Genomic DNA, 532,433 nt, shown 5'->3' on the forward strand with positions numbered 1-532,433 from the left:
ATGCGGTCACTCGGTTTGTTGCTAAACTAATTCTTGCGGAAGTACGTAGGTAGTACATTTTGAAAAAGGACGATTGAAAAAGAACGACTGACGGTATATTTTGAAAAAGGACGATTGAGGATATATTTTGAAAAAGGACGATTGGCGATATGATGAATGCGGTCACTCGGTTTGTTGCTAAACTAATTCTTGCGCAAGTACGTAGGTAGTACATTTTGAAAAAGGACGATCCAAAAAGGACGATTGAAAAAGGACGTTTTGAAAAAGGAAGACGATATATTTTGAAAAAGGACGATTGAAAAAGGACGTAGACGATATATTTTGAAAAAACTGGTCAAGTGCGAGTCGGACTCGCGTTTCAAGGGTTCCGTACATCACACAATTTTCAAACTTTTTTTTTTGTACGTGAAACGTGACGTGAGTGAAACGTCTTGAAAAACCCGAATGGGTCAATCAAAAACCAGATGTAACATGAAGTTTTCTGGCGTGGTGGCTTACAATATCTCTATATCTCTGAAGATTAAATGCCGAACAACAATACAAGTGTCCAAATGCGTAGAGCTGAAAACTCGAGCGTCCGACGGGTCGCGCTTCCGACAACTTCCGAAAGTGTTTTAAAAGCGAAGGCCGAAGAGAGGTAATACCTACAGGAGGGTGGTCAAAGTACGAGGAGGTTTTGGGATTATACTGAGCTACTTTTAGTACGGGACCAACCCCGAAATCGCGAAAAAAGAAGTATCCTCCCATAGAAAACGGACCAGCCAAAATGTATGAAACAGCCAAATTTTTCTTCGCGATTTCAGGGTTGCACGTTGGCAACGGGAATACACTTAGTTTATTTTTTAGCCACCCTGTATACCTAGTGCTTTTTAAAACACGTAACACGTAAAACGTATCCTAATCAATTAGTACAGTCAGCAGCAGAAGTTGCTAAGCGGGCGAGTAGTTTAAAATGATCTGGACGCGACTTTATACTTAAGACAATAAGAGCACGTGAAGGTAATTTTGAACACCTCGCCCGCTTAGCAACTTCTGCTGTTGACTGTACTACAAGTACCATTGCGGCTAATTGCCTGATACATCCTAGTCGCATTTTTTGTCTTCAGTCCGACTCACGCTTGAAGCTAAAGGCACGCCTCTTTGGGACGCTTCGGGCCTTCGGCCTTATGCGGATATCAGCCTAGGGCCTTCGCAATAGCTGTCTACATCACGTTTCACTTAAACCATTGCGGCTGTGTCCTTAAAAAAACGTTAACCGCATTTTCGTTCTTAAATCCGACTCACGCTTGACTCTAGATTTCTAATAGGTTTTCCTGTCATCTTTAGGTAAAGGACTATTTTGTGTATTTTTTTCAGAATTTTAGACTTAGTAGTTTCGGAGATAGAGGGGGGGAATGGTCATTTTTTGTCTATTTTCTTGAATAACTTCTAAATTTTTTATCGTAAATTTATAAGAAAAATATATTTGAGATTCTCAAAATGAGTTCTTTAGTTTGATATGTAACACGATATAGTTTTCAAAACTTTGTTTTTTAATTTAAACGTTTACCCCCCAAAAGTAGCCCCTATGTTTAAAATTCAATTGTTGACGTTACATATCCGTCTTTGGGTCACAGACTTACATATGTGTACCAAATTTCAAGTTAATTGGTCCGGTAGTTTCGGAGCAAATTGGCTGTGACAGACGGACAGACGGACAGACAGACGCACGAGTGATCCTATAAGGGTTCCGTTTTTTCCTTTTGAGGTACGGAACCCTAAAAAGGACGACTGGCGATGTATTTTGAAAAAGGACGATTGAAAAAGGACGATTTGAAAAAGGACGATCGAGGATCTATTTTGAAACAGGACGGTTGACGATATGATGAATGCGGTCACTCGGTTTGTTGCTAAACAAATTTTTGCGGAAGTACGTAGTAAGTATAAGATTTTGATACTTATACCTATTTTGAAACCGGGTCACTATGTATATACGTTTCCGTAGGACGTGACAAGTTTAAATTGAATTTCAGTGTATTATCTTGCGGAAATATTGCACGATTGAAAGCGAAATCGATTTACGAGGAAATAACAGAAGGCGATAAAACTATAGATTGGGTAGGATACATATATATAAATATATATATAGTTTAATAACTTTAAACGAGCAGTTCCGTAAAATGGGGTGAGTTGGGTGAAATTTGACTTTCAAACCTCGATAAAATTTTATTTTTACATGTGAAAACTGAATGGTGTATATAATAAGTGGTTCGGACGTTTATATTTTAATTTGTATTTTATTTTGGGTAGTTCCATTTCATAACTTTGACGATAAAGAGGAAAACCCACCTCACCCCGTAGTGCCTCGTATTTGGGGTGAGGGGGTTTTTCATACAAAGGTGATTTTGGAAGATTGTTGGATCGATTTTTTTATTATGCGTATTACTATAGCCCCATTTTAAAATGGAATACATTATTTTTGTAGCAGTAGCCTTAAAAACCCCCTCACCCCCCTTCCCTTCTCACCCCCCTCTCAAACCTTCTCTCCCCATTCATAACCCAACTCTCCCCGCGAAACCTAATCACCCCGTTTTACGGTTCTTGTTTATTTATATAGCGAGGGGGATCTCGGAAACGGCTCTAACGATATCGCTGATATTTGCTATATGGGGGTTTTCGGGGGCGTAAAATCGTTCCAACTAGGTCTTATCTCTGAGAAAATGCGCAATTTTGAGTTTTTATGTTTTGCGAGCAAAGCTCGGTGTTCGAGATATTATATCATTATTGACATTCACTGTGGTTTCCCTCGCATTTGTAATGTAAAAAAATTGCGCGAGGCAATAAAATACATCAAGTACTTATTTAATGTTCAATACACTTGAGTGCAATAAAACCGGGTCACTGTGTATATACCTTTCCGTAGAAAATGACCCGCTTGTATTGCTTTATAGTGTATTATCTTGCGGAAACATTGCAACAATCACAATTGAAAGCGAAATCGATTTACGAGGAAATAATAGAAGGCGATAAAACTATATATAGATTGGATTGAGAGGGATACATAAAACATAATGTGTTATTATTGCGATTTTACAATATGTACATACAGGGTGGCTAAAAAATAACTGCATTCCCGTTGCTAGGGAGGTTTTGGGATTGCACTGAGCAACTTTTACCCAACCCCGAAACCGCGGAAAACAAACCTCATAACCAACCTGATCGATTGATACCATTCATTAAAAATTATCAAATAGGTAACCTATAATATTTTCATTGAAACTTCGTACATAAGTTCCAAGAAACTCAGTTCGAGCCGGGGTTTGAATCCTCCGGATTGAAAGCCGTACGCTCTTACCGCTAGGTGACCACTTTCTGGGAATGAAATATATGTAATAATTTATTTGAATTTCAACTGTCGTTTACTTACTAACATTACCGAGTTAAGGATGACTCACGTTAGACGGGCCGTGTCCGGGCCGGAGCTAACAGCGCACCGTTATCTATGGAAAGTATCACGTGATCGCGTGTCATGTCATAGAAAAGTAAGCTCCGGAAGCTCCGGCCCGGACAAGGCCCGGTCTAACGTGAGTCATTCTTTACTCATTCGACATATTTCAGAGAGCATAGGTCTCCTTTTAGGGTTCCGTACCCAAAGGGTAAAACGGGACCCTATTACTAAGACTTCGCTGTCCGTCCGTCCGTCCGTCCGTCCGTCCGTCCGTCCGTCCGTCCGTCTGTCACCAGGCTGTATCTCACGAACCGTGATAGCTAGACAGTTGAAATTTTCACAGATGGTGTATTTCTGTTGCCGCTATAACAACAAATACTAAAAACAGAATAAAATAAAGATTTAAATGGGGCTCCCATACAACAAACGTGATTTTTGACCAAAGTTAAGCAACGTCGGGAGGGGTCAGTACTTGGATGGGTGACCGTTTTCTTTTTGCTTTTTTTTTGCATTATGGTACGGAACCCTTTGTGCGCGAGTCCGACTCGCACTTGCCCGGTTTTTTCGAGCACTCTACGGTACCTAAGTGGGCAAGGTAAGCTCTCTCATTAGATTTTATAAGATCAATACCTAGTCGTTAATAAAAACAAGAGGTCAACGGACTGACAGGTTATAAGATAAAGCCAGAAACAAACAAGTTAATGCCCCAATTGTCGCATGCGCAGCCGCTTAGATTAGTTACGCTGTCTGATGACGCCTATATTGTTCGCCAAATATCATCACCTAGCCGTTTTCGGCTACAGCGACTGCGTTTGTACCGCTGAGAGCGTCGCTGGTACGCTCTCAGGTGACTGACGTAGCCAATCTTTGCAGCAAATGTGCGGCCACACTCGCTGCAGGTCAACACCCCTCCGACGAACATAATTATACGTGATGGTCACGTGGCCTTTAGCTCGTCACGCTCAGCGTCGAGCTCTCTGTGTCGCCTGGCTTCAAATTCACGCACCTGCGTCTGCACAATATGCCTCCACTACGGACGGTCACCAGATAGTGTCTTGGGAGAAGTCTTAGTAATAGGATTCCGTTTTTATACCCTTTGGGTACGGAACCCTGAAAAGGTATATAATGCATTTTCTTCGAAATAGATCAAGCATTTGCGCTGTAACATTACCTTTTCCTCGTGCTAGTTGTCTTCAAAGTGGGCGGTTAATTTAAATAAACGGCTTCTGCCAATAAAAAAAAGGAAGTACTTTAAGAAGTTTTTTTTGATCCGTAATCTGACGAAGGTTAGGATTCTGAATGACCTACAGGATCTATTTCTGTACCTAAACGTGGTCGTAAAATACGATGAATAATGGGGTCGTCGGGTTCTTGAGTAGTTACTAACATAGACAGGCATAAGAAGACTGGCAATTTGACAACAACTGACAATAACAACTGGGTCTCTGGGACTCCACAAGGCGCTCAGCAAACTCCTAAGGGAGGCCACAGGTGACCATCGCGCAGGCAGCTTTCTCGCGCAAAGATTGGCCATAGTAATCCAGCGCGGGAACGCTGCCTGCTTGATGGGCACCCTACGAAATGAAATCTAGGTATTCTATATCTATTTCAGTGTCTAGTTTAGGCACTTAGGTGATTTACGCCATAACAAAATGATCCGTTCAATAGATTGCGGATATTGATGGAAAGACATTTAGATTGTCTGTCTTCTTGTTTGGTTTCTCCATGTTACTAAGTAATAATAGTGCGGCAATTCTCACAGTTATTCTCAGTTGTGTAAATTACGATGCTTGGCTAATTACATTGTAAGAAGCTGTACAGTCACCTGCAATAATATGTTACTCTTCAAAGGCCGCAAAAATATCTGACATGATCTTATTTGTGAGCCATAAGAATGCGTCACATATTTTAGCGACCATGGAATAGTAACATATTATTGCAGATTGGTTTTGCAATCTATAGGGGAGAGCGGGGTTAAACGTGCCGATTTTCATAAAATACAAATTTGATCTATGAAAACAGTGTGAATAAGGTTTGTGGGTTGCGCTATATTAAATAATGGTTATTTGCGTTTCTGAGTAGCGATATTATTTTCTGCATCGTTAAACAGTTTTTTTACCAGAATAGTTTTTATGAGATAGGTCAGAGCGGAACAACTAACCCCGCTATGGGGCGGGTTGTTCCGTTGCTAAAATTTATAACTTATCCGTCAAATATTTAAATCTCAGTTCACACACGCTAAAAGAGTATTTTGCAGTTCGTCGAAATATATGATAATTTGTTGTGTACTATCATCAACAGATAGTAAAAAAAATCCAAAGCAAAACTGTGATTATCCGTGGGGTTCGTTGTGCCCTCGTTTTTGATTTATTTTCCATAACTACTATTCTACTATAATGGAAGCAACGAAAACGGCTCCTGCAACCGCATAGTGGTCTGACTTTTCGCGACAAACATCATACGAATCGCTCCATGGTTTACTTGCGTTCCTATTCCCATCGGATCAACTTACCTCCGGCACGTTTAATCCCGCTCTCCCCTATATTAAATTTTGAGACTCCAACCCAAACAAAACCTTAAAAAAGGCTTGGTTCGATAGAAAAAAAATCACGAGAACATAATATATTAATTTTCATTTATTTTCAATCGTTACTCATTACCAGTGTAATTTTTGTACAAAATAGCTACCTATTGCTATATTGCTGAGCTGTTTTCCTGGCGAGTAGGAGTAGGAGGGTATTCGACACCCTTTAGTTCGGTCTCCGAATGCATTACTTATATCGCGAATGTGGAACAAACTCCAAAAATGCAAAAAAAAAAACTGATTTCACTATAACATGGACGCCAGGCATCAGCGGATGTATAAAAATAAACCAATTATATATGTGCGATGTTGGCTTAGTTAAAAAATTAAGTAATGATTTACAAATTGATCTCATTGCGAATGGCTGAACGTTAAAAACACACAGTATCATTAAGTCTGACAATACTAACAGCTCAATTACACACGCAGATAGATTTCAAACGCATAACCTCCCTTTTAGTAGTCGGTTACAGGAGTATAATGGAACTGCTAACGAAGTTTATGTCACTAATTAAATTCTATTGTCTTTTCATCTAGCTGCAAAGCGCTTGTCTATTCGCAAACCGGTTTGTAGCAGGCTGTGAGCCTCTTAAGCAGGCCACTGACGAGCCTTCCAAATGGATGCCGTTACAATGGGTTCATCCAAATAGACGGCATCCTCTTATTATACATTGTACGTTTTTGACATTCACGGACCGATTTTGGATTGCAGCCACGCTATTTGGACTGTTGGAAGGCTCCTCAGTGGCCACCTTTATGTTGTAGAGAGACTTATGTTGTTCCTGCTGCAGTATTGCTGCAGAAAATGTCTGAAAAGGCATCCATATCGATTAGGACATTTTCTGAAGCAGTAGGTAAATACTGCATTCCTGTAAAAACGTAATTTAAAAATAAGTCCACTGACGTTTAACCATCGGCCATATGAGTCGCTTAACTTCAAACTCGGGTAAATCCATCTGTCAGATTATGCTATTTTGGTATTAAGAAAAGGTAATAGGGTAGATATTCGATAAGGGTCGAATGGATTTACCCGAGTTTGAAGTTAAGCGACACATATAATTATGATACAGAACCCCTAGTGTTCATTCGATAGCGTGACGAGCGTTCGCGTTTGCGTTACGTCTATTTTATATGGGGTTTTGAACAGAGCGCCAAGCGGGACCTTTTGGAAACTCAAAATCCCATACAAAATGACACTTAACGCAAACGCGTACTGACCTCGAAGGCAAAGTATTGCTGGTTCCTCTGCGGTGCTTCGCTAAATCTCTTTGCGAATTGTAAGCCAGCTTGTGCTGCGGAAACCAATTAAATTTTCTTGTTTATACACGTTGTCCCTTTAAGGCGATTGTAATAAGTAAGGCCCTTAGGTACCAGGAATTTTTTACTGTAATCTACTAGATAAGTAGTAGATTAGTCTATGCCCTAAAAGAACCTCCCAGTAGTCCTTCTCGGCGCATTTCGGACGGCTCTGGGATCTCCAATGAACGCGCCAGTGCGGTCCTAGTGCTATGCCCCTTTGTGGGTCCCCTCTTTTTTTTTAGTCGCAGTCTCTAGCTGCGCCTGTCTCCGACCCCGAGAATCCCTTTTAATCGCCTTTTACGACAGGTAGTCCATGCCCTAGAATTTCATTCAATAGCGTAGCGAGGCGTGACGTACGGTTTGCGTTAAATCTCATTTTGCATCGGATCTGAATTTTGAGTTTCTAGAACGTCCCGCTTGGCACGGTGTTCAAAACCCTTCTTCAGAGAAGGGTGCAAAGTTAGTGTGGAAAGCTACTGAGCGGCTACCGCGAAAACCGAAATTCGCAAATTGCGGGGATCTTTCTCTTTTTCTCTAATGAAGGCGTAATTAGAGTGACAAAGAAAAATCCCCGCAATTTACGAACTTCGATTTTCGCGGATATAGCCCAGTTATTTATTAATGAGGATATTCCTCATAATATAGGCACAGATACAATACCCAAACCCACTTAATCAGTTTGCGTGTCTGTATTAGTATGTCCACCTATTTCTCACGACAATGACATTCGCGCATGCGTGTGCGTGCTGCCACTAATTAACACTACAAATGAGGCTGAGCTAATGAGAGAGTTTCATCTTTGCAGATAAGTGGGTTGCTGATGGTACTTGTATCATCATTTTCTACAGCATCTTTGCAGATGATAGTTGCAGCGACAAGGTATTTTGAGGAGTCTACAGTCTACATCGACTGCGACGACTGTATAGACCAGGGGTCTCCAGACTTTTTTAGTTGAAGGCCATATTGCACGTCAGAAACATTCGCGCGGGCCACCGTCGGTTTTCGCGCCAGGGGAGGGTATCTGGTTGCTGCTGTTAGGAACAGTTCCACTCTCAATTAATGCTGAACCCCTGGAGTCTGGCTCCCGCCGGCCGGACAGTGGGCACTCGCTTTGGGTGTCGGCGGGCCGGATTAGAACGCTTCGCGGGCCGGGGGTTGGAGACCCCTGGTTAGTTTAGACCAATGGTCGATCGGCATTTCTTGCCGCATCGATCACAAACGTGTCTTGACCCCTGGGGTAGTCCAGCAGCTCTGCGATTTCGTTTCTGCCTAAGTTAGTCAGAGACGCGCATAGTAATAGTCGATAAAAATGGAACCGTGCTGCGCCCGCAGAGCTCGTCATGCTTTGCCATGCCTTCCAGCAGGTTACGACGCCACTCCAGTCATCTCCGCGCTGTTACACGGTTAGCTGGAATGCCGAAGCCACACGAGTTGTGAATTACCTATTCGCACGTGTATCGTCCAACGTTTAACAGTACATATGGCTCTTTAAACTTTTGACATACGCACGAAAAGTGCTATTTTACGCACTAGAGCGGGAAAATAGAACCATATGTACTGTAAATTATTTTACTGCATCGTAGCGGATGAAGTGTTCAAAATTGACACGCTCTTATTCTCTTAACAATAAAGTCGCGTCAAGATCATTTTGAACACCTGGCCCGCTTAGCAACTTCTGCTGCTGACTGTACGATTAATTAGCATTTGTTTTGTATCCAATTTCATTGACAGTCTGATTACGATTCTGACGCCGCGCCAACTAAGATACAAGGCTGGGTCAGGGCCCTAATGGAGAATCCTTTGCATAGTAAACATGCTGGCGACAAACTTCCCTTTATGGCTCCTCTACACGATGGGCCAACGCCGGCCACTCCAAGGGACGCAGCCATGCGGTAGAATGAGATAGCAATATCACTACGCATAAATGCGTCCCTTGGAGTGGCCGGCGTTGGCCCATCGTGTAGAGGAGCCATTAAATGTATTAAGAACGGGTCACTCCCGTATTTTAAGTCGAAACACGCTCGATATCACTCCATACCGAGGAGTGTCATCAGGAGCTTGCGTTCACGGTGGTGGACCGACGCAGGCTGCGGGCCGCAGCCCTCCGCGCTGGATCATAATATACCTATTTAATATGTATGTGTGTGTACATCTTATAAAACAAGTCCCTCGCCACGTCTGTCTGTTTGTGTGTATAGTCGCACCAAACAAAGTCTGCAGCAGATTTGATAGCCCACGCAGTGTAAGTGTTTGACTATATGTATGTTCGATAAACTCACAAACTACGGAACGGATTTTCATGCGGTTTTCACCTCGGAGTAATTAACAATGGAGCCGCCATTAACAGGCGTTCCCCTCTGTCGAAAATAGGCGGCCAATGGTCAACCTCATGTCAACCATATGTATGGACTGACGTTTATCTGACATGACGTACCTATACATTTGATGTACCCCTCCCCCGCAAAAAACGGCAGACTATTTTGTACCGAAAATTTTAGACATGGCGTCTCCGTTGGTTATATCCTCCAAGGTTTTCACTTATCAATAGAGTGATTTTTGAGAAAGGTTTAGGAGTAGGTATAATTTGTTAAGGTTTTATGTAGGGAATGCTCCCGGTACTGAGTTTGTATGGCGAGAACCGGGAATTCCCGGTTCCGGTACTGTATTTATATAGAAAACCAGTACCGGGAGCACTCCCTAGTTTTATGTAACCCGTGCGAAGCCAGGGCGGGTCGCTAGTTATATAGAATCTTCTTCTTCTTCGTCGTTCCCTCATGACTGAGGATCGTGACCAATAACTATGTCCCTCCATTTATCGCGAACAAGGGCTATGTGGGCTGCCCTCTGCATGGAACCACATGCTTGTTTTATGGAATCCGACCATCTTGCAGGGGCTCTTCCTCTAGCGCGCTTGCCTTCAACTTGCCCCAGTATGATGTCACGTTCGAGGCTGTGGTGTGGCGACCGCATTATGTGCCCAAAGAATCTAAGAGCTCTCTCCTGGCAGATTGTTGAGAGTCGTTTGGTGATTTTGAGTTCTCTCAGTTATATAGAATATAGATATTTAAATTAACGAAAACTTATGAATGGAGGTCCAAGGGGAGGCCTATGTTCAGCAGTGGACGTCTTATGGCTGAGATGATGATGATGATGAACGAAAAGTTTTGATACCTAATATATTAAAAGTCTGTATGTAGGTACATGGAAAACATTATAAAGGCGATTTTAAGTAACAAGACAATATAAAAAATCTAGTGTCCTAAAATTCTTATATATACTTATACATATTGATTTACAACATGTCATTAAAATTAAAACTACAATTATTTAACTAAATTAAACTTGATCTAAATCGGTTCAGTGGTTTAAGCGTGAAGAGAAAGATAGACAGACAGTTACTTTTGGATTTATAATATTAGCAGGGATATTGTATTTGTAGGGGTCTATTCTTCATATATGTATATTTAATTTCTCACAAGGGCCACCAATAATCAAATCAGTTGGCCCGTGGCAGTGAAAGTTATAAAACTTATAAATACTTAAGAGTTATGTAATTTTGTAATTATTGAACGATAATATAATCACGTTTTTACATTATGCGTTTACCAATCGGTCCGTAGATTTCATTTCTTTACAATCGGTTTGACCTAAATGTTACAATACCTATTTTTAACAATGTGAAACTATATAAGGTGATATTAGGTAATAATGTAACAAAATCGGACACAGGTACTCTACCCACTGATTTAGGTAAGGGTTCATCCATATACATATATATTACGTCAAATCAACCTATCCTTTTCCTATGAAAAGTTTCTAAATTTGGTTTGGTTCTAAAAAACCTTTCGGTGAGATGTAATTAATGGACGACCCCTAAGGTACTTTGTAGTAACTACGAAAGCCGGGTAATTTTGAAAATAGCAAATATCTACTAAAGTAGATGCAATTTCTACTATTTTACATATTAAAAATTACATTTATTTTAAAGGTACATTTCAGTATTTTTATTGCAAAAACGTAGTCCATAATAAGATGGCGATGGCGCCACTTTCTATGTGATGGTAATAATATACTCCTTATTATATTTTTATTTTTTATCTATGATTGTTCATGATTATTATAAACCCACATTTGTATAGAACATACGACCCGACTTTTATTAAATCAACAGTAACATGTGAAGGATACAGAGAGAATAGTTATTTATGAGAACAATTAAATATTTACCCAGCTATACTCATGTGACATACTCGGATTTACACATGCATTATATAAACACGTTTATCAATGGACATTCGTTTACACAGTTGAGCATGCCACCATTCAACCGTGAAATCTATTCATTTCTATTTTTACAAACATTTTGACAAGCGCGCCATCTATGCCAAAACAACAAAACTACGTGAAGTCGGGTTTTAGTTAGTACTAGCGAGCGAACAATGCCGCCGCAAGATGGCGCTGAAATTAAAAACTGGTCTATTTTGACAGCTCGCTTACAGACGCACAAGAAATGCCATAGACAGCCAGTATTGCTAATGGCCGCTGCTAGGGTGGTTTGCTCCTCGCGCTCGCAGCGCGTCACTCGTTGATTGCTTGTTTACTTTATTTACATCACAGTTCTAATCGTTATCATCACAGTGACAAGTGTTTAAACGTATAAAGTTGTCAGTGTTACAAAGATTTAAGATTATAAAGCGTGTGTCGAAAGTTTCGTCGCGATGTGCGGTATCGTTAGCGTTGCGTTGAAATGAGAATGCATCGGCCGGTGTAAATTTTGTGGTGTATTATCAAATGTTCAGTTCGAGAGGCGCAATGTGTAACCGGCAGCATACGCAGGCGTGTTTAAACACGTCCCTGTCTATTCGGCAGGAGATACAGAGGTTTGAGAGCGTGCATCCATCTATTTACGCTCTGTATGACCTTGTGGAGTTGGTGCCGGATCCTCTACTGGCCCAGCAGATCCGTGACCACGTCGTGGCTATAGAAGGTAAGATGTTTATTATGATTTTGGCTATTGTTTACGTAGTCACGCTGTCTCTAAGGACGCTTAGCGTAGTTAGTTATAACCTATATTGCTCTCGCTTTAAAATTCACAGCTATATGTGCTTTAGTTAGTAGTTAGTCTGTTTACCTTAATAAAACAATACGAACAACCATATTGTTTACTTAACGAACCTATTATCTCTTAGAAGACGTAACAAGTACTTAATAAGACAGTTACCTACAGTGTGGTGATTAAGGAAAACATGGAGTGTCGGAATAATGATGTACTAACGACGTCTCTAAATTGAACTTTATCCCGTTGAGTTAAGAGTCACGTGTGCAACACCCCCACGCTTACCCATTTAAAGTTCTGAGTCACCCGGGAGCTACCTGCGTACTATATCAATCAGGAAGGTTACACGCTGTCTGTGTAGGCCGAAAGGTACAATCAGCAACAGAAACTGTACTGATTATCATCAGGTGTAGTTACGTAGACCCTGGGTCTATAGCTCCTAGTTACTGCCATGGATCAGCCATTTAACCTCTTTTCTGTGTATCCTGAACAAATTTTTAGTCATGTTTTTGAGGTTTTGTCGAGAATGTTTTTTTCTGCTCTAACTCTAGCAAAAGCTAAGTCTTTGACGTAACCCTTTACCGCATACGAAACCATCTATGCCAGATATGATACTCAACTCTATTGAGAGTAGGGAATGCAATACCGGGATACCAGGATCCCGAAATACCGGGATCCCGCATGCAATTTGCGGGATTAATCCCGCTCGTAAATTAAGCGGGATCCCGCGGGATTTGCGGGATCGAAGAGCGACGTGGTTCTTACGTGTTACTACAAGGAACACAGGCTCGGGCACGTGCCTACTGGCGAAAATTCTTCACGGAACCTAAATGCATCTATGGAGGAAAGGGGTAATGACACGGAAGAGCATTTTGCCCGAATTTGTCTATTTATTTCATCACACTTGCTCGTAAAAGGTGTTATTTTACGTAGGCGACGCGGTCCGTAAATCTTAAATTTGTACCCAGGTAATATTGTTATGTAGGTACGTCCGAAATTAGGCAGATTTTTTATTGTTTTCCCTCTTTTTTCCTCACAGGTGTGATGAAAAACATTGTGTGTGCCACGAGTGGTACAGGACTTACGAAATCGCGTTAATTAAGCCTTTACACACGTTCTTAAATTCTTGATTACTGTCATTATACCGTATTCTTTTAATACAAAATGTACTATTTCTAATTTTAGTTTACTTTTTGTTTTCAACCTTCAAATTTAGTACTAATTCGTAAAATTGTATACTAACTTGCGGGATCCCGCAAATACCGGGATCCCGTGGGACTTAAAATGGCAATCCCGCGGAATACCGGGATTGAGTTCCTCATGCGGGATTGCATTCCCTAATTGAGAGCTATTAAAGTTCAAATTTAAACAACATTTTTTTTTGCTTACACGTGCATATGAAAGGTTTAAAAACAATGGATTCAACTTATATCTACATCCCATCGCGTCTTATAAATTTATTAAACGTACTCACATAATTTTCGAAAAACAGTAGAGGAGAAAAGTAAGACAAACGAAACATCGACATCCAGACAGAATCTCAAAAGTTGGGAATATGTGATACCCCTAATGTTGTCAGTGTCTAGACGCAACTCTACTTCTTAAAGAGGGAAGTATAGCACGCGATCGTCCCTACAAAAAGAGAAAACGTATTTCCACTTCTAAATATTTTCAATTCTCCATGATTTTTTAGTATGTTATTGACACAATGGAAAACTAGGTTTACAGGTCTTCCTTTTCCCAAAATTTGCAATTTGTACAATTTTTTTAAAACGAAATCTATAAATAATATATTATGCTAAAGCGATCGACATCAGAATCAAAGTGATAAATATGTTAAGATTTAGTTAGTGGAACACATTTTCTCCCGAAATGGAAATTGTATGAAAATGTACCTTTGTCAGTAGCTATACTTCCCTCTTATGTTAAGGTACATGTGCTTTCCACTTGGTATTAAAGTACATACTTAATAAGGCTTGTATGGATAATCCGGATCACGTTATAACATGGTTATTTTTTGCTGACTGTACCGTGCCGTGCTCAAAAGGTAGCGATGTCTAACAAGACCCTTCGACCTATGCAAACATTGGAATATCTACACAACTCACAACTCAATGTGGTGAAAAAACAATGTTACTTGTGTTAAGCAAAAGTAGATCTTATGACTTCCGTTTAACTATGATTAATGGGTTAAATAAGATCATGAAAGACGCTATGAATCAAAAACCATATTATAACATACTTTCAATTCCGTAGTCGGCGATGAGTCATGGCAATAGCAAATCGTAAAACTCAGAAGTTATTTGTCAAATATCATAAAAAAGGATAAAAACTGTACCTACACCAGAGGAATAAAAAAATAACATTACAAAAGCAATTTTCAGTAAAAGAAATATATGATTGCAATTTTGAAAACAAGCATACAACATATGCCACAACACAGTAGCTTGATAAAATATACGCTATCAAATAACAAATATTTAATCATTCTGAATCTGAATCCAAAATCGTAAGGATATAAATGCGAAAATCAAAACAGATAAGTACCAAAAGAAATAATATCCTCCATACCTATACCTCGTGGAGGGCAAGATTAAGGGGAAAAGACGCATAGAAAGGCCGAGGCTGATGTGAGCCTATGTGAGATATGTGTATGTGAGATATGTATCTCCGCCAAATAAAATACATATATGTATTAGGTAGAGTTTCTGTCGTGTCGTACGAGGGAGTTAAAAAGGTGACCGAGCAAAAAGCAGAGTGGCGATTACTCTAGCGACAAGAGTATAGCTCTTAAATAATGATGATGATGATAACTATACCTACCGCTATTATATCTACGAGCAAGAATACACAGACACATTTGTCAAAGAGCAATGAGTCAAAGAGCAAGGTTAGATTATTAGACTCACTAATGCCTCTTATAAATGCAAGAGAGAGTTTATTTATTTGTTTCTCGTCTTAACTACCCAGCCGATCAGCATTTGCATACAGATTACGCATAGCTCACGTTCCGTGGAGTGACATAGGTACTTATATCTAGATTATCTAGATAGGTAAATACTAGTAGTAACCTGATTCAGAGCGTAGGTTGTTGCTTGGTATGCCAAATGGTCGAAGTGATTTCCGATGGATTATCTATCCATAGGTACTGAAAACGATTGAAATGGGAGGTTTAAGATGTTTTTTTTTTTTGGAATATCATCTACGATAATTAAACTATACATTAGATGAAGACTATTATGCAGTTAAGGTAATGAGAAGAATGAAGAGGGAGGAGCAGTTACGTTAAGCAATAAATTGAGGCTGTCAAAAAGTAGTCCCAAGAAAGAGAATTAAATCTTATGTTGACACTTCACTTGGTTTTATTTGGCCAATATTCGTGTTGCTTTTTCTTCTTTTTGTTTTGTATGTCAAAGGAAAGAGAATGCAACAGGAATATTTGTCAAATATAGCCTTGTGAAGTGCCAGACTTTTAAGTGGAAATTGGATAACCACAATGATGACCATAATTAGGTGTATATTCATTGAGTAAATCCAAAACTTATTTGAGAATACTACACGATATGGAATTAGGTAGGTACCTGTTTCAAACTTAAATTCCTAAATATTGAGTACGGAGACAGACTATATTCTGAAGTAAAGTTTCTCACCAAAACACGGGTTTAAGCCGCAGAACACATTATACAAAAGCCATACATCTCCCTTATAATATCCTCAAGCCAAAATGCTTGGGGTAATACCTTACAGAAGTCGTTAACAGCAGTAATATATGGGTTGACCTACAAAACTCATTATCGCTGGCGTTAGTGGCTCGTTGCTGGTCTAAGGGGAAATCATTTAGTAAATTGACCTCTATGAACGTGTGGGGATCTTAAGATTGATATAGAACTTATGTGGATGTGAAGCGTGAATTGATTGTGGCGAATTGAACTTTAATTAAGGAAGAACTAAGACAAGTGCATAATATTGGGCTAAGTATTTAAACTGGAGGATTTTTTGTGTCCTTAAATATAGCTATGAAAGCTTTATCTGCGACTTCCGGCTTATTTGCTTCCTATATACATGTTTAAATATTTTTAAGGTTATTTTTTACGATGAAAGTCGCATTTCGGATACTAAAGTGTTTTTTTTCGGATACCAAGAAACTGGTCTACCAATTTTCGACTCTATCATCTGATTGATAGAGTTTAAAAGTGGTAGACCACTTTCTTGGCTGACCGTACTTATAAATCAGTTTAAATAGGTTTTTTAAACCCAACAAACTGTCAATGTTGCCATTGATTATTAGAAAGAAGTCCCGATACCCTCGTTTAAAAGTTCTCATTACGTTTGCATGTTTTTATTGCTGAATTCATTCTTTCAACCGCATTCATTCCAAAACATGTTACCTATTTAAGGACTATGGCATATCTCTTTAGACATTGTTCGAAATAAAACCGTAATGCTTGTGCAATAAGGTTTAAATTATGTAGTAAATATTAATTCATATCTAAGCAGATACATAAATGAGATTTACAGAGCACATCACATTGGACAATACCGCCCTGTTAATATTACAATAGTAAACACGATAATGAGGTAGATTATGTACAGTAACATAATTAATTGGTAGTCCTTATCTCGTCGCAAAAGGGTGGCAAATTTATCGACTCCCAACGATGGAGGACATAATTATTGAAAGTGGTCTGATCCTTTGCTCGTTCATATAGTTCAGAATATGATACGGATTTGATATTAAAATCAAAGTACCTTGCTTGTAATCATTCAAGTAAGCATTCCGCCAGAGTCGTATTGGAGAATTGTAAATATTTTTGATTATGTTGACGACGGATGCCATCAAGAGACGGGGACGGGGCAGGCCCAAACGGAGATGGCGGGATGACCTGGACAGCTTCCTGAACAACTGGTCGGAGGAAACCACATCGGGAGTCGTGGAAATCAAGCGGCCTTTGCCCAGCAGTGGGACACTAAATAGGCTCAAAAATGATGGCGACCATTTCTCGTATTACCATTTTCAAGTTAGGCCATGAATTATCAAGTTATATTCAGAGTGGGCGTAAAGGCCGGATATAAGAAGGAAACAGTAAATATGTGGCCAAGCCATCACCTGGGGTTTTACTTTTCGTCTAGAAGCATTCGAAATGTGGTGTTAGCGAAGGCTGCTCAAAATCAGCTGGACAGAAAAGCGCACCAACCTTGAAGTTCTAGAGAAGGCAAAAGAGAAAAGACAAATAATGCACGTCATTGAAAAACGTAGAGCCAAAAGTATAGGTCACATACTCCGACATGAAGGGTTAAACAAAATCATACTGGAGGGCAGAATTGAGGAAAAAAGAGGAAGAGGAAGACCCAGAATATCATACATGACACAGATAAAAGAATGGTGCTGTAGCCACTCATATCAGGAAGTAAAAACGAAAGCCCAGAATAGGCTGGAATGGAAAATGCTGCAGCGACAGAGGGCCAGGCCCTCTTAATAATGATGATGATGATTAATTTTTCTTGTCAAATCCCTGGGTTTTATCACTATCTAGCCATTTATATACTAAAATTATACTAATTGATATTTAATGAAATAGAACTGTAAATTAATACACCGCTGAGATATATTCCCATTACATTCTTTTGTATGTTACAAAATCATACTTATATTTATAACATAATAGCATTTGAATGTTGTAACATTTCCTAAAACAAGAAGCGTTCATCCAACACATATCTGTTTCCATACGCCTGATATTGGCATTTCTGATAATCGCATGATACCCGTACCATGTGTAAATGTACTAATTCTGTATTATGCCTTTCTCATTTTAATTTGGACTTTGAAGAGCGAGTGTTTAAATCACATCTAACTGTCACTTCGCAAGTTTTATAAGTAGGTACTCCAGCAGGCGTATTATGGATGGCTTTATCCACGTGATAATTAATAAAATAACTGTCACTTTTTAGCACCGCGGGATAGAAAGTGACGGATATAGTTTTATCACGCTGTCACGCAGACAAGAACGACCATCATATCCGTGCAACTTACACCATAAATATCAAAACAGGTGATGCAGAAAGAAACGCGTGTCGCAAAAAATATTTTCTAGTAATTTGTTTTCTTTCTCCTTTAGGATCGAAAAGATGATTCTGAAAAATTCCAAATTTTAAAAAGGTTTAGTTTCCAATTTTAAATATAATGGCTCATTATTCGTGGTAAGGGTGGACGTGGATATAGACAATTGCCGGTTGTGTTGAACGGGGAACAATGATGTCTATTCTATCGCCGGATTGATTCAACAGATTCATTCAACGTATGTAATTTATACTCATACCATTTGATGCAATGCAGATTGATGTCCATTTATGCTATCTGGGTAATACCTATACTCTTCGTTGGGTAATATACTGGAATCAGTACTGATTAAAATGAACTGTTGTGTAATGTTTAATAACTAAAACAATAACCGGTCATGTGCGTGTCGAACTCGCGCACGAAGGGTTCCGTACCGTTACGCAAAAAAACGGCAAAAATAATCACAATTTGTCACCACAGGCTGTATCTCATGAACCGTGACAGATGCTGTATTTCTGTTGCCGCTATAACAATAAATACTAAAAAGTTAGGAACCCTCGGTGGGCGAGTCCGACTCGCACTTATCCGGTTTTTCATATTCATCCATGAGAAGTTTTTAATAACCTGCGGGGGAAAATAAAACACACCACCCTCCGCCCTCGATGTTTTATTTTTAGATCCTTATATCTTTTTACACTCACGTGACACAGGGATTTTGTATCGTTTTTACAACGTGGGCGTCATTTATTAACAACGACAGATGGCTGCCTTGATAAGCTTTATGTGACCGGCAAAGTGGATGGGAAAAGGCCTGGACGTAGTCCAATACGTTGGTCCGACCAGATCCGCACCGCTCTTGACTCCACAGTCCACATGGCTCTCCACACCGCCGAGGACAGAACCAGATGGAGAAAGACTGTGAGAAAGAAAGTGATTCAAGCGAGGTCACGACCCTGAATACTGAGGATTACGACACAAGGACGAGGAGACATTTATTAAAATTCTCTCCCGTATCAGCATAAAAAGCAAAATATCGACTCCAGTGTTATCAATTGATATTATTCAATATCATTGTCATTGGCATGTGATTTCTAAATCATAATAAAAAATAAGACTCGTTCTTCAAGTAAGTAATCAGTATTCAGTGCCCTGCAATTTTGCACAGGGTGAATTTGCCAATGTCGGTGTTGACTTTCACACGTGAGGAGAATGTTGAGTTCCTTCATTATCTATTTGCAAAGGTCTTGACATGTATCAGACATTCTGACATTTGACAAACTTACAATGGGACTAGGTCGATTTGTGTAAGATTTCCTCAAAATATATATTCATTTATTTCTTTACTCTGAAAAATTCCTTAACCGGTGTCTTACTTTAACTTTATTAGGTACCTATCAATCAAAATTCTTGCTTTCAAAGTACTGTTAAATAATTGACGATTCGTCTGATTTCCATTCATTAAGTTAAGTACCTTACAATTTTATTAATTATGCGGCACGCGTAAGGTATTATTACCTTTATTATATTATTTTCCTTTTCCTCTCTAATTGCCGAATATTTTTTTGATCCCATTGAAGTATGTTTTGCATATTCATAATTTATTGTAAAAAAATTATAATATTACATCTGAGAGGGAATATTTGGCATAATTTTGTAACTTCTGTGTAGTATGTAAGTGTAGGTTAATGTGTCCAAAATCAATAAACAGATTCAATAATACGACTAAATAATCTGATAAATAAGAGGAAAAGTTGGATGGACTGTGTGAGAGATGATATGAAACGAATGCAAGGAAATGATAAGATGACGGGCGACAGAGGTGTGGAAGAGAAAGACATGCTGCGCCGACCCCAAGTGAATGGGACAAGCATGAGAATGATGATGAAATAAGAGCAAATTCATCATTATGTCTATCTTGTTCACGCATAGACTGACCAATTACGATGGACGCACTAATGAGGGCACCATTATAATTGAATTTACTCGTTAGCGGGATAAGCCTTGGGGTTGTAAACGATCCCTTTATTTGGACATAGTTTGATAAAAATATTATATGTCGCTTAAGGGGCCCACTGATTAACAGTCCGCCGGATGGTATCGGCCTGTCAGATAGAACACAACATGACAATCCGAACAATTGACAGGCCGATACCGTCCGGCGGACTGTTAATCATTGGGCCCTTTTACAAAGATAGACCAATTCTTTCCATGCGAAATTATTGGTTTCTATTTTTTAGGGTTCCGTACCCATAGGGTAAAAACGAGACCATATTACTAAGACTCCACTCTCCATCTGTCTATCTGGCTGCCTGTCTGTCTGTCTGTCACCAGGCTGTAGGTATCTCATGAACCGTGATAGCTAGACAGTTGAAATTTTCACAGCTGACAACAGAAATATGTTGCCGCTATAACAACAAATATTAATTAAAAAGTACGGGGCCCTCGGTGGGCGAGTCCGACTTGGAGCCGAGTATGCACGAAAGGAGGGGTTTCTCCCCACTGGTAATATACTAACTAGAGATGCACCGGATATTCGGTTACTATCCGGTATTCGGCCTATCCAGCCAATATTTTACTATCCGGCCGGATACCGAATAGTAAGCTTCTATCCGGCCGGATACCGGATAGTAACATTACTTGATTTCGGAGTAAACAAATTGAATCTAAGAAACAGTCACGGTCATTCATAATTGTATCCGTATATTATTTTAAAACAATTGAAGGGATGTTTACAAAAACAACATAACTGCATAGAGCGGCTGACACTTTTTTAAGAACATTGTCAATCGTTTCAGGTGTCAACCAGTGTTGTCAGTTATGTTGTTTTTGTAAACATCCCTTCAATTTAAACATTCCACTCACTTGCACGCGCACTCATTTCTAACTCAGAAATGAATCCGCGCGAACGTTAACTACAAAACATAACAGGTCAAAACCTGGACAATGTGCACCTGAAGAACCGAAATGTAGGTATAGTTCCGCCGGCCGAATATTCGGTGGCCGGATACCGGAGGCCGAATATCCGGTATCCGGCCAAACAACAATCCGTTGCATCTCTAATACTAACACAGCCCACCCACTACTTAAAATAAGTTGTAACTTTTACTACAACGTCAATATAATTGAAATCTAAAGTTGCGCAGTGACATTGAATCATACTTGATGACATAACAAAGACGTCTTACATAATACAGAACCTAAATACAGTTAGCGAACACTTAGTACCTTGCCACTGTAACTCCTTTGATAAATCTTATGGCAGCTCTTTAACTGTGTTGATGCGACAAGGTACTAACGATGTTTGTTGTTAATTATGATATGGTTGTCACAAATGGCGAGCGATCTTAGATCATTGCTGGCTAAGTAGGAGCACCGAAGATAATCGATCGATCAAATACCACAATGTATAGCAAATTGCATGCGATTGTCGGTGACGTTTATCACGAAATAATGTCGCTTATCACGTTTTGAAATTAAAGTAAAGTACAAGATCATGGTCACTTTTTGTTGTTATAATAGAATGTAATGATAGTCCAATTAGCGAAGTGTGTTTTTATAAGATTTTATTTTTACCACGTAATATTGAAAACCAAATTTGTTATTAAAATGTTCCTATTAATAAATATGTATAATTAAACTTATGTAAGTATACAAAATTATGTAGATATAGGTAAAAAATTATGTAATGAACTTTGGGAAGAAATCAAGTTATTAGATATTTAGATTTGTATTTTTAAGTAGTCACACTTACTATACAATATTATATATGTCATGCACATACTAAGGAAAAAGTGACCAAGGTGAAAGTGAGAGGTGGCAGAGGTTGGATACGAACCGGCTTCTTCAGCTTACGACACTAACGCCCTCTGGCCCTCTAGGCTACTTGGCCATTTTGTATCGGCCAGTTCTATTTCAGTTTATAAATGTAATTGAATTGGATATATGTGTTGCATCTCTAATAGAAAGAGAAAAGAGATATATAGAACCATATTTTACCATCTCTAAGAACTGGCCCATTAACTTTGACGCGCCGCCATAATGGCGAAGCAATTTTCTCGTTAAGTGCGTAAATTACGTCTCCTTCAAACTAAAAGTCTGTTAAAAGTATTTCAGTGTAAAAGACATTTTATACTAATTTTAGGTGTAATATTTGTATCTTAAAAACAAAAGAACGACCGAGTCACGTGTTTTATATTGATTATAGATATATGCTTACGATCCATTTGTCTGATCATTTAAAATATTACCTAATAGCGTTTTTCATCATGCTTGTCAAGTTTAACAAGCCCTTGATAATCGTTTTGCCTTATCAGTTATTGTGAGATTTGTATTGGTTAGAAAAGGACAAAATTTAACGAGGGTTTTCTAAGTATACATATTATAAATAATGACTTTAAAGTTGAGATGAGGGTATTTTATTGGCAAAACTTATGCGGCTGTGCGTTTGTAAATTTTTCTGTAGTAAGTGTGAGCTTCATTGATTGGTCTTTGCTGCGTCATTAACTTTAACAAAAAGGCCCCTGCTTTATTTTGCTGTACTGTGTAGGACTGTTGTTCGCAATATTGTAAAACAACCAGGATTCTGTAAAGTAGTTCATTTGTTGGACTTAACAATGCTGACACGCACTTATTTACTGACCGGTATATTTTACAATTATAAAGGTATTATTTAATTTGAATGATACGATTTTGACACGAGTGTAATTCGCGTGCACCAATAGGCGTCCGTGCTTGAACTATAGGGGGCAGCATAGGAGCCGTCAAATTTTTGGCGCAGAGCGTAAATGTGTCGTTTATGCTTCCGATGTAACCCACAAGATGGCAGAACCTACTATGCACTAGGAAACGTACCGACGGGTACGGTAGATGGTAGCACTTGCTTTGGCAATGTACATGTGCACATATGTTTCCGACTCAGGCCACAAAATTATATAAGCACTAGCGATCTTATCATAATCGTAACAAAATTTACAATCAGAATACTGCACTATGTGAATGTAATTATGTTTTTTTTTATTATCTTGTTGTAACTACGGATTATGCCTTATGACTTTTAGCTAAGTACATACTTATTTTATAAAATCCTTTGTTCTGTTTACCGCGACAATCACGCCACCTGGTGACCACGTAGCACATAAATTATTTGACAGTCGGGAATAAAAGTTGAAATTCGTAGAAAAAAAATTTTATGGACGCATTTTTATAGTAGGCAATAAAATAGTATTTATATTTTTGTTGTATAACTCTTGCAAAGCTAAGCTAAAACTCACAAGCTCACTGTATTTTAATTCTAGCATTCATTACACTCATATTAAATATGTATATTGAAAACGGGTCACTCGCAAAATAAATAAATATATATTTAATATGTCTGTGTCTCACGGAAGTTTTGTTATTAAAATTCATTACACTCGTCCAATGTAGATCTTAAAACTGTATTTAATTAAAACGCAAAGACAGAGATTGTAGAAATTCAAAGGATACACGTTTTTAATCAACGCTGGGAAACTCCTTAAACCTCCAATTACTTCAGACAGATGCAATATCAATTAAAAGGATAAGTGTATTTTCAAAAGGGCTTATTTTAGTATGGTGTCTATAGAGAAATATGCCCTTTTCAAAACAACCCTTAATTGTAAAGTGTAGAATTTAATTCAATTTAATTAGGTCCTTTGTACTGAAAGTATTCAGCTCATGTTTCTTTATTAGGCGGTACGTAAATGTGACTTTTTTGCTCCCCACTGGGTATTATGCTCCAACATTTTTTATATGAAAACTATATCACAACCACAGTTAGGTAAGTGTTACAACATCATAACAGGATAGTGATAGTCTACTTTATATCGGCATTTATAGAAACTCGCGCGAAAAATGCGCGTTTTCCCAGAGATAAGACCTCTAGATCGAATTTTCGGCCCCGAAAACCCCCATTTAGCAAATTTCATCGAAATCATTTGCAAGATTTCCGAAATTCTATATAAATATACGTTCAAGAATTGCTCGTTAAAGGTATAAGATATGACATCAATAACATCATCCTATCACAATATCCAAAAAATAAGTCAAATTTAGAATTGTGAAGCAACTAGCAAGTAAAAGTACTGCAGTAATTGTATGTGCTTGTCCTTGTTAAAATGCACGTTATAATCGCGACAGCATTTCCATTTAACAATTTATGCCACCCAACAGTAATGCTTTTCAACAGTTACCGTCCGAAAGTCACCTTTAATATTATTATCTTAAACGTTATTGTCAACCCCCAGGTTTAAACTGTAGGATCTTTCAATTAATTCACGACCTTTATCTTTAGCACACAGAGTTCCTAATACATTGTCTGTCTCGTTGCTCATTGTTTAAGTTTCGTCTAGTCCATTCAATTTAGAACCTTCATCTATATTACATACAGTTTCTAATTCATTGTCTTTGCTATTAACGTCTTCGTCTGTTTCAGGTATATAGTTGATTTAATATGCCAGTTCATCAATCTCTGTCAGCAGGTAGGCCTTTAACCCTTCTGTTATTTGACACACGTTACTAATTGCCTCGCTCTGTCACGGCAAATCAACGCGGATTCAGCTTGGAAGCCGTTTCTGTTTTAATTATTTAATATGCTCGAATTTAAACTGTCGTGAGTCAAAATCACACTAATTAAAGTAATGAAACCCAAAAAGAGGGGTGTTATAATCTGTTTGTGACAGCGTAGCACTAGGGTAATCCGATTTGGATGCGGATTTTTTTATTTAGGAGCAGGATTTTCTTCTAGCGCTGGTTCTTAGACAAGTTTTATCGAAATTGGTTCTTGGTATTCTGTTTTATCAACTTTGGAGTTTTTCAATTTTGTATGTGTCTTTTTTCTTGCAAATTTTATTAAATCTACGGTTTACGGCGAGCGACAGTACGCGGCGCGCAGCTAACGTGACCGCTACTCAGCATTGTTAGTGCTTGAATTTTTAAGGCCTAGACACTCCGAAATATGTCACGGGAGACACTAAAAATCATAAGATAAACCGTAAAATGAATATTATTTAATATGGTTTATATTTTTTATTTTTGTACAGTCAGCAGCAGATATACCTGAGCGGGCAAGGTGTCCAAGAAAACATATACACTTCAATCGTCACAAAAATAAGGACATCTAAGATGTCATTTTCACGTAGGCTTTCAGTTCGTCACAAATACCTTAACTTCTGAGTTTTTCTCTAACACATACACCCTTATTTAATCAGAATGACAATAACGGTTAAAAAGTCAGTGGTAACTAAGCAATCAAATTCAAGCTGCTGTCATTAATACCTACACGCACTGCCAATCACGTACGTCAGCAGCCAGGGTGCCACCAGTTGCTAAGCAGTTGTTATTTCAATGGTAACTAAGCATCAACATTTTATCTGTTTAACTTTAAAATTAAAATAAATACTGTAGCACTACGAATTGACACCTCCTTTCTAAAAGAAGTATTTTATCGTTAAGTGTCAAACTTATACAATAAATAAGTAGGTTCTACTAGAATGATCGGTTTTTTTATTTTAACTGTCATATGCAGCTGTTCTTCCAAACCGTTGATCATATTATATACCTATGTTAATATATTTATTTAGCCCACTTATTGTAGTAAAATATACTATACAGGGTGGCCCATTTAGATCGGCCAGTATGGGAAAATCTGATACTATACGATATACACCGATCTCTTCTTAGGAATCATGTCATCGATTTCAGTAACACGAAAAACTGCATTCATACATTAAAAAAAATGTGTACTCAGCTCGGGAATCGAACCCCGAACGTTTTGAAAAATAAAACTAAGACTATTTCTATTTAGATATCGATTGTGTAGGTCTTAAGCAATAAATGTTACTATGAAACATGATGTCTGAAATTAATAAAATGCATTGTTTTCATATCCTTTAATTTAATTTAGTCAGTTTTCGAAGAGACCAGCATTTTTAGGGTTCCGTACCCAAAGGGTAAAACGGGACCCTATTACTAAGACTCTGCTGTCCGTCCGACTGTCCATCCATCCGTCCATCCGTCCGTCTGTCACCAGGCTGTATCTCAGGAACCGTGATAGCTAGACAGTTCAAATTTTCACAAATGATGTATTTCTGTTGACGCTATTATAAGTAACAAGAAATAATAAAAACAGAATAAAATAAAGATTTAAGTGGGGCTCCCATACAACAAACGTGATTTTTGAGTAGTAAATATCAAATGGCATTCCGCACAGGAGTAATCTAAGTAACGCCCACTGCGGGTTCAAACCTACAACGTCCTGATAGAAAGTCGTACATACGCTACATGCGACATTATCTTCAAAATTATATAAACTAATGCGAAATTAACATAAAACCAGAAGACACAAATTAATAATAGAAATGAAACCCAAAAAAAAAAAACAAAAAGCTGAAAATAGGTGCGTACGACTGAGATTTGAACCCGCGGTCTCTGCTTTGAAAAGCAAACGCTTGTTACTGAGACCACGACGTGCCTTGACAATTGGCTCTAAATTCGGCTTCAGTTAGCTTTTGCTATGTGTCATTCGTCTTGACGATTCTGTTAAAAGAAATAGTTGGCAGTAAGTTGACCGAGAGGCTCCTGTCAAATGGTTGAAGGGCAAAACGTGAGATAGATGTATGTGATGACAAGACTGTACTGCTTTCGATGATTGTCAAAACGCTTTACCTGAAGTTAGCATGGCTATCTTTTATTCAATATTCGACCATACTTGTATGCTTTAAAGTCTATTTTTCCATATTGTTCAGATATATTTGACACGTTGACCGCTTAGATACCATTGGTTTTTTGACAGCTAAGGTATCAATGACTTGTTGTAAGTGTAGAAATTAATGAATAGCGACTGTTAACATATTTGTGACACGTTGAGCGCTCACAAGTAAATACTACCATGACAGTCACCAACTTTTTGACAGTTTAAACGTTTACCTCTCTTTGAGCACCTGGAGTGTATAGCGACTTCTGCTGCTGACTGTACGACCTTGACTATTAACACTAATCAGAATTAGCGAATGGTAAGGCTCTCTCTCGCTGATTGGTTCTGAGTAAATGCAACCATGATTCATCTCATAAGGCATTTCACTCGCACTTATTGATGCGACTGAGATGCTTGATAAGGTCATATCAAAATTAGATGAAAACCTTATGAAATTGTAATAAAAAATAAGTTTAAAAACTAAAACCCGACTACTGCAAATCGCGCTCTAAAAAGTATGAAACAAGATAGAATTCTTATCTAAAAATTATCGAACAGGGAATATTATAAATGTTACCATTTTTTCAATAAAAAAATACAACGTAATATAATTTACTATTTTTTTTATATATTTACAGAGATTCAGAGGATCGCCGTGGTCGTATGCCACGATTATAAACTTTAAGGTAAAGTGGCATACGACCACGGCTATCCTCTGAACCTCTGTAAATACATATATAAAAAAATAGTAAATTATATTACGTTGTATTTTTTTATTGAAAAAATGGTAACATTTATAATATTCCTTGTTCGATAATTTTTAGATAAGAATTCTATCTTGTTTCATACTTTTTAGAGCGCGATTTGCAGTAGTCGGGTTTTAGTTTTTAAACTTATTTTTTATTTAATTAATTTTGGGGTCATGATTTCGTTACTAACTATTTGAAGTCACTTGATTTTACTTTTGCGAGGGCGTCCGCAGTACAGAAATGCATGCAGAGAGCCGCATATATCGGGCTACGCCCGACTCCTTTGGTATGAGGACGCCGTAGGCTCCCGTCTTCGGAACGCGTACGTCGGGCTACGCCCGACTCTTTTAATATGAGGGCGCCGAAGTCGCCCTGCCTTGGAACGAGTACAGCGAGCCTAGTATGTCGAGCTGCGCCCGACATTTTTAGTGTGAGGGCGCCTTCGGCGCCCGGCTTTGGAACGCGTACGTCGGGCTACGCCCGACTCTTTTAGGCTGAGGGCTTTGGAACGCGTACAGCGAGCCTCGTACGTCGGGCTGCGCCCGACTCTTTTAGTATGAGGGCGCCTTCGGCGCCCGGCTTTGGAACGCGTACAGCGATCCTCGTACGTCGGGCAGCGCTCGACTCTTTTAGTATGAGGGCGCCTTCGGCGCCCGGCTTTGGAACGCGTACAGCGAGCCTCGTACGTCAGGCTGCGCCCGATTCTTTTAGTATGAGGGCGCCTTGGGCGCCCGGCTTTGGAACGCGTACAGCGAGCCTCGTACGTCAGGCTGCGCTCGACTCTTTTAGTATGAGGGCGCCGAAGGCGCCCGGCTTTGGAACGCGTACAGCGAGCCTCGTACGTCGGGCTGCGCCCGACTCTTTTAGTATGAGGGCGCCTTCGGCGCCCGGCTTTGGAACGCGTACAGCGAGCCTCGTACCTCGGGCTGCGCCCGACTCTTTTAGTATGAGGGCGCCTTCGGCGCCCGGCTTTGGAGCGCGTACAGCGAGCCTCGTACGTCAGGCTGCGCCCGATTCTTTTAGTATGAGGGCGCCTTCGGCGCCCGGCTTTGGAACGCGTACAGCGATCCTCGTACGTCGGGCAGCGCTCGACTCTTTTAGTATGAGGGCGCCTTCGGCGCCCGGCTTTGGAACGCGTACAGCGAGCCTCGTACGTCAGGCTGCGCCCGATTCTTTTAGTATGAGGGCGCCTTGGGCGCCCGGCTTTGGAACGCGTACAGCGAGCCTCGTACGTCAGGCTGCGCCCGACTCTTTTAGTATGAGGGCGCCGAAGGCGCCCGGCTTTGGAACGCGTACAGCGAGCCTCGTACGTCGGGCTGCGCCCGACTCTTTTAATATGAGGGCGCCTTCGGCGCCCGGCTTTGGAACGCGTACAGCGAGCCTCGTACCTCGGGCTGCGCCCGACTCTTTTAGTATGAGGGCGCCTTCGGCGCCCGGCTTTGGAGCGCGTACAGCGAGCCTCGTACGTCAGGCTGCGCCCGATTCTTTTAGTATGAGGGCGCCTTCGGCGCCCGGCTTTGGAACGCGTACAGCGAGCCTCGTACGTCAGGCTGCGCCCGACTCTTTTAGTATGAGGGTGCCTTCGGCGCCTGGCTTTGGAACGCGTACAGCGAGCCTCGTACGTCAGGCTGCGCCCGACTCTTTTAGTATGAGGGCGCCTTCGGCGCCCGGCTTTGGAACGCGTACAGCGAGCCTCGTACGTCGGGCTGCGCCCGACTGTTTTAGTATGAGGGCGCCTTCGGCGCCCGGCTTTGGAACGCGTACGTTGGGCTACGCCCGACTCTTTTAGTGTGAGGGCGCCGAAGGCGCCCGGCTTTGGAACGCGTACAGCGAGCCTCGTATGTCGGGCTGCGCCCAACTCTTTTAGTATGAGGGCGCCTTCGGCGCCCGGCTTTGGAACGCGTACGTCGGGCTACGCCCGACTCTTTTAGTATGAGGGCGCCTCCGGCGCCCGGTTTTGGAACCCGTTCGTCGGGCGTAGCCCGACTCTTAGTATGAGGGCGCCTTCGGCACCCGGCTTTGGAACGCGTACGTCGGGCTACGCCCGACTCTTTTAGTATGAGGGCGCCGAAGGCGCCCGGCTTTGGAACGCGTACAGCGAGCCTCGTTCGTCGGGCTGCGCCCGACTCTTTTAGTATGTGGAAGTGGAACCCGTTCGTCGGGCGTAGCCCGACTCTTAGTATGAGGGCGCCTTCGGCACCCGGCTTTGGAACGCGTACGTCGGGCTACGCCGGACTCTTTTAGTATGAGGGTGCCGAAAGCGCCCGGCTTTGGAACGCGTACGTCGGGCTAACGCCCGACTCTTTTCGTATGAGGGCGCCGAAGGCGCCCGGCTTTGGAACGCGTACAGCGAGCCTCGTTCGTCGGGCTGCGCCCGACTCTTTTAGTATGAGGGCGCCTTCGGCGCCCGGCTTTGGAACGCGTACGTCGGGCTACGCCCGACTCTTTTAGTATGAGGGCGCCTGGCGCCCGGCTTTGGAACGCGTACGTCGGGCTAACGCCCGACTCTTTTCGTATGAGGGCGCCGAAGGCGCCCGGCTTCGGAACGCGTACAGCGAGCCTCGTAGGTCGGGCTGTGCCCGACTCTTTTAGTATGAGGGCGCCGCTTTGCCACGTACAGCGAGCCTCGTATGTACAGCGTGCCTCGTACGTCTCTTGTAGGGAATGTAGGGCTGTTTCCTACATTTTGGCTGACCTGGACTTCTATACCTATTCACTTTATAAAATATTGCAGATCATTAAAAACACCATGTAGGTATATAGTGGCCAAACAAATTTCTTTTGCAAAAACCTTCTTGTATCGCCTTAATCGGGTAATACGCGGATAGAATTCAGAGCGCTTATAGATTCGTAGTTCGAATTACCTACCCGATAAATTAATGTTTTATTGGGTTCATGTAAGCAAAGCCGGGTGCAAAAGCTAACAATATGTATATATTTGAAATGTGCTAATTGAGCTCTTTCAAATGATATACAACACGCCATCATTACTTATTTTTATTTTTTTGGTTCGTCCCTTTATGACCTCTAGAGGGCGCCGTGTTCCTTTTTTTGTGACGTCATATAGCCTATAACCAGCGGACGCTTAAGACGATTCGAATGACATATCGTTTGTCAAATTATAATGCGTACTTTATGAGTTCTGAGGGAACAAATGAACATACATACATACATACCCACATACATACCGGTCAAAATCATAACCCTCCTTTTGCGTTGCCGTAGTCGGGTAAAAATAGAATCAGCCTTTTCTTTAATATGAGATATGAAAAGGAATGTCATACCTGAGCTGTCAGTCTAAGGGTTTAAGGGATAAGTCTTGTGTTGCGGTTGTTTCTGCCGTGACACTTTTAGGATTGTATTCGGAAATGTTAATATTTGCCGGATGTTTTGAAATGTAGCCGAAAAAATCTTTATAAACCATGAAGTCTATATTTTGAATAATCTTTGAATTATCGTACCTCGCGCAATCGTCGGTTGGTTTCAGACCATTGCTCAAATGCACCTCTTTTGTGCCTTAAAAACGAATTATTTATTTGTGCTATCACCCCAAAACATAATACCATACCGAAATTTTGAAGCTACAAAACCATGATATTACACCAAAACTACGTGTGGATGGTCTTGCTTTTTTGGTTAGTATATTATGTAGGGCGTAAGTTTTTTGCATGTTTTTTCCGTATGGGCTTTTCATCTATAATTGTACCCCTAGAAACTTTATTTCGGTAACAGATTCTATATTTTAACTTAAGCGGGTACTTTTCGTTGGCCTTGGCGCTTGAATCCAATAAACAGAATAAACTACCTTCCAAATTTCCAATGTAACCGTGTCTGAAAAACATCAACGAAACCTAAACGATTCGGCAGCGAAACTAAATCAAACTATCCGATCCATCACAGCTACAAAAACTATCGTGCCCATACGCAAATACAACCAATTGCTTTAGAGGAAAAACAACTGCCAGCTATTGTATCGTATTTATTTTCGGATCGCATTCGTTATCTATACCGAACTTACAAGTATTTTTCGGTATCGGTATTTTCACCATCGATACCTTTGATGTACGGATAAATGTCGTTTAACAAGGAATAATATTTCTTTCAAGATCTTTTCGAATTTCGATATAAGGAAACTTGAAATGTCTTCGTCTAAGAAATAAAATACCTTGGGCAAAATACTACTTTCTTGTATCAAATAATAAAACATCAAAAAAAAAACTATTATTCATCGCTGATGTGGATTTATATAGCCATAACTGTGAGATTATTTCTAGAAATGAGAAACTAATTGTTACCTAGCGGCCATTGGCAACGAGATCTCTTAGGCCACGGCCGACCAATTATCTGGTATTTACTCTTAATCCGTCACTCGATACGCTGTGGCTTCGTGGTACTTTATTATTAATCGTGTTATTTAGTCTGTGGTAATATTTATATTATGCCCTATAGAGTTACTGCTGAAAATAACATCGGTGTAGAAACTTGCCAAAAGCTTGTATAATTGGATAAGATATTAAACAATACTTAAATGGATTGCTCTACATTCTAAAACAACAAAAAAAAATACCGTAAGGTATATTTACAAAATTCACCAGAATTGGTTGAGAAATGTCCTCTGTATAGAAGAATAATATATAAAATAATAGAATTTTAGCATTTTTGCACAAGCTAAATCGGAGACTTTTGAAATGTTTCACGAAAATCCGTTCAGACTCCTAGGTTTCTGCATTTTTAAGTCTAACGGCTCTCCAAGTCTGTACAATAAGAGCAACTACTAAATTGTTATTATCGACCAATTCTATTATCTAGAGTCTCAAGAAGGCACTAGACGTAATTTCTAAGCCTAATCCACAAGCTGTCTATCCCAGTTATTGTCTATTATAACCAAAACAAAGGCACAATGGCGAAGTTTATCAAATATACGAATTATATAGGTACTGGATAGTGTGCTCCAGACCGGGACAATTAATTGACGAATGTCTTTTGTTTTAGTTTATGTGCCTTTTGAAAATCATATGTATGTCTTTGAAGGGTGAACAAAATCGTTTTATATAAGATTTTTTACCACAGCAACATCTCCTGTTGGAAGAGTGATTTTTTTTCATTCGGTAACAAAATTTCCCCCAGATAACCTTTCCTTCCTTATTCCTTTCCTTTTCTTTCTTCTCTTTCTTTCCTTTTTTTAACCTTCGCGTCCTTATTGTGTAACGTTCAAGATTCCAGGATTCAGGATTTCGTTACTCTCAATATTATATACCTTTTTTCCGCGACCGGTCTATTCAGTAACGCAGAGAGGCCGCGACCTGGGAACTTGGATTGTCTCCAATTTCCTGCCATTTAAAGTTTCAAGAGACTATACTACTGACGTAAATATTTATCTTTTGATTTCTTTAGACATTTGCGAAGTAAAATGTTAACAGCAATTTAAGTTTGACGCCGCTTGTATTGTAATTGTTAAGTGTTTCGCACATTAGGCTTGAGTCGTTTATGTCCTTATATGCATACTAACTTCGATTGTGTAGGGGCGGCTAAGTTTGTGTAACTCTAACCAAAATAATATTTATTCTCGTAATACGCCCTGCAGTTCTGATTAGTCTCTGCAACACGTTTCCGTATTATATTTTTTAGGGTTACGCTTCCACTTTTAATAATAATATTTTTTGCATGACCTTGAAAAATCGTCTTAACGGGGTTTTAATGTATTTGTTCATACACCTAACCTCATAAACTTTTTTACTAAGCAGACACGTCTGAAAGCGATACTACATTTAATTTTTTTATCGTAACCTAACCTCCTTGATTGTGCAAGATTGCTCACCAACTACAGTACAAAATATGACTCCTTATTTAGAAACAATGACTCCTTTAACTCGTTCACAGAACACATGTTGTCGCTATTTTTACACCAAGTCCAATGTCTAGTGTCGCATGGCGCCGCGCGTACAATCTACATCAAAAGTATCTATACAATATAGCACCCTATTTCATTGTGATAAGACGAAATATGTATACGTATATTTTGCTTCAGTACTTCGTAAATATTCCATGTTGCCTCGAGTTTCCGACGTTGAAAGACAATAAGGATTTTAAAGTTACTCTTAGATTTCAGAGAATTGTTCTTGCCTGTTCTGGTCCATGAATTGAAGTTGATTGAAGTTTAAGATAGGCAAACTCTTGACTGCTCTGGTAGCCTGGTACATGAATTTAAATTTGAGTCTAGATTTTCACTGTAGAAATCGGCAGCGTGTAAAGAAGTTATAGTTGTGGAAAGGAAGGAGGAAGGAAAAGGAACTTAGAAAGAAGTTGTCATAGGAAACGTTTTACCTACTGGAAACTGAAGTAGGTAACTTAGAATTATAAACTTAATTTTATAAAATACATATTACTATATTCGCTTCTGTCCTCGACTTAATCTGCTCAGTATGATGATGATTTTGATGATTGATAAAAACTATTACCCCCTTATTAAATAAACGTGCTACAAACCTCAATTAGCGTTTGTCCTTATCTGTCATTTTGACTTATGTATTTGTAAGAAAGGGATAAAACATAATTTCATTAAATCAGGCCCGTAAAGTTTTATGAATAAGGGGGTTAGACGATAACATTCTTGATCAAGCTAAAACAAAGACGCTTCATTCGATCAACTATTCTTTTGTTTCAAAACCAGCGATGGAATCTCAAAACAGCAGCCTATTTGGACGTATTATAATATAACTTTGCCGTAGTGCCTTTAACTTATATTTTGAATACGAAACTAAAACAATAGCGTACATGCTCATGATAAAACTCGGTACAAGTTCAGAAAACAATATTCCGCTTTAGGTGAAGTTTGGGGAAATATTTGGTTTTGAAGTCGAGTTTTCTGTCCGGCATTAGCTTGTGTTTCAAAGTTTTAAGTGTTTTATTTTAGTTTCCATTTCGCACAAATATCCTCTCCATGACTAGGTTGTATTCCCCTTATTTATTTTCCAAACAAAATTATTATATAGCCTAACAAACAACAACGTTAAATATTTCAAGAAATAAATACCAATTTGCTCTTAATCAATGACTTTCTTAATTGACACAAGCATCGATGATTTAATTAAGCTGTTTACCGGCTCGATGGGCGCCGGTGAGTTTACTGGGCGAAAATTAAATTTCAGAAGTGAGCGATACCAGAAATTTAATGAAGAAATTTATCGGCAAAAAGTTATGACCACGTTTTAAGAAACTTAGTTTGTTTTAAGAACGTACGTAGTTCACTAGATAAGTTTTGCAATACAGCAATACTTTCAATTGTAGGTAGATGAGTATAGTCTTACTAGAAATTTAAACTAATCTTATGACAGTAGATACATAATATTTCAATAGTCACTCGTTAAGATCTGTATAGAAAAATTTTGTTTTAAAAAAAATGTCTGGGTGGTCTAAGGACGAATTACGTGTTATTATTCGCTACAACTTCACGCGCGGTCTTTCAATAGATGAGTGTTTGGAAGAAATGAATTCTGTACTTAAAGAGAACTGCCCTCACCGTACAACTGTTTTTCGGTGGTATCGGGAATTCAATCGCGGTAATTTCAGTGTAGAAGATGCGCCGAGGTCAGGCCGTCCCACGGATGTTTGTACTGAAGATAAAGTGAAGAAAATTGAAAAACTGATAAGAGAAGACCGCCGAATAACTTATAGGCAGATAGAAGAGATCCTGCAGATTAGTGCACCAAGCATCCATAAAATTCTGCACGATATAATTGGCGTGAAAAAAAAATGTACACTTTGGGTACCCCATGATTTAAATGAAGAACAAAAGATATGCAGAGTAAATTGGTGCAAGAAAATGTTAAAACAGTATGAAAATGGAACTTCTAACTACATCAATAATATCGTCACGGGTGATGAAACCTGGCTATATTATTTTGATGTGCCCACCAAAAATAAAAACAAAATTTGGTTGTTTGAAAATGAGCCTACTCCAATTCAAGTCCGAAAATCTCGGTCAGTAAAGAAGAAAATGATTGCTGTATTTTTCACCAGACGAGGAATTTTAGATAGAGTAGTTTTAGAAAGTCAGCGTACAGTTACGGCCTCTTGGTATACAAAAGAGTGTTTGCCTCAGGTTATCCAAAAACTCAAAGAGCTCCGTCCAAAATCAAGACTCGACAATTGGCATTTTCATCACGATAATGCTCCTGCACATAGGTCGCACGAAACTGTGAGTTTTTTACAAGATGTCGGAGTAAAACTTCTTGAACATCCGCCGTACAGTCCAGATCTAGCGCCCTGTGACTTCGGTCTATTTCCAGTCATTAAGGATCAGCTTAAAGGAAAGAGGTTTGCCAGCGACACCGAGTTATTAGCTGCTTGGGACCAGGCCTGCTCCGATCTCTCAGAAGAAAAATGGAAGCAAATTTTTAATGATTGGTTTCTACGAATGAATAAGTGTATAAGCTGTAATGGTAATTATTTTGAAAAATTGTAATAAATAAAGCTGTATTGCAAAACTTATCTAGTGACCTACGTATATTTAAAAACTTTCTTTCTTGTCTTGATTCTCACTAGTGTCTTGAAAACCTAACACAATAAATCAACTGAACCACGCTCTACTTTAAACTGTCACCATTTAACTATATTACAACTTATTGTTTTTGTGTTCACATTCATTTAATTTCACTTTCTCAGCAAAAAGAAAATCGGCCTTGGCCGTCTTTTTATTACTCATTCGCTAAATCACCCCATTAACCCGAACATAAATAATTAACAACATAAAATAGATCTTAATGCTTTGGAATAAGATCTATTAGAAAAACTTACTGACCTTCATTAATAACTCTAAACATTTTAATTTGAACCATCTAACTTAGTTGATAGAGTGTCTTCTTGCTTGAAAACGAAGGATCGTCTTTAAAATTTTCGTGTCATACAAGAAACTGAAATTGAGAGTCATGGGAAACACTTTGTTTAAAGACAATGAGTGGTTTATAATTACAATTTCTGCACACTGTTTAGTTAATCAAAAAGTTTATTTAGGTGTTTGTGAAGCTGTACTTAAATGTGGGAAGGATTTTTTATTGAAATGTAGGTTATTACAGCTATATGTAGTCACAGAGTCAACTCTGTGACTCTTTTGACCTACATATAGCTGTAATAATCTGACTGACTGCCGTATTCGAACTTCAAGATATTCACAAGAGACGACACGTACTAGATCCATTCTAGATACGTTATAGTTTAGATATCAACTAGTTCTCTTTTCCAGCGCAATTCGGGCAACCAAATGTCACTTTTACGTTAGATAGAGTAAGATATCCTATCTATTAGATGTGAATTGGATCTCTAAGTCATATCCTGTGGAAATCGTTCAAGAGTATCTCCAGAATCGCGCAAATGTCAATTTTGACAGGCTAGATCTTAACATATCGTTATCGTATCTTGGTGATGTCTAGAAGATATCTAATAGATGTCTATTTCAAAATCCGAATCGAGCCCTGAGGCAGAAATGATGTTCAATTGAGCGATAAAATTAGAAACAGTGTGAAAAGAAAAAGCAGTCGTTTAATGGGTGCGTATAGCTGCGTAGTAACCAAGATGGTAAAAGGAGGTTGAGATTAGACATGACTGATTTCGTGACATTTTTTCGAAACCTTATTAAGTTTTTTGTTGGTCTCTGCCCTTGAAAATTTTGTTTAATTTCCGTGTAATTTTCTCTATGGTATTTGCCAGGACAAGAAAACGTGTGTAAAATCCATATAAAACTACAATTTTGCCTTAGCCCCCTGTTAAACACCTCACCTGCCCGCTTCGCTATTTCTGTAATTGTTTGTAGGTTATCTGTTGACAGTACACAAATACAGCAACCAGTATAAGTAATGGCATATCATTTATTGTAATTTCAAAGGAATCGCAAACTCCGTTAACGTTAAATGGTGATGTACAGCACGAATTTACATTTTATTCTGCAAGCAGTTCATTTCCATTAAATATGACACTCATTTTTCTCACTGAATTTTATTTCAGTCTTCAGTGGCTCTGATTTAAATCACGGTAACTAAGTATGTACTACTCATATGATATGTTTACCATTATATACACCAACTAAAAACAAGGCATTTCGTGTCAATGGGATATCGACAAACGCCAATCAAAAAGTAAAATTATATCGACGTGACAGATAAATGAAAAGTGACGTGATTATTTCCATACACTATATAAGTTTCGATTGCCGTTTTATTTATACGATTGTCGCTTGGCTACGCCACAGTATAATAAAGAGTACTAACGTACAGTATGGACACTTCCTGCCTCCCGTTGAAAGTCCCGCCCACCCGCTCTCGGTTACCTCACAGTTACCGGCTGGCAAGGACGAGACGACGCGGTGCGCAGAGCGGAGACCACGTAAAATATTAAAATATTAAACAAATATTTACAAAACCTATCAGATCACACTGAAACCAATACAATACCTATATGAACAAAAAATCATGTTTACAACTTACGTAATATGTTGGTGGCCTGAATTTCCTTACAAAATTTTCGTTACTTTGTTTATACTGATTCAAAATAGGAAACTATTGTATAAATTGAGCTTAGATACCCACCTTACAACATAATACTATTCTTATTTCTTCCTTATTCGCGCAATGAGTTTTGAGTAATTGAGGTCATCGAACTTGACAACAAACTGGCGAGAACCCTCGCACGTCTTATCTCACTCACACAAGCATGGTACGCGTTCACCTACACGAGCTTAGACTGTGTGCGTAGGAACGCGTTTGTTTCATACATTTGATCGCCAGTGTCCGGGGTGTGGCTACGCCATAAATTAATTATTCTGCCTTATTTCAAGATTATCTCTGAAATCATAGGTACCTACAAATAAACAGCATTTTTAGTACCTATACAATAATCTTTCCTCGGTCAGTTTTCAAAACTACATTTGTTAGTATCTTCTTTTTTTGCTTTATCCTTATTATCCTACATTTCGCCATCTCCAGTTGCATTTCCATTATCCCGTAATCCAGCTTTATCTCATTAAACCTTTTAATTACCTCTTTGCTCTGCCCCCGCATTTCTCTTGTAATTAGTCTTACAAAGGACTCTAACCAAACAAGCACTGACTTTGACGTCCTTTTCTGTCTGTGCATTAGATAATTCGTTTTCTTCAGCAAGCTCTTATTTCACATCTGTTCTTTGAAATTTAACTTTAAACTGGAGTATACAAGGTTTATTTTAAATTAATGCGGTGGTGCAAATTTCCTTTGACGATGTCTTATTTCTCTTAATGCATTGTTTGAAAATGGACTTAGAAACTTAGGTCATATAGCTCCAATTACTTTTGTGTGCTTGAAAGATAAACTAAACCTTTTGTAATGGGACATGTGCACTTTGCTTTCTGTAAAAAGTGAAGTGAGAAGAAAAATATTTGCAATTGTGTTTCCAGGAAATGAAATGTAATAAATGTAATTTATTTTTTAAATAATTGGACTTTTGGAATCGTAATGTATGTTTCTCGGAATTTCGAGAACTTCAATCAAAAACAGTTTTTAATCGCAATTGTGAAAAACCAATCAAAATGTACTTTCAGAGAGATGGGATTATGTTCTCTCTGAAAGTTCATTTTGATTGGTTCAGTTTTATTTTTATTATATGGAATTCGATATCGCTGATTGTGTTTTTTAAAGGCTGGATATTCAGTTGCTAAACGTTTAGTAATTCATTTTTTGATAGAAGTAGTATTGTATTTGTAAAGCATGATTGGTTACATAACGCAGAATAAAAATAAATTATTTTATGAATTGTACATACAAGTTACTCAGTAGGTAAATTCCCGGCTAATAATATACGTAAAAAAGTATCAATCGTAATGGTTGATTTTTTTACAATAAACGTATAAATATATATAAATAAACTAAACTTATATACGTAAACATATAATATAATTCGCCGACACCGTACATATATAAAAATGTTATACTATCATAAATATTTCCCTAATCTGGTATAAAACGATATACCGGGTGTGGCCTGTAACATGAGCAAATAATTCAAACATAGATTGTACTCCTCAAACGGTAACACTTTTATTCTACAACTTTAAAAAATTATCAATTATTTAGACTCCCTATTTTTCATACAAAATAAATATTATCTTCAATGGACGCCATCGCCACGCCATATCATTGTGATTGACGTTGCTTGTCACGCCTTAAAGAAAACAAAATTTGCAATACATTGCGTCTTAGAATAAACTATAAAGTGTACTAAAAATCAAACCACAAGTTATTTTTAAAAGTCGCTGAACAAATGTTAGTATGAGGAGTACAGCCTACAGTTTAATTTTTTGCTCATATTACAGGCCACACCCGGTATGTAAAAAATATACGCATGGCTTGATCTTTTCTGCATTAACCCTTAATTTGGCACAGTCAAGTATACTTAACACTTACTTTGAAAAAATGTAGGCATGTTATTTTTTACGTAAATTCGAATTTATTAATTTCTATGTATCATTTATATTATAAAGAATAAAGAAAAAAATAAAATCTTACTGGCAACAACGTTATATGTTAGTAGTGAATCAACATAGCGAGTAGAAAGTCGACACTGCGTTCTATCCAGGAATTTGTTTATTTTTTTCGATTCTATTACGCGAAATTTTACTGCATATACTATTATTATATTTAATTATAGTATTACGTATACTCTACATATCACACTTATTCGTCAAATCAAGTTATTTACGTGTAATAAGCAAGCATACACAACTGTTAAGTATTTTTGACAATTTATGATATACAGTGTATTAGAAATTAAACAATCTGTTAAGCATTTTTAACAAAACGTTATGTTAGAGTTTTAATAATTTGACAAATTTCACTGCCTACCTTTATATTTTGCCATAATAGAAGAGATTGAATGATATAGTTTGATTCGTTATACATTTATAGCTTAGTATACAACAAAGCGAACGCTACTTAATGTCAATACACGTTTTTTTATAAAACTCCGTTCAATTTGGCCTATGGCTATTACATTCAAGTAAACTAAATGAAATGGTTAATTTTCATTTTTTTTTATTCAATTCAATTCAAATATACTTCATGTAGGTGGTATTGTGTATTTTTTTTTCTTTCAAAATATTTAAATGCTGCAAGTACCTATATAAGTAGCGTTGTTGTAACAATGGCATTATATTAAACTCAATCAAACAATATCAATGTCATTTCGAAAATCGTCAACCCTATATTACTGTACTTGCGTTTCGTAGCAAATATATGAACTCATACTAAACATTGGTATTTTGCTTCGATTAAATGCCAAAAAAATGTTTTTATTGTCTTTGATTCGATACCCTTTTTTGGAATTTGTTAAGTATATTTAACACACTAAATTTGACGAGCGTACGTTTTTGTTAAAAATACTGTACATTCGATTTTCAGGAAATCTTACAGTGTAATATTTTTTAAACATTTTTTAGGACATATTTAAAGGCATAAGAATAAATAAATGTGCATATAAAAGTTAAAATCAAGTTTTTTATTTTCTGCTAAATTAAGGGTTAAGAATTAAATAATGGAAATTCATTAAGAAATATCTAATTATCAGTTGGAAAACAACACTGTGTGGTTTGTATACTGTATTGAAAACTTGTGTGGTTAATGTGTACGTAACCAATATGAAATTCTTTAATTTCAAGTACCTACCCATACTGTCGTCACAACAAATGTAGTAGAACAATATTATAACTTAAAAATTTAATGTGCACGATGAGGTGACGTTCGGATGACAACTCTCGTTCTTGCTGCCTCTGTATTTGTCAATTTCCTTGATAAAATTAGTGACATTCCCCACCGCATAATGATCATTCCGTCGCTCATTTTGTCAAGGAAATGTAGGCGGAGAGAAAAACTTTTAGCTAATTGTAAAATCAGATCACTCAAAATGTCTTGCGTCCAGCTCTCTTACTTTCAAAGGGGTATCGCAATGCCTTTGGCGACTCGTATTCTGTACAATTGTATGTACAGACAAGGAATTTAAATTCCGACCCATTTCGTACTTTGTCACAGTGACAATCAATATCAAAGCCGCTAGAGACCTCATACGGTTGTCACTGTGAGAAAGTACGAAATGGGTCGGAATTTAAATTCCTTGACTGTACATACTGTAAACTGACTATACGTATTCACGTACCTGTATACTGGTGTAAACTGACTATATTCGATTCGAATGACTGCACTTGTAAACGCCACTGACTGATGCCGTTGCACGTTCAAAAGCGTCAGACATTTTGGGTTGATATTTCAATGATACTGGAGTACGAATGAAGCTCGCTTTGAGTAGAATTGGAAACTGAATATACAGTGCAATGAAAACGGGTTACTAGGCATTTAGGGAAATTCTATTCGAAGTGAGCCATATTGTTTGTATTTTTTTCCTATTATTCCAATTTCATCTGTCCGGTCTTAGATCCTTACGCTACGTCTTACGCTACGTCTTACGTAGGCGAACAACGCGCGAACGCGGCGCGGCGGCGGCCGCTTTCGCCGCGCCGCGTTCGCGCGTTGTTCGCCTACGTAAGACGTAGCGTTAAGTTCTTATCTCAAGTATTTACATACTCACTTTGTTATATGTGACAAACAAACGTAGTAGGTAATCGTCTCTTTGTAAGCGATGTCATTGTGAATTGTCAAATTTGTCAATATCAAATGTCATAAACAAGATTTCTTTGATCATTTATGCTTTTGTATTTCGATTAATAGTTAAATAAACAAATATGATTCATCGAATCTAGTTTTATCACGCTTCGAAATAGTAATTGATTAAAGAATACTCACAGTTCAATCTATATTTTTTGAGACCTCTTCTTAGGGCCTTTAAAGACGGACTGCAACCCGACTGCAATTTGTATGGGAACAGCACGCCAACTGCAACGTCGGCATGCAGTTCCCATACAAGTTGCAGTCGGATTGCAGGCCTTTAAATTTATCTTAGTTACTTATGTCACAATGAAACATTGTGTTCGTGACCAAATAAATGCAGTTAACATACTGCTCACAATATTATCACTTTAACGTGATCCTTCGACTGTGAAATCGTAGTACCGTTTCCACCAAATAACTGTAAGATACATTTCAACCACTACTTTAAAACAGCTTAACTACATCTCTTTTCTATGGCACTTATGACCTTTTGTTGAATGTGGAAAAAAGACGAGTGCAGTAAGAAATGTGTGTGAATTAAGCCCTTTTAGAATCGAGATGCTTTAATCCGTTTCGCTCTAGGGATACAGTTATTAGAGTTTGATATGTCAGTTTGATGCGGAATCGAAGTGTGGATCTAATTATGGATTTATTTACATTTAATTGTGGTATAAAATGGTGATTATATGATAAGCGAGTTGTTGCGGTTTGAAGGTTAAGTAGAGCGGTTTAAATGGATTATATAATTTATATAGCATGTTATTGTTTTATAATTTTTTATTATTGTTAATTTTTAGCGGCATTCGAGTTAATAAATTAATCTGTTATTGATATTCGTAGCACTTCTCACTGACAGCAAAATAAGTAAGAGCGAGTGATGTCAAAATTAGATATGTCAGTGTCAAAAGTGAAGTTTTTATTTGAAGAAACGTCAGATTTGACACTGGCATATCTAATATATATCGTATCTAACCGTAATATTTGACGTAACCTAAAGATGGAATCGGGCCGATAAACCTGATGTCATTTTGTTATTTTTATCAGTCGCCCGTTCGTCTCGCTTGCGCCAATATGTATTATTATGAGCGAATGACAACAAAATAACATAATTTCTATAATGGAAAAATAAATTCGAATTGGCCTCAGTATATTAACTCAGTAGTGAATAAAGGAATTAGAAGAAAAAGTTATATCATCATTATAGCATGCAGCTACATTACAAACAAAATTATAGTACCTATGCCAAAACACGCAAGTTTCATTGTACCTATGTATAATAATGGCGACCACTTATCTCCGGTCCTTGACCGAGCCCAAACGAGATCTAAAAATCATCAACGCTATGGCTGTAATAACGCAAACACGTGTTTCACTCGTTTGTGTTACTTAAAATACTATCTTCTTCCGTTCTAATAAAGTTGCAATTTGCAGGAACTGTTTTAGTGAGTTGCGACTTTGCTAAAATTATATTTCAAGGGGCTCGATTCGGCTATAAATGCTAGACTGATACAAACACGTGTAGTGAAATTCTTGTTAGTAGAAATTCAACCTTACTGTGTAGTGATAAAGTTGGAAATAGTAGTTACGGTTAAAGCGATATAGAACATTGCTAAAATTACTCTTTCAGTTGTTCATTTGTTTTATATTAGCCCTGTTCGATGAGTGGACTTCCTTAATATTCATGTGTTGGTTCTCTCTTACAGTTAATGTGTCACATGTGTGTGAAGGAGATAGAAATTATCTTCTGTAAATACCGCACGTAACTATTCGTTTTAATCGTATTGGTTCTTGCTAAGTAAGTAGGGAAGTTCTAAGTACCTATTAGTTTTATGTGAACGGGCCTGAGCAGCATTTCTATTTTAGCAGAGTCAAATAACATAGCTTTTTATGCAGAAATAATACAATAATAATCAAATAGGTAGGAGTAAGACATTTATCCATTTTCCAGATATAAAAAAATATCTATGTCTAAGAAATCTCAAAAATTAGGTACTATCGAAAACTGTCCATGACTAGGGTTTGCACGACGGATCCGAAATGTATGGGAATATCCGCGGATCCGGATCCAGATCCGGATAATTTCATACATTTCGGATCCGGATTGCAAACCCTATGTCCATCTTTATCTCTGTTGCTTTAAAATCTTTAAATTTATAAGAGACGGAGAAAAATATACATATATTATGTCGAATTTCATAACTCGCGTCGCGGTATACCTGTCGGCGGCCGATCGTAAGATCAGGCATATCATGAAATTCCTGGGCATATCGTGAAATTCCTAGGCATATCGTGAAACGTGAAAATCTTTGACTCGCTCCCTGAGTCGTCGTATTTCTGGGCAGTTTGCCCTTCGGGCATCTGAAGCAACCAAACGAACCTATCTTACCTACATACATATTGGTTTAATTTGACTATCGTCAAAACATTACACAGGAACATTACGATCTGCCTGATCTTACGGTCGGCGACATATCTATACCATATTGTGCTTGGTTGCCCCCGACCAGCTTTAAAAAGGCTGATTCTAATAACTGATAAGTCGGCCAGTAGTCCCATAACGAACACCAGGCCTAACCAAACAAACTAGTGTACAATAAAAAAGCAAATTTTACACCACGTGTGAAACCGGCTTAGAAAACCAAGTGTAATGCAGTCATGAAAATCCTCTACAACCTTTATATCTTTGATATAAGAGCTGTAATCAAATCTCATTCCTATAATCTGGCGGTAAATAAAACCAAAGATGTTATTTGCGGTTCGCTAAATCAATCGTGATCCTTACTGTTAAGATATAAAGATGGTATTTGATTAGCAAATGTAAATCTAATTGCAATTTAACTCCACCCACATGGTCAAGTTTGTTCAGTGATATGGTATGCCTTTAAAGAAACTTCCTGACCTCTGTTATAAACATACTGATATAGTAGTAGTATTTATGCGTAGATTTCAAGTTGGACATGTGGGTAGTATGCATAAAAACCGGCCAAGTGCGAGTCGGACTCGCGCACGAAGGGTTATGTACTATTTCGCAAAAAACGGCAAAAACTCACGTTTGTTGTATGGGAGCCCCACTTAAATATTTATTATATTCTGTTTTTAGTATTTGTTCATGCGATACAGCCTGGTGACAGACAGACAGACGGTCAGTGGAGTCTTCGTCAAAGGGTTTTTACCCTTTGGGTACGGAAACCAAAAAAAAAACACAAGAAAAAATTATTGTTAGATCTAGAGTCTAGTTAGAGTAGAAAGGTGACAGTCCATTTCCAACGACAGCTGCATTACTGTTCATTTTACTATGGAAATTGACAATAATAGCGACGCGTTCAGTACTAGTAGTGCAGCTGCGGTTAGAAATGGAATGTTACTATAACCACACCCCGGACACTGGCGATCAAATGTATGAAACAAACACGTTCCTACGCACACGTCTAAGCTCGTGTAGGTGAACGCGTACCATGCTTGTGTGAGTGAGATAAGACGTGCGAGGGTTCTCGCCAGTTTGTTGTCAAGTTCGATGACCTCAATTACTCAAAACTCATTGCACGAATTAGGAAGAAATAAGAATCGTATTATGTTGTAAGGTGGGTATCTAAGCTCAATTTATATAATAGTACCTATCCTATTTTGAATCAGTATAAACAAAGTACCTAACGAAAATTTTGTACGGAAATTCAGGCCACCAACATATTACGTAAGTTTAAAACATGATTTTTTGTTCATATAGGTATTGTATTGGTTTCAGTGTTATCTGATAGGTTTTGTAAATATTTGTTTAATATTTGAATATTTTACGTGGCCTCCGCTCTGCGCACCGCGTCGTCGCGTCCTTGCCAGCCGGTAACTGTGAGGTAACCGAGAGCGGGTGGGCGGCACTTTCAACGGGAGGCAGGGAGTGTCCATACTGTACGTTAGTACTCTTTATTATACTGTGCTATAACCTTGCACTATAATGCAGAGTCCGATGCAGTGTTACTAGTTAAGTTTACCGCAGGACTCGTGCCAAGAATTCGAGGTTCTGTGGATGGTTTTATACCGGACTGCCTTTCTCAGCAAATTAAATTAATGTCATATATTAAGTAAAAAGTGACCAAGGCCCTCAGTGCCCCAGGCTGGAATCAAACCAGCGTCCACTGCTATCAGTGTTGCCAACTCGGATTTTGAAAAAAATACTTGACTAATGTCTAGATTTTGCCAAAATTATGCCAAAGATTTTATACTTAAAAAACACATACATTTTTAAATTTTGTCACCTTTTTCTACTGACAAGATCTGCTTGACCAACTTTATATAGACCGTCGACGTCCATCGGTCCACAAAAGTCAAAATTCATATAAAAATATGAACCACATAAGGCGATGACGCATATTGTTGCTGCCAAGTTGGTGCAAACTTGGCTTAGACTAAATTATGCTAAAAAAATATGCCAGATGCTAAATGGCAAATTTTGGTGCCGAAGCGAGCGAAAATATGCCAGATCTGGCATCATTTATGCCAAGTTGGCAACACTGACTGCTATCGCGGCAGGTGCCTGAGCCATTCAGCCACCGCGGCGGCATGGGCCGAATTTTTCCAAGTAGGTATATGCATTTCTTACTGAAGGCTTATGGCGCCCTCTGGCCATCCCTATATATAAGGTGTGGTTCGACCTTCTAACTGTGAGGTTTTGCATTTCTCAATACGCTAATCCCTTATTTTAGTTATCAACAGATCTGGACCTTACACTTGACCTATTCGCTAGTGTATTATGGCTCCTCTACACGATGGGCCAACGCCGGCCAATCCAAGGGACGCATTTATGCGTTAGAGGGAGCAAGTGATATTGCTATCTCATTCTACCGCATGGCTGCGTCCCTTGGAGTGACCGGCGCTGGCACATCGTGTAGAGGAGTCATTAGGATTTTTGCACACACATTTGAACGATTTTGTTCATATGTGGCTTTCCATAGAGAAGGGTCCTTATGCTACATGTGATATACCAGTAAGGACTTTTCTATCAGAATTTCTGTCGGAATTTCACATAAATAGGACCTTCTTGCATGCGGTTATCACGGACTGTCGGCCTGATTCGAACTTTAAGATACATCAAAAATTTGCTAAAGATACGATCTTTATCTTCGTATCTTTAGCAAATTTTTGATGTATCTTAAAGTTCGAATCAGGCCGTGTGCTATCAACGGATCAATAATGCACTTGTGTGTTTAAGCCTTGTTGACTCGCCGTGATGTCAATATCATATACCAATATAATATAGGTATGTTAGGTACCTATATTATAATAGTTGGTTCGTGGGCTGGCAATTTGTTGGAACTATTATGGCAAATATTATGCAAATATGCCTTAAATATGGTTATGGACATCAGTTTCCGAATTTAGCGTGTAATTATCGGGCCATTAAAATTTGGGTAAAAGCAATTGACGATCATCACTTCTCTACCCCTAGTGTAAATTTCATTCGATGGCCTGACGTGATATGTATGGGATCTTTGAGTTTTCAAACCGTCCCGCTTGGCGCGCTGTTTAAAATCCCATACAAAAATAGACGTAACGCAAACGCGAACGCTCGTCACGCTATCGAATGTTTACACTAGAGATTCTCATCGGACAAAGGTACGTATTATGTACATTTACAGTTGTCGTTTTCTAAAATTTTGTATTACTGTCACTATATCTAATAACTTTGGGCCCGATTCGGATTTTGAAATAAACATCTATTAGATATATTTTAGACATCACCAAGATAGGATAACGATATGTTTAAGATCTAACCTGTCAAATTTGACATTTGCACGATTCTGGCGATACTCTTGAACATTTCCACACTTAGAGATCCAATTCACATCTAATAGATATCTTACTCTATCTAGCGTCAAAGTGACATTGGTTGACCAAATTGCGCTGCAAAAGAGAACTAGTTGATATCTAAACTATAACCTATCTAGAATGGATCTAGTACGTGTCGTCTCTTGTGAATATCTTGAAGTTCGAATACGGTAGTTTGTTTACTATCGACAGCAAGAATTATCTCTATACATGTTCATTTACTTTCTACCTTTCTACTAGATAATGACAGTAATAAAACGTCTATAATACCCACCATTATACGATTTACAAGCTATCCACACCGTACTTTCATCATTATCTTGCATCTTCAACTTTCAATTTTCCTTCTTTACACTGTCCTTTTTATCTTACCTATTTCTAAATTTCGAAGAAAGGGTTCTGAATTCAATGGGTTTATTTTTTTATTTTCATGTTAATCTTTCGTTCATGTTGTTCATGTTGTGTTTGTTTCATTTCATGTTAATCGTTTTTAATGGTTAAATTAAATTCGTCATTTTTCCCATTATTATCAGATCAAGAGGACCAGGTTGATGATGGGATACTGGAGAAATCAAAAGGACTTGAAAAATAATAGGCAAACTTCTTGTACCTAATAATAAGTTTTTGGCAAAAATTTCATTTTTGGTACAAGCTTTTATCGCTGGCCGTACTTTTCTTACAACAGACAACTAATAGTACTAATACTCATCGAGACAATTCTAAAAACCCCTAACACAATTAAGTTGCGTTGTTTCATCACAGAGTTCCTATGGCCACCTCCTGTCTCCATCATCAGATCAGCTCGATGGTACCTTAATATTGCATTGCCATCCGATTTATACATGCATGTAAAATTTCAGCTCTATCGGAAACCGGGAAGTGGATCAAATTTAACTTGCAAGATTTGATTAGACACAGCTGTAGACAAACAACGGTCAGGTGAAACTAAATAAAAGCTTGTAATTAAAAATTAATTAATATAGTCCTTCGCTGCCTGAAATACAGGGAAACCTAGTTCAGGCATTTGTAAACCACTTATGTCTATAAATTCATACCCCCTTATTCATAAACGTTTACTAAAGTTGACAAGCCAATACTCGTTTGTCCCTTTCCATAATACCAAAATACATCGGAAACGATTATTATCGGCTGGTCAACTTTAGTAAACCTTTATGAATAAGGGGGTTAACCTTTAAGAGCAACCACTGTACTATACTTTTCTCAATAAATTATTTGTATTTAAAAAAACATCTTGGTATTAATTATAAGTAGTAACTTTAATTTCGGAGAGCGTATTTGTAGGGAAACTCGATGAAGATTATATGGCATACTGTTATTTTGTTCCACAAGGGCCTTTCGATTCTATAGATATAATGATAATTGAAGCCATCACAAGTATCACAACGGTGAAACAACTCACGCGCATGCGCGAATTACGCAGCAACAGACCGGAACGGGATTTGAATGATCATGCGCATAATCTGATGTGTTCGTAAACAATTGTTGTTGGGCTGACAGCTCATTTCTAGGTATATTGTGACCCTTTTGATGAATGGTCCAGTCGTCCGTACAAACTTGCTGCCATATCATTCTAAGGCCTTCCCACGATTTTTTTCTTACACCATAGCATAGAGAAATATAGTAAGACAAGAGTGCTCACTCCATACATCAGTTTTGGTACCAAAAATATTGGTATTTTCATAGTCGACATCTAGCATCGAGTAACGGAATTATCAGTACCGCTACTCGATACTATATAAATGTCTCTCGAGTGGCAACCCACGAAAATTGTATTAAACTACAATTTACAACTAATATTAGAAGCAGAAGGAGTTGAAAATAGAGTTCCGGTTAATCCGTTTATAATATTAGCTGAAAATTGTTGAGCATTAGACTTTTCGTTTGCCGCTACATCTATTGTCTATGTCGACTATGAAAAATACTAATATTTTTGGTACCAAAACTGATGTATGGAGTGAGCACTCTTCTGCCGCCTTAAGAAAAAAAACCATAAGTGACAATTTTTGCGAAATTGAGTTATTGACACCCTCGAAATCAGGAAGAAAAATGTGATTTTTCTATCTAGCAGTTATTTCTTTATCTGTAACAGGTCACGATTTAGACAAGCATAACTACACACCATTTTGGTAAAGTTACTGCCTTTTTGAGAAAGAAAAAGCATAAGTATATATTCATAGACAGAAAAGTACTAAATTGAGGACTTGTGTTTTTTTTCCTTTGTCTTGAATTTGAGCCCAACAATTATTTCACAAGAAGAAAAACCATAATATTGGTTTTCTATAAAATTTATATGTAAGAAACCCATAAGTTGACAGAAGTGTTCATTCTTGTTAGTATAAAATAATTATTAGTCATAACTCTGGGAATCTGAAAAAACATAAGTTGCACGTTATGTTTTTTCTATCTCGTATGACTCTTCCTTATGCTTTTTCTGCTTATTGTCGGTTGCAAAAGAAGTAAACTTGTGCTTTATTTATTAAACGTTGTGGTCAGTTATGCTTTATCAGGCTAGTAGGTAGTCCCCCTCCGGTCCCCTATAAGGACAAATTTTGGCCGGTTCACTCCTGGTTACTTTCCTTCGAAAGAGGTTGCGCGTACGACGCACGTATTAATTACTCCTGTGCCTACTTCAAAAAATATTAGAAGTGTTAATGTGTATACGTGATTGTAATAAGTGTCAAAAATTATTTGTAAGTATACTTATATCCATGTTTCGTTACTCATCTCGTCGCGTATTCCAGATTTTGCCTATATTTTTGAATAACTTTAGGTATATTTGTCACGGTCATTCTAGTAGGTACCTACGTTAAGGCTTGGCGCGCGTATTCAAATGTATACATATGCGTATCTGGAATTAACATTATCTCTTTATTTATATTGGTGTTAAGTAACTTGTCTATTGAGATTAAAACATATTATAACCCTAACCACGAATTTAAGGTACAATGGCTTAAAATAACGTGGCTTATAGTTTCGGTCCTATGTGTGATCACTCCGGCACCACCGAGCTTTATGTATGTTGCAAAATAACACTTACAGTTTTGCATTGGCACATGGCTTAATTTTAGTATGGGATACACCGCCCAATGTCATGCTTGTTCATGAAACAGGCATTTCCCAACTATTTATTTTTCATTATGTTTGTTTCATGAGTATCGCTTTGTTGTTATTTTTATGATTGCAAGTTTTGTTATAATGAAATAAAATTGATAATTTTCTGAGTGTTTGAGCTGTATCTAACATTCTAATTCTAACCATATTTTATTCTAGAACGCAAAGGCTGTTTGTGCTTGCTTCTTGGCTGTGGGTGCGTTTTTTTTGTTTTGTTATCAGATTACTAATGGTAACACATTCCATTTCTAACCGTAGCTGCACTACCGGTACTGAACGCGTCGCTGTCATTGTCAATTTCCATAGTAAAATGAACAGTATTGCAGCTGTCGTTGGAAATGGACTATCACCTTAACGATGCGGCAGTCGTCCAGGAGCAGACGGTTGCTTCTTATGGCCAGATGTGACATTCAAGAAAGTAATGTCTAGCCACAAACATCAGCAGCATCTCAATAAATTAAGGACTAGTACTTAGTACAATTTACTTGTACCTCATTTCAATTTTGTATTACATCATGTTCATGACATTTTAAAGGTCCCTAATAGCATTTTTACTTCGGTAGTGCAAGCTAATTGTGCATTTTATTAGTTTTATATTGTGTTATTAATCAAATATCTCTAAAAATATCTCATTTGTTTTCTTTAAATAAATAATTATGAAGCATTTATCGTATTTTTAAGAACTCCTTTAACGAGATAAATCATAATTTGATAACGTTAACTAAGCAAAAAAAACATAAAGTACCCAATTGTGCTTTTTCAGCTTCGAGATCGGTCAGTAACATAAGCACAACTGTGTACTTGTGTTTTTATTTCTTAGACATCGTAGTGCAAAACTAACACAAAAACCATAAGTACACACTTATGTCATTTAATGTTAGTAAAGATATTTTTATTTTATTTATATCACGAGGCAGTAACTATTTTTTCTAAATAACTTATTTAAATAAATAGATATCGAATAATTTACAACGCATAAAAATTCTACACAATTACTTTGTTCATAAACAAAAGTTTCAACTTTGTACTTTGAATTTAACCTATTTGAACAGGAGTGCAAAGTTTTTTGGCTTTTTCTCGAAACTTACTTTTTGTCAGTTATGGTTTTTTTTCTTAAGGCGGCAGTCTTGTCTTACTATATTTCTCTATGACCGTACTGAGGTGAGGAACTATCTATTGGTATACATTAGTAATTTTCATGTCCAGATAAATACGGCGAGCATGTCCGCCTACCTACCGCTTGCAGATTAAATTTTGGCAACTGGGGTACCTAATGTGACAACCTTAGTTCTCCTATATGGATTTCCTCATTTTCTTACATTGACTTATTTAGGCAGCAGTACGACCCCAAGCCGAGAGAGTCGAGCGACTAGATTTCGGGCTTGTTCAAGATTTAGACTATTTAGAGTTCTGAGTGAACAAAAGATATGCAAAGACAAAAACATGCTGATTAGGTATATCTGCTTTATCGCGCTGTAACTCTGATGCTTATTCCGAGGTCATACTTACTCTACTAGACCGTTTATACCAGCAGCAGTCATTATGGATTGCATTTTATGCACGTATCATAGTCGAAAAATTGACACTTTCTGAACCTTATTGTAAAGGTTTAAGGTCTGCCAATGGTCAGCTTTTAGTATAATCCGTTGCGTGCTAGCAGTCGAGTTATCATTGAATATTTCCCTTTTTATTGGGTCGGAACTTGGAAATTAAGTCAATGCTAAGAACTGTTAGTTATTAGGTATTCATGATGACGTGCTTATGTTTACGAGTAAATATAGGTATTTGTAATTGCTAAGTTAGTGCAACGGATGTGCCGTTGGATGGTTTCCAAAATGTTTCTTCAAGTTCTTATGATTTTTTTTCTGAAACTCGCCAATCGTTTTATTATAGGTATCACTGGAATTAACAACAAATTGAAAGAGAGAAAATAATTTTACAATTTTACAACCACGTACCTATTATAAAAATCCAGACGATTTGAGAACCTTTTCGTAAGTCATTAACAAAAATTATAAATTTCAACGTTGCTTGGTATAAATTTTTTCTTAGCCCTTGATATAAAATATTTGAAACATTTAATTCACAGCCTCCCAAACACGTAAATTTTCGACAAAAACAAACTAAACTTGAGGCAGTATTGGAAATCTGAACTTAGTTGTCTGACAAAGGCTTATCTAAATATAGAGGACAAAGAAGACTATGGAAATGGATCTAATGTCCTTCTAAAATCCTTTTAAACCTTAAATGATTTTGTTTACCATCAGCGGGGCTAAAAGGGTCGCGCCTTTCTCGTCTGTCACCGTAACCGTTCCTTAAAAGTACGTATGTGTGAGAGAGATGCAGAACAGGTTTGACGATAAAGTACAACCATCATGTCCATGCAGTATTACGTCATGTCCCTGATAAGGCGATTGGCTCCCACACGCTACCGTACGGATTCTGTCGTGGGTGGGCATTATTGGTGTATTAGCGTTGACGTTTACCACGTTTTTGAGCATTTTTGATTCTTATTGCTACAAGATAAAGTCTACCAATAGTTACGTGTGATGATATTTAGTACCTTCATATAAAGTTTTGGTTAAGACTCAAGTACTTTGAGTCATCTTCTTTAAGAATTGACAGGTATATTCCAGAGTTCTCTTCAACAAAAGTTCTCTTTAACATTCTAAACTTAAAAAAAAAGACAGCGCCCTCTTGACCATAATTATTACTTGTCAGGCTTTAGTAATTTCAGTACTTACTTATGGAGTATTAACAGAATAAATGTTAAGTATGACTCTTTATGAATATTAAAGATAATGCCTCACTGTCCATTTATATTCGTAAACCTAAAGACAATATGAAAAGGAATCACTGATAATAGTGATAATCACTTACTTAAGCGCGACATTATTAGTCCGTTTCTCTTCCTCCCATTCTCATTTCCAAGACAAATACCGATCCATTTACAAGAATGTTGGGGCCGATTCTGTATCTACAATTTGATATGGTTTTCATCTCTTAGATACGACCTTGTCAAATAGCTCATCTCACGCGTAGCAGAGCTATTTTATAAAGTTATAACCAGGTACTTTTTTTTGCTAGTCTATTAAGGTGTTCCACTGCTGCTGGGCAAAGGCCTCTCCCCTTATCTTCCACGACTCCCGACGTAGCGCCTGCTCTGGCCAGTTACTGAGAAAGGTGTCTAGGTCGTCCCGCCATCTCCGTCTGGGCCTGCTTACGCTACACTTTTTTTGTAATTGGTAATTTGTGTTAGGTACCTACTCAGTATCACAAACTCTTTCGACTTCGGCCAGGAGCTCATTCTACAACCAAAGCATCCGCAAGAGGATTTTTTTCTTAAACTCGACAGTGCGCGACCATTTTACGTTCCAGGGGGTGATGTTGAACACCCTGCCGACGGCGAGCGGTGCGGTGATATAAAAAGTGGCCGTTGGCATTATGTCAAATAATTCTTCAGAGCACAGAGGGTCAGAGGGCCTACTGCGAACCACGTTCGACGTGTTGCCTTCCTGTCACACTTACGTACGAATTTACCAGTGCGACGGAGTGCATCGAACGTGGTTCGCGGTAGGGGCCTACCCTTTGTAAACTTACTTTGTAGACTTAAAGGTTCAATTTTGTAAAGCATAACCAGCCTTATTCTAACTGTTTTCCTGTTCGATCATTCATAATTTCCTCAGAGCTATTAGATAAAAGATAAAAAGATAAGATAAAAGATTTTTATTCGTGACGATCACAAAACATGTACGAACATGTACAGACAACAACAGCAAGAACAGAAAAGAACAATTAGCGTAATTTAATACTGATATCAATCATACTGATTGATTTATTAGCCTGTTTATCAGTCATTCGTCTTCATATCATTACCTATTAACCTTTTGTCTTACAAACCCTATTTCGTTTTATTAGTACATTTCAAGACTTATCTTCGTGGAATAGTATTTTAATTTTGTAAAAGGTGACGTTCGGATGTCAACTGCAGTTGCATTACTGTTGCTGTCCTCCTGTCAATCTTTTTTATAAAATGAGTGACTTTCGCCGCCGCACCAAGGTGCAAGACGTAGGATACGTCATTACCAAATTTAAATGGAGCTGGGTGGGACAAGTTGCCAGGAAGAGTGATGGCAGGTGGGCCAAAATGTTATCGGAATGGTGGCCGCTATCAGACGAAAGGAGTGCCTGGCTTCCGTTGGCTCGTTCGACATTCGGAAGATTGCGGGTCACTTCTGAATGAGATTGGCCCAGGACCGGGATAATTGGCTGTCGCGAATGTATCGAGGAAATAGACTGCAAACTGTAATGAAGCTGCGCCGCTTACCTAATAGTTATTTGTTTTACAAGGGGGCAAAGTTGTTGTTTAACCGCTCGTGCTAATATTGATACCCGAGCAAGCGAAAGATTCCAAAATTGAACCACGAGCGTAGCGAGTGGTTCGAAAAATGGAATCTTGAGCGTTGCGAGGGTTTCAAAGCACGAGGGTTAAACAAAATTTGCCCCCGAGTGAAACACAAAATTTTTCACCACACCAACCCGAAACAAATATTAAATGTAAAATATCAAACAAAATCAAACCATATCAAATCCAAATGAATGTTATTAAATATTTATCATCCAAAATCATCATTTAAAAGTCAATTCTACCAGCAAACATAAGAAAACAACTCAACATTTGCATTTGATTACTTTGCCTCACATGTGGATAAAATGCAACTTTGCTATTCGTTTTCAAAGTGCAAAGTAAGCCTTTCCGAGTTGGTGTGGTGAAAAATACATTTCCATCCACAGTCCATCCACACATCCACATTATCGCTCGCACTGATGGAGTGGTGCGATCGAGATGGACTGCGATCAAGTTATTAGAGCTGGCTCTGAGGGAATTATGTCTTTACGATCGAGTTCAGTCGTAAGCGTAAACCTTATAATCCAACTCATAGTACTTAGCCGTGTAGTTTAAAAAAAATCCTCAATTTTTATTACATTTTGCCCCCACAGCTATTACATTAATACAAAGCAGCATCTTACAAAATGTTTACCCCTTACCTCGCTTCAATGTTTGTGCACATAAATCGGCCCTTATCACTGCTCGGCTTAATGCCTATAATCATTATCTGGGGCCACTGACCCGCAATAAAGTTTAATTTAACGTTACGTTATGGGTCGTGGTTTAGGTAACGTTCTGTTTCCGTGTTGTCGGTACATTCAGCATCAAAAGTAACGGATCAGACTATGCGTTAAAATTATCTACCATTCTCTAACTGCTTAGCAAAAAGAGATATGATTCTGTATGTAGAGTAATTTAAATATGGATAGTAATTTTAATAAAAAAAACTTCCGTAACACTTATTTATATTAAATATATTACTTGTTTTAATTCCACTTACGTATTTTGCAACAGAATAAAGACAAATCAACAATGCTTTTGTGATTGACTGTACTTGTTTTACTGTTATACACGAGATCCGAATGTACTTGACTTGAATCACTGACATAAAACAGAGAACACAATGAATATGTACTCTTGTGTTGATTAAATTATCTCTGCAGAATTTTATTGTTTCCTGAGTTGCACGCCATCTAGCAGGGTTTTTATGAAGCTTGATTCGTTACACGTAATTTTTTGTTCGTAATAGACAGCGAGCGTTGTGAAGAATTTATAAAACAGGAATAAATTGCATGCCTCCGATTGCAAACAAAAGAGTTATTATATTAACATTCATCAAATTTCGTTAAAAGATTTTCTAAAATACTAAAATGCCGAATGGACCCGGAGAGCTGGACCAAACTAGCTACAGGCTGGGTCCCACAAGATGGATCTTGGGGCATAGAAAGACCAAAACGGAGATGGCGGGACGACCTTGACACATTTTGTACCTAAAGAGTGGCGGGAATGTGCATCGGATAATTCGAATAGGACTAAATGGCGAGAAAGAGGGGCCTTTGCCCAGCAGTGGGACCCTCTTATAGGGTAATAAAATAAAAAATCTAGACAAGGAAATGACGACTATGTTTGTATGGAGAAGCGGTCTCGTGACGAATGACAACTATAAGAATACACTCTTTAAAAAAGTAACTCATTCTTTAGAGGTCCCGTAAAGTATAGGTAATAGGTTAACATGATATTGGCTGCTGTACCAAAACGTCCTCGATGCCAATTCGAACGTACATTTCGACATCAAAAACATATCTGTACGATGTCATTTAATTATCATTCGCCTGTGCATTTCGCTCGTAATTGGCGCGAGCGAGGCGTCCGGGCGAATGTTAACAAAATGATATCATTTATATATGTTTTTATGTTGAAATGTAACTTTGAAAGGCCTCCATGTTCCTTTGACAGCATTCCCGGTACCATTGCCTTTTCACAAGTTGCGTGTATACAGGCATATATCTCATCGCCATTCCAATACAAAACTGTTTCATCAAGAACGTATCCAGGAATATCCATCACATATTCATCGTCTAGGAATTCAGGCCACTTCTGCGTTACAATCAAGCAAAACATCATCGGACCATTAGAAATTCGACGCAATTGACCCGAAATAAGACTGGAATTTAAATGATACGAGCAACAGACTTGATGCTTTGTATTTGAAGAATTGTCTTATCCTTTAATTGAAGTGGCAATTTAGGGTTAAACGGGGAATGATGTCAGCTCCGAAATAAAATGGGAAGTGAGAAGTGGAATGCTTGTTGAGGAATTCGCAATTTCTACTCAATGTCGACTTTGTCGACGTCTTTTATTTTATTTGTGCAAATGATGTGTCACTGTATAACAGAACATTGAATAAATGACGCTGTAGGGTGGATCAACTTTTTTTTTAATCTGTTCCGTCAGCCAGGCGACAACAGGGATGTAGGTACACATATTTTATAGATTACTTATCATAAAATTTTATTTTAATGAAGTATGAAAAGTGAAATAGACACCTAAATTCAAAGTCTTTGACTTTTATTGGCAATTGATTGAATGTTGTTTATGCATTTTCTGTTAAATCTCTACTAATATTATAAATCCAATTAAAGTTACTCACTACCTACCTATGTCTGTCTGTAGCAGCTTTTTACGCTTAAGCCGCTGAACCGATAAGAAATAAGCCCGGGAAAGGATATAGGGTATCAATCATCATCATTCCAGGCAGACGAAGTCGCAGGCAGAAGCTAGTAACTATTTGTATAACCTAACCTTCCAATGTAAAGGGACCTTAAGGGTGCAAAACTCAGAACGGTTAACCAAGTTCATTTGCGGCCACAAGACCGCCCATAATGAGTTTGCTGTGGCGAGACAAGTTTTGAGATATATTGAAAACTAAACTAAATGGGACAAGTCTTAACAAAGGTTGTATTTCAAGTCTAGTGGTAGTAATTTTGAAGCTTTGTGGGGTAATTTGATACGCATAAAAGAAATAAGTCGTAGATATAGTATGGCAATAGCCACTTGTCAAAGGAGCATAGCGTCACTACTTTGAAATAATCTCGTATCTCGCACTGCTACTCCAAGTTAAAACGCAGTAACTCTGTATGCATCCCATTAGTTAGTTACCACATTTTTTTTATTGACAGAAGTACTTATACGTACGAGTTTTTTTTTTCAAAGTAGTCACGATAGGCAGAGAGATGTAGAGAATTTTTTATGCTTGTTTTTAACCCACAAAAAGAGATGAATCTAGATTTTTTATTCTACTTTTACTGACAAAATTGGTTTATCAGAAATTGGTGTGTAAGCATTTGTTACTAACTGAAAAAAATCTGATTTATTTGAAAATTTACAGTCGTGAGGCAAATATGCTATGTAAGTGGCAAACTTACTGCATTTTGTATCGTGTCTATAGTATAATAGACTACAGACCTTCCGTGGTGTGGATTTTTTGTGTGGAATTTTAACAGATTATAAAGTCAGAATAACTCTCAATATCACCAGTCCATGCAATATTATAGGGCGTAAAATTCCCAAGCTATATCGCATTTTTCTGGCCACTTCGTTCAGGTGTAGCGGATAAAAGTGGGATTTATGTTCCCGTCGATATTGGAGTATTGCTCGTATGTCGATTTACATTGTTCGTTCACTCGATAAAACATTGGGTTAGAGACTTTTATGGGACGAAGTTTTAGTATTGACATAGAAAATATAGTAAGACAAGAGTGCACTCCATACATCAGTTTTGGTAGGTACCAAAAATATTAGTATTTTCATAGTCGACATCTAGCATCGAGTAGTATGTAATAGTAATACTATCAAGTGACAATAGATGTAGCACCGACCAGAAAGTCTTATGTTGTTGAGCATTAGACTTTATGGAGTGAGCACTCTTGTCTTACTATATTTTTCTATGGTATTGGTTTAGGCGGAGTATGTCACATTCTTAGGAGGTCACTTTCGAGTTAGGTCACGTTCTGAGGACGACTCTTTCTGAGGACGTCACATTCTGAGTGTCGTTTTCTGAATCCGTCACATTCTGAGTACGTCACTTTCTGAAAACGTCACATTCTGAAAACGTCACATTCTGAGGACTTCACTTTTTCAGTATAGTAAGATTTAAGCGTATACCTTGGATACCAGCTCTCATATTAGCTCTATTAGCTGTACGGCATATGGCCGCTTTAATGTATGACATTTGCGGCAGCAATGCAATCGTCCCTAATGTCGCGCTGCAATACTGCTGCAGTAATACTGGTGCAGTCTGAATACGAACGGTACCTTAAGACAGTTACCCGATGTCCTATTACTTATATAGTTTCGTATTTCGTTAGTGTTTTAAGTGTAAGTGTAATTTTCTTGAAACGTCTAAATTGAGCTCCCCAATCCCAGTCAATATGTGGCCTAGTATTCAAATTTGTTGACGTACCATGCCGTGTTAACTTCATCACAGCCTCGATTTGAACAGTAACAATGTTACGGCCACGTCATGTATAACTCACGATATGCAGTGCAGTGATTGCCCCAATTTGCCCCGTGGACGGGATTCCTCGCAAAGGTCGAAAGCCAATTGGGTCAGATGCATTGACAATTGACATATCGACGGGTGTAATTTTATTTTAAATTGGTATAGAGCATAGGCCACATCGAACGTACACTGATACCAGAATGATGATGATCCTTCCGGCTTCTTCCTTCCGGATTACCAAAAAGTTTTTCGGAACTTATGTACGAAATATCATTTGATATTTGCCAGTCGCTTTTCAGTGAAGAAAAACTTCGTAAGGTAAACGGACTAATCCCAATTAGGCCTAGTTTCCCCTCTAGGTTGGAAGGTCAGATGACTCAGATGGCAGTTGCTTTCGTAAAAACTAGTGCCTACACCAATTCTTGGGATTAGTTGCCAAGTGGACCCCGGGTTCCCATGAGCCGCGGCAAAATGCCGGGACAACGCGAGGAAGATGATGGCGGCTAAAAATCATTACATCACAATTTAACAGTAAAGATGAATGTGTGTGTATGATTATAATATGTATATGATCCTACTTGCTCGAGGAGAATACGAGTAAGCTCTCTGTAATGTTCGTTGACTCTCAAAAGTAGGTACATACACAAAAGGAAAAAAACCGGGCAAGTGCGAGTCGGACTCGCGCACGAAGGGTTCCGTACCATAATGCAAAAAAAAAGCAAAAAAAAGCAAAAAGAAAACGGTCACCCATCCAAGTACTGACCCCTCCCGACGTTGCTTAACTTTGATCAAAAATCACGTTTGTTGTATGGGAGCCCCATTTAAATCTTTATTTTATTCTGTTTTTAGTATTTGTTGTTATAGCGGCAACAGGAATACATCATCTGTGAAAATTTCAACTGTCTAGCTATCACGGTTCGTGAGATACAGCCTGGTGACAGACGGACGGACGGACAGCGAAGTCTTAGTAATAGGGTCCCGTTTTACCCTTTGGGTACGGAACCCTAAAAAGTTAGAATAGGCCTCCTGTTTTAAAGTTCCAATAGGCTCTCACAAAGCCCGTTCCGAAACTGCCAAACTATCGGCGTTGTTAATACTTCCAATGGTACCGCAGCGTAGCTATGTAACTATTTTAAAACTTGTAACTACTTGAAGTTTTCTTGGTGTTCAAGTGACTTTGGAGCCCGTAAAGTACCCGCCTGTTTGGATTAAGCGGGCGGGAAAAAATATTTCTGAAAAAGTAAGTGAATAATGAAATAGAAAGAAGTAGTTCGTTTTTTTTTAGCATTAGAAAGAACTCCGCAGAAGCAATAAGCGTGCAGTTTTTATCAGGCTTGTTAATAATGAATTATCTAATGTAGCATGGCCAATACATATAATTTACTTCAAATTGTTACCGCTAAAAGTGCCAGATTTAGAACCACAAGCGAACTTCTGCGAAGTTCTTTCTAATGGTAAAAAAATGGACTATGGAGATGACAAGAGGCGTGCGGACGTACGGACGGACTCTCATCTCCGCTCATCTCCGCCTGTGGAAAGGTAGCCTTATTTAGAGAAAATGACAGCAAATGTAACGCCATCTTAGCCTAGTCTTTAGTGACCCTGCCTAGTACCTACAAAGCAGGGGGTCCGTGGTTCCTGGAAAGGGCATTTATTTGTGTGTTCGTCACAGGACTTTGACCGCAAAAACCCAGTATCAACTTTCGTGCATTTCGACAAGGCACAAAGGGTTACATAATGAGGTCCTACGCTCGTGTCTTACACACATATGTATAGGCACGTTACATAAATACATATGTTACCCACACTACATCAGCTTTGAAACAAAGACGCCAACTTAACAGCAGAGTTATTTAATTAAGCCGGCTCTAAATTTAAGGTAGCATTACACGCTTTTAAGGGCATGGTTACACAAGCAATGGGCGGGGTAGTATTTATTAGAATTCCTTAGCCTTTCTGTAGCTGATTAACATCGCTGTCAAATCAAAGTGCCATGAAATTGTGCCCGTGACTTCATTTGAGTGGGATGATGTTGATGATAAAAACTATCATTCTTGTTCTGTGAATCAAAAGAAGAATATATTATTATGTTATATATGTATGGGATACCTTAACAAAATAGAAAAACAAATAAATAACTTATGAACTAAATACATCTATAAATAATACTAAATTAAAACTAACAACCCTAAATATATCTAAAATAAAATAAGGAATATAAAAACTACTCAAAGAGGCCTCCCCGCGCTACCCCCGGCGCAAAGGTGCCCATCACACTCGCTGCGTTACCGCGTTGAATTGCGATGGACAGCCTTTGCACCAGGAAAAACCCGGAGCGCGGGTCAAGGCCCCTTTCTCGCATGGGATGGATACAGAGTTACTGCCATTCAACTTTGACTACCAGTTTGAGCTACGAGATTTTTTTCAAAGTAGTTTCGATATTAGTAGACGGGTCTATCGCGGGTATCTTTTTTTTTGAAGGAACGTCACATTTGACGCTGACATGTCTAATCCTTATCGTTTCTAGATCTATCAACTGATGACGTATCTTAAAGTTCTAATCGGGCCGTAAGTAGAAAATGTATTATGAAATTACTAAGGTCTACATTTTTATGCAATAATATTCTGGCGTTGCAAGTGCATTGCCGGCCATTGAGGTGGGAGTACCTACGCTCTTTTCTTGAAGGTTTGAAGGTCGTACAAATACAGGCAATACCCTTTTGTCTTGATAAGTTATACTTGTCTATCAAGTACAAGTATATAAGTACAGTTGAGAGTAAAAACATGTACCTTTTTGTACCCAAGTATCTTTTTAGGGTTCCGTACCCAAAGGGTAAAACGGGACCCTATTACTAAGACTTCGCTGTCCGTCCGTCTGCCTGTCACCAGGCTGTATCTCACTAGCTATAGCTAGCTAGACAGTTGAAATTTTCACAGATGATGTATTTCTGTTGCCGCTATATAGCTCAATAGTGGGACCGGATTTTTGCACGAAAAGTTTTGATAATTCTAAAGTTGAAAAAGTGATACTTATCTGATATAGGACATATTTTTAAGCATATATGCTATATATGATGAAAAGTTAGAACGAGCGTTAGATATAAATTAGGTATTTATATATTTTTAGTAATGATTTTTTAATATTGAATTAAAGTGCAATGTTTAAGTTCCATTGTTTATAATATGTATGACGCTTTATAATGTAAAATTATTAGAAATTTTTTTAACGTGCTTCTTTGTCAAACTACAATTAGCTTATTATTTTGTCGATATTGAATTAAAGTTTAATAAATCCACAACAACATATCTAAATTTATAAGTTAATAGGCAAGCTAAAAAGCTAGAAGAATAAGATATATGCTTTAGAATTAATATGCGTTTTTTGTCCTATAAGATCTAATATTGAATTAGAGTCTGTAAAAATAAGTCTATTACTATAAAATAATATATGCAGCGTATATATGGAAAGTAAGAAATTTCTGTGTGTAGCTTGCATTGTAATAGTAAAATCTAGTTAAAAAGGCGCGAAATTCATAGATACGCCGCGCTGGTCCGTCCGTCGCCGGCGCGGCGCTCGAGAGCCTATCATAGCCTACCTATACCTCGCCCCTCGCCCCACCTCCCGCTCAGTAACACTGTCTGTCTTTTCTTATTATACATTTTTTTGTTTACCGTGCACATATATAAATTATATGCGGACATTACGTGAAATTAAAATATCTTATTAAGTAAAAATACCTACAGCTGGTCAATCGGATCTTGTCAGTAGAAAGAGGCGGCAAATTTAAAAATGTAGGCGCGAAGGGATATCGTTCCATAGAAAATTTGAATTTCGCGCCTTTTTTTAGTGACAAGATTTGCTTGACCAGCTATATTTCATTATCTTGACTAATATTGTAATAAAAATGTACAAGATATTCACAACTATTTTTTACTATAAAATAAAATAATCTTTATTGCAACTTTGAGTTGTTACATAACATTGGTTCCTGGCTCTCAAAGTAGGTTTCCCTGTGTCTCAAGAGCCAGTTCCTTCCCAATTACAAGCGTAGGTAATGTTACAATGTTAGACATTTTATATGACATATTAACAATATTAAAATTAATTTTAAAGAAAGATGAAACTGTGATGTGTGTGTACGCGCGCGTGTGTGAGTATTCTGTGTCTGATTTTTAGAATATGTGTGTGTTTCTGTGTGTTTACGCGCGTGTGTGTCTGGTTATTTTAGAATGTATGTACTAGAACACGCATCGTAATAGCTCTTCTGCTTCAGTATAACTTAATGATTTTAACCAAATCTTAATTTTGTTTTTTAATTGAAAATTACTAATGTTGTTTATATTAAGGGTTTTGTGTGCTTTGTTATATAAGTATGGTGCCAAAAATGAAAAATGCCTTTTAGACCATGCACTATTACAGCGAGGTACGGGGTAGTGAGCTATGCGTTTGTTGCCAAATGTGATTGTAGGGGCTATTAGTCTGTGGTATCTGCGTAATGTTTGATAAATGATAAAACTATACATAGTTTGTCAAAGGACTGTCTCATTTCAAACATAGACAGGGAGAATCATCATACTATCTTTGACTTACACTAGTACTAGCACCCAAAAGAAAAGGATGAATATAGTTTTTTTGTTTTTATTTACTGACAAATTGGTTTGACCAACTATACCTATTTCTGGTTCCTATTGTCATGTCCTGTCCTATTCAACGTCAATATCATAATATGTATATTATAAACCAACTGCTCAATATTACACGGTATACATCCTGAATATACAATAAGGTAAGTGGCCTCACTTACCTTATTGTATATTCCGTGTGGGCCGTATATGCCTATACGGCCCACACGGAATACGTATGCCTCACCTTAAATTAAAATGGTTTTTTTTTAATAAACAGGACATGAAGTTTCTCATTTATTTAAGTTTCTTCATTATACCAAAATAGTTATAAAAATATTACGATACTCTTGGAAAATATACCTTTTATAAAAGTCCTATTATGGGCCTTATTGAACACTACCAGAGTATTACTTAATCCCGCAAAAAATAATCATTTTGACAGTAGGTAATAACAGATTTTATTGTTTTTAACTTAAGAGTTATACATATACAAATAACAATATTTGATACTTCATAACAGGAGGATTTATTTATAATAAGTGAAAATAATTATTTTGGGTCTTAATAACTAAAGATATAAAAATTGTCTATTTTACGCGAAAATAGTAGGTAACTAAACATAAATCTTTATTAGTTACAGTAGTCTCATCCTTTAACATCTGGGGGCACGGCAGTGCCCCCGCCAAGACGAGAAAAGCGCAAGGGCACTATCTACCTTTTCTCGAAGCGCTTTGTCGTTTTTTGGAACCCTCATAACTTGGGGTTGGATTATACCAGATAAACAAAGTTCTCGGACTTATTAAGCATATCAATTGCATAGCTCTTATACTTTAGATTTTATTCATATCTAAAAACTTCGATTTCGTCACTGACTCACTCACTTGATGATCATCAATACCGGGTACTTCCTGAAGTCCTCTAAGAAGCTGAAATTTGGTATGTAAGATAGTTTTAGTACACAAACAACAAATAAATTCAAAAAAATTTTATCCCTAAGGGGATGAAGATGGGGTTTAATTTTGTATGGGAAATCAATAATCACTGAACCGATTTAGTTGAAATTTGGTATGTAGATAGGTATTGTTATGGGGAAGGATATAGAATAGATTTCAACCTCAAAGTTTACCCTTACGGGGTGAAGGCAGATTTCAACCCCAAAGTTTACCCTTACGGGGTGAAGGGTTTATATGGGGAATCAGTAAGAAGTACATTGTGTAACAGATGCCCCCAGATACTTATTTCAGGATTTTTAATATTAAATCACCCCCAACCCTTTAAATTAGGGGATGGAAGATTGTCATAAACAACTTACAAAAAGAAGTGAAATCCCATCAAAAACATTTTGATGTAAAATGTTGCCCAAACGAAACCATAAGGCTCGCACTGTCAAAAAGTTATCAGATCTCTTGCTAAGCTTCTAACTCTACAAGCCCTCTAACTTTACTAGCTCTACACCAAAAGTGAGTGGCTTGGCCGTTTCGTTTCTACAAGAACTATTGTATGTAAGTATAATACAAAAACCGCCCAAATGCGAGTCGCACTCGCGTTCCAAGGGTTCTGTACATTACACAATTTTTAACAATATATTTTTTTTAGAGAAACGTGAGTAAAATGTCTTTAAAAAACCCGTAGGGATCGGAAAACTAGGTACTTAAGTCCGACTCACGCTTGACTGAACATTTCTAATAGGTTTTCCTGTCATCTATAGGAAAAGAGCTAATATGTGTATTTTTTTCATAATTTTAGACCCAGTAGATTCGGAGATAAGGGGGGGGGGGGGGCGGAATGGTCATTTTTTGCGTATTTTCTTAAATAACTTCTAAACTATTTATTTTAAAATTATGAATAAATATATCTGACATTCTTACAATGAGCCCCTTCATTTGATATATATATATTTTTTTTTTTGAATTTCTATTATTTACTTTACATGTATGTCCTTGGGCTATAGACTTACATGTGTATACCAAATTTCAACTTATTGGTGCAGTAGTTGCGGAGCAAATAGGCTGTGACAGACGGACAGCCAGACACACGAGTGATCCTATAAGGGTTCAGTATTTTTCCTTTTGAGGTACGGAACCCTAAAAATAATGAATTTAATAAATTTTTCACCTTATGCCCATGTGGCGGTAGCGAAACAGTCAAGCCACATATTTTGACTAAGGTGTAGAGTTAGTGAAGTTAGGGCTTGTAGAGTTTGAAGCTTGGCTCGGCAAGAGATCTGACAACTTTTTGACAGTGCTAGTCTTATGGTTTCGTCTTAGCAACAAAATTTACATGAAAATGTGTTTGGTGGGATATTTTTTTACAGTATAAATATTTATTCGTAACAGTAAGTATTATCTTTTAACATAATTTTTACAGTACATCTGGTGCTACATTACGACACCGGTGCTATAATAAGCACGTTAAAACACTCCCTTTGACCGTGTTTTAAAATTTGTCACTTGTTGCAAAATATCGATTTTTCGCAATTCTATCGTAAAAGAAAAGAAAACTAACGAAGAGGTTTTACGCATACTGAAAGTTTTGCGTAACTTTTGAATAAAACCATTTATAACCATAATAATACATTTATTGCTTCTCAAAATGTTTCCCTTTACATTCTATGCACATATATTCACTCGCTCGGACCATTTTTGGAAGCATGAGGCCCAATCACTTGACTGCAATTTTTCGACGTGGTGATGAAACGTAGTAACTGCCTTATCCGGGGTCTTAAATGTCAAACCCCAAATTAAATCCTTAATTTTGGGAAATAGATAGAAGTCACAGGGTGCAATGTCTGGATTATAATCCGTATAAGAGACATTTTCCACATTTTCGTAATTAAAAAATGTTTTTGCCTTTATTGCGGTATCGGTGGACGCATTATTATGACGCAGGAGGATGCGGCTTCTCGGTCGTCTCTCGCGGTCTTTTTCAATGACTGCGAGCACACAAATGGTAGTGTACTGCTCAGTATTTAACGTTCTTTTATTATTTAAAAGTACGGCACAAAAATGTCGCGTTTAAAAAAAACAGACGATCAAAATGTTTGGCAACGCTTTTGGCTTGTTGAACTTGTATGGGCCTCCTGTCACCTTCGAAAGACCCATTGACTGGACTAATGCCTTTTTTCCGGATCGTAGCAGTAAATCCAGGTTTCATCTCCTGTAACGATGTTATATACAGCATTTGAACTTCCTTGCATATACTTACGCAGCATTTCTCGGCACCAGTCAAAAAGTACCTGTTTTATTTATTTTTATTTTATTTTATTGGGAAACAAACAGCTTTCAATCTTACACAATATGAATTAATATTAATAATACACAAGCCAAAACAGTTTCCACTGATAAATTAAAACAGAAATGCTCAAAGGGAATAACTTAATGAAATACAAAGAATACAAATAAAATACAAAGAATACAAAAGTATTATACAAAGCAATCAAGTAAACCGAAAGTTATTGAACTGATATTTTAGCTGGCTAGTTAAAACGAGAAAAAAAAACAAATACTTAGTTACCTACATCCTATACTTATGTAAGTGTGTTCTTATTTAGGTTATAGTTTATTTTTCATTGAGGTGACAAATTTACCCAGCTTCATGTTGAACACATCAAAATTGGAATATTTAGAGTTATACGTAGAGCATGCTCTAACAAGATATGAGTTTTTGAAGTACCTAGTACGACAGAATGGAATGGCAAATAAAGCTTTGGATCTAGTTCGGGAATTAGGACATCTATATGAAATATTGCTAATAAGATATTGCGACTCGATTAGATGGTTTAGTAATTTAAACAGAAAAATTTGATCTTTTTGCTCCCTGCGCAGCTGGAGACTTACCATGTTATCACTATCAAACAATTTGAATCTATATTTCAACCATTTAATAAATTTATTTTGGATTTTTTCAATGGCATTAATATGCACTGCATATTGAGGACTCCAAACGACCGAAGCGAATTCTAAATGCGATCTGACAAAGGCATTATAAAGTAAAATAATGGTTCGAGGATCACTAAAATTTTTACTTTGTCGGAAAATAAAACCTAACATTCTATATGCCTTTGACGTAATTTTGTCGATATGAGAAGTGAGCTGAATCTCGCTGTCTACGTAAACACCAAGATCTCTTACTTCGGTAACCCTATTCAGTTTTTTGTTCTTAATCTGGTAATCAAAATGAATTGGGCTACGCTTGCGAGAGAATGAAATACAGCAACACTTCTCGATATTGAGGTCAAGACAGTTTTTGGCGCAGTAAAGATCTAACCTTTTTAGGTCATCCTGTAAAAGTATGCAATCTTCAATAGATTTAACCAAGGTAAAAATTTTAGTATCGTCGGCAAAAAGTAAAATTTTGGAATAGTGAAAGCATTTAACTACGTCATTAATAAACATGTTAAACAGTAAGGGACCCAAATGGGACCCCTGCGGGACACCTGACAAAACAGGGACAAAAGAGGAGGTATATCCTTTGACAGATACCGCCTGGGAACGATCTCGAAGGTAAGATGTTAGCCATCTTAATAAATCGCCATGTATTCCGAAAGTTTTCAACTTGTCAATAAGGATAGTGTGCGAAATTTTATCGAAGGCCTTAGAATAATCAGTGTAAATGGCGTCGATCTGAAACCCTTTATCCATGGCCCTCAAAGAAAAATCTAAAAATTCAGTGAGATTTGACTCAACCGAACGCTTATTTATAAAACCGTGTTGATTAGGAGTAAGCATGGGTCTTATTGCATTAAACATTTTATCATAAACCATTTTCTCGAATAATTTAGGGATAGTGGACAGTTTTGATATACCGCGATAGTTTTTTATATTGTGTTTGTTACCGTTTTTATGTATAGGGACAACTAGAGAGCGCTTCCAAACAATTGGCATAATTCCTGATCTAAAAGACAGTGAAAATAGCACTGATATGGGAAAAGCTAAGGTTTTACTACATTTTTTAAGAAAAATTGGGTGTATACCATCAGGACCACCGCCTTTCGATTCCGATAGTGCTCTTAGATATCTTTCAACCAAATATGGATGAAACTCAATATTGTTAATTACATTTAATGTCGATTCGGATTCAGTGGGCGCAGATGAATCATTAGGTAACAAATCATGAGTAAATACAGATTGGAAAAACGAGTTAAAAAGATTGGCAATTGTATGACCGTCGTTAGCTACAGTGTTGTTAAAAAAGAGAGAATCTGGAATATCGCCGTTACCCCTTTTAGATTTCACAAATGACCAGAATGCTTTGGAATTATTTTTAATATTGTTTTCCGTTCGTGATATAAAAAGGTTATAACAAGACACTTCCATCGATTTTATTGCAGAACGTAGGTCGGAAAAGGTGTCATAGTCGGAAGTTCTGCCATAAATTTTCCATTTTTTGTGAACTTTGTACTTTTTCTTTATTAATTTTATCAATTGACGAGAGTACCAGACTGGGTACTTATCGTTATTGTAAATAATTTTTAGAACTGTTAGAGCTGTTTTTGGACTGAAGTTAATTCGTGAGGAATCCAAAGACAACAAGGCTTCCTGACTTTTAAATATTCTTGTAAAATCTTTTGTATTTGTCTGAACCTATCCCTAATTGTCCTCAAATTTCGTCATAGGTGATTCGTGGGTTTTCTTCAATGAGTCGTCTCACAGTAGCCACGTTTCCTTGAATGATCGCCGTGGACGGTAGACCATCACGAAAATCATTACCTAGAATAATACTGTCTCTACTAAATTCACCATACCAACGCCTCACGATGCTCAGATGTGGTGCTTCAATCCCAAAAGCATTTTGAAGGCAAGCACTACACTCTTGCGGAGTAAGCGAACTTTTAAAATCATAACAAAATCATAGCTCTAAAAATATTTTCGCGTTAAAGCCACGTTCAACGCACTGACTTACTTTGACAAGCCATTAAAAACAAAAGACGATCGATTTGTCGCCAACATTTGTCACATTCCATAATCAAAAGCCTGTATTTTTTTTAAATATACAATTCATAATTTAAATGTTTACCAGTGGCCAATAGTGCAAAACATTCAGTGTGGCCTATGTAGTAGGAGAGAGGGGGAGTTTGTTAAGAACTATAGACAATAGAAGAGGAAGGATGCTTGGGCACCTGATACGACACGACGAATTTATCAAAAATATCATAGAAGGGAAAGTTGAAGCAAACAGGAAGAGGGGAAGACCAAGGAGAGCGTACATGGATCAAATAAAGGAAAAGATCAACGTCGTGTCGTATCGGGCTGTCAAAGAGAAGGCGGAGGACCGCCAAACATGGAAATTCCACCGACCTATGTATTAACAAAAAAAAGTCACTTGTAATTAGTTACTGCCTTTAAAAAGTATAAGTGCCTCAATGTTATTAGACTTTTTGATTCTTTAAAACGTCTTTAGGTCAATAAAGCAAGTGAAAAAATATTAGAGTTAGACCAAGAAAAGTCTGCAGCAATTTTGACAGCCCACACAGTGCAAGTGTTATTTATAAGTCATAATTTCATAGAAGTTTCTTCAAATCGACCTTATTAATAAGAGATTAAAAATATTGAAAATTATCTTAAAATATTTTAATCTAATATTTCATCTCATGATCTCATACGTTCAATAAGGCCCGGGACTAGACCTTTTTACCTGCACTGACAGTGGGCCTTCTTAGCAACAAGTACAAATTCAGAATAATTGGGAATAATAGGGAGCAACTGCTATTTTTGAATGCTGGGCCTTGTTACCCGCCGGGCCTCATATGCCTGCACCTCACCTACCTTATTTATTTGTTTTACAAGGGGAAAAGTTGTTGATTAACCGCTCGTGCTAATATTGATACCCAAACAAGCGAAACAATTTTTTTTATTAAATAGGAGGCAAACGAGCAGACGGATCACCTGGTGGTTAGCGATTACCGCCGCCCATGGACACCCGCAACACCAGAAGGGTTGCAAGCACGTTGCCGACCTTTAAGATGGGGGTCTTTGAAGGTTTGAAGGTCGTATCGGACAGTTCATTCCACAGTTTGGCTGTGCGAGGCAGGAAGCACATTCACAAATTCAAACATTCTAAAATTGAACCACGAGCGGAGCGAGTGGTTCGTAAAGTTGAACCTTGAGCGTAGTGAAGGTTTCAAGGGACGAAGGTTAAATAAAATTTTCACCACATCAGCTCGTAAAGGCCCTCTTGATTGTTCGAAACGGATAAGAAAAGTGGCATTTAATTTGATGCAAATTTTGAGTTGTTACCGTAGGTAAATTGGATCAGTTGGTTGGTAATATTGACTTTAAAATGATAAATATTGAATAACGTTAGTTTGAAATTGATTTTATGATAAAGTAAATATTATCGGAGATGATCGCTCTTATAAAATATATGTCGCTAGTCATTTATAACCTAAAAGCGCCAAATTACGCAAAATTATATTGAAATGACACCTGTGTATTGAATTTGAAGAATACTTTAACAAGGGTAGTTATCTGTATGACAATGCACCTAAAATAATTTTCAAATGTATCTATTATTTCTATACTTAACACGATAACGAATTCTACGTAAACGAAACCGCGGGCAATCCCTAGTACATATAGAAATAAATAAGGGAAGGTAAGTTTCCATTAGTGTACTGTGTAAAATAACTATTTACCATTGATAATAATTTTATAAACGCTTTGCGTATTTTTAAGGGCACCGCGCTAACCGCTACGCTAGCCCGCGACCGTCGATCGCTGCCTCCTCTGCCACGGCGCACAGCGCGGCGCGCGCAAACGCCGCGCGTTTGAAATGTAACTTAATATAAGCTCGGAATGCATACTTACGTATCAGTATTTAGTGTCGCCGTGATTTTATATTTCTAATCTTTTGTGTGAGAAGTAAGATCTTTATTATGACCGTGTAATATTAACTCTACAAACTTTAATTCAATATTGGCTATACTGCTTAACGAGAAATCAATATCTAGACAAGCACATTGTCTACATTTCTAACTTTTTACATGTATACTAAGTTGATAGATAATATCGTAATTTTGCAATATCAGCTACTCTAATTCTGTATTTACATAATAATTCCTGTTTTTACGTTCACCAGAAAGCAGCTGTTCCAGATTTCTAAAAACCGAATATTGTGAATAAATTAAAGTGTTATTGAATATGTTAAAGTTTTTTGTAACTTTAATTTTATATTTACATAGTTATTTAGCAAAAATTGAAAATTTAAATATGGCCGAACGCTCCACCTAAAATTTTCTAACTTTTTACATGAATGTTATTTAACATGCTTACAATAACATATCAAAAAAGAAAAAACTTTAATGTTATCAAAACCCATTTTTGTTCCACCGCTGGTCTAATAATAACAAATACTAAAAACAGAATAAAATAAAGATTTAAGTGGGGCTCCAATACAGCAAACGTGATTTTTGACCAAAGTTAAGCAACGTCGGGAGTGGTCAGTACTTGGATGGGTGACCGTTTTTTTTTGCTATTTTTTGTTTTTTTTTTTTGCATTATGGTACAGAACCCTTCTTGCGCGAGTCCGACTCGCACTTGGCCGCTTTTTTTATTGACATTTCGTAATTCCCTGTGTAACCGCTGCTTAATCCCACACTCGTGCTTAAGGATGACACGGGCGGACACTTGCGAGTATATTTAAGCTCGGTATAATACCCTGAGGGGTTTAAAAAGTTCCATTTCAAACGTAAAACGTTTCCGTACCCTGACCAATTTGTTTGAATTTATTTAAGTAGGTACTTTTACTTTAATGTATTTAAATTTTTAATTTTCCCCGGGATTTTATATTTATCTTAGAAGTGTCATTAAGCATAAGAAAAAAAACACTTAAATTTTGAATCTTTTAGGTCATGTATTTTATAAGTAATCTTACATTTTTAGTGTCATATTTATTGTGAAAAATTGCACATTTTCTATCTATTTAACTAGAATTTGATATAAAGTTCAACATGTCATCATCCATATTATCACCGTTAGGTGAAATAGAGATATAATTTCATTGTTTTTACCTTAAATTCCAACGTTTCAGCTGAGTTGCACCAGCTGTGGTCACGGAAAGACTGACGTCCCTGCAAATGTCAACGGGGATAGACCCGTTTGTAACCTATAATTAAATATGTGTACAAAATGCGAGAGTTTAAAGTGTTAAAGGTGAAACAGGGGCCTGCTGACTGTGTCATGAGTAGACAGTTCCAGAAATTCGAGTTGGCACCAAAGCGCCAAGTAAATTAGATTCTTCACTAGCAATTTCGCTGTAAAAATGCTTTTTCGTAGTGCCGACGATGCATCATTCTTTATCACTAAATTTAACATCTAGCACTAATGGAACCTAGGGACGTGCCTTGCCAGGCTCGGAAATACTACCATTAGTATTTGAAAGGAATTATTTGCCCTTCTTCTCTTCTTTGGATAAAGGCAAGGTTATCCCTATTAGGGGTCGGCCCCCTAATACATTGTCGCCCTAGTGTGCCCATTTGCGCACTTACGATTATAGACATTATTTTCTTTTCATATAGGCCAAGCATTAAGAAGTTATAGAGGGAAAAGCTAGGAACACAATTTTTGACTCCGTAACTTTGTTCGGACTAGTTAGGAGATGAACATATCAAAAGTCCCTGGCCGTAGCCCCGGTGCTGGGGGGTAGAGGGGGGAAAGGTCTCATTTTTCGGTTTTTCACTTATATCTTGGAAACTTTGCGTCTTAGCGGCATGACTACTAAGACAAACCAAAAGCTGATAAAATTTGTTATAAGTTTTATTCAGTCAAGTTTTTCGATATCTTAAATAGTTTTTGAGATATCCGCTCTTGAAAGTTTATTTAGGGCTTTCAATTTTATCTTGATATCTAGACACGCGGCAGCGTGTCAAGCCAAGTTCAAGCAAAGGAACTGGCTAGCCAGCGCCGAGTGTAATATTACACGAACCACTTGGTGCCACTTTTGACCCTTCTATAACTCAAAACATCTTTAACTTAAACACATAAAACTACGTGTGTTTAATTATATCCATAAGGATATCTAGAAGCCCAAATTTCATGAAGCTAGCTCAAACGGTTATAAAGATATGAAGGTCAAAAAGTCGTAAATTTTAAGACTGACTGACAGACTTATAGTACCTAAACCTAACCTACTTCCAGATGACCTAGAAGAATGAAATTTGGAATCCAGCTCGGTTATTGTGTGTAACCGTAGGAAAAAATCTAAAAATAAAATAAAGTTAAAAAATAGGGGGGGTCCCCATACAAAAAAACCATTTTTTATTGGGACTGACATATAAGTACCTAAACCTAACCTACTTCCAGATGACCTAGAAGGATGAAATTTGGAATCCAGCTCGGTTATTGTGTGTAACCGTAGGAAAAAATCTAAAAATAAAATAAAGTTAAAAAATAGGGGGGGTCCCCATACAAAAAAACCATTTTTTATTGGGACTGACATATAAGTACCTAAACCTAACCTACTTCCAGATGACCTAGAAGGATGAAATTTGGAATCCAGCTCGGTTATTGTGTGTAAGCGTAGGAAAAAATCTAAAAAAAAAAAGTTTAAAAATAGGGGGGGTCCCCATACAAATATTTTTTTTATTTTAACTGACATATAGTACCTAAACCTAACCTACTTCCAGATGACCTAGAAGGATGAAATTTGGAATCCAGCTCGGTAATTGTGTGTGAGCGTAGGAAAAAATCTAAAAATAAAAAAAAGATAAAAAATAGGGGGGGTCCCCATACAAAAAAATATTTTTTTATTGTAGCGTTGGAACCGTTACAAGCAGATATTTGAAACTACCCCAATATATGTATTATTATATTTGCTATATTCAAATAAAGTTAAGTCAAAAAATAAGTGGTGTCCCCATACAAAAAACTTGTAATACGCTCTAAACAACCGGCCAACGGTGTGTCGTCGGCGGCGCGCGGCACCACATAATTATAGAAAGAACAGAAGTAAAAACCATACAGCGGAAACACAAGAAAAAACATCAAATCTTAATACCTGCCTAGTTTTCTTTACAAAAAGTATTGATATCCCACCAAAACCATAAATGTAAAAAAGGAGAGCGAAGTTCAATACAAAAAGTATGCTTGGCTGTGGGGCTCGCCGCAAAAAGAATGGAGATCTAAATGAGTCCCAAGTTCTATGCAAAATCCAAATATGTATGTATAGGAACAAAATAACATTATAAACAAGTATTAAACTCTATTTCTTTGCTTTATTGGATACCTATAACAATTGCTGTTATTTAAAAAAATGTGAGATCTTAAAGTAGGTTAGATTTGGCTTGGCCAGATTTTATCAGAATTACAATAACAGAATGAATAACTTTATAAAATGATTGATGTAATGAAAACTGGCCAAGTCAAATCTAACCTACTTTAAGATCTCACATTTTTTTAAATAACAGCAATTGTTATAGGTATCCAATAAAGCAAAGAAATAGAGTTTAATACTTGTTTATAATGTTATTTTGTTCCTATACATACATATTTGGATTTTGCATAGAACTTGGCACTCATTTAGATCTCCATTCTTTTTGCGGCGAGCCCCACAGCCAAGCATAATTTTTGTATTGAACTTGGCTCTCCTTTTTTACATTTATGTTTTTGGTGGGATCTACATTAATGAAACTGCTAGGCCGAGTTTGGTATCATTTTCGTATAAATCGGGTGTGCTGAATTCATTTTTGGTATCACATTGACACCATTCCTAAGAAAAAACATATAAACTTTAAACAAATACCTTTTTTTTTAATTCCTCTTCACGCTTAAACCGCTCAACCGATTTAATTGAAATTTGGTATACAGATATTTTGAGTCCCAAGACAGGACATAAGATACTTTTTATCTCAATAATCATCCTTTAAAGTTGTGAAATGGAGTATGGGGGGAATCAACTTCGTCGACGAAACTGAATTCCTGAGGTTAATACTGCTTAAGGTAAGGTTTGAAGTCATGTTTTGCATCATTTTCATCTAAATCACAGATGTATACCATCCTAAATTTCTCCTAACCCGGTTCAGCGGTTATTGACTCCCCATACAAACTTCCACCCCACTTTTCACACCCTCAAAAGATGCTTTTGGTTATAAAAACTATCCTATGTCCTGTGTCGAGACTGAAACTATTTCTATACCAAATTTCAACGAAATTGGTTCAGCGGTTTAAGCGTGAAGAGGGATTTAAAAAAATATGTTTTTTAAATTTTGGTTTTACTTCGGAATAGTGTCAATGTGATACCATAAATGAATTCAGCAGCCCCGATTTATACGAAAATGATACCAAACATGGCCTAACAGCTTCACTGATGTAGATTATCAAGATAAAATTAAAATCCCTAAATAAACTTTCAAGAGCGGGTATCTCAAAAACTATTCAAGATATCGAAGAACTTGACTGAATAAAACTTGTAACTAATTTTATCAGCTTTCGGTTTGTCTTAGTAGTCATGTAGCTAAGACGCAAAGTTTCCAAGATATCAATGAAAAACCGAAAATTTCGACCTTCTTACCCCCCTCTACCCCCCAGCACCGGGGCTACAGCCGAGGACTTTTGATATGTTCACCTCCTAACTAGTCCAAACAAAGTTACGGACTCGAAAATTGTGTTCCTAGCATTTCCCTCTACAACGTTTTTTGAGCATTCATTTCCTGACCTAATAAGTAATAGTTAGTGATTTTAAAATGTATTTTTCAATTAAAAGACACGTCAAGATCGCGTAGGTAGTCTTTTTCTTATGCTAAACAACCGGGCAAGTGCGAGTTGGACTCGCGCACGAAGGGTTCCGTACCATAATGCAAAAAAAAGCAACAAAAAGGCAAAAAAAAACCGGTCACCCATCCAAGTACTGACCCCCCCGCTCGACGTTGCTTAACTTCGGTCAAAAATCACGTTTGTTGTATGGGAGCCCCACTTAAATCTTTATTTTATTCTGTTTTTAGTATTTGTTGTTATAGCGGCAACAGAAATACATCATCTGTGAAAATTTCAACTGTCTAGCTATCACGGTTCGTGAGATACTACAGCCTGGTAACATACGGACGGACGGACGGACGGACAGCAGAGTCTTAGTAATAGGGTCCCGTTTTACCCTTTGGGTACAGAACCCTAAAAACGAACTATAGTGACGCAGTGAGTTGCAATTCAGTCCCGGAAAACTGCCATTGGCAATATAAACGGAAACATTAATTAGCAATTAAACATTCAAAATTGATGAATGCTACGGATATTGCTAAGGACTTAAATCCTTGATTAGTAACGCGTAATGCCTTTCAGGAAAAATCTAATTAGCAATTTCACCTAACGGCAAAGTTTGTCAGAATCTGGAACTTTCTGGATGCAACGGGCATTAGTAATGAACTTTAAAGGGCCGTCACAATAGATCAATGCTGGTCGATGGGACACTCAAAGGCCCACAACACCTCAATAATATTAAATAATAAGCCCCCAGGGCAGCTTGTGGCGAGCTGAATGGGAAGTGACGTCCCTTGGGTCCCATACCCCCGAGAGTCGGTCAGGCCCCTCTCTCCGGCTTGCCTTAATTGGCCGGCTGGAGTGAACACTGAGCAGGGGCCGCAGGACTCTCACCTCTGGCTTGCCTTAACCGGCCGTCCAGAGTGGGGTGTCAGAGCTAGATGCTCGCAGGGCGGAAGTGAAACATGCCTAAGACGCGAGTTGGCACAGTGGCTGCTTACAGCCACTGGGTAGAAAGCGGTGCACACCTCTCCACACCCTGAGCCGCTCACGCGATGTTGTCCCCTTGTCGCTCCGTGCGGGCGGCCGTTTTCGGGGACCCATATTGTGAGTTGGCGAGTCACCACCTGCCCATTTTTCGTGTTCTTTTAACATACGAGCAGGGCAGGTGCCATAGTCTCCTCCATAGTCCCGGTTACTAATCCACTAGCAACTCAACCCAATAGCCCAGATTATTTTTGTATCTTTTTCTTACAATAGTCCTACACCAACCGGGGCTTGTCCTTGGGTGCTCTAATATAGTTCAAACAGGGATAATCGTCGGTTGGTGTCACATTACATTTAGAGTAAATTGTCTTATTACAAGGGGCCTCTACGTGTTGGCTTCGGCCCCACGCACGCCTTCCAAATGCCCGGGACCCCATGGTCCCGAGAATTTGTAAGAGACATAATAAATAATAATAACGGCAAAGTCAGACGGCAGATCAACTCGGCCACCACCGCCTTTCTTCCACTTAGTTTCATTAATTATGTAGTTAATTTTAATCATTGTCGACAACATATGTTGCTCAATTATCATAAATCTCATTTCAAGCATTTGCCCTTAATTTGCAATCAGAATGAAATAAATGACATGTCAAACGATATTTCAAGTTTTCAAGTTAAACATATTTCCAATCACAACATATTGGAATAATTAATAGCGCATCAAACATGTCCATTTCAGATTTCCGATTTATATATCCTGCAAAATCATTATATTAAAATATACCTACAACATTTATCGCCGCTATTCAATTGGTACCTACGTGGGGCGGTATCAAAAATCAAATCAAATGTTATTTATTTTCAGGCAACAATGGCACTTACGTGCAGTGGCCATCGGATATATCAGAGCGGCCACGGTGCTCACAAATATCCGAACACTATTTATAGGTAACATATATTCTGGCACCGATGCGCAAGGAGACCCGGCCCCAGATAAACGTGGATAAGGGCAAGAAGAAGATGAAACCTTGACGATCGCTCTTGTGGATTGTTACGCGAGAAATGCATGCAATGCAGTGCGTGTCATTAGGCTACATCATTATTAATTACTTAATGGCGCAGTGACCCAAAATGAGTCTTGGCACAAAACAGATAAGTACAGAAGTCAATCAGATGTATGTACTTTACTTTTCATACCTACGCTCGGCGGTCGCTCTAGGGTTGCGATTGTTGCGAACTATGACTTATGCACAAAAAAACTATCGTGGTAGTGGCACTCGTATCCATCGTATCGTATCTCGTATCTAGTTGTTTGATTTATTGTTGAGGATGAAACGGGAAGAATGGAAGTATAAATTAATAATAACATTAAAATGATGAATAAAACATTAATAACTCAATTAGGTATTTGAATTTTAATGTCATTGTTATATTACAAATTTGCCACAGAAAATATCTTGCGATAATTTCGAGATTGGCGAAATGCACGATTATTATATTTTAAAGTGTAATAAATTCGCATTCTCATGTACGATGTAATAAATTCGCATACGCATTCTCTCTGAAACCACTGGTAGCTTAAAAAACGACAATTCACCGGTTAATGTTGAATTTAAACAACCGTCCACTGTACAGTTATAATAACTTTTTGTTTTGTTTCTCCATTATTGCACAAAAAAGTTCACAGACGCGTGTCTCAAGCGGATGGCACTCGCGCTCGCACTGGTCCCAACTGGTCCGAGATATCGTGTCCGTGAGCAGTGTCTATGTGTGCGTTGCTCGAGCGCGCTTTGTATGTAGATTGATTTCTGTACCTATCTCTTTTGTGGTCTTGGCCTCCGACGAGTACACGCCAGTTGTCTCGATCCTGTGCCATCTCCCGTCAGTTATCGGCATGGAGATCGCGCAAGTCTTCAACAGCATCGCCCTAGCGGTACCTGGGACGTCCGATCGGCATCGTCCCTACTTACCGTCCCAGGTATGCCGTTTTAACGCCACGATCCTCCTCCATTCTCAAAACATGCATCATTATTAGGTCGTATCAAAACCAGATCAACTCCGTAACAAGATGTTGAATCTGAATAGAGTTCTCGCTCGTTGTACAAATATTAAAACGTGTTTTCAGTAACATCGTAATTTATATCCAAATCGCCCCGGGGTCGGATATGTTCGCGTTCTGCAACATCCGAGCTTTTTGCGTAAATTGTTTATTTTTAGCCGGGTATTACATGGATAAGTGCGGATTCTAAATTTAATTGGTGATCGAGATTGTTTTTTTTTTTTTATTATGCATGGGTTTACTCATGGCCACAGACTAGCCGAGGCGTAGACGTGGCCTACGATGGAGCGAGCTCGCCCAGAAGGTGCCTGTTCACTCTTGATTTGAAGGTTGCCGGGTTGTTGTTTTTGTGGAATTATTTTGGTCTTAACTCACATTATATATAATGTGAGTTAAGACCAAAATAATTCCACAAACGGGTCTAACGCGAACTATATTCAATTACCTTGATTTACCGACGTTTCGACACAGGTTTCACTGGTCGTGGTCGCGGCTGACCACGACCATAATGTGAGTTAATATGTATTCAAAACGCGAAATTTTAAAATATTATATTTTGGTCTTATTTTGTATGTCCAGATTACCAGGCCACGTACTGACATACGTAGGTACAATATGTTTGTGTACGTATCAATGCATGTGTAAGTGCTTAAGGAAAGTCACATGGTACAAAAAAAAACTATTTATTGGAAATTGCATATATACTTCACATAATACAACAATATGTGGATCTTCCGTCATCGTTTTTTGAATGAAATTCTGTAAATTTATAAATATTTAGACAAATCTGCTGCGGAGGAAATTTTATTAGGGGTGTGTCCATGTCCATTCTCTGAGAAATACTATTCCTTATTCTGTGATTAGGTAATTCGCGAATACAATCAATAATTGTACCCTAACTACCCTATTCTCTCAAAACAAATACCGAACAGCAAGTAAAGTACAATCCCATAATTACGTCAAACATAAAAAAAAAACAGATTTGTAGAGTCAACAAACTTTTATTATTTCTAAGTGCACAGACACGTTTAATGCACATATAAAAACGCGTTTACGATACGAACGACACTTAAACTGTAAATGAGAACTATAAAGGGGTTAAAACGATACTAAAACACGCCTTGGGGGGCTATCAGGCGTTATTGGGACGGGTTTAAAATCGTTTTTATTAGTTTGCACTTCGGAATAGGGCCGTTTGTGAATTTCGACGTATGGTTAATGGTTGGAGCGAAAATTAAGAGTTCACGGTTAGATTGTATCTAGATGTCAATCACAATAAAAAAGGAAAAATATATAACAGTTCACGGTTAAGTTAGACCCTCTATCCTCTTTTTAGTGTTCCGTACAAAACTTTGTTCACGGAACACTTATGGGATCACTTCGGTCTTGCATTTTTTTTGGGGACTTTTCGCAACGTATATTACAATATGGTTAACTGCTCAAAAAGAACCCTGTATTTAAGTTCGGTCATTTTTAAATCACCTGTTTGACCTTTTTTAAATCAAATATTAAATGCATGGCTTATAATTTTGTCTAAAAAAGTGTCTAAAGAAAGATTTTTATTTCGAAGGACCTCGCAAGGACTTTGCAGCAAACATAGGGAAAAAGAGGTTTCAGTCAATTCTCACGAAATTTGAGTATAATATATATAGATTAAAGTCTCCTGGTATTTTTTTATAAGGACGCAAATCTCTTAGAAGTATATACTTTCAGAAATAATTAGGTTTTTACTTTTTATTGTTCTATTTCTGAGATGTCTTTCCTAAAATCAATACCTTGTGACACGTTATTAGCATTGCGACTAGAGTTAGACCAAGAAAAGTCTGCAGCGATTTTGATAGCCCACGCAGTGCAAGTGTTTATACGTCACAATTTAATAGAAGTTTGACGTTTAAAATGACACCTGTACTGCGTGGGCTATCAAAATGGCTGCAGACTTTTCTCGGTCTGACTCTAGTCGCCGTCAATTCCAGTGTGACCTTTGTTATGTCCTGTTAAACCGAAACATTTAGGAGACCTTTAGAATTGGCGGATGTGCTAAATACCAGACGTTCACCTTCAAGAATAGCCTAATTAGAGAGGGGAGCGTTATAGGTCACAGTCAGATCACCTGGGTCTTATTGTGGATGTATTAAACCTAAAATGTCTGCGGGCAAAATTGGTACAGTCAGCAGCAGAAGTTGCTAAGCGGGCTAGGTGTTCAAAATGATATTGACGCGACTTTATTGTTAAGAGAATAAGAACGTGTCAAGGTTATTTTGAACCTCTCGCCCGCTTAGCAACTTCTGTTGCTAACTGTAGAATGGCATTGTCATAGCCTGCAGCGGTATCATGGTCGCGTTTTTATCACATGTCGTGTGTCACTTTCGCACTTACATACTTGTTAGAACGTGACAGACTTGGTGACAAATAATAAAGAGCCGGCCATCTTAGCCCTTGTGGAAATAAGAGCTTTAAGATATTTAAACTATCGTGAGACATACATAAGGTAGAAGTACTAGTGCTCGACGCTGCACTAGTATTCGACATGGGCACTTTATGTCAAAGTGACAAGGATTAAATTTGAATACAGAAAAATCTTCATCGTTCAAATTTAACCTATATTACTTTGACATAAATTGGCCATGTCGAATACTAGTGCAGTGTCGAGCACTAGTACTTCTACCTAACTTTAAGCTAATCTTATGTTTATAGTCACTTTTTTTTTAGTCACGGCTCGATTCGAACATTAAGATAGGTACTTCAAATATTATGGCTAGATACGATATGGATTAGATATGTCAGTGTCAAATGTGACGTTTCTTCAAACAAAACGTCAGTTTTGACACTGACATATCAAATCCATATCGTATCTAGCCGCAATATTTGATGTATCTTACAGTTCGAATCGGGCAGTCACTCTCATTAAAATATTGAATATCAATTCGGCTCGTACCAATGAGTTTATAGGAAACGAAATAACTATCATTTGATATTTACTAAATGCTTTTCATAGAATACATACGCTGCATTATGTACCTTTGAAGTTCAGTCCTTAAACGCAGTAATGTTGCCTTTTTAAAGTAAAAAAGCAACTTAAATACACAATAACAATAATACCCCAATCACATAGCAACTGAAGTCATAAATTCCTAAACAATTATTACCATATCTAGTTTCACGGCTCAGAAACTGCCTGCCTTGGCAAGTTTCCAGGCGAGTTGCACTAGTTGCACTACTCTATTGAATATTTCACTTGCGCTATGAGCTGGCATGAGATAAGCGTAATTTGAGAACATACTTATCAACTTAGTGACAATTCGTATGTGGCTCTGCATCAGAGAAGGGTCCTTATGCACATAAAGCATAAGATCATCATAAGATCAGCATAAGATAATGCGATCAATAATTATGTTTACATCCCACCTTACCTGTGTAACCATTATGTGCAATAAATGATTGAGTATTGAGTATTGATCCCTTTTCTGATGGAAAGCCACATACCTATACTTTATTATAATTTTAGGTACACAATCACCACTTATCAATGTTTTTAATTGAACGATATTGCCATTTGAATTGAGCAGTATTTGAATGATGACATTGTCATTCATTTTTGTATTGGCGCGGTCGGTGGGATACACAAATTATATTTTTGCTTTCCATGAGAAAAGGGTCCTTATGCTAAATCTGCAATAAGGACGTTAATATTACAATTTCTGAAGGAATTTCAGATGGAAACGTCCTTATTGCACTTGAAGCATAAAGACCCTTCTGTGATGGAAAGCTACATTATTAGCCTGTATTTTTTAAATAGGAAAATTAATTCATATATGATAGATGTTTATCGTCGTATTACCTGAAATATGTAACTGTAATTTGAATGATCGTATCTGTCACATTGACACTGCATATTTTAAGAAATCTAGTCTAAAGCATTATCAGCTTCTTTCTACACATAATACAAGCATATTTTGCCTAAGTGTAAGGCTTGAGTGGACGCTAGAGTTGAGCGTGTAGCGGGGCGGGGCGTGCAGCGTGCATGTTAAACAAATGCAAACGTATAGGACCGGCCTTAGTGCACGCTGCTCAAATCACTTGTGAGCCCGACGCCACGCTGCACGCCCCACTGAACGCCCCGCTTCGAGCGTCCACTCAGGCCTTACTCTTACACAGCCCTTATACAGCTTAATATAAGCATATACAAGGTATATTGTCGTCAGGCTCTGACGGAGTAAACTTGATAATGAGAAAATTAAAAATGCATCCGCTCGTCTCGTATACTGAGTTCATAAATGATGTTCATAAATTGTGTGCCTTAATCCGTTGTGATAAGGCTGTAGGAAAATAGCAATTTTAAGTTGGAGGAAGGTTGAATAACGGTGTCTGAATTAGCTTTTCAACATCTTAGTTAGGAGTTTATGAAATTTGTATTAGGGATTTTAACTTTCAAGGGAAAGTTAACAAAGTTTGGATTTACGATGAAGCTTAGTTGGATAAAACATATCATTGGTACGGCCAGGGCTTGAGTTTGAACTACTTTGAACCCGCGACCTCCGGATTGAAAGTCGCACGCTCTAACCACTAGGCCACCAACGCATAGTTGGTTCAAAGCAATATTTGAATAAAATTGATTACTGATATTTTGTATAAAATTGTCGTTAAGTGTTATAAATACAATTTATTTATAGCAAAGTAGTATTTCTATTCATAATTTTGTCTTTTGTTTAACCAAAATCATGATGAGAAATCTCTATATAAGTACAGATAAAATAATAAGAATAACGTTTTACAGCTACTTATTCCATTTACAAAATGTCATGAAAATATCATAAAACAACCTTCGACAGATATTTCCAAATGGGCAACCTAAATTGAATCCCAATATTTACGTAACAGCCATCGTAACTTTTAATATACTCCCCAAACTTGCGAATCGAAGACGAACTTTTCAACGACCGTTCCATATCCATATTTAAACACACGGCGTTCGAAATTTAAAAAGCAGATATTTTTACATTATTATTATGTTTAGGTCTTTACCAATCACGGAACAATGGTATTTCAGACATTTGAGAGGCGTGTGCGGTGCTGAAGTTAACACGTAGAGGCCCTTTTGACACGTCATGAGATTAGTAAGTTGAACGGACACCAGGGATTTTCAGATGCAACCAGAGAAACATGTAGAGGTGTATGAAACTTATAAATGGTGAATGAAGCTTATAAATGTTGTTGCCAACCTCGCAACATTGTACTTAGTTAACTTTAATTATACACAAACATACAAACTGCAGTGACAAGTTTCATTCCTACAATTAAAATCCATCAAAACTTCCGAATTAAGCGCGAAATGTGTTAATTACCCATAAAAGAAGATACACAACCCCATACAATCTCAAAACAAACAATTTTAAGCTTTAACAGCCAAGATATAAAACTCAAATTTCTTTGACAAGGTTAGTCTAGTAATTAGCAATTTGCTCAAGCAAATTAGGACTTTGAGAGTTGTGCATAGAGTTTAGATTTGATTAGGGAATTAGTTGGACTGTAGCCAGTTTAGCTGTTGAATGAAATAAAGGGTGCACCGGTCAAGTTCGTATAAACAACTAAGAGCAATTCTTAAGGTTCCGTCACACAAGCGCGTTTTCGGGCGCGGCGTGAGCGTTTTATATGTAAAAGCGGCGCGAACCGCTCACGCCCCGCCCGGTAAACGCGCCTGTGTGACAAAGCCTGTAAGAGGCCATAAAGCCAAGAAATTAGAAGAAAACAAAAGATATGGCGCGCCGCACGAAACTTGTGACGGAAGATATGGCCAGCGCAGCGCGTTTAATGTTTTACCTCAACTTTGAAAATTAAGTTATTGAGGTAAAATTAATCGGGAAAATACATGAAATAGTTTTCGAAATACAGAAAATTATTAGTTAATGGGATGAAAAGTGTAGGAATTTGTTTAATTCGGATGTAAGTACTAATTTTACGTAAATATTGTTGCTAGTATAAAAATATATAAACAATAAAAAGTTTTCTAAAACAATACAGTAGAATTATACGCTTATAATTTAAAAAAAACTGGTTAAAAATACGAAATTACCCTATAAAATATTTCGTTTTATGTAAAGAACTACACCTCATCTAGGTAACGATGGCCATTCCGGGTTCAATAGCGCTATGATTTTTCATTTTGAACGCTCATAAGTTAAAGCGAACGGGTTAACGCTAATGCGCGTGACACGTTTTATAAAACTTCGAGAATTATGCGATCTCACGCAACCGCGGCGGGTCGTTACGGGGCACGCTTGTAAATCTATGCGCGGTGTTCACAGTTTTAAAATTTTGATATTATGATACGACGTCATAAGAGACGATGGCAGTTGGAGGATCCGAAATAATGCTGAAATATAACATTTGGTAGCCGAGCCGAATGTAATAGGTGAGACCAAAGCGCATCATCTCCGCTGGCTGGGCCACCTTTAAAGGATGGGTGAAGATCTGCAGGCAGCCAAAAGTGCCTACGCGGGTCACTTGGGTCGACCGTCTGGACGCCGTCCTGTTCGTCATCCTAAATATCGTATCCGTGAGCTCGGCGTCGACGAAAGCTGGCGTGATACCGCTCTGGCCCGAGCAAAGTAGCGTGTTCTTGTGTTGGAGGCCAAGACTCATTTTGGATCATCGCGCCAGCCAAGTAAGTATGATCCAACGTCGACACCTCTTTCTTAAGAATAAATTCTCGGATAGTTATACATTTATAAATACAATATAAATCTCAAAGTAGCACGAACATTTATTCGTAAGGTATTTGAACAGAACCAAACAGAAAGAGGGGACCCAAAAGCAGCTACTACAACCGGCCAACATATTAGGTACCACAGGAGGTGCACCTATAAAGGTTTAAGAAATTAATAAATTAAATATCTATCTTGGGACCGACATCACCTCAGGTCATGAAAGCTACAATAAAAACTCGATGTGGCCAGAAAACATAGCCAGGTAACAAGCACGGCCAAACTGCCCTTAACGAAAAAAATAATTTCCTTTTAGACTGGATTATTAACATATATATATGTAGTGCTTTCACCAAAAATCGACGGCGGTCGACCACTTTCATCTTTTAAAAGAGGTCTTAAATCCAACGTGTTTCATACACACATTATGAAGCTTGCTGATTTTAAGAAAAAGGTCATATGATGTGAATGGTTTGCAAAGAATTATTTCCTTTTGTGTGAGTTGTATTTAATTAAACTGTACTATTTAACGGACAAAGCTTTTTGGAAATTGTTATTAAGCTTTGATACGATAAAACGAATAAACTCTTTGTGGAGTGGACAGAAAATAACATTGCTATTTATTGTACAAGTCCAATCTGCATCGTATTTAATACAATGAAGTGATATTGGATTTTAATTTACGGTTTGAATACTTGGAATATGTGGTTTTTAGTTAAAATGAAGAGTTTAACATACACATGTACTCGCTCTAATTTGTTTGTATGACAATTTTTAGTAACGAAAACTAGTACCGGACCTAAACCACTACCACCGCACCAGTTTTGACATTGACATATACGCTCGCGTCTAAATTTAATAACTTACTTTGTATGCATCGCGCTCGCTCGTACTCGCATATTAGTGCAAGCGAGATGTATAGAAAGTAATTTACGTAGACGCGAGAGTATCTGTCAATGTCAAAACTGGTGGTAGCCGTACTAGATATAATTTACGTACTTAAATGTGCATGATAAGATTGATAAGTTTCATGTAAAGCCTGACCAGGAATATATGGAATATACGAGTACATGGCGCGTGATCATATGATCACGCGCCATGTTGCGGAATTTCGCTGTAACTATTGTTTTCATATTAATTCTGAACTGTTACCATCTTCTATAATACACCTAAATCTTCCTCAATAATCTTTCTATTGATAGGTGAAAACCGCATGGAAATACGTTCAGCAATTTTTGAGTTTATCGCGAACATACAAACAAACACATAAACAGACAGACGCGGCAGGGGACTTTGTTTTATAAGGTGTAGTGATAAATTTAAAATTTGAACTGCTTGCTTTAATGCTTTAAAAGACAACATACTACTTTGCAAGTTAAATAATACTAGGATACTGCCGTATTCGAACTTCAAGATATTCACAAGAGACGACACGTATATAGTATTAGATCCTAGATACGTTATAGTTTAGATATCAACTAGTTCTCTTTTGCAGCGCAATTCGGGCAACCAATGTCACTTTTACGTTAGATAGAGTAAGATATCTATTAGATGTGAATTGAATCTCTAAGTCATATCCTGTGGAAATCGTTCAAGAGTATCTCCAGAATCGCGCAAATGTCAAATTTGACAGGTTAGATCTTAAACATATCGTTATCGTATCTTGGTTATGTCTAAAAGCTATCTAATAGATGTCTATTTCAAAATCCGAATCGAGCCCATAGTTTGAGAAATTGCAAAAAACCGCTTAAAACTCGCTTTAACATTCATTTATGCATTCAGTGATAATCTCGTAATGGAATGAAACTGTCACATAGGCCGTGGGAATTTAATAAACTACGGAAATGACGGCAACAGAAAAACGACATTTCTGACGAACCTATAACGTGTAGGGTGACCATGATGAAGCAAAGTCGGACAGTTTGTGAGACTTTTATACTTTGGCATAGTCAGAAGAAAATAAAGTTGTTTTTTCTTGTGTTAGTGTTATTATGTGCTTTTCTTTTGTGTACATTGTGTTCTGTCATCTTAATAGTGTTTTTTTAGTCTTAAGTTATATAATATGTACATAATATGCTAGTTTATAGATACCTGTATGTATGCTGTATAAAAAATAATTACACTCAAAATGTATTAAATAATATTCACCATGATAATAAGAGGTCGTCATAACACAGCATTTTTAATTCCAGCACGTTGAACACATCTTACTGTAAATTACATGACTTAATTAATACATCAAGCTCGACTTGACATATGAAGTGCGACGAAAAAACTAGGTGTTCAGTGGGTTCAGTACAAAATAACTTATGTAAGTAGCTGATGTATTCAAACTTTATAACGCTTGCTTAAGTCCACACTGGATCCTCTAAGGTCATCATCATCATCATTTCAGCCTATATACGTCCCACTGCTGAGCACAGGCCTCCTCTCATGCGCGAGAGGGCTTGGGCTATAGTCCCCACGCTAGCCCAATGCGGATTGGGGACTTCACATACACCTTTGAATTTCTTCGCAGATGTATGCAGGTTTCCTCACGATGTTTACCTTCACCGAAAAGCTAGTATTTCGTACATAAGTTCCGAAAAACACATTGGTACGAGCCAGAATTTGAACCCGCGACCTTCGGATTGAAAGTCAGACGTCAGACGTCATATCCACTCGGCCACTACTGCTTCCCACTCGGCCACCTTCACTCATTCCTCTAAGGTAAACCTTGGAAAAGATCTCTCAAGAACAAGAGGCCTTGATTATGTTATTTGGTTTAGAATATTCACTCAGGCATGAAATGAATAGCTTAGTGAGGATTACTTTAATGATGCTCATCACGAAAGATCAAAAGCCTTAATAACTTTACTGTTGAGCAGAAATATCAATCTAAAGATTCCTTACTCTACGTCGAAGACATATGTAACTTCGTATAAGATGAATAAAGTCTAAGAAAAAAACGTGCCTCGGAAATCAAGACAAAGTCATTTTTGGGTAGATGGCGCACACACCTTTGGCCTATGCTCGGCTAATAATTTTGACATAGATATCAAAGAATGAACATGGGTCAAAATAATATAAAAATAATAAAATTATTTATCCATTTAGGTATATACACTATTTTGATATTTTGATGCGTGTTTATTTTGAGTGGTCTACCTTTATTTTGCCTTCAATTTTTCTGCAGATTTTCGTTTCACAGAAAATGTTTCAAGTAATTTCAAATCGCAAAATAATCTTTACATAGAATATTTACTTTCAATAATTTTAGTTCGGATTAGTTACGTTTCACCAAAAATTTAAAACATTAGTTTTGATTCAATAACAATTTGTTCATGTAATCTCATTTCACAGAATCATCGATCTGTAGAAAATCACTTCTTATAAATACGGTTCACCAAAATTTAATATACCGAATAGTCATTTAGTCGAATTTTATTTACTTAGTCGTTAATTTAACGCAATCTGCTTCTCTGGAAGGAATTCGTTTTTAGGGGTTGCCGTTCTACTCGTAACCTAACCCACTTTTCTGGCAACAGTTCGTTTTCTTGGGGGTCGCAGTTCTAACCTAACCTAACCCACTTTTCGGGCAACAGTTCGTTTTCTTAGGGGTCGCAGTTCTAACCTAACCTAACCCACTTTTCTGGCAACAGTTCATTTTCTTGGGGGTCGCAGTTCTAACCTAACCTAACCCACTTTTCTGGCAACAGTTCGTTTCCTTGGGGGTCGCAGTTCTAACCTAACCTAACCCACTTTTCTGGCAACAGTTCGTTTTCTTGGGGGTCGCAGTTCTAACCTAACCTAACCCACTTTTCTGGCAACAGTTCGTTTCTTTGGGGGTCGCAGTTCTAACCTAACCTAACCCACGTTTCTGGCAACAGTTCGTTTTCTTGGGGGTCGCAGTTCTAACCTAACCTAACCCACTTTTCTGGCAATAGTTCGTTTTCTTGGGGGTCGCAGTTCTAACTTAACCTAACCCACTTTTCCAGCAAGGGTTCGTTTTCTTAGAGGTTGCAGCTCTAAAGTAACCTAAACTCCTTTTTTAGCAATTTCAATGAATACGAAGAGTATGTGAAAGGTAATTTTATAAAATAATAATTGTTGAAATTAATATTCTGTGAACTGTAGTGTCGCACAAATAATATTCAATGAATAATAATTCTACAGTCAATCTTTTATTTTATTTAAAAATCTTTGAATAAATGTTCTGAAGTTTAATCAAGTTACAAAATATCTTTCTTTGAAATGAATAATCGAAGAAACAGAATTAATTGTAATAAAAATCTGCGATTCGATTATTCTATGAATAATTTTCTGTATAACAAAATTCTGCAATAAATTTGGCGGTAAAATAAGGGTACACCATTTTGAGTTTAAGTCGAGTGTCGATAGATGGCAGTAAATATAGAGATTAGATTACTATAGGTATAGTCCATCGAGAACAAATTTTGTGACTTGAAAAGTATTTATCCCCACTTCAACGCTAATTGTGGTTGCTTTGCTCAGAAAGAAATGTAATAAAATAGACGGCAAATCCGGTCGATGCAAAAGTCGCCGGCAATCCAATTTGAGCCGGATTTGGCCAGATATTACCGGAACTCTACTTCGCTTTAGTTGCTTAATTGGCTGGTTGCAGGCAACTTTGCGATTGCTGTGATATTTTACTATTAACTGTAAAAATGTTTTATTTGTTATTTGTTTTACAAGGGAGCAAAGTTGTTGTTTAACTCCTAGTGATAACATTTCTTCCTTGTGCTAGAGGTGCTGAGCTAGCGAAAGATTTCTATATTCGAAAAGTAGAATCGTGAGCGTTGCGAGGATTTCAAGGCATAAAGGTTAAAAAACTAGCTTTGCTACAGAGTCAACCACACAATTTTTCACCACACTGACGAGAGGCAAATACTAACTGTGAAAATTAAAATACAAAATGAAATGATGAAAATACAAATTAAACTCAAATGAACGCATTTCAATATTTATCATCACTTAAATAAAAAAGTCAATTCTACTAGCCAGTCTAGCCAACATGTCAAAAAACGGATTTTTAAGCTCGAATGTCGTTCAAGGAGTTGTAAAAGACAGAGACTACATAGAGTCGTCGAGTCCGTTACGCGCCTGTAAATGTTTTGTGGTTCTATTTATATTACGGGACCATAAACCAGGTAATGTACATCGAGGTAGAGTCAACAAACCAAAAATCAAAAATGTACAAACTGTTTTAGACAAATGGTCGGTAATACCAAAATATTGCTTTGCTTATCCTCGAAATGATAACGGGCTAGTCAATCAGTGCTAGCCCGTTATACGTATATAGATGCGTATTTTTTACATGCTATTAATATTCCCACCTTACCACCACAAAAAGAAATCGGCAGACAAATGTAACAAACAACCACCAAAAGAACAATACTCGACACGAAATGGTAGTTTTTTGACAATTTTTCGTGACTTTTAGACAAAATTAAATGCATATTATACATTGTGTGGAGAATAGATAGAATTTTCCAATTTGTCCTAAAAATGTATGCTGAAATCTGTTGAGTCACAAAACTGTCATTTTTTTTAGTCATAAAAAATGTTGTACAACAGTCTAAATGCGTTTTAACTTCTTACACATTGACAAGTACATATTATTTTGTAAGCGGTAAATTGGCTTCACAATAATCACTTTAAAAACAAAAAAAAAACATGAAAATTACGTCTTCCAGTCCATATATAATATATAGCAGCTCGGCAATCGCCTTTTTATGCCAACCCTACACGTCACGTGTCGCCGTGACGAACGCTTTTTACACCCTCATAGATAATTCAGTCTCATCCGGTTTACCGCTTACCCGTCTTACCCGGGTACCCGCGTTACCCGCGATTACACGGATAATGGTTGCACGGTATTGGTATATTAAAGAAAAATACTATTTAGGGCTGTCAGTGAGGGTGTTTTTGGAAAATACAATATTGAAATCCTTCAGTACTAAATACAGGTTGACCCAAATACGTTTTTTTTACTACTGAGAATAATGCTACAAGAGAATATTTTGAAGATATTCGTTTTGTTTTAGTTATTCATAGCAGTTATTTATTTTAATGACATTAAAATGTCTCACGAAAGCTTAATTTTGGTATAATTACATTTTTTTAAAGACTTGTTTAAAAAAAATGCAAAATAAACTGTCAACTTATTTTTATAAAGCATCCAAGAGAAGAGTATGGAAATGCATTGTACCGCGTATATTGAATAGATTTCCAAATGAATTAATAAGCTCATTAGCCAAATTTAGTTTTATTTCTCCTAAATCGTATAATTCTTATCCGCTGCTGTAACTTATTCTTCTTTTCTGTTTCAGGTAATGAAAAAAAAACGCCTCAACCACGCCTCATTGTCATGAACTGAAAGAGTTAAGTGCCTATTGTATCATAATTCTTAATTAACGCGAATAACAATAAAAACAAAGAGAATGAAAATAAATTGTAGTACAATTTAGGACCTTCGCTCATTAAGGCTGCTGTCATAGTAGAGATAAGGCTGAGGTCTAAGCAGAAGAGATGGCGGGATATGCTTTTAGGGTTTCGTACACAATGGGTAAAAACGGGACCCTATTACTAAGATTCCACTATCCGTCTGTCCGTCTGTCTGTCACCAGGATGTATCTCACAAACCGTGATAGATTGAAATTTTCACATAATTATGATTTTTTGCGGTTTTTGCGTAAATGGTACGGAACTCTTTGTGCGTGAGTCCGACTCGCACGTGACCGGTTTTTTAATGTCAGGTTTCAATGATGATAAATGATCGTTGGTATGTTTAAGGAAAGTAAAATTACATTATTTTAATTAAATATGTACAGAAAACTTATCACTATTTGTAATAATACTTTATTATGTGTAGAGTTAAAGGTGACTCAGCTCAGGTAAAAAGCACATCAAATTGTATGAAAGCATCTCATAACAATCAGTCAGATTCATATAATATGTATTCTCATTTCTTTTATTGATTTTATTTCTTTTCCTTTTGTAAGAATTTGATATGTTTTCTGAAAGAGCTACGTATTTGTATAAAGTTATGTACTCACTGAGTATAATTGCATGAATTCTATAGTAATTTAAATTGTATTTTTCTTAATTACTCGTAATGCATGTTAATTATAAGATGTAATAATGTTTTGAAAAGATGTGTCCCGCCGAGTTTGTTGCCGGTCCCATATTGGGATACCCTCCTCCAATTGAGGGGGGATTTAAATCTTCTCGGGGCAGAGGTGTACGGTTGGAGCCGGTAAAGGTTTATTTGACGTTCATAAGCGCATTGTAATATGCCTACTTGAATAAACAATTTTTAATCTTTTTATCTTTTAATTTAAAACAGCGTTGAAAGACATGGTGTCTAGTAACAGGTCAAAAAGACCGGGGCCTGTGCTAGGGCTAGTTTCAATATATGTGATACAATTTTAGAGAGCGATTAATGAAATTGAGTTGCAGTCTTATGTTTTATTGCCGATGATACGCAAGAAGCGATAAGCGATTAAGTAAGTGATTTCAAAGTTAGTAATGTCTCACAACAGCTTAAATTCGATGATTTCAAAAAGATTTGTAGTCTCGTTATAGCTTTCTGTATTTTTTATTTTTTATAGTTTTCTGTACAATAAAGCAGGTAAGTACAAACAAACATCTTCTTTTTCCCGTTATCTGCACAGATATGATGGTCGTTTTTGTCTACGTGACAGCGTGATAAAACGGTATCAGTCACTTTCTATCCCGCGGCGTTAAAAAGTGACAGTTATTTTATCACGTAGATAAAGCCGTCCATAATACGCCTGCTGGTAATTAATTCTTATTCATGTGGTCAGCGTCACATGTCTCTAACACAGCATACGTCCAGATTAGCGAGCGTGATAAGAGTGATTGTATTTCTTCCGCTTTCCGCTGTACTTCAGGCTCCATCCTTACCCCCCATTACCCCATAATTAAACATGAAATAAGCATTTATCATTAGCATTGGTTATTTGTTAAAGTCAACTTAGCATTTATTATGTTAAGTTATATGATAACGGGTTAACGATATATCTGTTTGCGACTGTAACTCCCTTATTCACAAAACTTTACGGACCTGATTTAGTTAATTTACGTTTTATCCCTTTCTTATAAATACATAAGTCAAAAGGACAGATAAAGACAAACGAGTCATAGCTAATTCAGGGCAGTAACGAGTTTATGAATAACGCCATAAATCTTTATCCTAATCAAACCCAACCTGTGATTTCTACTATAGTTCGTTTTTTTAGCATTAGAAAGAACTTGCAAGAAGGTAAGCGATCTTGACATGTCTTTTAATTGAAAAACGCTTTATAAAAATATAAAACTATTACTTATGAAAGCAGAAGAATATAAATGATCGTATTAGATTCATAATTGTTACATATTTGCCGTAACTTATTTTTAAAATGTGTTTTTCAATTAAAAGACACGTCAAGATTGTTTACCTAATTTCTAATGCTAAAAAAAACGAAGTATAGCACTAGGTACAGTCGACGTCAAAGATATGTTTACACTTTTCGCCTTATTACAAAGGAGTAAGGTGCAAAAGTGTAAACATATCTTTGACGTCGACTGTACCCTTTCATCCAAAATAATCCCTCATTAAATATTGAACACTTATTTATCAATGCAAATCCCAATGGAATGGTAATCCCTTAGAACTGTCACCGTCCAAAACGTTCAAATGTAACTGAGCTTGAATTAGCATCGGGGAGTGCCGCCAATTTAGAAGACAGAGATAGATTCATAATAAAGATTGTAAATCCTCATTCGATAGTGTTATTTAGTCATGGCAAAGGTGCCTCGTCTGATTCTATTTTGGTATTGATATGTTTTTACATAGAGCTTCAGTGGCAGACACAAAAACGTTGACAATTTTTTATTGAATATTTTTCTTCCTTAAGCATTTTTTCCTTCCATTTATTTTAGTTATTTCACAAATGGTAATTTAAAAGTAAAACTACAATTATTTAGTTAAAACAATTTGTATTTGTGTCCACAGTTGTAAATTGTTGATTGTTTGGTATATTAAAAAAAAATACTGTTACATACATAACTATACCGATACATATAGTTTGTGCTATGTGCCATCCACGAAAACTCGCCCTACTCTTCTTACTACTCGCTTATAGTACCTACAAGTGTGCCCCTCCACACCGAATAAGTGTGTGATTTCCTTAAGACGTTAAGTTTTCCTGCCAAGTGAGCTTCAAGTATGGAGCTTATTTACATGTAATGCATTCTTACTGCCAATTTTATGCAAAGTTAGCGTGATTGGAGTCTACTTAATAGTTATTTTTTTGCCCAAATTTCACTCAATTGCACAATGAAAAGGAATGCCAATCATTATAGTTACCTAGTCTCCAACGAAGCTAAATTTAAAAGCAATTTGGAATCCGACCTGTCATAGTTATTCTATACGTAGTTCGTTGTTGACAGTGCCTGTTGACTCACAGCGAACTATTTGTAAAGTGTTTAAGCTTGGGAGGTAGACTAGAGGATGGCTTGATCGCTTTTAAAATTGATAGCAGGATTTTGGGGAATCTCACTGCAATTCTTTATAGGGTTCCGTACCCAAAGGGTAAAAACGGGACCCTATTACTAAGACTCCGCTGTCCGTCTGTCCGTCGATCGAACTCCAGAGCGGTCGATCGTCTCGGGACCCAATATAAATATTTAAAGAAGTACTACAATTATTTTAATCATATAAAACTATGATTGCGCTCAAAACGTTTGCTAAGCGGAGTTTGAAGATAACTTTCAACTTGAAGCCAAGCGTAAAAAGAACTTTCAAATAAACTTGAAGTTATCTCTCTCAGACTTGGCAATTTACATAAACTTTGTGCGAAACCCGCAAAAGCTTTAGAAACAATTGCATAATGATTTTAAACCATGGTAAAAAGAAAGCTTAAATATAAGACTAATTTATTATTAGAAACTAGATAAAATTGAAATGTGCACATGCACTTTACTTCTATCACACATTTTTAAAAATAAAGGAATGTCTCCTTTAAGTAAAATGAGCCAGCTTAAAGATTTAAGGTGACAGTCCATTTCCAACGACAGCTGCACTACTGTTCATTTTACTGTGGAAATTGACAATGTCAGCGACGCGTTCAGTACCGGTAGTGCAGCTGCGGTTAGAAATGGAATGTTACCATTAAGGTAGTTTCCGTCCAGGGCCCGACTTATCTTTCCACACTTTATATATACGGCCCCGACACTATCATTAGCAATGACATGAAATTTCATGACGCTCCAGCGTTTGGTCCAGTCAGGTCATGACATTCCTAAATCTCCCCACACACTTATCAGTATTTCTATCAGTATTTTCATCATTACCTTTCACGGGGAATTTTAAGTTATTATTTTCCTAACCGTTCTTAGTTATGTTGTAGTGTACGTTTTGAAGAACACAAAACCAAGACATTATTCAATCATCGATTCAAATATTTCTAACCTGTCGTAATTATACTATGTACTGTGGCAACTCTATGCCCGATGAGCCAGAAAAATGCAGAAAAAGAAATAGTTAATTAAAAAGAATATTTATTTGTTTCAACCTTTTCGTGCGTGCGTGCGCCATGACTGTGTGAAAGATTGGTAGTAAAAAAATGTATCCAAATATATTTTTTTATTCTTACCACGAACCGGGAATCAAACTATTCTTAAAGTACAATCAGCATCATATAGTAGGTAACTAGCATCCAAAGTACCTATTCAAATAGTTCGGTACGCCATACATGCCTATTATATGGTGTACCGAACTATTTGAATACTTTGGATGCTACCTACTATACGACGCTGACTGTACCTACTGGATTCTTCTGTTATGTAATAATGTATACGTATTTGGTTAAGAAAAAAGGTACCTGATATGTAGGGATTGCAATCCGGTCCGGCGGATCTGGTAATCCGGCCGGATCCGGCACATTTTTCAAGATACCGGATCCGGCAAAATTCACCGGATCCGGTCTCGGATCCGGTAAAGTGAATCAAAGCGCTAAAATATAAAATAACAGCTTAAAACACTGCTAAAATTTAAAAGTTCTCGCCAATATTCGAATTTTCTCGCTCGCAAACAGCAACACAACAACTTGTTTGTTAGTTGACGCCAGTCTTCTAGCCGACGAAATATGTGTAGTCGTAGCGTTGAGATTTCCGTGCACCGTAAGTACTGGATTGGTATATATTCAATTTATTGTGTTATTTCATTGTAATTTAATGTACATGTTCTTTCGTTTTATTTTGTACAAACCATTATAGCCCACTTTAAGACATAGGTTTTTGGGGTATCCGAAATACTAATACTTGTACATAATTATGTTATATATTAAAAAAGTGGTTAGGATTTTGCTGATTAAAACTAGTCGGGGTTTCTGCGGTTGACCTGACGTTTAGTAAAAACAATATCTGTGGAGGTTCGAAGTAAGGAGGTATAAAAAAAGAGTCCGTCATAAAGCAAAAGTTCGAACGGGATAGTCTTATATGGAACATTCAACCATAAACACTAACTATTCATTCTCAATTAGTCATAAAACTTTTTAAGCTTTACAGGCCTGATTTAGTTAATATGTTTTATCCTTCTTACAAATACATAAGTCAAAATGAGAGATAAAGACCAAAACGAGAAGATCAAAACTATTCATAGCTAATTCAGGCCAGTAACGCGTTTATAAATAATGCCATAAACCAGAAAGTTTACTTATAGGATAGATGCATACTTACAACATGTTATTATATAAGGCCATATACAGAATATACAAAATAGGGATGTTGACCATATTTTAAAAAATATATTGAACTCCATGCACGAAATAAAACGCAAAAGGGAATATTACGCAAAAGAGAATATTACGCAAAAGTCGGCGTAGGGTTCACTAGCAAATTCAGAGGGTCTACTTCGAAATGCGAAAATCGAAATTTCGTTATCAGTCTCTAACGCTCGAATACGCAAGAGTGATAAAGAGGCAGAAAACGAAATTACGCGGTAAGCCCTCAGTATGTGCTAGAGGCGCCCCCTACGCAGAGTAATGCGTAATATTATTCTATTTCCCTGAATAGGGAATATTACTCGAAACTCTGCGTAGGGGGCGCCACTACCACAATCCATCACAATCTGGGGGTCTACCGCGAAACACGAAATTTCGTTATCTAACCTCTCTATCACTTTTCATCATCATCATCCTCACTTTTGCATATTCGAACGATAAAGAGGCAGATAACTAAATTTAGATTTTCGCGTTTTCCGGTAAAAATATAATTAAATTGTTGTAAACAACATAAAATAAAAGGTATTTAATTTTTATTTCATGTATGGAAACTTTTAGAAAGGGACAGAGATTTTCTTTGTGCATCGTATTCTGCATGTTTTCCTTTTTTTTTAAGAGTCAAGTGAAAATAAACTTTAGAGCAATGATAATAGAGTAGGTATACTTCACTTATTGATTTAAATGCCAGTTATGACTCTTGTTAGTATAAAACGTTCTTCTAAAGTACTTTAAATGACGGAATGAGGGATTAGAGTGATGCGCTCCACTCACTATCAGTATAATGTCATTATTTTGACATTTCTTCAAAAATATTAAAAATGTTTAATAACTTCATTAACGTCCATCATTCTTTCTGTCATTTTTGATTCCATAATTCTAACCAATTCACTGTCAGTATAATGTCATTTCTACTATCATTACTTTGACATAACTCCAATACTGACGGAAATTATTAAAATAAACTTCATTACTTGCCGTCATTCCTTCATGACACTCCCTACACTATCACTAAAAACGTCATTCCGTCAAAGTAATGTCAGTATCCATGATAGTGTCGGGGCCGTAATAGTAATCGACAACGGCCAAAACTTAATAAAGTATAAATTAAACGCCAATTTATTTACGTACAAATATACCGCCAAATACTAAAAGATACAATGACTCAAAATGTTCAAGGAAACTGACAAAAAGCATCAAATTTAATTATGTCAAAACACTTCCAAACCAATTTCAATAAACGACCGACTCTGTTCGAAAAGGGAATTCCTTTCGCAAAATTCCCCCCCGAAAAATTCCTTTGACATCCCTCTGTATTACGAAAATGTAGACAAAAAGTTTTTTTTTTATATTTTATTTTCCAACACAAAGGTGCGCTGGGCCTAAATTAAACAAGTTGGTTGCGCAAAAACGCTGTTTAAATTTAAACTTTGTTCCGTTACCTTAAGGTTGGGTTTTGTGTGGTTTGAGTTTAAAGTGGAGTTTTTAAACTGTCAATATTTGCGCGGGCTTAAATGGTTACGTCTGTTTGTTACATTTCAGGGGGTAATTTGTTGTTACGATACATCATTATTCACTCATTGGGGTTTATTTGCTCGATGGGAATGGATTTTTTTGCATGCACAGGATTTTATATTAATGGGTGGTGTTTTTTGAAATGTGTAGCCAATTGAGAGAAAATAATGTTCTCTATAATTTTTTGGGATCGTATTGAAAAATTTTCATGCACGCCATCCTGGACGCCTTGCTTCGGTAAAGCATATAAAAATGAAAACTTTCACATGCTTAATCTGTAAAGAGAGTATTATTTAATATGAAAAAAAAAATATACAAATATTGCTCCGTATTTTATTGAGATCCAGAAACATAATATCAGAGAGAATGTTCATCAAATGATCTACATAGCTATACAAATACCCCCTTATCCATAAACGCGCTACAAAACCTCAACCAGCTACTAATCGTTTGTCTTTATTAATAATTTTGACTTATGTATTTGTAAGAAAGGGATAAAACACAATAATTTAACTAAATCAGGCCCGTAAGCAGTGGTGGCCGAGTGGATATGACGTCTGACTTTCAATCCGGAGGTCGCGGGTTCAAATCCTGGGTCGTACCAATGAGTTTTTCGGAACTTATGTACGAAATATCATTTGATATTTACCACTAGCTTTTCGGTGAAGGAAAACATCGTGAGGAAACCTGCATGCATACATCTGCGAAGAAATTCAAAGGTGTATGTGAAGTCCCCAATCCGCATTGGGCTAGCGTGGGGACTATAGCCCAAGCCCTCTCGCGCATGGGAGGAGGCCTGTGCTCAGCAGTGGGACGTATATAGGCTGAAATGATGATGATGATGATGATGAGGCCCATAAAGTTTTATGACTAAGGGGTATACTTTTTGTTGGAAATTTAAAGTCTTTTCTGGTATATTTTTTCCTAACAAGTTTTATGCCTTTTGCCGCAGCTAAAGCCAGATTACGCAAAAAGCTACGTCTCAATTTACTGAACCAATCCACCTGCTCCAGGTGTCTAAAAGCGAACTAACTCTAGTTTATCCCTACAAATTCCGGCATATTCCCTGAGTAAATATTATATTTTACAAGATTATCCTACAATTTCCGACATAATCTCGTAGTAAATTATCTTGTCTTCAAATTCTCCGAATAAGGACCTTGTTATGACCTTTTTCGATGAAGACAGTTGAGTAAAACGCTTTAAAATGAGTACTGACGTCGCTACTTTCCGTTTCTGCCCAATTCGAACTTTGAGATACGTCAATTAAATGATCAAGATGCGATATGGACTAGATGTGTCAGTGTCAAAAGTGATATTTTTGTTTGAAGAAACGTCACATTCGTGACTGATATAAATCAAACGAATATCATATTTTCAATATCTGAAAGTTATCTTAAGCTTAAAAGAAGCGTTAGTCTGAAAACGCTCTAATGGCCCGATTCGAAGAAATACTTATAAGATGTCACACCGATACGATACTGATTTTTCTAGGCCAAGTGACGTTTTTTGGTTGAATAAATGTCACTTTACTTTTGGCACTGACAAATCAGTATCGTATCCAGGTGACATCTTATAACGTTATAACCAGTGTTCGAATTGGGCCGTTACTCGCTGAAAATTCTAAAATATCGGCCGTTAGTGCTACGGTGTAGCATTAATAAACGTAGCGCTCGTAGCCGTAGCACCGGTGCTACGAATGTTCGAGAAAAGTCGGGCAGTCAGCGCACCTAATTGGTTTATATGACTTGCATTTTTCTTGCACGGATAGTTGACTCGGAGCGGCATTGGGATATTGCAATTGGTTTCTGCGGGGGTCGCATTTTTATGAACTGTCACCATACCTGTCGCGTTCTAACAAGTATGTAAGTGCGAAAGTGACAGGCATAGCATAGTGACAGGTGATAAAAATGACACCATACTGCCTCCGCCGCGACGGTTTGTTTTGGATTTGCCAATTTCATCTTGTTCTGTATGTACTTACAGAAAATTATAAGATTGTCTCAGTCAAAATGTATGAAACAGATTTTTTTATAATTTGAGTACTTTTATTTGTTGTTAATTTAGACCTTTATTTTCGTCTCAGGTTCTTTTCTTGTTTTCTATTTTTATTTTAAAACAAAATATTAATAAAAGAGGTAAGTATATTAAGGTAGGGATTAACAAATTGAAAACAAAATCTATCTATCTACTAACTGAATATACTATCTTACTATACCTCAAAGTTTAAGTTTGTATATCATCGATCTACATTGCTTCAGAGAATTTCCCGTGACATTTTATGGACCTCTTAGGACCCAGAAAATTTGATTAATCACCGAGAGTATAATAATTATTTAAAGAACTTGAGGTCCCCAGGAGCCTTGAGTTGGATAATCTCCGGAAAAACAGGCAAAAGTAATGGAAATGTGAGTTTTTGTTTTAGCAAACAAAAACGTCGCTTTTGACACTCGTATATACCAATATCGATAAACGACTAAGGCCGACTTGCACCATTCAACTAACCCAGGGTTAAGCGGTTTAACTGTTAACCAGGTGTCAAATTGTACTGGTAACCATGGTAACTCCAGATTTAACCGGTTAACCCCGGGTTAGTGGAATGGTGCAAGTGGCCCTTATTTGTATAAGTAGTAGTTCGTATGTCTTATCTAGATGTATTATTTGACGTATCTTAAAGCTCGAGTGAATGTGATAATAATACGAGGCACTCCCATCTCTAATGCCAGCAACGCACTTACAACCCCGCAAGTGTCCATGGGCGACGGTAATCACTTACCGTCAGGCAATTCGTGTGGTCGTTTGCCTCCTGTATCATACAAAGGTACTTTCAGGACCACAATACATACAACCATAAATAATACATTAGGTGCAGGGGGGCCATTTCGACTGCAGGGTAATATCAACTATTCGAAATATCTTCCATGTTTTACATGTGCTATGTGTGACTCTAGTTAATAATTTAAAGCATGAAAGATATTCCGATTAGTTGAAATTACCCCGCAGTCGAAATTGTCTCTTGCACCTTAGCATAAACTTGCTTAAATATATAAAATATATATGTGTTTATGAATTAAAGATTTAAAAACTAAACCAAAAATTAAAATAAACCTACTTAATAATTAAACGAATACTTATAATATTATATAAAAACTAAAATATACTAATAAAATAGATGAAAATAAAAAGAAGTTATAAAAAGAATACCCCTTCTAAAACCTCCAATAAATTATTTTACAGTACATATGGTCCTGTTTTCCCGCACTAGTGCGTAAAATAGCACTTTTCGCGCGATGTCAAAAGTTTAAAGAGCCATATGTACTGTAAAACGTTGTACGATACACGTGCGAATAGGTAATTCGCAACTCGTGTCGATTTAAAACACTCCCTTCGGTCGTGTTTTAATTTATCGCCACTCGTTTCGAATTTCCTCTTTTTCGCACTTGTATCGTAAATAATTATATACATACATACATAGTTGCATCCATAGTAGAAAAAGTAAGAGCGAATCGCCTAGCGTGGTACTACGGGCATGTGATGCGGAGGGATGAAAGTCATGTGACGAAAAAGGTATTACGAATGAATGTGGAGGGAAGTAATGGGAGAGGAAGACCGAGAAAAGGGTGGATGGACTGTGTGAGAGATGATATGAAGCGAACGCAAGTGAATGATGAGATGATGGGCGAAAGAGAGGTATGGAAGAAACAGACATGCTGCGCCGACCCCAAATTAATGGGATAAGGGCAAGCGAATGATAACATACATAAATACCATACTTCTTATTCTAAATTCAACTGTGTACTTTTATAAATTATTATAAAAATTCACCAACATATTTTCTTAGTACACCTATGTACATCAAGGAAAATGTGCTTCGATAATATTTTCCCGCCAGTGTAGAAATATGGACATTCTTCGCCGCAACAGCAATCTTTCATTTACGGCCCGCGCCGTATACACGTTATTATAGTCATTATATAGATATTGCTCGCTGCTGCATGAGGTATATAAATAAATTTCGATTGCGTACTGTTTTTATTTAAGTACAGTTAACGATTTGATTCATATGCCACTATAGAACCTTGATACTTTTACTACAGTTACGGCTACGGTAGTAAAAGTATATTTGGCACAAACGCCCCGGACAAACCTGGAGGCGGAGCATAGAGAACGATCTGCGACCCGTAGGACTATGCTGAAACGAGGCCAAGACGGTTGCTCAAGACAGGCGTGGCTCACTCCGCGATTTCATCGCTTTGCTACAGGTAGCTAAAAGTGCATCCGTTCCACCCCAATTTTGGGGAAAGCCATAAGCCGCGCGTGGCGCTGTCGCCACCATATCTGTGCTGATCGTAACAGACGCGTTTTGTTAGAGAGTGAGTCTTCTGTACTATTATTATTTATTCTGTGCTCAAGATAGAAAGGCGTGGAAGGATCTTGTGGAGGCCCTATGCACCTCCGGGGTGCCGTAGGACAGACAACAACAACAACAACAACATATAACCTAGCCCAAACTATAGTCCCACAAACCTCGGTAGGGAGTTTCGGCAGCAGAAAAACCCGCTCCAAGCAAAACCTGTAAAACGGCACTTAAAAAAATAATGAAACATACCGCTTTTACGTTTTTGGCAAGTCAAGCGTTTTTAATGTTACCGCGCTTTATTGCAGTGGCGAGAAAAAGATGGAATCGTGATTAAACTGTAATATAAAAACAGGTAGTACGTGGGTCAAAGCTTTGGCTTGTCTGCTTTAATATTATTGCAAATTTTTGTGTGAAATTATATGCAGGAACAGGATCTCCAGAAGGCCCCATGCATGAACTATAGGGCGTAGGTAAATGTGTCGTATATGCTTCCGGTGTAGCCCACAACATGGCAGAACCTACTATGCACAAGGAAACGTACCGACGAGAATGGTAGATGGTAGCACTTGCTTTGGCAATACATGTGCACATATATTTCCGATTCAGGCCGCAAGATGGCAGACCCACCAACGCGCACGGTCCCTATTACACAACAAAACGTCAATGTCAATAACATCTGACTTAACTTGAAAGCAGGTTACAATATTTTTCCCCGCCCGTCAGCTATATAAATCTGTTGTACCTGTCTATCTAATAAACTAAATAAGCAATTTTCATACCAGAACGCTAGTAAAACTACCTCAAGCCCTTACCGCGCTGGAATCCTCAAATTGAATGCGATTTCAATATGCGTCTGAGATTGGTTTTATTTATTGTGTTTGGCTAATGTTGGGCCCGATCACGAGGGTCTGGGTGGTACGTTCTTTTTGGAGCTATGTTTTACACACTTTAGTGTGTGTAAAAAACAGCTTGTATTAGAAATGGTGTAGATTTAAAATTTAAATGATCAAATAAAATAAACAAGTAAATAATTTAAAGATTAGACTGTCTTGACGCGGATGAATATATTTCAGTGAAAAAAAACTGAGGAATGGCTGCAATGGAAAAATTTGTAAAATATTTTGTGTCAATCTGACGAGATGATGAGGGTCTGGCTAAAATAGTGAGACTGCCCTATTCGAACTTTAAGATACGTCGATTAATAGATCTAGAAATGATATGGATCAGTGTCAAAAGTAACGTTTTTGTTTGAAGAAATGTCACATTTGACACTGACATATCTAATCTAAACCATATCTTTTCTAGACCTATTAACAGACGTATTTTAAAATTCGAATTTACACCAGACGGTTCATGAAATGCTCCTAAATTCAGCTAAATTCCAGGTACCAAGAGGAGTAAATCTTTAAGCGTGTTTCAGAAAGGGTTTTTAAGGTAGTATTAGATTTATACGGGTACGATATGGAATAAGCCGCGTTATGCTTAAGTACACGTTAGGGCTTAATGTCCCGGCTTAAACCTATAACAGCATAATATGTGTACATTTTGTAGGCTTTTTGATAAGCTAGGTTTAAGCTCTTAGGTATGCTGAAACCTGATTTTTTTTATAAAGCTTCATAAGATTCTTTAGTAAAGGGAGATATACCTACGCGCTTATATTCAGATGAGAGAACGTTTACAAATGGATAGAGAGCATAAAGGATGACTCACGCTAGACCGGGCCGTGCCCGGGCCGAGGCGTCTGACATGTCATTTTCTATGACGGCTGATCGGTGATTACGTGGTGCTTTCCATAGAAAATGAAGCGCCGGAAGCTTCGGTCCGGCCCGGCCCGGTCTAGCGTGAGTAATCCTTTAAAGAAAAAAGAATGACAAAAGGGTTTTTGACAAAAATTTCATTTTTGATACAAGTTTTTATCAGAGACTACTTTTCTTTCAAATGCAACTAATATTTATCGAAACCCAAATACAATTAAATAAGTTGCGTTGTTTTATCACAACGTTCCTATGGCCACCTCAGTCCATCATCAGATCAGCTCGATTGTACCATAATATTGCATTGTCACATAAACTTTACTAGGCAATGTTATGTTCTAAAGGCGAATTTAGGGTACGATATCGGGGAGACCGAGCTTTGATCGGAAAACACGAAAATACTCAGAAATGCGCGTTTTCCCAGAAATAAGTCCTACTTACATCGGTTTTTGACACCAAAAACCCCTATATGACAAATTTCACTGAAATTGCTAGAGCGGTTTCCGAGATCCCCGAAATATATAAATAAATATACAAGAATTGCTCGTTTAAAGGTATTTTAGGGCACATATATATTTGCCAACCTTTTCAATGAACGGGATTTGCTTACCGTTGTTTTAATATGCCATTTTCCCGGTTCATATGCAACGTTATGGAATGCGAGTCAACATAGTCAACATTGCTACACGTTTCCAGACCAAATACCTGTTCCTAGGTTACATCGACTTAGTGTAAATAGGTTTATGTAGCACTAACATACGTAATGCCTAAGTCGTAATGGTATTAGTGTTCAGACCATAGACTAGGAATCCTCTAGACCGAGTTTAGAGCAATTGTTTAATGGAACCGATGATGCCAAAAATGCGGGGGTGCGCGGGATGAGGTGAGTGAAGTCCCGTGCCGTGATTGGTCCGTTCAAAGACACGGACATCACACAAAGACACTTTCGACTCGAACATGGAGTAAAATTACCGTATCCTTGGCAGAGGGGGTAGCGCGACTATGCTCAGTCTGGAGGATGTTTTGTCTGTGGTTCAGACTGAGACATCGCAACTGATATAAGACTAGCTTCTTTGTCTGCGTTGGATGATCATGTTGATCATCATAATCATCATCCTATCAGCCTTTTACGCCCGCTGTTGAGCATAGGCCTCTCTTCGAATACGCCACGAATCCCGATCCCGAGCCAATCTCACCCAGAAGCCGCAATCTTCCGAATGTCGTCTACCCAACGATCATGGTGATGATTAATAAAATCTGTTTTATTGGTCTTCCTCATAACTCAAACTATCTTCATTATTAAATTTCGTCTAAATCGGTCAGCGGTAAGAGGCACACAGACAGTCAAACAGACAGTACGAGTTTCTTTTGCATGTCTTATGTGGCTTTAAATATATAATACATTTTTTTATGCTGCACAACTTTGAAGTAACACAGAGGTAACAATAGGTGACACTGGCTTGACGGATTAACCACTTAAGCCCGGGTTAGTGGGATGGTGCAAGTGGCGCTTATTACAGAGATAAGCTGTAGCTTACAGTATAAGTTTTTCTTTTCTTGCCACAACGCCAAAATTTTAGCTAGCTTCTAGTAGTTAATTGAGGTTTCTAGAAATCCCTAACATTTGCCAATTTCCCCGCAATCCTGACAAAGAACCAAAAATCCTGATCCTAGCATGTCATTTTTACGGATTGATAGAAATAATATACAAAGTAAATATGAAGTAATATTAATATACGTTTCTACAAATCGCAGAAACTCACTCAGCCAGTCAAATCATAAAGATAACAAGCCGGCTTATCAAAACGTTTACAGAGCGTCAATCGATATAATATATTATATATTCCAAATTCAAGTTCTTTGATGTCTGCTGGAATGGAAAGCAAATATTCATTCACCCATCTAGACTGACTTACATACGTTTAAAGGTAAATATACTTAAGTCTATTTGGTGCTGTAGCGCTTTCAGGTTGCCAGGGTAACCAAACATCCCGAATCGGAGATTAGTGTGGTGAGAGAAGTGTGATTGATTTCTGGTTAAATTGTAAGTGTTTTGCAGGTGAGTGTTGCTGTTTGTGAGTTTCTACTTTCTAGTCATAGACAGTAGGAAAGTGGTAGGAAATGCCAAATTGACTATATTAAAAATATGATTTCGTGATAGATCGATAGATATAATAATTTTTATTGGCACACCTCATTGGTATTGGTGATACATGCTTCTCTAATAATAACTCCAAAATAAATCCACTATTCGTAGGTATTTCATATTATTTTGATATTACCTAGTATTGAATAAATGAAAAATGTGTACAGAGCGTTGAATACCTGTTTTAGTATAAATAACTAAAAACATACAAAAATGGGTTGTTTTTCTATTAATTGATTTATTTTTAACTTTGTAATTAATTCATATGATCTTGAAAAGGAAACAATTGTAACAAATAAATATTTAGCAAATGCGCCATATTATAAATATTATAATATAATATTTAAACATTCACATGTACCAAAATTTTTTTTTATTGCAAAATTACAATATATATTAAAAGTGATTAGAAAAACTAAATTTTTATTTAAAGTATGTCCCCAAAAACCAACGCCTTAATCCCCTTCATCGAATAAGTAACCGGAGTAGGTGAAGGCAAAGTAACAACAGAGCGCACCACAACCATAACATTGGGCCATTTCCCCCCCGACCCCGAATAATAATCAAGAACCATATTAAAACAAATCACACGGCATCAAACAAACTTAATACGACTGCCATTAGGCATAAAGAGGGTGCAAATAAAATAAAATATTTAACGCGCCTTTGTCACAGGTAAACAGACGCCATTTTTAACTTAATCTCTTCACTAAACTCATATCTGACGATTATGTTTCACACGAAACCCAACCCTGTGTCAAATGGAATAAAGATCACAATTGTACTAAAGCTGCGCGTAAGATACGAATTTATGGAAGTTACTTAAGGACATTTGTTGCGGTAAGGATGCGCCATATTGAGGGAGGAGGCGATTTTTTACAGGATTTTCGAATGGAAAAGTTGGGGAAGTGTAAGTAAAATTGAATATAATTTATATTTCTTTAGCCAATTCGTGGGGTGGGTGAATTTATTATGAAATTAGATGAATGAATATGCATATTTATTGAGTTTGCAGCTACCTAGCTACATCTGCATTTTTATTCAGTTATTCGTATCTTTTACCCACTTTAAGGTATAATAACATTCTGATGGACATTATGCAATAATTATAAAACTGCTGATTTTCTATAAGTCTACTTTATCTTACAGTACTGGGCAAATGTATATCTGGTTTAGTCCTTAACAATTAATCACAGAAATACACTAAAATAACAAAATAGTGAAAAAACTCTAAGAAAATGAAATACAAAAGCCATATTCTGACTATTTCACCTCCAATACATGTGCCAATAAAAATAAATACGCCTATCTTGACTTTATTATGACCTTCTATTAACTTTTACACCACCATTTATGTTTATAACCGCACTCTATTCCAAAACCCCATTGAATATCAAATTCCAAACAAGTTCATCCCCATTAAACCCGAATAGGGCCCGCCGTAAAACGATCAAATAAACGTTACTTATCTTGCCCTCTTATTACTGAAATCAGTAAGAAAACCCTGCAAAATGTTTATGTAATCACCCCCTTAGTACTCTAGGGATGCCTTGAGAATTCGCAAACTCGTTTAAGTACCCCAAAGTTTACAATTACAAGCTGTTTTTGTTTGAAAATTGTTTTAAGTAACGGTATTTACGCTTGGGAATCTTTACCGCAAATGAGGGTTTCCTCGATCGAGTTTTTCACTAGATGACAGCACCGTGGCGAGAGGTCCAGCTGTCAAAATCCACCAAACATGTTTAACTATTTTTTTTATTGGTGGATTTTGACAGCATTCAAAAAGAGCTCTCGTCACGGTGCTGCCATCTAGTGAAAATCTCGATCGCGGAAACCCTTATTAGGGGAATGCATGGCGTGGGGACTAATGGAAAATGGACATTTTCTCGTGTGGTGAGGGGGGAAAGTTAGGGATTACCTGTGTTATCACCATAGGGTAGCTGCGAATCTGATGTGTAAACAGTTTGCTCAATGCTGAAATAATCCTTATGTATATGTTGTAATAAGCTCTATATTTGCCCTCTCCGTCGAGCGAAAACTGCGCCGCTAGTGCCTCCGGGTAGTGGAAAATATTGTGTAAATGAAATCAATTCAAAAATTTTCTGGAAGAGGGTAGAAATTGAAAATTTCGAACGTAAAATCGCTATATATTGGCGTCGTCCGCGGGACTTCCATTCAACCGTCTCTACGATAAAATAAATATATAATGTTAACTCTACTTATATTATAAATATGAAAATGAAAATTGTAGGTTTGTATGCTTAGATATTTGGAAGATTGGATTTGGGGCCCGATTCGGATTTTGAAATAGATATCTTTTAGACATCACCAAGATACGATAACGATATGTTTAAGATCTAACCTGTCAAATTTAACATTTGCGCGATTCTGGAGATACTCTTGAACGATTTCCACAGGATATGACTTAGAGATCCAATTCACATCTAATAGATATCTTACTCTATCTAACGTAAAAGTGACATTGGTTGCCCGATTTGTGCTGCAAAAGAGAACTAGTTGATATCTAAACTATAACGTATCTAGAATGGATCTAGTACGTGTCATCTCTTTGGATGATAAGAAACGGATGCTGATTTGCTAAATAATAATGAAATTTAATAAGAAGAAATCTAACAAATGGGATCCACAGAAGCTTAGCTATTTCATTACTTGAGTATTTGTTACATTTCTGCTGAGATATTTCATTAAATGATCACGTCTTACATTATATGAAATATTTCATTACTTTTAGACGCGTGTGTAAGCTGACGTGAATGTTGTTTCTTATTAACTTTTATATTTGGCATAGATATAAGCTTGTATTTCGTAGCCGAAATTGCAAAAACGGAACTCTTATAGTTTCGTTATATCCGCAGGTTCGTCTTTCCGTCTGTTTCTCCGTATGTCACAGCCACTTTACTCGAAAACTGTAAGATATATTTTAGTGTAATACAATAAAATGGAATATGCAACTAAACATGATAATTATACATGCAAAGGAAATGTAAAAAATCTAATTATGGTGGAGTTTACTCCACTATTTTTATTTTATTTATATTTTAGTGAAATTTACAACATAAACATTCACCCAATTTTATGAACATGATCGGATTAGCCATTAATAAGTTTTTTCAAAAAAACTTTCCTTATTATTCAAATGACGCAACTACCTTAAACAAATACCCTTTGGTTCTATGGCTATTTGTGTCGAATGATGGTAACGGAACCATCCATTATATGTGGTCCGACATGCACTTGGCCGGTTTTTCAAATTATTGGCCAATTTACGTGATAAGCAACTCATATTCACCAAACCAATACCAATAATAACTATAACTATCCCTATACACACACACACACAGGCACACACACACACAAGTCCGTTTAAAGTTCTCCCTCTTAGTAATTTCCGGCGCAGGTTAATTTCCCGTTTATCCAACATTTTGGTCCTTCGAACCGGACACAGGCCAGATACGGGAATGGTAAATATGTGTTTGTGCACATTAGTTTGCGCTACGGCATTAATGTTTCGGGACATCCTGAATAGGCTTGATAATGTTAACTTTACGTGAAATTGGGTAAGCACAGACTAAAAGAAAATATTATGAATAGGCTTTTACAGATGAGGAGTTTGTTTAAGAGATTGGTCAGATTTTTAGTTTAAAAAAAATTTAACGGGCTTTTTGTCAAATAACCCATTGCTAAACTACACTTGCGAAACTGCACTTTTTTGTGTATTAAAACATAATATAATCATTTTTATAAAACATATAAAAACAAAAGCCCGGTTTGGATGCAATGCAAGTAAGCCGCTCACCAGTCCATACTTAGATAGTCAGACTGAGCGGATTTAACCTTAAGCTCAAGCAGAGACCGTTGCTGGATATAGGGACAACTCTAAAACTGGTACATAAAGGCATGTTCTCACTCATGGAAGCGGGAAAATAAATCACACATTCGTATAAACCACAGGTCAGGTACCTACACGGGAGCCCCATAACGGTTGAAATAGGTATGATATGAGGCTATAAAAAGAGCGGTATATCGATTAGATGTGTGTTACTTATAGTGGAAGATCGCTTCCTTAAACATCGTTAGATATAATTGATAATTACAATCGAGGAGATTTGAGAAAAATCTGTTTGAATTTCACTTAACCCTTAATTGGGTAGTACCACCTACCACCAAATTTTTGGTTTTAGGTGTATATTTCCCACTTATGTATATTTTGCGGTGCTGTTATCGCTCTGAAGGTAGACCCACTTAGAAGGCCAATTCTAAGTTTAAAATTTCTAACGTTATTTTATCTAAGGTAATAAAATAAATTAATTAAAAAATTAAAAACACGACTGCTGAATTTTAAAGCGAACTAAAAAGCTAAAAATAATGTTAATATGTTAGTTACATAAGGGGTCATGCACATTTATGACCGTGACTGTAGGTAGGTAGGTGTGCATTTAGTTTCGATTGCAGTCGGGGGACCTTTTAAATGAAATAATGCAGTAGGTAAATAAAGGTCCCCCGACTGCAATCGAAACTAAATGCACACCTACCTACCTACAGTCACGGTCATAAATGTGCATGACCCCTTATGTAACTAACATATTAACATTATTTTTAGCTTTTTAGTTCGCTTTAAAATTCAGCAGTCGTGTTTTTAATTTTTTAATTAATTTATTTTATTTTACACATTTTAGTGACAAAACGAACTAAAACTATTATTTATAAAGATTACCCGGGCATTTAGTTTGTCCACAAAGTTCTCTTTATGTGGATATTAACTCCTGGGACTGGGACCTTTTAATTAAACTCACCGCTCCGGAATACCAGCGTCTTTTCTGTGGATAATATGTGGATATGTTCACGATATGGGACATTTGGCATTTTCCCATATAGCTTCTTTAAAAAAAGTAGAAGTTTGTAACACGTCCATGGGGGTTTGAAGGTCCACAGTAAAGACTCATAGCTTTAACTCCCACTAAAAAAGTTATTGACTCGATTACCTTCGATGCGACTTTAGCAGGACGTACATGGCCCTAGACTAAATAGCACGTTGTTAGCAACAAATCGAACAACAATCATATGCGTCTGATAGCATTTCATTATTCAGTCTACGCGACGCTAACATCTTTATGTGGCAGTAATTACTACCTACTTACAAATGATGAACTGGCTAATATAGGTAGCTATTAGCCCCGACACACTAGATGGCTGAGGGCCGAGCTGTGCGTAGGGCCGAACGCCCAAAACGTTCAAGAGAAGCACGCTTCTACGCGAGGCTGAAAGCCATGCTGCGGGACGTTAGCGGTGAAACACAGAACCATTGTACAATGTACATGTGTCAAAATACGTAGACTGAAGACCGAGCTCTGCGTAAGGGCCACGGGTGCAATTTCTTCAAATGTCTGACCTAGTTCCACGAGTACTAAACTCCCGCAGGTCAGTCTTCGGCGTCGCGTGGAATCGCGCCTTCCCAATTAAGATACTAGGGGAAATTGAGGATAGCGCATGTACCTGTCCGACGCTCCGGACCTTCGGCTTTACGCGGAGTTCGGTCTACGGGCCTCGCATTAGACACTTGTAACATTGCATTGTTCTGTGTTTAAATACTAAAGGTACGCCTCTCTCGGACGCTTCGGGCATTCAGCCCTACGCGAGGTTCGCGGCCTTCGGCCTTCGTATTTAGATACTTGTATTATTGTCTATATTATGGTATGTTGTTGTTGTTTGAATACTAAAGACGCGCCTTTTTCGGACCAATCGGGCCATTGGCTTTTTTATTGCTATAAAACGGGAGATTGCAGCTATACTAGGGGAAATTGCAGTAAGTGAGTTCCACCTGTCAGATGATCCTGGCCTTCGACCCTACCCCAGCTCGGACTTTGGCCTGCGCATCTAGACACTTCTTCTATTGGTCTGTGTTTGAACACAACACTCTTGCAGCTCGGCCTTTGGCCTTCACAATTAAGATATTACTTAAGGGAAAGTTGCGAAAAGCGCGCGCTCTGGCCCTTGGACCCTACGCGGAGCTCACATTTCGGCTTTTGAATTTAGACAAATATCTACTACTACTAGTTAAGTTAGGAATGAATAAAGGAAGGTTCGAAGCATTTGAGAAGGAAGGAAGAGACATAATATGTATAAACATATATGTATTGTCACATAGATACTTCTTACAATAGGGAATATTACACGAAACTCTGCGTAGGGGGCGCCACTACTACACTCCATCACAATCTCGGGCTCTACCGCGAAATATGAAAATCGAAATTTCGCTATCACTCTTGCATATTCGGCAGAACATTGCAGTATCCCTATTATGAATATTAGTTTAGTACCTACGCACGTGTTAAAACAAAACCAATTTTTTTCGCAGGCGGGTTAATTAGGTTTAGTAGGCAAGGATAATTGTATTCACAAGAAATATAAGAATCCAATAAGCCAGAAATTATTCGAAGCCCATCGCTTAAATAGAATTTCACACGTTTAGATTTCAATAGCGCGAGTTAGAACATGTTTGTGTTTAGTTTCTGTATTTACCTTAGGTATACCATATGATTTACATATATTTTTATGATCAGCGGTAAAAACCCTTACATTTGATAGCTCACTAATTAAGATAGAAGGATTTATTTTTCTTAGCACATTTTGTGAATCCTTATTCTACCAAAATAAGACTTGAACGCGTATGTTGCATATATATTTTAAATCGTCTTTCAAAGCTCTTCATTTTGAGGCCCCACTCGATAGATTTTCAAGATTTTTTTTTCTAAACATCACGCAATATCATGTATTATGTCCGCCATATTAATTTTATTATGACGTCACATAGCCTATGTTAGTCGGGATGACGTAAGGATTCTAATGATATATCATTTATCTAAATCGGTTAAGGCATTCAGAAGTTATGGTGGAATAAAGAAACTCACATACAAACATGAACCCTGAAAACAATACACTCTTTTTGTTTGGGCAGTCGTGTAAAATAGGGAATATTACACGAAACTCTGCGTAGGGGGCGCCACTACTACACTCCATCACAATCTCGGGCTCTACCGCGAAATATGAAAATCGAAATTTCGCTATCACTCTTGCATATTCGGCAGAACATTGCAGTATCCCTATTATGAATATTAGTTTAGTACCTACGCACGTGTTAAAACAAAACCAATTTTTTTCGCAGGCGGGTTAATTAGGTTTAGTAGGCAAGGATAATTGTATTCACAAGAAATATAAGAATCCAATAAGCCAGAAATTATTCGAAGCCCATCGCTTAAATAGAATTTCACACGTTTAGATTTCAATAGCGCGAGTTAGAACATGTTTGTGTTTAGTTTCTGTATTTACCTTAGGTATACCATATGATTTACATATATTTTTATGATCAGCGGTAAAAACCCTTACATTTGATAGCTCACTAATTAAGATAGAAGGATTTATTTTTCTTAGCACATTTTGTGAATCCTTATTCTACCAAAATAAGACTTGAACGCGTATGTTGCATATATATATATTTTAAATCGTCTTTCAAAGCTCTTCATTTTGAGGCCCCACTCGATAGGTTTGCAAGATTTTTTTTTCTAAACATCACGCAATATCATGTATTATGTCCGCCATATTAATTTTATTATGACGTCACATAGCCTATGTTAGTCGGGATGACGTAAGGATTCTAATGATATATCATTTATCTAAATCGGTTAAGGCATTCAGAAGTTATGGTGGAATAAAGAAACTCACATACAAACATGAACCCTGAAAACAATACACTCTTTTTGTTTGGGCAGTCGTGTAAAAAGGTAATCGTCGTTTAGAGTGGACCTTCTCTATTATACCATTATTGTTTCATGAAGTAATTTAATTTGGAATTAATATTCTGTGTGGGATTTGCTAATCTTCAAATTCCTATGAAAATTAATTAGTCGTGGTTTGTTCCAGTTGATGTTAAAATGGAACGCCTGTTAATATAATTATTAAGTTAATCTGTGTTGATTTCCTCTGTCCGCTGTTTACCTGGCCACAACTTCCGGCCCTTCCGGATAAGCGGGGCGTTCGGGAAATAGCCAAGGATTAGCTCGACTATTACCTGCTCGCGCCCCTTTGTTTAGTGTTAACACCGACAAAATCTAATTATGACTTAGCAATCGTAACATATACAATATAATAATACAATATTAAATCCACCTCAGGCGTGGCTCACTCCACGATTCCGTCGTGTCGCTACAAGTACATGCGGCCATATGCAGCCCACACCAATTTTGGTGTGTAGCCATGGTAGTTGCCGGGCCTCGCTACGGAACGGACGCCTGCTCGCGCTTTCGCTTGTATTTCTCGTAACAGACTCGTTTTGTTAGAGAGAGAACCCTCTGTACGGTACAGACTGTACCTAGTACTATTATTTATTCTGTGCCCGCGAATATACATTTAATAAGTCGTAAATAACGAATTCATATTAGGATTGTGTATGTATTAACTAGGTATATTTAATAAGCCAATGGTATTTTGAAAAACATTACTTTCCAAACGTTGGCTGTCGGGTAAAGGGCGTTTAATGTCAGGTCTTTTTTGCTTGGATATTTATAGGGTTTTGGCCCAACCTAAAAAGCAATTTATTTACCGTACCCATCGTGTTTGAAAATTTTCCATCGTTTTTTTGCGTCGTTAAATACAGACGTTTTAATGATCGAAGCTACCCAAATATGAAAAAGAAAGCTCGCATTTTCGATGAAACTAATTTAATAAAAGTAAAGCTAAAATTGTTCCTCTTCAGTTTGAAGATTGGGAAGCAAAATTCAGTTATAGGTAAATTAAAACTCCCCGAATCGCCAAATTGGAGAATTTTTTGTCACAATCTGCGACGAAGTTAAATAAATACGAGTCAGGTAAATTGATAATTTTAGAAAAACTCTCTTTAACTATGAATTTTTTACATTATGATAATTTCTATCACCTCACCAGTCGGCACACTGGAACCTAAAAATACTCTGCTGTTTCAAAGAGAGAAATTTCCATCTGCAAGTGATCCGGGTGTGTAAAAAAACTCCTTTTCCGCGGGTTTATCATGATGTTAGTTTGGCGATTTTCATAAAAGGAGTGTACAGTTTTTAAATCGACGGCGACGCTAACCCACAATTGATACCCCAGCAGTATGCGTCTTGTAACTTTAAATGGTATTATATGCCTCTTTTATGAAATCTTTCAGCAAGTAGTTTTGAAATCATTAATAGTTCAACTTAACCACACATCAGTTGGAGACCAGACTCAGTAATATGAGGGAATATTTGCTGAAGCCATTTCGAAAGAAACTTTCTACATAACGACGCGGTGGAAAGTCCCAGTTCCCGAGTCGAATGTCTCATTTTGCGAGATGTTCCACGTATAAAGCCAAGTTTGGGAAAGCACCTGCTTTGGGAAGCAGGTGATTTTACGACCGCTTTAGTCTAGTTTAGGAATCCTAGACTATTACAGTGCACTCGTCTTTGGATTTCAAGTGAGACTTGATTAATAGAAACACCGTAGAATTTCTGATCTTTACCAGGAAGCGTAGTCTGATTGTTGTAACAGGTTATGAATGTGATCTGTATTTGTTATGGCTATGATCTGTCAGTGTCAAAAGTGAAATTTATTAGAACCAAAAACGTTAAGATCATATCTATAAAAATCCAGAACAAATTCATAATTATTACAATAACGAGTAGAATACCTAGTATACCTACGGTTCCAGGTCAAAAGTTAAAGAGGAGCTAGGACTGTTTTCCAACAAGGTGGAATATCCGCAAAAAAGTTAGTACTGTTTTGTAGGCCGACTGGCTGACCAAATAGGCTAGGAGGACATTCAGTAGTAGCTAGTATTTAAATATATTACTATTCACATTGAATTATTTAAATTCAATCAAATTCATTTAAATGCCATCAAGAATAAGTAATCTATGATAATTGAAATAAAAATCTCCATGATGAAAAGAGAGTTTTAAAAAGAAATACAGAAGTTTTACGTTTCTTGAATTTAAATATTTAGATATTAATTCGAATTAAGACAAACCTTGTGCATAGTATTAGACTAACCGCTTTAATTTAATATTAGAGCACAGCTACTACTTTAGTTATTTCTGGAAAAGCAACTTTGCTTTTGTTATTTCTTAAAATTAAATGTAAAGAATTGTCTGTGTTTACACTAGGTACTTCTTTCGTTCATTTAGTCTTTCCTTTTATTTATTTTTGTACTGCGTCTCTGCAGAAAAAACTCATTTTATTTTAACGGCGCAAAAGCAAGTATTTCTCGAGTTTCCGTACAAGAGTCCTGAAGCCTTACAGCATTTAATAACTGGAGTCGCCTTTACTTACCGCTCTGCCGAAAAGCTTGCACAATTGTGCAAGCTTTTGTATGGCCTGACATTTGTCCGTTACGTACAAATTATGTAGAAATAGCAATACATTTGACGTTCCCTCCCCCGCAACAATCGGCAGACTGTTTCGTAAAGAAAATGATAGCGATGACATCTCCAGTTACTAAATGCTCTAAGCCTGAAGCCGAAGTCGTTGACGGGCAACAAGAAGTATCTCGTAAAAGTACCTAAATTATAAAGTGACGTAACATTAAAACATTCAGGATCCTTCTGTCGCTTTTAAACGAGTTTTACGGTCCATCTACTGTCGTTGTTCGTTGGCTCATAGAATTGATTCCGAATAATGTCTACAGACTTTCTTCATTCGTTTTGGTACCTTAGGTAGGCGAGGCTCACTCCGCGATTTCGTCGCGTCGCTACAAGTACATATGATCCACACCAATTTTGGTGTCTAACAGTACTAGGTATAGTCTGTAGATGAGTGGTTTTACTGGTGGGATCAAGTGTGGTTTTACATAACAATAGACAAAGGATTAGCGGCTCGGGTCCACTTACAAATCTACAGACTATAGTTCCCGCGCACCGCGACGGAACGGACGCCGGCTCGCGAGGTTGCGCCACCTGGCGGTCATATTTGTCATAATAGACGCGTTTTGTTAGAAAGTGAACCTTCTATAGCGTAGATTTTTTATTATTCATAACGATCGGACGTCCCAGGTATCGCTGGGGCGATTCGGTTGAAGCGGACTTGCGCGATCTCCATGCCGATAGCTGGCGGGAGATGGCGCAGGATCGAGACAACTGGCGTGCACTCGTGTCGGAGGCCAAGACTCATTTTGGGTCGTTGCGCCATTAAGTAAGTAAGTAAGTATGATTGTGTCCTTCAGTCATTAGGAAGAAGGAATACAGTCTTTTAGATTTCTTTTAATTCTGCCCGGATTGCAGAATTTTGTTCCGGCAATGGCAAATGTTGGTTATATTTTAGAGAAAAGAACTGACTTCTATAACAAGCAGATTTACTCCAATAACATTATCTTCTGACAAATTCGGGCACATGCCATTGTCGGTGTCAAAGTCTGACAGTTTCTGTCAGAAAATTTCCCAGACATATTTGTATGGCGACCGGTCCCCGGTTTACAGCATTAATTTAGACTAGGTAGTGGACGTAAATAAGTTTTGCATTGCTAATCCCGTTGGCGAGGGCCACGAGTTATGGGGGAAGGGCTTGCTGAAAAAACGATTGTTTTAAAGGGGACATCAAAGGCAAATTAGGGTAAACTGATGCGATTTAACCGTGTTTGTTTCTCTTAGAAAAATACAGTTAATGTAAAAACACAGACAAAACATCCTCCTAACTGAGCATAGTCGCGCTACCCCCTCTGCTACGCATACGGTAATTTTACTCCATGTTCGAGTCGAAAGTGTCTTTGTGTGACGTCAGTGTCTTTGAACGGACCAAACACGGCACGGGACTTCGCTCACCTCGTCCCGCGCACCCCCGTATTTTTGGCATCATCGGTTACATGAAATAATTGCTCTAAACTCGGTCTAGAGGATTCCTAGTCGATGCGTAAAAAAAAATCTAAAGATTTCAGATGAATTATGCTTAGAAAATGGACTTTGTGAGTGTCAGGGTTTTTAGAAACCTCGTTTAACCAATCCTTCACCGAAAATCAACTGGTAAAAATATCAAATCAAATGATATTTCGTACATAAGCTTCGAAAAACTCATTGGTACAAGCCGGGGTTTGAACTCGCGACCACCGGATTGAAAGTCGCACGCTCTTACCGCTAGGCCACCAGCGCTTTTTATTCTTCGCTTCTACTTATCGACTGTCTATCATCCCTAAATTCTCTTCATGTTAATAATTTATAGGTAATAATGATGACTACTGGTATAAGTCCGCCTTTTGTCCTTTTTTTGATGTGCAATAAAGTTCTAGACACGCGGCAGCGTGTCAAGCCAAGTTCAAGCAAAGGAACTGGCTAGCCAGCGCCGAGTGTAATATTACACGAACCACTTGGTGCCACTTTTGACCCTTCTATAACTCAAAACATCTTTGACGTAAACACATAAAACTACGTGTGTTTAATTATATCCATAAGGATATCTAGAAGCCCAAATTTCATGAAGCTAGCTCAAACGGTTATAAAGGTATGAAGGTCAAAAAGTCGTAAATTTTAAGACTGACTTATGACTTATAGTACCTAAACCTAACCTACTTCCAGATGACCTAGAAGGATGAAATTTGGAATCCAGCTTGGTTATTGTGTGTAACCGTAGGAAAAAATCTAAAAATAAAATAAAGTTAAAAAATAGGGGGGGTCCCCATACAAAAAAACCACTTTTTATTGGGACTGACATATAAGTACCTAAACCTAACCTACTTCCAGATGACCTAGAAGGATGAAATTTGGAATCCAGCTCGGTTATTGTGTGTAACCGTAGGAAAAAATCTAAAAATAAAATAAAGTTTAAAAATAGGGGGGGTCCCCATACAAAAAAAACATTTTTTATTGGGACTGATATAAGTACCTAAACCTAACCTACTTCCAGATGACCTAGAAGGATGAAATTTGGAATCCAGCTCGGTTATTGTGTGTAAGCGTAGGAAAAAATCTAAAAATAAAAAAAAGTTAAAAAATAGGGGGGGGTCCCCATACAAAAAAATATTTTATATTGTAGCGTTGGAACCGTTACAAGCAGATATTTGAAACTACCCCAATATATGTATTATTATATTTGCTATATTAAAATAAAGTTTAGTCAAAAAATAAGTGGTGTCCCCATACAAAAAACTTTTAATACGCTCTAAACAACCGGCCAACGGTGTGTCGTCGGCGGCGCGCGGTACCACATAATTATACAAAGAACAGAAGTAAAAACCATACAGCGGAAACACAAGAAAAAACATTAAATCTCAATACCTGCCTAGTTTTCTTTACAAAAAGTATTGATATCCCACCAAAAACATAAATGTAAAAAAGGAGAGCCAAGTTCAATAAAAAAATTATGCTTGGCTGTGGGGCTCGCCGCAAAAAGAATGGAGATCTAAATGAGTGCCACTGCCAAGTTCTATGCAAAATCCAAATATGTATTTATAGGAACAAAATAACATTATAAACAAGTATTAAACTCTATTTCTTTGCTTTATTGGATACCTATAACAATTGCTGTTATTTAAAAAAATGTGAGATCTTAAAGTAGGTTAGATTTGGCTTGGCCAGGTTTTATCAGAATTAAAATATATATAAAATGATTGATATAATGAAAACTGGCCAAGTCAAATCTAACCTACTTTAAGATCTCACATTTTTTTAAATAACAGCAATTGTTATAGGTATCCAATAAAGCAAAGAAATAGAGTTTAATACTTGTTTATAATGTTATTTTGTTCCTATAAATACATATTTGGATTTTGCATAGAACTTGGCAGTGGCACTCATTTAGATCTCCATTCTTTTTGCGGCGAGCCCCACAGCCAAGCATAATTTTTTTATTGAACTTGGCTCTCCTTTTTTACATTTATGTTTTTGGAGGGATAAATAAATACCTGTTGCTAAACGCCAGTTTCGTTGCCCAGCGTTTAAAGCTTTCCCACTACTTAAACAGAATTCACAAGTTTAGCTTTTACCTTCATAACGTCCAACTAAAGTAGCTACTTTGTTATCATATTTAACTTTGTCATTTGTGCAATTACATTATTGTACTCATAGCGGAGAACTTAAAATTAGTACAAATTCTTGTTGGGAACTTAAAGTAGATTGTGTAACTACACAAAAATTTAAATGAATTTTGTATTTTTATGCTGTTGCGACATTATTCTAGTAAGTAGAAGTAGGTATAACAGCTTTTACGCATATAGCCGCATTTGAATGACAACCTTGATATTGATTTCACATTATTTTTTTAATACGTCGAGTGTGATCCGCCTGATGTTAAGCCCCCAAAGCCTATGGAAGCTTGCAATGATAGATAGAGATGCTCTGTGAATAACATCAGAGCAATATGAAATAAATTAAATTTTACAGCCGAATACGGCTCCGTATCTTCTTATTGTATTCAACGATTTGCTATCAAATAAAATGACTAAAAGTTTCTTTTATTTTAGTATTAATTTTATACTGTTTGTAGTTTTAGTTTATTTTAATAAGTTATTTTATATTCAATATGTATAATTATTATTGAAAATAAAGCTGATGTCCCATTCTCATTCCTATCTAAAAATGACTAGAAAATAAGTAAATTCTAAGGAGAAACAAAATAAACTAGAAGCAAATATAAAACAAATAAGTGTCCCGGAGCAATCCTAGTTCTGTGTTTGTGCCCGTTCGAGTTGTTTAACGTCCCCGTATTGGATCTTAGTTCACAACTTGTTTGCCGGTGAATTGATTTTCTTCTTCTATTTCGTTTTAAAAAAGATTCTTCGGAGGCCATTCCAACGTCTTGATCAGAATGATGTCTAAATTATGTTATTTTTTAGGGTTCCGTACCCAAAGGGTAAAAACGGGACCCTATTACTAAGACTCTGCTGTCCGTCTGTTCGTCTGTCTATCTGTCGCCAGGCTGTATCTCATGAACCGTGATAGCTATTAGATAGAAGTATATAGATTTTCACAGATAATGTACTTGGCTTGTAGGTGACAGACTTTATGTTTTGCAATAATATTTACGGATTTTCAGTTACCTAACAATGTGAGCTATATGGTATGTTACGACATAGGATATTTGGAAATTTGGAAACCGATTAGTATAATTACATTTTTATCGATAAAATTTTACCGCGCGGATGGTTTTGAGTGAACTGGGTTGGAATTGCTGGAATTTAATACTGTTTTTAATGTTGTTCGACATTCGTATTTGCATTGAAAATTAATATACATTATCAATGAAATTATCAATATAAATGACTGTGGAGGTAGTTGAAGCGTGTGATTTTAAACAAAAATTGGGAATAATTCTTTGCCTATGATTTTTAGGGTTCCGTAGCCCAATGGCAAAAAACCGAACCCTTATGGATTCGTCATGTTTGTCTGTCTATCTGTCTGTCTGTCCGTATGTCACAGCCACTTTTTTCCGAAACTATAAGAACTATACTGCTGAAACTTGGTAAGTAGATGTATTCTGTGAACATTACCATGCAAAATTCCACCGAAAATTGGTTTGAACGAGATCTAGTAAGTAGTTTTTTTTTAATACGTCATAAATCGTAAACCGAAATTTTATTAGGTTTGTTACTTGCTGCTACGGAACCCTTCATGGGCGAGTCCGACTCGCACTTGGTTGTTTTTTTTTCTACGTATGTAAGGACTGTATTTATTTTTGATTGAGCATGGATGTTTAAAAAATGTTCCAGAGTTCCTACTTATCATTTTTTGCGGGCTAGCAAAAGGGAGGATTTCGTTTTTGCAAACTCTCGTTTTGTCATTTATCTAATCATCATCATCCTCCTAGCATTTGTCCCGTACTGTGACGCGGTCCACTTTCCTGCTTTTCTCCTTCCACTTCGCTCTATCCTGGACATTGGTTTCCGCTAACCCACAGGCGTTTAAATCTTTGGCGATGACATTACACCACCGCTGTCTTGGTTTGCCCCTCCTCTTTAAGCTTGGTAAGGCAAAGCTAAGGGCTCTGTTGCCTACATTTTTTGTATACATCTATTGTTTACATTTACCCAATCGTCCCCGCTGAACGCAAATATTGAATCTAAGAATAAAACCAGACGATCGGACTGTCTATTTGCCTATATAATTCCGTTGTCTACTGTTTCTTTTACAATTCCACTTTCATCTATTAGAAGGTCTTAGAACTTGTTATTTTCATTAGGAATTCATGCCTTGTCTTCTAAAGCGTAAGGTCGTATTTGCGATATCATGAATAAGTAAGTGAGTTGTCTGGGGTACTGACCGAAGATTTGTTTGTCCCGTCTCTCAGAATTCTCATTTCTGTTTGTCTAAGTTTGTTTACTTTTACGAGGTAAGAGAAAATTGAGTATTTGTTCGAGGTATGTGATTTTAATTTCTTTTGTTTAGAATAAGACCAACAAGAATACAGCAAAAAAACGTGAAACAAGTACGTTTGGTTTATAATTTATGTTTTTCAAGTAAGGCAGATTTGAACCAATATCAATTTGTTATGGATATCACCATTTTTTCCTCGAGTTATCCCGACATGATGTTTTCTATCACCGAAAAGCAACTGGTAAATATCAAATAATATTTCATACCCGCATAAGTACCGAAAAATTCATTGGTACGAGCCGGGGTTGGAACCCGCGACCTCCGGACTGAAAGACGCATGCTCTTACCGCTCGACGACCAGCGCCCAGCCGCTCAATCGGCTTATCTGAATAGGCCCCCCTACCAAGAATATCAAGGGATTAATGAAAATGAAATTATGCCCCATAAAATAAGAGGACAAAAACTACAACTCCAAAAACGAAAAATTTCGTCTAGACAAAATTAGGCACTCCGTTACATAAACTAACATTCAATTTACATTAAGATTAGAACTTGCAAACTGTAGTTGGGAAACCTATATGGTATCCTCTAAGCCCTAAGGTAAAGGCATCAAATAATGGACGTTGATTTTGGGCCAGATCTGTCTGTCCATTGATGTTATCGAACCTTAGTTTCCTTTGACGGGAAACTTCGAATTCGAAATTGTATCCTAGAAATAGCGGGCGGACACTGTCTTTGATGAGAGAGAAGGGATTTCACAGTCTGGTAAGGCCCTTTGACCTCTAAAATAATAGTAAGTTTCATAGCAACATGTTTACTTTAAGTATTAGTTTATGCTGAGATTTTGTTTGTAGATACTATCACGTCTGTTGGATAATATATATATGGTTGACTAGTAGAGAATGCCATTTGGCATAAGTCCGCCAGTTGTACACTGTGGTATATATTTTGTGCAATAAAGTAGTGATGTACCGACTATTGATTTGGCCGACTAGCCGACTAGTCGGCTAGTCGGCCGGATCATAAGTTTTGTCTAAGTTCGGTTCAGATGCTCTTAAAAACAACCGTTTTACCCCTTTCGTCGCGCTATTCGTCATATTATAAATAGTACCGCTGAAAAATAAAATAAATAATAAATCCTAGGGCTATATTTCATACGATAACCGGACAATTCGATGACAAAGTCAATAATTCAAACAAAAGTTTTTGTAAGCACCCTAAATAGGAATTTGGGTAAAATCGGTGAAAAGCGTGTGGTAAATGTTTGCTGTTTATTTCTTTATGGCCCGTTTTTCAGTTACTTAGAAAGTGCCGACTAATCGGCCATTTTTGCCGACTAGTCGCCGACTAATCGCCGACTACAAATGAGGCCGAATAGTCGGCTTTCCCGACTAGTCGGCGACTAGTCGATACATCCCTACAATAAAGTTTAAATAAATAAATATATTCCATATAAAGCACCAGCCGGCTTATTATGGATGGCTTTATCGATCTTTATCCACGTGGTAAAATAACTGTTACTTTTTAACACCGTGGGATAGAAAGTGACGGACACCGTTTTATCACGCTGTCACGTAGACAAGAATGACCATCATATCCGTACTGAAGAGGTAGAAACAACGCTAGATGTGGTGTCATTACTGCCAGGTATAGAATTTGCTTTGGTATTCGTTCACACTATCGTATTCGAAGTTATTTGCTGTACAAATTCTCAGAAAAGGTGAAGAATTTCTGATTAAGTAAGTATATACCATTCTAGAGTCAAATCTTATCTAGAATAGGCACTAACACATGTCAGCTATGTAACCGTCCGATCTTATGGATTAATTATTTAGGTTTGGACGCACGAGTTTCCCGATTCAATCCTACTTTTTAATTTATCCTGAGCGTTTCTGAACTAGTTTCTAGTTGCGAAAATAATTATAAACAACACATGGTGTGAAATTGAAAAGCTTCATGGTTGCAGCTACTACATATTAGTTCGGACTCAAACTTAGGCTTTGTGGAAATATAAACGAAACTGTTTGGTTTGTTGTAATTAAATAGCAGCTTTAAAATGACGATATACAAAACTAAAAATAAAACTATGTGCAATAAATGATGAAAATAAGGCTGTGGTGAAGGATCAAACTTTTACGTAAATTGATAATTTTCTCAGCCCACTTCGGTTATCCAAAAGATAAGGATTTCTTTTGTATCGTTTTGTGAAATCATTATTTGTGAAAAACAATTTTCTAAATAAAATAAACAGAGATTATTTTAAGACGTGGGAACTTTACAGAATGGAAACAACTGTCTTTACAATAGAAAACTCAGCTCTGTGTTTTGCATACGGAATTGAACTGTTACTGAACCTAGAATTTGTTCAAAGCTTAACAAAGTATTAATATACACTTAGAATAAATAATGACATACTATTGTTAAGGAATCAATAGCAACTAATTATAATCCCACCAAAAACATAAATGTAAAAAAGGAGAGCCAAGTTCAATACAAAAATTATGCTTGGCTGTGGGGCTCGCCGCAAAAAGAATGGAGATCTAAATGAGTGCCACTGCCAAGTTCTATGCAAAATCCAAATATGTATTTATAGGAACAAAAAAACATTATAAACAAGTATTAAACTCTATTTCTTTGCTTTATTGGATACCTATAACAATTGCTGTTATTTAAAAAATGTGAGATCTTAAAGTAGGTTAGATTTGACTTGGCCAGTTTTCATTACATCAATCATTTTATATATATTGTAATTCTGATAAAATCTGGCCAAGCCAAATCTAACCTACTTTAAGATCTCACATTTTTTTAAATAACAGCAATTGTTATAGGTATCCAATAAAGCAAAGAAATAGAGTTTAATACTTGTTTATAATGTTATTTTGTTCCTATAAATACATATTTGGATTTTGCATAGAACTTGGCAGTGGCACTCATTTAGATCTCCATTCTTTTTGCGGCGAGCCCCACAGCCAAGCATAATTTTTGTATTGAACTTGGCTCTCCTTTTTTACATTTATGTTTTTGGTGGGATATCAATACTTTTTGTAAAGAAAACTAGGCAGGTATTGAGATTTAATGTTTTTTCTTGTGTTTCCGCTGTATGGTTTTTACTTCTGTTCTTTGTATAATTATGTGGTGCCGCGCGCCGCCGACGACACACCGTTGGCCGGTTGTTTAGAGCGTATTACAAGTTTTTTGTATGGGGACACCACTTATTTTTTGACTAAACTTTATTTTAATATAGCAAATATAATAATACATATATTGGAGTATATTTAGAATTTATTGCACAAATATAACTATTATTATTATCTATTGGAGTAGTTTCCAATATCTGCTTGTAACGGTTCCAACGCTACAATAAAAAAATATCAATATTACCCCCCCTATTTTTTAACTTTTTTTTTATTTTAGATTTTTTCCTACGCTTACACACAATAACCGAGCTGGATTCCAAATTTTATCCTTCTAGGTCATCTGGAAGTAGGTTAGGTTTAGGTACTTATATGTCAGTCCCAATAAAAAATGGTTTTTTGTATGGGGACCCCCCCCTATTTTTAAACTTTATTTTATTTTTAGATTTTTTCCTACGGTTACACACAATAACCGAGCTGGATTCCAAATTTCATCCTTCTAGGTCATCTGGAAGTAGGTTAGGTTTAGGTACTTATATGTCAGTCCCAATAAAAAATGGTTTTTTTTGTATGGGGACCCCCCCTATTTTTTAACTTTATTTTATTTTTAGATTTTTTCCTACGGTTACACACAATAACCAAGCTGGATTCCAAATTTCATCCTTCTAGGTCATCTGGAAGTAGGTTAGGTTTAGGTACTATAAGTCATAAGTCAGTCTTAAAATTTACGACTTTTTGACCTTCATATCTTTATAACCGTTTGAGCTAACTTCATGAAATTTGGGCTTCTAGATATCCTTATGGATATAATTAAACACACGTAGTTTTATGTGTTTACGTCAAAGATGTTTTGAGTTATAGAAGGGTCAAAAGTGGCACCAAGTGGTTCGTGTAATATTACACTCGGCGCTGGCTAGCCAGTTCCTTTGCTTGAACTTGGCTTGACACGCTGCCGCGTGTCTAGATCAGTTTACCACCCCCAAAGCTAAACAAAAGTACGACATTTCTCAAAATAGATACCGTAAAACCACCCAACTATAGTTCACAATTTCAAGATGTACTTAATTGTGACGTCCCACGGGTAAAGGTACCTTATGGCGGTTGGTGCTTACGCTATTATTAACGCCGCTCCAATATTATTCAGGCGCTATATGGGACGTAAGCGCCAGCCGCCATAAGGTACCTTTTATCGTGGAACGTCACAATTAAGTATATGTATGTAACAATATTTTGTTTTGTTTTGTTACGAATATATTCGAAGCAGTTTCTTTTGGCCCATAGTTCAGCGCATTTCACAAAAAACATTAGGTATCCCAATAAATTAAAAACCATTTCGAAGTGGTATAAAAAGACAAGTCACCTACAAAATGTAAACCGTGAGAATATTCAGGCCGCGTCCTTTCGTGCACAAACGTTCGGACAGGGACCTTCGTCAACGTAAGCGGCATCTGAGTTTCAAACATCGGATGTTGATATGACATCATTTACTCAGACAATAAAAATAAAATAAAAATAAAATAAATAAATATTATAGGACATTCTTACACAGATTGACTAAGTCCCACAGTAAGCTCAAGAAGGCTTGTGTTGTGGGTACTCAGACAACGATATATATAATATACAAATACTTAAATACATAGAAAACACCCATGACTCAGGAACAAATATCTGTATCATCAATATCATCATACAAATAAATGCCCTTACTGGGATTCGAACCCAAAACCATCGGCTTCGCAGGCAGGGTCACTACCCACTAGGCCAGACCGGTCGTCAATAAAAACAGTTTAAATGATATCAACAGGAAATCTGTAGAATATCTTTTACGGAACCTTTAACCGCGTTAGTAGACTTACGGCACAGATTATATAATAGCTTCGAACTTCAAACAAAAACGTCACTTTTTATACTGACATATCAGATCCATATCGTATGTTTTGAAAATTTTTGACACATCTTAAGGCGCGCTTTTTCCGTAGGAGCTAAGCGAACCAGTTTTTTGAATCCATTAGAAATATAAGAAACAATGTTTTAAAATTGTGAAAAAAATATATCTTATACTTAAGGATCTGGCAGATACGTTTTGGATCTCAAAAACATGATTAGATAAACTTTGCTCGATAGAAAAAAATTCCAAAGTTACGCCTTTTTTAACAATAAATCCAAACCATATCTACAATACAAACTTTTTTGACTTGTTTTTTACACAAAAGTATAGGTAATAAGATAATCTAGACGTTTTGGATCACTTTGTCTCGGTAACATCATTAAAATAATTTCTATGTTTCAATACCTACTAAATCCGCAAGCGCAATCACTCGCGAACGCACTTACGCCCTCTTCAGTCGCGCGGCAGCGCTTGTAGAGGACGGACCTGCGTCAGTGTGTTCCGCGCGGTCACGTGATTTTACCATTTACAAACAATGGGAAACAAAGCATATGAAACGTAAGAAAAAGTCACTAAGTACTATAAAAACACACTTTCTGATAACAGAAGCATCTAATACTTTACGAGGTGGTTGAAAGCGCCTAGCTTTACTACATCAACAGTTAAAATATTTCAGTATTTTCACTAGGTCAGCAACCAATTTCAATGTAGGTAAATAATATTATATTCCTAGATAATATAATTGTGAGTATGTAAGTATGATATATTTACAGTATTTCACCTTTACTGATATACCTACGTCCGATCTGCAAAATGATTATATTCCTTCGTGCTCTCTGACTCCTTTGAAAATCAGAAATTATTTATTTGGATTGACACAGTATGAGGATGTTACAATATATGTATAGTGTTACGCTTTTAGTATGAGGATGCCGAAGGCGCCCGGCTTTGGATCGCATGCAACGTGCCAGGCCCGTCAAGCGTGCAAATTCATCATCATAATCATAAATTTATATAAATATAAAATGTCAAATTGAATTAATTGAAAAAATTACCATAATAAGCATATCGCAATACAATTATTTAAGAACTAAATACATATCACTAATTTTAATATTTGACCACGGTCGACATGAATTAAATATAATTGAGAGTTCCAAGTGCCTACAGGCAGTTCATCTTGTGCTTGGTTGTATTAGTCTTGTTCGAGAAACTGAACACGGTGAAAAATAGAGATAATACTCCTAAAAAATGTATTCGAAGCGTGTAGTAGCACACACAAAATATCAAAAGTTATAAGCAAAAAAAGGGGGGAAAGTAGAGATCTTTAATTTCCCCAATATCTCAAAAAGTATTCATATTACGGTGCGAGATGGGTGGGGGGTGCTCGACCAAATGTCATAGAGGGCCCCAAGACAAAACAAAATACATTTAAATTTTTTCAAAATGGCCGACATTTTTTATTTTTTTTCAAGTTGGTCCGAGCGCGCTGAGATTTGGCATGGCAGAAGATAGAGGCCCCTAAATTCCTATGAAAAAATTTTTTTGGAAAAAATCCAAGATGGCGGAAATAATGGTCATTTTAATTTTGTATGGCAACTTTTGAACGGTGCGAGATGGGTGGGGGGTGCTCGACCAAATGTCATAGAGGGCCCCAAGACAAAACAAACTGCATTTAAAAAAATTCACACAGGGCGACTTTTTTATTTTATTTTTTTCATGTTGGTCCGAGTGCGCTGAGATTTGGCATGCGGCGAGCTTGGAGGCCCAAGATTACTATGTGAAAAAAAAATTGGAAAAATCCAAAATGGCGGCGGACACAGGCCAAATTCAAATTTCCAAGTAGGTTAGGCGAGCCCGAAGGAGGCTGAAGGCCGACCCCGCGGAGGGTCGTCAGGCCCGGAGCTTTATCTCGAATGTCCAAGCATGCTCCACCCCCAGTAATTTTGGGCGAGGCCGAAAGTCGAGCTGCGGGAATGACGAACAAAGCAAAATCCTATACAAAAGTTTATAGGATTATTAAGCGATTTGTTAACCCGCGCGAGGCCGGGGCGGGTCGATAGTAATAAATAAACATAAAGCATACGCTAGACTGAATAAAAATATAAAAGTTTCACTAAAATTTACTGGATTGTACAGTCAGCAGCAGAAATAGCTACGGGGCCTAGTAATCAAAATGATGACACGGAAATGTCAAGATAATAAGGTCTGTGTCGATCATTTTGAACATGTTATTCTGCTTATCTATATCTGCTGCTGCCTGTACTGGTTTTAGAGTCTGGCTAATTTAGGTAGAACTAGAGTTTAGCTAAGAAAGGTAGAAGAAATTAATTTGACTGAACCATATCTGGTAGAAAAAGAAAATGATTGATGTTTTAAACCTGTTCAAGGACGTGGAATAGTAGATATTAATTCGGCGTCCTTGAACAGGTTTTCAACAACAATCAGTTAATTATTTAATAGATATTTGGAAGAAACAAAACATAATATTGAAAATAATTTGTTACATTACGGTATGTACGTGTGGCGTAAAGCCAGTGGACTGTAGTTTTTTAAGTTAGTTCCTTCGCTACACTATACTGCTTTACCAGATTGTAGAAGGGCTTACCGGGATTTTGTGGTCTGCAGCTGGCAGAGGCCTCGGCGGGTGGATTGCTCGCTGCTGGCTTCCTCGTTATTTTAAGGCACTGTTTTATGGTATATTTTGCAAATTCAGATATCCTTTCTGTCGCGATGTTTTGGTGACACTGACACCGTTAGTTATTACTTTTTAGACCATTGCTTGTGTGTCGCCGGCCAGTAGCCTCGCTACCTCAAGTAAATCAGTATAGCAGTAGGTATTAAGGATTAATACTAAACTACTACTACCCCCCACCGAAAGCACTATATGGCTATCTCATAATATGAAAAAAGTTAAAAGTTAGACCAAATCAAAATCGTTGCAGACTTATCTTTGTCTAGCTCTGCCAATCAATTCAATTCCATCATCCGCTCCTCCATCTGACCTTTAACTGAGTTTTCCCTAAACCCGATAAAAAAAAAATTCAACTATTTTTTTTTGTGAGTACCTCTTATAATGAAGGATATTTTTGCTGAGTATCAACATCCTACTAGTGACAGTTTTTGACTTATGATTTTATTATTATTTTTCTTTAATGTATTGTTTTTCGGGATGTATTCAAGCGATTTGCTGAAATTTATTGAATAGTGTTCTTTATTTAGGTATGCCTTGATACTCAAAAACCGAATACCATTTGTCATATAAAAAAAAATTACTCTCTACTCAACCGGTGTTTTACAATGTAGTATACAAACTCTTCGATTATGTTTGCGTTTTCTTATCAGGTTGTCGTATTTAAGAGTAAAATGCTAATCTCTCACCCCGATTGATTAAGGTTCTACCTACCTACCTACTTTACCTACCTACCTACCTACCTACCTACCTACCTACCTACCTTACCTACCTACCTACCTACCTACCTACCTACCTAACTACCTACCTACCTACCTACCTACCTACCTACTTACCTACCTACCTACCTACCTACCTATCTACCTACCTACCTACTTACCTACCTACCTACCTACCTACCTACCTACCTACCTACCTACCTACCTACCTACCTTACCTACCTACCTACCTACCTACCTATACCTTACCTTTATATGAACAATACCTTACCTTAATTGACCGTCACCTTAAAATGTTTATTTCCTTTCGGTACTTTAATTCTACTACGCTGCCATTAAATTAAAACGTTGTTACCGATCACTAAATAATAAGTACACATGGCTCTGTAAAAATAATAATTCTAAATAGGTATAATGATCAGAAACACGTAATGCAAAAAATATATACATATACAATAAAAACTATAAAAACGTGACCCTTGCACGGTATGGTTAAAATACTGCCATCATAAGATCCTTATACTGTGACCCGTTTGCTATCGCCGCCGCGCACAGCGCGCGCTCACGTGCTCGTCGAGCGGTTCGGGACGCGCGGGCGGGGCTTCACGGTTTGCCGCGCACCTCACCCCCTCAGATTCGTTGATGAGTCGAATCATATCGCCTTAAAGTTCGGATCAGGCCGTTAGTCGGTTAGTAGTGTTATTCAGGTAAGATTCATGCTCAAGAAACGTCAAGGCGTACCTTCGTCACGGTATTTGTATTCCTTTGTACCATGTTAAATGTCTACTGCCTTTTCTTTCCGCCTTGTAATGTTTAAGTTCTGTGTTTGGAGCTGTTTAGAACCTGCTGTCCGCTTTTTGCTTGAGGAATAAAAGAGGGTAATGGTTTTGGAATATATTACATAATGTAAAGTTTTTGGCATTGTGATTGTGGCAATCTGCCGAATCGTACACAAGAACGGGTGACGTAGCGAAAAACTGTTGGGTGGCCAAAATTATATTTAATTTTTTAAATGACTCTTCTTCTTCGTATGTTATTTAGTCTTTAAGTATGATTTTTGATCCGATTGATCCGACTGATTTGATTGTAGTATTACTTTCGCATTATTAATGTATCTTCCTTATTTATTTTGCTATACGAACTCTTTATTTACAACTTTTTCTAAATTTTAATCTTAAATAATTATTCAAAGACTTCTCTTTTATTTACAGGTAAGCATCACTTTCAGTACCAGAAAGAAGAAAATTACTTATTACAAGTAAGTACATAGTTGCAAATCAATCAAGCAAGGAGTTGCAAAGACCAAGCTAACTCAGCATTAGGTACATTTGCTCATATTAGCAAAGTTAAAAGTGAGGAAATATCATCATTAACGCCAAATTCTACATAATGACACTGCTTCACTTTTTTCTGCTCAAGTCGATACAAAGTTAGCTTAACCGACATCTATTTAGACATTTTTACCCGACTACGGCAACGCAAAAGGAAGGTTATGATTTTGACCGGTATGTTTTTTATATCCGGTTGCCGCAGATAAACGTAGGATTATTGGCTACAGTGATATATAATAAACCAATAACTCTTAGAATCCCTCGTAAACTTAATAGACCGCTTATAAATTCATCTGGAGATGTTATCCGGGATGTTTAATGAACCAATAAAAATGGCGCCTGTATTAAAACACGCTCCAACTTCGTCTATAAATCACTGCAACTTTTACGGAAGTCTGTGCCGGCCGCTTTGATACAAAAAAAATTGGATAAATAGTCTGTCAAGCCATTTTCATCAGTTGAAAAAAACAAATTTAAAAAATGTTGGCGCAAAGGATTATCGTCCCATAGAAAAAAATTTGAATTTCGCGCATTTTTCTATTGACAAAGACGTTTGACCGGCTATAAAAAAGTGATCTGAAAACAAAAAAAAATATTCGGAGCAGTAATAGTTTCTTAGCCGCAATTTTTTATGCCTAGAGTCGGACCAAAAAAAGTCTATAGCGGATTTGATAGCCCACGCAGTGCAATGTCATTTATACGTCATAATTTCATAGAAGCTTGACGTTTAAAATAACACTTGCACTGCGTGGGCTATCAAATCCGCTGCAGACTATTCTTGGTCTGACTCTAGAAAGTAGTACTTCATTTTCGTTCATCAATTTGTATTTTATAAGAAAACGGGACGACGCTTTACAGTATTGCCACTTTTTAATTTCTACTCTTTTTTGTCCGACTGTAAGTCAACTCTTACCTCATCATATCTGTCAAATTCTAATAGATTAGCGGTCCTTTTGGTTGAAAATAGTCACTATTGATACAGATCGGTATCGTATCGCTGTGACGTCTTATAAACATTGTTTGGATCGGGCCGAATGATGTGAATGGTAAAGTGTTCTAAAAGGAAAACTGTAAAATTGGATAGATCAAAATTTTTATCACTTTATTCCGCTGAGTCCATTGACCAGTGTATTTTTATAACAAATCCGCCATTAAAGTGCTCATGAAATATTAAAGCACGCCCGTGATATAAAAAGGGATCTGATGGGATTTTTGTGGATTGTAGCCCGCGTGGTGATTTTTTCTTTATTACACGTTAAGAGCTTTGGAACTTTAACGAGCTTTTGACAGTTGCCGGTGACATTACAGAGGTACCTACAATTATAAAAAGGTATAAGGTGCAGGGGGGGGGTTACAAATTAGACTGGGGATCATTTATTTAAACTAATCGAAATATCTTCCATGTTTTACAGTCCTAAACAACAATTTTTTTACCACAGCGTTATGGAATAGCGTAAAAAAACGTGGAAAATGTAACAAATATTACCTCAAGGTCAGTAATAAAATCAACAAAAACTAGTCTCAGGAACCTGCACATTAAAAACACATCCTTTAAATTTAAAATCCCTCGTATTTGTTTGTTGAAAACTTCCATCTATCTACATTTCCTTGCCAAATTGTACACCTTAACAGGTATCTTCATGAGGCCAATTCTGTTCTAGCAATCTGATAAGGTTTTGATCTTATACGACCTTGACCACGATGAACACCGACCAGCGTTGGTGGCTCACTCTGGTGTTGGCGAAATGCAGTCAGGAGTCGTTTTATATTTATGGCGTTTCGCTCGCACTTATTGATGCGCGTGAGATGCCTTTTGACATGTCCGAGTATCATGGTTATTTTAATCTTGTTTTAATCCGACCTTGAAGATCGTTCATACTGATTGGTATATGCTAAATTCAATGATCACAATAAAGGTCCATTCCAATCTTCCGTATCAGCTATAAGGGTTCATCCACATATTACGTCACAATAACACGGGGGGTATTGCCAAGTGTGACAGTACATTATTATAGCTCATCTTTTATCGGCCTGATTCTTCTTTTAATATACGCCAATCTGGGCGTTTCTGTGTCATCTCTGGTTTAAATCCGTCGTCTTCATGCCTTTGGAAATGATCCCCATCCAGGTCGGCGTACTGGGCCATTCTTAGGATGTCCTATTTCAACGTCAACGTCGTATCAAAATAAGATCAAAAATTTCAAATTGTCCAACCAGAATAGGCCTCCCTAAAAGGTACCTCTTCAGAGGCCATAAATTCAATTACCCTCGTATAAAGGGTTGGGGTAACCATTATTCACATTTCCTGTATATCAAGAAATATAGATGAATAATGCAGAAACGTGACTCGTGTTTTTATAGTAACGGAACATATTGAATTGGCGGTCCTAATACGAAAGCATATTTGCTATTCATAGTATGAATTTCATACATGGATATCCGTGGTTCAACTTTGTATGTATGTTTTTTAAGGAGTAAGAGCGGATGGTAGAACCAAAAAACCGGGCAAGTGCGAGTAAGACTCGCGCACTAAGGGTTCCGTAACATAATGCAAAAAAAAAAAAGCAAAAAAAAAAACGGTCACCCATCCAAGTACTGACCACTCCCGACGTTGCTTAACTTTGGTCAAAAATCACGTTTGTTGTATGGGAGCCCCATTTAAATCTTTATTTTATTCTGTTTTTAGTATTTGTTGTTATAGCGGCAACAGAAATATATCATCTGTGAAAATTTCAACTGCTAGACAGATCACGGTTCCTGAGATACAGCCTGGTGACAGACGGACGGACGGATGGACGGACCGACAGCAGAGTCATAGTAATAGGGTCCCGTTTTACCCTTTGGGTACGGAATCCTAAAAACGATGGATGGATTGTGTGAAAGAGGATACGAGAAAGAAAGGAGTGAGAGCTGAGGTGACGAAAGACAGGAGAATGGAAGAGGAAAACATGTTGTTCCGACCCCACATAACGTGAAATAAGGGCAGGAAAAAGAAGAAGAGATATCCGTGGTTTAAATTTATTTTCCTCAGCACTTTAAAAGCGGTTAGACCTTACATCATTATCCCAATTCCTTCAGGAAACTAATGTCAAGGAAATTAGTTATGCCTCAGGTGGAGCCAATGTGTTCAATGGAGCGCTTCCTCTGAAACCGCACCGTATGTAATTGTAACAGACGCCACCTGCTGTGGTGCTGTCATATAATATCATAGTTTCATACATTACAAGTTTGCATGCGAGTATTAAGGAGCTCAGCATATGGTACATTTCGCATCTGACGCAAGTCGTGCTAGCCGGTCTGCACGGATATAATAGTCGCAGAAGGTGAACACGTGACAGCGTGATAAAGACAATGTATATCTTTTTCAATCCCTTCTTACTCTTTTCCTCATTGCTGAGGATCGCGACAACATTTCATTTGTCACCATTTTGTACGAGAAAACTGCCTAGGTAGTCTGTTGGACATAATCTTAAGCTATGTGAACAGCATGGTGCAGACTGCCGCCAGCCGACCTCTTCATTGCATTCAACCATTATACTACCCCCACTCCGAGATGCGATGCTAAAAATGAAGCTTATTTTATCATAATGTGCCTGCTTGTGTTATCTGGCCTGTGGATTTTCAGGGGCTGAGGATGATAATAATACCGTATAAGCCGAAGCGAGAATCACGGGCGAGTAACAATAACAAGGCCGCATTAAATACATTTTCTAGACAAAATCTTCTCATTATTAGACTTATTAAATTATTAATTAACATCCTTGTGAAAGAAGAGCAAGTACAAATCCAGTCTATACCGGGTATGGCCTATAACACGAGCAAATACTTAAAACATAGATTGTACTCCTCAAACGGTGACACTTTTGTTCAACAACTTTTAAAATTTATGAAGTATTTAGACTGTCTATTTTTCATACAAAATAAATATTATCTTCAATGGACGCCATCGCCACGCCATATCATTGTGATTGACTTTGCTTGTCACGCCTTAAACATAAAAAAAATCGCGATACATTGCGTCTTAGAATAAACGTTAAAGTGTATTAAAAATCAAACCACAAGTTATTTTTAAAAGTCGCTGAACTAATGATGGTCAGTATGAGGAGTACAGCCTACAGTTTAATTTTTTGCTCATATTACAGGCCACACCCGGTATAGTTCTAGGTCATATTCGCTTTGTATAGGTGCAGATAAGATCAACAGGTTTTTTTCGACGCACTCCGTTCTGTCGAATAACGATATGGCTTTGCCATTCAATAATTGCGTTTAATTAAATGTCTTTCGATAAATGGTAGTGGTGAACAGGTCAGTTGAGGATTTATGCAAGCAAAAACGATCCCTATTGTTAAAAAAATAAGGTAGAATTTTCCGGAAACCCGGAATTAATGAATTAAGTTTTTGCACTTAACTTATCAGATTGGGTCGGGAGGAAAATTAAATGATGTTCAATTTCGTCCCGCTTTTAACTACCGTTTAAATTGATTGGGAATATTACTTTGGAAAAATTACAAAAATACAAGTACAACCAGTACGGCTACCACCAGTTTTGACGTTGACAGATACGCTCGCGTCTACGTAAATTAGTTTCTATACATCTCGCTTGCACTAATATGCGAGTACGAGCGAGATGCATAGAAAGTAAGTTCCTTAGACGCGAGCGTATCTGTCAATGTCAAAACTGGTGGTAGTGCTTCAGAACGAAAATCAGTAACTCGACTCACAGTTCCAATTAACCTGAAATTATTTTAAATAAAATATCGTACAACAAGCCGTTCGTTTCCGACAGCCGGTTTGGCAAATTAGTCGTTTATCGGCTTATCGAGCGATCATCCGGACGGACTAATTAATAATACGGGTAACTGCGTTATCGAATAAAGATGCGGACACACAGCCTGCGATAAAAGACAGGCGGTTTTCATCTGTAGTATAAAATATCTCGATTCCATTCGTGATCGTAGTTTGTAAAGGTTACGATTGAATTAAGTAGGTGGAGAAAACTAAAAAACAAAGCAATGGAAACTAGTCACTCTGTATACAAACCATTAAATAAAATACATTGTCTAACTAGAACTGATCCCGCCCAGATTTTCATAAAATTCAAATTGCGTACCTGTAGCCGCCAAGTCCGAGCAATTGTTGCACGTCCTGCCAACACAGAGTAGCTGCAGATACAGTTTTCCGGTCAGAGTAGCTAGATCAGTGCCCCAAACGCGTTAGTTCCGCGTAGCATTATTCCCGATTGCATTTTTCCCCACTCACCTTAGTTCCGGGTAGCATAATTCCCGGTCACATTTTTTCCCACTAAATAGCGTTAGTTCCGCGTTCCGCTTAGCGGTAGTTTACAACTATTTCTGGGCAGTTTGCCCTTCGGGCATCTGAAGCTACCTAACGAACCTAACCTACCTAACCTATTAATTTAGTGTGACGTCCATGAAAAGAGGGGAAAAATGCGACCGGGAATAATGCTACGCGGAACTAACGCGAGTGGGGAAAAATGCGATCGGGAATAATTGATCTAGCTACTCTCCGGTCAGATGTATCTGGTAAACGTTCTTGGTCGTTCTTGTAGTATGACCAACTTTCATGTTTTTTAGTGTCCCACTTTGTATGCCCCGACCTTGAGCCTACTGACCGCATAACACGATATGTCGCGCATTCAACCCCTAGCCTCATGCACCGCTGCGCTCTGTACAGCTATGTGGGCGCAAGGTTGGGTAAATCATTATTTATTTAAAACGTTCAAAAATTAGCGGCCCGATTCGTACTTTAAGGCACGTCAAATGTTACGACTATGTACGAGATGGATTGGATGTGTCAGTGATAAACAAAAACGTCACTTTTGACACTGACATATCTAATCCATATTGTATCTAGACGTAGTAATTGACGTATCTTAAAGTTCCAATCGGGCCGTATATACCTACTAAGATAAACGCCCCATAAATATTAGTCGGTCCACCAACGCGTGCTTCCGTGCAGCACCTCGTCATAGATCGAAGCATATCGAGCAATCTTCGACATGATTGACCAGCCGGCCTAGCACATGATTGGCACGACAGTATCTCGCGGCGAGATAGACTACCCGTCCCGAAAAAGACGTGTGTAGTCTATCTTGCCGCGAAATACTGTCGTGCCAATCATGTGCTAGGCCTACAGTTTTGATTTCACAGATAATTTCATAGTCATTCAGATTTCCAAGTTTGGTTAGGATTGGTTAAGTTTTGCAGGAGGAAACAGTCGAGTACGAAACCTCGATTTTTGAGATTTTCGCACTAGTTTTAGGAGCCGCTTCCGTTAGCGAGACGGGTATATTTACCTAAAATATTTAAAACTCAGCTCCTGTTTCGTCTTAATACATTTAATATGTGTGTTACAGATGTTTGTAATTAAAATACCTAATAACCCTCCGTAAAACAGGTACTTATCCCATTCCCTCCCGCCGCCGAGTCCCCTTCAATTACGTCGTACTGCTAATTAGCACCATTAGCTTTGAGCTAGCACTAGGTCACGAAACGTATGCACTAAGGGTGTGCAACTAGGTTTGGTGTTGACGCGTATTTGAGATGTTTACTTTTCGAGTCTTTGAGGAATTTCCATTTTTATCCCGTATCTTTAGGTTGAACTATTTAGGTCTTCGAATCGCAATTTGTCTAGTACCTAAGCATAGAGAAATCTAGTAAGAATAGAGTGCTTACTCCATAAATCAGTTATGATACCAGAATGACTAGTATTTTCGCAGTTGACATCGAGTTGCGGAATTATCAGTACCTAACTACCTTGATACTAGATGTCGACTGCGAAAATAATAGTCTTTTTGGTACTAAAAATGACGTATCGATTGAGCCCTCCATGTATTTTTTTCTCTATGACCTAAGTAAGTAAGTATTTCTTGATGTACTTAAAATAAACAGCCAACGTCGATCCGCCTAGGCGTGCTCCTGTCAAAGCTGCTCGTTATGGATCGAAATATGTCGAGCTACTTTCAACTTATAAAAAACGTATGCGAAGCGTTTATTTATACCTATTTTAATTATATTGTTCATATTTCGTTTGTTTTTATAATGTTTGTTTTGTAATGGTTATAAAGGCCAGTTAATTGGTGTTTCATTTGCTTTATGGATAAAAGTGTTCATTGTAGGTATAGTAAAATAAATATTTTCATTAAATTTTCCCACATCGTAAATTATAACCAATTAATATTATATCCAAGCAAGCTACAGTTTAATATCCAATTACTAAACCAGATATGTTCATTATTGAAATTGCCTATAGTAATTAACTGTTATTGTTAATAGTTTCATGTATTACCATTCCGATATAGATAAACTATTAAAATAAGCTATAGTTGTATCTACCTGTACACAGACTATTTCTAGTGGATAGAGCATGAAACACAACAACTCGCGGTAACCAAATATCCTTGGCTTTTATAGGTACTATTATATAGGTACTTAAGGTACCTATTTTTATAGTCATTCGTGCATTTGCCCTTGAAAAGCATCATTTGATGAAGCGACACTGCTGAAGAAGTGTTTTGTAAAACCTGTTTGTAGCCCCCGTGTGTCACTACACACAGCGTGTCACTCACTTCGCTTTCTTAGTAAACGTTTCACAAAACGTAGTCTACAAGTTGTAATCAATGTTACCAATAGTTTGAGTATAACCATTTCTATACAGACAGACAATTAAAACAAGCTATCGAAGCGCTTATCAAACTACTAAAACTCGCGTTCGATGCAAAGTGCAGTTGCATCCGTGCAACTGAATATTGCTGTTGGAATGTGCCAAGTTTTGCTGAGAATGTTCGGTTTATTGATTGTCTACATTTTAGCATCAATGATCCTCCTCCTCCTTGCGTCGTTATCCTCAGTGACGAGGGTCGTGACCTCCCTTCTGAATCACCTTCTCCCTGACAATTGCTCTCCATCTGGTTCTGTCTTTGGCGGTGTGGAGAGCCATGTGGACTGTGGAGTCAAGAGCGGTGCGGATCTGGTCGGACCAACGTATTGGACTGCGTCCACGTCCAGGCCTTTTCCCATCCACTTTGCCTGTCACAAAAAGCTTTTCGAGGCTGCCACATCAATGATACAAGAAATACAAATAAAAGTAGACCGAACTACGTGGTTAATGGTTCTTCAGTAGCGATCGCAAACTAGAGGACGGGTCAGGAAAGACCTTCAATCAAATGGACCTGCGATCTGAGTAGTCATCATCATCTTCCTCGCGTTGTCGGGACAACCCAAAACAAAGCTGGGGCTTTTTATCACGGCTCATGGGAGCCTGGGGTCCGTTTTTACGGTTAAAACGACTGCCATCTGACTTTCCAACCCAGAGGAGAAACTAGGCTTTGTTGGGATTAATCCAGTTTCTTTACGATGTTTCCCTTTTGTCAAGGTTTTGGTTTAATTATTTCTCAAAATGGCTGACATATAGCTTGGAGGTTGACGACATGTACAGCTTACTGAGTCACTAGTATACTGATGAAAGTTCAAAAAACTCGCTCCTCTCCGTGAGCGGGAAATGCCCAGCCAAAACAACATACCTAACGTTTGTCCAGTAAAACTATTCTCCTGCAAAGCGTATGCTTTAATTTCCACCGGGTCTTATTTATTCTGTTCCAGCGAATTCCCGTGTCCTCGCAGTTTGCTCCAAGTTAATATTATTACAAGGAATGTGAGGGTGGGACAAGACACTAGACCATCGCCTAATAGATTAAGCACAAGGGTTTCATTTTATACATACATACATATAATCACGCCTATTTCAGGCATAGAAAATCACGGATTTCCACTTGCTATACGATCCTGACATACCTCTTTCGTTTCCTTCACTTTCATAACTTTTTTATTTTCATGTTATCTTGTTATTTAAAGCGAAGCTTAAGTTCCGTTTTGTCTAACTGTTATTTTGCTGACAAAATGTATGGAGTTTGACATTGACCGTCAGTTTTAGTGACGATTGCTAACCGGCCTTTATATGAAACACAGTCAGCAGCACAATTTTGAAGAGCATCACTTTCATTGTTTTCTATATCTGCTGACATTGCAGTATCTGCCGACGCTACAAACTGACTTTGCCCGCTAGTTGACGCAAGTTTTCCACTTAACATGGCTACTAAAGGTATCACCAAGGAGACACATGATGCATCTGACGACATGTCTAATGTGGCCTCATAAAAACATTCCAATACACTGACAGCATCTTGCATCGTCGTCCATTCTTCGTTATTAATTTCATTGATTGAGCCCCTTTCGACACGGTATAGATTAATCGCATTTTTTTGCTCAATCAACCGTGACAACATTAAGTACGTGCTGTTCCAACGTGTTTCCACGTCTTGGAATAGGGTGTGTTCTGGTAAATTTAAAGTTTTTTGGAAAGTATTTAAATACCTCCGTGCCTGCTCACTTCTATGAAAGTGTCCGACTACTTTACGACACTTTTTTAGTATTGTTATTATGTTTGGCACCGATAAAATTGCGTCATGAATCACCAGTTGTAGTGTATGAGACACACAGCCCAACGAATCGTACTCCGCAACCCTTGTAGCACGGGCCATGTTCCCAGCATTATCGCGAAGAGCAAGGTGGATTTTAGAGCCTATATTATAATCTTCGACTACTTCTTTCAGTTTCTCGGAGATATAGTCGCCCGTGTGGTCATTTTCTAAAACTGATGCACCCAAGATTACTTTTGGTCGTTGTTCATTGTGCACAAAATGGGCCGTAAAACTCAGAAGTGAACAAGTTTTAGTAGGATTTGACCAAATGTCTGTAGTAAAACTTATCCACTCGGCCTCACATAGCAAATTGACTACTTTAGTTTTAACTTTTTCAAAAGTTTCCGGCATTAGTTGGGTGCGAAAAAATTTTTCAGATTTCAATTTATATTTTTTTGGTCCTGCAGGGTCCGCAAAATTTAAGCGCTTAAATCCTTTTCCTGACACAGTGTTATAAGGCTGCATGTCAACTAATATATAATCCATGATAGCCTTATCTATGCGTTTTGTTATGTCATGGTCATGGGGCCATTGGGCTTTTGGCGGATTCGCCAGCAATTGCTGCATCGTAGGTTGAGTCTTCTTGTCTGTTTCAAGAAGTACAGGGCCCGCTGATTTTAAATTATTTTGCTTTTCAGCTGCTTGGTTTTTCAGGTCATCTATTTGTATTAAAAAAATGTTCGTTTTCTGTCAAATGATATTTCGATAAATGTAGTTTTAACCCTTTAATAGTTTGAAGCTTAGGTTGCAAACTTCCCAGAGACACTGTTTTCCTGCAGAGCTTGCATTCTGCCTTAGATGGTTGTGAATTTTTTTTTTCAAAATACTCCCAAATAGGGTTTATTACTTTAGGCATTGCAAATGCAAAATGTACCTGTAACAAGGTAGTAGGTATCTTTTGAAAAATAAAATTTTCATTTTAAATATCAAACATTAAACAAAAGGAAATCAAATCAAATCAACGAAGTAAAAAGTAAGTCAACTAAGTAATTTTCTGATGTTCTTGCCTTTTTAACAATTCATATCAAATAAAATAACAACAATTTCTAGATCCAAAGCAACACGAACTTTGTTGAACGAACACGAACCCACGAAAACAGTATTTAGTTTTCATATTTAAATTAATTTCCAAATAGTCTCCACCATTACTACTATTACTAATATCGCTACTGCCATTTGAATATGATTTTTAACTAGTAGGCATAAAGTTCAAATAAGTCATTTACTTTCATTCATTTAATATTAGTACCCAACCCACCTATCGTTAAATAAAAAGCTTTAAAAGTCGTCGCAAAATCTATCGTAATAACCTAAAACACAAAATAATGTTTAGTTTACGTACTTACCTACGGTTTAAAGTTCACTCGTACACAACACAACACACAACAATGTTAGCAAATAACTCTTAATTTTTTAAGCACTGTGCCTAATGTGCCTTTATGTATCTCATTTAATGTTATTCTTTTAGTAGTACACCAAAACATAAACAAACACAACAGTGGTTACTTGATAATCCTGCAATACCGCCAATGGCGCCAATTCACCTACTTAATTGGTTTAGATGTTAAATTAAACACCAATAGAAATCAAGTGAACTGACACGAAGTGTCGCAGAAACCCACCAGGCAGCCAATGAGATCGTACGACAAGCTCGCCACCCGCGCGCGAAAGTTTAAATTCGCAAATCGGAACGGTTTCACAGTCTCGGCCGTGGCCGAGAATCTCGGCCTTATTTGGCCGAGAACCGAGACCGAGATCTCGGCCCGAATTTCGGCCGAGACTGCCGAGACCGAGACCGAGACCGAGATCTCGGTCGGACCTTATGAATCACCCTGTAGATTAGCGGTCCTTTTGGTTGAAAATAGTCACTATTGATACAGATCGGTATCGTATCGCTGTGACGTCTTATAAACATTGTTTGGATCGGGCCGAATGATGTGAATGGTAAAGTGTTCTAAAAGGAAAACTGTAAAATTGGATAGATCAAAATTTTTATCACTTTATTCCGCTGAGTCCATTGACCAGTGTATTTTTATAACAAATCCGCCATTAAAGTGCTCATGAAATATTAAAGCACGCCCGTGATATAAAAAGGGATCTGACGGGATTTTTGTGGATTGTAGCCCGCGTGGTGATTTTTTCTTTATTACACGTTAAGAGCTTTGGAACTTTAACGAGCTTTTGACAGTTGCCGGTGACATTACAGAGGTACCTACAAATATAAAAAGGTATAAGGTGCAGGGGTGGGGGGGGTCAATTTAGACTGGGGATAATTTAATCTAATCAAAATGCCTCCAATGTATTACCACAGCGTTATGGAATATCATAAAAAAACGTGGAAAATGTAACAAATATTACCTCAAGGTCAGTAACAAAATCAACAAAAACTAGTCTCAGGAACCTGCACCTTAAAAGCACATCCTTTAAATCTAAAATCCCTCGTATTTGTTTGTTGAAAACTTCCATCTATCTACATTTCTTTGCCAAATTGTACACCTTAACAGGTATCTTCATGAGGCCAATTCTGTTCTAGCAATGTGATAAGGTTTTAATCTTATACGGCCTTTGGAAATGATCCTCATCCAGGTCGACGTACTGGGCCATTTCAAATTGTCCAACCAGAATAGGCCTCCCTAAAAGGTACCTCTTCAGAGGCCATAAATTCAATTACCCTCGTATAAAGGGTTGGGGTAACCATTATTCACATTTCCTGTACTTATATAAAGAAATATAGATGATGCAGAAACGTGACTCGTGTTTTTATAGTATCGGAACATATTGAATTGGTGGTACTAATACGAAAGCATATTTGCTATTCATAGTATGAATTTCATACATGGATATCCATTATCCGTGGTTTAAGTTTGTATGTTTGTTTGTAAGGAGTAAGAGTGGATTGTAGACCCAAAAAACGATGGATTGTGTGAAAGAGGATACAAGAAAGAAATGAGTGAGTGCTGACGAGGTGACGACAGACAGAGGAGAATGGAAGAGGAAAACATGTTGTACCGACCCCACATAACGTGGAATAAGGGCAGGGGAAAGAAGAAGAGATAGGTATCCATGGTTTAAGTTTATTTTCCTCAACACTTTAAAAGAGGTTAGACCTTACGTAATGACGTAAGGATAATGATCCCAATTCCTTCAGGAAACTTGATGGCTCCTCTACACGATAGGCCAACGCCGGCCACTCCAAGGGACGCATTTATGCGTTAGAGGGAGCAAGTGATATTACTATCTCATTCTACCGCATCGCTGCGTCCCTTGGAGTGGCAGGCGCTGGCCCATCGTGTAGAGGAGCCATAATGTCAAGGAAATTATGCCTCAGGTGGAGCCAATGTGTTGAATGGAGCGCTTCCTCTAAAACCGCACCGTATGTAATTGTAACAGATGCCATCTGCTGTCATATAGTTTCATAGTTTCATACATTACAAGTTTGCATGCGAGTATTAAGGAGCTCAGCATGGTACATTTCGCATCTGACGCAAGTCGTGCTAGCCGGTCTGCACGGATATAATAGTCGCAGAACGTGAACACGTGACAGCGTGATAAAGACAATGTATATCTTTTTCAATTCCTTCTTGATCTTTTCCTCATTGCTGAGGATCACGACAACATTTCATTTGTCACCATTTTATGCGAGAAAACTGCCTAGGTAGTCTGTTGGACATAATCTTAAGCTATGTGAACAGCATGGTGCAGACTGCCGCCAGTCGACCTCTTCATTGCATTCAACCATTATACTACCCCCCCCCCCCCCACTCCGAGATGCGATGCTAAAAATGAAGCTTATTTTATCATAATGTGCCTGCTTGTGTTGTCAGGCCTGTAGATTTTCAGGGGTTGAGGATGATAATAATACCGTATAGGCCGAAGCGAGAATCACGGGCGAGTAACAATAACAAGGCCGCATTAAATACATTTTCTAGACAAAATCTTCTCATTATTTGACTTATTAAATTATTAGTTAACATTCTTGTGAAAGAAGAGCAAGTACAAATCCAGTCTATACCGGCTGTGGCCTATAACACGAGCAAATACTTAAAACATAGTGTCGAGGACTAATTCGAGGTTTTAATATGTTATTTACTTTTTATATATTTTGTCTATGTTTTATGGTATTTTGTTTTACCTTTTGTTTTTTACACTAGTTGTCATTAAATGCTGTTTGAAAAGCCCAGCTTTTTCGTTTGCTCCCAAAATTTTAGCTATCGAAGTGGAAATTGTCCTGGATTCCGGGACACATAGATTGTACTCCTCAAACGGTGACACTTTTGTTCAACAACTTTTAATTTATGAAGTATTTAGACTCTCTATTTTTCATACAAAATAAATATTATCTTCAATGGACGCCATCGCCACGCCATATCATTGTGATTGACTTTGCTTGTCACGCCTTAAACATAAAAAAAATCGCGATACATTGCGTCTTAGAATAAACGTTAAAGTGTATTAAAAATCAAACCACAAGTTATTTTTAAAAGTCGCTGAACTAATGTTGGTCAGTATGAGGAGTACAGCCTACAGTTTAATTTTTTGCTCATATTACAGGCCACACCCGGTATAGTTCTAGGTCATATTCGCTTTGTATAGGTGCAGATAAGATCAACAGGTTTTTTTCGACGCACTCCGTTCTGTCGAATAACGATATGGCTTTGCCATTCAATAATTGCGTTTAATTAAATGTCTTTCGATAAATGGTATTGGTGAACAGGTCAGTTGAGGATTTATGCAAGCAAAAACGATCCCTATTGTTAAAAAAATAAGGTAGAATTTTCCGGAAACCCGGAATTAATGAATTAAGTTTTTGCACTTAACTTATCAGATTGGGTCGGGAGGAAAATTAAATGATGTTCAATTTCGTCCCGCTTTTAACTACCGTTTAAATTGATTGGGAATATTACTTTGGAAAAATTACAAAAATACAAGTACAACCAGTACGGCTACCACCAGTTTTGACGTTGACAGATACGCTCGCGTCTACGTAAATTAGTTTCTATACATCTCGCTTGCACTAATATGCGAGTACGAGCGAGATGCATAGAAAGTAAGTTCCTTAGACGCGAGCGTATCTGTCAATGTCAAAACTGGTGGTAGTGCTTCAGAACGAAAATCAGTAACTCGACTCACAGTTCCAATTAACCTGAAATTATTTTAAATAAAATATCGTACAACAAGCCGTTCGTTTCCGACAGCCGGTTTGGCAAATTAGTCGTTTATCGGCTTATCGAGCGATCATCCGGACGGACTAATTAATAATACGGGTAACTGCGTTATCGAATAAAGATGCGGACACACAGGCTGCGATAAAAGACAGGCGGTTTTCATCTGTAGTATAAAATATCTCGATTCCATTCGTGATCGTAGTTTGTAAAGGTTACGATTGAATTAAGTAGGTGGAGAAAACTAAAAAACAAAGCAATGGAAACTAGTCACTCTGTATACAAACCATTAAATAAAATACATTGTCTAACTAGAACTGATCCCGCCCAGATTTTCATAAAATTCAAATTGCGTACCTGTAGCCGCCAAGTCCGAGCAATTGTTGCACGTCCTGCCAACACAGAGTAGCTGCAGATACAGTTTTCCGGTCAGAGTAGCTAGATCAGTGCCCCAAACGCGTTAGTTCCGCGTAGCATTATTCCCGATTGCATTTTTCCCCACTCACCTTAGTTCCGGGTAGCATAATTCCCGGTCACATTTTTTCCCACTAAATAGCGTTAGTTCCGCGTTCCGCTTAGCGGTAGTTTACAACTATTTCTGGGCAGTTTGCCCTTCGGGCATCTGAAGCTACCTAACGAACCTAACCTACCTAACCTATTAATTTAGTGTGACGTCCATGAAAAGAGGGGAAAAATGCGACCGGGAATAATGCTACGCGGAACTAACGCGAGTGGGGAAAAATGCGATCGGGAATAATTGATCTAGCTACTCTCCGGTCAGATGTATCTGGTAAACGTTCTTGGTCGTTCTTGTAGTATGACCAACTTTCATGTTTTTTAGTGTCCCACTTTGAATGCCCCGACCTTGAGCCTACTGACCGCATAACACGATATGTCGCGCATTCAACCCCTAGCCTCATGCACCGCTGCGCTCTGTACAGCTATGTGGGCGCAAGGTTGGGTAAATCATTATTTATTTAAAACGTTCAAAAATTAGCGGCCCGATTCGTACTTTAAGGCACGTCAAATGTTACGACTATGTACGAGATGGATTGGATGTGTCAGTGATAAACAAAAACGTCACTTTTGACACTGACATATCTAATCCATATCGTATCTAGACGTAGTAATTGACGTATCTTAAAGTTCCAATCGGGCCGTATATACCTACTAAGATAAACGCCCCATAAATATTAGTCGGTCCACCAACGCGTGCTTTCGTGCAGCACCTCGTCATAGATCGAAGCATATCGAGCAATCTTCGACATGATTGACCAGCCGGCCTAGCACATGATTGGCACGACAGTATCTCGCGGCGAGATAGACTACCCGTCCCGAAAAAGACGTGTGTAGTCTATCTTGCCGCGAAATACTGTCGTGCCAATCATGTGCTAGGCCTACAGTTTTGATTTCACAGATAATTTCATAGTCATTCAGATTTCCAAGTTTGGTTAGGATTGGTTAAGTTTTGCAGGAGGAAACAGTCGAGTACGAAACCTCGATTTTTGAGATTTTCGCACTAGTTTTAGGAGCCGCTTCCGTTAGCGAGACGGGTATATTTACCTAAAATATTTAAAACTCAGCTCCTGTTTCGTCTTAATACATTTAATATGTGTGTTACAGATGTTTGTAATTAAAATACCAAATAACCCTCCGTAAAACAGGTACTTATCCCATTCCCTCCCGCCGCCGAGTCCCCTTCAATTACGTCGTACTGCTAATTAGCACCATTAGCTTTGAGCTAGCACTAGGTCACGAAACGTATGCACTAAGGGTGTGCAACTAGGTTTGGTGTTGACGCGTATTTGAGATGTTTACTTTTCGAGTCTTTGAGGATATTCCATTTTTATCCCGTATCTTTAGGTTGAACTATTTAGGTCTTGGAATCGTAATTTGTCTAGTGCCTAAGTATTATCTTGATGTAAAATAAACTGGTAACGTCGATCCGCAACTTTCGATCGAGCAAGTTTCGACCTAAAGAATCGTACGCGAGGCGTTTATTTATAGGTACTTATTTTATGTATCTCCTTGGATATTACGGGCGTATAATCTCGGTTTTTTGATAGGCTTGCGTGGGGACATAGATCCAACACGTAGAGGCCCCTTGGAGAGCTTTTATGTCATGTAGAACATGCCTGCTGAGACCGGTTCATGGGTGTCTATTGTTGCACCTGTGAACGGGTTCCAGCAGGCGTTCTACATGACATAAAAGTTCTCCAAGGGGCCTCTACGTGTTGGATCTATATCCCCACGAAAGCCTATCAAAAGACCGGGATTTATAGGCCCGTGAAATCCAAAACGGATAGGTAATAATAGGTACTTATTATGATTATTTTGTAATTTTTATTGTTCATATTTCGTCTGTTTTTATAATGTTTCTACTTGTATTAAAAGGATAGTTAATTTGTGTTTCATTATTTGCTTTATGAATACAAAAAGGGTTCATTGTATAGTAAAACAAATATGTATTTTCATTAAATTTTCCCACATCGTAAATTATAACCAATTAATATTATATCCAAGCAAGCTACAGTTTAATATCCAACTACTAAACCAAATATGTTCATTATTGAAATTGCCTATAGTAATTAACTGTTATTGTTAATAGTGTCATGTATTACCATTCCGATATAGATAAACTATTAAAATAAGCTATCTAAGCTATAGTTGTACCTATACACAGACTACTTCTAGTAGATAGAGCATGAAATAAAACTCCCGGTCACCAAACATCCGTTCTATAGGTGCTATAATTTAGTATGAGAACGCAACCTGTTTATTTCAGTTATACGTCCATGTATGACTTTCAATTTGGCACGAAAAAAAATTACTAAGGGTGTAACAGGACGGTGAGGCTCTTTTGAGAAAATCGTTACTGTTTAAATATTTCTCATTCTCTTTACCTACCTCATCATATCAGGTCATGGGATCCTGGGTCCAGTGTGAATTGAGGGATTTCTTTATGTAGGTACGTTTAGGTACCTATTTTTATAGTCATTCGTGCATTTGCCCTCGAAAAGCATAATTTGATAAAGCGACACCGCTGAAGAAGTGTTTTGTAAAATCTGTTTGCAGCCCCCGTGTGTCACTACACACAGCGTGTCACTCACTTCGCGTTCTTAGTAAACGTTTCACAAAACGTAGTCTACAAGTTGTAATCAATGTTACCAATAGTTTGAGTATAACCATTTCTATACAGACAGACAATTAAAACAAGCTATCGAAGCGCTTATCAAACTACTAAAACTCGCGTTCGATGCAAAGTGCAGTTGCATCCGTGCAACTGAATATTGCTGTTGGAATGTGCCAAGTTTTGCTGAGAATGTTCGGTTTGTTATATTGATTGTCTACATTATTGTCTATTTAGCATCAATAATACAAGAAATAAAATTGATGATGATCCTTCCGGCCAGATTCTACCAAGGCGACCACTTCGACTCCTAGTTAGCTCGGCGCTCGTGCGCCCGAATATGGCTTTGAGGTTAACCCCCGCGCACATTGAGGGCACGTGAGAACATCAGCCACATAGTGGTAGTGAATGAAAGTAGGCTGGCGTGCTTACAGCTCATCGCGTTTAACGGCGAGGTCAACTTTACGTTGCTCCTCGAAATCGCGCACTTTGTCATGCACCAGCCTGCGCCACTCAGGACGCAGTGCTGCCAAACCTTCCCACTGAGAGGGCTCGATGTTGTATCTTTTCATGTGCCTTTTCTAAACCTCTTTGTATCGGAGGTGTTGCCCGCCAAGTTTCAGCTTACCCTCCTCTAGTTCAGAAAAAAAGATGCGCTTCGCCACTCTCTCCTCCGCTATACGCGATACGTGACCACGCCACCGAAGCAATACAAGAAATACAATTAAAAGCAGACCGAACTACGTGGTTAATGGTTCTTCAGTAGCAATCGCAAACTAGAGGACGGGTCAGGAAAGGCCTTCAATCAAATGGGCCTACGATCTGAGTAGTCATCATCATCTTCCTCGCGTTGTCGGGACAACCCAAAACAAAGCTGGGGCTTTTTATCACGGCTCGGGAGCCTGGGGTCCGTTTTTACGGTTAAAACGAATGCCATCTGACCTTCCAACTCAGAGGAGAAACTAGGCTTTGTTGGGATTAATCCAGTTTCTTTACGATGTTTCCCGTTTGTCAAGGTTTTATTTTTATTTTTTTCTCAAAATGGCTGACATATAGCTTGGAGGTTGATGACATGTACAGCTCACTGAGCCACTAGTAGGTATAATAATGAAAGTTCAAAAAACTCGCTCCTCTCCGTGAGCGAGAAATGGCCAGCTAAAACAACATATCTAACGTTTGTCCAGTAAAACTATTTTCCTGCAAAGCGTATGCTTTAATTTCCACCGGGTCTTATTTATTCTGCTCCAGCGAATTCCCGTGTCCTCGCAGTTTGCTCTAAGTTAATATTATTACAAGGAATGTGAGGGTGGGACAAGACACTAGACCATAGCCTAATAGATTAAGCACAAGGGTTTCATTTTATACATACATACATATAATCACGCCTATTTCAGGCATAGACCACGGATTTCCACTTGCTATATGATCCTGACATACCTCTTTCGTTTCCTTCACTTTCATAACTTTTTCATTTTCATGTTATCTTGTTATTTAAAGCGAAAATTAAGTTGCGTTTTGTCTAACTGTTATTTTCCTGACAAAATGTATGGGGTTTGACATTGACCGTCAGTTTTAGTGACTATTGCTAACCGGCCTTTATGAAACACAGTCAGTGAGTCTCTTAATACGTCATTAAGTATCTGTTTTGCCCAATGCTTGACTCGTAGAGAATACCATTAGATAATTATGATATTCGGCCATTTGTAAAATAGATATATTGCTTCGTAATGCATTATGTAAGGTATAGTAATCTGCGTTGAAAGCCTAGGCTAGATTCCTTGATGTCCAAAGTCTCAGCCGAAGTTTTAGTTGACATAGATATATATGTTCAAACCCTCTCGGAGTATTTGTATATATTATACTCTGTACTACAAAGTGATAGACAAGGAAAAAGTAACTACTCCTTATAGACGAGGAATAAGTAACTACTCCTTATAAAACAAAGTCCCCCGACGCGTCTGTCTGTGTGTAGGTATGTTCGCGATAAACACAAAAACTCCTGAACAGATTTTCATGCGGTTTTCACCTATCAATAGATAAGAGTGATTCTTTAGGAAGGTTTTCGTGTATAATTTGGTTTGGTGTGTACGTGTAAAGCTTACGGGTTGTTAGTTTTAAAATATACACAGCTATTGAGCTATTATGAACAGCGGCATTAATCAATGACCAAAGATAGTTATGGTAACATTTCTAACCGCAGCTGCACTACCGGTTCTGAACGCGTCGCTGTCATTGTCAATTTCCAAAGTATAATTTACAGTAGTGCAGCTGTCGTTGGAAATGGACTGTCACCTTAAAGGTGCACTCCAATCTACCGTATCAGCTATAATCTAGTTTGAACTTAGTTCGAGCGTCCGTATCGCTCATTTATTATATTAATTAATCTATACTTGTACCTCCATATTGGCTCGAACTTGTGGGATTAATCTATGTTTAGTACAATAGATGAAAGATCACTTTAGTCTGAAGTTAGTAGTGATAAAGTTGAAACAGTTTAGTAAGTTTGTATCGAGGATCGTCTCTAAAACTGTTACTGTGAAATAATTGAGTAAAATCTACTGTTGCTTGCTTGTTATCTCGTTTCGGAGGCCAAGATTCTCTTTGGATCGCTGAGCCAATATAGTTAGTTAGTTAGTTATAACTTGACTTTAAGACATAGGTTTATGGTTTTACACCATACACACACACACCTTGTCTTTTATAATTGAAAAATTAAAATATTAATAATCGCTAAATATAATTTTATGTAGGTACCTACCTAAAAATGTATTTTGTAAATAAGAAAGGTTAAATTAAATTAAATCTCGTGTTTATTCCACTCAAAATGAGGAGCTCTTCAAACTTACCAAACTTCATCATAATCCGAAGAAAAATACCGGTCAAGTGCGAGTCGGACTCGCGTTCCAAGGTTCCGTATATTACTCAATTTTTAACAACGTATTTTTTTATGTGGAATGTGAATGAAATGTCTGTAAAATACACACATTTTGTCGGAACAAAAACTAAGTAATTAAGTCCGACTCACGCTTGACTGCACATTTCTAATAGGTTTTCTAATAGGTAATTTAAAGGTAAAGAACTATTTTAGACCCAGTAGTTTCGGAGATAAAGGGGGGAGGGGGATAGTCGGACAGACAGACAGACGCACGAGCGGCACGAGTGATCACGAGCTCCGTTTTTTCCTTTTGAGGTACGGAACCCTAAAAAACGACAAGAAAATAAAGATCAGTCCAAAAATCTCAAGCTTTTTTAAACAATACGTGTTTAAACCTCAATTTTTATCAAACATCGTACCATCGCCCACACTGTTAACTGTTTATCAGTAAACCTTATTATAAAAGGCATAAGGTCCACCAATGGACAGTTAAGAGTGTTGCTGCATGTTTGTAAGTACTTTCCTCAAGCTAAATACGAGCCATATAGGGCTCAATTTGGTGTTACGATTAGAGATGCACCGGATATTCGGTTCTATCCGGTATCGGGCCTATCCGGCCATTATTTTATCATTCGGCCGGATTCCGGATAGTGGTCTACTATCCGGCTGGATACCGGAGTATGCTTGATTTCGGAGTAGGTAAACAAAATTGGAATAAGAAACAGTCACAGACATAATCGTACTCGTTTATTATTTTAAAACAATTTAAACATTCCACTCACTTCACATCCATTCACTACGAAACAGGTCAACAAAACCTGCACAATGCGCACCTGATAAACCAAAATGTGGTATAGTTGCGCAGGCCGAATACCGAATATTCGGCCGATGGTCTGGCCGAATATCCTGGCCGGTATCCGGCCAAACAACTATTCGTTGCATCTCTAGTTGCGATTCCTCCATTGTCGTCGCCAGGAAGCCCCGTGCCTTATTGGGATCTGGTACCGGTCATTGGCATGCGCACGCGCATAATTTTAGATTACGTCATTTTATTATTAAAGTACTCTTTGTGCTATTGTTTACGGTACAGTCAGCAGCAGAAGTTGCTAAGCGCGCGAGGTGTTCAAAATTACCTTGTTCTCTTAACAATAAAGTCGCGTCAAGACCATTTTGAACAACTCGCCTGCTTAGCAACTTCTGCTGCTGACTGTACATACTAACAGTAGTAACAGTACACTGGTAATTGGTCCTTAGGGGTCATCCATTAATTACGTCACACGAATTTCTAGGTTTTTTGACCCCTCCCCCCTCCTTGTCACACTTGGTCACAAAATATTTTTGACGATATAAATATTAGTAATTTTATAACCCAAAACTGCTTAAGAAAGAAAATTAAAAGAATAAAAACGATTATCGTTTTAAAAACTTGTTATTTAAATGTACAGCGAATAAAATAATTTAAATAAATTTTCGGGTACTGATCAAGTTAAAGTGACGTCACAAAGTTTGTGTCTCCCCCCTCCCCCATGTCACAATATGTCACATTTTCTTGAACCCCTCCCTCCCCCTAAACGTGTGATGTAATTAATGGATGACCCCTTACGTCTTAGCAATAGGGTTTGCGAATTGTAAGAGCAATGGTGCAGTCACCATGAGATAAATTGGAACGGCCGAGGTGCTCAAAAATATTTGGACACGCACTCTAACGCCTTGACGATAGAGGCGTGTTCAGATATTTGAGAGCACCTTGGCTGCTCCAATATATCTGATGGGAACTGTACAACAATGTTGCTAATGAAGTCAAGATCGAAAGTGTAGCTATTGAATATTGTTTTCTTTTTTGTAGTTTAATATGGCCTAATGCAGTTTGCGTAGGTACCTATAATAGTTCTTTATTAAGTTTTCTTCAACAATAATAGGGATGTTGACCGTATTTAAATTAAATTAATGATTTACACCAAATAAATTATTCTAGATATTAGTTTAAAAACGTAAATTACGTAAACAGATATTTTTTGACAAGTCAAAAAATGCTTTGGGTAAAATATGTTTTACTCCTTCTCAACCAAAGAGAAATCAGAAAAAAAACAGCCGTTAAAAAATCCTCAATCATTATTTTAAATCCTATTCCGTATAATTTTTATACGAAATTCTCTAGCATAATTTCCACTCAGCAAAAGCCTTTCTAAAAACGAAATACATTCAGCTACAAACACAAAAACTCCCCTAATTATAACAAAGAGCTCAATATACAATATTTGTATGAAATCCAGCAGACCGTTATTGTTTGAACAAGCATTGCTAATAGACTTTTTCAATTAATTCCACTGGCTGGAACAAACCGCGCTAATTTTAAACATGGCGGCTACGTGGAGCGCATTCGGATTCGCCGATACCCATTGTCCGAGAAAGAGGGGTTTAGATGTGACGGCGGCGAGACGGATACGATGCGGCAAATATTTATTTATTTAACCTTTATTGCACAAAAGAAAAACCTTACAGTACAAAAGGCGGACTTAATGTGACTTAAATATAGTGTGACGTACCTCATATGCATCGATATATACTCTTGACGAAACAGAAATAGCAAGAAATATCAGCATCATTGGCCACAGTATCTTTGCTGATGATAGTTGCAGCGACTAAAGAAGGTATTTTGAGGAGTCTACAGACTACATCGACTGCGATGACTGTATAGACCAATGGCCAATCGGCATTTTTTGCCGCATCGATCACAGACGTGTGTGGACTCCTCAAGAGCATCGTCTAAACGCAATTCACATGCCTTGTCTCCGAGCAATAAATATAAACTCGCAATAAAGTTTATTGAATAAACACTAATCTCAACCAGTCCAGCCACACTTTTCCGCAGCCACATTTATCCGTATTGACCTATAGTGTCCATTTGTAAATCTCATTCAATTTTATTTACTGTCAGAACAAGTTGGCTTTAGGGAAAAAGGTAACGGCATGGCCATGGATCAGTAAAGAGGATATACATTTCATAGAGCATGACATAATACGTGTACCTATTCAAGCGTTGCTTTATTTATTTAGTCATGAGCACTTCTTCCCTCCCTCACACAGCAACATGTCTTCGTCTCCTTTTCATAAATATTTTGTCTTTCTAAAGTCCTTGTCGCTATTGATCCTCTCAAATTATCCTCCTCAATTTTTCATCAAATCCTCAACAAAGGTCTTCCAAATTTTTCCGCCTAACATAGCTCTGTTTTGGCACAAAACAGTGAAATGTGGAGGTTAAGAAACTGCATGTAATAAAAAATATTTGTTGAAATTTGAACTTTAATAGCTGTCAATAGAGTTAAATAACTAACAGTCAGAAAATTATATATTCTAAATATCACATTAAAAAAACATAAAATATTACCCTATAACACAAATCACAAGAACAAAAGAAAAAAAGCTGTCGTAGCGGAAATTGTAAAAACAAGGACCTCATTTGCTCGCAGACAGTTCCGCCCAAAATCTTCACATATTTACAATAAATTGAACAAACAACTTGAAATTTACTCGAAACATTATTATGACTGCAAGAGAGAAGTGACAAATTGGCTGAAGACCTTAACCTATGATGAGACAGAGACTTTACTACATTGACCTTGATCGAAAAACCACACAAACAGACAAGTACACACGCACGCACACACATACACACACACACACACACACACACACACACACACACACACACAGATAGAGAGGGATACATATACATTTCATTTTTCTTGATTCATGTATCATAATTCTAGATTAAGTGTAAATAGTAACTATAAGATAAACTTTTCAATTTTTAGCCAGTAAATTAGAGTTAATTAGCTTAGCATGTATTAAATAATAGTTATGTCTAAAGGAAGAGCGGCGCCCCCCAACACAGGCATTTTTGCTTACCGGGTGGCTCCATCACTTTACATTATAAACAAAGTGTATCTTATGTAATAAAGAATTTTTGAATTTTTTGAATTTTGAATTTTTTTGAAATATCATATCCGCCATATATGGCTTCGTATGCGGTAAGGGGTTAACAAAACCCAGAAGACCGAAATCGCAGGCAACAGCTAGTAAAACGTAAGTGGCTCAATCGACTGTAAATTCCGTTTCAAGTGCCAATTAGTAGTCGAGTGTAAAACCCTTAAGTAGGCAGACGCTGACTCTAGTCGGTTTCCAATTCAATTTGGATTTACCTAAACAGCTGGACGATTTCATTAGTCAGACTTCTGTAGAAGGTGCTTGGAAGGAAATTCTTGACCATAAAAACTCGAAGCAAACATAATATATGTGTGTAACCTCTTCGGAATACCGTACACTTTTCTGCGCGTCGATAAATGTGTGAAAGTGTGTACATATTAAAAATGACCAATTGGTTTATTCCCCAAGCTTTATCGTTAAGGGATAGGTATTATTAGGTAGTATAAAATGTAGGTCTATTTGAAATTATATCGGACATACTTATTGTGCTCAATGTATCATAAAATCAAAGTACTATCATATTTTTTGACTAAGGGCCCAATACATAGCGATACGATACCGATCTGTCAGCGTCAAAAGTGACGTTTTAACCAAAAACTGTGACAACTTTTATTTTTATTAATTTAGTATAATTTTAGTTTATAAATTTTTATACAACATTTATATTTATCTATACATATAATAAAGCTGTAGAGGGTCGAAAGTCTGTACATGGAAGATATTTGAAAAAAAGTTGGCTGGGGATACTTAGAATCGATAACAGAACACGTTCCAACAGTTTTTAGAATTTTTGTCTGTTTGTCTGTTTATCTGTTTATCTGTTTGTCTGTTTATTTGAACGCGCATCACGTGAAAACGGCTGAACGGATTCTGATGCAAACTTTACTAATCTGTCGAGAAAATCTCCGGCCAGGTTATAGGCTATAAAAATTCAACCCCTAAAAGGAGGGGTAGCCACAGCACCCGCTTGATTTAAGTTTGCCCCTGAATCTTATGGCGCTACTTAGGAAGGAGGGGCAAACTTTTTTCAAATATGTGCTACCACTATTGAGTACCCTGGAAAACTAACAGATGGCGCTGAATTTAATACGTAGTGACACGAATAAGCCACCGAGGAAGGATTTTGCCAAATTAACTCTATGTTTAGAAGACCGGGTATCAACAAATTTAATTGAATAATTATGTTGATTTAATAATACAACAAAATGAAACAAATTAATTGCCCCTAATTGCACAGTGCCGTCGTTTTACACTTCACGACTGCCCAAAAGAAAGACGAGTGTATGTAGGTATATATTTATTTATGTGAGTTTCTTTATTCCGCCTTAACTTCTGAATGCCTTTACCGATTTAGACGTACATAAGAGTACTTACGTCCGCCGTTACGCCTTCAGCGCCCTCATACTCGAAGCATCGGGCGTAACCCGACGCACGTGGCGCGCTGTACCAGTTCCAAAGCCGGGCGCCTTAGGCGCCCTCATACTAAAAGTGTCAGGCGTAGCCCGACATACGTGTCACGCTGTACGCTTACCAAAGCCGGGCGCCTTCGGCGCCCTCATACTCAAAGCATCGGGCGTCGGGCGTAACCCGAAGCACACGGCGCGCTGTGCCAGTTCCAAAGCCGGGCGCCTTCGGCGCCCTCATACTAAAAGAGTCGGGCGTAGACCGACGTACGTGCCACGACGCTGTACGCTTACCAAATCCGGGCGTCGTCGGCGCCCTCATACTCAAAGCATCGGGCGTAACTCGACGCACGTGGCGCGCTGTACCAGTTCCAAAGACGGGCGCCTTAAGTGCCCTCATACTAAATGAGTCGGGCGTGGCCCGATGTATGTGGCGCGCTGGAAGCGGACCAAAGCCAAGCGACTACGACTTTCTCATACTAAAAGTGTCAGGCGTAGCCCGACGTACGTGTCACGCTGTACGCTTATCAAAGCCGGGCGCCTTCGGCGCCCTTATACTCAAAGCGGCGATCGTAGCCCGACGTACGTGGCGCGCTGTACGCTTTCCAAATCCGGGCGCCTTCGGCGCCCTCATACTAAAAGAGTCGGGCGTAGACCGACGTACGTGCCACGCGGTACGCCTACCAAAGCCGGGGGCCTTCGGCGCCCTCATACTCAAAGCGTCAGGCGTAGCCCGACGTACGTGTCACGCTGTACGCTTATCAAAGCCGGGCGCCTTCGGCGCCCTTATACTCAAAGCGGCGATCGTAGCCCGACGTACGTGGCGCGCTGTACGCTTTCCAAATCCGGGCGCCTTCGGCGCCCTCATACTAAAAGAGTCGGGCGTAGACCGACGTACGTGCCACGGTGTACGCCTACCAAAGCCGGGCGCCTTCGGCGCCCTCATACTCAAAGCGGCGGTCGTAGCCTGACGTACGTGGCGCGCTGTACGCGTCCGAAAGCCAGGCGCCTTCGGCGCCCTCATACCCAAAGCGTCGGGCGTAGCCCGACGTACGTGACGCGCTGTACGCTTTCCAAAGCCGGGCGCCTTCGGCGCCCTCATACTAAAAGAGTCGGACGTAGACCGACGTACGTGCCACGCGGTACGCCTACCAAAGCCGGGGGCCTTCGGCGCCCTCATACTCAAAGCGTCAGGCGTAATCCGACGTACGTGGCTCGCTGTACGTGTTCCAAAGCCGGGCGCCTTCGGCGCCCTCATACTAAAAGAGGCGGTCGTAGCCCGACGTACGTGGCGCGCTGTACGCGTCCCATAGCCGGGCGCCTTCGGTGCCCTCATACCCAAAGCGTCGGGCGTAGCCCGACGTACGTGGCGCGCTGTTCGCTTTCCAAAGCCGGGCGCCTTCGGCGTCCTCATACTAAAAGAGTCGGGAGTAGACCGACGTACGTGCCACGCTGAACGCCTACCAAAGCCGGGCGCCTTCGGCGCCCTCATACTCAAAGCGTCGGGCGTAATCCGACGTACGTGGCTCGCTGTACGCGTTCCGAAGCCGGGCGCCTTCGGCGCCCTCATATATACTAAAAGAGTCGGGTATAGACCGACGTACGGTACGTGCCACGCTGGACGCAGTGTACGCCTACCAAAGCCGCTTACTGACACAGACTGAATTCCACGCGGGCGGAGCCGCGGGCACAGCTAGTTTAAGATAATTTTATTTAGGAAACTGCCGATGCTTGCGTTGCTGATCACGAACTATGGATTGCTGCCTTGTTTCAACTTTTTTTTTCATACCCGAATAAAATAATACATGAGGTAAAAAAAATGATCAAGCCGATAATTGGCAGGAAATGGCGCAGGATCGGGAAAAGTGGTGTTCTCTCGTTTCGGAGGCCAAGACCCTCTTTGGGCCGCTAAGCCATATTAGTTACTTAGTTAAAAAAAATCCCCATTTCAAAAGAACTAATTATTAATTAGTCGTAATATGTAAACGTCTTTAAGTAGCAGACGCTGACGGCGCGGTCCTGATTCAATTTCTATTTGCCTAAACACCCGGATGATTTCATTAGCCAGACTTCTTTAGGTGTTTGCTTGGGGACGGGATTTTTAAACTGCATTTACGGGCAATTTGATTTGGTTAGATGGTTAGGCTGTGGTTTGCAATAGTTATTTAGAGATTTAAATGGGTAAATAATGCGTTGCTTTATGGTAGACTTGGAATTGTCATATTTTTTAAAAGTATTTATGTGACAAGCTATAAACTAAAACAAATATTAAGCTTACCTATAACCTATTTGAATAAAAGTCATAGCAAGGGAATAGCTCTACTCTGAACACTGGAGGTATAACGAACCCGATTCAAACTTTAAAATAGGTACGAGTACATACGTCAAATATTAAAAGTGGCGTTTTTGTTTGAAGAAACATCACTTTTGACACTAACATATCTAATCCATATCGTATCTAGACGCAATTGGTACCTAATACCTACGTATCTTAAAGTTCGAATCGGGCCGTTAGTCACTTTTTCTTTCGTTACTTTTAATACTTTTCAAAATTGATTTTTCAATGGGCCGATTTTTTTTGCGTCATTCTGTACAGTTAAACCGCAATTTTTTCGAGTTACGAAAGCGTATGGTATTTTTGTAACTCAACGGAAAATTATATTTTCTGTGGAACAAAACATTCGTGTGATCCTTTTATGAAACCCATTTCATTCATATCATAAACGAATTGCCATCTCATTCCTTTCATTTATTTGATATTGATGTTTATTCGTAAACTCACACTCGTGTTTTAATGCCTTTAATTATGTATCAGTCACATAAACTACTATTACGGTACTAGCGTATATAAAACTACTCTCACTAACTAATATTGCCAGATCTGGAAGCGGTCATAAACCCCCGCCCTGTGGAAACGGCATTATGGCTGTCATAAAAGGTTATGATGTTATTTCTCCTACCCTATTGTGATAAAGTACTTCCCGCTCTAAGATAAATAAGAAATTGATACAAATGTAGTGAGTATTTTTACCGAACAACGAATTAATTCGGAAAACACTATAATTTTTAACGTTTTGTTCATATAAACAATGCAGTCGCACGCGCCGTTAAGTGGGATAGGTTAGGTTTTAACAGCGATTCTCACAGAACCGAATAAAAATGAGTTAGGTTAACTTAGGTTAAAACTACGAGCCTTAGAGAAACGAAATGCTACTAGAAAAGTGGATGGTTTTCCCTCCTTTTCTACATAGTGCACCAACTACAGTAATCTTTCACCGACCCCCATAGTTGTTTTTTTTTTCTTAAATATTATAATTATGTGATATTCCTAAGAGTGTCACATCTCACAACCTCAGTTCGTAATCCGCTGACCGGACCACACAGGCGGTAAATCATGTGAACATGTTGAAAGTTTGCACGTAAATCACTGTTCGCCGACAAGTTCGGATACGGCTAACTAGGAGTTTGGCTAAATAGGGAAATAGCTGGTTTTGTTACCAATATGTTGTATATTGCGATATATGCTTGCTGTTGCTGCTCTCACATGATAATTGCTGTTTTTAAAGGGTAAAAACGGGACCTTATTACTAAGACTCCACTGTCCGACAGGCGGTAAATCATGTGAGCATGTTGAAAGTTTGCACGTAAATCACTGTTCGCCGACAAGTTCGGATACGGCTAACTACGAGTTTGGCTAAATAGGGAAATAGCTGGTTTTGTTACCAACATGTTGTATATTGCGATATATGTGAGAAAAAGACTATTTCTGTGCCCTACCAGGGTCCATGTGAAACTTACTATTACTATGTAACACCAATGTAACATAACAACCATGGATACAATAAATAAATTGTGAATTAAAATTACAACATTTTCATATACACGCTTTTAAAGGTCATTTACTAAATATGGATTTAATCGTTTACGTTTACTGAGTGAATTGCAAAAAAAATTTGTACGTAATCAAGCGCAATTAAGAAGATGTGATTTAATCTTAACTAGTTGATTCATTTGTGTTACGAAAATTAAGTATGTAAATTGTATTGTATTGTATTTATTGTACTTAATTCGTACACGTATAAGTCTATATCATACGCTAACACACTTTCAGGCATCTAACTTAAATAGAAATGGCTTAACTATGGCAACACAATGGAATCATTTAAGTTTAGACTAATTACAGATGCTTAAGTTAACTATGTACAAATTTGTTGAAATTCACTGTAGTAATGATTGAAATTGCTGTTTTTAAAGGGTAAAAACGGGACCTTATTACTAAGACTCCACTGTCCGCCTGTCTGTTTGTCTGTCACCAGACTGTATATCATTAACCGCGAGCGCGATAGCTACACAGTTGAAATTTTCACAGATGCTGTATTTCTGTTGCCGTTATAACAACAAATATTAAAAAGTACCTACGGAACCCTCGGTGGGCAAGTCCGACTCACATTTGTCCGTTTTTATTTTATTTCAATCGAACTTTTCTACTATAGAAATGACGATCCGTGTACATTAAGTTATACTGTACCTAATTACAATTTAAAAAAAATATCCGAGTCATTCTTCCATGAAAATGAACTAGTAAATGGCAATTAAAAGTTTCTATTGATAACTGAAGAGGCAAAACTGCCACTGGACCTTTAGTACTGTTATTGCAATCGCTCCACGCCTAATTGCCTTAAAGGTGACATTCGGATGTCAACTGCGACTGCATTACGACGCTAGCCGCCGCATACTGCCTCAATTATGACGTTCATTCAGCCACACATTTTCCGAAAATTTTTCATAAACTACTAAATCTACAAAAAAATATCGTCCTCAACCAATTATCCAACCCGCTCACCAAATTTCACAAGAATCGGTTGAAAAATGCGACCGTAGACGAGAACATCCGGACATATGAAAGAATTATTGCCCAAGCTGAAACCGAGAACTTCGCTTTCGCTCGGCCAATGAAGGATTCGTGACACTGCGTAGCAATTTTTGACGTCACTCTAGTCGAGTTACACTGGTTAAGTACTTAAAATAGGCGGATAAGCTATAGGAATACAAACTCTAGTTTTAACAGTTAATATAAAATAAAACATCAATTCGCTGGAATCGAAAACGAATGGAAAAGGTATTAAAAAAGTATTTTTCCGGCGGCTCTACAAACTTTTAATAAACAAAATGAATTTTTGATGATCCACGTGGAACAGAAAGATTGTATTATGTACATATTTTGAGCAGTGGAATAAAAGATACATGATTACACGTGGTCGCAGAAAGTCGTAGCAAGATATAATTCGCAGTTCGCAAAATTTACTTTCTGAAGAAGGAAATAGTAGATTGTTAACCAAGGGTGGAAAGTGATCCATTTCACCCGAGATATTTTGGCGCTCGAACGAAGAGAGAGCGCCAATAGTTCGAGGGTGAGATGGTTACTTTTACCAGAGTTAAACACTCTACTTTTCATTTCGACTATGAGGAAAGTCAAACACGAGAAATGTAGGTTGATATATTATCATTACATTACATTCATTCATTCAATTTTACTTTTTTCAAGGCGCGTATACATTAAGGCCGTTTCAGATACATCCCAAATTTATGATCGGATTGTCTATGGTTTTCGATTTTTTTCGATCAAAATGTAAAATGTTAGCTGTTGCTCGAAGTAAAAATTACTTTCCACCCTAGGGTGGGAAATGAAATTTTCCACCCGGCTATCAGCCTACGAAAGGTGAACTTTCCGAACAGGAGAGATGAAAAATTATATTTCATTACAGAGTTGTTTCAAAGTAACCATTGTCCGTTTAAAAAATGACGAAAGTCACAAGTTAGGTATGCCACGAAAACTACATTGTTATGGCTTTGATGTTATTTTGATACGAACATGAAGGTCGCTCATGATTGGTGCACTCAAATTGAAGTGAAACTCGTGCGTGAGATGCGCGCCAATTACAAAGACCATCGTCAAGGTCAAATCCAGTTCAAAACCATAAAAAAATAAAATACCATAAATAAATAAATTGTTAATTGGAATCGAGCTCCGGAGGAATATTAAGCGCTTTTGCAAAGTATTCTGATTTAAGTTTCACTGATACTGGTTATTATTATGACAAAAGTTTCAGTCAAATTTTTTTTTTAGAATTCGACACCCTCGTTCAGGCCTATCATCCCATGAAATTGAGGTCAATGCCCTTTCGAAAAAGGCTTGTGATAAATTTACACTTCAGCCGGAGGGTTCGGACAAAGTTGCGTTGTTTACAAAAATAACACCATAGGTATGTAATAACAGCAACTATTTAACTGACCATCGGTATAATAGACCTTATATCTTAACAATAAGGTTTACGGATGTACAGTTAATAGTTTGAATGGTATAATCAGCCATCGACAATTTTGAAGTTAATATACCATGGCTATTAAACTTCAACGTCATCATGTCATCAACCATTCAAACGTCCAACTCGACTACGATGCGATTTCATATTTCGCTTTATAGTCCCACACACGTCTTTGGAATCAGGAACTAGCAATATGCCATATTGGCAACAGAACTATACTTGTAAAGTTTGTGTGGACCAGCGACGTTGGGCGCGCTCCAATCTGGCTTAACTTTTGATCCGCGAATATGAAGGCTTTAGGGGCCCAGACCGCTTTATTACTAATATCAGGCCTATGGAAATATCTATAAATAAACTTTTATCAATACATTTTGTTAAAGGTTTTGATAAACTCCATAGTGAATTGTACATGTAGGCCACATGATTACCTTTATTATTTTTCTATATGTCACTCTTGTCTAAATAAATAATCGATCCACAATTAACATGGTAGCAGTTCTCGGTTTATTTCAATAAAATTTATTAATTATATTGATAATGAGCGAAGAAAAATAAATTACGTCGATTACGTAAATATTTATTTCAAAAAATAAGTGAGCAATTTTTCAAATTTTCAAAACAAATTCTAACAAGAACCGTCAATATGTCAACTTCGTCAACAAGATGCAAAATTGATATTGGTCGTTTAGAAGGTAAAGAAAATTGGACAACATGGCGCTGCAAGGTACTGTTACTGCTAAGAGGTACTCCTGGAGGACTAGATGCTATCAACGGCAATCTAAAGCCACCAACTCAGCCAGATTCAACAGCAACCGCCGCTGTCATGGCAACTTATCAAGAAGCTCTTCAAGAATATAATAAGACGGATAGTGCAGCTATGCTTATTTTGATGGCTAATATGTCAGACGTTACTCTTCAAAAAGTTATGAGATTAACCAGTGCGAAACAAATTTGGGATGAGCTACACACCCTATTTGATGGCACGTCTGAGGATAAAAGCTATAATTTATGCTACAGTTTCTTCAGCTATCGCAAGGATCCCCTTCACGACATGTCAATGCACATATCTAAGCTGAAAAATATATGGCATGAACTCAAGGTCGAACTACAGAAGGACAAGCATGAACTTCCAGAAATCTTACTTCTTTGCAAGATTCTAGAAACGCTCCCCGACGATAGTTACTTCCCGTTCAAGTCAAGCTGGATGCTTATGTCTAAAAAGGATCGTAACATAGAAAATTTGACAGCTCAAATCTGCAGTTACGAAAGGTCTTTGACAAATAAAGAATCTGAGACTTCTGAAGCACAAGCACTAGTCGCCCTGAACTCCACACGCAAAACAAAGAAGAAATGCGGGTATTGTAAACTTTTCGGACATAATGTCAAACAATGTCGCAAATGGATTTCGGATGGCAAACCTCCCAAAGTTAAACCATCGACAAGCGAAGCTATGAATACAAACTTGAACCTTACTCTAATGCAAGTTGAGATCAACGGAACAGTAACAACCTTAGTAGATCCTGAGAATTGGTATGTCGACAACGGAGCTACAGGTCACGTAACCTGTCAAAGTGACGTATTCTCCAGCTTTCAACATTTCAATAATGATCAAACAGTTACATCTGCGAGCGGATCCAAGAATAAAGCTATTGGAAAAGGAACAGTTGACTTACTAGCGAACGTCCATGGTCGCCAAGAACGAATCCAACTATGCGATGTCTGGTACGTCCCTGAAATTAAACGAAACCTATTTTCTGTACTTGCTGCTCAAGATAAACTTGAGAATAGTGTCTTCACATCTGAAAGAGAATCCTGTCAACTGATACATGATGAAAAGGTGAAACTGATTGGAACACGAATCAAAAATGGAGGACTCTATAAGTTGAAAGTTACTGTATCGAATCAAACTCCAGAATTGAACACCGTGTCAACAGAAAACACTTTACAACTATATCACGAAAGATTTGCTCATCAGAACAAAAGACACGTTAAACAGTTAATTGAAAAGGAACTTGGCATCAAAGTTAAACTTGATTCTGAATTATGCACTGGATGCGTCTACGGAAAAGCACATAGACATAAATTTGGAACAAGACAACAAGCTAATGCACCAGGTGAGATTATACATACCGACGTATGTGGCCCTTTTCCAAATTCATTCACAAAACTACGTTACTTTGTATTGTTTAAGGACGGCTACAGCAAATATCGTCATGTTTACTTCATGAAGCATAAGTCTGAAGTTAAAGACAAGCTCGTGCAGATGATCAACGAAGCAAAAACAACTGGTCATACTATAAAAACAATACTTAGCGACAACGGTGGTGAATTTAAAAATGAAGCAGTTGAGAAAATACTTCAATCTCATGGTATCCAACACCGATTGACAATGCCTTATACACCTGAGCAAAATGGATCTAGCGAAAGAGAAAATCGCACCCTGGTAGAAGCTGCTCGCACTATGATGCACGCTCACGAGGAACTTCCAGTTGCCTGTTGGTCAGAGCTCGTCAATACGGCTGCTTACATCCTAAACAGAACCGGACCAACTTCTCAAGAAGGAAAATCACCATTCGAACTCTGGTTTGGAAAGAAACCTGCCATAAAACATTTAAGAGTCATTGGGACAGAATGTTTTGCACACGTTCCTAAACAAAAGCGAATAAAGATGTCCAAGAAAGCCCAAAAATGTATTTTAATTGGCTATGAAGGTGATGATGGCTATCGGTTGCTGAGTTTCAACAAAAATAAAGAACCAACTCTAATCAGGTCGAGAGACGTAACCTTTAACGAATCTATAATCAGATCTGTTGGATTAGAATCAGATGCTCCTGATGCAGATGAACAAGATCCTACTACTGAAATAGAGATTTACTTCCCAAAGACTAAAGAAAATCATCCAATCTTTGATGCAAGGGAGGATATAGAACAAGATGACGAAGTATCTTCTGGTATGCCTCAAATCTCAAATGATTTACCTTGTCAACTAGAGGAAGATCCAGTACAAAGGTATGATACTCCTGAACCTGATGGATGTGATCCTGTAGAAAGGTACGATACTCCTGAACCTGATGGATATTGAATCAACTACTCTGATGAAGACCATGAAGATAATGATGATCACGATGAAATTCCTGAAGTGAGAATTCTCAGAGATAGATCTAAACTAAACCCTCCAGTTCGATATGATGACTTTATCATGTCAGCTATAGTTGAAGATTCAGATGAGCCCAAAACTTATAAAGAAGCTATGAAGAGTCCTCAGAAAGCTGAATGGAGAAAAGCTATGGAAAGCGAGGTGAAATCCTTAAATTCTAACAAGACGTGGATTTTGGTAGACCAACCTAAAGATAGAAAACTAATCTCTTGTAAATGGGTCTTTAAAAAGAAAACCAATGCCGATGGAAGTCTTGACAAATATAAAGCCCGACTCGTAGCGAGAGGCTATACACAAGAAAAAGGATTAGACTACGACGAAACTTTCAGTCCTGTTGCTAGGATGGCGACCATATGCTCAATTTTAAGCATTGCAGCAAATGAAAGTCTTTCTCTCACACAATTCGATGTAGCCACTGCATTCCTAAATGGTTCATTAAGTGAAGATATCTACATGCACCAACCAGAAGGTTATAATGATGGCACAAATCGAGTTTGTAAATTGAAGAAAAGTTTATACGGTCTCAAACAAGCACCAAGATGCTGGAACAAATGCATTGTTGACTACTTGAAATCAATCGGATTTAAGCAATGTGACATGGACCCATGTTTGTTTATTCGGAACAGAAACGGAAACAAAATAATAATGGGACTCTATGTTGATGATGGCTTGATCGCCTCTACTAACAAGAAAGAATCTGAAAAGTTTCTAAATGAACTGAAGAGAAAATTCAAGATTACAACAAAACCAGCCTCTTACTTTCTTGGATTAGAGATCATAAATGAAAAGGATGGTTCCATAAAGGTTTCTCAGAAACACTACGTAAACAAACTTTTAGAAAAGTTTGGCATGAGTGATTGCAAGGCTGTCAGCACTCCAATCATAAAGGAAGTACAGTCAGATATGGAAAAAGACAATGATGTCCGATTTCCTTATCGAGAAGCTGTCGGTGCACTGGCATACCTAATGACAGGAACCAGACCAGACATATCATATGCCATAAGTGTTGTTTCCAGAACATTAGCTAATCCATCTCATGAAGATGTCCTGAAAGTAAAACGCATTTTTCGTTACCTTAAAGGAACTATGGATTCAGTTACTGTCTATAAGAAAGGACACAAACCCGGAGTGTTGGAATGTTACAGTGACTCTGATCACGGAGGAGATTTCACTTCTGGACGCTCCACTTCAGGCATACTTTGCCTATACGCAGGAGGCGCTATATCGTGGGCAAGTCGCAGACAGACATCAGTCGCGATCTCAAGCACTGAAGCAGAAATAGTCGCCGCAAGCGAAGCAGCCCGAGAAATAGTCTGGCTACAACGACTATTCCAGGAAATCACCACTTTAAGTGCAATTCCTACATTGCAGGTAGATAATGACGCTGCAATAAAACTGGCTCAGAATCCTGAACTTCATAGAAGAACGAAGCATATTGCCATAAGACATTTTTATGTCAGAGAGCTAGTTTCCTCGAACGAACTAAATATAAAGTATGTTCCAACAGAATACCAATGTGCGGACATACTGACCAAACCAGTTTCTAAGCCAAGAATGGCATTAATCTGTGGCATTATTGGATTAAATTAACCTATAACGTTTAACAAAAAGGGAGGATGTTAAAGGTTTTGATAAACTCCATAGTGAATTGTACATGTAGGCCACATGATTACCTTTATTATTTTTCTATATGTCACTCTTGTCTAAATAAATAATCGATCCACAATTAACACATTTAGCTACGGATAAACTATAACCATAAAACTAGTGATTTGGTAAATAGAGTTCTTTGGATGAATGTCTTTTATAATGCCAATTTCCGAGAAATTATATAGTTGTAGGCGAAAAGTTCATATCCCACTTCTGAAGCTGTAAGAGTAAAAATACCAGAGCACCACTTTATAACGATATTTATTAGGGAATCACAATGGCCACCTCCTGTCTCCATCATCAGATCAGCTCGATGGTACCATAATATTGCATTGTCATCCGATTTGATTACAGACAGACAGACAACGGTCAGGTGAAACTAAATAAAAGCTTGTAAAATGCTCTAGTTAACGTATAAATGCATCTTGCTCTCTCTAAGCTCCTAGTGACTCCTTCAATCTTCCATCAAGTTCAATTTATAATTCTTGTAGATGTCATCTTTATCACCATTCAATAGAGTTCAAAGAAAACAATGCACAATTCTTGAGCGTGACATTCGGCCGTCATTTACTTTTGCCCCTCCGTGATCGCGACGAATCAAAATGGATCCAATAAACAAAAGACAAACATTCTCACAATCGAACACGAACGTGACATATTGAGAAGCAATTCTGTGCTTGTTGTATCTCATTTGCTCCTGTCAAAGTAAATAATACCTTGTGTAAGACGCGAAGAGTCTAAATTTGAATGATGGCGTTGTAGCTCGGTTTCTTCAAATTCATACAATGTCCCGACACAGGTTGCTTTTAATTATAAAAGTAATTAAAAAGTCGACGCCCCGTCAGCTGCGAAATGAATTTATAAAACCCATTTCTCTTATACGTTTCTCTAAAATGTGTGAAAAGGACATTTTTCGCGATGCACTCTAGAATGCACATGTAATTTAGTCTGTGGTCATCTGGGATGTCGTTTTGACGGGCAGGAACCATAATGGCCGGAATTTTTCTACCTTTTACGCTGTGGATTTTCGTTTCATTTGATATTCCGCTTTGGAGGACTTTGTGATGTTTCAACTGTTCGTTATGGCTTCAATTCGATAGTATTTTCTTTACGATCAACTGTTAATGAAATAATGAACTGCCTTTCGACTGCAATGTTGGATAGTCGACGTCAAAAATATATTTACGTTTTTGCACCTTACTCCTTTGTAATAAGGTAAAAAGTATAAACATATCTTTGACGTCGACTGGACAATTACTTCAATTCTTGTTTAATATATCTGATTTTTTTAATGGGTTGTCGGCCTTTAAATTGGGAGTACATACGCTTTTTCTTGAGGTTTTGAAGCTAGTAGGTATAGGTATACCACGGGTGACAACTCGCGGCTCGATTCAGAAAATGAAATTGATCTCTACTAGACCTCAACAAGTTACGATATGGATAGTTTAAAGATATTTGTAAGATAGATAAAATATGTCAAATTTGATGTTTCCGCGATTCTGGAGGTCCTCTTGAACGATTTCGACAAGTTATGACTTAGATATCCAAGTCACATCTAGTCGATATCTAATGTAAATCTAGTTGATCTCTATATCGTTTCTAGATCTTGTGATTATCTCGTTTCCCGAATACGCGTGTCATTCCACAGTTAGCTGTGCGAGACAGGTAGGTCTATCTTGACGACACCGACGTCTCGAATTGTATTGCAAATCATCCTTGACAATAGGCTACCCTATCGCCTAAGTTCCCTTTACTTATGCTAGACACGCGATGTCTCCAATTTTATATATTTTGATACAACTTGTACCCTAAATCATGTAAATATTCTGTCAAATGTTTGTCAGTACGTTACCAATAAAAGCACTTTGCGTCTGTCCAAACTTTTAGTCGATATGTCTTATATTGGTTCTCTAGGGCCGTATCGGTTTCTAACTTTACTTTATTTATTATTTATCAGACAAAGAAAATACAATAAAGTTCGGTAACCAAACCTTCTGTCTAAAGTTCTCTTGTTTTTAATGGAAAGCTTCATAGTTTTCTACTAAATAATTATCACAGTTAATACTATTTGCCCTGCAACTTGTATTATCACGGATGATATACAAGCTTCAAACTTTTAAGAAAGGAACGTTCGTGTTTCCAATACTCCCTCTTACTTCCTTACTAAAAAGTACGGAACCCTCGGTGGGCGACTTGCACTTGTCCTGTTTTTTTTTAATTTGATCATCATCATCCGTGAAACAGTATTGACATTTGATTCCAATTCGACAAATTCGGAGCTTAATTCCCACTTTATCCCAGCATTCGGTTTAATTTTAATTTGGGCATAAATTAGATAATATTGGATGTTCATCGTAATGAAGCGAAAATGATCTGTTTATCACGCAAAGTTCAAGCCTGTGGCAATTTTGCGCTTCAATGTTTAATATCCAGGCGACTAAACACGCTTGGGGCGGGTATTATGTACAATTTTTCAATTTTTAGATTGAGAAATTCTGCAGAAGATCGAGAGTTTCTAAATCAGGAATTTTATACGGTATTTTTGAAGTTAATAGTGAGTGATATTCGAAGGATCATTATATCTAATATTATACCGGAAATATTCTCATTCATCATCATCATCATATCAGCCCTTTATCGCCCACTGCTGAGCATAAGTAGGCCTCATATTATCATTGCGAAGTTCTTACTAATTACTAATGGTAAAAAAATTATAGTCCGGTGGGCGGGTGCATGCGATACAGATGAAGAAATAGAAAATAACTACCCTGTGGGGATAGCTGACTTTTAGTAGCTTCCACTGCTCTTTGGTCGGCCGCGGCTTAACTTGGCAAATTTTGTGCAAATGACAAGAAACTGGTACAAAAATTCATCAAAAAAAACCTCATCGAAAAATAGTAGAAACTTGTATGGTAGGATAGCGGACTTTGAGGACAGTAAAAAAACTACTAGTATATTTACAAGAATTGCTCATTTTAAGACCAGAGCCCACCAGTAGATGTGGACGACCAGCTGGCCAATTCAGAACCTTACTACAATGAATTAAAGTCGACTAATAGCCATTTAAGTGTTAAGTTGCTACATTAAGCTCGTTTAGTTCCCTTCATGTGGTTCACTTTGTAAGTCCCAAACTGTAATACAAAGTCGCATTAACTCGTTTGACAAGTTCGTTTGATAGTGCACTTGTGAGATAAGGGGCTTAGGAGTTGAGTGTACTTTTGGTGGTGAACTGAAGCTGACTGTACTGAAGCTTTGGGTATATAAATCATTTATAGCTAAACACAACCTTATTGTTAAGATAATAAGAGCGTATGGAGTAATTTTGTACACCTCATCTGCTTAGGGCCGATGCCAACGGACTGCAACCCGACTGCAATTTGTATGGATGTCTGTTGTACCGGCCCGGCTATTTCCATTTTTTTTACGTTTTAGTTCGTAGTAATAAGGGTAACTTTAGTCATTTTGGCAACGGATTTAAAAAAAGTTGGGCGATCGCAGAAACCATTTATTACCATATATCCAATTATTACTTTTTTGCAAGTCAAAAGTAACTAGTAGTGGTCTCTCTCTTCCTAGCTATCTATCCCACATGGTGGCGGGGTCAGCTTTCCTGCTTAACCCAGTAGCTAATAGTATAGTAGTATATCTTGAACAAAAGACCCTATTAATATTACACTATAAACTACATAGGGTAAGGTGGGTTAAGACTATCACCGGCGCAAGACAAACACTTGTAGACCTTGTAGTTATGAAATCCTCATACAGTTTGTCTTGCCCCGAGCAAAATAAACTATGTTCGTCTTATCCCACCTTACCTTATATATAACAGGAGAAACATTTCCACTTGGTTTCCACTCATCCTTTAATTTCAACCGTTTTGAATAATAAAAGGACTCCTTTTACAGCACCTGAGGGCAAACTGACGTAACTAAATAATTCACAACGGGAAACAGGGATAAAAACATTATAGAGACCATCAATCTTCATATTAACTTTCATCCTTGATTTTTTTCCTAGATTTGTTTTCGAGGATAATATGATATTTATCTACTTTAAGTTTTACCATTACACTGAAAAAAAATAATAAGCCGAATTCATCAAGTTCAAAAAATTAAATTTTGACAAACTCACCGCCTAGGTACCTAAAGTACCTGACTGCAACTCCGGTGCGCCATACTCGACACGTCCAATTTTTATGTAAGTGATAACTAAATATTTTGTTATTGTTATGCAAATATTTCTTTCAGTGTAACACTCTACGGATTTCTTCATTCGAAATAAATCTGGAACATTACATGAGCGCCATCAAACACAATGGTAGTCGACTTAGTTTAGTTGACAAACTCGTGGTGTGACACATACTTATTTCCGATGCAGTTCTCGTTCTCGCAACTGTGCACTGTGTTGTTTCCATTTTAGAATAATAGGCTTTGCAACAAGATTGACAATCGTTATTTTTCCTTTATCTCTGGCAATATAGAGGGATGAGCTCACGTCAGACATCAAAGCTTATCATGGAAAGAACGCTATTGTGGGCGACTTGTTGAGCAAAGTTTCGGCGAAGTTGGGGGTTTACCGGTGTGCACCGAAATAGAAGGCAAAGTTGGGCTTTAATGGCCGCCATACGGAAATCAAATCCGTTTCAAGTTTAAATTGCGTTTGTGTGGTTAACAGACTTCAAAATGGGGGAATGTTTGAGAGTAATTGTTTTGTTAGCAATTCTGTAATATTGACGTTAGGAAATTTTATTATCTAATCCAATAGTTTTAATACCCCAGCATGGTGTTATAAAATAGTGTATATGACTGTTGCATAATGAAAGGCATTAGAATATGAGTATGGTTTTATGAAACGAGCGAAGCGAGATTCATAATAAGATCATAAGAGTTTTAATACGTAAAATGTAATACAGTTACATAGGCTTTTTCCATACATAATTTCATACATCCGATATCAGAGGCCCTACCGCGAACCACGTTCGACGTCTTACCTCCCTGTTATACTTACGTAAAAATGTACAAGTGTGACAGAAAGGCAAGACGTCGAACGTTGTTCGCAGTAGGCCGTCGTCAGGTCGGTAAATGAAAAAAAAAACGCTCTAAGGATAGACCGACGGTTGGTCAGTTCCATTCTCCATTTACTGCATCGACGCCCGAAGGCAAACATTTAACCCTATTTACCAAATTGAGGTGCGGGTTCGTTTGAGGTACTGAGGTAGTTGAATCAGCGGTGATTTGAGGTAAATTCATTTAGGATGCGGGGTTATGAGGGTCGCTTGGTCCTTGAACAACGATATAAGTCAAACTAGTATGGTACTTATGGCTATCGCGTTGTATGAATCTTACCAGTCAGTCAAGTGGTGAATCTAAATATTTGGATTGAGGTTACCTTCGGATGACATTTGGAGCTGCATTACTGTTGCGACAATGCGAATTAAATTTAAATGTAAATACTGTTTTACTCTATAGTTGCATGTATACAAGTAGTATATCTATAACAAATAAATTATGACTGCTGCGGCATTAACTTGGTGATAGAATGAGTGACAGATTTAACGTTCGAATCGTGACAGTAATGCGGCACTGAACGTCACTCATTTTATTAAGGAAATTGACAGTAACAACAGACGCTTCTACGCCGCAAAAGTAATGCCGCCACAGTAATGCAGCTGCAGTTTCCATTTGAATGTCACCTTTAATTTGCTTAGGGGCTGTTCATAAATTACGTCATCCATTTTTGACGATTTTGACCCCCCCTAAAATCATCCAAAAATCATGCTTCGAATAACCCCATTTCCTCCTACGTCATGCTACCATCATCCGATGTCCAGACCTCCCCCCCCCCAAATTTGAAATGACGTAATTTATGAATAGCCCCTTAGTGGGACAGTAATTTACTGAACTACTTTCTTATCTTCCTCCCATCTTCATTAAATCAATCAATCAATCGTTTATTTGCTGATAAAAACATAGTAAAATTCATTAAAATCACATTAAAATACATTTATAAGCATTACATCACCGGTAAATAATAATTAAGCTTCCTATTTATACACCTTCACCATCTGTTAATATGTATTACATTTGCTCTCATATGCCTCTAATTAACGCTAGTCAACCTTCCTTGTTTCAGGTACTTCCCGAATAACTGCTAATTGGTGTAGCCGATATCTTTACTATAACATAATATGTTATTATGAACTTCGTTAATGAGCGGTAACCAAGACAACTGTAACGCGGAGACTGTTTTGCTCCGCTTGCGGTGAGTACATGATGCGTTTTGTAAAATGAATGAATGATTAATTGTATTTTATGCAACAGTTGCATAAAACAAACAGTACATACAAATGAAACATACAAATTAAACTATGGTAGACAACACGTGGTCGTATCGCTAAGGAGCGAAAAACAGAAAGCAAATAAACAACTATTTAAATTAAAACACACACATAATATAAAATGATGTAACTCAAAATTAAATTATTAATCTCATAAACAATTGTAGGTGAATGATACTGACAAAGAAGCTGTTGTTATAAACAACGAACACAAAATATCTAAAGCAGCGGTCCCCGTTGGCGACATCCAAAACATAAACAAAATAAAAATGGAAAGTTATTATGAGGGAAAATTAGAGAGTCCATTAACCGAGGCGTATCACAATGTCCCAGAAGTTTGTTAATTCTCTGTAGGACCATATGCGTTTAATTTAAGGGGATTCTGAGGGTTTTGCTAAAGTAAAACAGCTCATAATAGACCGCAGAGTTTTTTGATTCTAACTCGACTTCTTTTGGTTCAACTCTATATCTCTAGTCGGCCAGAGACTTGAAAATACGATTCGTTCCATTATAAGTAAATTTTAAATCATTACTTTCACAAGTCAAAACTGCATTTGTCTTAGCAAGTCATTTGTGGATGGCGATAGAATAAAGGCTTGGCCACACACAGAGCGCGACGCAGCGCCGCGTCCGCGCCGCGTGATGCCGACGCGAAGCCTGGTCAAACAGGGCGCGCGCCGATCGCGCCGGCCTCACGCTCTCAACACGCCCTCAAGGCGCGCGTGAACGCGGCGCGGCCGCGCGGGAACGCGGCGCACCGCTCGCTGCCTAACGTCCGATCCTACTGATGTGACCTTGCGCGACGCGGCGGGCCGCCGCGTTCGCTCGGCGCAGCGCTGCGCACGCGCCGCGCGGACGCAAGGGGCCGCGCGGCGCGGGGCGCGACAGAAGCGGGGCGTGATACCGGCGGGACGCAGTCTGTTTGACGTCGGTAACCTGTCAGCATGTGCCGCGGTCGCGCGGCGTGGACGCGGCGCGGACGCGGCGCTGCGTCGCGCTCTGTATGTGGCCAAGCCTTAATATTAATACATAAAATATACATTACACCAATGGCAATAAATGTTTTTTCCCGCCACCGGCAAAATATTCCCAAAAAAGGAAACCTTAAATTCACACTACAGCTTCAAACTGGGGCACATACGTCTACCAATAAAAAGGTGCAAGTTTCTTCACATTACCACGGCGGTTACCACATTTTGTCTATGATAATCATGAGTTCTCCCGCGCGTAGACGTAATGTCGTATCTCCATTGAAATTTGATGGTCCCTTACAGCATTCTGGAGATCGATGGCAGAATATAGGTCTATCGGGTGGTCTCCTGTGGTTTCTTTGAATTAATGACGTTGCAGCATGGTGGATGGGATTGCATATGTAATGCGCTTCCTAGAGTATAATTTTGCTGGAGTGTTGGTTGGAAAATGGAGTGTACGTCATCAATGATGCAGTGATAGTCGTGGGAATAGTGTTGCACTGAAAATGTAACTATGTGTTTAATATTGTCTTTGGTTAGAGCGATAGTTACTTATTAAATACTTTCTCATTGATTAACGAATGCTGTAAAGGGCTGAAACGTCGGGATGTAATAGTTTTTTCCTTAGGTTAGGTAGGTTTTTTCATAGTGTTATCATGATTTATGATAAATTACGTATATATACTTATACCTTCTCACACACGCAAATCAAAAAATTAGTACAGATTATAATTAAAATAAGGTTTTGCATAAATATATAATGTTTTCAATTGATAAATGTTGTAATGAAATAAATTAGTAATCAAGTTAATATTTACAAAACCGTAGTACATCTCGCAAACACACCGTAATTTCAACCACCAATGACAGCCATCAAAAACAAAACTTATTATGAGGCCACAACAAATAGCACGACATTTTAATAAAGCAAGGGACATAAATTGACTTTATTAAGTTGGCCCCACGTTGGGCGCCATAAAACGTACCGGACTTTTTGCGCAAAAGGTCGTAAGTGCCATGATGTTTGAAACAATAACTGACATTTTGGAAAGTGTGCGGTGTATTGATGAACGTAGACGGAACATTATAAGGAAAGTTTGTTTATGGAGGCGAGAATCAGGTGGTGATGATATTGTGGCATTTGTTTTGTATAATTTAATACAAAGATTTTATGGAGATGGCGTCGCTTGAAGTTGGTCCATCAAAATATTTAGAGTGTAATGACAGTTACTGAAATTCATCAAGGAATAACTGTCAAAGGGTAAGTCTCGGCAGCCCATTTGGTAGCGGCAGGCAGGTAGGCTCGGCAACTCATTTGGTAGCGGCCGAGACAATGAATTTTTCCACTTGTTCTCTATTTCTAAGTATAATCATCTTCATGTTCAACCAGAAGTATCATACTAAACGTTGGCCGTAAGTAAGTTGATTGCTCAAGCAATCAAGTGTAACGGTTCGGCCAGGCAGCGACTGACGACGGCGGGAGCGATAACCATAGGTTGGAGCGTCACATAGCGATCGTACCTTTTGCTCCAACCTATGGTCATCGCTTCCGCCGTCGCAAGTCGCTCGATGTCGTAGCCGAGCCGTAAGAGCGCTCTCGTGTACAGTCGCCATCAGATATATTTATCGGAGCGGCCAAGGTGTTCACAATATCTGAGCACGCGCCCTGACTCCCTGACAATAGAGGCGTGTTCAGATATTTGCGAGCACCTTGGCCGCTCCGATATATCTAATGGCGACTGTTGCACGAGTTTGCACGAGGCAAATTCACGAGTTAATGCCTAAGCCAATTTAACTTTGGAGTCGTCTGAATATAGACAATCCTGTTGATCAGGCAGTTACAATTAAATGATTTCAGTCGCGCGTGCGTTTCGCTCGTACTTGTCCAAGTATCGACGCAATCGAGACGCACGGGCGACTGACATCATTTAGATCATCATTTTCTTGCCATTGTCCCATTCACATGGGGTCGGCACAGCATGTCTTTCTCTTCCACACCTCTCTGTCGCCTGTCATTTCATCATTCACTCGCGTTCGTTTCATATCATCTCTCACACAGTCCATCCACCTTTTCCTCGGTTTTCGTTTCCTCGTACTGCCCTCCACATCCATTCGTAATACCTTTCTCGTCACATGACTTTCATTCCTCCGCATCACATGCCCGTACTGACATCATTTAGATGTCGTTGTGAGTTTGAATCGAACTCCTTGTTTTCCTAGGTACTCCACGAGAATATGCGTCAGTCTATCGAGCTTTTTGGACAAGACATCAACGTTATACCGTCTGTACCTAGTCTACAGGGGTGAGATACTGTGCGACAAGTCAGAAAACACAACCTGTGCTTGCCTTACAGAACGCTGTCGAAATTTCGGCGACATACCACCCACACTGTTAACCTGACAGTTCGTAAACCTTATTACAAATGGCATAAGGTCCACCGATGGACAGTTTGTTGCTGTTTGTACATGTCCGACCATGGAACAGCATCATTCATGGGCGAATTAACTATAAAACAGACGCTTTTCACGTCTCTAAGCAAATTAATATTTGTCTAAATTTAAGTTTTATCACAGAGAAAATCGTTTGTTATACATTAGCGAAACATTTTGTTCGTACTAGGGGTCGCGTCATGAAAAAGTTTGAAAAACACTGTTATAACGTATAACATTAACACATAAAATTAATATATTATTTATAAGCAAAATGTTTGATTATGTATACATGCTGTTGAGAGATTAGTGTGTAAAAGTTGATTCGCCGTCCTATTTAAAAAAATACCCGAACTTAATTTTCAGCGCTACAAGTTTTTACAAAACTTGACACAACTTCGTTTCTCATTATGTACCTACAGTCGAAGTCAAAAATATGTTTACACTTTTGCACATTACTCCTTTGTAATAAAGCGAAAAATGTAAACATATCTTTGGCGTGGACTGTATTGAATGCTAAAAAAATACATATTAAGAAAGTGCACAAAACTTAGTTATTACTTAATCAGGGCTGAAAAGTCAGGGTTCAATTAAAATTTGGTTACACATGCATTCTGGGCTGGATGTTACTGAAATCTGTATTAAAATACCTAAGTCATTTTAAGTAACCCTACTCAAATTTAACTACACGAAGTCGATCCGTCAACCCCTTTACTTTGTATTCATATAGCTACATAAATATGTGCGAGTACCTTTATCAATAACTGATGAATACCTACCATATATTGGCAGCAACACTCTTAAGAGGCGGTGTAAAACCTGGAAAGAAACGTTAATTATAAAAATATAATTTTTAAGAAAAAAAACCGACTTCTATGGGGCCCGGTGAAAGATTATGGTAGATGGTGCACTATGTAGAAAAGGAGGTAAAAACAGTACTTTCTAGTAGCATTTCGTTTCCGTAAGGGTCGTAGTTCTAGCCTAACCTAACCCACTTCTTTGATAGCAGTTCGGTTCTGTGAGGATCGCAGTTCGAACCTTAATCAAACCCACTTTTCTAAGTAGCATTTCGTTTCTGTAAGGCTCGCAGTTCTAACCAAACCTAACCCACTTTTGTTCGGTTCTGTGAGGATCGCAGTTCAAACCTAACCTAACCCACTTAACGGCGCATGCGGTGCGGTGTACGGGGGTTTGAGCGGGAGGGGTTTGGCATCATCATACTTTATACCTACATTTTATGGTAGGTAATCATAGCGGTTTATTTAGTTTAGGTATCATAGTGGTTTTCCGGGTCAAGGTCCGGGTCTCTGAGCCCGAGTCCGGGTCCGAGTCCCGGTCCGAGTCCGGGTCCGGGTCTGAGTCCGGGTCCGAGTCCCGGTCCGAGTCCGAGTCCGAGTCCGGGTCCGAGTCCGAGTCCAGGTCCGGGTCCGAACCGGATCCGGGTACGAGTCCGGGTCCCAGTCCAAGTCAAAATCGAAATTCGAAATCACCAAACGTGTACTATGCGTCGTTGAAGAGTTCTGTTCTGATCATCATCAGCAGTTCCACTTCTTCAAATGCGACAGTTTTTAATGTAAATGCTTGATTTTATGATGAAAACACAGAAAATTCTATACGTATGCCTTTAAGATTTGAGGAGTTCCCTCGATTCCTTATGGATCCCATGATCAGAACTCGAGCTTGACAGAAATGTGGCTTAAAAACTAAACTTGCTTAACAAACATAACGAAGAGGACAAATCGCCAAGTGTGAACTATGCGTCGTTGAAGAGTTCCGTTCTGATCATCATCAGCAGTTCCACTTCATCTAATGCGACAGTTTTTAATGAAAATGCTTGATTTTCTGATGAAATTACAAAAATTTTTATACGCATGCTTTTAAAATTTGAGGAGTTCCCTCGATTTCTCATGGATCCCATCATGAGAACTCAAGCTTGACAAAAATGTGGCTTAAAAACTTAACTTGCTTAACAAACATAAAGAAGAGGACAAATCGCCAAAGGTGAACTATGCGTCGTTGAAGAGTTCCGTTCTGATCATCATCAGCAGTTCCACTTCATCAAGTGTCACGTTTTTGAATGTATATGCTTGATTTGTTGATAAAAACACAAAAATCACGATATGTATGCCTTTAAGATTTGAAGAGTTCCCTCGATTCCTCATGGATCCCATCATCAGAACTGGATTTTGACAAAAACGGGACCAATCTGTATGCATATACATACAAACAAAAAAAGAATTTTCAAAATCGGTCCAGTAATGACGGAGATATGGAGTAACAAACATAAAAAATAAAAAAAATAAAAATAAAAATAAAAAAAATAAAAAAAAACATACAACCGAATTGAACCGGTTAAAAAGAGGACAAAGGGTATGGCATGCCTCGCGAAACTTGACACGGAGATAAGGATCACTCTGAAAAATTACTTCAGTTTAAAATTTTGCTCGTAACTTCGCTCCGCTAATATCACCATTCACTAGCTATTTTATTACTAATATTGCTATGGTATGTTTTCGTGTTTTTTTTTTATCGAAAATTTAATTTTAGTATGAATCAGCTAATGATATAAATAGCTGAGGGATCTGAACCAAATTTTAAGCAGAAGTATTTTTTCAAAAATTGGTAAATGATAAAATTAGGGCGACGGTCATATCTCATGTCGCAAATTTCGCGCGGCGCGTCATATCTTTTGTTTCCTCCTAATTTCTTGGCCTTACACCCCCTCTTAACAGTGACGGTCGAACAGAAAAGCTACAAGTACCAACACCGTTCGTAACCTAAGTACATACACTGACATTCATCAATATATAATGTGATTGACCTACTTTGGGGAATTGGGGAGTATTGGAAATTTGATGTTTGAGGATATTGTGACGTTAAATGTAATTGATCGTTTTTAATGTAATTTTTGGTGGACAGGGAAAACGCTTTTTTGTGAGCGAAAAAACAATGTTAGTAGTTAGTGAAATAAGATATTCTTTTACATGTAACTGAATTTGGAGCTAGCTGCCCTGGGGCCTATAAAAAGGTCTTCCATTCCTTTGTATTTTTATTTGGGAAAATCAAAATTGCATTTGTTTTGGCAAGTTTTGACATGTGGGTGGCTAGAAGCTATAGTTTGTCAAAGAGCTGTCTCATTTCAATCATAGACAGAGATAATCATACTAATTTTGTCTTACACTAGTTCAATTTCAATTTCAATTTCAATTAGCCTTTATTTCTGATACTTAGTATCTAGTTACATGTATGTGTATATATATATATATTTTACCATGCATTTCTTATCTAGCTTACTATTTTTAACATGCAAACCATTTCGTGTATTACATTGCTTGATAATTTTAAAATTTATATTAATTTGAGTATCTATTGCTTCAGAATAGACACAAATTCAATTTATTTATATAAGTAGTTAATTTATTTGGCACATTTATTAGATATTTCAATTCTTAATTCATTTTTACTAGTACGCATAATACTCATTTGATTATTTAAATTGAAGTTATAGTTAGTATATTTAATTATTATCGATTTATTTTATTACACTAGATGCAATTTATGTTTCCAATATTGTATGAATTTTAATTTCAATTTTAATGCATTTAATTAATAGCTATATTTTATCTTTATAATTTAAATTACATGTTCATTCAGTGACATCGGTATCTTTGGTATCAGCTTGCCCCTTTGGCATAGGCCTCCCCTAGTGCTTGCCATAGCTTTCTGTTTGCGGCTTTTCTCCTCCATGTTTTGCCGGCTGTTTCCATAATCTCATCTTCCCATCTCTTCCTCTGCCGTCCTCTCCTTCTTTTCCCATCTCTTGGGTACCACATTATGATATCCTTGGACCATTTGTTCTTCTGGTTTCTTATAGTGTGTCCAGTCCAGTTCCATTTGAGTTTCATCATCGTATATGTTACATCTGCAACTTTAGTTTTACTTCTTATATTGGTTAGTCTGACTCGGTCCCTTAACTTTATATTTAAAATGCTTCTCTCCATGTTATTTTGACATACTTGCAGTGCTTTTTTATGCTTTTCGGTGAGAGCCCATGTTTGGGATCCGTATGTCAGACATGGCAATATACAAGAGTTGAATACTTTTGTTTTGTCTTTGATTGGTATCTGTGGGTTCTTCATGACCTCTTTAAGCGACCAGTAGCTTTTCCACGCGTTGCATATTCTAGTGTTTATTTCTTTTGTCATTTGGTCTTCGGGTGAGATAATTTGTCCTAAATACGTATACTGGTTGACATATTCTATACAGCTGTTGTTCAGTGAGATAGGTGCTTTTTCATGATTTGTCATTAATTTGGTTTTATCAGTGTTCAAAGTCAGACCTACAATATTACTTTCTTTTTCTAGTTGTACCAACATTTTCTCCAGGTCCCTCTGATTGTCACTCAGGACAATCAGGTCATCAGCAAACCTTAAGTGATTCAACTTTTCACCGTTTATGTTTATTCCAAAAGCATCCCAGTCCATTTTCCTGAAAATATGTTCCAGCACCGCTGAGAACAGCTTTGGCGATAAGGGGTCTCCTTGACGTACTCCTTTCTTTATTTTGAATGGTACTCCTATTCTTTCTGTTTGTATTTTTGCTGTTGCGTCCTTATATATGTTCTTAATTATTCTGATATATTTCGGAAGTACTCCTTGTGATCGCAGAGCGTCCCAGATATGGGTGTGTCTAAGAGAGTCAAATGCTTTGTTGTAATCTATAAATGCCAGATAATATATTTTTCCATATTCATTACATTTTTCTATGACTTGCTTAATGACATGGATGTGGTCCATGGTTGAAAAATCACTTCTGAATCCTGCCTGCTCCCTAGGCTGGTTTTCGTCTAGAACCAAGGACATCCGGTTTAATATAACTTTTGAGAAAATTTTATATAGGTTTGACAGCAAACTGATTGGTCTATAATTATTTATTTCTGCGACATCTCCTTTCTTGTGAATTAAAGTGATAGTTGATGATGCCCATTGTTCTGGTATGACTTCATTGGTAAGTATGTGATTGAATAAGTTTGTTATAGGCTTTATGATATAGTCTATACATCCCTTAAGCACTTCATTTGTTATTTTGTCCTCTACACACACCTTACACTAGTACTAGCACCCAAAAAAAAGGATGAGTATAGTTTTCCTGGTTCTTACTGACTGACAAATTGGTTTGACCAACTATATATAGGTTAGACAATTTCTGTATTTTTTATAAAGGGGCCACAGATTACCAGTTCGCCGGACGATATCAGCCTGTGTTGTTCGGAACTGTCAAATTTTACGTTTAGGAGCAGTTGACACCCGAACGCCACCTTAAGTCGACACCTTTTTTTTGCTCGATAAACGATAAACTCGAAACTTTATGTCCTTCGGAAGTCGTTTCAAAAACTGGACAAGACTCGTATATTAGGACTATAAAAACTTCCTTCATTACACCAATACAGGTATTAATTAGAAGTTTGCAAGTTTCGCATCCTGCCGGAATGCCTACAACAGCCCTTATCGGTATTCGCGCCGCGTCGACACTCACTCGCTTCAAATTATCCTGGTTCATCTAGTGATGTGACTTACCGGGAACATTGGGGAATGTTGGCGTTGAGAAGGGAATGTGGTTTTCGCTTTCCGTTACAACATTTCCCGCTTCTTTCTACTCGACAAGACAACATTTCCATCTACGCCACTTAAATGGTTGGTCCTCAACTGTTTGTTTCTCCACAACAGCCATACTGTGGAATGAACTGTCTCACACGGTAATTCAGGACCGATACGACCTAAAAGAGCGTACTCCGGTGAAGTGCGTTTTGATATTGTACCTATAAAGGTTTTAAAGCGCTCGAAATTAGATCACCTAATTATGTACAAATTAAACGTTAGAGCGAAAACCCCGTGGAAGTTTTAGCAGGCATACCACCTATCTAACACTTTACACTCTCGCGTTTTGTACACATATTTAATGACATAACGTCTACCGCGATATAATTTCATTGTTTTTATTTGTTTGTTTTGGTTGATAGCAGAGGACGCTGGTTCGATTCCAGCCTGGGGCACTGGAGGCCTTGGTCACTTTTTCTTAGTATATGACATTTATTTCAGTTTATAATTTATATAGTAGTGTTTCTACTTGATAAAAAAAAACAAATTAAAATATTTCCTCGAAAATAATTTAATTTGTTCAAATACTTCATAGTGTATATATACCACCTATCTGTTTCTGTTAAGGAACCCTAATCTCACGGAGATCCGAGGGGACTGCACCGCGCGGGGAGGGCAGCCGCATCTAATTTGCATATCACTCTTCGCCGTTCGCTGTTGACGAGCGCACATATACTTACGCCCTTTTTTAGAACTCAAAATCAGTGTCAAAATGGTGTAATTAATAAGCCTAGATACTAAAATTTGCATGTATTGAAGATTTTTGCATTAAAAACAATTTAAAAGTTCATCTGTATACGTTATTCAATCATCCAGTCATCTATCAAGCATCCTGCATTCAAAATCCAAAAAGCAATTGACGCCAAAGTCTACATGGTCCTTCATCGAGCCAAATATACAAGAATCAAGCCCTACAAGGAATCCAGAACGTTTTAATCAGCTGAACCGAAGAGTCAAGACATCTACAAATTGCATTCAGAAAAGGAATCGGCCATTATACATTTACCTACGTGAAACAAAAGCCGTTAAGTGCAAAGGATTGGTCGAAATTAAAGTGGAATTTAAGGTTTAAGGCCGAAACGAGTGGTTAAGAGTGAGTTCTTTCCAAACTGTTACCATTGTAGCGTTAAATAGGTACGTAAAACATTTAATTATATGCATTACAAATATTTAGTTGCAATTAAAGTTAAAACTTAACGGTAAATAGTTCATAGTAAACATCTATTTCATTACTGCATACCATTATATGCATTTTTCATTGCAAATCAAACATTTAAATCATAATTCATAAAATAGCAAGTGCAAGTAATTCGTAAAATCGAAATCATTAGTTGTTTGTGCATACGTAGGTAAGTACTTTGTCTCCAAGCGCGCTGTTGCTAGCCGGCCGGCGGCCGCGGCCGAGCGAGTTTCGCCCTAATGCGCGTTGCATTTTTACGTAAACAAGTTATGCAATCAATTTTAACTAATAGGATTTAATTGTGAAATGCAATTGCATTGCATTTGTTTACATGTTTAAGACTTATACAAAGTATTTAACTAATCAAATCATATACATTTTAAAACTTTATTCAATTCGATTAATTTATACAAGGCAATTAATATACAATTTAATTACAATTCATATACAATTTTAAAATCATTTAGGTAAGTTTTATACAAGTAACATTTAATACCCATTCCCATAGCCCAACACAATGTCAGACTTAAAGGATTTAATACGTAAGCGTGGCGCGATTAAGGGGAGGTTAACCAATTTCATTAACTATGTAGAAAAATTAGATTCGTTATCGCCATTACAAATCATTGAACTTCAAGCGCGTTTAAGCAAAATGGACGCACTTTATACACAATTTGAGGAAATTCAATCTGAAATTGATATTTTAGTTGATGAAAATGAATTGGCCGTACACTCCGCCGCCCGCACAGAGTTTGAAGACTTGTTTTACGCGAACATTGCCCTTGCGCAGGAGATCTTAAACGCCAATAAACCTGTTAAAAATGATGATAATTCTTCCAGTGCCTCGTACGTTTCAGGTGACGCTGGGGAGCAGGCACACACGAATCATAAGGTGGTACACACAAGCACTCGAGGTATTAAATTACCGACAATCCAGATTCCGAAATTCAGCGGTCAGTACGAGGAGTGGTTGGAGTTTCACGATTTATTCGTCTCTTTGATACATGAACATAAGGCGATCTCGGATATACAGAAGTTTCATTACTTAAGGGCATCCCTGGAGGGGGCCGCTGCGCAGGTAATCAAATCTTTAGAGTTTTCAGCTCGCAATTATAAAATCGCTTGGGATTTGTTGTGCGACAGGTTTGACAATAAACGTATACTTATTCAGAATCACATCCAAGCGCTTTTCGCTTTAGAACAAAATAAGAAAGAATCATATCAATCAATTCGTAAAATAATAGACACTTTTACTAAAAACTTAAGAGCCTTAGAGACTCTCGGAGAACCCACCGCTGCATGGGACACTCTCATTATTTATATTATGAGTACAAAACTGGATGCTAGGACATTGCGGGAATGGGAAGAGCATAAATCCGATTTAAAAGGTATTAAATTAGATGATTTCACTTCGTTCTTGAAAAACAGAGCCGATTTACTTGAAACGTTACACATGAGTAATAATAATACAAATGTCAGCGCCAAAGCTGATCGATACAAATCTGCCGAGTACGTCAAGAGTCTCGCAGCAGTCACTAGTGCACCACAGCCAAAATATGCGTCATACAATTACAGCTGCCCCTTGTGCAGGCAAAATCATCGCATTTATAGGTGTGAACAGTTTCTAGGACAATCTGTCAACGAGAGAGCAGAATCGGTGAGGAGGCTCAAGTTATGTGAGAACTGCCTCCGCCCCGGTCATCAGGCTCGCGTTTGCAGATTGGGCCCATGCATGAAATGTTCACAAAAACATAATTCAGTGCTTCATTCAGATACAGCGTCAGGATCATCTGAGCCATCAGTTGTGGGTGCGACGTCACATGTATTCGTGCCATCAGGGCGAGGCGTACTCTCAACTGCCGTGATCCACATGTACGACAAGGACAACCACCGCCATGAAGTAAGAGCCTTTATTGATAATGGTAGCATGTCTTGCTTCATGACGGATTCCTTGTTACGTAAATTACAACTTAAATACACAGAATATCAAACATCCGTTACTGGATTAAATAAACAGGTCTTGACACATGTCTCAAGAAAGTGCAATGCAACAATCGAATCGAGAACTAGCCAATTTAAAGCCAACATGACATTCTACGTTGTACCGGAGGTTGTAGCTCTAGAATCGAATGTACCTAAACTAAATATACCTAAACATGTAATAATGGCAGACCCAGAATACTTCAACCCGACGAACATAGACATTCTACTGGGTTCAGAAATATTCTGGGAGCTACTTGAACACGACCAAATTAGTTTGGGTACAGGTTATCCAATATTACACAAAACAAAACTCGGTTACGTAGTTGGCGGGCCTACCATAGGGCTTAATCATAAACAAACAAATTCAGTCAAACCAATACAATGTAATCTGATCGTGGACAATACAGTACAGGAACAGCTAGCTAAATTCTGGTCTCTTGAGGAGGTTCCGGATAATTCTAAGCAGGTCTATTCTGTAGAAGAACGTTTATGTGAACAGAATTTCGTGGAAAACTTTACTCGAATGCCAGATGGGCGATTTTCCGTCGCAGTTCCTCTCAAGAAACCAGAATCATGCTTAGGTGACTCATTCAATCGAGCTAAACAGTGCTTTCTATCACTTGAGCGTAGGCTAGACAAGCAACCACTGTTAAAACAAATGTATACCGACTTCATGTCTGAATATATTGACCTAGGACACATGTCTGAGACCAGATCGGACACGCAAACCAACAAGAAGCCCTATTTTTTGCCACATCATGGAATTTTGCGCGAACAAAGCTCCACTACAAAGCTTCGTGCTGTATTTAATGGCAGTGCTGCCACGAGTTCAGGGGTCTCATACAATGACCTCCAAATGGTCGGGCCCACTATACAGAGTGATTTATTATCAATACTTTTACGATTCAGGCATTATCCATACGTTTTGACCGGAGACATTGAGAAAATGTACCGGCAAGTTTTAGTTCATGAAAATCAAAGACATTTACAGCAAATTATCTGGCGGGATGATCCTACTAAAGAATTAAAATTATACAAATTGAATACAGTCACATATGGTACAGCATCCGCGCCATTTTTAGCCGTCAGGTGTTTGAAACAACTTGCTTTGGAATGTCCAGATTCACAATTAGCCCAAATCATTAGTGACGACTTTTATGTCGACGATTTGGTCACAGGTGCTCAAACAAAAGAGCAATTAATAAAAATAAAAGAAGGCGTGTGCAAAGTTTTATCCGCAGGTTGTTTCAATCTCCGTAAAATCAGATCCAATATAGAACTCTCTCAGTCAGATTCATGTCAAACATTGAACCTCGGCGACCAAGGTTCGTCAAACACCTTGGGCCTGGGTTGGTCACCACCTGATGATAATTTATATTATTCAATAAAGCAAACTGTTGAGCAAAATCCAACCAAACTGTCAATTCTGTCCGCCATAGGACAGATATATGATCCGCTTGGCTTATTAAGCGTATGCGTCATTCAAGCTAAAATCATGCTACAGAAACTTTGGTTATTAAAATGTAATTGGGACGATCCTTTACCCTCAAATATTGTAAATTTATGGCACAAGTTCCAATCTGAATTACGTCATGTACTTGATTTAAAAATTCCGCGCTGTGTCATCAATGATGATCCAAATAGTGTGATTGAAATTCACACTTTTTGTGATTCGTCTCAGGACGCATACGGCTCATGCTTGTACGTTAGATCGGAATGTAACGGACAAGTGGAGATCAACTTGCTATGTGCGAAAAGTAAAGTCGCACCGTTAAAACCAACGACGATTCCGCGTCTAGAATTGTGCGGTGCCCTTGTCGCTGCACGTCTGACTGAGAGAGTACTCAAATCCATCCGCATACCAATAAAAAGATGTATTCTTTGGACTGATTCATCTATCGTTTTAGGTTGGCTCCAAACTCAGCCTAACAAGTTAAAACAATTCGTTAAAAATCGTGTTGCTGAAGTTCAAGAACTTACTGCTAATCACGAATGGCGCCATGTGCCAACAGCTACAAATCCAGCAGACATGTTATCTCGCGGAGTAAACATGTCAGAATTACAAGATTTGTCCATGTGGTGGAATGGCCCAGATTTTCTAAAGGAAGATGAATCTAATTGGCCCACAAGTAACTTCGTAAAAAACAATATTGAAATGCCAGAAATGGTAACTGCTACAGCAATCTCTTTAGACACAAATCACGGTTTAATTGATTACAAAAGATTTTCTAAATTACTTAAATTGAAAAGGGCACTAGCATATGCAATGCGTTTTATTCATAATTGCAGAAACAATAATATAAAGAAATCTGGACCACTCACCACAGATGAACTAAAAGATTCGTTCACTTTACTCTTGAAATGGTCTCAAAAGCAATCATTTCAAGAATATGATCAGTTAGTGAAAAGGCAATCATTGCCTAATAAAAATAAACTTCTTTCGTTATCTCCATTTATCGATGACTTAGAACTAATCAGAGTAGGCGGCAGATTAAACAATTCACAGTTTCCATTCGATAAAAAGCATCCAGTATTGCTTTCATCTAAACACACATTAACACAACTCATATTTAACGAAGAGCACATTCGTTTAATGCATGCTGGACCCCAATTATTATTAGCCTCAATAAAAGAAGAGTTTTGGCCTATTGGTGGTCGCAATTTAGCCAGATCTGTCGCACACAAATGCCTGAGGTGTTTCAAGCTACGGGCTCAAACAGTCAGCCCTATAATGGGTCATTTGCCTGAGCAGCGTCTCAATCCAGGTTATGTTTTTCAAACCACGGGTGTAGATTACGCGGGACCTCTTCTCGCCGCTGACCGTAAGGGACGTGGATGTAAACTAATCAAGGTCTATGTTGTAGTGTTTGTGTGTTTCACCACTAAGTGTCTGCACCTCGAGCTGGTCACAAGTTTAACAAAGGAGGCATACATAGCTGCCTTACACAGGTTTATTGCGCGTCGCGGAAAACCTGCAACTATCTTTTCAGACAATGGCACTCAGTTCGTTGGGGCCAAAAATGAGCTTAATGCTTTCCTAAAACAAAACTCTTCCTCCATTTCCGAGTTTATGGCGAATGAATTTGTTGATTTTAAATTCATTCCAGCCTACGCACCTCATTTTGGGGGGCTATGGGAGGCTGGGGTTAAGTCTTTTAAATATCATCTAACCAGAGTGATAGGCGACTCCCACCTCACATTTGAGGAACTTTACACGATTCTAGTCAAAATTGAAGCTACGCTTAACTCGCGACCTCTATCACCAATATCTTCAGATCCATCAGATCTAAATCCGTTAACGCCAGGTCACTTTTTGGTCGGACGTCCTCTTACCACTCTGCCAGTTCCTCCACTAGAGAACATAAATCCGACCAGATTACAGCGATGGGATCGCATTGAACAAATCCACCAGCACTTTTGGACAAGATGGCAAAAGGAATATGTCTCTGAGTTGCAGCAAAAGACAAAATGGAGGTCATGCAAAGGACACCTCGACACAGGAACGATGGTCATCGTCAAGGAAGACGCTGTGCCGCCTTTAAAATGGAGCCTTGGACGTATCGTGCGTGTCCATCCAGGCATCGACGGAGTAAACAGAGTCGCCGATATCCAAACACATCGAGGCGTCATCAGAAGAGCCTTCAATCGAATCTGTCCTCTTCCTCTGGACGACGATCCTGTTGAAAGCAGGACTTTCAACGCCGGGGGGCATGTTAAGGAACCCTAATCTCACGGAGATCCGAGGGGACTGCACCGCGCGGGGAGGGCAGCCGCATCTAATTTGCATATCACTCTTCGCCGTTCGCTGTTGACGAGCGCACATATACTTACGCCCTTTTTTAGAACTCAAAATCAGTGTCAAAATGGTGTAATTAATAAGCCTAGATACTAAAATTTGCATGTATTGAAGATTTTTGCATTAAAAACAATTTAAAAGTTCATCTGTATACGTTATTCAATCATCCAGTCATCTATCAAGCATCCTGCATTCAAAATCCAAAAAGCAATTGACGCCAAAGTCTACAGTTTCATTCCTAAGATATCTCCCAGGAACGAAGCATGGGAATATTGACAACGACCCAACACTGACTCCATCCATAATGGCGTAAAAGGTTTATTTTTAGAGGGTTTTTCACAGTGAAAAACAGCTCTTTACTCGAAAGCGTGTATTATCGATCGCGTAATGCGGGGGATGGACGTGTCATTATATCGCGCTTTTAACCAGTTTAACAATACACGGATGTATAAAATATAATTGAGACAATGGTTTGAATTCTAAAAACATTTATTTATTTATTTATTTATTTAATAATCAAGTATACAGTACCACTTTACAGAGTAATCCAATGCGCGATATGTATTACATAAAGGAAGACAAAAATAAATAATTTACAGGTAACAACACATTAAAAAATATTACACAAAGATTATTATTACAATTTAGACAAAATTAAATAATTAACATTTTACAACCTACTTAAAAATATTATTACAGTATAACTAAATATTTGGCTGATAGCATAGATCATTGCCTGGTTTGTTTTAATCTGTGATTCTCAGCTCAAACAACTGTGTTTAACTTGTGTTTAACTAACTACGCGAGAATAGAAAGACAAAGTTGTAATTTCTTCCACCACCTACGTCACTAAACGTTCTAAACGTCACTGTGTTACATTACAGATCACCATAACATTGTTCCACATCAAATTCATAATCTCTGTTTAAACACTCAGAATAAGCCGGCCCCAATTTCACATCGGTGACAGGTGCGGCGAATTGTAAAATCACTGTTGCTGACGTCACAGGCATCCATGGGCTACGATTACCACTTACCATCGGGCGGGCCGTATTCCTGTTTGCCACCATCATTGTAATATTTTAAAAAACTTTATTATATCGGAAAAAAACAGATATTTCTCCTGCGAAGTTTCTGACAATTGTCAAAGATTTAGAAGAATTGTAGGCAGGGACCGTATAACCGGTTTTATTAAATACCTGTATATAAACTGTCAAACGAATACCGGTTAAAATGTTATACCTATATTCGAATTAGAGGTATTGCTGTCATTCCGTTTTTGTCTTTATCGCTAAACTACACTAATTGACATAATGAAATACCGGTATTCATTAATACCTCAATAATAACTGGTATTCAGTATACCGGTAATGGTTATCGTATTTAATACCGGTATTCATTGCACTTGATCAAAGAGTAACCAAAAACTTTGCGACAAGAGGTTAAAGTTGTTGTTAAGTCCTCATGCTAATATTGATCGCAGTACAAGCGAAATATTTCATAATTTAACCACGAGCGTAGCAAGTGGTTCGAAATTGCGACCGTTTCAAAGCACGAGGTTAATGAATGAATTAATGAAAAGAATTAACCCCAGAAAACATTTCCATATGAAATATGAGCGCCGCGCCGGCGCGCCGCCGCCGCCATCAAAATTTTCGCGCCGCCGCCGCCGCCAAAATTTTCGCGTCGCCGCTGCCGACACTGCGCTATCGCCGTGGCATCGGCGTGACCTTGTTAGATACTAGAGTCTGTCTAAGCTAACTTTGCACCGATTTGAACAGAACAAAGTGAGGGAGTGTTATTATAATATAAACGTCATATTTTCATAGAAATTTGACATTAACGATGATATTTACACACGTTGTCGTTGCAAATGCTATGCAGATTAGTTTGATCGGGAATTTATTGCTTTTATATAAGGTGCTAACAAATTACAGCTTGGCAAAAAAGAGTAGAAATTAAAAAGTGGCAACACTGTAGTGTCGTCCCGTTTTCTTATATAAATTGGTTTGAAAGGGACGACACTACAATGTTGCCACTTTTTAATTTCTACTCTTTTTTGCCAAGCTGTAGGTATCGATATTTTAAGAGATGGTACTTTATATAAAAACAGTTAACTTTAAATAGAAATCAAGAAAACTTTTCATATCATATTTTTGTTTTATTTACCGAACAAAAAAATAAATTAAAATTATATTAATAAAATTAATTAAAAATAATCATTACGTGCATTTAACCACATAAAGAAAAAATACATAGAGTGCTCATGCTCACTCCATACATCAGTTTTGGTACCAAAAATACTATTCTTTTCGTAGTCAACATTAGTATCGAGTAACGGAATTATCAGTACTGCTACTTGACAATAGACGTTGCACCGACCGAAAAGTCTAATGCTCAACAACTTTCAGCGAATATTAGACAAGGATTAACTGGAACTTATTTTCAACTCCTTCTGCTTTAATATTAGTTGTAAATAGTTGTTCAATACAATTTTCGTGAGTCGCGACATTTGAGACATCTAGTATCAAGTAGCGGTTCTGATAATTCCGCTACTCGATGCTAAATGTCAATTACGAAAATAATAGTCTTTTTGGTACCAAAACTGATGTATGGAGTGAGCACTCTATGCTTACTATATTTGTCTATGATTTAACTGACAAGATGTTTAACACTTTCTGTTTTGCCAACAATTGTTTGTGTTAAATGTCATTATCATCAACATGTCATTTCATTTATCAACGTGAAGTGGCCAGTTAAAAATAGGTCTAATTTAATTATCTCATTAACAGGGTGTTTTTACGTAGCAAATTTGTTTTCCAATTTTCTCAAAGAACATCATAAAACCTAAATGTTTCATACTTAAATATACTCCAGGAGTCGAGTATTATCAGCTGTAAAAATATTGGTAGCTAATTTGTTAGCACCTTATATTAAGTTCGGATATATAACTTTTTTGGCTAATATATATTAGACTGCATGCTTTCTCTTGTCTATGCTTAAGCTAAACATGTGGCAGTAGTTAGCGATTCGGTGGCCAGGCAATGTCAATGAATAAGAAATAGGTGATATGGAGTCTAACCTAATACGTCTATTCCAGAACATATCCTCAACAATTGAATGTAAAGGTATGAGCACGATAGTTGAAGTCACGCACACAACAACAAAATCATGTAATGACAGTGAGATTTTGAAATTAATATTCTTTTTAGGCTTCCGTATGTTGTACCAATATCAAGTTGATATCAACTGTAAAAAAGTTTCTTGAAGGTTTTATTTATAGGCTTTTAATATCGTACGTTTAAGTCGCATTCACTCATTGATTCATTCATACTATTTTTGCGATTAGTAGGTACTCTGTGCGAGCAGTGTGTGTAATCATTCACCTCTCCTGGCGATACGTACATATAATAACTATTATATTTAACTATAGCTACCCGCACTGACTTCGCACGGATAACACAAAACCTTAACAAATTGTACACCTAAACTAAAGCTTCCTCAAAAATCTTTCTATTGATAGCTGAAATCCGCATGAAAATCAGTTGAGTAGGTTTTGAGTTCATCGTGAACATACATTCATATAGTTACAGACAGACGCGGCGGGAGACTTTGTTTTATAAGGTGTAGTGAATTAGTGATAAATTCAATAAACAGTAACCTCACAATATAAAGATGTTCATTGTGCTGCTTATCTACAGTTCATGGCATGAAAAACTTTTTTCCTACCATAATTCAATAAATAATCCTTGAAATTAAAAGGTTTGAATTCTCTTCGCATAAACCAAGTTTTCAAGGCTACGCCGCCGATTCGCCGCCACCGCCAACCAATTTTGACCGGCGAACCGTCGCCGGCTAAATGCCTATCGGGCGGCGCTAGACGTGCGCGCCGGTCGAAAATAATTGGGCAACGGCGCGCCACCAAAAAATCCACGGCGGCGGCGTGGAATTATTCAACTTTTCAATATTAAGACGTAAAATGAAAAGTCATGCTTAGCCCTTAAATCGACAAGGGAAAAAAATCATAAAAAACTGTGTTAGTATCATTTTTTCGGTGTTATTATCTTATTAGGTATGTGGTTGTTTATTGTAGAAAAATCATGAAAAAAATCTATTTATAATAGTTTCGAAAAAAACATAGGTATGACAAATATGTTGGATGTTGCCAGGTTCGGTGTAAATAAAAAGATACGCTGCATAATGAAAAGACGTCTAGTATTTTGGACGTTGCCGAATATACAGTACTTTATATGCATAAGGTTTTTTTTTTGTCAATATCATGTTTTTTTTTAAATTAATATAGAATAATTGCTTTTAATTACAAATACACTTACTGATAATGTCAACTTATGTTATGAACTAAAGTAAAACCTACTATTTTTATATTTTTCCAAAAAGTTTATAGCTCGTAGGTGGTAAAATTTTACCAGTCATTGGCGTCATTTTATTAACATTAAATCAAACTTAGCGGGGTATCGTAGGATGCAGCAACATCTGAACAATGGTATACAATAATGCATGTAATTTTATCAATATTTTCGTAAAAACTTTCTTAAATGAAATCGGGTCTGTCTCTTGATGTCTTGATGAACGCACAGGAAAAAAAATCCGTAATAATATTTTTTTATCTATTTGGTTCATTACGTTGTAATAAGACAAATAATGACTTAGTATGGTGTTGGTGCGACATAAAATAGTAGAAATTCAATTATATAACCAGAAAAATTCCGTAAGTACGTAATTATTGCCATTTTTAAGTAAGTATTTTACGTCAAAAATGTGAGAGTTACGTAGGAAGTGGCGCCCGCAATAATTTTCAACTATTTCTTATCGGACTATAACCTATTACATATTTTAACGCTGCATAATACTGTCTTATAAAAAAATATTCGGCGCGAATTTTAAACTCCCGGCGGCGGCGGCGGCGCGCGTACTCCTTATGGCGGCGGCGCGCACGTCTAATCAGCGCTCATATCTTTGAGATTATAAACTACATACATAATAAAATACAATTAAATCAACAATTAAAAAACAATTAAAAGAATCAAATGAACGCTATTAAAAATGTATTCGTCAAAATCATCACCTAACAGCTAATTTCACCAGCAACATGAAAACGGGCATTCTAAGATCCGAATCTTAAGTATTTACAACTTTACAAGCGGGCCGGACAACGTCCTTGACGAGTAGCGAAGGAACGAATCGTGGTACTACTACAACCGGTATTGGCACTTACTTATTACCGGTAATAGCTTTAGGAGTAAACTATCAAATAGTGGTATTTGTTGTCAATTGGCTAAACCGATAACACTATTGAATACCGGTATTCGAATACCTCTATTTGGAGCTTAAGTGATATAAATACCCAAATTCAAATTACACCGGTTATACCTCAATAATAACCTGTAGTCAGAATACCGGTAACGGTCCCTGATTGTAGGTAATTCTTGACAGGTAATGAGTTATATGTCGGAATTTCGTGACAATTGTAGTGTTTCTTGTGACAATTGTCATACACTTAGCAAGAGAAATATCTGTTTTTTTCCGATATCATAAAGTTTTTTTTAATAATACAATGATGGTGGCATACAGGAATACGGCCCGCCCGATGGTAAGCGGTAACCGTAGTCCATGGATGCCTGTGACGTCAGCAACAGTGATTTTTACAATTCGTCGCACCCTGTCACGTTGGTGAAACAGGAGCCTGGGGGTGCCAATCACGGGTATTTTTGGCGCGTTTGTATTCTTATAGTTTTAAATAAAATTGGTACCTAATTGATTACGAGTATTTTGCCATTTACGTCTTTCTTTGCTTAATTTAGAACTTTAGTTAATATAATGGAACGTTTGTGTGTGTAATTATATACAGTGGAAACTGGATAAGTGGAATCGCAAGGGACCGGCTGTTTAGTTCCGCTTATCCAGGTTTTCCATTTATCCAGTTTTCCACTTAACCAGGTTTAAATAAAACGTTTTCTCACTTACAGAGGCTCTCGCTAATAGAGGTTCTGGATACTAGTAATGTCGCTTATAGAGGTCACGTATCGTATAGTATGGTCAAATAAAAGATCTAGACTTAAATAATCATCTTTTATTAAATATGTATGTAGATATACATATATGTATTAACAAAAAATAGGTATGTAATCCTGACTTTAAAAAAACTCGTACTCGTATACAATTTTCAAAATTTCAAAAACAAAATCACTCCTAATATTTATTTATGCAAGAGCAACCAGTATGTACTCATACAAAATACGTAGTTAAAACACGAACCATAATGTTAACGAAACAAACTACCCTCCGTGCGACGGTTTATTAAAAATACAGAGCTATTCCACTCATAGAGGTTTCGAAGACGGCTGCTTCCAGTTACAGAGGTAAAAATCAGAAATTTTCGAAAAAATCGATTCCGCTTATAGAGGTCCCAAAATTCAATTTATAGAGGTAATTCGTTGCCAAGGGACTGGAACCGAGAACTTCGGTCCACTTAAAGAGGTTTTCCACTAACCCAGGTTCCACTTATCCAGTTTCCACTGTATTCGTATGCAAGTAATAAACTATCCATAATCTTGTATTTTCTTGCTGGCATAAAGCCAAGACACATAAACTTAAACTTAGCTGTAAGGGAAACTCATTAGTTTCTAGTTAACAGTAGATTAACTCAACCGCTATCCAACTGACCATACATTTGCCTGCATGTATGAAATGAAAACATTTATTTTCAGGCAACTATTGGCCCATAGATAAATACCTTAAAACTAGCATACATATTAATACAAAATATATTTTAAAACTAAAAACAAAATTATGGCTGCGATGCAGTTCGCAACCCCGCAGTGTCAGGGAGCCGGCCGCGGAACCGCCGGAACTTGACACCCTTCGGCCAAAACTCCTCCTTGGTGAAGGTCGCTAGTTGTTCAGTCGGAACGCTCAGCACAAAAGAATTAAAATTCACATTGTGTCGAGACTCCATCTTCACGACCCTCAGGATGAATCCGGACTTGGCTAACTAGGTTTTGCCCGCGACTTCGTTTGCGTGGAATTAGTGACTGAGGCTAAAGTTGGTATAGCGCCTGAATAATGCTAATAGCAATCATTCATTCAAGATGCATTTTCTTACTTAGGGCTCGATTCGGATTTTGAAATAGACATCTATTAGATATCTTTTAGACATCACCAGGATACGATAACGATATGTTTAAGATCTAACCTGTCAAATTTGACATTTGCGCGGTTCTGGAGATACTCTTGAACGATTTCCACAGGATATGACTTAGAGATTCAATTCACATCTAATAGATATCTTACTCTATCTAACGTGAAAGTGACCTTAGTTCCCCGAATTGCGCTGCAAAAGAGAACTAGTTGATATCTAAACTATAATGAATCTAATACGTGTCGTCTCTTGGGGGTCATCCATTAATTACGTCACACGTTTAGGGGGAGGGAGGGTGTCAAGAAAATGTGACACATTGTGACATGGGGGAGGGGGGAGACACAAACTTTGTGACATCACTTTAACTTCATCAGTAACCGAAAATTTATTTATATTATTTAGTTCGCTGTACATTTAAATAACAAGTTTTTAAAACGAAAATAGTTTTTAATCGTTTAATTTTCTTTCGTAAGCTGTTTTGGGTTATAAAATTACTAATATTTATATCGTCAAAAATATTTTGATAAAATATTAATAATACTTAGGTACTTACTTAATTCGATTTGGCGATTTCGTAGAAAAAATGTGACGTCACACTAGGGGGGGAGGGGTTTGCCAAATGTGACCAAGTGTGACAAGGGGGGGGAGGGGTCAAAAAACCTAGAAATTGGTGTGACGTAATTAATGGATGACCCCTTGTGAATATCTTGAAGTTCGATTACGGCAATTAACTTCTACTATACAAAATACCAATTTTCTTCTAAGTGCACTGAATACACATTCTAACCTATTTACGTAAATAATAGATGTAAATACCTTCTAAATTGCGGCAAACTCCGGCTAATGAACGCTGTAAAACGTTCGCTCGCTCGCTGTTTGTATTCCGGTTACTAATGCGGGCAAACGGCTTGCAAATATCTACACACATGGAATAAAATAAAATTGACTTTTATTTCGGTACCTAACTTTCAATTTGCGATTCCTACAGTTCGTTTTTTTAGCATTAGAAAGAATTTGCAAGAAGCGATAAAAATCAAAAACTATTACTTATGAAAGCAGAAGAATATAAATGATCGTATTAGATTCATAATTCTTACATATTTGCCGTAACTTATTTTTTAAATGTGTTTTTCAATTAAAAGACACATCAAGATTGTTTACCTTATTTCTAATGCTAAAAAAAACGAACTATACCTGTGGTACATTATGGTAACATTCCATTTCTGACCGCAGCTGCACGACTGGTACTGAACGCGTCGCTGTTATTGTCAATTTCCATAGTAAAATGAACAGTAATGCAGCTGTCGTTGGAAATGGACTGTCACCTTTAAGTAACCACGTCGCCATACTATAGTACAGTCTGTATCTTTAGGTATTTAAAAGAAAGTAAACAAACAATTTGTAAATTTTCGGGTAGTTACAACATTTATTGGTTAACCAACCAAATACAAAACCGCCTGGATCAGTCACTGAACGACCTGACTTTAACCTACATTATTTGATCATGTAATGTTTTCATCTACCCTCAATTGGCTTAAGGAGCCATTTTAGGGTAGATTTCGCTTATTTTTATTTAAATACGTAAAGATACAGAGTATTTGACTTATATTTAACTTAATACCTATGTAACAAGATTCAAATTATATTTTTTATTATACAAGAGGCAAACTTAAAGATGAGACTTAGAAAAAATTCTCATTAAATGATAAAGGGACATTCTTTACCTACTTTTTTTTCTTTTTATTCTTTTTATTCTTTTTAATATCACCGTCCATTCATGTCCTTAATAATTTAGCCCCTAAAATAACAAATGACGTCTAACATTATTCAATATAAAAGGCAAAAAAGTTAAGGCACTCCTGAAATTTGTAACTTAAAAGAATAAGGGCGCTAGGTAAGTACAGTCGCCGTTAGATATTTCAGGGCGGCCAAAGTGTTCACAAATATGTGAACAAAGCCTCTATCGGCGCGATTCGGGAAAGATATTATCTTTACTATTTCACATCTAGTGAATCTCTAATTCATTTCCCGAATCGCGCCGTATTATCAAGAAGTTAACACATTCAGCGCCAAGAACCCGACTGTCGGGTACACTGTTCCTGGCGACTACGCGCTCCATACGGTGAAAACGTGGCTACGCGCTACGAGCGCAACCCGTAGCACTTAGTGGCAATGAATGTGTTAAAGTGCATGGTAAGTTATTTGTGAGCACCGTGGCCGCTCCGATATATCCGATGACGACTGAACAATAATATTGTGTTACCTTCAACCAAATATTTCTAAGTGTAAAATTCTATCCCTTAATGTGGCCTCTGGGTATTAATTAAAATTCTAGGAGTCTCCTTTCTCTTTGTAATTAGACTCTTGGGACAAAGTTTAACATTGGACTCCTAAATGGCTGTTCCATGATGAGCTGTCATTGTAATGACAGTTTAAAATTTGTATTTTCGATGAATGGAATTACTTTTATAAAAAAAGAGAAACATTAATGACACAAAGCCTAGGCACCAGCAGGCGTGGTTCACTCCACGATTTCGTCGCTTTGCTACAGCTAGCTAAAAGTACATCCGTTCGACCCCAATTTTGGGGTTTGCCATAAACCGCGCGTGGCGCTGTCGCCACCTAGCGGCCATATCTGTGCTGATCGTGACAGACGCGTTTTGTTAGAGAGTGAGTCTTCTGTACCTAGTAGTACTATTATTTATTCTGTGGTACCGGTTCAATATTTATAGTTACTTCCTAACAAAGAATACTTACAAAGGAATATCCCAAATAAAATGTAATAGACATTGGCCACGAATTCAATTGCGTGTACAAAAACCATCCCACAGATAATATTTAAAAATTATTTCCACTCTTTCCCCATTACACGGTCCATTTCTGTCCCTTCATACTCTTTATAGGCTTCTCGATTCAGCTGCCCAGAATTCGGGTCATATTTGGCCTTAGTTTATATCAAAAAGGCCGTATATGCTCAAAATGTAAGAACTATTATGGCTTTTATGGCTATTCAATTGAAATGCTGGACTAGGCAAAGGATATCACATGAAACATCGTAGATACATAGGTACGACTTTTTGGTTTAAAAAGAATCTTGACCAAAAAGACGTATCTATATATATTTCAGCTTAACATACAACATTTTTGATTTTGTTGTATTTTACCAATTTTGTTGTTGGTAAAATTTTCCATTAACACGTAGTCTTAATTTAATTCAAAAAGGCCGAATATATGATTTAAATTATAAAGCACTTACGCCTTTATGACTATTAAATCGAAATGCCGCACTAGATAAAAGCTATCTAAATGAAAGATCATAGTTACTTACGACATTTTTGGTTTAACGGAAAAAAATCTCAATTAAAAAGACGTATCTTATCTATACAAATATTTCTAGCTGATGTACAACATTTTGCCAAATAAAAAGCCAATCTTTTGAGGCTATTTTACCTACTAAATGCAAAATTATATAAGTATTCACGGTGATTATACTGCATACTGCATTGGTAATATCCTTTAGAGAGTGTGGACGGATTTAAAAGGTTTTTTTTTATGTTCGGATATGTTCAAAAGGATAGTTGCAGCTTTGAGAGTGTTCCACATTTTATAGAAAGTTTTAATGTTCGTAATAGATAGTAATGATGTTGCATTTCAATTTTCAAACTATTAAAAAGCTTATGCGTTAAATACTTTATCTACACACATTCATACTTATCATACTCTATGTTGTGTTCAAGAATCGTAAATCACGGTCAGCATATATTTCGTGATGCACACTTAATGATTTCTTCTATTCTTGCTGTTGTTGTTTTGTGATCGTCACGAATAAATATCTTTTATCTTTATTGTAAGATAAACTGTTTTGTCGCAAGACTTGCAGGTCGTCATTTTTTCTTACGGTTCATTTTACAAAAGTATTTCAAATATCCCAGGATGCATTTTGAACCAAAAATCTTAGGTTAAGTTTTTCTTAGCGGTTCTAGAGAAAATAATCGGTATTGGGAATGGGTTGTTTTGTATATTAAATACCTAATATACTAAATGACTATACATATATTAAATATGTGAATAAAAATGATCTCCTAACATATTATTTTATTATTATTAATTTATTTAGAAAACAAACAGTCACATAATACAAATGGATTTGTAGTACAATGTAATAGTGTACTTAAAATACTTAAGAAAACAGACCTGGCCCCTGTTTCACCAACGTGACAGGTGCGACGAATTGTAAAATCACTGTTGCTGACGTCACAGGCATCCATGGGCTACGGTTACCGCTTACCATCGGGCGGGCCGTATTCCTGTTTGCCACCATCATTGTATTATTAAAAAAAACTTTATGATATCGGAAAAAAACAGATATTTCTCTTGCTAAGTTTATGACAATTGTCACAAGAAACACTACAATTGTCACGAAATTCCGACATATAACTCATTACCTGTCAAGAATTACCTACAATTCTTCTAAATCTTTGACAATTGTCAGAAACTTCGCTGGAGAAATACCTGTTTTTTTCCGATATAATAAAGTTTTTTTAAATAATTCAATGATGGTGGCAAACAGGAATACGGCCCGCCCGATGGTAAGTGGTAATCGTAGCCCATGGATGCCTGTGACGTCAGCAACAGTGATTTTACAATTCGTCGCACCTGTCACCGATGTGAAATTGGGGCCTGGAGGTTCATTATTAAGTATAAAATGTTAACATACATAACAACTACTAACTAACATACATATTTAAATTCTACTACCTAACCTTAAAAATCAGTAAATACAGGAAATTCTAACTGTGTACGTTTAGCCAACAAGACCATTAGCATCCAGATTGCTGGACGTTCTAGGCCAAGCGGATTTTCTCGGCCGGGCCTGCAAAATTGATAAACCCCGTTCAGCCATATTAGAAGCAGTAAAGAGCTGTGCAATTTCAAAATTTAAATGCGAAATTTGAGCCTTCGTTATGCAAGGCATGATGTGAAAATTGTGAAACAGCTATTGTCAGAACCTACTGGGACTTTGGAAATTCACATGAAATATGCAGAAAGTTGGCTAGCATGTTGCTTTATAGAAAAAAGTTACGAGTTATACAGATGTAGTGAATAATCCTCTCCCATCATATTTTCTTGGAAATGTTCGTATTTGTCATGCTACTGAAGGCAGTCTGAGTACAAAAAGTATGTGAGCATGACAAATAACATCTCCTTAGACAGTATAATTTTTAGCATTTCCTTTAATTTGATTATTTTCCAAAATTGCTACAAACTTTACGATATATCCTCTAAGTTTACTATACCTATTTGCTAATTAAATAGTTCTAATAGGAAATTGCAAAGGTTTAGCACAAATTAATACTTTTACTAAGAAACCAATTCTCCTAGAGGAAGACCTTGTAAAACTATTAGAGGTCATAGATGACTGAGAATCGTATAAAGGTACTGGCCAAGAAAGTATTCTAAGTCGATATTCCCGGCTCCATTGATTAACCCGCCTCATGCATACTTGAGCCCGCAAAGAGCAGAGGCAAATTAAAAAAAATGCGATCGACGAGCGGCAATCTGCATACGCTATGCCGCGTATTCACCCGCTTTGACTAAACCACCGTATGTGCATTTGAAACATACCATTCTATACCTTGTTGTCACCCAATAAGGTTCTTTTTCGAAGAGCTTTGTGAGTGCATAAGGTGAAATTTGCTAAGCGAGGTAGTATTTGCAGCGGTGGATTGCGAGTTTCGAATGTAACATTGAGGTTTGATAGTTTTACATTTACCCTTTTATTTGTAACGTGACCTAACTTCGGTAAATATTTAATTTTACACTTTATTTACAAAGTGCTACATGTAAAATCCATTATTAATTTCGTTTAGTAGTACTACTGTATATATCTGGTATACTAAATCCATATCTCATCTAGACGTAATATTTATCATCACCATCATCCCACATTCTAGCCTTCAGTCGCCCACTGCTGAGCATAGGCCTCTCTTCGTGTACGCCACTTATCCCGGTCCTGGGCTAGTCTCATCCAAAAGTGCCCCACGATTTTCCGAATGCCATCCACCCAACGAGCCAACGGACGCCAGGCGTTTCTTTCATCCGAAAGCGGCCACCGATCCGTCAACATTTTGGTCCAACCTGCCATCACTCTGCCGACACGTAATATTTAACATATCTTTAAATTTGAATCGGGCGGTTTGTTTTAAATACCCGATCGCATTGTGCACAATAAAGGTGACAGTCCATTTCCAACGACAGCTGCACTACTGTTCATTTTACTATGGAAATTGACAATAACATCGACGCGTTCAGTACCAGTAGTGCAGCTGTGGTCAGAAATGGAATGTTACCCTAAAGCTGTTCTTGGTCGTTATAATGTAAGATGTCGGTCTGTTCGTTAGATAGCGTAGGTCGCGACTCCCGTTGAAGTCGCTTTTAGGCCTTTACTTACCTTATTGCTTCATTCTGATCTTCTAATCATGTAACATAGATACTTATGATGTTGTACCTGATAGAAACTACTACAATATTAGATAACAACAAAACACCAGTTCACTATATTCCCCAGTGACCGGATCACAGCAATGCAATAAACATTCGTTTGCTGCACTAGAGCAGAATCAATGGCGCACAAAGCGACCGATTGTTCGATATTAAGTGTAACACGTATGTAATCAGAATATTGTGGATTTCCGTTGCTTTATTGAATGTTTTAAACTTGTAATTAAAAATGTTTTACATATAAAAAGAGCCCAATATTGTCGCTTTTTTTCAAATTGAATTTCGAAAATATCGATCCTAGAAGAAAAATTGTGAGGACCAAACTTGTAGAGAATCAATTTTTTTTACAATTTTTGTCCTCACGGTTTTACTGAAAATCAAAAATGGCCGAGTTATTCAAGAAAAACCGTTTTTCGAATATACGCAGGAGCCTGATGATTCAGTCTACTTTTTGAATGTACACTTCCACTGACCCCCCGAGGGACCTACGAAAAAAAAATCCAAGAACTAATTATTCACGGGTAGGGTCGGTTTTTTGGATATAATGACTCAACTAATTTTAAAACCATCCGACTATTTATATGCTTTTAGGTGATATATCTGGACATCAACCACACAAACATATCCCATCAAATTCATAACCTGTTATTACAATCGGAATACGCATCCAGGACATTACAAAGAGCCATTTGTATTTTTAGGGTTCCGTACCCAAAGGGTAAAACGGGACCCTATTACTAAGACTTCGCTGTCCGTCCGTCCGTCCGGTCGTCCCTCCGTCCGTCCGTCCGTCTGTCACCAGGCTGTATCTCACGAACCGTGATAGCATACAGTTGAAATTTTCACAGATGATGTATTTCTGTTGCCGCTATAACAACAAATACTAAAAACAGAATAAAATAAAGATTTAAATGGGGCTCCCATACAACTTGATTTTTGACCAAAGTTAAGCAACGTCGGAAGTGGTCAGTACTTGGATGGGTGACCTTTTTTTTTGCTTTTTTTAGGGTTCCGTACCACAAAAGGAAAAAACGGAACCCTTATAGGATCACTCGTGCGTCTGTCTGTCCGTCCGTCTGTCACAGCCAATTTGCTCCGAAACTACTGGACCAATTAAGTTGAAATTTGGTACACATATGTAAGTCTGTGACCCAAAGACGGATATGTAACGTCAACAAATAAATTTTAAACATAAGGGCTACTTTTGGGGGTTAAAAGATAAAATTTAAAAACAAAGTTTTGCAAACTATATCGTGTTACATATCAAACGAAACAGCTCATTGTGAGAATCTCAAATATATTTTTTTTATAAATTTACGATAAAAAATTTAGAAGTTATTCAAGAAAATAGACAAAAAATGACCATTCCCCCCCCTCTATCTCCGAAACTACAGGGTCTAAAATTCTGAAAAAAATACACAAAATAGTCCTTTACCTAAAGATGACAAGAAAACCTATTAGAAATCTACAGTCAAGCGTGAGTCGCATTTAAGAACAAAAATGCGGTTTAGGTTTTTTAGGGACACAGCCGCAATGGTTTAAGTGAAACGTGATGTAGACAGATATTGCGAAGGCCCTAGGCCGATATCCGCATAAGGCCGAAGGCCCGAAGTGTCCCGAAGAGGCGTGCCTTTAGCTTCAAGCGTGAGTCGGAATGACGACAAAAAATGCGACTAGGCTGTATCTGGCACACAGCCGCATTAGTACTTGTAGTACAGATTGATTAGGTTAATATTGTTACGTGTTTTAAAAACCACTATACAGGGTGGCCAAAAAATTAACTAAGTGTATTCCCGTTGCCAACGTGCAACCCCGAAATCGCGAGGAAAAATTTGGCTGTTTCATACATTTTGGCTGGTCCGTTTTCTATGGGACGATACATTTTTTTTCGCGATTTCGGGGTTGGTCCCGTAGTGAAAGTTGTACAGCTCAGTACCTATAATCCGAAAACCTCCCCGGCTACGGGAATGCACTTATTTTTTGGCCAACCTGTAGGTATTATCTCTCTTCGGCCTTCGCTTTTAAAACACTTGCGGAATTTGTAGGAAGCGCGACCCGTCGGACGCTCCTAGCTATCAGCCCTAGGCGGAGCTCGGTCTTCAGTCTTCGCATTTGGACACTTGTACTACTGTTCGGCATTTAATCTTCCTATCTAAGCTACTTTGCATAGTTGCAGAGATATAAGCCACCACGCCAGAAAACTTCATGTTACATCTGGTTTTTGATTGACCCATTCGAGTTTTTCAAGATGTTTCACTCACGTCACGTTTCATGTACAAAAAAAATTGTTGAAAATTGTGTGATGTACGGAACCCTTGAAACGCGAGTCCGAACTCGCACTTGACCAGTTTTTTTTGTTTTTTTTTTGCATTATGGTACGGAACCCTTCGTGCGCGAGTCGAACTCGCACTTGCCCGGTTTTTTTTTCTTTTATTTCCCTGCGATATTGATGCAGTTCTCTACTACACTCGTGCTGTAAACGAATGTTTATTGGACACCTGCATACGTGCAAATGGCGGAAGAACAGCATTCAGAAATGAAAAATTTAAAACAATACAATACTACCTAAAAAGCGCTGGTGGCCTAGCGGTATGAGCGTGCGACTTTCAATCCGCGCGGCTTTCAAAATGGAGGTCGCGGGTTCAAACCCTGGCTCGTACCAATGAGTTTTTCAGAACTTATGGACGAAATATCATTTGATATTTGCCAGTCGCTTTTCGGTGAAGGAAAACATCGTGAGGAAACCGGACTAATCCCAATAAGGCCTAGTTTCCCCTCTGGGTTGGAAGGTCAGATGGCAGTCGCTTTCGTAAAAACTAGTGCCTACGTCAAATCATGGGATTAGTTGTCAAGCGGACCCCAGGCTCCCATGCCGGGCAAAATGCCGGGATAACGCGAGGAAAAAGAGACAATACAAATCTATCTGCCCCATTCGAACTTTAAGATACGTCTATTGATAGATCTAGAAACGATATGGATTAGATGTGTCAGTGTCAAAAATGACATTTTTGTTCGAAGAAACGTCACATTTGACATATTTACACCATATCGTTTCTAAATCTATTAGTACCTAAATAAATTTTTATGCACTGAAAGTGGATAGTTGTTGTTCCAAAAGTGTGCACAAAATGATACGTTTCTGCTCTAGAGCACTGTACTTTTCTAAGTACGTTTTTTGTCTTTTTTTACGATGAGCAATAAAGTTTTAGGGTTTAAATGGATTTGTTGTACAATTTCCATTCTGATAAATAAATAACGATATTTTAACTAAATTGTTATAATTACCGTACGTGGCGTACGTACCCTTAACGTACCCTTAAGAAATACTACTGAAGTTTATGTGTTTTTTGAAATGCACATGTATTTTACTTTCCTCGTAGGTACCTACTTTCCGAGTGTTTAACTCGGGTGAAAGGCACCATCATTTCAGTCTCGGACTATGAGTTTGGATTTATATTATGTTTTAGTTTTTTAATCAAATTTTGAAATCTGTAAGTAGTCGCTGGTAATTGTGCATTTCTGAATGATGCCCCAGGAATGCAACCGGCTGTCAGTGCAGCACTCCTCTGATTGTTTTTTAATGTTTCAGTAACGTTGATAGAAAATATAAAGTTGATATAAATATGGTTTCCTTCAATGTCTTCGATTGTTGTTTTATGTTAGGTTTTGTTATTACATTGAGTTTCTACGCATAATAGTCATAAATATTAGCAAATTTCTTATCAATACGAGTATACAGGGTGGAAAGATAAGTCGGGCCCTGGAGGGAAACTACCTTAAATCCTTAAGCTGGCTCATTTTACTTAAAGGAGACATTCCTTTATTTTTTTAAAGAAACAAAACTGCATTCACAGTATTTTAATTTTTTTCTTCAATTTGGCTTGTCTAAAAAAATCTTAAGTACTAAATATTACATTTTATGGATATTTTGTACGACAGACGAGTGTAAGACCTAATGTTTCTTGGAGAAATGTTATCATTAACATTAACTGTATCGATTAGTAGAATAAAATTGCGAGTTTTTATTTTTTGGAATTTTTAGACGGTTTGAGTCCCGGGCGAGGCAAGCGAGTTTTTGAAAATCTTAGAATGCAGTTTTGTTTCTTTTTAAAAATAAAGGAATGTCTCCTTTAAATAAAATGAGCCAGCTTAAGGATTTAAGGTAGTTTCCCTCCAGGGCCGGACTTATCTTTCCACCCTATACAAGGTCTGGTATACTTGCGCCATGATAAATAAGGTAGAAGTACTATTGCTCGACGCTGCACTAGTATTTTTATTATGTGTAGAGTTAAAGGTGACTCAGCTCAGGTAAAAAGCACATCAAATTGTATGAAAGTATCTCATAACAATCAGTCAGATTCATATAATATGTATTCTCATTTCTTTTATTGATTTTATTTATTTTCCTTTTGTAAGAATTTGATATGTTTTCTGAAAGAGCTACGTATTTGTATAAAGTTATGTACTCACTGAGTATAATTGCATGAATTCTATAGTAATTTAAATTGTATTTATCTTAATTACTCGTAATGCATGTTAATTATAAGATGTAATAATGTTTTGAAAAGATGTGTCCCGCCGAGTTTGTTGCCGGTCCCATATTGGGATACCCTCCTCCAATTGAGGGGGGATTTAAATCTTCTCGGGGCAGAGGTGTACGGTTGGAGCCGGTAAAGGTTTATTTGACGTTCATAAGCGCATTGTAATATGCCTACTTGAATAAACTATTTTTTATCTTTTATCTTTATCTTTTTATTTGACATGGGCACCTTATGTCAAAGTGACAAGGATTAAATTTGAAAACAGAAAAATCTTCGTCGTTAAAATTTAACCTATATTACTTTGACATAAAGTGCCCATGTCGAATACTAGTGCAGTGTCGAGCACTAGTACTTCTACCTTAATATATGTCAATGTAGCAAATATACATAATTTTAGGCAAGCTGGAATAATTGTTGTAATTTACATACTTATTTAATAAACCCAACTAAATGGACTACGAGTATAGTAAGACTTCAACGTCGGATCCACTACACTTTGTAACAATGTAGGGTAATTCGCCAGCATAGACTAGGAATCCTCTAGACCGAGTTTAGAGCAATTATTTCATGCAACCGATGATGCCAAAAATGCGGGGGTGCGCGGGACGAGGTGAGCGAAGTCCCGTGCCGTGATTGGTCCGTTCAAAGACACGGACGTCACACAAAGACACTTTCGACTCGACCGTGGAGTAAAATTACCGTATGCGTGGCAGAGGGGGTAGCGCGACTATGCTCAGTCTGGAGGATGTTTTGTCTGTGTTCGCCAGTAACTGACCACTTTTAGTAACTGGCCACCCCACACCAAAAATGAATTAAATATATTCATCTATAAATACCAGTTACTGGCGAATTAGGCCAGTCATCTTAAGCCTAAAAAGGGGGTCAACCTCGGAATGAGAGATAATAGAAAATCAAACGAACTTACCTGTAAGTGACGTTCGATGATTATTAAACGAGGTAATTCGCCTGAGAGATTACACTAAGTTTACATGTAGTAGCACGAAGATAGTGCTGCCATCGTACACCATTTTAGAGCAACTATTAAAAAAAAAAACAAATTTTATTTATACTCTGTGGCGGGTACTTCATAATCTCATACACTTTTGGTACCCGGAGCCCATCGTCAACTCATACATAATATATTTCGTGAGGAAATAGGGCAACTACAGAACTCGTTCTGTATAGGGTCCGGGTGGGTGTGTAATCTCTCAGGCGAATTACCTCGTTTAATAATCATCGAACGTCACTTACAGGTAAGTTCGTTTGATTTTCTATTAAACTCAGTAATTCGCCTTTCGAGATTACACTAAGTTTACATGTAGATGTTTAGAGCTTCACGAAATATTTAGGTAAACTGAAAATGGTTCAACTGAAATAAACAAAGTATGAAATCAACTTATTATGTACTATATTTCAGTTCTAACAAATCGTTTACATTGCGGTTTTTCTTAGAAAATAACCATATTTAGATGTTAATTAATGCATAATGAATAATCAACTAGTATAATACCTATTTTATTAAGTATTATGTTGAGGTCATACTGCAAAGAGACCGGGCGAACGACTCTGACGTATCAGGTAATACTTCCCTGTTATAAAATTTAGCAAAGGATGCCGAGTTACCTGTCCATCCTGCGGTTGTTTTTATAACATCTATGCTTACGCCAAGCTTGTTGGCAGCAGACGTAGATGCATGCCTGGTGCTGTGAGAGCTGAATACTGAGGTGTCGATCCCGCTCTCCTGCAGTGTGGCCTTGATCCAGCGACTCAGTGATTGAGAACATACATTTCTATATGGCTTCCTTAAGCTAATGAATAAAAACTCACAATCTGTTTGCCTTTTATCGGCAGTAGTTTTTAGATATTGTTCTAAAGTTCTGGCCGGACAAATAGAAGGCCTTTCGTCGAAGTAAGGAAGAATCAGTAAAGGTTGTGACCTACCAACCGCAGAAGTTTTTATTTTATCAGAGATTTTGATTACAAATTTCTCACCATTATATTGTTGTATGTTAGACACTCGAATCAAAGAAAGGGTCTGTACGCGATGCGCAGTGGTCAATGCTAGTAATGTTGCTAGCTTTTTGGATAATAAATCAAACGGCAAGCTTTCGTTCGGATAATGATTACTTAGGAAATCTAAAACTACCGCTGGGTTCCAAGTAGAATTATACCTTGGAAGGGGGGTTCTCAATTTATACACTCCCTTCATGAATCGTTTTATCTTTAAATCGTTCATAAGTCCAGAACCTACTATAAGACTTATAGCTGATTTCGCTGAATTAATTGAACCGTATTTATTATCTTGATTATAAAGTCTTACTAAAAATCTTAATATATCCTTAACGGACGCATCATAAAGATTGACGTTAAATTCTTGGCAATAACAAAACCATTTTTTAATACATGGTTCATACTGACTAATTGTATTGTCCGTCAGCGAGGCTAACATCACGTCCACGGCTTCGGGAGGAGCGCCCTGCCTCAGGAACGCCGTCCGGATAAGACAGCGGCCACCAGGGTAAGGTTCCGCTGAAGTTTGTGTTCGGCCCTGTAAGGCGAATGCAATAAATTAGCCTCTGGAGGAAATACCAAGCTATTTCTAACTTGTAGTTTCTTAAAAAGTGGAAACCACGGTTGTGTGTGCCATAAAGGTACAACCACAATACCCTCCGCTTTATTATTTACTATTTTCTGGAGTACTTTTAATATCATAGAAAATGGTGGAAAAGCATAGAAGAAGAAATTATTCCAAGACAATGTAAAAGCATCAACTTTGAATGCGTCTGGGTCTTTATGCCATGATACAAATTTCACACATTTTTTATTTAGACGACTTGCAAACAAGTCGATTTCTGGTCGTCTAAATGTCTCACAAATCAGATTATAGGCTTCATCAGCGAGCTCCCACTCAACATCTGCATGAACTCGGCGAGATTCGGCATCGGCAATCAAATTCTCAGTGGAGCTTATGTAAGACGCAAAGATATATATGCGTCTTTCTTCGCACCACTGCCAAATCTTACGGCTTAGTGCATTCAGATGCGGAAACTGAATGCCTCCAAACCGGTTTATGTATGCTATTGCCGTAGTATTATCAATACGCAAAAGTATCTCGCAATCCGTGAATTTACTGGCAAAAATTTTTAAACCAAAAAATGCAGCTGTCAGTTCCAAAAAGTTAATATGCTCATTTAACTCTTCTTTTGACCACTGACCACTCGCTGTTTGATCCGAGCAACTAATGCCCCAGCCCGTACGAGATGCGTCTGAAAAAATCTCTAGCCGGTAATCGCCTGACCTTATCGGGTTGTTACACTTATCAATATTACGTAACCACCAATTAAAATCGCCACTAAGATGATTTGGTATTGACATGAATTGATTATAATCATCATTATCTTTTAGACAAAGGTATTTTTGTCGTTCGAACATTTTTGTATAAACCCACCCGTACTGAACGGCTGGGCATACAGACACTAGCAAACCAACTAAATGTGCAAAATCTCGAACTTTGCACCTTTTCATGATAGAAAACCGTATTATCTCACGCTTAATTTTTAATTTTTTATCTTTCGGAATGCTAATTGTTAATGCATTGGAGTTAAAAACGAAACCTAGGAAAGTAATGCTTCGACTAGGTGTACCGTTACTTTTTTCTAAGTTTATTACAAAGCCAAGCGATTCCAATAAGTCTTTGGTTTGTTTGAAATTTTGTTTGCATTCGTAAGGGCTGGAACCAAAAAGACATATATCGTCTAAATAAATTACAGAAAATAACCCTTGTTTTCGTAAATACTCCACAACCGGACGCATAAGTTTTGTGAATACGTATGGCGCTAAATTCAAGCCAAAACACAGTACTTGAAATTCATACAAACGCCCTAACCATTGAAATCGTAAGTATTTTCTGTAGTCTTCATGAATACTTATTGAAAAATAAGCATTCTGAAGGTCCAATGTACACATATAAGTGTCTTTAGATAAAAGACGCATCAAAGTCCTGTAATCCTCAATTTTGAAGTGTGGCGTAGGAATAAACTTATTCAATTGCTTCAAATTTAGGATAAATCTATTCTGGCCATTACTTTTCTTAATTAGAAAAATGCTTGATAAGAATTGACCCTCGCATGGCTCGCACTGTCGAACAGCGCCTATATTTATGAGTTTAGTAATTTCATTATTCATTTCTAACTTATGCTGAGCCGACTGTGGTTTATTTACAGGTATCTGTGACTGGACGATATCAATGTCAACTGGCAAGCGTAAGCCTCTGACCCAAGATAAAACTACCGGGTCATTAGTTACGCGTTGCCAATTATGGTAATAAAACTGTAGTGTACCCGCCTGCGACTCGCTGCTTAGCGCCGACTGGCGGTCGGCTTGCTGCTCCGCGGGCGAGGGTCGCGGCGCGCGCTGCCGCGCGGCGTCGCTGCCGGCTGCCTGCGCCCACCAGCCGTCGAGCTCGTCCGCGCGTACGCGCGCCGAGGTGCCGGCGGTGGCGGGCCCCGCCAGTTTAAAGCCCTCGAAGGTCCCGCTTCAGCCGGTCTGCTCTTAGGTGGAGGCTTCGGTTTCGTTGAGGCGGGTCTCATCTCCGCGCCAGTCTTCGTTATCGCCTTCATAGATTTCAGTTTCTCTGAAAGATCCGTACCAAAAAGGAATTTATCTCGTTTCAGGTCCTTTATATTGTCTTTGACGTCTTTGCTAAGACAAGCTTGCAAGAAGTTCCTTCTAGCTGAAGTCTCTTCGTAATGTATATGGCATAACAAGCGGCCTGCATCGCTGAGTAGCTTCAAACTTTCTTTATTTTCTGTGGCGTCGGAATGATTTTCTAAATTCGACGACATTAAGTCGGCTATACATGTCATGACGCAAGCCATACTTCTCTGCTTTTCTGATAAAATAACGTCTCTCTTAAGCGCGTTTTCGTTGACCGCCGCTTTGATTTCAGGGTTTATTATAGGACTCTGCAGTAACGTCAGATTCTCAGGAATGTCGTGACCGGAAATAATTTCCTTTTTGACATCCTCCTTTAAACCATTGATTAGTATATCGGACCATCGGTTAGCAATATCCTTGTGCACAGCCTTGCTAAATATTTCTTCTTTAGCAGGTTCGTCACCTAGAATATTCAAAATACTCGGATCTAACTCCGGCGATGTTTCCAGCTGAGGTTCCAGGACTGGAGATGGTTGGTTTTCCTCTTGGGGTCCTGAAAAAACCGACACAAAATGTCTAAGTAAAAATTAATCACATGCGCAAGCCTAGAAACAGTTTTTCAAACTGCTTTATTGCCAGACTTTGTAATAGGTAAGTCGATTGTATTCTGGATACACTGGAGTAAACTTTTGATATCATCAGTAGCTGTCTCGCGGACTCTTGCGACTGCGCATCGAGGTGGCAAACCTATATACTACGATACAACCTTACAGATCGATCTGAAGTATATTTTAGGTTAGTATGTAGCCTTACAGGCACAACTTTAGCCACTAATGTTTACCAGTAAAATAAAAATACGCCGAATAAACAAGCATACGTAGCAGTGCATAAAAAAGTACGTAGCTACACTCTTGTGAACAATAAGTAGGTAGACACCTACGTCAAGATCGTATAGGTTCCCCGCCGATAGGGGGCGCGTGCGCGCGCTCGAGCCAAGGTCAAGCGCGCCTGCGTTACCTACGTACCTACAAAACCACGCGTAATATAAAAGAAACATTAGTATATAGTACCTTCGTTTTGCGGCACCTCCTGCTCGGAAACATGATCGACGCCAAGCTCGTTTACCACTTCCTCCTCGTACTGGTCTGCATCCGACGACACCGAACTCCCCGACTCCGAATCCGACGACTCCTCTCGGCGTTCCCGTCGCACTTTTTTCATTTTCTGCTCCAACTTCTTTATTTTCCGTGCATAGTATTCTTCATCATCCCTAAACTTACGTTTTCCCATGGTAAAACACACGAATTACAGCCAAATATTCGAATTAAAACACTTAGCACGGGAATAGCGTATACGATGGCGGCGACACAAAACGTGTATGAGATTATGAAGTACCCGCCACAGAGTATAAATAAAATTTGTTTTTTTTTTTAATAGTTGCTCTAAAATGGTGTACGATGGCAGCACTATCTTCGTGCTACTACATGTAAACTTAGTGTAATCTCGAAAGGCGAATTACTGAGTTTAATAAGCTGGAAACTCGGATACACCTTCGTAATGACATTTTAAAGGTTCTCTTAAAAGTCGACGCATATATCGTGTGCGCGTCACAAGTTATTCAAGGTCAAAGTTCATGAAAATCGGTTTTTCGCGAATATCAAGGTTTCTATAGCTCCACCGCTGTTTACATGTAGGGAAGAATTGTAGAGCATAAAATTTGTAACACGTTAAGTATCGAACATTTTTTCATGAGATTAGCCGTTTTCAAGATATACCACAGAAAGCGCAGTGATCAGACATACGTAGTATAAGTTGGTTTGATAGTGAATGACACCTTACATTTTGGTGACTATGCGCTGAAACTTTGCACAGTTGATTTTTAGCTGGTCTTGAGTAGATTCTGACCGGGAGCTATCGAGAGCCACGGCACATTTAGTGGGGGGAGGGGGGGTTAATTTCGACGCTGCCGCGCTTCAATTGAAGCATCATTTCTCTAAAGCTATACATATTAGATTAGGGCATGTGATATATCATTTCCGGATAAATTATGGATGGGGAATCTATTTATGGAACAAAAACAATGTACTTTTGAACAAAGAAAATGAATAAAAATGAACTGAAAACTACTTCAACTCGCTATTATAACTACAGATAGAGATTTCGGGAGTTGAATAAAAGCATGTGAAAACATGCATTTTCTTGTATTATTAGTACTTACTTAAAATCTACCTCTTTCCTGTAGAACTACCTTAAGTTAAAGGCTATAAAGCTTAATTTTCTGATTAAACCTCAATAAAGGGGTACCCTTTTTGTATTAAACTATGTCATAAAATCATTACATACATACACACAAGCTGTTAGCTATTTTCCACAGGAGGGGCCACTTTTGTTTTAAAAACCATATATGATCCATAAGTGTCATTTTAACGATTAACCCTTTAACCGCCAGAGTCTGATATATAAGACATTACATTTCCAGTTCATTTCGCCACAGTCTGATAAATAAGACAAAGATCTGATTTAGTTTTTACAGCCCATTTATAACTCCGGTAACTGTGCCAACCTTACTTTGCGTGGTACAATTACTGCCGGTGGCGACACGAGCACGCTCGCTCAAAAATTCCTGGCGGTTAAAAGGTTAAAAAACTTTATAGAACGTATTATTCACACAGATTACCAGCTTGCCTTGCGTCATAGTGCGTTTCCCGTGCCGCTGCGCCTTCTATGCCGTATATATCTTGAAAATGGCTAATGGCATGAAAAAACGTTTTATATTTAACTCGTCGCAAATTTTATGCCCTACAATTCTTACCTACATGTAAACAATATTGGAGCTATAGAAAACTTGATATCCGCGAATAACCAATTTTTATGACCTTTGACCTGGAATAACTTCCGACGCGCACACGATATATGCGTCGACTTTTAAGAGAACCTTTAAAATGGCATAACGAAGGTGTATACGAGTTTCCAGCTTATTATCTCTCATTCCGTGGTGAAACCGTTAATTTAACTGGGCCAAATTGCCGTATTTCTATTAACTGTGCTGAAGGTGAAATAATTAAAATACTGTAAGCTATAAAACCTTTCCTATTTTTCGCACCTGTATCTTAAATAACTACATATGGTGCTACTTTACCGCCCTAATGCGGTAATTATGTATTTATACGTTTCTTTGTCGAAAATTTCATGGGCCATTATTCACTGAAAAGTATTTGACATTGTAAATCAGATCCATTGAAAAGTCGAATACACTTCGCTTCAATATTTTTCAGCTGAGCGAACTTTACGAATATGTTTTATATGTAGAATCTAAGCCATTTTCATATGCACATAGTTGCTGAGCAACAATATTGCGATATTTATGGAGCACTATGCACGTTATTTTAATGGGGAAACTTTCAGGATGCCTTCAATGTGGCACAGTATATTTATATAGGCAGTAAACTAACTTATAGTTTGAGCCTTGCAGCGTAAGTACTAGGCGCTAATAGAAAAATGGGCCTCCCTCAGATTTCATACGCGAATATAAGTGGGTCTCACACGCAATTAATTTTCTGTGTGTGCATGTATGCACATGTTTTTCAAACCTATCGTCAATTGATTGCATAATATGCCATTGTGTGAATTGCCTTACTGTTTAAATTGTGAACGGTGGCGCGTGGGAAAGATGCGAACCGTTCAACTTTCGTTCTAACTCGCCCGCGGTCGGTTTAAGAAGATTGTTATGTTTAAAAGTGGGCAAGTTGTTGTTTTACACTACTCAAAATGACAAACAAAACATAAAGATAATTTAAAACTATATTGCTATATTATGACTATATGTGACGTTCCACGGCAAAAGGTACCTTATGGCGGCTGGCGCTTACGTCGCATAGCGCTGCAATAATATTGGAGCGGCTTTAATGATAGCGTAAGCGCAAACCGCCATAAGGTACCTTTACCTGTAGGATGTCACATATTATATGTACCACATTGCTGTGTGACCATAAACATTGATAACACTCGCAGCTCGTAATTTTAAAGGAATTTCAAGAAAATATAAAATAATTCGTTTCATTCGAAAATCGAATGCAATGCAACTTAGCGCCGCACGCGCACTTCTACGCGTGTATTACGTAGATACACAACTTTGAGCGTGCTACGCCGTCGTAGCGCGTAGCAACATTTTCCTGCGGTAAGGGACATGTCAAAGAGATTGGCTGCCGTATTCGAACTTCAAGATATTAACGAGAGACGATACCTACTAGATACGTTATAGTTTAGCTATCAACTAGTTCTCTTTTGCAGCGCAATTCGGGCAACCAATGCCACTTTTATGTTAGATAGAGTAAGATATATATTAGATATGAATTGGATCTCTAAGTCATATCCTGTGGAAATCGTTCAAGATTATCTCCAGAATCGCGCAAATGTCAAATTTGACAGGTTAGATCTTAAATATATCGTTATCATATATATGATGTCTAAAAGATATCTAATAGATGTCTATTTTAAAATCCGAATCGGGCCCTGGGGTTCGTGTTAGTCGCTTGTAATTTTATATAATAACTAGCGACCCGGCTTCGCATGGGTTAACAAATTATACTTCTAAACCTTCCTCAAGAATCACTCTATTGATAGGTGAAAACCGCATGTAAATCCGTTCAGTAGTTTTTGAGTTTACCGCTAACATACAAACCCACAAACAGAGAGGCGGCGGGGGGCTTTGTTTTATAAAGTGCATTAAAAATATTACTAAGTTGAAAACTATTGCAACATTTAATTAGAAAAACGTAATGAAAATGAACCTTTTTACAAAGTTCCTCGACTGAGAGAAATAACCTCGAAGCTGTTTGAATTAAAAGTTTTTAGTTTTCTCTTTTATAGTTTTAATGAGTGTAAAACGATTTTAGGGCGCATCTATTTAATATGTACTTACTAGCTTTTTTAATTTAAACTAGCATTTTTAATTTAAACTTTTTAATTTTGTTATTTATTGTCAAAATTTAAGTACTTATACTTAAATTTTGACAATAAGGGGCTCTCCATAAATTACGTCATCGTTTTTTGACGATTTTTGACCCTCCCCCCCCCCAAATATCATCCAAAATTCATTAATTTGAAATGACATAATTTATGAATAGCCCCTAAATAACTAAATTTGAAAAAAATGTGTCTGACACATTTATGTTATGTTTTTAAAAGTTATAGTACTGTTATTAAACTTTCGCTGTGCACTGACAGCGTACACTAAATGATCATTACGACTTATTTTGTATAAAATAAGGTTTAAAAGTTCAAGGAAATATTTAAATTTTGAACTTTTCCTAAGGCAGTTAACTTTAGGAAAAGTTCTAAATAGCGATATTTTAATTTTTAATAACCTGTTTATTGTTTCAGAGAAAAATAAACGTTGCTTTCAAAGGATTTTTTTATTTTATGTCACACCTGTTAAAGTAAATTCTTAGAAAAATCGCAGTTAACTGAATAAATTATTGTTAAACGGTAAAAAAAATCCACTGAAAATCTACATGAAACGAACAAATAGACGCACAATTCCGCTCGACTTTCCTTTATATTGTCTATTATGACACGTCTGTTCTGTTACACAAACATCAACTTCAAATTTGAATCGTATCACAAGCTACGTAGGGTCGATATTCCTCTAGTCTTCATAGTCTTTGTAGCATTTTTGCAAGTGATATGGACTTGTATTTTGTACCAGAACTCAGCACAATATCATAGATCCTGACTCGGGGGCACGTCCTTAAAAGTGCATATTTCCGCACGTTGCATCGCCAACGCATCAGCACTTTTCATCTGATAACGATGCAAGTGTGTAGCATATAACGGCCCGATTCGAACTTTAATACACGTCAAATATTAGGTACGAAATGGATTAGATATGTCAGTATCAAATATGACGTTTCTTCAAAAAAAAACTTCACTTTAACACTGACATATCTAATCCATATCGTATCTAGGAGTAATTTTTGACGTATCTTAAAGTTAGAATTGGGCAGTAGGTATTTCGTTTCGTTGCAGACTATATGAAGGCAGAATTGTGAGTGACTGTGCACATATTGAATTGTGTGCGTATTTTCACGTGCACGTTTGCGTAGTCTACCTATAGGTACACATCTGTGGCAATGTACGCAGCCCTTTCAGCCAACCATTTGTATAATACAATTGATGTACAGCGTTTAACCCGACAGTGTAACGCGGTGTCATTTGTATGCAATGGTTTGTTTTCCTATGCAAATGAGGCGCCATGTTTTCGAGGGGCCTATTCTGTGCACCTTGTTTGATTTAGTGATATAACTAAATTTGGAGGTAGCAGAATTTTAATGCGCATAATTGTCATATTTCGTATTTCGCCTTCAACAAATCGGGCACTATAATATTTTCACATAGCTTTGGTACGTACGGTGGCAGCTGTCTCTTCTTCCTCGCGTTATCCTGGCATTTTTGCCACGGCTCATGGGAGCCTGGGGTCCGCTTGACTATTCCCAAGAATAGGGTATTATACTGTATTTAAAATAAATTATTTTACACCATGCATGAAATAAAGCACCAAATAATTGTTAGAAAAACACAGATAGGAGTTATTTTTAAACATAAGTTCTATTTAATAAATCAGATAGAAATATTAAAAGTAGGTGAGTTGACCGTGACGTCACGATGTAATGTTTCATATAAATTTCTTATTAGCAAATCGTTTTGACAGATCTAAAAAAGTATCTGATTTGACTAGTAGGAAAATACCCTATTGACGTAGGCACTAGTTTAAGTTATACAATTTGTAACATTCAACGCAAAAGTATTCAGTTGACAGTGTCATACCCAAGAAAAAGGTAACACTATAAGAGACTATTCAAAACAATATATATGCTAGCTTATCCACTATTAGTAGTTACATGCCTGCATATGACACTCCTGACTTCGTTCGAACTCGGCTCCGTTCGGCTTAGCATTGCTCCGAGCAATTACAGTTGGCACCACTTGACTTCCTTTTGCGTGCACGGCCACTGATAAGATACCTGAATTTTGACAACCCTAAATAGCCGAAAGGAAAGGGATAGTGCCATATATTACAAAGGGATAGCATGATTCGACCCTGAACCGATTCGGGTTTGTAGGAAGTGTCCTTCTCTACACGATGGACCAACGCCGGCCACTCCAAGGGACGCAGCCATGCGGTAGAATGAGATAGCAATATCACTTGCTCCCTCAAACGAATAAATGCGTCCCTTGGAGTGGCCGGCGTTGGCCCATCGTGTAGAGGAGCCATGACGTGCAATGCACTTGCAATCCCTCTGGCGTTGCAGGTGTTAATGGTCGGCGGTAAGTGCTTGCCAGCAATCGATAGTAACTTCCAATCGACAGATCGATGATGAATCGACTCATCTGCTAATAGCTCGCTCGCTCATCCGACGATCGATGATTCGCTGTCCGATACGCGGTGATACGCGCGGTGTAGGGCGACCACTCGTTTACAAGCTCACGGTATAATTATTTATTTTAACACGGCTTCACTCCTCATATCGATTGTAACGTCCAATCAACAGATGAGTCATGATGAATTTAAACCATGGTATAATAATATACTCCGCTTGGTAGGTACTCTCTTCCCGTCTTTTCGTGATCACGTGACTGACACAAGCCTACGTCATCATGCGACAGCGCTTTTTTTTTTTATTTATTTGGCACAAAAAACAGTAACACACAGGGTTCAAACACAGAAATAGAGTACAAAGGATAATAAAGTGTGAGATCAACAACATCGTCCACAGATTACTAGATTACCTACTGATAAATCTACAATGTATACAGGGTGAAATTTAAATCACTGGCCATATTCATTCCCGGCACTAGGTTACACTTAAGGAATCTATTTAGCGAAAAAAAAAGAGTACACTTTTTTTAATTTTAATTTTTCAATTTTTAAATATTTTCCACGAGTCGTGGTCACCCTATTACCACAAATGTAAACAAACCTAATAGTAGGTTTTAACAACAACATCAGCAAAACCCTTATCTGACCTTCACTAAACCTTATAATCGTTGCAATAGGGTCCATCCAGTTAGTGTTGGCGATGGTAGGCAGGTTTATCAATTTCGAGGGTAGTCTAAACTAAACCATTCCGCGCTAGCGGTAAACATAACGGTAAGCATAAATGATTAGTCACTCGTCACTCGCCAACCTTAAAATAATAATCGCGCGCGTACTAAGGTTAAAAAAAATGTTTTCGAACCGGGAATATTACGAAGTGGTACTTACGATGTTATTTATTAAGTGGTGAGTGTTTACGTGGTGCACAAATTGCGTCGATTTTTAATCAAATGTACGTAAGTTTTTTTTTTTCTCTAGTTTTATCTGCAATCAGTCAGACTATAAGCAGATTGGTTGAGTGCTTTATATCATGACGAGCCAGTCCTCCAGCGAGGGCTTCTACTCATTTCGCTTTGACAATTTTGGATTGTCTATGTATGAGGGAAGATGTCTTTTCTTTTTAGTCTTTTATCATATCCCTTGTCTGTTAGTTTTGCTGCCAGGTCGTTTGGGTGGTGTCTTAATCTATGGTGATATGCCTTAGTTGCGTGAAGGATTTCTTCCTTCACAGTATTGATTTGCAGGTATTTATGTATTTCAGAGTTGGTTGTGAACCACGGAGCGTTGCTTATGGACCGCAGTATGTTGTTTTGCATTCTTTGTATTATTGCGATGTTGGAGTTGCTGGCACTGCCCCAAAGTTGTATGCCGTACATCCATGCTGGCTTAAGAATAGTTTTGTAGATTAGGAGTTTGTTGTCTATGGAGAGTTTACTGTTTCTTCCAAGTAACCAGTAATAATCACGAAATCTAAATCTTAGTTCTTCTCTTTTTGTTTTGATGTGTTGTTGCCATGTAAGCCGTCGATCTAGATGTAAGCCGAGGTATCGGACACTGTCATGGTGGGGCAGTGTGGAGTTTTCCAGAGTAACTGGAGGGCAGTTTCCTTTCCTGAGCGTGAAAGTAACTTGGACAGATTTTGATGCACTTGCTCTTATCCTCCATTTTTGCAACCATTTTGTTATGTCCTCTAGCGCGTTTTGTAACTTAAGTGATGCGATACCAGGATCCCTGCTACTTGCAAGTATGGCAGTATCATCAGCAAAAGTGGCCGTGGTGATCCCATCCACTTGTGGTAGGTCAGCCGTGTAAATCGTGTAGAGCACCGGTCCCAACACTGAGCCCTGGGCCACTCCAGCTTTTATTTCTAAGAGCTTAGAGGTCTCATCATCCTCTTTAACTTGAAATAGGCGATCTGATAGATAGGAGTGAAACAAGTTAAAGTAACTGTGGGGTAAGTATGTGCGTATCTTGCAAAGCAGCCCTTTGTGCCACACTCTGTCGAATGCCTGTTGAATGTCTAGAAAAGCTGAAGAACAGTATTCTTTTTCTTCCAGTGACTTTCTGATTCGCTCCACGACTCTGTGAACTTGTTCGATTGTGGAATGCTTTTGTCTAAAGCCGAACTGGTGCGTTGGTATGACTTTTGTCTCTTCTAGTATCGGAAGGATTCTTCTTAGGAGCAGTTTTTCACAGACTTTTGACAGGATCGGTAGTAGGCTAATTGGCCTATATGAGGTAACCTCGTTCGCAGGTTTTCCTGGTTTGTGTATCATCAGTATCTGGGAGACTTTCCACAAGCTGGGATAATATTGTACTCTTAGGATTCCATTGTATAGTGTCACCAAGAATACTACTGCTTTTCTCGGTAGATGCTTTAGAACTTCTTTTGAGATGAGGTCGAATCCTGGTGCTTTTTTATCTTTCAGATCATTGATTACTCTCCAGACTTCGTGTACTGTTACTGGAGTTGGTGGGAGTGACATTTGGAAGGGCTGGTTTAGTGTTTTGTCTACTTCTCTTTCAGACTCTGCGTCATTCGCGGCATTTTTACTCATTGTTTTTAAGCCACGGACGTTTTGTTAATAATCATTAGTCAGAAATAACATTTTAGATTAAAAATGGGTTGCCTTTGCATTTTGACGGTTCTAAGCCCGTTAATATGAAAGGAAAAATTAGCAACTTATGTAGGTAATCTCGCTGCAATAGGGTTCATAATTGGTGACGCGATTGCAAACAGCGGGAGGGGCGGGGTGTCAATGACCTTAACTGATAAGAGAGAAGCGGGTGTAGTGGGTAGTTGTCGGTTCACCATAACGTACGAGGTTTTTAGGACAACTTGATGATGAGTTATTTCGAAAAAAATGTACTGAGCGGTATTAAAAGAAAAAACACGTGTTTAATATTTTTTCGAGTTCTTTCGGTTGTTTCAATTTGGCCAGTGAATTAAATTTCACCCTGTATAGCGCAAGGTAATAATATAAATTATGTATGTAAAAGTAAAATTAACAAAGATAAGATTACAAAATAGGTTTGTGGATGCAATTACAAATTCGTATTGGCAGAAGTAGTCTTATACAGTTTAATGAGCGAGTAAACAGTTAAAACAGCATGGCCCATGGGAGCAACTTTTAATTATGTTTTGTTTGAAGCAACTGAATCAATTTTTTTTTATACACATTATCAGAGAACATGAAAATATCAATTTCATTAAAATACAAATTGTAACATTTAACCAGCCTGTATAGGGGATCTCGTTCTCCAGCGTGGGTGCGGCAGCGCGAGTCTGCAAACAGCTGGTGCTTACGTGCAGCGCGCTCCCGCGCCCTCGTCGGTACGCGGAAGCTAATAGTCCCGCTCAGGCTGGGACAGTCAAATTTGTTATGACATAGATTGTAAAAGACCATCGCGTCCAGAAGGAGGCGTCGCTTTTGTAAGTTGAGTAATTTGTACTTATCAAGAAGCTGTTGGTAACTAGCCGCTATATATAGCGCTATCGCATATATGATAATATGCGATAGCGCTATATATGATATATGATAATATGCGATAGCGCTATATATAGCGGCCATGTTATTGTGACGTCGGCTTGTATCACTCTGGGTAGAGAAAACATGTCTTATTAGACTATGATTTTTAAACTAAAGTTTGTCATAACATAAATATAGGAAGGTATTTGGAAAAGAGCCATGATAAACAGGATTCAAAGACATTCCGTAATATAACTTTTAATTTAAAATTTAAAAAAGCACCAACAGAATAATTTTATGCCATAAATGCCTTACATCATTTTGGAAAAGAGTTGACTCTTCAAACTGCTAAATCTATTTATATGAAACATAGCTAAGAACCACCGCAAGAAAACTCGCTATCACGTTAAAAAAACCGAGCTACGATGCCACAGACAGACAGACATTGACGTCAAACTTATAACACCCCCTTTTTTGAGTGGGGGGTTAAAAAATTGTCAGGTGCTCTTACGGCCCTATTCGAAGTTTAAGATACGTCAAATAGCGGCTAGATATGGATTAGATATATCAGTGTCAAAGTGTCAAAGTCAAGTTAGTCAAGTGACGTTTTTGTTTTTGTGAGAAGAGATTTCTTTATTATAACCCATAATAACCCATTTTTTGCTCGATAGCATCCTTGAAAACAATATTCACTTAAAAGCGGTGTATAAAGGATAAGTCTGCTGCACAGCACGTCAAACTAAAAAGAATTCTTACTGAATTCATTAAAAGAAGTGAGATGTTAGGATTAAAGAATGGAAAAAAAGGAAAACTATTGCGAGCGAGTTGCCGGGCTCTTCGAGGCCGATTGTGATTTGAGGATTTGATAAGATTTTGATCTTGTTTTGATAAGGCCGACCAATTTTTTTTTTCTATTATGACATAGGAGGCAAACATGCAGATGAATCGTCTAATGGTAAGTAATAACCGTCACCCATGGACAGTTGGACACCTGCATGACCAGGGGGGTTGCAAGTGTGTTGCGACCTTTAAGATGAAAGGACGCTCTTTTCATGAAAGTGAGAACATTGTGTCGGTCCGGAAATACCGTGGGCGATAGTTCATTACACAGCTTAGCTGTGCGAGGCAAGAAGTTTCTGGAGAAACGCACAGTTGGGGACTACCGACGATCTTAGTGGTAGACGAGCTAGGCGTGGGCGAATGGGGCCCTCGCCCGCGGCGTCGCACTTAAGGGGACCCCGCACAGCCACACATTAAAACACAACACAAAACAAGATGGACGGACGACCTTGTTAAGGCTGCCGGAAGACGCTGGATGCGGGTCGCTTCCAACCGGTACGAATGGAGGTCCAATGGGGAGGCCTATGGTGTTCAGCAGTGGACATCTTATGGCTGAGATGATGATGATGATGATGGTGACACATTGAAAAGGGCCTCGCAGATGTGATTTCGCCCACGGATAAATTAGTTCACGCTACGCCACTGGCGGAAAGAAGCAGCAGGGATTAATTCGAACAATTCCTCGGAGCATTTCTTCGCAGCGCCAAGGAGTCAAGCCGAAGTGCAAGCGAGATGCCTTATCACATTCACTACCAGCGACCCGTCTGTTCGTAGGCGTTTTCCGCTACATTCAGTTTTTCCCGTGTTATTGGCTACGCTAACAACTTTGACAACTTAACAGCAGCGAAATTGCGGGGATTTTTCTCTGTCTCTCTAATTACGCCTCCATTAGAGTAGAAGAGAAGGATCCCCACAATTTGCGAATTTCGGTTTTCACGGTAGCCGCACTGATTGCATTCCGTGAGCTTCACGCTGATTGGTACAGTGACACACTTGTACTCAAGGTCGTATTAAAATAATATCAAAACCATATCAAATTATTAAAACAGAATCGCCTTTCGAGTTTCTGCTCTCCTTGAAGAGGAACTTTCGAATAAGGTCGAGTTATTTAATTAAAGCCTTTATAAGTGGGTTGTTTTGAAATGCACCGGAAACATTCGCAATTAAAGTGTGAATTTTAGTACCTATTTAATTAATTCTAAAATCATACTCATTGCAGTGGTCGCTTTTCATAAAAGACTTTAATAGAAATTGAAAAAATATAATGGAAAAATACAAAAAAAAGATGGCTGACTTACATAAAAAAGTTTTATTAGAGTGAGACATGTAAGTGAAATTTTATCAAAAAAAATAAATAAATACATATTAGATTTTAAACATTTAATTCATATTATGCACATTAAAAAAACTAAAAAAAAATAAGTATTTAATATCCCAATCACTATCGAGAGATATAGTCAGCCTATTCGCAAAAGGGTGTCCCTTAATGGCACGGAGATGGACAGATGACCCGAGGGTTAATACAGTACGTAGGTTCATCATACCCTATTAGTATTAGTGGTAATATCGGCACAGATTTATCTCACGGGTACGATGATAATGGCCGTACATGGATAATAATAGACCTTCGATAGGCTATATATTATATTAGTATACCTGAAGCTATTTTGTAAACTAATCGACCGACCAGACAAACAAACCGTCGGGTGACAAGCAAAAGTCACTAACTAACACCATTGAAATTATTGAACAATAAACCGTGTTACAAGTGTAATAAAGTACATTGTTACTTAAATTTTTTGTTAGTACTTAGTGACTTTTGCTTGTCACCCGACGAAATGAAATCATTCTTTTCAGTAGGGCTAAGATGGCCGGTTTTTATCATTTGTCACCATGCTTGTCACGTTGTATCAAATATGTAAGTGTGAAAGTGACGCATGACATGACAAGTGATAAAAATGCAACCATGATACCGCTTCAGTATGATGGTCGTTCTTGTCTACGTGACAGCGTGATAAAACGGTGTCCGTCACACCGCGTTGTTAAAAAGTGACGGTTATTTTATCACGTGTATAAAGATGGATAAAGCCATCCATAATACGCCGGCTGGTCTCGATCAGTACCGTCTTTATCATAAGGGCCCCGAAGGACAGACAGTAACAGTATATTCGATTACCCATAATAAATAGAAGATCATAATAGAAAAATGTTAGTTTAATTATCGTCATCTTTTCAAAAATGGTCACTGCAGAATTCTCTCTTACAATTCAAAACTCATTTTTTCATTGAATAATTTTACGGTTTATTCTCACTTGTTTTTAGGGTTCCGTACCCAAAGGGTAAAACGGGACCCTATTACTAAGACTTCGCTGTCCGTCCGTCCGTCCGTCCGTCCGTCCGTCCGTCCGTCCGTCCGTCCGTCTGTCACCAGGCTGTATCTCACGAACCGTGATAGTAGACTAGACAGTTGAAATTTTCACAGATGATGTATTTCTGTTGCCGCTATAAGAACAAATACTAAAAACAGAATAAAATAAAGATTTAAATGAGGCTCCCATACAACAAACGTGATTTTTGACCAAAGTTAAGCAACGTCGGGAGTGGTCAGTACTTGGATGGGTGACCGTTGTTTTTTTTTTTGCTTTTTTTTTGTTTTTTTTTTTTGCATTATGGTACGGAACCCTTCGTGCGCGAGTCCGCCTCGCACTTGCCCGGTTTTTAGTCACTCGCGCGACATGTTTCGGAGAGCCTAGGTCTAGGTAGGTAGGTTAAATTATTCAATGTTAGTATGTCTCAGAACAGTTTAAATTCATGTTTTCATTGCTGTTTACGTAAATACATTAAAATACAGCACTGCGTTTTAAGCCGTAACACGCGCGGTATCGGCGCTCTGTATGCGGCAGCACGCGCCGACACTCGGTCGGCGTTTTTACTAAAAAAATATCTGGGAACATAAGTATAAAAACTCAAAAATACGCGACCTAGCTAGATCGATTTTCCGCCCCTAAAACCCCCATATTTATAGCAAATTTCATGGAAATCGTTAGAGTCGTTTCCGAGGTCCCCGAAATATATATTTTGAGTTTTATATGTTATTTAGATATTTATTGTTAAAGATAGATCTGTATATTACTTTACTCTGTCCCAGTATGTGACATGATAAAATATTGACTAAAGAAAGCCGCCCTAAATACAGGTATTAGTAGATAACGCAAATTGCCCTTTGATTTATTATTCAAATTGCCTTCGTGACCGTAGAATGAGCAATAATGGAATTCACATTATGTGGCTAGTCTATAAAAATGTTAGATATTCTGGTAATGACAGGTTCCATAATGGTTTTCTAATAGATAACAGTTTTCGATTTAGATAATACTTTTTTTAATCATTTTATGAATCTACTCAGAGAACCTTACGAAAGCTATTCCATAGAGAATCACTGTACCTATTTTTAAGCTAAGAATTTGTTGTATATTGTCATATTAGGTCAGCTTTAATATTACCCCCGCAAAATACCAGTTTTACCCCCACGGGGGTAATTACCCCCAGGTTAGGAACCACTGTTGTAGGCAATATTGAAGAAGTTTACCTATGTGTAGCCTAATCATGAGTTTGACACTGACCTGACGTTGACAAACGCTAGCGTGTGCTTGACTTACTTTATATGCATCTCGCTCGTACTGGTACATTAGTGCTTGCTTAAAACCTACATCAAATTATCATCTTTAATTTACATAGGTACGCTAAAATAGTTATTTACGATACAAGTGCGAAAAAGAGGAAATTCGAAACGAGTGGCGATAAATTAAAACACGACCGAAGGGAGTGTTTTAAATTGACACGAGTTGCGAATTACCTATTCGCACGTGTATCGTACAACGTTTTACAGTACATATGGCCCTTTAAACTTTTGACATCGCACGAAAAGTGCTTTTTTACGCACTAGTGCGGAAAAATAGGACCATATGTACTGTAAAAACTCATTTAATTACTTCTTTAATATTGTACTTACAAAGGGAAAATACTCCCCACAGCGGTTTGGCTGCAATATATTATTAATAAGAGAGGAACCTTCTGAGAAATCTCATTAACCACTTTGATACGCCCTTTTACTACGTGAATCGTATTATTACAAACTCGCGGTTCGCAGAGGGAAACGTAAAGACTACCTCCGATAGAATCCGCATTATGAAGCGTTCATGGAGACTCGTAACTTATATTCTTTGCTCGTAACACGACCACTTTGATATGCCTTTTTACGACGTGAATCGCATTATTCATCATCATCATCATTATTACAAACTCGCGATTTGCAGAAGGAAACGTAAAGACTACCTCCAATAAATGCCAAATTATCAACCACTTATGGTTATGAAAATATTTGCAACGAGTCACTCACGTAACAAATGTCCATTGGTTGTAAGATACTAGCGACCCACCCCGGCTTCGCACGGGTTACACAAAACCTTAACAAATTATACACCTAAACCTCAAGAATCTCAAGAACTCTATTGATAGGTGAAAACCCCACGAAAATCCGTTCAGTAGTTTTTGTTTTATCGCAAACACACACAAATAGACAGACACGGCGGGAAACTTTGTTTTATAAGGTGTAGAGATTTTAAGTCTAAGACAAATTTGTGCCTACATTTGACAGCTGACGTAGATAGCGCTTTACGGCTCCGGCCGTTAGAAAATTCAGTGATAACAAAAACGTATGATACAATATAATTATCAAACTAGGTGGCACGAGGTTTGTTTAGATTTACACATCTTATACAACCAATTTTTATATCACATTTTACTATACCTACCCTGCCAAGGTTTCTAGAATTTAATCTTCATTGATATTTGCAATTTTTCAGGTTGTAAACACGGTCCCAAACAAAATTACGGAAGTGACAATAAGTGACCGCGAGGCATCATAATGCTCTATCTATCTAAAAAGATCTGTGCCACGAATATAGCAAAAGAGGCTTATTGAAAATGGATGCCGTTTTCGTAAGAATATATTAATTTGCGAAGTTTAATTTATCCGTTTGTGGGTGAATCAAAGGCTTTCGGGATTAAGGTCTTTAGAATATTTGAAAATCAAAAGTGCCTACCTAATTCAAGTAAGTTTGAACTGATTATATTCTTAAGTGAAATGTCATAATGTAAGTAAAGAAAGAGTGGTAATATCCACATCAGTACGGTTACCATCAGTTTGTCACTGACATAAACGCCGTCGAGAACGTAATTTACTTTCTATACATCCCGTTTGCACTAATATGCGAGTGCGAGCGAGATGTATAGAAAGTAAATTACGTTCTCGATGGCGTTTATGTCAGTGACAAACTGATGGTAACCGTACAGTTTTCTTACCAAAACGCTCGTTAGCTCGTACTCGACATCTAGCGTCATACTTACACTTATACTGGAGTCAGTTATGTAACGCTGCCATACATGACCCAAAATTTTTTTATTAAGCTATGAGCTTCATCACATCTGATATTTGAGTAATTCTAAGCATTTCTAGCCTAGGGTGAGGGGGAGGGTGGGGTACAAAGACGGCCGCCACCCGTCATCTTTAAAAAAAATCTATTCTGATCTTGGTGGATACTAGGGCAAGTTTGGTATAATTTTCGTATAAACCAACGACGTAGAATTCATTGCTGATATTTGTTTTTTTTCAGTTTCATAGTAATTTTACAAGAAAAACGTAAAAAGGTGAAAAATTTGGTTGGAGATTTTTGCTACCCGGAGCCGAAACTACAAATGATAGAAAGTTGAAATTTGCACACTAGATTACATTTATAAAGTGTACAAGAGATAAGAAGCGATTTTGAGAAATTCAACCCCTAAGGGGGTAAAAAAGGGGATGAAAGTTTGTATGGGGTTCAAGTTTTATTTTAAGCTAGGAATTTGAAACTTCGTAAAACGATATATTATTAAAATAAAAGAAAACTAATTTCAGCGTTTTTGAAAATTCATCCCCTAAGGTGGTGAAAAAGGGTTTGAAAGTTAGTATGGATATCAAAAAAATTTTCGAACGTGGGACTTGAATCTTTGTATTTGGGGATATTATTAAAAGACAGGAAAAGTAATTTCAGCGTTTTGTAAAATTCATCCCCTAACAGGGTTAAAAAGGGGTTGAAAGTTTGAATCCATTACAAATCCGAGTAGACACACATTTCTTATTGCCTCCCAGGCTTGAAATGCTTAGAATTACTCAAGGAACATATGTGATGAAGCTCATAGCTTAATAAAAAATTTTTGGGTCAACTTTATAACTGCTTCCGCTATTACTTATATTACTCTATGCATGGACCCAAGTGGCCTGAAGACCATTATCCTATATTATAGGACATTTTTACACAAATTGACTACCTAAGCCTCACGGTAAGCTCAAGAAGGCTTGTGTTGTGGGTACTCAGACAAAGATATAAATAATATATAAATAATTAAATATATAAAAAACAACCATGACTCAGGAACAAATATCTGTATCATAATACAATTAAATGCCCTTACCAGGACCCGGGACCATCGGCTTCATAGGCAGGGTCACTACCCACTAGGCCAGACCGGTCGTCAAAAATAGTCCTAAATTTCTACATTTTTGCACAAAAAATCCTTAAAGCTTACATGGTCTGAAAGCATTGAGTGCAAAATCCTCTGAGCTCCTAAACCAACATACATAATTACCACGGTTTAAGACTTGGCACTGTCCTGTTGTTTTACAGGTAAAGATTGCCTCCGCAAGTATTTGTCAGTGTTACCTGAGGACACTTATGCACCTGGATTTTCCTTATTAAATAGCCTGGTTCGCTTAGTTTGTGTTTTCCGACATAACATGTACTTGGTCATTGTCTTGCAGTGATCCACAGGATATATTTATAAGATTTAATTATGTGAAGGTTTTCAGTGCTGGCATTGAAAGGTTTCTACTTCTACCTGCGTACGCTCTGGCTGTGGATTGAATTCCCTGCAGAGATTTTTTTGAGGGACTACTGTATTGGGGCTTTCGTTTGGCTATACCGGTTATAAGCTTGTTTGTCACCGAAGTGGTAAAAAAGCTCTGCTATGTAAGATACATATTAACATACAAATAATTTCAGGCTTATTTAAAGAAATCAAGTAAATTGCAAATACCAACAAATATTACAGTTCATATGATTTCTTTCATAAGTTATGAAGGTTAAACCGGTAGTTAAGAACTACCTTCTTAAGTCTATCAATGGCTTTCGTTAGATTCCTACCCTACTGAACGCGGCAGCCTGTATAATGGCTCCTCCACACGATGGGCCAACGCCGGCCACTCTAAGGGACGCATTTATGGATATTGCTATCTCATTTTACCGCATGGCTGCGTCCCTTAGAGTGGCCGGCGTTGGCCCATCGTGTGGAGGAGCCATAATACGAGTAGATATATATAGTGATTTCTGCACTAGTATACCATTACTGCGAGGTCCGCGAGCTTAGTACTAAGCTTCCTTCGGGAACCACTCACCAGGTAACGAGGTTCACAGCTAGTATAAACATTACTCTAGCTAGTTGTTTGCTGTTGTATAATATTCTTATTACTGGGACTTTGCCTTGTTACTGTGGAAAAGCCAACGAAGTAAATTATACTTACTCTATCTAGACGGTCCCTAGGGCTTGTAAAATTATGGTGAACATGATGAAAGTTCGCTGCGACGGGGAAAACTTTGGAAGTTCATTTGATTGAGCTTTTCGCCTCATAAAATCATCTATAAATTGGAATTTATGGAAATTATAGTGAAATATTGTATAAGTTTTCAAATGTCATGGACAAGCCAGAAGTCCGAATTTTACCCAGTAAAGCAGAGTTTTATTTTGCTAAGTATTAACATAAGCACGGGAATAAATCATCACAGCGCACCATTTAGGAAGAGAACCAAGAAAATTCCCAGTGAGGATATTCGGACCCATTTCAAAATTACAATTTGCGGTATCAATATTACGAAAACAATTAGACACCAGCATCAAAAGCAATCCCGAGCGTCATTATCCGTCCCATCACAGAGCGCGATTAATCAAGCAAGTTGGGGGCTATTAATTCCGATGTCCCGGACCAGGTGTCCGCTATAAACAAACGAGAAATGTTCCCAGTCTTGCAACCACAGACTAGGAATCCTCCAGACCGAGCTTTGAGCAATTATTTCATGCAACTGATGATGCCAAAAATGCGGGGGTGCGCGGGACGAGGTGAGCGAAGTCCCGTGCCGTGATTGGTCCGTTCAAAGACACGGACGTCACACAAAGACACTTTCGACTCGAACATGGAGTAAAATTGCCGTATCTGTGGCAGAGGTGGCAGCGCGACTATGCTCAGTCTGGAGGATGTTTTGTCTGTGCTTGCGACATACGGCCTGAGAGTTCAGAAAGCAGACTTGGAAGCTGGTTGAGAACCCCAATTTTTCAATACACTATAACTATCTTTTGTGGTGAGCGTTCCGACTGAACGTCTTGCGACCTTCAACAAGCAGTTTTGGCCGAAGAGTGTCATGCGTTATGTCTCATTTTGTATCCTGGGATCTTGAACAGCGCACCAAGCATGAATAAAATTTAAACAGGGATAAGTTCGCCTTTGTACTAATGATGTGTGTTCTTTCATGTTTTATGTTTCTTTTCGTACAATAAAGTATTTTACTACACTCTAAAAAAAATTTGGTAGGCCCTATCAATATCTTGATGGCCGTAATCAAGCATCTTGATTCCATACGAGCCTAACAAGAACTTAAACACATCAAACAAGGTAATTCTGATTGCTATTACTATTGTTAGGTAACTGAACCAATTAATATCTTGTTCAATATTTACACGAAAAATAATTATGCTAACTAATTGATCCTAGTAAGATCAACTAAGGGCTTGATAATGAAAACAAACAAGTTACTTAGTTTAACTAAGATGTAAATCAATGTTAACATGAAGAATTACTGTATTAACTATTTGACCTAAATGAGTTCAACTAAGAACATGATTACATCGACTTATGCATCTTATTAGCCTGAACTAAGATATTGTTCAATTTGAATTTTAATTGTTTAATCATTTCAACTATGAAGCTTGTTTAGTACAATACCATTCTTTTTCAATTGTACTATGACTTTCTTTGTCGCATTTACTGAAACATTTCTTTCAGATCTCTAGTTTTTATACGCGCCGTGCTGAATAATGCTGGTGGTCACTACTTATTCGTTTAAATTTATAAAATTTAAACGAATAAGTAGTGAATAAAATATAACAACAAAGAAAGGGATAAAACATAATTAAACTAAATCAAGCCCGTAAAGTTTTATAAAAAGGGGGTAAATGAATAAAACAAAAAAACATTATAATAAGATGTTATTTATTCATTTAATCATTTTGAAAGTAAACGCTTTGCATTTAAATTCACGCGCACGGATCCGTGTCTAAGCATACGAGGGGTTAACACTCGTTGGTCCAATCACGTTCACACTTGTTGGTCTAGCCAAGCACACTACACTCACAGTGTCACTACGCGAGTTTGATTCGGATGTCACTGGTTGTTTTTTAGTCAAACAAATCACAAGATTCCACACATTTGACAGTTTAAAAACCCATTTTCACGATTAAAATTGTTGTATTTGTGAATTAAGGCTTCTCTTACCAATCTTGGTATATAGTGGCGTGCTGTCGAAATGACCTTGGGACTATGCAGCTCGATCCAGTGACTTATACCCGACTCAAGGTGACACTGAGCAATAGCTGACTTGCGAGCGTCGTTGTTCTTGACCGCAGCGATGTGGTCTTTAATTCTGCAGGCAATAGTGCGTTTGGTATGCCCACTGTACGAACTACCACAACTGCAATCAACTTTGTACACACCAGGTTTTTCCAGAGGAATAAGTAATTGAATGAGCTTAACGCAACTGCGTGCTACAGAGACTGACTGCTCGGTCGCACGCGCCACGAGAGGGGCGCAGGCGGGGCGGAGAGCGGGTGTACAGGCGATCCCCCTACTTATCTCTTGATTGATCGGATTAACCGATTATTTAATTTAATTATTAAGAAAATCGATTTAACAAATAATTCTTAGTAAAATGGAATATTAGTTTCGTAATCAATACAATAACTTGATCATAATGGGATTGAGTGTTTTATCTTCGTTGTTCTAAATATTATATGTTTAGTTGATTCAACTAGCAAATCTTATGTAAATCAACAAAGACAAAATAATCAAATAAACTATTAAAATGTTCATAACTATTAACATATTTATCTGTTTTAATTAAATTGTTAAGGATTGAATGAACCTACGTTACATAATTATGCCAACAAGTTAATAATAGATGCAAAGTATACAATTGTTAGGATTAATAACATACCTACTTTATTAGTTCAATCACAGATACACTTATTGTTTTAAGTAATCAGCTTTCTTTGAGTTATATAAGATCGTTATTGTTCTAATTAACTTAACGTCAACTAAGAGAAAACTGCTCTTAGTTGGTCTTCATTTTTTAGAGTATACTACTACTAAACTAGGTGGTATTTATATATATAGTCCTCCACATCGATTTCGATGACGGCGACCTCAGCAATCAAGGGTTTTTCCCCTTATGAGCTCTTATGTGGCTGACCAGGCCAAACTTGTTAAAACTCTGTCACATTCACGGCAGTAGAGTTGACCGGCTGTGTTGTACGTATACACGTAGGAGGGCTTAGGCCTTTCCTTGCGTAATTGGCGTTTTACGTCTAGTGTCGCGAGGCGGTTTTCCTCAAACGACTTGATGGATTCAAAGATGGTAGACCGCCAAGATAACCGCTTTGTAGCGAGCTCCTCCCAACGTGCAGGATCGGCAATGTAAAAGGGAAAAAGCTGCCTATTCCGTAATTATTTTTAGTTCGACACACCCCACACCCGTGTAACCCCTAAACTAGGCAATAACTCACAAGCAATCATTCGCGAAGATCTTAAAGATTGCGATTTGTCTCGGGGGCGGGACATTTTTCAAGCGATGGGGTTGTCCATCGCCTTTGTTGGCCCTTCGAGCCGGATATTGTTGGCTCGGGATCGAAGCGTCGCTGGTTTAATGAGGGATGGAGGAAAATAGGATATACAGTCACCATAAGATATATCGGAGCGGCTTAGGCGCTCACAAATATCTGAACACGCCTCTATGGTCAAGGCGTTAGAGTGCGTGTTCAGATATTGTGAACACCTTGGCCGCTCCGCTATATCTGTTGGCGACTGTACCTAATAAGTACATGTGAGCAGAGATGGGCAAAATTTATTCGAAAATAACAAATATTTACTAAACTAGAAGCACTTTCTACTTGTAGCAAAAGTAAGCGAGATGTCTTAGTAAGCTTTGCAGTAACGTAGTATGAAAAGCTCTGATTTAGTAGATTATAATTATATTATCGTAATTTGTTGTGATATACGATTTCCCCAATTTGTTGTGATATACGGTCCTATCGTATATTTGTTGTCATATACAATTTTTTGTTTATGTAAATTAAGATCGCGATTGGCGGATGTGGAATCATCCACATGCGCCAATGCAGGTTTGAAGCATTAAGGTGACAATCCATTTCCAACGACAGCTACACTACTGTACATTTTACTATGGAAATTGTCAATGACAGCGACGCGATCAGTACCGGGAGTGCAGCTGCGGTTAGAAATGGAATGTTACCATTATTGACCTTAAAGAATATTTAGTGCTCATAATGTACCTACTTATATACTTCTGCTAATTCTTAGATTAACCGCATATTGCATCTTGCAGCTAACAACAAAAGTCTGGAATAGTACCTAGTGTCCACCGCCTTTGTTGGTCCTTTGAGCCGGATATTGAAGTCTTCGATCGAAGCTCCGCAGGTTTAATACGTGGAAAGCCCCTTTTACTGAAAGCACAGACCACCGTCTACTAGATGGAGCACATAAAACACGGGCCAATTCGAGTTTTAGTGACGCTATCTGATTTTGATACGATACTAATGTGTCAGTGTCAAAAATGTAATTTTTTTCTTATTATGGACTTGAGGGCGGTGTTGACATTTTTGGTTGCCTATGTCTCACGGGAATTTTGTAGCAAAATGAAATTATTTTGTTTTTTTTCGCTTTCTTATTATATTTTCCTGATTCCCAAAGAGCACAAACAAATAAAACAAATCAAGATAATGTACTCAATGCTTTTATTATCTCGCAATATAGTCCAATTTGTGCACTCTCCCCGTTTATAGCAAAGGAGAAATAAAACTGCAATAAAAGGGGAGAGGGGGGTATATTGGAATAGCCGGGAGAGATTGTAATGAAACAAATACTGACGCTGCATTTTAATTTTGCTTCAAGATCACTATTTGTTTGAGTTAAACAGTAACTCAAAAGGAGTAAAGAAAATGGACGGCCGCCGTTAGCATGGTCGCGTTTTTATCGCTTGCCATGTCATGCGTCTCTTTTTGTTCGAACGTGACAGATATGGTGACAGACGGTAACATATTTCAGTAAAATTAAACGTGGTGCACCATTTGATGGATCTTTAAAAATAATTATTAAACCCGCTAAGAACGTTTTTTGATTTAGTACTTTTGGAATTAATCGCTCCGAAAATCCAAAATAATGTATCCAAGATGTGTTACAAATCCATGACAGATATTAAGTAGAATCCGCTTATAATGACATCGAAGGGAAGCGACACAAACACGTCATACTAAGCGGATGTCATATAAAACATAGTTGTACAACTTATTATTTTTGTTGTGTTTTCCAAATTAATCTCGAATTCCTTTGTGAGAAATAAGTTTTATTAAACTCGTAACAAATATCAACTTGTCACTGATGATCAAAACTAAAATACCTTACACGCCACGAACGCACCAAACGTCCTCGCAGGGAAAGACGTGGTGACGGCCACGAAAACCAGCAAGTGTCAGTATAACCGGACATAATTTCATGAAAATGGGATTTTTCGGTCATAGTAAGCGATTTGTCACTATAAGCGAAGTCATCTTATCCGAATTTGTCACTAAGAATTTTATATGAAAACCAAACTTCGCATACAGTAATTACGTCATAGTAAGCGGTTGGTCAATATAAGCGGAGTCATAATAAACGGATTCTACTGTATCAACGTTGAGGCATTATATTGTTAAACTCTGTCATGAAAACATCTGAAATTATAATATTGACAATATAGTGACATTTCATTCCCGCAATACAACTAAATATGGATAATATTTGCATTATATTCAATGGGAGCGGTATTCTAACTTTCATAATCTGGGCTAGATTTGATATTGTCATGACTTACCTACATGGTATCACGCGCGCATTTAAGTGCTAGCGAGATATACTAAGACTACCTCATACGAAATCAGTATCAAACTAAGATCATATTCAACTAAGGAATGCATCAATTTTAGATTATAGTAGCGTGACTATTTATAAAACACAATTCAAAATATTTAATAAAACAATTTGATTTGTTCCCAAAGTTGTATAGCTGGCAGCACGTAATCTCGTAAGGGAATCGTATAGTATAGAAGGTGCAAGCAAATAGTACTCGTAATAGATGGTCAAAGACGCCTAGTCTTGCTGAGATGTATACCTATCATTATTTGTGTTGGTAAAGTAGGTTTCAAGTTGTGAAGGGGTCAAAAGTAGCTCGAAATGGTTCGTGTAATATTACACACGGTTGCTGCGTCGCCAGTTCCTTTTTCTTTGAACTTGGCTGGACACGCTACCGCGTGTCTAGAACTTGAGGATTTGGGATGAGTACCGTGACGGGGTAACCTAGTGGTCCAGGGCGCGTAGCCAACGTGCCTATTAATCGTTAACGCTCCGTAGCATATTGTAGTCATCTACCTCTATCACTCTTCTACACTAGTGCGACAGTGACAGTTGCTTTTCGTTAGCTATAGTTAGTCGCAGAATCTGAAGACTCCGGCAAATCGGGCCTCCGCTATTGGAAATCTTGGTCACTATTTCCTCAGTATATGACATTTATTTAAGTTTATCAAGATCATATTTTCAAAGTTTGAATGTCGCTCCAAGACGGCAAAGGTAAGTCTTGAAATGTGATGCAATTGCATTTGCAGCCAAATAGGAAACGTGAAAATGGCCCTCGCCTTTGACTTTCACATTTGACTCGCCATTACTTCAGTAGTTTGAAACCATAATCTGTTTCATTGTTGCAGACTCTTTGGAGGCTATTATTTTTCATTCTTAGATATTATAAATTCAAAATTGTCTTAATTGTCTTAAAAACCGGGCAAGTGCGAGTCGGACTCGCGCACGAAGGGTTCCGTACCATAAAGCAAAAAAGAAACGGAAAAAAATGCAAAAAGAAAACGGTCACCCATCCAAGTACTGACCACGCCCGACGTTGCTTAACTTTGGTCAAAAATCACGTTTGCTGTATGGGAGCCCTACTTAAATTTTTATTTTATTCTGTTTTTAGTATTTGTTGTTATAGCGGCAACAGAAATACATCATCTGTGAAAATTTCAACTGTCTACGACGAAAATTTCGACAGACAGACGGACAGACGGACGGACGGACAGCGAAGTCTTAGTAATAGGGTCCCGTTTTACCCTTTGGGTACGGAACCCTAAAAAGAAACTGACATTATACATCTTCAGTAGGGCTAATATGGTCTGTTCTTTATCATTTGTCACCATGTCACGTTCTAACAAATATGTAAGTGCGAAAGTGACGCATGGCATGACAAATGATTAAATGCGACCATGATACCGCTACAGATTTCATTGATTGGGCACGACCAATTCACGACGAAAAAAAACACAGCATATGACACGTCAAATGCTGTGTTTTTTCTAATTCTTTGTAAAAAAACACAGCATATGTCACGTCAAATGCTGTGTTTTTTCTAATTCTTTGTAAATACTAACACAATTAAATGTACTCAATATCGAAGGTTAAATCCTCTTATGATTCAAATACAGTCAATCAACTCATTATATCTTTTTTATTCATAACAGTCGGGAAAATACTAAGACTGCGACATATTCTTAAATCGGGGGGCACGGCAGTGCCCCCGCCAAGTCGAGCGCGAAGCAAACACTGCCGTACCATCCTTTACTGGAACCATTTCGCCGCATTTTCAGGCCCCTATTTGAGAACCTCTGGATAAGACCAGAACGCAGAAATTTTGGTCATCCAGTAAGCTATAATCACATACTTAAAATCCAAAATTTCAAGTCTGTAGGTCATTTAGTTCCGAAGTTAAGCGAAAGCAAAGTTTCGCATTTATGACACTCACTCATGATCATCAGAATAGAACTAGTACTTCCCATAAACTCAGAGAGCTGAAATTTGGTACAGAGTTAGGGTTTAATGGCCACATAAAGGGAAAACCTAAAAATATTGCAATATCAGTCACGTTTTAAAGATCTAAGAACTGCATAAGTAAGTTTGTAATCCCATATAAATATATGATATTACAAAGTTACTATTGCAGTCCCTCAAATAGTAGGTAAAGTAAAGTAAAGGTACACTACTTACGATGTACGATGTGAGTATGAATGAAGATATGTTTAGTTATGATATGTGTATACATAGTATGGGTATGAGTACCCGAAAAGAAGGACTGCCTACAAAAAGAGATGAGATCCCATCAAAAACATTACATGTAAAAAGGTGCAAGTCTCGCAACGCTTTTACTGCAAAAAAGTTTTGAAATGTAATGTGAAACCAAGTCGGTTATTTTAATCAGTGCCAGGCTCGGAGTAATTAACAATGGAGCCGCAACAATGGAACAGGCATTCCCCTCTGTCGAAAATAGGCGGCCAATGGTCAACCATATGTATGGACTGACGTTTATCTGACATGACGTACCTATACATTTGATGTGCCCCTCCCCCGCAAAAAACGGCAGACTATTTTGTACCGAAAATTTTAGACATGGCGTCTCCGTTGTTAATTACTTCGAGGTGCCAGGGGGTTTCTACAAAAAGAAGTGAAATCCCACCAAAAACATTCTGTAAAAAACTAGCCAAGTCTCGATGGAGCTGCTTGTTTATCTCTAAAAAGTAATGAAATCTAGACAAAGTCGTGCCAAGTCTAAGGTTCCTTACTGCGATTTCTTTATTATTATAGTTAATGTTGTGTGACTTGGCCGTTGAAGGGTACACAAGGGTACAAAACCAGGTGCTCCATGACACCATTGCACCAATCTGTCGCCAGAACCGCTACCCATTGACGATGGAAAATTGCCACTTGGAAAACGTTGATTCAATAACCAGTCAATTGTAGGCTTGATAAAGCTGCGTATTTCAATAATACTTATGTATGGGCGAGCCTGAAACAAACACTTCTTTTTGGTGCAATGGCAGATTGGTGCAATGGTGTCATGGAGCACCTGGTTCTGTACCCTTGTGTACCCTTCAAAGGCCAAGTCACACAACATTAACTATAATAATAAAGAAATCGCAGTAAGGAACCTTAGACTTGGCACGACTTTGTCTAGATTTCATTACTTTTTAGAGATAAACAAGCAGCTCCATCGAGACTTGGCTAGTTTTTTACAGAATGTTTTTGGTGGGATAAGGTATTTTCTCATTTTATCAAGGAAATTGATAGATACAGCGGCGGCACGTCGGCCGCAGCTTTTAATATGGGGTATAAAGTAATTAATTTTTCTCAATAAAATTATAATTTATATTCTCGAGCTGGAAAGACATAAAATTGCACTCAATTTTATTTATTTATTTGATATAAGAGAAAAAACAAGCGTGACAGAGTAGTCAGGAACAACGAAAAGAATTTCGACTCAGAAAAGAACGAAAAAAAAATTTCTCAATCCCGAACTCTTCCTAAACATTTCAAACTAAATAATTTATCTATTGGTGGTATTCATATCCATTGTACAGTCAGCAGCAGAAGTTGCTAAGTGGGCGAGGTGTTCAAAATGATCTTGACGCGACTTTATTGTTAAGAGAAATAAGAGCGTGTCAAGGTAATTTTGAACACCTCGTCCGCTTAGCATCTTCTGCTGCTGACTGTAACTATATCTTAGCAGTCATGATATGTATTGGCAGTAATGAAAGTGTATCGCGGTAGACCCGTTTGTGTTATTAAATATGTGTACAAAACGCGAGAGTTCAAAGTGTTATACGGCCCGATTCAACTTTAAGATACGTCAGTTAATAGATCTAGAAAAGATATGGATTAGATTATGTCAGTGTCAAACAAGTGTCAAAATTGACGTTTCTTCAAACAAATACGTCACTTTTGACACTGTTTGACACTGACATATCTAATCCATATCGTTTCAATATTTAGTATTTGACGTATCTCATTGTTCGAATACGGGTGATAGTCATGGTATATTGTGTCAAAGCTTTGAGTAATAATTTGCTCACAAACCAATCACGAACATAATTCTGCTTACATCTGAAATTCGTTGCATATTACAGATACTGATTTCACTGCAACTCCCGATGAAATTACGAATCAAATGCTTTACGGAAATCTGCTTTTAATAGGATTGGGAAAGCTTTTGAAGCCCAATCCTATTACCGGGGATTCGGTCTTTTGTGTTAGATTTTTATTCTTTGCGGTTTAATTTGGACTCGAGATTTCTTATTGTGTAACTTTTTAATGAAAATGGTTTGTTGTTTTGGTATATTTGGCCTTAGATTTGACATATTTAAATCTACAAACACAACACACGCAGCCAGTTCTAGAGCTGTTTCAATTTACAAAATGTATGTGATATTTTAGACGTCAGACTTCTATAAAATTACTTGTACACTTGCAGTGTGTGCTATCAATATCGCTGCCAACTTAGCTTATTGGGCTAACTAATGATTCCTGCGGTTGTAGTATGGTAGTCGCAGTTTTATCACCTGATGTCACCTGATGTAATAAGTATGTAAGTGCGAAAGTGACAGGCATAGTGATATGCGACAAAAATCGTACCTTGCTACAGCCGCTGATTTTCTTACACTTAATAGTTACATATAAATAAATACATTTTTCAATGAAATAATTTCTATCTTTATCTTTATGATTTTCGCAGATGATGTATTTCTGTGGCCGCTAGTTATAACAACAAAAACCTACTAAAAAGTTCTGAACCCTCGGTGGGCGAGTCCGACTCGCACTTGTCCGGTTTTGTAGATAGCTTTCAAAATACCGGAGCCATGGTGGTCCCGATCCGAGGTCTACAGATCACAGAGCCACTAGTTTTTAATTCTAGGTACAGTCACCTGCAATAGTATGTTACACAACGAAGGCCGCAAAAATATCTGACACTATTTTATTTGTAGAGGCATAAGAGCGGGTCACATATTTTTGCGGCCTTCGAACAGTAACATATTATTGCAGGTGACTGTACCTATTAAGTACAAGTAATCCTTGGTAATGTTAATGTAACAAATGCGTCATTTATTATTCTCTTTGTATTTCAAATACGGTCCATTAAAAACTAATTATGAATTCTACGTTTTATATCTCGTTTTATTATTGTAGGTAACGTAAAAGCATTTTTTTAATGTCATGCGCAGACAAGTTAAAAAAGAGAATCTGTCTAGACAAAACAAAAGTAAAACACAGGAAAGCAGATAAAATGTTTGCAGTTATACTCAGACTCGGTAAATCATTTTTATAAAGGGCATATTGTGGATAAGAACGATGATAATGAAGTTAAGACGAAACAGGAGCTGAGTTTTAAATATTTTAGGTAAATATACCCGTCTCGCTAACGGAAGCGGTACCTGAAAGTAGTGCGATAAGGACAAGGCGAAAAATCCTGCGTAAAAATCTCAAAAATCGAGGTTCCGTACTCCTCTGTTTTCTCCTCCAAAACTTAACCAATCGTAACCAAATTTGGAAATTGTAAATGATTATGAAATTATCTGTGTCGGACCGTTTTGCTTTTTTGGCTAATTAATATCAGTTTTGAATGCCACGCCTTTTTGGCCATTTTTGAAGGGCTCTAGCGCCTTAAAAAACTAAAATATCAAAAAAGGCAAAACGGTCCGACACAGATATTGACAATATTAATCTGTGTTGAAAAAATCATTGCTCTAGCTTCAAAAACCACGGAGGAAAACGAGGAGTACGTTTGTCTGGAGAAATGACCACTCCTGTTGGCTCTTAAGTCTATAATTTAGGTTTAGATGAAATTTTTATCAGTTCTTTAGTAAATACGAACCATTGTGTAAATTTTATGTTTATACGAATGCCCAAATAAAGTGGTATCCAGACTAGATGATGAAATTGACCGATTTGATCAGAAATGAAATTGGCGTCAATCTCCAATTTAATCACCAATTTTAAATTTATTTATTTAGAGCCCTCTAAATTGAAAAAATGCCTCAAAACGAAAATACTGACGTCACAAATTGGTATTCTTGCGTCCACACCTCATTTTATCTGTAATATCGGTCATTATCGGCGGTTGAATTCGGTGAGCCAAATTGGCGTTTGCGTCTGCACGTCCTGATTCGATCGGACAATTTAATCAGATTGGCGAAAAATTGACTAGTCTGGATAAGCCTTAAAAGGAATATAATTATTGTTTTCAAGGTTCATGTTTGTGGGTATGTAGGTAAGTTTTAAATATTTACCCAATGGATGTAATCATGTGATCTTATTTTTAATGCAGCTTAACAATAAAATAAGTTTTTATCACTTAATAGGCTGTATCCTCTGAATAAATCTGAATCTAAAACGAAAAAGTTCTAAAAGAACTTAAAGGTTTCTAAGTCCTTTTGTCTTTTAAAAATCCTAAAGAAAGAAAAGGGCCCTATTACACTGGGAAATAAAAATATAGCGGAGACTTCGCTTCTTATAGAATTCGGTTTGAGAGTATTGTTGCCGGGGATCCTTCGGTAATGAAAATTTAATAATTTATTTCTTCGCGGTTTCTTACAAAGTTTGTGCTTTGGGATTTTCGTGTAATTTTGTTTGTTTAGCATTGGGGATTGGGGAAGATATTGCTTGTATGTGGGAGTTTTATTTAAGTGATTGCTACGAGGGTAGACTGAAGCTAATCGGATCACAGAGAGAAATTGATAAAGATGAAAAATCTGTTGGTATTTCAAATGTTGCATTTATATGAGCGCACTACAGTCCCTGCAATAATATTATGTTACTCTTAGAAGGCCGCAAAAATATGTGACACGCTCTTATGACTCTTCAACTAAGGTAAGTGTCCCTGTGAATGACACTATTAGGAGGAAATTAAGACATTTACCCGGAAAACTACTTAACTATGACCCATACAGACTATTGGTGTATGCAGATTTATGAACCAGTTCTTCTTTAATATCAGCGGAACAATACATTGTATAATAGTAATAACAATTATTAATTATTTCAGTTTTCCTCGACATCTGAAATTGTACCAGTGGATAACTGGCGAAATTTCGAATGTCCCATTGTATGACTATGAAAAAAAAATGTCGTTGACTCAGTGTATGACATGGAGGTGCATCAAGTTTACAAGATAGCTGTAACCAATGTATGACACTAGTTACGACCCAATGAATGACACCTCAATACGTAACTGTCATTCACTCCACCACCATAGTAAAACAGTGTATGACACTCATGTCAGATACTACTCACATGATCGAAAAATAATTGGTTTTTACAGAGTATATTAAAAGTATGTCTTACTTCCTTACAACATGGTCAATATTAAATTTCAAAAAATAGTAATTTTGTGCGAGTGGATGACATAGATGTCATACACTACTAAACGCTAAATTTTTTACCAGTCTATGACATGTCTTCTAAATACTAACGTAAGGAAAATAATCTACTTTTAATATACAATATCAATCGTTTGGTTTATTATGTAACAATATGAATAAGCACTTACTTATTACTTATAAAGTCCTATTTTTTATTTACACTTTTAAGATGCAAAGTCTTAACAGATGTACTAAGAAACCCGACGCACAACTAAATCGATGCACCTCCTAGCAAAAACTACCTCACAAAGTGAAAAATATTTAACGTATTAATGACAGCTTCGGAACAAAATTCAAAGATAACACATGCAATCGATTAAGTCCTGTTTTATGTTTATATTAAAAACCGTTTTCTTGTTTTTCAAAATAAACTGCGTAAAAGTCATACATTAGGTCAGTGTCATCCATACGGACGTTTACCTTAAGATCGTGTCAGATATTTTTGCGGCCTTCGTTGTGTAACATATTATTGCAGGTGACTGTACGTCTCCTCTCTTATTCTGCATCGCCAGACACAGTCAATATTTTATTAATATGAACAGATATTTTAGTTTAATCCGATTCGCCCTGTGATCCATCAACTGTCGCCTGCGACAGTATTGCAGAAAAATATTACTGCAGGAAATATCAAACTTAATATACTTACAGGACGTTCATTCGACGAGAGAGGTTTACACACGCGTGTACAGTCACCTGCAATAATATGTTACTCTTCGAACGCCGCAAAAATATGTGACACGCACTTGTGGCTCTACAAATAAGATCGTGTCAGAAATTTTTGCGGCCTTCGTTGTGTAACATATTATTACTGGTGACTGTACACGTAAATGTACCTACATTTTACGCATGTTTTCATTATCAATGAAATAAATAAATAAATATTATAGGACATTTTTACACAAATTGACTAACCCCCTACTGTAAGCTCAAGAAAGCTTGTAAAATATATAAATACTTAAATACATAGAAAACAATAATGACGCAGGAACAAATATATCTGTGTCATCACACAAATAAATGCCCTTACCTGGATTCCAACCCAGGACCATCGGCTTCAGAGCCGCTACTAACTTCTACCCACTAGGCCAGACCGGTCGTCAAATTATCAATCAATCAAATATTGTATTGTATTTTTATTTTGTGTACATTAATGTAAACCATTATTGCAACCAAATGAGGTTGACCAATCATCATTTGTGTAAATAAAAGCTCAACGGTAACGGTGGATGACCTTCTCTTGACCCTGACCGCCCTTTCAAGGTGAAACTAATTTACTTGCACGTTCATGACATTTGAATATTTTGTCGTCACATCGCGTGTTTTATGCCCGAAACAAAACTCATGAATGTATATTTTACTAGCGACCCACCCCGGCTTCGCACGGGTTAACAAATTATACACCGAAACCTTTCTCAAGAATCACTCTATTGATACGTGAAAACCGCATGAAAATCCGTTCAGTAGTTTTTGAGTTTATCGCGAACATACAAACACACTAACAGACAGACGCGGCGGGGAGACTTTGTTTTATAAGGTGTAGTGATGATGATGATGACTTTAACTTCTTTATTTTACTGTTTTATTTATAAAACTGATACCATTACTTGCAACTTGGTTTCTTATTGGACCGAATTTATTATCATGATTGAAAATCCCCCCTATGCCCCCCTATGTCCCCTATGCCCCCTATGTCGCCCTATGGTTGGCTGGTCGAGAATGCCTTTAGGCATTAAGTCCGCCATTTGTACTTTTTATTGGTATTGTGTGCAATAAAGTTTAAATAAATAAATAAAATCCACTTACCCCGTATTTGCCAGTTACAGTTTCATTTTTCTTTTCTTAGCTTTCTTTGAGAACACCTTCACAAAAACCTCTATAAAATAGCGTAGCATATTTCACCGAAACTACACCATCTATCAGAAAACCGCTGAAACACAACCAATTTAATTTGACGCATCAAACCCCCTAGGAACCCTTTCACTTATCTCCGTTACCCACTTGACGTTCACACTCCGCCTGCTTTTATGTAAAGTTTTCTTTTAGATTCTCCGTTTTAGGGTTCTTTGGTCAATTAGGAACCCAAAGAGTATTTTCAGATTGTCCGATCCGATATCAGAATTCGGATATGACTACAAGTACTTTAGTAAAAATTTTAAAAGTGCCTTTCAATACTTTTGTTTTTTATTTATCATTTATTTACATACAATATATATACAGTGGTACTACTAAACGAAATTAATAACTAGCTTAAATCTAAAATAGGCCCCTGAGGCATTGTACCAAGGATACTGGCGGCATTTCCCCGCTGTATCGCAATGCTGATGCGTTGTGCGAGGTAGCCGCCAGCTCTTCGGTCACCAGTTACGTCAACAATATAACAACATCTTTCAATACTTCATCATCATCATCATCATCTCAGCCATAAGACGTCCACTGCTGAACATAGGCCTCTCCCTTATAGGCCTTCAATACTTATTTATTCATTATTTAAATGTGTATTGTTCAAAAGATAACTTTAAACCAAACAAGAAGGACGTGATGCCATAGGCCACTCTCTGGCAGTTGCTTATTCTCCAAAGACCATTCGATACATAATATCGGATCGGACAATGTGAAAATGCTCTAATAGTCTAGAAAGCTGCAACTCGGGATGAGAATAATCACATCGGTAAATGTAAAAACGAGAAAATTTTATTCGGGGAGATGCATCAAGTGGGAATAATTACTTTTTTCACTACTATCATATGTTAAAGGATGTGATTTAATGGATTTTTAGGGTTCCGTACCCAAAGGGTAAAACGGGACCCTATTACTAAGACTTAGCTGTCCGTCCGTCCGTCCGTCCGTCCGTCTGTCCGTCTGTCTGTCACCAGGCTGTATCTCACGAACCGTGATAGCTAGACAGTTGAAATTTTCACAGATGATGTATTTCTGTTGCCGCTATAACAACAAATACTAAAAACAGAATAAAATAAAGATTTAAGTGGGGCTCCCATACAGCAAATGTGATTTTTAACCAGAGTTAAGCAACGTCGGGCGTGGTCAGTACTTGGATGGGTGACCGTTTTCTTTTTGCATTTTTTTCCGTTTTTTTTTTGTTTTATGGTACGGAACCCTTCGTGCGCGAGTCCGCCTCGCACTTGCCCGGTTTTTTAATTAGAACAGGGGTATGTATAGAAAAACTATTGTATTATAAAGTTTTATTTTCGACATCAATGGCTCTGAAACTCCAAGTACTGATCATGGCGTGACATGCTCTTGGCCAGTTTTTTCTTTTTTATTGTGAGTGTTGTGATCACATTTAGTTTGTCATTCTTATTTCTTATGTCCTTTACATAAAATAAAAATACAAAGTAAATGTCCTTAAAATGAAAATATAACGGAACCCATTCCCCTATTTCCGCTCGCGCTTGACGTTCACACTCCGTCTGCTTCATAAATATTGAAACGGAACCCTTTTATGTAAAGTTTTGTTTGAAATTCTCCGTTTTTCTCTTTAATTGTGAGCGTTTTGTTTAAATGTTGTGCTTAGTTTAATTTCCTTTCTTTTATCATTGCATACAACGGTTGAACTTAGCGCGACGTATTTCGATTATATCGGGTTACTTTAACTGTTAGAAAATTGTTGTACCTGGGCATTTTCAGTTAAAGTTTTTGATTTTAGCGAAAAGTTTTGGCTTATTTCTAGTCACATGCACGGGGACCATCGATTTAAAAAGGACAAAAAATGTCCAAATAATAAAATATCAGTTTTGTGACGTATTTTCACATATTTGTATGGACCGTCAAAAAACTGACGCCTAAAATTTGTAACCCAAAAGTGGTTACTTTTTCGAAAAATATAAGTAGACGTGATACACTTTTTTCTGAAAATGTAATAGTTACATTGATATAACGCGTAATTAATGTAATGATCACTTAGAACATTTTCAGGAACTTCTCATGTATAAGAATAAGAATCGAATTTTTCCATTTCCGAAATGAAAGTATCCTTAATTTCTTGTGAAATTTACCAAATTTCTGTCAACTTTTCCTTTCATTTGAAAATTTTCCGCAACTTGCCGTCTGTAACTAAGACAACAGGTACCTACGTTTAAAAGATATTTACTCTTCGTAAACCTATAGCGTATTTATCAAACAAAATGGCGGAATCAAATTCCATTCCCCACCTGCAAATGTTCCACGCTTACTTAACGAACGATACATTTCCCATACATTTCCCTTTCTCTTATTACAATCCGGAAAATCCCGCTCCCTTCAAAATTTATCAATTACACATTCTTAGAATCTCTTGCCGTACGCAAATTGGATCATGAGACGCAAAATTACCTCAACACAAGCGAAATATATAGAAAGCTAACCATTTTGTTAGGGGAAAAGAAATATCTGGCTATAATTTTCAAAACCTCACATCTCACTCCAACTTGCCACTGCAATTTCTACTTTAGCTTCTAAAAGTTAATGTTCAAATTCGTAAAGGAACTGCGAGAGTCTTACAGGGTTCTTAAAATTGTTAATATTCGAAATTGGAAAACGAGGGGAGTATTATGTTATGAGGTTTACAATTTATGGGTTTCAGTTGACGCACCTGTGGACGTGAGATGCAGATATGAGTGTCCGCGTGTGCGAGCGAGACGGGTGTGTCGGGTGTCGATTTCAATTTAATTTCACAGGTGGGGCAAAGTTTTTAGTTTGTAGGATAATAGAGAGCGCATTGTTGAAATTTCTTTCACGGTGTGTTATCAATTTGTGAGGAGTTATTGTGCATGTTTCTAATAATATAAGTCTTCTTCTTCTTCCTTGCCTTATCCCTTCATTTGGGGTCGGCTCTCCTCGTCCTTAGGCGCCAGGACCACCTGTCCTGGGTTGTCTCTGTGTTCAGCTGTGCCCGTTCCAGATCTTTGGCTACGGTTGTCCACCACGTAGCTAGCGGGCGCCCTCTTCCTTTTCTCTCTTCCGGGATAGCCAAGGCCTTTTTGACTGGGTACTCTTCGTCCCTTCTCATAACATGGCCATACCAACGCATTCGTCTCTCTACCAGCTTATCCCCTATGGGTGCGACTTTGAAGGAACCTCTGACGTATTCGTTGCGTATCCTATCGAGCCTTGTTACGCCGGCTGACCATCGCAACATTTTCATCTCGTTTACGTGCAGTTTATTTTCGTGGGTCTTTTTCGCTGCCCAACACTCGGACCCATATAGCATGGCTGGTCTAACCGCTGTTTTGTAGACTTTACCCTTAAGTTTGATTGGCATACTGTTGTCGCAGAGTACTCCTGACAGAGTTCTCCATCTTAGCCATGCTGCATTGACTCTATGGTTTACGTCCGAGTCTATTTTGGCGTCTTCCGACAGTATTGATCCCAGATATTTAAATTGATTTACTTTGGGCAAGGGCTGGCCATCTATGAATATGTTAGTATTGGGTGTGGTCTGATTACTGAAACTGCATCTCATGTACTCGGTCTTACTGCGACTGATCCGGAGTCCATTGTTCTCGAGTGCTTGCTTCCATTGTTGGAGCATGGCCTGTAGTTTGTTTGCACACTTATCTGCCAGAACAACATCATCCGCGTACAGCATGCACCATGGTATTGGGGATTGGATGTCCTTTGTGAGATAGTCCATTGATAGGTTAAACAGGTACGGGCTGAGGGCCGATCCCTGATGCACTCCAACCCCAACTTGGAACGGTTTACTTAGTCCTGCTGCGCTTCTCACCTGTGTGCTGATACCTTCATACATGTCCTGCACTAGTACGATATAGTGTTCCGGTATTCTTTGTGCTCTCATCGCCTGCCAGACAAGTTTTCGCGGTACTCTATCGAACGCTTTTTCCAGATCGATAAACACAAGCTGGAGGTCTTCTCTATTGGTTCGGTGTTTTTCTAAAAGTATTGTTAATGTTTGTATTGCATCTGTTGTGGATTTTCCCGGCGAGAATCCGCATTGATTTTCAGATATGGTTGTCAGTTCGGCCAGACGGTTATTGAGTATGCGTTCCCAAATTTTAAGCGTATGAGATGTAAGCTTGACCCCTCTGTAATTTGTGCAACTACTTACATCCCCCTTATTCTTAAAAAAGGGTATCAGGTAGCTGTGACGCCAAGCACTGGGAATTTTTCCGGACTCAAGTATGGCGTTAAATAGCTTTGTGAGCCACTCTATAGCTATTGGTCCCAGGAGCTTCCACAGATCTGCCGGTATGCTATCAGGTCCCACGGCCTTATGGTTTTTCATTTTCTTGAGTGCAGTTGTTACCTCTTTAATTCCAATGCTCATTAGTGGTCCAGCTACTCTTGCTGTGGCTTGCAAAGGTTGGCTCGGAAATTCTTCGTTCAGCAGGTGTTGGTAGTATTGGTGCCATCGGTTATTGATCTTCTCATTATCGGTTAGTAGGTGTCCATTATCATCTTTGATATATTTGTTTATTTTAATATCTAAGCCGGTTGTATGTCGTTGCTTTGCCAGCTTAAAGATTTCCCGATCATTTTTAGCACTTTCCAGTCTTTTGTAGAAGTTTTCCTTAGCATCTTGTCTCTGCTTAGCTACTGTACGTTTGGCCAACTTTTTAGCGTCCTTATATAACATGCGATCTTCGTCTGATCTTGAATTCTGCCATTGCTTGAAGCACTCTTTTTTGCATCTCAGGGATTCTTTCACTTCTTTGTTCCACCATGTAGGGTCTTTGCCGATGCTTAGTTTCCCTTTAGATGTTCCCAAAATTTCTTCTGCTGCCTTCAGGCATTTATTCTCGAATCTAGACCACATGTTTTGCGCTGTAAAGTTGCTTTCATTTTCCATATCTTCGATCAATATGTCCCGCACCCTTTCTATCAGTTCGGTTCCTTTTTCAGTATTTAAGAGGTGCCATTTAATTTTTGGGGTTTTTATTGAGGTGTATTTTAAGGGTTTAGGTAATCTTATACAGCTGACCAAGATTCTATGTTGCGATGTCAGGGAGTCCCCCGGTATTACCTTACAATCTCTACATGTATTAAGTTGCTTTCTATCTGTCAGAATGAAATCGATTTGGGATTGCTTGTTTCCACTTTTGTAGGTAATTAGATGCTCAGGTTTTTTGATAAAGAAAGTATTAACTATTGCCAGATTATGCCTTGTACAGAATTCCAAAATTTGTTCTCCATCACTGTTGCTTGCCCCATAACCAAATCCTCCGTGTATGTCTTTGTGCGTAGTGCTGTAGTCGCCGACATGTCCGTTCAGGTCTCCTCCAATGTACTTCATTTCCTCTGGCGCTATCGTGTTAAGAAGATCATCAAACTCGTCCCAGAATGCTTCTTTCTCGGTACTAGTGCAACCTGATTGTGGCGCGTATGCCGAGATTATATTTAAGGGTGGTTGGTTGTCCATAGCCAGCTTGACTGCTATAAGTCTGTCGTTCCTTCTCTCTACGTGTATTATGCGCTGCTTGAGGTTTTCATCGAGCACGATGCCGACTCCGTTGCGTGTATTGGTCGATCCGTGGTAGAGAAGTTGGTATCCAAGACCTAGGTCCCTTGACTTCGACCCCTTCCACCTGGTCTCCTGTAGGCAGCATATGTTGACATTCCGTGCCTGCAGTATTTTCACTAGCTCTTGACTTCTACCCGTGAGGGTGCCCAGATTCCACGTGGCCAGTCTTAGTCGATCTTGTATTCGGAATTGCGAATTTTTGATCTTGTCTTGTCCGTCGCTTACGGGGGACGCCCTAGCATAATCTTCTTTGTTCGCATCTCTCGCATTTCCATCACTGACGTCGCTTCCGGGGTACGCCCTAGCTGTATTCACTTTCTTTGTATTGCCTTTTATCATGTTTGACGAGGAGAAATAGAGTTGACTTAGTTTTTACGGCCGGTTGTCACCTGACGCCAAGGATGTATCTTACTATAAGTTGCGGGCGCTGCCGTTGACCCATCAAGAGGGCTCTTCCGCCACCATCCCTTCTGAGTGCTCCAGCCTAAACACCCAGCGCTGCACAGACCTCGCCTCCGAATACGTCAAAGAAGCCCTATGCAGGGGTTTGATAACGAAGTGTCCTTCTCCGGCCTGTTGGTCCGCGGGAGGTATTTGATTTCCCTCCTACCCTGCATATCTGCCGAGCATTCCCCTATCCGCCACCTGGGGACGCGTTCTCTAGGGGTGAGGCTCCCCCGAGAAATAATATAAGTCCCTTTCTAATAATATAAGTATAAATAGATAACGCTTTTGTGAATAAATGACAGTATTTACTCGTGTTGTTTACTTGCTGCCCTACTTCGCGCTCCACATGACGACCCTGCCAGGATTCTAACCTCAAATCTTCTGACTTGCAGTTTTTATTGCTCAGGCCCACATTCCACTAACCCGGAGTTAAGCGGTTAAACCGTTAACCCAATATCAAATTGTACTGGTAACCATGATAACTCCAGGTTTAACCGGTTGACCCGGGTTAGTAGAATGGTTCAAGTGGGCCTAAGTATATAAAATGGAGTTTATTTATTGACTACATTTCAGATTTCTTTGACCTATTGAAAACAAAGTCTTAAGGGTCCTCGGACCAAGCCAAGTTTGTATGGCATTTGTAATGATAGTGTGGTCATGTCATCATAAATGTAATTTTTTTATAAAAATATCACTTTTATAATGACATACCCAGACTTCGTTGTTTTAAAATCGGTGCAGAGTCAGCCTAGATGGACTAGCTTCAATTTGCTTTAATTTAAGATATTTTCCCACCGATAACGCCAAGCCAAGACGTGACCTTATCTCATTTCCAGTGCCCCAATAATTGCCCCCAGGCGATATTTTAATATTTTCAATTAAATATAACGTACTTGCCGACCTTTAGAATTTATTATTACCTTTTTAACATTAATTTCCTTTTGTTTTCAGGTAAGGAGCTTAATGAAACGTCTTGAAAAGGAAAATGTGAGTGAAGAGAAATTCTCCGGTCATATTTTATGCTACTTTCGTGTATAATTCAAAGTAAAAATATTGAAATTATTTATTGCCTTATACAATATCGCTTAGGTTACACATAATATATGAATATTTTCCATAATGTCAATATCCAGAAAAGCAAATGCCCGAACGAACTTTGCCCAAGCTATGTAGTTTTTTATGGTTCCGTACCCAAAGAGTAAAAATTACTAAGACTCCGCTGTCCGTCTGTCCGTCCACCTGTCTGTCAACAGGCTGTATCTCATGAACCGTGATAGCTAGAAGTTGAAATTTTACAGATGATGTATTTCTGTTGCCATTATAACAACAAATACTAACGGCTCGATTCGAAAAATGAATAAGAGATGCATTAGATATGAAATAGTAAAGATATGTGACGTTCCACGGCAAAAGGTACCTTATGGCGGCTCGCATAGTGCCGCAATAATATTGGAGCGACGTTAATAATCGTAAGCGCGGACCGCCATAAGGTACCTTTATCCGTGGGACGTCACATTATCTTTACTATATCGTATCTAGTTAATCTCTAATTCACTTTCCGAATCGCGCCGTAAAACAAAATAAAATAATTTTTAAGTGGGGCTATACGACTAAAACCACAGTAAAATACTAGTCAATACCCAAGTGCATTCGGCCGTCACGGGCCAAATTGCGCGTCGAGTGGAGCCGAGGCGGCGAGGTCTGTCAACTGAACGAGTAGGTAAACTGCATTTACACTCGTGGACAGAAGAGCCTTCGGGCAATTGGATTCCATATTAATGGAGATTTTATTGGTTTTAGGTAGACCAGAGATTTTGTTGTTTGTGGCATGGTTATGTCTATATAAGTAAATGCAGATGAATTTTACTTTGCACCTGTCTGATTAGTCTCAAAAAAAGATTTAAAAAATCACTGAAAAGAAACCTAACTTTAAGCAAAAATAAAAATAGAAAAATTGGTCTATGTGTACTTACCTACCTAATGTATGTATGTCACGCCCTGTCTTATTCGAAGTCGAATATGCCCCTGTTATTTGCTTTCATCATAACAACAATGAAATCAAATTTCATCATCAAAGACACACCGGAATATCATCCATTAAAATCCTCGTTAAATAATGTATGACTCATGCAAATGTCCTAGTAAAACACTTGATCAATTTAAACCCTATCTCGTTGGAATAAGGTTTACGAATGCTCATTTAATTGTGTCCACAAAAGGGCATATATCCCAAAGGGCAAAATATCCCGAAGCATATATCCCGGATGGTCACACTTCAAATGAAGGGGCATTCCTGGGAGTGTCCCTCCTAGGGTAACCAGATGACCAAAATTTTTCGGGACGTCTCGATTATCAAGTTTTATGTCCCGAAATTTGAGGGATCCGATTTGGAACTAAACAAATACCATAATGTGAATATTACGCAAAACTCTGCCCCTACCAGTATCCATCACAATCTGGGGGTCTACCGCGAAACAAGAAAATCGAAATTTCTTTATCTAACCTCTCTGTCAGTCTTGCATATTCGAACGATAAAGAGGCAGAAAATTAATTTCGATTTTCTCGTTTCCCGGTAGGCCCTTGTTAACCAACCGCCTTGATGCATCATCGAAAATGAATTAGATCTCTACTAGACCTCAACAAGTTACGATATGGATAATTTAAAGATATTTGTAAGATAGATATGTCAAATTTGACGTTTCCGCGATTCTGGAGGTCCTCTTGAACGATTTCGACAAGATATGACTTAGATATCCAAGTCACATCTAGTCGATATCTAATGTAAATCTAGTTGATCTCTATATCGTCTCTAGATCTTGTGATTATCTCGTTTCCCGAATACGCGTGTATGTCATATTGTCTGTGAAAACTAACTAACAAAATGATGCTATACTTACACAAATATACATTTTGTATTTTCAAATTTGATTATTTGTTAATGTATGTTGTAATTTTAAATTAAAGATTATACCTAGGTATGTTTTTGATGATTTCGTGGTTTTAAAAATTAATGACCACTTGTCCCGAATTTTTAATGTAGATAGACGTCCTGTAAAATAGGAAATCTAATTTGGTAACCCTGGTTCCTTGTCGCTTTTCACTCTTTGATTACACCCTCCTTTTCATTTGTGAATGGAGTTAAATTGACAAGATATTAATGAGTGCTATTAATCATTATATTTACGCATTATCAAAGAGAATTTAGACTAGAGGAATATTGTCAAAGTAAATTATGTAGTCAGTACATTTACTGCCATCTTTCGACGCAAATGAAAAACACTTTTAAAACGCCATTTGACTTTGACCCTTATTTTTTCACTGATATGTGTTAAATTTGTTAAATGTCAAAAAGTATCGCCTTTGTCTTTAATTATTAGCTTTTGTCTTTAAACTGAGGGCCTACCGCGAACAACGTTTAACGTATTGCCTCCCCTATCACACTTACGTACGAATTTACAAGTGCGACAAAGAGGCAACACGTCGAACGTATATAGTTCGCGGTAGGTGTTCCGTGTTCCGTTTCTCATTTGCATATTGTTCGTCCCGAAAGTCCCTTCTATAAGTTATCCTTTTATCTGATCTACGGATCTGCTTAATGCGGCTGTCATTTGTTTCCTCTAACTAAAGGGTCGTTTACACGATACGATAGTACGATTATTATAAAATTGTCTAAAATGAATTAAATCTACATGTAAGGTGTACAATATCACACTTTAAAAGGTGATAAGGATAACCGAACCGTCTCATCTTTGTTAACTGAATGTAAACAGAATTGTATAACCCTAGAACAACAATCAGAACTCGTAGTAGGTACAGTCACGCTCCAGGATTGTTACGCTATTTAGGGTTCTAGCTAAATTGGACAATCCATAGCGTAACAATTGCGGAGCGTGGTGGTACATCAGTGACTCCAAGACGTTTCCATTTACAACAGTGCCGGAATATCCGGAACTCAAAGTAACAAAACTAAAATTTAAATGGCTATGGCTTTTAATGGCTGGATAAAGTCTTACTGCGAGAGCCGACTGCGCTGGTTTGGCCACGTGATGCGAAGAGACGACCACCACATGACTAAGAGAGCCCGAAAGTAGGAGGGGCAGAGGCCGCCCCCCCCCCCCCCCTACGACATGGATGAGCACAGTGTCGAAAGATTTGAGGACGATAGGCGCAAGCCCTGACATGACGCAAAATAGAGAAGAATGGCGCAAAATGATACGGAGAGCCGACCCCAAACCCTAGGATATGGGATAAAGACTAAGATGATGATGATAATGATGAGTGACCCATTTTCATATATTTACCGCAGCGGAAGCTTGGTATTTAAAACGCCATAATTATGTGCTCCGTCTAGCAGTTGAGGTGTTCTATGTGTGACAATCACCGCTTACGTTTTCTCGTCCACAATCGGATCGGTAGGAATCGGATTGAACTTGTACCATGTAAATACCCCTTAAGCTTCTTGTTTTAAACGTTGTCTTGCTTGAAAGGGACAGGATTGCTTGCATCAAAGGATATTGTTATCTTTCAGAAGCTGGTTATCTGATTTTCTGTAAAGGAGTAAAATTGGTATCAGAAACCTTTGGTGTATCTGGGCAAACTTTTTAGTGTCACTCGTTGGCATCGTTACGTTACCCTGGGCAACTCTTTAAATCCTGATATTAAGTTTAAAGGATGACGCTAAACCGGCCCGAGCCCGGGCCGAGGCGTCCGGCAAGTCATTTTCTATGACGGCTGGTCGGTGATCACGTGATGCTTTCCATAGAAAACGAAGCTCTGGAAGCTCCGACCCGGCCCCGGCACGGTCTAGCGTGATTCATCCTTAATTTTGATATCCCATGCAGCTTAGCTTTCTTTCGCAAAATCAAACGCAAAACACCACTCGCCAGAATTACCTACTCCTAATAACTTGCAATATTTTGATTACCGTATTCAACAGTTTTCGCTCTCTTTTTGCACTGGCTTTCTGGAAAAAACTCTTTTAGAATAACATTTAAATGTATAGTTAGTTTTTTTTAGCATTAGAAAGAACTTGAAAGAAGGTAAGCGATCTTGGCATGTCTTTTAATTGAAAAACGCTTTTTAAAAATCAATAACTATTACTTATGAAATCAGAAGAATCTAAATGATCGTATTAGATTCATAATTGTTACATATTTGCCGTAACTTATTTTTAAAACGTGTTTTTTAATTAAAATACACATCAAGATTGTTTACTTAATTTCTAATGCTAAAAAAAACGAAGTATAATTCCATCCATAAAGCAAAAAATCTCAGACATATTTTGCTACGCTGATACGCTGCCTTCAAGTGAATCAGTCTTACTCCAGTCGAAAAGCTAATATTAGTAAAAATAAAATAGCCTTAAATCCGAGGAGGGATTGATTCGCGCTACGTGCCCGGAGTCTTGATTCTGGCGCAGACAATGATATATTTGTGTTGATTTCTTTCGATACCGTTACACTAATAGATTAGGAGGCCAATTCAAATGTTATAATTTGGTATGATTTTGATCTTATTAAGATACCTTGACAAGACTCACAGTGCAGCTCGCACGTACTGATAAGCCCTAGCGATTGTCATGAATACCAGTGCATTTCGGTCGCGAAAATCATCGTCAGATCGCCAAATTCGTAACAAATCAAGATCGCAACCGTAACCAATTGTTACCTATACCAGAATTGGCATCTAGGCCATTTGCAGTGAGAGTCGAAAATGTATGTTTTTTCCTCGTTGACAAACGATTTCGACGTGTATAAAAAGCCAAAAAACACAATAAATACCTACCTATCTAGAAACTGGCGAGAATTCGCGCAAGACCGAGTAAAATGGCGCGCTCTTGTGTGGGAGGCAGACTAATTTTGGGTCATCGCGCCAAACTAATAAGTAAGTATCTTATGGCTCCTCTACACGATGGCCCAACCTATTGGTCCTATATGTTGGACGAACGTGTAGAGGGGGTAGTGGTGTCGGTTGGCTTATGGCCGCGGTGTCGGTTTTTCAAAGGGATTGGCCAAGCGATGAAGAAGATGATGATGAGTTAGATCACAACTGAATGTCGCCATCGTGTAGATGCGTTCCAACCACCACAAGGTCATCTCGCTGGCGCAGCGCTCGGCCATCGTGTATAGGAGCCATTATATGAGGGTTTCTTGACAACGGGCTTATTTTTGTATCGTTTTTATAGAGAAATAAGCACTTTTGTAAAGACACTCCTCATATCTTCTACATCGTGTGTACATCAGTAGAAAATAATCAGAAGCGATGGTACTCCACAGCGCAATGGACCGCAACAGACAGCGCTCTTCCAACGAAGTTTAGTACAGCTCAATGCACCGCTCCTTGCTATTGGTTATTTTTGACGTTCCAAGATAAATATTACTATACAATTTGTACAAGAATAAGTACAGGTAATCATAAATTTGATCAAACTATAGTCTGTATCTTTAGGTATTTAAATAAAAGTAAACAAACAATTTGTAGGTACATCTTCGAGTAGTTATAATATTTATTGGTTAACCGAACAATTACAAAACCGCCTGGATCAGTCACTGAACGGCCTGACTTTAACCTACATTAAATATTTTGATCTTGTAATGTTTTCATCTACACTCGACTGGCTTAAGGAGCCATTTGAGGATAGATTTTGTTTACTTTTATTTAAACACCTTAAGATACAGTGTATAGACTGAGGCTGTACATCCGTGAATGCAACGATCAGTGAATGCGAATTACGTTTGACAGAATTTTTTCAGAAGCTAACGCTTGAAATATATCAAAAGTGAATGGGACATGGGATTCTTCAAGAAGCAGGTACCTATTTAGGGTTCTCAAGGGTCGGCAACGCTGGTAGCTCCTGTGATGTGGCTTATGTCCATTGGCGACGATGACCGCTTCCCATCAGGCGGCTCGTCTGCTCGTTTGCTGACTATCACATAAAAAAAATGGTATTCAAATTTGTGGAAAATAATCCAAAATTTCTAAATGCAATGGCGTGCAACAGACAGCGTACGGCGGTTGATGCAGTCCGCTGCACACTGCAATGGTTATTGCAGTGGTAGTCGGGACGCAAATTTATTTCGAAATACCTTGATAGTGCCAGAGTATGTTTATATAAAGTAAATCATCTTCATTATTATTTTAGCGACACGCTTTCCACCACCGGAAAGCCGTGAGGAGCGTTGGCGTTTACGACTATATCGACATATCTTGATATGGAATCTTACACAGATTGACCTAGACACATACTAAGCAAAGCTTGTACTATAAGTACCTACTCGGCGATATACATACTAATAAATATAAATACATTCTTATATACGTACACATGTATAACGAACGAAGCGCTGGTGGCCTAGCGGTAAGAGCGTGCGACTTTCAATCCGGAGGTCGCGGGTTCAAACCCCGGCTTCTACCTACCAATGAGTTTTTCGGAATTTATGTACGAAATATCATTTGATATATGCCAGTCGCTTTTCGGTGAAGGAAAACATCGTGTGGAAGCCGGACTAATCTCAATAAGGCCTACTTTCCCCTCTGGGCAGGAAGGTCTGATGACAGTCGCTTTCGTAAAAACTAGTGCTACGTCAAATCATGGGATTAGTTGTCAAGCGGATTCCAAGCTCCCATGAGCCGTGGCAAAATGCCGGGATGACGCGAGGAAGAAGAGATCAGTATACATGTATAACATCAATAACCCAGAAACAAATATCAGTGATAAGTTCACAAAAAATGTCCATGCCTAAGTATCGATGCGATTCGAACCCGGGACCCCTATTCTATTAGGCCACTACCGGCTAGGCATATTATCAGGCATCTATATATGTAGCTAATATTTTATATGACACACATTCTTAAGGGGCCCACTCATTATCAGTCCACCGGACGGTTATCAGCCTGTCAGTTAGAACAAAATTTTGACAGTTCCGAACAACTGACAGACCGATACTGTCCGGTGGACTGTCAATCAGTGGGCCCTTATACGGCATCGACCATGACTCGAGAACCGTCCAAGAATTCCATTAGTCCAGCTCCAGCCACTCTGAGTTAATGTTGTGAAAAACGTCCAATAGACATTCCTCCGACGGTGGCCAATAAATAGCGAAGCGGACGTGGGCACAGACCACTTACCAGACCACGCATTGTTCGTCATGTAGTCAATTAATCGTTTTCCAGACTGCATACAGCTCTTTTATAGAGTAGTCGTCAGTGGGAGATGTTTTCCTTCGCCGAAAAGCGACTGTCGATTGGTAGATATCAAAAAAACGAAATTCAGAAAAAGTTATTTATACAAGCCATTGTTTGAGTTTGAAACACACGATTTTAAAAGCCGCTCGCAGTCCACCTTTTTTTCAAATTAGTAATTTTTTCGAAATTAAACTTTAGTGAGACAATATTTTAAACTGTTTAGACGACAAGGGTTTCACTCACTTGAATTTTTAGTCGCTATTGGCGACATGTTTCGGGCCCGTCGGGTTGAGTGCACGAAGTGCAGCCGCCGCGACACCGCGAGCCTGAAGAAGGACTCCCGACGGGCCCGAAACATGCCAATAGCGAGTGAAACCGTTGTCGTCTAAACAAAGTGTGGTAACGTTTGTAATATATGCGAGTACAAGTTTTAAACGTGAACGTGAACAAAAATGTATGAGAGTGGGAATATGAGGTGATCGTAAATTAATTTTGAATCAGTAGTGAAACCGGTGGTCTGCGTATTACAGGTGCAAACTCAAGTGCTCCCTGGAAGCTCTTTAAGTGGTACGAAAATTTATAAATAGAAGAAGCCTTTTGTGGACTTCTTCGTCATAGGTATTTATCTGTACTGTTAGGTGGTTTTGGCAAAAGAGAAATGTAATCAGATAGTCCCTTATCGCCGTAAGGTTTTATAACCATTAATTTATATGGACCATCTAAATGTAAGTGATCTGTAACCTAGACCTATTGGCTTGCTTTATGAACTAGGAATAACCTTACATCAGAGGTAAAGGAGATGTACGGGTGTTTTGCGTTTCTATTAAGTTCAGTAGGCCGCGAGAATAGTGAGCGGTTCTAGATTAGATAATATGATTCTCCGCACGTATTTTCTGGTGTTTGTGTTTCAATATAATGGAAGTCTTCGGTGTACATCATTTTATTGATACTCAATATCATTTAGTAGCTTATTTGGCTATTTTTCAGTGGCCATATGAATTATATTCAACCCAATAATTGTCACAAAAAATTGGAATTGTTTTTTTTAAGTACATACCTAAATATAATTTGTTTGTCTTGGCGTTCAATATATGTATGCCAAATTGTTTGTCCGCAACGCACATGTGACAACGTCGGAGTTGTTGGTGCAAAAGTGGGTAAAATGAATCTAAATAAACCTCGTTTCATATTGATTTGTATTGTATTTTGTGTTGCACATTTCTATTATTCTATAGGTATATTACCAACATAAATAATATTATATATTTAATATACACCGATATAACCAGAGGACTATAAAGTAATCGATAAACGTTATAAGAAACATTTAATTAAAACTCAATCAAAATATTTTTATTTAAAGTTAGAAGTAAAATTTAATTTCACTTTTACCTTAATTAGCTAACATATCATCCCCTAACAATTTCATTTATACCATTTCAAAAAAAAATAAAGCTTCTTACATATTTTTTTGATTAATTCCTTACCTTTTGATCGTCAGCGCCAGTTCAACATTCTTAATTACTCGAACAATGCATCCTTTGTGAAGAATCCTCGGTTTAATTACTCTGTATCAGTACAATAGCACTACCCTATCTTATCTTATCTTGTATACGTCGCCGAAAGCAAATCCCACGAAATCCGTGAATAGACGCGGATGGGGCGCAAGTTTAGAAAGAAAAACGAGTGTTATAGCAGGCGTATTATGGATGGCTTTATCCATGTGATAAAATAACCGTCCCTTTATAACACAGCGGGGTTGAAAGTGACAAACACCGTTTTATCACGCTGTCATGTGGACAAGAACGACCATCATATCCGTACAGATTTCTACAGTACCTACAGGCCGCGTAGCCAAGATGCCAATCGCTCACGCTCCGTAGCGATCGAAACGCAACTGTCACTGTCGAAGCGATAGCGATTGTAACCTTGGCTAGGCCAGCTGTACAGAAAATTTTGCCATCTAGCAAATACTCCTATTTATTTATAAGTATAAATGCCACTTGCGTGTTCCAGGGTTAGTCAACTAACGCGAAATTAACCGTTTATACAGGATTAAACTTTAACTATTATGTAAACGGTTAACTCCGAGTTAGTGTGCTAACTCTGGAACGCGCTAGTGGCTCTAATTAATCTTTATTATGCAGTATACGGTAGCTGGGAATAAAAAGAACAAATCGCGAACGCTGAGTGGACTGGCAAAATTGAACAGAAAAATAATGCCCTACCAAAACTTGATAATTTTGTCGAAACTGAAGCCGAAGCTTCGGTTTTCCTCTAATTTCGGCCAAAATCAAAACCTATATGTCAAAACCTATACTTCGGCCGGATACTACCGATAACACAGTTTCGGCATGGTTGAACGGTATGGCAATTTTTCGGTCGAAACCGAATCTCAGACAAGACAGAGATCTATTTACATAATGATCTTCTTCGACCTATCGCTTTCCCGGCCTATAGCGCCAGGGTCCGCTTTCTTACACAATCTTCTCCACTTTGCCCAATCTTCGGTATCCTCAGGTGTAAGGTGTTCTCTCCCATGTCCGCTGTCACGACGTATTAAAAATTAAAAGAATCTTCAATCACTCGCTTATGACTTGCGCTGAACGCAGACAAGACGTCTCGGCCAGATTCTGACGGACAATGGGAGAATGGGGCCACGTTGTAGACGGCTATTGTCAAAGGGACTTTGGGGACACAGGGGACAGTAGTCGGGACAGATCAGCCCTTGGACCGAGACAAATTAACAGAAAAAATCCTGTCAAAGTCAGGCTTAACTTTATTTAAAGATATTCACAGGTCTATCACGATTAAATTTCAGTATTACCTACTAAAAGTGTGTATAAAAATTTTAACTTGGCCTCTTCCTCGTGTGTGTTATCCCGGCATTTTGCCAAGGCTCAGGCCTGTAGTCCGCTTGACCACTAATCCCATGATTTGACGTAGCCACTAGTTTTTACGAAAGCGACTGTCATCTGACCTTCCAACCCAGAGGGGAAATTAGGCCTTAATGGGATTAGTCCGGTTTTCTCACGATGTTTTCCTTCGCCGAAAAACAACTGGTAAATATCAAAAGAGACCTATTTCGTTTCCGAAAAACTCTACGAGCCGGGGTTTGAATCCGCGACCTCCGGCTTGAAAGTCGCACGCTCTTACAGCTAGGCCACCAGCGCTTTTCAAAATTTTAACTTGGCTGAGATAATTCCAGGCTTTCCTCGTCAATCTGCTGCCATCATACGTCCGTAACTCAACCCCGTGTTTTTCTCGGCGCGTCACGCCGTGAATTTTGATGGCGGGTAAAAATTGTATTTTATCCCCCGTCAGACATTTGCGCTAATGCTACCATATGGAGCCGGGCCAAAGTTTAACACCCTCAATTTTAGCTGGGATATTTTGACGCCGCAAAGTTGCGCTAGTATATATTCAATGGTGCGTCCAGAATTCCAGATCGTTCTATAAAACCTTGCCGAGCATTGTGTCGAAATGCTAACGAAAGTTGACATTGCCATTGAAACCTAACAGTTCAAGGTAAGCATAAGAAGTATTTTTATTAGCCTATTTTAGTGTCCCACTGCTGGGCAAAGGCCGCCCCTCGTTTCCTCCACTCCTGGCCCTGTTCCACCACACACACACAGTGTCACAGGGCCAGGAGTGCATGTTTGTTTGTTTGCATGTAATTACATCAAAATCATCCCGCCATCTCCTTTTCGGTCTGCCTGCACCCGGGCCTGCACCATTAATAATGTTCCGTGGCCACCATTCAATAACCACGTTGGACCACCTTTCTGGGGTACAGTCGCCATTAGATATATAGGGGCAGCCAAGGTGTTCACAAATATCTGAGCACGCCTCTATTGTCAAGGCGTTAGAGTGCGTGTTCAGATATTGTGAACACCTCGGCCGGTCGGATATATCTGATGGCGACTGTACATACAGCAGAAAAAGTACCTATTCCCTGCCCTACCTCTACCCCTCCTTTTCTTGCTGCTGTTGTCTGTACATGTTCGTACATGTTTTGTGATCGTCACGAATAAAAATCTTTTATCTTATCTTTTCTATTAATTTTACTTACATAATTTTACATGTAATGTAAATAAATTTTAAATAATAATTTTAATGTAGATACATAAGTAATGTAAATAAATAAAGGTATGTAATTTGTCACCTCACATGAAATTTCTTGTGAGGGCCACTTGCACCTTGCACCGTCCCACTAACCCGGGGTTAACCCGTTAAACTGTTAACCCAGTGTCAAATTGTACTGGTGACCATGGGAACTCCAGGTTTAACCGCTTTACCCCTAGTTAGGGGTATGGTGCAAATGGCGCTTAGTAGGTATAGGTAGACCTACTGACATCCAATTACAGATAGAGGCATTAGTAAGTTAATTATAGCGAAAGCGATGGCTCGACGCTCATTACTTATTGACGCGCGTCAATGTCAATCCGACTGATGTACACTATATAGATTTGTACATACATACGTATCATCATTAATATCATTATCAATATTTAAGTGCTATGCTCTTGTCGGTGGAGTAATCGCCACTCTTCTCTTTGCCGGCCGGCCTTTTAACTCCCTCGTACGACACGGCAGAAACTACCTTTTATTACGCTTTGATATGTTAGCCTGGGCCTTCCTCTGCGTCTTTTCCCCTTAATCTTGCCCTCCAGGCAAACAAATACATAGATATGTATAATTGTATATATTTTACAAATAGTTCCCAACCTTTTTCTGTATCAAGCCTTAGAAAATAATAAATAATAAATAAATAAATATTATTGGACATTTTTACACAAATTGACTAAGCCCCACGGTAAGCTCAAGAAGGCTTGTGTTGTGGGTACTCAGACAACGATATATATAATATATAAATACTTAAATACATAGAAAACAACCATGACTCAGGACAAATAAATGCCCTTACCAGGATTCGAACCCGGGACCATCGGCTTCATAGCCAGGGTCACTACCCACTAGGCCATACCGGTCGTCAAAAAAAACTTTGATTCGATTTACTTGACTACTTGTTTCCAAAAGAGTACTTCCGATATGTGACATCATTATTTATTTATGCCTCGATCCCGTCTGTCAGTCATCGTTTGACTGCCTAATGTTTCGGACAAATTTCCCAAGAGCAATAGTTTTTCTAGACTTTGATAGATGAGCATTATTTTTCACGTGACAGGGTTATTTTTATTTTGTTGCCAAGTTTAGGTCTAGTGACTAGGAGTGGCAAATTGACCGATAAAATGAAAGTAATTTACATATGTACATACATATAATTATGTAAAAACAGTATTTCTAATGTCTATAAAATAATACCTAATAACAAAGAGGCTAAATGTCTATCCGTCTGTCTGTCTGTCATAGGCTGTATCTCATGAACCGTGATAGCTAGGTAGTTGAAATTTTCATAGAAGATGTATTTATATTGCTGCTATAACAAGAAATATTAAAAACAGAATATAATAAATATTTAAGTGAGGCTCTCATATAACAAACGTATTTTTTTGCCATTTTTGGCGTGGTACGCAATCCAATGGTACGGAACCCTTCGTGCGCGAGTCCGACTCACACTTAGCTGGTTTTTTCAATACCTAACAGACCTACCTACTACCTACCTTACTACCTACCACCGTACCGTACCGTACCGTACCACCACCGCACCGTACCGTAGTCCCTACTTATTTAATACCTGACAGATTGAGCAAAATAACAACCTATTTGAACTTGGCCTTAGAAAATGTCCACATAAAAAATATTCAACCTGAAAATGTTGCCAATCGCTCCGATACTTTTTTAAATCTATAATAAATTGTCTCGGAAATGAACGCTTTTTCCCCGCAGATAAGAAATACCATCAAAAAGAATTTCCCATTATCTTTTACGCTCTTAGTAACTCGTATTTTTTTTAAATATGTTTTCTTTTAATTTGCCTCCAGGAAAATGGCCAGTTCCAAGATTGCTTTACGTTGTATGTAATCTCAATTTAAAATGGGCGAATAATATTCCTGGAGCGTTGTTCGTGTTATTTTGTTATTCCAGCTATGAGCCCACAATTTCTTATGTATAGTAAAAAAACCGGTCAAGTGCGAGTCGGACTCGCGTTCCAAGGGTTCCGTACATAAGTCCGACTCACGCTTGACTGCACATTTCTAATAGTTTTTCCTGTCATCTATAGGTAAAGTACTATTTTATGTATATTTATCAAAATTTTAGGCCCAGTGGTTTCAGAGATAAAGGGGGAGGGAATGGTCGGACAGACAGACAGACGCACGAGTGGTCCTATAAGGGTTCCGTTTTTTCCTTTTGAGGTACGGAACCCTAATAAATCATAGGTATACCTATCCTACTATCCATACTTCCATACTCATATTATAAATGCGAAAGTGTGTCTGCCTATTACCTCTTCATGCTTAAACCGCTGAACCTATTAAGGATTGCAAAAAGTCCAAATTTGTGCAGCTATAAAGGTCATATATTCAAATTTCGTCAAGTGGACGAAAACTAGAGCCGGACGAAAACTAGCGTAATGACCCTATACTATTACCGATTGAATAAAAAATAAGACAACATCCAACTGCTTTATTCAAATTTATCACAAACACGCGACGTAAAAGGAACGGTGAAGAAATAAATCAATATGATCCATTATTATCTGAAAGAGACTGCGATAGCGGATACAAAAACAGAATGTCAATGTAAATGTTAACATAATTTTCCGGCTGATCTGGGAGGGGCGGAAAACAAAGGGTTCGATCGTTTGGAACCCTTGAGGAGGGTTCCGTATGACATGGAGCAGATACAACCACTTTCGAATTGATTGATGAGTACAATTTGGTTTTTTCGATGCTTCTTATACGAACAGGTTAACTCAAAATGTCTTTAACCTTTCATTATGTGTGTGGTGTGTTATGGGCTCGTGGGTATAAACCTCGGATGTGTTGTATTACCTGGTTTGTTAGTGCACGACACCTTGCACTTTGTGACTATGCGCTGAAACTTGGCACAGTTGATTCTTAACTGGTCTTGAACAGAAACAGACCGGTAGACATCGAGAACCACGTCTCATTTAGTGGGGGGGGAGGGGGTAAGTCTGACGACGCCGCGCTTCACTTGGAGCAACATTGCTCTAAAACTATACCTATTAGGGAATGTGATATATCATTTTCGGATAAATTAAGGATGAGGAATCTAGTTTTGGAACAAAAACAATGCACTTTCTAACAAAAAAAAGCATAAAGTATAAAAGACTAAAAAACGTATTTTTGATTTTTTAATAATTACCAATTTTTTTTAAGTGTAGCAGGAATCTGAAAACAAAAAATATAGTTGTAAAGCTACACTTATTACGTTTAAGAAAATATATAGTTTATTATACAAAACTATTGATAAATGGGAGATAAAAAATAATATTAAGCGTGGGTCAGAGTGATCTCAATACAAAATATTATTAAGGTGGGAAAGTTACTTATAAATTGTTCTACAATCGTTTATTTTTTTTAGTTTTTCATAAATAACTCGTAAACGGTAGCCCACAGCAAAAAAATATCTTTTACGTAAATAATCTGTTTCAGATTACTTATAAAATAAGTGCTGCTTTTTTTCGCTAGGATGAATATATAAAAAAAAAATTGAAGGGAGAAAATAAATTATAAGGTCCCCTTTTTTAGTCATTCGTAAATAACTCGTAAACGATGGCCAATAGCACAAAAAATTTTATTACATGAATAATTTACATAAAATTTCCTACAAAAAAGGTTATTTAAACTTTTTCGCTAGGGTCAATATTAAAAACGATATTAAAGAGAGAAAATAAATTCTAAGGTCCTCTTTTTAAATATTGACCCTAGCGAAAAAGTTTGAATATTTTTTATATTATTATTTATTAACTACTTATTTGTTGTTATTAACAAACTTGCTCGTGAACAATTTTTAAAGATATTCGTTATCGACGCTTAACATGAATAGTGACACAAAACTAAATTAAATGCCATTCGACTTTAAATCTTACCAGTAAAAGATAGAATATTAAATGCAATAGCATTTCATTTTTAGTTGTACCACTGTTCATGATAAGCAAATGTATAGGTAGGTAGTTTAAAAAGCCCCACTCCATTACTAGTACAATTGATTCTAATAATGAAACCTTCATGTTTAAACATTATAACACTGTAATAAATGTCATATACGTACTAAAGGAAAAGTAACAAAGCCCTCCACTGGCTCCAGTGGCGGAGGTCGTATCTTCACTGGACGGCTTTGTCACTTTGTCCTTAGTACATGACACCTTTTACTCGACTCACCTTTTTATAATTTATGTAATACATATAATAGTACATTACTACAGAGGCCGGGACGAAAGGGGTTGCCGGCCGAAGACATATAGACGGCCGAGCGAAGCGAGGCCGGATAGGTCTGAGCGCGGGCAACCCCATTTCCCGCCGAGGTATGTATAGTGCTTTTCTCAAACATGCAATGAAATAAATAAAATAAAAAATCCACGAAACCCAAGTTTTATTTATAGAAAAAACTAAAAGTAAACTACACCCAAAATATAACCAACACGTACCTATATCATTATCACGCGTATGTTTTTCACGAGTCGTGTATTTTTACTACCCGTATATTTTCATGTATCTTTGATTTTTTCGCCTTGTACCCGTCTGACTGTCGTTTTCGTCACATAAGTTTACATAGTCTTTCATGTTGATATCATGTTTCACATACATCGTTACTTTATGCATGGAGTAAATAAGTATAATTTCCACAGTGTTGACGAATTTTTAGTTACATTCATTTAATTTATGCCACAAAACTGTTTCTAATAAACTGTAAGCCATTTTTCTTAGTTTCTCAAATAATAAAATTGCCATAAGCAACCATATACATACTTCGTCTTTGACTTGGCGGCAAAGGCAGCAAGTTATTTAAAATCAATTCTGCTTACGCTGCCAATTCCAACACCTACGATTACAATTAATATTAATTTCATTATTTCGTCGGAACTCATATTAAAGTCAAAAAATCAACAACGCACCATAAATCCAATAAAACAGAATGAATATTTTTCAACTTTACCTCCATAACAATTTAAAAAATATAACTACGCGTGTTTGAGTAGACCATTTTACCGCTAACGTTTAGATGAAATATTTTAAATGTTTTTATTTGTGTAGTTAAATGTATAATTGAAAATTATAGAATGTATTATTTATTAAGTTCATGTTGATTTTATACAAATAAAACTGCAAATTATAGCAAACATTGTTTTTTGTTTTTTTTTATAGGCATAGTGGCAGAGTGTCATTACGAACCATAAAGCAAATACTGGCTCTATTTTTTTTTTATCGATGAATGCCACGATGCTGTGTCACAAATATCTGTGAAATGAAAATTAAAAAAGAGGACTTTGCCGGCCTAGGCCTGCAAGATGTGTATGAAATTCCATTAACGACCTTTTGTCCTAGCCGCACCTGAAACGTCATACTTCGCAGCCTATTATAAGGAACATAACATCAATATTTCATTGCATGTTTGAGAAAAATATTTTTATTTGTTCCCAAGTGGTATCATCATCTCCATACAGATACGCATCAAAAGTGAATTGTAAGGCAAATCGCGTAATGTAGACAAGCTTGCTCGATGCCATCTATCATGCGAGGGTTTCTATTTACCGGCCTAGGTAAATAATGTGCCCCTTCGTAACAAAGATTCATTGTTGGACACCTTCAGGAAATGTTAGGCTTATTATCCTTTGGAAAGGTGCTAGTGTGAGGATTAATACAGGAGTGGATTTTTAAGGGACTTGTGGGTGATTGATTATTAGATTTACTTTGAAATTGAAAGTGTAATATGAGTCTTTATCATTTTATAAGTAAAGATACTCGTACTGCTACATGACAATAGATGTTCCGACGACCGAAAAGTATAATTCTCAACAATTTTCAACCACATTATAACTAGATAACCGGTAGTCTATTTTCAACTCTTACTGCTTCTAATATTAGCTGTAAATTGTTGTTTAATACAATTTTCGTGTGTCGCGTCACGAGAGAAATCTAGTATCAAGTAGCGGTACTGATAATTCCGCTAGTAGATGCTAGATGTCGAATGCGAAAATAATAGTAGAATAGAATAGAATAGAATAGAAATAATTTTATTCGTGAGCACAAACACAAAATAAAAACTTATACTGAACAGAGAAAACATAAAAAAGAGAAAGTGCCACGAAATGGTCTCACCTCAGCATGTTGCTGGCGACTTCCAGCGCTGATCTTCCGATAAGACCATCCGGTGAAACAATCACGACAGGTAACATGAATAACAAGAAAATTATTAATATACATAAAGAATAACAACAAAATTAATATACACCGTGTTTTTATTGAATTCCGTTAACTTCGGGGTATGGTTAAGTACGTTTAAGAGAACTAAATGGCATAGTTAATTTAAAAAAAAAATATTTTTTTTTTGCTTTTTTTGAAAAAAAAAAATTTTAAAAAAGTAATTAAATGTAGCATATAGCGTTGTTGTAACACGGGCATTACATTTAACTCAACCAAACAATTGAAATCTGTGACATATCAATGTAATTTCGAACCGATGTTCGACCGAGATTGTACTTAGGTTTAGTAGCAAATGCATGAACTCATTCTAAACACTAATCAGTATGTAAACCGGCCCTAAGGCAAGTGTACACGCTTGTAGAGGCCTTATAGGAAAAAAATAAATTATTGATTATCTCCGAAATGGAGTTAATTAGAATATCGGTGTCTTTGAGAAAGTTACTTGATTTAAGCTCAGGAATGCACCCCTGAAATTAACGGAAATCAAAAAAAACACGGTGTATACAAAAGACAAATATAGTAATAAGAATACAAAAGACAATAGTACATTTCGATGCTAGTGCGGAAGGTACGAGTCACGAGTACCGAGATATCTTGCCACGAGCCGCAGGCGAGTGGCAAGACTCGGGACGAGTGAAGAATGACATTTCCGCACGTGTATCGAACGACGTTTTTTAATACAGTTGCGAAAAAATAAGAAAAACATTGTTAATCGTACACTAAACAAAAGTGGTAACAGTGACAGCTCGGTTAGACGTCGTCTTTAAGTATATTATATCTATGGGCGTTTGACAGCTATTCCGTTCCATTCAGTCAACTTATTAAGAACGGAATTTTCAATATTGAATATTAAAAAATAAACGTGTTATAATGATGAAGAGGTAAGTAATTAAATATGAAATATGTAATATTTTTCGTATTCTTACATTAACTGTAGGTTTTTATGCTGATTACGACGTTTAAAGGAAACTAATATTAACACTCATCAATAAGTAGACGTGAATTAGAACAAGTATAAATTTTAAAAAATTGGGAAAGTAAAAAGCACTAGTTCGAGATAACCAACTTTCCGCACGCTAAACAGCTACGTAAAGTAGCACTTTTTGAGCAACTGTATTAAAAAGATAGTAACATTAGAAGAGATTAATACATTACAATAAATTATTATGTATGGTATTACTCCGTACAAAATAGCTGTTATATTATCAGATATAGATAGTCGTTTTGGTATCAAAACTGATGTATGGAGTGAGCACTCTATTCTTACTATATTTCTCTATGACACAGGTAACAAAGTAAATTCACGGTAGACCCGGTTATAAATATGATTTAATAGCCCAGCGGTTCTCAAACTTTTTTGGTGACGGAACCCTTTCGGCAAGCGAAATATTTGACGGAACCCCAAATTAAAAATTTTCGTTCATCACTGTGGACCAGATATACCTATAGAAGAGCTGATTTTTTTCTTATTATTACAAGTATATTTTCGTGGAAACCCAACAGAGGCTTTGCGGAACCCTAAGGTTCCGCGGAACGTGTGTTCCATCATCAAATCAGTACGACCGTATCACAATATTGCATTCCCAGACATCTCATCAGACATCTCAAAGTGTTTTGAGAATGAAACTACAATATTTTCTTTCTGCACATTTTGCCAACCCTAAGTTCTCGTAAACTGTCGAAACTGCCAACAGATTGAATAGACCGTGAGTATAAACAAAGGCCCCAGGGCTGTCCATCACCGGCCGTTACGGAAAACCAATTTATGATGCTTGTTTCGGTTGTTAAAGGCATGTTGATGAGTTTCGGGAATTAAATACTGATAGTACTACCTTCAAATCAAGAGTGAACAGGCACCTTCTGGGCGAGCTCGCTCCATCGTAGGCCACGTCTACGCCTCGGCTAGTCTGTGGCCATGAGTAAGCCCATTCATAATATAAAAAAAAAAAGTAATAAATCGAACGAATAACTCACGGCATACATATTTTACATAATTATTTACTGTAGGTATTTTAATATTTATCGTAGGTTATTTCTATAGCAAAAACGCACGAGTGCTACTAATGAAATAAATATCGACTCAAATGTTATCGATATCGAGAGCAAGCAATTTCAAAATCGTGACAAATGTGACTCATTTTAAAAGTAAACAGTATTATGGTTTGGAAATTATGGTAATTTTCAATACTATCATTTCTTTCAACAAACCCAAGCACAATTAGGTTGCGTTGATCCTATGGCCACCTCCTGTGTCCATCATCAAATCAGTACGCATTCCCAGACTTCTCAGTGTCACCCAACTTACTTATGTCATCTTATGTATGTAAAGTTGCAGTTCAATCGAATAATGGGCAGTCGGCTCGATTCGGAAAATGAATTAGATTTCTACTAGACTTCAACAAGTTACGATATGGATAATTTAAAGATATTTGTAAGATAGATATGTCAAATTTAACGTTTCCGCGATTCTGGAGGTCCTCTTGAACTATTTCGACAAGTTATGACTTAGATATCCAAGTCACATCTAGTCGATATCTAATGTAGATCTAGTTGATCTCTAAATGGTCTCTAGATCTTGTGATTATCTTGAAATCCGAATAAGCCTGAGTGTCTAATTTTCTTGCAACATTTGACCCAAACATACATACAAATTAAGGCTTGTAAAAAGCATCAATGTTTATCACAACATCTTATAAAACAAAATCCCTTTGTGTCTGCCTGTGTGTTTGTATGTTCGCGATAAACTCAAAAACCACTGAACGGATTTTCATGCGGTTTTCACTTAACAATAGAGTGATTCTTGAGGAAGGTTTAGGTGTATAATTTGTCAAGTGCGAAGTCGGGCGGGTTGCTAGTATAATTTATCTAAATCCTTTAAACGAGCAATCTTGTTTATTTATATACTTATATATTTCGGGGATCTCGGAAACGGCTATAACGATTTAATTGAAATTTGCTATATGGGGGTTTTTGGAGGCGAATTATCGATCTAGCTAGGTGTTATCTGTGGAAAAACGCGTATTTTTTATTTTTGTATGTTTTCCGAGCAAAGCTCGGTCTCCCAGATATTATATTCATCAGCATCATCATCATCTCAGCCATAAGACGTCCACTGCTGAACATAGGCCTCCCCCTTTTTTGGGGGGTGAATGCCATAATCGCCACGCTTGGCAGGCGGGATGGCGATCGCAGTCGAGTACACCGAATTTGAGGGACGCTGCTGCCCGTCCACCGGTGGTCTTGGACGTGATTTAAGGACATACCCGGGTCCTGGACGTAGTTTAAGGACGTACCCGGGTCCCGGCATTATATTACTGATCGTCAAATATCTCAGTTAAGAATAAACTCAATCAAACAGCTCACTCGTAAGCAAACCTTGCTTGTACAAGTGCATTTAACGGGTTCAGTTATTTCCCCCGAGCCCCGAGAAAGGTAAATACGGGTAAATAAGTTAGCCGATCGGCTCGGCGGTTGTTTCTGTTCAGATAATGAGATTGAGGGGCATTGGTTAAGTTGCGTTGAATGAGAGGAATATCGGATGAATATTTATACACAAATATGCCGATGACTTGTGGGCTAAAACAACAAGCAATAACTGAAGGGATGTTTACAAAAACAACATAACTGACTACACTGGTTGACACCTGAAACGATTAACAAAGATATGAAATAGTAACGATATGTGACGTTCTAAGAAAAAAGGTACCCTATGACGGTCGGCGCTTAAACGCTATTATTAAAGCCGCTCCAATATTATTGCGGCCATAAGGTACCTTTTGCCGTGGAACGTCACATATCGTTATTATTTCATATCTAGTGAATGTCTAATTCATTTCCCGAATCGCGCCGAGACTCCGCTGTCCGTCTATCCGTCTGTCTGTCACCAGGCTGTGACTCATAAACCGTGATAGATTAGAGTTTTAGAATATATATTTTTTTGCGTAATTGTACGGAGCCCTTCTCGGGAGTGTCGTACTTGGCCGGTTTTAGAATACACATTATCAGTACCAGTAGTCGATTAATAAACGAACAACATTTCCCCATATTTACCTTTTCCACCCTGGGGAAATAAGTGAACCGGTTAATTGCCTTTATACAATTTGTAGATTGCTGGCCCGATCCGGTACGGCGTCTGATTTCATTAACGCTTCGCGAAGATGGCTGGATTCGTTATTGGAGTTCCTTGAAAGAGATATATATAGTCTTGTATTTAACGAAGATTTTTTTAGATTTTTTGTATTGATACATGCGAGTATTTGCCTGTTAAAGTGTAGTACTAACAGGCCTATTCGGATTTCGAGATAATCACAAGATCTAGAGACGATTTAGAGATCAACTAGATCTACATTAGATATCAACTTGAATATCTAAGTCATAACTTGTCGAAATCGTTCAAGAGGACCTCCAGAATCGTGGAAACGTCAAATTTGACATATCTATCTTACAAATATCTTTAAATTATCCATATCGTAACTCGTTGAAGTCTAATAGATATCTAATTCATTTTCCGAATCGAGCCGTAAGCCTCAGAACGATTCGGGCGCTTATATTATTATTATTATTTTGACCGTAATTGTTTACTTACGGATTAATTAAGTGTAATGTGTATAGGTATATTTAATAATAAGTGTTGATGATTAAAGGTACCTACTATTTATTTAAGCGTTGATATATGTATTATTGCGAAATATTATTTACATAATTGTTGTAAAAATACATACTCACTTTAATACCAAATACTGCATGGCCAACTGTTTTTCTATGTAAATGTATCTTGTAAATAGTTTCGTCGGATTTTACAACATGACAGCAATTTCTCCAATAACAATTCTACTAGGAATTCAGTGAAATATTTTAATTAATCCGTTGCAATGTTCAATGTAGTCAGCAGCAGAAGTTGCTAAGCGGGCCAGGTGTTCAAAATGATCTTTACGCGACTTTATTGTTAAGAGAATAAGAGCGTGTCAAGGTAATTTTGAACACGTCGCCCGCTTGGCAACTTCTGCTGCTGACTGTACATCACAGCCTACAGTCCGTGTCCTATGACTCGGAAGATCGTCAACTTCAATGGCGCGTGCTAGTCAAGCACCATTACTTACTTGGAGATTACTGTACATTCCAGACATTATTAGAAGATATACTATACTGCCGTATTCGAACTTCAAGATTCACAAGAGACGACTCGTGCTAGATCCATTCTAGATATGTTATAGTTTAGATATCAACTAGTTCTCTTTTGCAGCGCAATTCGCGCAACCAATGTCACTTTTACGTTATAGATAGAGTAAGATATCTATTAGATGTGGATTGGATCTCTAAGTCATTTATCCTGTGGAAATCGTTCAACAGTATCTGCAGAATCGCGCAAATGTTATATTTGACTGGTTACACTTAAACATATCGTTATCGTATCTTGGTGATGACTAAAAGATATCTAATAGATATCTATTTCAAAATCCGATTCGGGCCCATATTAAACAATTACAAAGTTTACTAGCTAGTTTTAATGAACAGGTTTAAAGAAACATAAGAATACTAACTTTTGTCCGCGACTTCGTCTGCGTGGAGTTAATAATTTGGGTAGCTTATTTTTTATCCAATCTGCTTTTTATCGATTCCCCATACAAACTTCCACCCCCATTTCACCCCCTTAAAGGGTGATTTCTGTGATAAACACTGCCCTATGTCCTTCCTTGAGACTCAAACTATCTCCATACCCAAATCTCCTAAATCGGTACTACAGCGGTTTAAGCGTGAAGAGGTAACAGACAGACAGACACACTTTCACATTTATAATGTTAAGTATGATTGTGATAAATAAATGTTCCGTGGCACTTCAATGTACAGTCGCCATCAGATACATCGGAGCGGCCAAGGTGTTCACAATATCTGTACACGCACTCTAACGCGTTGACAATAGAGGCGTGTTCAAGATATTTGTGAGCACCTTGGCCGCTTCGTTATATCTGATGGCGACTGTACGTCTCGGCCGACTTCAGCCTTCGCTACTTTGACACGATGAAGAATATTCAAGAAAATTGTTTCAAAAAAGCCTTTGAAGAATTTTCTTAAAAATGATACCCACAAGCAAGTACCTAAAGCGTTCCATTGTAGTCATAAATGCCTTACATTTTCGCTTTTAAAATACCTAACAGGCAGACAGGCGGGCTCAACCGCCTTTGTATAACGTTTTGTATCTGTCTGTTAGGTTGACAGTTTTATAGTTTAGGCACATGTAGTGTATACTAGATATAGTTATGTACGTAGTTCATAGGATATATATAAGGACCATTTACTCATGTATTTAGTGCAGTAATAAAGCATCAATTTAAGCTGAACACTCGTTTCAACTCAGCTACGAATCCTCACCTTACACACAGAATACAGAGTAACTAATAGTACTACCGTACAGAAAGGACACTTCCTACAAAACCGAAGTTTGACAGCGATTCTGGATCGAATCATGATATCCCTTCTACCTTATGGCACTAGCCCTTTCGACTGTTTAGGGTTGTCAAAATTCAAGTAATTATCTGTGGTCGTGCACGCAAAGGGACGTCAAGTTGTGTCAACTCTAATAATTGCTCGGAGCAATGCTGAGCCGAACGGAGCCGAGTTTGCCCGATGTCAGGAGTGTCTCCCCACTGTTTTAGGCGAGATATAACCGAGGCCAATTCAAACTTAAATTGTGACATCAAAATGATGTCTAAATGATGTCAGTCGCGCGTACATTTTGCTCGTAAAAACAGCAACACTTAAACTGTCCATCGGTGGACCTTCTGCCTTTTCTAATATGGTTTACGAGCTGTCAGTTAACAGTGTGGGCTCAGAATTTATTTTGAGCTGTACCACTACCACCAGTTTTGACATTGACATATTCACTCACGTCTAAGTAACTTACTTTCTATGCATCTCGCTCGTACTCGCCCACTAGTGCAAGCGAGATGTAGGTATACTTAGTTCGTTTTTTTAGCATTAAAAATAAGGTAAACAGTCTTGATGTGTCTTTTAATTGAGAAACACATTTTAAAAATAAGTTACGGCAAATATGTAACAATTCTTCTTCTTCTTCTCCTAAGCTTTTTTCCCATCATCTGGGGTCAGCTCTCCTTGTCTGTCTTTTCCATTTTTCTCTATCCTGCGCTGTTGCTGCGTCCATCTCGGTCTCCTTCAGATCTCTCTGGACCGTCGTCAGCCAGGTGGCGGGGGGTCTTCCGCGGCGACGCGTCGTGGTGGGTAGGCTTAACGCTACGTTTACCATGTGGTCTGTAGGGCGGCGAAGTATATGGCCATACTAACAATTAAGAATCTAATACGATCATTTATATCCTTCTGCTTTCATAAGTAATAGTTATTGATTTTTAAAAAGCGTTTTTCAATTAAAAGACATGCCAAGATCGCTAACCTTCTTGCAAGTTCTTTCTAATGCTAAAAAAACGAACTATAGTACAAGTGATTGTAACCGTTGTGGTCTAAATATTCGTATTAGTGTATTTAAAATAAGATATTGTATATCATTATCTAATCAAAATCAACCCATTTATACCTTGACAATGTAGAATCGACTCGACATGCAATACCCTAATGGATTACCAAAAGCAATTATTACATTTTATCGTTGGTAACCATAAATAAAGGGGGGTACGTCACATAAATTCTCGGACAAATGATAAGGACGCGTAGAATTGATCTTTTCGACTGTCAATATGTAAAAAAAGGTGTGTGCCTTATTGTATGGGGATACGGTTCGTATTTGAGTGGATAGGTACCGTTTTATTTATATTTTTACTGGCTATGTTATTGTGACGTAGGCTTGTGTCACTCTGGGAAGAGAAGACCATGTTTTATTAGACTATGGCCAAGACGAAACGCTTAGGACAACAAATCATTTTATTAAATATTGTTTTAATTTGTGTTTTTATTAAGCCACACTAATCACACTATCTATGTCTATATAAATTACTAGCGACCCGCCCCGACTTCGCACGGGTTAATAAATTAATTAAATTATACACCTAAACCTTCCTCGAGAATCACTCTATTGGTATTGAACATAGGTGAAAACCGCATGAAAATCCGTTCAGTAGTTTTTGAGTTTATCGCGAACAAACATACAAATACAAACAGACAGACGCGGCGGGGGACTTTGTTTTACAAGGAGTAGTGATTAATCTTGTCTACTTTTAGGATAAGTCAAAGAAACAGCCAAACAGTGTTTTTCAACCAATGGGACAACCAAATAACCTTATAACCTTAAAACGCAGAATTGTATTGAGATGACAGCCGTTACCGTACCCAAGCTATGTGAAAAATACTATCAAAGAGAATAGATAGGATTGAGGGCTATTGCCAAAGTCAATTTTGTGTCACGGTACATTTACTGCCATCTATCGACACGCGATTAAAACTTAAAATAAAATTGAAAATGTATAAATTAATCAAAATATGTTTACGGATAAATGATTTTTAATTTTTATTGTTCCATACTGACCCATGTTCTTTCTCTGATGTGTTAAAATTGTTAAATATCAAACGGTGTCGTCAACGCCATCTAGCCGAGAATAGGCCAAAGGTATGGCGCCATCTATTCGAGAATGACTTTTTCTTGATTTCCGAGGGACGTTTTTTTCTTAGACTTTATTTATCTTATACGGAGTTATATATATCTCTGATACTATAGTCGTACTGAAATTTCATATTTAAATAAGTACTAATCGCGCAAACCAGCTTTATGCAACCTATCCTAGCATTATTTCGTTATTCCTATAAAAACCCTCACGCTCCCGATTCCTATTCAAAGGAATCTTCCTTAAAACACTTTCACGCAAGATAACCACCATTTACATACATTGGAGTGTCCGGAACTTGCTGTGAAAAGGTTCCATCTGCGTGCGTATAGGCTCGCTATACACCCTTATCTCTTTTATGGGGGACGCAAACGAGGGGCGAATATGGTCTTAGAAATGGTGGATTTTCGGAGTAGGTTAGTTACCGGACGGTGTATGGGATTAAAATATTGAGTAGAAATTTTCATACAGTTTACTTGTACGAGTACATAAGAGGAAAAAGGACGACGACACTTGACCGTTTCTCCATACAAACGTAGTCCCCAGAAACTATAATATATCTCACAGACTATGGCTAACTGCTCGATTCGAACTTTAAGATACGTCAATTAATAGATTTAGAAACGGTATGGATTAGATATGTCAGTGTCAGAAGTGACATTTTTGTTTGAAGAAACGTTATATTTGACACTGACATATCTAATCCATATATTATTTATCGATTTTAGATCTGTTAACTGACGTATCTTAAAGTTCGGATCGGGCCGAAAGTTGAAAAAATACCCTTCATAGTAGGTACTTACATATAAACACTTGCCTACACTCGAAAAACATTACAGTCATCTCTTCGCCAGCCGGGAAAAGTCTATTGTTTTGTGCTCATAGTTTTTTCATAAATCATGAAACATTAAATCACGCCATGGATACTAAAATTAAAACCGATTTATTCAAAACTCACTCAAATCACATTTTCCATCATGTCATCAGCGGCTAAGCGCATTCGAACTCATTCACTCCCGAATAACTGGCATCCGAACCGAATTACCCTAAACCGTTATTATATTTCCATATGGCAACAATTTGCCGAATCACGCAAACTTAATAGATACCAAACGCAACTGCGTTGCCATGCGACTATAACCCTTTAACCCACTCGATGACGAAGTCAAAACTGATCAATTCGATTTCGGAAATGTAAACATATTTTGTTTTTATTGGCGCCAACAATTTTATTTATGCATCCCAAAGTTAAATGTCATTTAAAAATCAACTGTATCCCTTTGATTTAAGATAATAGAGTTGCGTACTAATGATAACATTAAGTTTGTGTAAAAAAAGGTTTGCAACGTTTCGGATGATTCAGCAAAATTAACCATTTCTGCGGATATTATGGCGGTGAGGTAAACAGAGTTTTTATTAAATTCGACCCCGTGGTTTATTGAATTGCCCTTTTCATTTTAATTACTAGGGTTTGCTAAATTAACGCGCCAGATCTAATTTTGGTAAACCGTTAAAAAGGTAATCAAAAGAGACATTTGCGATGAGAAACAGGGTTCGTTTAGTAGTCAATCATCATTCTGGCTTTTTGTCATATAATCTAAGGGTTAATATTATTATTATTTTATATACTTACATATTTCGACGCTGAGTAAAATTTTATTTGACAGTCCATTTTGAATTCATTTTTATTCATTTGATCTTTATTGCGTAGTAAAATTGCACAAAGGTCGAACCTAGGCTTTTTATTATTTCATATATTACGTTACGACAAGAAGAAAGCTAGTTTTGAGCGACAGATGCTTTTGAATGAAAAAAATCAAGGCTCTTTGTCTTTATGGAAAATACTATAATTATAGAATTGCTCTAGACTCATAAATCTCATAATATGTAAAATTCATTCGTGGCTATTATTAGTAAAATACATAGAAAATAAATTATTCTTTTTTTGTAATATAATATAAGGTGTTTAATAATAAACTTATCATGTTGCAGGTAATTATGTTTTTTCTGCAAAAGTCGAAGCAGTAAGTAATTAAGACGCTACTAAAACTGAATAAAATATAAGATAAGATTAAGACTCGTTATTTTCTTGGATATACTTTTTCTTTCGTGTTATATCTGTGGCAAGTTGCATTTTACCTTTAAATCTACGTGTAATACACACTAAACTTGTATACAGGATGGCTAAAAAATATGTGCATTCCCGTTGCTAGGGAGGTTTTGGGATTATATATACTGAGCAACTTTGACTATGGGTCCAACTCCGATATCGACGTTTGTATGGAAGTAATCAATCAATCAATCAATCAAATTTTATTTCAGGCAAAAAATATACCCATACAAAAATATTAAAATAAAATAATTACAATTAAAAATATTATCATATTAAAATTAAAAATACATGTCAACAAATTACATTAAAATTAAATTAAAATCTACATATTTACATTAAATTATAAACTGTGCCTCTGGATCCCATATGTAGGTCATTCCAGTGCCTCCAGAGTGAACCAGCAGGATCTCCAGGAATGAGCTGAAGCAGACTGTTGGAACTGTCACGTACTCTGCGCATTAGGGAGGCGGTGCGTTTACGGATTATCGCAATGAACGCGTCCACTCTAGCCTCCGCAAACATCCCCGAGGCGCTACAGTAACGTGGCAGTCCCATCAGCATGCGGAAACCATTATTGTATTGGACACGCAGGGCATTGAGGGTCTTTTTTGTGTAATTTGTCCATAGGCTGCACGCATAAAAGGACTGGCAAAAAGCCCTAAAAAGGGTCTTTTTGACATCCCTGTCACACCGTGCAAACCTACGTGACAGCATGTTGCACCTTACTGACAATGCCCTGCGCTCCCTTTCTATGTCAGCATCATCCTGGAGGTCCTCGGTGACCCAGTGCCCGAGGTACTTGAACCGTGAAACTCTATTTAGAGGAACACCACATAAATATACGGCAGGAACTGACGTATACTCCTTTTTGCCTGCCTTGAAAACGAGTAGTTCGCTCTTCTTGGTGTTGTACATCAGGCCATGGGCCACCGCATACTCCTCACAGATCTTCAACAGTTTGACAAGAGCGCTGATCGCCGGGCACAGCAGCACCATATCATCTGCATAGCTGATATTGTTAACAATGGTACCGCCAATTGAGCATCCAATACCAGTGCTGCTGAGCCTAGCGATCAACTCATCTATGTACAAGTTAAACAACCTGGGTGAGCTGAGACCACCTTGTCTCACACCACACGTTAACCTGTACACGTCTGAAAACGCTCCCGCCCATCTGACCTGGTTGGTTTGGTTCCCGTACCAATAACGGAAGAGGTTAACCACCCCCCTCGGAGTACTCGTACAGCTCTCAAGTTTGTCCCATAAAATGTCATAGGAGACCATGTCAAACGCTTTTGACAGATCCAAAAAACAGGCAAATATAGGCGTTTTATCATCGTTGTAGTACTGGACGGTATGCTTAAAACAGAGTATCGCACTCTCCGTTGATACATTAGGTTTAAAGCCAAACTGTGCATCGTGCGATTGGACATGTTTTGACAGCAGGTTATCAAATAATACTAGTCTAATCTATCTATCTATCTATCTGCCTTTAAACGAGCAAATCTTGTATACTTAAATAAAAAAAATAAAAAAATATTATAGGACATTCTTACACAGATTTACTAAGTCCCACAGTAAGCTCAAGAAGGCTTGTGTTGTGGGTACTCAGACAACGATATATATAATACACAATACTTAAATACATAGAAAACACCCACTTACTTATATATTTCAACATTTATTTATATATTTCGGGGATCTCGGAAACGGGTCTAACGATTTCGATGAAATTTGCTATATGGGGGGTTTCTGAGCTATGAATCGATCTAGCTAGGTCTTATCTCTGGTAAAACGTGCATTATTGAGTTTTTATAGGTTTTCCGAGCAAAGTTCGGTCTCTCAGATATTATCCTCTAATTCTTACACAAAATGTTGAACAGTATCGCGACCCTTTCCAATTAGCGGCAACAAACGCCAGCAGCAATAAACGAGGCATTACGGTAATCCCTGTTTGGGGCATGCATAGTTTATGCGGAATTACGGAGATAAAGCACGGCCTGTAATTACTGTGTTACCGGTACAGAATACAGTATAGACACAATACGATGGTGTTTTACCAAACTGACAATCATCTAACAGTGACATTAACCATACCTTGCTGATCTAAATAATTAAGATTGACTTGTATAGCTTATTTTCATATTTATGCAGGGATAATTTTACAGCATTTATACAGCTAGAGGCGTCAATGCGCTGTAGAATTGAATATATATTAATAGTAAAAGCTATGATATGACCCTTTCCAATTAGTGGCAACAAACGCCAGCAGCAATAAACGAGGCATTACGGTAATCCCTGTTTGGGGCATGCATAGTTTATGCGGAATTACGGAGATAAAGCACGGTCTGTAATTACTGTGTTACCGGTACAGTACATAGAGAATACACAGTAAGATCAAGTTTCACCACGCTGACATGACAATGACAATTCATCAGAGAAGTAAAAATTGTCACTACGGCTCCATCTCAAAATATACGGTGGGTATAGGGCATTGAATACCGGAAACCCAAAATACCGGAATCATCATCATCTTCCCCGCATTATCCCGGCATTTTGCCACGGCTCATGAGAGCCTGGTGTCCGCTTGGCAACTAATCCCGAGAATTGTAGTAGACACAAATTTTTACGAAAGCGAATGCCATCTGACCTTTAAACCCAGAGGGTAAACTAGACATTATTGGGATTAGTCCGGTTTCCTCACGAAGTTTACCGAAAAATACCTGAATATCGGATAATTGAAGAGGACCAATATCGAAATATCGCAATTCCGGTAGGATTTGTTTTCTTTCGTTTTATAAAAAAAATAGGAGGAAAACAGGAGTCGAGGAAAAAAATCTCAATTATTAACTAATATTGTGCATTTATCATCATCATCATTTCAGCCTATATACGTCCCACTGCTGAGCACAGGCCTCCTCTCACCTTAATTGTGCATTTATACTATTTATAAAACGCAAATCTGTAAGAGATCCCTTATAGGGATAAGGTCGCCTTTGTACATTGTATACTTTCTTTTAATTGTATCTTAACCTGTCTTATGTACAATAAAGTGTTTACATACATATTTACATACAAATTCCAAGAAACAAAAAACTGTGATATAAACAGAAAAAAAGACTTTTATGTAAGTAATTGATATCAATACCGGTATTATACCCGGAATTTCGAAACGACTAATCAACTGCTGTTCAAATTTTCCTTTGATCTCATTTTGACTTCATATATTGGTGCAAGCAAAATGTGATCTGGTGAAAAATGAAATCAATTAGTGAAGTTGAGTAGTCCGGTAAGGAATAGAGCGCACAATCATACTGTTTTCAAAGACTTTACTGCGTCGCACAACACCTTAATTGAGAATTAGCACGGGGAATGGAGGCTGAATAAAAATGCACTATTACGCGAAAGGAAATGGCCCTCCCAGCGGATTGCAGATGCGATGCCGATTTTATTAGGACAGAGTAGCCATTAAAAGGTAATATACAGGCGTATTCGAATTTTAGTTATTCGATCTATTTCAGATCACTGACGGATCAGTATCATTGATCTGTCAGTATCAACATTGACATGTCTCCAACCATAATCGCAACTGAAATGAAGTGAAATGTGTGAAACAGACAATTTTTTTTCGTGATTTCGTGGTTGGTTCTATAGTAAAAGTTCCTCAGTATGACTTTTTTTTAATTCACATCGCAAAATATTGCAGGTTATTAAAAAAAACAGCCTGTAAAGGGGTCAGATTACCAGTTCGCCGGACGATATCGGACTGTCAGTTGTTCGGAGCTGTCAAATTTTGCTATTAACTGACAGGCCAATATCGGCCGGCGGACTGATAATCAGTGGACCCTTTAAGTAGGTATTTAACTTTGGGCCCGTAAGTAGTTATAGAGGTAAACAATATTCATTATTTCCTTAATTTGGAGCAAATTAATTTTACAAAGTAATTTTACGGTAATAACGGTTGTAATTTTCCACTCCGTTCATTAACTCTACGATTGATGCTTCACATGTCTTAATTAAATGCTAATAGTTTCATTACAGCAAAAACTGCAATGATGCATCGGATTTATCAAGTATCACTCCATATTTGTTCATTGAGAGTAACTATCTACTGACATGCATTGAGTACATACACAGATAAAACATCCTCCAGACTGAGCATAGTCGCGCTACCCCCCTCTGCCACGCATACGGTAATTTTACCATTTTACCCATGTTCGAATCGAAAGTGTCTTTTTGTGACGTCCGTGTCTTTGACCGGACCAATCACGGCACGGGACTTCGCTCACCTCGTCCCGCGCACCCCCGCATTTTTGGCATCATCGGTAAGTTGAATGAAATAATTGGTCTAAACTCGTTCTAGAGGATTCCTAGTCTATGAGTACATACTACAAAACCGCACCAAGAGAAACTGTCATACCGGGTGTGGCCTGTAACATGAGCAAATAATTAAAACATAGATTATACTCCTCAAACGGTGACACATTTGTTCAACAACTTTTAAAAATTATGAAGTAATAGACTCGCTATTTTTCATACAAAATAAATATTATCTTCAATGGACGCCATCGCCACGCCATATCATTGTGATTGACGTTGCTTGTCAATAGACGTCGTGTATAACAAAATTCGCAATACATTGCGTCTTGGAATAAACTTTAAAGTGTATTAAAAATCAAAACACAAGTTATTTTTAAAAGTCGCTGAACAAATGTTGGTCAGTACGAGTACCAGCCTACAGTTAAATTTTTTGCTCATATTACAGGCCACACCCGGTATAATTTTCGTTTTTTTTTTCACGATAAAAGTCTGTATGTCCGTCTGAAGGTTCGGTTTTTGACTCAGTTTCGGCACTTTCGGAACCGAAACAGAAACCGAAACTTTTACCTATAGACGTGTTAGAAACGTTGAAAAAATATTAGTGACCTTTCTTTGTAGCTGTGCCTATATTAATCTATGGAAATCGTGCTCTAAAACGGGGGTTGCCTTGCACAAATAAATGTAACTATGAACACTTTAACGAAGACTTGCAAGAAAATGAAAGTAGGTATACATTTGGCGACTTTTAGTACTAAAAATGTCCAAAATATGTCAAACTCATAGGTACCTATGTGTTTTGTGTTGTCACAAATTTGCTTTATGTTTTAGAGTAAAATAAAGAATTTTTACAAAAATGCATTTTAAGCCAAAGTTAGCAAGTCTAACCATAACGATAATCAATAAACCAAACAGCGATAAATAAAACAAATATTTATACCTCAGACGCGTAATGAAATGCATAGTTAGCATTTCTTGTAAACAAATCATTACGAAGCAAAGCACACGGCGTCGGATGCATGCGTCCATAATAGAAACGACAGCACTTCAATCGAAAACAAAACAAACGAGGTTTAAAGACTGCTAGCGACATTTATGTAAGCACATGTTCAACTTTTAGCCCCTCTCACGAACGACGAAGTTCGGTTCACGTCGTTTGTTACATTTGCGCTAGATGGCGTTATATACAAAAATAGTGGAATAGTTCAGCTACTGGCCGCTAGATGGTCGTCAAATTAATTAGGATGGTTATTTAGGACTGATTTAATGTAAAATAAAATTAATCTCAGTAGAAACATTATATTGAAATATTTTCTATAATCTACTGATATTTATAGCCAAATCTTTTATACTAATACCATGTATGCCCTGTAAATCTGGAAAAAAATTGTACTTTTACACTTTGGTTTCTCTTTAATTTTTAGGGTTCCGTACCCAAAGGGTAAAACGGGACCCTATTACTAAGACTTCGCTGTCCGTCCGTCCGTCCGTCCGTCCGTCCGTCTGTCACCAGGCTGTATCTCACGAACCGTGATAGCTAGACAGTTGAAATTTTCACAGATGATGTATTTCTGTTGCCGCTATAACAACAAATACTAAAAACAGGATAAAATAAAGATTTAAATGGGGCTCCCATACAACAAACGTGATTTTTGACCAAAGTTAAGCAACGTCGGGAGTGGTCAGTACTTGAATGGGTGACCGCTTTTTTTTGTTTTTTTTTTGCATTATGGTACGGAACCCTTCGTGCGCGAGTCCGACCGACTCGCACTTGCCCGGTTTTTTAAAAATAAAACAGATCCCATCACATAAAATATAACAAGTTATTAATAAAAAATAACGAAAACAATAAAAAATATATAACATAACTGAGTCAATAAAAAAGTAAAAAAAAAAACAAAAAAAAAACATAATGACGTCAATAAAAAATGCAAAAAATAACGCCCCGCCATGACAGTGTTTTTGCACTGCCGTGACCAGGATTCGAACCTGGGTTACTACGGCCACAACGTAGGGTCCTAACCACTAGACGATCACGGCTATCGAGGCGATGAGAGACGGTGCGAAATTTCCAGTCGCCTTCGGCAGCGTTACACAAGTCTGCTGTTACTGCTGTTAGTCGAATTATGTAAAAAGGAAGTTATGTTTTTAGTGTTGCTTTATGAAACTATGTTTTGATAAGAAGTTCGTGGCCAGTTACATAAAATGATTAATCAGTATTATTTGGTATTATTGACTGCCGAGGTAAATATTACTTTTGCGATTTGATTTTTTGATATTTGATACCGAGGGATAAATGATCTCAACTCAACACTCTCAACCAGATTTTTTTTCCTTTATTGTGAGTATATACATATATAAAACACAGTTTTATCAAATGAACGATATTCATTAAAAATACGATTAAAACGGTACCTATATCAGCATATATAGTAGGTAAAATTATTTAACTAAAAATATTGCATTCCAACATTTCCAACACATTTTAGTAGAGAAAACTAATTGATATAATAAATACATTAAATACTTAGGTACTCGTAATATACATAATTTATTCTCACCCCGTTAAGCAATTATAAAACTTCACACCTTTAAATTCGAGATTATTTCGACCACTCTAGACTTTCCTTTGACCATTCCCTAGGGACTTTCAAATTTCCTCAAACTTTAAACCAAATGGAAAGTTAGAAAGCCAAATATTGATAGGAATAAACTAACTACCAGCTATCAGCACAGAATAAATAATAGTACTAGGTACAGAAGACTCACTCACTCTCGTCTGCTACGATCAGGACAGATTTTGCCGCTAGGTGGCGACAGCGCCACGCGCGGCTTATGGCTAGCCACCAAAATTGGTGCGGAACGGATGTACTTTTATCTACCTGTAGCAAAGCGATGAAATAGCGGAGTAAACCACGCCTGCTATCAGGTAAAATTCAGGTACCCAATACCTACTTAACTAAGTTTCGTTTAGAAATATTTAAGTATTTTCTTGCAAGAAAAACATTCTAATTAGAATCATAGCAAAGTATATACATATGTAATATTATATAGCTAACAGAATTAAGGGAGCTTAAAGGAGCCCACTGATTAAAAGTCCGCCGGACGGCATCGGCCTGTCAGTTAGAACAAAATTTTGACAGTTTTGAACAACTGACAGGCCGATACCGTCCGGCGGACTGTTCATCAGTGGACTCCTTAAGAGTTGGACTCGTATTCATAGTATTTTGCATGTGTACGGTGAAATAACGCGCAAAAAAGACACTATCAGCTCTTACAAGAATTGAATACCCTCCATCTCCACTAAGAATCAACATCCCAAATCTAACTCATACAATTCCCATACAAGTTTAAGGTCAACTTAATAAAAACCTTGTAAACCGACTAACACGCTAATAAAATTCGTTTCAATCATACATAATCATGTCTTTGTATGGCATACAAAGATCTTACAAGCCATCTCGAACCAGAACGTAACAATGTGGGATTCCATTTATGCGCACCCTCCGGTTGGCAAACTGTAACAGGCGGGCTTATGGTCTGGTTCTACTGGAGGAAAAAAAACCGTGTATCTGACATAGATATCACCAAGTATTGCTACAGTATGTAGGCTGTTTTATTTCGTAAACGACGTAAATAATGCTTCAATTTAGCTGTTATTTTGTACTATATAGTAAAGATTTCATCCGCCGCAAAAGCTCTCTTTATTTATTGGTGATTTTTGTGCTGAATGTAGCTAAAAACTACACTACTAAAAACTAAAATTTTAGGAGTTTAGTACCTACAGTACGATAAAATTAGTCATTTGTTTTACACTCTTATGGACAAAATGTAACTTTCACATCAATTTTTGAATAATAAAGACAGCCTTTACGAGCTGGTGTGTTGAAATAGTAGATTGTTAACCAAGGGTTGAAAGGCACCCATTTCTGTCGAGGTAGTTTGGCGCTCGAACGCAGTGAGAGCGCCAATAGTCCGAGACAGAAATGGTGCCTTTCACCCGAGTTAAACACTCTACTTTTCATATCGAATGCGAGGAAACCAAACAAGACAAGGCAATTTCGCAAAATCAGTAATGGAAGTACCTAATAGATCTATGGCCATGATTTATTTTCCTTAGGACTTACTTGCAATCGGAGACTTTACATGTGTGAAGATTAATAACCCCTAGCGAAAACATTTAGATTGCAATATTTACGAAAACACACATTTTTCAACAAATTGCAGTTATTTTAAAATGATTTGTTCATTATAGTATGAAAATCAGCGGGATTGCCTCTTACTTTTTAATTTTATACTTTTTCGTTCTAAAAGCCGCAATAGACTACCGGACCGCACCGCGACCTTGGTTCGCCGCACCACGTAATAACATAATAAAAGTATTTTAAATATTAAATAACAATTTAATTAATAATATAAGTAATTTTTATCTTGTATTTTATTTTATTTTCATGAATATAGTGCTAAATAACTTTAAAAATCAATTTAATATCGTACAAACGTTTAACTGTGGCTGTATAAGATTCTGCCTTTGCTCATTTACGCAAGTGTAAGGTTTAAAAAAATATTTTTGGTGTATTCCTTTTGGTTCCCGCCTTATGAAATCGAGTTAATAGAATTCAACGAAAGAAATCAAGAATAATTTGTTTTTAACAATTCACTACATCATTTTTTATAAATAAATTATTTAAAAAATTAAAAACACGACTGTTGAATTTTAAAGCGAACTAAAAAGCTAAAAATAATGTTAATATGTTAGTTACATAAGGGGTCATGCACATTTATGACCGCGACTGTAGGTAGGTACGTGTGCATTTAGTTTCGATTACAGTCGGGGGACCTTCATTTACCTACTGCATTATTTCATTTAAAAGGTCCCCCGACTGCAATCGAAACTAAATGCACACGTACCTACCTACAGTCACGGTCATAAATGTGCATGACCCCTTATGTAACTAACATATTAACATTATTTTTAGCTTTTTAGTTCGCTTTAAAATTCAGCAGTCGTGTTTTTAATTTTTTAAATAATTTATTTTATTTTACACATTTTAGTGACAAAACGAACTAAAACTATTATTTATAAAGATTACCCGGGCATTTAGTTTGTCCACAAAGTTCTCTTTATGTGGATATTAACTCCTGGGACTGGGACCTTTTAATTAAACTCACCGCTCCGGAATACCAGCGTCTTTTCTGTGGATAATATGTGGATGTGTTCACGATATGGGACATTTGACATTTTCCCATATAGCTTCTTAAAAAGAAGTAGAAGTTTTTAACACGTCCATGGGGGTTTGAAGGTCCACAGTAAAGACTCATAGCTTTAACTCCCACTAAAAAAGTTATTGACTCGATTACCTTCGATGCGACTTTAGCAGGACGTACATGGCCCTAGACTAAATAGCACGTTGTTAGCAACAAATCGAACAACAATCATATGCGTCTGATTGCATTTCATTATTCAGTCTACGCGACGCTAACATCTTTATGTGGCAGTAATTACTACCTACTTACAAATGATGAACTGGCTAATATAGGTAGCTATTAGCCGCGACACACTAGATGGCTGAAGGCCGAGCTGTGCGTAGGGCCGAACGCCCAAAACGTTCAAGAGAAGCACGCTTCTACGCGAGGCTGAAAGCGTTAGCGGTGAAACACAGAACCATTGTACATGTGTCAAAATACGTAGACTGAAGACCGAGCTCTGCGTAAGGGCCACGGGTGCAATTTCTTCAAATGTCTGACCTAGTTCCACTAGTACTAAACTCCCGCAGGTCAGTCTTCGGCGTCGCGAGGAATCGCGCCTTCCCAATTAAGATACTAGGGGAAATTGAGGATAGCGCATGTACCTGTCCGACGCTCCGGACCTTCGGCTTTACGCGGAGTTCGGTCTACGGGCTTCGCATTAGACACTTGTAACATTGCATTGTTCTGTGTTTAAATACTAAAGGTACGTCTCTCTCGGACGCTTCGGGCATTCAGCCCTACGCGAGGTTCGCGGCCTTCGGCCTTCGTATTTAGATACTTGTATTATTGTCTATATTATGGTATGTTGTTGTTGTTTGAATACTAAAGACGCGCCTTTTTCGGACCAATCGGGCCATTGGCTTTTTTATTGCTATAAAACGGGAGATTGCAGCTATACTAGGGGAAATTGCAGTAAGTGAGTTCCACCTGTCAGATGATCCTGGCCTTCGACCCTACCCCAGCTCGGACTTTGGCCTGCGCATCTAGACACTTCTTCTATTGGTCTGTGTTTGAACACAACACTCTTGCAGCTCGGCCTTTGGCCTTCACAATTAAGATATTACTTAAGGGAAAGTTGCGAAAAGCGCGCGCTCTGGCCCTTGGACTCTACGCGGAGCTCACATTTCTGCTTTTGAATTTAGACAAATGTCTACTACTACTAGTTAGGTTAGGAATGAATAAAGGAAGGTTCGAAGCATTTGAGAAGGAAGGAAGACATAATATGTATAAACATATATGTATTGTCACATAGATACTTTCTTACAATAGGGAATATTACGCGAAACTCTGCGTAGGGGGCGCCACTACTACACTCCATCACAATCTCGGGCTCTACCGCGAAATAAGAAAATCGAAATTTCGCTATCACTCTTGCATAATCGGCAGAACATTGCAGTATCCCTATTATGAATATTAGTTAAGTACCTACGCACGTCTTAAAACAAAACCAATTTTTTTCGCAGGCGGGTTAATTAGGTTTAGTAGGCAAGGGTCATTTTATTCACAAGAAATATAAGAATCCAATAAGCCAGAAATTATTCGAAGCCCATCGCTTAAATAGAATTTCACACGTTTAGATTTCAATAGCGCGAGTTAGAACATGTTTGTGTTTAGTTTCTGTATTTACCTTAGGTATACCATATGATTTACATATATTTTTATGATCAGCGGTAAAAACCCTTACATTTGATAGCTCACTAAATAAGATAGAAGGATTTATTTTTCTTAGCACATTTTGTGGATCCTTATTCTACCAAAATAAGACTTGAACGCGTATGTTGCATACACCGTGTCCAATAAGTTCGAATACAGTTATGATCCTTAATAAAATAAATTTACGCGTAGTTTATGTTATGAAAATTATATTAAATGAAAGCCACATTTATATACAATATTTACAACAAATGTTTTGGAATAACTCCACCTTTAACTTTTTTTACAAGTTTCAAACGTTTCTCAAAAGAGTCACAAGCGGCACGCACCGCATCCATCGGCATATCGTCCCATATTTGCATGATAACCTTTTTAAAATGGCTCAGGTTTGCGACTTTATAATTATTTAGTTTCGAGAGCATGTATGACCATACGAAATAATCTAGTACGTTTAAATCTGGAGAACTTGGTGGCCATTCAGTTTTCGGCAAAAAATCGGTCAAATTAGCCTTGCACCAAGCTTGAACAGCGTTTGCCGTATGCGACGGAGCTCCGTCTTGTTGGAAAACATAATAATCGTCTCCAAACATATTTTTTAAATTTGGGGCAACATTTTTCTCCAAAACCTCCGATTTATAGTATGCCGCATTGATTTTGACGCCTTTATCAATAAAAACTAGAGGCAGTTTGCCCCTCTTACAAAGAGCACCCCAAACCATCACTGATGGTGAGCTCTGGAACCTTATAGCCTTTACCACTTTTTCAGTTCTAGCTGAGCGGGGCCGACCGGATCTTTTCCTGTCCTCTGTAGAAGAGATCTCTTTATACCTTTGTATAGTAGTATAAACCAGATTCCGTTTAATTCCATGCGGTTGTAACGCCTTGAATATAGCACATGGCCTGTCGCCTTTAAGGAATTTTCTAATAATTTCTTCACGAACGTACTTCATCGTGTATTCAAGCCAAACTAAAAATACGTGACTCATGAAATTATAGTACTATGTTTATGTCAATATACTTTTTAAATTAAAATAAGAATTTTATAGCCAGCGATCCGTATGTCTATACAGCAAGTGCTAAAAGTTTGTATTCGAACTTATTGGACACGGTGTATATATTTTAAATCGTCTTTCAAAGCTCTTCATTTTGAGGCCCCACTCGATAGGTTTGCAAGATTTTTTTTTCTAAACATCACGCAATATCATGTATTATGTCCGCCATATTGATTTTATTATGACGTCACATAGCCTATGTTAGTCGGGATGACGTAAGGATTCTAATGATATATCATTTATCTAAATCGGTTAAGGCATTCAGAAGTTATGGTGGAATAAAGAAACTCACATACAAACATGAACCCTGAAAACAATACACTCTTTTTGTTTGGGCAGTCGTGTAAAAAAAGGATCAACGTGGGATTAGTAAAATTAAACAATTACCAAATTGTTCCAGGCCAGGAAATAAAGACACTATTTTTCCATTTTGTTTCCACCCAGTTGTTCGTGGGACGGGGACGCAGAGGAGTACACCACTTTTCTGCACTAGAGCATAAACGTATCACTTTCTGCGCACCTTTTAGAACAACAACGACCCACTTTCAGAGCATGAGATATGAAAAAAGAATTTTTGGTGTCATTTTGATTTTGCCAATAGGTTTCAAATTAGATTATTTTGTGACGTTTAGCGTCACATGTAGATAGAGATAGATTAGAAATGAAAGAGGTTAGAAATGAAAGTTTAATTTAGAAAAAAAAAATTTAATATTAATTAAAATTAATAACAAGTTAGTTAGGGTCGTGAGTCCGTAAAACTGAGCTGACACAGAAAGAAATATAGAAACATGTCCTTAAAAGGAGGCACTTTCCTGAGGCTCTACATCGTAGGCGGGCCGTTGTAGATGGCTCCGCGGTGCAGCGCAGGAGTCCCAGTTGGTCCAGAGTAGACTAGGATGGCTTGCCGCTGTGGTTCAGGATCCTCAGCTCGGAACGGAAACCTTCCGGGATACAAAGCTTGCGCATAGCGCAACCCGGGGTAGTGCAGAATAGAGGATTTCAGGCAGGGTGCAGGCAATTTTCAATCCCAGACTTGATCCCTAGTATTATTGGGCATATTAGAAAATGCACTCAATAGTGACTGCTACATCCGGCTCACAAGGAAAGAAATATCAGGAAAGTTAACCTTTTAGCATTATTTTAGTGTTCACGGATGAAGCAGTCAGAGAATAACAGATTAGTTAACAGTATAAAAGAATACAACGTAAAATTATTCCTAGTAGTAACTTAAATGAAATATTCACAACACTTACCCGATCCGGGGAAATGTACACAGCATAATACCAATAAGGCACGATCTAGATAGATTAAGTTAGGTAAATTATATAATTTTAGAGATATTTAGTATCTTATTTGCAAGAAATTGTCGTAAATGTTCATCAATTTTCTTCCAGTGACAGATTGCAGAAAACTATTTTAAAATGTTTTTTTTTTTACAATCGGCCAGCACAAAACGCTTAGCGCAAACGAGGTTTTATAGCAAACCGTTACAATTTCCACTTACAATTATTTAATTCTTATTAGAATTTAAACTTCGTCCGTTTCCTCAATTCTTTCGCTTATGAAAATTATATTTGCCATAAAATTATCCAAAATTATTACAATTAACGTCGTATATTATTGAAACGATTAAAATAAATTTAATATATTCCAATTCCAATCTTCAAAAATGTCACATACCCCTTCTCAATCAGCGCGTAACATGTTTATTCCACGCTCTAATCCAATTGGACCATAAAAACGATCATTATATACCATGCGACCGGACGGCAAACACTTGCTTCCCGGCCGAGGCCAGAAATCTGCACAAGCCCCTTGTTGGCTTGAAAAGATTGAATTGCTTTTAACGATGGTTTCATTGATAAATCGGGTTTTAAAGATGGTTACGATTAAAGTGATATCTTTAAGTTTAATTGAAATTGACGAGATGAATGCGTGCATTAAGATCGAAATGAGATTTTGTGAGAAAAAGTTTACAATCCTTTCAAAACTGACAGCAATCATTTCAATAAGTATCTAAAGTAAAGTAAGTATAGTATCTGCCACCCTGGAATGATTTCTAAATAGACATATACGTCTACAGTTTACGTTCGCATTTATAAAGATAATCCTCACTTCTGTTCAAGTCGGTGCAAAATTAGTATCAACGGACTCTAGAAGCTCAAGGTATAAAGCATAAGGATAATAGCCCTAAAAAGGTGGACCAACCACCAACGAACTAAGAACCAAGTCGGTAACAACAGTCTTCAGCATTCCCCATAGCAACGTAATGAACAATCACCATTGCCGGCCTTGAGACCCTGACCTATTGTGCCAACCCTAACAATGATCTGTGCATCAATGAACGCATTCTGTGAGGCCTGAGGCTGGGATTAGGGCTGTCGCGTTTTTTCTGGGATTACTAAATCGGTATTATTTGGTTTGGCCGTTAATGTAATGGTAAGCAAGGTGAGTAAGTGAGACTATTATCATTAACAATCATCTAGCTTTCTAGCTACTACAGATGTAGTGCATAATTCTTTTCCATCGTATTTTCTCGGAATGATTCGTATTTGTCATGCTTCTTCAGTCCATCTCAGTAATTTTTGTACCGAGACTGACTGAAATAGCAAGACACGTTCGTATACGTGTCCGTAAAAATACGATGGAAAATAGTTATAGTTTTCATTCATCTGTAGCTGTAGTTTTCATTCCTGTCATAATTCAGTTTCTTTGATATCCGCATAAATAAGAAATCCCTTTGGATATAGGTACCTAACACTTTAAACTCTCGCGTTTTGCACACATATTTTAAGGTAAAAACAATGAAATTATATCGCGGTAGGCCCGTTTGTGTAATTAAATCCCTTTTGATGTTTAGCGTGCTTTGGTATGCTTTGGTGGAATTATAAGTATTTTCAGGGTAACTTTGCAGCGACTCGAATACTTAAAACCTCAATTTTTCATAGAAATTTGACATTAATGTTGACATTGCCACACTCGGTCATTTATCAGAGATAGTTTGGGCTGACCAGTTAACGTTAAATCTATATTTATGTCAAAATGAGCAGGGTAACTATATCAGGTATCTATCTCAAACTAAAGATCAAATATAAATATCTACTGATTAATAGTCCGCCGGACCGTATCGGCCTGTCAGTTGTTCCGAACTGTCAAATTTTTGTTCAAACTGACAGGCCGAATCCGTCCGGCGGACTGTTAGTCATTTGTCTTTAAGCATTTGTCAAATTGTGCACGAAATGTTATTGTTTACGTCATTCTAGTAACCTTTTGTTAAAACAAAGATGTATTGTCAAAGATAAAACGATCATTAATTCAGTACTTTGCGTGATATCTGTAATTGTTTTCGAATATCTGCAGATTGAATCTTGTATTAAAATAATAGTGTGGTTTGATTGTAATCTGTAATAGACATTTCATTATTAATCCAATTAGAAGCCCTTAAAATTAAATTCGTAATTTGTGTTATTGCTTGACAATGTGAATGGTAAATGCGAAGTTTCAATATAAAATACGTTTTTAACATATTTCAAGTAACAAACGCTAATAAAACGAATAATTATACTTTCTCGAAGACTCATAAACTCATAATGGTTATATGTACTAAATTAGGATATAAATAAAGTAGGTTAATAATTAAAAACTTTACGCCGTTTCTATTGGCATAAAACCAAAAATAAATTCAATATTTTTTATACCTAGTTCCAGTAGTTCCTCTGTATGATCAGAAGGATTTTTATTGAGTGAGTTATTTTTATTTTCGGAAATCAGATTATACTTGATTCTGCTCTATAAAACGCGCTTTTTGTTCAAATATACAAAGTAAATACACATGTTATTCCTAAACAAATACGTATGCTCTCCGAACAATGATTTATAGTCCAAATATTGGCTCTCCGCTTTACCCTAACTTTGAACATTTTAGAAAAACGATGCGATAGATTTTGTTTGTGAATTAAATTTCACTCGTAACAATGGATTTTAAATTTATCAAAGTAACTACTATATTGGAAACGATTAATCTGAAACACTTTTTTAACCGTTTCAATGCTTAATCTAAAATCGAACGTTTTATTCTTGGAAATATCGCAAATCAAATATTCCACATTCGTGAACTAGAAACATCAGAGTCATCTATTATTTCCGTGGATGGCCCATATTTTTCTCTTCAAATACAAAGACCCTCGTTTCCTCAAGATTTAGGAGAGCAAATTCACTATTCCCTTTTGTTATAATAACGCTCATAACACTTTATGCAATCTTCAACTGTATACCACCGCAATACGGTGCATTAAAACTTTTGGAAATGTTTAGCAAAACATCTTAAATTTAAAATTATTGGGCGTTTGTGTGAATATTATACGCCAGCAATGTTTTCTCCGATAAAAGTATTCTTTTCATAAACTTTTGACGAGATGACAGTTATTTTATTCATCTTTTGACGCTATAAACTAGACTGACGGCTCAAATATACCCTGTTTATAGATAACAAGACTATCGAAGTCTATTATTTGATGTTTATTTATTGCAAATGAGGGGAGAGGTATCATAAAGTCTAAGGCATGTCAATTTAAATATCTGGACATCGTCCACACATTGTGATTTAGGGATACAAATGTTAGGAAATTTTTCACGTCTATTTGATTCTTTTAACTTTGCGGATTCGCCCTAAATTTTTCAATCTTTTCCCCAAATATGATATTGTGTTTCGTCCGTCAAAAAATCGACGTGCTCCATCAAAGTTAGATCGGCAACAGAAATATCCGTGAGAAATATTGCACGTTGCTTTCTTCGTTGCATTCAGTGCATTTTCGGCATTGCAACTTGAGTGACGGCCCATCACCGTCAATGGCGTGACAATGACGTCTACCAAAGGGTTCAGGAGGTCAACAATAACTACGCATAACAATGTTGCACAATGGCTGAGCGTTTTGCTTATCTGGAAGAACCATTGTCGTATCGTTTGATCGTTGAGCAAGTTCTACATTCGCATTGTCATAATCAGATTGCGTTTGCCCGATAAGATTATAACAGCGATTATAGAATAGTTTTTAATATTTAACTAATAGATTATAAATCTTCGCTCGTGCAGAAATTCACCTTGTAGATAATCTCGTTAATGTCATTTACATTTCTTTGAATAGTTCCATTGTTAGTTTCTTTACTCCTTTGAAGGTCAAATGTCATTAACGTAACATGTTTTCTTAATTTAGTAGCTGTATTTTCATACTCGTTCTCGTTAACAATGTAACAATAGTTGTTTTGTAAAGAATCAAAGTTTTAAAGTTCAACATAAGCCGTTGCATTTCACAAATTTTGAAGTTGATGGGAACAGAAATTTTTAAAACTCTCTTTTATTTTGTAAACCGGTTCTGCAACGCGGAAGCTAGTCTCACGAACTCCAGTTTCTTGTAAAACGTCTCTTTTCCCTTTTGAAACATCTGTCACTTTTGTTATTCTTGGCCGATCGGGGCTTTTGTTGCGTCCGTTGCAATTTGTGCTGCATCTTTTATGTTTCTGACCGGTCGGAATTAACATGTTGCTTTTAGTTTAGGATTGAATTCTGTATTTGCTTTTGTGGAAAATTTCTTGCGTTCTAATTTTATTACGCTTCGCTGGCTATTGGGATATTATTTTATCGTTAGCTTTCGAGAAACTCAAGCAAGAATGTAGTTATACAAATGCTAAGTTTTTTTGGCTGAAGTTATGCTTTTGACGTTGTATTCTTTGTATGGGCAGGGAAAAATTATATCAGTTGCTCTCCGCAAAAATACGGTTATTATTTCCGAAGTCAACAATATGGAAACTTTTCTATGCTTGCATGTTTAGGTGCTAACTTATGTGTAACAATAATAATACGTTTCCGTCCCTCACACAGACCGGCATATATCATAACACGACACTTTCTCCTTTTCCTAACCAATTCATCGAATTAGGGTAACGACCCATAACCAAATCTTAGATGCGCAAAATTATACTAACCATAGACAATATTTTAGGGGGAATAATTGAAACTGTGGCGATACGGGTCATAAATTCGTTGAACGCCTTTCATAGGGCGGGCAAAGGTGCTGAGATAAAAAAAAGTATTGTGAAAGTGCATACGCGCGTAGCGTGAAGATATTGTACTTATTAGGAAATTTGATTTATATTACTTATTGTTTTCAATGGAACTTTAGTTCCTTGAAAATTTTTATTTCATTGCTAATTTGGCTTCTGGCATAGTAGAAGTGTGTACGAAAAAGTCAGTAAGTATGAAAATATAGTTTCTAAGAAGTTTAATTTTGACTACTACATATATAAATAAAAATAAACAAAATAAAACATTTGAAAATACGGATGGTATTTGTGACGTTTGTTTATGATTTATGAAATGGAATTTTCTCTGATACAAACTAGGATAAAATTTGTATGGGGCCACTCTAGAAGTGAGTTCTATAAGTAGATCGATTCAGTACGAGTGAGCTATTCCGTCCAAAATATTTCCTTAAAATTATGAGAAGAGATACTTACCCAGTTCTAATACTGACAAAAAATACTGTTAGGTACCTACTGACGAAAGTCATATAGCCAAGATATCACGTAAGAAATAAAAAAAAAACAATTTCAGTCATTTTTTAACATCAAACGTGAAACGAAGGAAAATATTAGAATTATTTTTCCACCTATCTAGTATGATATATTTTCAGCAAAACGTCTCTAGTGCTATTTTAATTTATTCAAGCGAGGCGCTCGACCTTTACAGTGCCATTAGTTTGACGTCAGACTGAAGAATAATTACTTTGATGAAACGTGTTTTTCCTAATAACACCTCATCGTTTTTATTTAAATTGTCCAGAGGTTTTGTACCATTTGCAGTTAAAACTCTAGGACCATGGAGTCCCAGCGTGCAAATTTTTCATGCCTCAAGGGCCTATTTTAGATTTAAGCTAGTTATTAATTTATATGCTATTTGTATTGTAGTACCTTTGTATATTTAATTATGTAAATAAATGAAATTTATTTTAAATTGTTATCAACGGCATATTCTTGTTTATACAATATTGCGAATTTAATTTGGAAGTTTTCTTTCAATGTGGTATTAATTTACTTCTGTTTTATCAAATTCATGTATGCACACTCGATTACAAAATTGTCTCTCGAGGTCCGCCCTTTTGATATCCGGTGCCACCCTTGCCAATTCCAACCAATAGCAAACCGTCTTAAATTCGCATCTTTATCTTCCTAACCCCTCGTACCTTGCACTTTATATTACTCACATAAAAAATAAATGCGAGGGTTATATTACACCACCAACTTAAGTTATTCTGGTTTCCGAAATGCCCCCCGTCACTGTCACGTACCAAATTTAGTTTTCCTACAAGCCGAAATTGTCATGGATAACTGCATTTTAAAGTTTGTTTGAAACTTTAACGTTCCCAAATCGAATCGTTTTTTTCTAGTTTTGTACTGTTTTATATTTATACCGGAATCGTGGTTTTTGAATGTGATATTTCAATTCGCATTAAAGTGATGTGAATGTATTTTTGGGTATCACGCTTTTGTTTAATTTTGTTTGATCATTGATGCTTTTGTTGGATTTTATTGCGTTTCCACAACTGTCCTGTTATTGTTGTATTTATAAATAATCCTATCTACTAGGTATATATAAATGTATACGTTATTTCTGTAGCTAAGCCGGAGAAAATTTTACTTATGGCTTGTTCAATATCTGTAGAGATGTAGTGAATAATTTTTTTACATCGTATTTTCTCGGAAACGTTTGTATTTGTCATGCTAGTTCAGTCAACGTCAGCACTTTTTATACCAAGACTAACTGAAATAGCAAGATTTAAATAGTATTTTCATGGAAGTACGTTTCAGTGATATAACGATGAAAAATAATAATGCACTACATCTGTGGTCCGTATTTGATCTGAATCTACAGTAAGTACCTATATTTATTTCCAAATGAAAGAATTTTCCACGTTGCAATTGACACTTTAGGTAATTATAGTGGACAAAATGTTATGTTTTAACAGTCAAGATGTGAACTCATGAGTTGAGAGTATAAAACATTACTACATTTTTTTACAATTCTGTTCCCATTTAACTAAACATATGCAAACCCCGTTAACCAAGTGACGCCCAAGCACCCTTCATTTGTTTTACATATTAAAGACGATACTATTATTTGCATTAACAAAATGTTACATAAAAACTGTTAGGAGAAGATGCATCAAGCAATTATGGTGCTTAATAACAAGCAAGACTTTCTTGCATGTCTTGCTTGTTATTTGCACTTTGATGAGTTGTTGAGACACTTGTTTTGTCTAGTTCTGCGTGCTACCTTCGCCCCTTCAAGTGTCAATTCACAAAAGACCCGTCACTTTCAATTAGTAAAAAATTCCAAATTCAAAATTTGATATCCTGTGACGTTGTTTACCTTCACTCTTATGTTAATTTCTAAGGCGGAAAAAAACTGTTTCAATAGTTGAAGCTTTGTAAAACAAGATGTGCAAGGATTATTTTCTAAATAGATTTTAATTGGACCCCTGAGGTTGGAGATTTTAGACATTTTTTGCTCGGTTTGACGTCCCGTCGTGTGACGGTTTGACGGATGGGTGCCATTTTGGAGATTAGTGGTTTCGGCAATTTGGACGTGGTCTTGAGGGACTTTGGGCAATTTGGGCGGTTAACTGCTTAACTTGCTGGTAGTTAGTGATAAGTGTTATTATCTACTTGTGTTAGTTAGTTTATAGACAGCAGTGGCAGGTTTAAAATTTATATTGTAAGCTTTTCAAGACTTATCATCCGTCTTTACTTTATCTCGGGATCATGGTGTCATTTGAAGGCGTGCGTGGGACCGAAGCTAACACGTAGAGGCCCCTTGTATTGTAATAGACAATTTACTAAATGTGATGTGATCATTATTATTATACATTGATAGATACATATTTGAGCAGACAATTAGTATTAATTATGTGACCTCTGTTATTTTATGAATGAAGCAACGTATTATATTTTATATTACGAATATTCATTTTAATGATATATTTTCAATGACAGATATTGATTTATATGATATGAGCCTCGTCATAAAAAATATTGCTTTAACCATAAACACAATATGTTAGTACAAACTCAAAGCCGGTTAAACATAGTATTGTAATAGGGGTCTCTATTGTTTCCCATAAAGTGTTAAGTCATAATGTATGTGTATGTGTAAAAGAAATAAAGAATTTTGTATTTGTATTTGTATAATGTATTGTTTGTCCGCATTTTCGATAGTCATATTTAATTTGGTTTTCCTCAGCAACGCGTAACTTTTCAGGATTGCTATTAAACAAACCTAACCTAACCTATCTATAGGATAACCTTACGAAAATCTTGAAAAGTTAACGGATTCAGAATTATGACCAGACATAGGAATCCGCGGGGCAAATTGTGAATTAAGACTTTATGTATGTGCACTTATGGTACTAATTATAACAAAATAGTTAAAAATTAGTTTTTAATTGCCTAATCGTATTAAAACAGCCCACATTTTCGCAAAAAACTTAAGTACTTACTCTACTAGATCTCCGTGCACTTTATCTAAGTAGTCATCCATCAAATACTTCATCAAAAATGCACGCTGCAGCTGCTAAATGCTGTCGTTAATCATACAAGTCTAGACTAGGACCAATAGTCTAGGTATTCTAGATTGAATAGTATTTCAAATGAGCTAGAGCTAACTGAGGTTTTGCAGCGAATATTAAATTAAATTATCTCGTTACGGTTAAATTTTAAATGTTTTTAACAGTTACCACCTGGTTTTTTTTTCAGGAATATTTTATTTACTTATTGTAAATTTTCAAATACCTAACAAATTGTTTTTTTTTATATAATTTACATTTGTTAAGTAAGCTGCAATTAAGTAAAACATTATTAAATATTTAGTTTTATTTACGAGTATAAGTAATATATGTAAGTATTGCGTTCTTTTATGAAATCATTATCAATTTATCACTCACACAAGTAGTATGTATGTATATACATATTTATTTCCACTCTTTAAGAAAAAAGCTGCTATAAATTACTTGTACAATATCAAAAATGTAACAGATTTAGTTGATGCCAAATAAGATCAAAGCGTACCTATAGCGGTATTTCAATTCATAAGAAAGATGAGTTTACAAAAATACAAATAAACATATTCAAAAAAAGGATGACTCAGTGAAAGCTTCCAAAAATCAATAAATCGACACGTATATAAAAGGCAATATCACGATCCATTACTGCAAATATCCAAAAATGTCAAAAAAGTATTCAAGAGCGTACAAAATGAATGACAGGCAAGATCCATTGTCATAAATGGACGACATTAGAACGATTTGACACCATTAGGATCCGCGCACCATTTGGTGAGTTGCGGTATTAAGATTAATGATGGAATGAGGGTAGTTTTTGATTTCATGTTCATACTGTATAGGGAATTTCCGTAAAAAAATTAAAGGAACTTTACACGCCACCGCTCGAAACAGTGGCATTCGATGGTCTAAATCCTGACTGAAGGTACAAGACGTCGGTACGTCATTACCAAACTTAAATAGAGCTGGACGGGACATGTTGCAGGCAGAGTGATGGCAGGTGGGCCAAAATTTTAACAGAATGGTGGCCACTGACAGACGAAATGAGTGCCTGATGGCGTCCACTGGCTCGTTGGGAGGACGATATTCGGAAGATTGCGCTTGCCGGGATAAGTGGTGTACTTACTCGAAGGGAGGCCTATGCTCAGCAGAGGGCGATTAAACGCTGATATGGTGATGATAGAAATCCTGAATAGATAGTTAGAAACTTAACGCATAAAAGCGTTAAAAAATTGGAAAAAGATGACTAAAAATTCACTCAGGATCCTTATCATTCATCATTATCACACAGACAAGAGGTTAATAGACTTCCTTTAGTCCCTAAGGATGACTTCGTTCATTCGTTAGGTATTCATTGAAATTGATTGTCATCGTCTTAATGAATAGTACTCGAGATGCCGAAATAATCTTAAAATGCCTTAACGTATCCACATATGAGACCTTTCCAAAACCGTTACTAGTGTAGGTAGTTCTCTTGACATTAACTTCCTTAAAAGTATACCGTTATATTCGTAAAGTGGCTATCTTACCGTAAATGTTAGAGTGAGATAGCCACTCTAGCGATCTAGTGAGTGTGCTCATTTTTTCACGCTGAAATAATCTCAACCTTCATTCATATTCACACCTGCTTCTCATTTGCCTTGATACTTTCATAAAAGTATCTAACTTAAAAGCATGCAAAGGCAGTCGCTGCTTAATATGGACTCAATCTAACTGTCATTTTAGTATAAAACCAGACAGATCGGCTAGAAGCGTCAGAGCTTGGGTTATTTAAGTACCTATCAGTCTTATCAAAAAAGTCAAATAGCGGTACCTACAGTTTACCGTTTTGTTCAATTTACTTACCATGCCTGCTTTTGCCTGAACATGCATTCCGAATTACATTTTCACCAACAGCTGATTATTAGAGATTCACTGTTTCGCAAGCCAGGCAATGTTTAGTATAGTTGGCAATGTTAAGCAACTCTATTCCATATTCGCTATGTCTCGTCATGTCACGGTCACACACGTGTCGGATCATCTCACTGCACATGTCTAGTACATCGTGCACGCATCATATACTCCAGCCTTCGCGTCTGAATCATCACGGTGACACCGTGTGTGGGTGTGGACGTGACGTTTGTATTTCCAGCAACACAACTGACTGAAGATGTACCATAAGTCTTTGTAATAAGGTTCATGATCAGTTAACAGTTCTGGTAATCGGACTGTCTAGTCTAGCACCCGAAACAAGGTGCAATGCAAATTATGTGTATACGAGTGAGAGATTATGTTTATAACACAGTAAGATCAGTGTAGTGGTCTTATGGATAGTAATTTTACTAGTCGAACTATTATGAAAAAAGGACGAACGAATATTTAATTCATTGTGTAAAAGGAGATTATTCAAATGTGAATCTATAATTTACAAGGTTGCCGCCGCTGCGTTTTGTATAATGTTCCCTTTGTAGCATTGTACGTAATAGGTTATAGTGAGAACTTTTACCTAATATCAAGATGATCCTGTCGTACAATACATAAAGCCACTGGACCCCATCATTAATGATTCTAATCCATACAAAGCTACTGTTAATTATTTTTCCCTAAGCACTTATACGCATTCCAACCACGCACATCCCCTGCATTCCGACCACGCATTGTGCGTGGAGCCAAGAAAATCAATGTGAATTAAGGGCAGAATGCGCTCTACTTGCATCCCCTGCATTATTGCTGCTTCAATTGTTACCCCATGGCCCATTGTTTGTAGTTCTTGGGTGTCATTCGGATAGCTTTAAGTTTCAGGCCTATTAGCCGAGGCGATTCGAATCACAAAAAATCAGATCATAATGAGTATTTCGGTCCTAAGATTGGCGGCATCCGTCTCATTCTGGCGCATAAGTGCTTCCTGAACGTTGGCTATCTGCCAGTACACGTATCTATAATTGTGTATCTAAAAAAAATTGTGTTTCGTTATATACATATTTGATAGAATATCTGGGTGTCAGCTATATTTTTAGGGTTCCGTAGCCAAATGGCAAAAAACGGAACCCTTATAGATTCGTCATGTCTGTCTGTCTGTCTGTCTGTCCGTTCGTATGTCACAGCCACTTTGTTCCGAAACTATAAGCACTATACTGTTGAAACTTGGTAAGTAGATGTATTCTGTGAACCTCATTAAGATTTTTATACAAAAATAGAAAAGAAACAATACATTTTTAGGGTTCCCCATACATAGAACTGAAACTCAAAAAAAATTTTTTCATCGAACCCATACGTGTGGGGTATCTATGGATAGGTCTTCAAAAATGATATTGAGGTTTCTAATATCATTTTCTTCTAAACTGAATAGTTTGCGCGAGAGACACTTCCAAAGTTGTAAAATGTGTCCCCCCCCCCCTGTAATTTCTAAAATAAGAGTATGATAAAACTAAAAAAAAATATATGATGTACATTACCATGCAAACTTCCACCGAAAATTGGTTTGAACAAGATTTGGTAAGTAGTTTTTTTAATACGTCATAAACCGTAAACCGCAATTTTATTGTGTTACTTGCTGTTACGGAACCCTTCATGGGCGAGTCCGACTCGCACTTGGCCGCTTTTTTAGTTCCTCTAGACACTACTGCTTATTTGTTGGACTCTAAAAAGGGGCGTTAGAATTTTGTTTATTAATTTCATTTCTAAGATCTTTCGCCTAAGCAACCGTTGTGTGTGGGTTTAGATGTGTGCTGTTCGTTATCAGCGATAGATAACCTCTTTTTGGTCAACCATGATTTTTACAAAGAAAGGAAAGTTAGTCCCATTGTCATTATGGGATCTGATAATGGTACCTACTCTGTAAAAATCAAAGGAAGCGTCATCCAGCAATTTAGATAGCGCCATTTGGTGAAGTGGTAAAATTGAAATCACATGATTCACGTGTCTTGAAAAAAATTCAGCTATTAAATATATGGATAAATTTACATATAAGAATTGTACTGACCCTCAGAAACTTTCCTTTCTTCCCTTTCGTAACACGGAACCATTAAATCAGTCCCAAAATACAATTCGTGCCTCGTTAATGCGTGGGGTTTTCCCCGTATGATATGAAATGACATGTCATCTGAAGTTATTACATTTCAACTTGGCGGTATTGTGAGAACTATTACCTTAAGTGCAATCTACAAGCCCCGCCTCGATAGAACCCTCAAAAATCACTTTGTATGTAATTTCCTCCGCTGTTGTATGAAACTGTTGGGATATTTGTAGTTTTTGAAAATAAAGAAACCCATCTAGTTAATTCTAAATGAACGAGCCCATATTTAATGTGGCTGCAATATAACACTGCATTGCCATTTAGTAATGATTCTTAACAAGCAAACAAAATAAGAAATATTGCAAGTTATTAGTCGGTAGTGACCGATGTTCGAATCCTGGTAGAGGCATTTATTTGTGTAATACATATTTGTTCCTGAGTTGCCTATGGATGTTTTCTGGGTATTTATATGTATGTCGGAGAATGGCTGAAATGTGCCATCTGTCGCCTTAAAGAGGTGTTTTATCATGCAAACCTTGACAAATAGAGCAAACTAGGGTGTTACGTGTTACGTACACCTGAGTGGCGTTCGACGCAGTTCCGCCAAGACGTCATAGAGTGCGCTATTAAAACAATTGAAGCCGAGAAAAATTGAAGTTATGCTGTCAATCAATCTTCAGAAGAAGCACGATGAGAACGAACGGGAGAAGATGACGTCTGCGGCGGCTCCTGGGTCAAATCCACTGGTTTGCTTAAGAAACGTATCGCGTGCTGTGATTTGTAATGAGTCTTGTGGAATAAAGATTGAAGGATTGTCATCCACGATTGAAGGTTCTGATGTGCTGCAGATAGTATGATACGCCCACAATTCCCGACATGTATATGTTATATACCGGGTGTGGCCTGTAATATGAGCGAAAAATTAAACTGTAGGCTGTACTCCTCATACTGACCAACATTTGTTCAGCGACTTATAAAAATAACTTGTGGTTTGATTTTTAATACACTTTAAAGTTTATTCTAAGACGCAATGTATTGCGAATTTTGTTATTTTTAAGGCGTGACAAGCAACGTCAATCAAAATGATATGGCGTGGCGATGGCGTCCATTGAAGGCAATATTTATTTTGTATGAAAAATAGGGAGTCTGAATACTTTATAATTTTTAAAAGTTGTTGAACAAAAGTGTCACCCTTTGAGGAGTACAATCTATGTTTTAATTATTTGCTCGTGTTACAGGCCACACCCGGTATACAGTCGTCTAGAACCCACAACACAAGCCTTATTGAGCTTACTATGGGACTAGGTCGGTCTGTGTCAAATTGTCCTATAATATTTATTTATTTCATAACAGGCTAATGAAAATTTTCCTACTGAAATAAAATAAAGAGTAAACACCTAACCTATCCTTGCTGACATCGGTCGTAAAGTAAAAGGTAGCTTCCAGCACCCACGTCTCTAATTACAATTAACTATTACCTCACCTTTGCCATTTCCTTGATTACTTTAATTACAGGAAAAGGAAAAACAAAGGTAAATAAAGAGATTATCTACCTACGTAGGCGGGGGTAAAGTGCTTTAGGTACTATTTAATTATAGTTCATCTGTTATGACATTTATTGACATTTATTTATTGAATCAAGTTATATATAACATTACAGCTTGCGCCAAAGCGTTACATAGATTCATAACTTAAAACTACTTATTTTCTAATTTAAAACTAACTTACATCTACGAATATCTGTCTTGCATCCTTTCAAGCACTCCCTTCCATTCAGATATCAGCCTCCCTGTCCCAGTCGCAAACAAATCACTCTCAGGCAGTGCCGCGAGTAAGGAGTTGGCGAGCGCAGTTGCGCGCAGTACGGGGGAGTGTACGCGCAGACGAGTGCGCGAGTGCATTACGGCCAATATGGGCGGGCGCCTCCGTCTACTACAGTACGCGTCAGGTGCAGAAAGTTTAAGAAACTTTTCTAAGAGGCCAAGGCTATCTATTTTACACCTCAAAACCTTAACTATAAAGCATGCCAGTCCTAGATTTCTGCGCAGCTCTAGTGAGTCATAGCCTAAGTGTCCCTGCAGAAATCTAGTCGGGTACATGAAGGGGTAATATGTATGTATTTTCTTATACAGGTTGCGAAGGAATTTCTTTTGGACTTGTTCGAGTGCCAGGATATACTTCTTTTCGTGTGGACTCCACACTACAGCGTTTGTCTCGAGTATGCTTCTTACGAGTGCCGTATATAGCGCTCGCGTAGCATCTACAGTGAGCGAGACAGCATTGCGTAGTACGAAGCCCAACCTTTGAAACGCCTTGCGGGTGACATCCTGTATGTGTGGCCGGAATGTGAGCCGCGAGTCGAATATTACTCCGAGGTCACGAACTTCTTCGACGCGGGCCATTGTGCTCCCTGCCATGCGGTAGTAATGGCAGAGAGGCAAGGAAGAAAGAGAATAGGTCATTACCTCACATTTTGCAATGTTAAATAATAGCCTGTTTCCCAAACTCCATTCATAGACTGCGTCGATGTCCTCCTGAAGGTTTTCACAGTCACTAGCGGATTTAACTGCCATGATCAGCTTCACGTCGTCTGCAAATAACAGTACCGTAGATTTTCGAATAACTTCAGGTAAGTCATTTATCAAAATCAGGAAAAGCAATGGCCCTAAGTTTGATCCCTGACTTATACCTGAGCGTGTTGTGTACGTCTCGGAAAGATAGGGGCCATACTTAACAAATTGTTTTCTGTCCTTAAGGTAACAAGAAAACAAGCGCAATAGGCGGGGGGTGAATCCCATCTTTCCCAGCTTAAGTAGCATTACGTCGTTGTCCACCCTGTCGAATGCCTTCTGGAAATCGAGATAGACGATGTCAACCTGACAGTGATCGTCCATCTTACTAGAGAGAAGGTCCACCAGTTCCATCAGATTGGTGGCCACAGATCTCTTAGGTAGAAAAGCATGCTGTTGGCTAGCGATATATGGCAAGCACTGTGGTAGAAGGTAATCATGGAGAACCATCTCAAACACCTTGGCAAGGGCAGACAGTATGGCAATGGGCCGATAGTTTTCCACGTTCAACTTGGAACCTTTCTTAGGGATCGGGGTGACACGGGATATTTTCCATGTATCTGGATACTCGCCACTGTTCAGTATCAAGTTGAAAATGTATGTGATCACATCAATCAGGAGATCAATGCAACCTTTAATTATGAATGCCGGAATTGCATCCGGACCTGCAGATGTACCTGGCTTCAGTCGCTTAACTGCGCGCCTGATAGAGTCAGCAGTGATTGTTCTTATATCCACAAGTTGTGAACTGGCCAAGGTATTTGAGCTGGCCTGCCTTGGGTCGAGTTTCGGAGTATTTGGAAGGAAAACCGATTGGAAGTGCGCAGCGAATGCATCGGCTGCACCAGCTCCCTGATATTCCTTACCATCTCGAGTGACTACTGGCTCAGTTCCCCCATGACTCCGTAGGGTATTAACATATTGCCAGAAATGGGAGGGATTGGTGGATAAGGCGCGGGACGCGTTAGAAGTATAGGCGTCATAGGCTACTTTAATGTCTTGTTTGATTTTTGATCTTAATGTCTTAAATTGGTCTCGGACACATTCGTTTTTAGTTCGCTTCCATTCTCTATGGAGGCGGGCTTTAAGCTCGATGTCAAGAATAATGGCTTTAGTGTAATAAATGGGATAGCTGCGACTACGTTTCTTTGTCCGTATTTTTTTAGGAACACATCGATCAAATATATTATATAGTTTTGTATTGAATAAAGCGACTGCGAGATCAGGCTTACCCGTTTCGTATATTTCACACCAGTTTAAGTCTCGCGTTGCGCAGTAAAGATTGTAGAAGTCAGCCTTTTGGAAGTTCCAGTCTTTCGAATTATCTACATTTGAAGGATCCAAAATGGTTGCCTTTTTAGAAAAATCGTATTGGACGGTAAGTAATAGCGGTGGGTGGTGCGCGTCGATGTTTACGAGCTCGTCACCCGGAGCCACGCACCGGACACGCACTGCGCTCTCCATCTCCGCACTCAACAGTACCACATCTAACATTCTATCATTTACATTAGTCACGCAATTAAAATCCGATAGATTACATACAGATAAGAGATAAGTATACAGGTCACAAACATTTGGAGAAGCGCATAATACAGATTAAGGTCTCCCACAATAAGTATTTTGGCACTGGAATACATTTCTATAAATTTTTCTACATTGTTGAACCAGGCGATATATACATCATCATGCGCTCTTGGCGGTATGTAAACTACGCACACATAAAAACAGTGCCCATAAAGAGTGTACTTAGCCCAGAGTTCCTCAACGAACGCCGATTCGAAGTGCGGAAGACTACTGTTAGTATTAAACCCTCTTTAAAACCTACACGCTTTTACACAAACAATAGGTTGTTAATAAATATTGTAAATAAATTTTATAATGTGATGGCTCCTCTACACGATGGACCAGCGCCGGCCACTCCAAGGAACGCAGCACTTGCTCCCTCTAACGCATAAATGCGTCCCTTGGAATGGCTGGCGCTGGCCCATCGTGTAGAGGAGCCATGAAATGTAATGCAGGTTAATGAAGGTTTCAGGCAATAAAGATTTTACTTATTTATTTATCATTTTAATTTAATTAACTGATTAATATTTTGCGATATATAATTTGCCTCGATCTGTGGCACTACCTGTATACATGGCAAGTAATTTGCAAATTATATCCCATCAAAAATAGAAATGTAAAAATGGGAGCCAAGTTCAATATTTTACTGCGTGCTCCGTGCTTTTTATTTAGGATCGGATGCACTAAACCGTCACCTGTCACTGTTAAAACGTTCGAAAGTTTCATAGTTAACTTATGGGGCCCGATTTTCGAATATCGAGCGCTCGATTTTGTCACTCGAAAATGTGTGGAAAACGGCGCATTGATATTTTTCATATCCGAGTATTGACCGCTTGTTTTCAGTGTTAAATCTACAGGAAACTAGCGTATTGGCCCTTACGGACACCATAATCAAATATTTTTAATTATATCCCAAGTTTAGTGACAACAGTCGCTACGCGGTTGAACAAATGACTTACAGAATTAGACATACAAAATTGTTGTTGTTTCAAACTGATGCGTCGGACAGTAATGTAATTGTGTCGTTATCTAAGGGTGGAAATCGTGACATTATCGAAACTAGAGGGTAGAAGGGGGCAATATGTTAATGAACATGCCCCTTATAACCCTTAATTACTTCGAAACTCGATACACGCCCTAATATGGTTTCGGGAAGTTACGAAGTTTGAGAGCATAAATTTTGGATGATTTTATGAGAGCTTTAAGCTCATTAGTGCTAAGTTTCTAACTTTAGGGGCTTACTTGCTTAATTACTTTAGAAATAGGAATTGTTTTTAAGGTTTTGAATAAAATATCGAGTTTAAGTACGAATTATACCTAGTTTCATTTTTCGCTTTAAAAGGGATTCTTCTTACTAGGACAATGTTTTGATTGGTGAGTCTGTGTGTCCACAAGATGCAGCACCACCTCACCAGGCCACGTCTACGCCTCGGCTAGTCTGTGGCCATGAGTAAACCCATGCATAATAAAAAAAAAAAAAAAACCACCAATATTACACAAAACAGAGGGTCTAACGGGAAAATCGAAAATCAAAATAACTTGGTCTTGGTCATACCTATTGCGTGGTATGAGAAAAAGGTAATGTTTCTATAAAACGTTCCCGATTTCCCTATTAAAGGTACCTAATAAAAAAACGAAATAATAAAAAACACTTCGATCCATCAAAAAATGCTGATGTTTACTAAAACTAACCAACGGCACGGTAGTGCTGTCAGCCAAGTGGCCCCACTTAACTTTTAATTTACCTAATAGGTACCTATTTATACAGATAAGAGAAATTTTATCCATCGCTTATCTTTACTGAACATTGGTAGGCCTTATTTCCTTGCAGTAAGGCTTAAAATAAACAGGTAACTTTGTCAGCGATCGTAATTAGGCAAGCGATCGTTTTAAATAAACCAGTATAAGTGAGAACTTTGATTCCGTACTGTGATTAAAGATTTCGAGGTCAAGTTATAATTAGATTGGAAATACAGGATAACAATGGCGGCTGTCGTAATTTGTCAGCATAATTTAGAACTGTGCCTTTGGTGGGCCAAGGCGAGCGTGACAGTTTTCTCACATCAACGCACAAGGAACCACGGAATATTATAGGCGTTATTAATTTCCTGCCGCGTAAGTGAAAAGATTAAGCGGATTTGGAAAAAAGAATACGGCGTATTCCGATTTTAAATGTTTTTTGGTATTTGTTAATTAAATATCCATATTATTTGCTTAGGTACTTAGGATTTTTTTTATATATTTGAGATCATAAAGCATTTATTACAACAATCATAAGTTATACACAGGCAAAGGGTAAGACATATGTAGGTAGGGTAGAAAAGGGGTTACAGTCGATGTGTGGAAGGGCGGCCTAATTTAAGTTTACGTTTTCAGTTGACATGAACTAATTATAAAAAGAAAAATTCATCTACATGGTTGAAATTATTTTAAATTTATTAGTTCATGTAAACTTAAACTTTAATATTTTTACACGTTTAACTTTAGATGACAAACGATTTGAACACTTATTCAGTAGAGTGCTTAAAATATAAATGCCTTTTCTATTACCGCTTATGTAAAAGGAGTTACCACTATCCACCACTTATCTAAAGAGGATTACTTAGTAAGAAGTTATTGTTGTTGACTACGGACTGGTAACCATGACTGCCTATATGAGTATGTGAAAATTAACAACATAAACCAAAAGTTCTATTAGAAATGATCACGCAACTATGCCAAACGCCTGAATAAGTGCCCGCTAATTTCCATGACTTGGACCGTATTTGACGTGTTTCTTTCACCAGATGTTACAACACTGTTTACGTTAAATAATTCACCCTTCCGTTGGAACCCTAAATTCGTTTTTAATTGATTGTTATATTATTTCGTGATTACCATAGTTCGATCGATCCGTTATTTATAAAAACAATACTGTGTTTATAATACTATCCACTGACTTGGCTCATTCAGTTTATGTTATTTTATGAAATTAAACAATCATTCATTCGTATGCTCAATAAATCATAATATCCTATGTCCTATTCCTGGTTTTACCTAAATTATAATGTATTCTAAGCTTCATACATTTCTATTTAGTCTATGCGTGATTTAATAACACGCCACCAAAATATATAATGTAAAAAAATAGCATTTGAAATATTATTAGGATACAGACAAACGCACTTTTCCGAAACTCCCAAAGTTGAAGAGGTAAAGGCAAAGGCCCTGCACCATTCCCATAATCTATTAGCAATATAAATGTATGATAAAATTGGCAGCACGCATGACACCTCTGGAGATTTCAGCGCCCGTAAACTACAGTTTTAATTCCTTACTAGAAGGCAAGCCATACACCTTGGATGTAAACGAACCAAATAAGCTCTGTACAAATAGGTATATAGTTAAGCGTTTTGACGACCGGTCTGGCCTAGTGGGTAGTGACCCTGCCTGCGAAGCCGATGGTCCTGGGTTCGAATCCCAGTAAGGGCATTTATTTGTATGATGATACAGATATTTGCTCCTGAGTCATGGGTGTTTTCTATGTATTTAAGTATTTGTATATTATATATATCGTTGTCTGAGTACCCACAACACAAGCCTTCTTGAGCTTACTGTGGGACTTAGTCAATCGGTGTAAGAATGTCCTATAATATTTAAAAAAAAAATTTTTTTTTAAAAAAGCGTTATTCACAAAGTAACTAGTTTATCATAAACTTTCATAACAAAATTAGCAGATTACCCATTATGTCACGAGTCGTGACATAACGCTGTGATGGATATCGAAAGTCTTCACATGTGACCCGACCCTTGTTAGTACAGTGCTGGTGAAAGGAACGTGTGATTTTTGTAATTACTTAGGATTTGCTTGCGTAATTAACTAGGTTTTATTATTTATGACTTAAGTACCCATATGATCTAATGCCTAGCATCGTATTATCCAAAGTACATATTTTTAAACTTATATAACATTATCACCGAGTTGCTTAACGCTTCGCTGCAATTATGTCATTATGTTTTAGTCGCAATTCTTTAGAGACTTGGCCATTGTTTTGTCACAGTCATAAATTAGCTACGTACCTAATTAATTTTATCAATATTTAACAGGATCCCTTTACAGATAAATCTAGGTTTGGTTAATTTGAAATTCTAATAAAATGTTTTTTATTTGAATTAAACAATTTTCAAAATGTTGATTTCTTTTCTTTTGGGGGCCGTAACATTTCCTTTAGTCAAACCAAAAATTTGGCTTGCTGTTTCTTTAAATCCTAATAAAAAGGATCAAAAGTCTAAAATTGGGCAAACCTATGGGAAAAGAGTCCTATGAACACCACGCCACTCAACTCGACACACGAGACTCAATTAGCTAATAATCGTTTGTCTTTGTCTGTCATTTGACTTATGTATTTGTAAGAAAGCGATAAAACATAACTAAATCAGGCCCGTAAAGTTTTATGAATAAGGGTGTAATAGTGTTATTGATACCTGACACACCGAATTCAATCACAAGTCATAAACAAGTCACACCCGTGAGAACGCAATCGTCACAATCTCTAATTCGATTAATCGTTAATCGATATTACGCCCGAGCGATTGCAAGCCAATAAATATAGAACATAATCGATGGAATCAACAGACCGCAACTAATACTTTGATACCCTTACGCTAGGGTTGCCATACGTCCCGGTACGCCGGGACATGTCCTGGTTTGAAGCATGATGTCCCGGTGTCCCGGCCCATAAGCAAATTGTCCCGGTTTATAAATCATAGTTATTTAGTAGGGGGCATTGAGACAGACAGACGGCCGGACGGTCAACAAAGTGATCCTATATGGGCTCCGTTTTTTTCCTTTTGAAGTACGAAATCCTAAAAATCTACCTACTATTATCTCGAAAAAATTTCGCGCTCGCTTCGCTCGCGTTTTCATTTAGGTACCTACATTATTTGTGACAGTTAAGTGGAAATTTGGTACACATATATTATGTCAATCTATAACCCGAAGACGGACATGTAACGTAAATAAAATGAATTTTAAACACAGGGGGCACTTATTGGGGGGTAAATGAGACAGTTAATAAACAAAGTTTTGCAAACTATATGGTGTTATATATCAAGTGATAGAGCTGTGGGAATCTCAAATATATTTTATTAATAATTTTAAGATTAATAGTTTAGAAGTAATTTAAGTAAATAGACAAAAAATTACCACTTCCCCTCTTTATCTTCGAAACTACTAAAATTAAAAAAAAAAATACTAAATAGTTCCTTACCTATAGATGACAGAAAAACCTATTAGAAATATGCAGTCAAGCGTGCGTCGGACTTATTACTTAGTTTTTGATCGTCCCTTACGGGTCTTTTTTAAATATTTCACTCACGTTTCACATCAAAATATACATTGTTGAAAATTGTGTAATGTACGGAACCCTTGGAAGGCGAGTCCGACTCGCACTTGGGCGGTTTTCTTTAAATGTCCCGGTCTGAGCCCCCACACTTATGGCAACCCTACCTTACGCCCTAAGATATGGTTTGGAGTAAGGAAGTTTGACAACTTGACACGTAACTGTTTGTGAATCTTATTGCAACGAGATAAGGTATATTTTATAGTCAGTTTAATATGTTACTGTTAGTACCGGTAAGGCCCACTTGCACCATTCCACTAACTCGGGGTTAATCGGTTAAGCCTGGAGTTGCCATGGTTACCCATACAATTTGACACTAAGTTAACGGTTTATCCGCTTAACCTCAGGTTAGTGGGATGGTGCAAGTGGGCACAAAACAGATAAGTACAGAAGTCAATCACATGTATGTACTTTACTTTTCATACCTACGCTCGGCGGTCGCTCTAGGGTTGCGATTGTTGCGAACCATGACTTATGCACAAAAAACTATTGTCGTAGTGGCACTCGTATCGATCGTATCGTATCTCGTATCTAGTTGTTTGATTTATTGTTGAGGATGAAGCGGGAAGAATGTAAATATAAATTAATAATAACATTAATTACTCAAATAGGTATTTTAATTTTAATGTCATTGTTATATTACAAATTTGCCACAGAAAATATCTTGCGATGATTTCGAGATTGGCGAAATGCACGATTATTATATTTTAAAGTGTAATAAATTCGCATTCTCATGTACGATGTAATAATTTCGCATTCGCATTCTCTCTGAAACAACTGGTAGCTTAAAAAACGACAATTCACCGTTTAATGTTGAATTTAAACAACCGTCCACTGTACAGTTATAATAACTTTTTGTTAGGTTTCTCCATTATTTCACAAAAAAGTTCACAGACGCGTGTCTCAAGCGGATGGCACTCGCGCTCGCACTGGTCCCAACTGGTCCGAGATATCGTGTCCGTGAGCAGTGTCTATGTGTGCGTTGCTCGAGCGCGCTTTGTAAGTATGTAGATTGATTTCTGTACCTGTCTGTTTTGTGAAGTGGGCCTAAGTGACATACGGCAGGGTTTGAAGTTTGAAGGTGTGATTCTTATTACTGAAAAAACAGTGAGGCAGAGACTCGGAACCAGAAATCAAACAATTATAAAAGCGCACTATAGATTGCGCATAGTTTCTATTAGTATGGTTCATGATTATTTCCTTCGAAGTTATTTATGAACCTACAACTAAGCTTTTTTTATATCGTAGTCAAAACATTATGGCATAATTGGAGTTCTTATAAACTTGTTGGAGACTGAATCCTCTGATTAATTTCGAATGCTTTCTAGAGAAAATTCAACATTTACATATACTCTAGATTTACTTATAGACAAGTTGGTAACACTAACTTAAGCTTTTTGATCTGCTCTTGATTTAGTTAAAATACACCACCTGAATAAGATACTAGACTGTCTCACGATTAAAAAGACTTGGCGCGGCACTTCAAACCTAGAATTTCATAAAACTGAAAATACTTCAAAGAATCTAGTTCACGAATCCAGAGGTCAAATTAAATTAGCTAGTTTAAAACTGGACTCACTTGCTATGAGAAACATGTCAGATAGATAGTATCAAATTCATAAATTATATTAGTTTTGGCTCGTAAAGTACTCGGGCCCTGTACTACGAGTACCTTTATAGGTCTTTATAGTATGGGTAAGGATAAGAAGAAATACATGCTCGCTCATGCGCGCTTCTATTGACAATTTATATGGATTTGGTCAATGGTTATTGGTATTTTTTGTTCACAATAGAATTTGGGACAGCCGCAAAGAATAACCTACATTATTCTTGCGTCGATGATTTTCTTATGTTATCTGACATTGGTACTGCTCGGGATATTGATAGAAGTATAAAGGATGACTCACGCTAGACCGGGCCCGGCCCGGCCCGGAATTTCAGTGGAAAGCACGAGCTGTCCATAGAAAACGAAGCGCCGAAGCTAACCGGTGATTACCGATCAGCAGTCATAGAAATTGACATGTTGGACGCCTCGGCCCAGGCCCGGCTCGGTCTAGCGTGAGTCATCCTTAAAAAAGATATTTGTAAGTATTTGTCCCAACTGTTGAAGATAGGAACACTCGTAGACCTAGCTACTTTGTGTTCTCAGTGGTGACTGGCGAGTAACAGTATGTAACAGAAACAATTTTGTTTTGTTCATCATCATCATCTCAGCCATAAGACGTCCACTGCTGAACATAGGCCTCCCCCTTAGACCTGCATGATGGGGGGTGAATGACATAATCGCCACGCTTGGCCGGCGGGTTGGCGATCGCAGTCGAGTACACCGAATTTGAGGAACGCTGCTGCCCGTCCACCGGTGGTCTTGGACGTAGTTTAAGGACATACCCGGGTCTTTGTTTTGTTACTGGTATGTAAACATTTCTTTCAGTAAGGTAAACTGCTGATGACGACGGATTTTACAAATTTATTTCTCAGCAGCTGCAAACAAATATCTCGACCTCACTCAAATATCCCAGGCATCCCAGCTTAGCCCACATTTGAAACCTGGATGACAGAAATAGCCGCTAAGTGGAAACCCGTGTAACGACCTTTGTCAGACTGAAATTCATGGCTAATTAACTGAGTCTAATTAACGCTAGGTAAAATGAGGTCAAGTATAAATAAGTACGAATAAGTAAAAAGTGGAGGTGAGCCGTCAAACGTGTCACAAAGGGAGACTTCCAATGATGACCACGACCGCTCTGTCAAGAGTGTCCCGATCAAGAAGAAGAAGAAGAAGTAAAAAGTATACAAATTAAAGACTATCCATTCCAACGCGCTACAAGCCTCAATTAGCGAATAAGCTATGCTATCATTTAAGAAAAAAAGTAGACATATATAGTACTTTCCGTTACGCATATCATGCCTTTGTAAGGTCAGCTTTAAGTTACGGAATAATATTTTGGGGTAAGCCTACAGACCGAAATATTGAATTTTGAGTAAAAAATCATATTATGTTAACATGCTCTTATTCATTTTACAATAAAATTTAGATCATTTTGATCACCGTATATCGTTACATAACTAAATATTTCTCAATGAATTCATGTTGCTGAACTACAGTCGCCATCAGATATATCGGAGCGGCCAAGGTGTTCACAATATCTGAACACGCACCCTAACGCTTTGACTATAGAGGCGTGTTCAGATATTTGTGAGCACCTTGGCCGCTCCGATATATCTGATGGCGACTGTACCATTGAATCTAAAATCGTCATGTAACGTCATCGTGTGAATGACTCGATAATCGGGTCGACTCAGATATCAATAAATCGTATTCGGATTTATGAATGTGGATATTTTCAGAATTAAACTCAGCCCGGGCGTTGGGAGGCTGATTTGATGATTTTCATCGAATGATAAATGTGATGGAGATTCAGATTTTTCGTCGTATACTAAATTTAAATTTATTTTTATGTGATGATTATGAGGAAAAGTTTTGATTAAATTCACGGTTTTCTGAAGTCAAACTTCTAAATATAATGTAGGTGGTAATGGTATCTGTAAATTCACTAGATACATGGATAAATTTACATTTATTAAGTATACTGAGTTTTTTGTTAAATTGTTTTATGTATAGTGCCTATCCTTGACTATGTCGACATTTAGAAATTATTAGGAGTAATGATTATTTTTTCTAAATGTGGTTGAACTACTTAGTTCGTACAATAAACATAGAAAAAAAAACAAGAAATAATTACGATGGTGTTTACATTAGAAATCTTTTATTTAAATGTTTCTAAACTATTTCCCAACGGTAACCAAACACTATTTACGTCACAGCCAAAAATAAAGTAATGTTGTGTTAGCGAATTTGTAAAAATGGGTCGCAACCTTACTTCAAGGTGATGCTCAAACGTATGCCATAATAGCGTATGTACTCAAATTTATAATGGCGTTTATAACGTTTTGGAATCATACGAGATGGCTCAAACTTCTTAAATCATAAGGACGTTTGTGTCAAAACCTATAACGGCGCTTGTGTCTTTATGAAATAATGGAGATAGAAATGGGAGCGGCGCCGTAAACTAGACATCGGCATCAATGGCCTTTGCCTGTTTAATTAATATACGAAAATAGTTTAGTTTTCTTTCACGGAACATATGTGTAGAATTTGATATGGAACAAACATTGAAGAGGAATCTGCAGGTGAGGAACGTGCAAGTCGTGGAATGAACTACGTTCTGAGGTGTTGACATAGGGTTCTTTAAGAAAGTATAGGGTTCTCAAAGGTTAGCAACGCATAAATAAGTGCATGGTTCCTCTGATGTTGCTTATGTCCATGGGCGGCGATGACTGCTTCCAATCAGGCGGCTCGTCTGCTCGTTTGCTTCTTATTACATAAAAACTATTTAATATATGTCCATACAGGGTTACTAGATGTATGTCAGGAATTTTGGCCGTTTGTTAGGAATGCGGCCGGAATACGAAAATGTGAGCAATTTTAGTGAATTAACAAACTTTTCTATTACCTATGTACTTAAAAACCGATACCCATATGATGAGCGTCAGGAAAAATATTCGCAAATCAGGAATTTTGTCAGGAAATCCCAAATTTGGATCTGATAATCCTTTGTCCATAGGAAGTTAATAAAAAGCTATTAAAAACAGACCTCGCTTAATAATCTAACCTACGTTAGAACCTTAATGAAGGGGAACCGCTATCAAACCCATGATTGAATGGGGGAAAGTCAGCTATTATACCTTCCATCAGGAAAGGAAAGCTATGCGTTTATGCTGTTTATGCAATTACGTTTCACCCGACTATTGTGATGACAGGGTGATGTCGATTTAAATGTCGTATGTGACAATCGCAATGACAATGGAGCGTCAGTAGCTTCTCAGGTTTTTACGAGTTACTCGTTATGTGTAAGACGATTAGAGATAAAAATTACTGTTGTTATAATTATGATATTTAAGATCGTTAGTAAGATGAAGGCAATCCCAGAAACGTAAGAGTCGTAAAAATCTCGTTAGAATTTGAAATTCTCAAAAGCATCTTTGCTTGTTAAAATGCAACTAAAATTATGTAATGAAGTAAGAAGCTTGATAATTGTATAGGTTCAAAATGTAGCCTTTGGCATTATCAATGCAGGTCAGAAATATGAATCAATCGATTTGACATATCGTCATGCTACATGAAACACATGACACGCACATAAATACGAGTATAATAGATTTGGATTAAGTTCCCAAATTCTGATATTTTTTGCCATGTTTACCGAAGTCAGGTAATTAAAAAGCATGTACACTGTACCTACACTATTCTTGACACGACAAACACTTAAACAACAAAGCTGTAGTCCAAAAATAAGATCAAAATAATATCAAATACCCTATTAAATATTACTTTCAAATTAAAATCTTCCCAAGCAAATGGTCCGGACTCAAATTTTACTACCATAAAAATCATCCTAACTCGTAAAATTCACTCATTGACACTCGTAAAGTCCTTTGTTGCAAGGACTTTATATTTGATATTCATTTAGCCGAATAGCAGCAAAATAGTACAATTAATTATCAACCCTACTCTTTTAGCTGGAAGATTCAAAATTGTAGATTCCGTTGTGATAAACTTTTGGACAACTGAAATCATGTCAACTTTATAGGCTGTTAAACGGCTCTGTGTTCTTTTGTCCTGTTTTACGATGTCGTTATGTCTTGAGGTGATGTTAACATTTCTTTTCGTGTTGCAGGTAATGTGGTTTCTTCATTGGTTTTCAATGGAACTTTGTTATTGGTGAGTTTTATGGAGATTGACTGTGAGGAATCTTTGCTGGAAACATAAATTACATACTATTACAGACTTGTAATAACGCATTCCTATACATATTAGCCAAATTATTTTTTTATATACATATTACAAGGAATCATAAATCGACATGTATTTCACTTTGACTTTTTTTAACCAGGATCAGTTTAGAAATAGGTAATATACTTAAGTAGGTGGTAGTGTAATGTTTGAGTTAGTGTGTGTAAGTATGTACTTATACTTACACACACTAACTCAAACATTACGAGCATCTAAAGGGGCATTTGACAAAAAGGTCTACTTTGTCAGGGATGTGACGCGTATGGCGTATCTGTATTATATTTATATGCCGTTGAATTTAAGGCTAAGCTAAATGTCGGCTTCTTTGCGTTATCAGAAGTGTTACAAAAATACCTTCCCCTAAAATCTTGGTATCTTTGGTTACGGATCTATAAAGTCCTCAAGCTGTATACGATTAGACCAAATTTTCTCAAAACATCAAAAGCAATAAATACAGAATTTGCAAATCCACCTACTTCATAAGGTATACATAGGCCAAACGCCACTTCAAGGTAAACTAATGCAATTTGAAAGACATTGCTACCTACACTGGGTGCCACAAGGCTCTATACTAAGTCCTAAATTATTTCTACCAAATAAATATGACCTTCCGTCTCTTTCTGTTCCATAGTCTGAGAAGCCAGACAGAAATAATGGATTTAAACTTTGCACAGAAGTGTAGGAGGTAACAAGATTCAATCTTAACAGGTTTTGCCTGATGGTGATCCTAAATAAGATATTGTTAAGAATAAATTACTTTGTAGGTTTAATTTGTTCGTCAACTATTTGTCATACTATAAGGGTTCCGTACCTCAAAAGGAAAAAAAAGGAACCCTTATAGGATCACTCGTGCGTGTCTGTCTGTCTGTCCGTCTGTCACAGCCTATTTTCTCGGAAACTACTGGACCTATTAAATTACATAGGTTCGAAGTTATTTAAGAAAAGAGCCAAATAATTACCCCCCCCCCCCCTTATCTCCGAAAATACTGGGGGTCTAAAATGTTGACAAAAATACACAAAATAATTCTTTAGATGACAGGAAACAGACAGTAGATGACAGGAAAACCTATTAGAAATGTGCAGTCTAGTGTGAGTCGAACTTATGTACGGAACCCTAGAAACTCGAGTCCGACTCGCACTTGGCCGGTTTTTTACACTATGTCCTAAATAGATAACAAAAAACCTGCCAAGTACGAGTCGGTACATCAAGTCCGACTCACGCTGGACTGCACACTTCTAATAGGTTTTCCTGTCATCTATAGGTAAAGAATTATTTGTGTATTTTTTCAAAATTTTAGACCCAGTAGTTTCAGAAATAAAGGAGGAAGAATGGCCATTTTTTGGCTATTTTAAAATTATAAAAAAAATTATATTTGAAATTCTCATCTGTTCACATGTTGTAGGCACTGCTTGCATCGATATTTTTGACTATTAATAAGCAGTCCACAGCTAAACTGGGTCCGAACATGAGAAATTAACATGTTTCCTCAGTCCAGGCTTGTCGAGCAAGGTGCAAGGATGCAACCGGTCCTCGTACATGACAAAACTGACCTTTTATAACCTTTAATGCAACGACATAAAGACTATCAACGGTAATTGTTGTTGTTGGACGTGGGCGGACCACATTCTGAACGATGGACTTGTAAGAAGACGATTTTTATGGGATTGATTTCAAAATTATTTTTTCCCTTGAAGACCTTATCTATTGGGAATAAGGCGGAAATTGTATAGATAATTATGCTGTTCCTGAAGAACATCTCGACTAATTAAATGACGGAATTGTTTTAAATTTTAATGGCGTTTAATTCTTTCTCTTTCTGGTTTTGTCTTTATGGGATCTTAATTATAAGGGGTCATCCATTAATTACATCACACGTTTAGGGGGAGGGAGGGGATCAAGAAAATGTGACATATTGTGACATGGGGGAGGGGGGAGACACAAACTTTGTGACGTCACTTTAACTTCATCAGTAACTGAAAATTTATTTAAATTATTTTATTCGCTATACATTTAAATAACAAGTTTTTAAAACGATAATCGTTTTTATTCGTTTAATTTTCTTTCCTAAGCAGTTTTGGGTTATAAAATTACTAATACTTATATCATCAAAAATATTTTGCTAAAATATTAATAATACATAGGTACTTACTTAATTCGATTTGGCCATTTCGTAGAAAAAATGTGACGTCACACTAGGGGGGAGGGGTTTGCCAAATGTGACCAAGTGTGACAAGGAGGGGGGGAGGGGTCAAAAAACCTAGAAATTCGTGTGACGTAATTAATGGATTACCCCTAAGGATGGTTTGGAGATAAGCTTAAAACTTTAACTGGATGTTTGAGACATTGTCACAGAGTGTCGTTTACAAAATGCTACTTTTACTTACCTTTAATACATCTAATTTCGGTCTAGCTACGTGTAAGGTGTTTGGTTCAACTAGTGTTAAACGATATATTGGATAATCTTTAACCAATGTTTATAAAATTTGGCAGGAACGAAGATCATTTAAATACAATTTATGAAGTTTAAAGTTAGAACATAAATCTTCTTCAGTCTGTCCCTCAATGCGGATCGTGACATTAGGTCCTTCTGTTGATGAACATAAATAGGATCTAGGGAATTCAAATCGGTTATTTTTTGTATGGAAATAACCGCGGTTTCGGTTAATAACCGATTATTTCCATACAAAATACACCTATACACACATATAAATACACATATATAAATATATAATTCTTCTGGGCGAGCTCGCTCCATCGTAGGCCACGTCTACGCCTCGGCTAGTCTGTGGCCATGAGTAAGCCCATTCATAATAATAATAAAAAAAACAAAAAATAACCGAAAATAACCGATTTGCATTCCCTAATAGGATCAGGTTAAAATCATCTTTATATGTGCTGCGCGTGAAGTATCTGTTTTGGGCGAACTGCTAGTTTAATTAGAAAGAAGAATATACTAGCATGTAGCATTTCGTGAACGACACTCGTAAAGATGATCTAAATATATTACAATGAAGACATCAAATCCAAACAAATCGTAACAAACCTAACCACATGCTTATAGAAAACAAAAGACTCGAGTACACGGTACCGAACTAAACATTAACACAATACCCATTATTAGATGAACCGTGAATAATCGCCTAGCGCCAAGTTTAGGCTAGTAACGGTATCGTTGAGAGAGAACTGGGAAGTCTGGTTAAGGTGGTTGGTGATAATAAAATGAAAACCACATCGTGCTATGATGCCAGATAAGAATTTGCACGACTTGGGATTTTGTAGTTAAATGTAGCGGGCCCAGCGCTTTAAGCGCTTTCTGCAAAACTATAGCCTTAAGTTAACTTTATTGTAAATTTTATATTATTTTATTCCTTCTCTTCTTCGTCACACATTGTATAGACATTGGTTTGAGTCCACTAAAACTGCATCAAAAATGACTGCACCGTCGTATCGTCACTCGACATTTGACTATCTTGAGATGCTACAATTTTTGGACAAATTCAATTCACCGCTTCGGGCAAGACTCGAACTTGCGATCTTCCAATCATCATCGGTCCACTCACTTTTAACCAACTGAACTACCGAATACTTTTTACACGACTGCCCAAAAAAAAGGACTAATGTTTTCAAGATTCATTCAAGTCCTTCCTTTTGTTTAAAACGCCTTAGAAAGACGCATAGCATTTTTCCTTTATATAAAAAAAATACTTTCAGATGTATGTATCTGCTTGATAACAAATAGTTTCTTGAGATGGTTTACATTAGCAATTTCAAACATAACCTTTGGAGTTGAAACTCTAGGTCCATGGGGTCCCAGCGCGCATAAGTTGTTCGCAGAAATCGCGAAGCGTCTGGTTGACGTAACTGGTGACCGAAGAGCTGGCGGCTACCTCGCACAACGTATCAGTATTGCGATACAGCGGGGAAATGCCGCCAGCATCCTTGGTAGTGATTTAAGCTAGTTATTAATTTCGTTTAGTTGTACCACTGTATATATATTGTATGTAAATAAATGATTTGAAAAAAAAAACATAACCTTATTGAAATAACTAACTTGTGATTCTGATATGTGAAATAACCTCATTTCTAAAGCGCTGCAGCGGCCATCTTACCTACATTCGAGAAGCATGGAATATGAAACCAGGAATACGATCTCTGGGTTAATGATACGGCTATCTGCGGGGAAATTATAATTTCAACGACACGCCGCTGTTTAGGGTTCCAAAGGGTTAAACCCTTTCAAAGGGTAAACCCTTTCGAAGGTTTTGTGGCTAGGAAGGTTTATAATGAAACAGGGAATACGATCTCTGGGTTAATGATAAGGCTATCTGCGGGAAAATTATTATTTCAACGACACGCCGCCGCTCTTTAGGGTTCCAAAAATTAAACCCTTTCGAAGGGTTTGTGGCTAGGAAGGTTTATAATGAAACAGGGAATACGATTTCTGGGTTAACGATACGACTGTCACGTTAGGGTAACAAAGGGTAAACCCTTTGAAAGGGTTTATGGGTAAGAAAGTTTAACTATGTGTACAATACTTTGTTTGATTTCGCGTTTGAGGCTTAGCCGGTGCGAGGTGACGCTGACACCTCCACTGACTCGATGCTGCTTAGGTTGAATCAGCAGAGTCAAGCGAGCTTACAGGGCTATTTGCCTCAACTTCGCCTACCCCCTGTAGTCTCCTCTTCCTAGTCCTTGCTGCAGGATCTGCTGGCTGGAGTTGCCCCTAGTATCAGTATCAGTATCAGTATAAGAAAGTTTAACTATGTGTACAAATATTTGAATATGGAAACGGAATTCACATACTTCGTAGTTGTGTACTTCGATAATTGTAAGGGTCGATTTTGTTTCGACAAATTTTGATAAAATTTGGTAAGTTTGAAAAACTTCTCATTCTGTCAACATCATCAACATCAACATTTATTCAGCAAATAGGCCACAAGGGCACTTTTACACGTCAACATTGAATTTACACAAAAGCAAAAATAATAACATCAACAATTTTATAAAATAAAACTCACAATTCAATCTAACGTACTACAATTACTAAGAGATGTATATGGTCTGTGTGGAACAAACACGAAGTCACAATTTGGAACAAATAAAATGTATGTAATTTCTCGATGAGTTACAAACATTCCATACGTTTTCGTAACTCGGAGGAGATTTTTTATAGATAGGTGGAAACCGGTCTGTTTTGAAAAAAGTCGTCGACATCTCTTCTAAATACCTAAAACTGGTATGGATGTGTTCCTCGTGATCTCTAGAATACGAATTGACCGGTTTTAGTTTATGGAGGGGGGGACGGGTCGAAAAAAAGGTGGGCCAAGATGGCGGCCGACCATCATTGATATTTGTTCACATCTTGAGTCCTATGGGACCGATCGGTTCGTGTGAGGTGTTGTTTGAAAGAGTATTAAACGTGCTATTATTGCTTCATAATAACCGTAATCATAACTGTAGTCGTTTACAAAATATTTTAAAATACTTGATTTTTTACCGTGCATGGATGGCATAAGTTCTGATTAAATATGCGTCTAACTTAATAAATTATAACTATACCGCAATTATTTTATTGCAAAATATACGAGACATTTCATTAGCTTACCAAAAACATAAGTTTTATTGGTGTATGATATTATATAAACCAAGTAATAACGAATTTTGTTAAGCATGGGTCACTACGCACAGTCACGTAAATGGCGGGCGACCGACGTCAATTTTTCATTATTTATCGGGTTCTAATTTATTGATCAATTGGTGATAGGCACCATTTGAAAGGTTATTAAACGTACTATAATTGATTTCTAATAACTATAGTCATAACTTTAGTAATTTACAAAATATTTTGAAATATATGATTTTTTTACCGTGCATGGATGGCATAAATACTGATAAAATATGCGTCTAACTCAATACATTATAACTTTACTCCAATAATATTCATACAAAATGACGTAAAATTTTATTAGCTTTCCAAAACTATAAGTTTTATTGGTATATGATATTATATTACCAAGTAATTACGAATTTTGTTCAGCATGGGTCACTAATCGCTGTCACGTAAATGGCGGGTGACCGGCGTCAACTTTTCATTATTTCTCGGGTTCTATTTTATTGATCAGTTGGTCATATATACCATTTGAAAGAATATTAAACGTACTATAATTAGTTTCTAATAACTGTAGTCATAACTTTAGTCATTTTCAAAATAATTTAAAACATATGATTTGTTATCGTGCATGCACATGAGTACTGCTAAAATATGCTTCTAGCTCAATCAATTATAACTTTACCGCTATTAATGTACTACAAAATATACGAGCCATTTCATAAGCTTCCCAGAACCATAAGTTTTATTGGTGTATGGTATTATATTACCAAGTAATAATGAATTTTGTTCAACATGGGTCACTGCGCACCGTCATAACTATAAATCCCAACAAACAATTAGGCGACACTTAGCACCTATTTTCTTGCCTAAAGACATTTTAGCCTGGCTCTAGAATAGCCACATATTTAGTCTTAGTTTACAGTTTACAGGCTCTGGTGACATAAAAGTTTTTAAAAGGTTCATCTAAAGATTTAAGATCTACAGTAGCTGTTTTGGGCGCTATAATGTATGTTAAGCTGCTAGTGTTATAGCTTGTAGCTCAAAGTGAATTGAACAACCTTAACATATATATGAGTAATAATCTGCAATTTGCACTTAAAGTTCTAAACGTGCGATAAAGTCGTCTACTTATAGCTTTTTATATCGCAATCGCTACTTAACTCTCTTGTATGACTTACAGTCGAACAGAGAAGTTATGAGTCACTATTATAGATCTAAGATCATGTACCTAGTTACAGACGAGCGTAATTTAAAAACCGTAGTACTCTCTAATCTCATAACTGTCAATAGAGTCATACTTATAAGCTAAAACTACAATGCCAAACGCCAACGAATCAATAAATAGGTACCAAAAACTATAAATTAGACCGCAAAATAAAATAGTAAATAAATATAGATATTTTACTCAATATTAACCTAATGTTACTATTACTATACTTAAAACCGGAATTCACGGATACTTATTGTTCACTGTTTCCAAAATTAATTGTGGTAGACCATAAATAAAAATATATTGCATTGAAATAAATTTGCAAAGAATCAGAGGCCCTTTAAAATTTTGTTTTAATAATACACATATGTATAGGTAAACCAGAACTTTGGGAGTATTGTCAAGAGGGCGCTCGTTTTGAATTTTATATAGCAACAATTTGTATAGTGGGGACAATGGAAATTGGCAGATGATTTTTGTTTTATTCCGACAACTTTCATTAGTGCGAATCGGGCTTATTTTTCCTCACGATAACTAGCAAAGTGGCTATAGTTGCTTTTCGCGGGTCACTAATATTATTGTCATCGAGCCATTTGACAATTGTTCCCTTCTTCCATTGAGTGTTAGGTGCTTTATTGACCTGAAAAGAAAGATATCTTGCGTTGTCCATCACAACACAATTTTTGTCGAGATTGGGAATAAGTTTTCTGTGACCCACTTTTTAAAATTATCTTTATTCAAGAACTCGTGGTAGTCACTTTTTTTTTTCTTTGTCATTATATGACAACAGTGCGTTTGGAACAAAAGCAATCCGTGATACCGATGCATGCGATACACCTAATACACAAATCAAATTATTACAAGACATCAACCAAATCGTGACGACCTGGCTATAGTGACATTTGTCCATAAGTTTGAAACTTACCCGTCAATTCAGATGCTAATTTCGTTATGTTTTCTAATGGAAGAAATTCCTCTCCCGCACGTTTTTTTTTTCCAATTAATAACTATATACACTATTTACAACTTTTTTCTCTGTAAAATCTAAAACTTTCGGCATGATTATTGCAGTCTAATAATAATTCACACGAAACTAGACAAAGCAATGTTTACATTGTCAATATTGACAACTATCATAGAGGGTAGATGTTGTCTATTATTAAAATTGTTGCCATTGCTAGAAATTAGTACCAACAAATTTCCGTAACATGGCGCACCCTCAATAGATCCTGGTTCACCTATACCTAGTTATTGACAGTATAATTTATTTCGCCAAAAAAATCCGTAGATAAGGCGCCATCAGTGCACTAAAATAATTACTTGTTTTTATTTACTCGCCATTAGATTTTACTTCAAGTTATCAGATTGTAAGCTTACAAAAATGCAACGAAAGTAGATAGTGGCAAAGAAAAATAATGTGCAATTACCTTCTTGAATGCCTATTACAAATATTGACCATAAATGCTAATTACCATCTAAAGCTGAAACTATCACCTATGTAGACCTACGCTGCTACTCAAATAGTTGGTAGTCACTTATTTTGCATCCGAGCGTGCGGCGACAAATATCCCTTTAAAGCGCCACAAGCCTCAGATCTCAAGGTGATTTTAAATTATTAATTACGGAGTGGGTTTAAACCAATATCAGTGGTCGAAATAAACGTGTAGACGTGAGTCAAATAACAACACAGATATTAAGTACTTTATATGCACTGGTCTTGCAATCATGAAAGCTACGAACTGAACGATGTTATGAACCTAGAACTGGGCTTTTGACAAAACATACTTAAGTTACCTGTGATAAAAGGCAAAACAAACAAACCATCATTTATATCGATATTTCATAACAGAACCTCACATTTTGGATACTTACATTATAAAATGTACTGTAAAACAATAATAGAATGCTGCTGGTCTACCAGGCGCTCGCCGCGCCGTGTGTTTGCTTGCTTGCTTGGCGAAATTGGTCCTGGCATACCTACATAGTTGTACGGTAACTAAACAATATTTTTGGAAAGTTAATAAATATTTAGTTGATTTTATTCTAAAAATACTATTCACGCTATATTTACTACATCATCTCTTTCTCAAATTATTTCAGTCACTAAGCAAACCTCTTAGGTAAAAATTAAACATTTTCTTTAATATTTTTAAAATGGCTAATTTTGGGCCTTAGAATTGAAATAATCGAGTATTCACAGAAAATTGAATATGCTTGCACATGGTATCCACCAAGTATCAGAAAAATAGAACCGGAAATATAATGAAAACTCAACGATGGCCGGGCTCCATTTACGTAACGGTGCACAGTACCCATGCTGAACAAAATTCATGATTACTTAGTTATACAATATTATACAGCAATAAAACTTATATTTTTGGATAGCTCATAAAATTTACCGTATATTTTGAAAACATTTATTGCGGTAATATTATAATCTATTGAGTTAGAAGTATGTTTTGCTAGTACTTATGTCCATGCACGGTTAAAATCATATATTTTCAATTATTTTGTAAATGACTACAGTTATGACTATGGTTATTAGAAACCAATTATAGTACGTTTAATATTCTTTCTAATAGTATCCATCACCAATTTATCAGTAAAATAGAACCTAAGAAATAATGAACAGTTGAGGTCGATCGCCCGCCATTTACGTGATGGTGCGTAGTGACCCATGCTGAACAAAATTCATTATTACTTGGTTATATAATATCATATACCAATAAAACTTATGTTTTTGGAAAGCTAATGAAATTTCTCGTATATTTTGTAATAACATTAATTGCGGTAAAGTTATAATTTATTGAGTTAGACGCATGTTTTGTCAGTACTTATGCCATCTATGCACGGTAAAAAATCATATATTTTAAATTATTTTGTAAACGACTACAGTTAAGACTACGGTTATTATGAACCAATAATAGCACGTTTAATACTCTTTCAAACGACACCCCACATGAACCGATCGGTCCCATAGGACTCAAGATGTGAACAAATATCAATGATGGTCGGCCGCCATCTTTGCCCCCCTTTTTTTCGACCCGTCCCCCTCTCCATAAACTAAAACCGGTCAATTCGTATTCTAGAGACCACGAGGAACACATCCATACCAGTTTTAGGTATTTAGAAGAGATGTCGACGAAAATCGTGAAGGAGAGGACTTTCGTTTAAAATTCCTACACACTATTAGGACATCCATAGAAAATAGAAGTTTATGTTGTTCACGAAGATAATAATACGAAACCAACCTCCGGAACATGATCCGTGCATCACGTCTTCTCGTTTGTTTTCCTGTACAGTCACCTGCAATAATATGTTACTCTTCGAAGGATTCAAAAATATGTGACACGCTCTTATGGCTCTACAAATAAGATCGTGCCGGATAATTTTGCGGCCTTCGTTGTGTAACATATTATTGCAGGTGACTGTACATTATGTAGGATGTAACTTTACTCCCTTGGGCGATGCATAATGAAGCTCGTAGCTCGTACGTTACGTCGTGTGCTGAGCTTCATTTATTTTGCAAATCTTATTTAGCGTGTCGCAATAATTATGTATTATAAAACTGGTTTTAAAGCTCTATCAGAGATAAAACTGTGTAAACGGATTAAATAGCGTATTTATAATGAATTTAAAATACTTACCAATGCTTCTTTATATCAGAGTTCAATATGTTATCAATGTATTTTAAATTTACATTCGTATTTATGGCAATCTTTATACATACATAAATCAAAGCAAATACTAGTAAAATGCATATTGTATATTTTTAATTTAATAACATTGCTACATCTTTAAATTATTTAACTTTTTTTTGTATCATGTATGAATGCGATTACCAATACCAATTAATTCGATTACTGACAGTAGTAATGTAGAGCGTTAAAATAAGTACGATTATTTTTATTTCATTCAAAGAAAGTGACAGTTTATAAAAATATTTCAGCGAATAGAATATTTTACGGACGCTAATATAGACAAATGGGCAGTTAAAATATTTACATTTGGGTATGGCTCATATATTGCACACTGGGCGTTTAGCTGATCTTGCATTTTTTTTCTTGGGCGGCACGAGGTTAATCGTAAAAAAATAGTTTAGTAGCCAGGGACACAAAAATGTCATATTTTATTTCATAACGATGCTAAAGTATTTTTAGTGGCATTTAATACATCGATTTCTTATTTTGTTTTTTAGACAGTCTGTTGGGAATGTCTATTAAAAAAAAGTCCAATGTTTTTATACGAATTGTTATTTTATTTTAACTGTATTTTAAGCATTCAGTTTAGACATATAAATGTCATTTCATTCATTCTAGAGATTTCTCGATACGTTTTTTTTTAAAGGTGTTAAACCTAAATTGACAGATTCGAACGTGTCTAATCTGAGAATTACTCGGCTGTCAGACACAGTTTTTTTATACTTTTTATTAAGTGGTATAAAAATTAGTTTTTCTTGAAAATAATTTGCAACAAGTGCGCAACTTTTTTGCATAGCGGTTAGTAACGGTTACTTTCGGTCACGTCGCGAAAAACCGTTTCCTTTTTTGTGTCTGTCGGGTTGGCCCGTTTATTGCGGTTTTCTTGTATTACATTTACACATAATTACATTTGACACATAATTACATTTCAAGTTTTAGGCGAGAAAAATCAATATTTTTTTAAATTATAGTGACTCTGCACAACTGCAAAACCTCGAGAGCTCCCATGCATGGCTCCGCCATTTTGAATTTCCAAAAACTGAATCGATAAAAAATAAGTGCTACGAGAATAAAGTTTTGTACGGGGCACTAAGTAATAAATTATCGAACCTGCTTTAATAATTTTACGAGAAACGGTTTCGAAATATATCCTGTAAAGATCTTTCGGAGAGCCTACATATGAAAATTCTTGCTTAATTTAAAACGGAGACTCTTCGCTCGCATTTCGCGACTGCTTGGTCAATAAGCTTTCAAAGTTTTACCTTGAACACATAATATAAATCCAAATAAAAAAATCCTACGAAAAAACCAAATGCTACTGACAACCTGTCAATTGCAATGACACCCGGCCAGATCCCGCAATGCGTACGTACACTACGTATAACAACACAACATAAAGATAACTCTTATCACATTTCATTCACACCTCCATAATTAAAATCACCATAAAGGTAAACTGATAACACAGATCGTGACAAGGGCAGACTCGGATACACCCCACCGCACCGCGCTCAGTGCGTTTCGAGTCTCCGTGCCGAGCGGACGTTCACATGGTTTTAGCGTCTACTTGACACTCGTACATGTCATACAGACATATACCCAATATGGCAACAGGATAGTGAACCGTGTGTGGAATAGTGATTGTGAATAGGATTTGACGGTGGTCTTTGATGTTTGGTCGGTCAATAGGCAATAGTTGACTGACTGGAAAGCATGGCTTGTGACGGCTTTTAATTGGATTGCGGTTAAAAAATACTTGTGACAATCGTGGACTATTTAAAAATATTGAGTCTAAGAGATGTCGTCGTAATTTTGACGAAGTTTTTCGAAAGAACGCGCGCTCGCAATTGGAGCGCTAAATTTGAAAATATCGTTCGATTTTCGAATAAAAATGCTGGCCGTAAAGAATTTCTTCATGCCCGAGAAGCGGGTGGACTCGCCTCGTTTCTCGAGAATGCCAGAAGCATTGATGAGGTCCATTAGGAGGAGGTCGTTACGGGTGAAGCGGACCAAGTCGCTGGTGCTTGTCAGCGAGAAACGGAAGTCCGGTGAGTGGTAGCGTATGGTATGCCATTTGTTTTTTTTTATAATTTCCGATGTTCATGTGTATTTAAGTTTTAACTTGTCTTAATAAAAATAATAAAAAAATAGTATACTATAACTTATTGGTCTAAATTGAGCTAAGCTTACTTATGTACAACTTTTACTACTCTACGTAGGTATTATATATAATTTCAATGCAAAATTGTGATGATATCCTGGTGACTGAGACCGAAATAATTAACTTCTCATTAATCGCCTTGATTAAACAGAAGTAGATGGCTGATGAAAAAAAAGTTCATGCGGCGATACGAGTTAGTATGAAAATTTTTGTTTAAAACAAATAATAGTTATTTAATATAAGAAAGATTGACGCAGATATCTTTCTTTATCGTTTCCCGGTTGATATCTTACTTTTACTTCCTGCCTTTTTAAACATTTTAAAGTCAAGATTAAAAAGTTAAAGCGATATCCGTGATGTATCGAATTAGTAACAGCAGTATCCGCTCTGTTGAATAATTAATTTATGTATTTATACGATTATGTCCAGGAAGTAATGAACGGAATACTAAAGTGACCTACCGCCGGGTTAGGTAAACCGATGCTTTATAGTTGAATCATCGAGAGCGTGGAATTGCATATGTAGTAGTATTGTTTGTTTACATGCATTCTATATTTGAATTTTCTATTTTCTTGTTGCAACCACTACAAATGCAATTCCATCTTCTCGATAATTCAACTATACTTAGGTTTTAGATGGTTTCCGAGACCTAGGTCGTAACTTGAGTAACAGTAATTAAACAATGAGGCGTTTGAAGCCAACTGCTACTTTCGTAGTTTACGGAGCATTTGGTACTTGCTTTCCTTTCCTGTTGAGTTTTTGGAACTGCTTACATTTTACAGTTTTACGCGGAAACTCGTATGCGTAGCTTCTAGCCGCCCAGAGCCCTATAAAAAGGTCTCTTGTTCCATTCTAATTTGAATCTTTGTTTTGACAAATAAAAGCATAATAAAAAAAAAAAGCAAAAATAATTATTTACGTCAATCAATATTCCACACATTCTATTCAAGGAAGATAACAGAACTTCTTTATTTATACGTGTAATAAGTGTTTTAATATTTTTTGGCAATTTAAGTCGTAAATCACACGGAAAAACTTACTAACAGTCAAATGAACATTAAATCTGTTTAAATATTGTAAATTTTTTAGTCATAAATAAACTCAAAAATAAGCAAAATTATAATCGCATGAATCTTACACTTAGGTATAACCGGATTTCGCGTCTTCAATCTAGATTCTAGATAATAGAGATTCTAATATTTAGGTTAAAAGGAATTTTAAATTTAAAAGAGTAACCAGAGAAAAAACTCCATTAAAAATAATCACAAATTAAACAGCACAATAAATATTATAACAGCAAACCAATCAGTACCTATTTAATTCATCAATATGCTTGATCCGATCTCATTAATTGCAAATCGTGGCATATTGTAGTTGTATGACATCAGCAGCCTTCTTGGAGTCATTGAACAATCTTGAATGAACGTAATCATGATTACCTATTGTTCGACCCGATGACGCATTATGGCCAAAAGTTAAAGACGTCTCTTGGACTATTTATTTATACGGGTGACTCTTAAAAATGCTTAAAACAGACTAACAACTGGAAATCGCAATAAGCTGAAATAATTTTGAGCCAAAACATTAAATCTAAACTACTCTAAATTTTCAGCTAAAATTGACGACCATTACCTGCATGGCTGTATTTTACGAATAACCACAGTATAACTAACCGAACATACTTTGAATGATACTCGTATGGCTTACAAATACTAAAATAAAATCAGCATTAGTTTATCCAAACTAGTTGGAAATATTTATTCAAAACATGCTCAACATCACTTCTACTAGACTATGCAAATTTTCTTTATTTTGTTTTTTCTTTATTTACCTACCTATACCGAATTATCAAGGTTTTTTTAATACGGAATGAGACGAAACTGCGCACAATTTGAGACTAGGTGAATCCTCGTGACAAACTCGTATGAATATTAATAATAATATAGTGCTAAGCCCAAGAGAGAACTGTTGATGCTTATAAGAAACTTAATCGTTCACTTACACTAGTAACAAACTGACATACATAATTCAATGTCCCGGCTAATTTAATCCATACTAGGTTAAATAGATTTCTAAGTTGATGAGTAATGACATTTGCGCAGACTTATAAAATCATACGGCTAAATCTGGTACTAGCTCAAAGTTATGCTTTTTAACACCTCTTATATGTTGGTAGCGCCGCAGCCATCGGCAAAAATAACTTTGTTGCGTTAACGTCACAAACTCGTCTATTGAAGTTGAAGAAATCTGGAACTATCTTATTTTCATAATAACTTAGCTACAATAGTTGGACAGTAGCAATGCGGTTAACCGCATAGATAACATTGTAGCCGTGATAAAGAGAAAATCGGTGATTTTGTCATCTTATTACCTTTAGAAAACGGTATACATTATTCATTGCACGAAAATCTAAGCGTAATATCACGTAACTCTGCTTTTTGCTTCCTTGAGCACGAATAGTTTTTACCCGAAGTAATTTAAGTTGGGAAAAACGCGGAATCAAGCAAAAATGTCTCTTAATCCTTGCTAGGAAAAGCATTTGATACAAGAATCGTTACGATGGTATAATATCGATGTCGTGTTGAGAAAAACAGAAGTAACTGCTAAAGTCGTTATGCGTCTTGATGACTTGACACTTTAATACGTCTAGGTACTTAAGGAAGTCTGATTGCGAGAAGCAAATAAGGAACAATTAGAACTTTGATGAGAATCTTAGCTCTGCGTGAAGACATGTTTGAATTTCTTCGCAGATGTATGACGACGATCGTAAAAGCAACATACACTTTTGAACATAGATGATCCTTCTGTCTATACTAATAAGGTTTACCAGATGTCAGTGTCAATGGTATATGTAGCACAAGTATGGCACATTGCCCGTCTTCCCATGGGAACTTTTCTAAGTAAACAATAGCATATGTGGCAGCGAAAACATTGCAAGAATAACTGAAAGCTGAACAAAAGAAAATATTTTGAACTGTTTTCTTTTTAATCGGTTTCTGATTATTGGCGCTTATGGCACAAAAATTGCCTGTATGACAAATTTAAAGGACCTTTAAATCTACAATCGAATAGGTGTTGGAGGTATAGATTTATATTTTTTGTTTCTAATAGGCTCTCAACAAGCTAGAAGTCTTCAGAAGTCGTACATGAAAAGTGTTAAGTTGGCTCTCCAGCCAAACCCACATAAAGGTTACTTCATATCTAAAAATTCAGCTTCAGTTGTGTTAATTCTTGAGAACTTTATAGGTAAGTGAGTCGATTTTTTTGGTGAATTGAATGACTCGCAAATAACTCCAGTATGTCAATTTATTTTATATAGGTAATTTTTTTCACTAAATAAATAGAGTTAGACCAAGAAAAGTCTACGTGTACTATCAAAATCGTTGCAGACTTGTCTTGGTCTAACTCTTTTAACCATTTGACTTCTCTTTCAATCAAGTATCTAACCCAAACTTTAACAAATTGGCCTCAAGCGAAAGGTGCCGTAACTCAAATGTAAATTAACAGGCTTAATCAATTAAGCGATGGAGGTGATAACGTAATTGGGACGTTCGTGGCCGATCAGAGGGCAGACGGGGAATGACCTGGGCTAGAACGGCGAAAATCGAAGTTGGCAAAATGCGGGGATTTTTCTCTGTCACTCTAATTACGCCTTGATTGGAGTAAAAGAGAAAGATCCCCGCAATTTGCGAATTTCGGTTTTCGCGGTAGCCCCTCTGAGACGGCTTTAGATTAAAATGTTGTTAACACCGTTAGGTAGTATGGCGCTTATAACATTTTAGTTTTCAGGTGTTTTTTTTAATTAGCCTTTTTTGAGGTTTGAGGGAATCTTGGTTATATTATAAGTTAACAGAATATTATCATGGTAGCCACTCTAATTTATTTATAAAAGTCCGATAGTTGACCACTAAATTGAAATATGCCTTTTCTCCTGACGCATAAAAGTAATAATTTTTTTATCATGATTTTACGTGGAGATAACTTACGGATTTTGGGTTACCCTTTGTTTAAGCGGCGAATAATATAATTCAGCGATATATTTCATAAGAAAAAAATGTAGGTATCTTTAAAACAGCATTGATGAAGGGAATGAAGATTTCTGAATCAGTCATTTAGTGAGCAGTTAATTAGGTTGTTTATCCTATCAATATGAAAGTGGAATCCAAAAACACGTACAAAAACAATACAAAATATACGCCAATGCAAATAATACGCCTTTGTAAGGCTGGATATGGCAAACATGAACCTGTTATTTATTACCAAGACCTTTGTTAACCCATTTTAACCTTGCAATAAAATATTTTGATTTGATTTGAAAAAAAAAACCTTTAACAGCGTGAGCAGTTTGAAATATTACGTAGTAGCTGTGCAACGACTTTTGCATCTCAAAACTGTCAATAAGAACACTAGCGACCTCTATGTCCCTCCAGTCGCCTTCAAAACCGAAGGAGACAGTTGGACCTACATTTCACCTGTATCGATAACATGTCAAAGAACCTCTTTATTGAATTTAGGGGACGTTTAGATCGGTATGCAGATCAAATTCACCCATTGGGCATTCTCTCGTAAGTTTATCAATAGATAGACGCTATAGACAGACTTGTATTATGTGGGTCTTAGATACCATTTCTCATTGTCTAGCTACGCTATTGAAATTATTAATAATGTATCTACTTACACTTAGATACTTTAAATTTAAAGGTAATCCGTCTAATCTAACTTTGTATTGACTACTTAAACATAACAAAGTGAAGTAATACTCTCATTTAGAAACGTCATATTTTCATAGAATTTTGACATGAATGATGACATCGCCACACTTTGTCATTGCAGAGTTAGCCTGGTCCGACACTATTACAATTTCTATACGAATCGAGAATGACGTAAAACGAATATTTACAGAAAGATAATCTATTGTTATAGAACTTGCAGCCATATTAATCAAATAACCATATGTTATTACTGCATAATGACGCCATCATACATTCATGTAACACACCTAAACTAATATTGGTTATTTCAATGCCTGTAATAAATACCTTTTTATACGTGACAGTGATACATTTCTAGAATCTAGTTTCTATTTGATTTCAAAATATGTTAATGCTGTTTTAATATACTAGTATTTCATTTCATTACCAGCAAAACAAACATTATGAAAAAATAGGTAAATAGGTACTTAATTAAACATTTTGATAAAGCAAAAAGTTTCGTTAAATCATTTTATATTTTATCGAAAATTAACATTAAATGTAATTTACGACAGTTCACCTTTAATTAAATTTTATTAGGTACTTATTTAATGTTTATAATTGATAAACCATTGAATTTCAAAGAATTATTTTGTTAAGTTGGAGCTATTTTTAGTACCCATATATCAAAAAAAATATTTAATCTATGGTTAAATCTCTATTATGGTGATTATTAGTTGAATCCTTCCTGTCAATCTTTTTCGCATTATTTTGTTTATAAAAAATAATCCTTTTTTTTGACCATAGGGTTAAACCCATTGGCTAGGCCGAATAAAAAGGGCAAATATTTTTTAATCGAAAAAAAAAAGGAATTGCTGGTAAGTGTGGTAAGTACATATTTGGTTAAATCGTAAAAAACGCCAAGTTTCCTTAGCAACCAATAAAAATAACCGCCCACAACGACCCTAACCTCTAAACAATTTACCCCGCACCTGCGCACGCGTTCCTATCGCATAACCTGGGAGAGTCGTTGGACTCAACCACATTAAAACCTTGACACACGTAAAAGATGAAAAATAGTGCGCCCTAGGAAAAGGGAGGGTTAAGCTTCAGATTTCTTTACTTCTACATTTCTATGGATGTTCTCAATTAGGAGATCTTTGATTCTTTTTATTAAATAAAAAGAAAGGCATAAATTTTATGCTGATGAATGATAATATAAATATGTTGGTAGGCTGTTTTGTGCAGTCGGTTATTGCAATTTTTGTTATGGGACTCAAGACATCAAATCATATTCCAATAAATAACTGTATTACCTCGACTCGAAAAGTTCTGTACAACAGTGTGTGTTTTTTACTTAATCGGAGTAATTACCGACTCTACTCGAAATTCTCAAAAAAAAAAATTAATCTCCTCTTCTTCTTCGAAGAATACTTCAGAATGGTCGTGGCCATTATGTAGACTTTTGAGCGACTCGTTTAACGACACGTCGCCATTCCTCCCGTAGAGCTGCTTTCCGTGAGCATTCGCTTACTGTGGCCGACACACTGGCTTTGATTTGGTCCATCTCATTGGCGATCTTCCTTTAGCCCTGTCACCTCCCACTCTTCCTTGCACAACTAGACGTTCTATGGATGTTCCCTCTCGCCCCTAACTCTGGGCCCGATTCGAATTATGAAAAAGACATCTATTAGACATCTTTTAGACATCACCAAGATACGATAACGATATGTTTAAGATCTAACCTGTCAAATTTGACATTTGCGCGATTCTGGAGATACTCTTGAACGAGTTCCACAGGAAATGACTTAGAGGTCTAATTCACATCTAATAGATATCTTACTCTCTATCTAACGTAAAAGTGACATTGGTTGCCAGAATTGCGCTGCAAAAGAGAACTAGTTGACATCTAAACTATGACGTATCTAGAATGGATCTAGTACGTGTCGTCTCTTGTGAATATCTTGAAGTTCGAATACGGCAGTCTCTCTTATATCGGTTGGGTCAGCTTTAGACTCGCCAACGCTTCGTGACCAACTTTTATAATACAGACGCGTGCCAAACATAAAGTGACATTCCATTTTCAACTGCAGCTGCAATACTGTTCATTTTCTATGGAAATTGACAATGACAGCGACGCGTTTCCATAGTAAAATGAACAGTATTGCAGCTGCGGTTGGAAATGGAATGTCACTCTAAATGTCACATATAACGTTACAACACTCCACTGTAACCTGCCCTTTCACCCCAAAGTCACTCAAAACGTTCCTTCTTTATTAACGGACCATTTTACACTGGTCGAGTCTAATGGCTAATTATCTCGTGCTTTTTTCAAAGGACATTCGTTATGCTAATTTAGTAATTGAAGTTGCGGAAAAAAGGGAGTATGATTAGGATCGAAATAGTTATAATTAGGGTGATTGAAGAATAAATTCCTCAAAGCATAGTATTCTTAAAAAGTGGGTACGGTGCCAGGGTTTACCCTTGAATTGCCGACAGACATTTCATCGAATGTTATTTCGAAGACAACGTTTCAAGTATTTTCATTTCATCGACAAGTCATTGCGTCGAAGAATTGATACTAGTAAATTTAAATCTAGGACTTTTAATTGGCACTCGAGTTATTTCGTATATAGTTTATATCGTGGTATTTCTTTACGGGTTTTCTTATTTCATTTTCGATTGCATTTCATACAATTTATTACGCATAAAATTATTTCAAAATGTAATATTTGACTTTGATAGCCGTGCGTTTCTGTGTGGGGTCGCAGTTCTAACCTAACCTAAACCTACTTTGAAAGACGTTCGTTTCTGTGTGGGGTCGCAGTTCTAACCTAACCTAAACCTACTTTGATAGCCGTTCGTGTCTGTGTGGAGTCGCAGTTCTAACCTAACCTAAACCCACTTTGAAGCCGTTCGTTTCTGTGTGGGGTCGCAGTTCTAACCTAACCTAAACCCACTTTGAAAGCCGTTCGTTTCTGTGTGGGGTCGCAGTTCTAACCTAACCTAAACCTACTTTTAAAGCCGTTCGTTTCTGTGTGGGGTCGCAGTTCTAACCTAACATAAACGTACTTTGAAAGCCGTTCGTTTCTGTGTGGGCTCAGTTCTAACCTAACCTAAACCCACTTTGAAGCCGTTCGTTTCTGTGTGGGGTCGCAGTTCTAACCTAACCTAAACCCACTTTGAAAGCCGTTCATTTCTGTGTGGGGTCGCAGTTCTAACCTAACCTAAACCTACTTTTAAAGCCGTTCGTTTCTGTGTGGGGTTGCAGTTCTAACCTAACCTAAACCGACTTAGATAGCCGTTCGTTTCTGTGTGGGGTCGCAGTTCTAACCTAACCGAAACCTAAAATTGTTACACCAGAAAAATTTATAAATGAGTAGTACGACATATAAAAATGTATTAAAGCAATACGTCGAACAAATGAATTGCAATGTTTAGTAGTTGTGCCAATTAAAATAATTTGAAACGAATCAGCGATCAAGTAATATTCGTTGAATAGTATTTCTACGCAGTAAGAAAAATTGAAATAAATAGTATATGAAACAAAATAACGCGAAACAATATTACTAGTACTAACGTTTCGATGAATCGTTGTCGATGAAATAATATTCGATGAAAAATTTGTCGGCAAAACAAGGGTACACCACGGTGCCAGATGTCATCTAGAAATCTTTAAGCACTATTATTACTTACTACTTTAATCTATACACTTTTTTTTATGTAGGTTCACGAAGGACAGTTGACTTACACTCGTAGGTACCTAATACTTCATTTTTATTTACTTTATATGGTCGTATTTAAATTATAGAGGTGGCCACTGACGAGCCTTCCAATAGTCCAAATAGCGTAGCTGCAATCCAAAATCGGTCCGTGAATTTTTTTTTTATTATTAGAAATGGGCGACTGGGCGAATGGGAATGTCAAAAACGTACAGTGTTTAATATTAGGATGCCGTCCATTTGGATGAATCCATTGTAACGGCATCCAATTGGAAGGCTCGTCAGCGGCCTGCTTAATTTTAATAAAATAGGGTTAAAATTATAATTTTATTTTTGTTTTCACTGAATGACACTAAATTTAACATTGTTGGCCACAAGTATGGAAAATCATAAGGAAAATAAAATAATCTATGTAATATGGTGTTTTAACTGCAAATTCCTCAAATGTAATAAAAATATTAGGTCATTAGTATGGCGACTAGCAATTTAAGTATGATTAATTTTATTGATAACGCCTACAACTGATTTGTCAAGTTTATTTCCATTTATATGTTATTTATACTCAATTTATTTATAGATAAGCACTAATTAACATTAAAAAATACGCCAGTAGGTAAAATATCGATAATACGTGATTTGTGTCTCCGTAAGTCACACCAATAAATCGCCTCACTTTGCAATTCAAACCCTATTAATACGGTTTACTAAATGCACGTCGAATACGAATTGTAAAAACCGAGCCAAAATGTAAAATAGTTGGATTCTTTTAAATTCGCCATCTAAGTGCTTCGAATATAAAGTGGCATTGTTTTTAAAATTCACACGCATTTTGTTCGGTATTTTTAGAAATGATTCCGTCCAGATGTTATGCTGCAAGATCACATTAATATCAAACTTGAGTCTACCATATGTGACCTTAACATATTAACACTATACTTATGTAACAGTACGTATAATCCCCAAAAAGGCTCTTAAGCCGCGGGTAACAATTAAGAAAATGATGTAGGTACTTAAATAGTTGCCATTAATGATACAGATTCCATTAAGTCACATTTCAAATACAAATAATGTCCTACCTTGACCGCTGGCATACCGCCAAGAATTTAACCCGTATAGCAGAAAACCGTTGCCAAAAAACTCTTAATACACTGACTATATGATCGAATTTCCAACAATACCCTATCTAGAACTAGCTATTTGGTATCCCTCCAAAAACGTGGATTAGAATCTCTAATCTCGACATTGAAAGTTTAGATTTCAATGGTTCTATGTAAAATACACGTGTATATTGTGACCTATTTGGCAAAAGCTAGCAAAATGCCAGGTTAAATTTGAGGATGCATCTCTGAGATGCTATATGTGTAATAAGAACGGGCATTTCATAGCAAAACGGAGCACTATTTCAATGACAATGGAACGTGAAATGCTTTGTACGTGCACGGTCTTTTGTGTTATTTCTTGCTTATTTAAGGTTTTTAAATTGTCGTTTCAGACTTTCAGAAGCTTGAATGGCCTCATTTCGTTTTTCATAACTGTGAGCTGCTTTGTTTCAATTCAAGTTTTCTGCAGATATGAATGTTTTTTTGTAACTTCTTACAAAAAAACATTCAAAAAAAAGATCCTTAATTGGTATAGTGTTGTTACTTACCAAAACTTGTTATATAGGTTCCTACTCAAAATTATTCTGAAAAATCTGTAATATTTTACTGGGGCTTTCTTATACGAATTTTTTTATCTATCCACTTCGGTAGATAAGATATAAGCAAAAGTTTACACATTCAAAAACTATTTAGTAACCAAAATACAACACAAAATATTTAGCCTCCTGAATTAATGTATGTTAGCATTTGTAATGACCACCTAAGTTAAGTATGTCTGTGGACTTCCTCAAAATCCTTAACTGTACCTAAACGATTTCTAAACTGCAAATGGCTTATGAAAATTCTACAATAGACACGCTCCAATACACGTATTGTACCATATAAAGATTGTACTACTTACCGAATCAGGTCTCGAACAATGAACGCCAATTGCGGCTACTTCCAACGCGTTTTGCCTTATGGGACCTATATCTGGGGCACAAGATTCATAGTTGTTTTGATATTTATACTGCAGATCTGTTTCATATGATCATCGGACCTTGGGACCCTTATGAAGGTTTACTATGCAATTAACGGTGTAGGTAAAGGAGGTCATTGGGTTTGATTTGTGTACAGTCAAGTGCATAAATATGTATACATTTCTTCACCTTAACCCATTGCAATAAGGTGAAAAAATGTATACATATTTAATTATTTATACACTCGATTGTACCTATGGTAATCGCGAGGAAAGGAAAAGCGTTTTATTCTCGATATAGCGTACGGTCGGTGCCCCAACATAAGTACTAAAGTACCCAAAATGCCATACTAATTGTGTAGGAAAGTGGATACTTATTTTAGGGAACCGATTGTACGAGTCTATGTGTGTCGATGTCAAAAATCGTGGGTTCAAATTTCGATTTTGCTGATTTGTTGAGCAGACAAAATTATTCACGAAGAAAAATCGGTCAGGATCAGGGCTATAGGTAACCGCGAAAATAGAAGTTCGCAAATTGCGGGCATCTTTCTCCGTCACTCTAATTACGCCTTCATTGGGGTAAAAGAAAAAGATCCTCGCAATTTGCGAATTTCGGTTTTCTCGGTAGCCCCCCAGGATCCTTATCATACACAGACTTACAGTAACTTTTGCATCGACTAGGTGGATTTTTTAATTTTCTTTACTAGCGTTTTACTTTAACTTTTAACATTTTTCACAACTTGCGCTCCAAGATAATACAAGAAGTACTCGGAAATTAAAACTAACAAAGAAATCTGCATTAAAAGAAAAAGGAAGAAAATAATAAAATCCTGCGCTCTACAAGCGCCTTTAAGAAAATCTGCTTGAATTAAAACCAAGATGGTTAATAATGCAAAAACAAAAGACTACGATGGAATAAAATAACAAATGCAATAAACAAACTGAATAAAAACAGCCATCAGAGAAAACTCCAGCAGTTAAAAGTAACAAGTTACGGAAGGTTTTCTTCAATATTCAACCTTACACAGCAAAGTATAAGGTCCAAAATGTTGTGTTCCAGAACTGTACTTGTTACGATTTATAAATAATGAAATTGAGTGCCCATCTCCATTCGTATTTGGGAGTAATGCCAAATGAAATTACGAAATAAAACACCTGAGGTTCTACCGCGAAGTGCGCAAACGATCTTTCTCTTTTACTCCAACTTAAACGTAATTAGAGTGATAGAGGAAGATGCCAAGAGGAGTTCGCGGTAGACCTTCTGGCCCTTCTGAAATGTACACGAAGGTTGTACCTTATGCCGTGATGGTAAGAGCTACTTTCGATTGGATAATCACATAACACTCTGGGGTAATGAATAATAGAGTGAACGAGATCCATCGCTGGGAAATTGCAATATGTTACATGTCAAAATGATAACAGCAGAAAATGTCACGTTGATCATATAAAATTGTATATTTGTGCTGTATTCCCCAGTGGATCACAAATCAAAACGTACCAAGATAACTGCAATTTTGATTCGTAAAATAAATATATAATGGAAGCGTTTAGGGCCACCCCACATCTAGCGTCCCTCGAGCGTCGGCGTCTGGTCAGCGCCACTCAGCGCTATGGAAAATGACGTCGCTGCGCAGTTGCGTCGACGTTGCGTCGAGCAGCGGCCATAGAATTGTAGACGCCGACGCTCGAAAGACGCCAAATTTAATGTGGGGTGGCCCAAGGTGGTGTTACTGGGGCTCGGATCGACGCGGTCCCAGTAAGTACCTACATGTCCTCTTGAATCTTAGTCATTGTCAATAGAGGTGACAGCAAGGTGTCATCTATTGGGCATGTCATGTCTCGCTCGCACACCAGAGCTGTATCCGGCCTTCTAATAACCGCGATACGGTCTCAAAGGGAATTTCCTCCACCTTTCCATTAAAAAGCCCCATACGTCTCAATTCTGTGTGTGACCCCAATCGATTCCACAGGCGTGCTTGTGCGATCTGCCCTCAATAACATAAGGGTTATCAGGGATCGCGAAAATCGAAACGTTATCTGCCTCTCTATCGCTCCTGCATCGAGCGATAGAGAGGCAAGAAGAAGGACGACCCAACGAAGTGGTTTGTGGTTCAGGAAGAAATGTTATTAGGGAATGTGTTGGATAAAACGAGGATAGCAGCTGCGGCTGATTTTTGGTGGAATTTTTCTCTTCACCTTGGATTCTGATCCACACGCTGCTCAGATGTGCGAAAGGAACATCATTTTATAGGTTTTTACAGCGCTTTCTCACTTACACCCCGTAAACCGTCTCAAAGGGAATTTTCTTCAGCGTTCCATTAAAAAGCCCCATACGTCTCAATTCTGTGTGTGACCCCGATCGATCCCACAGGCGTGCTTGTGCGATCTGCCCTCAATAACATAAGATCCCTAATAAATCGCGCTGGGTCATGAGGGATCGCGGAAATCGAAACGTTATCTGCCTCTCTATCGCTCCTGCATCGAGCGATAGAGATGTAAAGTAGAAAAACGTACGAATTGATTGAAGGTATTGGTAGGTTGGGAGGAATGTGGTCAGCGAATGTGCGGTGGAAGAAGTGTGCACAGTATAACAGTATTTTGACATTAAGCAATCTATCACAAATAAATATAAAAACAACAAAGTAATACTAAGTGATCCAAACATAATTATATAATCATACCGAAATCGAAATATTTGGAGAAAAATAGCAAATAGGGACTAATAGGGAGTTCAAATGTCGTTAAATTCACTTATCGATATTTTTCTCCTAAAGTAAGTAATTATAGTGATCACAGATATAGCAATTCTCAACTTACCTCCTGCCCATACACCCATGATCGCAACGTTACTTGTATAAAATATTGGCAAAAATAACCGAATTTTCACCATAACCTTAGGGGTCATCCATTAATTACGTCACACGTTTAGGGGAAGGGAGGGAGGGGGTCAAGAAAATGTGACATATTGTGACATGGGGGAGGGGGGAGACACAAACTTTGTGACGTCACTTTAACTTCATCAGTAACCGAAAATTTATTTAAATTATTTAGTTCGCTGTACATTTAAATAACAAGTTTTTAAAACGATAATAGTTTTTAATCGTTTAATTTTCTTTCCTAAGCAGTTTTGGGTTATAAAATTACTAATATTTATATCGTCATAAATATTTTGATAAAATATTAATAATACTTAGGTACTTACTTAATTCGATTTGGCGATTTCGTAGAAAAAATGTGACGTCACACTAGGGGGGGAGGGGTTTGCCAAATGTGACCAAGTGTGACAAGGGGGGGGAGGGGTAAAAAAAACCTAGAAATTGGTGTGACGTAATTAATGGATGACCCCTTATGTCAGAATCCATTACAAGACGAATTTAGTCATAAGATAGCAGTGACCACTCTCCTAGACATAGGTGTTCAAAACGTTCCCTCCACAAGGATTCCAATTAGTGATCCAAAAGACTCGAGCCTTTTAGCTCTTTTTTTTGGGCTCGCCTCATCTCTTGACGCCTAAAAGGCTAAAAGCCTACTTCTATTTAATTAGTAAAATAGGCTTTAGCCTTTTAGGCGTCAATAGATGAGGCGAGCCCTAAAAAAAGAGCTAAACGGCTCGAGTCTTTTGGATCACTAATTCCAATGAACGCATTAAACAACGTTGCGTATATAAAACATTGGCAAAAATAACATAGTCTTAATAGTAAACTTTACAAGTTTGACTTGACACATTTTGTAAGGGGAGGCCTTTGACCAGCAGTGGGACACTCCTATAGGCTAATAAAAAAATAGAAAACTTACATCCAGAATCTTCTAAGACCCACCCACATGTATCCTCCATTTCCCCGCTGTCACATCCCGTGTCAGAATCCTCATACAAGATGAATTTATTATAAGTAAGCCTCCCGAAACGGACCAGGCGTTCCTTCAGATTTACTATTCTATTTCTGTGATGTGTTTTTGTTATACGGCTCAAAACAAAAACACATCACAGAAACTTTAGATTGAGGAAGACATTATTTGGGAGTTTATTCGGCTCGACGTTTGTCACTATGTTTATTTGCTGATACTTTTAGGGCAGAAGATTCTGTGATTGTAACGATGAGGACCCCGATTTTTCAAAGTAATAGAAGTATTTGAGCTGTACAGCTACCACGAGTTTGGCACTGACATAAACGCTAGCGTGGACGTATGTGGGTTAGCTGAACACGGTGTCCAAGATAGAGCAAAGTGGAAGGAGAAAAGCGGACCACGTCACAGTATCACAAATGCTAGGGGGATGATGATGATGACTAAAAACAGTGGTACCCATGACACAATAATTTTAATAATCGTGAGATGCGTAACCATCACAAAAAAACACTCAAGATGTTCGCAACTCGCAACGCAAAAAGCCACTTCTACGTTTTGATCACTCTGTTTTTATTCGCAAAACCCCAAAGTCAATTATCAATTTAAAAGGTCAAAGATTCTGGGCGTGGATTTAGGGTTGCCAGATGGTCGGGATTTGGCGGGATTCTCCCGATTTTTAGCATGTGTTCCCGATTCCCGACAAAGTGTAAACTGTCCCGAAAAACAGCTTCACGTTATAAAACAATAATGTCCAGTTCCGAACTGTCGTCGAGCAAGCGAGCTGACGTAGTGCCAATAATGTAAAATATCGTTGTTTTTAATACAATTACTTTAATTCGAATGTTTTTTTTTCCCGACTGAAGTCCCAAAATCGCGAAAAATTGATATTGTTTCCCGATAATAGCGCCTTTCGATCTGGCAACCCTACGTGGATTGGTTGATGTAATGACTAAAGATAGTAGTGCAGTCAGTTCTACTTGACTCATTATCGCTGCACTGAATCAGATGTGCGACTTAAATGGTCAGATCAGATTATACACACACACACATGGAGTGATAAACAAGTACTTAAATTAAAAAAATATGAATAATACCGGACGTAGTAAAAAGTCATATTCACAATGATAATTCGACAATTATCAATTTATCACATTACTTATTTGTTATATCGCATGCACAATACTCGAAATATCCAATTTGATGCGATAAAAAAAAATTGCTGAAAGTGTTTTTTTTTTATCTGTTGACTTTCGATACTTCAGTTCTCGTACATTAGAAGTTGTTGAAAAATTATATTTGAATCCATGCTATTAAAGTATAATACTTTCCTAAAAATGTGAAAAACAGTAACATTCGAAAGCTCGTATTCCATCCATGCAAATAATTGAAAAAGTGATTTAGCCCCATGCAATTAAAGTACAACTTACTTTAAAATGTAACACAGTTTACGCCTTTGTGGAAGCATTCCTTTAAAATTCGAATAAAGTTAATAGTGGCGCATCGGGGTGTGTTCTATTTTCAAAACTAAAAATCAAAGCGGAAAGTCTAGCGCAGGATGCGATTAGGGTTGGCAGTTACATTACTTTTTGGATATTCAAATCAAATTTTCTTGCAAAAATAGAACGATTAAGGTCCATAGGCAATCTAGCAGGCCATTCCTATCAATCTATATTGAATTTTTTACAAAGTTTTATTTGTAATGAAATTATATTAAGGTAATATAATCTACCTAACTAAATTAAATCTAACAAAATAAGATACAGGAAAAATATTCACCTATGAAAAATCCTCCATCAATCCTCCTGTCCCCTATTTTTAATTAAACACAGTTTTTTTTATATTTTGTGCCAACCCTAATCCGTGGTAGAAAATGGAACTCGCAGGCGCTGCAATCGGAAAAGCCATTTGCCCGAGGTTGCCGCCGACGGGTGACCCACTTCGGCCGTTTTTAACGACAGTGCAATCGAGTTAGGAAAGCCTTAGTTCTATTTTTGAAATTCGCGGGTTAATTGAATTGGGTATTCTGTTTTTGAAATGGACTGGGGCTTGAATAGATGGCCTAATGACTTCGAGCAACACGGAAGGGAGGCGGCATTCGCACTATTTCCCCTCTGCCGAGGTACAAGATTAGCGCGTCAATATAATCTACCGCGGGTAATAAAACTAGTTGCACTTGGATTTTTCACTAGACCGAGTCCAGACGCGCGCGTGAACACTGCTGCACAAAAATGCCTGTTTGCTCGGTTTTTTGCTATAAAAAGAGGTCGGGGACATCAAATTTACAAAAAGAAAGTGTTACATTCCACATGTAATTTTTTTTTACATATCATACGTTAAATTACATTTAAATACAATTATTATATTTTAGTCTCAAGTATTTGTTGGATTTATCGATTTTGCTCGCTCAGTACAAATTGCGGATCGGTCGAGCGACAAATCCGACTTCTCATCTCTCAGAATACAATGACATACTTCAACGAAAATGTGTTAGTGTGCGTGTTGTGACACTAGTCACTCGTCCGTACACAAAAAGAGAACGAGGTTTGCAAGATTTGTCTTTGACGTGTGTCATTTTCTATGTATTTGTGTCGTCATTACAGAGGGCCTACCGCGAACCACGTTTGACGTGTTGCCTCCCTGTCACACTTACGTATGAATTTACAAGTGCCATAGAGAGGCAACACGTCGAACGTGGTTCGCGGTTCAATCCTCTGATTGGATTTTGTATGTAAGTGTATGAGAAGTGCGACTGTGTGCACCTTCCCCCCGCGAAAAATGGCAGAAAGATTTGTACGGTGAGATATCGCTTGGGCCCCTCCCTTCCGACGTGTCGGAAGCCGGTGTTGCTCGAAGCCTAATGAGGTCTTTTCTATCATTTGAAACATTTTGCATTTTGTTCCATTGTTAGTATCATTAAGGCCTTCTTGCACTATCACACTAACCAAGGGTTAAGCGATTAAACCGTTAACCCATTGTCAAATTGTACCATGGTAACTCCAAGTTTAACCGGTTAACCCCGGGTTAGTAGAATGGTGCAAGTCGCCCTTAGGATGTTAGGATAGTCCTGACTCCTGAGGTGGTTTTTATCCTGCGGAGTCAAGTTTTTATACGTTTTTATTTAGACCACGTATTAATGATTTTTTTCTTGTTGTTACAGGTACGTTATTGCGGCACAAGTGACAAAACCGAATATTTCAAAATCGATACTCTTTTATAGCATCAACCTCAAAGACAGCTCACCAAACTATCTCTGCAGCTGACTGTACTGAGAATATTATTACTTCTTGACGTCACTCATCTAAATGTAGGGTCGTTGCGCTAGTTTTCGTCCATTTGACGAAATTTGAATATAAACCTTAATTGCTGGACTTATTGCAAGTTTTAATAACTTAACCATTAATCTATCTACATAAAACTTATATTTCTCAAGTAACAAATTAGAAATGAAACGTATTATTTGCTAATCCGTCAAGTGGACGGAAACTGACACTGGACGGTAAACTGACGCAATTACCCTAATCGACTTACTCAGTTAAGCACGTTTTATACACAAAAGTAAGAATAAGCTTTATAGCCGAGCGTTCCGTTTGCAATAAACACTTGCTGGAAACAAATAAAACGGTTTGCGGATGCTGGGAGCTGGGAGGAAGTCAGGGTTGCCACTTACCAGGCAAGCACTTTTAATTATATGTGACGTTATCTATGAAAAGGGACCTTATTGTCGATGGCGCTTACGCCATTATTAACGATGCTCCGATATAAATACAATGCCGCGCGACGCTGCGCGGCGTATGCGCCATCGACAATCAGGTCCCTTCTCATAGATAATGCCCCATATTGTCACGTAAAAACATACATGCAGTTTTGTTTTTATACCCCGATACTAAATTGACATTTAGTTTGTCTAATTTATTAGTGTTACGAGTAGCTTGTTTTGTTCAAATAAAATGGTAGACATATGTACATTGAATTGCGTAAGTAAAATGAAACTTGTCACGTAGGTAAATAACATTAGATTTTATACATAATCCCATGACATCGTATAATATAAAAGCCTTGAAACTTTCCATTTTGTTGTTTATTGTAGTTTATAAGTTTAATAACCTACAAGGTAGTTTTCAAACAAGGAAATATTAATGCAATTGATACAATTAAATGTATGCAATAATCACATGAGGAAATGTTTATTCATACACAAATGCATTCCTACTATTTCTCACCGAGTTCATTACACATTGGTACATTAAATTTCAAGTTTATTATTTTAGGTATCGGAATAAAAGAAACAGTTTTATTTTTATAACAATGACAACGCTTAACTATAATACATTTACATATGTTTTATTTATTCATTCCATTTGCAAAATAAAATCCGTTAAGTTGCAAAATTAGGCAACAATTTGAGCTATACACTTTTCAGAACAACAATTAGAAAAAAATGCAAGTGACAACCCTAGGCCTCGTAAAAGCATATGCAGTCCAATGAAGCGCGATATCGACCTCATCGGGGCTTCATATAGGCCTAAATTGCAGGCGCTAGTGTTGTAACTGTTCTATGACCATTATCGATAGTTTATGTTCGTATATCGATATGTTAATCGACCTCATCGGGGCTTCACATGGGCCTAAATTGTAGGCACTAGTGTTGTAGCTATTCTATGACCATTATCGATAGTTTATGCTTGTATATCGATATGTAAATATAATATACGTCATCGGGGCTTCATATGGGCCTAAATTGCAGGCGCTAGTGTTGTAACTGTTATATGACCATTATCGATAGTTTATGTTCGTATATCGATATGTTAATCGACCTCACCGGGGCTTCACATGGGCCTAAATTGTAGGCGCTAGTGTTGTAACTGTTATATGACCATTATCGATAGTTTGTGCTTCTTTATCGATATGTTAATAGACCTCATCGGGGCTTCACAGCATGGGCCTAAATTGCAGGCGCTAGTGTTGTAGCTGCTCTATGACCAATATGACCATTATCGATAGTTTATGCTCGAATATCGATATGTTAATCTGATCTTCATATGCATGGGCCTAAATTGCAGCCGCTGGTGTCCAAATAATCCAAATATAATAAACATAATATTTTATCTTCAAAACAATCTTAAAAAATCGGTACGTTCTTTTTTAAAACAAAATCATAACCAGTTCACCTCATTACAAGCACTCGCGTATTTCAGTACATTGCAAATATCTAAATATATTCATCCGCCGATGTCAACATACTTGAAATGGGTCGACACACTTTGATCATGATTCACGTTCTATCTTATCTTATCTTATTTGATATCGGTAACAAAGAAACAAAGAGATGGCTGTGTCAATAGCATTATCTGTTTTATCCGGGGTTCTTGCGCAAATATATATCGAATAGGACGTACTTTGAGATAAAATGTTTTCGATACGATCAGGTTGTAAGAAAGATAACTTCCTTATTAGAGACGACGATTTGGTTTGGCAGAATATAAATAAAAGCATGTTTTTTTACTTTATTTTATTGAAGTGAAAACTTCTTTAGCGGCGCTGTGCACTTTTGGTCATGGGAAAAAAATGTTAAACTCGCGACAGATCACGTGACCGTAAGTTTCGTAAGACGGACAAGTCGCCTGATCGAAAAACTGTTACAATATCATTGAGTTTTCACTTCTGCCGGCACTCCCGGAGTGTAACCCGTTGTTTTTTTTTTTATTAGAGGTAACAATTACATCATATTATGATCCAAAAGCATCGTTACACCAGAATGGCTTGTCTCAAATATTATATCAATATTATTGTTTTTAATTCATTGTCCATTTGTCGCATCGCATTGTTTTTTTACCTGTGTTTAAGGAACTTAAAGCAACTAGCGCCCATATCATTGATATTAAAAACATATCCAAACATTAAAGATACCTTTAGACTTGTCTGGCAATTTTTTAAATTCTCAGTTGGCAATAGGTACCGAAAAGCTTCTTTGGTTGAGCAGGCCACTGACGAGCCTTCCAAATGGATGCCGTTACAATGGATTCATCCAAATGGACGGCATCCTAATATTAAACATTGTTCGTTTTTGACATTCACAGACCGATTTTGGATTGCAGCCACGCTATTTGGACTGTTGGAAAGCTCGTCAGTGGCCACCTTTAGGTATAGGTATAGTTACTGGCGGCCAGATATTTTATTGAATGTAGATATATATAGTTCTCATCGATACAAGTACAGCAGGTACCGATATTTATCGATATTTCCCGCCCTAATGCTCAGCTCTGTGTTTCCTATTGAACTGTCTGTGGCGCTCATTATGGCCTAGTGTTGTATTTCCTGTCATTGTCATTATGGGACCATTAGAATGACATACGAACGTATTAGGCTTTGCTGAATTATGATTACTAGAGTCAGACCAAAATAACTCTGCAGCGAATTTATTGCAGACTGTAGAAGTGATATCATAAACGTCAAATGTTTATGATATTCGAAAATTGATACCTCTCTCTCTCCCTTACCTACCTACCTCACCTTAATTATGTGCGTCTAATTTTTATCCAATGCTAATATATCTCATTTCCATCATGTCGTCGTCATTCTATCTCTGTTTGCTCCAAACAAACAAATTGAGACAAAACAGTCGACCCTAAAGGAAACTTCTAGATTGAAAAACATCACGCAATTCAACGCAAAACCTATACTGCAATCTCTACTCCCTATTCCTCAGCACGTGACTTTACTGTCATTCTAAAATCAACTTTAAACTAAAGAAATACGATTTATTTTCCTAAACAGAGCTTGTATACTTATAACCTTTTTGCTATGGATACTGGCCGCTTACAATATCGTTTGATAACTTTCGCAAACGCTTATCACGTTAAGCTTCAATGAGAAATTCAACTTAAAGCGCACGTCACAAGGTTGCATTTTCAATGCTTCGTCGATCTTTAAAGAGCTTCGGACGATATTACGAACACCTTACGATTCCATTCAGCCTTATTGCTTCCGATTGTTTTCAAAATGGACTGTATGCCCTTTGTTTTGAGGTTCATATTCGCTTGTGTGCTATTACTTTGTATTGCCGCAAAGGAAACGGAAATGATTGTTTAGCCGTACACGTGCTATTGATTGTCGTTAAGGTTTATTGGCTATGGTCGGCTGAGGTTAAAGTGTAATGGTGGAAGGAAACTTGCCGATTTTGTTTTCTTAAGATTAGGCATAAATGTACCGATAATTTAGGGGGTCCCTAAATTATCGGTACATAGAGTTGAGCCGTTCTCGAAAACGTTCTCCGTATTGTATGGAGAATGTTCTCACTCGAGAATATTTCCCAGTAAACGAACAACATTCTCGAGAACGGCACAACTATATCAAAATATCAATATAGATATTATCGATACACCACGAAAGAGCTTTCATGTACCTAACAAAATTGCTTTGATGATTGACATGATTGCATATAAAATCTGAGTTTACAGTTGATATGTTATTTAAAATAAAATGAGTATTTTTTTTAAACAATAATGTGAAATTGTGTACACCGGCGAAAAATAATATAAAACACAATTGCGCAAAAATAAAAATAAATGTTATTTTTTTGTAAATAAAAAGAAAACAATTGTGGTTTCTATCATGTGTTTCTGATTGAAACGAAGAAAATATACAATAACTGACAATATCTATAGAAATAGCGGACTAGCTAAAAATACACACAGATTATGTTGTCATAAGAAGTCTTCATTCATAAATTCCTTCTGACTGATTAAAACGTTTTTATTGCAATTAAAATAAAAAGTCCCACAATTGAATAGGCTTTAATTACATACGGATTACTTTTAGAAACACCGTTCAGTGCTTACATTCAATTCAATACAATTGAGTTCCATTAATGCAATTTCTAAACGTTCTTAATTTTTGAATTGATTTTTCGAGATTTTATACGTACTGAACGGTAGTGATGTAGTCATACTAGGTGTTGTTTTATCGATAATTACATTAATTACTATTTTTACTCGTACCACTGATAGTGATAAAAGTTATGTATTTACAAATAAAATTAGAATTTATTAATAAACTGATGCCTAGAGAGAATTTAACAAGAACTTCAGTTCACAGTATTATTTTTAGTCTTCCGTACCCAAAGGGTAAAACGGGACCCTATTACTAAGACTTTGCTGTCCGTCCGTCCGTCCGTCTGTCACCAGGCTGTATCTCACGAACCGTGATAGCTAGACAGTTGAAATTTTCACAGATGATGTATTTCTGTTGCCGCTATAACAACAAATACATCAAAACAGAATAAAATAAAGATTTAAATGGGGCTCCCATACAACAAACGTGATTTTTGACCAAAGTTAAGCAACGTCGGGAGTGGTCAGTACTTGGATGGGTGACCGTTTTTTTTTTTGCTTTTTTTTGTTTTTTTTTGCATTATGGTACGGAACCCTTCGTGCGCGAGTCCGACTCGCACTTGCCCGGTTTTTAAATTTTATTCAGATAGATGAAAAACGATGCATATGTTGCATATGTAATATATGTATAATCATAATCACAAACAACGAACTGCAAAATTGCATGGACACATTATCAATTAATTCACTTATAAAATGGCTGGTTTTAATTGGATTCAACGAACATATCTAATATACCTATATCATATCTCATTTTACTATGATTCTGCTTGTAATTTAAAATCAAGCTAAATGTATTATTTTCACGATTAACAGCATAACTGTATAAGCCACTTATCTCACGAAGAATTACGACTCTCAAGTGTAACTTCATATAAAAACTAGTTATCCACTCTTATACTATCATTAGGAGCACTGACAGGAACCGGTCGGGGTAAATATAGCTCGCCAATTGACAGATGACAGCGAGATTGCTATGCGGGAGTTTCAGAAAAAATGGTAAGTAACATTTTTTTTGAAAAATCATCAGCTTTTGGGTTCTTTACTCAGAATCACGAGTACTATTGAAAGAGACAAAGAAAAAAGTGTCCCTAATGGATATTCCAAAAAAAAGTAAATGCTACACTTTAAAGTGAAAATGCCCATGCAATGGAAAATGTCATGCTTATCTCAAAACATGTCTCATGCTGTTTTTCAAGCTGAAATGTTCTTGGTTGTGTTACTAAAATCATACTAGATATTATTTGAGATCCAATTAATTAGATAAAACTCAACAACACTGAGGCTTGTATAGTCGCCATCAGATATATCGGAGCGGCGAAGGTGCTCACAAATATCTGAACACGCCTCTATTGTCAGGGCGTTAGAGTGCGTATTCAGATATTGTGAACACCTTGGCCGCTCCGATGTATCTGATGGCGACTGTAAGCTTGTGGTCACCACAAACTTAACATTCTTATTAACACACAATGTGGTGGATGGCGTTTATGCAAGTAATAAAATAAACGTATTTAAAAGCACATCGCGATTGAAAGAGAAGAGGAGTAAAGAATCCATAGGACTAAAATCTTGTCTTATTAATACAGTCTAAGCACGTTTTCATAGAGTTCTTAAATATTAACAGACCTATAAATACTAAAGTTAAACTTCAGATTGATAGAAATCATAACAACTTTACTACCGGTGTATAACTTCAGTCCAGCCGTTACTCTATTAAGGTACCCCACACAATTTATTATAATATTAATCTAAAATTCTAATTCTAACTCTAGAACCAGCTCGATTTCCTCCTTACAGCTCACAAACACGTTCAATACGTCAAAATTAAAAACCAATTCAAGATCGCATTGAAGAACACCCAGACAGAAAATTAGCATCACAATAAGCAAACACACCGAATGAAAAACATCAAAACATGTCATTAGAGCGTGCGAATCGGTGTTTAAAAAACAAATACAAATAGGCAAATATATCAAGGAATTATAGTCTTTATAACCGTAATATAAGACCCTTTAAAACTGCTTTGTAATCTTGTGCAAAAAAATCAAAAGAATAACGCTATATTAGCCCTTAAAGTCTACGTCTTAAGATCGTATGGACTTTTTTATTTTTATTATGGGCGTTGTCGTGGTAACCGCCTGTGTATGACTTAATAATGATCCGTCATACAGAAAAATTCACGTATCGGAAAACATGTAATTATGACGATTAAAATATACCGAGACGGTTAAGCATTAAGTTTGGGTCTGAGTGACGGGGATCTGTCGATGTTTTGGCTCGTGCCCTCGTGCCATATTGAAATTGTTTATCGACTTTTATAAAAAAAATCCAGTGAGCACATTTTGTTATCTTTATAATTTTTTTAAGAAAGATACTTGAAGATATATAGAACATATACAGTGAAACCTGGATAAGTGAGATCTCAAGGGACGAGCAAATTTGTCTCACTTAAAGAGGTTTTCCACTTACACAGGCTCCCAGTTAGCCAGGTACAAATAATTTTTTGTCTCATTTACAGAGGGTTCCATTAATAGAGGTGAGAATAGAGTATATTTCAGTTATAGAGGTGGTTAATAAGGTATTTAGTAATTATCTTTAAAAATAAATAAGGTAAAATAATCTTTGTCCCTATATATTTTTTAAGTCTGTTAAAATATTTCTTTGAATTTATTTTGAATGATTCTCCAAGGATAGATGTTTCAAAATTAAATTAAATTTGATACGGACTTCATTGCGTATTAGAAATATAATAAATGTTTTTTTTTTTCGTATTACGTATCAAAATTTCAGCTTTCGTTTCGATAGTTTTAACTACTTACATAAATTAACTAAATCAAACTTGAAGTTGTTTAGACACAATTAGGCAAATGCGGAATTTATGGATAGAATAAGAGTTAGTAAGAATACGGAAATTGTTCAATGAAGTCTAAGTTAGAGAGGTCATAGATTGACGTTATCTCAGATACAGAAGTCAATTCCCTATAAAATTCTAAAAAACAATTTGGAAAATGTAATCTTATAAATATACTCTCAGTAAAAGAGGTAAAATACACTCTCTGTCTCAATTATAGAGGTAAATGTGACTATAAAATCACAACAACGAATCCCAGTTATAGAGGTTCGTTTTTTCTCAGTAACAGAGGTAATCCAGTGCTAAAGTGTCGGGACCGCACCATGAGTCCCAGCTATAGAGGTTTCTCACTTATCCAGGTCCCACTTAACCAGGTTTCACTGTAGAATATATAGAACACGGTATAAGTAAAGATAAAGTATTATCAACTCAAGGAAATAAGTAGCCAGTTAACATCTGCCATACATTTACGTGATCATTGATTACAAAGGTTGATAAGATAATGAAACTGAATCAGTAGTATATTGTTGTTTTGTTCATGTTCATCGCAATATAAAAAGTACTTACACTGACAAAAGTATAGTCATAGATAATACGACTAAAAAACAACCAATAAGATTTTTAGTCTATTCAAAATTTATTCTTTAATAGATATATATATGGATAAGAAAACAAAACGGATCAATGATTCAATATCAGTTACCCCTCGAAATCGCAGTCGCCCCTTATAATCAGATATTGCCCATTTGGTAGAGTGTATATCGATATTATCGATAACATTAAAGGACACTGACTAATAACATAATTGTCGATCAACTTAGAATTTATTTCTAAACCGTGACAGTCACATTTAAAGCGCCGTTTTATAATAAATCGTTTTGGTTTTTGCAATAGCATTACAGTACACCAGTCAGTTTTAAAGTTTAATCTAGAATTCTAGATTCATGCGATACATGCTGTACTTAGCGGATCACTGTATTGTTTTTTTGTTTGTTTGTTGTGTTATTTTCGTGAAATAAATATATGTATGTACTTATTTTGTTATTTTTTTATATTTTTTTTGAATAACACTTTAACACACATTTAAGGAATAAAACTTTATCGTTAAAGTTTTATTCCTTTTATCGATAATTAATAAAGTTATCGATAACCAACGTCCCTCCGTTAGGGTTGGCAGTTCGGAAGACGTTGCACAAAGGCGGACGAGCAGATGCGAGCAGGTAAAACGGAGCACCTCGGCAGATGCAAGCTTTGTTAGCTTTAATTAGATCGGCAGTGGGAAGATGCGAATGCGGATTTGGAAATTAAGAGTGCGAGGATGAAATGCATACAGGAATTAAAATGTACATGGATATGAGCGGAAAACGCGTCCACGCGGACACATGGAAAACCGGATCCCTTTGTTTGACATAATTATTGAAAGTCATAATGTAATGATTGTCAGATTATCATTAGTCATCGTTCTGAAACCGTTAACTTTTCAGGGTTTTCGTAAGGTTATCCTATAGATAGGTTAGGTTAGGTTTGTTTTATGTGTAAAGCATTTCCCCTCTTAAAAAAAAAGGTTAGGTTCGTTTTATGGCAATCCTGAAAAGTTACGCGTTTCTGAGAAAAACCAAATTAAGACTAACGAAAATGTGGACAAACATTACATTATGACTTAAAATTTTATGGGAAACAATAGAGACCCACGGAAAACTGTCGGAAAAGAATAGAACACGTTATTAAGCAATTAAAAACATGTGATAAAAAAGAAATGTCAAAATAAAACACATAAACTTAAAATCCCAATGGGTATAGGTAGTCTGTTCGGAAACAGAAGAGTCGTGGAATGTATTGGGTCCGATATATTCCACTATGAATCAGAAATGAGGAGATCCGTAAACGAACTAAAGTCACCGACATAGCCCACCGGATTAGCAAGCTGAAGTGGCAATGGGCAGGCCACATTGCGCGCAGAGAAGATGGCCGATGGGGTCGAAAAGTGCTCGAGTGGAGACCACGGACTAGCAAGCGCAGCGTAGGACGTCCACCCACAAGATGGACGGACGAACTTGTTAAGGCCGCCGGAAGACGCTGGATGCGGGTCGCTTCCAACCGGTACGAATGGAGGTCCAAGGGGGAGGCCTATGTTCAGCAGTGGACGTCTTATGGCTGTGAAGATGATGATGATGATGATTTTCCACGACTCTTCTCTTTCTGCACAGACTATATTGGGTACTGATGATAAACTCCCTTTAATATTTTGAATTGTCAAAAAATGCTACCAATCACTAATCTCTCTCTAATCTATCTGCACTAATCGAAACTACAAAGACAAAAAGTTTCTAGAAGGTTAACAAAAAAGTGTTTACCAATGCCAAACCATGATGTTAAAGAAAATAGAAACATAATTATAGTCTTCGAGATAACGAGAGCACATAACATTATTAACGTTGTTTATCGTGAGCCCTTATAGGGCTGGCTAGGCCTAACTTGCTTTTTTTATTTAGGAGCAAGTTGCTCCTAAATAGTATTTATTATTGTATAGTATTATTTAGTAAATACCCTATTGCATGTGGAACAATCAAGTTGGCCAGCCGTGTTGAACACGTTAGGAAGGTTTAGGTCTCGTTTTTAGCAACTATTTAGCGTTGTGAGGCGGTTATCTGCCAATTCGTAATTGTAGCTGTGTTGTTAAAGGGGATTAATTATAATTCGATATTAGAGCAGACGCGACTTTCAATTGTTTAATCATTAAATTGGTAATCTCATAAAACCTTAGCATATTCAATAAGCAAACTTTGGGTACTGATGATAAACTCCCTTTAATATTTTGAATTGTCAAAAAATGCTACCAATCACTAATCTCTCTCTAATCTATCTGCACTAATCGAAACTACAAAGACAAAAAGTTTCTAGAAGGTTAACAAAAAAGTGTTTACCAATGCCAAACCATGATGTTAAAGAAAATAGAAACATAATTATAGTCTTCGAGATAACGAGAGCACATAACATTATTAACGTTGTTTATCGTGAGCCCTTATAGGGCTGGCTAGGCCTAACTTGCTTTTTTTATTTAGGAGCAAGTTGCTCCTAAATAGTATTTATTATTGTATAGTATTATTTAGTAAATACCCTATTGCATGTGGAACAATCAAGTTGGCCAGCCGTGTTGAACACGTTAGGAAGGTTTAGGTCTCGTTTTTAGCAACTATTTAGCGTTGTGAGGCGGTTATCTGCCAATTCGTAATTGTAGCTGTGTTGTTAAAGGGGATTAATTATAATTCGATATTAGAGCAGACGCGACTTTCAATTGTTTAATCATTAAATTGGTAATCTCATAAAACCTTAGCATATTCAATAAGCAAACTTTTTTCTCGACGTGTTGCCTCTCTGTCGGACTTGTAAATTCGTAATTAAGTGTGACAGGGAGGCAACACGTCGAACGTGGTCCGCGGTAGGCCCTGGTAATTTTACGCCCGACGGCGTCTGCGTTACGCAAAACGGTTTTTTGTCTTTTTTAACGGTTTGAAAGGGTACGAGCAGTCGTGGAGAACGAATGAGAAAAAACGTAGAAAGTGATTATCTTAAAAAACTGTAGAGAGTGACAAAACGTTAAAATCAATGTCAAGAGCACACACAGCGCGTCAGCGCGAACTCTACAATTTGTAGAGTTAACAAAAAAACGCGCTGGGAAATAACTTTGTTTTACTATGTGTGTGCATAGTAAACAAAGTTATTTTTGTTGAAATTTGTGTTGATTTTAAATTATTTTATGATCTGCAATGTACCCAAATAGAAAACTATTTTAATCTACTATGCATTGTTCGATCAACAACATTTCATTTTTATGCCGCACGTAAGGTACGGTAAGAAAATAAGATATGTATTATAGCGGCTTTCATATTGATTGCCAATATGACGAAGTACGAAGTAGCACAGAATCAAATTCCTTGACTACACCCCACACACCACTAAAATACCCCAGTTTTGGTCAACTTTGGTAAGTACATCTATAATTTTCGCAAATTGCCCAAATGGTGTGATTTGTCCACCAGACCGCACGGAATGACCCTGAAAAACTGTGCGTGTCAAACCCGCGGTCGATAGCGGGAGCGGTCAGATTTTATAATAACTGACACGCAAATATGTCGCGCGAATAATACACAAATTTGAATCTTATTCCACGGACACAAAGTTCTAAATAATCCAAAAAAAGATCAGTGGCTGGCATAAATTGTGCCTTTGAAGCAGACTAAGTTCGTGACATGTTTACGCTATTTTATTCTTTATGTGAATAATGTTTGTGGTCTAATTTGCGTGTCTGTTAAAATGGATTAAGGACGTTCTGGTTATAGTAAATTGTAAATGGTCTTATAAATATACATTAATGAGGCGTTGACAGTTGTTTTTGTGCTGATTTGTTTTGAAAATGACACGACGCGAATTACATAATTTTATTTTGATTTTTGATCAAAAAATGCTTACATAATTTTATTTTGATTTTTGGGTAAAAAATTCTGCATATATATTATGTCAATTAATACGCATACATAATGTAATGTTTTCAGTTGAATTTGCTAAATTATCGCACGTAAATATCCAACCCCCAATTTATCGATAATTCCCACATCACTATTTTACCCGTGGCACCTACAGTGTAGATGTAGTACTTACATAATTATTTTCCATACGGCGCGATTTGGGATATGTATTAGAGATTCACTAGATATGAAATTAGTAAAGATATGTGACGTTCCACGGCAAAAGGTACCTTAGGGCGGTTGCAATTAATATTGGAGCGGCGTTAATAATAGCGTACACGCCAACCGCCATAAGGTACCTTTTGCCGTGGAACGTCACATATCTTTACTATTTCATATCTAGTGAATCTCTAATTCATTTCCCGAATCGCGCGGATAGTATTTTCACGGAAATTTACGAACGTGTCTTGCTATTTCAGTCAGTCCCGGTACAAAAAGTACTGAGGTTGACTGAAGTAGCATGACAAATATGAACGTTTCCGAGAAAATACAATGGAAAACAACCACTACATCGGTACAAAAATCTTACCTCTTTACATCTAAGGTTTTTGCTTATAATGTAAGTCTAAACTCTCCGTACTAACTCTACTGGAACTAACTGGAACTCCAAATTGGCCCATTAGTGTTAACTTTTCAATGCAAACTTTACCTCATTCCGGGATAGTTACTCGTACCAGTTACTCTCCTATTACTCAACTTACTCGACTTTGTGACAATCGAGTTGTTAACTGAGTTTGAACTCTATATGTTTGGGAATTGGGATGGAAGTTAAATGGATTTTAGTGAGGGACAATTAGCTTGTGTAGTTTCAAAAGTTGGTCGCGTAGAATTTTGTCATAGATGTTGAAACACTGTTTTTGTGGTCTTCATGAAGTTATTGTATTTTTAATTTAATTCAAATGTCTAAGAAGAATCATCAATCTACAATTCTACATGATTATGACATTTTCAATAGTCTAAATAGCCATTGTTCGGTCCCATTTCTTTCTCCTAGTCCTATGTCGACTACGTTTTCAAAATGGATGACAAGGCCCTTATGAAATGACTCAAGTCATTTTGAGTTAAGCTCCTTAACCCTTAACAGACCATACCTAGACTCGCGACTTTAGAGAAATACTTTTTTTTAACCATCGAGATTTGTGAATACTAGTCGAGTTGTAATGTGGACTGTGGACTCAAAATATTCAAGTTCTTACTTTCTTAAATTTACGTCTGCCGCGAAATGATGTTATTACATGATAGGGGTTCAATAGCGCATTACCTACGATACAAGTTCGAAAACAAGGAAATTCTCAACGAGTGGCGATAAATGGGAGTGTTTTAAATCGACACGAGTTCCGAATTACCTTTTGGCACGTGTATTGTACAGTGACGTTCAAAAGTGCATGTATAGAATGTCGACCGTAATGCCTTAATGAATGAATGAATGAATGAATGAATGAATGAATGAAATTTTATTCCAGAAATAATCCATATAGTAATATTAAGCCTATTAAGGCATTATAATTATATAAAAGTGCATCCACTTTTGAACGCCAGTGTACAACGTTTTACAATAAATATGGCTCTTTAATTTTTTGACATAGGCACGTATTGTCCTTAATCCCGCCCTGGGGCGATAAAGTAGCACCATATGTACCTACTGTAAAATATGCTTTTAAAGCAGACCACACAACTTTATGCACTTGTACTTACACAAACATTATGCCAGTAATGTTTACTCTTGATAAATGAATCCGCTAATTGACGCTACTCGTATATAATCGATTGAATTTCAATATGAATCAATCGCACTCGACAGTCGACGATGCCATTCATCACTGTCCGAGTGCAAATACAAATGCATCGTTGGCGCCAAGTCAACATGTGGTATAAGTTACAAGATTATACATACATACATATGTATGTAATGTACATACGATACCTACAATACTCTTTCATCATCTCAGCCATAAGACGTCCACTGCTGAACATAGGCCTCCCCCTTGGACCTCCATTCGTACCGGTTGGAAGCGACCCGCATCCAACGTCTTCCGGCGACCTTAACAAGGTCGTCTGTCCATCTTGTGGGTGGACGTCCTACGCTGCGCTTGCTAGTCCGTGGTCTCCACTCGAGCACTTTTCGACCCCATCGGCCATCGGACAATACTCTTTTAAGTATTACATATTATTTGAGAGCGATCTCCAGACAAACTTTGGGTATCGGAGACAGCATATATCTTCGAAACAGGGTCTAAAATTTGGAATAAATACACAAAATAGTTATTTACCTATATATTACAGAAAAACCTATTAGAAATGTGCAGTCAAGCGTGAGTCGGACTTAATTTTTTTTTGATTCGTATTGAAAAATCCGTAGGGGTCGGATTTTTAATAACATTTCATTCACGTTCCACATAAAAAAATACATTGTTAAAAATTGGGTAATGTACGGAATCCATGGAACGCGAGTCCGACTCGCACTTGGCCGGTTTTTATAAAGAAATTGACCATTGATAGACCATAGATAGACTCTTACCTGATCTGTTATAAGTAACTTGCGAATCGGGGACAGATAATGATGTACAGACGAACTGGCCGCGTAGCCAAGATGCCAATCGCTTACGCTCCGTAGCGATCGAAACGCAACTGTCACTGTCACTTTAATATGGAAGAGTGATAGAGAGACATGATGCTTTTCGTTGTCGAAGCGATAGCGATCGTAACCTTGGCTAGGCCGACTGGTCATGGATATTGTTGGTTTGCGTGCAAAACCCTATTTAATCGAAAGACATTATGTAGGTACCCACAGATTATCAGTTCGCCGGATATCAGCCCGTCAGTTGTTCGGAACTGTCACCTTTTGCGTTTAACTGACAGGCTGATATCGTCCGGCGAACTGGTAATCTGTGGGCCCCTTTAATCACAAGTATGCCTTCAAGGAAGCATTTCCAACTTGCTCTATTAAAACCATGTTCCATAATCACAGTACTTATATCACATTATCACCTCCTACTCGTACTTACCCACCGAGGTCCCACTTGCTTTAATACAAGCACATCGCCTAGACTCAACCAGTATATCATGACCTTTACATCAGGCATCAGGCCTACTGTCCACCAGTGGCGGCGCGTCCGTATAAGCCGATTCCCACCGGCTTGCCTGTTTTTGGACGTTTGAGCAGAGTTGTAAAGGAAAAATGTTAGACAAATTAGTCCCGGCTTGCCTATGGATATGTTTGACGCGCCGCCACTGCTGTCCACCATGGGCGTACCCAGCATTTTTTAAAGGACGGGGCAGAAGTTGGGGAGGCTGGGTACGTTGTAACAGGGTACGGTTTAAACAGAAATTCTTAGCTTATGGTCAGATACCAGGGTGGGGCAACTGCCCCACCTTGCCCCACCGTGGGTACGCCTAGGGTTTGCACGACGGATCCGAAATGTATGGGAATATCCGCGGATCCGGATCCAGATCCGGATAATTTCATACATTTCGGATCCGGATTGCAAACCCTAGGTACGCCTAATAGGCGTCGCCTATGCTGTCCACGGAAGCGTAGCTGCATAGACGCGTATTCGTCATTGTATGTACGCTTGGTGTACGCTTGCTTGCAGCCTACATAGAAAACCGCACAACTCTGTCCACGGAGCGGCAACGTCGCGTCAGCCGCTCCGTGGACAGAGTTGTGCGGTTTTCTATGTAGGCTGCAAGCAAGCGTACAATGACGAGTACGCGTCTACGCAGCTACGCTTCCGTTAGGGTTGCCAACCGTACCATATTATATAGTATTGTACTATATTTAGCCTCTCTGTACTATAAACTTTTGGAAAAATATATAGTACGCTAAAATACTATTATATTTCCGATTAAACGTATATTACACTCATGTTTCGTATTTTATCTAAAAGTACTATATTTTTTTGAAATGTACTATATTTTTGATGCCTTATTCTGAAAAATACTATATTCCACCAAAAAAAAGTTGGCAACCCTAGCTTCCGTAGACAGTAGGCCTCAGTTACACATCATTTATACTGGTCAAGTGGTCACTATGATGCATCTACTGATGTTAATATTACTGGCGCCTAGCCTATTTAATATATTACACATGCCACCAAACGTAGCATTAACTTTCTTATAGCGACAAAGTTCTATGATTAGTCTTTAGCGTTTAAATTATACTCTTGATTATGCGTTTACTGGTTATTTTTAGACTCGTATTAGATAGCTTTATAAAGTTAAAGTAAACCTTGTGTCGTTGAGCACAAGGTTTAGTTTTCTTTGATAAAATGGAGCAGTATCTTATGTTTGGAGTCGCATTTGCCATGTAAGCAAACTTGTTGCGATAATTAAATACAAGTTTATCTTCGGTTGCTTTGTTTACTTCGTTGTATTTGTGAAGATATGGGAAATGATTGTTTATGGAAGAAAACGAATGATTCGTGCCTTATCGGGCTGGGTAAAAAATACCTATAAAATTAAATTGACTGCGAAACTATCGGCTCGATTCGGGAAATGATTAGGGACTTCACTAGATGTGAAATAGTAAAGATATAAGGTACCTTTACCCGTGGGACGTCACATATCTTTACTATATCGTATCTAGTTAATATCTAATTCATTTCCCGAATCGCGCCGTATAACGAAGTATGAAATTAATTTCTACAAATAAGTCTTCAACTTAATTGTTAACATTAAGTTATATGTACCTATACAAAATAGCCTCATTTCATAAAATCACAACCCCGGGCCCCTGGCCCCTATTAACCTACGTCGAGCGCTCGATCAGTAAGAGACGGTGCAGTCGGTGCTCCAGTAGAAGATCCTCAATATAGCTCGAAACATGTCGAGCGTTTGACTTAAATAATACGTGAGTAACCCGTTTTTGGTTATGCACTTGATTGTTACGGATTAACAACTAAAACGAATTTAAACAAGTTAGAATGTATGCAAGTTAGATTCCTGAAACTGTTAGTTAATAATAAAACTAGAGATAAAAATAAAAAAGACTATAGAAATTTGTTTAAAATATGTAATATTCTTCCGGTGAGCCTTAAGCATAAATATTTAATTTTGTACAACAATCATGGCAGTCGAGAGCATACCCATTTACACCATAACGCTGTTTGTGGAACCAGGTCGGTGTCTGCGGGCAAGTTTGTTGTACCGAGGGTTACTAATTACTACGGCGATAGATGTCTCCACAAACGCCTTCCCTATATACTCAACAGCCTGCCCTCTGACATCAGACAGGAAGCCAATAAAGTCATATTTGGTAAAAAGCTGCGTAGTTACCTCGTAAATCGCGTATAGCAATTGATGACATTATTACTAATGATAGATGTTAACTTTTTTTTTCTAATATAAGAGAGTAGAGACTGCACGATCCCACAGTCAAACCGTGTAAACTGTTTTGTGGGACACTGTAATTGTATAAGATGTATATTTTTATGTTAATAAATAAATAATAAATAAAAATAATTTTAATAAATTAGAAGTCCTATGCACTTTGGGTTAGCTTGAGGAGGCCCGGGAGGAATTAATTAATAATATTTATAAACCTGATTAATTTTAATGACTATGGGTTTTAGTGTCCGAAATGAATGAATTTTACTTTTTATTTATTCATTTTATAGGGTCGATTTATTAATCATCGATATTATTTCACGCAGTCCAAGTCGCGTGCAGAATCTAGTGATACATAAAATCAGGATACCTACTTAAGATAATTCGCCGATTAATCAACTAAATCGGTTTTAGTCACGCGAATTAACGAGCAGACAAAAAATAATAAGCTTCCTGGCCTAATGACTACGATAACAATAGTAACAATACCTGGCTTGAATGGACAAGGCGAGTGGCACAAGGTCGGCACATTGTTTGGCTGTTACATAATGTCTGCAGTTGAATGGTTAGGTGATTAACTTCTTGGTTGTAATGTTACAATGGTTGTACAACTGTGTTGTGTTAAAAACTAGATGAGCTGAAAATCATTTGGAAAAAGAACAGCCATTATTAACTCAAATAGATGTTAGGTTAGAACTGCAACCTTCACAGAAGCCAATGGCTAAGTGGGCTAGGTTAGGTTAGGTTAGAACAAGTTTTTTCAGCAGCAGTTTTATGTAACAGAAAGTTATACTTTTTTTCAATAGATGTCTTATACTAAAGAAAAAGTAACCAAGCCTTTAAGTGCCGGAGGCTGGATTCGAACCGATGTCTTCAGCAGGGCTAGGGCTAAGGCAAAACAGGTAAAGGAAGAAAAACTGATCTCTCTCAGCCAAAACAACAAACCCTGTTTTCACGTTACTTCTTTGTGGAGTTCGGGAGCTCAAAAATAATCTACCACTTCCATTCCAATCTATCTTAATCCATCAACCATCCATTTCATCCATCCATTTTAATCTACCTTGGTACGGAACTTACTCGTATCACATTAATAGTTGTCAAGCGGACCCCAGCCTCTCATGAGCCGTGGCAAAATGCCGGGATAACGCGGGGAAGAAGGTACGGAACAAGACCATGAAAGCACACTATTTGTGGCGCTAAGAAAATGACGCTGTGCGGCGTAAGCGCCATCGAAAATAAGGTCCCTTTTCATAGATAATGCCCCATTTATTTACCTAATACATCTTACTGTGATTAAATCCGTTTCCGCTGAACCAGTGATGCATGTTTTCCATTGTGTAACGACACTAACGACCTTCAGAATGGTCCAAGGTCTATTACGATTGTTCCAATGGCTTCGCTTCGGATTGTGATTTACTGATATGGTTGAATTACTGTGTTTACACGGTTTAAAGTTTAATTCAAATGGAACTGAACCTGAACCTTTAATTCTCTGTGTCGGCCCAATTCGAACATTAAGATACGTCAATTAATAGATCTAGAAACGATATGGATTAAAATGTGTCAGTGTCAAAAGTGAAGGTTTTGTTTGAAGAAACGATATATATATTTTATATTGATTGACATATCTTAAAGTAAGGATCGGGCAGTGTGTGTGATAATACTGATAATCAATTAGTCATCCTGACTGAAATTTTATGTCATCTTTTTTCATCTGAGTCCCTCCACATGAAATATAGACTTATATAAGGACCTCAGGGCCTATTGATGATTGCTAGACATGTTTCACTTGAGAACGAGGAGAATGATGGGGAGCACGTGTCAGCGGACTAACACAAGCCTGTCGGTATAGTATAATGGGGCCTTGATATTGATGTGTGTCCAAAATGTCCAAATGTCCATTCATACATATATTCTTATATTACTGTTGCATTATTCAATAGATCGTGAATAAATCTCCCAGTAGCGCATTCAAATAAAATAACCTTGAAAAAATCTGTTCCACTTCAAATTGTAACAGACGTAGAATAAAACTATCTGTCCCAAGTTTAAATAATAAACTATGGGCTAAGAAAAAGTTCGATGGTCAAATGTGACTTTCTGCAGGTAAAGGTATCTTAGTTGGCGCTTACGCTATTATTAACGACGCTCCAAGTACCGAGACGGTGCTACGCGATGTAAGCGCCGGCCGTCAGAAGAGTACCTTTACCTCACTAATGTATGGACCGTGCGTTAAAGGTTAGAACACTGAACTGACCAGAGATGTACCTTATGCCTTTATAATAAGGTTTAAAACTTCTCAGTGAAGGGTAAGGACAAAGGTTCTAACAGTAAAGGGCAGATGTTCTGTAGTAGCAAATTGAAGGCATCGCCCGACTTATGTCAAAGAACTTTGACAAAGCGCAGAAAAACTGACCTTATTGTGTGGGTGTTCCTTTATATTGTGTTAATCTTGTTTGCTTTGTCTGGGACCTCCTTTTGAGGGGTTTGAAGGCAACTTCAGGCCGTTTTGATTGATCAGGTCAAAAGAATTTCTTAGCGATTCCGTTCTTATCACCTACTAAAAAACGTTTTTAATTTCATGGAGTCATTCATAAAGACACGTGGAAAACAAGAGCGAGTCAGACTCGCGCACGAAGGGTTCCGTACCATAATGCAAAAAAAAACAAAAAAAAAAACGGTCACCCATCCAAGTACTGACCACTCCCGACGTTGCTTAACTTTGGTCAAAAATCACGTTTGATGTATGGGAGCCCCATTTAAATCTTTATTTTATTCTGTTTTTAGTATTTGTTGTTATAGCGGCAACAGAAATACATCATCTGTGAAAATTTCAACTGTCTAGCTATCACGGTTCGTGAGATACAGCCTGGTGACAGACGGACGGACGGACAGCGAAGTCTTAGTAATAGGGTCCCGTTTTACCCTTTGGGTACGGAACCCTAAAAACGTTAATTTGAAACTCTTTCGACTCTCATAAAATGTACTTACGTATGTTTATTAACAATAATGCAATATTTTATTAACTAAGCTTGTTACCGTTTGTACTTAATTATAACATTTCTATTAATTGGATCGAGACATTATTTATTAATTAAGTTCTCTTTCCTTCACATCAACCAAGGAAGCCATTTATAGTGTAACCACATACGGCTCGCATACCTTATGCTGTTGTAATAAAGATTCTTTTGGCTCAAACCATGTTTAATTTCCTGATTTTATAAGTTTCCTTTCGACATGTTTGTAATAATTAACCATATAATAAAATAAATACTTCCTTGAGACATTTAATGGAAATGACAACGTAATTACGTTAAAGTTCAATTTGAAATGTCACAATCGTAAAAAAGAATGATGATAAGTTATTATTATATTTCTGATATTAATTGCAAACCGTCAGTAATATTAACCTTTCATTATGTAGGTAGTATCTTTAATAAAAAAATTAAAAGTATTAAAGGAAAAATGGAAATATCATGACCTCCGGCAAGACTCGAACTTTTAGAAAATATCGCTTGATGTAAATTAATTTAAGTAATTATATAATTTTAAGACTAAAAACACTTTGTAGGCTGTAGTTTGCGATCATGTTCATGACACTTCAAAACCAACATTATTTCTTTTTATATCCCCAAAAAAGGGGGAGGCCTATGTTCAGCAGTGGACGTCTTATGGCTGAGATGATGATGATGTCTACACAGTTGTGGTAAAAAACATCTCATCTTGCGGCATTGTGATATCAAATCAAAATACCCATGATTTTAACAGTCAAAAAACGCCTTTACAAAACTCGCAAAACATCTCAGGACCAGTTATCCCATCAATTCGATATTCAGAACGCAAACAAGCCCCAAAACACAAGTACTACTTAAATACATGCTATAAAACCCGCACAAGCCCACTTCACTCAAGCACCACAAACTTTTCACCTCCAAAACGGTTTAACTACCTTACCTTTTCAACAGCACTTATACCCTTTTGGCACTAAGTTCTATGCAATCCTGCCAATTTATCAAGGTATTTGGCAACGCTCTTATCCCTTACGATTAAAGATTATAATCCAATAATCTATATTAAAAGCTAAGTTTGCTACACACGCGTTCAGATCTCATTTCACACCTTTACGACATCATAAACCTGAGGAGGCGTGGTCATTTACCCCCATGAATTTTTACCCCGTAAGACGATTAGTGTCCAGGGTCAAAAAGGCTTGATTTATATTCGGGTAATAAATGTAATTTATTACGGGAATCGGTCGTTAATGAAGGTAAGTGAATGGTTATTTTAGTTCGGTTTCGGGAAGAATGGGTTTTGATAGGAAACCTGTTTTTACTTGGGAATTACGTGTAATAAATATTGGTTAGACTATATCTATGTCTCTATGGTTTTTACTGTGTCATCGTGACTTTGTATGACTTGCATTAATTCCTATAATAATTAATACATATTCAAAATTATTTTGTTCACACGTACGTTTGTTTTTGTCATAGAACATTTTTTGTATGTTTCGTCTACACCAGTCTCCACACAGATAACTTTAAGTTACATATTTATTAAGAAAATCCTTATAAGAATGACTTTAGGAATGTCATCAATTCTTTATACCTACGTATAACCCGTATCAGAAATACTACGTATCAGAAATAGATTTTGATAAAATGGGACCAATCTGGAAGCACATACTTTCGAATTAAAATTAGTTAAAAAATAATTAAGTTCTTATATATAGTACGTAACATTTCAAAGTATAAAATGATAATGATTTGAAACCAACCCTTAATTAATAACAGATGGCATTCAATGTAGGCTAATCCTTAGGATATAGTGTCCAAAATTAAGCAATTTAGAACCAAATTTTTTTTTATAGAGTCGAAACGATGGTAGCGGAAGCAGTTATAAAGTTGACCCAAAAATTTTTTATTAAGCTATGAGCTTCATCACATATGTTCCTTGAGTAATTCTAAGCATTTCAAGCCTGGGAGGCAATAAGAAATGTGTGTCTACTCGGATTTGTAATATTTTGTAATGGATTCAAACTTTCAACCCCTTTTTAACCCTGTTAGGGGATGAATTTTACAAAACGCTGAAATTACTTTTCCTGTCTTTTAATAATATCCCCAAATACAAAGATTCAAGTCCCGCGTTCGAAAATTTTTTTGATATCCATACAAACTTTCAACTCCTTTTTCACCACCTTAGGGGATGAATTTTCAAAAACGCTGAAATTAGTTTTCTTGTATTTTAATAATATATCGTTTTACGAAGTTTCAAATTCCTAGCTTAAAATAAAATTTGAACCCCATACAAACTTTCATCCCCTTTTTAACCCCCTTAGGGGTTGAATTTCTCAAAATCGCTTCTTATCTCTTGTACACTTTATAAATGTAATCTAGTGTGCAAATTTCAACTTTCTATCTTTTGTAGTTTCGGCTCCGCGTAGCAAAAATCTCCAACCAAATTTTTCACCTTTTTACGTTTTTCTTGTAAAATTACTATGAAATTGAAAAAACAAATATCAGCAATGAATTCTACGTCTTTGGTTTATACGAAAATGATACCAAACTTGCCCTAGTACCCACCAGGATCAGAGTAGATTTTTTTTAAAGATGACGGATGGCGGCCGTCTTTGTACCCCACCCTCCCCCCCACTTCAGGCTAGAAATGCTTAGAATTACTCAAATATCAGATGTGATGAAGCTCATAGCTTAATAAAAATTTTTTGGGTCATGTATGGCAGCGTTACATAACTGACTCCAGTATGGTGGGTTATTGATCGCGCAATGGAATGAAATAAAACAACTCAAATTCTCCTCCGGGTGAAGTTAGCGATTTGCCACAGAGAGATGTTGTAATGCTTTCGTATGGCCACGAAAACTGCATCTTAGGAGACGATTCTCCATTCATGTATCGTTTACTACGTATAGAGCACCTCTATGGTTTTTAGTTGGGTACGTAGGTACCTGTGTGTCAGTAGGTATACCGTTTTCTTCAAATCTCTCTTGTCAGGCCTGTGATAGTTAGACCATGTCTGTCTCGCATCGGTCTATTACGGTGTTTCTCCCGTGTTACACCATAAATCGTCTGTGTAGACGCAAAGATATTTTTAATATTTTTATAGGGTTCCATACCCAAAGGGTAAAAACGGGACCCTCTAAGACTCCGCTGTCCGCTTGTCTGTCACGCTGTAGCTCATGAACCCTGATAGCTATACAGTTGAAATTTTCACAAATGATGTATGTATTTCTGTTGCCAATACAACAACAAATACTAAAAAGCACGGAACACTCGGTGGGAGAGTCCGACTCGCACTTGTCCGGTTTTTTAATTAAAGTTTTGTGTTCATGTAAATCGCTATCGCTGTCGATATCGCTAGTTTCCTGGCCACACGTCAGTGTGACAAATGCCAGTAAGATAACTCTGTGACGTAAGCGAGAGACTCCATTGTCACTTCGCGGATGAAAGTTTTATATTATTGTGTTGTATAATATCTGTATTATGACTTAGATAGCGGGTCCTATTCTTTCTACAAACATATATTTTTATACTACTCGGTGGCACAGGATCATAGATACAACCCGATTGGTAAGCAGTTATCGTAGCCTAGGGTCGCCTATAAATCTCCATGTGTGTCACTAGTCACGACTCACGTACGCGTTGCCAACTAGGTACACTATTATCCTAATAAGCTCAATACAAAAGACATGTTTTAAGTACAATTAACAGTGTATATTGGTATTGTTTAAACCAAATTCGGCCTTTGCATGTCATTAGGTCATTATCATGTACCTAATGAGAATTTTACCTCAAAAGATCTAATTTGGTTTTTCGGTTTAACCGAGATGAAAAACCGCAAAGAAACCGTATTTACGTTAACGACTATTGTTGCCAATGACCTTTTCCAGTGTTAATGTTTGACATTGCGTTATAACTCGATGTTCAAAGGAAAATAGGCTTAACTTTCGTAGTTTTTCAAAGGAGATAAGTGCGATTTTACTTTGTATATTCTGGTAGTTATTTTGCGGTTTGGTATTATCATTATCATGGTACAGTCGGCTATTAAAATACACATTCACATTTACTTAACTTTCTTAACGTCATGGCCGAGAAATAAGGAATGAAATTACATAAGTACAGTAACAGTTTGTGTTTGACTGTACAGTTAATTTACTTAGCGTTAAAGCCTCTACAATTCTCTAATAACAGTAGGAACACTGGTACAGTCACCTGCAATAATGTGTTACTCTTCGAAGTCCGCAAAAATATGTGACACGCTCTTATGGCTCTACAAATAAGATCGTGTCAGATATATTTGCTGCCTTCGTTGTGTAACATATTATTGCAGGTGACTGTACATAATAACTTATCAAAAAGAGATATGTAGAACAATTTGATTACAAAAGATACTTTTTTGGACGCGTACTGTAGAAATATATATGTAACTCTTATTTTATTTCTTAATTTGACTTATTTACCATGTAATATATTACTATGCTAATATTTACTGTAACATAGTATTGTAAAACAGTAAGATAAAATAACAAATAACGTGTAGAAATCTGCATATTACCTACAGTTGCGTTGTAAGTATTCGCGCTTGAACGATCACGCGACAACTCAACCTTATCAGACTTTAAAATGTCGTTTCACATACAAATCTAACTGGCGCTTATGCTCTTTTATCCTAGCACGATGTAGCTACTAGGTTTTACCTAAGAATAGGAAGTCTTGTTGGTGAAAGTCTTGGCTAGCGGTTAAGTAGTGTAACAGCTTACAGGTGTCGATTGTGAACATGTTAATTAATTGCGTAAAATTTTGAAAATGATTGCCATCCTGTTTGATTTTTCCATAGATATCACCAAAAACTAGTCTAAAATAACATTAAATCGCCACACTTTTTCATAATTTCTTTTGAAAACTTTTAATTCTTCATCGGAAAACTTAAAGCATTGTGAAAATAATGCCATCTATACGTACTAATGGAATACTTTTAGTTCTGCTACTCCCCACTAGGTGCCGCCCCGCTACACTTAATAGATGCTTAGTGTAATAGCCGCTGCTGTTTCCCATAGTTTGTTTAAAGCATCATAGATGGCGCTATTGTCAAAACTAAAGGGATTGTTATTGTGCGAATTCCATTTAATTATTTAGCTGTATTAGTGCTTATATTCAGTGTTTATTTTAAATTGTTACAGATTCATTCGTCAACAGCCAAGAATGGACGGCCGCGCGAGGTGTCACAGAATTACGAGTAGGCGTCTTAGGATCGCCGGACAGCGGGAAATCTGCGCTAGTCCATCGGTATCTAACAGGGGCATACATGCAAGAAGAAAGTCCAGAAGGTATTTCATTTTAACATATGTATTATGCATTAATTCAAAATTAAAATTCATACAATAAGCTTACTAGCGCCGCTACCGGTAAAACTGTGTAACACGGTTTCCTTGGCTAGTCGCTTCATTCATATCATCGTAAAACGCTAGATGGCAGCACAACGTCTAGCGCCTTACTGTTGAACAGTGTCGCTCATAGATGGCGCTACAAGCAACATAAACATTGTGAAGTTCAACGAACTATGATTTTGTGCGTAGGCAGATACTAGATCGCACAACGACACGAACAATAACTAGTTATCTGTCAGTTACGACTTTTATTCCTATTTGATTATTATCGAGCGTTTTTGGACCCACGCGATGGAATTATATATGAATAGAATACCATCGATGGCTCACCATGATTAGATGATTGCCACATAATGACTCGACGTGGAATGACGGGTAATTTGTAGAGGGTTTCATACTTGTAGTTGTTAATAGTTGGTTGGGTCGGAAAATCGATTTTGTTGATGATTGGTCGAATACACAAGGATACAACCCCAAAGAGTAATGTACCTGTGTAGTAACATCTACGTATGTGGATCACAAATCCAAAATTATCTAAGAAAATTCTGAACACAACTTTGTTCTCAACTTCTCATAGATCCGCGAGTCATTTTTGATACCTAGCTCGTTCGGAAGCCATTTATTGTGCTGATTGTACCTACACCTATATAAAGTAATGCTACCGATACTTATAAATATGACCGGTGACCGGTCCAATCGGTTATGAAAAGCGACTGGTGTTCCAATGGTCGCAGGTTCGAGTCCCGAGCCCTTTTTCCTTTAATTTAAAAATTTGTAGTATCGCTTGATAAAAAATACTTTACGAATATGCTGCCTACGTCCATGATATCTTGAGCTGAATGCCTGAGGTCTCCACCTTGTATGTGCCTTCTCAGGCTTCTTCAATAGCTAAACCTGTGTTCATTTTCATTATGATGTTCCAGGCGGCCGATTCAAGAAGGAAGTGATCATCGATGGCCACAGCTACCTCCTGCTCATACGGGACGAGGGAGGCTCTCCGGAGATGCAGGTAGGCTAACTAAACCTAACCTATCATGCTTACTTCTATAATACTCTTATGCTGCGTTCTACGTAAGCGAACAACTCACGAACGCGACACAGCGCGGCGCGGCGCGGCGGGCCCAAGGCGTTCGCGTTCGCAACGAGATCGCCCACGTAGGACACTTCTATAAGTATCAAAGGATTGATTCACCCCGCGCCGCATCGCTTCGCTTCGCGTTCGCGTGTTGTTCGCCTACGTAGCTGCGTAGTATGTACGCTGCGTTAGGGCTAGTTGCACCATGCAACCACATTTGACATACTGATCATGGCCAACATCACTCAGCAGAGAACTATGAAAATTGGGTAAGTAATATAATATATACCAATTATTAATATAACATTCACAAGATATACGCTCACTTTGTATAAATTTGAATAATATAAGTTTTGCATTGTCTAAAACCCAAATCGTATAATGTCAAAATGGCTAATTTGTTTTTGAATAACATTCAATGTAGATAATTTCATATTGTATAAAACTTGAATTTCATAAAAATTATATAGTCGAACGATCAAAAACTATATCAGTTACCGGATCTAAGAACATAAATGAATAATACATTCCGGTAAGTTAACCATGGACCAATTTCGTTCTGGCGCTTCGCCGGCCGCTGCCGCGGCACGCTCGCTTCGCTCGCTCGGCTCGCGCACTGTTTGTTCGCAGTTCAACCTAACACTCCTCCTCGCTTCGCTCGTCGTCGTACCTAACGGAGACCTGCTTTAGTAAAGAACAACCAGCAGAAGATACTAATTACTTTGTTACATGTATGATCATATATTTTGGAAGGTATTTTTCTCATGTAATTATTATGTTATAATATATATAAGATATTTCAAATAATCTTTATTTGTAATAATTCCTATAAGTTATGAATGTTATATAAAAAATAATTAGCCAATACAAACTTTATACTATTTATTATTATATACGAAGTAAGTTAGAGAATTTCTACCATATATGTTATAAACATATATTTTTTGTTGGTAGTCCCAACGTGTGTTATATGTTGTGAATGATATTAAAATTAGATTATATCAAATGTTGGTATATATTATACGACGCACCCATGAAAATTACCAGACGGTTTGGTGCAACCGACCCTTAGCCTAGAATCAACTGTTTTTGAGCTAAAAGGGGTCTCCAAACTTTTTTACCTGAGGGCCATATTGCCCCTCAGAAACTTTCGCGCGGGCCACCGTCGGTTTTTGCGCCGGGGGAGGGTTTCTGGTTGCTGCTGTTAGGAACAGTTCCACTCTCAATGAATGCTGAACCCCTGGAGCCTGGCTCCCGCGGGCCGGACAGTGGGCACTCGCTTTGGGTGTCGGCGAGCCGGAGTGGAACGCGTCGCGGGCCGGGATTTGGAGCCCTGAGCTAAAGGATGAGTACCTATACAGGATAATATACATAGTGTCCCCAATTTCATAGTTGACGTTATCATTCCGCTGGCATTAAAGGGCTTTGTGCAGAGCAAACAGTCCCAAACGTGGGGCTGAATGCCACGTCTTCATAATGCCTGAAAGGGTGACCCACTACAGGGTGCGTTTCCACAGTGTCTTTGTATCCGTCATTAAAGGCATTTATTTGTGTGATGAATACAAATATTTATTCCTGTGTCATGGGAGTTCTCTATATAAATAAGTATGAATTTATCTATATAGTAGGTATGTACATCGTCGCCTAACACTTACCTATAAATTGTTTATTTACTTATTTTAGTTATCAAAAGGTCGTTGCAGTACCAAAACTTTAAAGTACCTAGATGTTGCTTCAACTTAAGTTTGCCTATCAACTGCCTAACGTACCTAAGTATTGGTAAAGTTTATAAGATTTTCCATTTCCAACAAAATCGATTTTAGTTACATTGCGGACTATTGAGGTTTCGTCCAATTCAACCGACCGAGCACAAACCGCAATGTAATGAATCAGAATCAGAAATTTATTTGTATGACATAGGTAATAAATAGAGGTGGTACTTTTAATACATTTCGATCACTATGCAAACTCGCATATGTGAGTTCTCGCACCGTCTAAATGAGCCCTTCCGCGATTTTCGTGACGTGTCACAATGGAAACGCGTCCCAGGACGCTATCGATTTGTGCTATAAAGAGCACGGGACGATGCTTTAATAGCCTCGCTTTACGATGCGTGTCGTTTCGAATTTACAATCGACTTGTGGGCACTTGTGTTCGACGTTTTTATATGTTTACCAGTGGTTAACATGCCGTTAAAGTTGGAAGAGGAAGTTCTAAAAAAATGTATAGAGTAAGGACACATGAATATTTGAAGGCGGTTCAGTTAGTCGTCCATTTCTTCTTCGTGGACGGTCTTTGCCTATAGTCGGTATTGACCTTGCCTACGAAACAGGAAGTACCGGGTTAAAATCGAGTTAAGGGCACTATTTACTATTTAAGTGTTTTTTTTTTTTTGAGTTATGTTTTGAACTTTGAACACGTTGTAATGTCTGCGTCTATTAATGATGGCATTGACGGACACTAGACCTGTTTTGTGACTGTACATTAAAATGGATTATCTGGTCATTTGCCTTTTATTGTTAAATATAAATTAACACTAGACGGGTATGTAAGTCTTGTAAGGTCGAGTTTACAAACATCTTTACAAACCGTTCCAATAATACCTATATTTAGGTACATATTTAGATAGGTATTAGGTACCCACACACTACACAACCTTTTTGTCAGTATTTTAGAGGCGTGTAGATATATTTTTCGGACGTAGGCTTGTAAATATGTTTGTGACCACAACTAGACAGCAGTTCAGTATAAAATGTAGCCAATTTAATAGCTTTTTTATGCAAACAAAGTTTTTTACTCCGCGTCTCTACTCTAACAAAGTCATCTAAAATACTGTTGAAACAACCTTTTAAATATTAACCTATTTGACGCGAACGCCCTTTGCATAGGGCTGAGATTGCATATCTTTAATTTGATGGAAAAACTACCTAACTGAATTGGAATAAAGTTCAAATTAGCTTGTACGTTTAAAAGATTTTGTTTGCCATAGTCAAGCAGAGGGCTAAATAGTGGGGTAATTATACGATCGATTTGTGTTTCGACACTATTGATTTACACTTACGTTTCGGTTAATTTGTATATCGAGTGTTTGTTGCTATAGTAAGGTAAGATAGATTTAGGGGAATAGTTAAAAATATATCTAGTATGAAGAAAAACCTGACGTTCTTCGTAGAAAAAAAAACGGACACGTGCGAGTCGGACTCGCCCACGGAGGGTTCCGTGCTTTTTGGTATTTGTTGTTATAGCGGCAACAGAAATAGGTACTTACATCATCTGGGAAAAACGGTCTAGCTATCACGGTTCATGAAATACAGCCTGGTGAGTAAGCCCGTTCATAATTAAAAAAAAAGAACGGACAGACGGACAGTGGAGTCTTAGTAATAGGGTTCCGTTTTTACCCCTGGGCACGGAATCCTAAAAACCTCCTTCTCTGTGTGTGTTTGACGCCAATGTCTGTCTGTCTGTGGCATCGTAGCTCTCCAACGGATGGACCGATTTCGATGCGGCTTTTTTACACGAAAGCGAGTTTCCTTGCGGTAGTTCTGAGCTATGTTTGATAGAAATCTACCCAGCAGTTTGAAGAGTATCAGCTCTTTTCAAAATAAGCATTTTTGGCATGTTTTTGGCATAATATCGTAGGGAGTTTTTTTTATTTTATTTAATAGTTATGTCAAAAGTATTAGAATAGGAACATAGTTGAAATTACTTATGTGGGTTATACTTCAACTAGGTACATTTTTAGGTAGGTACTTAAGCATTGTAAGAAAGCGATCTAAACCAAACTACTTAGATACTTAGTAACAAAAGCAAGTTTTAATTTTAACAATAAGAATTAATTAGTAGTCTCATCTTTGCAAAAGGCCAAAGGTCGTAATCATTAACATGAGGTCACCTTTACCGACTTTTCGAACTCTAGTCTAGACTAGACTTTTTTTTATTTAGATTTGCCTATAAAATCTAGGTATTACTTCGCGGCGATACATTTTATAGGTCAGCATGAGTAATTACACTAATTACTAAATTACTCGAACTATACAATAACTAATAGTTTAGTCTTCTATATTCCCTGATATTTCTTTTCGATCTAGTTAGGGTTATTTTATGATTTAGAAAAAACCGTCCAAGTGCGAGTCGGACTCGCACACCGAGGGTTCCGTACTTTTTAGTATTTGTTGTTATAGCGGCAACAGAAATACCTACTCTGTAAATTTTAAAGATACAGCCTGATGACAGACAGACAGACGGACAGTGGAGTCTTAGTAATAGGGTCCTGTTTGTACCCTTTGGGTACGGAACCCTAAAAATTAATAACGCAAAAATAACTCATTGATATGTATTTTTAAACATTGAACCGTTTCTAAAATTGGTGCCCAACGTGGGCTCACCAATAAACTGTGGGCGATTTAATAGAATCATTACAACCTGCCTTTGACATGTTAGTTCAAAATAGATTAAAGGTCAGGGCTATTACCGCGAAAATCGAAATTGCGGGCATCATTCTCTGTCACTCCCGTTAAGGCTTAATTAGAGTGACAAAGAAAGATGCCCGCAATTTGCGAACTTCGATTTTGGCGGTTATAGCCCAGGCCTCACCGGATGCGTACCTAAACCAATTATTTTAACTTTAAATTAAGTTTAAATTAAATATTCTAAAAATAGATACGTTTGAAATATACATTTTGATGTCGAAATGAGATACTGAGTCCGAATGCCGCTTCATCTATTAACAAAATCTCACCTGTATAATAACACCCAATACAATTTTCCCTAATGGCACTTAGCAGTAATATAAACCCTTTTAGCCGATTCACATAAAGTGCCAACGCAGATCACTAAGCGTTAGATGGTGCATAAGACTGGATTATCACCACTCAATATCAAGACTCATGGACTTGCTATTTGTGCAATGTGTTTAAAATATTACCACAACATTACAAACTGTGAACTGCTGGCTCTGTGATCTGTAGATCTCGCAGAACCCCACGTTCACCTTATTAAAAAAAAAAAAACTCAAGAACAGAATTTACAAAAGAAAACTACACAAACATTGTAGAGTCAACCTAAACACAAAAGAACAGCCGGACATCCGAAAGAATTACAAGAAAGAAACAGAGATGCTCGCGCCCGCTCGATCAACTGTCAACTATATAAATTCAGTGCGCACAATTCCTATAACATGCAGGAGTTGCAGGCCAATTCGAACGTGCACTGACAACAAACCGATATTAAAATGATATTGGAATCATATATCAGCTAATCATTCGCGCGTTCAATGCGCACTTGTCCGCACAGTGCGAGCGAGACGGCCTGATGGACGCAAGTGAACGAAACCTTGAGCTTTACTTTGCTTCTCAGAATGGGGTTGGTATGGGGTCTACACATTCTAGAGGGAGGCGATCTATAGTTACCAGTGTTGCCATCTAAAGACAGAAATAGAAGGGCCGCGGGTCAGATTATCCGTGACGTCATCACATTAGATTGACCCGGCCCGAGCCCGTTCCGCTAAATATAGACAATGCGTGCCCAGGGTATATAGAAAATTAAATGTCAACCTAAGGTAAAGAAGGGTTTATTGGAGAAATACAGTAGAAAGAAGACCACTGCTTGACATAGGCCAAATTCGACTTTCGAAGATCTCTAAGTCTGGCATTCCTATGAGCTATACCAACGACCAAACAGGTCCTACTTGACAATACACTGAAATGAAATGAAATGAATGATGTACTTACATATCAATAGACTACCGTTAATTAATTAATTATTATTCAAATTGTATTTGTAATTGGATTGTATTTTTTTCTATATTTAAAAAAAATAAAAAGAGTAGGAAAAGTCCGGGGGCTTTATTATTTCAACCTGATTATTCCTTTTGAAGAAATTTTACAAAAATTTCTACGAAATGAACCAACACAAGACAGGAGTTTTTTTTAAATTCGAGTCTACAGTGATTCTTCCCACTTCACAATTAAACCATTAAAGTTGTGGACGCTTTTATTAGTCCCTTTATTCAATTAACCCAATTTATTTGGCTTCGTGAATGGGTCGAGATTCTACGTCTTTTCCTACTGTTGTTTCAAAGCGAAGCCTGACTTAAAATGCCTGTTTATGTTTAACTTTGCACCAACTTTTATCACAAACGTTATATATTATATTGATAGTAATTTGACGATTATCATGTTTATATAGAGTTATAGACAATTAATTACTTTGTACATAATCACGAAAAATATAAGACTGTTGAGGATAATCTATTGATAATCTACAATTTATTATATAGAACAAGGTTTATAGATCTTATGAAGTTTAAAAATGTCTAGTTTCTACAAGATTTATAAGTTTCACTAACGCTGCGTTACGTAAGAGCGTAAGCTATTAGCGAACAACTCGCGAACGCGACGCGGTCCAAGGCGTTCGCGTTCGCAACGAGATCGCCCACGTAGGACACTTCTATAGGTATCAAGGGATTGATTCACCCCGCGCCGCATCGCTTCGATTCGCGTTCGCGTGTTGTTCGCCTACGTAGTACGCTGCGTAAGTGGAACCCTCTTTTTTCTACGATCTGCCATGAAACCATATTCTCTGCCTTTTCCTCAGGTCATTTCCCCTTTAATCCTCTATCCTCTACAAAACAAAAGATGCCTCGAATCCTGGAAGTCGGTCACCGCATTGTGCAGAGTGCAATCGCAGTGCAACTATCTAGGCTGCACTTTTTAAACTGCACTTAATTGCTCTGGCAACACTGGGGGATTTCTGCAATCTACGGATGTTTTGCATGCCTTTGAGAAATCGATAGGGGTTAAATATCTCGTATGCACGTGCATTCTTTATTGGGTTTTTATATTAAGTTGGTAATAATGAAAGTTTGTTGAATGAAATGAAACTTGAGTCCCTGAGTTAAAGTATAAAGGATTTAAGTTACTAAAATTTAGGTCCCTACATGTACGTACCTACAGCACATAGAACCATATTAGGTACTTACATACTCGTCATTCAGATTAATTCCCCCGTCCCCTTTTTTAAAATTTCCCCCTTTCTTACTGACAAAAGTGGTTTTTTTTCCAGACTATATTCTTATGTATTTGTTTATTTAAACTTAATTTCAGAAAACAAAAATAATGTATAAATGGCGCACTTAATGCCTAATAGCATTCTCTACCAGTCAACCATCGGGCCAAACACAGATATCCACATCTTCATTGTTATTGATATTGAGTAATATATACATAATAAAAGAAAATGTATGCTCTTAAAAAGTTTCAGTGACAAGGGTGGGTAGCCAAACTACTAAAAGTTTTACAACTCACTAAAATAACAAAAAAATAAAACAGTAAAAGTATTATTCACAAAATTTCAATTTCGGTTGCGGAAAGTATGTACCTATATTGTCTAATTCGCCATATAATAGCAAGTACCTAACAAGGCCAATATGCTTACATTCAACACGTCCAAATGTCACTAATGCGTAGCATGTATTCAGCGATCCTGAATGTCAGCAGATTGTCGAGTAATAAACTTACTGGCAACACATGGTCGCTGTAAAAAAAAGTAATAATCTCTATAGAAACACAGAGGACATACGCCCTTTCGGAGCTGATATTGCGTTACTATGGGGCTTTGGAACGTCCTGCCAGCATCCGTCGTTTCATACAGGAGCCACAGCGAAATTTTCACGTGAAAAAGCTTTTCTACCGTTGATATAGAGTCTATTTTAGCTCAAAACGTATGACAATTAGGTTGGCAGGCGTGTAATTGCTGGGATGCTGCGACCTATTTCGAAATAGTGGTGCTTTTTTAATCTGTGGTGCAATTTTCGTCACTTTTCAGGTTTTGTTTTGAAAGTTCGGACAACCTATTGTGCCAAAAATGTTACCTAATATATGTTACCTACTGTTAAAGTTAGGATTAGGTACTAGTATCACTTCGTTATTCGTTTATTTCTGATATAAAACAACATCTGCGAAGAAATTCTAAAGTGTATGTGAAGTCCCCAATCCGCATTGGGCTAGCGTGGGGACTATATAGCCCAAGCCCTCTCGCGCATGAGGAGGCCTGTGCTCAGCAGTGGGATGTATATAGGCTGAAATGATGATGGTGATGATGATAAAACAACACAATTTATATCGTGCCTAAATAGGTACATAATGTATGTACATTAAATTATGTTTGAGTCAAATCTTGCAAGCTAAATAGACTCACTTCCCATTATTCGATTGAACTGCAACTTCACATGCTTACTTAATGTGCGTTGGGTGACTACACAATATTATGGTATAAAAGAACGCAACTTGGAATTGTCTTTGGGTTTGTTAGAATTGTCTCGATGAGTATTAGTTGCCTGCAGAAAGAAAAGTACAGCGATGAAAGTTATACCAAAAATGTAATTGCCAAAACCTTATTACACGACTGCCCAGCAAACAAAAAGAGTGTATTGTTTTCAGCGTTCATGTTTGTATGTATATATGTATTTTTTCGTTTATATTTCAAAAAGTTTGTCACTTTCGCGATACTTCCTTTAACCCTATAAAAGTACTCGATCTTATTTAACATGTACGCCGCCATTTTAAAGGTCAGCCGCCAAAACAAAAAGCTTCGACGCTCGTAAAACATAACTCACTCCCACACCCGGTCATTTGTTACTCGTTTTAAGTGTCCAGTACTTGCTTTATAAGAAAAACCGGGCAAGTGCGAGTCGGACTCGCGCACGAAGGGTTCCGTACCATAATGCAAAAAAAAACAATAAAAAGCAAAAAAAAAACGGTCACCCATCCAAGTACTGACCACTCCCGACGTTGCTTAACTTTGGTCAAAAATCACGTTTGTTGTATGGGAGCCCCATTTAAATCTTTATTTTATTCTGTTTTTAGTATTTGTTGTTATAGCGGCAACAGAAATACATCATCTGTGAAAATTTCAACTGTCTAGCTATCACGGTTCGTGAGATACAGCCTGGTGACAAACAGACGGACGGACGGACGGACGGACAGCGAAGTCTTAGTAATAGGGTCCCGTTTTACCCTTTGGGTACGGAACCCTAACAAAAGGCCTTTTTATAAGACATACGACGTTTGATTTTTAGAATAGGAAGTTAAGATCTTTTGGAACTGAGAACACCGAATAGACAAATGATAAATGATAAACATAAGCATGAAGACGAAAGACTAAATATATTGCGTACCTATAAGTTATGTACCTATAACTCCTATAAGTAGAGTTAGTATTAAATTTTTGCTTACGCTTTTTTGCAGTGAAGAAAATGAACTAGAACTAAATTGAACTATGAGCTAGTTCCAGTTCTTACTATTTTAAGTCTCTTATAACAGGAAGTCCAATACATATCTTGATATATTGTTATGTACTTAAATATCGCCTATATACAAACAAACCAAATCATCTTAGAAAGCGTAATAACTGTGACTATTATTTAGACTTGTCAATAGATTTTTGCCTTACACATGGTGGGTGCTTTTATATAGCGCACGCTCGGAGCAAACATAAGTAATAATATAAGTGTACTTCTACATTATACATCAAAGGAACAACCTGTTAAGGGTGTATATGTAAATAGGTTTTGATACGTTTACACTATTATCTATGTCTAGTCTTAAGTTCTTTTTTAATTCCATATTTAAATTCTAATGTTATTTTGACTGTTTATATTTTTGTACGTCAGTTCGCAAAATAAATCCGTTGCATACAGTCGACTGCCTGGTTATTGATTATTTTCCACTTTAGCTATCGAAATTCCCTCTTCTTTATTTGGTCCTTCTCCCTCACTAATGATCTTGCGATCTAAAACCAAGCAGTCGGCTAAAAGCGCTAAAATGACGCGCTCGGAAACGGGTACCCCTGCCACGGGTAGGCTCGGCCAGTCCAAAAATTTGGACCACGGTGCGGACGATGCCACTAGGATTAAGCCGCTTCATCTTAATCCAAACCACCGATGGTTTACAGGTCCCTCGTTCCTCCTCGATCCTCCGGAGAATTGGCCTGTTGAACCAGCTGGTCAGCCTATATTCCAGGAAGAGCGGAAGCAGACTTCTGGACTTGTGGTTGGTCATCTGACAATTACCGCGGATTTCAGTCGTTTTAGTGACTGGCTACGATTACTTCGTGCTACTGCTCGCGTTTTGCAAGCTGCGTCTAAATTTCGCTCGGTTTTAGATCGCGTAGGTCGCGTTGCTCCTAGCACCGATGTTAGGCTTCGTCAACGTACGAATACACCTACGTCCACCACTCTAATCCCCCTGACAGCGGAACTTATGGAAGCCGCAGAAAGGCACGTCCTGAAGAAAGTACAGTCTGAATCATTTAGTGACGAAATCCCAATAATAGAACGTGGAGAATTGATACCAAAGAGTAGTCGCCTGGCGAAGCTTTCTCCCAGAATGGGGCCAGACAACTTGTTGCACCTAGCTGGCAGAATCGTTGCCGTACAAGACGTCGGTTCCGAGATCAAGTTTCCAATCATTCTAGATGGACGACACCCAGTAGTGCGCTTATTGGTCAATTTCTACCATCGCAAGGCTGGACATGCAAACAATGAAATGGTGGTCAATGAGGTTCGACAAAAATATTGGCTTCTTCATCTGCGCAGTACTGTTCGAAGCGTCACCAGCAAATGTTTGTTCTGTCGCATTAAAAGAGCAAAGCCAATGAATCCGATGACCGGTAACCTTCCTCCTCAGCGGCTTGCCCACCACCGCCGCCCATTCACGTACACTGGCTTGGATTATTTCGGCCCGATAGATACCAAGATCGGTCGAAGACAAGAGAAACGTTATGTGGCCCTGTACACCTGCATGACATCCAGAGCCGTTCACCTGGAGCTTGTACATTCCCTTTCTGCTGACTCCGCAATAATGAGCCTGCGACGGTTTATTGCTAGAAGAGGAACTCCCAATACTGTATATTCTGACAACGGTACATGTTTCATTGGTGCAGACCGAATTTTACGAGAATTTTATCAGCACGAGTTCTACGATTTTGCTGCCAATAGAGGAATAAAATGGAGCTTTATTCCTGCCGCTGCTCCTTTTTTCGGCGGATGCTGGGAGAGACTGATTCGCACCATCAAAGTCGCGCTGAACGCCACATTACGTGAAAGAGAACCTAATCCCGAAGTCCTAGTAACTCTCCTTCTAGAAGCGGAGGCAATTGTAAATTCTCGACCTCTGACCCATGTCCCTATTGGCCCTGAAGACCAGGAAACCCTAACGCCCTTCCACTTTCTAATTGGCTCATCTTCTAACCAGGTTCTGCCTGCAACCCTTGACGACCGAGACCTTTTAAGACGTGCTGACTGGAGGAAGGCGTTGAGATTGGCCGACCACTTTTGGAACCGATGGGTAAAAGAAATTCTGCCAACCATGCAACCTCGCCAGATAGCGGAGAACAGAGAGCACGACTTGACTGTTGGCGACTTAGTCATCATTGTAGACCAGAACCTACCCCGAGGAACCTGGCCACGCGGCCGCGTCGTTGCTACATTCCCTGGCAGAGACGGAGTGGTCAGGGTGGTGGACGTAGCCACATCAGGTGGAATTCTTCGTCGACCTTCTAAAAAATTGGTCAGATTAGAGGCATAAAGTCTCAGTATATCTAGTCTGGCTAGTTTTGTGTGCTTTCGCACACAAGGGGGTGGGATGTTAAGGGTGTATATGTAAATAGGTTTTGATACGTTTACACTATTATCTATGTCTAGTCTTAAGTTCTTTTTTAATTCCATATTTAAATTCTAATGTTATTTTGACTGTTTATATTTTTGTACGTCAGTTCGCAAAATAAATCCGTTGCATACAGTCGACTGCCTGGTTATTGATTATTTTCCACTTTAGCTATCGAAATTCCCTCTTCTTTACAACCCTTAGATATATAGAGACATATAGATATTTACATTCACGCGGTAAAGTGAAACAGAAGCGGAGCTACGTATACAGCTAATTTGTACGGCAGTCGGCAGGCTATGAAATATAAATTAACCTCCAACTTGACGGGGGAACTTTAATCAATGAGTAGCTGTCACTGTCAAAATGATTGGTATTCTTGGAGTATTTAGTGTATATGTTAAACTTTGGTTACATAAGATGTCTTAACATGTACCTATCTATTTTTTTTTAACCTTTATATGAAAATGTTTTGACGATTATGAAAATGGTTTTGACTTTTGAGAGAATTTTCATAATGAGGTTATGAAAATGGTTCGAAGTTGGAGTTCATTTCTTTGAAGTATAAGATAGCAGATCAAAACTTTCAAAGCAATTTATACGAGAGATTTCCAATACTCTTTCCAACGAAACAAAATACAAATGCAAAGAAGTAACTTAAGATTATGAAAGGATTATGGGTTTTAGGAGACATGTTTAATATCAGTCTTCAAACATTTCAAACAGTAGCAAGTTTTAACTAAAAATATTGGCTTTTGGCGCGGAATTAATATGCTCCTTTTTCGGCTGTGTAAAATAAACATAAAAACTGGAATATACTATTCCTTCCCAGCTTAGCGATGAAATATTTGCTCAATGTTGCTTAATTTATCAGAAAGGGGGTTTACCTTAACAAAGCCCCATTTTCAGTTTAGATTGTTTTTCAACAAATAAAACAAGTAAAATTTTACCGACTGTAGATGTTTACTAGAAATGTAACTTTGAATCCTAATCCTCAAAGAATAGGGTTGAAAACTGTTAATTGACTTTCTTCCCGTGCCCCCTTCAGGACGGTATTATTCGAGGGAATTAAAGGAGGCATTTCCATGAATATTGAAGGCACTTCAACTTGTCTGGGACAGCGTCGTCTGGTGCGACAGTAGGGGTCGGTAAACCAGCTAGACACCTGGTTTACAAGTGTAGACATCCTTTTATATCTACAGATACACAAATGAACCAGAATAAATTCACAAAAATACAAAATATATATCGTGTAGTGGTTTAAAGGCCACTGTATATTTTGCAGTGATTGGGTTTATTGGATGGATAATCTTCGGAAATCAATAATCGTCTCTATTGCCATTCAATATATTCTTCACTCTAGCAGATAGATGCGTCCCGCTTGCCCGCAAACATGAGTGAGGGCATACCGCAAATCACTTCGTTCGATCGATCATTCCGTCATTCGTCTATGTGCCTCTTTATACTTAGTTCAAATATTACGCAAAAGCGATAGAGAGGCCGATAACGAAATTTCCCTTTTTTTTGTAGCCTTTACTTTGTACTTCGATAATCTTGATATAGTTATTTGTTTTACATGGGGGCAAAGTTGTTGTTTAACCGCTCGTGCTAATATTGATATCCGAGCAAGCGAAAGATTCCAAAATTGAACCACGAGCGTAGCGAGTGGTTCGAAAAATGGAATCTTGAGCGTTGCGAGGGTTTCAAAGCACGAGGGTTAAACAAAATTTGTTCCCGAGTGAAACACAAAATTTTTCACCACACCAACCTGAAGCAAATATTAAATGTAAAATATCAAACACAATCAAACCAAATCAAATCCAAATGAATGTTATTAAATATTTATCATCCAAAATCATCATTTAAAAGTAAATTCTACCATCAAACATAAGAAAACAACTCAAAATTTGCATTTGATTACTTTGCCTCACATGTGAATAAAATGCAACTTTGCTATTAGTTTTTGAAGTGCAAAGTAAGCCTTTCCGAGCTGGTGTGGTGAAATAGTTATTTGTTTTATAAGGGGGCAAAGTTGTTGTTTAACCGCTCGTGCTAATATTGATACCCGAGCAAGCGAAAGATTCCAAAATTGAACCACGAGCGTAGCGAGTGGTTCGAAAAATGGAATCTTGAGCGTTGCGAGGGTTTCAAAGCACGAGGGTTAAACAAAATTGGCCCCCGAGTGAAACACAACATTTTTCACCACACCAACCTGAAGCAAATATTAAATCTAAAATATCAAACAAAATCAAATCCAAATGAATGTTATTAAATATTTATCATCCAAAATCATTATTTAAAAGTCATTTCTACCAGCAAACATAAGAAACCAACTCAAAATTTGCATTTGATTACTTTGTCTCACATGTGAATAAAATGCAACTTTGCTATCAGTTTTTGAAGTGCAAAGTAAGCCTTTCCGAGCTGGTGTGGTGAAAATTATGTTGTTCAACTTTAAATTTAAAAGGTAGGTATGCAGTGTGTTCATTTTTGTATATAAGTCTAATAAAATATCCTTAGTTACCTACATAATATGTATATGTTTTCTTACCTCTGTCTACGCAGGTCTACGAACCTAACTAAACGGATGAACTAGTATAATTATTGAACTAACTACAGCCTAGTACTAGATTATAGTACTTAAAGGTGTCAGCAAAAAGCAGGACAGGAAATCTTCGATTTGAGAGCTCTCGCACTAATTGCAACGGCGTGGTAAAAGGCTTGATGTTTTTCTTTTTATTATTCGCTATATAGGTACATTATTTATTAACAGAGTTGAGTTCTTTGTCATGTAACAGGTTAAGTGGGTATATATTTTTTGGTTAAGTTTTAAATTGAAATGTGGTATAGCCGACTAATGTAAATAGCTGCTTTCTAGCCTAGTACCGACTCACTACCGAGGTCACTACCGAGTGACCCTTACGAAGTAGCAGGTCCCGAGTTCGAATCCCTTTAAGGGCATTTATTTGTGTGTTCATCACGCATTGTTCCTGAGAGGTGGATATCCATAGTACAAGTTTTGTCGTTTTGGCTAGGTCGATCCGTGGAGGATTGTCCCCAAATATTTATTAAATATGCTATACCAGTCAAGTGGGACTCTTTTTGAAGAGGTTTAAATCCAAATATGTATTTTACTTGCTACGTTCGTAGTTCATTTTGGAATCTTTCGCTTGCTCGGATATCAATTTTATCACGAATTAAACAGAAACTTTGCCCCCTTGTATAACAAATAACAATTTCTAATACCTTTTAAAACATAATTCATTCTAAAAAGTACTAAACTTAATTCAAGATTTCACAACGCAGCTTAAATATAATAAGTATATAAAAACTATAAAAAGCTCTAAGTTAATACATGTAAGGCTGTAAATCGAATGAACTAGTTATTAGCTTATTTATTACTTTAGTAGGGGTTGCTAGTAAGTACCTACCGACAAACTGGCGACGAACTAGAAAGTGCAAAGTTGCTTATTAGTTTTTTAACTGATAAATTAAGTGGATAAGTTTACGCGTTATTACTTTTTATTATTATTAGCCACGATGGTTAGTTTGAACTTTTTTATCCTAACAAAGTGATAGGGTAAATAAAAATAAATAAAAAGTAATAACTAACTATAGAAAACCAGGAATACTATACTCATTCCTTTCTTTTGGGTGCTAGTACTAGCGTAAGACAAAGACAGTATGATTCTGATTGTCTATGTTTGAAATGAGACAGTTCTGCCAATTTCATGTATAATAAAATAGTACTTATAGTCATCAGATTAACCTTTTTTTTTAGACGCAACCACCATTAAGTTTGCCAAAGAACCTATAATAGCTAAAATAGCTTTTCGAATTTTCTCTATTACAATATGTAATAAATAATAACAGTATATCACTGTCAACCCCCAATCATATACGTAATACAATACAGATATCACTATCCGACACCCGATACGATCCATCAATATCCCGCCTTTTCATTCAAAATCAAGTGTACCAACGTGACAGCGTTTCCATTCGTTCAAAGGGTGGCTAGGGTAAAGGCGCCACGCGGCGGACACGATCGCGTGCGGCGCCGGCTGGACTGCGAACGTCGATTACCTCGAGGACACGAATAACGCTTTGTCGCGGTTTTTTTTTATGTAAATAAAGTTGAAAAAGCATTTTATTTACACTTGTGGACAGTTTTAAACGCATCGCGTGGTCGAACTCGATTAATTGGGATAAATTGTAGTGTAAATTATTTGGCTGATAATTACGTGTCCCTATTGTTCTTTTTTGCCGAAATTTTTCATTACTATTAAATAACAAGATACGCAGGTAGAGCTAGACCAAGAAAAGTCTGCAACGATTTTTATAGCATACGCAGTGCAAGTGTTATTTTAAACGTCAAACTCTATGAAATTTTACGTACTTATCATAAAATCATTGCAGACTTGTCTTGGTCTAACTCTATGTAAAGTAAATTTGCAAATAAAGTTTAAATTATCTTCTCTTATAATATTTAATAATGTGAATAAATCATTTCTTTAGAAAGGGTTAGCTAAAGCTAGCGTTGTAAGTTTCATAAAACCGTCCTTTTCACGGCTGCGCTGACTCCAAAAAGGCCTTCAAGATGTTTTCGCCGCATTTTGCGTTATTTATATTAAAACTTGCGCTCGCTTTTCACTACAGTTTTGTCTGCCATGAAATAACTAGAGGCTTTTAGTGTACAATATCTTATGAACGTATTTTATTGTGATAAATCTTACGTGAAGTTTGGAGATTAATGTTATGTTATATGAAGCATTAAATACTGAATAACATATTACATCACGAAGTTAAATTTTACGCGTGTATATAAAAGTAATGTACACCTATGGTTAGATCTCAGCAGAAACTTCTTAGGGCGCGATTCGGGAAATGATTTAGAGATTCACTAGATATTAAATAGTAAAGATATGTGACGTTCCACGGCAAAAGGTTATTAAACCTTATGGCGGCTGGCGCTTACGCTATTATTAACGCCGCTCCAATATTCAGCCGGGGCAATGGTACCTTTTGCCATGGAACGTCACATATCTTTACTATTTCATTTCTAGTGAATCTCTAATTCATTTCCCGAATCGCGCCGATAATCAAATATTCTTTTGATGTGTATTCGCGTAAGTCCAAACCCATCCGCTATTTTCGATCCCTTACTAACATACCTACACTACATGCTTAGTTTTTTATTTACGTTGTGTATTCGTTTCAATAAGTAGGGTAAGTTTTACGTAAAAAATATTCATATATTCTGACCGGAAGGCGAATGCTCGCACCTGTGCAAATCGTAAATAAGTTTATGTATTTATCATTTACATATGTATTGCATAAACTGATTGGAGAAACTTGATGTAACAGCGACCTTAAATGAGGAAGTGATGGCCTTATGACAAATTGATCAAAATGGCCCTGTAAGTTTAGAAAATTGCTGACCGATTGCTTAATTTTAATAAGTTATGAGAAAGTTTTGTGTCACTGATTTAATGTTGTGCATATTAGTAATTTTGTACGAGTGTGAGCGGCAATGATATTTTGGGGTACTTGGACCCAAATAAGTTGAAAACTATTTAATTTCTAGTTATTTTTCGTTAGTGTTGACGACATAATACTTTTGGTACAATATTATATATTATACAGCCATTGTGAGTCGAAATTACATGTTTCAAAGGACCTTACTGAATTTGTTTTATGTTTCGCATAAAAAAGCTTCTTGCGAGTTGGAAGAAAATTACTGTCCTTAATACCATTTCATGCGCTCCAAATGTCAACTTTGCGATGAGATTGAAAAATAAATGTAGTTACATGTAATTGAACATTTTTCTAAGATCGTAAGCAATAATCGATTACCTTGAACGATATTAGTCGCACGAACTACAAATACCGTTATTAGATCGAAAGAACGTTGACCCTAAAAGGTCATAGAGTGTAGAAGACTTTGAATATTTGAACGTAAAGAATGACCCGACTTTATCTTAAAGTGTTCGTGTTCTGAATTTGAAATTGGCACCGAAAAGTTTAGAACTGCGGGTCGTATTTATTCTCTGGAAACGTGCTTACCTGTGAATGGCACTACAAACTTTTATTTGCTGTTGACAGCATCGCCCTCTTCTTAGAATGGGATTGAAGTTAGTATGAAGTAATGTTAGTTCAGGTTTTCACCGACATCTCAAATAAGTTTGTGGTGCTTTATCTGACTGTTAGATTGAATTGAGACTCGGAACTTTTGACTTTATACGGCTTTGGGTGATTTTGGAATTTGATGCGCTTTGGAAGAAAACTCGATTCGGAGAGCGATATCATCACATTTTTTACCCGACTACGGCAACGCAAAAGGAGGGTTATGATTTTGACCGGTATGTATGTGGGTATGTATGTATGTATGTTCATTTGTTCCCTCAGAACTTCTAAAGTACGCATTATAATTTGACAAACGATATGTCATTCGAATCGTCTTAAGCGTCCGCTGGTTATAGGCTATATGACGTCACAAAAAAATGAACACGGCGCCCTCTAGAGGTCATAAAGTCACTAACCAAAAAAATAAAAATGAGTAATGATGACGTGTTGTATATCATTTGAAAGGGCTCAATTAGCACATTTCAAATATATACATATTGTTAGCTTTTGCACCCGGCTTTGCTTACATGAACCCGATAAAACATTAATTTATCGGGTAGGTAATTCGAACTACGAATCTACAAGCGCTCTGAATTCTATCCGCGTATTACCCGATTAAGGCGATACAAGAAGGTTTTTGACAAAATAAATTTGTTTGGCCACTACATGGTGTTTTTTAATGATCTGCAATATTTTATTAAATGAATAGGTATAGAAGTCCCGATCAGCCCTACAAGAGACGTACGAGGCACGCTGTACGTACGAAGCTCGCTGTAGGCGTTCCAAAGCCGGGCGCCTTCGGCGCCCTTATACTAAAAGAGTCGGGCGTAGCCCGACGTACGGGGTACGCTGTGCGCGTTCTAAAGCCGGGCGCCGAAGGCGCCCTTCATAATAAAAGAGTCGGGCGTAGCCCGACGTACAAGACACACTGTACGCGTTCCAAAGCCTTTGGCGCCCTGATACTAAAGGGTCGGGCGTAGCCCGACGAACGCGTTCCAAAGCCGGGCGCCGAAGGCGCCCTCATACTAAAAGAGTCGGGCGCAGCCCGACGTACGATGCTCGCTGTACGCGTTCCAAAGCCGGGCGCCTTCGGCGTCCTCATACTAAAAGAGTCGGGCGTAGCCCGACGTACGCGTTCCAAAGCCAGGCGCCTTCGGCGCCCTCACACTAAAAGAGTCGGGCGCAGCCCGACGTACGAGGCTCGCTGTACGCGTTCCAAAGCCGGGCGCCTCTGGCGCCCTCATACTAAAAGAGTCGGGCGCAGCCCGACGTACGAGGCTCGCTGTACGCGTTCCAAAGCCGGGTGCCTTTGGCGCCCTCATACTAAAGGGTCGGGCGTAGCCCGACGAACGCGTTCCAAAGCCGGGCGCCGAAGGCGCCCTCATACTAAAAGAGTCGGGCACAGCCCGACGTACGAGGCTCGCTGTAGGCGTTACAAAGCCGGGCGCCTTCGGCGCCCTCATACTAAAAGTGTCGGGCTTAGCCCTACGTACGCGTTCCAAAGCCGGGCGCCCTCGGCGCCCTCATACCAAAAGAGTCGGGCGTAGCCCGACGTACGCGTTCCAAAGCCGGGCGCCGAAGGCGCCCTCATACCAAAGGAGTCGGGCATAGCCCGATATATGCGGCACTCTTCATGCATTTCTGTACTGCGGACGCCCTCGCAAAAGTAATATCAAGTGACTTCAAATAGTTGGTAACGAAATCATGACCCCAAAATTAATTAAATAAAAATAAGTTCAAAAACTAAAACCCGACTACTGCAAATCGCGCTCTAAAAAGTATGAAACAAGATAGAATTTTTATCTAAAAATTATCGAACAGGAAATATTATAAATGTTACCATTTTTTTAAATAAAAAATACAACGTAATATAATTTACTATTTTTTTAAATATATTTACAGAGATTCAGAGGATAGCCGTGGTCGTATGCCACTTAACCTTAAAGTTTATAATCGTGGCATACGACCACGGCGATCCTCTGAATTTCTGTAAATATATTTAAAAAAATAGTAAATTATATTACGTTGTATTTTTTATTTAAAAAAATGGTAACATTTATAATATTTCCTGTTCGATAATTTTTAGATAAAAATTCTATCTTGTTTCATACTTTTTAGAGCGCGATTTGCAGTAGTCTGGTTTTAGTTTTTGAACTTATTTTTATCTTTATATCTAGCAAGTAGGAGCTAGAAAAACGAATTGTTAACGTTTGAGTTACTAAACAAACTTTTGTATTTTTATATTTTTGAATAGCCAAATTTTGATCTAATATTGACCTTTGTGTGCGTGTATACGTCGTTTGACTTCTAATGTTATGACCATCATCAAATTCTCTTTTATTTTAACAACATCGTTATCCACGTAGATTTGCAATAAATTGCCAATTCTCACAGAGTTACCCAAGAGTCGGATAACTTTTATCAATGTTTGTTTATGAATAATCGTAGGCCATATATTTAACGTTATCTAATTTATTCATTCGCTCCAGTCGTTACTTTGGCCCTATTTATAACTCAGAAAGTTACGGGTAACTGGGTAAATTCTGCGTTCCTGAAACTTTGATGCAAGGGGGGAATAGCGTGCAGGCCCAGAATTTTCGTACGTGCCTCTTACATCTCCCCATTTCGAGATGAGGAAGACACAAAATGCGTTACTTTTTTCTCGCTAATAACTTTTGTTTTTATTGAATTTTTAACGGCGTTGTCTTTATTTGGTTTCCAATGTTATTGTAGTGAGTCAAGACGGTTATACTTGTATTTTTTATCGCGTGCTCATGTTTATGAATGATATGTAAATATTGGATAGAACAAGTTTAACTGTCACAGGCTATGCAAAACATACTAAGTTGATAGAATTTACACTAGTGTGTAACTAATACCTTCACCTACATAGGCTATATTATCTATATGTATTACACTAGTGGCTCTGTGTAGGTACCTACTGTAGGATAGCTTTCAATGTATCCATGCCTCGGCCATTTTGAAAAAAAAAACAAAAACTGAATCAAACAAAAAAAAAACTATTTAATCATCGAAACCTACTCGCAAAATATCACGCGAATCGGTTGAGAATTGCGACTTGTAGAGGAGAACATCCGGACATACGAAAGCATTTTTGCCGAAGCTGAAACGCTAACGCTCGGTCCATTATATGTTAAATTGTTATATGACCCTACCACATATCTTTGTTCTTGTATTGACATAAAAAAAACGCTTTTTAAAATGCAGTGACCTACGGCATTCCATTACTTTCGTATAACCCGCAAACCCGCATCCTTCCAATTTAATTAAGCTGAAAAACCCTTATGGCCATGCTCATATCCGTCTCATCGGTAGGTAGGTACTTAACGGCTCAATATGGCGAAGGGGCATTTTTGATCACATTTTCGCATTATTGCGTCTCCTTAGCATGAAAGTCCCTTCGCCTTGAAAGGAAGGATCACGCTCCCGGAGGACGTGTTTCGTTATGTCGGCCCTTTCAGCCCTGCCCTATATTTCCTATTTTGAGCGTCTCATAAAACCCTTATTGAAGCATCTTTGTTTGTTTAGAGAAAATGTTGCTAGAATTGTATGCTTGTTACAATGTAATGTCGGAGCATTAAGAACACCTCACATTTCTTCGAAATAGCTGAAGTTGAAATGGCATCACGATCTAACATGAAGGCCACATTCCCTGTACTGTATGTTGAGGGCTTGGGATTATTATTTCAACGTCATAGAGCGACGACTAAAGATTTTTTATCAATATATGAGTATCAAAACGATTAACTATTTCTAGTTTCCGTAATAAACACATCTACCCTAGGAATTGAAATCGACAGTTGAAACGGTAATTTTGTTAATATGTCATTCACTCATTCACCTCTACTTTTTAAATGTTACCTGCAACTGCATTTTACCCTATAAATAGGGACTTTTCGAATGTTTTACCCGTCACGGCGTTCCGTGCATAATTAATTTTCTTTGTAACTACCGTTGACATTCTGTTAATTATAATCAAAGCAATCTGCTTCCCTTGACAATGTTCCATGGAGTTTACTAGCCCAAGGCAACTTTGCAAATTCCAGTTTTCACTTGAACTTGCAGAAGGCGCTTTGAAGTAAATTAATTCGTAATATTAGAACAGGAACCATTTTACCCGCATTAATGTCGAGATAAACGTATCTCTGTGGAATTAAAGACTAAATTGGCCTGTCGTAATTCATGAACCGCATATTTACTTCTGTTTTCACCGGAACAGTGGGTCGACAATCTAATTTGGGAGGGGGCTCTTTAATTGGGTCATAATTTTGTAGTGAATTTTGTTTGTTATGGACCCTGCGGTGTTGTTGCGCCTAAATAGGATGTAGTTATGTCAATTCACGCATACTTAAAGCTAATTTTCGACACGAGCCGCTCACGCCAGAGTTACCGATGCGTGATATCTTTTTATAATTAAGTTTTTATTCGACAACTTCAAGACATTTTATGGTCACACGGAATTGTTTTCGTTTAGGCGTTTATGTTCAATAACAAAACGTTTGTGTCAAATTAAATACAAAAAACACATAATAACGATGTCAGTCACGTTCCGAGTCCTTTTGAATAAGATAAAAGACAGTTGTCCGACTCGGTCTTCTATAACATGCGACTTGCTCCATGAGTCTCTCGGTTAGATTATTTCTAAAGGATTTTGACCTTTATGCGGGCTGTTTTATAATGTACCTATTGAATATGTTCGCTTGTGTTAACAATTTGCAATGTGTGCATGGACGGTGTTAATAGCCTCAGTAGAGTGTCTGAAGCCATTACGTGGTTTTAAAAGCACCACTGTATAGTTTCATTTTGTAAAGCAATGTCGCTTTTCGCTGACATTAATTAATGATTTATAAACTTACTAAAACAATTTGTCTCTGCCCGACGGGTAGCCAGGGGAAGTTACCTGACCACAACGGAAACCTTTGTCCGGCCTAAGTATCATACCCTAACAATGAAGGGAGGTGAGAGCAGCACAGGTCACGTTCGGATATCAAGTTACGGCATTATTCTCTCTCCTATTCATCGAAAAAAGTAACTTACTCCGTATAAGCATGTAGGTAGGCTCGCGTTGTTTTGTTCGCCTCGCCTTTGTAAGGGCATGAAAACCAGTTCCCTATATAGTGCGCTAGGTACCCATGGCGAGACAAAAGCAGTAAATTGGGTATGATGATATGCGCTGTGCCGTAGTGCAGAGTTTATGAGGAAGCGTTTTTGTTTTTACTACGTATTTTGCTTCGGTTACAAGTTGCTTATCTACAGCAACATTGCACCGGATATGTTATCAAAATGATTTGCGGACGAGAAAATCGCTATTAGGCACAATGACCTGAAAAGATAATTGCATTTTATCAACGGAACAGCAGTATGAAGTATCTTACTATGTATGATAATTTAATACGTGCTTTTCCGAGTAACAATAATCGAATTATTAATTAGTAATTATAGCAATTTTGGTTACGCGAATTGATCGAGGAACTAAATTTAACAAGTTCATGAATAAACACATCAACGCAGTTCGTGCTGACTAGATATTTTGGAAATTTGTAAAAGTTAAGACGAAGTAGGCGCGAATACGATGTTAACATGAATATTGATTTTACCAATATTACTAGTAAACTCCAAGTTTTATTTTCTCTTCCAGCCATGATCGAAAGAGAAATTCGCGGGCGCAAGGCAATTAATTGTTTGACTTTGAAGTTCTAATTGTTTAACAGTTCTCTAATATAACTTAGGTTTACTAGCTTTGTTTATCGGGTCAATAATAGCAGCCAGCTTTAAACTTTGACAATGCTAAAGTGGCCATTATTGAACGTTATCTTGTTGAAATAAGGTTTACGAATGGCCAGCCAACTGTGTCTGCGATGGTACTCGTGAAGACAGTGAAATATTCGATCACTCCGCCCACTGCCAACGAGAGCGTTGCTGGACGCACGCACGACTCGAGCAACGTTCGATTACTTCCCCGTAATTTGTAATTTCGCTTCCTAACCGTGTCCGACGGTCGAAGATGAAAGTGTGTTCGAACTTCAACGTCTACGTGTTTTAAAAACGTGTAGTGAAACGCGTAGGACGTGTATGTCTATGTTTAGAATTTTAAATGCCTCTGACATTCCTTTTAATATCTATTATAGTTTCTGTAATAACTGTTAAAAACATTATAAAAGTATCCCTGCTGGATTTATATTTATCAAATGGATTAAAAGAGCTCTTACAATTAATAAAAAAACCTCGTTACTCGCTTTTTCGTATCGCTCAATTAGTGTTATCACGAGCAAGGCAGTAAACGTTACCATCAACTCATTTACGACAAAAACTGCCTCAGTTTCGTGTTTTCACGTTCAAATTTGATCGTTCGACCTTGTCGCTAAGGGAATTCAACCGTGATACTAAACGTATCAGCCCAAGGTCTGAGAAAGCTTGTAATTCTTCACAGAGCGTTACCCCCGACCCCCGGGCTGTTGCCAACAGATTTCGATTACGATTTATTGAATCATGTTGAGGTGTCAAGGGGTTCGCGTAATCTAGGCTAGATTTGAGGCCAATCACTTTATCGATTGCATAAATACCTAATATCGTTTTCATCGACTGACAAGTTACCGACCAAACATAAATATGTAGGTATGTAATAATACAATCATCTTAAGATGCAGTTCACATGATGATTAAGACTTAACTTACAGGTGCTTTTTAGTGCAACTTAAACTATTAAATCAAACCATGAATGGAAATCTAATAAATCCGTAAGTGCAGTTAAAGATCCATTGTTTAGACTTTAGATACCTATATAAAAACATTTAATGAGTCTAATGACGAATCAGATACAAGGCTGAGCACTACTTAAGTAACTATCATGACTGAATATTAAGTGATATCGATAAGGAAATCCTTTTTAATCTAAATAATCCCCTGAACTACTTATCTTTGTACATTAACACGCATGTTATCCCTATATTAATTCATACGCTAGGTATTGCATACAAGTGCATTTAGCTTTTTGTGCCCTGTCTCTCTCAATAGTCGTGTCGGCGAGGGGGTTGGAGGGTGACGGGTATAGTGGAGGTTTGCCGCCTAAGCTCAAAGCCGCCCGCCCGCCCAGTCGCTTCCAGTGCGCTGCCCTGTTCGCAGTGATTTCACCTGTTACTGTTGACAGTTCCATAGAAAACGACAAAAATAGACAGTAAAAATCCATTATCCCTGCTTTTATTCAGAAGTGGTCGGGTGTTGCATTGCCAATTAAAAACGCAATGGATTGGTAAGAGTTTCACTTATTTATGAGTTTTCCAATACATTTTATCAATGTATGCGGTGTATGCAGAAAAGTTGTTTGCTCATTAAACATGCATGAAAATTATTTTAATACGCAATATTTGCTTTTGTATTGTGTCTATTTATTTTGCGACAACCTTTAGCATGATTATGATTACCATATTTTTGGTTAGGATTTGGGTTCAACATGCGAATCTCTCGTAAACCTTTTGTGTGCCTACATATTATAATAAATTGGCATCTTGTTCAGAAGCTCTCTTATTATTCTGATTTCGTTATCTGTGTAGGCTTTCAGAGATTTATCATTAGTCATAACCATGTTTTTGAAAGACGTGCCTTGAAACTGAATAATATTTCGAAATGTCATCTTAAAGCTAATGAAATTCATTTCCTTCCATCTCGATTCATTACCGTCTTCGTAAATACGACATCACTTGATAAATTTGTGTTTTCCGTGATTTCTATATTTTCTATCCAAGATGGCAAATAAATAAATGTAAAAAAAATATACAACCCAGACGAGGGTGACGTGCCATGTTTTTGCATGTCGTCATCACACACTCCCGTATGCCGGATGATACCTCCTGCCGTCGATTGTTCTTCAGAGGAAAGGGGTGACACCCTCCAACGCATTCTTCATTCAAGTGGAAGCTGAGTTACCCATACACTTTCTTTTGTCTACCGCGTTTTTTTCTCACAAATGACATTGCTGTGTTATGGTTTAATAAAGCCTATAGAAGGTTAATCCGGGCGCCCGCAGTAAAACCAAGCTGTGCAATCCTGCTTTCCTAATGGTCGAATAGTCTCTTTCACTTTATAAGAGTAAAAATTAGCTGTATTATGACTATATTTTTTTTAAAGATCCGCACTATACAGCTTATAGTTCTAGGTTTTAATTCGTGCTATAATGCTCAGGGAAAGGACAATAATGATTTCTGCTCAATTTAATAGTGTCATTAAAAGTTTACCGTCTGTTGCCTATGAGTATACTTACAATTCTTTTTAGGATCATTATCCTTACATGTAGCTAGTTGAAAAATGCATACACAACCCTTCCGTTTTAATCCCCACGTCAAAGTACCCCACGTAATTATACCAGCGACTTAGGGTGAGTTTTTTCTCCAGGATTTCGCAATAGTGGGGTTACATGTTAGGGGTTTTTACGTAATGCGGTAGGTATGCTGCTATAGGTTGCGGTTATAAAGAAAGCGACGACATTGCAATTATGAGGCTGATATACAATCGGTAGTTTGCAATTTACGAAACGAACGTTTTCCGCATAAAATTCTTTCATAACCGGGTTATAATATATGTAGGTTTATAGTTTTTCTTCTTATACTTATGGTTAAATTTCATTGTTACAGTTTACTGCCTGGGTCGACGCCGTGATATTCGTATTTAGTCTCGACAACGAGGTCAGCTACAACACAGTCTCCAACTACTTTAACAAAATGTCACACTATCGAAACTCCGCCGAGATACCGATCATTTTGGTTGGAACACAAGGTATGTGGTATTTATGCACTATATTGTTATTAAGTTTTTTTTTATATCAAACGATATCAATAAAATTATCTCTTGACAAATAATGTGCGATGCTTAATCTTAATTTCTTTGAAATTATACTAAAGACATTTATTTCCTTTGTAAATTTATACAATACACGGAATGAGTACAATGTTCCACCTAACCAGTGATTATCGACATACTATCGTGCAATTACTAGAACTGAGGATGAAAAACTAAATAAAACAAAGAAGCTGCTCATGCGTTTCCGATAGGTTTCCTGTCCATTTACAAAATTGATTGGTTGCTCTTTCAGATGCCATAAGTGAAAGTAGTCCACGCGTCGTGGACGACAACCGCGCTCGCAAGCTGTCAAATGAACTGAGAAGATGTTCATACTACGAAACCTGCGCTACGTACGGATTGAATGTCGAGCGCGTGTTCCAAGATGGTAAGAAAGGAACGAGTTTTTTATACCGTGACGTCACGACTATCCGTCTTTTTTTCGATAGCTTCGATAACAATGAGGATCGGAATGCTGTTACCGTTTATTTACTTGTGTAGTTGGATGGAAATCAGTTACCATAATCGCTTGCATTTGCATTTTAGTGTTGCGTACGTATGTCATCGGATTTTTATTAGGATGTCCCCATTTGATATCGTAACAACAACAGTGGCACGCAACTCTGTAGTATAACAATATCACCATTAAATGAAACAGTCATGAATTTTCAACGACCTTTGCCTACATTGTGGCTTATTAACTATGTCGTTACTCTATAGCATCCGCTGGCAGAACTTGAACATCGGATGGTAAAATTATAGCAAACCAAGTTGCTATAATTTTACCATCCGATGTTTCGTGGTAGGTAACTAGGTCCCCGTTGAGTTATTTTTAAAAGATTCTATTGTATTCAAAAACATGTTTGCCACTGTCGTAATGTGTGCATGTCATTGATTGTATTTGTACAAATACAACGATGCATGCACACATACAATTTAACTTTAGTAGTTTTACAAGCCGTATTTTTATTTACAAATTGTAAGACAGTCAAATTTCACGTGAAGAGACCTAAGAATATATCTACCTACTTATCTACTCTCAATGACTATGAATGAAAAAGGTAGTCGTACCTAGAAAAAAACTGGTCAAGTTGTATACAAATAAAAAAAGGTGCCTGTCCATGGGATTACATAATACTGCATGATATTGGACATTTTTTTGCGAGGAACCGTGATCGCGTGATGGGAATGCGAGACAGTGGATCTAGTTTGGCTGCGGGGGGATTCTACGGCGCGCAGTGGTAACACCGGCCTCCCGCCGCGCGGTCGTCGCTCGTTCTCGTTCATTCGTTCCGCGTTGTTTACATTTTTGACAGTTTACGTCGCTTTGTCTTTAAATTCGCGACGGTCGCTGTCCGTTTTCAATTTGTTATTTAATTCAAATTCTGAATGGAACGATGGATAAAACGCTCATTTTCAAATCGAACATGTCGCCGATAGCGAGCCTGCGGCGTCGGAGCTCGTGCTACAACATTCAAAGAGCTGAGGAGCGTGATCGTAGGAAATCGGCAAAATTCGAATGTGTGTTGATTTCGTATAAATTAGTCGCTTTTTAGTGGAATTGGTTCAGTGTTTCCGTGCAGTGTTTTTAAGTGATGTTTCTTGTTTTAGCGTGTCAGAAGATCGTTGGTTCGAGGCTGTCGGCATCGCAGCAATGCCTGACGGGATCACGACCGGTGACGCCTCAGCCCCTGGCAAACTCTCCCAGTCACAATCATTCCACATTCCTCTATAAGGTGAGTCTACTTTAAAACACAAATCATGAACGTCAGTAATCATATATATATGCTTAGAGAAATTCACTAGTGAGCCCGCGAAAGTTGATTTGTGGATGTTTTGGTTACATTCCTATGCATAATTTAATAAATCAAATCACTTAATGTCATTCTGTATTGGTTCACGATACAAATTACTAGTTCTTGATATAATACTGATACTTCTGTAGTAATGCAATTATGTAAACAAACATGTTTACTTTGTAAACTAGCATTTAATGAAGTGTTAACTACAAGCACTCCATAAAATTTAATTACTAAAAGGAGTTTATTATGCTATAAGATGTTTGGGTCTAATTGCCACAACTGTACTTAAAATGTATTGAACAGATAGTGGTAATTATAGTCTATTCCAGTGTTTTTCAAATTTTGGATCCCGACTCCCTGGGAGGTCGCTAAGACTCTACCAGCCTTAAAACAATACATAAGCGAAAAATTTTGTTTGTACTAAGGGTGTCGCATCATGAAAAAGTTTGAAAAACACTGGTCTATTCTATAGGGACCTTAAAATAATGTTAACAAAAAAAAAACCAATGCTGTTCAGTCTCTTGGTCCATATGTTACAACATTTTGCATCTAGAATCGGGCCAAGCTAACTCTGCAGGGCATTTGTAATGACCTAAGTGACAGTGTTGGAATGTCGTCTTAAATGTCAAGTTTCTATGGTAAAAAAATGTGATATGATATGATAATATGTACTTTGTTTATACGTAGCCCTACACTATGGTGCATCAAATATAGTGCAGAGTTAGCTTAGACGAACTCTAAGGAGTAACATAGTTCACTTTGTACTTTTTGTTTATATTTTTCAAAGATTCAAATGGGATAACGAATGATGCATTCACTGACAATATTTTTTTTAAATAGAGTTTTTCGTGTCATTCCTTTAGTAAACATTGTAGTAAACTGCATATTTTTCACAAAGCGGAACAGGAAATTCGGCAGGATGGAAACTGTGGCAAGAGTATCTATTACACCCACCTTTCGTCTTTCTGACCGTTCTAACCATTACCTGCATAAATGTCCCAACATGAACACAATTAATCCTCCTACAGTCACCATCAGATATATTTAAGCGGCCAAGGGACTCAAAAATGTCTGAACATGCACTAAACATCTTGATAATAGGGGCTTTGTTCAGATTTTTGCAAAGACTTTGACTGCCCTAATATATACAATGGCAACTGTACCTGATAAGACAGCAATCTGCATGTAACCCATGAATTGCAAGTGCCCAAATGTGCTGTACACTGCAACAATAGTACATTACTACAGAGGCCGGGACGAAAGGGGTTGCCGGCCGAAGACATATAGACGGCCGAGCGAAGCGAGGCCGGATAGGTCTGAGCGCGGGCAACCCCATTTCCCGCCGAGGTATGTATAGTGCTTTTCTCAAACATGCAATGAAATAAATAAAATAAAAAATCCACGAAACCCAAGTTTTATTTATAGAAAAAACTAAAAGTAAACTACACCCAAAATGTAACCAACACGTACCTATACCATTATCACGCGTATGTTTTACACGAGTCGTGTATTTTTACTACCCGTATATTTTCATGTATCTTTGATTTTTTCGCCTTGTATCCGTCTGACTGTCGTTTTCGTCACATAAGTTTACATAGTCTTTCATGTTGATATCATGTTTCACATACATCGTTGCTTTATGCATGGAGTAAATAAGTATAATTTCCACAGTGTTGACGAACTTGTAGTTACATTCATTTAAAATATGCCACAAAACTGTTTCTAATAAACTGTAAGCCATTTTTCTTAGTTTCTCAAATAATATAATTGCCATAAGCAACCATATACATACTTCGTCTTTGACTTGGCGGCAGAGGCAGCAAGTTATTTAAAATCAATTCTGCTTACGCTGCCAATTCCAACACCTAGCTACGATTACAATTAATATTAATTTCATTATTTCGTCGGAACTCATATTAAAGTCAAAAAATCAACAACGCACCATAAATCCAATAAAACAGAATGAATATTTTTTAACTTTACCTCCATAACAATTTAAAAAATATAACTACGCGTGTTTGAGTAGACCTTTTTACCGCTAACGTTTAGATGAAATATTTTAAATGTTTTTATTTGTGTATTATTTATTAAGTTCATGTTGATTTTATACAAATAAAACTGCAAATTATAGCAAACATTGTTTTTTGTTTTTTTTTTATAGGCGTAGTGGCAGAGTGTCATTACGAACCATAAAGCAAATACTGCCTCTAGTTTTTTTTAATGGATGAATGCCACGATGCTGTGTCACAAATATCTGTGAAAAGAAAATTAAAAAAGAGGACTTTGCCGGCCTAGGCCTGCAAGATGTGTATGAAATTCCATTAACGACCTTTTGTCCTAGCCGCACCTGAAACGTCATACTTCGCAGCCTATTATAAGGAACATAACATCAATATTTCATTGCATGTTTGAGAAAAAAATATTACACTAAAGTTTCTTCCTCTATGTTGCATAAAGCATTTATGTAAACCCTTTATTCTATATCTTGCCCCTTTAATGGACCAGATTAAAAAAAACCGGGCAAGTGCGAGTCGGACTCGCGCACGAAGGGTTCCGTACCATAATGCAAAAAAAAAAACAAAAAAAAGCAAAAAGAAAACGGTCACCCATCCAAGTACTGACCCCTCCCGACGTTGCTTAACTTTGGTCAAAAATCACGTTTGTTGTATGGGAGCCCCATTTAAATCTTTATTTTATTCTGTTTTTAGTATTTGTTGTTATAGCGGCAACAGAAATACATCATCTGTGAAAATTTCAACTGTCTAGCTATCACGGTTCGCGAGATACAGCCTGGTGACAGACGGACGGACGGACGGACGGACGGACGGACGGACAGCGAAGTCTTAGTAAGAGGGTCCCGTTTCACCCTTTGGGTACGGAACCCTAAAAACATGATCCCAGTCTCATAGTTAAGTCCTAAAATTTCTGCATACAAAGAAAATACAAAAGATAATGTTATAAATTTTGCCTTGTATACCTATGAAGGATTAAAGTGTGATATCAGACCTCTGTGGATCCATCCTCCATTTTCTAGGGATCTGTCTAAAACTTTGCATTACAAGCAAGAACTAAATCTTCTAATAAAGCCAAAAATGTGACAACAATAACTCATAACATGTCATAACCTTGGCGAATAGTTTGTAGGTTCCATAGAAAATTTCTCTAGATTTTTTTTTCTAATAGCCATTATGATGATGATTATGATGATATTGTGTCCCACTGCTGTGCAAAGGCCTCGCCTGTCTTTCGGCTCTCGTCACGGATCTGTGCATGTTCCCGCCAGTCGCCACAAAACAAGACCAGGTTGTTTTGCCATCTCATTTGTGGCCTGCCTCTGCCTCGGGTGATCTGTGGTGCCCATTCGGTCACCATTTTGGCCCATCTCTCTAAAATATATCTGATATTTACTAATATGGTCAGAATCAATTTTGTCCTAATAATGCTGTTTCTAAATTGAAAGTGTTATTCAAACAGCCTCATTATGAATAATTAATATCCGGTCAGATAATTTATTCAAATGATATTATTGAGATGAATATTAATTTGATATAGTTATTCATATTATATAATTTCTTGATTGCTTTCACATTGCCACTCTAGATTGATATCTGTACAAATATAATGAATTTAATTTAGGTATTTAAATAAAAGTAAACAAAATCTACCCTCAAATGGTTCCTTAAGCCAATTGAGGGTAGATGAAAATATTACATGATTAAATAATGTAGGTTAAAGTCAGGTCGTTCAGTGACGGATCCAGGTGGTTTTGTATTTGGTTGGTTAATCAATAATTGTTATAACTACCCGAAAATGTACAAATTGTTTGTTTACTTTTATTATAATACATACGTAAATACAGACTATAGTTTGGCAAATAACGCACTTAACTTCTAGATTTCTAGAATATCACACTCAGAAGTAATCTTATCTTATCTCTCACAGTCTGTGACATAAAGATAAGATATTGATATGAGTGCATGAGAATTAGGATTATTATGAAACTGTTATCAATAACATGAGAAAATGTTATTTTTTCTGATAATGTTTGATTAGAACATGGGATTCTCAGGTGTATTATCTTGTTTTGATTTGTAATTGTTATGTAAGATAGACTTTATCATTCTATTGTTTGATTCCAGTAAGGGGCTGTTCATAAATTACGCCATCGCTTTTTGACGATTTTTGACCCCCCCCCCCCTATAATCATCCACAAATCATGCTTCAAATGACCCCATTTCCTCCTACTTCATGCTACCGTCATCCGATGTACAAACCCCCCCCCTAATTTGAAATGACGTAATTTATGAACGGACGGTTCTTTATTTATTGTAAAAACTGTACACTGATTATTAAAAATTCATCATAATTTCATGTATCTCTATAACATAAAAGTACATGTTCATATAATAAATAAATCATCTTGTAAAAAATGACAAGGTATCTTAAAAAAATTGGCATTGCAATGAATAACTTTTCTTTTTCACCTAAAGTTCAAATATTATTGAAATATATGTATATGGGATACCTAAATTTACGTCCTTATATATCAAATATTTTTTTAAATTTACAATCAAGTGCACCTACTTAGTGCTGTTTAATTAACTAAAAAAAATCGGCGAATCATTTGTATTGGAAACAAATACATCATCTGTGAAAATTTCAACCGTCTAGCTATCACGTTTCACCAGATACAGCCTGGTGACAGACAGACGGACAGTGGAGTCTTAGTATTAGGGTCCCGTTTCTACCCTTTGGGTACGTAACCCTTAAAACAAAACACCAAGTGTCCTTTTTCGAGGCCGGCCATCCTTTCCTTAAAGGGGCCCACTGATTAACAGTCCGCCGGACGGTATCGGCCTGTCAGTTGTTCGGAACTGTCAAAATTTTGTTCTAACGACAGGCCGATACCGTCCGGCGGACTGTTAATCAGTGGGCCCCTTAAGCACCCATGATTAATATTGGCACTCAACATTGTCTGAACCGGGTCAGGATTGGATGATATTGTTACGTCAAGTTATTCATACGCATGCGGCACATTTGCATGTGCATCGTGCATGCCCGTAACACGCTTGGCCATTGTGTTTGGGCAGATATGGCTCCGTCATTTACTTTTGCGATTTAAAAGGCTTGTGCCTACCGGATGTAGCGGAGACGTATTGCCTTTACAATAACAGGGCTCGAGTCTTTTGGATCACTATTTACAACAAATATTTTTAAGGGAAATGTGACGAAGACTGGTATATATAAAATTTATCGCAGGAAGACTGTCATAGGTCATAGGACAAGAAGTCCTCCTTCTGATCTTTTTACCATCTGTAAGTGGAGTATGTGTAGTCACCAGCAATAATATATTACACAACGAAGGCAAAAATATCTGACACGATAATATTCGCAGTACAATAAGAGCGCGTCACATATTTTTGCGGCCTTCATTCTGTCACATATTATTGCTGGTGACTGTAAAAACGCAAGAGTTAAAAGCGACGAAAGAGCTTGAATTGTAGACGGTTTTCTTCACATTTACCTTACATACCGTCAAGTGTGTACTGTGTTAAAAATTGATTAATATTGTCCTTCACTGCCTGAAACACAGGGAATCCTAGTTCAGGCATTTGTAAACTACTTGTCTCTATATAAATTGTTAGTCTTTAAGAACAACCACTGTACTATATTTTTCTCAATAAATTATTTGTATTTGTATTTATTTGTATTTGTGTACAGGCATTACACGTAAGACAGTGTTGTACATGTGAAGTCTGTATCTGAATTAAAGTGACCCACTGTTATATTTCCCAAGCTAGTATACTTACTATTAAATTGCTTAGATGCTCGGACTGAAAGTGGACATAAAAATAATATCGAAATTCTATGACGTATGTTGTGTGGTTTTCATACATTCCTCTTGTTCGTTAAGGCCTAATTGTGTCAAAAATAAAACTAACCACTCTTTAATTCTCCAGGACTCTCTCCCGCGAGGCCACCACACCCTATCTGCCTCGTCCCACCACCTCCACCGAGGCGCCTCGTCGTTCGACGCCTCCTCAAACAGCAGCGGCATCTCGTCGACCCATGTGGTGGAGATCCACAGTACAAATGGGTCGGATACGTCTTCGCGGTGGGGGAATTCGCTTGGGAGCCACGGGTCGAGTTCTGGTCTCGTGTCGATTGCGACGGAGAATAATAATGTGAAGTTTACACAGCCGCACTGCTTAGGTATGTTAGAAACCTCTTTGCTCTGCGAAAATCTGCTATATTTCTAGTCTTTCCCTCCTCTCTTCTCGTTCTATATCCCTCACTATCAGTACTATCACTCCCTCATTGCATATAACCATTTCCCTCCGTCCCGCTTCCTTCTCCTTCCCTCACTTTCTCCCTCCTCTCATTATTCCTTTCACATTCCCTCACGCTCGCCCTCCTTCCCTCATCTCATTGCCCTCCCTCGTACTACCTCTCTCTTTCTCCTTCACTCTATCAATGTCTTGTTAAAGCGCTCCCGTAAAGTACGTGTCCATAACGCTACCGTAACCGCTTACCATCAAGTGGACTGTATGCTTATTTGCCACTAATACGGTACAAAAAGATCAGTCGTTGCTCTCATCAAGTTTTTGTCCTGGACACAAATTCATAGTACTTATAACTCTCTTGACTCTCTTATCCTCTAACCAAACCTTGCCAAGCAAAATGAAATTTTATTGTGTTAACACAAAGTTCAAATTAGAATGGAACAGGAGACCTTTTTATAGGTCTCTGGGCGGCTAGAGGTATGTAATCATTAATCAAACATTAAATTGTGATTCATTTGTTCACAGACAACCTCCAAGTGAAAGACAAAGACCTACCAACGCCATCGTCCACACCTACCACCTCCAGAAAATCACGAAGAAGATCGAACTTATTCACACCGTCAAAGAAAGGAGACGACCGACTAAAGAACGGAGAGCTAGGCTCCGGTCGGGCGATACCCTTAAAACAGGGGTATTTGTATAAGAAGAGTAGTAAAGCCCTCAATAAGGAGTGGAAGAAGAAATATGTGACGCTCTGCGATGATGGGAGATTGACTTATCATCCTAGTTTACATGTGAGTACTATTACCTAATAATTCGTGGTAGTATGTTCGCGATCCCAGGACGCCGGTGTGGGTTTAGTGGGAAGGCTCCTCCCCCTCTTTTCACAATTGAAAAGAGCTGGGAGAGTCCCACATACTCCCCCATAATGGGCCCACCTCATGGCCAGGGGGACGATGCGTAACAGCATTCGCACATCGAAATAAAACAGCTATTAATAATTAATATATTTTATAAACTGAATTCACATACTAGTCTATTTTGCTATCAATCCATCCATAGATAAATAAGTATAAAAATAAATATAGAATGAGTGGTAACTCCATACATCAGTTTTATTAACAAAACGCGAGTTATTTCGTAGTGGACATCTAGCGTCAAGTAGTGGAATTTATCAGTACCTACTGCTAGTTGACAATAGATGTCGCAACGCACGAAAACTAATGCGCAACAATTTTCAGCTAATATAACCGGATTCACCGGGACTATACTTTCAACTCCATCTGCTTATAAATCTTATAATATTAGTTGTAAATTGTTAGCAGTACATTTTTCGTCCGGGCTTGGTCCCATAGTAAAAGTTGCTGAGTATAATCCCAAAACCTCCCTGGCAACGGGAATGCAGTTATTTTTATAGCCAACGTGTATAAGAAAACTGTCACCTTGCATCTTGTCCAGCATATTAGTAAACTTCTATTTTCTCGATACTTTATTACCAAGTCGTGACATACATTTTATAGTTTACCTTCCTTTAACTTGCTTTAACATAAACATCTCCATATACTATACAACTTGTTCCTGTGTTGTGCAAGGCAATTACGATCGAGTTATGATCAAAACAGAACTATTATTAATAATATTATTGTTGCATACTAACTTTAGTACGACGTAGTTTACACTGAATTTGAATTGTGTTATTGTTTCGTGCTTGAGAAAATTAGATATACGATATTGTGTATATAGTATAGTAACACGCAGAGTCAGTGTCGGAAGGAGAAGACTCGTGGTATGTTTTGACTCTATATGTAACACAAACGTACGTTGGAAAACAATCGAAGATATTTTGTCTTAGTGATGTCATAGAATAAATAATAGTACTAGGTACAGAAGACTCGCTCTCTAACAAAACGCGTCAGTTACGATCAGCACAGATATGGCCGCTAGGTGGCGACACCGCTTCGCGCGGCTTATGGCTTTCCCAAAAATAGGGGCGGAACGGATGTACTTTTAGCTACCTGTAGAAAAGCGACGAAATCGCGGAGTGAGCCACGCCTGGTGATGTGCAAAAACAAGTTTTGAACTTTTTACTTCTCTTGGTTATTAACATTTTGCTTTTACTTTTTAGGGTTCCGTACCCAAAGGGTAAAACGGGACCCTATTACTAAGACTTCGCTGTCCGTCCGTCCGTCCGTCCGTCCGTCCGTCTGTCACACACAGGCGAAAAATCAATAAAAGTCGGACAAAACCTAAACATTCAGGATTATTATAGAAATCGTATTAATGCAGGTTTGCCAACTAATAAAAACAAAATTACAATTATATTATGACATTTTCTTCTAAAAGCGAAGCTTCTTGGGAAGCGACTTTTTACCACCCAATTTTCTTAGTCCTGTTAAATAAGGATCGGAAGACACTAAAAGTCTCTTGAAAGTGTCTTCCATAGCCATTTGCCTAAAAAAAAATGTCGCTTAGTCACATTTTTGATTAAACTAGTCATCGATTAAAATGAAAATTTTGTTAAAATGTCGCGTAAGGTCGCATAAAATAATGGTTGTATGTTAAAATCCAAGTTCTGTAGTTTCTAAAATTGATAATATCAAAACCGGATCTATCAGGAAGTTGTACTTTTCTCCTTGGTGAAGTTGAACAATGTGCAAAAAATACAAGACATTACACTTATTTTTTTTTATAATAAACAAGCAAGCATAGCTATCAAAAGTAACTATTAGTAATTAGGTTATTACCTCCTGGAAGGGTATCCATCATTAAATCACAACTTTCTGGAAGCAAACGATAAATAAGTAAGCACATAAGTAACACTCGCAGAGCACTAAAATATTCGCCTTTGAACAAGTCGAACTTTGGAATGAGAACGTGTCGCGTAGATGACTCTAACATGAAAATGATTATGCGAGTAGCGTGCACTGTTTATTGGACTACCCGCTAAGATTGGTTTTTGCCTGTTGGGGCTACTTAGAAGTTTTTTGGTTTTGTCCGACTTTTATTGATTTTTCGCCTGTGTGTGTCACCAGGCTGTATCTCACGAACCGTGATAGCTAGACAGTTGAAATTTTCACAGATTATGTATTTCTGTTGCCGCTATAACAACAAATACTAAAAACAGAATAAAATAAAGATTTAAATGGGGCTCCCATACAACAAACGTGATTTTTGACCAAAGTTAAGCAACGTCGGGCGGGGTCAGTACTTGGATGGGTGACTGTTTTTTTTTGCTTTTTTTTGTTTTTTTTTTTTGCATTGTGGTGCGGAACCCTTCGTGCGCGAGTCCGACTCGCACTTGCCCGGTTTTTCCAATTAAACAAGTATGAAAATCATACTCACACCATTCATACTCAGTATCCTTTGATGAACTTTTTAGTACTTTTTGTGATTCCTAACGAGTTTACACATTAAATGCCGTGAGCTTTCATTACCTACCATTTTAAATATTGCCACTATTGTCAGGCTTGACAAAACTGTGTTTATTTACCAAACATGGGTCTAAATATAATTTGATTGAGAACTATAGCTTTGTCAAGCCATTTACGACAAAAGTTACTATATTTAGTAAACTCTTGAACAACGTAACGTATTTTGAAGAGAAGTTTACATTATTTGAATGTGGACTATAGTTCGTTTTTTTTAGCATTAGAAATTAGGTAAACAATCTTGATGTGTCTTTTAATTGAAAAACACATTTTAAAAATACGTTACGGCAAATATGTAACAATTATGATTGTCATACGATCTTTTATAGTCTTCTGCTTTCATAAGTAATAGTTATTGATTTTTAAAAAGCGTTTTTCAATTAAAAGACATGTTAAGATCGCTTACCTTCTTTCAAGTTATTTCTAATGCTAAAAAAACGAACTATAGGACCACAATTTTTTAATTTTTCGTGGGTTCTAATGTCAGTCTTTTATTTTCCAGGATTACATGGAGGATGTGAACGGCAAGGAGATCTCCCTACAATACGTGACAGTGAAGGTGCCCGGACAGAAGCCGAGAGGCTCCAAGTCCATCATCACAACCGTGCCAGGCTACAATGGGTACAGCAGTCTGGATCTGCATGACAGCATCGGGGGACTGAGTCTTGGTGAGTCCATATCCAAACTCTGGAAGTTTGGGTCTGTCTGGGAGTTGAAATAAAAAAGCAGAAGCACTTAATTAAGATTTTTATTAATCTTATTGCTACACTCTCGACCGGGAGAGCAACTAAATAGCGAGCCATTCGTTGGACCTTCTGTAGGCGCGCGGATTGCTGACAATACACAAGCTGGCCCTATAGAAGTAATTTATTGATCGCTATTTTACTTTAAAATTTTACTGCATGTGCAAATTTAACACATTCACTGCCAAAAACCCGCTAGGCTTTCTTATTCAAAAAATCTAAGTATAGCGTCCTAACTTTTCGGCGCGGTTCACTACGGGAGTTGCAAGCAGGCATCTAATATCCTAAGAAATTCCGTAGGCACTAGTTATGAAAGCCTCTGCTATTTGACATTCCAACTAAGAAGGATTAAGGATTGACTTATAGGGGTTGTTCCAGTTTCCTCACGTTGTTTTCATAGACCCAAATATATTTTATACACAAGTTCTAAAAACGCATTGGAACGAGCCATGGTTCGTACCCGGCAACTTATAGCTAGACTTAATTCCTGTTTTTAATTTCAGGATACAAAGACAAGCCAGTCCGCGTGACTGACAAGGCGTTGATGTCAGCGTTCGACACGCTGAAAGAGCCTGCGTCGTCGCGGCAATCTCTCGCTTCAGAGGCTGAGGCTAATGGCGATAAAGATACGCCGCATGTCAAGAAACGACATAGGCGGATGAAGAGCAGCGGCGTGAAAAAGGATGGGGATGATGGTGAGGTCTCATTTTGGGTTTTAATAAAGTCATGTTCTTACATTTTGGTGCCGTGACCAGGATATCTATTAATTTGAAATTAAAATGATAACAGCAACTGGATCTACGAACATTTTTCGATTATTAGAGCACTAGCATGGCCAGAGGCGCCACAAGCCCTCAGTAAAAATAAAATTCGACTGATGCCCCTGTGGCTGGTTGAACAAGGGGCTGACTGGAATCAACTGGGCACAGGAGGCCTTGGTCACTTTTTATTAGTTACTGACGTTTCGGTTTTTTTATACAGCACTACTCCTCTACTGTCACGATTCACGGTATCGTTTCAGCAGAAAAAATATCTCCGCGTTCTATCTTGTTGCAACAAATACTTCTATGAAAAATTCAAAAGCTGATAAATAGAGGTTATTTAAATTTTGGAGTGCTACGAATCGAGATAATAAATTAATGTTCCTCCACCAGATGCCGACGGCGGCGCTTCATGCGAGTTCACAATAGTGTCGCTGGACGGCAAGAGATGGCGCTGGGAAGTAGGTGGCGCTAGCGGCGCGGCAGCCGCGGCTGAGAGAGATGCGTGGGTGTGCGCCGTAGAGGCACAGATACTGGCTTCTTTACAAGGAAGGGTAAGTGTTTATCCCAGTTTCAAGATATTGGTTACTGTGAAAAAAATCTCGGATGTTTCATCCGTCCGAAAATACCTTTATTCAAAAACTCGTCCCTTTATAGTTCGTTTTTTTAGCATTAGAAAAAAGGTAAATAATCTTGATGTGTCTTTTAATTGAAAAACACATTTTAAAGATAAGTTACGGCAAATATGTAACAATTATGAATCTAATACGATCATTTATATTCTTCTGCTTTCATAAGTAAATAGTTATTGATTTTTTAAAAGCGTTTTTCAATTAAAAGACATGTCAAGATCGCTTACCTTCTTTCAAGTTCTTTCTAATGCTAAAAAAACGAACTATAGATCACACACACAACACATCGAAACGTTCTTTTTAATGTTTCTATTGTGGCTCGTGCCGCGTGACACGTGGCCCCGTCTTGTAAACGCTCCATAACAAATGTGCCGTATCTACACAAATTAATTTTCATGCAATAACTGTCATATTTGCCGATATTCCATTTTTTTTTCTATGTTGTTGACAAAATAATTGCTTCGTACAAAAAGTTGCCAAATGATATATCAGACAATTATATTAAATCATGTGTACGTTCCGTCTTGATATGGTTTGAACTTGTAAAGGGGCCCACTGATTAACAGTCCGCCGGACGGTATCGGCCTGTTAGTTGTTCAGAACTGTCACAATTTTGTTCTAACTGACTGGCCGATACCGTCCGGCGGACTGTTAATCAGTGGGCTCCTTTACATACAGTTTCACTTCATTTATTTGTTTAACAATGTAATAATTTTCACAGACGTCCCGATTACCAGCGCCGACGGGCGCCAACTCCACAGGCGATGTTCGCGCCACGTACTACATTCGGCGGGTCCACGGCAACGATAAATGTGCAGATTGTGGGGCTAACGGTACGTACCCATAGATATTGCATGGTTGAAAGTGTTGAAACCTCGGCTCGTACCAATGAGTTTTTCGGAACTTATGTACGAAGTATCATTTGATATTTACCAGTCGCTTTTCGGTGAAGGAAAACATCGTGAGGAAACCGGATTAATCCCAATAAGGTCTAGTTTACCCTCTGGCTTGGAAGGTCAGATGGCAGTCGCTTTCGTAAAATCTAGTGTCTTCGCCAATTATTGGGATTAGTTGCCAACTTAAATCTAAACGAAGCTATACCCCTCTGCCACGCATACGGTAAATTTACTCCATGTTCGAGTCGAAAGTTTATTTGTATGACGTCCGTGTCTTTGAACGGACCAATCACGGCACGGGACTTCGCTCACCTCGTCCCGCGCACCCCCGCATTTTTGGCATCATCGGTTGCATGAAATAATTGCTCTAAACTCGGTCTAGAGGATTCCTAGTCTATGGGTTCGCTAAATAGAAGCTGCTAACCATCTAAGTGGTGTAGATCGGCTTATTGCCGTGAAGTTTCAATCCCAACCCAACGTTAAGTATTCGATTTAGACCACAAGGTGACATAGTAGACATACTGGCTAACGCGTTCAGTTCAGTAATATTTATTCTAATTTCCAGACCCTGACTGGGCGAGCTTGAACCTGGGAGTGTTAATCTGCATCGAGTGCTCGGGCATACACCGAAATCTCGGCTCGCACATCTCACGCGTGCGATCACTAGACCTGGACGAGTGGCCGTGAGTACTCTATCATATCGACGATCTTAATACGTATTCATCTTTATATTCGTTTGTAATAAAAACATGTAATACTTATTGAGAAATAAATGAATCTAAATCCATTATTAACTCCTAATACCAAAAAGGATTTGAAGTAGAGAGTTACTGTCATGGTAAATTATGTAGCTACAGTTTATTTACTGCCATCTTTCGGCAGAAGATTAACACTGCTTGACCGTCATTTGACTTTGATCCTTATTCCTTAACTGATATGTGTTAACTTTTTAAATATTAATATTCACGCCATCTACTCGAGCATAGGCTGAAGGTTGTGGCGCCATCGCTCGAAAACATGGAACCATACATTAATATTTTATATAAGTTAACACATATCAGTGAAAGAATAAGGATCAAAGTCAAATGGCGTTCTAACAGTTTTATGTTCTGTCGAAAGATGGCAGTAAATTTACAATGGCTACATAATTTACTTTGACAATCCGTCGCTATAGAATTTATTCTCTTTGCTAATACTAAGTATACTGTACTATGTGAGGTGTGCTTATATACAGGGTGTTTGGTACATCGTTTGCCATATTAAAACGGCAGATAGCTCGAGTCATTTGCTATCTTCTCATGCCTGGAAAAATAAAATTGCTAATGGGTTTTTTACTACTACGCAAGTATAAATTTGAAATTTACGATAAACTGTCATAAATAAATAAATATTATACGACATTTTTACACAAATTGGCTAAGCCCCACGGTAAGCTCAAGAAGGCTTGTGTTGTGGGTACTCAGACAACGATATATGTAATATATAAATACTTAAATACTTAGAAAACAACCATGGCTCAGGAACAAATATCTGTATCATCATACAAATAAATGCCCTTACCAGGATTCGAACCCGGGACCATCGGCTTCATAGGCAGGGTCACTACCCACGAGGCCAGACCGGTCGTCAAAAAAAATATAATAGGTCGTGAAAAAAATGTTTTGCACCAAATTAAAAATTTCTGGGCCTGAGAAGACAGCAAATGACTCAACCTATCTGCCGTTTTAATTTGGCAAACGAAACTGAAGAACGCCAAACACCCTGTATACCTACTTTTACCTTGGGGGCACGGAATGCACGCTCGACGCGGAAGCCGACAGCCATATATTTGTATTGTGTTTTTCCATTTGCAGATTGGGTCACGTGAGTGTCATGGTGTCTATGGGCAATGCGCTGGCCAACAACATTTGGGAGGCGGACCTACGAGGGCATATAAAACCTATCGCGTCTTCTAGTCGGGAGGAGAAAGAAAGGTAATACTTTAGTTTAATGATAGAAGATATAATTAAAGTACTTATAATTTTTATGGCTTGTTTATAGCTTTAGTTTTGAATTCAACATCAAAAAATATGTATAATAGAGAATATTAGGTAAAGTTCTGCGTAGGTGGCACCACTGGCACATACAGTAAATAGACCTCATTGACATCATCAATGACATCATGCGTTACTAGGTCAATCACATGGCCTACCGTGAAACAAGGCAATCGAAAGTTCGGTTTCTGCCTTATCACTCTTGCTTAGTCGATCGATAGAGCAAATAAAGAAATTTTGATTTTTGCGTTTCGCGGTAGGCCACCTGTAAACAAACCGCCTTGGTGCATCAATGACATAGTGAAAACTGTTTAAGGTCTAGTATGTGTAAGTTGCACTATGGTTTACAAAATAAATTAGCGCTGCACTCTGGCGGCAGAACATTGCAGTAATACTCCCTATTGACTTAGGAGTGGGGGTTCCAAACTTTTTTTACCTGAGGGCCACATTGCGCCTCAGAGGCTCTCGCGGGCCGGATCGGAACGCTGTCGGCGGGCCGGATTTTAACGCTTCGCGGGCCGAATATTCGGCCCGCGAGCCGGGGTTTCGAGAGCCCTGACTTAGGATAATTAATTAACAGCAGATAGCTTTATTTGTACTTTATGTGGTATAGAGTTAATATTAGAGAGGCACCGGATATCCGGTTACTGTTAGGTATCTAGCTTATCTGGCTCTCTTTTTCCGGCCGGATACTGGATAGTGACCTACTATCTGGCCGGATATGAGACAGAGTTGGGCAAAATGTAATCGACTGACGATTAACGATTAAAATTAACCGACTTAATCGCGAGCAACGATTAAAAGTGACGATTAATTAATTTTAGTCGAAAAGCTCCGACTAATATTGTCACGATTAAATTAATCGTCGACTAATTACCGGCGATTAATTTTTTTAATCGATTAATTAGTTCGATTAATTTTCTCTCGGTTAATTTTAGCAATAAATATGGTCTTTTTAACCGACTTTAAAAAAAGAACGAGGTGCCTAATTCGTCTGAAACATTTATAAATAATATAAGTAACAGACGAATTTTTATGTATGTTCACTTGGAGACTATTAATTTCGACCGTCTTCGAATTTTGTTTTTGTTTGAAAAGGGATGTTTTAGAGTTCGTCCCATTTTGTTATCAATAAAATACTGAAATCGCTATAGGCATACCTAAAGCAAAATTATCATTTTTTTAAACAAACACGTGCATTTGCTCTCGAAAGGTACTTACTATTGTGCGAATTATATAGACCGGCTGACGAAGATATAATAATGGCATTTTAAGCTCTGTAGGCAATTTTTTTTGTTAAAGGTTCTTATCTCGGGTTATGTTGACAGTTTTTAAGGTCGTATAACAATGGCAAATTATGGATAAACGGATTGTTATCTATTTTGCAATTTCTAGTCCTGTGTAAACAATAAAACAAACCGACAAAGAGTACGTATGCTTAGTATTTTATGTCACTGTATTATATGCCACGTGTTATTAGTTTCTCAACTTACCCAGGTGTTAAACCCTTAAATGCATGATTTTGTCTTTTTGCCGGAAATTAATATATGTATCACATAATTGTTTCCTGATTCTAGGAAAAATGGTAAAAAAAATATAGCATCGATTTTTACTGCGAAATCAGTGTTGGAAGTTGCATAGGCTAAATCATATTTTATGTAAATATATAATTACATACTAGTAAGAGATATAGGAAAAATCTTACTGCCATCAGAAAGGTATACTATTTGTGATATTCCAATGATAAATTCTTGAAATATAAAATTATTACAAACCCCGAAAAATGTGCCCAAAATCACGTACTAAAAATCATCAACTTCCGGGTTTTTCCAAAGTTTTCGACATTTCGTCTGATGGCACTCATTTTCACAAAATTTAAATCCGTGTCGCAAAAGGTTTGGAGTGCAAGTGTAGCGTTCGATGTAAGTAGTAAGTAATTACTGCATTGACAAGTTGAAACCTTATAGAAAACAACTGATAAGAGGTAAGTAATGTGTTTGCTCTTTCATACACATACGTCGTTCTCTTTCTAATTTTTATACCTGCGCTACAAGCCCTAAACCCTTACCTATAGTTCGTTTTTTTAGCATTAGAAATTAGGTAAACAATCTTGATGTGTCTTTTAATTGAAAAACACATTTTAAAAATAAGTTACGGCAAATATGAAACAATTATGAATCTAATACGATCATCTATATTCTTCTGCTTTCGTAAGTAATAGTTACTGATTTTTAAAAAGCGTTTTTCAATTAAAAGACATGTCAAGATCGCTTACCTTCTTGCAAGTTCTTTCTAATGCTAAAAAAATGAACTATAGAGATGCCGCGCTAAGTTATCCGCATTATTATAGTAACCAATGTAACCATCTTATATTATTGAAGCACATTTATAACACTGGAATGGTTTTTAATGTGTACGCAAGAAGTTTTGATTTTTAGTTACATACAAAAATGACCACCTGTCTACTTTCAATCGAGAGTTAATCGAGAAATTTAATCGATTAATATTAAGATTAATTCAATTTCAATCGTATGTTAGGTCGACTAAATTAATCGCGATTAAATTAATCGCCGATTAATTTTGACGATTAACTTTTTTAATCGATTGATTAGTCGATTAAAAAGTTAATCGATTAATGCCCATCTCTGATATGAGATAGTAATTTTGGTTGATTTTGGAGTCAATAAATTGGATTTAAGAAACCGTCACGGTCATAATCGTACTCGTTCAATACTTTAAAACTATATTGTACGCGCACTCATTTTCGAACCTATAAATGCGTCCACGCGAATTTTCACTACGAAACAGATCAAAGCCTGCACAGTGCGCTCCTGAAAAACCGAAACGTAGGTATAATTTCGCTGGCCGAATATTCGGCGGCTGGATACCGGATATTCGGCCGACGATCGAGCCGAATATCCGGTATCCGGCCAAACAACTATCCGTTGCGTCTCTAGTTAATATTGAAACGTTTTTCAGGTGGATCCGTCTAAAATACGAGCGGCGGGCGTTCCTGTCGTCCACCGAGGTGCCGACCGGAGTGGAGTCCCTCCTCACGGCCTCCTCGCGCGGCGCCGTGTGCTCGCTGGCGCGCGTGCTGGCCGCGCCGGCGCCGCGCGCGCCCTCGCCCGCCGAGCGCGCGCTCGCGCTGCGCGCCGCGGCGGCTGCGGGACAGCTACCTGCCGCACAACTGCTCATATGGGTGAGTTCTACCTTATCATCAAAAAAACATTCTCATCTAGAAAAACTCGAACACATTTTTGCAACCGTGATCTAGGGACGATTTATAACTACAGACCGCTGTGCCGATATTACAGGATTCTATATTTCACTTTTGTGGAACTGAAATTTGAAGATTGCCATAGTGACATTAAATCGAATTTCGACTATCTTGAAAATGTAACATGGAACCCTGTAATATTAGGCCAGCGAAACGTTAAGCGTGTCAGAGGGGCTACCGCGAAAACAGAAATCCGCAAATTGCGGGGATCTTTCTCTTTTACTGGAGTAAATGAAGGCGTGATAAGATTGACAGAAAAATGCCTGCAATTTGCAAACTTCGATTTTATTTATTTATTTTAAACTTTATTGCACATACCAAAAATACAACAGGCGGACTTAATGCCGGTATAGACAAGATAAAAGGCGGCGGCAATAGGCGGTTAAGATTTTCGCGGTTATAACCCAGACGCTTCTGTATATTTTCACTATAAAGTTGAGTAACAATTCTATAGTAAATAAAAGCAAAGAACGTGTCTGACCCGCTCAATGTCTATTATAGATATAATCACAAAAATCAATTCCTGAGCTTTAATACAGCCCAAGTAAACTAAAACTCGACACTCAACAACGCATCCTTTTAATATTGAACTTGGCTCTCATTTCACATTTATGGTTTGATGAAATATTACCATTACATTATTTACTGTACTCGTTTAAGTACACATTGTTTACCAATTAGAGTCGGTTGCACCAAACTGTTCGCATCGTTAAAAAATTCGCTAAATTATTATGTATGGAAAGTTTCATAGTAAAACGCCGGGGCGCGCCAGCTGACGTTGATCAGTCTATCAAATGTGGTTGGTGCAACTGAACGGCTACCGCGAAAACCGAAATTCGCAAATTGCGGGGATCTTTCTCTTTTACTCCAACGAAGGCGTAATTAGAGTGACAGAGAAAAATCCCCGCAATTTGCGAACTACGATTTTCGCGGTTATAGCCCTGGCCCTTAATGTCATATTGTATTTTACAAACACGACAACTAAATTTTGTAGACACTGCGGCCACACTAAATTTCCGAGATATAAATATTGACTAACCTAGCAAGTACAGTCGTATATTATAGTACATTGTGCAACATAGGGCGTAAGTTGAATATTGCAAACGAGAGTAAGTTAAATCGCGACGGCTTGCCGGAGCGATTTATAGACTCGAGTTTGCAATATTATTATGCCCCGAGTTACACACAATGTTTTTCATCACACTTGCGATACAAAAATTAAGTATAAAGACAAAAAACTGTTAATTATGGCACTAGAAACTTCATAACTTCCTAGGGAGAACGCTTTTTCTATAATTCCCGCTAAACCTGAGTGCAATTCCACATTTACTGAGCGAGTGTGATGAAATAATCGTTTGTCCTTATCTGTCCTTTTGGGGGTCCCTTTGTTTCCCATAAAGTTTTAAGTCATAATGTAACGTTTGTCATATTATCGTTAGTCATAAAACTGAAACCGTTAACTTTTCAGGATTTTCGTAAGGTTATTCTATAGATGGGTTAGGTTAGGTTAGGTTTGTTTTATGGCAATCCTGAAAAGTTACGCGTTTCTGAGAAAAACCAATTATGACTAACGAAAATTCGGACAAACAATACATTATGGCTTAAAACTATTTGGGAAACAATAGAGACCCGTCTTTTTGTCTTTAGCGTTTGTTAGAAAGAGACAAAATTTGAGTTCCATTTCTAAACATATTCAGTTTATCTAATGTACATGTTATTCTCTTCCAGCACAACGGCAACCCGAACTACCCCGACGCGGACGGGCACACATGCGTGTTCTACGCGCGCGCCGCCGCCAACCACCTCTCCGGCGTACCCCCCCACTACCCCAAGAACCTCCAGCTCCTCTGCCCCCTCCACCCCAACCCCCCCCAACCCTCCGACAACTCCTCCAACACCAGCTCCAACTCCTCAAATAAAAGCAACTTGAAAAATCCCGAACCGGAATGCAATTGTATTATCTTCGAGTTGCTTAATGCTCAGAGCGCGGCGAATGCTCTAGTCGAACTTCTGATCGGTTTACAAAATAATCAGTACATGAATGGTTATGAAGGGAATGGGTTCAGCCACGGGACGCTAGGCAGGGGGTCTTCGCTCGGGGGCTTAGGGGGTAATCTGTCCTTGACCAACGGAAAGTGTGGAAGTATTGTTTAATTTATTTGGATTACGTTACCCGATTGTTGGTATTTACTGTAATTGTAATTTATTTTTAGTTTAAATAAAAAAATGTCATTGTGAAAATGTTTCTTTGCAGTTGCAAACGAGTTTCTTTTATAAATATAATTATCTAAATTATACGTGAATTTTATCTGTCAATTTAAAGATACTTAAATTATATTCATTAGAGGAATTATTAGATAAAAATGTATAGTCCTAATTTATGACATATCCCATAGTTCAAATTTCTGTTCAATAGCAATTTCATACAATTAGCGACAGACATTTTTAGACTAAATATCTTGGAGGATATAACCAATGGAGACGCCATGCCTAAAATTTTCGGTACAAAATAGTCTGCCGTTTTTTGCGGGGGAGGGGCACATCAAATGTATAGGAACGTCATGTCAGATAAACGTCAGTCCATACATGTGGTTGACCATTGGCCGCCTATTTTCGACAGAGGGGAACGCCTGTTAATGGCGGCTCCATTGTTAATTACTCCGAGCTAAATATGGATCCCACGTGATTTTTGTATGAAAACACGAATTCGTGTTGGGAAAGGGACGGAGATATACGAATCTAATGTTAGGTCTCTTTCTGGTTATTGGTGTTGATTCAAATTTTGGAATTCTGTAACAGAGTAACTGTTATTGACTTTATACTGTAAATATCTTGATTGTCAAAATGGTCGTTATTGACAGATATTGTTGTCGAACTGTCCTGTCACTTCCGGTCAGGGTTTTAAACATGGCTACAAAGCATAGGCAAAAGAAAACTGAGACGCAACTACTGTAGCAGTAAATTTGACAGCTGAATTAGATAGCTCTGCAACTAATAGGTCGTCAATCGGCCACTTGCAGCGCCATCTACTTTAACTGTCAATTTTGCGACTTCAATATTTTCATTTTTTTGCGTGTTTTGCCTATTGGTATAAAGACTATAAACTAGTATAAAGTGACATAGATGTACAACAAAACTTTTTACAGTAAGTAATGTATGCTACTTTACCGTCCTAGTACGGTAATTGGCACAATACGTGCATATGTCGAAAATTTAAAGAGCCATATGTACTGTAAAACGTACTATACACGTGCGAAAAGGTAATTCGCAACTCGTGTCGATTCAAATATATCGCAACTTGTTGCGAATCGCCTACTTTTCGCACTTGTGTAGTAATGTACTATAAAGTGTCATTCTATAGAACTTCCTACTATGAAAAAAAAAACTATGAAAACAAACCGCCATTCTGAAATCATCATTCAGTGACAGTTTCAATATGGCGGTTTGTTTACATAGTCACAGGATAAATAATAGTACTAGGTACAGAAGACTCACTCTCTAACAAAATGCGTCTGTCCTGTCACGATCATCACAGATATGGCCGCTAGGTGGCGACAGCGCCACGCGCGGCTTATGGCAAACCCCAAAATTGGGGTCGAACGGATGGACTTTTAGCTACCTGTAGCAAAGCGACGAAATCGCGGAGTGAGCCACGCCTGACATAGTTAGCAAGTTCTATAGAATGTCACTTTAGTGTCACATGATCGGTTGCATTTTTAACCAAAGTTAACTTATACCGTGTGGATACCGATTTTGAGTAATTAATAGGAGAAAAGCTGTTTCTTCATACACTTTTAAAATGTGACGCAAACCTTAAAATGTTGATGTTTTCACTAAACCGTGCAATAGTAGTTTAGCTTAGGGTGGTATTCCATCTATCCAATATCTTTGTCCAATGTGTCTTGCGTCTCACATTTTGCTTAGTGAGAGAGTGAGGTGCACAGACATTGGATCAAGATATTTGACAGATGGAAAACCGACCTTACAGACGAATAGATGTGCAGTCATCAAAACATATGAAAAAAAAAGTTTTGAGTCAGAACCCCTAGTGTATTTCATACGATAGCGTGACCAGCGTTCGCGTTTGCGTTACGTCTATTTTTGTATGGTATTTTGAAGAGCGCGCCAAGCGGGACATTTTGGAAACTCAAAATCCCATTCAAAATGACAACGCAAACGCGTACGTCACGCCACGCTATCGAAAACTTATGATTTACGAGCAAACTACTTACAGTCAAAATGCCAAACGTATAGTAAAAATCTATTGGGATAACAGGGGTCCTAGCCAAGGTGACAATCGTTGATAGAAAGCTCTAATCGAAACTTAACACATTCATTACCAGCGACTCGCTAGGGGAGTTCACTGTTCGTAGGCGCTTTTCGCTACATACGGTTTTTCCCGTGTTATCGGCTACGCTCGTAGGGCGTAGCACTGAACACTGAATGTGTTAAATAATGTATAGAAATAGCTCTATGGAAAATAGTCGCGTGACTTTCCGTAGCATCTGTCATTCCAATTTTTTCTCTTCGTTTGGCGTTTGTCGATGTCATCTTGGCTAAGCCCCCAGAAACGTATCAATTGGTGATTTAGTTTTGATATTTGGCGTGTTGAGATATTTCTGCTTTGTTACGGTGTTTAATGACTTATCTTATTTTTCATCTATATTCACATGCATCACATACAGAGCTAAATAAAAGTTGTACAAAATCTGTGGTAACATCGATTACCAAGGTTTGATACAGTAATTTGAGTACCATATCGTACCTTGTCACACTGACAAGCAATATGATGGCTCCTCTACACGATGGGCCAACGCCGGCCACTCTAAGGGACGCAGCCATGCGGTAGAATGAGATAGCAATATCACTTGCTCCCAGGGCTCGGAAACCGGTATTTGCTCCATACAAAAATACCGGTATTATTACGTTCTGTTTCGTTCTTTGGTTTATTATTTCTTTTTTAATTGGACAATCTGATAACACATATTCATTACCTAAATACATAATCCAGTCTTACGTAAAAAGCATAAAATAATTCAAAATATTGGTCTATTTCGGGGTTTTTGAAAAATACCGGTTCCGAGCCCTGCTTGCTCCCTCTAACGCATAAATGCGTCCCTTGGAGTGGCCGGCGTTGGCCCATCGTGTAGAGGAGCCATGAAAGTCGTTACAGACGTCATACTATTGTCAGTGTGACAAAGTACCAAATGGTCCAGTACGCCTAGTGTACATTTTATTCGATAGCGTGGCATGACGTACGCGTTTGCGTTAAGTGTCATTTTGTATGGGATTTTGAGTTTCCAAAACCTCCTGCTTGGCGCGCTGTTCAAAATCCCATACGAAAATAGACAACGCAAACGTGAACGCTCGTAACGCTATCGAATGTAATTCTAGGGGTACTGAGATTAGTTTTCTTGTTTGTACAACTCGATAGATTAGAAATTTTAATAGGTATACGTAAAATAATTAGGTACAAGATCTCAGCTCAATGCTATTCGTAGGGTAATTTTAGGGTAATTTTAGTGGTAAATCGCTTACCCTTGGGTACTTAATTCATTAGATATTTTTGAATTATTTATTTAAATATTGACGTTACATTCCATTGTTTCATTGTTAAGGGTGCTATTTTGGGTATATCTGTGTATAAAATAATTTAAATTGGAAGAGAAATACATACTACTCATTTGTGCATTCTTAACTAACTTCAATTTATCTTTTTAATGTTACTGGGCATGTTTTCACATAAAAAAAACACAAGGTTATCTATAACTATTTTTACATAGGACAGATGTAGTGCATAATTATTTTCCATCGTATTTTCTCGGAAACGTTCGTATTTGTCATGCTATTTCAGTCGACCTCAATACTTTTTGTACGGAGACTGACTGAAATAGCAAGACACGTTCGTACGTTTCCGTGAAAAAAGATGGAAAATAATTATGCACTGCAAATCGGGTAGAAGTGGTCACATGCCGAGTAATGTTAACAGGACTATCCCAGGGTTAATAATAGTCGATGTGATATTCCTAAGGTTTCCCTTAATAAGCCAAATGTACTGAACCCTTCTGTGCCTACTCTAGGTAGTTAAACGCTTCCGCGCCGCATAGTCCGAGAGCCAGTTAAGACGAGACACTATTTTCAAGACCGGCTACTAGACTATGAGGCGTTTTTAAATGTAAAGTACTTCGTATGCATCTATTAGGATTAATCAGCGATTTGTAGATTATTTTGTAATTTGTGCATTTTTTTAAAAAGCTTGTTATCATACTTTTGATAATTGTCGGTTTTACAGTAATACTACATTTTCAGCTGAAGTTTGAATACTAGTGTATGAGCAACCGTCTTAAAAAAACTTTTCATGTAATTTTTTTGTCATCATGATTTCAGCACAAAATATATAGATACGTTATCATAGCCAATATAAGATTACACGTATAGAATGACATGGTTTGACAATTAGTGAAGAAGCTTCTATAAAAAAGTTACCTTTTGGCCTCTGTTGTAGCAGCTAGCTACCTTATACTGCAATTTTCCCATGAATTTAAGGCTTTAGAGCGGTCGTTTATTTAACGTATCATTGTTTGTCACATAGCTAACTAGAAAATGTAGAATTTGCAGTCTGTTTTCAGTAGTTTCGCAGAATTGAATCCGAAATAGGAGTCGTAACGCTTTGTCAGAGAAGAAAAGGCAAATGAGATGGAATAAACGAACAATGAATTTGATTGTTTCATATTTAAAAAAAAGCGAAATGGTGCTCAATTGAGTAACTGACATGTGTGGAACTTAAAATGTCATTCCGTATTGCGGAGTTCTTTTCATATAGTTGGTTGGTTTTTCTACTGACAAGATTTGCTTGACCGTCTATGTATAATCAGGTAGAATTTTCGACAGTATCTCTCGGTCTATGATTAAGTTGACTTATTACTTTCACATTTTTTCATCAAATCTAGTGTTTTCAATAAATATTTCACGATTTCTCCTTGTTTAATATTAAAGCGAATAAGTTTTTTTCTGTAAATTTTAGTAATGAATCGTTTACCGACGTCAGTATTCGAAAAATGTAAAAAATGCACATTAGAATTTACTTGCACTTTCTGTACAATGTATTTTTAAAAATATTTTTAAATGTTGAAATTTTATTGATAATTTAAAAATTCGTTATTTCGCCGTTCGGTTCGCAATTTTATTGTATATTATTTTTTATATGGTTTCTGTGTATATTTTCTTTTGTATAGCCAAAGAGCTTGTTGTAAATAAATAACGTACGCAGCTGGGGTTACCCTTTAGTCTTTCGTTAATGTAATTCTTAAGAGATTTGTTGATGTTCTCAATCTTGTGAAAATAAAGTGTATGAACACGAGTTTGTATGTTTTCTTTATTCTTACGTGAAACCAGAACCCCTAGTGTACCTAAATTGTCCTAGGACGGTTCTTCCTAGTGCTGTGCTGTATATCATTCGATACTTCTCTATTAATAGAGAGGTATGAGTGGCCGTGCCCGCCTTTCGGCTGCGACGGCTGTGGCGGGTCGCTCCCCACCGCGTGGGGAGGTCAGTCGTCATCGTTTTGGGGATGACAGTGCTGCTGGCTCTTCCTAGTGTTTGATAGAGCGGGGCTACACTGGCGATTTGAAAGCAAGGCGAGCGCGTAACGATCTCGCCACGAGCGCGCAACGATCTCTCCGCGAACGTGTAACGATCTCGCTGCGCGCTTGCCTCGCTTTCAATTCGCTCGCAAATCACCAGTGTGGCCCCGCTACTAAATAGGTAAGGTCGCCTCCAGAAACTCGCGAACTAAATTGACATGAGTTTGACAAATAAAATGATACCAGCAATAGCAAAGAAAAAATAGTCACGGGTATATGTCGATAAAATGATATCGATAAGTAGGTAAGTTATTGCAATTACTACCCAAGTCATAATTATAAAGGGGTCACAACCGATTTCGATTTAGGTATATGAATGTGACGAGAAAAGCGGTTGATTCAATTGTAAGATTGTGATGTGACGTTACCGATCAAATCAGGAGGTGCGGATGCGAAACTAATAAATTTCTATGTTAGTATGCAGGTTTGTGGGCAAGTTGTTTATTTAAGAGCTCGGTTGTCGCCATAAATGTAAAATTGGTGATTTAATTTTATACATGTGGCCGGTAGATGACACAAATTAAATGAGAAATTAATCACATTTCCCCGTCTGGACCGGCCTTTTTTTGTATTCTCAAAAATCTTTGTTTCTATGTTATCACCTAACTTGTTATTCTAGCTGTAAGTTTTCCTAACAAATAAAACAAAATAAATAAAATAAAATATTAATACAATATGTTTATCCAATATCCTTGTCTCTACTATTCAATTGCGTAATTTTCTAAATACAGAGTAACATTTGTAAAATAACTTAAATTACTTAAAGATACATTTTAACTGACCGCGCAACAGTAGCGCCCCTAGCGGGGAATTCTCGCGATATTCTCTAATTCAAACTTTAGAAAATATCGATATGCACAGCACTGGCCAAACTGTGGTATCATTTGTGCATATTGACCTGTCAATTTAGTTCGCGAGATTCTGGAGGCAACTTGTAGGTACAACTGCACCTCTAGCACAACTGGCCGCGACAGGCGCGAGAAGTGACAGATCGGCGCGACTTGGCGGCTTGTCGCGTGTTGGCAGCACAACTCACGCGCGAGAGCCGCGACAAACTCGCGATCAGGTGTCACTGTCAGAAAATGACAACGATCGCGACTTTGAACTAAAATCCGTAGCACAACTGCCTATTTAGAGACAAAATATTCTCTCGTCTTTATGTCAATCCGCGAGTCGAAGTCTACGCGACTTTATAACGCGACACGCTCTCGCGGGTGGTTTGCTTGTACTTTTTTAACTAAACTCATGATAATTATAACTTAAAAACAAGTTTCATATATTATGTAATAATATAATTTGTATAATTACTTATTGCCCTAAGGAATAAGGAAGTGTGGAACAGTCACTACATGCGCTTTACGCACTCTTCTATCGATGATTATGCACGGTGATACCTACAAGTACCACAACACACCCATCATGTTTACAACTTTAATTTCAAACAGCTAGCATGTAGGTACTCAATTAAGTAAATAGCTACATATGTATGATTTTTAAATTTCAATTCAGGTTCGTAAGTTTATAAAAGTAATCCTAAGACTTCCTTACACAAAACTTTCATCAACCTAACAACGGAGCCCGCTTGCTTGTACATAAACGTAGCTGATGAGGTGGGTAGGTACAAATGTTCAAAACAAACTATCCAACTTATTAAGTAAGCCTTAGTCTTAGTAGTAATATTTAGGATCACGGTTAGATGTCTAATTTCAACAATCTCTTACTATTTAGGTACCGTTTGGAACCTTCCTCGACTTCAACAAAACATACCTACATGTGGCCTGTGCCCGCAGTATCGTACTGTAACAGAATGATGTAATACGTGGCTATAACACGATCATGTCCGGCTCAAAATCATGCTTTGTATGAAATATTATCAGTCATCACCCACTAAACCATTCCATCCCCTGCCAACACCATACCGTGACGTGACTGGACCGAGCCGACCAACAATAATTTGAAGGAGTCGTTACGCTCATGTCATAGTCTGCGTAGCATAGGTACGGTTATCATATTGAAACTCCTCTAGATCATACCCGTGTTTTAGATGTTTCACTTCATGTTTGACAGAGCCTGATACGATCATGCTATGATACGTTGTTGTCAGCATTAGGTATAAAGTGGGCCTTGGGGAGCTAATCATGGCTTCTAGGAGTTCTAGGTACCTACCTACTTTATTTTTGTTTCTTTTCAGGTAAAAATACAGGAGAGAAAAAAAAACAATATTTAAATTAATAATATATTGCTTTGCCTTATATATTCTTGCAATATTCGACTTATTATTAAACCTAATATATATTAACACCTAGAACCACAATAGAGAAATTGTAAGAATCTTCTTTATTACCCTTGAAAAGTATTGTCTCTCTTCCTTTTTCTTCGACATGCGGCGTAGGATAATTAAATATCACCCTGGAAAAAAAATTGGTTTGTATTGTAAACAAAACAATAAAATATGGTCATGACTTCATCGAGGACTATGAAATAAGCTTTTCATATCAATTTGTCAAATCATAAACAGTTACACAGTACACACACACACATGCCAATCCATTATTGGCACAAGAAAAACTATATGAAACTTATTTGAGAGTTACTGCGGCAGCTTAGATAGGTATGCCATAACCATTAGGGTTATTATTAATAGTTCACTTCCTCGGTGGTGTTCTTAAAGCTAAAGCGCTTCTCAGATCTTAGTTAATTTAGAAAAGGGGACAGCTCCATGTTTGAAACCTACAAGCTTGCCTAGTGTGTTTCTTTTCCTGACTCTCCACTTCGGGTCCCGTTGGCACGTTCCTGTTAACAATATTTTCCTTTGGGTGCTGGGATATCAATCGTGTCTAGGATAATGCTGAACTTATTCTGAAAAAAAAAAAAACACTATTTACAACAGGAATATGAGAACAAAACCAATAATAGCAATTCCATTAATTATAGTTACTTACAAAAATATTTTATTTAAAAGGTTTATTAAACAGAAATTTTTAAACAATATATATTTTAAGGAATATTATCAATATTAAGTATATAGGGCTCTATTACTTATATTTTTTTCATATTTTTCCCGTAATTAAATGTTGACAAAATTTGGAAGTTCCTTGACTTTGACAGGAAAAACTTAACCATCGACAAAAAACCAGATTTTTTACCACCAAAGAACGAATGATTTAGCGCATCCCTGCCGGCCTAGCCAAGGTTACAATCGCTATCGCTTCGACAACGAAAACCATTATGTCCCTCTATCACTCTTCCATATTAGTGCGACAGTGACAGTTGCGTTTCGATCGCTACGGAGCGTAAGCGATCGGCATCTTGGCTACGCGGCCTGGTTTCCGATTCAGTGTTGCCACTTGCAAATATCGATTTGTTTAGACTTTGATTTCGCCGGGTAACACTGACGAGTCGCGCCGCGACTTTGAGTTCTCTACGCGGCTGTTGCAGTCGCGGGTACAAGTTATGCTACGGAAATCGACAGATTTGACAGCCGCGGGAATGGCGACTCGAGTCGCGGTCTAAGTCGCGGATGCAAGATGTGCTAGAGGTGCTGAGTGTAACCGTTGTGATCTAAATAATTTTATTCAACTTGTTAGAGACCAGAGTCTGTTGTAGAGGTCCAAGTCTTTTTTAGAGAACATTCATTAAAACCGAACTAAATGCATTGTCTTCGTGGGTTAGGTACACAAAAAACAACGCTTATACTCTTTACTAATTATAGTATTTAGTTAAAACCTACAAATTTGGTGACGTAGTCTTATTCGGAGGTTCGGTTGCTCTCTCAATCTCAATAAAGGACTCGACTCGGGACTTAAAAGACTCGAGTGACGAGTCAAGTTCTTCAAATGTAGACTCAAAAGACAAGTTCACAGTAGTACTAGTCCTCCCTTGTTCACATTGAACAATGTCCGTGAAACAATGACATTGCGCTCCACAACAATACCAATTATCGGTAGCTCTCTATCTCTGTAATACCGGTATTGGTTCCGAGCATGTTTGTTGTCAGATATAGTGATGTATGTTGAGTCTAATGAGAGATGACACACGTAATGGATTTGCGTGCGGTACCGCAATTAAATAAATATTAAATAGTTTGAACTATAAGTTTTACCATATTTCCCATCCAACTTAATAAAGTGAGGGTAGCCGTGTATGAAGTACTCGATGCTTACTTACTTATTTCTGTACATAGGTATGCTTTCTAGTTAGTTAATAGTGTAGGTACTGAAAGGAAAATTTTATCCAGCGCTGTTGACAGATAGTGACGCGAGGCCATCTAGGCGCACTTTTGTAAATACATTATGTATACATATATGATGCTTTGTACTTCCAACGAAGAGTTTGTTACTGGTCCTAGGCTTATATTCTTCTATTTTACTCAGCCCATACCAATATAATTATAGCTTAGCCTCCTCCCAAAGGCACAACGATATGATAATATCAACTAATCGAAACTTCGAACCTTATAACGAATCGAAACTTATAACTCTGGTTGGTAGGAACTTGAGTCTACATTTGAAGAACTCGACTTGTTTTTACGAGACTACGCTAAAAGTTCCGAGTCTTGAAAATCCCGAGTCGAGTCCTTTATCGAGTGTATTTAATGCTGAACTCAAAAGGACTCAAGCATCTGAATAATGGTCTCGAGTTTAGACTCGAGCGAGGCTGTTGGTTAGCCAACACTAACTCGCATTGGCAATGAAGAACAGTCGTTTATTGTCGTTTAAATTACCGTAAAACCTCCCAACTAGCCCAAAGCTAACTATGGTCCAAAATTAACTGTAATATTGTCGTGTTTTTACTGTAGGCACAGAATAAATAATAGTACTAAGTACAGAAGACTCACTCTCTAACAAAACGCGTCTGTTACGATCAGCACAGATATGGCCGCTAGGTGGCGGCAGCGCTACGCGCGGCTTATGGCAAACCTCAAAATTGGGGCCGAACTGTACTTTTAGCTACCTGTAGCAAAGCAAGGAAATCGCGGAGTGAGACACGCCTGCTGTAGGTACATATTTTTTTGTAGTTCTAAACCATCAAAAACATAAATGTAAAAAAGGAGAGCCAAGTTCAATACAAAAATTATGCTTGGCTGTGGGGTTCGCCGCAAAAAGAATGGAGATTTAAATGAGTGCCAAGTTCTATGCAAAATCCAAATATGTATTTATAGGAACAAAATAACATTATAAACAAGTATTAAACTCTATTTCTTTGCTTTATTGGATACCTATAACAATTGCTGTTATTTGAAAAAAATGCGAGATCAGGTTAGATTTGACTTGGCCAGTTTTTATAACATCAGTCATTTTATAAAGTTATTCAACATATATATTTTGTAATTCTGATAAAAACTGGCCAAGCCAAATCTAATTAACCTACTTTAAGATCTCACATTTTTTTTAAATAACAGCAATTGTTATAGGTATCCAATAAAGCAAAGAAATAGAGTTTAATACTTGTTTATAATGTTATTTTGTTCCTATAAATACATATTTGGATTTTGCATAGAACTTGGCACTCATTTAAATCTCCATTCTTTTTGCGGCGAACCCCACAGCCAAGCATAATTTTTGTATTGAACTTGGCTCTCCTTTTTTACATTTATGTTTTTGATGGGATATCAATACTTTTTGTAAAGAAAACTAGGCAGGTATTGAGATTTAATGTTTTTTCTTGTGTTTCCGCTGCATGTTTTTTACTTCTGTTCTTTGTATTAATTATGTGGTGCCGCGCGCCGCCAACGACACACCGTGGGCCGGTTGTTTAGCGCGTATTACAGGTTTTTTGTATGGGGACCCCCCCTATTTTTTAACTTTTTTTATTTTTAGATTTTTTCCTACGCTTACACACAATTACCGAGCTGGATTCCAAATTTCATCCTTCTAGGTCATCTGGAAGTAGGTTAGGTTTAGGTACTATAGGTATGTCAGTCAGTCTTAAAATTTACGACTTTTTGACCTTCATATCTTTATAACCGTTTGAGCTAGCTTCATGAAATTTGGGCTTCTAGATGTCCTTATGGATATAATTAAACACACGTAGTTTTATGTGTTTACGTTAAAGATGTTTTGAGTTATAGAAGGGTCAAAAGTGGCACCAAGTGGTTCGTGTAATATTACACTTGGCGCTGGCTAGCCAGTTCCTTTGCTTGAACTTGGCTTGACACGCTGCCGCGTGTCTAGATAAGTTGTGTTTATAAATACTTAGAAGAAAAAACTCGGAGTGAACCAAAAGGAACATTGGTATTGATACTTAATTTCCTTTGAACTTGTGGACCACAGTTGCAGTATTGGACTATAGTTGAGAGGTTTTACGGTATTAATTTTCACTCGTATGTTTCCTTCCATCTGCATCGCTGCCATTTGATCGGCGACAACATCGGGCAAATTGGATTAGTTCGGTTCCCTCATACCAAGCTACAAACACACATACCTATATTCCTCTCGGTATTCAGAAATGCTTTCAACCGACAGTTAAAGGGAGGAGACTGTTGTTGAGCCTTTTTAGGGTTCCGTACCCAAAGGGTAAAACGGGACCCTATTACTAAGACTTCGCTGTCCGTCCGTCCGTCCGTCCGTCCGTCCGTCCGTCTGTCACCAGGCTGTATCTCACGAACCGTGATAGCTAGACAGTTGAAATTTTCACAGATGATGTATATATTTCTGTTGCTGCTATAACAACAAATACTAAAAACAGAATAAAATAAAGATTTAAATGGGGCTCCCATACAACAAACGTGATTTTTGACCAAAGTTAAGCAACGTCGGGAGGGGTCAGTACTTGGATGGGTGACCGTTTTCTTTTTGCTTTTTTTTGTTTTTTTTTTTGCATTATGGTACGGAACCCTTCGTGCGCGAGTCCGACTCGCACTTGCCCGGTTTTTATAGTTTCAGAGTTCAGACTTAGTACCTACTTGGCACATGAGCGAAAACACATTTTATAGTTCGTTTTTTTTAGCATTAGAAAGAACTTCGCAGAAGTAAGCTTGTGGTTCCAAATCCGGCACTTTTAGCGGTAATAATTTGAAGTAAATTATATGTATTGACCGTGCTACATTAGATAATTCAATAATTATTAACAATTAAAGAGCCTGATAAAAACTGTACGCTTACTTCTGTGGAGTTCTTTCTAATGCTAAAAAAACGAACTTATAGTTAAATCAGACTACTAAAGTATTTCACCGCGAAGCGCACCTAATATAATTAAATTAATTAGGTAACCGAATATTATGTTTATATTATCCGATATCCTATTAATTAAATACTTCAGAAGGTAGGGATTGCGTCATATCAAATACTAGCTGTGCCCGCGGCTCCGCCCGCGTGGAATTCAGTCTGTGTCAGTAAGCGGCTTTGGTAGGCGTACACTGCGTCCAGCGTGGCACGTACCGTACGTCGGTCTATACCCGACTCTTTTAGTATATATGAGGGCGCCGAAGGCGCCCGGCTTTGGAACGCGTACAGCGAGCCACGTACGTCGGATTACGCCCGACGCTTTGAGTATGAGGGCGCCGAAGGCGCCCGGCTTTGGTAGGCGTTCAGCGTGGCACGTACGTCGGTCTACTCCCGACTCTTTTAGTATGAGGACGCCGAAGGCGCCCGGCTTTGGAAAGCGAACAGCGCGCCACGTACGTCGGGCTACGCCCGACGCTTTGGGTATGAGGGCACCGAAGGCGCCCGGCTATGGGACGCGTACAGCGCGCCACGTACGTCGGGCTACGACCGCCTCTTTGAGTATGAGGGCGCCGAAGGCGCCCGGCTTTGGAACACGTACAGCGAGCCACGTACGTCGGATTACGCCTGACGCTTTGAGTATGAGGGCGCCGAAGGCCCCCGGCTTTGGTAGGCGTACCGCGTGGCACGTACGTCGGTCTACGTCCGACTCTTTTAGTATGAGGGCGCCGAAGGCGCCCGGCTTTGGAAAGCGTACAGCGCGCCACGTACGTCGGGCTACGCCCGACGCTTTGGGTATGAGGGCGCCGAAGGCGCCTGGCTTTGGGACGCGTACAGCGCGCCACGTACGTCGGGCTACGACCGCCGCTTTGAGTATGAGGGCGCCGAAGGCGCCCGGCTTTGGAACGCGTACAGCGAGCCACGTACGTCGGATTACGCCCGACGCTTTGAGTATGAGGGCGCCGAAGGCGCCCGGCTTTGGTAGGCGTACAGCGTGGCACGTACGTCGGTCTACGCCCGACTCTTTTAGTATGAGGGCGCCGAAGGCGCCCGGATTTGGAAAGCGTACAGCGCGCCACGTACGTCGGGCTACGATCGCCGCTTTGAGTATAAGGGCGCCGAAGGCGCCCGGCTTTGATAAGCGTACAGCGTGACACGTACGTCGGGCTACGCCTGACGCTTTGAGTATGAGGGCGCCGAAGGCCCCCGGCTTTGGTAGGCGTACCGCGTGGCACGTACGTCGGTCTACGCCCGACTCTTTTAGTATGAGGGCGCCGAAGGCGCCCGGATTTGGAAAGCGTACAGCGCGCCACGTACGTCGGGCTACGATCGCCGCTTTGAGTATAAGGGCGCCGAAGGCGCCCGGCTTTGATAAGCGTACAGCGTGACACGTACGTCGGGCTACGCCTGACACTTTTAGTATGAGAAAGTCGTAGTCGCTTGGCTTTGGTCCGCTTCCAGCGCGCCACATACATCGGGCCACGCCCGACTCATTTAGTATGAGGGCACTTAAGGCGCCCGTCTTTGGAACTGGTACAGCGCGCCACGTGCGTCGAGTTACGCCCGATGCTTTGAGTATGAGGGCGCCGACGACGCCCGGATTTGGTAAGCGTACAGCGTCGTGGCACGTACGTCGGTCTACGCCCGACTCTTTTAGTATGAGGGCGCCGAAGGCGCCCGGCTTTGGAACTGGCACAGCGCGCCGTGTGCTTCGGGTTACGCCCGACGCCCGATGCTTTGAGTATGAGGGCGCCGAAGGCGCCCGGCTTTGGTTAGCGTACAGCGTGACACGTATGTCGGGCTACGCCTGACACTTTTAGTATGAGGGCGCCTAAGGCGCCCGGCTTTGGAACTGGTACAGCGCGCCACGTGCGTCGGGTTACGCCCGATGCTTCGAGTATGAGGGCGCTGAAGGCGTAACGGCGGACGTAAGTACTCTTATGTACGTCTAAATCGGTTAAGGCATTCAGAAGTTAAGGCGGAATAAAGAAACTCACATAAATAAATATATACCTACATACACTCGTCTTTCTTTTGGGCAGTCGTGAAGTGTAAAACGACGGCACTGTGCAATTAGGGGCAATTAATTTGTTTCATTTTGTTGTATTATTAAATCAACATAATTATTCAATTAAATTTGTTGATACCCGGTCTTCTAAACATAGAGTTAATTTGGCAAAATCCTTCCTCGGTGACTTATTCGTGTCACTACGTATTAAATTCAGCGCCATCTGTTAGTTTTCCAGGGTACTCAATAGTGGTAGCACATATTTGAAAAAAGTTTGCCCCTCCTTCCTAAGTAGCGCCATAAGATTCAGGGGCAAACTTAAATCAAGCGGGTGCTGTGGCTACCCCTCCTTTTAGGGGTTGAATTTTTATAGCCTATAACCTGGCCGGAGATTTTCTCGACAGATTAGTAAAGTTTGCATCAGAATCCGTTCAGCCGTTTTCACGTGATGCGCGTTCAAATAAACAGACAAACAGATAAACAGACAAACAGACAAAAATTCTAAAAACTGTTGGAACGTGTTCTGTTATCGATTCTAAGTATCCCCAGCCAACTTTTTTTCAAATATCTTCCATGTACAGACTTTCGACCCTCTACAGCTTTATTATATGTATAGATAGATAGATATAGATAGATAGATAGATTTCAAAGAATATCTATTATAATTATACATATTTTATAGCCATGAAAATGTCCCAACATAATGAAAATATTCCAATAAGGTGCAACGGGGCAAACCAAAAAACCAAATAAAAAAAACTCAAAAACATCAAAAATTAAAAAACACAAACCTTCAAAAAGTAATATTTCAACATAATATCATTATTTTTATCTTTATGGATTTATAGTAATTGGTTTTGATTTTGAAATTCTTCTTTCTTCCTGTTAAATACGCGGGTTTTGGAAGTGTGGGACGGCGTATTGCTGCGACTTCGAAAGAAAACAGAGAATCAGAATTCATTCCTCTTCAAATTGGCGAGGGTATTGTGACCCTTAATCATCAACACTTCTATGACAATGTGATACGTGTAGCGCCGAAGTGTTCGAACAGGAAGCAACAGGGGCGCCCGGGGGACTCCGGAGGGCCGCTGGTGTATGACGGACGAGTCATTGGAGTAGCTAGAAGCATTTCACATTTGAATCCCATTACATATTTTACCCCGGTAAGCCCGTATTTAGAATGGGTTCAAAACACCATACGCTTTAATGACGGTTAAATAAATGATGCGCTGGATGCGGGCCGCCTCCAATCGGTACATATGGAGGTCCAAGGGGGAGGCCTATGTTCAGCAGTGGACGTCTTATGGCTGAGATGATGATGATGAAATAAATGATGATTATAAAGTTTCCCCAATAACGTAACCCCAGTACAGTGCATTATTTTTCACATTATATTATTGCGAAATGCAAATTTTAAGTAGAGACGCATTCTCCCTAGTCTTCTATTTTCGATTGTCCTCAGTAGATATGTATTATATGATTGTTTCTATCAAATCAAAACAAACTCCATTATTAACCTTGACGGTCCAATAGTTTTAGTATTTTATATTAATTTTTAGAACTAAACAAAAAAAAATCAAAAACTTAAATTTTGTAGCTATGTCGAAAACTGATGATTGAAATTGAATTACCCAATCTACACATTTGATGTTTAACTTTATAGTTATTATGTACATTTAAACTTAAATTGGTTTTTGTTATCAAATGTCATAAAAAGAAATGAAATAAAACTAGAAAACTAAGATTTTTTTTTCTTTTGAAACTTCGTTCCGTACACACTCTGATTTGCATTCAATGTATTAAATATAAAGAATCCGTTAATTGCATAGATGATGCTCTAATCTACTAGTTCTGTGAATACTGGTAGGGTTATGTGCGAGTATCGCCCACAGCCCAGGAGGCCGCAGGGTGTTTCAAGGAGAGGCCGACTCGCGCAGTGGGCTCCCGTTCGTTCGCCGTAGTCTTACAAAGAAAGCAATGGTCACGGATTTTGCAACGGCAGTTTGCACTACTGAGTTCTTGCGTTTTACATTATTAACTAGAGTGCCATCTATGTCTAGATAGCGAAAAGAATGTGTTGTGTGTGACTCTATTTAATAATGTAAAACATGGAAGATATTTCGATTAGTTGAAATTACCCCGCAGTCAAAATTGCCCCGCTGCACCTTATAAAAGTAAAAATAAAACGAAGAGGCAACACTATTTTCATTATGTTTTTTAGGCAATCGGAGGAAGATATATTTTTGCCACCGAAATAAACCAGTTATTTCTATTTTTTTCATTTAACTGAAGGTGTATTTCGAGCTCGAATTCTCGTTATTAAAAAAGGTTTTTCTTTAAAGAAAAACCTTTTTTTAAATGCCACTCAATGGCACATATTGACATAGGTCATTTCCGCGTATTTTTAATTCTGTAGAAATCCCCGCACCTGTGATGTTAGGGAGTAATTTCCTGTTGGGGAAAATCAAGAGTCTCATTTCCGTGGTGCAAAGGTTTGAAGAGAAGGAAAAAGTGTAGTGTAAACTATTCAACTGAGCCCTTATAGTTCAAGCAAAGGAACTGGCTAGCCAGTGCCGAGTGTAATATTACACGAACCACTTGGTGCCACTTTTGACCCTTCTATAACTCAAAACCTCTTTCTTCTTCTTCTATTTAAGAATACTTATTTGGTTAGTTGGTTATTAAGTTTGGCGACAAAACCACACTTATTTTATGTGATGACCATATTTTATGTGATACTTTCAGCTTTGGCAGAAAAAAATCATATAAGTACCTATTTGGATGGTCTCCTCTACCTACATGTCGCGATCTTATCTTATCTTATTTTGCGGATACACTTCGACCCATAGGGATCTTTTGTGCAGTTACATGTCGCGATTCTCAGCCGATCCTGGTAAAATCTGGATTCTGGATTCTGGTATTCCAGGTTAGATGATAAAGTAGATTATTTTCGTCGCCTAAGTTTTTTTTAATGCTGAAGCCATGGTAGGTATACCTACCAGCTCACGGAGCTATAGTGTTAATTTTATGACCAAGACTGTCCAAGGCATTTCGGTTCCCGCATAAATCATAATAAGCTCCGTCTAGACATTGCGAAGCAGCCTTTGCCGTATTATCGAATGAAATATTCTTCGCCTTTTATTAAATTATAATCCTATCTAAGAATGTGACAGTACCTCTTTCAGTTCGCTTAACTATCAAAATCAAAATCAAATATCATTTATTATAAGGCAATTAAGGCCCATAGATAGACCTTACAAACTAACATACATACAATAGTAAAATCTTACAAGCTTAAAATTATTTCGGCGACATGGCGGTTTTCAGTTGTGTCGCATGTTCCGGTGTAGGATTTGGCAGTTTCCCACGGAACCGCCGAAACACCAGAAGTCGTGTATAAATGTATACACTGTGTACAGTCTGCAGCAGAAGTTGCTAAGAGGGCGAGGTGTTCAAAATTACCTTGACACGCTCTTATTCTCTTAACAATAGAGTCGCGTCAAGATCTTTGTGAACACCTCGCTAGCTTAGTAACTATTACTGCTGACTGTACTTATTATTAATACACACCCTAAATATAACCATCGCTTATGAATATCCAATATGCACGGGTGATGGAACACAACATGGTGTATATCTTGAAAACAGTACAGTCAACGGTAAAAATATGGGTGTAGACAACTTACTCAAAAATATGTCCCATAGTTCTTATTTCACTGACATAAGAGTAATGGGACATATTTTTGAAATGATTTGTACAACCATATTTTTACCGTTGACTGTACCATTAATCATGTTGCCTGCTAACTAACCAAAGTACGAATCCCGGTAAGAGTATTTATAGGTATCAGTACCTATTTATCAGTTTTATCACGAACTCGGGAAAAAAAATTAAGAAGAAGAAGAAGAAAATACATTTATTTTAACGCCACAACTAGGGTTGCCAACCGTACTATATTATATAGTATTGTACTATATTTTGGCTCTCTGTACTATATATTTTTGGAAAAATATATAGTACGCTTAAATACTATATTTTCGATTAAATTACACCCATGTGTTTTACCTAAAAGTACTATATTTTTTTGAAATGTACTATATTTTTGATGCCTTATTCTGAAAAATACTATATTCCACCAAAAAAAAGTTGGCAACCCTAGCCACAACATAGTACATGAAAAAAAAAGGAAAGCATGCAGACATAGAAGACAATCGGACGCTAAAATAGGATCCCCACTCAGCATAATGCCACGATTGCCACGGCACACCGTGGCGCTGGTTTTCTGTGGGGATCTGACTATCTAAAGTTGATGGCGACACGTACGCCAAAGCCAATATTTGTTCTTGATGATTAATTATTGTTCCAGATTGTTGGTTTTGGGTTATAAATGTTTTCTTTGTATTTATAAGTAGGTCTATAAATTAATTTTGTCTAGTACCCACCCATAACAACAGTTTCATTGAGATTACTTTGGGACTAGGTCGATTGTATAAGTTGCGGAAGAGTGCGTGTTGCGAAAGAGTGCCCCAGTGTTCCTGTGGCCTCGCCTTATAGCCCTGAGGCGGCCACAAGAGGGGTTTTAGTGGGTAAACCGTGGGTCTTAGACTAAACGGGAGTCCCACATAACCATCCTAGGCCCGTCCCCGCGCCTGGGCGGTATGCGTAACGCATTTCCCCTCTATAAAATAAAAAAGCGGCCAAGTGTGAGTCGGACTCGCCCATGAAGAGTTCCGTAGCAGCAAGTAACATAATAAAATTGCGGTTTACGATTTATGACGATTAAAAAAAACTACTTACTAGATCTCGTTCAAACCAATTTTCGGTGGAAGTTTGCATGGTAATGTACATCATATATTTTTAGGGTTCCGTACCCAAAGGGTAAAACGGGACCCTATTACTAAGACTTCGCTGTCCGTCCGTCCGTCCGTCCGTCTGTCACCAGGCTGTATCTCACGAACCGTGATAGCTAGACAGTTGAAATTTTCACAGATGATGTATTTCTGTTGCCGCTATAACAACAAATACTAAAAACAGAATAAAATAAAGATTTAAATGGGGCTCCCATACAACAAACGTGATTTTTGACCAAAGTTAAGCAACGTCGGGAGGGGTCAGTACTTGGATGGGTGACCGTTTTCTTTTTGCTTTTTTTTGTTTTTTTTTTTTTGCATTATGGTACGGAACCCTTCGTGCGCGAGTCCGACTCGCACTTGCCCGGTTTTTTTTAGTTTTATCATTTTCTTATTTTAGAAGTTACAGGGGGGGGGGAGACATTTTACCACTTTGGAAGTTTGGAAGTGTCTCTCGCGCAAACTATTCAATTTAGAAACAAATGATATTAGAAACCTCAATATCATTTTTGAGGGCCTGTCCATAGATACCCCACACGTATGGGTTTGATGAAAAAAAAATTAAGTTTCAGTTCTAAGTATGGGGGACCCCCGATTTTTTTTAAATATTTTTCTGTGAAAATCTTAATGCGGTTCACAGAATACATCTACTTACCAAGTTTGAACAGTATAGTTCATATAGTTTCGGAAAAAAGTGGCTGTGACATACGGACGGACAGACAGACATGACGAATCTATAAGGGTTCCGTTTTTTGCCATTTGGCTACGGAACCCTAAAAAGGATCGATTGTATAAAATTATCCTGTAAGATTTAATTATTTACTGTTTAGTATCCTTACTGTAAGAGTAAAAACACCAGACACCACTTTATAACAACATTTATTAGGGAATCACAAATATTAGAATATAGTTCTGAAAATAATATGCAAGGACGCTCTCGCGTAAAACCAATCTAAGATGGACGACCACCTCTAGTGATGTGACCTTGCCGGTTACCGTAGTGATGTCAAACACCGATGAAATGACGACCCCACCGTTTAGCTCGGCCATCTTCTGACCCGACCTACGTCCCGTCAGGTCACCGTTATCAAGGCCGCCACTGAAGACTGCCGCAGCCAACGCAGTCGCAGCAAGCTGGGCCTTCACCAGGTGGCGGTAGCCTCCACCAGTTCATTACTGGTTGGCTCCTCCGTTGAGTTGGCTCCTCAACTGGTGGGAGGCTAATGTGGGACACGTCTCATGCATGTGCATAGGTGCCCTCCGATACAGCACATGTAAACAGTACAAACTCTTATTCACGAAACTCTATAACATACATGTGAAAAGCCTCAGTTCCTTAATATAACTAAGGCGTTATAATTCACCCTAGCGCCATCGATAGGCTTTGCATTAGCATACCACAATGTTGTTCAAAATAATCATGATAAGGTTTCGACGATATATTAATGCGCAAATGGCACAGTTAGACCCTTTGATCACAGGTCCGGCTTGATAGCCATAAAATTATACCGTAATAACCATCACAGTCAAAAGGTCTACTTCTGTAAATACATGAGAAAGATGCAGTTATGATTGGACAGAACTCATGAGCACTCTTTAGCAACATTGTTAATAAATTACATAATCACCCTTAATGGCGACGTAATCAAGTAGGTACTTCATGTCACCGCTTTCTAGCATCGTGACTAATGGCATATAACCACAGATTTGATTATTGGACAAAAAGAAAACATTACCGTGTTAAAATACCACATGCAGGCTAGAATATCACTGCCCTTGTAGGGGCAACGACCGTAGAAGTCAGCCCTTCACGATAAGGCTGTCACGGAGCCCATTGCACGCACTCGTTCTACTGGGCATCTTGAACAGGCACTACCTCAACGTCTACTGGATCCGGAACTGCGCCAGCGATCTCTAGAAGGTATTAGTGCAAGCAACCCTTTCAAGGTAACCTTGAGATCATCAGTCTTAAGGTCATTTAAATATCCTTTTGTAAACAGTCTCAAGCCAACCTCTCAAGGTCAACAACAAATAGTACGATATAGATAAAACAGTTATCGGTAGTAGAAATAATGGTCCTCTTAAGGATAATCTCATATCACATACAATGGACCGCCTCTTAAGGCCTACACTGCAGATACCAGGAACAAACTAGCCTCTTAAGGATAGTACTATGTTATAAGCAATGGACCGCCTCTTAAGGCCTACACTGCAGAAACCAGAAACAACTAGCCTCTTAAGGTTAGTATTATGTCATCAGCAATGGACCGCCTCTTAAGGCCTACACTGCAGAAACCAAAAACAACTAGCCTCTTAAGGATAGTATTATGACATCAGCAATGGACCGCCTCTTAAGGCCTACACTGCAGAAACCAAAAACAACTAGCCACTTAAGGATAGTATTATGTCATCAGCAATGGACCGCCTCTTAAGGCCTACACTGCAGAAACCAAAAACAACTAGCCTCTTAAGGATAGTTAATACTATGACATAATTGTCATCAGCAATGGACCGCCTCTTAAGGCCTACACTGCAGAAACCAAAAACAACTAGCCTCTTAAGGTTAGTATTATGTCATCAGCAATGGACCGCCTCTTAAGGCCTACACTGCAGAAACCAAAAACAACTAGCCTCTTAAGGTTAGTATTATGTCATCAGCAATGGACCGCCTCTTAAGGCCTACCCTGCAGAAACCAAAAACAATTAGCCTCTTAAGGATAGTGACAAGCAACAGACCGCTCCTTAAAGCCTTTGTTGCTATTACCGGCGCCAGGAACTAGCCTCTTAAGGATAGTATCCCTTGCCATGACGAAGTAACAGCCCTTCTTAAAGAGCACACAATAATTTAAGCTCTATAGCAGACATTGAAGCAACCGGTAGAATTATGAACCAGCCTTTCGATTAAAATGGCTAACAGTGAGGTGGCATAAAATAACATATCGCAAGCATTACCACGGTTACTACAATATTTAATCAAGCGCAAATGTGTTTATTTTCTAGGTTTAGCCGGCAACCTGTTAACAAAACACATTAGTATGACAACAGTAACCCAGATCTAAATCTGGAATAAAACAAAATCACAACTCGGTTCCTAATCCGAGAGTAAGTAATATAAATAATAACTCAGTTCTCCGAGTATTCAATAAAAGTATAACTCAGTCTTAGTCTGAAAATATAGTCAGTTTTTTTATCTGAAAACGGTACCTGAAATAACAGCACTTGCCTTCATTAGTCGGCAAACCCGTTAACAAAACACATTAGTATGACAACAGTAACCCAGTTCTAAATCTGGAATAAAACAAAATCACAACTCGGTTCCTAATCCGAGAGTAAGTAATATAAATAATATAATAACTCAGTTCTTAATCCGAGTGTCTAATAAAATTATATCTCAGTTCTTAATCTGAGAATATACTCGTCGTCAGTTCTTAATCTGAAAACGGTACCTGAAATAACAGCATTTGGCGTGAACATGGAAAATATAAAATAATAAGCAGTTGCTACTATGCAACCAACGTAAATGATCATGTGCAACTTGGCGTGCCTCTTCCGTGCCCCTAAATAAAGGCAACACTCTTACTATACCACGGTTGAACTACAGTAGAGCCTGAACAGAAGTTCACGTTATCGAGGTTCCTCTGTTACCCAGGTTCGTCTTACCGAGGTTTCACAAATTTGTATTTTCAACCATCATGAAAGTGTATATTGATAATGATCAATCAGCCGAATCAATGGCACATATGCTTAAACCATAAAGCTTTCAATCCCAAGACACAAGGTTGATTTTCTTCAGCTGTATATGTGCATTTTATGTGTAGGTAACTCATCACATCATCTTATACCTGCACAAAACTAAATAATTTTGTTAAATGCCATGCAAGCACACATTTAAAAGTAAATGAGTTCATAACATATTAAACCACAATTTATGCAGTTTGCAAAACAATGAAATAGATACTTAGTGAACCCACAAAATTTGTGAAACATTATTATTATTATTATTTTTAACTTCTGATTTATGAAACCCAGAAGCAATAAAAGTGTACTGTTTTATAATGCAAACAGTACCATAACACACTACAAGTTCAGACGAAAACCGTTAATAACTTCAAACAGTAGCTCATGATGACATGATATCCTTCGGTCAATGTTCAGCAGCAGTGAACGGGTTAAAATAGTTACTTAGAAAGCTTTAACCAAGCTATTTACCTTCGTTTGATATTCATCCATTTAACATTTAACTGACCGGTACGTTTAGAGTCCAGTAGCAATTGTATGTAAAAGACATGTACATCATGTAGACCGTCAAAGTCTATATTGACTCCTGAAAGAATTCACCTTGCTTACCATTAGCATCAACTGGCTTTACCAGTGTCATATTCAGCTCAGTAAATAAATATCTAGTTCAATATGTCCATCTCTTCGATAAGATTTAAACATTGGAATCTCCTGTAATCATAATTCATAAGTGCAAGTATATGATTACAACTTATGGTCAAAACTTCACCAGCAATCAAGTTTTGTTATAAGGAAATGCATCTGAAAAATACTGCTAGAACACCAAAGATAATCATTGTCAATAACTCAAACACTTGACAATGTCATAGCAATAACATTCTCTTTATTTGGTAAGTCTGTTTAAATATATGTCTTTGGTACATTTTATAACATGACATTTTGTGAAAAATATTTGCATTGCAAACATAAACCAACATCCCTATGAACAAAACAATCACAACACAACATACTAGTTGTATGCAACGGTTGGATAAACATTTTATTCATAATTAATAAAATAATATGTACAGACAGAAATTATCCTTGTTAATTTTCTTGACACTTCTACTGAGATACTACCTTATAATATATATCAGTATGTCTCCAACTTAATATGAATCGCAAGGATGTATGAGGTTATATGAGATATGAAACATCTTTTACAATATTCAGCCCGAGGAGGCTCCGGAAACATGGAGCGACTAAACCTGTCACAGACAATACTAACCAGCTACAAATAGATGCCAATAACTCCTTTTGCTTATTCACAAAGCGCATTTTACCAACCCAGTCCATGTAACACATACTAACCATTAGTATCCATGTAAAACATGAACAATCATTTTATTTCTAAATAAATACCTCATTTTCCATGACATCAGAGATTAGTCACTTATCAACATTTTCTGCATATAATGAATTATTATTATTATTATTATAGCCTTATATATTCCATATTCTTTTTTAGTATGGCTTTGTATTTTTAGAACTATTTTTTTTTTTTTAATTATTATTATTTATTTTTTTTAATTTATTTATTTATTATTTATTTTTTATTTGTTTATATGGATCCCTCTCTGGGTGAAGGCCTCCTCCAGTTTTTTCCAACTTTCTCTGTCTTCTCCTGTCTCCATCCAGTGTTTTCCGGCTATTTGGGTAATGTCTTCGGACCAGCGTTTCTTCGGCCTGCCGGGGGGACGTTTTCCGTGTGGTCCCTTCCATTTTGTGGTTTGTATGGTCCACCTTTTGTCTGTCATGCGAGCTACATGGCCAGCCCAGTTCCACTTAAGCTTGAGAGCATGGGTAAGAGCGTCGGTTACCTTGGTTTTTTCTCTGATTCTTGTGTGTCGTATTTTGTATATACCCTCCAGTTTTTTAAATATAATGAATTACCTGAACATAATATAACTGGCATCCATAACCAACTAACTTTGAAATATTATCCATGGCGATTTGGGTTCATTATAGAGGTCTGAGCTGATAGGCGCTTTAATGCCTTCAACGGTATGGTAATTCACTTCAAGAATCATTGCTGTCAAATTTCTGGAAATTACACAACTCAAAAACATACTAAGAAAGCATTATTTCAGTTGCAATAAGCACACACACACACACACACATATGTGAAACAACAATTCACTTTCCTTACCGGTTTGTATTTTGAAAACTTGGAATCTATTTTAATTTGACTGTAAAGGGAAAGTATTAAGTAGCGCCCATTGTTAATTGTGAAAGCATAATATTACCATACACATAGTATCAATCAAGGCTAAATTTATATTACCAAATTTGTTTTGTATGACTTTTACTTGAATATAATTCTCACACCGGAATACAAATCTTAGAAAATGATTATAGCATTGTGTTAATGTGTCAGGTGTATATAATCACATTATGTTATGTATCTGAAAGCACATGAATCACAAAAATAACACAACATATAAGAGAGGCAGTGAATATTTTACCACTTTGGCCCCGGAGCATTCTTAGGTGTTGGATCAACGACTGCTTACCTGAGTCAACTTTAATTCTTACTTTGTAATCCCAAGGATTTATTTTGTTATACATTACACCATACTGTCAGTCTATGTCTTGTAAACTTCTGCTGTGAATATTGTAATCTCCATCATCATCATTCATCATCATCTTGGAGTCAGCTGTATTTACACTCTCCATATGTATTTTTTTTTGACAGTCATGATGCAACGTAAACACATACACAACACAAGGAAAAGATAGGCGGCAGTAGTTTAGTAGGTTCGTTTAGTTAGGTTAGTTTTGTAAGTTTATCCTTGTAGGTCTTAGACGGTAAGACCTTGTATATTTTAATCCCTAGCTGATGAGTGGTGTTGATGCGTTTACTCATTACAATCAGAGTAATTATTTTATATAACGATAACGTTCACAACAATGAAACAAAGAATGACTTTTCCGACAAATCATATCATAGTAGGCGAGGAATCACTATCGCACTTCTGAAGCTGTAAGAGTAAAAACACCAGACACCACTTTATAACAACATTTATTAGGGAATCACAAATATTAGAATATAGTTCTGAAAATAATATGCAAGGACGCTCTCGCGTAAAACCAATCTAAGATGGACGACCACCTCTAGTGATGTGACCTTGCCGGTTACCGTAGTGATGTCAAACACCGATGAAATGACGACCCCACCGTTTATTACACTCCTTTTCGGCAACGACGATAAGACCATTCTACATTGTATAATCCGACTAACTTACTGTTTTTATTTGGCTACTGTGACCAGGCGTTACTCCATAAAGGCCTACTGCCAAAATCGAATGATTTAAAATCGTTATCTGCCTCTCTATTACTCTTGTATATTCGAGCGATAGAAAGGCATATAACGATTTTCGATACTTAAACGTTGGCGGTAGGCCCTCTGAATATTGTTTCGGCGTCGAGTCGGAAAATTGGATTTGCAATCACATCTTTGTTCCAACCGCGAGTTGGCGCCATGATCCTGGGTCGGCAATTTCACGACAAGCCGTGTAAGCGAGAGCGAAACAGCGCTTGCTTTTATATAGCGATGTCCCGCTCGCACACCGGATTCGCATACAATCTGGAGATTTATTGTATTACGGATACTTCTCTTGCAAGCGCCCAGGTGGGATTATGCTCTGGGGAAGCAAATGAAGAGAAATCGCTTTGGCTTTGATCTTTAATACAACTGTTCCAGCCAATTTAGATTGATTGTTGTAAATTTGGTTGGATTCTTTAGATTGGTTGCTTTATATAGGCAGCTATGGATAAAAAAGGACACATATATTATAGGCCAATCAAATTAGATAAAAAAAGCGATTTAATGAGGATTTACTTAATTCCCAGCATGCTGGAAATGGTTTGGAAATAATCTAATTTGATTGGCCTAATATACCTATATATATATATATATATATATATGCTTATTTATATAGGAACACCAAGGTACATAAGAAAAATATAGTTTTGACGTACATCCGCTAAAAGTGCCGAGAATTTGAAAGCAGAACTCGGCATAAAAAGCAGAAATCAGATGACTCAGCAGCGTTGCATGAAATTGCATGTCGTGATGGATGGTGCGCTTAGCTGCTTATAGCAGAATATATCTGTGCTCGTCTATCATGTACATACATTTGAGTGAATTCAGATCAATAATTGGATAATGAATTGGAAGATGGCCGATGGGGTCGAAAAGTGCTCGAGTGGAGACCACGGACTAGCAAGCGCAGCGTGGGACGTCCACCCACAAGGTGGACAGACGACCTTGTTAAGGTCGCCGGAAGACGCTGGATGCGGGTCGCTTCCAACCGGCACGTATGGAGGTCCAAGGGGGAGGCCTGTGTTCAGCAGTGGACGTCTTATGGCTGAGATGATGATGATGATGATGATGATGAATTGGATAATCCATTTGGAATTACCACAAAAGCTACGGAGCTGTATTGCGCCATCTGGATTGGCTGGAAGTGCGATTTATTCAACCTCCTAAGACTCAGAGTCACTTTTGCAGTTTTTCATTTTCGCTTTTAATTTGTTCTTTTTAAAGGAACTTGGGACTTGGGAGGTTAAACTTTACACTTCTTTTACCACCGATAACTCATTGAAAACATTATACACATTATACAATATTCAGAGAACATGAAGCTGTGGGCGTTTCAAACGTGCGTCGAATGCTGAATATCGTTATCGTTTAAAACAGTTGACGTTAGTTTGAAAAGGCTATTTTAGGAACAAATCATACCGCCTACTTTGAGTGAACCGTCAACACAATTTACTATAATATGACGTAAAGGTACCGATTGGATTCAGACTGTGGGCACTGCAGCAGTATTTCCAGTGGGGAGACACTCCTGACTTCGGGCAAACACGGCTCAGTTCGGCTCAGCATTGCTCCGAGCAATTATTAGGGTTGACACGACTTGACGTCCCTTTACGTGCACGACCACAGATAAGATAATCCTTACAAAAACATAAATGTGAAATGAGAGCCAAGTTTAATAATATTAAGAATATTGTGTCGTTGTTGACTCGCCGACAAAAGAATTGAGATCTATTTATATGGGTGCCAAGTTCTGTGCTGTGTAGAAAATCCTGAAATTGTTAAGGATTTGACTTGGCTAGTTTTTAATAACATAATTGCTTATAGCCACGTAAAAAAAACTATCCAAGCAAATCCATTATTATAATTTCAGGATTTGGTTGATGTTGGTGTCATTTGTGACAGAAATGTAGTCGGGAGTATCTAATAATAATATTATAGGACATTTTTACACAAATTGACTAAGCCCCACGGTAAGCTCAAGAAGGCTTGTGTTGTGGGTACTCAGACAACGATATATGTAATATATAAATACTTAAATACATAGAAAACAACCATGACTCAGGAACAAATATCTGTATCATCATACAAATAAATGCCCTTACCAGGATTCGAACCCGTGACTATCGGCTTCATACAAATAAATGCCCTTACCAGGATTCGAACCCGTGACTATCGGCTTCATAGGCAGGGTCACTACCCACTAGGCCAGACCGGTCGTCAAAATCGCAGCAGTAACTTCAGTAAGCTGCGGTATTGCAGCATTAAATGCTGATGTAGTCTGAATCGGAACGGTGGCTTTACCACCCACACCCACATCGATACCTTGGAATTAATTGTAATCAATTTGGAATTAATTCGAGGTAGACCCGTGAAACAAATGCCCTGGAGTAAAATTGATGCTTAATATTGGTCTCTTTGTAATCCTGAACCTTTTACAACCAAGGCGAGATCAATTGAAGAATAATTCGCGTCACAAAATTAATTAAAACTTGTATCAGAATAGAAATCAAGCATTATTAAAACAACTATTTTTTTGACGCGATAACTTCTTATAAATCGATGAACACCGGTAGCATCCACGAAAAGTGTCACGTTGTGGACAGATCTCCATGGTAACGTTGTGGACAGATCTCCATGGTAACGTTACGGCCACGATGTTTTCTTATGACGTTATCACGCAAAAGTATCGTCCGTAAACCGTCTTTACAGACAACCATATTTCAGTGGAATACAAACCTGTTTGTAGGGTTCCGTACCTCAAAAGGAAAAAAATAGAACCCTTATAGAGTTAGACCGTAAAAAGTCCGCAGCGATTTTGTTAGCCCACGCAGTGCACGTGTCATTTTAAACGTCAAACTTCTATGAAATTATGACGTATAAATAACACTTCCGCTGCGTGGGCTATCAAATCCGCTGCAGACTTTTATTGCTGTCCGACCATTTCCCCTCTTTATCCCTGAAACTACTGGGTCTAAAATTTTGAAAAAAATACACAAAATAATACTTTAGCTATAGATGACGGGAAAACCTATTAAAAATGTACCGTCAAGCGTGAGTCGGACTTATGTACGGAACCCTTGGAACGCGAGTCCGACTTGCACTTGACCGGTTTTTTAAGTTAAGCATTTTTTTTTGTAGTTGGTTTAACGTCATGATCCACCCTCATACTAAGAACATATAAACCGAGTTATTAAATACCCCATAATACGAGTATCATAACAGCCGTAACCCACATCACATTGTTATGCTAATGGTCCGAGGGAGGTTCACGACGCCCTCGTTCCGGCTTTAAAAAAGCCGTGTCGGGGTTATATGGAAGTACGCAATCATACGTCAGGGCAGAGACGAGTTAAAGAATAAAGACTGTATACACAATAAAAACAAGTGCGAGTCGGACTCGCGCACGAAGGGTTCCGTACCATAATGCCAAAAAAGGCAAAAATAAAACGGTCACCCATCCAAGTACTTAAGTACTGACCCCGCCCGACGTTGCTTAACTTCGGTCAAAAATCACGTTTGTTGTATGGGAGCCCCACTTAAATCTTTATTTTATTCTGTTTTTAGTATTTGTTGTTATAGCGGCAACAAAAATACATCATCTGTGAAAATTTCAACTGTCTATCTATCACGGTTCGTGAGATACAGCCTGGTGACAGACGGACGGACGGACGGACAGCAGAGTCTTAGTAATAGGGTCCCGTTTTACCCATTGGGTACGGAACCCTACAAAGCCATGTCGGGGTTATATGGAAGTACGCAATCATACGTCAGGGCAGAGACGAATTAAAGAATAAAGACTGCATATTCAAATGTATAACACAAAAAAAAACATACAACCGAATTGATAACCTCCTTCTTTGAGATTTAGAAGTCGGTTAAAAAGGGCTATAATTGGGTGGTTTTACGGTAGTTGACATTTGCCTATCGTTTCTTTGAAGAAACGTCACTTTTGACACTGATATATCTGATCCATTTCGTATCTTTTAGCAAAAAATTGACGTATTTTTTTTTTATCTTTTTTTATTTAAAGTTTGAGTCGGGCCGTAAGACCTCTTATAAATAAGGGGAGCTATCAGATAGTAGATTCTACAACATTGATGCAGTACGTTGATTAACAGTCCTTATTTTTTAATTGTCTGTCACAACAACGCGATATGAGATCATTAGGGCATGTTATTAAAAATAACATATTCGGGGGCACCTAAATCGCTGAAAAGTCGTTTCTCTGAAAGCTTTCTTAAGTTTTAGCGGAGAGAAGTGTGTGTTCTCTCTCTGTGTTTGAAGGGTCTCTTTCTAACTTCTTAGCTAGGCGTCGAAAAACTATAATAACAAGCCTATTCGGATTTCGAGATAATCATAAGATCTAGACACGATTTAGAGATCAACTAGATCTACATTAGATATCGACTAGATGTGACTTGGATATCTAAGTCATAACTTGTCGAAATCGTTCAAGAGGAGACCTCCAGAATCGCGGAAACGTCAAATTTGACATATCTATCTTACAAATATCTTTAAATTATCCATATCGTAACCTGTTGAAGTCTAGTAGAAATCTAATTCATTTTTCGAATCGAGCCGTAACTTAATAAATATTTTCCACCTGATCATTGAAATCGTTTGCGAGTATTCTCCAAAAAACACTTTCCCTAGATTTAGATAAATAATAGTATTTTATCTATTGTAATATTATCATCATCATCATCTCAGCCATAAGACGTCCACTGCTGAACATAGGCCTCCCCCTTGGACCTCCACTCGTACCGGTTGGAAGCGATCCGCATCCAGCGTCTTCCGGCGGCCTTAACAAGGTCGTCCGTCCATCTTGTGGGTGGACGTCCTACGCTGCGCTTGCTAGTCCGTGGTCTCCACTCGAGCACTTTTCGACCCCATCGGCCATCTTCTCTGCGCGCAATGTGGCCTGCCCATTGCCACTTCAGCTTGCTAATTCGGTGGGCTATGTCGGTGACTTTAGTTCGTCTACGGATCTCCTCATTTCTGATTCGATCACGCAGAGAAACTCCGAGCATAGCCCTCTCCATAGCTCGTTGCATCAGTTGCATGCAATATTATATATACATAATATTATTTATTTATAGTAAAGAGGTAATCCGAAATGAGTGGCGATAAATTAACGATACACGTACGAATAGGTAATTCGCAACTTGTGTCGATTTAAAGCACTTGCTTCGGTCGTGTTTAATTTATCGCCACTCTTTTCGAATTTCCCCTTTTCCGCACTTGTATCGTAAATAACTATTACAATTGCCAGCGATACGCATTTCAGATACTGATTCGAAATAATGGCACACCACACGTCTTTCAATTCAACTTCAAACATTTTCCATAATTCTGTACCACAGACCATGTGTCTAGTCGATTGGAATATTTTATAGGAATATTAGTTAACACATAAACAGCTTCAGGCGTTTAGGTGAAACTTGCCATTTGTCGCCTACAAAATTAAAATCCAATGTTTTTCGAAAAAAAAAATTACATTTAAAGAAATGGTTGTGGATGCCATAGGAAAGGATTAAGTCTAAGAGCCTTCTGACTATATGGCTTCCGTACATAGCAAATGACCATCCATCCCGACTCTCTTTCTCTTTCGTTGTATATTCCTGGAATGGAAAGTGAAAGAGCGCCATCTACAATAAGCTTTCACCAGCTTTTCTTATACGGTGTCTACAGGATCGGTGGGTGTCGGTGTCTAAAGGGTCCTTTTTGGGAAATAGTTAAAATATTAAATTATACTCGTCTAATGGTTTTATGGAATTCTTGTATGTTAGGTTTTAGTTTTTGACGATTGTGATGTAAAATCTTATCATTTTGGCTCAGACAAAGTTGTACAACTGTAATTTATTTCATAAAATAAATAATCTAATAATAATGTTAGTATGTCTCACAACAGTTTAAATTCGAATAAATAATCTAATCTAATCTAATCTAATCTAATCTAATCTAATCTAATCTAATCTAATCTAATCTAATCTAATCTAATCTAATCTAATCTAACCTAATCTAATCTATTTGTGGTACTCCATGCTCCATCCCCTTCATTGGCAGGTAAAATTGATAGCTCGTGTAAATCCTCGTTCCACCACAACGCACCAGAGACAGATGTGTACCTCATTTCTTTCAAATATATCATTAATTCAACATATTCAAATTTCAACCCTAACACTAAACGCACAAGGTTGAGTACAGCTTGGGGGATTTAGTGAGATAAGACGTTTAGGTAGTTAAAGGTGCTTTTGTTTTACCCTTTTAGCGTAATTGAAATTCATTAGCGCTGAACGCTCAAATCTGATTATTTACGCGATTTTCGACGAATTTATTGGGTTTATTCCGTTATATTGGGCTTAAGGTTATTTGTGTGTGTGTGTGTGTGTGTGTGTGTGTGTGTGTGTGTGTGTGTGTGTGTGTGTGTGTGTGTGTGTGTGTGTGTGTGTGTGTGTGTGTGTGTGTGTGTGTGTGTGTGTGTGTTGTGTGTGTGTGTGTACAGAAATCTATGTAGTAAATAAGAAAACTGACAGCCCATACACACGCCGCGAGAATCGTCCGACATATCCGTTCCGTGTCGTATATATCTTTAGCAAATGTTTGACGTATCTTAAAGTTCGAATCAGGGTACCATTCCATTTCTGACCGTAACTGCACTACTAGCACTGAACGCGTCGGTGTTATGGTAACATTCCATTTCTAACCGCAGCGGCACTACCGGTACTGAACGCGTCGCTGTCATTGTCAATTTCCATAGTAAAATGAACAGTAGTGCAGCTGTCGTTGGAAATGGACTGTCACCTTCAGGCCGAATGTAGGTGACATTAGGAGAATATTAGTTTAGCAATCGCTTGTCAAATCGCTGTTTCTCAAAAGCTTGTAATCTATACATATAATAAAGCTGTAGAGGGTCGAAAGTCTGTACATGGAAGATATTTGAAAAAAAGTTGGCTGGGGATACTTAGAATCGATAACAGAACACGTTCCAACAGTTTTTAGAATTTTTGTCTGTTTGTCTGTTTATCTGTTTATCTGTTTGTCTGTTTATTTGAACGCGCATCACGTGAAAACGGCTGAACGGATTCTGATGCAAACTTTACTAATCTGTCGAGAAAATCTCCGGCCAGGTTATAGGCTATAAAAATTCAACCCCTAAAAGGAGGGGTAGCCACAGCACCCGCTTGATTTAAGTTTGCCCCTGAATCTTATGGCGCTACTTAGGAAGGAGGGGCAAACTTTTTTCAAATATGTGCTACCACTATTGAGTACCCTGGAAAACTAACAGATGGCGCTGAATTTAATACGTAGTGACACGAATAAGCCACCGAGGAAGGATTTTGCCAAATTAACTCTATGTTTAGAAGACCGGGTATCAACAAATTTAATTGAATAATTATGTTGATTTAATAATACAACAAAATGAAACAAATTAATTGCCCCTAATTGCACAGTGCCGTCGTTTTACACTTCACGACTGCCCAAAAGAAAGACGAGTGTATGTAGGTATATATTTATTTATGTGAGTTTCTTTATTCCGCCTTAACTTCTGAATGCCTTAACCGATTTAGACGTACATAAGAGTACTTACGTCCGCCGTTACGCCTTCAGCGCCCTCATACTCGAAGCATCGGGCGTAACCCGACGCACGTGGCGCGCTGTACCAGTTCCAAAGCCGGGCGCCTTAGGCGCCCTCATACTAAAAGTGTCAGGCGTAGCCCGACATACGTGTCACGCTGTACGCTTACCAAAGCCGGGCGCCTTCGGCGCCCTCATACTCAAAGCATCGGGCGTCGGGCGTAACCCGAAGCACACGGCGCGCTGTGCCAGTTCCAAAGCCGGGCGCCTTCGGCGCCCTCATACTAAAAGAGTCGGGCGTAGACCGACGTACGTGCCACGACGCTGTACGCTTACCAAATCCGGGCGTCGTCGGCGCCCTCATACTCAAAGCATCGGGCGTAACTCGACGCACGTGGCGCGCTGTACCAGTTCCAAAGACGGGCGCCTTAAGTGCCCTCATACTAAATGAGTCGGGCGTGGCCCGATGTAGGTATGTGGCGCGCTGGAAGCGGACCAAAGCCAAGCGACTACGACTTTCTCATACTAAAAGTGTCAGGCGTAGCCCGACGTACGTGTCACGCTGTACGCTTATCAAAGCCGGGCGCCTTCGGCGCCCTTATACTCAAAGCGGCGATCGTAGCCCGACGTACGTGGCGCGCTGTACGCTTTCCAAATCCGGGCGCCTTCGGCGCCCTCATACTAAAAGAGTCGGGCGTAGACCGACGTACGTGCCACGCGGTACGCCTACCAAAGCCGGGGGCCTTCGGCGCCCTCATACTCAAAGCGTCAGGCGTAGCCCGACGTACGTGTCACGCTGTACGCTTATCAAAGCCGGGCGCCTTCGGCGCCCTTATACTCAAAGCGGCGATCGTAGCCCGACGTACGTGGCGCGCTGTACGCTTTCCAAATCCGGGCGCCTTCGGCGCCCTCATACTAAAAGAGTCGGGCGTAGACCGACGTACGTGCCACGCTGTACGCCTACCAAAGCCGGGCGCCTTCGGCGCCCTCATACTCAAAGCGTCGGGCGTAATCCGACGTACGTGGCTCGCTGTACGCGTTCCAAAGCCGGGCGCCTTCGGCGCCCTCATACTCAAAGCGGCGGTCGTAGCCCGACGTACGTGGCGCGCTGTACGCGTCCCAAAGCCAGGCGCCTTCGGCGCCCTCATACCCAAAGCGTCGGGCGTAGCCCGACGTACGTGGCGCGCTGTACGCTTTCCAAAGCCGGGCGCCTTCGGCGCCCTCATACTAAAAGAGTCGGACGTAGACCGACGTACGTGCCACGCGGTACGCCTACCAAAGCCGGGGGCCTTCGGCGCCCTCATACTCAAAGCGTCAGGCGTAATCCGACGTACGTGGCTCGCTGTACGTGTTCCAAAGCCGGGCGCCTTCGGCGCCCTCATACTCAAAGAGGCGGTCGTAGCCCGACGTACGTGGCGCGCTGTACGCGTCCCATAGCCGGGCGCCTTCGGTGCCCTCATACCCAAAGCGTCGGGCGTAGCCCGACGTACGTGGCGCGCTGTTCGCTTTCCAAAGCCGGGCGCCTTCGGCGTCCTCATACTAAAAGAGTCGGGAGTAGACCGACGTACGTGCCACGCTGAACGCCTACCAAAGCCGGGCGCCTTCGGCGCCCTCATACTCAAAGCGTCGGGCGTAATCCGACGTACGTGGCTCGCTGTACGCGTTCCAAAGCCGGGCGCCTTCGGCGCCCTCATATATACTAAAAGAGTCGGGTATAGACCGACGTACGGTACGTGCCACGCTGGACGCAGTGTACGCCTACCAAAGCCGCTTACTGACACAGACTGAATTCCACGCGGGCGGAGCCGCGGGCACAGCTAGTTTGTAATACAAACGATGTCACTTTTTGACAGCTTTTGTTAGAAAGGGACTTCCACTTGTACGAGTAAGTATTACAAGTTACAAGCTTTTGAGAAACGGGCCCTAGGTCGCGAGACTCACGCTCCCCTTCTTCTTGCGCTTGCGCTTCCGCTTGTCAAAACAACATAAACTCATGGCGCAAAATACTGGTTCTCTGTGCCGGTGCTATACGATAGCAATAATAAAATAAATAATTAAATATTGGGGACATCTTTTCACAGATCAACCTATTAGCCCCAAACTAAGCAAAGCTTGTACTATGGGTACTAGGCGACGATATACATACTTATATAGATAAATACATACTTATTTACATAGAAAACACCCATGACTCAGGAACAAATATTAGTGTTCATCACACAAATAAATGCCCTTACTGGGATTCGAACCCAAGACCATTGCTTTTCGCAGGCAGGGTCACTACCCACTAGGCCAGACCGGTCGTCTTAGTTCAAAGATATACCCATATTAAAATTCTTTCACATTTATAATATTAATAGGGATCAAAGTATCCATCCTTCTGAATATTAAACGAAGTGGTTCCAGAATGCAAGAGTCCCAGGAACAATTTCATCAGACTGAAAGGTGAATCGTTTAAATTTCCATAATCCTCGCCCGGAGTGACGGCGCTTAGTTACTTATTCAAGACATGTTAGCCGTTTGATCGGGCGCTGTAGGTATCTTAGTCTTCTCTTCTTCTTCTTCCTCGCGTTATCCCGGCATTTCGCCACGGCTCATGAGAGCCTGGGGTCCGCTTGTCAACTAATCCCATGATTTGACGTAGGCAACTAGTTTTTACGAAAGCGACTGCCATCTGACCCAGAGGGTAAACTAGGCCTTATTGGGACTAGTCCGGTTTCCTCACGATGTTTTCCTTCACCGAAAAGCGACTGGTAAATATCAAATGATATTTTGTACATAAGTTCCGAAAAACTCATTGGTACGAGCCGGGATTTGAACCCGCGACCTCCAGATTGCAAGTCGCACGCTCTCACCGTTTTTTTTTTTTTTTTTAGGTATCTTAGTATACTTACCATGAGTTCCAGTGATCGTATTGCATTTTGTGGACCTTTAAGGATGGCTCACGTTAGACCGGGCCGTGTCCGGGCCGGAGCTTCCGGGGCTTACTTTTCTATGACATGACAGGTGATCACGTGATGTTTTCCATAGAAAACGATGTGCCGGAAGCTCGGCCCGGACACGGCCCGGTCTAACGTCCGTCTATGAGTGCCACGTCGACCAAACAGTGATCGAAAGTTCATTACTAATGCCTGTTGAATCTAGGAAATTCCATATTCTTTGGTGATATTCTGTACCTCATAAGGTTGCAATACGTGCCGCCCTAAGTAGGTATTTCTCTTTTACGTAAGAGGTTGTTTTGATGACAGAATCGGCCAATTACAGTTTTGATATTTTGAATGCGAGCGAATGCGACTTTGGGTCGTATAATAAGTACTTAAGATAATCAACAATAGACCTTTCACAAAAAAAAAAACTCTATGACTCATTTTACTTCCTTTTTAGGGTTCCGTACCCAAAGGGTAAAACGTACCCTCATACGTACCCTCACTCTCTTACTTTTAGTATGGAAATCAGTCACATCATTTTATGACGAAAATTGACAGTGCCGGAGCAGTAACGTTGCAACAGAGTAATGCTGCTGCAGTTGCCAACCGAATATCACCTTTGTCATATCATAGAATGGTTTTGAAAACGCGAGCGAAGCGAGCGCAAAAATTTTTCGATATAAAAAACGCCATTTGATAGACAGTAGTACATTTTTAGGGTTCCGTACCCAAAGGGTAAAACGGGACCCTATTACTAAGACTTCGCTGTCCGTCTGTCCGTCTGTCACCAGGCTGTATCTCACGAACCGTGATAGCTAGACAGTTGAAATTTTCACAGATGATGTACTTCTGTTGCCGCTATAACAACAAATACTAAAAACAGAATAAAATAAAGATTTAAATGGGGCTCCCATACAACAAACGTGATTTTTGACCAAAGTTAAGCAACGTCGGGAGTGGTCAGTACTTGGATGGGTGACCGTTTTTTTTTTTGCCTTTTTTTGTTTTTTTTTTTTTTTTGCATTATGGTACGGAACCCTTCGTGCGCGAGTCCGACTCGCACTTGCCCGGTTTTTAATGTAAATAAACGTTTTCAGCAAACACAATTAATGAGGAAATTTAAATTACCTTTCCATTCAAATGTTAGGTTAACTTATTTACGCGAGTCCAAACCCTGCCATGGTACTTAAGTTAATTTATTTTAAACCCCTTTGTATGAGACCGGATAAAGGGAGGTTTATTTTAATTTGTAAAAGGGTAGATGTTGAAATATATAATGGAAAGTATGTTATTTTAATCCTATTACAACATTTACCTGACGCCGATTCAATCTTGATATTATCATTCGCTCGTTCAGTCAGCAGCAGAAACTACTAACGGCGCGATTCGGGAAATGAATTAGACATTCACTAACGATATGTGACGTTCCACGGCAAAAGGTGCCTTATGACCGCAGTAATATTAGAGCGGCTTTAATAATAGCGTTTAAGCGCCGTTCGTCATTGGGTACCTTTTTTCTTCGAACGTCACATATCGTTACTATTTCATATCTAGTGAATGTCTAATCGCGCATCGCGCCGTAAGCGGGCGAGGTGTTCAAAATCACCTTGACACGCTCGTACGCGGATATCGGCCTAGGCCTGTCAGTTAAAAGCAAAATTTGACAGCTCCTAACAACTGACAGGCTGATATCCTCCGGCGAACTGGTAATCTGTGGGCCCCTTTATTCTCTTAACAATTAAGTCAAGATCATGCACTACTATGCTCAGTCTGGAGGATGTCTTGTCTGTGCCTCCAGTAATGCAGTCGGCAACATATTTCAAAATTGGAATTTGCGATTCACTCAGTACAGCCTACGTTATGCGGATGCATCTGATTTTACCACCGTTTTATTGGAGGAAATTTCAATCGCATTTCGAATGATGTTTACTCTCTCCCGACGGTTCGAGTTTCCAAGAGGCATTCGAACGTTTTATGTGCTTTTATTGATACTTGCAGCGCATTTCGCTCTTATCAATATAAATTATAAATAAGAAACCTATCAAGCATAAATAAAGCCTAAAAATAATCCTAAAAAGCAAGCTATCGCCATCAAACGTAACAGTTTGGCGAGAATATAAATGTTTAGTTTGTAAGTTGTAAATTTAAATATATAAATAAATTTAAAAAAAAAATAAATACCGTAAAATGGGATGAATAGGGACTGAGAGGGTAGTTGGGTTATGATGGGGATATGTCGGATGCCTCGGCCCGGGTACGGCCCGGTCTAACGTGAGTCATCCTTAATTCATACTTTTTAAAACCTGATACGTACCCTGGTACCCTACGTAACCTGGTACGAAAGCGATTGAGAATTGAACGATGATTAAAATTGACGACCTTAATTTGGACCCCACACGAACGGCAATCGAAAAATACCGGCGCTATAATAAATATCGGAATCCAATAATAACGTGGAAAGCGTAAATGGTTATTTTCAAATCAATCTATATCATCAATTCCCAAATGGCGTGTCGAGTAGATTTAAACAGATGTTACCCTAAGGAATGTTTGACCGATGATTCATAATCAAGTCATTAAATAAAATACATAAGTAGATCATGGTATACTCGTATACCTATATACCATGATCTATTAATATTCAGGTAGAGCTGAATGCAACTATCACACCACACATATACAGCGTTATTTTTGGACCATTAGCCATATTGTGCGAGGTGATTAGGTAGCTCATACTGAACAACTTTTTCTATGGGAGCAACCCCGAAATCCCAAATGAATTTGGCCTTCCGATAGAAAACGTCGACATCCACTCGACCAAAATGTATGAAACGGCCAAAAAAATTTTTGTGATTTCGGAGTTGGTCCCATAGAAAAAGTTGTTCAGTATGGCCTACCTAATCACCTCGCACAATATAGCTAATGGTCCAAAAATTACCCTGTATTTGTTTGAAAAACGTCACTTTTAACACTGACATAGGTATCTAATCCATGTCGTTTCTAGACGTTATATTCGACGAAACTTAGAGAAAGTTCGAATCGGGCCGACTGTCTCGCGATAGTTGAAGTGTACATTTTACTTCCTCGGGGGAAATTCAAGTTCCACTTTACTCGAACATTGTTCTGTGATTAAAGGTTCACTTCGCTTCTCTTCACACCGTGACGACGGCGCATGTAAATTATATAACTATTTAAAGGATTGTAAAATATCTAAACATAACCACCTATAACAAAAAAAAAGTGCTCGAGTGGAGACCATGGACTAGCAAGCGCAGCGTAGGACGTCCACCCACAAGATGGACAGACGACTTTGTTAGGCCGCCGGAAGACGCTGGATGCGGGTCGCTTCCAACCGGTACGAAAGGGGGAGGCCTATGTTCAGCAGTGGACGTCTTATGGCGGAGATGATGATGAACTATAACATCTAACTATATTCTTAGTTTCTAAACTAGGTACATAAACAATGCAACACTAAACATAGAACTTATTAATTTAAATTATGAATAGTCACAGAATAAATACATAATAGTACTTAACTAGGGTACTAAGTACAGAAGATTCACTCTCTAACAAAACGCGTCTGTTACGATCAGGACAGATATGACCTAGGTGGCGACAGCGCCACGCGCGGTTTATGGCTAGCCACCAAAATTGATGTGGAACGGATGTGCCTGTTGCAAAGCGACGAAATCGCGGAGTGAGCCACGCCTGGTATAGTTAATATTAATAGAGTCTGTGCGGAAAGAGAATAGTCGTGGAATGTATGGGGCCCAATACATTCCACGACTTTTCTCTTTCCGAACGGACTGTAAAATAAGGTCCATTCTTCTTCTTCTTCTTCTTCTTCGTTGGTATCACTCTTGACAGAGTGGTCGTGGTCATCACTTCAGGTGTTGGTGGCAAGCTTCACAACGCGTCGCCACTCTTCTCTGATAGCCGCCTTCCTCGTGCATTCATGTAGTGATGATGAGCCATTTACTGCCGCTTTTATCTGGTCAGTCCACCTCATAGGCGATCTTCCTCGTGGCCTGGTATGCTCAACCTTTCCCTGGACCACAAGTCCAGTCCATAGGTAGTATATATATGACTGGATAAGGTCCATAGGTAGTATAGAGGCTTTCTCGTATCGTACACGGTACGGTGTAAGTGAGCCACCACACCCCGGAGACCGAGTTATTGAACTTGGTTCATTTCAACGGCAAATATTACTTGAAAATTACTGAATATTGGAAATGTCATATACTTACGCCTTTAGTGCTGGTCATTGTCATACACACAAAATATAATATAATAACATTATATGTTAACATACCTACTAGGTAATAACGAATGGAGATAGATACCTACTACCGTATTCGAACTTCAAGATATTCACAAGAGACGACACGTATTACTAGATCCATTTTAGATACGTTATAGTTTAGATATCAACTAGTTCTCTTTTGCAGCGCAATTCGGGCAACCAATATCACTTTTACGTTAGACAGCGTAAGATATCTATTAGATGTGAATTGGATCTCTAAGTCATATCCTGTGGAAATCGTTAAAGAGTATCTCCAGAATCGCGCACATGTCAAATTTGACAGGTTAGATCTTAAACATAACGTTATCGTATCTTGGTGATGTCTAAAAGATATCTAATAGATGTCTATTTCAAAATCCGAATCGGGCCCGTCCCGTTGTCGTATTTTGATTGTTTTTAATTAACAAGTTGATTTATGGTATACATTTTCTACACTTTAATAGTCTCAAGTATATTTGATTTCCACTCGCAACAAAAATAGAGATTTTCTCTTAAAGGTTAGATTTATTGGAAAAAGTAAATTTACATAATTCCCGTGAACAGTTCAAGGCAAACTTGTTTGCTTCGGATTTGCACTAGAATGGACCCTTCGAGGGTTCGGCAAATATTGGAAGGATTTAGTTGGAGTGTTAGGTAAATTAGATTTTACTATGTATCGACGTCGAATCACGTTCGCCGATGGTACTAGAGTACACACATTTATAACGAATTGTAAGACAGAATAAAATTAATCTTTAAACATTAAAATCAACCCCGCCATAAAAACAGCGCCATCTGGTTTTTAACTAAGAATCTTCTCGACAGACAATACTTTCGATGGAAGAGTCTGCGCTCGGACGGTTCATCCATTGGAAAGCTGTGCCACAAATTCACACACACACACACACACACACACACACACACACGTTAAACTAATAACAGCCCTATTTTTTCATCGGAGTCATTGAGTGGTTTATTGACTAGGTACTAACTAGCACTCTCACTCTCTCATTAAGTAAAATGAGACGCAAATACGTATTGGACTAAGATATTGGACAGATTTGTATTTACCGTGCAGCGTTTTATTTGTTAGAGTTAGACCAAGACAAGTCAGTCAAGAAAATTCTGCAACGATTTTAATAGCACACGCAGTGCAAGTGTTATTTTATGCGTCAAATTTCTATGAAATTATGACGTATAAATAACACTTGCACTGCGTGTGCTATTAAAATCGTTGCAGAATTTTCTTGGTCTACTGTAAGCTTATATGTGAAATGAACCATATTGAAATTGAAAAATAAGCTAAAGGCCCCTACTGTGCGAGTACTCAAGCTTGAACAAACAACATGTCCTCCATCTAAACACATTCGCCACACAATAGCCTAGTGACAAAGATTATCTCCTAATAGACAGAGTATTTACGCGCGCAGTCGGAGAAATAGAAAACGTCGCACGCTTACTATTCATAGGCTCGCACGTACAGTCAAAGAGTTTAATTTAACCGCGAAAATCACAGTACAAAATCCAGTCCAGTGTTGAAATGCACATTCCTTCACATGCACAAGAAAAACCCCGAGTTGCCCTACACTTTAGGGTAACATTCCATTTCCAACGACAGCTGCACTACTATCAATTTTACTATGGAAATTGACAATGACAGCGACGCATTCAGTACCGATAGTGCAGCTGCGTTTAGAAATGGAATGTTACCATTAAACAACGTACGCGTACGTGTGCTAATTGTAATTAGCAGGAACCAAGACCCAACAAGACCTAGAAGTCATTTTGTCTGACGATCTCAAATGGGAACCACATATTTCACAAATGGTAAGAAAGGCTAATTTTATGATCTACATAGTGAGAAGAGCTTTTGTGCCCCTAGGTCCTTGGTGTTATCCATCAGACAGCGGACTGGACGCAGGCGGCGCGCGGCGCGGCGAGCGGTAAATCAGGGCCATTTTATTCATACTTTACGCTCGACCAAATGTATCAACTGCCTTAATTTGCCGCTTGCCGTGCCGCGCGCCGCTTGCGTCCAGAACACAGCGTAAGGCAGCGTCTAGTAGGACGTAATCTACAGCCTGTATGGACAAATAATGTCAATAAAGTTGTGGATACCCACGTCAGCTTTACAAATTGTCACAGGACTGTCAGTGAGGGATATCATTGGCCGCTAACTCGCTTTGACAAGGGTTAGGCCAAGGTTAGGCAAGGTGGTGTTGTTTTGTATGTGGTTATAATTTAATTATCTAACAGGCAGAGGACTATATTACGGGATGGCAGGGTTAATTATAAATTAATTATGATTTATATTTTGTTTGAAGTATTTCTAAAATATTTTCTATAGCGTTGGACCCAAGAATAAGGCGCTCCTCCTAAAGGTACCATTCGGATTTAGACTGCACCAGCATTACTGCTGCACATAAACATTTGTTTGATTTACATCATTCCTAATGCCATCCGTACCGTAATGTCATGGCGACCGTGACAGGATATCGACCCTCGTTAGTCCACGAGCCTCAATACGACATACTTCCTAAAGCCATCCGTACCATTGAACTATTATTACTAACGTATATAATCGGCACAGAGAATCAATATTTTGCACCATGAGTTGCTGTCCTTTTGACAACAAACCATAGAAGCGGAGCTCGAATCTCGTGAACTGAACGCGTAAGGGCTATGAAGTTTACAGCGCTTACGACATTTTGGTTGCGTGGTACAGGTTACCATTTCGACAATTTCGTTGTTTATGGCTTCTCTATAGTAGGTAATAATAGCTCAATGATCCGTACAGTATTAACTTAACACAACTATTCATATTGTTTTGACGGAAACTATTGTACTAAAGCAAAGGGACGAAGTAATTGAAATCGGAAACTTTAAATGTTATTAGCATTTGAAGTTCAAACGATTCTCATTACTAGTGATACACGTGTCACACTAGTGTTGGGAAAAACTCGAGTCTTATCTTTAGTACGTCTGCCATCAGTTTGGCATTGACAAAAACGATATAGTGAACGTAATTTGCTTTCTATAATACCTATATCTCTTTCCTACTAATATGTCAGTACGAGCGAGATGCATAGAAAGTAAATTACGTTCACGATAGCGTTTATGTCAATGCCAATGGTAGCCGTATAGGACTCGAATCAGTTTATAAGACTCAAGTTATTACGTATAATTGTGACGTTTTCAACTAAAAGGCACACATTGTAGGTGGTCGATGAGATTGATTTCAAATTGATGTTTTATAGAAATATCGCCTTATTATAGTTATTATCCCAATCGACAACAGTATCCTTGTTGAAAATGGCACTACTATGTACAAAATTCTTGCAATTGACAGTGACATCACTCGTATTACTGCCGTAACAGTAACGCTGCAACAGCAAGAATCCTGAACTTGCTATCCGAGTAATCATCATCTTTCTCACGTTGACCCGGCATTTTGCTACGGGCCTACGGCTCATGGGAGCCTGGGGTCCACTTGCCAACTAATCACAAAAATTGGCGTAGGCACTATTTTTTACCAAAACGACTGCCATCTGACCATCCAACGCAGATGGTAGACTAGGCCTTGTTAGGGATTCGTCCAGTTTCTTCACGATGTTTTCTTTCACCGAAAAGCGAGTGGCAAATATCAAATGATATTTCGTATATAAGATCCGAGAAATTAATTGGTACGAGCCGCGATGCGAATAATTATTGTACTTACCTAATATGCTGTGGTCAAGTCGAAAGACTCGAGTCTCCAAAAATTTTGTCAACTAATAAAATTTAGACTCATGAGACTCATTCTTCCCAACCCTTTGTTTCACATAGTTAGCTGAATACGGATTTCAGTGAGGATCTGAAGCGCTTTTTCGTGACCGTTTCAATCTTCGGGATAAAGTCAAAAGGTTTACGGCTCGATTCGGGAAATGAATTAGAGATTCACTAGATATGAAATAGTAAAGATATGTGACGTTCCATGGAAAAAGGCACCTTTACGGCTACCATCAGTTTGGCATTGACATAAACGCTATTGTGAACGTACTCGTAATTTACTTTCTATGCATCTCGCTCGTACTGACATATTAGTGCGAAAGAGATATACAGGGTGTAATTTTTTACGTGATACAAAATATGTTTTTCTAACTCCATAAACAACTAGCAATTGAATGCTCCTACTCTCGTTGAAATCAGACAATTTTATTTTTAATTTTTTTATTTTTTTTCGTGATATTTTTTGTACTTTTAAAGGATATTATGATATTAAAACAGCTTTAAAATGTAAAGTGAACTAAATTACTTTTCAAAGTAGCGTAAATCACAAGTCATTAAACATTTTCTGTGATTTATGCTACTTTGAAAAGTAATTTAGTTCACTTTACATTTTAAATATCTTATAAAGCTGTTTTAATATCATAATATCCTTTAAAAGTACAAAAAATATCACGAAAAAAAATAAAAAAATTAAAAATAAAATTGTCTGATTTCAACGAGAGTAGGAGCATTCAATTGCTAGTTGTTTATGGAGTTAGAAAAACATATTTTGTATCACGTAAACAATTACACCCTGTATAGAAAGTAAATTACGTTCCGAGCGTTTATGTCAATGCAAAACTGATGGTAGCCGTACTTATGTTATGGCGGCTGGTGCCGCGATTCGGGAAATGAATTAGAGATTCACTAGATATGAAATAGTAAAGTTATGGTAACGTTCCACAGCAAAAGGTACCTTATGGCGGCTGGCGCTTAAGTCGCATAGCGCCGCAATAATATCGGAGTGACGTTAATAATAGCGTAAGCGCCAACCGCAATAAGGTATCTTTACTTGTGGGACGTCACATATCTGTACTATATCGTATCTAGTTAATCTCTAATTCATTTCCCGAATCGGGCCGTTAAGCTAAATCGAGCGTGATACAGCGATTCATCGAAATCCACTTGTATTTTAAATCGTTTAGTTTCAGGTTTAATCGGTTCTAGTTTCGCCGACCCTAGTTTTTGTGCCCCTTTGACCGCTTTGTTACAATCAGCCGACGAACGGATTTCACTAGGGTTGTCACTTGACGATTAATTGAAGTCAGCATTTTATAGTTTTCATAACGAAAATATTTAGAAAAAAATACTGCACTGTGTCATTTTACTGATTTACTAGTTTAATAACTTCATTCTTCACTCTTCAAAGTAATGTCATTAATGTCATTATTCATGATAGTGTAGGGCCCATATAAAATTGTCTCGATTTTAACACATAATCATTTACTTTGACAATGACATCCAAAGTGTGAAACAAATTTAAGTCGATAAACAAGACCAAGTGCGGGATGTTCGAAAAACTTTAGCCAGTCATTTTCCGACATCACCGTCCTCAAAACGTCGGAGTTAACAATTTAAAGCTCAAGTATAAGCATTTCAGTCCCATTGAAGTGATAATAAGGGACATTATTATCTTATAAAACATAATTATATTCGTTGAGAATTGTACTGTTAGTACCTTCCTATTGTACAGTCGCCATCAGATATATCGGAGCGGCTAAGGTGTTCACAATATCTGAACATGCACTCTAACGCATTGACAATAGAGGCGTGTTCAGATCTTTGTGAGAGCCTTGACCGCTCCGATATATCTGATGGCGACTGTACTCGTGTAAGTACGTACACAATGGCACAATATTATTTAACCAGGGATCGCAAACAACTAAAACCCAGAACAGTCAAGTTACAGCAATTTAAACTTTACCCCGTACGAGATAAGGATATCCGGGTCGCATACAAACTTCTGCAGTTAACGTAACCTGAATTGTTGGTTGCATACAGTTTCTACGGAGTTTGTCGTATCATTAAATATGCAGCTTCTCTGTATTAATGCTCTGAGTGCGGATGCGGACATTTTGCAGGAAAAGCCAAAACGAAAAATAACATGACGACATAAAGCCCTTTGGTTCTTCGGTGTTAATGACCACTGCTATAGCCAAATTAAGGGTATATTACTAATAATAATTCACATAAGGTGTAAGGATGTGGTGTCTGGTGACCCCATTGCCATTGATTTTACCAGTGCAACCAGTCAACGTATTGCAACTTGTGGGGAATTTTTGAGGAGTAGCGAGTTCCGTTCCAGATGCAGAGTCTATCTATCGCAATTCGGCGTGGCAACGCAGAGAGCGTGATGGGCGCTTTTGCGTCAGGAAGAGTGCGGGACGAGTTGTTTGACTAGTTTTTTTGTATTTTAATTTAATTTAGTTTATAGGAGAGTTCCTAGAGCTGGCTCATTTCTTGGCCAAACAATCAGAGTTGCCATTCAGCGGGGGAATGTAGCCAACATATGGGCACCCTTCCGCAGGGATCGGATCTGGGGGACTATTTGTGTTAGTTGTAATTTAGTTTTTATTTAATTGTAATTTATTATTTAAGGTGAATTTTAGATATATCAATGTGTTGAAGTGTATTTGTTTTTGTATTTTGTGGTTTCATATTTTAAATAAATGTCTATATTCGTTTATAGTTTGTAACATTTATTTTATAAGGTGAATTTTAGAACTATCAATATGTTGAAATGTATTTGTTTTTGTATTTTGTGGTTTTATATTTTAAATAAATATTTAGTGAAAAAACATTTTACATTTTTATATATCCCCTCGGGCGGCAAGCGGCCTCGAATGGAACGCTCTGACAACCGCGCATGCGGCGGCCGGTCGCCATCTTTAATATGGAAAACTTGCCGCCTCGCGGCTGCGCGCCGCTTGCCGCGAAAATTTAAATTATTGCTTTGCCGCCCGAGGGGATATAGGTCAGTAAATGAATGCTCAAAAAACGTTGTAGAGGGAAATGCTAGGAACACAATTTTTGACTACGTAACTTTGTTTAGACTAGTTAGGAGGTGAACATATCAAAAGTCCCCGGCTGTAGCCCCGGTGCTGCGGGGTAGAGGGGGGTAAGAAGGTCGAATTTTTCGGTTTTTCATTGATATCTTGGAAACTTTGCATCTTAGCGACATGACTACTAACCGAAAGCTCATAAAATTAGTTACAAGTTTTATCTGGTCAAGTTTTTCGATTTCTTGAATATCAAATATCAAATATCAAATATCAACATTTATTCAGCAAATAGGCCACAAGGGCACTTTTACACGTCAACATTGAATTTACATAAAAGCAAAAATAATAACATCAACAATTTTATAAATTAAAACTAACAATTCAATCTAACGTATTACAATTACTAAGAGATGTATATGGTCTCTTAATGTCGAATTACATACAAAATACAGATAAAAAAACACACACAAAAAATCTATAATATTTAGAGGTGTAAATGTCTCTAGGTGTCAGAACTATAAGATTATATAGTTTATCAAGTTATCCTTAGAGATGTATAGGGTCTCCAAGAGTCAATATCCTGTATAATTAATACATTCATTAAAAGAAAAGAAACATACGAGAACAGAATGAGGCGTCTCACTGTAATTAATTAATAAAAGTTACTAAGTATAATAGCTCGTGTTAGCTTAACAGACCAGTCTCCACAAACAGCACCCGTTCACGAGTATGACGCGTATCTCAGCCATCGCCTCCCTCAACCTTCATTCGGGAAAGTGGCGACCCGATCAACAACGCCACCGTAAGCAAAGACTTTTAAGCGAGCATGACATGTTCAAGCTACCGGCCTATATTAATATTAAAATAGTAATAACATGTAGCTGTAAGACACGGCATTTTGTGCTCATATGTTACATAAAAAGACAGTAATATAGCTTCACATAATTACTAGCCTAAGTTGACTTAGAGATGTAAAGGTCTCTAAGTGTCAGAAACATTAAAAATATAGGTAAGTATGTACAATCAAAAATAAAAATCAAATAAATAAATATGTACTTAGAGATGTATAAGGTCTCCAAGTGTCCAAAACTAAAATTAAATTAAACAATATAATCAAGCGAGAACATCATTGTCTCATGTGTCAATTCTACTGGACACTAGCATATTTAATTCAGTGTAAAAAAAAAAACAATATTTATTTAATTCTTATTATACTAATGAAACCAATCAAGCTACCGGCTTAAAAGCATCTCTATCGTTTATAAAATCATTTACAGTGTAGTACGCCTTACATAACAAGGAGTGCTTAATGTGCGACTTAAATTTGTGAAGTGGTAAATTCACTACATCAGTGGGGACTTTGTTATAAAAACGTGTACAGTTCCCGACGAAAGACGTACTAACCTTACGGAGGCGGTGGGCGGGCACGGCAAGTTTATGTTTGTTTCTAGTGTTATAGTTATGGATATCACTGTTAACCTTGAATTCGTGGATGTTTTTCCGAACATACATAATATTCTCTAGTATGTATTGAGATGCAACGGTAAGAATGTTAACTTCTTTGAATTTCTCTCTTAGGGATACTCGAGCGCCCAGTCCATAGATGGAACGTACAGCTCGTTTTTGCAGCACAAATATTGTCTGAATATCTGCCGCTTTTCCCCACAACAGAATTCCATAAGACATAACACTATGGAAGTAACTATAGTATACCAGCCTGGCCGTCTCTACGTTTGTCAGCTGTTTGATTCTCCTCACTGCATAGGCTGCTGAACTAAGTTTTCCGGCTAGAGTGCCTATATGTGCATGCCATTGCAGTTTGGAGTCTAAAGTGACTCCCAGGAAAACAGTTCGGTCCTCAAATTCCAGCGTATCACCTTTTATTTTAATCTTGCCGTTATTTACCTGCTTGACGTTAGGTAGCGTAAACTTGATGCATTTGGTTTTCTTGGCGTTCAAAAGCAAATTGTTTGCCGTAAACCAGTTTACAATGGTAGATAGCGCGTCATTAATGCTCTCGAAGCTATTTTCCTTTCTGTCCACTTTAAATATAAGGGAAGTGTCATCTGCAAATAACACTATATCATGTCTATCTTGCACAACTTTTGGTAAGTCATTAATGTATACCAAAAACAGGAAGGGACCAAGAATTGAACCTTGAGGCACTCCGAGGGCTACCGGGGACCCCGCCGATTGAGTTCCATTAATAACTACTCGCTGAGTTCTATCCGAAAGGTACGATGAGACCAGGTCAAGGGCACTAGCTTTTATCCCATAGCGGCTTAATTTTCTCTTTAAATTTTCGTGATCAACGCAATCAAATGCCTTTGACAGATCACAGAAAATTCCAACAGCATCTTGAGCTTTTTCCCAAGCATCAAAGATGTGTTTTAGAAGTACCGCACCGGCGTCAGTAGTTGATCGACCTTTGGTGAAACCAAATTGATTGCTATCAAGCAGTTTGTTTCTGTTGAAATGTGACAATAGTTGATTCAGAATAAGTTTCTCGAACACTTTGCTTAATGCCGGTAGTATTGAAATCGGTCTAAAGTTCGTGGGATCTGTTCTCGTTCCTGATTTAAACAGAGGGATAATTTTGCTATGTTTCATAATATCTGGAAAAATTCCAGCATCAATGCATCTGTTGAAAATCTCAGCTAAGTATGGTGTAATTGACTCAATGATGGAATCTAATACTTTGACAGACAGGCCCCAAAGATCTTCTGTTTTCTTTAAATTTAAAGACCTAAAAGTCTTAAGAACTATATTCGATGAGACATACGAAAATTTGAAGATTTCTGTACATTCTGCCACATTTGTCTTCAAAATTTCTTCAGCGACGTCTGGCGATGAATTAAGGGATCTTGTTGTTTCTACCGGGATATTCGAGAAAAACCGCTCAAAATGATCTGCTACTTCACGGTCGGAACTTACTAAAGTGTCAGCAATTCGTAGGTTGTAGTGCGGATCCTTCAGTTTACGTTTTCCAGTTTCATTACTGATAACTTGCCATACAGTTTTGACTTTATCGCTGGAATTTAGGATCTTTTTCGACAAATAATCGGCTTTAGCGGCGACACACAACATTTTAAAAGATTTAGAATAATTTTTGACGTACTCTAGAAATTCCGGGCTTTTATCAGTTGCCTTTAAATCATATAAGTCGTAGAGCCGGCGTCTTTTCTCGTGAATATCCGGTGTAGCCCAGTCGCTAAATTTAGTCTTAGCCTTGCCTTGCACCTTTTTCTGAATGAAACAGGCATCAAATTCCTTTTTAATACAATTAAACAACTCGGAACTCAAACAGTCAGGGTTTTCCTGGGTACATGAAAGACAACATAATTGTTTAGTAATATTACGATTGAATAAACCTAGGCGACTTTCGGAAATCGGCCTGCACAAAGTATCTTGAGGAATTTCTTCAGTTTTCCCGCTGAAAGAAGCTTTTAGTCCACAGTGGTCAGAACTTAGGTTGTTAATAACAGATTTACTAATCGCGTCATTATTACTAAAGATGCTATCTATACATGTAGCACTGGTTGCTGTGACTCGAGTGGGTTCACAAAATAAATTGACTAAATTGAAGGATTTAAAAGTATTTAGTAACCTTCCACATAATGGCGAATTTTCTAGCAAATTAATATTGAAATCACCACATACAATTATTTTTTTATGACTTCCAAAAACACTACTAAGTACTTCATCTATGACCGATTCGAATAAGTTATAGTCTGCCGATGGGGGCCTGTACACGCATATAATTATAAATTGTTCCAATTCAACACAAGAAAGTTCTATAAGGCGTTCCACTGACATGTCAACAATGTCTTTACGCTCCTTACTTTTTAAATTATGTTTTACCATTATCAATGACCCGCCGCGATTGCAAGATCTCCTAAAAAATGAACTTACTATACTATGATTATTGAAATTAAACATAAATTCATGATCTTTAAGCCAGTGCTCAGTTATACAGAGAATGTCAATATTCGAGTACTGTATAAACAAATCAATTTCGTGTTCCTTACAGGTAAATCCTTGGATATTTTGATGAACTAAGTTCAATAAATTGGTTTTACCAAACATACTAGCATCACAGTGATCAATATGAACGGAGCCGGCTGGTGCACACGTTGTCGTAGCGATTAGTTTAAATTCAAATCACCAGGCGGCTCCATCTCAAACCCTATGCTACCAAGGCGTAAAATACTACGCGACTTAAGGCTATTAGACGCCGTGCTAGCCACGACGGGGTCTTCAATATTATATGCTAACAGGTTAGCACACTCTACAAGACATCTTCTCGGTAGGTAGGTCCTCTTATGGGGCATAACAAAATCTTCTATAAATTTATTCGTATCAAAATACGAAATCGTACTACTGTACAAGGAAAGGTTATACAATAAAGAATTGTAATGAAATACCCTCTTATTGACCTTGCTCGACATTCTATAAGGGAGCGCACAGATAATTATTTTAGCAACCTCTCCCCGGTCAATCGCCGACAGCGTAGCGGATAATTTTAAGATATCTCGCTTAGTACAGTCTAAACTATTCCCTAATAAAACTACAAGCGTCGAGTCGCGGTCAAACTCGCCCGCAGAAATAGATTCGATCAAACGATCGACAGAGGCGCCCGGGTGACAGTGGTTGACGACGCCCTGCGACAAGCGCTGCGCCAGCAGCACGCCCAGGCCGGCGCCCACCTCGTCCGAGTACAGCAGCGTGCGGCGGCCGGCGGCGCGCGGGCGGCGCGGCGGCGGCGGCGGGGCCGCCCCAGACCCGAGGCGGGGCGGCGCTGGTGCTGGCGAGGGGAGGCCTAGCGGCGATGGAGCTGGCGAGACAGGGCTCGGCGGGGATGGCGCAGGCTCGACGTAGGTCAGCAGCGACAGAGCCAGCTTGACAAGGCTCGGCGGTGAAGGGGCTGGCTCGACGAGGCACGGCAGCGACGGAGTCGGCTCGGCTCGGCCCGGCCCCGATGGAACCTGCTCGGCTCGGCTCGGCGGTGACGATGGCGGCGGGGGCGCCGCATCCGCGACGCGAGGGGCGGGCTCGGAGTCGCCGCGCAGCTCGGGCGCGCGGGCGGCGCGCGACGCGAACAGGGCGCGCAGCGCGGGCGAGCCCGGCGCGGCCAGGGCGGCGCGCAGCGCGGGCGAGTCCGGCGTGGCGGGGCGGGGCGGTGGCCGCGGCGAGTCCATACGCAGAGTGTAGCCGCTCCCCGGTTCTAGAACATTATTCATAAAGGCTATGTATTCCTGTAACGCTTTACTTGACAGTTCGTCTCTATTATTTAAGTTTTTCAACTTTAATTCTAATTTTTCTAGTTCATCGGAGCGATGACTCAATTCTTCTACTGTCCGGTCTAGTTGGTATTGGCAGTTTAGAAGTTCATCGCTTAAGGCGACACTGTTACATTTGGATTGTATCATTTTGAATATTGAATTATGGCGTTTTAGCAAAAGTTTAGATTTCTTTATGAATCTACTGAGTTTTAAATATTTTTTTATTTTTTTGGATCCTTTCAGTGCGACTCTAATATCACTACTGCCTTCAATGTGCACAGAACTTTTTAAATCTACTGTTTCTACCATTGGGGAGAACCCTATGCTATCATCGACTGAATCTACATCAAAGCTATTAATTTCAGCAAAAATACTTAAATTATTGTCTCGCAGTCCGGAGTGGCCGGAGCAATACTTGCAACTATGTTTTGTTTCTGACTCCTCCAGCTGCTGTTCTAAGTCCTGGATGCGTTGTAATGCCTGCTCATGTATCTCCTGACAATTCTTGAACTGATCAACGGCAGCTTGAAGTTCATCCCGCTGCCCCTGCATGTCTTCGAACTCAACATCCTGGTTAGCGAGCTGAGACTTGAGGGTTGTGTTTATTCTAACAACTTGCTCAAATTGCTCTGCACTCTCTTCCTGTTCTTGAAGGAGTCTTTTGTTCAATTCTTCGGCTGTTTTCAGTTCTTTCTGTAATTGCTGCATTTTAGCAACCAGGACATCCCTGCGTGTAGTCATCTTAGTAGTTTGAGCTGTAAACATATTGGTAGTGTATGACATCTGAGCAAAATAGATGAATGAAATTCAATGCTTCTAACAGAATATAGTGATTTAAAAAAAAATGTAAACTACAAATGACTTGATTTGTAAGTGATAACTGTGATAAGCTTCTTAGAATTTATACAATAAATTTCATAATTTGCTGTTTTATAAGTTAACTGCTTACCGCAGGGTATGATTTAATGGTTCTTAAGGTGATTTAAGAATGAATTAAGATATTTAGGTATGTTAAAATCCTGTTATGTTTTAAACAAAGTTCTCCTCAAATCGTCGTATGAAGGTAGCAAAAAAAAGTATGACAATTAGAAATAAACTAAAAACTAGGCTTATAAATTATGAAAACAATACTCATCTGTAAAATCTTCGGTGAAATACAGGCAAAAACGGTGTAATTTTTAAATCTGGAACGTTACATCGTTGACAGTTTCCATGTTTTTTGTCGTCAATATATTTCTTCTTATGTTAATGTAACACTTTAGATAATGATACAGCACTATAATTGCGACGTGCAGGTTCTATTTATCACCATAACTTGTTAATTATTCCATTATAATAATTATAATTACTTATTTAAATACGCAAAGCTAATTTGACGTTTGGTCCCGGCCAGTGTTGCCAGATTGAATAGTTTTTGAGATACCCGCTCTTGAAAGTTTATTTAGGGATTTTAATTTTATCTTGATATCTACATCAGTGATGCTGTTAGGCCATGTTTGGTATCATTTTCGTATAAATCGGGGGTGCTGAATTCATTTATGGTATCACATTGACACTATTCCGAAGTAAAACCAAAATTAAAAAAAATATATTTTTAAAAATCCCTCTTCACGCTTAAACCGCTGAACCAATTTCGTTGAAATTTTGTATAGAAATAGTTTCAGTCTCGACACAGGACATAGGATGGTTTTTATAACCAAAAGCATCTTTTGAAGATGTGAAAAGTGGGGTGGAAGTTTGTATGAGGAGTCAATAACCGCTGAACCGGTTTAGGTGAAATTTAGGATGGTATACATCTGTGATTTAGATGAAAATGATACCTAACATGACTTCAAACTTTACCTTAAGCAGTATTTACCTCAGGAATTCAGTTTCGTCGACGAAGTTGAATTCCCCCCATACTCCATTTCACAACTTTAAAGGATGATTATTGAGATAAAAAGTATCTTATGTCCTGTCTTGGGACTCGAAATATCTGTATACCAAATTACAATTAAATTGGTTGAGCGGTTTAAGCGTGAAGATGAATTTAAAAAAAAAGGTATTTGTTTAAAGTTTACATGTTTTTTCTAAGAAATGGTGTCAATGTGATACCAAAAATGAATTCAGCACCCTCGATTTATACGAAAATGATACCAAACACGGCCTAGCAGCTTCACTAATGTAGATATCAAGATAAAATTGAAAGCCCTAAATAAACTTTCAAGAGCGGATATCTCAAAAACTATTCAAGATATCGAAAAACTTGACGGAATAAAACTTGTAACAAATTTTATCAGCTTTTGGTTTGTCTCAGTAGTCATGTCGCTAAGACGCAAAGTTTCCAAGATATTAGTGAAAAACCGAAAAATGAGACCTTCTTTTCCCCCTCTCCCCCCCAGCACCGGGGCTACGGCCGGGGACTTTTGATATGTTTACCTCCTAACTAGTCCAAACAAAGTTACGGAGTCAAAAATTGTGTTCCTAGCATTTCCCTCTATAACTTCTTATTTCTTGGCCTAATATAGAGATAAATTTTATCTGATTTCACTGAAAAACATTTAAATCAATTATCACCATCTCATCTGTTTGACAGCCCTGCGACAGCGAAAGTTTTAAGTGACACAGGCGGGCTTTGCCTCTGTACTAATGAGAGATGCCTTTGTCCAAAAATCTCTGCAAACGCCCAGATTAGAGTGTAAATGGACCTTTACTTCTAGTTTTTATACTGTTAGAGACTTTTGTTAAGAGTCTAAACCCAGCCGCCTCCATACAATGGCAGTTATACATGGTCTCATTATAAAACAACTTACGGCCCGATTCGAACTATAAGGCCGAGCCACACCGGCTTGCGTGTGCGTGACGTGCGCGTGTACGTGCGCTAAAATGTTGGAGCCGCAGACGCACACGTTACGCAATCGGTGTGCCATCTCTCATAAGGATCTGTATACTACAACGCCGCACGCGCACGTGTACGTCACGCACACGCAGCCGGTGAGCACAGGCCATTAAGATACGGCAATTCATAGATCTAGAAACGATATGGAATAGATGTGCTAGTGTCAAAAGTAACGTTCTTGTTTTTACGAAAGCGACTGCCATCTGACCTTCCAACCGAGAGGGTAAAACTAGGCCTTATTGGGATTAGTCCGGTTTCTTCACGATGTTTTCCTTCACTTGTAAATATCAAATGGTATTTCCTACATAAGTTCCAAAAAACTCATTGATACGAGCCGTGGTTCGAACCCGCGACCCCCAGATTGAAAGTCGCACGCTCTTATAGCTAGGCCACCAGCGCTCCCAAACTTCTATGAAATTATGACGTATATATAACACTTGCACAGCGTGTGCTATAATATCATTGCAGACTTATCTTGGCCTAACTCTAAGTAGTTATATATGTCGCAGTCGGATCGTATAATCCGCCGTATTACATTACGGCTAGCCGTTTTCAAAAACAGGGGCGTTTTGAAATGCGGCGGTTTAACGATTAGCCGTATTGAATGCGGCTGAATGAGAATCCGCCGGAATGTATTCGGCGTAGGGAATGCAATACCGGGATACCAGGATCCCGAAATACCGGGATCCCGCATGCAATTTGCGGGATTAATCCCGCTCGTAAATTAAGCGGGATCCCGCGGGATTTGCGGGATCGAAGAGCGACGTGGTTCTTACGTGTTACTACAAGGAACACAGGCTCGGGCACGTGCCTACTGGCGAAAATTCTTCACGGAGCCTAAATGCATCTATGGAGGAAAGGGGTAATGACACGGATGAGCATTTTGCCCGAATTTGTCTATTTATTTCATCACACTTGCTAGTAAAAGGTGTTATTTTACGTAGGCGATACGGTGCGTAAATCTTAAATTTGTACCCAGGGAATTTTGTTATGTAGGTACGTCCGAAATTAGGCAGATTTTATTGTTTTCCCTCTTTTTTCCTCACAGGTGTGATGAAAAACATTGTGTGTGCCACGTGTGGTACAGGACTTACGAAATCGCGTTAATTAAGCCTTTACACACGTTCTTAAATTCTTGATTACTGTCATTATACCGTATTCTTTTAATACAAAATGTACTATTTCTAATTTTAGTTTACTTTTTGTTTTCAACCTTCAAATTTAGTACTAGTTCGTAAAATTGTATACTAACTTGCGGGATCCCGCAAATACCGGGATCCCGCGGGACTTAAAATGACAATCCCGCGGAATACCGGGATTGAGTTCCTCATGCGGGATTGCATTCCCTAATTCGGCGCCATACGTTCTTCAACACGGCTAGCCGTAATGTAATACAGCGAGTCATTAGCCGCCGCTTTGACAGTTTTTAGTTCCCATTTTTAACACTCGTGGCGCTGCCTGACAAACGCTGGTGTGTCCATCAAATCTGGAGTTTGTCGCACTGTTTCTTTTCAAAAAAAATTTCCTTCGCAACTTAACTAGACGGAGCCCCGCTTCGCGGGGCTCCTATTTCTGAGCGGTTTGCCCTTCGGGCATCTGAAGCTACCTAACGAACCTAACCTACCTACCTATTGATTAAGTGAGACGTCCGTGAAAACATTACACTTTGGGGAAAAAAGCGTAGGTAGGTAATTAGGTTAAGTTCGTTAGGTAACTTCAGATGCCCGAAGGGCAAACCGCCCAGAAATAGGAGCCCCGCTTGCGGGGCTCCGTCTATTTAAGTTGTGAAGGAAATGTTTTGGAAAAGAAACACATGTAGTGCGGTGGGACCATGGTATAAATAAATTAAATTGCAAACATTGTCAAACTCCGGTTACGTAGGCGACCGAAAGAACTGGTCACTCTACAATGTACGATGCGGCTAAACGTGGGCCGCCTTATTGAAGAACGTATCGCAGTGACAATCCGGCTAATCGTCGAACCGCCGCATTTCAAAACGCCCCTGTTTTTGAAAACGGCTAGCCGTAATGTAATACGGCGGATTATACGATCTGACTACGACATATATAACATAAGTAACTGTTTATTATTCCTGAAAGCAGTATTAACTTAAGCCTAGTTTTACTATTCTGTTTCATTCAAGTTAGAGTTAAAAATTAAACCTATATTTCCTCTTTCATTTCAAATGAATAGCTAAAATCAGCTTGTTAGGCAATGAATAATAGCCGAGCTTGATATTTACTTGTATGTCTATTTACTTTTCCAGCCTCTCATCTCATTTATAGAAACATTCGAATTTATACTCTATTTCAAAAGGAATAAAATTGCTTTTATAAATAAGCAATCTACTCTATGTGCGAGGATTGGAAAGTTTTGGTAATGTATTGTATTTTCAACCGCATTTTCTTCGCCATTTTATTTTGATCTGTTTTGTGATTTAAAACCTTGGCATGTAGGGGTCAAAGTATTTTGGCCGAGTTTCAGTATTAATGTTTATATGCAGGCCTTTTATTATTCAGTATTTTATCATAGGTATACATATATTATAAAAGTGGTATTCATTAATTTTGTTCACAGTTATATTGTAATTCTACAGACATAGAAAAACGGTAATGAATGTCATTTTATAAGAACGATATTATGGGAAAACCATCGATAATTGAGTTTGTCGATATAGGTACCTCTACCTGTCATTCAATATTGTCCCCTAAAATCCGATGTTCGATAATAAGTGAGAAACATAGTTTATATTTGTAATAATTAATAATAAAATTTTATAATAAAACTCTTTTTCGTTTTATTATAAAACTAGCGACCCGCCCCGGCTTCGAACGGGTTAGCAAATTATACACTTAAACCTTTCTTAAGAATTACTCGAATGATATGTGAAAACCGCATGAAAATCCTTTCAGTAGTTTTTGAGTTTATCGCGAACAAACATACAAACACACTTAAAACACATCTGTTTGGTGGGGGACTTTGTTTTATAACGTGTAGTGATTGTAATATGATCCTAAGTTGTTCGAAAACAATGAATTTATTATTATTAAATACATACCTAGGTACTTGCTGTTAAAATAAAAGCAATATTTGACGTTGATTTACTAATAAGTCTCAGAATAAAATATTAACTAAGTATATCACAATATTAATTACGAAATAACGTAACAAAGAAAATGGTTCCACATAATTACTTACTCTGTTTGAATATCAAATACACGACCAAGTGTAGGCGTTTCTCAGAAAATATGAAAAGAAAATGTTGGGTAAATACGGAGTATACGAAGGCCGATTCAAAATAACAGATTGATATCATTATGATCATGGTATCGGAACCCAATTACGAGTTTGCAAAACGTCCCTCTTGGCGCGCTGTGCAAAATCCCATACAATAATATTATAGACATAACGCAAACGCGTACGTCACGTCACACTACACTAGGGATTCTGGGGCCTTATTCGACAAGCGACGTTTGACGTCTCGTGTTGAACTTCCGTTGAATCTGAACAATCCTGTGTCAAAATTTGACATTAGCAATCTACAGTTAGGTGACAACCAGACCAAACCATTATAAACCTTAAAGTAGTAATAAAACAAAGTTAATATTTGTTGAATTATTGGTTGTACCAAAGGATATTATCCGCACTTGATGAACGTGCGATTCATTCAACTGTTCAATTGAAGTGGACGCGAAATCTGACAGTTGTACAGTCGACGTCAAAGATATATTTACACTTTTCGCCTTATTACAAAGGAGTAAGGTGCAAAAGTGTAAACATCTTTGACGTCGACTGTCATATATGTACATATACATGTCGAATAGGGATCACGTCACATCTAACATCTAAACTACACTGTAAAAGACTGTGCCTATAGTACCTATCAAATATTAAAAGTGTGATCAAAATCGGAATTATGTCACTCTTTACTTTTACTTTACATTTGTTATTTTTAGCAAAACAAATGTTTTCTCAGGAAAAGCTTGAAAATCGGTCATTCCCTTCGCAATTAGGAACGATAGACGTCAAATAACTCTTCGTTAAGCGTCCATTTTTCACTGTCATTTAAATTCGCAATAAAAAAAAACTGCAGAGTAATGAGTTTATTCTAATCACAGAACTTTTCAAACGAGTAAAAAGACTGAGAAAAACAAATACTTAAGTCTATTCTTATCTTAAGGACGAATCATGCCGTCATTTTCTAACTTGTACAGTTTGACAAGAACGGCAGGTTTGGAGTAGAAAAGTTGAACAAACATTGGACGTTTTGAAACTTTTCTAGTTAGCTCCGTTTTGCTCATTTCATTTGTTTTCTCGAACAAAAATGAACTATGCAAATGTCATCGCCCACACTGTTAACTGACAGTTAATAGTGATGCTGTTTGTACGGAGCCAGGAAATTAGTTTTGAAACTTATTTGCTAGAATTTTTCAGGTGTTTGTTGCGTTTCATAAGTGATAGGACTGGAATCAGAACCATTACTATTATACGGATTGACAAATGCAATTTGGTTTGACATTTAAAAAGTGTGAGGACAAGTGAAACTTAAGGGGCCCACAGTTCGCCGGACGATGTCAGCCTGTCAGTTGTTGGAACTGTCACCTTTTGCGTTAACTGACAGGCTTGGCGAACTGGTAATCTGTGGGGCATGGTGGGCCCCTTTATGCCAGATGGAGCCTGTATCACGAGCAAATAATTAAAACGCATTAAAATCACCTGGATCTGTCACTGAACGACCTGACTTTAACCACAGAATAAATAATCTCTAACAAAATGCGTCTGTTACGATCAGCACAGATATGGCCGCTAGGTGGCGACAGCGCCACGCGCGGCTTATGGCTTTCCCCGAAATTGGGGTGGAACGGATGTACTTTTAGCTACCTATAGCAAAGCGACGAAATCGCGGAGTGAGCCACACCTGCTAACCTACATTATTTGGTCTTGTCATGTTTTCATCTACCCTCAACTGGCTTAAGAAAGCCATTTGAGCGTAGATAAAGATACCTACAGACTATAGAGAGTGCAATTAAGCAGAACGAAGCAGCGAGCATTTTCAATTCCGATTTAACTTCGGGCACTTTCTCGAAACAAATTCATGGTCCATTTTCTTTCTTCAGCGATTGGAGAGCGGCCAAGCGTCATGAGCGGTTAGGCAGATAATCGCTTAGTAATTTATTGCTCGCATCGCTTAGCCGAGAATGTAATGGCGGGGATAATGTGGTTAAGCGTAATTTAGGTGTTCTATTGTGTTTGATATAAATTATATATCTTCTCTTTTCTTCAATTTAAGAGGTATCCTCTTGTCAGTGGAGTATTTTCCATTTCTCATATGCCATATTCTTGACCTCTTGATACGACACGACACCAGCTACAGTAGACCAAATTAAAGGAAAAAGCTATGTAACATAGCTACGTCTTTGCCTGCCCCTGCCTCTCTTTACTTTTATTTTGCCTTCTATGATGATTTTAAAGAAGTTAACCTGCCGTAACAAAATGTCCAATCATTTGTCTGGGCGTTTTTCAATAAAAAGACACGTCAAGTTTGTTTACCCTTTTTCTAATGCTAAAACTAAGTATAGTTAGTGAAAACTACCAAGGGACTTTGTAGATGCCCCTCGTCACAATTTTCTACTAAGCCAGTGACACACAGAGATAAACAGCCACAAAACTAAGCTTTAAGGTGGTTCGCTTTTCATACAAAATTCAATCAAAGCTCATTATGTAACTACACACTATTAGTACACAAATATTTCCGCATTTATCTTCTTTCGAATATTCGTTTGCGCGAAATTAACAGGAAAACAATGTTTCATACAGAAATCATGCAAAAATCATAGTTAACTTTTCATCAATTTTACGTATGTGTGTGTCACAAATGTCGTGTACAGATACATTTGCGACGTTGCCATACCATTTCCGACGTTGCCGGGCTGACCACGGCTCGAATTTGGAGTGCCGTCATGTTTAGTGCAATTTTGTTGACACACTGGTTGACACTGATATTTGACAGGTAGTTAATTGACCTAAGCGAGAAGTTCGTCAACTTAGCTAAGAACTATCATGGCGTGTTATGCAAACAGTCGCTTTTTTGCTTGCAAACGGAAGATTCCCGGTTCGATCCCCAGTCATTGTATGCTGGAACATAACTTTTTGTATTTTTGTTACACCTAAATTTCGTATTGTTTTTTTATTTTTATTTAATTTTTCTTATTATCATAAATCGATTATTAAGTATGGGCTACACGTATTCTTTTATTTTTACAAAGATAATTAGAAATTTTACTCTACCTAATCTCTCTGATTTTTACAATCAGGACATCCTCACTGCAATAAAAACTGGGCAAGTGCGAGTCGGACTCGCGCACGAAGGGTTCCGTGCCATAATGCAAAAAAAAAACAAAAAAAAGCAAAAAAAAACGGTCACTCATCCAAGTACTGACCACTCCCGACGTTGCTCAACTTTGGTCAAAAATCACGTTTGTTGTATGGAAGCCCCATTCAAATCTTTATTTTATTCTGTTTTTAGTATTTGTTGTTATAGCGGCAACAGAAATACATCATCTGTGAAAATTTCAACTGTCTAGCTATTACGGTTCGTGAGATACAGCCTGGTGACAGACGGACGGACGGACGGACGGACGGACCGACGGACAGCGAAGTCTTAGTAATAGGGTCCCGTTTTACCCTTTGGGTACGGAACCCTAAAAAGAAGTGTATAAAATTTCCTGTGGTTAAAAATAATGGATTTTGTCTATGAATGAAAAACACAATTATTACTATAGTTTGTTTTTTTTAGCATTAGAAATAAGGTAAACAATCTTGACGTGTCTTTTAATTGAAAAACACATTTTAAAAATAAGTTACGGCAAATATGTAACAATTATAAATCTAATACGATCATTTATATTCTTCTGTTTTCATAAGTAATCGTTTTTGATTTTTAAAAAACCTGATAACACTGAGTATGTGGGGGAAGCGCTGCTGGCCTAGCGGAAAGCAATTCGGAGGTCGCGGGTTCTAACCCCGGCTCGTACCAATGATTTTTCGAACTTTTGTACGAAATAGCATTTGATACCTACCTATTTATACACCGATACCTATTTTTCGGTGAAAGAAAACAATGTGAGGAAACCGGACTATCCAAATAAGTTTACTCTCTGGGTTGGAAGGTCAGGGCAGTCGCTTTCGTAAAAACTAGTGCGCATGCCAATTCTGGGATTAGTTGCCAAGCGGAGATTGAATATCTGGGAGACCGACCAAAGCTTACAAAACATAAAAACTCAAAAATGCGCGTTTTCTCATAGACCTAGCTAAGAGATCAAACCCCTTATAGCAAATTTCATCGAAACCGTTAGAGCCGTTTCTGATACCATCCAAATATATAAATAAATAATTATATATCTAATAATTGCTCGTTTAAAGGTAAGATAACACAAAGGAGAAACAAAAAGAAATTACCTACTCGCACCAGTCTTGAATCCCAATCCTCTTGCACGTATTTCCACGAACATACCGTTACGCTATTGCAACATACTTACGTTGTGTGAAATTGTCTACTACAAGGATCACGGAAACACTGTTTGCATGTGTGAGTAATAGTAGGAAAAAGCGTGACAGCAACACTCCGTCGAATTAAAAAGGTGGTTTTTGCACAATGAAGTATTCAATGTTTATTTTAATAGTTCAATATTTACTTAAAGAGTGCGCGAAACATACTTTTAAGTATACAAATACCAAGACCATTTCACAAAAAAATAAAATCTGAAATTTTGCAAAAGTGGTGCCATCTAGCGAGAGTTAAGTTTTGAGTAACCTAGGCGAACCACCTTAAATAAGTTTTTGACCAACACGACATTTTTAGTACAAGCTTTATCGTTGACTGTAATTTTCATTCCACATGTGACTAATACTCATCGAGATAATTCTAAAAATTCCAAACACTATTAGGTTTCGTTGTTTCCAGGGTTCATTTGGCCACCTCCTGTCTCCATCATCAGCTCGATCGTACCGTAATATTGCACTATCGTCATACTTATGTATGCAAATTTTCGGCTTCATTGGAAGTCGGGAAGAGGGTCGAATTTCACTTGCAAAATTTGACCCTTACAAACATTGTATCTATATACAATCAGCAGCAGAAGTTGCTAAGCGGGCGAGGTGTTCAAAATAATCTTGACGCGACTTTATTCTTAAGAGAATAAGAGCAACTTCTGCTGCTGACTGTATAGGTACATTGCAAGTTAATAAAAAGTTTGTAATTATTATCACCGGCTTTCTTAGTCATGTATGTGTCTTCATTATGCAAACTCGCAGCCTCTAAATCTTGGCTTCTTATTACAGCGTTATTGCGCCATAACTCCCAGAAAACCCAATAAGGGTCTAAGGGATATATAGACCCCCTTGACCCCCGATAAGTGCGGTCCGCTGAGTCTCTTGTTTCTTGATTTATGGACCCACTCGGTGTTGTATATTATAATATATGGCGTATTAGGATAGGCTTGGCTGTAAATAGTATTTTGTGTGGTACTTTACTTCAGATTGAAAGATTGTAACGGATTACAAGACTATTTTGAAGGCTATTTTCGAGTTTAAGATAAAGGAATATTAAAATACTCAGATGAGAGTCAATTCGCGAATCCAGTACATAATAGCCCGTCGCTCTGCCAACATTATTTAGTACAGATGTAGCGCATAATTATTTTCCATCGTATTTTCACGAAAACGTACGAACGTGTCTTGTTATTTAAAGTCTTGGCACAAAAAGTACAGAGGTTGACTGAACTAGCATGACAATAAAGGTAACATTCAATTTCAGACCGCAGCTACACTACTGCTCCGAGACGTCGAAGTTATTGTCAATTTCCATAGTAAAATGAACAGTAGTGCAGCTGTCGCTGGAAATAGACTGTCACCTTAAAGGTAACATTCCATTTCTGACCGCAGCTATACTACTGCTAGTAACTGCATGAATGACAAGACAATGCTAGACAGTAACATCACAACAGTAGTGCAGCTGTCGTTGGAAATGGGCTGTTACCTTAAGAACGTTTCCATGAAAATACGATGAGGAACAGTTATGCATTACATCTGTTTTTAGAAATTTGGACTTGCGAATCGATCGGTTTTCATATTTATTAAAGCTTATTGTTAGTTATTCTTGATTACTATTAAGTAATTCAGAAAAACACTTTTGGACACTGAAAAAATAACTAAGGTACTTGCGCCTAATAAGGCCCACTATTAATTTAATTTTTTATTTTTTTCATTTTTGATATGAACTTGCAATTTTGTCTATGGTACTAACCAAACATGGGCGAGAAATTTAAACTCATTTACACTTATAAAGTATGAAATTTTGAAATTGAGCAAGCTTTCAAACTGGGCCTTATTAGGTGCAAGTACCTTAGTCGAATTAATTGAAGACCGCCTAATTATTTTTTTCAGTGTACCAAAATTTAATTGTCTGATTCAAATATTTCTATTGTATATTTCACGAGTATTGTGGTGCCATGAGCAGACGTCTGCTTTTAATACAAAATTAATTTACACGAAAAGCGTTAATATTTATTTTATTGACTTAGGCTACTTTTTCTGAAAATAAAATATACAAGATTTACAATATTTTACAATATTGCTTTTGTTACAATTTGATATGTGCTCTGAAAAAGCTACGTAGGTATTTTTATGATTCAATGCACATCATATAATTTTAAACCAAATGTCTTGGAAAATAACCTACTGTATGTAACTGCATGAATTCTATATAATTTAGTTCATTTTTTTCTTATTTACTCGCAATGCATGTTAATTATAAGATGTGATGTTTTAAAAGATTTGTCCCGCCGAGTTTGTTGCCGGTCCCATATTGGGATACCCTTCTCCAAATGAGGGGGGATCTAAATTTTCTCGAGTCAGAGGTGTAGGGTTGGAGCCGGTGTAGCTTTATTTGACGTTCATAAGCGCATTGTAATATGCCTACTTGAATAATAAACTATCTGTATCTTTATATAAGTAGCCCTACAAACAGGTACTTTTGAATAGTGATTGCCCTAGCAACAAGTACCTACTTTAGAATAGAAATCATTCATATCTAAATTTGCAAGCAGTAAATTATATTACTGGGCTCATTACAAGCATAAAGAAACATCATTATATTCAACGAGCAGAGCTATAAATAATTCGGGTGAAAAATTGTGCTCGAAGTTCAAGTGTACTTAAGAGTATAAGAAAACCGGACGAATGCGACCAAGTCGGACTCGCCCACGGAGGGTTCCGTACTATTAGTATGTATTTGTTGTTATAGCGGCAACAAATACATATTCAAATCTTTTTGAGATTTCTATTTTGATCTTAATTGTATATTAATTCAATAATGCAAACCTAGAAATTTTGTAAGTAGATTGTAAGATTTTTGAATTGTATATTTTTAATGTTAATAATGACTTCAGGTTAAGTACATGTTTGGTTGGTTGTGTCATTAATGTGGTTCTTTATGTATTGTGATTTTTTAATAAGTTACCTTTTAAAAGAAATGTAAAAAATAAAAATTTAAACAGAGGGGTATAGCTGGATGTTATGTAGCAATGTTTTGTCGTATCAAAATTTAATGTACCTATTGCCTAGGCCCTGCTTCGTTCTAATAATAGTCATACCTAAAAGGAAGAAATCAAGTAAAGTTAATTTTGTCCATAACGTGTAACTCAAGCGTGGAATGTCCTCGAGTAACGGATCCTAATCATACCCGTGCTCACTTTTTATAGGGTAACTTCGTGTACGATATATATTTATATTACGACTACGAATTTAGTTTTTCCGATATCGTTGCTATATTCATATTATTACTATTTTTGGACGTTTCGAGACGTTTTAGCGTGAGTCATCCTTAATTTCAGATCATGTTGGATCGATAGTAATCCGGTCTTCCGAGCGGATGAAAATCGGTCCGGTTTGCAATCCCTAGGGAGACAGATTTGCATTAGTTATTTTCCGGAGGAAAGCTTTTAAGGCAGTTATCAGGTTATCACACTGCTCAGAAATTCGGAGCGACGTCCGGTGCTGCGGTTTCTAACTTTGTACTGTAGAATCCTGATTTGTAAATGCAATATCTGCATGCGAAGGTACGAATCGCGCTGATGAAAATAAAATAAAAATAAAAATGAAGAGAGCATAACCAATAGATAATCAGAGCCAGAGTAACCTCCTTTTGGGAAGCTATTAGAAGCTCCAAAAACGAAATTTTGAGGACGATAAGTGAGAACCCAAATAGTCATGTTTTTAGGCACTGGCTATCTGTTCATCAGAGCGAGAACCGGAAATAATATTGAATATTATTTAATAGTGTCTCCTTTTGGATTTCACGGGCCTATAAATCCCGGTCTTTTGATAGGCTTGCGTGGGGATATAGATCCAACACGTAGAGGCCCCTTGGAGAGCTTTAATGTCATGTAGAACGCCTGCTGGAACCCGTTCACAGGCGCAACAATAGACACCCATGAACCGGTCGCAGCAGGCATTGGGACTATTGTAGAAAAAGTGAACAGTATTCCGGGATATGGATTGATGTTAGGGGAAAAAATAAGACTGGGCTATTGTAAAAGAGGTTCGGACACCTGCCATAACAATGTTAACACCGTCATCGAGGCAGGCGGTGACTCGCCGCTGACTAGATGGGCCCCTGAAACTGCCGTCGCGAAGACGACCAGGAGCAACATCGGTGTGAGCGGCTCAGGGGTGTCGAGAGGTGTGCGCCGCTTTCTACCCAGTGACTGTTAACAGCCACTGTGCCAACTCGCGTCTTATGCATCTTTCACTTCCACCCCTGGAGCATATAGCTCTAGCGACTCCTCTCTGGACGGCCAATGAAGGCAAGCCAGAGCTGAGAGTCCTGCGGGTCCCCTTGGGGTCCACTCCGACCGACGAAGACACGCCGGAGACGGAGACCCTGACCGACTTTCGGGAGCACTCGGGTCCGTGGGGTCGTTACTCCCCAACAGCTCGAAAAGGAGGTTACTCTGGCTCTGATTATCTATTGGTTATGCTCTCTTCATTTTTATTTTTATTTTATTTTCATCAGCGCGATTCGTACCTTCGCATGCAGATATTGCATTTACAAATCAGGATTCTACAGTACAAAGTTAGAAACCGCAGCACCGGACGTCGCTCCGAATTTCTGAGCAGTGTGATAACCTGATAACTGCCTTAAAAGCTTAATAGTTATTATTAGAATTTTAGTTAAAGTTAAGCTAGTTTATAGTTATTTTTTTAAGATGTGTATGGATTTTTTTAAAGCCTGCAATAAAACATTTTATTATTATTATAGATGGTGCTGACTGTACGTACGTATCATGAATTTTCATTCAATCAATCGAAGGTCTTTTTAATCCCGATCGGAAATATATCTTTCTCATCCCCAATATTTTTGAAAAGGGGAATTTCGGTTTGATGTTTTGTATATATAAGAAACCAAGTTAAATCGTTTATGTTTCCAGTCATAACTCGACGCAAATTAAGGCGGTAACAAGCTCACGTGACCTTAGGAACTGTTGGAGTTAATGGGCTTTAATTAAGAGCAGGTAGCGGGAATGTTCTGTCTATTCGACTTTTACTATAGTCGCACCAATAAAAGTCTGCAGCGGATTTGATAGCCCACGCAGCGTAAGTGTTATTATTTCGTCATAATTTCATAGAAGTTTGACGTTTAAAATGACACTTGCATTGCGTGGGCTATCAAAATCGCTGCAGACTTTTTACGGTCTGACTCTAACGATTCTCACTATTATCAAGGAATTGCACTACTAGGCAAACGATTTAAAGAAAAACTTATCTTCTCCGTTCGCTTACCTGCTTTAATGCCTATAATTTGAAGAGTTACCATTTAATGTCTTCAGGATTGGTCCCGATGAGATGATTATTGGACTAACTGTAAAGTACCTGGGAAGTGACTTTGTAAGAGCATTTTACGACTTACCTACTTACTAAAAAAAACTAAACTAAATAAAAAAGATTCTGACGAAATCCTTTTCGAAGTCAGTGAAAAAGGAAAACATGCTCATGCTTTTCCAGCTCGTATTGGGCCAGTGGCGTGGGGACGTTTGAGAGGAGGCCTGTGCCCAGAAATGGGACGTATATGACACCGTAAGATTGTGAAGCCGTTAGTTTACAATCTAACGTAGGTTGCTAGGTTGTTAATTTGTAATCTCCCTACCGTTAGTTTATAATTTAACTAGCACTAATAATAATGTTACGTTTAGTAGGTGTTTAGTAGTAGTATTTAATTTAACTCGTTTAGATTATAGTTTATATTAGAAACTGACTTACATTTTTACAGTGATTACAATTTTACGGTGACATATGCTACTTTTACTCACGATAAATTTGCTACACCGCTTTTCTCTCGTAACTCGCGGCCGGTCCTTCCTGGCGAGTGCCCCGACAAGCCCTCCTAATTGGATCAGGCCTGTCGTCAGGAAATAAGATCCTAATTTTATTTGATTAGCCAACTAAGCACGATCGCGACTCTAACTTTATTTGATTAACGTCGTGCGTTCTATTGATTTTTAATAACCCTCTATTTTGGGAATGGATAATATATGGGATGATAGAAAATACGAACCTGCGTTATTTAAAAGTTTGGCTTTTTTCTTTTGTATCTTACAGGGTAGGATAATCTACTAGTGCGAGTGTTAAGCGTGCGTGTGTCTGTGTGCGCGTGTGCGTGTGTGCGTGTGTGTGTGTGTGTGTGTGTGTGTGTGTATGTGTGTATGTGTGTATGTGTGTGTGTGTGTGTGTGTGTGTGTGTGTGTGTGTGTGTGTGTGTGTGTGTGTGTGTGTGTGTGTGTGTGTGTGTGTGAATGTGCGCGTGAGTGCGCGTGTGTCCGTGCTACAAACTAAAGCTACACTCAAACGTTAAAACCAAAACACATACATTATACATGTCGTTATGCATCATTTAGTAGATACCGACGTCTGGTTGCCAGCCCGATAGCGACGAGTTAAAACGTGAGTTAATAAAGAATTCGTCGTTCCTTGGATCCGCATGGCACTTTGACGGATATAGTATTCGCTTTTACCTGGATTCGTACACGATTCTGCTTGTTAAAATTTAAAGTTACTTTCTCATATTATTTTTTACTTTACAAACATTATATTTTCTTTATATTAAAACAAAGTGGAAAATTACACTGGCTCACTGAACCGGAACAAATTATAAATTTATCAAAGTGAAATCATGTTAAATTCCATGAAGAATTCCTCCAATTTATTATAAGAAAGGAGAGTTTTAGGTAAACAATATTTCAACCGAACTTCATTCTTAGAAAATTAATATCGAATGCGGATAATTTGTTAAAATATCTGCCAACAATGTCTTAAGATCCATTAAAAAGAGCTCTAAAATTAATATCAATTTTGTTGGTACAGTCAGAATCAACAACAAAGTATGAAAAATGCACCAAAAGTTGCCTCGCTGGAATACCATATAAGTATTTCTACAGTTCGCGTTCAAAATATTTTTTCATGATCTAATAGCGATTCGAAATTTGGGATACGGATATGACGTTTCTTCAAACTAAAACGTCACTATTGACACTAGCATAATATCTAATCTGTATCGTATCTAGACGTAATAAGTATTTGACGTATCTTAAAGTTCGAATCAGGCAGTAAATCTGTTAGTTAAGCTATTAGAGAATGTACTTAGCTTTCAATACTTTTGACGCTCGATATTTTTTATGCCGACTGTACGTTGTAAATAACTAAAACACGCAATAACCCCATGGTTGCATTATTAACCTCGGGTGAACTTAATCTAATATTCTTTGATCTTGGATCATGGATTCATGGCACGATAAAAATCTCATATTGCAAAAAGCACCCCCTTATCCATCAAAAGAACTTAGAAGTGGCACCCATATCTATCATATAATCATATTACATCTTTTTCATATCAGAGACGTCTAATAAATAGAGACAGGTATTATACTTTTACTTATATTATATAGATACTTTTATTTATTATGTATCGCAAAGAGAATATTATAAAAAAATATAAGGAAAAAATTAAATTGTGCTATATTTGTTAGTCCACGAAAATGTTCCCATTTTAAAATTAATGTATATTTAAATTATTTCGTTGCGGGTTTGTACTTATGATACGTTAGTGTTGAAACTGGTCATTTTATACATAGCCTGCTACACTCATAGTAACGAACAGAATACTGTATGCAGATTGACAGTCATTATTATTGATCTATCTCTGGTTTTACATACTATAACATAGTATTTTTCTCACTTAAAGTAGTAGATAAACGTCACGCTAAAGTCCCAATATTCCGTCTCTTAAGATGAACGCCATGCGATAAGTAAAGTAATATATTTCTACATTACTTTTATTAGTCGTATATTTGTTTTTTCATCAGCTCTGTCTAAGGAAGGCCAATTATTTTATTTGGTTATTATAAGCCCTGTGAGAAATACACAAATGTAAGAGATAAATACATGGAGTATAGAGTAAAATAAATGACTTTCTTTCTTCTTTCTTTAAAAGAAGTGAAATCTCTTATGGTAGAATAGCTGTAAAAGTGTCTAGCAGTCAGCTGTAAATAATAGTTCCAGATCTCTCCAGAGTAGCGCTAGAGTAGCTAAGGACATAGGCGTTATTGACTGAATGAAATGCGCTGTCAGTGATTTGATTTTTTTTATCAAATATACGTAGGTCACCTATTTTAAGTTTTGTTGGCGGACAATTTTTGATACATGGAGATTGTTTTCCTTAAACCTTCCATAGATAAATATCAAAAAAAAAAATAGCGGTCGCCGCATGTGTGGTTGTCAGAGAGCGTCCATTTCGAGGTATCTTGCCGTACCTATGGGGCCCGATTTGAACTTAAAGATACGTCAAGTATTACGTCTAGATACGATATGGATTAGATATGTCAAAAGTGACGTTTCTTCAAACAAAAACGTCAATTGGTCATTGGACAATGTTATTAAGGGCTTCTTAGAGTCCACGTCTCAGCACCATAAAGATTTAAGGGCTACACGCACCAAATGTCAAAACAAGCCATTCGTCAAGGTCACTAGACGCGATACCATATAACGGTACACCATTACTTAGCAGGAAGTCGTCCAGAGTGATGAAGCGGTAGTCATAACGCAGATTACCTCCCACTAGATGTTGTATTTTTGGACGTGACTCGTAGCAAAGAGAAGATTGTCTTAGAGAGTAAAGTCTAAGAAAAAAACGTACCCCTTAGTTTGACATCCAAAATAGATGGCGCCGTACTGCGCCATATATTTTGAGGTTACTGAATTGTCATACGTCAACTTTTGACAATCACAGTTACCGCAAAATCTATGGAGCTGTACAGCGCTATCTTCTTTATATGTCAAATTGGAAGCACAAAATTGTCTTAGATTTTACGCATCTTACTCAATCATAGAATTCGCACACAGCAACAAAGTACCTTTGGGAAACGCAAATATGACCCTGAATTGATTATTTCGTGAATCGTGGGTGATTCTCAGGAAACTGTCAACGACACGTAAGTTTTTTGCTATTCTATAACAGGGTAACAAGCGCCTCTTTCACAAATTTCAAAATTGACACCCCTGGCTCGGTATCAGTACAGTCAACTGTAAAAATATGGGTGTAGCCAACTTATTCAAACATATCTCGTTAATTAGGATTGTTCATTTTTTTTAGACCCCCATTTTTATTTTATTTTCTGAAAATATAGGTTAATTTAAGATACCAATTTGAATGATTTAGTAATTCGTGGCTCGGTTGAATATTTATAATTTATTGAAAATATGAGATACGACTTTTCGTAAATTGCATGTCGTCGGCTGATTAGGATAATGCACAAGCAACAACAAGCATTAAAAAAATAGTTGTCATTGTCAATTGATTGTAATGTCACCTGTCGACAATGTCAGTGTCACGAGTTTCTATAAATAACAATCGTCTGGAATGGAAAACTCGTTTATTTTGAATCATTAATTTCAAAATACCTACGCTATAAATTTGAGATTCCAGAAATCTGCCTAAGTTATATAATATAACTTAGTTTTATTGGAGTATGTATCCATATAGCATCCAACTCCAACCATAACTTGGCTGAAATCAAGGGAGCAAAAATACAAATGTAAGTTACCTACATCATATATATTTTAACTGATTCGATTTGTAAGAAGATTGGATTCATAAAATCGTTACAAGCGTCCATTGCTAAAGGTAGCTTAGCACCCAGTGGGTGCTTTCTGCCGGCTTGTCACCATTGTTTGGATATTGTACTACATACTTATACTACTATATTAGGAACATGCCAATTTTGCTAATTATATCCTATTATTTCAGGTCATCGTGATTCCTATTTAGATACAGCTGTGAGATATGTAACTGCACTTGGGCCCAGAACAAAGTTGAGCATTTTGTATTGAAACAAACGTCATATCAATTATTAATCGTCGTAATACTTTACGACCGTAAATAATGCCTGGGAACAGAGTAAATAACAAACCATACACTTCTCTTCTAGATGGTCAACAAGAAGCCATCATTGTCAGATGCTCGTGCAGAACATGATAAACATACATTTAATGTAAAGTTACTATTTTTTTTGGAAACATATATAACATATTTCCCAAATTAATAAAAAAGTAGGTAAACAAAAACATGTTTTATTATTCACAACTCTTTATTAAGTCTTGTCCACCATGATATCAGCAGCTTGAACTGCAACATGTACCTGGAAATTAGAAATTATATCTTTTTAAAGCAGTTTCAGGCTGAATTTTGAGTATGGCTATGTATTCTTGTATATTCCTTCTTTCTAGTAGGCACCATCTCTGTTTAACGGTTTGCCTTTAGATACTCTGGCTACATTACCACAGAAAATAAATAGATACCACGACCCTACCAATAAAGTGAGCTTTTAAATACTTAATTGTAGTAAATTAATATTAATTTTATACTTACATCAACGTGATTCTCACAGCAATACTGTGTGTAACACGTGAAGTAGGTAGGTATTCCAAGTTTAATTCACGGCACCATCTTTCACGTCGTAGGTCTTCGTGGATTCGAACTATTATTTTTGTGAATCATCCCCACACATAGGAACAAGGTTTTTGATATATTATTAAGCAATGAAATCTACTGTTTAGGTATTAATTATAAATCAAATTGTAACAAACAAGCGCAGCGGTTTAACTGAAAAATTTTGTTATGACAATCGATGACAATGATAACTTTGACAATACGTGAGTGACGGATTTATTTACTATGGTTCGATAACTTTTATTATGCAATGACTTTACATTCAGCCCAGGAGAAGGTCAAACTAAGGTCATAAGGATATTTGTTGAAATATCTTCAATCCTCAATTATTATATCGCAGCAAATGTCGGAAACTGTTTAAAAACCTTATATCTCGAAATGGTTTTCGAAATAGAACATTTGAAAAAAAATGAACAATCCTAATTCGCTGACGTAAGACCTATGGGACATATTTTTGAGATGTCATATTTGTGCACACATATTTTTTACAGTTTGACTGTACGTAACAACGGTAACCTAGCGTCAATATTTATATAATGTTGTAATAATAATGTCACGATAATTATCAGCATGGGTAAAACAGAAGCGGTGACGTGTATATTTCTAACCGACTTCCAAAAAAGGAGTAGGTTATCAATCCGACCGTATTTTATTGTATGTATGTTACCTCAGAATTCCGTCATTTCTGAATCGATTTAGAATTATTTTCTTTAAATGATTTAAAAATAACAACAACTAATTTTGTCGTCTTATGTGCTCTATCTACTGGTAAGCAGTGCACAGATCACGGCATACAACATTGTACAGCGATGTCGCGTGATGGATGGACCCCCTAACTGACACGAACGGGCGGCCTAATGAGCAGTGGGCAACGTTATAAGACTTATAAGTGTACCAAATGTAATTTACTATTTTTTTTTGTTTGATACAATTACGTACAAATATGGTTTATGTTATTTAATCTCTTGGTATTTAATACGTGATATATTGAAGCACAGAAAACGATGCGGTACACTTATAAGAGTACGAAATTTTGAAATTAGGTAAGATTTATTAACGGCCCGGCCACGATTTAGCGCGCTCGGCGGCGGCGGCAGCAACCATAGGTAGAAACAAAAGGTCTGATCGCTGTGGCTCGCGCCAACTTATGATTGCTGTTGCCGCCGCCGTCAGTCGCGCAATGTCGTGGCCGAACCGTGGACCATCTTTGGTGCAAGTACCAAACTCTATTTCTAACTAGCGACCCGCCCCGGCTTCGCACGGGTTATACAAAATCTTAACAAATTATACACTTACACCTTCTTCAAGAATCACTCTATTGATAGGTGAAAACTGCATGAAAATCCGTTCAGTAGTTTTCGAGTTTATCGCGAACACACATACACACATAGATTGGAGAGGCGTATGCCCAACGGCGGGCGAACACACGCTGAAGGAGAAGAAGAAGACATACACACAAACGGACAGACGCGTCGGGGGACTTTGTTTTATAAGATGTTAGTGATCTCACTTACTACTACTTACTCCTCTGGTGCAGAGACCCAAAGTGTGTCTTGGCCTCCAACACGACTGCTCGCCACTGATCCCGGTCCTGTGCGGTTTCTCCCTGGTCTTCAACCTGGAGCACGCGCAGATCAGCGTCCACCACATCCGCCTATCGATACCTAGGTCGACCGACCGACCGGGCGGCGTCCTATCTGATCTAATCTTAATGTTTATGATCTCATCATCATCTCAGCCATAAGACGTCCACTGCTGAACATAGGCCTCCCCCTTTTTTGGGGGTGAATGCCATAATCGCCACGCTTGGCAGGCGGGTTGGCGATCGCAGTCGGCGAGTACACCGAATTTGAGGGACGCTGCTGCCCGTCCACCGGTGGTATTGGACGTGGTTTAAGGATATACCCGGGTCCTGGACGTAGTTTAAGGACATACCCGGGTCCATGTTTATGATCTAATCGTTGTTTATTTTGTAAATAATAAATGTATAAGTACAGGTACTTATTATCCCGCAAGTTTTGCCAAGGTACATAAATCACTGAAAAAATTACGGTATTATTCGGGCGACGTTAATGATCACGTCGCTCGCAAAATATAATGTAGATTATTTTCTGCTTTGCTAATGTACGAAGTTTTATTAGGTTTCGTTGTTCCCTTTAAATGGCTTCAAAATTTCGAGGGAGGCTTTCGTTTTTCTTTTATGCTATCTCCGAATCGACTTGGATCGTTTATTTGAAGTTTTTTGTTATAATAAGTTTGAAAGGGTATTTTACTTACTGGCTTAGTGGCCCAAAATGTGACTTGGCCTCCGCGACAAGACATCACCACTTTTCCTCGCCCCTTTAAATAAATGACGGAGTTAAGTCACTCCAAATTTGAAAAAAAATAATTAAGTATGCCGAATTATGAATTACGGAATTATACAGGTTATTCAGGTCATTCGTCCTCGTTTGCATTTTATATCATAAAAAAGTCTGAAGTAGCACAGAAACTGAATTCTTTTATCGTACACATGCGTAATAAATAATAATATAATACCTTCGAGCAACACCGGCGTCCCTTGACGAAGCCCCTTGACTTTACAAACTCCACTAAAAAGATCGAGTGACCATCGTTACAAATGAATGGCGATTCTTCAATGGATCTACATACCTCCAGTTTGCACTATTGGAGCGTGTTTTTTCTCCATTTTCGTAAACGGCCCACGCTCTCGGCCCGTCGCGTCAGATTGGTCGATTTCCCTAGCTTTTGTTTTCGAGAATTCAGGAACATTTTCGATTCTAAAATATAGAGGGTTATATTGCCCTAGTTATTTGTGCGAAAAAGTTAGTTTTTTCGGATTTTCAAAATGAACTAGGTATTTCAGGATTATACAGTCGCCTTCAGATATATGGGAACGGCCAAGGTGCTCACAAATATCTTATAATACGCCTTTATTGTGAAGGCGTTAAAGTGCGCGTTCAGATATTTTTGAGCATCTCGGCCGCTCCGATATATCTGATGGCGACTGTACATTGTCTATAGTATAGTCTTGTTGTTGTAATGTGTTGTTGGTTGTTGTTAGTTGTGTATAGTCTTTTAACAACAGCTAAAATCCTCATCTTCTTCCAGCATCTTAAGGGGCCCACAGATTACCAGTTCGCCGGACGATATCAGCCTGTCAGTTGTTCAGAGCTGTCAAATTTTGCGTTTAACTGACAGGCTGATATCGTGTGTATCGAGCGAGCCCCTTTAGAGTTGGTCAAATATGGGCCGGACACTATCATAAATAATGACATTACTTTGAAGGAATGACATTTTTAGTGATAGTGTAGGGATTGTCATAAAATAATGACGGCAAGTAATGAAGTTTACTAAAAAAATTCCGTCAGTATTGGAGTAATGTCAATATACGTATAATGACACTAGAAATGACATTAGTACTGACACTGACAGTGATACTACCTACTCATGGTAGTGTCGGGCCCGTAAACTGGAAATCGTAATCAGACTCCAAAAAAAGTAAGACAGTGTTGCCACTGCAATAATTTGTTTGTAAAATAAATATATTTGTTTGTAAAGAAATAGTAAATTCCTTTTTATAAAATAACCAGGCTAAGATAATTTATTTATTGGTAATTATACTCCTACTATAAAAATATCTATGTCAAACGGTCTCTGAGAAAAACCTATTTAACTGATTTGCAAGACCGTAGTGATCCCATAAGTGTTCCGTAAACAAAGTTTTGTACGGAACACTAAAAAGTACTTTTATCTACTTATTTTTACATAAATACAAAACGCGCTATAGGTCAGGAAATGAATGCTCAAAAAACGTTGTAGAGGGAAATGCTAGGAACACAATTTTTGAATCCGTAACTTTGTTTGGACTAGTTAGGAGGTGAACATATCAAAAGTCCCCGGCCGTAGCCCCGGTGCTGGGGGGTAGAGGGGGGTAAGAAGGTCGAATTTTTTCGGTTTTTCATTAATATCTTAGAAACTTTGCGTCTTAGCGACATGACTACTGAGACAAACCGAAAGCTGGTAAAATTAGTTACAAGTTTTATCCAGTCAAGTTTTTCAATATCTTGAATACCTAGTTTTTGAGATACCCGCTCTTGAAAGTTTATTTAGGGATTTTAATTTTATCTTGATATCTACATCAGTGAAGCTGTTAGGCCATGTTTGGTATCATTTTCGTATAAATCGGGGGTGCTGAATTCATTTATGGTATCACATTGACACTATTGCGAAGTAAAACCAAAATTAAAAAAAAAAAATTAAATCCCTCTTTACGCTTAAACCGTTAAACCAATTTCGTTGAAATTTGGTATAAAAATAGTTTCAGTCTCGACACAGGATATAGGATAGTTTTTTATAACCAAAAGCATCTTTTGAGGGTGTGAAAAGTGGGGTGGAAGTTTGTATGGGGAGTCAATAACCGCTGAACAGGTTTAGATGAAATTTGGGATGGTATATATCTGTGATTTAGATGAAAATGATACCAAACATGACTTTAAATCTTACCTTAAGCAGTATTAACTTCAGAAATTCAGTCTCGTCGACGAAGTTGAATTCCCCCCATAAGGATGACTCACGCTAGACCGGGCCGTGCCCGGACCGGGGCGGGCCGGAGCGAGCCGACGCAGGAGCTGTCAGGAGCGCCACCGTGACCGGGCCGTTCCGGGGCCGAGGCGTCAGGGCCACCCGTTTATTACATTAACACTAGTGCTGTCCGAGCAATGTCCGAGCCTCTAGTGTTTACATGTAGGAACTCGAGTCCTTTGAGTCTGAATTTGATGTAGGCACAGCTCGTTTTAAGACTCTGCGCTTAAAAAACTTCTCCCGACTTCTGTCCTTTGTAGTCCTTTTTAAGAGCAACTCAAAAGGACACGAGCCTCCAAATAAAGACTCCGTGAAAAAAATTATAGGTTTTTCCTATATAACAGTAACGAAATTAAGCGTTATTTTATGATTTATGTACGTATCTAATCTACAAATTATACATAAAGACAATGCATTTAGATTTTTTTTTTTGTAAAAAAACGAGAGTTCTCTGAAAAGTACTCAAGTCTCTACAAGAGACTTTGGTCTCTATCTAGTTGAAAAGAACTCGAGTTTAAACTTAATTATAAGGGTCAGAAAATTGAGTAGTCTTCAAGCAGAGGATTCAAAGGATTCGAGTCCTACCCAGCCCTATCCGAGCCGACCGGGACGTCCGAGCTGACCGTTCATGACAAATGTCATAATAAATGTCAATCAGATTGAAAACAATGGTTCGATCGGAAGCAAGCGGATATGGAAGGAAATAATATAATCAAAATATTGGCCCTAACTGCCTTAATGACTGATTCAGAGGCTACTACTGCATACTCTAGGGCGTACATCCACGTCGACACGTTCGGAAAAATAAGAATAGGTACATACAACATGATGTAAAGAGCTTTATTTACATATGACTCAAGATTCTTTCGAAGCCGTCCACACGGCAGAATTAAACAACGTTTGGTAAAACAAATACAAGATTTCAGAAACCAATATCCAGCATTCACCGTCTGGCTCTCTGCTTAAGGTAAGATATGGAAATACAGTGCATGTACCTATTAATAAATATGTATAATCATGTGCCAAAGTATATTAAGCTATTAAGAGGAAAGGGAATGACCGGTTCTCCATACAAACATAGTTCCCGTTTTAAAAATGCGGTATAATCCAAGATTTTACAGGTCCACCCGCCATCCTGACATCAGAATGGCGGGTGGACCTTTTTTGTTAAATATCTCGTTTCCGGAAGAAGTACACTGGTTTCTATTCATAGTTTACGCAAGTACACTGTAGGTACAATATAAAAACATACATTTTGCGTGAAATAATGCAATATTTCACAGATCCACCCGCCATCCTGACGTCAGAATGGTGGGTGGACCTTTTTCGATAAATATTTCGTTTCTGCAAGAAGTACACTGATTTCTATTCATAGTTTACGCAAGTACACCAAAAGTACACTATAACTACATACTTGGAGTGCGGTATAATCCAAGATTTCACAAGTCCACCCGCCATCCTGACGTCAGAATGGCGGGTGGACCTTTTTTTGTTAAATATCTCGTTTCCGGGAGAAGTACACTGGATTCTATTAAAAGTACACTAAAGTACACCGAAGGTACAATATGTTTATAAACATTTCGTTCGAATTCGCTGAGGTCCACCCGCCATCCTGACGCTCACGGAATGGCCGTCCCTAGCAGAATTGTAATTTAAATTGTTGCACACGCAGTATACCCTGGTTAGCCCTGGTTTGATTCTTATACAGGGTTATAACCGCGAACCACTTCATTAATTAATATATTTGCCTCTCTATCACTCTTATGATTATTTGCGCGAAAAAGAGGCACTTATATGATTATGTGGCATGGTTAGCGGTCCCCCTGACGCGTTCCACGTCTTTTAGGATGGTATTCCATCTATCCAATTTCTTTGCCCAATCTGTAAAGTCGCACCAATAAAAGTCTGCAGCGGATTTGATAGCCCACGCAGTGCAAGTGTCATTTATACGGCATAATTTCAAAGAAGTTTGACGTTTAAAATAACACTTTCACTGCGTGGGCTATCAAATATGCTGCAGACTATTCTTGGTCTGACTTTCTATTGAGTCTCACATCAGAGAGTGAGACACAATGACATTGGACAAAGAAATTGGATAGGACGGTGGAATACCACCCTTAGTCATTTATATAAGAACAATAAAATATACGAAGAGTTCTATTGTATTATTTCAGTAGTTAGTGCCTTTGGGTAATTTTAGGCAGGAAATAAGGAATATTACGGAACATTCTGCTTATGGGGCGTTACTCTCACTAACCCCAGGACCTACTGCGAAACACGAAAACCAACATTTCGGTTTCTGCCTATCTATCACTCGATATCTGCTTCTCTGCATATCGACAGAGGCAATCACTCGATATCTGCTTCCCTGCATATCGACAGAGGCAATCACTCGATATCTGCTTCTCTTATATCGACAGAGGCAGATAACGAAATTTTGACTATCGCGTTTTGCGGTAAGCCATTTGTAAACAAGTCACCTGGATGCAAAGAGTAAAGTAAGTATGCATCAATATCATGGTGAAAAGTTGACATAAAACTGTTTAGCCCGCTCCACACTTGTGTGCGAATCGCAGCGTGAAGCCAAGATTCGCGCACGAGTGTGGAGTGGGCTTTTAAGGCATAGTTATGATGTAAATTTGTACTCTGTGCAGGCAGAGAAGATCAGTTGAATTCTAAATGAATGAATAAAAATGGTTATTATAGTTTGTCAACGGACTGTCTCATTTCAAACATAGATAGAGAGAATCACGCTATCTTGGTCTTACACTAGTACTAACACCCAAAAGAAAAGGATGAGTATAGTTTTTTTGTTCTTATTTACTGACAAATTTGGTTTGACCAACTATAGATATGGTATTGTCATATATATTTCTACCGAGATATTTCTATGAACTTCGTACGAAATAAAAAAGTATCTAAGTAGGTAATAAGTTACTTCTACACTCCATATAATAAGTGGTAATGTGAGAAAAAACTATATAGTATCTTAATATTCATTATAAACCTACATGCTCATTATTGAATCATTTTTACAAGCAGTAACATCAATAGATGTCTCATTTAATATAATCCGACTAAATTACATTTCAGCAACACTTCCATATTTCACAAAATAAATCAAGACATTATCCAACCTATATAATCTTGACGTATATTATATCAAAGACGGCTGTACCTAATATAAACCGACCAAGTAACGAATTAGCTATACCATCATATTTAACAAACAAATTTATGACGTTTTGCAACCTTCTTATTTTGGCAAATATATTCCGACACAGGGGTGGTATTCCATCTGTCCAATCTTGGTCCAATGTGTATTTGCGTCTCACATTTTGCTTAATGAGAGAGTGAGACGCAATGCATATTGGACAAAGATCTTAAACAAGTAGAATACCACCCGAAGAGAAAAATAGGTTGTCAGGAGGCTCCGGGAGGTGACCGGGCCGGGCCCGTACCGTGCCACGCCCGAGCCCCGGTGATCACGTGATGCTCTCCATAGAAAACGACGCTCCGGAAGCTCCGGCCCGGCCACGGCCCGGTCTAGCGTGAGTCATCCTATACTCCATTTCACAACTTTAAAGGATGATTATTGAGATAAAAAGTATCTTATGTCCTGTCTTGGGCCTCGAAATAGCTGTATACCAAATTTCAATTAAATCGTTTGAGCGGTTTAAGTGTGAAGAGGAATTAAAAAAAAGATATTTGTTTGAAGTTTAAATGTTTTTTCTTAGGAATGGTGTCAATGTGATACCAAAAATGAATTCAGCACCCCCGTTTTATACGAAAATGATACCAAACTCGGCCTAGCAGCTTCACTGATGTAGATACCAAGATAAAATTGAAAGCCCTAAATTAAACTTTCAAGAGCGGATATCTCAAAAACTATTCAAGATATCGAAAAACTTGACTGAATAAAACTTATAACAAATTTTATCAGCTTTTGGTGTGTCTTAGTAGTCATGTCGCTAAGACGCAAAGTTTCCAAGATATAAGTGAAAAACCGAAAAATGAGACCTTCTTTCCCCCCTCTAGTTACCCCCCAGCACCGGAGCTACGGCCGGGGACTTTTTTTTTATATGTTCACCTCATAACTAGTCCAAACAAAGTTACGGAGTCAAAAATTGTGTTCCTAGCTTTTCCCTCTATAACTTCTTATTGCTTGGCCTACTAGTAAAAAGTGGGAACATTGTCTTACTTTTTTTGGAATCTAATTACAATTTTCAGTTTAAACGACGCCTAGGCATTCTATGAAGGCATACCTATACTTTATAGACTTGTGACTGTCTCGACACCGAGATACTTACGTAACGAGATAGTTTGCTGGTAACGACAACGTACGAGTTGTCGGCACGCTTGAGATTCTCGGGAAACTACAAATTGTACACCGACACCGACGCTCGCTGAGATAACTTCACATTTAGGTACAATGTGTTTATGTATTACAAGCTTTTATTTATTACATTACAAGCTTTTATTTAGTTTCACCTGACCGTTGTCTGTCTGTCTGTGTGTAATCAAATCTTGCAAGTTAAATTTGATCCACTTAGTAGTGTAAGTCGGGTGACAATGCAATATTATGGTATCATCGAGCTGATCTGATGATGGAAACCAGAGGTGGCCATAGGAACTCTGTGATAAAACAACGAAACCTAATTTATTGTGTTTGGGGTTTTTAGAATTGTCTCGATGAGTATTAATTGCCAGTGGAAAGAAAAGTACAGTCAGCGATAAAAGCTTGTACCAAAAATGATTTTTTTTCCAAAATCTTATTTTATACCTACGTTATCGTAAGTTAAACGTACCGATGCTCGACGCGGTTCCACTACATGTCATCTTGAAACTTTTGTCATTGTCAATAGAGGAAGGTTTTGTTATTGAGCATTAGCATGTCGAGCACTAGTACGTTTACCTTAAATTATGCCTACTACTTTGCTCCAAAATCGTATTTGAGGGTCAAACAGAAAACTGTGTTCACGTCTTTTCTGTTGACATACACAAGAGTTAAGGGCTATAAAGGTTAATTTTCTTATTTAACCCTTATCCACGTGAAAAGGTCCTCCTTTTATTTAGAGAACTATGACAGGCCTATGGAACTCCCCGCGCGAGCTCGGTTTAATACCTACGAATCCGCTCCCGTTCACGGTAGAAAAGCAAGCCATCAGTTGGTTGCCACACGCGCTCACGTACGCACGTCACCGCGCGCCGCACCGCACTGTAATTTTTTACGATAGTTACAAGCTACGTAGTAGGTACCTACCTACTATTGAATTTCTTTAATTAAACATGTAATGTTTATTATGTATGACAAATGTATAGTTTTAGATATCTATCTATTTGAAATAGGTAGCATATTTTTAATTTATTTTGGTAAATGTTTAGTTTAACGACAGTAAGTTAACTTTACACCGGAAAGTGTCTACTTACTCATTTTTGCTCTGGTTAACTTATAATTAATTACTTGTATTCATGGGGTTTATATTATTTTTCTTTATTGTGTAACATTAATCTCTATCTGGTTTTAAATTACACGAAGTTTTAAAATAATTCTTGCTGGGATTATTGCGCGGTTTATAAAACGGCGTAAACACTGCGGTTACTGCAGGGACATATGACCTTTTAAAATGACTATTTCGCAAACACGCATAATCGGAATATTAGGTATAATTTAAGATTTAGCTTTCCTTTTATTTCACTCCGCTGTTTAAGTAGGTATTTATTTATCATTTCTAAGCGTCAGCAACCCTAGCGTTGTGCCGGTGCGCGCGGTGCGGGGAGCGGCGCGTTGAAGGTCACTCCATTGTATTTTTGTGTAGGTATCAAAACGGTAGGTATTTGCGTTTTGTTTGAGAGAAAAGTATCTGTTCGTAAGAACTATTATATAATCTGTGACTATGATAAAATCATTACTTACATGCCCACAAGCTGTTAACCCACAACAGTGTATGTGTGTGTGTGTGCTGTGTGCCCACAGGAGAGAAAAATGTGCAGTTCGCGCGAACACACAAGTTTTCTCTCCTATTTCTTAGAGTACTAAGTGGATAGTATAGCCTTGTTAATTATTATGAACTATGAGTTTGAAATTGAAAGACGCATTACACATTCGCTTAGGTACGCTTAACTAAGTATTGATCTGTTGATGTTTACCCTAAGATTACCTTCTAGTTAGGCCCGTGTTTATTGTTATTGCCTTATTATGTTGGCACGTGGCAAACCCCTCACGTGCCTCAGTTATTTTTAACGCGAAGACAATGTCATTATGTATTCGTAATAATAATAAACACTCAAGAATTTTTCCTGCGAGAACATGGTTAACTTTTATGAAAATATTCATATAAAATTATGCATAATATGACAGTTTTCATTTAATATCAAAATATATGGGAGACCGAGTTTTGCTCGGAAAACATAGGTCTAAAAACTCAAAATGCGCGTTTTCCCAGGGATAAAGACCTATCTAGATCGATTTTTCGCCCCCAATACCTCCATATCGCAAATTTCATCGAAATCGTTCGAGCCGTTTACGAGATCCTCGAAATATTATATATATATATACATTGTGGCTAAAAAATAACTACCTACATTCCGGTTGCCAAGGAGGTTTTTGGATTATACTTACTGAGCAACTTTTACTATGGAACTAACCCCGAAATCGCGAAAAAAATTGGCTGTTTCATACATTTTGGCTGCTCTATTTTCTATGGGTGGCCAAATTTTTTTTCGCGAGTTCGGGGTTGGTCCAGTAAAAGTTGATCAGTATAATCCCAAAAACTCCCTGACAACGGGAATGTGATTCAGCCACCGTACAAGAATTGCTCGTTTAAAGTTATAAGGCAGATAAAGCAAAATCGGCAAAGGTCCAGACCCCCATTTCACTCTGTATAGTTAATGTCCCGTGGAATACCCTCCACTATAATGTTTGTTATCGCACATATCCAGCCGATTGGTTTGCATCAAATATCATTGGTTTGCATGCTTCAATAGACAGGCATATGAATGCCTGACGCTTGACTAGTTTTAAGACCAAATTGGACGACCCGCGCGAAATCGTCTACAAAGTTTGTAGTACAAACGTAGTCCCCATTTTCCTCTCTGGATATATTAACATTATTGAAAATAGTTTTCATTAAAATACTAATTAAATGTTAATATATTTTTCCTTTTTTATTGTGGGACGTACCTACACACATTATTAGGTACAATCTATAAATTGTTAATACAGGATGTCAATCACAATGAAAAAATCAACGATGATCAACTCTGGAAAACGTGGGACTTCAACCCACATCCTTGGATTGCCGGTCCAATACGCACTATACGAGTATACGGTCCAATATCATCGCGGTTTTACCCTCAGAGTTTTTACCTATCATTGTGATTGACATCTGTATATACAATTTATAGATTATTTTTGATTTTTAGTGTTCCGTACTAAACTTTGTTCACAGAACACCTAAAGGTGGCCACTGACGAGCCTTCCAACAGTCCAAATAGCGTGGCTGCAATCCAAAATCGGTCCGTGAATGACAAAAATGTACAATGTATAATATTACGATGCCGTCCGAATCCATTGTAACGGCATCGGCATCCATTTGGAAGGCTCGTCAGTGGCCTGCTTAAGGCTCGCTCGCGGAGGCGGCACCGTGTACTCCCGCCCTTACGGGATCACTTCGGTCTTGCAAATCAGTTAAATGTGTTTTTCTGAGACCGTTTGGCGTTTGACGTAGATACCTAAAATTTGGAACAGTTGTAGCAATTAACACCACTAATATTGTAAATAAATCAAAAACCGCTTATTATTATTGTAGGGGGAATTTAGGGGGTTGAGAGGGGTAAGCTGAATTTATTTATGAGAGTCAAGACTATTTAAAAATTTGTATGAACTTGGTTTTTCGCTCCTAATTCTTAAAATAATCAAAATATCGAAAATAGTCAAACGAAGGGACATTGAAATGGCTAGTAATACCCTTCAAATTATATATAAAAATATTTTCCATCTCTATATCCAGAGAGGAAAATGGGGACTACGTTTGTGTGGAGAAGTTGGCCGTCCCCTTTCCCCCTCACAGAGCACATTTATCTATACTAATGTATTGAACGCGGTGAAATGTCTTTTGAAATATCACATCAAAGAACAGAGGTAATTATATCTATACAGTAGCAGCGTCAATAATATTTTAAATAATTGGATTTTCCTTTTCTTCGTTACTCTAGAAAAAAAAGCTTAACTATAGTCCGACAAGAAATTGTAGAAAATTATTGAGGGCGCCACTTCCAACGTAACTGTCACATTTTTGACGTAAAATGCTTAAACATATATGGTAACAGTCAAAATTTTCAATCATAGACCTTAAGGTATAAAAATCACCTATAAAAATATAAAAATTAAGTTTTAATAGTTTGGCAACATCTCTGAAACTTATCGAAATGGTAACCATATGGTCATTTCACCATTCGTGGGTTCTTCAAGTCGAATCGGGCCACTGATCTAATTTGTTCAATTCCGCTTCCTATGTCATGCATAAATCTAAGGAGTTTGTAATTTAATCCTCAGCTTAATTACTATAATTAATTGGATATTCGATATACTTACAATGACAAAGTTAAGCATAATATATCACGTATACCTACAACATAATGGATTATATTTTAATTGAGAAATGTCTTATTACTATGTAGAAGATTGAACTTTATACCCTAGAAAAAAAGGTTGTTTTTACAATGATAATATATTTACCCACTATATTACCGGGTGCGGCCTGTAACACGTGCAAATAATTAAAACATATATTGTAATCCTCAAACGATAAAACTATTGTTAAACATCTTTAAAAAATTATGAATCCTTATAGACTTCCTATTTTCCATACAAAATAATATTCGAAATTAAGCTTCGTGAGACATATTTTAAACTGCGGACTGCCCTGCGCCCCCCACCCCAGCCTCGCCCGGCCCCGCGCGCATCGAGCGACGAGGCGGGCGGGCGGCGCGGTGCACGAGGTGCAGCCGTCGCGAGCACTCGAGCCTGAGGAAGGACCCCCGACGGGCCCGAAACATATCGCCAATAGTGGCTAAAAGTTCAAGTGAGTGAAACCGTTGTCGTCTAAAGTTTAAAATAAATATTGTCTTCAATATACGCTAACATCGTTGTGATTGTTATTACCCGTCACGCTTTAAACATAACAAAATTCGCAATACATTCCGTCTTAGAATAAACTTTAAATGTTCGAGTCAGTTGGAAGAGTACAGCCTAAAAAGTTAAATTTTTTGCTCGTGTTACAGGCCACACCCGGTATGTAATGTAGGTACTTACAGTATGTAAAACAACCATTAATTAAAACGTTTATCTCAGAAACCACGCCAGCGTTAACACGTCGTCGGGACGGGCCTAATAGGCCTATTTGTCAGAAATAACGAGCCACGTACAGTCGGCAACATAAAGCCGTGTTCGGTGTTGACGGTGCGGAGTCAAGCTGACAGGTATACAGGTGACAGTATACAGATAATGTGCAGAATGGTAATTTGATCGTTATACAGTATGTGTCTGACCATGGGGCTTTAATTCCAGAGCTTGATTTTACTCGCTAAACTGAGCTACTTTTACTATGGGACCAACCCTAAAATCGGGAAAAAAATTTTGGCTTTTCCATAGAAAACGTCGACATCTGATCAGCCAAAATGTATGAAAAAGTAAAAAAAAAAATCGGGATTTCGGGGTTGGCGCCATAATAAAAGTAGCTCAGTTTAGCGAGTAGAATCGAGCCCTGGATTTAAAGCCCGATGGTCAGTCACACCCTGTATGAGGAGTAAGGATATAATATTTAAGTCAACGTGGAAGACCGTCTATTGCTCTTTCGTCGCATCAAAGAGAATTTGAAATAGAGGAATATTGTCAAAGTAAATTATGTAGTCAATACATTTACTGCCATCTTTCGATACAAATGATTAAAACTTTTAGAATTAGAACTATTATACCAAATATCGGCTTCTTATCTTTATCAGAAGTGTAAAAAATAGCGTCTCATACCCGTTATGTACTTTGGAATGCCCCATATAATAGGCCTTTTCATATGTGTCAGATGTTTTAAGCAGCATCCTGGTGACGACACTTGCGTTCGTGGCTTTATAGTCCTATAGGACAGGGCCGGATTTAGGGCAGGGCAGGCGGGGCAACGGCCCGGGGCCCCCACAACAGAGGGGCCCCCACAAGAGAAAATATCCTAGTCACGACGGGTCTCCCAAACATTATATTTCCGCATTTTTACCATGCCTAGTTACATTTACGTTCACATAATTGTTTTCGAATATCAATTACAATTTATCCAAATTACGTTAGGTAAGTAACTTTAACACGAAAACAATGAGAACTAGATCTTTGTTCATTCTAATAATGTTGAATGTATTCTAAACGCAAAAGTCAATGCAATTTCAAAACGCATTATTGGAAATGTCAATCCAATAATGCGTTTTGAAATAGCATTGACTTTTTATTTGCGATTAGAATACATTCAACATTATTACAAAAAACAAAGATTTCTTATCTAATTTACAGTTTTTACTGTTATAATAACAAAATATAGCGATTTTTTTAATTTTTACCAGCTTTTCAAACCATGAATTCAATGACAAATATTATCGAAAGTACCATATAAATTATATGATATAATTATGAACAAAACGTTTCGTTATCTGTCAAATGCTACTTAAGTATACTTCAAGGCCAAATCACTTTAATCACTAGCGGATAAAATGAGTTTTTACCCTCTTGTATTGTATTAAAGAAGGATAAACAAGCGCTTTACGAGGGAAAAAACAATTTCAATCTTATATTACGGGTTGCAACACTGTTGAAACTTGTCGAGTCGCGTCGGCAAACTCGACGCGGCGTCGCGGTGTCGCCGTGTACGAGGTGAATCCCCGCTTATTTTTAAAAAAGGAAGCTAGTTTTTCAACAAGTGAATGTTCTTCTGAACATACAAGCACACGTAAGTACGTTCAATGTTCAGCTATGTTATAATATAATAAGTTCCCTTTTCGTTTACTTCATGGAGCAATTATGAAATTTACATTTCTTTTCTAGATTATCGATATGCGACTTTAAATAATAAATTCTTTAAAAGATGATGAAATGTAACGTAGTTTTTCTGATTGAAATTATTAATTATTATATTCATTGATTTCAACGAGATTGTAATACACTAACAACATACTTGCATAATTTAACTAAGAAATAGGTAAGTATTCAATATTACACGGACGGCAACTACTGCATTGCAACTTATTGTTAGCCGATCGCACGCTGTTATAGTAAAGTATTAAATTATTTTTCATGTAAGTAGCTTCACTAATGTTTATTTAAGTCGCAGAAATAAATTCTATTAATAAAATGAATACACAGGGTGAGTTTTAGTGGCTAGCGAAATTGTGCCCGATGATTAGGTAAATCGTACTGAACAACTTTTATTATGGGCCCATCTGCGCAATCCGAAAAAAAAAAATATTTTTCTCCTCATACAAAATGTTGACTTCTGACGCCTTACCGCGAACTACTTCGATAGATCGATCGACTATTTTCTTCTCTACCGTGCATGCATATACGAGCGATGGAGAGGGAAATAGTCGATCGATCTTAGTGGTTCGCGGAAAGGCCTTTGATTCGCCGAAATCTATGAATCAGCCAGTTTTTTTGGGATTTCAGATTTGGCTCTATTCTAAAAGTTCTTCAATATGGCTTGCGTAATCACCTCGCACATTTTTGTTAGCGACAATAAAATCATTCTGTATAGAAATGACGTTATCACTCTTTGCTAATTTATTTTTCGTGTGTTTATACCTAGCAACGTTGTTATTATTTATTATACATTATAATAATACACGATGAGACCTAGAAGGAATTTTCCATAAATCTTTAAGTTAAAGGGGTACCTTTTGTGTTTCTGCGGCTATACGATTATTACTATTATTTAGGATTTTTTTTTTCAGTGTTATCATGAATGATCGTCATAAAATTCCTCGAGTTTACGCTAGTGGATCGCATAAGAGAAAATTGCAAGCAGAACGAGAAAAAAAAAGTGAAGAAAATGTTGCTAAAATATCCAAATTGACCAAGTATTTTACACCGACACCTAAACAAGAACTCCCGCGAGATCCTGAAAAACCAGAATCAGTAATAGATGAAGATGTGGCTATTAGCAGTTGTAGTCAAGATAAGACAGCTCTTGCATCAAAGGACACCGTAGAATCTTCAAAACCTTGTATCCGCATTCAAGAAGATGGGGAAATTTATGGTTTCGATAATGACATTGGCCTTTGGCCTGACGTCATAACAGAAGATATTATCAAATATTGGGCGAAGAAAGGTTCTACAAAACTGCAAAATTGTGATGAAGTCTCTTTGCAGAATTCAGTTCTCCAAGACCAGTCGAGAGACAAGACAAACCTTATTCGAAAATGTTCAAAGAGTATTTTCACACGTCGCAATAAAAATCAAGAAACTGTCAATAGATTTTGGCTCTGCTTTTCACCAACTACGGGGAAAGTATACTGCTACGCATGTAAATTAATGTCCACTCAAAAAACGAAGCTAAGTGGAGAAGGCTTTAGTGACTGGAGACATGCATCTGAACGTCTTTCCGAACATGAGATTTCGAAGGCTCACTTGGAGTCAGTAATGAGTTTAGTGCAACGAGGAGAAGTTGGAGGACGTATCGATCAAGAGCTGGCGATACAAGAGGCACAACAAATTGAGTATTGGCGAAAGATTCTTAGAACTATCGTCAGTACGATTAAATTCATTGCTGAACGGGGATTAGCTTTTCGAGGAGATGATGAGATTATTGGTTCACCGAGAAATGGCAACTCATTTAAAGCTGCATGCAAACAAAGGGAGCGGTCACGTCAATTATCTTTCCTCTACGATATGTGAAGAATTGATAAGTTGCATGGGTGATCAAGTACTTAATGAAATCGTAGCAAGGATTAAAAAATCTAAGTATTATTCGGTTTCAGTTGACTCTACTCCCGACGAATCTCATATCGATCAACTTACGATAGTTGTTCGTTATATTGAAGGATCGAGGCCAATAGAACGATTTCTTACTTTCTTACCAAACTGCGGCCACACAGGTGAAGCAACAGCAACAGCTTTACTACATTTTTTATCTGAGCCGTGGTCAATCTTACGACAATGCTGCAAACATGAGTGGCAAATACAAAGGAATGCAAGCTCTTATTTTGCAGAAAAATGATTTAGCAGCGTTTGTACCATGTTGTGGTCACTCACTCAACTTAGTTGGAAAGGCAGCTGCTAACTCTTGTGCATCCGCCGTTCTGTTCTTTAATTTCGTTCAGAATTTATATAACTTTTTTACAGCCAGTACACAACGCTACCAAATTCTGGCTGAAAAATTATCGGAGAAAAAAAGCGGACAATCGTTAGTTTTAAAAAATCTTAGCGATACTCGTTGGTCATGTAGAGCTGATGCTACGAAAGCTATTGTCATGGGATATTCGCAAATCGAAGAAGCTCTAACTATCATATCTTCTGACAGGGAGCAGAAAGATATCGTAAGAAACGAAGCTATACATCTACTGGGTAAGATGAACAGTCTCGAAACCGCCCTATATGCCATTTTTTGGAATGACATTTTGGAGCGATTCAATGCGACTAACAAGATTTTACAAGACCCCAAAATGGTCCTCGAATCAGCTGTGCGTGCTTTGGAGTCGTTGTCGTCTTTCGTTAAATCTAAAAGGGACGATTTCGATAAATACGAAGAAGCAGCGAAACTATTATCCAAAACTGATGAATATATACAGCCACGCATTAGAAAAAGAAGTGTGAAGTTGACTTCAATTGGTGATGTAGCAGCACAAGACACAAATCTGTCGCCAAGAGAGAAACTTAAAATATCTGGGTTTTTTCCAGTGATTGATCAACTTTGTGTTTCGCTCACTGAAAGATTGCAGGCATACGAAACTGTTCGCTCGAGATTTGGATTTCTTAACCACCTAGAGGAGATGGATGCCAAGAATTTGTACGCTGCTGCAGAGGAATTGGTGAAAATATATAAAGATGATTTAGAGCCTAGTCTTGGTAACGAGTTAGTTCAATTTGTATCTTTGATAAACTTATACAAAAAAGATTGCGAAAAACATCAAACTAAGGAACTTTTTTACTATCACATTCTTGAAGATCAAAATTTCAGAGCTACGTTCCCAAACATTGAAATAGCACTGAGAATGTACTTAGTTTTGATGGTCTCGAATTGCACTGGAGAGCGCTCATTTTCAAAAATGAAAATTATAAAGAATAGGCTCCGAACAACGATGGGACAAGACCGGCTATCGAAGCTAGCTTTACTTAGTATTGAAAATGATTTACTTCGGGAGCTAGATTTCGGCGAAATAATCAACGATTTCTCGTCCAGAAAAGTTCGTAAAGTTCCAATTAACTCGTTAATTTAGTTTTTTAAACTAAGTATATTATATGTTATTGCAACGTAAGTAATTACATCATACATTATTTATTTGTTCAAATAATATAATTTAGTGGCAATAAATGTTTAAAGACTTGAGAAAAAAAAAATTGACTCGAAAAATATACCAGATGTCGCCTGATAAATTAATACGTAGAGTAGAGTACTCTACTCTTCAAACAGTAAAATTATTGCTTAACAACTCTTTTAAAAAAAGACCCCCTTATTCATAAACATACTTCAAATCTGTTCCAGCTAAGATATGTTTTGTTCTTATCGGTCACTTTGACAATTGCCGTTGTGAGATACAGACAACGCAAAATATAGCTGGAACAGGTTTAAACTACGTTTATTTATTATTGTTTTCCAAACAAACTAAATAGTGTTTTTAATGTACCTTAAAATCCGTTTTATTGACAATTGTTTATCAGTCTTCTCCCCACAGTTATAATATTCTCGCAATACATTGCTCGTTAGAATATACTTTAAAGTGTACTAAAATTCAAACAACATTAAAAGTCGCTGATCAAATGTTGTTTAGTTTGAGTTCGTGTTCCAGGAAACACCCGGTATAGGCGTATAGGGAGGGGCCCCCACTTTTCAATTGCCCCTGGGCCCCCACACCCGTAAATCCGGCCCTGCTATAGGATATATAAGAGAGGTCCCGCGTCCACACACGCGGCAGGTGTATGTAATGCCCCATAACCGTGTGATACATGCTATAATACCATGCCTTACTTACTGTTATATAATATACTTACTACGGCCCTTAAAATAGCAATTTGTTGGGGGAAATTGCGAGGCATTATAAGTGATAATGAAGCGCGGAGTTTGATTGATCCCCTTAAAACCAAATGCGTTACAAGATTCAGTTTCCCATATGACGGAGATGATGTATTGGATTAATGTATGGGTGTTTACGTTTATTTTTGACGTGTTTAGTTAGATATCTACATGTTAAAACGCGGAAACTTATGCAAGTAAATATGTACTTTAAGAGGGGGATAAGTTATAGCAGAGATATATATAACTCCGTATAAGATAAATAAAGTGTAAAAAAAAAACATGCCTTGGAAATCAAGAAAAAGTCATTCTCGAATAGATGGCGCCATTACCTTTGGCCTATTCTCGGCTAGATGGCGTTGACGACACCGTTTGATATTTAAGAATTTTAACACATATAAGTGAAAGAACATGGGTCAGTATGGAACAATAAAAATTAATAATCATTTATCCGTAAACATATTTTGATTAATTTATACTTTTTCAATTTTATTTTAAGTTTTAATCGTGTGTCGATAGATGGCAGTAATGTACAATGTGACTACAAAATTTACTTTGGCAATAGCCCTCTATACTATCTATTCTCTTTGATTATAGTCTAAGGTAAGATGAGGTTAAAACTTTTTTTTTCATTAGCCTATATTGTGTCCCACTGCTGGGCAAAGGCCTTCCGTCTTTTGCCACTCGTCACGGCTCTGTACATGCTCCCATCCCGCCAGTCGCCACAGAATGACTCCCTGTACCTGTCGACCTGTCGTTTCGCCATCTCATTTTTGGTCTGCCTCTGCCTCGGGTGATCTGTGGTGCCCATTCGGTCGGTATTTTTGCCCATCTCCCCGGGTGCATCCGACAGATATGTCCCGCCCAATCCCACTTGAGCTTGGTAAAACTAATATTGTTTATTTTGATCGACGCGAGACAAACAGTATAAGAATTCCATATACCGGGTGTTTCCTGTAACAGGAGCAATAAATTAAACAGTGGGTTGCACTCTTCAAACTGACCAACATTTGTTCAGCAACCCACTTATTGCTCCTGTTACAGGAAATACCCGGTATTATAAGTGATAGTCTTACCCCACCTTACTTTAAACACTTAATGATTTTTTATAAGTTTTAATCAAGGCAAAATGTCATGAAAAATCACACGGAAACAGGACTATAAGTATTTGCAAGTGGACACTCAAACCAAAACCTTTAAACCATCTTTAAACTTTAAATAAAGTTCGCTCGATAACAAATCCAAGCCATTCGGCATCGCAAGATTCGCGCGGCGCGCCAAATTTTTTGTTTCCTTCTAATTTTCTTCTAATCTCTTAAAAAGCACAAATATCCAGTTGAACCCTTATCCACATAAAAGTACTCCTTTTCAACGTCCCGTATACTAAAATCAATACCTATTTGCACACAAGCACGTTCAGGTGTAAATACTGTAGTTTACTTTCGTCCGTTTGCCCGGCACGGCTGAGCGTCGAATGCCGACAGTGTACCCAATGTAAACACGCTGGAGCTAGGCTTCATTGAACTGAAACTAGAGCAAACATTCAGTTAGCTAATAGGCTTCCTAAAATGGTATTGGAAGTTTGCAAATTTATCCCTATTTTATTTAATTTTGTATTATTTGAAGCGCATATTGTTCGTACGAGCGATACGTAAATCATAAGCGTCAGTCAGTCAGTACATTTCTTTGATTTTTATTCTTTCACTGACATGTGTTAAATTTGTTAAATATCAAAAGTATAGCCATTTACACGAGTATGGCGCCATCGCTCGCAAAAGATGGCACTATACCTTTGGTCTATCATCGACTAGATGGCGATACTTTTTCATATTTAACATGTTGCTAATCAGTCTCGGTATAAAAAGTACTACTGACGTTGACTGAAGTAGCATGACAAATACGAACGTTTCCGAGAAAATAAGAAGGAAAACAATTATGCACTACATCTGTACAATCGACGTCAAATATATGTTTATATTTTTCGCCTTATTACAAAGGAGTAGGGTGCAAAAGTGTAAACATATCTTTGACGTCGACTGTGCTACCAGCTATAACGTAGCACTTAAAGCGTAACTTATCTATCAGACAAAAGTTCACTGCCCTCGTGGTGCGCTCAACATTTTTCAACCTGCAATTATTTTAGCGTTAATTTAACGCTAATTTCATACAATAACCAACCCTTTTTATTACAGCCGTTAACTTAAACGTCTCATAAATCTTCTTTCTCTAAATAATGCCTTTATTACTGAGCGCTTAAGATACAAATTGCAACGGCAATTAGTTACGTCAAATATGCTTTCGGTGTTTTCATTGGCGGTGGTGTTTTATTGCAGTCATTAAGGAAAGTTCTGTAACCGTTCTGAAATGATTGGACTTTATGATAATGGTCTTAAGGTAGGTTTTCGTGTGACGCGGATAAATGTCAGGTTTTAATCGATCGTAAAAAATGACGCGAGCGTAAAGTGTGAGGTTGGATTTCTAATTGATGGCAAAAAATGGCATATGAAGGTTGATTTAAATGAATTCGCATGAAAACTATTAGCAAGTGTGCTTTTGAGTACTTTCTGACTTTGCTGGCAAACAAATACATATAATTGCATATCAATATTTTTAACCGACTTCCAAATCCCAAAGGAGGAGGTTATCAATTCGGTTGTATGTTTTTTATTTTTAACCGACTTCCAAATCTCAAAGAAGGAGGTTATCAATTCGGTTGTATGTTTTTTTTTATTTTTTTTATTTTTTTTTATTTTTATTTTTTTTATGTTTGTTACTCCATATCTCCGTCATTACTAGATCGATTTTGAAAATTCTTTTTTTGATTGAATGTAAATGCATACAGATTGGTCCCGTTTTTGTCAAAACTCAGTTCTGATGATGGGATCCATGAGGAATCGAGGGAACTCCTCAAATCTTAAAGGCATACATATAGTGATTTTTGGGTTTTTATCAACAAATCAAGCATATATACCCAAAAAAGTGACATTTGATGAAGTGGAACTGCTGATGATGATCAGAACGGAACTCTTTAACGACGCATAGTTCACGGTTGGCGATTTGTCCTCTTCGTTATGTTTGTTAAGCAAGTTAAGTTTTTAAGCCACATTTTTATCAAGCTCGAGTTCTGATGATGGGATCCATGAGGAATCAAGGGAACTCCTCAAATCTTAAAGGCATGCGTATAGAGATTTTTGTATTTACATTAGAAAATCAAGCATTTTCATTAAAAACTGTTGCATTTGATGAAGTGGAACTGCTGATGATGATCAGAACAGAACTCTTCAACGACGCATAGTTCATGGTTGGTGATTTGTCCTCGTCGTTATGTTTGTTAAGCAAGTTAAGTTTTTAAGCCACATTTTTATCAAGCTCGAGTTCTGATGATGGGATCCATGAGGAATCAAGGGAACTCCTCAAATCTTAAAGGCATGCGTATAGAGATTTTTGTATTTACATCAGAAAATCAAGCATTTTCATTAAAAACTGTTGAATTTGATGAAGTGGAACTGCTGATGATGATCAGAACGGAACTCTTAAACGACGCATAGTTCACGTTTGGCGATTTTTCCTTTTCGTTATGTTCGTTAAGCAAGTTAAGTTTTTAAGCCACATTTTTGTCAAGCTCGAGTTCTGATGATGGGATCCATAAGGAATCGAGGGAACTCCTCAAATATTAAAGGCATACGTATAGATTTTTTAGTATTTTCATCATAAAATCAAGTATTTACATTAAAAACTGTCGCATTTGATGAAGTGGAACTGCTGATGATGACCAGAACAGAACTCTTCAATGACGCATGGTACACGTTTGGTGATTACGAATTTCGATTTTGACTTGGACTGGGACCCGGACTCTGACTCATACTCGGATCCGGTTCGGACCCGGATCCGGTTCGGACCCGGACCTGGACTCGGATCCGGATTCGGACCCGGAACCGGACTCGGACTCGGGTCCGGACTCGGACTCGGTCTCGGACCCGGACTCGGACCCGGACCCGGACTCGGACCCGGACCTTGACCCAGAAAACCACTATGATACCTTAACTAAATAAACAACTATGATTACCTACCATAAAATTAATGTAGGTATAAAGTACGATGATGCCAATCTTACTAGCCCCTCCCGCTTAAACCCCCGTACACCGCACGGCATGCGCCATTAA

The 532,433-nt window shown here is 37.8% G+C and overlaps 3 protein-coding genes, 1 long non-coding RNA gene and 1 other non-coding gene across 8 annotated transcripts; 2 read left to right on the forward strand and 3 right to left on the reverse strand.

Annotated features, from left to right (window-relative positions):
- The first annotated feature begins 11,836 nt into the window (after window positions 1-11,836).
- Window positions 11,837-436,625, forward strand: LOC134664275 (centaurin-gamma-1A). 4 transcript variants are annotated; one of them, XM_063520824.1, is made up of 16 exons: window positions 11,837-12,297; window positions 384,059-384,205; window positions 385,189-385,274; window positions 411,778-411,919; window positions 412,236-412,370; window positions 413,594-413,718; window positions 419,745-419,997; window positions 420,594-420,862; window positions 423,999-424,164; window positions 424,743-424,934; window positions 425,394-425,554; window positions 426,354-426,465; window positions 427,094-427,211; window positions 428,382-428,501; window positions 431,541-431,763; window positions 433,570-436,625. In XM_063520824.1, exons 1-16 carry the CDS (start codon window positions 12,102-12,104, stop codon window positions 433,993-433,995), a joined length of 2,871 nt encoding a protein of 956 aa, XP_063376894.1. In that variant the 5' UTR covers window positions 11,837-12,101; the 3' UTR covers window positions 433,996-436,625. The 4 variants fall into 4 exon arrangements, with proteins under 4 accessions (XP_063376894.1, XP_063376895.1, XP_063376896.1 ...); XM_063520825.1 differs by lacking the exon at window positions 11,837-12,297 and adding an exon at window positions 340,306-340,845; XM_063520826.1 differs by lacking the exons at window positions 11,837-12,297; window positions 384,059-384,205; window positions 385,189-385,274 and adding an exon at window positions 410,175-410,399.
- On the reverse strand, window positions 142,968-145,233 carry LOC134664673 (zinc finger BED domain-containing protein 4-like). Its single transcript, XM_063521418.1, has 2 exons — window positions 144,117-145,233; window positions 142,968-143,149 (listed from the first exon to the last, which is right to left on the reverse strand). Exons 1-2 carry the CDS (start codon window positions 145,165-145,167, stop codon window positions 142,968-142,970), a joined length of 1,233 nt encoding a protein of 410 aa, XP_063377488.1. The 5' UTR covers window positions 145,168-145,233.
- LOC134664263 (uncharacterized) lies at window positions 217,190-219,025 on the reverse strand. Its single transcript, XM_063520811.1, has 2 exons — window positions 218,572-219,025; window positions 217,190-218,054 (listed from the first exon to the last, which is right to left on the reverse strand). Exons 1-2 carry the CDS (start codon window positions 218,789-218,791, stop codon window positions 217,204-217,206), a joined length of 1,071 nt encoding a protein of 356 aa, XP_063376881.1. The 5' UTR covers window positions 218,792-219,025; the 3' UTR covers window positions 217,190-217,203.
- Trnah-gug (transfer RNA histidin (anticodon GUG)) lies at window positions 293,315-293,386 on the reverse strand. Its single transcript has one exon. It is a non-coding gene; the product is annotated as a tRNA-His (tRNA).
- On the forward strand, window positions 367,400-367,705 carry LOC134664320 (uncharacterized). Its single transcript, XR_010098236.1, has 2 exons — window positions 367,400-367,537; window positions 367,580-367,705. It is a non-coding gene; the product is annotated as an uncharacterized LOC134664320 (long non-coding RNA).
- Window positions 436,626-532,433: the final 95,808 nt, after the last annotated feature.

This window comes from Cydia fagiglandana, chromosome 5 (genome assembly GCF_963556715.1).
Source record: "Cydia fagiglandana chromosome 5, ilCydFagi1.1, whole genome shotgun sequence".
Taxonomy (NCBI): Eukaryota; Metazoa; Arthropoda; class Insecta; order Lepidoptera; family Tortricidae; genus Cydia; species Cydia fagiglandana.

What these genes read in the sequence shown, in the direction of transcription:
- LOC134664673 (XM_063521418.1), bottom strand. Translation starts at nt 145,167, where the DNA reads ATGCAGCAATTGCTGGCGAATCCGCCAAAAGCCCAATGGCCCCATGAC. An exon ending in AGATATAGAAAACAATGAAA is followed by an intron (nt 143,150 to 144,116) that starts GTGATGCTCTTC and finishes TTTTTGTGACAG; the next exon opens with GCAAAGTGGATGGGAAAAGG.
- LOC134664275 (XM_063520824.1), top strand. Translation starts at nt 12,102, where the DNA reads ATGTTCAGTTCGAGAGGCGCAATGTGTAACCGGCAGCATACGCAGGCG. An exon ending in GCAAGAAGAAAGTCCAGAAG is followed by an intron (nt 384,206 to 385,188) that starts GTATTTCATTTT and finishes ATGATGTTCCAG; the next exon opens with GCGGCCGATTCAAGAAGGAA. An exon ending in CTTATCATCCTAGTTTACAT is followed by an intron (nt 420,863 to 423,998) that starts GTGAGTACTATT and finishes TTTATTTTCCAG; the next exon opens with GATTACATGGAGGATGTGAA.
- LOC134664263 (XM_063520811.1), bottom strand. Translation starts at nt 218,791, where the DNA reads ATGGGAAAACGTAAGTTTAGGGATGATGAAGAATACTATGCACGGAAA. An exon ending in GGAGGTGCCGCAAAACGAAG is followed by an intron (nt 218,055 to 218,571) that starts GTACTATATACT and finishes CGGTTTTTTCAG; the next exon opens with GACCCCAAGAGGAAAACCAA.